The sequence below is a fragment of the Bos indicus genome, chromosome 6 (assembly GCF_029378745.1).
Source record: "Bos indicus isolate NIAB-ARS_2022 breed Sahiwal x Tharparkar chromosome 6, NIAB-ARS_B.indTharparkar_mat_pri_1.0, whole genome shotgun sequence".
Classification (NCBI taxonomy): Eukaryota; Metazoa; Chordata; class Mammalia; order Artiodactyla; family Bovidae; genus Bos; species Bos indicus.
Genome location: NC_091765.1, coordinates 116,051,156 through 116,491,162, shown reverse-complemented (window position 1 = coordinate 116,491,162; position 440,007 = coordinate 116,051,156). Strand labels below are relative to the sequence as shown.

Genomic DNA, 440,007 nt, shown 5'->3' with positions numbered 1-440,007 from the left:
GAAAACAGCTCGGTCTGGCTCTTCGCTGGCGAGGTGGGGGCCCGGCCCCGGCGGCGTCTGACGATCCCCGGGGCGTCCAGGGAGCAGCCCGAGAGGAGGCGGGCGGCTCAGAGCGCGGGCACGGGGCCGCCGTGGTCACCACGGGAGGCCTCTCTCACGGGCTGTGCGGACGGGACCGCGGTCTGAGCCCCAGACCAGGCCCGGGGGCAGGGAGGAGCTCACGTGGTTCTGCTGCTGGGGCGGCCCTGACCGGGGTCCAGGGTCCAGGAGGGGCCGGCGGTTGCGGGGAGAGGCGAGGGCAGCAGGCAGGGGCGGTTTGGTCACGCGGCGGGCAGGTCTTTCCTGGACGTCGGATGGTCGGACAAAGGGAGAGACTGAGGTGGGGGCTGTGACCACAGAGGGGGGTCCTCAGGGAGGCGCAGACCCCGCTGCATCCCTGGACCCCAGCAGGGCGGGGCGCCTCCCCTCCCGGCTGAGCTCAGACCGGCTGTGCCCCCCGTTCCCTGGGTGCCCCCCACCTTCCACACCTGCTCCGCCCAGTGGGCCTGCCCCATCTGAGCCTTCAGACCCCTGGAAGCCGGCTGACCCACAGGACCACCCCTGGCGTTCCTGGTCCTCAAGGGGGCGTCTGGGGAACAAGAAAGAGGGTGGATTCAGGCCCCGGGAGGCGGAGAGGCCGGGGAGAGGCCGGGTCCTCTCCGTCACTGCACTTGGAGCTGGGGCCACGGGGCCCAGGCCTGCGGAGGGAGCCTCACGCGTGCCCAGCGAGGTCACTGCTCAGCCTGGACCCAGCCTCGGAGGGCCTCGTGCTGGTTAGAGGTGAGTGAGCTGTAGATGAAGTAAGGTGATGGCGGCTGGAAGAGAAACAGCAAACGGGGCTTTTATTGAAACCTGCCGCCTACACACTCATCCCATTAAGGAACCGAAATGTGGTGCTTGTCAATGTCATTAACGCATTCTTTCTTTAAGGAGAAGAACATCGCACATTTCATACTGTTTTACTGTCTTCAACACGAAACCTCTAAGTCATCGCAGAGACGACAGGATGGCAGTGCCTTCCTGCTTCATCTTCACGATCAGGCAGTCGCTGTTCCTTTGGGATCCACCATCCAGTGTTAGGGGAGACAGCGGTGTGGGGCAGGAGAAGATTCGGAACAGCCTGAGCTCTGAAGGACTCGCTCCCCAAACGGGACGCCTGGCAGAGGCAGGTGGGCGGGCGGGCACCGTGTGGTGTCGGCCACGGGCTGAGCGTGGCTGTGACTCCCGACGATGGGCAGGAAGAGTGGCCGCAGAGCTGTGCTCCTGCCGTCAGCAGTTGTGAAACCAGGGCAAGGTTTTACGCACTGCTCCTGGATGTTGGAACAATGTTTCCTGAGGGAAGGGCCCCTACTTCCTGCCTGGAGGCAGCTGCACACCTGGATCTACCGATCTGTGCACGAGCGGCGTAAATTCCATAAGCCCAGGGGGGCATTTCCACCACCCAGGGCACAGAGACCAGGGAACACGCGGGCACTGGCGTGGAGTCCTCCGTGGGGTCTGAGCTCAGCAGTGGGGTTCTGCTAACCCCTGGGTGGAATCTAAGGCCGAACACAAGCCTCAGAGGAGCAAACCAGTCCTAAGTATTCACTTCGCTGCCTGCCGGAACAATGCCCGACAGACTTAAACAAAACTGTCCTGCATGACAAGGTACAGTTCAAAGTGTTAGGATCCAGGCCGTGCCAAGAAGGAAACTGTAAGCCATAAGCAGCCGCTGCTGCTGCTAAGTCACTTCAATCGTGTCCGACTCTGTGTGACCCCACAGATGGCAGCCCACCAGGCTCCCCCGTCCCTGGGATTCTCCAGGCAGGAGCACTGGAGTGGGGCGCCGTTGCCTTCTCCAGCCATAAGCAGAAGAAACGTCAAAAAAGCACCAGAAACGGAGCCAAAGACAGTGAATCTGCCGACAAGAACCTTAGCAGTCATGTTGAGATCTCACGACTGTGCTCAAGCACATAGGAAAACGTAAACGAGATGAAGAACTGGAAGCTATAAAAAAAGACCCAAATCCACAGGGAGAAAAACTGTGTCCAAAATGAAAAATACCCAAGATATAAGTAACAGCTGATTGGAAACTTTGGAAGGGAATAACGGTGGACTCAATGACAAATAGAAACTATGAGAAATGAAAACTGACGTTTCCAGTCCTGTGGCCACTGCTGAGTTTTCCAGATTAGCTGGCATTTGAGTGCAGCACTTTCACAGCATCACCTTTTAGGATTTGAAACAGCTCAACTGGAATTCCATCACCTCCACTAGCTTTTTGTTTGTAGTAATACTTCTTAAGCCACTTGACTTGGCATTCCAGGATGTCTGGCTCTAGGTGAGTGATCACACCACTGTGTTTATCTGGATCATGAAGATCTTTTTTGTACAGTTCTTCTGTGTATTATTACCACCTCTTCTCAATCTCTTCTGCTTCTGTTAGGTCCATCCAGTTTCTTTCCTTTATTGTACCCATCTTTGTATGAAATGTTCCCTTGGTATCTCTGATTTTCTTAACGAGATCTCTAATCTTTCCCATTCTATTGTCTTCCTCTATTTCTTTGCATTGATCACTGAGGAAGGCTTTCTTATCTCCTTGCTATTTTTTGGAACTCTGCATTCAGATTAATATAGCTTTCCTTTTCTCCGTTGCCTTTCACTTCTCTTTCCTCAGCTATTTGTAAGGCCTCCTGAGAAGCATTTTGCCTTTTTGCATCTCTTCTCTCGGGGATGGTTTGGTCACCACCACCTATACAGTGTTACGAACCTCCATCCATAATTCTTTAAGCACTCTGTCTACCAGATCTGTTCCCTTGAATCTATTTGTCACCTCCACTATATAATCATAAGGGATTTTTTTAAGGTCATATCTGAATGGCCTAGTGGTTTCCAAGTTTTCATCCTAATCCCAAAGAAGGGCAGTGCCAAGGAGTGTTCAGACTACCACACAATTGTGCTCATTTCACACGCTAGCAAGGTAATGCTCAAAATCCTTCAAGCTAGGCTTCAGCAGCACATGAATTGAGAACTTCCAGATGTACCAGCTGGATTTAGAAAAGGCAGAGGGACCAGAGGTCAAATTGCCAACATCCACTGGATCATAGAAAAAGCAAGAGAATTCCAGAAAAACATACGCTTCATTGACTATGCAAAAGCCTTTGACTGTGTGGATCATTCTTCAAGAGATGGGAATACCAGACGATCTTACCTGCTTCCTGAGAAATCTGTATGCAGGTCAAGAAGCAACAGTTAGAACCGGACATAGCACAGACTGGTTCCAAACTGGCAAGAGTACGTCAAGGCTGTATACTGTCAGCCTGGTTATTAACGTACATGCAGAGTACGTCATGGGAAAGGCCGGACTGGATGAAGCACAAGCTGGAATCAAGATTGCCAGGAGAAACATCAACAACCTCAGATACGCAGATGACACCACCCTTATGGCAGAAAGCAAAGAGGAACTAAATAGCCTCTTAATGAAAGTGAAAGAGGAGTGAAAAATCTAGCTTAAAACTCAGCATTCAAAAAACGAAGATCATGGCATTCAGTCCAGTCACCTCATGGCAAACAGATGGGGAAACAATGGAAACAGTGTCAGACTTTATTTTGGGGGGGCTCCAAAATCACTGCAGATGGTGACTGCAGCCATGAAATTAAAAGATACTTGCCCCTTGGAAGAAAAGTTATGACAAACCTAGACGGCACATTAAAAAGCAGAGACATCACTTTGCCGACAAAGGTCCTTCTAGTCAGAGTTATGCTTTTTCCAGTAGTCATGTATGGATGTGAGAGTTGAACCATAAAGAAGGCTGAGTGCTGAAGAATTGATGCTTTTGAACTGTGGTGTTGGAGAAGACTCTTGAGAGTCTCTTGGACTGCAAGGAGATCCAACCAGTCAGTCCATCATAAAGGAAATCAGTCCTGAATACTCACTGGAAGGACTGATGCTGAAGCTGAAACTCCAATACTTTGGCTACCTGATGTGAAGAACTGTCTCATTGGAAAAGACCCTGATGCTGGGCAAGATTGAAGGCGGGAGGAGAAGGGGACGACAGAGGGTGAGATGGTTGGATGGTACCACCGACTCGACGGACATGACTTTGAGCAAGCTCCAGGAGGTGGTGACGGACAGGGAGGCCTGCGTGCTGCAGTCCATGAGGTTGCAGAGAGTCGGATGCGACTGAGCTGAAGTGATGCATTAGTTTTCTGGGGCTCCCATAACAAAGTGCCACAAACCACATGGCTTAGAAATGTATTCTCCAGGTTCTGGAAGATTTAAATCTAGATTTCAGGTGTCAGCAGAACTGGTTCCTTCTAGAGGTTGTGAGGAGAACGCTCTTCCTTGCTGCACTCCCAGCTTCCTGTGGTCACTGGTGTGCTTGGTGTCCTTGGCTTATCCATACATCAGTCCGGTCCTGGCCTCTGTCCCCATATGGTGTTTTCTCTCTCTCGTGTCTCTCTCTTGCCCTTTGCTTATAAGGACGCAGTTCACTGGATTTGGAGTCCACCCTAATGCAGCAGGACATCACCTTAGATTACACCTGCAAAGACCCTCCCTCTTTCTAAATGAGGTCACATTCACACATTCTGGAGATTAGGACTTCAACATTGTTTGGTGAACTTATTTTTGGAGGGAGACACAATCCAACTCAGCAGGTTTTCTTAATCAGCTTTTCCATTTGCTGAAAACATACAGGAATACCACAGATGTTTCATACATTCAGACATCTTTGTCTCTTGAGATTGTTGACTTCCCGATTAAACTGTTTTCTGAAGGCCCCTGAGGGTTTTCTACATACACCATCTGTCATCTGTGAGTAGGGCCAGTTTTATTTCTTCTTTTCCAGTTTTTCTAGTCTTCACTTTATTGCCCGATTGCTCCTGTACCAGGGGGAACTACAGGAATAAGTGAGCACCTTGCCTGATGGGGCCCTCCTCAGGGAGAGCACTCAGCACGTCATCAAGTGGAGAGTTGGCTGCAGGTCTTCCGGACACACAGCTCTGTCAGACAGAGGACACTGCCCTACTCCTCGTTTGCTGGGTGGTGGTGGCGTGAGTGGGTATTGAATTTTGTCATAGGCTTTTTTTTGCTTCTGTTGAGATGATTATATGGATTTTTTTTGTTTGGTCTGTTGTTATGGTGCATTATTTTTTTAATGTCAAGCAATCTTATATTCCTGTAATAACTGCACTTGGTTATGTTATTTTTTTAGGGTTTTTGACTCTACGTTCGAGAGTCATCTGTCACTTTCCTTTGTGCCCGATCTTCCTCACGTTTCAGTGTCATAGAATGAGTCAGGGCGCACTCCTACTTGGTCTCCTGAGTCTGTAGGACATTGCTATGTCTTTCTTAGACGTTAGGAAGAATTCACCAGTGAGTCACCTGAGACTCTAATTTCCTTTGTGGAAAGACCTTTAATTCCAGCTTCAGTCTATATAAGTGACATAAGGCCGCTCAGGTTTTCTGTTTGTTCAGTTTTAGGAAGCTGTGTGTTTGAAGGACTTGATCATTTCATCTAAGTTGTCACATGTATCAGCTCCATAAACTCTTCATAGCGTCTCATCTGTTTAACATCCTAGAGATCTATAGTGATGCTCATCTTTGACTCCGGATTTTAGCAATTTACGTTTTCTTTCTTCATCAGTCATGCTCTGGGCTTATCAGTCTTATTACTGTTTAAAAGAACTAACTCTCGGCATTGATTTTTGTCTGTTATCCATTTCATTGATTCTGCTCTTTTATGATTTCCTTCCGTTTTCTTTGGGCTTAATTTGCAGTTCTTTCGCTAGCATCTTGAGTTGAGCACTTGGATCGTTGACGTCTCACCTCCCTTCATCCTAATACACACCTTCGGCGCTGTTACACTTCCCCTGGTCACTGCTTTCGCTGTATTCCATAATTTTTAGCAACTTGTATTTTTATTTATACTCAGTTCAAAATATTTCCAGTTTACATTGTATTTATTTTCCCCATGGGTCATTTAGAAATACGCTGAGTTTATTAGTTATCATTCTGTTGCTGAATTGTGGTTTAATCTCAGTGGTCAGCAGTCACAAATTCAGTGATTAGGCTCTTTGGAATATTGTTGTGACTCACTAATTTGTCTCTCTTGGAAGCATTCCGTGTACACCTGAAAAGAATTACAGTGAGCGCTTGTTGAGTGTAACTTCCATTCTACATATGAATTAGGCCAGGTAGATTATTTTGGTTAAATCTTCTATTCCTTACCGATTTTTTTTCCCTGCTTCTTTCAGTTACTGAGAAAGGTGTGTTAAAATCTCCAACTATGATTATGTATTTAGTTCTTATGCTTTATATTGCTATTATTATTAGCTCTGTGCAAATCTGGGTATATTATATACCCCTGATAAATTCACACTTTTATCGTTGTGTGATGTTGATCTTTATTTCTGGTCATATTTTTTGTCTTAAAGCACACTGTTCTTGGTTGATGTTGGCGTGGTGTGTCTTCATCTTTTCTGATGGGCACACAGGCAAGACTTATTTTTGTCCACTGTGACAATGGTCGTTATTCAGTCAGAGGATTTGGTCAGTTTATTTATTGCCACATATGTTGGGATTCTTATCCCCAACCAGGGATCAAACCCCAGGCCCCTGCATTAGAAGTAGAGTCTGGGGGCTTCCCTGATGGTCCAGTGGCTAAGATTCCACGCTCCCAATGCTGGGGGCCCAGGTTCCATCCCTGACCAGGGAACTAGATCCCACGTGCCACAGCTGAGAGTTCACAGGTCACAACTAAAGGACTCGAACACTGCAGCGAAGGCTGAAGACCTGCGGTGCTGCAACCGAGACCCGGTGCAGCCAAGCAAATAGTTAAAAAAGTAGAGAGTCTTAACCAGCAGAGTGCTCGGGGAATCCCTCTGTAACTTTTTAAGTATTTCCGTCACTGCTTCGGTGGTTTCCCTAGAGATTATAATATGCTCCTGTGATTCATCAGTCTACTATAAGTCAATGCAGAGGCCTTATAACCTCTAAGTGTGCAAGTTGCTTAAGCCTCGTTGGTGACAATCGTCGTTACTGTCAACAATCTGCTCCCACACCTAAAAGTTCTCGCGGTTGTCTGCATGTCTGAAAACCTTCAAGACATTATTGTTTTAAACAATCAGTAGTCATCCATGTCTACTCATCCCCATGCTCTGCCCTCCTTTCTGTATTTTTATCCAGAATTACTTCTGACCAGCCTCAACAGTCTCCATAGCATCCTTATTTCTTTTAGTACCATCTGCTGCATACACTCCAGCACTCTTGCCTGGAAAATCCCATGGACGGAGGAGCCTGGTGGGCTGCAGTCCATGGGGTCGCTAAGAGTCAGGCATAACTGAGTGACTTCCCCTTCACTTGTCACTTTCATGCACTGGAGAAGGAAATGGCAACCCACCCCAGTGTTCTTGCCTGGAGAATCCCAGGGACGGGGGAGCCTGGTGGGCTGCTGTCTATGGGGTCGCACAGAGTCAGACACGACTGAAGCGACTTAGCAGCTGCTGCTGCATATGCACCTGGTGAGCCTGTACTTGTGTGGCTGTGTCTTCACGGTGCCTCTTCCCCCACGTGTCTAGAATTTGTTACTGTATAGTGGACTCTGGATTCTGTTACTTGTGTCTGAAGAAAAATGGGTTTTGTCCAGCAGGCCTGTGGATTACTGGTTGGCTACCTAGAAGAGGGGGACGTTTTCGTTTTGCCCTAAGATGTCAACTTTACTCCTAAAATGTGGCCCCTTGAGGGTTTCAAAGGAAAACCGAGGATGCAGCTACCCCTTCTAACCCTGAGGGACAGCCGCTGGGGCCTCTGCTCCGCCCGTCCTGCCGTCCAGCCCTGTCCCTGCCGCAAAATTCATAGAGTCTTACTCTCAGCCCCTGCCCGGTTCAGGGTCAGCCAAGGATCTGAGGGCTCCCCTCCTGTGGCTCCTTTCTCTCCAAGAAGCGCTTGGGTGTCTGCCAAGTCCCCAGCTCCTGAGGACAGAGGCTCCCCGTGACGCTCGACACGGACGGCTTCCAGTCAGGCTCGTGGACGCTGGAGGGGGCGTGGGGAATCCCACAGAGGAATGGACACCTCAACTCCCCTGGGAGGAAGGCAGAACCGGAGAAAGAGACCGTACGCACTCGCGTGGCGGCAGCTGCTCCAGGCAGAGGGGACCGCAGACCGTGGGCCAGCAGCAGGGGGTTCATATCCCAGCTGTGTCCCCTGCTGCTGTGACGCCTCCCCGCCCGCACTGAGGGCGAGAGGAACCCCTAGCCTCCTGGCTCTCCTGACGGTTAGCAAGGTGATAGGCCCCGTGGCCCTGCGCTGCCCTGCAGGGCTCTCCTTTGCACTCAGCCTGTCCTCGACTCCCGTCTGGGCTGGACGACTGGGCTCTTCAGGCCCCAACAGGCAACAGTCTGCAAGCATGTCTCCTCGGCAGCTAACTGAGGCCCAGGTGGAAGTGCGGCCAGGCTCCTACACCCCAGTCCCCCACACACATTCAGGGCAACCACTTAGCAAGTCCCTTTATTACAAAATCGTCACATGATCACGTGTTCAATTTCTGGGGGTGTGGCGAACACTAGGGCAGCGCAGCGAGTCTCAATGCAGCTCAGCGCTCAGCTCCAGGACTCCCAGGAGGCGTCGTGCTGGCCGGCGAGAACGCCCATGGCTGTCCACTCGTGGCCTCTGCCTGGCCGCTTGGGAGACCAGCTCCAACCCCTACCTCTGCCGCCAGCCCCACCGCAAGTTCCCGCTGACCCGAGAGTGGCCGAGACGGAGGCTCAGAAGTACCCCCAGCCTGTGCTGGGGGCCCCGATCCTGATGCGGGGCGCACCCGCCACTGGGCTCACTGGCAGCACTCGGCCACGTGCTTGAAGAGCTCCTCGCCCTGCTCGTCGCTGAAGCACCGCAGGCAGTGGGGGCACTGCAGGTCCCCCTGGCCTCTCTGGGTCACTCCCGAGCACCCGCCCTCTGCGGGGAGGTCCAGCCACTGGGATCCCGTCCCAGGCCTCCGGCCACCAGCTGCCACAGGCTCCGAAGCGTCGGTCTCTAAATACCTGGGAGATCTGCTCCCTGTGTGAATCCGGCAGGAGACTGGCTCACGAGAATCCTAGAAAAAGGCAGGCGTCCGCTCCGGAGGCTGGTTTCGGCTCCAGCGTCTGGAGCCGCGTCCATCGCTGTGCAGGACCCGCACCTTTGCTCTGCCTGGGGCCGAGGCTCGAACGAGGACGTGCCAGGGACAACTGAGGGGTCCGGACCCCCCGCCTGTGCCCACGAGGGGGCCACCCCATCACGCGGCAAGGAGGGGCCGTGTGCAGGAGCTCCCAGTCGGGGCACGAGCTCAGGACAGGCCGGCGGACGCCACCCTCCGCGCGCACACAAATGCCACCAGGAGGTTTCCGGGCACTGGGCATGGCGGCCCTGCCTGGAGCGGAACCGAGGCCTTGGCAGCCGCAGGAGAGCTCGAAATGCGTGAAAGAGAAACGAAGACGACTCCCGCCCCGGGCCCGAGGAAACCCCGGCTGTACCTGTCTCCAGGACGCCTGGCGCTGCAGCGAGGCCACCTGCTCCTCCAGCTCATGGATGCGGCTCTGCGCCCGCTCCCTGTCCGCCCTCTCCGACGTGAAGTCGTCTTTGTAGGCGAGGATCTGCGAGAGGGCACGCCCTCATCAGGAGGCGGCGGCCCCGCCCCCCGCGTCAGGAGGATGAAGCCCGTCCCCCTATTCCCTCAGGAGGAGGAGGCCCCGCCCCCCGGCGTCAGGAGGAGGAAGCCCGGCCCCCTATCCCCTCAGGAGGAGGAGGAGGCCCCGCCCCCCGGCGTCAGGAAGAGGAGGCCCCGCCCCCCGGTGTCAGGAGGAGGAAGCCCGTCCCCCTATTCCCTCAGGAGGAGGAGGCCCCGCCCCACTATCCCGTCAGGAGGGGGAAGCCCGTCCCCCTATCCCCTCAGGAGGAGGAGGCCCCGCCCCCCTGCGTCAGGAGGAGGAAGCCCGGCCCCCTATCCCGTCAGGAGGAGGAGGCCCCGCCCCCCTGCGTCAGGAGGGGGAAGCCCGTCCCCCTATCCCCTCAGGAGGAGGAGGCCCCGCCCCCCTGCGTCAGGAGGGGGAAGCCCGTCCCCCTATCCCCTCAGGAGGAGGCCCCGCCCCCTGCGTCAGGAGGAGGAAGCCCGGCCCCCTATCCCGTCAGGAGGCGGCGGCCCCGCCCCACTATCCCGTCAGGAGGAGGAAGCCCATCCCATCCCTTCAGGAGGAGAAGGCGGCCCCGCCCCCCGGCGCCCACGCTGTGGCCGCACCTGCTGCTCCAGCATCTGCACGCGCTCCAGCGCTGCGTCCCGTGCGCTCCTCGCCGCAGCCAGCTCCCGCCGCGCCTCCGCGCAGTCATCCATCTTCTCCTCCAACTGCGCGTTGAGCCGGGAGACCTCCTTCCGCATCAGCTCGGGCTCCAGGGGGACTTGCAGGCCCTTTAGCTGCGCGTGGAGCCCCCTCACGTACTCGTCCCTGCTGGCGTCGTAGCGCTGCCACCTGGCATTGAGGTCCTCGACCTGGGGGCCGGAAAGCGCCCTCGAGCCCGCCCGGAATACGAGACCCGTCCCCACGTGGAGGCCGGCTGCGCCCACTCTGGACGGGGGGACGGGGAGGGGGGGAGGGAGCGGGACGGGGGGAAGCACCCGGACGCGGTGACGGCGAAGTCGCTGCCTGAACGCTGGATTGACAGTGATCCCTGCACCTCATTTAGCAACACGCGAATTAACTTCGGAGTGGAGGACAACCGGATGTGCTCAACACGTCCTTTTGGGCAAACGTGTCGGGCCTTTGGGGACCCTGTGTATCTGCCGAAGCGACCTCAGGGCAGGGGAGACCCCTGGGCATAGCAAGGGGAGGCCCCTCACCCGCTCGGCCCGAGTGCGATCTCAGACACTCACGTGAGTCACCTTCTGCCTCAGCACCCGGTTCTCCTCCCGTAACTTCTCAACCACCGCGTGCACAGAGGCGTCCCCTTCCGTACACTTGGGCTGCACAAGAAAGGGACCAGAACCCGTGTGACCGCACCTTCCGTGCGGGCACCGAGTCGCAGACGGCCCTGCAGCCGCCCTGCCCCTGCGGCAGGTGCAATGGAGACAGGAAAGGACAGGCGCTTCCAGAGGGGAGGGTGGTCCTGGCCCCGCCCAAGCCCACCCCACAGAGGGGCCAAGCCTTGCACCGTCTCCACGCCCGAGACCGCCCAGCATCACAGGGCTGGGGCCAGGGTGGAGTTGGGGCAGGAAGCCGAGCTCGCTGTAACCAAAGAACTTCCCGGCCCAGGGCCCATGGCCGCCAGGAGCAGGCCCCTCCTTCGGGCCCGCTGTCCCTCCCGTTGGGTGTGTCAAGATGACCACGGTCAGCTTCAGGGGCTGACTGTCTACAACAACCTCCCCTGGGATTGCGAGGCTGGTGGGATTCACCTCTAGAAGCCCAGGCGTGCTGACCCAGTCCCAGCAGGGTGGGCGGGGCTAACCGAAAAGCCATCAGAAATTCAGTCATTTAACAAACCGGATGGATGGCGGTGACATTTTTGTGAGAATTCCCCTCGAATGACAAAGGAACTGCGTGTGCTAACCTGGCGGGCTTGGGAAACCCCGCTGACTCGGCCAAGACCAGCGCTGAGAAATGACGCCTGCTTATAGCCTCAGCCCAGGCCAACCACGACCGGCTTTCAGATCCCCAGAGAGAAAGGGCCCCATGACTCAGAATCATACGAGTCCACGGCCTGCCCGGAGAGCACTCTGGTTTCTCAAATGTGCCCTGTTCTTTCTGAGGTTCCTTTTTCATGGGATTCTCAGACCGAGGCCCTCCCCCACGCCCGGCCGAGCTGCTGCTAGGGGACTGCAGGGCTCGTCCCAACAGCCCTACATCACAGGGTGCGGTTCTCGACCAAGCTGTCAGCCCCTGCACCACCACGACCCCACAGCCCCCGGAGGAGCCCCCTGATTTCTCAGGTGGGGGCTTCCTGATGCTGAAACCCACCCACTCCCCTGCACCCACACTGCTCTCCCCCCATGGGCCCCGTCCCAAGTAGCTCCAGGCAGGAGGCACAGCACCAAGCGGGGCCCCGTGTCCTCCCTGCCCAGGCCTGAGGCCCCATTCAGGGCCACCTCCCCACTGGGCCCAGGGGCAGCTGCAGGTCCGCTCTCCTGTGACATCCTGCAGGCCCCACCGTCCTAGAGGAAATCCCCAGAAGGGCGGGCGGCCAAGACCCTCCCCGTGGCGCAAGGCGAGGCCTGCTGACCCCAGGGCCTACCTCGGGGCTCTGCTCCCCCGCGGTCCCCTGTCCCCCCTGGCGTTCATCCAGACACTTGGCCAGATGCTGGCACATGTGGGCCGTGGCAGCCAGGGTCCGCCGCAGCTGGTGGGTCTCGTCGGCCAGGGAGCGACACAGGACGTGGCTGGCGGCCCGGGCCCGCTCCTTCTCCGCCACACTCCTCCGCAGCAGGGCCACCTCCTTCTCCCGCTCGAGCCCCGGCTGGCTCAGGAGCTGCTGCGCCTCCCGCTCCTTCTCCTCCAGCTGCTCCGAGAGTCTCTCGATTTCCTAAGGGGAAGATTTAAAAGCACAACTGATCTGACTGCAGTTGGAGAATACTCTTGAGAGTCCCTTGGACTGCAAGGAGATCCAACCAGTCCACCCTAAAGGAAATCAGCCCTGAATATTCATTGGAAGGACAGATGTTGAAGCTGAAACTCCAGTACTTTGGCCACCTGATGCGAAGAACTAACTCACTGGAAAAGACCCTAATGCTGGGAAAGACTGAAGGCGGAGGAGAAGGGGACGACAGAGGATGAGATGCTTGGATGGCATTGCTGACTTGACGGACATGAGTTTGAGCAAGCTCCAGGAGTTGGTGATGGACAGGGAGGCCTGGCATGCTGCAGTCCATGGGGTCGCAAAGAGTCGGAAACGACTGAGCAACTAAACTAAACTGATCTGACTGAAAGAAGCAGCATCAGAAATAAACATTCACAAAGTGAAGACAGGCACAGACGCCCATCTGTACGGGCGTTCATTCGGAGGCTGGCTTCTGGATGGATGATTAACTCAGGAGTTTCAGCCCCAAAAGTTATACCTGAAACGTCATCTAAAATTCCGATTTCAAGAGCAAACTCGTAAGGTTAGATTTTACATCATCAAATTACTAAGTGTGGCAATCGCAAACCTCTTGAAAGAAAGAGCAGAAACTCCCCCGCAGTGGGCAACCCCCAAAGCCACGCCCACGTTCTCACCTCGACACCTGGGAACGTGACTTCATTTAGCTCCAAAGAGCTGTTCAGTCCGTGAGGATGTAATTAATTAAGAGGAAGGCATGCTGGATCTGATGGACCCTGATCCAACGTCTAGTGCCCTCATAAGAGGCGAGTATGGACACGTAGAAGAGGCTGCGTGTGGCGAAAGGCAGAGACTGGACTGTCCACACCCAGAGGACGCCAGGGTGCCAGCAGCCACTGGGAGCTGAAGAGGACCCGCCCCACACCCTGGTTCAGGGCTTCTGGCCTTCAGAGCAGCGAAGATCAAGGATCTACTGCCTTTGTGCTGTGCACACTAGCTCATGCCCAACTCTGTGATTCCAGGGACAGCAGCCACCAGGCTCCTCTGTGCATGGGGTTCTCCAGGCAAGAGTACTGCAGTGGGTTGCCATGCCCTCCTCCAGGGGATCTGCCTGACCCAGGAAGCCCAAGTCTCTTGCGTCTCCTGCATTGGCAGGTGGGTTCTTTACCACCAGCACCACCAGGAAGCCTGCCTATTACTGCCTTAGGCCACCCAGCTGATGTTAGAACAGCTCTGGGAAGCTAGTATCCCCGACCACAGTCCTTCAGATGCCGCTGGCTTTCAGCACCCCCAGTTGGGTTCTGCACTCGGCTCTGTGCTGTCCCACTTTCAGAGTAACGTCCACCGTAACGAGCATGCGAGGGAGGTGCAGCAGGAGGAGCCCGTCCATCCTACACGGGGAAACAGCTTCTGGAAAGCCAGGGTGGAGACTGAGCATGCACGGGGAGCGTGGCAGGGAGCATCGGAGCTCCGCTCACGCTCACGCTTACACGAGGGACCCAGGACCTCCCCTCCACTACTCACAATCTGGCCAGGGGTCTCGCCAGGGTGCTGGCACGCGTCTGTGGCACGTGTATTTTGCACTCAGGGGTCTGACAGCACTGTCCTGGTGCCCTGCTTTTCTGCTCCTTGGTAAAATACTGTGTCCCACAGCAGCGCACAACCTGCCTGTTCTTTTCAACTACAGCCTGGAGCTTAAGCCAGAGTGCAGGCTGACCAAGCACACGCCTCCAGCTGGTGTGCCTCGTGCAGACACAGCCACGGGATACATCCCTAGAAGGCGTGTCCCGTGCAGACAAGCCACGGATACATCCCTAGAAGGCGCGCCCCGTGCAGACACAGCCACGGGATCCATCCCTAGAAGGCACGTCCCGTGCAGACACAGCCACGGGATACATCCCTAGAAGGCACACCCCGTGCAGACACAGCCACAGGATACATCCCTAGAAGGCACGCCCTGTGCAGACACAGCCACAGGATACATCCCTAGAAGGCGCGCCCCGTGCAGACACAGCCACGGATACATCCCTACAAGTCTCACGGCTGGGTCTGCCCAAGCCTGGGGTTAGGAAGTAATTGTGGGGATTTCCCTGTTGGTCTAGTGGCTGGGACTCCAAGCTCCCAATGCAGGGGACCTGGGTTCCATTCCACGTCAGGGAACTAGATCCGACATGCTGCAACTAAGACCCAGCACAGCTAAATAAATAAAATATTAGAAAAAAGAACTGATGGGGTGGACCTAGAGGCAATCATACTAAAGTCAGAAAGAGAAAGACAAATACCATATATCACGCATACGTGGAATCTAAAATATGACACCAGTGTTCCCACCACACAGAAACAGAGGACACTCTGTGGTTGCCCAGGGGGAGGGCAAGTGGGGAGGGCTGGGGTGGGAGTCTGGGATTAGGAGAGGCGGACAATTAACAGAGAAGGAGCAGACAAGGCCCTACTGTGGAGCGCAGGGAAGTGTACTCGGCATCCTGCGGTAAACCACACGGGCAAGGATACGAAAGAGTATACACCATATACATACACACACATGCATGGGCTTCCCTGGTGGCTCAGACGGTAAGAATCCGCCTGCAATGCAGGAGACCTGGGCCAGGAAGATCCCCTAGAGGAGGGCATGGCAACCCACTCCGGTATTGTTGCTCGGGAAATCCCATGGACAGAGGGGCCTGTCTACACTTTATGGGGTTGCACAAAGTTGGACACGACTGAGCGACTCACACACACACGTATGTATACATACAATGTTTTATATATATATGTATAACTGACTCAATTTGCTGTATAGTAGGAATTAATGAAATACTGTAAATCAGCTATACCTCAATAAAAGTAAACAACTGGGGGACTCAGGAGCACGGCCAGGCTCTGGGTCCCTCCCTGGGCCCAAACCCACATCCGTGAGGCGAGGGCTGCTCCCCCAGCATCGGTCATGCCCCATCCACAGATAACCCCAGCCCGTGACGGCAGTGCGCTAACCAGGTGACCAGAAAATACTCTGAAAGCCTCGTCCTCATTCTCTCGGGGAAGTTTTTTCGCGCACCTTACAGGATCTATTTCTCGACCAGGGATCGAACCCAGGCCCTTGGCAGTGAAAGCACAGGGTCCTAACCACTGGGCCACCAGAGCTCCCTCAGGGAGCTTTAAGAGCACCCTTTTCCCCATTTTCCTCGGACTTTGCTCTAGAAGTGAACAGAAAGACAAGAAGGGAAACTCCATTAGAAGAATCAGTCGGCCTAGCTCTCTTGGGAAAGGCCTCGGGGAAGGCCAGGGACTCACTCATGAAGGTGGCGAGGGGACAGCAGGTGGCCGTGAGGGCAGCGGGCGGGGAAGTGAGGTCAGGCCCTGGCAGATGGGCCATGTCCAGCACCAGGTGGACGGGAAATCAGGACTGGCGACAACGGGTGTGACAAGCGCCAGCGGATCAACTTCAGCAGCAGGGCTCTTGCCCACAGGCGTCCGGCGCTGGCGCGCCATCAGCCCATCATGCCTCACTGCCCTCTGACCTCACGGGCATCACAGCCAAGCCGGGCAAGGCCTGTTCTTGGAAGGCCACTACTTCATCCTTCCTTTGGGCCCTGATGACCTCACCGCTGGGCTGAAGGAGGAAAAGAGGCCTCTCTCTGGACCTGGCCAGAGGGCATCAGAACCTCCTCCCAACACACGGCCCTCCAGCACCAGGCCGGCCCTGCAGGCCCCGTCCAGGGCCTTCCAAGCCTGTCCACACAGCTGGGGCCGCCGGCAGGTGCCAAGGCACTTGGTCTGGGTGAGCCCCAGAAGGTGAAAGTGAAGTCGCTCAGTCGTGTCCGACTCTTTGCAACCCTGTGGACTGTAGCCCACCAAGCTCCTCCTTCCATGGGATTCGCCAGGCAAGAATACTGCAGTGAGTTGCCATTTCCTTCTCCAGGGGATCTTCCCGACCCAGGGATCAAACGCAGGTCTCCTGCACTGCAGGCAGACGCTTTAACCTCTGAGCCACCAGGGAAGCCCAACCCTGATGGGAGGGCAGGCTCTCTCTGCAGACTGTCCCGGCAGCACTGAACCTAAAAACACAAACCCAGACCCAGTTCTCGGCCTTGGACTGTGTTCCTTAAAAACTGGCCACTTTTGAAGGCCTACCAGCCAATCAAGGCCCCGTCCTGTGCTTTCCTGTGGGAAATACGGCAGGGGCTTCCCTCCAAGGGGACACAGCCCAGGCCAGCACGGCCCAGCCTCCCCGGGCGCGTCTCCCTGTCCAGCAGCACAGCCCTGCGGGGATCCTGTCGCTGCCGGGGGACGGACGTGCCCGAGGACATCGACCACACGTACCCAACTGCACCGAGTTCCCCTCCCAGTGGCTCAAAACCAAATCTGGAGGAATCACTGAGAGCACAGAGCCCTGTCCTGCGGGGACAGTCACCTCCCTGAAAAGCTAACTCAGGTCAGAAGCTGTGACTTCAGCAGGAGCGCCTCTGTCCTTGTCTCTATCTGATACGGAAGAGTATTCACGTAAAACAGAAGTGTTTACGTGTCCTGTATGTGAAAGATATCAATATACATAAACAAATATGCATGTTGTGAATGCAGACAGAAGTCTGTACGCGACACCAGTGCAGGCCAGGCCCCGTGGGGCCAGCTTCTAAGGCTCACGGGGGTGAGTGGCCAGGAAGTCAGTGACCGTAAGGAGGCAGCGGCACCGGCTGCCCTGGCCTCTGCCTCCACCTCCCGCCGCCCCCTCACATCCTCTGTGAGGCCGGAGGACTTCGGGCAGCACCTCATCTGCAAGCGTCCTGAGCTGCTAGATGGAGACAGGCCGAGCAACAGCGCAGCAGGAGGTCCCCCGGCTTCAGGGGCTCGTGGGGTTTCCCAAAGACGCTCCTCGCCGCACCCACCCCAGGAGGAGGCCAGGAGGTGTCTGCGAAGAAGACCGGGGGTGCCGCCTCAGGACCGGGGCCCCTTCTCCACCTGCTGACGACACAGACCCAGAGCACCGCACCTGGCGGACGAGGGGGAGGACTGCTCGGATCTGAAGGACACAATGGCTTGATGTTTTGTCTTAAAAATCTTCCTTCAAACATCAGTTTAGAAATGACCTGGCTCTGGCATCCCTGGTGCTCCACAGCTTAAGAATCTGTCAGTGCAGGGGACACGGGTCTGACCCATGGAAAAGACCCCCACACGCCATGGGCCAGCTAAGCCAATGGGCTGCAACAATGAAGCCCGCCCGCTCTGAACCTGAGCTCCACGGCCAGAGAAGCCACCGCAGCGAGAGGCCTTCACCCCGCGACGGAGAGAAAGGCCAGAGCAATGAAGAGCCGGCACAGCTGTAAACAAAGGCCCAGAAAGAAGGACCGACCTGGCTCACGTGCAGACTTGCCACATTGACAGCCTCACCGCCAGGAACCAGCCAGCGCCTGAGGAACGAGGCAGGCCACTGCAGGCTGCTCCCCGTCCGCCAAGGGCCGCCTGACCTACCGCCCCACAGCCGCATGCAGACCCCAGACCCCTGCAGCCCCCAGGTTTTCAGCACTTGTTGCTCTGAAGTGGGAGGCACACTGGCCCGTCTGGCCACGTGTCCCAGTCCAGTTCGTAACCGTTAGAAACTGCACGCATCACACCGTCTCCGCCTCCATCTTCACGGGGTGTCTTATAAGGATACCAGGCACCGGGGGCCCACCCTAGTCCAGGAAGACCTCACTTTATCACACCTGCAAAAGCCGTACTTCCAAATAAGGTCTCAGTCGCTCAGGCATCTCCAACTCTTCGCAAACCCATGGACAGCAGCACGCCAGGCCTCTCTGTCTTTCACCATTTCCCGGAGCTTGCTCAAATGCATGTCCACTGAGTCAAAGATGTCGTGCAACCATCTCATCCTCTGCCACCCTCTTCTCCTGCCTTCAATCTTTCCCAGCATCAGGGTTTTTTCCAGTAGGTCAGTTCTTCACATCAGATGGCCAAAGTATTGGAGCTTCGGCTTCAGGATCAGTCCTTCCAATGAATATTCAGGACTGATTTCCTTTAGGATGGACTGGTTGGATTTCCCTGCAGTCCAAGGGACTCTCAAGAGTCTTCTCCAGCACCATCAATGCTTCAGGGCTCAAGCCTTCTTTATGGTCCAGCTCTCACATCCATACATGACCACTAGAGAAACCATAGATTTGACTACAGGAACCTTTGTCAGCAAAGTAATGTCTCTGCTTTTTAATATGCTGTCTAGGCCAGTCATAGCTTTTCTTCCAAGGACCAAGCGTCTTTTAAAAACTTTCATGACTGCAATCACCATCTGCAGTGATTTTGGAGCCCCAAAAATAAAGTCTCTCATTGTTTCCATTGTTTCCCCATCTATTTGCCATGAATGAAGTGATGGGACCCAGATGCCATGATCTTAGTTTTTTGAATGTTGAGTTTTAAGCCAGTTTTTTCACTCTCCTCTTTCACTTTCATCAAGACTCTCTTTAGTTCCTCTTTGCTTTCTCCCATTAGGGTGGTGTCATCTGCGTATCTGAGGTTGTTGATATTTCTCCCAGCAATCTTGATTCCAGCTTGTGCTTAATCCAGCCCAGCATTTCACATGATGTACTCTGCATATAAGTTAAATAAGCAGGGTGACAATATACAGCCTCAACATACTCTTTTCCCAATTTGGAACCAGTCCGTTGTTCCGTGTCTGGTTCTAACTGTTGCTTCTTGACCTGTATACAGCTTTCTCAGGAAGCAGGTAAGATGGCCTGGTATTCCCATCTCTTGAAGATGATCCACACAGTCAAAGGCTTTTGCATAGTCAATGAAGCAGGTATTTTTCTGGAATTCCTTTGCTTTTTTATATGATCCAATTGATGTTGGCAATTTGATTTCTGGTTCCTCTGCCTTTTCTAAGTCCATCTTGTACGCCTGGAAGTTCTTGGTTCATGTACTGTTGAATAAAGCCTAGCTTGAAGGATTTTGAGCATTATCTTGCTAGCATGTGAAATGAGCAATTGTGCAGTAGTTTGAGCATTCTTTGGCATTGCCTTTCTTTGGGATTAGAATGAAAGCTGACCTTTTCCAGTCCTGTGGCCAACGCTGAGTCTTCCAAATTTACAGACACATTGAGTGCAGAACTGTAACATCATCTTTTAGGATTTGAAATAGCTCAGTGGAAACTGATCACCTCTATCCACTAGCTTTGTTCGTAGTGATGCTTCCTAAGGCCCACTTGACTTCGCATTCCAGGCTGTCGGCTCTGGGTGAGTGGTCACGCCATCGTGCTTGTCTGGGTCGTGAAGGCCTTTCTTGTGTAGTTCTTCTGTGGGTGCTTGCCACCTCTTCTGCTTCTGTTAGGTCCACAGTTTCTGTCCTTTATTGTGCCCATCTTTGCATGAAATGTTCCCTTGCTATTTCTACTTTTCTTGGAGAAATCTCTAGTCTTTCCCATTCTCTTGTTTTCCTCTTTCTTTGCATTGTTCACTTAAGGCTTTCTTATCTCTCCTTGCTAGTCTATAGAACTCAGAATTCAGATGACTTTCCTTTTCTTCTTTGCCTTTTATTTCTCTTCTTTTCTCAGCTATTTGTAAGGCCTCCTCAGACAACCATTTTGCCTTGTAGAATTTCTTTATTTTGGGGATGGTCTTGATCACTGCCTCCTGTACAATGTCACGAACCTCTCCGTCCATAGTTCTTCACACACTCTATCAGATCCAATCTCTTGAATCTATTTGTCAAATTTCCATTGTATAATCACAAGAGAATTTATTTAGGTCATACCTGAATGGGCTAGTGGTTTTCCCTACTTTCTTCAATTTAAGTCTGAATTTTACAATAAGGAACTCGTTATGTGAGCCACAGTCAGCTCCTAGTCTTATTTTTGCTGCCTGTGTGGAGCTTCTCCATCTTTGACTGCAAAGAATATAATCAATCTGATTTCGGTATTGACCATCTGGTGATGTCCACGTGTAGAGTCGTCTCTTGTGTTGTTGGAAGAGGGTGTTTGCTATGACCAGTGTGTTCTCTGTCAGCCTCTGCCCTGCTTCGTTTTGTACTCCAAGGCCAAACTTGCCTGTTACTCCAGGTATCTCTTGACTTCCTACTTTTGCATTCCAGTCCCCTATGATAAGAAGGACATCTTTTTTTGGCGTTAGTTCTAGAAGGTCTTGTGGGTCTTCATAGAACCATTCAACTTCAGCTTCTTCTGCATTCGTGGCTGGGGCACAGACCCGGATTAGTGTGCTACTGAAAGGTTTGCCTTGGAAACAAACCAAGATCAATCTGTTGTTTTTGAGACTGCACCCAAGTACTGCATTTCGGGCTCTCTTGTTGACTGTGAGGGCCACTCCGTTTCTTCTATGGGATTCTCGCCCACAGTAGCAGATGTGATGGTCACCTGAGTTGATCTCACCCACTGTCTTCCATTTTAGTGTCCTAATTCTTAAAATGTCAATTTCACTCTTGCCAACTCTTGTTTGACCAAGGTAAATCAATTTACCTTGATTCATGGACCTAATATCCCTGGTTCCTCTGCAGTCTTTTTCTTTACAGCACTGGACTTTAGTTTCACCACCAGACAACATCCACAACTGGGCGTTGTTTCCACTTTGGCTCAGCCTTTTCGTTCCTCTGGAGCTATTTCCTGCTCTTCTCCGGTAATACACTAGGCACCTACCAACCTGGAGTCCCTCTTTCAGTGTTGTATCGTTTCGCTTTTTCATACTGTTCATGGCGTTTTCCAGGCAAGAATGCTGAAGTGGTTTGCCATTTCCTTCTCCAATGGACCACGTTTTGTCAGAACTCTCCACCACGACCCATCCGTCTTGCGCGGCTCTACACGGCACCGCTCACAGTTTCACTGAGTTAGACCAGGCTGTGGTCCATGTGGTCAGTTTGGTTAGCTTTCTGTGATTGTGGTTTTCATTCTGTCTGCCCCTCTGATGGAGAAGGATGACAGGCTGGTGCAAGCTTCCTGATGGGAGGGACTGGCTGTAGGGAAAACTGGGTCTTGCTCTGGTGGGCGGGGCCATGCTCAGCGAATCTCTGATCCAATTCTCTGCTGATGAGCGGGGCTGTGCTTCTTCCCTGTAGTTTGGCCTGAGGCGGTCCAGTCCTAGAGTCGCCATCTCTACTGCAGGCTGTAGGCTCTACGATAGGGGTACTGGTGACCTCTGCCCAGAGGACTGAGGCCAGTAGGCCGCACCCCCCAGGACTGCCGCTGCCAGTGCCCCTGAGCACACAGCTGGCCACTGCCGACTCACGCCTCTGCCAGAGACTCTCACGCACTCCTAGGCAAGTCTGGCTCAGGCTCCTGTGGGGTCACGGCCCCTTTCTCCTGGGTCCTGGTGCACACAAGGTTTTGTCTGTTTCCCCAGTCCTTTGGAAGTTCTGTAATCACATCCCGCTGACTTCAAGATCAGATTCCCTGGGATGCCAGCCCCTTTGCCAGATCGCCAGGTTGGGAAGTCTGTTGTGGCCCCTAGAACTTTTGCAACAGTGTGAGAACCTCTTTGGTATAATTGTTCTCCAGTTTGTGGATCACCCACCAGGCGGCTCTATGGTGGGTGTACAGTCAAAGCTATGGTTTCTCCAGTATCATGTACGAATGTGAGAGTTGGACCATAAAGAAGGCTGAGCGCCGAAGAATGATGTTTTTGAACTGTGGTGCTGGAGAAGACTCTTAAGAGTCCTTTGGACAGCAAAGAGATCAAACCAGTTAATCCTAAAGGAAATCAACCCTGAATATTCAAAGGACTGATGCTGAAGCTCCAATACTTTGGCCAACTGATGCGAAGAGCCAACTGACTGGAAAAAGACCCTGATTCTGGGAAGGATTGAGGGCAGGAGGAGAAGGGGACAACAGAGGATGAGATGATTGGATGGCATCATCGAATCAATGAACATGAGTTTGAGCAAACTCCAGGAGATGGTAAAGGACAGGGAAGCTTGGTGTGCTACAGTCGATGGGGTCACAAAGAGTTGGACATGACTTAGTGAGGGAACAACAACAATAAACCTAGAAAGATCTCCAATCAGCAATATAACTTTACAAGTTAAGGAACTAGAAAAGAAAGAACAAACTAAATCCAAAGCTAGCAAAAGGAATGAAAAATAAAGATTAGGGCAGAGATAAATGAAATAGAGAACAGAAAAACTATAAGAGAAATCAATGAAACCAAAAGTTAGCTCTTCAGAAAGATCAGCAAAATGGATAAACTTTAGCTAGACAGATTACAAAAAGAAAGAAGACACTAATTACTAAAATCAGCAATGTACGTAGAGATGTTACTACCAATTCTATGAAAATAAAAATGATTACAAATGAGTACTATGAACAATTATAAACCAGCAGATGAGATAACCTAGATGAAACAAATTCTTAAAAACACAATTTCTACCAAGACCAAATCACAGAAACAAAAACTCAATAGACATCTAACTACCAATAGTAAGGAGAGTGAATCAGTAATCAGAGATCTGCCCACAGGCTTCCCTGGTGGCTCAGTGGTCAATCCACCTGTCAGTGCAGGAGACACAGGTTCGATCCCTGATCAGGGAAGATCCCAGATGCTGCAGAGCAACTAAGCCTGTGCACCACAAGTATTAGCCTATGCTCCAGAGCCCGGGGATACCGACTGCTGAAGCCCACGTGCCTGAAGTCCGTGCTCCTCAAGAGAAGCCACTGTGCTGAGAAGCCTGCGCACCGCGACAGAGCAGCCCCTGCTCCCCCGACTAGAGAAAGGCCCGCACGGCAACGAAGACCCAGCCAGCCAAAAATACATTATTTTTAAAAAATATCTCCCTACAAAAAAAGAAAAAAGGCTTGACACTGAAGATTTTATCAGTGAATTCTATCCAGTATTTAAGAAATATTAATAATACCAATTCCTCCCAAACTCTTCCAAAAAACCAAAGAGGAGGCAACATTTCCTAACTTATTCTGTGAGGTCAGCAGCCAGACAGAGGCAAGAAAGCAACAGACTGATGTCCCTTATGAACACCGATGCAAACATCCTCATGAAGTATGTGCACGCATGCTCACTCAGTCGTGTCTCATTCTTTGTGACCCCATGGACTGCAGCCCACCAGGCTCTTCCGTCCATGGGCTTCCCCGGGCAAGAACACTGGAGTGGGCTGCCATGCCCTCCTCCAAGCCCACACACTGTATCTGAAGACGATCAGGTAACTTGATTAATATCTGATAAACAACAACATATGAGACGAGGTCTTCCGAGGAACATAAGGCACGACTGTGTGTCCTTGTCTGTTTTCCATCTCTGACAGCATCAATCCCTTGCAATGAAATGAGAGTGCTATTATTAATCTTTTCTAATCACAACATTTTTCACCACATTTGCTACATGTAGATTTAGGTAATAACAGTACTGTGCTGTGGTTACCTTCACAAACATATTTCATCCAAAAAAAGGAAGGGAGGGAGGAAGGAATTGATCAATGTAACCTACTACATTACCAGAAGGAAGGGGAAGAAAACATATGATCATATCAAGTGATGCAGAAAAGCATTCGACAAAATTCAACACTTTCATAATAAAAACACGCAACAAACAGCAACAAAAGGAAACTACCTCCGCGTAAAACCATAGAAAAACCCACAGCGAACACCACCTTGCTGTTGTTCAGTGGCAACGTCATGTCCACCTCTTTGCAACCATCTCCCAGAGTCTGATCGACGGATGTCTGTTGAGTCCATGACGCCATCCAACCGTCTCATCCTCTGTCACTCCCTTCTCTCCTGCCCTCAATCTTTCCCAGCATCAGGGTCTTTTCAAATGAGTCAGTTCTTTGCATCAGGTGGCCAAAGTGTTGGAGCTTCAGCTTCAGCATCAGTCCTTCCAGTGAATATTCAGACTGATCTCCTTTAGGATGGACGGGTTGGATCTCCTTGCTGTCCAAGAGGCTCTCAATGGTTTTCTCCAGCATCACAGTTCAAAAGCATCAATTGTTTGGCACTCAGCCTTCTTCATGGTCCAACTCTCACATCCATACCTGACTACTGGAAAAATCATAGCTGTGACTATCCAGACCATTGTTGGCAAAGTGATGTCTCTGCTTTTTAATATGCTGTCTAGGTTTGTCATAGCTTTTCTTCCAAGGAGCAAGTGCCTTTTAATTGCATGGCTGCAGTCATCATCTGCAGTGATTTTGGAGCCCAAAAAAGTAAAGTCTGTCACTGTTTCCATTGTTTCCTCATTTGTTTGCCATGAAGTGATGGGACCGGATGCCATAATCTTTGCTTTTTGAATGTTGAGTTTTAAGACAGCTTCTACACTCTCCTCTTTCACTTTCATCAAGAGGCTCTTTAGTTCCTCTTGGCTTTCTGCCATAAGGGTGGTATCATCTGCATATCTGAGGTTATTGATATTTCTCCCCAAAATCTTAATTCCAGTTTGTGCTTCATCCAGCCCAGCATTTCACATGATTTCTCAGATTTCTCAGGAGGCAGGGAAGGTGGTCTGGTATTCCCATCTCTTTAAGAATTTTCCAGTTTATTGTGATCCACACAAAGCCTTTGGCATAGTCAATAAAGCAGATGTTTTTCTGGAATTTTCTTGCTTTTTCTATGATCCAAAGGATGTTGGCAATTTGATCTCTGGTTCCTCTGCCTTTTCTGGCTTCCCTGATAGCTCAGTTGATAAAGAATCCTCCTGCAATGCAGGAGACCCCAGTTCAATTTCTGGGTCGGGAAGAGCCACTGGAGAAGGGATAGGCTACCCACTTCAGTATTCTTGGGCTTCCCTGTGGCCCAGCTGGCAAAGAATCCAGCAGCAATGCCGGAGACCTGCGTTCGATCCCTAGGTTGGGGAGATCCCCTGCACAAGGGAAAGGCTACCCACTCCAGTATTCTGGCCTGGAGAATTCCATGGACTGTATAGTCCATGGGGTTGCAAGGAGCTGGACACAACTGAGTGACTTTCACTTTCACTGTCTTTTCTAAATCCAGCTTGAACATCTAGAAATTCATGGTTCGTGTACTGTTGAAGCCTGGCATGGAAAATTTTGAGCATTACTTTGCTAGCGTGTGAGATGAGTGCAACTGTGCAGTAGTTTGAACATCCTTTGGCTTTGCCTTTCTTTGAGACTGGACTGAAAACTGACCTTTTCCAGTCCTGTGGTCACTGCTGAGTTTTCCAAATTTGCTGGCATATTGAGTGCAGCACTTTCACAGCATCATCTTTTAGGACTTGAAATAGGTCAACTGGAATTCCATCACGTCCACTAGCTTTGTTTGCAGTGATACTTCCTAAGGCCCACTTGACTTTGTACTCCAGAATGTCTGGCTCTAGGTGAGTAATCACACCGTCGTGGTTATCTGGGTCATGAAGATATTTTTTGTACAGTTCTTCTGTGTATCCTTGCCACCTCTTCTTAATATCTTCTGCTTCTGTTAGGCCCATACCGTTTCTGTCCTTTATTGTGTCCATCTTTGCATGAAATGTTCCCTTGGTATCTTAACTTTCTTGAAGAGATCTCTAGTCTTTCCCATTCTATTGTTTTTCTCTATTTCCTTGCACTGATCACTGAGGAAGGCTTTCTTATCTCTTTCTGCTATTCTTTGGAGCTTTGGAAACTGCGAGCTGTGCAGCCCAGACGAAAACTGAAAAATCTCAATTTTTTTTTTTGGAGAAATAGGAAAACTGATCCTAAAATTCATATGCAATCTGAAAGGACCCCAAATAGCCAAAGCAATATTTAAAAAAAAAAAGAGAGAGAACACTTCCTGATTTCAAAACTTACTACAAAGCTACAGTAATCAAAACAGTGAGCACTGACATAAAGACAAACATACAGACCAAAGAAAACTACACAGAGCCCAGAACAGACCCTGCCTGACAGACGGGTTGAGAAGGCCGCTAAGACCTTTCGATGGGAAAGACAGGCTTTTCAAAAAATGGTGCTAGGAAAACCGGATATCCGCTTGCCAAAGAATGAAGTTGGACCTTTATCTAAAACTTCCGTGGTGATCCAGTGGTTAAGAACCCACCCGCCAATGTAGAGGGCACAGGTTCGATCCCTGGCCTGGGAAGAACTCACATAATGCGGAGCAACTAAGCCCACGTGGCACAAGTACTGACACCTAGGCGCCCTGGAGTCCGTGTTCCACAAGAGACACCACTTCGACGAGGAGTCCACCCGCCACCAGAGCAGCGCGCGGCAGCGAAGAACTGCCGCAGCCGAAAATAGACAATGTTTTCAAATACATGGAAATGACCTCAAAATGGACCAAAGACTTAAACGTAACACCTTAAGCTATAAAACTCTTAGAAGAAACATAGGGCAAACACTTGGTAACACTGCATTTGACAATGATGTCTTGGTTATGGCATCCAAGGCACAGGTAGCAAAAGAAAACAGACAAATTGGCAACTTTTAAAATGAAAGTTTAGAAATTTTGCACACGAAACAACAATATCCATGGAGCAAAAAGACAACCTACAGAATGGGATGTTCAGTTCAGTTCAGTTCAGTCGCTTAGTTGTGTCCGACTCTTTGCGACCCCATGAGTCGCAGCACACCATGCCTCCCTGTCCTTCACCAACTCCCAGAGTCCACCCAAACCCATGTCCATCGAGTCGCTGATGCCATCCAGCCATCTCATCCTCTGTCGTCCCCTTCTCCGCCTGCCCTCAATCTTTCCCAGTATTGGGGTCTTTTCTAATGAGTCAGCTCTTCGAATCAGGTGTCCAAAGTACTGGAGTTTCAGCTTCAGCATCAGTCCTTCCAATGAACACCCAGGACTGATCTCCTTTAGGATGGACTGGTTGGATCTCCTTGCAGTCCAAGGGACTCTCAAGAGTCTTCTCCAACACCACAGTTCAAAAGCATCAATTCTTCGGCACTCAGCTTTCTTCACAGTCCAACTCTCACATCCATACATGACCACTGGAAAAGCCATAGCCTTGACTAGACGGACATTTGTTGGCAAATTAATGTCTCTGCTTTTTAATATGCTGTCTAGGTTGCTCATAATTTTCCTTCCAAGGAGTAAGCGTCTTTTAATTTTATGGCTGCAGTCACCATCTGCGGTGATTTTGGAGCCCAGAAAAATAAAGTCAGCCAGTTTCTACTGTTTCCCCACAGAATGAGATGAAATATTTGCAAATTATATATCTGTTAAGGGATTAGCATCTAGCATATATAGAGTACTCCTGAAATTCAACAAAATAACCCAGTTCAAAAACAGACAAGGACTTCCCTGGTGGCCCAGTGGTTAAGAATCCACCTTGCAATGCAGGGGACTCAGGTACAATCCCCGGTTGGGGAACTAAGACCCCACCGCAGAGCAACTAAGCCTACGAGCCACACCTAGAGAGCCTGGGTGCCGCCGCTGCTGAGCCTGCATGCGCTGCAGCCTGCGCGCTGCAACGAAAGCCCGTGCATCACAACCAAAGAGCCTGCACGCTGCAACTAAGGCCTGATGCAACCAACTAAGTAAGTACCTTTAATGGGCAAAAGGCTTGACGTTTCTTCAAAGAAAATATAAAAATGGCCAATAAGCACACGAAATGATGCTCAACATCACTTACCATTAAAAGGAATTGCAAATCAAAACTACAATGCTGCTGCTGCAGTCGTGTCCGAGTCTGTGCGACCCCATAGACGGCAGCCCACCAGGCTCCCCCGTCCCTGGGATTCTCCAGACAAGAACACTGGAGTGGGTTGCCATTTCCTTCTCCAATGCAGGAAAGTGAAAAGTGAAAGTGAAGGAGAAGGCGATGGCGCCCCACTCCAGTGCTCTTGCCCGGAGAATCCCATGGACGGAGGAGCCTGGTAGGCTGCAGTCCATGGGGTCGCAAAGAGTCGGACATGACTGAGAGACTTCACTTTCACAACTACAATAATTTTGTACTAAATTGTTCTTGTTGTTTAGTTGCTAAGTCACATCCAACTCTTTGTGAACCCACAGACTGCAGCCCGCCAGGCTCCTCCGTCCATGGGATGTCCCAGGCAAGAATACCCGAGTGGGTTGCCGTTTCCTTCTCCAGGGGATCTGCCTGACCCAGAGATCAAATCCATATCTCCTGCATTGGCAGGTGGATTCTTTATCACTGAGCCACCAGCAAAGCCCTTGTACTAAATTACCACACACCTATTAGGCTGCCTACTAACAAAAATACAGAAAATAGCAATGTTGGTTAGGATGTGGAGAAACTGGAACCCTTCTGCCCTATTTATGGGAATGTAAAATGGTACAGCCACTGTGGAAAAACAGTATGGAAGTCCCTCAAGAAATTAAAAATAGAAATATCACACGATCCAGCAATGTAGCAATTCCACTTCTGGATAAAGACCCAGAAGAACTGAAAGAAGGATCTGAAAGAGATATTTACACACTTATGTTCATGACAGCAGTGATGTTTGTAAAAGCTAAAACACGGAAGAAACCCTAGTGTCCATCAACGGAGGAATAGACAAAAGCAAAATGTGGAGCATTATTCAGCGTTAAAAAGGAAGGAAATTCTGACAGATGTTACAACATGGATGAACCTTGAGGACATCATGTTAAGTGAAATAAACTAGTCACGAAAAGATAAATAGCGTACTATTCCATTTATCAGATTGATTATATTCTTTGCAGCCAAAGATGGAGAAGCTCTATACAGTCAGCAAAAACAAGACTTGGGAGCTGACTGTGGCTCAGACCATGAACTCCTTATTGCCAAATTCAGACTTAAATTGAAGAAAGCAGGGGAAACCACTAGACCATTCAGGTATGACCTAAATCAAATCCCTTATGATTATACAGTGGAAGTGAGAAATAGATTTAAGGGCCTAGATCTGATAGATAGAGTGCCTGATGAGCTATGGAATGAGGTTCGTGACACTGTACAGGAGACAGGGATCAAGACCATCCCCATGGAAAAGAAATGCAAAAAAGCAAAATGGCTGTCTGGGGAGGCCTTACAAATAGCTGTGAAAAGAAGAGAAGCGAAAAGCAAAGGAGAAAAGGAAAGATATAAGCATCTGAATGCAGAGTTCCAAAGAATAGCAAGAAGAGATAAGCAAGCCTTCTTCAGCGATCAATGCAAAGAAATAGAGGAAAACAACAGAATGGGAAAGACTAGAGATCTCTTCAAGAAAATCAGAGATACCAAAGGAACATTTCATGCAAAGATGGGCTCGATAAAGGACAGAAATGGTATGGACCTAACAGAAGCAGAAGATATTAAGAAGAGATGGCAAGAATACACAGAAGAACTGTACAAAAAAGATCTTCACGATCCAGATAATCACGATGGTGTGATCACTGACCTAGAGCCAGACATCCTGGAATGTGAAGTCAAGTGGGCCTTAGAAAGCATCACTATGAACAAAGCTAGTGGAGGTGATAGAATTCCAGTTGAGCTATTCCAAATCCTGAAAGATGATGCTGTGAAAGTGCTGCACTCAATATGCCAGCAAATTTGGAAAACTCAGCAGTGGCCACAGGACTGGAAAAGGTCAGTTTTCATTCCAATCCCAAAGAAAGGCAATGCCAAAGAATGCTCAAACTACCGCATAACTGCACTCATCTCACACGCTAGTAAAGTAACACTCAAAATTCTCCAAGCCAGGCTTCAGCAATATGTGAACCGTGAACTTCCTGATGTTCAAGCTGGTTTTAGAAAAGGCAGAGGAACCAGAGATCAAATTGCCAACATCCGCTGGATCGTGGAAAAAGCAAGAGAGTTCCAGAAAAACATCTATTTCTGCTTTATTGACTATGCCAAAGCCTTTGACTGTGTGGATCACAATAAACTGTGGAAAATTCTGAAAGAGATGGGAATACCAGACCACCTGATCTGCCTCTTGAGAAATTTGTATGCAGGTCAGGAAGCAACAGTTAGAACTGGACATGGAACAACAGACTGGTTCCAAATAGGAAAAGGAGTATGTCAAGGCTGTATATTGTCACCCTGTTTATTTAACTTATATGCAGAGTACATCATGAGAAATGCTGGACTGGAAGAAACACAAGCTGGAATCAAGATTGCCGGGAGAAATATCAATCACCTCAGATATGCAGATGACACCACCCTTATGGCAGAAAGTGAAGAGGAACTAAAAAGCCTCTTGATGAAGGTGAAAGTGGAGAGTGAAAAAGTTGGCTTAAAGCTCAACATTCAGAAAACAAAGATCATGGCATCCGGTCCCATCACTTCATGGCAAATAGATGGGGAAACAGTGGAAACAGTGTCAGACTTTCTTTTTCTGGGCTCCAAAATCACTGCAGATGGTGACTGCAGCCATAAAATTAAAAGACACTTACTCTTTGGAAGGAAAGTTATGACCAACCTACATAGCATATTCAAAAGCAGAGACATTACTTTGCCAACAAAGGTTCATCTAGTCAAGGCTATGGTTTTTCCTGTGGTCATGTATGGATGTGAGAGTTGGACTGTGAAGAAGGCTGAGTGGCGAAGAATTGATGCTTTTGAACTGTGGTGTTGGAGAAGACTCTTGAGAGTCCCTTGGACTGCAAGGAGATCCAACCAGTCCATCCTAAAGGAGATCAGCCCTGGGATTTCTTTGGAAGGAATGATGCTAAAGCTGAAACTCCAGTACTTTGGCCACCTCATGTGAAGAGTTGACTCACTGGAAAAGACTCTGATGCTGGAAGGGATTGGGGGCAGGCGGAGAAGGGGATGACAGAGGATGAGATGGCTGGATGGCATCACTGACTCGATGGATGTGAGTCTGAGTGAACTCTGGGAGTTGATGATGGACAGGGAGGCCTGGCGTGCTGCGATTCATGGGGTCGCAAAGAGTCGTACACGACTGAGCAACTGATCTGATCTGATCTGATTCCATTTATAGGAGGTATCCAGAGCAGTCAACATCATAGAGACAAAGTAAAAGGGTGGCTGCCAGTGGGGTGGGGGGACAGAATCGGGAGATGGGAAATCATTGTTTGATGGATACAGAGTTTGTTGCACAAGATTAAAAGAGGTATGGAGACAGATGGTAAAAAAAATACACACACACACCCAGCACACACACACAAAACCTAATATAACCTGTTTGAAAGTGTGCGTGCTCTTCCACTCATCAACAGCACAGCAGAAGGAAAGGCGCAACCGGATCTATCAGGAGCAAGCAGGGCCCATGAGGCTAGCGACAGGGCTGAGTAACTACAGGCCGCACAGTGAGTCAGCGCCATTATTCCAGAAAGTCTTAACTGGAAGAGCTATGCAAAGTCCTCCGTCCAGAGCTCATGTGACAAATAAGCTATGGTCTGAGCCCCACTGTGGCAGCAAAAAAGATCAAAATTCTCAAGACCGATCTGGCCCCACCACGCACGAACTGCAGCCTGGCCACAGATGCTCTGATCACCTGGCCGTCCTTCCACACCTGTGAGCCTCAGCGTCTTCCCCGGGAGCCCGCGGTCCTCCCAGACCTGGCTCACACAGTCCAGCCCCGCTCCGAAGCACCTGGCTGACGTGGCCACTGATGAGACAAGTGAGTCAACCAATTCCTCTGGTTGCTTTCACTCTGCGGCCACTTCAGTGACCCCAGGGCCTCTGCGAGGTGTACACCTCTGCATCCTTCCACGGGCTCTGACCAACCCCAGAGATATGTAGGGGTAAGCAACAAACGTATAACTCCGTAAGACACCAGATCATTTAATTTCTCTTTAAATAATTTAAAATCCTAAAACAAAAAGCACATGTCGGAGGTCAAAGGGCCAGTAGTCCCAGAACTACAGACCTGATTCTACCTGAGCTTCGGTTAGAGGCTGGGGGCCACGGGACGTTGGGGAGACATGGCAACTGAGCACCAGTGGCCACCAGCATCCTGCTCGGGAGCGATGTGCTCCGGTCCCCGCTCTGCACCCACCTATCACTCCTGGTGTCCACAACATAAGGTCAGCGGTGCAGACCACGAAACTTCCTGCTACCCTGGTATGTTACAACCCACCTTCCCCAAGAAAAGGGAGAGAGCTGGACTGAGGAAGACATCTATCTCCCAAAGGCATTTAAAACGATGCAGACAAGAAAATATTGACGTCATGATGTTAGGGAATTAAAATGGAAGTAGGCTTCTCCAGGCTTCAGGTGCAGAACAGCAAGCCCCTGACCTGCTCCTGACTTGCCTGGTCACCGCCTGGGTTACGTGCCTACCCACTACCACACCGGTTGTTACCAGCAAGCCAAGTGGCACTTCAGATAAGACAGGGAGAGGGTCTTGGAAGTTCTTGAGACCCTGGAGGTCTGGCTAGGCCCCGAGGTTCAAGAAGCCTTATGATTCACAAAGTCAAATGAACAGCAGTGTGCGAAGGACTGAGCGTGCACTGTGTGTGTGCGAAGGACTGAGCGTGCACTGTGTGTGTAGCGATTGGTGTCTTTTGTTAATGAATCCTGAAAACCTGAAACAGAAGGAAAACTTTCAGTAAAACACATGATATTAAGTAAAACTGTAGAAGACAGCATGAATTCAACGGTGCCAAATGTATACAAACCCTATAGTTAAAGGAAAAACAGGGAAGAGGCATGCCAAGAGATTAACACTGGTTATCTCCCTGCAGTGCCATTACGGTGGCTATCTTATTCTTTAGTCTTTCCTCGGTTGCTCAGATATTCAAAATTACTTTTATAAAACAAAACAAAACACGTCTGTCTTTCGCTCTGGGCTGCAGGGCCAAGCCCGGTAGTAAAAGTTCTCTTTTGCAGGCCTAGATTCTTTACTGGGAAAACCTGGATAATAGTGATGCGCCAAATGGGATAATAGATCAGAGTTCACCAAAAGCTCTGGGGCAGTGCCAAACAGCTATTGTAGGAAAACACTGTTACTCTTGCTCCTGATTTGAGTATTTAATAATATTTCATGCAGACAGACAGCATAAGATGTCTTATGATGTCAAAGACAAGGATAAGAAAGTGGGAAAGTAAGGATTTAAGTCTGTTTTCAGGCACTCTGGCAGCTTCCCACTCTGTCATCACTCCCTGCAGAGCAGAGGTGTTACTACTGAAAGATACATTCACAACGAGGGCTAACAGAGATCACGGACATTAGGGTTCACATGGCCCTGAACCTAACACAACCCACACACACGAGGAGCCTAGAGGCATGCACTACACACACCCAGCCCAGTGCCTGTGCACGGAGCGCAGGACTCAGCATGAACACACACACACTCCAGACACAAACAACACCCACACTCATCCCTAAGACCCAACACAGGCACACATCCCTCAGAACCCAACACAGATATACACCCCTCAGACCCAACGTGGGAGGAGACCCCTCTGAATTCAGCTGGTACACAATCATCAGATTCAATACCGGCACACGACAACCCTCAAAACCATCACAGACAAGACAACCTACAGAACCCAACACACATACACGCCTCCAGAGCCCAGACGAGCGCCCACACCCCTCGGACCCAGCACACACACAGACACACACAGCACTCAGAACCCCAAACACACACAGACACACACAGCACTCAGAGCACATGCACTTCAGAAACCAGCAGAGACACACACCCTCCTCAGACTCACGTGGGAACACTCCACTCAGAACCCAACAAATGCAGATGCCCTTCAGAGCCCACACACACAGCCCTCACACCCAACACAGACAGACATGCTGCTGAGAATGACTCAGACACCACCCAGACACGACACAGACACACACATCCCTGAGAACCAACGCAGACTCCACTCCTCAGAACCAAAATGGTACACTTTCCTGAACTGAACATGGAGACAAAAACTTGAGATCCAGTATGTGCAACACACCCTCAGACACAACACAAACACACACTCATCAACCCAAAACAGAAACACATTCCTCAGATCCAACATGGGAGCCCACACATGCCTCAGAACCAACACGGACAAATACTCTTTACTCCAAAAATGGGCACACGCTGCTTAGAACACAACTAGGAAACACAGCCCTCAATGCCAACAAGGACACATAACCCTCAGACCCACCATGAACACACCCATCACAAACAACACAGACACACAACCCTTCGGAAGCAATGCAGACACAACCATCAAAACCCAACATAGGAACAGACCCTTCAGAACAGACTCACAACCTGCAGACCCTAGTCACACACACACACCGCTGAGACACCCGCATGTACAAACACACCTGAAAACCAACACAAAGTGGGAAGGAGAGTGGGATGGATTCCGAGTAGCATATACATTACCGTGTGTAAAACAGCCACCACTGTTTCACAACAGGAAGCTGCTGTACAACACAGCTCAAATTCAGTGCTCCCTAACGACCTGGAGAGCGGGGATGGGTGGGTAGGAGGAAGGGGACATGTGTATCCCCACGGCTGACTCATGTTGACTTACGGCAGAAGCCAACCCAACAGTGTAAAGCAATTATCCTCCAATTAAAAATAAACTGTAAATAAGTTTATTAAAAACAACACAACCACATACTCCTTAGAATTAATATGGGCGCACAGAACCCTCAGACACAACCAGGGAACATTACCCTTCAGAACCCATCACGGGAGCAGACACAGCCCAGACTCTACACAGGCGCACACACGGCTCAGACCCAGCAGGGGAAAACACACACAGCACCCCAAACCCACACACACACGCCACTCAGAGCTGCTGCAGACACAAAGCCTTTAGCATCCACAGAGGCACAAACACCTCTGAGAACTGAGCCCAGGTAGACAGCCCTCAGATCCCACGTGGGAGCAGATGACTCACATCCAAGAACCAGCAGGGACACACCACCGTTACATCCAACAGGCGCACAACCTCTCAGAACAGAAATGGACACACACACCCTCCAGAGCCCAACACAGAAACACACACTCCTCAAAACCAACACAGACACACACACCCTTCAGGACCAAGATGGGCAGATCCGCCCTTTAGGCCCAACAGAGCCACACAGGCACACACACCCCTCAGAAGCCAACCGGGGGCAGACGGCTCAGCACAGCCAAACGTACACACCCTCACAACCACACAACCCCTAACTAACACAGGAGCGCAGATCCCTGAGAACCCAGGAGATGCGCGAGCACACCGCAACTCAACACGGGCACACACTCCTCAGAACCCTCAGGACACACAACCATCAGCCTCAACAAGCCACACGCATCCCCCAGAAGCCAACACACTCACCTGAGAAATAACAGACACACACAGCGTGGTCGCAGCACCCCTCAGACCCGACGTGGGAACAAACACACCCTTCGTAACCAATATGGACACACACCCCTCAGGCCCCACAGGGTAACGCCACACACACACACTAACATGCACACACCCCTCAGAACCAACTCGACACACATCCCATATAATCAGAAAGGACAAACACCCCTCACAACCGACAGGGACACACAGCCCTCAGACTGAGCCCTGGCACACGCAACTCTCAGAACGTGAGGGAGCGACACACTCCTTCAAACGCAACAGGGTCAGACCCCTCAGAACCCAACACACGCACACACATCCCCTCGGAATTCAAACCGGCAGACACAGCCCTCAGACCCAACGCGGGTGCGGAGCCCGAGAACACAGCGCGCACACGCACGGCGGAACCCGGCTCGACGCACAGCCCTGACCCCTCTCGCGGCGCGCACCGCCCAGAACCCACAGACACACGGCTCAGCCGCGGCAGACCACGCGCGCCTCACGCCCGGCGGGCGCACGCAGCCTCCGGGGACACGCGCCCCCAGGGAGCCCCCGGGAAGCCTGGCCCCGCCGCCCCGCACCTGGCGCAGCGCGGCCTCCGCGGCGCCGCCGTCCCGCTGCCGCAGCTGCTCCCGGAAGCGCGCCACCTGCTCCAGCAGCGCGTCCACGAGCGACGGCGCCGTGTCCCCCTCGAGCGCGGCGAGCCGGGCGCGGAGGCGCGCGATGAGGGCGTCCCGGGCCGCCAGCTGGTCTTGCAGGCGCCTCAGCCGCTGCCCCGCCTCGTGGTACAGGCCGCAAAGCGCGGCAGCCGCGCGCGGGGCGCCCTCCCGCCCCCCGGACTCCGCATCCCCGGACGACATGGCTGCGGGCCTGGCCGGGAGGCGCGGACCGCCGGCAACTTCCGCGCCGGGTCTGGGCCGGGGGAGCAGGGGGGGCGGCCCAGCTTCCCGGAACTTTTCCCGGCGCGCCCCGCCCTCCGCGGAGATCCCGAGCCCGCCCGGCGCCCAGAGGCAGGCCCCGCCCCCCGCGGACAGCGTGGTCCCGCCCTCGGTGAGCCTCCAGACCCCGCCCCCCGAAGGACAGCTTGGTCCCGCCCATGCCGAGCCGCAAGACCCCGCCCCCACGGAGAGCCTGACCCCGCCTCCCGCCGAGCGGCCAGGCCCCGCCCCACGCGGACAGTTTGGTCCCGCCCTTGCCGAGCCGCAAGACCCCGCCCCCATGGAGAGCCTAACCCGCCTCCCGCCGAAAGGCCAGGCCCCGCCCCACGCGGACAGCGTGGTCCCGCCTTCGCCGAGAGGCAGACCCCCGCCCCTACGGAGAGCCTGGCCCCGCCTTCCGCCGAGCCGTCAGGCCCCGCCCCCACGGACAAGGTGCTCCCGCCTCCCGCCGAGCCGCCAGGCCCTGCCCCGCAGACAGCTTGGTCCCGCCCTCGCCGAGCCGCCAGGCCCCGCCCCCGAGGAGATCTGGGGCCCGCCTGCGGGGTCCGCACCCGCCCGGGTCCTGCGGCCGCTCCACCCGCGGGTTCTTGGCCTGTTTCAGCAGCCTCATCGCCTCGTGTCGCGGGAGCTTTCAGAGAAGTCAGGCCCGGACAAGAAGAGGGGTCAAAGGGCCTCTATTTCGCTACTGATAGAAGGGAAAGAAGTGGCCAGAGACGACCCCGAGTGTTAGCCCCGAGCGTGGACCCGGCTCCCCCCGCCGGCTGCAGGCCGGCTGCCACGGCGTAAAGGGCGACCTTCCAGGAACTGAGCCTGGCGAGGTACCCAGCCCACCAGCGAGATTCCAAAGCCCGCACCCCCGTCTCCGAGGTGTAAGAACTGCTCTTAGGGCAGAAGGCAGGAGGGAGCTGGCCCTTTCCCGCCCTGTTTCTCCATCCCCTCCATCTGCCAGCCTGACTCCCAGGGTTTTCCTATGGCTCCACGGCTGTTTCCTTTTTCAGACTCCGAGCGTCCTCCACAGTGATCCCCAAGCACACCTGTGGTCTTTCGAAGGTTCCCTGGCACACCCTCCTCTGCCCTCGTCCCTGAGTCCCCTGAGAGCAGTGTGGCGTTTTTTCCCCTCTACATAATCCATACTCGAGCTTGGGCTGAGCCCAGGGAAGACACTCACAGGCTGGTATAATCAGAATTATAAGTGTAGCCAGCTCACACCTTCTCCGCTGCAGAGAGGTCAAGGCTGGCTGCCCCCACCCCACAGGTGTGTTGTGGGGACTGGGGGATGGAGTGCAGGGGGCCTGTGCCCACACGCCTGCAGGCCGCATGGTTAGGGCTCAGAGACACATTCTTGTCTGTGGCACACTTAATAGACTATGAAACTGAAAAAAAGTTTTAGTCACTCAGTTGTGTCCAACTCTTTACGACCCATGGACTGTGGCCCACCAGACTCCTCTGTCCATAGGATTCTCCAGGCAAGAATGCTGGAGTGGGTTGCCATTTCCTTCTCCAGGGGATCTTCCCAATGCAGGGATCAAACCCAGATCTCCCACATTGCAGGCAGATGCTTTACTGTAGGAGAAGGCAATGGCACCCCACTCCAGTACTCTTGCCTGGAAAATCCCATGGATGGAGGAGCCTCGTAGGCTGCAGTCCATGGGGTCGCTAAGAGTTGGGCATGACTGAGCGACTTCACTTTCACTTTTGACTTTGATGCATTGGAGAAGGAAATGGCAACCCACTCCAGTGTTCTTGCCTGGAGAATCCCAGGGACAGAGGAGCCTAGTGGGCTGCTGTCTAGGGGGTCGCACAGAGTTGGACACGACTGAAGCGACTTAGCAGCAGCAGCAGCAGCAGCTTTACCATCTGAGCCACTATAGCACAGTGTAAACACAACTTTTATATGTGCTGCGAAACCAAAACATTCATATTATTCATTTTATTATGACATTTGCTTTATTGAGGTGGTTTACGACCAGTTCAGTTCAGTTCAGTTGCTCAGTCATGTCCAACTCTCTGCAACCCCATGAACTGCAGCACTCGAGGCCTCCCTATCCATCACCAACTCCCAGAGTTTACCCAAACTCATGTCCATTGAGTTGGTGATGCCATCCAGCCATCTCATCCTCTGTCGTCCCCTTCTCCTCCTGCCCCCAATCCCTCCCAGCATCAGGGTCTTTTCCAATGAGTCAACTCTTCACATGAGGTGGCCAAAGTATTGGAGTTTCAGCTTTAGCATCAGCCCTTCCAATAAACACCCAGGACTGATCTCCTTTAGGATGGACTGGTTGGATCTCCTTGCAGTCCAAGGGACTCTCAAGAGTCTTCTCCAATACCACAGTTCAAAAACATCAATTCTTCAGCGCTCAGCTTTCTTCACAGTCCAATTCTCACATCCATACATGACCACTGGAAAAACCAAAGCCTTGACTAGACAGACCTTTGTTGGCAAAGTAATGTCTCTGCTTTTGAATATGCTATCTAGGTTGGTCATAACTTTCCTTCCAAGGAGTAAGCGTCTTTTAATTTCATGGCTGCAGTCACCATCTGCAGTGATTTTGGAGCCCCCCAAAATAAAGTCTGACACTGTTTCCCCATCTATTTCCCATGTAGTGATGGGACCAGATGCCATGATCTTTGGTTTCTGAATGTTGAGCTTTAAGCCAACTTTTTCACTCTCCTCTTTGACTTTCACCAAGAGGCTTTTTAGTTCCTCTTCACTTTCTGCCATAAGGGTGGTTGTCATCTGCATATCTGAGGTTATTAACATTTCTCCTGGCAATCTTGATTCCAGCTTGTGCTTCTTCCAGCCCAGCGTTTCTCATGATGTACTCTGCATATAAGTTAAATAAACAGGGTGACAATATACAGCCTTGATGTACTCCTTTTCCTGTTTGGAACCAGTCTGTTGTTCCACGTCCAATTCTAACTGTTGCTTCCTGAGCTGCATATAGGTTTCTCAAGAGGCAGGTCAGGTGGTCTGGTATTCCCATCTCTTTCAGAATTTTCCACAGTTTATTGTGATCCACACAGTCAAAGGCTTTGGCATGGTCAATAAAGCAGAAATAGGTGTTTTTCTGGAACTCTCTTGCTTTTTCAATGATCCAGTGGATGTTGGCAATTTGATCTCTGGTTCCTCTGCCTTTTCTAAAACCAGCTTGAACATCTGGAAGTTCACAGTTCACATATTGCTGAAGCCTGGCTTGGAGAATTTTGAGTATTACTTTACTAGTGTGTGAGATGAGTGCAATTGTGCGGTAGTTTGAGCATTCTTTGGCTTTGCCTTTCTTTGGGATTGGAATGAAAACCGATCTTTTCGAGTCCTGTGGCCACTGCGGAGTTTTCCAAATTTGCTGGAATACTGAGTGCAGCACTTTCACAGCATCATCTTTCAGGATTTGAAATAGCTCAGCTTGAATTCCATCACCTCCACTAGCTTTGTTTGTCGTGATGCTTTCTTTCTGGTTTATGGCCAGACCCAGGCTGTCTCCAAGGTCTGCTTGCACTGATGTTAGGCGTTGTTTGTGGGCTTCCCCTTCTATCTTCCTGACTCCATTTTAGAAGGTTTCATTTTATTAATTCTCGCCACTTCCCCCTCTCATCAGCATCTCTCTCTGACAGCAGCTGAGCAAGCGTCAGAGGCGTTGTCTGTCTTTTACCAATACTCAGTGGCCTTTTGACCCCTGATACCAGGAAGGACCTTTCCTGGGTGTTGTGTCCCATGTCGGAGGGAAAGCGCACAGATGAGAACCCTACTGTGGTTACATTTTAGTGACAAGGTATAGGTGGGAAGGAGATATCTCAGGTAGTTCTCATCTAAAATCTGTTTATTAGAGTGGTGAGTTCAGCAAGGGCACACGCAAAGCTGCAGGAACCAAACCAGCACTTTGGGAAGACTGCAGGGGAAGAAACAGGGAGTAATTAAATAGTATCTGTACCTCGAAAGACTGGAGCTACTTGTTTTATCAAATGATACAGCCTGTGGGTCACAAAATCAAAGTCTATGAATTTGGATGAAAATCCTGAGTCAGTTTATAATCTGGATGAAACAGACTTCTGTGAATCCTGAACCTTCCAAGAGGCCTGATCTAGACATCTTGTGAAAGATGTGTCATGGGATATCATCAGCTGCAGCTCCAGGAAATCTACCTTCAGGTCACCGATAGTGTGCAGGTCCAGTCAGAACTGATGCTTTCTTTTATCCCAGAGTCTATTCCCTGGAGCTTGGTAGCACAAGGGTGGGTTAGCAGCACCTGATGAGGGCTTTTCCAGCGTACCCGAAAAGTGTCCCTCCTTTTCGGAGGTGTCTTTTCCAATAGAAGAAGCCTCCAGGTTGCAACGTGTTATGTTTAAGGCCTTATCTCCTGAGACTGCAAAAATTGCTCTACTAGAGCCTGGTTATTTTTAGTAGAAGCAATTGGATGTTTACAATATTGAAGAGCATCCCATCTGCCAAGTCTCCAGTAAGCCATTAGGCAGATCAAGAGGGGAGCAGCCAGAGCAGGTTTCCCTGGGTTGCGTTTTGGGAGGGGAGACAGAGGAGGTAGGCGTGCATTTTGGCAGTGTGATGAGGATTCTGGAGGGCTTCTATGGCATGGGGATGTAGAAGGTTCAAAAGGATCCCATGATTATGTATAGGGTGGCTTAGATCAGAAAGGCAGTGGCAAGAATGACTCTGAGGCAAGGGGGTGTCCCCGCGCTGCAGGGTCCAGCTGTCAGCTGTAATACCTGATGACAGTCCCCATGTTTTGGGGTGAGGATCCCACAGACATTCCCTTCTCTCCCACATCCAAAAAGGACAAACAAAGCTGGTAATTAGGATGCTCAGAAGAAGGTGGTCTCAATGCGCTTTCCTTTAAGGTATCAAAAGCTGTGTACCTTGATCCCTTAATTAGGCTTGCTTTGTCTTAACAAAGCATACAAGGGCAAAGCCATCAGAGAGAAATCTGGAACCCAATTTCAGTTGGAGCCAGCTTGCTCAAGAAAACCTTGTAACTGGCACTTAGTTTTAGGTTTGGGGGAGTTAAGGATGCCAGGAAGCCTCTCCAGATCTAAATGTCATCCTTTTTCTGAGATCAGGTCCCCTAAAAATCCATCCTGGGTTCAAGCAAACCGCAATTCTTTTTGGAGACTTTCAGTTCAGTCGCTCTTTGCAACCCCATGGACTGCAGCACACCAGGCTTCCCTGTTCATCACCAACACCCAGAGTTTGCTCAAACTTATGTCCATCGAGTCAGGGATGCCATCCAACCATCTAATCCTCTGTCATCCCTTCTCCTCCTGCTCTCAGTTTTTCCCACCATCAGGGTCTTTTCCAATGGGTCAGTTCTTCGTATCAGGTGGCCAACGTATTGGAGCTTCAGCTTCATCATCAGTCGTACCAATGAATATTCAGGACTGATTTCCTTTAGGATTGACTGGTTTGACCTCCTTGCTGTCCAGGGGAACCTCAAGAGTCATCTCCAACACCACAGTTCGAAAGCATCATTGCTTCATGCTCAGCTTTCTTTATGGTCCAACTCTCACATCCATACATGACCACTGGAACAACCATAGCTTTGACTAGACAGACCTTTGTCAGCAAAGTAATGTCTCTGCTTTTTAATATGCTGTCTAGGTTGGTCATAGCTTTTACTTTGAAAGTGAAAGTGAAGTTGTTCAGTCGTGTCCGACTCTTTGTGACCCCATGGGCTGTAGCCTATTGGGCTCCTCTGTCCATGGGATTTTCCAGGCAAGAATGCTGGAGTGGATTGCCATTTCCTTCTCCAGGGGATCTTCCCGACCCAGGGATTGAACCCGGGTCTCCTGCATTGCAGGCAGACGCTTTACTGTCTGAGCCACCAGGGAAGCCCCACTTTTACTTTCAGTTCAGCTCAGTCACTCAGTCGTGTCCGACTCTTTGTGACCCCATGAATCGCAGCACGCCAGGCCTCCCTATCCATCACCAACTCCTGGAGTTTACCCAAACTCATGTCCATCGAGTCGGTGACGCCATCCAGCCATCTCATCCTCTGTCATCCCCTTCTCCTTCTGCCCCCAATCCTGTCTTTTCCAATGTGTCAAATCTTCGCATGCGGTGGCCAAAGTATTGGAGTTTCAGCTTCAGCATCAGCCCTTCCAATGAACACCCAGGACTGATCTCCTTTAGGATGGACTGGTTGGACCTCCTTGCAGTCCAAGGCACTCTCAAGAGTCTTCTCCAACATCCCTTTAAAGCCAAAAGTGTTAGCAGGTGGAAGCCATCTTCCTACAAGGAGGTTTGAGAAGGTGAACATAGAAGCAAATTGTATATTGTAACAAAGTAGAACCTGCAGAAAACTTTATTATCATTCAAAGCAACTTTTCAAGACTTATGAAAAGTAGGAAGGGCTTTCTGTGAAACCCTGGGGCGTTACCGTCCGTGTGTATTGTCATCCTTTCCACCTGAAAGCAAAAAGACACTGGCTAACCTTATCAACTGAAATGCTGAAAAATCACTGCATAGATCAATTGGAGTGAAAAACTTGCTTCTAGTGGGAATAGACGTCAGCAGTCTGGGGGAGATGGGAACCACAGGGTATGGAGGGCAAACAATGTTGTTATTGATTGGAGTTCTTGGACAAACCTTCATCCTCGCCCTTGTATGTTCTCTTAAAATAGAAATATTGCAGGGACTAGTACATGGGTCATGAGACCTTGAGCCTTGGAGTCTTCTATTATGGGCTTTATACCTTGAAGGACTTCTTTTCTTACAGGGTAATGATTAATGCTGGTTTGGCGGTGGGGGAGGGGTAGTCTATTCAAATCTTAATGTGGATTTTGCCAATATCAGTTGGAGATTTTGCCCATAAGGAGGTTGGTAGCTGATTCAATAGGGATCAGTGATCAATGTTTCCAGAATTAGCTCCAGATAAAAGATGTCAAAGGGTCATTTAATTCACCTGGTTGGCTGTTTGGATGGCTATTGTCAATTTCTAGAATTGTTTTTCCCTTTCGGGGGAAAGAAATTCAGCATGATACTTTCCCAAGTCTTAGCCAAGGGACTTTCTTGGAGGTCCAGTGGTTGAGACTCTGCCTTCCAACACAAAGGGTGCGGGTTCGATCCCTGGTCAGGGAAGTAAGAGCCCATGTGTCACAGCTAGACCCAGTGCAGCCAAAAAAAAAACCTCGGCCAAATAAAGTAATAGGGGCAGAGGAGCTGAGGAGAGGGGTGTGTCCCTCTCAGAGGGCCTGAGAGAAAGGGAAGAGGGCAGACGCAGGAACCTACTGATGCCTGGAGGAGACCCCACATTGGGCCCTTTAGTACTTCCAGGCAGGGGCTGTTTTACAGCAGGGGCCTGGGCACCTGGAGAGTAGCTTTGGTGTCACTCAGCTCACAGAGGCATTGCTCCCAGATCGGGAGAGTGGCTTTCCTGAGCTGGTTACCAGGGAGGGTGAGATGGGCCCCTGGAGCTCCTCAGAGCCCCCATCCCTAGGAGGACGTTGGAAAGACTGGTGAAAGAGCTGAAGTTGCCTGAAATGCTTAAATTTATGATAGTCTTTTTTCAGTGTCCTGGTTCTTTGCAATTACAGCAGAAACTTAAATTTTGGTTTTGTTTAGCAGCCTTCATTTGCTGGTATTGAATTACAGCACTCTTTCCTTTTGGTGACTCATCTAGGGTTCGAAGGGCTTCCCGGGTGGCGCTAGTGGTAAAGAACCCGCCTGCCGATACAGGAGAAGTGAAAGACGCGGGTTCCATCTGTGGGTTGGGAAGATCCCCTGGAGGAAATGGCAACCCATTCCAGGATTCTTGCCTGGAGAATCCCATAGACAGAGGAGCCTGGTGGATTATAGTCCTTGGGGTCGCAAATAGTCAGATACGACTGAAGCGACTCAACACACACACACTAGGGTTTGAGAGAGCTGATTTGCCAAATTAACTAAATATGGAATGGGTTTAGTTTCACATTCCATCCTTTTCTTCCTTACTGTACCTGCAGCTTATGGGATCTTAATTTCCGACCAGGGATCGAACCCATGCCCCAGCAGTGGAAGGGCAGAGTCCCAACCACTGGACCACCAGGGAATTCCCTATCCTGGTCTTTTTTACTACAAGATCCCAGTTCATGGAGTTAGTTAAAGGTGACCTCAGTGGACCTGACATCCGAAGGAGGACAGAATTTTCTTTAAAAGTAATCTGAAGTTGATTATAATAGTCATGGATAGGTTCATCAGCGTTTTTTGTGTTCAAGCCTGAGTTTTGTCCTGACTTAGGAATAGTTACTGTGATTGCTGGTGGAATCTCCCAGCAAAGGTTCCAGCCTCTTGTCAGAAGTTAGGGGTTTGCTCCTTTACATCCCCTCTATGGTGTTTCTTTACGGCTAATTTCATCTGTTGTTTGAGCTTCACCAAAAAGCATGTAGACCACCTGATACAAATCTGAGAAACCAGGTTGATAGGTTTGAATAAGCATGTTAAAATCTTCCTCAAGGCTTCCCTGGTGGCTGAGTGCTAAAGAATCCCCCGGCCAATGCAGGAGACATGGGTTTGATCTGTGGTCCAGGAAGATCTCACATGTCTGGGAGCCACTGAGCCCGTGCACCACAACTCTGGGGCTTCTCTGGTGACTCAGACAGGAAAGAATCTGCATGCAGCCCAGGAGACCCAGGTTCGATCCCTGGGTCGGGAAGATCCCCTGGAGAAGGAAATGGCAACCCGCTCCAGTATTCTTGCCTGGAGAATTCCATGGACAGAGGATCCTGGTGGGCTGCAGTCCACGGGGTCACAAAGAGTCGGACAGGACAGAGCAACTAAGACTGTCCACAACTATTAAGCCTGTGCTCTGGAGCCTGGGAGCTGCCACTACTGAAGCCTGCTCAGCTGGAGCCAGTGCCCCCCAACAAGAGAAGCCATCACAGTGAGAAACCCACAGGCCACACCTAGAAAAGTCGCTCTGAGGGCAGCAAGGAAGACCAGCACAGCCTAAAATAAATATTTTTAAAAAATCTTTAGCACGGAATGAGGGAGTGGGGTGAGATGTATGGAGAGAGTAACATGGGAATTTACAATACCATATGTAAAATAGATAGCCGATGGGAATTTGCTGTATGACTCAGGGAACTCAAACAGGGGCTCTGTGACAATCTAGAAGGGTGGGGTGGGGAGGGCGATGGGAGGGAGGTCAGGAGGGAGGGGACACGGGCAGACCTATGGCTGAGTCTTGTTGATGTTTGACAGAAAACAACATTCTGTAAAGTGGCCAAAAAAAATATCTTCAGCAAACCCAGGGTCCTCAGTTACTCTGTTGTTGTTCAGTCGCGCAGTCGTGTCCAGTTCTTTGCGATTCCATGGACTGCAGCACATCAGGCTACCCTGTCCTTCAGTATCTCCCGGAGTTTGCTCAGATTCACGTCCACTGAGTGAGTCAGTGACGGTGTCTGACCGTCTCATCCTCTGACGCCCTATACTTTTGCCTTCAGTCTTTCTCAGTTACTTTCAGAAGTTCTTAACTATGACTTGCAATTCAGCCTTAGGCCAGAGGACGGATGTAATCCGGTGTTTAAGGCAGATCCTGACAGGTTCAGAGGAGGAAGACACGCCGGAGTGGAGTCTGAGGCAGAGGAATGTGAAAAGCCATCTTGTCTTTCTTTGATTCACAGGTAATTTAATTGTGGCATTTTATAGAAAGTCCATTTTAAATTCTTGAGAATGGTTGGAAACCTCAAAATACCAGTCAAGTTAGGCATCCAATTCTGTGTAGACTCTTTCCGAACCATGGCAATCTGACATGGTTTTAAGAGAGTTAAGTTTGGGGAGCTGGAAAGTTCTTCATAACAGCATTGATGTGTAATGGAGCACATCATACCCGCCTTCCAGGGACACACTCGCCCTCGCCTTCTCCACCCGCCTCCTGTTTGTAGAAGAAAGAACGTTAGTCTCCTAGGCCTTCCCCCACCCCCATCCCAAAGAAGAGATTTAATCGTAGAAGTGGGAAAATGTAGAGAAAGGAAAACAGTCAAGCAAAACAAAATAGTTTAGCCACTAAAGTCAAAGACCTTTAGTTCCTTCTCAAACACTGTAGATACCGTCCTGAGCCGTGTCCTCTGGGCGGTTTTGCAGATACTGAAACCCCAGCCGGTGGAAGAAGTAACCTGTGTGCTGCCCACAAACAGAGCCCAGAGCGGCAGGAGCCAGAAAGGGCATGATGCTGACCCTCGATGGCCTCACCACCAACCAATCAGAACCATGTCCACCAGCTGATGACACACCCCACAACCCGCCTCCCTCGGTCTTCAAAACTCTTCTCTGGAACTTACTGCTGATTGAAGAATTTCACTACTTTTTAAATAGCACTAAGGCTCGTGCCTCCGCGACACTCTTCCGTGGGGCGGAGGAGCTCCTGTGCGATGCGATGGCGTGCGTGTTAGTTTTGTTCTGAATAGCTACTGTGATTGCTGGTGGAATCTCCCAGCAAAGGTTCCAGCCTCTTGCCAGAAGTTAGGGGTTTGCTCTTTTAAATCCCCTCTAGGGTGTTTCCTTTGGGCTACTTTCACCTGTTGTTTGGGCCTCACCAAAAAGCACGTAGACTATCTGATGCAGATATGAGAAACCAGGTTGATAGGTTTGAATAAGCAATGTTAAAATCTTCCTCAAGGGCTTCCCTGGTGGCTGAGTGGTAACGAATGCCCCTGCCAATCCAGGAGACACCAGTTCAATCCCTGGTCCAGGAAGATCCTACATCCCTCGGAGCAACTAAGCCCATGTACCACAGCTCTGGGGCTTCCCTGCTGGCTCAGACAGTGAGAAAGATGAAAGTGAAAGTGAAGTCACGCAGCCGTGTCCGACGCTTTGGGGCCCCATGGACAGTAGCCTACCAAGCTCCTCCTTCCATGAGATTTTCCAGACAAGAGTACTGGAGTGAGTTCCATTTCCTTCTCCACAGACAGTGGAGGATCCGCCTGCAATGCGGGAGACCCAGGTTCGACCCCTGGGTCAGGACGATCCCCTGGAGAAGGAAATGGCAACCCACTCCAGTATCTTGCCTGGAGAATTCCATGGACAGAGGAGCCAGGCACGCTACAGTCTATGGAGTCGAAAAGAGTTGGACATGACTGAGCAAATAAGCACGCACATGCACAGCTGGGTTTTGCAGCCTCTCCCTGCCCTCTTCCTCCTGCTGGTGGTGAAGTATTGCCACTTCCTCAGGATGAATCTCTTCCCTTGGGATCTGTGTGCAGGTCCAGTGGTTTGCACTCCAGAGCTCCTTGGTGGATGGCATCACCGACTTGATGGACATGAGATGGTAGCAAAGAATCAGACAGGATTGACTGAACAACTGAACTGAGTGTGCACCGGTGCTGGAGGCAGTAAGGCCCTCCTCCCCGGGCGCACTGAGACACTGGCCGGTCTCACAAAGGGCAAGGACCGCGTGCTGTGGCCCAAAGACAGACTGGCCTGAGGCAGGAGCAGGAACCCAGGAGATTTCTGCAGACCGCCGAACCCAGCCCCCTCCTCATCCCCGCCCCCACTGCCAGCCCAGGACACACGTTCAGACTGCAGCACCCACAGAGGCCATGGTCATGGTTTGGAGGACTCAGGATCTTTAAGATGTTAGTTCAGTTCAGTTCAGTCGCTCAGTCATCTCCGACTCTCTGCGACCCCATGGACTGTAGCACTTGACATGGCCTCCCTGTCCATCACCAACTCCCAGAGCTTGCTCAAACTCCTGTCCATTGAATCGGTGATGCCATCCAACCATCTCATCCTCTGTCAGCCCCTTCTCCTCCTGCCTTCAATCTTTCCCAGCATCAGGGTCTTTTCCAATGAGCTGGCTCTTCTGGCCAAAGTATTGGAGCTTCAGCATCAATCCTTCCAATGAATATTCGGGACTGATTTCCTTTAGGATTGACTGGCTCGATCTGCTTGCAGTCCAAGGGACTCTCAACAGTCTTCTTCAACACCGCAGTTCAAAAGGATCAGCTCTTCGGCACTCAGCCTTCTTTATGGTCCAACTCTCACATTCGTACATGACTACTGGAAAAACCATAGTTTTGACTATATGGACTTTTGTCGGCAAAGTGATGTCCCTGCTTTTTAATATGCTGTCTCGGTTTGTCATAGCTTTTCTTCCAAGGAACGAGCATCTTTTAATTTCATGGCTGCAGTCACTGTCCATAGTGATTTTGGAGCCCAAGAAAATAAAATCTGCCACTGTTTCCATTTTTTCCCATCTATTTTCCACGAAGTGATGGGACTGGATGCCATGATCTTAGTTTTTTGAATGGAGCCAGGGGGAGGGGAACAGGAGGGGGTGAAATGGCGATGGAAAATGGAGGCTGTGAACCCTTGCCTCTTCCTAGCCAGAGATCAGCAGTGGTGGGCAGAATGTGGTCATCTGACCCCCGCTAGACCCTATGTGGGGTCTACAGAGGACCAGGCTGATATGCCTGGAGGGCATAGTGTTGGGAGGGCAGGGAGGAGCGCTGCCTGCATTGGTTTGAAATCCCAGCAGGAGTGTTTACAGGGCGGACTTGGAAAGGGCTTATTACCAAGGAGAACCTCACCTGCGCCCTGAAGGGTCGGCCCTGAGGCTGCCCTCTTCGGCCTTTGGGCTGGTCTCCAGGGCCACCTGGTGACCCTCCCCAGTCTCTCTCCCAGGGTGCATCACCCCAGCACCACCTCCAGGCCGCCTAGCAATCCCCAGCGTCTCTCCCACCTGCTAGCAAGCTGTGGACACGCCCACTGGGGTGGACTGCAGGGCGGTTGTGGTGCCCCAGGTCCGCGTGTCCTCAGGCTCTGTCTACAGTCTGTCCACTCCGGGACCTCTTCCTTGCGCCTTCATCCTCTCCACTGCCCCTCATCATCTCTGTGCACGTCAGATTTTGCTGATTAGAAAGTGGAATCAGCACAAGAAATATTTAATAAGGTACTTAATTATTCTGAATTAATGAATGAAATGGGTCCCATAACAGAACTTCTGCCCCAACATGGCTTCAGTGCAGGGGTGATGATCTTGCCAACAAGACTCCAGAGTCCGGAGGCTATGGGGTTGATTAGTTTATTTGGTCAGCAAGCGCAGGTCTTTGAACCAGCTCCTCTGGGATTCTCCTTAGCTCTTTCCTCACGGCCTCACTTTGACTGCTACATCTCCTCCTATCACATTCCCTCTACCAGGTCGAAGGAAAACAGTGATGATTGATTTCCACCACCCGCCTTCCTTTAAAGAGATGAAACTTTCCCAAACACCACCTGCCTCCGAAACAGGGCTCCTCTCAGCTCTATTGGGCAGAACTGGGTCATGTGTTCTCTCCACCCCCACCATTCCAGCAGAGGAAAGAGAGGGCCATGCCTGCTTTCCTCCAGTCAAGATTCATCCCCTGGGGATGGGCCTACTTTCTGTGAGCCCATTTCATCAGGAGACCAGGACAGCTGACATTTTATGTATTCGTATTTATTGTATTCAGCATAGAAGAAACAGCTGCTGGGGAAAAGAGCAGCAGTGTTTACAACGGGAGGCAAGAAGTTCAAGCACCAGAAGCCGAAGGACAAAACAGACTGTCCGGTGGAAGATACAGACAGGAGGGTCGCGGTGCCAGCAAGTGGGGCTGACGTCTCCAAGGATGAGTGCGTGACAGAGAAAGGACAAGTGTGTGGTGGGGACAGGCCTGGGTGCAGCGGCCAGTACAGCTACCGTTACCAGGCAGCAGTCACCAGGCGGCCGCTACTGAGAGACTGCCAGGGTGGTGATTAAAGGCCTGTTAGGCCAGCGGTCAGGGGAGTGGTGGTAGTCAGGCAGAGAGGGAGGTAAGAGGCGGACCCCAGCCTTCACCCTGGAGCCCTCCTGCTCACCCGGCCTCAGGCCAGTGGATGGGGTCGGGGGACAGGCTAGGGGCTCTGTCCTGCTGGGCTCCACAGCCCTTGCCAATGCTGCCCACTGGCCGGGCCCAGGCCGAGAGGCCACAGTGAAGGTCTCCCCAGTCCCCAGACTGGGACCTAAGGGCAGCAGCGGTTTGCCTGGCTGCCGTGCGAGGGACCTGACCCCCTGCTGTTTGGGGGGCCTGAGGAGACTGAGGACCAGTTGGGTCCTGGGCGCCTAGCTGCCTCAGAGATGACAGCTGGACAGGGTCTGGGGACCTGGCTCCAAGGGCACCACCAGCTGAGATCTGCCTCCTCAGCCCGGCCTGGGTGCTAGTGGGAGGACCCAGACTGGGTGCTGGACGAAGACTCCTGGGCAGGCTGACTGGCCCTAGCAGGGAGCGCCAACCCCACCCCCCGCCCCCCCCACCCCCGCCTTAGCCAGGACATGGACCTTGGAGGGTGAAAGTTGAGCCTTGAGACCTTGTCTTTTCTTGTCAGAACAGAGAATGGCATTCATTTAGAGACATTTACAGGAACACTGTTACCTGACCATGACCTGACCTCAAGAACAAAGAATCTGACACCAGGAAGTTTGCAACGACTTACCACGCCTCACCTCACTTTTCCCAGGAAAGGGCTTTGCTGAAACCTTTGGAGAGTTTGGGGTTTTTAAGGTGGGAGCCACGCGTCTCCTCGCATCGTGCAGCAATAAACCTTTCTCTGCTCCAGATTCCGAGGATTCAGTATCGTTTGGCCTCGCTGTGCCAGTGGCACACAGACTCACCCGCACAGGAGTGCTGGGATCCGTCTAGGGAGCACACACCCGCCTGACCGGATGGGCCGTCCCTTTCCTCTGCTGCCCGGACCCTCTGGTGGGAGCCCCCGCCCCCTTCCCAACATCTCACCTCCTCTATCCTTCTCCACATCTCCTGCGGCCCAACCCCCTGCACGCCACCTCTCCTTCGCTGACCGCCTGTCCTCCATCCGCTATCAGACGCTATCCGAAGCTGAGACACCAAAGGGAGCCTTTGGAGCCTTAGGATCAAGGCAGGTTTAACGTCACCACGGCAACCCCTGGAGCGCCCTCCCCCGACCGGCTCTCAGATGCACCGCCCCGCCCCCCAGGGCCTCAGGGACCCCGCGGGGAGCGGGGCGGGGCCAGATTGGAGGGAGAAGGCGAAAACCGCCCCGCAATTGGCCCGCGGCGCGCAGCGTTGAAAGCCGCCTGGCGACTGGCCGGAGGTGTACGTGACGTCACAGAGAGGCGGGGTGACGCACGGGGCGCGTATAAAGGTCGGGCGCCGCTGTCCTCTCCCAGGTAGAGGAGAGCGGAGAGGCGAGATAGCGGTTTTTTCGTGGGTGCTGCCTCTTCTGCTTCTCTTCCTCGCCGCCTCTTCGGCCGCCCTTCTGGCGACCAGCGCCCATTCTTCCTGCCCCGTCCTCTGGCCATACCGTGCAGTCCACGTTCATGTTCGCGGCCACTTTGGCTCGGCTCTGTGGGCCTGCGAGTCAGCGCACCCGCTCCCGCGGACGGAGCTGGCCCGACTCCTCGCCTTGGTGTTCCCCTCCAAGCAGCGGGAGATCGGGCGCCGAGAACCGGAGCGCAGAGGACCCTCAGGCCTCCGGGGCCGCACGCCGACTCCGCACAGTCCGGCGGAGCGCCCCCGAAACGTGCCTGTCCTCCAGCTCAACACTGAGCAGAGGGCGGCCTCCAACCCCGACTCGGACGCTCGTGGACCTTGGAGCAGCGCCGTACAACAGGTCCAGGTGTTGTAGCCACGCGTTCCGGGAAACAACTCAGAAGGACAGTGCAGATGGTGGAGTGCAGATTATTACACCGGCAGGCCCAAAGCAGAGTCTCCTCTTAGCCAAGGACCCCGACCAGTGTTTGTGAAAACCTTAGATACCCTAAGTGTACGTGCCCAAACCGACCTCCCCAAATTCCTTGAAACTAGTCTGGACAAGGTAAAAGAGAGATACCATCGAAGTTAAGCCATGATTCATGTGTCATAAGCCTAGATAGTTGAACAGTGGACATTTATCCATAGACCTGTGGTCATACCCCGCTAAGCATAATGGGGTTTACGACTTTGTTCTGTTAGAGATAATTAGCATATTCGTTTAGACAGGAACAGTCTAGGTACGAGTCCCGAGGCTCCTTCATCCAGGGGTCTGGTTTTCCATTGGTATGCCATTTCCATAGATACTGGGCATATAGCTCAAAGTCCACAGTCCGACCCAAGATGACGTCCTGCTTTCAAGGTAGAGCCCCTTATGTTTACTCCTTCACAGGGTGCCTACCTGGGACGTCCTGCTCCACTAAGGACCGCCACTGCCTCCTAGGGAGAGTTCCCAGGACTCCTGCCCACAGCCAGCAAACCTCTCAGTGGGCTCCCCGCAGAGCTGAGGGCAGCCACAGACCAGTGGCCACAGGCTTCTCTGTGGTGACCCACCTAGGGACCTTAAAACCAAGGTCCCCTTGGGCTCCAGGCCAGGCAAAGATCAGTCACTAATGCACACTGGGATGCCCCTGGCCCCCGCTGAGCCTGGCGGCCCTCCAGCTCATCTGACTGGGCTTGAGTGTCGTCCCGTGGCCGGAAAAGCCCCATCCCACGGTCCGCCATTCCGCAACATGTGCGCAGTTGCATGTTCTCCATCCAGGGTCCCCACCTTGGATGCCCTGCTGAGTAGGAGACTGCCACTCACCAGCACCAAGAGGCCTTTGGGTGCCCCGCAACTTGGGGAACCAAGGTTTCTGGCTCAGTCTCCCCCCAGGACAAGGGGCCACCTTCACATGCAGCTGAGAGCGCCCTGCGGACCCCCGCCCGCTGCCCACCAAGCTGCCTGCAGTTGAGGCCCCTCTCAGCCAAGGGCCATCCAGCAGGAGCAGACAGAAGCCCACAGACCCTCATCTTCTCATGGACCGTGAAGCTGGGGTCTGCGCCGAGCACTCCCTGGTCAGCAGAGAGCAACAGTCCCCTCACATTAAGGGCCCCCCGAACTCCATCTGCCTGCACGGCCTCCTTCCAACCTCTCTGCACCTGGCAATGCCTTTGGCGGGGGGCTGCCCCCGGCCTGCCCTCGGAACGCCACGTGCGCTCGCCCACCTGCATTCTCCAGCCCCTTTGTTCCCAAGATGGGCTCCCCACTCAGCCAAGGGAAACCTCCCTCCCGCAAAGAGGCCCACCTGCATCTCCACAGCCCTGCAGACCCTCCCTCCAGGCCTTCCAACACTGACCCTTCACCCCCTCAAGGGCAGCGGCCAGCCCCCTGGCAATCCGAAATGCCGAAGTGGGGAGCAAAGCTAGCTCTGGCAGAAGGAAGACAACAGAAACAGGATGCACTTACAAGCAGTTGCTGGGCCACGTCGCATTAGGGCTCCCAGGGAGAAAAATGCCAACTTCGGCCCCTAGGCCCGGGATCCAGGTCCTCACCCAGGCGGGACCAATCCGAGACCACTGGCCTAGGCAGGCCTCGGCCTTCCACCGTTGGGGCTGGGTAGGCGGCTGTCTGGGCAGACATTGGTGGTGGCTGCGTCCCTGGGAGACAGGCTCGGGAAAGCCAGCACCTCGTGGCCGGCACTCAGAGCCGTGCAGGGTGTAGTCCCCTGGTGGGTCTCTGCCGAGGCGCTGATGGGCCGCAGGCCTGGAGACCTCTGGCCTAGGACCAGGTTTAGCGTGTCTTGGTTTTCTGGAGAGTTCTCTCCAGCGGGTGAGAGGGATTCTCTGCCTTAGAACAGGAGAAGCTGGAAGAGCTGCCGACTGGACTGAAACTCATGGATAAAGCTTTGTATGAGTTTGACAGGAAACTTAAATCTGCGAAGACAGCTTTTCACAGAAAGGGGGACATTATTAAAAATCTGTCCAGGGAAGTGTCTGAACTGAAGGAATTGCTCAGAATGTCTGAAGAAAACAACCAAAGGTGGAAACATCTGTTTCAGCTGTTCCGGGAAGGACAGGTGTCCCTGGATGTGGCTGACGCTGAGCAGGGCACCCGTGGCCATGTCCCGGAGAGCCCCAGGCCCCACGCACAGAGCCCCGAGCTGGGGCTGCTTGGGGACAGGTTGTCCCACCTGGAGGGGGGAGGTGGAGGCGCCACAAGAAAACGCCGAGCACCTGGGGCGGCAGGAGGCGCGGGTTCGAGAGCTGGAGGGCTTCTTCCTCAACTTCCGGGGCTTCCTGGAAGCCTGACAGGTTCACAGTACGAAGGCCGGTCGTCCGAGTGCCCCTCAACCCCGGGAAGGGGGCCTGGAAGCTGGGGTGGAGCTGGCCTGACCTTCACCATGTGTATGAGTTCTGAATAGTAGTGTTGGAAGACAGTGTCCCAGGGTGGGTGATGGGGTTCCGAGGCTGTGAGCATCTGCAGTGGGGTCTGGGGGGCAGGGCAGGCGTGGCCTGAGATGAACATCAAGGACCATGCTGTCTGGGGTGCCTCCATTCAGCAGCGAGAGTGCAAACCACGCTGGGCGCAGGGTCACTTTACCAGTAGGAAAGGGCTGTATAAACTGAATTAACCATCAGTACGGCAGGGCTTGGGGCTCAGCTGGTAAAGAATCTGCCTGAAATGCAGGAGACCCTGGCTTGTTTCCTTGGTCGGGGAAATCCCCTGGAGAAGGGATAGGCTACCCACTCCAGTACTCCTGGGCTTCTCCGGTGACTCAGATGGTAAAGAATGTACCTGCAATGCGGGAGACTTGGGTTTGATCCCTGGCTTGAGAAGATCCCCTGGGGGAAGGCATTGGCAACCCACTCCTGAGTTCTTGCCTGGAGAATCCCATGGGCAGAGGAGCCTGGTGGGCTGCAGTCCATGGGTCGCAGAGAGTCGGAGATGACTGAGCGACTGGACCGAACTGAACTAACATCTTAAAGATACTGAGCATCTGTGCACGCGTAGGGGGGCTTACACGTAGACGGGAGAGGGGACCTGGGAGACTGACTTTGTCAGCTCAGCTCTTTCCTTCTTTGTCTCATATCTTCTATAAAGGAATTTAAAATTACTATTAGTGCTTTAAAGAGATTTTCTCAGTAAAATCCTGCATGTGAGCTTAAGTGAGTAAAATAAACAGACCTGTCAGCGTGCAGTGGTGATTTAGCATGAAAATATCAGAAAGCAAGGAGTTATGGGCCTCCCTGGTGGCTCACTGGTTAACAATCTGCCTGTCGACGCAGGAGACACGAGTTGGATCCCTCGTCCCGCAGGATCCTACATGCTGCAGAGCAGCTAAGCCCGTGTATTACAACTTCCGAGCCTGCGCGCTGTAGGGCCTTCAGGCCGCAAGTTCTGAGCCCTAACGCCCGGAGCCTGTGCTCTGCAATAAGAGAACCCACTACCGTGAGAAGGCTGAGCACCTCGGTGACGAGTAGCTGGCAATTGCCCTTAAACACTAATGAAGACCCAGCACAGCCTAAAAAAAAAAACAAAAACAAGGAGTTACAGTGTGAAATGTGGAAAACCTAGAATGAATAATTACCCCTAGGAAGCAAAAGGGGCATCCAACTGCAGATGATAATAACTTTAGTTTTATTGTACTTTAGAAAACCATTTTTTAAAGGACTTTTCCAGGTGGTTCTATGGCTAAGACTTCAGGCTCCCAATAGAGGGAACCTGGGTTTGATCCCTGAGCTCACACGCTGCAACCAAGAACTGATGCAGCCAAATAAATACTAAATAAAAACGGAAAAATCGTTCAAGCCAAATCCTTCCTAAACGTGTTGGACGAGGCAGGGCTCCGACATCACAGCTCCCAGAGGAGGGATCCCAGGGGGTGGGGGGAGGGCAATGCTGATGTGGCCGTGGGGGCGGGGCATGTTGATGGTATGTGGGGGGTATTCATGGTGGGGGTTGGGGGGCGACGGGGTGCATGGGAATCTCTATATCTTTCTCTCAATTTTGCTTTGAACCTAACGCTGCTCTTAAATATTTTTTTAAAAGTAAAAGTGAAAAAATAAAAATAAAAGTAAAAGTGATTTTAGGTTGAACTCCCAAAGAAATTGTTGATATTTTGCAATTTCTGATCTATAAAAGCAGTAGATTCATGTGTTTGCCAATTAAAATAGAGTTTGGTCTTTAAAAAATACACAAGCATCTGGAAGGCATGTCCTGTTCAAATGGAAAACAAGAGAACAAGAACTCTTCGGAATGAGAAGCGAGTTAACAGCAGCTGTGGATCACGGGGCTCTGTGAGCACTCGTGTCCATCAGCGTTCCGCGTGCGTGCTCGGCCTCTGCAGGCGTGTCTGACTCCTTGCCACCCTGTGGACTGTAGCCCGCCGGGCTCCTCCATCCGTGGGGATTGTGGGCACTTGTGTTCTAGCAGCAGATGGAGTGAGTGACCGTCCAGGAAAGCGAGCCTCTGGGCGGAATGTTTACAAGGGGCTCTGAGTGTGCACCGGTGCTGGAGGCAGTAAGGCCCTCCTCCCCGGGCGCACTGAGACACTGGCCGGTCTCACAAAGGGCAAGGACCGCGTGCTGTGGCCCAAAGACAGACTGGCCTGAGGCAGGAGCAGGAACCCAGGAGATTTCTGCAGACCGCCGAACCCAGCCCCCTCCTCATCCCCGCCCCCACTGCCAGCGCAGGACACACACGTTCCGACTGCAGCACACACAGAGGCCATGGTCATGGTTTAGAGGACTCAGGATCTTTAAGATGTTAGTTCAGTTCAGTTCAGTTCAGTCGTGTCCAACTGTTTGTGACCCCACGGACTGCAGCTCACCAGGCCTCCCTGTCCATCACCAACTCCCGGAGCTTGCTCAAACTCATGTCCATTGAGTCTGTGATGCCATCCAACCTCTGACAACCCTTCTCCTGCCTTCAATTTTTCCCAGCATCAGGGCTTTTCAAATGAGTCAGTTCTTCATATCAGGTGGCCAAAGTATTGGGGTTTCTTCACCATCAGTCCTTCCAATGAACACCCAGGACTGATTTCCCTTAGGATGGGCTGCTTTGATCTCCTTGCTGTCCAAGGGACTCTCAAGAGTCTTCTCCAACACCACAGTTCAAAAGCATCAATTCTTCAGCGCTCAGCTTTCTTTATGGGCCAATTCTCACATCCATACATGATCAATGAAAAAACCATAGCTTTGATTAGATGGACCTTTGTCTGCAAAGTAATGTCTCTGCTTTTTAATATGCTGTCTAGGTTTGTCATAGCTTTTCTTCCAAGGAGCAAGCATCTTTTAATTTCATGGCTGCAGTCACCATCTATGGTGATTTTAGAACCCAAGAAACTGAAGTCTGTCACTGTTTCCATTGTTTCCCCATCTGTTTTCCATGAAGTGATAGGACTGGATGCTATGATCTTCATTTTTTGAATGTTGAGTTTTAAGCCAACTTTTTCACTCTCCTCTTTCACTTTCATCAAGAGGCTCTTTAGTTCCTCTTTGCTTTCTGCCATAAGGGTGGTGTCATCTGCATATCTGAGGTGACTGATATTTCTCCTGGCAATCTTGATTCCAGCTTGTGCTTCATCCAGCCCAGCATTTCACATGATGTACTCTGCATATAAGTTAAATAATCAGGGTGACAATATACAGCCTTGATGTACTCCTTTCCCAATTTGGAGCCAGTCCATTGTTCCATGTCTGGTTCTAGCTGTTGCTTCTTGACCTGCATACAGATTTCTCAGGAGGCAGCTAAGGTGGTCTGGTATTCCTGTCTATAAGAATTTTCCAGTTTGTTGTGATCTACACAGTCAAAGGCTTTGGCATAGTCAATAAAGCAGAAGTAGATGTTTTTCTGCAACTCTTGCTTTTTCCATGATCCAGCGGATGTTGGCAATCTGATCTCTGGTTCCTCTGCCTTTTCTAAATCCTGCTTGAACATCTGGACATTCTTGGTTCATGTACCGTTGAAGCCTGGCTTGGAGAATTTTGAGCATTACTTTACTAGTGTGTGAGATGAGTGCAATTGTGCAGTAGTTTGAACATTCTTTGGCATTGTATTTCTTTGGGATTGAATGAAAACTGATCTTTCCAGTCCTATGGCCACTACTGAGTATTCCAAATTTGCTGGCATACTTGAAATTTGAGCGCAGCACTTTCACAGAATCATCTTTTCGGATTCGAAGTAGCTCAGATGGAATTCCATCACGTCCACTAGCTTTGTTCGAAGTGATGCTTCCTAAGGCCCACTTGACTTCAGACTCCAGGATGTCTGGCTCTAGGTGAGTGATCACACCATCGTGGTTATCTGGGTCATGAAGATCTTTTTTTTTTTTTTTAGGAAGATCTTTTTTGTATAGTTAATTCTTCTGTGTATTCTTGCCGCCTCTTCTTAATATCTTTGGTTTCTGTTAGGTCCATACTATTTCTGTCCTTTATTGTGCTCATCTTTGCATGAAATGTTCCCTTGGTATCTCTAATTTTCTTAAAGAGATCTCTAGTCTTTCCTGTTCTATTGTTTTCCTCTATTTCTGTGCATTGATCACTGAGGAAGGCTTTCTTATCTCTCCTTGTTATTATTTGAAATTCTGCATTCAGATGGATATATCTTTCCTTTTTTCCCTTTTACTTCTATTCACAGCTATTTGTAAGGCCTCCTCAGACAACCATTTTGCTTTTTTGCATTTCTTTTTTTTGGGGACGGTCTTGGTCACTGCCTCCTGTACAATGTCACAAACCTCTGTCCGTGGTTCTTCAGGCACTCTGTCTATTAGGTCTAATTCCTTGAATCTATTTATCGCTTCCACTGTATAATCGTAAAGGATTTGATTTAGGTCATACCCGAATGGTCTAGCGGTTTTCCCTACTTTCTTCAATTTAAATCTGAATTTGGCAATAAGGAGTTCATGGTCTGAGCCACAGTCAGCTCCTGGTCTTGATTTTGCTGACTGTATAGAGCTTCTCCATCTTTGGCTGCAAAGAATATAATCAATCTGATTTCGGTGTTGACCATCTGGTGATGTCCATGTGTAGAGTCTTCTCTTGTGTTGTTGGAAGAGGGTGTTTGCTATGACCAGTGCGTTCTCTTGGCAAAACTCTGTTACCCACTCATTAGCATGTGAAATTACCCAGCCTGTAAAAACTAACCTTGCCTCATTTCACGACCTCACTGGCCCTCTGCGATGGCCCACCATCTGTCTGTGGAGTGTGCTTCTCCCTGAGTCTGAGTAAATCCACTTCCTACCTGTCACTGTCTCTCACCGAATTCTTTCTGCAATGAGGCATCAAGACCTGAGCTTCACTGGGCCCTGACACCAGGTTCCGTGGGTTGTGGCTGGGTTCGCGTCCCAGTCTGAGGTAAACGTTTGGCTCCTGGCTTCCACTCTCCCGCCGTCAGCTCCAGAGCAGGGGCTCTAACAAGGCCACTTTGGCCTTGTCCAGCGGGTGGTTCCCAGGTAAGCAGGGGAAGGGAGGACGCGGAGATCGCTCCAGGGCTGTGTCTGAGCAGCTGGACGCCCCCTGCGAGGCAGGCAGGAGAGGAGATGCCGGCTGCGGAAGGGCCCAGGTCCCCGGCGCCGCGCCGGGTGAGGGGCGGTGGTAGCTGGAGACCCTCTCCCAGTCAGCAGGGAGAGCCGGACCCAGGAGCACCAGACCCTCGCGGTGGGTGCAGGCCCTGGGAGGGCCCTCTGGCCGCCCGACCTCTGGACGCACCGCCGCCACGCCCGGCCGACCAATGGCCCACCTGGAGGAACAGTCTCTGACAAGGGGCCCACACTTCGTTTCTTGAGTGATCAAAAATGCAAATTCTGTGGGATTCCTATTCAGTTCCAGGTGAGCACGGGCGCCCCAGGGCAGAGCTCAGGGGCATCTGACAGCAACGCAGGGGTCCGAGCACAGCGGAGGAGACCCTGGGCACCGGGCCTGCTTCCGGAGACGCTCTCCCGGCCCAGGGCGGCTGGGGCGGCGGTGGCGGGCCAGGCGCCCTCCCGTGAGTGTCCGCAAGGGGGCGGTGTGGGCTAGCGCTTCCGGGGCCCCAGGCGGCCGACCGCAGCCTGCGGCAGAACCCAGAGGGCGTGGGAACAGCCCTCCCCGCGTCCGACTCCGCTCCCCACTCCTGGCTGCTCCTGGGCACACGAATCCACCCCTGCTGGCCCCAACCCCTCCTTACATCGCTCGCTACCTTGTTCATCTCCAAGGTCATCTCAGAGGCAGTGACGTCACCCTGCTTCCCCCTCCTTGGCACAGGTGTGCTGGGGTAGAATTCCACTTCCGTCCCATCATTCTAAAGTGAGGTCCAATCCAGAGTCTGCCGTGGCCCTAAGGAGGTTTCCCCACACCTCAGGCTCCCTCCCTGGGGTGGGCTCACAGAGGGTCTCTGGACTGGGGGACCCTCAGGAGCAGGGGGGCCCAGTGTCCATTTACAGGACCCTGAGACCCCAGCTGTGTCCCAACCACCCACCCTCAGAGCCCAGAACACTGGAAACCGGGTCTCCATTCCAGGCAGGATGTCAGGGGGGTTTCTTGAAGGAATCTGATCATTTAGAGATCCTGCCAGGTCACCGAGTGCTAAAGCTCGCAGTGCGGGATCCCCACCCTCCTGCCCGAGCACTCGGCCACTTTACCCAGACCCAGAAGTCTCAGTGGCCCTTGGAACGTGAAGATCAGGACAAACAAATAGGAAAAGGGGAACTGGGAGGAAGCAGAGACCACTGGCAGAAGACAGCTTAGAAAAACTGAAACTGTTCACCTCAGATTGGGACTTGAACCCGGATGACACCCACAGAACCTGCTTTTAGGACCTAATGAAGCTCAGGCTCTTGATGTCTCATCACAGAAAGAATTCAGTGAGAGACAAGATGATGGGTAAGAAGCAGATTTATTCAGATTCAGAGAGAAGCACACTCCACAGACAGAGTGTGGGCCACTGCTGAGGGCAAGTGAGACCGTGAAATGTGGCCTGGTTAGTTTTTATCAGTTTAGTTCAGCCGCTCAGTCGTGTCCGACTCTGCAACCCCATGACTGCAGGACACCAGGCCTCCCTGTCCATCACCATCTCCTGGAGCTTACTCAAACTCATGTCCATTGAGTCGGTGATGCCATCCAACCATCTCATCCTCTGTTGTCCCCTTCTCCTCCTGCCTTCAATCTTTTGCAGCATCAGGGTCTTTTCCAGTGAGTTAGTTCTTCGCATCAGGTGGCCAAAGTATTGGAGTTTCAGCTTCAGCATCAGTCCTTCCAATGAATATTCAGGACTTATTTCCTTTAGGATGGACTGGTTTGATCTCCTTGCTGTCCAAGGGACTCTCAAGAGTCTCCAGCACCACAGTTCAAAAGCATCAATTCTTCGGTGCTCAGCTTTCTTTATGGTCCAACTCTCATATCCTCTCACATACATGACTACTGGAAAAACCATAGCTTTGACCGTACTGACCTTTGTCAGCAAAGTAATATGTCTGCTTTTTAATATGTTATCTAGGTTGGTCATAGCTCTTCTTCCAAGGAGCAAGCATCTTTTAATTTCCTGGCAGCAGTCACCATCTGCAGTGATTTTTAAGCCAAGAAAGTAAAGTCTGTCACTATTTCCATTGTTTCCCCATCTATTTGCCATGAAATGATGGGACCAGATGCCATGACCTTAGTTTTTTGAATGTTGAGCTTTAAGCCAACTTTTTCACTCTCCTCTTTCACCTTCATCAAGAGGCTCTTTAGTTCCTCTTTGCTTTCTGTCATAACGGTGGTGTCCCAGCAATCTTGATTCCAGCTTGCACTTCATCCATCTGGGCATTTCAAATGATGTACTCTGCATATAAGTTAAATAAGCTGGGTGGCAATATACAACCTTGACATCCTCCTTTCCCAGTTTGGAACCAGTCTACTGTTCCAAGTCCAGTTCTAACTGTTGCTTATTGACCTGCATACAGATTTCTCAGGAGGCAAGTCAGGTGGTCTGGTATCCCCATCTCTTTAAGAATTCTCCAGTTTTTGTGATCCACACAGTCAAAAGCTTTGGCATAGTTTTTAGTTTGTATAGACTGGGTAATTTCATATGCTAATGAGTGGGGGGATTATTTCAATTATTTTGGGGAAGGAGTGGAGATTGCCAGAAATTGGGCCACCGCCCACTCCGTGGTCCTATGACCTCGCCTTGGAACTGTCATGATGCATCTCTGTGTGTCACTGAGCTTGCTGATTGAGGTTCAAGGTCTAATCAAAGTTGACTTGTCTGCCGTCTTGGACCCATTTGATTCTAATTGGTTCATGTTGCGTCCTCAGGCTGTGTCATTCTTTCAGAAGGTGTCCCTGCCCCTTTCCCTCCTGTTAAAAAACCTTCATTAATATCCTCAGGAAGGAAAGAGAAAATTATGTATTCATGAAGCAAAAACCAGGTGCTTTGAAGAAGGAATGTTACAGAATGTAAAGAGCTCTTGGGAATTAAAAAGACCATCATAGAAATTGAAAATTCAGTAGAAGAGTTGGAAGATAAGGTTGAGGAAATCTTGGAGAAAGTAGAGCAAAGAGTTAGGGGGGAAAAGTTAAAATAAGAAAAGAAAAAAAAAAGAGAAGAAAGCACCATATTAGAGAACTTGTCCAGCAGACCTGAGGCTTCCCTGGTAGCTCAGCTCCTGCAGTGCTGGAGACCTGGGTTCAGTCCTTGGGTTGGGAAGATCCCCTGGAGGAGGGTATGGCAACCCACTCTAGTATTCTTGCCTGGAGAATCCCATGGACGGAGGAGCCTGGCGGGCTACAGCCCATGGGATCACAAAGAGTCAGACATGACTGAGCGGCTAAGCACAGCACAGCTGGGAAACCTGACATTTGCTTAAAAGAAATTCTAGAAAGAGAACTGGAAGGAAAAAAATAATCAAAGAAATAGTGGAAAAGAGTTCACAGAAATTTGGGAATTCCCTGGCAGTCCAGGGTTTAAGATTCCATGTTTTCATTACTGAGGGCCTGGATTCAATCCCTGGCTGGGAAACTGCTGCTGCTGCTGCTGAGTTGCTTCAGTCGTGTCCGACTCTGTGCGACCCCAGAGATGGCAGCCCACCAGGCTTCCCCGCCCCTGGGATTCTCTGGATCCCTGGGCAAGAATACTGGAGTGGGTTGCCATTTCCCACAAGTTGTGAGGTCGAAAGAAAGAAAGAAAGAAAGAAAAAGCTTTTTCACAGAAATTAAAGCCGAGTCTCCAGATTGAAAGGAGCTACTGAATGCCCAGATCCAAACACGAAAATAGATGCATAGTAAAGGCACAGCTGAGCAGAATTTCAGAGCCCTGGACACAAAGAGGAAAGACCTCCCTGGCAGTCCAGTGGCTAAGACTCCATGCTCCCAATTCAGAGGGCTGGGTTTCCATCCCCGGTCGGGGAACTAGATCCCACGCACTACAACTCAAGATCCCTCAAGCCACAATGAAGGTAAAAGATCTTGTATGCTGCCACTAAGACCTAGCACGGTCAAATAAATAAACATTAAAAAGAACAAAGAACCATCAGACGAGGGTCCAGAGAGAAAGGACAGGTGACATACCAGGGACCAGGGGCAGAATGATGTCAGACTCCCCACAGCTGGAAGACGGGGTAAAGCCTCTCAGTGTGCTGTGCTCAGACTCTTTGCAACCCTATTCTCCTCCCAGCAAGAACACTGGAGTGGGTTGCCATGCCCTCCTCCAGGGGATCTTCCCAACCCAGGGATCAAACTCAGGTCTTCCACATTGCAAGTGGATTTTTTTTTACCAGCTGAGCCACAAGGGAAGCCCAAGAATACTGCAGTGGGTAGCCTATCCCTTCTCCAGTGGATCTTCCTGACCCAGGAATTGAACGGGGCCTGCTGCATTGCAGGCGGTTCATTACCAGCTGAGCCACCAGGGAAGCCCTGACAATAGAGGGCTTTGGAGATGGACTGGCGGATTCTGTACAGCTAGAATTCTATATCCATCCAGAGTGAGGGGAGCTTTTCCAGTTGTGGTGCCGCATGGTGAGGAGCCCTTGCCCACACCTGCAGTCATGCCACCCAGGGGCCCTCTGCAGTCAGAGCCAGTCTTCTTTGGACATGAGAAGGCAGCCATGGCCACAAACGAGGCCACAGCCTCGGCAAGGTGACTGGGCCTGGAGGTGACGGAACCATGCAGGCTGCAATACGAGCTACTGGAGCCTTTCCGCTTCTGGGCGTCCGCTGGTGTGGACATCCGCGTCTCAGTGAAGGGTGGTAGCCACGTAGCCCGATTTAGGCAGTCCACCAGTCCATCTCCAAAGCTTCGGTAGCCTATTATCAGAAACGTGTGCGTGAGGCTTCCGAGGAGATCAACAAACCCTCATCCAGTATGACCTGACCCTGCTGGTAGCTGATCCCCGTTGCTTCTAATCCCAAAAGTCTGGGGCTCCTGGTGCTTATGCTCGCTACCAGAAATCCCACTGACAAGACATCATGAGGATCAGGGTTCACCTTTATAATACAAAATGTTGTGGGATTTAAGGTTTCAGGGGGAAAAAAAAGAGTGAAGGGAGAAGAGAGAGACTTTGAGAATGACAAGGCCTCCAACAATTCACATTCCTGCACCCTTTCTGCAGGCTTCTCAGGTGGCTCAGCAGTAAACAATCTGCCTGCCAACCAGGAGACACGGGTTCGATCCTCAAGTCAGGAAGATCCCCTGGAGAAGGAAATGACAACCCACTCCAGCATTCTTGTCTGGGAAATCCATGGACAGAGGAGCCTGGTGGCGAGTCCATGGCATCACAGAAGAGTCAGACACGACTTAGCGACTAAATAACCCTTTCTGAGGAAGTGACTTGATGAGCCCCACCAGAGGGAGGAAAGAAAGAAAGGGGAGGCGTGGGAAGCAGGAAACAGGGGATCCTGCAGCTGAGAGCAGCAGAGGGGACCTCGGGGCGCTGGTGAGGCCGTCCTGGGGTCGGCTGAGCCCCAGCCGAGGAAGCAGAGTCTATTTCAAGGTGATAAATATTCTGTCACTTTATCTACCTGATACACAGATGTCTTGCGGGAGACGTGGACATTTGGTTGAATTGGGGGTTGAATTAGTATTGAGAATTTAGCAAAAACAAAAAAAAAAGATGACATTAACTCCAGGGGAAAAGAGAAGTTGAGCAAGAAAGGAAAAGTTATGTTGATACACTGTGTGGCTCAGGCAAGAGCACTGTTTCTGCAGCATCATCATGATGTCAACCAGCGCCGTCAATCTGAACAAAATGACACTGGAGGTCAGGAAGTCCTAACGTAAGTGCTGGGTTGGGGATACAGAGGTGAAACCCAAAAAGTGAATTAGAAGCTGTGACGGAAAACAGAGGGAGATGGACCGCTGTGTTTTGTAGGAAGGTTTGTCAAGCTAGCTCTTTAAATTATATGCATGTCAGTACAAATCTGATAATGAATAGAACCAAAACTTAAAACACACACCCTAGGGAATTCCCTGGTGATCCAGAGGTTAGTGTCCCATGCTCCCAGGTTCCACCTCCTGCTGGGGAATGAAACCCTATAAGCCAGGTGGCCTCAAACAGCAAGAACAATGACCCCACACAAATGAGTTACATGCTGATTTTATCTTACAGTAAATCAGCAGGATGTGAACTTGTGCTCAGTGGGGACTCACTTTTGTGCAGCCCTGGAAAGAGTGAATACAAATGCTTTTTCGTTGTTGTTGTTTAGACGCTAAGTCGTGTCCAACTCTTTTGCGATCCCATGGTCTGTAGCCCACCAGGCTCCTCTGTCCTTGGAATTTGCCAGGCAAGAATACTGGAGTGGGTTGCCATTTCCTTCTCCAGGGGATTTTCCCGACCCAGGGATCGAACCTGTGTCTCCTGCATTGGCAGGCAGATTTTTTTTACCACTGAGCCACCAGAGAATCAAATACATGAATGTGTAGGGAAAAAATGCTGCTTTTACTTGCTGTTGGACATTGAGGTGTATGAAAGAGTTTTATCTTCAAAAAACAAAAAGTGGTTCTTTTCCCATTTGTATTTATTTAATTACTAGTGAAGTTGTTGTTCAGTCAAGTCATGTCCGACTCTTTTCGACCCCATGGACTGCAGCACACCAGGCTTCCCTATCCGTCACCATCTCCCGGAGCTTGCTCAAACTCATGTCCATTGAGTCAGTGATGCCATCCAGCCATCTCATCCTCTGTCGTCCCTTTCTCCCACCTTCAATCTTTCCCAGCATCAGGGTCTTCTCTAAGGAGTCAGTGTTTCCCATCAGGAGGCCAAAGTATTGGAACTTCAGCTTCAGCATCAATCCTTCCAATGAATATTCAGGATTGATTTCCTTTAGGATTGACTGGTTGAATCTCCTTGCAGTCCAAGGGACTCTCAAGAGTCTTCTCCAACACCTCTAGTGAAGCAGAACATGTTTAAATACGTTCTTATTGGTCACATATAGTTCTTTTTTTATGAATTGCTACTTCTGTCCGTTTTCAACTAATGGTAGAACCTTGTAAATAACCCTTGTTAACGCATGCATTTTCCACCTCTTCCTTCCCAGTGTGTAGTTTTCCTTTCACTATTATGTTTTTGACAGTCACCTTCTGGGGTGTGTCACCATATCGACTGGTTCTTGCCTTTATATACTCAAAAGCTGATTATTTTACCTTTGGTACTGTACCTAGAAATCCTGTACCATGTCCATAGTATATAACCATCTACATTTTCATTTTAATATGTTTTGGGTTTTTTTTTCCTTTGCATGTCAAGCCTGTAGTCTCACTGAAACTTATGCTGGCATAAGGCGTGCAGTAGGGTCTCTCTCCCTCCAATGATTGGCCAGGCATTCCAGCACTGTTGACAAATGAGCTGAGATAAGCAGGTACAACTTTGCCCTTAATTTTCTGAAACAGGAAACAGAAAAAAAAAAGGCAAGCCATGTGTTTCTGAGTGATTCCATGGGAGTGGCACACGGGCTCTGCAGCTAGATTGCCTGGCAAGAGCCCCCACATACACACAACAGAGTCCCTGGAAAGGCCAAGAATGCGCCCCCAAACTGGGCCGGCGCAGCCCCACCTCACTCCCCTCAGCGCTTTCCTCACAGGCCGATCCCAGCTTCCCGGTGGGGCAGAAACCTCCCGGACCCCCTTGGGCTGCACCTCCTCCCCGGACCCCAGGCCAGCCTGGCTGGGCACTGCTCACAAGCTCACTGTGGGTGGACCCTGTTCATCCCAAGGTCAGCGGTCGGAGGCGGGTGCTGCAGGCAGGGCTCAGAAGCAGGCTGGACGGAGCCATCCTCAGCTATTGCGGTGGTGCTGGTCTGGGTTCCTCCCCCGGGGCTCCCGCTCAGGGGAGGGGGGGACGGGAGCACAGGAGGGCATCGTGGTGTCAGTGTGCATTTCACACAATGGGCTGATGGGCCAGACAGAGGCACATTTAATAGGGAAGTGACCCAGGGGACTTCAGGTGGCCTAATGTAGCTTGGGGGACCCGCAGGAGTGGCGGTAGAGGCTAAAGTCCACTCCCGAGGAAGGACAAGTGGAAGTGGAGAGAGAGTGGTCCCCCGGGGTGCTGGGCTGGGCAGGGGGCTGCAGGTCTGGGGACATCCCCCGGGAACCCGGGGAGAGGCCCAGCCAGGTGCAGGTTCTGGCAACCTGGTGCGCAAATCCCTCCCTGGCTTCTGCCCAGGCAGCCTCGTCTTGTCTGCAGGGCAGGCCTGCCCCCTCCGGGGATCCGCCCAAGCTTCCCCTCCCTCTTCCCACCTCTGGTCCAGGGGGCTTCACATCCACAGCAGCCACCTCACTGCCTCTCATCTTAGCCCCTCAGCCCAGCGTCCACTGCTGGCCGGGGAAGGACCAGCTAGCCCTCTCCCTGGGCTGGTCACTGGGGGCCCTGGGGGTGGGGTGGGGGTGATGTGAGGCCTTTGCATCCTGAGGGCCGCAGCTTCCCCTTCCCAAACCTCACGCGGGCTTCCCCTTCCCGACCCCAGCGCCTTCCTGGAGGTCACATGGCCCTGCGGGGGGTGGGGGCGGGGGGGGGGGGGGGGCGGGCAAGGGCTGCCAGGACCCAAGGCTTTGGGAAGGAGGGGGGCGAGAAGGCTTCTGTGTACAAACACCCGCCTCCTCCCCACCTCGAGGGCGGAAGCAGACCCAGAATAGAACAGGTCGCTTTCAAGTTCCAAATCAGGCACCGGGGGCTGTGGGCAGGCGTGTTTGGATGTAAAAATAGAAACACCCGTGTCTGCGTGGGCTGGCCTCCTCCACCCACGGAGGCGGGAGCCGAGTGCTGGTGTTTTGAAATAGATCTTGCTAATGGGACTGCCTGACCCCGTTTGGGAGAAAATTTACCCAAACAGACTTCTCGGAGAGCTGAGGCTGCCGCTGATCCGGGCAGGGGGTACTGATGGGGGCCGCCGTCAAGGTTCAGCCCAGCAGGCCGCGGGGCAGAGGGCACTGGCCGGCCCTCGAGCTGGCGTCATAGCCCATGACTCATTTTCCTCCTGCCCCAGGCTGTGTGCAGGCTGTGCCCCTGCCCGGAAGACCCCTCCCAGGTCATCAGGCCCAGCTCAGGATCCCCCTGACCAATGGGCAGCTGACGCTGACCCATACTCTCAGGCCAGGCCTGCACTGGGCAGGAGGGCAGGGTGGTGGGGAAGGCGGTGCAGGCCCTGCCCTTTCAGGACTCACAGTGGGCCACCCGGCTGGAAGCCCACAGCCTGGCCCCTACCCACCGAGGGCAGCTCCTGAGCAGAACCCTGTGCTGGGGCCCAGCACTGACCGAGAGAGCCCAGTCTAGGGGGATGCAGGGCCGCTGTGAGAAAGTACAGGAGTTCTGTGCAGTGTGGTGAGTAGGCGCCCGGGCAGGCAGGCCTCCTGGGGTGGGGAGCCTGAGCTCATCTCAGGAGTGATGCTGGGTGGGGCAGAGGCACAGAGGCAAGACCAGCTCAGGAGCTCTTGCTCGGAGTCCGGAGGAGTCGCCTCACCTCTAGCCTGGCCGGTGTCCTGGGAGCCACCCACCACTGCCCCCTCTCTGGTCCTGGCGCCCACTCTGCCGCTCCCCTCTTGGTTCCAGCAAAGGCACAGGACCCCACCTCCCGCACAGGGCACAGAGCGCCGGGGCTGGGCCTGGGGTTCAGACCCACCTCCCGCACAGGGCACAGAGCGCCGGGGCTGGGCCTGGGGTTCAGACCCACCTCCCGCACAGGGCACAGAGCGCCGGGGCTGGGCCTGGGGTTCAGACCCACCTCCCGCACAGGGCACAGAGCGCCGGGGCTGGGCCTGGGGTTCAGACCCACCTCCCGCACAGGGCACAGAGCGCCGGGGCTGGGCCTGGGGTTCAGACCCCCCTCCCGCACAGGGCACAGAGCGCCGGGGCTGGGCCTGGGGTTCAGACCCACCTCCCGCACAGGGCACAGAGCGCCGGGGCTGGGCCTGGGGTTCAGACCCACCTCCCGCACAGGGCACAGAGCGCCGGGGCTGGGCCTGGGGTTCAGAGGGAGCCAACAGAGGCCCAGCGGCATAGACTGGCCCCGGCCCCGGCCCTGGCCCGGAGCAGCCCGCTGAGGGGTTCAGAGCCCCCGCCCCCCACAGCCAGCCTGGAGAGGAGCGGCTGGGAGTACCCTGAGTGTGGGCCCTGGGGCCAGGATGAGCCAGAAGGCTGAAGCTTCCAGGGGCCTCTGGACACGGGGGCCAGCTGAGCAGCTCTGCCTAAACCTGCCGTTTCCTTGGGGCTGCCCCTTGAGACCTTGGTCTGTTCATTCACCAGCCTGTTAGCGAGCATCTATGCCATGCCCAGAAGGTACCAGTGCCCTGGGGACGCAGCCACAACAAGTACAAAGATGCGTGGGTACAAAGTGGGGCGGGGAGGAGGGGCTGGAGGGCGGTGGTCACCCTTACAGAAGCGAGGGGTGTCTAACGGCATGACAGAGAAACACAGGAGTCTGGGGCAGGAAGCCCGGAGGCCCCGAGGCGGGCCATGCCTCGCGTGGGCAACAGCGAGGGAAGGGCAGAACTGTGTGGGCGTGTGCCCCTGGGGAGGGCTCGGGCCCAGCACGGAGAGGTGACATGAGCGGACATGGGGTTACCCGCTGCTGGTGTGACCGCAGATACTGCCAGGCAGGGGCTGGGGAGGTGAGGGGAGGGCAAGGGGCAGCATTCGGGGCGCACTTTGCAGATAGAGCCGCCAGGACTGCCAGACAGACGGCTGGCCAGGATGGCTCAGTGGTCACTGAGAAGGAGAAGCTGGGGAAATGAGGTGCTTATGGATCTGTTAAGCCTGTGACGTTTAGAGGCACCAGGGAGAGCCGGTGGGTGCGCCGTGAGCCTGAGTGTACAGTCGGCAGAGAGGCCAGAGGTGACGCTGGGCCTGGTCAGGGCTCACCACGTGCTACATACAACCCGGGGCTTTTGGGGAGGCAGTGAGCCCTAGACTGGCAACAGTCCGTGCCCTTCCTGTCAGGGTCTTAGTAGGGTCCTGTCTCCCCATCCCCAGCTGCCTCTGAATGTGCTGGGCTCTGGCACGGCCCTAGTGGTGGGTGTGGCAGGCGGCAGGTCCAGCTCTTGGGCTGTTGTCCCGAGAATCTGGTTCAAGTGCCACCTGTGTGCAAGAGCCACGCGATGTGACTTGTCGGGTTCTCTCCAGGAGGCGGCCAGACTCGCATTCCCATTTGGAGATGGACTTGCATCGCTGGGTGCTAACCCTCTGGGGCACCTGGCCCGCCGCACTGTCTGCAGTGACGCTGACAGCGAGGCCTCTTCGTCCTGGTCTGCCCTGTCTGCCTGGAGCTTGGCATCTGAAGCCAGCCCCTGCCTGCCCTGCGCTGTGACCAGGCTCCGGCTGGAGGCACTGACGTCCGGCTTCACTCCACTACCCCTCCCTGGCCACCCACCCTGGGACACGGCGGCACGGCGGAGTCTGCTCGTGTGTCTCTCTTCCCTCCTATGGGCCACAGGCTGCGGAATTCCCAGCGGCATCTCAGGTACCCAGGGTCCCCTGCGCAAGGTCTGCTGGACCAGGCACCAGGGAGCACATGAGTCCAGCCTCGAGGCAGTGAGCACTCTGTCAGGGACTCCCCAGCCTCTTCCACCGAAAGCCCTGTTCCAGGAGGGACTGTTCCAGGTGAACCCGGCCACTTCCACGATAGCCTCTGTGAGCTGGGAGGGACAGGCAAGCAGGGTCTTTGGGGCCCAAGTCCAGCCCTGAGGCTGGGCCAGGCTGAGCGAGTGTCTGTCAACCCTGGGGCCTGAAAGGCTGGGGTGTGGGAAGCTCTGCTCGCTCCCATCTTCCACCAGAACTCCCTGGCCGCCTCTCCAGCAGACGGGCCCCTCCTGGTCTCACAGAAGAAACTGAGGCCCTGCTGACTGGATACCCCCCTGCCTCCAGCTGCTCCTCTTGGGGGTGCGTCCTTCTTTAGTGCTCCCCCTCGGTCCTGGTCTTTCCCCAGTGGGCACAGCCCCTTGGTTCCGGCCTTTCCCACTTCCCCCCCACTCAGTTATCTCCTCTGACTCCGAGCATGCTCTGCAGCCAAGGTTGGTCTTCCTGGGGCCTAGGACCCGTTCGCTGCTCTGGGACAAGTGGACACTGACAGGGCCCACGTTCTGTCCAGCTGCCAGCTCTGCGCACCTCCACAGCCTGGGTATGCCTCCTCTGGGCTCCGAGGGACCTCGGCCTCAGCATGACCACATCCAGTGCCTGGCTGTCCCCCGCCCTGCCTGGTTCGGAGTATCTGGCCCAGCCCCTGCCATGGCTGCCCTGCTGGACGCTGGCCCTTGGTGCCCAGCACAGCACAGAGGGGCAGGCCCGGGCCTCTCCCGTGGACAGGGTTCAGCCTCTGCGGGCTGGCCTTCTGTTCTCCCCTCCAGTCCCTTTAGCCCCTAGCCAGACCCCGTCTTTCCCCTGCTCACAGTCTCCTAAGCTCTGGGACCAGGGACCCCACCCCCTCCACCTCATCGTGTCTGAGCCACGAACCCCTGCCCTGCCTGGGAAGGCTCTAGTCCCCATAAGCCTGCTGGCCTTGCTCCCTCTCCCAAGAACACATTCACTGTCTCTCTACCCCCTATACCGCCCCTTGGGGCTCCTCTCAGGAAATCATCTCCTCCCAGAAAACCCCTTTCTCTACAAGATCTGACAAGCCCCCTTTCGCCTAGGCCCTCTCCCCTTAAACAGGGTAATCTTGGTCTAAAACCGGGTTTGTGTCTCCTGTACCCCCAGGGTTGTGGGGAAGGGCCTTGGTTGGGAGCCTCCCAGGAGGTAAAACCTGAAATACATTTACTGTTTTCTGGGCCTCCCAATCCTGGAACAAGACCCCTGGATCCCGGGAGTCCAGACCTGCTACAAGGTCTGTGTCTCGGCTTGGAAGTGGCTGAAAAGTGACCTTTGAGACTCTTCTGGAACAAGGGCAAGATTCCAGAGGTTCGGTTCCCAGCAAGCCCTCTTCTGCCCGGTGAGTGAGGGGGGTGGTGGGTAGAGAATCATGACGAGGGCCCTGGCCTCCTGACCTGAGTCGACCGCCCCTTTTCCTGCAGGATCAGGATCAGTGGGTTCGGGGGCGGGGGCAGCGCCGTCCACAGTGGAGCCATGAGGGGCCCCTGGGCAGGACACACACGTGCATTTACTGCGCATCTGTTGCGTGTGAGGTGCGGGGATGGCGTCCACACCCGCAGCCAACCCCGCAGCCTTCTCGCCTCGAGACCAGGAGTGGGGAAAGATGGGGGTTTCCTGGGCTCTGAGGTCCTGACCACCCCCCTGCACCCAACCTCGAACCCCGAGACCCGCTAGTGCGCTCGGAGACCTCCAGACGGCAAACGGAGTCGGTGGGGTGGGCCCGGAGAGCCAGCGGAGGCGAGGCCGAGATCGCGGGGAGGGGAGTGAAGACGAGCCGTCGACCGGCCTGGAGTCTGGGGAGGTGACGCTGGGTGAGGGTAGGGCCAGGTAGAGGGGCGGGGCCGGGAGGACAGGGACGGGGCGGGACCAGATCAAAGGGGCACGAGTTGTGAGCGGGGCCAGGCAGAAGGGTCGGGGCCAGATAGCCGGAGGGGCGGGTCCAGGTGCGCGCGCGGGGACGGGGCGGGACCAGGTCAAAGGGGCGGGCACAAGCTGGGGCGGGGCCAGACAGAAGGGGCGGGGCCGGGAGGACAGGGACCGGGCGAGGAGCCTGAGGGGGCGGGGGCAGGACGCCGGGGCGGGGCCAGACCAAAGGGGCGGGCACCATCCGGGGGCGGGGCCAGACAGAAGGGGCGGGCGGGAGCTCCTGGCCGGACCCGGCTCGTGGCTAGCCGCCCGGCGGGCGGGAGCGCCTCGCCGCCGAGCCGGGAGCCGCCGCAGGCACGCAGGGCGCACGGGCTGGGAGCAGAGCCTCGGCAGGTAAGGCACGGCGGCGGGGCCCAGGCGGGCGGGGCGCGATCGCGTCTCCCGGGCTGGCTGGAGACTCCGGGACCGGGGTTCTAGCTAGAGGGCGGGTGGGGGCCGGTCAGCTCCAGCGCGCGCCAGGCCCGGCGGCCGGCGCCACACTGCCCGAGGAAGCGGGCGAGTTCGGGGTGCGCAGGGTGCACTCTGGAGGCCTAGGAGCCGGGGCCGGGGCGTCGCGTCTGCTCCGAGTCCCCCTCGTTCCTCTGGCCCCCGCTTCCCCAGACTCCAGGGGTTCGCGGTGGGTCCTACCTCCGAAGGCCCCGGGCGGCGAGTTGGCGAACTTTTCGATCCCTTGGCCCGCGCAGCGAAGGGTGGAGAAAAGCTGCCCGCTGGAGCTGACTCACACTGAAGTGTGAGTGACTGATAGCCCCGTGGCTCTGGTGGTGTCTGCGAATCGTATTCTGGGGAACAGCGAGTGTCAGAGAGCTGGGGGTTCAAGACAGCCTTCCTTCCACATGAGGGCCCCTCCCAGCAGCCCTGCTCCCCAGCTCTTTCCTGCTGCTCTGGGCCTCGCCTGCCCCTGGTGAAGTGTTGACAGTGGCTCCCACTGGGCGTGTTGCTGGGCCTGAGCCCGGCAGCAGCGTGCAGGCCCAGGGCCCACCCCCTCTGCCATCCTGTTGGAGCCCCAGTGCCTCACATCCTCTCTCTCTGCCTCAGTTTGCCATCTGTCAACACCCGTGACGTCCGTGCCGGCTGGCCAGGTGGCCATGCTGAGTAAAGAGACACTCCTAAATGGCCCTGGCCTCAGACAAGAGCTCTGTATGGACGAGGGGCATGTGATCTTGCTAATGAGGGGGCTCAGGAAATGTTATCTGCTGTGATGAAGATGATAACATGTGTAGAATTTTTTCAGGACAGTCTGACAGCCAAGGGGGCAGGGCAAATCCTGGAGTCAGGGTAGGTTTCTAGGATTACGTTTAGCCCCGCAGTGAATGAGTGTGACCCTGGATTGGCCTCCTGCTCTCTCTGGCCAAGGCTCCTGAGACTCGAGGAGGGGGCTGGGATCCGATACCTCCTGGCCCTCATCCCACCGTATCCAGCAGTCAGTTGGGCCGGGGGCCAACATGGGGGCTCCAGGATGAGAGCTCTGTCAAATTCCCCTCCCTTCCACTCTATTAGTTGGCTCTGTGCCCCGTGTTGGGGTGCACCCTGGCCAGAGGAGTAGGCAGGACAGAGGAGTAGATGGCCCGTACTGATCCCTGTTAGCCATCTGGAAAAAGGGGCACTGACAGAGGGTCTGCCCTTTTTGGGGAGCCCCTCAGGCCTGCAGAGTCAAGGAGGAGCCCACCAAGGAGGCCAGCTTGGGAGAGAGGAGAGTAGGTGACTCCAAACCTCCCTTGGCCTTTTCTGTTCATGTGGACAGAAGAAAGTGAGGTGCTGAGTCAGCCCCCAGTGTCTCTCCCCCAACATGGAAACCTGCAAGCTTGCAGGCCTGCATGTGGGAGGCCTGGGGTGCACAGAGAGACACAGAGGGGCTGGGTCCTGGCTTCCAATCTGGCTGCCACTCTTTACCAGCTGTGCGGTCTTGGCCAGGAGGCTTCTGTAAAAGTGGGGCAGTGAACCGCTTTCACCGCACAGGTGGCTGTGAAGGTCCAGGGGCTGGTGGTGGTACATGGTTGGTGTCCAGCAACTGTGGGCCAGTGCGGATGCTGTCCGCAGCCCTTGGGGCTAGAGAGCAGGGATAGCTGGGCAGCGGCTGCTTGGGAGGGGCGGGGCCTGGAGAGGCCGAGGGCAAAGGGCAGGCTCCAGGTCCCTGCTGCTTGGGTCTCGTGGCAAAGGCCCAAGTCTCTCAGGAGTGGCCAGGATCAGGGAGCCACGTGGGTCCTCCTGGTTTCCGTCCTTGATGCTCTATTGGAGACTCCGAGGGTCAACGACTGGCAGGCCCCGCTCTCCTCTCATTGGCTGGCTCGTTAGGTGACCTCAGTAAGGCCTGGGCATGCACATACGTAGTTCTCTAGGCAGTACCAGGGAGCCTGGCCAAGGGAGGTGAGTGGCAGGTGGCCGGTGAAGGAAGTATTTGCCGTCAGGAGGAGGACTGTCTGAGCCACGAGGGCAGCCATGAAGGTAGGAACAGACCGAGCTAGAGGCTGGTAGTGCAGGGGGTGGCAGACCAGTTTGACCAGAGTGGCTGGTGTGCGTCGGATGTAGTGAGAGTATGGATGAGGGGGTGCATGACCATGCAGAGGGGCCTGGGGGGCAGGTAGAGGGGCGGTCAGGACGCTGAAATCCTACCCACAGGCAGGTGGCCTGTCGTCAGAAGGCCTCTGACTCTCTCCAGTGGTCCTGACCAGTCATCCCCACACGTGGGCTGCCTAAGCCCCAGAGGCAGTGGCTGAGGGGTGGGGAGCGTTCTGGACTCTAGCTTCAGACAGGCAGGCCCAGGAGTGCTGCTCTGCCTGGCCACCTTGCTCCCCATGCTGGGCCTGGGCGCCAGAGGGCAGGCAGGATGATGCCTGGAGAAATGGGGCTGCCTCCCGGCACGGCCAGAAGACCTGCGCCTCCTTCGTGAATAACACTTCCCGACTCCTGTGCTAGAAGGCCCCAGCTCTGGGCCACACGGATGGACTAGGGCTCGGGGGCCAGGCTCCTGAGCTGCCCGCCAACTCCAGGCTCCGTGGGAATGAAGTGCTCAGAGTGGGGAGGGGGCCCCACGGGACTTGAGTCTCCCCACCGCCCTCTTCTCCCTGACAGCAGAGATTCTGAGCTTCCGGCTCTGGGGCCACCTGTAGGTTGACCCCTGCCCATCCCCCCAGGTCAGGAACCACGCTGAGACCTGGGGCTTCTCTCACCCCTGGCCCCAGGCCTCACTGATCCTTGGCCCCTGTGGGCTAGCCACAGTGGGACCCAGTGCCCCTTGCCCTAGAAAGGTGTGGGCCCCGTCACCGAGGTGATGGCCTGAGAGGGGTTGGCAGGGCACCCTCGTGGTGTCCATACCTCTTCCGCCGCGGCCATGTTCCGATTCCGAGAAGTGCCCTCTGCTTCCGTGTGAATCAGATGTTCATCGTGTGCTGGCTGAGCCCAGGGTCGGGGCGGCCCACTGCTAAGCACGCCCGTCCCAGGCCGCCGGGTGGGGTGTGTGTGTCTTGCCTGCTGGAGCCTGCAGAGGGAGGGCGGGCCCTGCCCCGAGTCTCCAGGCTGACGGGTGACCGCCCTGAGTGCTGGGACCAGGGTGGGCTCCCCCCACGGCGGGGGGCTGAGCCAGTCCCGGGGAAGACCTCCCTGGGGTGGCTTCTCTGAGCCAGCACGGCTCCTCCCAGGAGGCAGACGAGGAGGGAGGGCAGTGTTCCCAGCGTGGAGCAGCAGCATGTGCTCGTCATGTCTGAGCGCCTCTCTGGACTTGAGCTCCTTCCTCGGGAAAGGGAGGGAAAGCAGTTCTAACTCCGGGAGTCCTCGGGGAACTTAAGTGAGACGCTGCAGAGGAGCCTGCACTGGGAGACGAAGCCCAGACCCAGGGTGGGGCCTCTCCCCCCTACCCCCGACCCTGTGCAGACGCTGCAGCTCCATCTGGGGGCCCTTCCCACCCCCTCCCAGTCTCCCCCACTCCGTGTTGTGATCCAGCCTCGCTCCTCTGTGGCTTTAGAGACCTCCGCGGCCCCTACCCACTGCCCCTGGCCCGGGAGGAGCCAGCCTAACCCCCTTCCCTCACTGCTGGCTGCCCGCTCCCCAGCAAGGTGACGGGAGGTCAGGGGGTAACCTCAGGGCCTGGGATGCCAGGGTAGACCCTGGCTTGACCCTGAAGCCTTAGGAGCCAGGGCGGCACCCACAGTCCACCGAGGGCCCTGGCTGGGAAGCTATGCCACCCCACTCCGAGTCCTGCCCCTGGGGCAGGGGTGGGCCCCCCTCGGAAAGTTGCTGCCCCCCGGGCCTCCCATTCATCCTGGGCGCCCTGTGTACCCAGCCCTGGGCCAGGTGTGGACCGGGAGCAGCTCGGCCCGCCTGGGACTCCCCCACTGCTGCCTCCCTCAGGAGTGGCTTAATAAAAGGCCTAAGTGTCTGTCCTGCCTGGTGCTCAGGGACCCTCCCTGGCCCCCACCCCACCTCCCAGAGCTAGGTGCAGGCCCGCAGCCCATACACTGCTCTCCGTGTTTCCCTGTCTGCTTTTCCTGCTCAGTCCGTTCCTGGTGAAGAACGGGGCCCCACCTGAGTGCCCGTGCCCAGCAATGTCCCCGTGGGCCTGCCGCAGAGGAGGGAAGTCCCCAGTAGAGCAGGCCTGCAGCCCGGGCATGTTTAGCTCCTACTGGGCATCAGAGACACAGGTGCCCTGTCACCCCGAGAGGCCTGTGCTGCCGGGCGGTGAAGCTCCCGATTGGATCACAGAGGGCAGCGTTGCGGGGGTCTTGCTGGGGCCCCTCTGTGTTTCCACCACAGCCCCCGGCTCTGGGCTCCAGCTCTTGTGCCCTCCGCTGTCACCACTCCAGCCGCCTGGATGTAGGGGCCCCCTCAGGGGTTCACACCGGGAGATTGAGGTGAGGGATCGGGGGCCCCTGCCCTAAGTGGAAGGCGTTCTTTCTTCTGTGGCTGTTCCTCCCTGGAGACGTACACTGGGGCCAGGGTTGGAGTCAGGCCGAGCTCCCCTGAGCCACCAGCCACAGGGGGACCTGGTCTTTGTGTCCCAAAGAGCCAGCCCCGCCAGATGGGGCCCTGTAGGAGAGTGGTGGAGAAGGATCCAGATCACCGGACCGGGAGCCCTGCGTGGACAGGTGCAGGGGAGGGAGGCGAACCAGGAGACACCCTGCCCCCTCCTCCCTCACTCCAGCTGCTTCCTCTCCTCCTGTTTGAGGTCAGAAAAGGAAGACTTTTTTCCCCAGGGGTGCAAGCAGCTGGCACTGAGCCGCTAGGCCCCCTGATGGCGAGGCAGCCGCCGGGCTCGGGGAGGGGCCCCGGCCGGCAGGTCTGGGATTCCCTGGCGGGTTTGACCCCAACTGGAAGAGATGGAGTGGCCGTGCCCCAGCTCCTCCGCACAGGATGAGAGGCTCGAAGCTGCTGGGAGTGTAGGGTGGCCGTTGGAGGCTGGGCGGGATCCATGCTGTGAGCTGGATGCAGTAGAGGGGCCCAGGGCCCCCGCGGACCGTGGCCAGCCTCCATGGCCTCCCTGCTGGCCCACCCAGCTGTTCTCGGAGCCCAGGGTGCCTGCGGGGAGAGCCTCAGCCTGCAGTGGGGGGTCACCACCATGTACCCCGCCCTGTCTCGGGGGCTTGTGGGTGATGCACTGCACCCCATGGGCCCTTACCCCAACCCCCTACCTCCTGACCTCTCTAGAATCTCCCCCTACTCTGGGGGACCCCGGCCCGACACTTTGCTGCCTGGCGTGCACCAGGACTGGGGCACCCCCAGTGGGCGGCTGGCTCCTGGCCTCACAGGAGAGCTGCTCGGGGACGGGGGCGGGAGACCCAGGACCCCATCTCATCTGGCTCCAGACCCTGAGCTGCAGCTGCAGAGGAGGCATCCCCGAGCTGAGGGCAGGGTGAGGGAGAGCCCCAGGCTGGCTGCAGGCTTGGTTCTGGCCCTCCTGGGGCCTCAATTCCACTGAGGCTGGTGTCCACTTGTTTAAAATTGGAGCAAGGGACGGAGTCCCCCGCTCCCCACTCCGAGCTCCCCGGCCGTCCTGGGGTTCCTGGCACGGGCCTGGGGAGTTTTGCCAGCAGGGACGTGAGCTCTCCGAGACCAGCAGTCTGTCGTCTTGAGAATGTGAGCAGGAGGGTGAAGCAGTGTGGTCAGCAGTGGCTGGGCCTGCTCTGGGGAAGGAAGAGGATTGAGAAAGAGATACCCGCTCACCCTGCCACCTTAGCAGGCCCTGCCGCAGGCCCGAGGTTCCCCAAGCAGCCAGGCACCCACAGGCAGCTGTTCCAGGCCAAGGCCTTGGGAAGCAGGTGGGACACCGCACACTGGCGGTCTCCACACTGATTTATCCGCTGCCTGAAGGACCCCCGGGGCCCCTCCCCGGGGCTGGGCTCGGGGCTGCGTGTGGGGAGAGCGCAGGCACTGTCCTCGCAGTGGGCAGTCCCTGAGAACCACAGAGGAGGTACCACTGGGGCACCTGAGGTAGGGCCTTTGTGGGTGGGAGCAGGAAGACACAGGCAGGAGGAGCCAGGCCCAGGGCCGCTCTGTGTTTGCAGAGCTCACTCTGGGTCTTGAGACCGCCCTCCCACGCACGCACAAGTACCCCGACTGCGGCAGCAGCCGTAAGGAGGCCTGGGCGCAAGCAGGACATACAGGAGAGCTCGGTGTGCGGTGGGGGTGGACGTCCAGTGGACCCGGGTGAGTCGGTGACCCGCAACGTGGGGCCAGGGGAGGCGGACGTGGTGGGCCTGGGCCTGGGGCAGCATGCCCCCACCCAGGGAGCGCCCCGCCCCCGCCGCCCAGTCCTCTCTTCTGGCTTTTCTGGCCACAGAGGAGTGAGCCCCTTGGCCGTCTCCCCAGGGAGGGAGAGGGTGTCCCTGTGGCACCACGGAGCCATGCCCCTCCCGCACCCAGGACGGGCTGCCCCAGGCGGTGGCAGGTCCCCAGCCAGGAGGAGGTTCGAGGCCGGCCCTCGGGAGCTCTGCTGACCTTCAGGAACCACCTCGCCTCTGGGAGCCTCAGTTGGGCGGAGGCTGGAGGAGAGCGTTTGCCTCGTGCGTGGTGGCCCTGCAGGCAGACGACAGGGCTGGATGGGCACTTGGCCTGTGGGGGTCTGAGGAGGCTCTCCAGGGCTGCTGCACCTGCGGTGGGGGTCGGGGGGTGGGGCTGGACAGAGAGCTCAGGCCCGAGGCTGTGGTGGCTGGGGGCCTTGCCTGGAGCTGCCCACCCCGAGAGGCAGGGCGGGGTCTGGAGTCCCCAGGGAGCAGAGGCCCTCTCCTCCAGCCCTGAGGTCCCCTGAGGGCGCCGCTCCCTGGCCTGACTGGGCCGTCAGGGTGTCCTGGGGTGACCTGACGGCAGGGTGGGGACAGCGGGCGGCGGTCAGGGCAGGCTGTCCTGCTGGAGCACCCCCGGGGCGAGGGCCTTGAAGCCGAGACTTGCCTGCCGGCTGTGGCTGGGACCGCGCTCACGGTGAGGGGCTGGCATCCAGGATCCCGCAGGACCCCTGGCTTGGGGAGGGACAATGTGCAGGAGGGAGAGCCCCCCCCTCGCCCCTGCCCCCTCCTGTCCTGTCTGTCAAGGCTGCTGGAGAGGGAGGGGCCGGGACTGGGCACTTTTCCCGCCAACCCGGGCCCCTGGCCAGACCCTCCCCGCGCTGGGCCTCTGAACAATGGGGCAGTGTCAGCGCTCCTGGGAACCAGCCGGCCCCCAGGCCCCCTGCCGGCCCAGGCCGAGGGGTGAGGAGGGAGGCCAGTGGTGAGTCATCAGCCCCTTGCCCAGCCCTCGGTTCCCCAGCCTCCACCCTGGGGTCCTGGTCGGCTCCTCCTTCTCTCTTGAGCCTCCCCCTTCCCTCTCTGGCTCCCTCCCTTCGGAACATGTTGGCTGTCTCTCTGCCTTGGTCTCTGCCCCAGCCTGGCAGTGGCTGTCGCCTGCCCCATCGTGGGCTGCTCCCCTCTCCCCGCCTGTGAGGGACCCTGGGAAGAAGCCAGGGAGAAGGCCCAACCTAAAAATTGGCGGAGGAATACAAGGTGGACCCCAAGAAGGAAGCGAGGCAACAAAATAAGACACTCTCAAGAGAGTGAGGGTTAACCGACAACATCAAAGAACAGAAAAAAAAAAAGTATGAAAAATATTAGCATTAGGGATAACAGGATACAAAGAAATGGGTTAAAGCTGTGCTGAAGTGAGAAGGAGACGGGAAGGGCCCTGTGGTATGGACTTGGCCTTGATGGTTCCGGCCTGTGGCAGGGTGGGTGGAAAGCCAAAACCTTGCTGGACGGATGGTGAGCCAGGTTCCTGGGTGGGTGACTGGTCCAGAGAATACCCCCCCAAGAGGAGCTCGAGGAGGAGCCGAGATGAGGGCCACACCGCACGCCCCTGGACCCTGACTCCCTGACCTGTGGCAATGCTGCGAGGTACCCAGGAGCCGTGTGGGTCCTGTGGCCCGAGGGAGCCTACCGAGGTGCAAAAGAGCCTAAAGAGATGAGAGAAGCAACGGATGCTACCGGGGAAAAGGCCAGTGTCCCCCTGGGTCTACTGTGGGATGCCCCAGCAGGTGGTTCCCAGCATGGAGGGCTCGTGCACTGCCCTGGCCTGGCCGACAGCAAGTGTCCCTGCGACGAGCCTGTTTTATGGCCGATCTGAAGCCTCCGGCCCTGGCTCCTGCAAGGAGCAGTGGGGCCCATCTCTCTCCTTGGCCCCCGCCAAGCATGCACTTCCTGGCCGCTGTATCCTCACTGAGTCCTCTGTTATCATCTCGCCCTGGGGTTGGGGTCTGGGCTGAGTGGGGCGCCTGCCACCCCGAGGCTCTGGGCCCAGCTCTGGGCCAGGTGGCCCTGGAGGAGCCTGGGAGACCTGCCTTTCTTGGTCCTCAGTTCAGCTCAGTCGCTCAGTCGGGTCCGACTCTTTGCGACCCCATGGACTGCAGCACGCCGGGCCTCCCTGTCCATCACCAGCTCCCGGAGTTTATTCAAACTCATGTCCATTGAGTCGGTGATGACATCCAGCCATCTCATCCTCTGTCATCCCCTTCTCCTCCTGCCTTCAATCTTTCCCAGCATCAGAGTCTTTTCCAATGAGTCAGCTCTTCACATCAGGTGGCCAAAGTATTGGAGCTTCAACTTCAACATCAGTCCTTCCAATGGACATTCAGGACTGATCTCCTTTAGGATGGACTGGTTGGATCTCCTTGCAGTCCAAGGGACTCTCAAGAGTCTTCTCCAACACCACAGTTCAAAAGCATCAATTCTTTGGCGTTCAGCCTTCTTTACAGTCCAACTCTGACATCATACATGACTACTGGAAAAATCATAGCCTTGACTAGACGGACCTTTGTTGGCAAAGTAATGTCTCTGCTTTTTAACTTGCTGATTAGGTTGGTCATAACTTTTCTTCCAAGGAGTAAGTCTCTTTTAATTTCATGGCTGCAATCACCATCTGCAGTGATTTTGGAGCTCCCCAAAATAAAGTCTGGGCTTCCCTGGTGGCTCAGAGGTTAAAACATCTGCCTGCAATGTGGGAGACGTGGGTTCAATCCCTGGGTCGGGAAGATCCCCTGGAGAAGGAAATGGCAACCCACTCCAGTATTCTTGCCTGGAGAATCCCATGGTTGGAGGAGCCTGGTGGGCTACAGTCTATGGGGTCGCAAAGAGTTGGACACGACTGAGTGACTCTACTTACACTTCCAAAATAAAGTCTGCCACTGTTTCCACTGTTTCTCCATCTGTTTGCCATGAAGTGATGGGACAGGATGCCATGATCTTTAGTTTTCTGAATGTTGAGCTTTAAGCTAACTTTTTCACTCTCCTCTTTCATCAAGAGGCTCTTTAGTTCCTCTTCACTTTCTGCCATAAGGGTGGTGTTATCTGCATATCTGAGGTTATTGATATTTCTCACAGCAATATTGATTCCAGCTTGTGCTTCCTCCAGCCCAGCATTTCTCATGATGTACTCTGCATAGAAGTTAAATAAGCAGGGTGACAATATATAGCCTTGACGTACTCCTTTTCCTATTTGGAACCAGTCTGTTGTTCCATGTCCAGTTCTAACTGTTGCTTCCTGACCTGCATACAGGTTTCTCAAGAGGCAGGTCAGGTGGTCTGGTATTCCCATCTCTTCGAGAATTCTCCACAGTTTATTGTGATCCACACAGTCAGAGGCTTTGGCACGGTCAATAAAGCAGAAATAGATGTTTTTCTGGAACTCTCTTGCTTTTTTGATGATCCAGCGGATGTTGGCAATTTGATCTCTGGTTCCTCTGCCTTTTCTAAAAGCAGCTTGAACATCTGGAAGCTCATGGTTCGTGTATTGCTGAAGGCTGGCCTGGAGAATGTTGAGCGTGACTTTGCTGGCGTGTGGGAGAATGTTGAGCGTGACTTTGCTGGCGTGTGGGGGAATGTTGAGCGTGACTTTGCTCGCGTGTGGGAGAATGTTGAGCGTGACTTTGCTGGCGTGTGGGAGAATGTTGAGCGTGACTTTGCTGGCGTGTGGGGGAATGTTGAGCGTGACTCTGCTGGCGTGTGGGAGGAGCGCAGTGTGCGGTATCTGAGCGTTCTTCGGTACCTTTGGTCGTCAAGGTGCTCTTATCAGGAAGCCCGTTTGGGGAGGAGTGAAGTGACTTGCACCAGGTTGTTGGCACAGAGAAGCAAAGCTGGAGGTGGTGCCCTGGCCTGGGTGCTCACCCTGGGGCAGGTCTGAGACCCTCTCCACGCTCAGCTGGGCACGTGGCCCTCATGCATGTTCTGGACCGGACTGGCCTCCTCTCGCCCCAGCCCCAGGCCCTTTGCACAAGCTCTCTCCTATCTGGGACACTTGCCGAGTGACCTTGCTTGACTGCAGCATGTGGATGCTGGCTGATGTGTCACTGTGTCTGGGTGGAAGTGTTGTCACAGGGATGTGAGTCAGCGATGGCTACCTCCCCAGCAGTTGGGCATCCCAGACGGAGGGCAAGGCCAGCGTGGACCCCGGGTGAAGGGTGTGGTGTTTGCTCGCAGGTGGCAATGCCCTGACTGTCTCCTCCTGCCTCATTAGCAGTGGCAGTGGCAAGCGGGCCTCAGGGTGGGGCTTGTGCTCTGAGACAGTCTCCTGACCGGCTCCCCTGGGCTCTGGAGGGGCGCGCAAAACAGAAGCAGACCCTGAAATCAGGAGGGCAGGCTGGCACGCACCTGCACCCCCGCGCTGTGTGCCCCAGCCTTCGGCCCGGAGCCTGAGGGCCTCCTCCAGCTGCGCTCCGGGCTGTGGGAGCTCTGTCCGTCTGTCTGTCTGGAGAGCAGGTCCAGGGCCCCTTGCCCTCCTCACATCCCTTGGAGCCAGGCTTGGCAGGAAGTGTGGGGTGGGTGAGGTGGCCCGCGAGGGCGGTGCTGGCGCAGCAGCCGCTGCTGCAGCCCACTCAGCCTCAGCTTCCTCATCGCGAGCCGGAGACAGGCGGCGGGGAATGAGTGGGCCCTGGGGGCTGACACCTTGGCGCTGGGGGGACGTTCCCGGAGGCTGCTCCCTGCCGTGACCCACTGGCTTGGCCCTCTGTCACAAGAGGTTGACTGTAGGCAAGAAAGCGCCCCCAGCCTTTGAGACCTGCCCCCCAGCCTTGGCTCCAGCGAGTCGGGATGTGTCCCTAAAGGAGGCGCCTGTGACCTACGCATGTGTCCCCAGGAGGGTCTGGCTGGTGGTCGCCTGTGCTCTCGAGGCCGGGGGCTGGTGACCGGGACCAGGCCCTCCGCCGAGGGCAGGACCGAGCTCTGTCTGGTGCGCCAAGGAGTGACCCAAGGAGCGTGCACGTGGTTTCTGGGAAGACGTTGGGGTAGACTGGGCTTGGGGAAGTCCATGGGTTCCTCATTCAATAGGGGTCGGCCTCACTCTGATCTCAGAGCAGAAGGTCTGTCCCCTTCTGGGTGACCCGACAGAGGGGCTCGGAAGGTTCCAGCCCCAAACCTGGAGAGTCAGCAGCAGTGTTGGGCAGCCTGGTCTGCCTGGGGCTCGGCCCACCGGGTACTTGCGGCCAGGTGGGGGGAGGGGACGGTACCTTGTCTAGGCCCCACACCTGCTCTGCCCGTGAGGACTGCTGGCCTTGCTTTGTGGACCAGTGAGGCTGGGAGCGGTCAAGAGCATGGCCGAGGTCACTCTGGGGGTGTCCGGGCCTTGCTCAGTGGGCAGCAGACCCCCTGCACTAGGCGTCCATCCTTGCAGCCAGACAATCCACCCCCGCCCCCCACCCAGGGATGAAGAAATGGGGATGTTTGGGGCGAGGCGAATGGTTTAATTCAGTAAATGAGCTCCGTGGTTGGACCCCACGTGGAGTTGGGAGTGTCTGGCCAGTGGGTGAGATCTCTTCATGCTGCGAGAAGTGCCTGGTGTCCCTTTTGTGCTGGGGACGCTGCAGGGGACGGACGCACGGAATGACTGCCGTCTACATTCCCCGCCCTCAACCCCGAGCTTTGTCGAGGGCGAGGCAGACAGTCAACAGACAGACTGGCAACGCTGCGGTCAGCGCAGCTGGTGGGGGCACGGAGCCTCTCCTAGGAGCCCTGCTCGTGGGCAGAGCGTGTGTAGGTGGGTAGGGGCTGTGTGTGTGGGCAGTGGGTCTGGACTCGGGGCTGCGGAGGAAGGCGTGGAGCCTGGGGAGACGGGAGACGTTGCTCTAGGGCGAGCCCTGCGCTGGACAAAGGTGTTGTTTCCACACCGGGGCCGTGGCTCAGAATGGGGCCAGAGGCAGTGGGCAGGGAGTGCTGGGGGGTGCAGACCCTCAGGGGCAGCCTGGGAGGGCGTGGTCTGGCTCTGAGCAGGGCGGTTCGGGAGGACGGTTTCCTTTCCCGAGGTGCCCGTGACAACGGGGTGGCCGGCAGAACCCCTGGAGCCCCCCGTCCCCCAGCCATGCCCGGTGATCCTCGGGACAGCCTCTCGCAGGCGCCGACAGCCTGCTGTTCTCACGAGGAAGCAGGCCGAGGGCGGGCCTCGAGGTTAGGGTGGAGCCTGGCCTGTCCCCAGGGAAGCGTGTGCGTCACCAGCGCTGTCCTGCCTCCCAGGGTCCCGTGGTGGAGTGGCCCTGCCCTGGCGGGGGTGGGGGTGGGGGCTGGGGTGCCCGCGCCGGCTGTGTGCACAGCAGTGAACATCTGTGGGCGATGGGCCAGGAACGTGGGGGTGGACCCGGCCACACGTCAGCACTTTGGAGAGTTTTTTTTATCAAGCAATTAAAAAGTGGAAACTTGTCAGTGTCATGATGAACTGAAGTGTGAATCCTGGAACGCCTCTGCTGGCGTGTGGTTTGAGACGAGAGAGTGACGATGCCAAGCCGCGCTTCCCCCAGCCCCCGGCCCCCCATGACAGCCTATTGTGCGGACTTGGTCCAGAAGTCGGGGGCCCTGGGCCTGGCACCCCTGCCCAGCCGTCCCCCACCCGTCCACGTGCTTCTTCCTGGGGAGCCCTGCCCTCTCCAGGGCTCCGATGAGGGTGCCCTGCACCCGATGCAGGGCCTGTGGGCGGCCCTTGCTCTTTTCTGAGGGGTCCCGGCTCTCTTTGGGGGCCCCCAGCTCTGCCCCCATAGGCTCACCCAACCCTTGACCCTGGCCCTTGGGAGACGCTGTCTGTTCTGGGAATATTTGCTAGAGGCAGAGGCCAGGCCTGGAGAGGCAGCCCCGGCTGGCTGTGGGGTGGGGGGCACACAGGGGCACGTGGGCTCCCTTGAGTTGTCTGTGGGGACAGAGCTCGAGGCGAGGGTCCCGAAACCACACTCCTGCCCCCGTTTGGCCACCGCCCTCGGAAGCCCCGGCTCCGTGTGGGCAGCTGTGCGTGCCAGCCTTTCTGCACTTCCCCAATTCCCTCTGTCCCCGCCCACAGCAGCAGCTGGACTGCCTTGCGACCCCACCCTGGGCAGCCCTAACAAGCCCCGGGGGGCCTCCTAGACCCAGGCACGTATGGCCTTCTGGGGGGTGCTGGCCTGGTCTCTGTTTTGCAGTGAGCAGACCCCAGGGCTCACCCAGTGCTGGCCAACGGCTCACTCACCAGGCAGAGGTCCTGGGGCCATGGGGCTTTGCGGCAGCCACTGGGCCTCAGTTCTCACTGGGGGTCAGCTTAGTCCCTCACTCTGGCTCTGGGGGACAGCCCAGGAGTGCACTGGTATAACCACGTGGGGGTGTGGCCGCATGCGTAGACGCAACAGTGAGCCCACCTGACCACGCGTCCTTCGGTCTCTCGGTCCCTTTGGTGGGGCATGGAGGGGGACCCAGGCCTGTGGGGAACGCTGGGGCTACATATGTGACACCCTGATACGCAAGGCTGGGCCACTGACTTGGAGACTGCAGAGAAGGGGCTGACGTTCTAGAACGTCCTTCTCACAAAGGTGCGGGGGCCTTTGGGAGAGGAAATAGTTTTCAGCAGAGCAGATCGCAGTCTGAGAACGGAGCGTGATGGTCCTCGTGACAGGCCCACAGCTGAGGGCCCAGGGCAGCGAGCAGGGGCCAGACCCCGCACACTCAGCCAGGGGCCAGCCTGACCTCTGCTCCGCGGGGGAGATGGCTGGACAGAGCCAAGGAGGGGCGGGCCGGGAGGTGGGCCCCACAGGTCTGGGGAGTGTGGGCCAGGCCTGGCCTCTGAGCCGGTGCACGGCGGGCGTGGGAGGTGGTGAGCCAGGCCCACAGGAGGCCGTGGACGTCCAGGGAGGCCGCTCAGATGTACCCTGTCCGGCCTCATGCCCAGGGGGCCCTCACAGAGCCAGCCTCACCCTGCAGGGCATGCCCCGGGCTTCTAACTGACTGTTACTTACTTCATCCAGGAAGGATACGGGCTTGTCCCCGTGTGAAATAATTTCTCATGGCCGCCCTAACAAGCGCTGCAGGCTGGGGCCTGAGAAACACAGAAATGTGTTCTCAGGGTCCTGGAGGCCAGACTCCAAAGTCAGGGTGCGGTGTCAGCCGCACCCTGCTCCCTCGAGGGGCGAATCCTCCCTTCCTTCTCTGTCCTCCAGCTTCCCTGGGGGCTGCCTACGGGCCTGGGCTTCCTTGGTTTATGGACACTCTGCCTCTGCCTGCCCCTTCTCCTCTGTCTTCTCTCTCTCTCCCTTTATTTTTGGATCGGAGGCACAGCATGATGGTTGACTTGCGTATATTGTGAGAGGATTGCCACAATAGATCCAGCCAGCATCTGTCTTCTTATACCGATACAATGAAAAGCAAAAGAAGAAAAAATTGTGTTCTTGTGATGAGAACTCGCAGGATGTATTCTCTTTCCAGCTTTCCTGTGTATCACACAGCAGTGCCTGCGGGTCACCATGTCGTCCATCGCTTCCCTAGGATTTATTAATCTTATGACCGGAAGTTTGTACCTTTTGGCCGCCTTCCTCCAATTCCCTCTCTTTTCACTCTTTGCCTCTGATGACACAAACCTGACTTCTTCCTCGAGTTCTTCCTCTTTTGTCTGTTACAAGGATGCTTGCTGTTTCATTTACGGCCCATCTGGCTAAACCAGGGTGAGATTCTCAGTCACGTATGCGAAGATCCTTCCCCAATTAAGGTCAATCACAGTTCCCAGGGACTAGGACTTGGACATATATCTCTGGAGGCCCCCATTCAGCCCATGACATGGGGTGACCCTGGGCAGGACCCTGCCCCTACGCCACCCACTCCCTCTGCCCAGCTGGATGGCACCCTGGCCCGAGTTTCCGGGACTCCTTGCATCCCCGCACCAGAAGGCAGGTTACAGTGCCAGGCGGAGAGAAGAATGGGCTCAGAGAGGAGGGAAAGGACTCGGGGGCCGTGGTCCTGGAGGGTGGGGACCAAGTAGGTGGGCCCTAGGCTGGCTGTGGGTGGCCCCGAGCCCTTCGCAGGGACTGATGCAAAGTGTCTTATTTTGAGAGCTTGAGGTTTTCACCAGTGGAGGTGCCAGTCACCCTACCCTGGGCACAGGGCCCTCCCTGAGCCTGCAGGCTCTCCTTGGCACACAGGCGGCAGGTGGGCACCGGGCTGGGCACAGGGGCCCTGGGAGACTGGGGTTGCCAGGGCTGTGGTTCCAGTCCCCACACCTCTGTTCCCTGGCCGTCGGCTCAGCCAGCGCCCTGCTCTGTGAAGCCCCGCGTCCCCGTGGTCAGCACGGGTGAGTGGGCTTTGACCACCAGGGCGGGACAGGCTTCAAGGCCTGCGGCAGGGGCGGTGCTGTGCCGGCCTGTGCCTCGCTCCAGAGCAGGCCGAGGACCCTGGAGCCCAGAAGGCTCTCTCGCAGGCTGACGCCGGGCCCCTGCCCAGCAGCTGGCTAGTCCCACCCACCCTGGTAAGTGTCTGGCTCAGTGGGTGGTCCCCAAGCCTGGAATTTAGAGGCAGCCGCCCTGGGAGGCTAGGGGAAGAGCTGCAACTTGGGGAAGGTGGGGTGGAAACCAGAGCTTCCCAGAGTTGGGACCCCAGCCCCACCCATCTTACTGCTTGGATGATGGTTATTCCCAGTCTAGTGGGGCAGAGGGGGAGGTTCCCACTATAGGAGGAGGGGCCATGAACGCCCTGTTTCAGGAACATGAAGTGAAATGAAGGGAAAGTCACTTAGTTGTGTCTGACTCTTTGCGACCCCGTGGACCATACAGTCCACGGAATTCTCCAGGCCAGAATACTGGAGTTGGTAGCCGTTCCCTTCTCCAGGGGATCTTCCCAACCCAGGGGTCGAACTCAGGTCTCCCACATTGCACGCGGATTCTTCACCAGCTGAGCCACCAAATGAAAGCAGCGTTATTTGCTGCAAGGATGAATTGCTGCCTGGGGAGATGGGACGTCACTGGGAGAAACTGGTAGAAACTGGGAGGCCTGGAGTGGGGAGAGATGGGAGGTCACTGGGAGAAGCCAGGAGGCCTGGAGTGGGGGCCTCGGGAATCCTGGCCTCAGCCTCCGCGAGGGAATTGGGTGGGAAAGGGACCAGCGTGGTCTGACCTCCATGGAGACTCCGCGGCTCCCGCAGGGGTGGTCCTCTGTCTGCTCCCACCTCTGCCTGCACAGGACAGAGGCTGGCTGGGGCCCCCTCCCCACTCTGGGCATGCTGCGAGGGTGGACAGGAGGAGGCCCCCCTTAACCTCCCTGCCACCCCCTGCCTGTGGGCTGTAGTCAGCTGTCTGCCGTAGGTGCCGTCTACCCACGGCCCCCGGCGGGCACGGAGGCTGACGCTGGCGGGGGAGGCCAGGGTGCCCCCTGAGGAGAGTGAGGATGCACAAAACCAAGTTCCCCATCCAGGAGACGGCGGGGCGGGGCGGGGTGTGTGTCTGAGGCCTGAGCCGGACACCCAGATGTGTGCGTGACCAGGTGCCGGCAGGTCGGCTGTGGGTGCTCGCCCTGGGACAGCTGCTGGGCAGGACAGAACAAGCCTGTGCAGCGTCTGAGGAACTGCTGGCACCCTCAGACCCTGCAGCCGCATGGCCCCAAAGTGCTTCGTCCCCCAGCTGGTGCTAGGAGTTGGGGCGGGGGGCGGACCTTGAGACTGGAGCTCAGGGGAGGGGAGGCAGTGGGCACAGGGCTCAGTGCCCAGCAACTTGGGCTGGACTCCCCGCTCCCAGCTTCCTGGGTGGAGGAGGGAGCCCAGCTTGGACGGGCAGAGCAGGCCTGGGAGGGGTGGGTGGGCTGCATTGTGAGTGGGACCTGGGCGGGGACCAGGCAGTGATGGAGCGCGCTTGGCCACTCGGGGTGGAAGTGCTTTCTAGCAAGCCAGGTGTTTGCTGGGGAGCCGCGAGTGCGCCCCGTGGGGGTGTGTGAGCCCAGCTGTGTCACAGAGGCTGTGCCTGGTGTGGGCGCGGGAGGGGCAGAGAGGCCTGGGGGACAGGAGGGAAGGCTGGCATCCCATCCGTCCTTCGTCCCTTGGGGTCAAAGGACAGAGAGGCAGCCACCTCGACACGTGAAGGTCTCCTGGTGCGAGAGGCGCGGGCCCCTGTGTCACAGTGGCCTCCAGAAGCGGAGCCGCATGGCAGATTCTGTATTCTGGCCCGTGGGGCGCCCCGGGGAGGTCGTAACCTCGTGTTCGGCTGTCTTTGGGGCCAGGGAAGCTGGGCTTGACGCCCTGGAATCTGGGGCTCCCGTGATTAGCTGGGAAGAAGCCCAATCTGCAGAGGTGGCTGTCGGGCGGGGGCGGGACCCTGGCAAGGGGCTTCCTCCCTGAGGCAGGGGGGTGGTCACAGCCAGCCTCATCCTGGGGCCTGGCGAGTGTAGTCTCTGGCCACAGTGGGCACGGCTGAAAGTCAGCAGGCCAGTCAGCACTGGGCCTCACAGGAAGTGCTGGCTACCCGGGGCTGCCCAGGGACCCGGCAACAGGAAGTCCTAGGCGGGGAGGAGCCCCGGCGGCTACAGGTCCCAGACACAGGCGGCGGGCGGCTGTCAGCAGGAGCAAGCAGGCACTTCACCTGCCTGGGGATGCTGGCCGAAAACCCGCCCCATGGCCCCTGAGCCGCATGGCCTTCCTGGACCCCAGGACACCTGCCCCCAGGCCGTCGGCAGGCAGGAAGAGAGCCATGTGCTGGGTCAGCGCCACCAGGTCAGTGAGGCGGCCCCGGGCCAGGGGACTTGGGAGCTCGAGCCAGCCCAGCACCTGTAGAGCTGCTCTGGGGGGCCCGCGTGCGAGCCTGCATCCACCCTCCTTGGGGCGGCGGCAGCAGGACTCACAGAACCCTGGCCCCGAGCCCCAGGAGGACAGGCGAAGCCAGGGGTGGACGGGGCAGCCGGTGGGAGCCCAGGGCCTGCGCCGCTCGGCTGGCAGCCTGCAGAAGGCCCTGGGTTGGCGTGGGCCTTCCACTGGACATCCTGCCCTGCCCAGGGGGTGTGGTCACTGGGTCCTGGGTGCACATGCTGTGAGTGTGTGTGAGTGTGCCTGCACTGGGGTAATGCAGAGCCGTGTGAGCCCCGTTGGCTGCTTGCCCCCCCAACCCTACCCCCCCCACGCCCCCCCCACGTCCTGGAGCGCTATGCCCCATGCAGGGGCACCTGGCAGGGTGCTCAAGAGCCTCGGGGTCTCAGGGACCCCACCCCGGGTCGTGTACCCTCCCTTCCCCTGGCACGGCTGCTCACTGGCCTTCGTGGGAGATGGTTTTTTTTTTTGGTTTCCATTCTTTTACAGAGAAAGATTCAGGGAAGAGGAAGGGGGAGGAGCAATTGAAAGGGGAGACTGAACCCAGAGGGGCTGGGTCCTGCCCCTCAGGCGCCACCTAGCGCCTGCTGTGTGCCCGGGTAGGGGTGGCAGGGCCATGTTGCTTGGGAGCTACTCAGCATCTCTGACCCTCGCTGTCTTCACCAGTGGGCATGATGCCGGTTCACACGTTGGGGTGCTGGGGTGGGGTGGTGATGTGGGCGATCCCTGAGAAGCACGGAGCCTGGCACACAGTGTGTGCCCGGGGTGCCCCGTGCGAGCCCGTGACCTGGGGGTAGAGCAGCGCTGTGCAGTTTAATAAGGAGTGGTCAGGCCCGGCGCTGGACGGGTGCAGGGCTGTGGGGCGGTGCTGATGGCTCTCATCTGCACCCAGGCTGCCTTGCCCAGGGCACGGGGTCCCCCACAGAGGGTCCTCTCAGCCCCTGGAGGCTGTGTGTGTGAGCACACCACGTGGGAGTCGGTGCGTGTCTGTGAGTATGTTTGAGTGCAAACTGGTGTGTGTGAGGGTGAACACGCATGTAAGAATGAACGTGAGCATGCACACGTGTGGATGAGTGTGTGCCTATGTGTGAGTGTGAGCAGCTGAGCGAGTCCGTGTGTGCATTTGAGGGCATGTGTGGATGTGGCATGTATGAGCGTGTGCAGGTAGGTGTGTGTGAGTGTGCATCTTCAGGCATGCATGTATAAGCACGCACGTGAGCTTGTGATGAGTGAGTGTGTGCGTGGTTGTGAATGTGCGAATGACCGCCCTGGAGACCTGGTCTCTTCCCCTCTGGGACCCTGGGAGCCCAGGCCTCCCCTTCCTGCAGTGCTCGCAGAAGGGCAGCTGGTGACCACCGACAGGAACCCCTAGCGCTGTGGTCGCACGAGGCGCCGGCTCCCTCGCCACAGCCAGGGCCGCAGGTCTGCAGGTGTCGGGAAGGGGAGCCGAGGGAGCTCTGCTCTCGTGCACAGGTTCACACGGTGCACACGTGTGTGCACACACGCCAAAGAGCACGCACAGAACCTTCTCGCCCGCACCGTGCGGCTCACGCACGCGTTTTGCCTGGGCGCGCAGTCTATGACGGTGGCTGGGTGTGTGGGCCTCTGCAGGGGATGACCACATGCCCTGGGGACTCACACCCCAGGGGGAGGGGGAGCCACAGAGCCTGCACTTCCTGGAGCCCATTGGGGCTATCTCTGCGAGGAGGAGCGGTTTTCACCTGCCTGCGCTGCAGCCTCGGGCCTCGGTCCCACAGACCAGTCTCAGCTTTCAGAGAAGGTGGGGGTGAGCGCGGAGCAGAGACCAGAGAGCTGCCTGGCGCTGGGCTCCTGGGCAGGTCCCGGCATGGCGGGGCAGGGCCGGGGGCCCAGAGGATGCAGGGGCGTCAGGACAAGCTGGCCCTGCCACGGTCCACCCTCTGGAGAGGGGCGGCAGAACATGGGTGTCCGTCGCTGAAGCAGGGATGCTCCCAGGGGACGTGACGGTGGAGCACAGGCAGGCCTGCGGCCGGGCCAACCAGTGGACACCAGGAGTGCGCCTCCAGTCCGCAGAGGGGGCCGTGGCCAGGTGAGACCGAGCCCTTCACAGGCCTGTGCCTGCCTGGCCGCCGAGCCGACCAGGGTGGGACTGCGGGGCCGCCCCAGCTTCTTCCCCTCCAGGTGTGGAGCCAGGAGGAGGGGTGGGCCCCGTCAGTCCTCAGCTCTGCCTCCAGCGCCCCCGCCCCCACAAAGATTCCAGGTCTCCTTACAGACTTGGGAGGAGGCGCTGGAGTGGGCTGGGGGCTTCTAGGCCACCTGCAGTCCCCACCACCCAGGGCAGCAGCATTCTGCTCCTCCCGTGGGACAGCCCGGTGCCCCTTCTGTGCCCGGGTTCCCCCCTCTTAGGTCGGGGAGGACCACCTGAAGAAGGGCAAGCTGAGCTAGCTCCTGTTTCATTTTTGGATTGTTGCTGGCAGAGAGAAATACGACGGAGTTTTGTGTGTGCACCTGCTCAGTCCTGCCGCCTTGCTGAGCTGGTTTGCTATTTCTAAACATTCTTTAGTGGATCCCTGGGGTTTTTCCTGACCACCTAATCTCTGAACGGTTTTGCTTTTTCTTTTCCAATCTGCATAGCTCTTATTTCTTCTTCCTGTATAACTGTCCTGGAAACTCTGGCTCAGTGGTGAATAAAAATGTCCTTCCCTTGTTCCTCACTGGACAGGAAGCTTTCGGTCACTCCCCACTGATGGTGATGTTAGCTCAGGGTTTTTCATTGATGTTCTTCACCAGGTTGAGGAAGTTTCCTCCTACTCCTAGTTTGTTGAATGTTCTTAAAAAAAAAAAAAAAAGTTGTCTGCACCGGGTCTTAGGTGCGGCACAAGGCGTGTTTAGTCTTTGTTGCGGCCTGTGAACTCTCAATTGCAGCCTGTGGGATCTAGCTCCCTGACCAGGGATTGAAGCTCAACGCCTTGCACTGGGAGTGCGGAGGATCAGCCACTGGACCACCAGGGAAATCCCTATTGAGTGTTCTTATCATGAAGAATTGCCAGATTTTGTTAAATGCTTTTTCTGCATCTATTGAGACAGTTGGGGCTTCCCTAGTATCTCAGCTGGTAAAGAATGCGCTTGCAATGCAGGAGACCCCGATCAATTCCTGGGTCCGAAGATCCCCTGGAGAAGGGATAGGCTACCCACTCCAATATTCTTGGGCCTCCCTGGTGGCTCAGATGGTAAAGAATCTGCCTGCAGTACAGGAGAACTGGGTTTGATCCCTGCCTTGGGAAGATCTCCTGGAGGAGGGCATGGCAACCCACTCCAGTATTCTTGCCTGGAGAATCCCCATGGACAGAAGAGCCTGGCAGGCTACAGTCCACGGGGTCACAGAGTCAGACATGACTGAGCGACTAAGCACAGCACGCTGAGACAGTTGTGTGGTTTTTGTACTTTATTAGATTGATAAATCAGACAAGGTGATGGCACCCCACTCCAGTGCTCTTGCCTGGAAAATCCCATGGATGGAGGAGCCTGGTGGGCTGCAGTCCATGGGATCGCGAAGAGTCGGGCACAACTGAGCGACTTCACTTTCACTTTTCACTTTCATGCATTGGAGAAGGAAATGGCAACCCACTCCAGTGTTCTTGCCTGGAGACTCCCAGGGACGGGGGAGCCTGGTGGGCTGCCGTCTATGGAGTTGCACAGAGTCGGACACGACTGAAGTGACTTAGCAGCAGCAGCAGCAGCAGACTGATATATTGTATTGTTGTTGCTCAGTCGCTCAGTCGTGTCCAACTCTTTGTGACCTCATGGACATGCCAGGCTTCCCTGTCCTTCACCATCTCCCAGAGCTTGCTCAAACACATGTCCATCGAGTCGGTGATACCATCCAATCACCTCATACTCTGTCGTCCCCTTCTCCCACCTTCAATCTTTCCCACCATCAGGGTCTTTTCCAATGAGTCGGTTCTTCCCATCAGGTGGCCAAAGTATTGGAGTTTCAGCTTGAGCATCAGTCTTTCCAATGAATATTCAGGACTGATTTCCTTTAGGATGGATTGGTTTGCTCTCCTTGCAGTCCAAGGAACTCTCAAGAGTCTCCTCCAACACCACAATTTAAAAGCATCAATTTTTTGGCACTCAGCCTTCTTAATGGCCCAGCTCTCACATCTAGATATGACTACTGAAAAAACCATAGCTTTGACTAGAAGGACCTTGTCGGTAAAATAATGTCTCTGCTTTTTAATATGCTGTCTAGTTTTGTTGTAGGTTTTCTTCCAAGGAGCAAGTGTCTTTTAATTTCATGGCTGCAGTCACCATCTGCAGTGATTTTGGAGCCCAAGAAAATAAAATCTCTCACTGTTTCCATTGTTTGCCCATCTATTTGCCATGAAGTGATGGGACCGGATGCCATGATCTTCGTTTTTGAGTGTAGAGTTTTAAGCCAGCTTTTTCACTCTCCTCTTTCACCTTCCTCAAGAGGCTCTTTGCTTTCCGCCCTAAGGGTGGTGTGATCTGCATATCTGAGGTTATTGATATTTCTCCCAGCAATCTTGATTCCAGCTTGTGCTTCACCCAGCCTGGCATTTTACATGATGTACTCTGCATAGAAGTTCAATAAGCAGGGTGATATAATGTATTACATGCTTGAATTTTGCTTTTTGAGGGTTTTTTTGGCCTCAACATAATTCCCCCACCAGGGGTTGAACCCAGGCCCTGGCAGTGAAAGTGCTGTCTTAAGAACTGGACCACCAAGGAGTTTTCTACATTCTTTGAATTTTGACTGTTAAATCAAGCTTGCATTCCTAGGTTAAATCCCACTAGGTGTGGTCTAGAATTCATTGTGTGTGGTGCTGGATTCGGCTTGCTAGTGTTTTGGTGAGGAACTTTATGTCTACACTCATAAGGGGTACTGGTCTGTAGTTTTCTTGTGAGAAAACTTGGTTTTGGAATCAAGGTAATGCTGGCCTTTTAGAACGAATGCCTTCCTCTGGATTTTGGCAGAGTGTATGAAGGACTAGTGTTCGTTTGGACCAACTCTTGAGGGTTAAGTTAGCTCAGTTGTAAGAGGAAGCAGTGGAAACACAGTGGACAGAGGCCTGAAGGTGGGAGCGTGGTGGATTTGAGTAACGCCAGCCCTGGGCTTGGCTGGTGCAGGCACATGGTGGGTGGAGGGCAGGAGGAGAGCCCGTGAGAGAGGTCCACAGGGGCCGGATCCGGAAGGGCTGGTGGGATGTGAGCAGAGCAGCCATGGACATTGGGTGTGTGTTAGAGAATGTGCCAAGGGGAGGGTGATGGAGGAAAGAGACTGGAGGCCCAAAGGGAAGTGAGGAGAGGAAGTGGTGGCACCCAGAGGTGGTGGTGGCACAGGCAGGGGGGGTGGGGTGGAGGCAACCTGGGGGGCTGGGAATGCTGTTGGGAGGGGTTGGCAAGGGCACTGTGAATGGGCACGGAGCGAAGGGAGGTTGCTGGGAGAGGCCAGGGCTGGCTGCGCTGGCCTGAGGGGAGCCGGAAACCAGGGGCAGGCAGCCAGGTGGGAGCAGGGCTGAAGCTAGACCTGCCCTTGCTGCCCTGGCCCATGTTAATCAGCAGTAGAGGAGGCAGGATGGTGGGGAGGCCACCAAAGGCCTCCGCCAGCCTGGGGGTCTCCTGGGAGAGTGGAGGGTTCCGAGGAAGTGGGAGTTGCCCAGGACCAGACCCCTGACTCCTGCGGGGAATCCCGGGTCAGACCGGCGCCGCAGCCTTCCCCGGAGGGGGCACTGTCGCCCACCAGCCCCGCCTGAACCGAGGGGCAGGGCGGCCCTCGCCCCGACTGACCAGAACCCCTCAAGGTGAGGTCCGGGGAGAAGGCAATTTCCCAAGGACTCCGCCGTGCGGAGCCGGGTGGGGCGGGGGCCTTCTAGCCGCGGGGCCGTGAAGCCGGCTGCCCGTTCGCCTCTGAGGCTTCCTGACTTCGGGCGGCCCCCTCGGGGGTCCTCCTTGCGCCCGTGCACCTCCTCTTTCGGGGCGGCCGGGGGAGAAACGGAGGGCCGGGCGGGGCGGTGCCTCACCTGCCCCGGGCCGTGCGAAGGGAGGAGCCGGGGGCGGGGCGGCCCGGGCTGGGGCGGAGCGAGGGGCGGGGCCGGACGGGGCGGCCGGGCTGGGGGCGGGGCGCGGGGAGGAGCCAGGGGGCGGAGCGACCCGGACTGTGGCGGGGCGAGGGCGGGGCCGGGCGGGGCGAGGGCGGGGCCGGGCGGGGCGGCCCGGTTGGGCGCCGGGCCGGGGGCGCGGCGGCATGGCGGGCGCCGGGCCGTGGCCGCGGGCCTGGAGCCGCCGGGAGGCTGGCTCTGGGGCCGAAGCGGCGGCCGGGGCGCGCGGCCCGGGGCCGTGTCGGTGCGCACAGGGGAAGCGGGTGCGAGCTGCCCCCCCGATCCCAGCCGGGCCCGCCGCGTGGACATCGTGAGTACAGAGCGGGACCTAGCCGGCGCTTCCGGCGAGAACAAAGGCGGGCTGGTGGGCGGGGGCCGGCCCCCCGCGGGTCTGGGGGCTCCGGGCGGGGCGGGGGCCCGTCTGTCTGCCGGCACCTCCTTGGGCAGGCACCAGCGCTGGGCCCTCTTCTCCCTATGTCCGCGGTGCTCTGTCCTGTGCCTGCCGGGCGGGCACGGGGGTGGCGCGCTTTTGTCATAGTCTCCGCTGTTGGGGGACGCAGACCAGAGGGCTGGCTTTGTGTACAGGGGAAGCTGGAGGGGGCAGCCCTCGGGACCTAGGCAGAGGGCGAGGCCGGGGCCCCAGGGAGGAGTAGGCGTCCGGGCAGACGGAAGGCAGCGAACATTTGGTGGAGCAGTCTGGCTTGCCGAGAGCAGTGGTTTTCTGTGTGTGTGTGTGTGTCTGGGGATGGGGCAGCTGTTCCAGCAAGACTGGGCTTCTGGGTCTGACCCTGACTCCTCCAGCTTCACTGTGGACCCAGGAGGGATGAGGCGCAGGTGGGATGGGGGCAGCACAGGGTCGGGGGTGCAGTTCAGAGGGACCAGGAGTAGACGGTGGGCCGGAATGTAACTGGGCATTGAGGAGCCTCACAGAGGAGCGCGCTCTGAATCTGCGATTTGAGGGATGAGTAGGAGTTCTTCATGGAGGAGGGGTAGCAGTCATTCCAGGCTCAGGCTGGAAGTGTGAGACCGGAAGAGCCTGCCAGGTTTCTGGGAGAGCGGCTGGAACAGGAGGAGGAGGCTGTGGAGTGGGGTCCTGGAGTGGAGGGTCATGTGTTAACCCCAGGCAGGCAGCCTGTCCCTGGTGACTGCACTGCGTGGTCCCTGCCTGAGTGATGCCCCAGGCTGACGGGGTGTCTCCCAGCCAAGCCAACACATGGTTGTCGTGGCCATGGTGGGCAGTAGCGTGTTCCCATCCCCGGCTAAGACATGTCCCCTTCCTTTTGTGTTGTAGCTTCATGGCGGCCGAAGAGACACACTGGCCTGTTCCTATGAAGGCCATCGGTGCGCAGAACTTGCTCACCATGCCTGGGGGTGTGGCCAAGGCCGGCTACCTGCACAAGAAGGGCGGGACCCAGCTGCAGCTACTCAAATGTGAGTCTCCTAGGTGGGGGTGAGGGGCATGAAAGGAGGCCCCGGGGATAGGGCTGAGCCTCCCTGGGCCTCTATGGCAGCTAACCTGCCTTCCTGAGCCTCTGCTTCCTTCCTGCCACGGGCCCTCTGGAGTTTCCCTTCTGTCTCTGCTCATGCACCCTCGGGCCCTGAACTTGGCCTTTCTAGCCCCCAGGGCTGTGGGAGGATCTGGGGTGGTGCAGCTGGGGGAGGCTGGAGGGCATCGGACACACAGTGCTGACTCCCCGTGGCCAGGAGCTGTGGGCCCTTGTTGGTCTGGTAGGTCTGGCTCCTGGATGGTACCCTCACCGTACCAGTTCGGTGTTCAGTGAGCCAGACAGTCACTCTGTCCGTAGTGAACCCATGTGCCAAGCCAACACCCATCTGTGTGCTGGGTCTCTGGAGAGCTTCATGAGACTGGGGCTCTGGTCCCTAGGCCCCAGGCCTGGGAGGTGCTGGGCTTTGAGACACTGCAGGCCCAAGAGCGTCAGGACCTTGTCCATCCCTCTGACCAGCTGCGAGGTCCCATGGGTTGCTCGAGCCGTGCCCTCTGCCAGGGACTCCCTGACCCTGTGTTGCCTGGTCGAGGTGCCCCAGGCTGACTGGTTTGGTGTCTCCCTCCTCCTCTCTGACCCGGAGGCTCCAACGAGGGCCTGCAGCTGAGCTGCTCCTGGGCCGAGGAGGAGGTGCTCAGGGATGGGGCTCTCACCATCACTACCTGGGGTCGGCCCCATGTTGGGCGGGGGAGGGGGGCGCTCTTGTTGGCTGCATCTCTGGGCTTTTTTGCCCCCACCCGCATTCCACCACCTCCCAGCAGCTGGGCAGCACCAGCAAGGTGGCTCTGGCTTCCCTGGCTGCTGGCCCTGTCTCTGCCCTTCCTTGAGCCAGCTTTAGTCCTTGTTCCTAGGCACCACACAGTCCCCCTGAATCTCCCCCTGCCTGGGGGGGACCTGCATGCCCATCAGCCTGCTGCCTGTTTAGACTCTGGCGTGGAGCCATCCTGGGCCTCTGGGCATGGTCCCCAGAGTGGGGCCTGCCCGGGGCCGAGGCTCACCCACCCTGCCCTGCCCGCAGGGCCCCTGCGCTTTGTGGTCATCCACAAACGCTGTATCTACTACTTCAAGAGCAGCACATCCGCCTCGCCGCAGGGCGCCTTCTCGCTGAGTGGCTACAACCGGTAAGTGCCCTGCTGACTGTGCTGCTGGCTGCCGCGGCCAGTGGCTCCCCCTGGCTCCCACTAAGGTAGGTCCAGGCCTTCCTGTTTGTGACCCCAGCCCTTTGGACCAGCCCCACCTCTGCCAGTCCCTCCTCTCCTGAAAACCAGCCCTCAGGCTTGGCCAAGGGCCTGGGGGGGGAAGCGAGGGCCTCCACCAGGGTTGGAACTCCCAGAGTCTCCCTCAAGCCCTCCTTCCTCCCTACGCCTCGACCTCTCCCCCACTGCCGCCGCCTTCTGGCCAGGAGCCCAGCCTGCTGGCCCAGGCTGTGCGCTGGGGCTTTAATCGGCCATGAGCCTGCTCCCCAGGGGCTGTGTGACTGATGGTCCGCCGGGCCGTGGAGCAGGCGCCCGGATGGGATGGGGCATGTTGGCGTGTACGGGCCTGCCCTCAGCCTCGGAGACCTGCGTTGCAGGGTATGATTCCTGGCTGTAGGCCTTGGGGTCACAGCACTCCGGTCCCCTGAGGAGGGCCTGGCTCTTCCTGCCTGGGGGAACCCGCGGGTCTTGTGGTGTCAGTGGCAGGACGGGGACCCTTGGGGAGTGCTTCTGGCCTTTGTGCGCATCCTGGCTTCCAGCGCAGCGCCAGGTCTGCAGGCGGAGGGCAGGGAGGCTCCAGGGTCCTGTGGCTGCCAGCGAGCACAGGGGGCGTGGGGCTCTGGGGTCCTCTGAAGAGGGACATTTTTTTTTTCCTGCACCTGAAATATTTTTTATGGTATGAATCTTTCTTTTTTACACAACTGTGTGTCATAAAGTACAAACCCATAGCACGGGAAGAACAATAATCAGGTCAGGTATTTAAATACATGTTTTGCACATTCTATTTCGTCCTCACAGCAGTCCTGTATGATGATCAGGGATGACGTTGCTGTCCCCATTTTACAGATAGAGTAACCGAGACTTCAGAAGGTTAAGGGGCTCGCGCAGGTTAGCCAGGAAATAGCCAGAAACTCAGATTCTCCAAGTGCTCTTCTTTCTAAATGTCTCTGTGCCATAATGACAGGAGCTAGAGGGACATTTCTTTTCCCCAGACAAACTGCCTGGAGCCTGGTGGGGGTGCCACCTTGCCCCAGGGTATGGTCCAGGCCCTCTGATGGCACCTGCCCGGGTGCCCAGCCTGACCGCATGCCCCTGGCAGATGTGATCATTCCCTGAACCCCACGTCTTGGCTGCGGAAACAGCCACGGTCACTTTTCTGAAGTGCTCTGGGGCACGCTGCCTGGGAACAGGGGTGGGGCCGAGGCTGACCCAAGCCCTGTGAGGGACCCCAGCAGGCAGGCCAGGGGTTAGGCGGGGCCCCAGGCATCCAAGTAAAGTCTTGCTGGGGGGAGGCCAGCGAGGGTGGAGTGTCCTTGACTCGGAGCCCTGCACCACTGCTTCCTGGAAGCCCTCCTGGGTTGGCACTGTCTCTCACCGCCCTCCCTTGCCCACACGCTTCCCTCTGCTGCAAGCACCCAGGCCTTCAGGCCACAGCGTGGGGGCGGGGGGAGAATGACCGTGTCCCTCGGGACGTGGTGCTGGGGGCCAAGGCCTGTCCAGGGCCGGTCTGTGCTCAGGCGCTCCCTGTGGGCGGGGAGCAGATGATGACCACTGGTAGTACTGCCCGCAGGGTGATGCGGGCGGCTGAGGAGACGACGTCCAACAACGTCTTCCCCTTCAAGATCATCCACGTCAGCAAGAAGCACCGCACATGGTTCTTCTCCGCCTCCTCTGAGGACGAGCGCAAGGTGCTGGGGGCGGGCACGGGCGCGACCCCCACGTGGGCCCTTGCACTCAGGGTGGTGGTCTCAGGAGGAGCCCTGGGTGGGCCCGTGGAGGGCCGCAGCACCAGAAGAGCCAGCCTTGGGGGTCAATGCAGACCAGCCCAAGCGGGGAGGGCAGGGCAGGTGAGGGCGGGTCCTGCCCGCTGAGGCCCTGGCTCACCTGCAGAGCTGGATGGCCTTGCTGCGCAAGGAGATTGGCCACTTCCAGGAGAAGAAGGAGCTGCCTCTGGACGCCAGGTGGGCGGGGCCTGGGGGTGGGCGGGGTGTCCCTCAGCCAGGCCAGGACTGTGAGCTGGCCCACAAACCCCTGGGGGCTGGGCCCAGGGTCTCCTCCTTGAAGGCGCTTCTCCAGGTGCCACCTGGGCCGCGTGTGTGGGGTGTGCCCCCGAGTGTGTAAGCCTGTGTGTGCGTGCGCCCTGTCGGGGGCGTCTGTGTGGGAGGTGACATGTGGTTTTACCTGTCCAGCCAGGAGGCCTGATTTTATAACGGCTTAGTCCTTTGGGTTCCCACCCCCCTTCACGGGGGAGTGAGTCCCCAGGGCAGTGGGCCAGCCCGTCTGGGTCTTGCTGACTGCATGGGGAGGCTGGCTCAGCAGACAAAGGGGCTCTCTGCGAGGGAACAGCATCTGCCCGATCCTTTCAGAGATGAGGATTCCAGGGGGCCCCTGCCTGAGCACCCAGGGCAGGAGCAGGCGAGGACCTGGGCCCAGCCCTGAGGCCTGGCACCAGGCTGGGCAGTCGGAGTGCGCCAGTGGCAAGAACCATAGTGGGGCTGAGAAGGCAGTCGTCGCCCGCTGCAGTCTCCTGTTCTCTGTGTGTCTGCGTGTCCAGCTCTTTCCTGTGCCCACACGTCTCTGCGCATGTTGTTCGTGTACTCTTCTGTGTCTCCGTGCCCACGCCTGCGTTTGCGTCTGTCTGCGTGTCCCGAGAGTCGTGTGTCCGCGTGTGTGAGTGCAGGCGGCCCCCTGCCCCGTCCTCACTGCCTGCCCCACTCTCAGCGACTCCAGCTCGGACACGGATAGCTTCTATGGTGCCATTGAGCGGCCGGTGGACATCAGCCTGTCTCCGCACCCCACAGACAGCGAAGGTGAGACGCGTCCCGGGGCCCAGCCCGCGCCCCTGCACAGCTGGCAGCTGCGCAGGAGGGAGGCATAGCTGACTGGCCTGCCTGCTCTGCCCCTTGGGCTTTCCCAGGCAGCCTGAGTGTCCTGGGTCCGGGGTCCCCATCCTGGCCCCTGCCTCCCTGAGGGGGTGGGATCGGAGGGTGACGCCCAGCAGCCTCGGGCCTGACTCCCGTCCGCCCCGCAGACTACGAGCATGACGACGAGGACGACTCGTACTTGGAGCCCGACTCCCCCGAGCCCGGGAGGCCCGAGGGTAGGTGGGGCGGGCCTGCGGCCTGGGCAGTGCATGGGGCGGGGAGCAGGGCCTGGGGACTGGACAGAGCTGCCCCAGCTGGGAGTGGTCGTCTGGGTACGGCTCTGGGTGGCCTCCGGCCTGACCTTCTCTACCTTAGGCCTCAGTTTTCCTCCTTTGGCTCAAGGGTTTGGAGGATCAGACCAGGAGGGGCTGGCTCTGGTCTCTGATCTCCTCCTGTTACTCTGGGGTAGGAGAGGGGTGGTTCAGGGATAAGTTGGGGGGGCCCTACACTTAGCCAGGCCCTGGCTGAGCTGGGGACAGGAAGGCTAGCCCTCTGTGAGCACCTCTGGTGGCCATGTGGTCACTCCCTGCCCCACCCAGCCCCGCCTCCCACAGCCAGGGTGACAGGCCTGTACCCGCATCCCTGGGAACACAGGGAGGGGTGTGGGAGGGCCACACCTCTGTCCTACCCTCTGTCCTGTCACTTCTGCCTCTGCCGTCTGTCCCCATCTCTCCGTCCCCTGCCTTCTGTCTCGTTGCTCGCTAGTCCTTCTCCCACCCCGTTCTCCACCCCTAGCTCCTCTTGTCCTTGTCACTTTCATTATCCCCGGGGACTTGGCCCAGTTCTTCCACCCCCGCCTACCTATTCCTTGACCTCTTCTCCAGTGACCTTGGCTTCTGCCTTCCTTAGTCCCCTCACAGCCTCCTCTTAGCTCTTGTGGTTGTTGTTCAGTCTCTTAAGTTGTGTCTGACTCTTTGCGACGCCACGGACGGCAGCACGCCAGGCTTCCCTGTCCATCACCATCTCTTGGAGCTTGCTCAAACTCCTGTCCATCAAGTTGGTGATGCCATCCAACCATCTCATCCTCTGTCATCCCCTTGTCCTCCTGCCTTCAATCTTTCCCAGCATCAGGGTCTTTTCCAATGAGTCAGCTCTTCGCATCAGGTGGCCAAAGTATTAGAGCTTCCGCTTCAGCATCAGTCCTTCCAATGAATATTCAGGACTGATTTCCTTTAGGATGGACTGGTTGGATCTCCTTGCAGTCTAAGGGACTCTAGAGAGTCTTCCCCAACAGCACAGTTCAAAAGCATCAAGTCCACTCAGCATCCACCAAATGTCTTGTAGCAGCTTGAACGTGTCATGACCAGACCCAACCTGTCACCCCCCAGCCAGCTCCCGCCCTTCCTCCTCGCCTGTCGGTGGGAGTCCCAGCCGCCCTCTGAGCCCAATCCTGGGAGGCTTCCTGGTGTCTTCTCTCTCTCTTGCACCCCCTCCGGGAACCTGATGTGGCACCTGGGCTTCGGGAAGTTTTTCCCAGGCTTTGGAGGGCAGTTGGGGTGGGCCCAGTGGCGTGAGGCGGGCCAGACCCAGAAGGAAGGCCACACCAGGAGTGCCAGGTGTGGGGGGCTGTGGGGCAGCCAGGCTGAGAGGCAGGAGCCTTGGCTGTCTGCCGCCCACTGAGGGGGTGCAGCTGCAGCCTCCAGCGGGGGACGCCCTCTTACCACGTGGCTGTCTTTGCTCTGCAGACCCCCTGATCCACCCGCCGGCCTACCCTCCGCCCCCCGTGCCCACGCCCAGGAAGCCAGTCTTCTCTGAGGTGCCCCGCGCCCACTCCTTCACCTCCAAGGGTCCAGGCCCCCTGCTGCCACCCCCGCCCCCTAAGCGCGGCCTCCCGGACACCGGCCCGGCCCCCGAGGACTCCAGGCGGGAGCCGCCACCCCTGCGGTGGGTGGAGCCCGGCTCCAGGGTGCCAGCCGTCTCCCGGAGGATGAGCGACCCCCCGTCCAACATCCTGCCCCCCGGGCCCGGCCTCCGGAAAGCCCCTTGCTTCCCTGAGAACAGCAGCCCCAGCCTGGAGCCCCGGATTCCCGCGCACGGGGTCAGCCCCTCCAGCACAGCCACGGCTGCCTCCCGGAACTGTGACAAGCTCAAGTCCTTCCACCTGTCCCCACGGGGGACGCCTGCCCCCGAGCCCCCACCTGTGCCGGCCAACAAGCCCAAGTTCCTGAAGATGGTGGAAGAGAGCCCCCCGGGGGAGGCGGCCAGGCCTGGATCCCGTGTGCCCCCCGTGGCCCCCCGGCCATCTCCGCTGAAACTGCCCATGCCCGAGGCCGCAGACCGGCCTCCCGTCCTGCCCCGGCCAGAGAAGCCGGCGCTCCCGCACCTCCAGTGAGTCTGTGCGGCACAGGACCCTCCCTGCCCTGGGATACCCCTCCCTGGCATGTTTACCCTGTGGTGACCCCTTCTCCCTGCCCCTGGCTCTCAGCCCACGTGGGTGCCAGGCAGCCCTGGCACGGGGGAGCAAGGCTCCTTGATCGCCCACCTGCCTGGACTGACCGGCTGCCCCTGAGGCCTGCTCCAGACCCCGTGGGCTTCATTGCCGGGCAATGCCAGGAAATGCGTGTGTCATGGCAGCCCCAGCCTGTGGGGCCCTCAGCGGTGAAGGCTCTGGGTCCACGGGGCGAGCCCCGAGTGGATGCTCCTGCCCGGTTCTCCCCAGGTGCCCTTGACCGTGTCCTGCTCCCCCCAGGGCTCTCAGCGCCGTGCCCATCAGGACGTCCCTGGTGGTTCTGTCTTGTGAGGGGCTGCAGAGTCGCAGGCCGGGTCCCTATGTCAGGCTCTGGGCCTGGCCCCGAGCGCCACAGGGCTGCCTGGGGCATAGCCAATCGTCCATAGCACAGCCACACGCACAGCCCGGTGGCCCGTCCAGGGTGGCCTCCCTGAATCCTCCCTGGAGCCCTGGAGGCTTAGGAGCACGTGGCCACGTGTGAGGGCGTGTCCCTTTGGCTCGGGCTGTTGGCATCTGTTCCCAGGGGTTGTTGGGGGAGCATGGCTTGGCTGAGGCCACAGGGCTGGCCCGTGGCAGGAAGACCGCCCTCAGACCAGGGCCTTTAACCGCAGCGTTCAGAGCTCAGGACGCCCTGGGCCAGCGATCCCAGCTCAGGTTTCTGGGCCTCAGGCGATTCCTGCTGTCCCAGGGCGGTCAGCACGGACACCCCCCTACACACACTGCCCCCGCCCTGGAGCTCCACGGTCACGAGCCTTTGACGGCTGCTGGGGCTTCAGGCGCCAGACCCCCTGGGTTCCGAGGCTTGGTGTGGTAGGTCGGAGGGCGAGGCGGGTCACCGAGGGGAGTGGGGCATTGTCCCACGTCCAATGGAGCCGCAGCCTCCCTCTTCTTGTCCCACTCCCAGGCGATCACCCCCCGATGGGCAGAGTTTCAGGAGCTTCTCCTTTGAAAAACCCCGGAAACCCGTGCAGACTGACACGTCACAGGCGGACGCTGGCGGGGAGGGCTCTGACGATGACTATGAGAAGGCGAGGCTGGGTGGGGGGGTGCCCACATCTCAGTCGTCGGCGGGGTGGGGGGCTGCCGGAAAGCTGGGGGCTCTGGGGCTAGAGGGTCAAACCTGGTGCAAACTCCTGGTTCCCAGCACAGGTTGGCAGCCAGCGGGGAGGAGGGGACCCCCACCCCCGGTCCTGGGCAATGACCCTGACCCTGACCCTTGACAATGATCACTCAGGTGCCACTGCCCAGCTCAGTCTTCATCAACACCACAGAGTCCTGCGAAGTGGAGAGGTCAGTGTGCAGTCTGCGTTTCTCCACGGCCTTGTTTTGGCAGACCTGAGGTTTTCTGCCGGGGCCCCCGCCTCAGGTCTCCCCGCCTTTCTGTCCCCCCACTCCCGGGGCTCTGTGCATCTGCCGCCGTGGCCCCCGGTGCTCTCGGAATGGGGGAGGCAGGTGGGCCTGGAGGGTTTCTGAGAGCTGCCCGCGGGCAGCTCCCCTCCACGGCGGGCGGCTCCCCTCCACGCAGCCGTGTCGCCGTAGGCTCTTCAAGGCCACGAGCCCCCGGGGGGTGCCCCAGGACGGTCTCTACTGCATCCGGAACTCCTCCACCAAGTCGGGGAAGGTAGGCACCCAGGGAGCTGGGCCTGGGGGTCCCGTCACCATCGGGAGTGATGCCCACCCCCAAGCACGGGCATGAGGCAGGAAGGAAGGGGTGGGGTTCCTATTCCTGCACCTTGAAGGGGGACTTCCTGGGGGCGGTGAGCCTGGTGGGACGTCTGCTGGCTCTGCCCAGGCCCCTCCAAGGGTGACTTGTGTGATCTCACTGAGCCTCAGTTGCCCCGTGACTATCAGGGGCGGCTCTAGCGTGGACCAGACACGCTGCTGTCACTCACGTCTCACCCGACTCTGAGGGCAGGAGCCCCAGGGCGAGGTTGCCCGTTGCGACCCTGCTCTCCGTGTGCAGGGCTGCCCTCCCCCACGGACCCAGCCTTGACTCTGCTGCCCACGGGCTCAGTCTCTGAGGGGCCCGCTCGGTCTGAGGGTCATCGTCTTCCCAAGATGAGCGAGCCCTGTGCTGCGTGCTTCTCTCCCTGCAGGTTCTGGTTGTGTGGGATGAGACCTCCAGCAAAGTGAGGAACTACCGCATCTTTGAGAAGGTGAGCAGGTGGCCTCGCTGAGGGCCCCTGGAGAGGGGGTAAGCCTGCCCTGGGGCCTGGCTGGGGTCCCAGGAGTCTCCCTGGTGGAGCGCAGCCGTGGGCACTCAGAGGCCCGTGCCTCCAGACTCCCCTCCTCCCTCCCCTCCCCCCTCTCCCGGCCCAGCTGTGTCCCCCACGGACCCCAGAGGAGATGGGGTGACCTGCCCCCGACCCTCGGCTTATCTGCAGACCTTGCCGGCACCTCCTGGGCGGGCGTTGCTGCCGAGTGCCCCATTTCACACGGCAGGCAGGTGGGCCAGCCCCCCTGACCCTGGCCCCCTCCACCCCAGGACTCGAAGTTCTACCTGGAGGGTGAAGTCCTGTTTGTGGGCGTGGGCAGCCTGGTGGAACACTACCATACGCACGTGCTGCCCGGCCACCAGAGCCTGCTGCTGCAGCACCCCTACGGCTACGCCAGGCCCAGGTGACACCTGTGCTGCTCGGCACTGCGCAGAGGCCACCCCGTCGGCCCCGGCCCCAGGCCGCGCAGGAGGAGGCTGACCTGCACAGGAGGCTGAGTGGAGCCAGCGGCGAGCTCTGACCCGGGGTCTCTCCAGAGGAATCTCAAGGCCAGGCCCTGGGCCCCAGAGGATGGGGTGGGGCTCTCCCATCTCTTCCTGCCCACTGCCCAGGGGCCCAGGACCGAGCCCGGGCTGGACTTCATGGACAGGGATGGAGGTCCCCCAGCACACCCACCCTGCACTGGGCTGGGAGCTCGGCAGGGCTGGCGTATTTGGGGTGGGAGGACAGGGGCTGGACCCCCCAGGAACATTACAACACAGGCTCCATGTGGGGCCGGTGCTGAGCAATAAAGCACAGATGACCGTTGCACCGTGGCCAGGGCTAACTGAGTACCCACTCCAGGGTCCAAGCAGTGACCTCGGCAGGTCAGCTCGCCCTAAACGGTGGTCTTGTCTTCTAGGCACAGGTCGCTAAATGGCTTGCTCTGGGTGCACAGCTGGTCACAGGACAGGACCCCAGAGTCGGATAGTCTGTGTTCCAAACCTGTACATGAAGAGCCACATTCCGCTGCTGTGAGTCCGGTCCAGGGCAGTGAGGCTGCAGAGCTGAAGGCCCCACATGTCTCTAGTTGAGTCATCTGCTGGATTAACCAGCAGTTGGGAGACAGCCGGGTGGGAGGCTCTCCTGGTGTCCACTGTCCGTGGCAGAAGGGTCTGCAGGGGCTGGGAGCTTGGAACCCAGCTGGGGGCTCCAGGAAGGCTTCCTGGAGGAGGTGATGGCGACTGTGCTGTGGGAAAAGTGGGCCCCGTGTAGGCCAAGGATGGGTGGGGACGATGGGACCAGACATCCAGGTGCTTCAGTCCGTACTCAGCGCAGGCCCAGCCCTGAGTACCTCCGCGCTTCCTGTCGTGAATTCCAGCAGGGCTGGTCTCCCTGGCGTGACCATCTGGGGTGAATTTCTTTTCCATAAAAACAAGCTCAGCTGGTGTCAGGGCTGCCAGGGAACCCAGGGCCATTTGATTCTCCGCACTGCCCTCTTTTGCTAGGAAAGAGGAATTTGCTGTGTAAAACCCAGGCCATGAGAGCACTTGTGCCCACTAGCACTGATTAAAGGTCCCAGGAGAAAGTCATTCACGCATCCCCTCCTCTGCCCTGGGGCACGTCCTGGGTGAGGTGGTGGTCAGAGGAGCAGAGAGGTGGCCGGGCAGAGATGTTGGCTCTCTGGTGGGGAAGACCGCGGCCGTCTGCTTCCAGAAACCGGGTGTCCAGCACCAGCTCTGCAGATGTTTCCCACTTTAGCCCCCGGGGATGGGGGTGGGGAGGCGGTCACGGCCTCTGGGTGACCTGGGGGTCACTTAGGGACACCCCCACTCTGGGGGTCTGGGGCTCTGGAGTCCTGGTGTTCCTCCCCCAGCATCTGCAGGCAACGAGCAATTTGCCCTCCTTCACCCACTCTGCCCTGAACCCCCGGAGGCACACCGTTCCCGCGTGGCCGTCGCTTCAAGTGGGGACTGGGGTCAGAGACGCAGTTTCCAGCAGGGCTCGGGGTCTGCTGTGCTGGGGACCGCCGCAGGAGGCTACTGCTTTTAGCTGGCGTGCAGCTGCTTGGGAGCCAGCTCGTGTTTGAAGACCCCGAGCTGGAAGGTGTGGAGGTTCTGGCGTCCAGAGCCAGGTGACAGGTCCTTCTGGCTGCCTGGACAGATGGGGCCTATTGCTGCCGGAGACCCAGCACAGGGTCTGCTGGGACAGCTACCCAGCTCTGTGGACCACGCAAGCTCAGGGCCTCGGTTGCTAGAGTGTGTGGGTTGGGGGCAGTGGATGGGGCACCAGATGTGGTTCTCTGACGTGGAGGTGGGGGCATCCCAGACCTGCCAGAAGGTTCTATTCCCCACGTCGGCTGGAGGGTGGTTAGCACCGAGCACTTCCTGTACTCGAGGCGCTAAGCTGCACACGACTTAAGCCGCTGCTCTCCCAGCTCCAGGCAGACCGTTTCACAGGTGAGAAAACCGAGGTGCAGAGTGGCCTGGGTTTGCGTCCCAGCCATGTGATCTGCCCTTAGCCGCTGAGCCCAGACCCTGGCATCTGCCCAGCAGCCTTGGATAGGCATTGTGGAGTGTCTGGTTAATCTGCACCCCCCAGGGTTCCAGACCTGCCTTCACCCAGCGAGGGGGACACAGCTGCTGGGGTGGCGGAGGACAAGACCGACCCACCTCGCTTCTCTGCCCTCCCAGCCCCAGTCTGTGGGTAGACCCGCCAGGAGGCCCACCCGAGGGGCCATGTTGCCCCTCACCTTACAGACAGGGAAGCTGAGGCTCAGAGAGGCTCCGCTGACCTGCCCAGCCCGTTGGTTGAGTCCAGAGGTGGTTCAGTCCCTGCCCTTGGAAAGAGGCCCCAGCTGCTTTGAGGGCTCCTCCAAGCCAAGCACTGAGCCTGGTTTTACTCTTCCTGCAGTTGATCAGAAAGAGCACAGAGAGCCCCTGTAACTTCTGTTAATAGTGATTTTTTATTGCAAAACGTGCTTTTAGAACCAGAAGAGACCTGACAAAACAAACCGGGATTGCTCCCTGCCCCCACTGCAACTCTGGGTCACATGGCGTGGACGCCCCCTGCTGGCCTGGGCGGGGAGTGCTTCCAGCAGCCCCCGCTGAGCACCAGGGGTCTCGGCTTGGGGCCAAGGGGCTTCTTGTCCAGCTGGGCGGCACTGGGCTGGCCTCTGGAGGGGATGGCAGGGCCACCCAGGGAACATCAGGAGAGGGAGCTGGTGATGGACAAACCTGCATCCCCAGAGGAGGGGCAGTGAGGGGAGGACCGAAGCCCCCTTCTGGCTGTGACCTGGCAGCAGGGAGCCCCTGGCCGGGCAGCCTGCACACACATTAGAGATGGTTGCTGGTGGCCAGGCTACCAGCACTCTGGGGAGGGAGAGTCACGGGGCATAGAGCAGCCCTGACCCATCTGCCGCCCTCAGAAACCTCAGAGGCTGCCTGATGGCTGCCCCTGTGTCACCCTCCAGCTGCATCCTGGCCACACCCTGAGCTACTCAGAGCTGAGGCGCCTCCTTTTCCCTTTCATTTCCTGTGGAATAAAACGCATTCAGAAAAGAGAACCACACACAGATGTACAGTGTAGCATTGCTATGAGGGGGACCAGCCCCCCGTGCCCTCCCCAGCTCAGCGCCACCCCTCCCGTCTCCCCGGCTTGTGGGGGGCTCCTGCTTTACTATGAAGCCTGCATCTGTCTCTGTGCTTTGCTGTTTGTGCACCTACGTGAGTGGAGTCATACCCATGCAAGCTTTGGCATCTGGCTTCTGCGTGTCGTGTCTTCAGGTTTATCCAGGTTGCTGTGCATAGGTGTAGTTTCTTGCAGAAAACTCTTCTGTTGATCGTTCATGGATCCATTTTACTGTGGACGGACGTTTAGTTTGCAGTTTGGGACAATCACAGATAGTGCTGCTAGCAACAGTCCTAACTGTGTTTCTGGCCCATGTGTGCACAAGTTTCTCTGGGGTGTGCACTCAGGACTCGAGTTCTAGGGCATCAGGGCCTTCCACTGTTTCCCATGAATTCTGCGGTAAAAGATCTGTGGTTCCACATCCTTGTTAACACTCGGAATTGTCAGACTTTTCTCCATCTCTGCCAATCTGGTGGGTGTATAATTATGGCTTTAATTTGCTTTTAGCTAGTTACTACCGGACTTCCCTGGTGGCTCAGATGGTAAAACATCTGCTTACAATGTGGGAGACCTAGGTTCAATCCCTGGGTCGGGAAGATCTCCTGGAGAAGGAAATGGCAACCCACTCCAGTACTCTTGCCTGGAAAATCCCATGAACGGAGGAGCCTGGTAGGCTACAGTCCATGGGGTCGCAAAGAGTCGGACACGACTGAGCAACTTGACTCACTCATTGGACGTGAGCTTGAGTGAGTTAACACAATTCCGAGTGTTAATAAGGATGTGGAACCACAGATCTTTTACCGCAGAATTCATGGGAAACAGTGGAAGGCCCTGAGCAAACTCTGGGAGATAGTGAAGGACGGGGAAGCTTGGCATGCTACAGTTCACGGGGTTGCAAAGAATCTGATACGACTTAGTGACTAAACAATTACTGATGAGGCTGAGCACATTTTCACATATTTATTAGCCATTTTGATTTTGTCTCCTGTGAAGTGTCTATTCAACTGTCCTGCCCATTTTCCTGTTTGTCTTTTTCTATTAATCTATAATAATTCTTTATATAGCCTCGATACTGTCAGTAACATGTGTCATGTATATCTTTCCAACTCTATAATTGTTTTTTGGACGGAGCACGGGGTAAGGATTCACTTTCCTGCTTCCCCACAGAGGGCTTCCCCACCTTTCCCTGCGTTGTTTACGTATAGTCTGTCCCTTCCCCATGCATCTGCAAACCCCTCACCATCTATCTGTACACGTGTAGGTCTGTGACTGGCCTCTGTTCTGTTCCGTTTGTCTGTTTCTGTGCCAATACTGGATGGCATCACTGACTTGATGGACGTGAGTCTGAGTGAACTCCAGGAGTTGGTGATGGACAGGGAGGCCTGGCGTGCTGCAATTCATGGGGTCGCAAAGAGTCGGACATGACTGTGCGACCGAACTGAACTGATGCCAATACCAGGCTGTCTTAATTACTGTTGTTTAGTTAGTTCTCTTGGGCTTCCTTGGTGGCTCAGTGGTAAAGAAGCTGTCTGCCAATGTGGGAGATGCAGGTTTGATCCCTGGGTCCAGAATATCCCCTGGAGAAGGAAATGGCGACTCACTCCAGTATTCTTGCCTGGGAAATCCCATGGACAGAGGAGACTAGTGGGCTGGAGTTTATGGGATCACAAGAGTCAGACACAACCCGTCAGCTAAACAACAACAATTAGTCCTCATATCTGGTAAAGTAAGTCCATGTTTTTCTTTGAATGTGTCTTGGCTGTTCTGGCTCTTAGTGTTTCCATGTAAGTTTTTTCTCACATGTTTAAGTTTTAAAATCATCTAGTCAGTTCCATTAATGACAACTCGGTATTTTGACTGGGAGTTCATTACAGCTATCAATCAACTGGTGGACATTTGAAATCATTGGTCTGATTCATGAACGTGGGTCTCTCTCTTCGTTTGGGTCTGTCTTTAAGGTTTACTGATGGGATTTTTATAATTTGTCCTTTGTGTTCTCGCTTAGCTTTTGGGAGGTTTGATTCATAGGTGTTTCGTATTCCCTTTATCGTATATGGTTTTAATTCTTTGTTATGTGACGGTGGCATATAGGACACCCTTTGTCTTAACTGCAGCGATTTGTCCATTTGTGTTCCATGTAATTAAATCTGTTGTCGTATTGTTCCGTCTGTGCGGGTGTTTTTCTTTTTCTCTTGTTTTTTCTTGCTTTTGGATTGAGCAACCTTTTTTTTTTTTTTCTTTTCAAGCATGCCACTTTCCCTCTTCTAGTTTGAAAGTTATATAGTGTATTTCTGTTCTTAACTAAATTTAGAGCAGTCAGTACTTTTACTGTCCTGCTCAACACAAGGAGTACAGGTGACTTTTTTGGTTGTACTCTGTGGCATGCAAGATGTTAGTTCCCTGACCAGGGATCGAACTCATGCTGCCTACGGTGGAAGCTTCGAGTACTAACCACTGGACTGCCAGAGAACTGCCTGCAGGTGGCTTATTTCATTGATCTCATTGTTTGATATTGATATTCATTGTTGTTTGTGTCTAATATTGTATTTTTATTTTTTTAAGCTCCTACATAGAGGCTTCCCTGATACCTCAGTTGGTAAAGAATCCGCCTGCAATGTGGGAGACCTGGGTTCAATTCCTGGGTTGGAAAGATCCCCTGGAGAAGGGAAAGACTGCCCATGCCAGTATTCTGGCCTGGAGAATTTCATGGACTGTATAGTCCATGGGTTTGCAAAGAGTCGGACACGAGTGAGCGATTTTCACTCGAAAGAGTATCACTCACAAGATACACAATACCTCCCTTATTCTTTTTTTTCTGGAAAAGCAAAGTGTACTTTAATAGCATTTAAACTTTTTATGATGATAAAATGTACGTAAGTTTACCATTTTAACCATTTAAAGCATACAGTTCCGTGGCATTCAGTACATTCACGTTGTGAATCGTCACCACCATCCGTCCACTGAACTCTTTTCATCCTGTAAGACTGAAACTCTCTATGTGTTAAATAGGAACTCCCCATTTCCCCCTCCTCCCTTCCCATTTCCCCTTCCAGTGTTGCCCCTGGCAACACTGTCTGCTTTCTGTCTTATGAATTTGACTACTCAAGTCCCGCACTCCAATATTCTGGCCTAGAAAATTCCATGGACTGTATACTCCATGGGGTCGAAGAGTTGGACGTGACTGACTTTCACTGGCCACTGGCAGGGCCCTCATAGAAGTGGAATCATAATTTGTGTTTTTGTGACTGACTTGTTTCACTTAGCATTATGTCTTTTAAGATTCATATTGTAGCCGATGGCAGAATTTCCTTTTTAAGGCTGAATATTATTCCATTGTATGGACAGACCACATTTTGTTTATCAGTCTATCAAAGACACTTAAATTGCTTCCTCCTTTTGTTTATGGTTAATAATGCTGCTATGAACATGCATGTACAGATGTTAGTCTCATATATACCACGAAGTGCAATTGCTATGGCATATGGTAATTCTTTAACTTTTTGAAGAACCACCACACCATTTTCCCCACTGATTGCACCATTTTACATTTCCACCAGCAATGCACAAGCATTCCAATTTCTCCACTCCTTGTCAATACTTACTTTCTTTTTTTAAAATAAAATGGCAATCCTAATGGATGTTAAATGGTATCTCATGGTGGTTTTGATTTGCAATTTTTTAATGCTTAATGATGTTGCGCATCTTTTCATGTGCTTATCTTTGGAGAAATGTCTATTCAAGTCTCTTGCCCATTCCTTAATTGGGTTGTATACTTTTTTGGTGTTAACGTGTAGATAGTGTTTCTTATATGCAGTTTTCTTAAGATTGGGTTCTTCAGAAGCAAAACTTTGAAGAGGAATCTTGTGCAAGTGATTTATTGAGGGAATGTTCTCAGGATAAGCTGAATGGGGGAATTAGCATAGTGCAAAGGGAAAAACAAGGGGAAGAGGTGGTTCAGCTGGAGGGTAGCTTTAACCTGGACCTAAGGGAATCTGGACCCACTTCAGTGTTCTTGCCTGGAGAATCCCAGGGACGGGGATGCCGTCTATGGGGTCTCACAGAGTCGGACACGACTGAAGCGACTTAGCCGCAGCAGCAGCAGCAAGGGAATCTGGAGTATGACTGTTCTACATAGTTGGTTTTGCTTTGAAGGGACCAGCCTTTTGTACCCCAGGTCAGCCAGGTATTGTTCAGGTAGGGAGATAACCTCCTGGGCGAGGCAGCACTCTGGAGAAAGGGGGTCCGTGGCAATTAGCAGCTCACACTCACAGCGCCTGGAGAGTGGACCACTTGGAGCACCCACCCAGAACAGGGATGTGGGCTGGGCACCAATGGCGACTAAGTCCACCCCTTGAAGAGCTCAGATCCACTTAATGTTTCTCACATTCAGTTCAGTCCATTGAGACATGGACTCTTCAGTGTTTTCACTGGTCCACGTACCTGGGAGAACTTCCGGACGATGGATAGAGGGATAAACTGTGTGGCCCCCACTGCTGCAGTTGGCCTCAAAGCCACACGGATACTCCCTTTCCCACCACACATTCCAGACTGTTCTTCGCAACTCGCCCTCTCCTCTGGGAGTCTGGTCCCTGTGCTTATCGAGCCATGTTGCTGCGTCTCACCTTACGCTTTTCACCTTTGTTTGACCTGGGTCTTTTTCGTATCTTCTGTGTCACCACTTAACGTGCTCAGTGGTCATCTACTCCCCTCCCTTCAGCAAGCCCCCACTGACATCTCCTGTGGGCCAGGCTCTTTTGTTGGGTGAAAGGAAAACAAAGTGAGTGATGCAGAATTCTGAGTCTTGTCTTGAGACAAGTCCGCATCCAGGAGATCAGAGGTCGCTGTCTCTTATCCACGGAGAGTGTCCCTGACCCTTCTGCAGGTCAGGCCAAGGAGGACCCTGCTGGGAGGGCAGGCCTGGATTCCACACTATTCCTTCACTGCCCAGCTCTGGGCCTCAACTTTCTATGGGCATAAAGGGAGCTGGCCCATATGGCTCCTGCGTCTTCTGAGGACTCCTATGAGACCAACAGGAGGGGCAGTTTGGGGAGGTGCCTCCAGGTCACTGGCAGATGGCCTGGTCTCACTGATGCCCTGGTTCTGCGAAGGTCCCTGGTGCTCTCGCTCATCCAGCATCAGCATGCCAGGCTCCGGGCATCAGGCAGTGGCCGCATCGACAGAGCCTTATCAGGATCCACAGGTCTCGCTGTCTTGGCCCCACCCTGGCTGCCAGCCCGGCCCCAAACTCTGGGCACAGGAGCACAGACTGGGCACAGGGGCAGAGTCCGTCCACTGGAAGAGTGGGCGAGTCGGGCAGGGAGAGGCCTGGGGTCTTAGGCCGAGAAGGGCCTGGAACGGATCCTTTGGATCGAGCTCCTGCGCTTCCTGCAAACCTGCCCTCCAAGAGCCTAAGTGAAGTGAAGTAACTTCAGTCGTGTCCGACTCTGTGCGACCCCATAGACGGCAGCCCAACAGGCTCCCCCGTCCCTGGGATTCTCCAGGCAAGAACACTGGAGTGGGTTGCCATTTCCTTCTCCAATGCGTGAAAGTGAAAAGTGAAAGTGAAGTCGCTCAGTCGTGTCTGACTCTCCGCGACCCCATGGACTGCAGCCCACCAGGCTCTTCCATCCATGGGATTTTCCAGGCAAGAGTACTGGAGTGGGGTGCCATTGCCTTCTCCGTCCAAGAGCCTGACCAACGACAAATGAATGAGGCTTCCAAGAGCCTCACCATCGACAATGAATGAGTGGCCGAGAGGCTTCGGGTGAGCAGGCGCCACCGGCACGCCGGCCCGACCTGTTTCAGCGACGAGGCATGTGGGCCTGCGAGCGACGGTCCCCACGCGCTGGACCCCGCCCGGTCCAGGCTGGGGCTGGGCGGCCTAAGTCCGACTCTGCCAACAGGCGGCAACCCCGCCCGCTCAGGCCCCGCCCCTCGCCGCCTCGGCCCCGCCCCGCGGCGCCGCCCGAGCCCAGCCAATAGCAGCACGGGTTGCTGGGAGGTGCGGTAAGGGCTGGGCCTATGGGGTGGCGCGTTGATGGGCTGCGGCGCCGCAGGCCGCACCCAGCTCGGGCGGCTGGGGCTGTGAGGAGGGCTGAGGGGGCGGGAGGCCGGGCGGGCCGGGGCTGCGGGCCGGGGTTCGCGCGGCGGACAGGGGGCGGAGCCGGAGCCGGAGTCGCCGGAGCGGACGGGCGGCTGTCGCACTGGGACCTAGGAGCCTTCGCGCTGCCCGCCATTCGCCTCTGAGGTGAGGCTGGTGCGCAGCGCGGCGGCGGCCTCGGGGCTGCAGGCAGAGCGGCGGGCCTTCGGCTGCGGCACGGAGGGCGGGGGCCGCCTTGGGAGGGGTCCCCGCCTTTCGGCCGTCGGCCTTGAAGGGCGGAGGCGGGGTGGGGGGTGCCTCTATCCTGCAGACCCTTGGCCCCAGGGGCTGGTCTGTGGAGACGGCTGGACAGCTTGTCGGTGGGCTGGGTGGTGGGCTTCGGGGGTCCCTGTGGAGAAGGAGGGCGCGGGCTGGACGGTGGCCCGGCCCGTGGCCCCGCGGTGCCAACGGCTCCAGGGTTCGTGCACAGACGCAGGCAGACGCGGGCATCCGGATCGTGCCAGCTGTCTGCTCTTTTTTTTTTTTTTTTTTTAAGAAAACGACAGCTTCTGCCCTGAGAGAGAAGCCACATCTGCCTGCGGACGGTAATAGGGCTGTCCTGCAACTTGATTAGGGAAGGGACTGTTGGTCCTCCTCGCCCTCTCTTTCTTTTTCGTCTCGGGGAGTGTCAGAGGGTCTCTTGCCTGTTAACCGTTGTATTTTTGCTCGAGTAATTCATGGTCAGGAGATTTCGTAAGCTTTTGCGTTCACTTCATGCATTCTTACCTTAAAATAAGTTATTTTTTTGGTTAACCTGAAACTGCCAGCAGTGGTGTGACCAGATGATTTTATGCCTAAATGACAGAAAGCAATTTGTCATATCCGCACGGGCCAAAAACATAGCTGAGCGTTGTATGCAATGCTGCTCGTAAATTGTTACAGAAGGATTTTTTTTTTTTGCGGGTGAAAAATGTTACTTCTTAATGATAGGAAATAAGCTGTTGAAAGGTCTACTCTGTCGTCTTAAACACATCAGTGAAGGCGCCCAGTGAAGCTGGAGTCGATGAGCGCCATAGAGGGGAGGGCACCCCAGGCAAAGATGAATTGTATGAGGGTGGGATTGCACAGCTGGGGTCTTTAGTTAGCGGGCAGGTGCCAGCCCACGTGTAAATTAGTTATTTAAATCCAGAATCTTGGTATTCTGATTGTGGGTTACACTAGAATGGTAAAGTTGTTTTTTAAGGAAGTGAATGGTTTTGGCAGTCCCAACTGTTTTTCAGAGTTTTGATGTGGTTTACAGCAGGACAAATTACTTGTGTGGTTTCAGTTACAGAGGCTTACCGAAAGACGTGAAGCTAAATTCTACCCAGTCTTCAAAAGGTGGGATAGTTTCCTCTCTAAAATATAATTTATACAGCTAGCCATTTTTTCCTTTAACTCTTTGATGTTGTCTGATATTGGTAAGGTTGTGTTTGGTATTCAGTTGTTACTGATTTTGCTATAAAAGGTGTTTCTTTAGATGATTATTAGTCTTTAGTTAGTTGTTTCAAGTTGTCCTTGTATTGAATCAGTAAATACTGAAGTGCTTTAAAAGATACTTTAAAAAAATTAAAAAAAAAAATCAGATATCCAACCGGTTTAACATTTTCTTGATTGTCATAATTTTTAACAGTTTGAGAGCTAATATCAAAAAGACATTTTATTATATGAAACTTAGAGATTAAATTGGACTTATTTATTTTTACATGTTTAATTCTTCCCACCACATGTAGAGAGACTAGTATAATAAACCTCTCTACCCTCATCTAGCTTCTGTAGTTACTTCACTCATGGCTAATTTTGCTTTACCTGTATCCTCATACTCAAGATGTCATATGATTTTAGCTGTTAAATATTTCTGTATGAATATTTTCTTGATTTTTAACAGTTTGAATCAGGATCCAAATGCGTACATTGTGACATGTTTTAATCTATAGGCTCCTCCTCCATCTTTTGTTGTCGCTTGTGATTTATTTGTTGCTGAAATTGTTGGTTTGTCCTGTGGAATTACTCCCAGTCTGGATTTTATTCTGTTCTGTAGTTTATCTACATAGTATTTGCTGTAAACATAATGTAATTTAGTTAGAGCTAAAGGCATTATCAGATTCAGGTTTGATTTATTTTTGGCAAGAAGACTTTATAGGTTAGTAACAGATAAGGATTAGTAGTCTTTTAAATTGAAGTATAGATGATTTATAGTGTTTCAGGTATATATATCATGTGTATATCAAATACATATTCTCTTCAGCTTCTTTCCATTATAAGTTATTAGAAGATATTGAATATAGTTCCTTGTGCTATATGGTAGGTACTTTTAAATCTGTTTTTTATATAGTAATGTGTATCTGTTAATCCCAAATCTCCAATTTATTTTGCCCCCTCTTTCCCCTTTGGCAGCTATAAATTTGTTTAGTCTGTGAGTCTGTTTTGTAAATAAGTTCATTTGTATAATTTTTTAGATTTCGCGGAAGTGATACACAATGTCTTTCCTTGTCTTGCTGCACTTAGTATGATAATCTTAGGTCAGTCAGTATTGCTGCAAGTAGTCTTTCTTCATGTTTGGATCCCTTAATGCTCAATGTTTAGAGTCATTCTTTCATTAGGTATTAAAAATGTTGCTATTTTAATTATATAACTTCATCATTTATTAGCTGGAGTATTTCTATAAAGAAATTTCCTTTCCTTCATTATTTGGTTGCCTTGAATTGTAACTCTCTTAGGAAAGGCAGGATAAATGCTAAAGCCTGCTACATTTTATATTAGTTTTCAAAATAATGAGTTGGCATCCTCCGAAAGTAGCCAGTGAGTTGTGTATATGTATTTGTGTCATTGTGAATTCATGGATTTAAACGTATTTATATGGTTCAGTTCATCGTAGATCCTTATTGAGACTCAAATTGTTCCATCATTGTGTAATAGAAATCTGTTCAAATTGGCTCCTAAATCCTTTAGACACAAGTCTTTGATTGCTCTTTTTTCTGGTATGACAAACCACACCAGGCTCATGTTGTACATTTTTTGTCCCAGCCCTGGAATCATCATTTCTCCAAGCGGCCTTGATTTTTTTTAATGAATAAATAATATTTAGTAATTACAGTCTGTGCCGTGGAGTTGTTTATTGCTGCTAAATTGATCATTGTTTGTAAGTCTTTTCAGTGCACACATGGCGGATTACTGACACTTTTAGTTGTAAAGCAAGATGACAGAATTCTGTTTAACCTTTTTAATCTTATATGTGTCTCTTTTTTCTTCTAAGACAAACGTCTTGACTCTAATTACTCATTGTTTTATAATGCACTGTATTTCAGTATCAGAAGAATAATATGAACACTACCACCAACTAATAAAAGGTGTTTAAGAGGGTTTTTTGTATTCTTATTTGGAATACGTAGTCGGTCAAATTACTGTGTTTTAAAATTGCTTAGAGTAGTAGTTACTGCATGACTTTGCTACCACTGGATGTGTAGTGTTCTTTTGTTTTTTATTTTGTATTTAATGTTTAGGAATTGCTTTTTCTTTTTCTTTTTTTTTTTCAAATTGAAGAAATACCATGTAAGTTACAGGTATACAGTGTAGTGATAAATAATTTTTAAATTATTATTTAATAATTGTTGGAATATTGGTTATACTCCATTTATAGTTATTATAAAATACTGGCTAAGGAATTGCTTTTTGTCTTCTTTTGAGGTTCCATGTATAAGTGGAATCATGTGGTATTTGTCTTTCTGTCTGACCTAATTTCACTTATAGTGTTCTCAGGGTTCATGCATGTTATAGAAAGTATCAGAATTTTCTTCTTTTTTAAGGCTGAGTAATATTCCATTGTATGTAAATACCACACTTGTTTATTCATTCATCCCTCTGCAAATATTTGTTTTGCTTCCATAAATCAGCAATTGTGAATACTGCTGCTATGAACATGAATGTACAAATACCTCCTTGAGACCCTACTTTCAGTTCTTTGCGTCTGTACTCAGGAATGGAATTGCTGAATCAGATGGTAATTCTGTTTAAAAAATTTTGAGTAACCATTGTACTGTTTTCCACAATGGCCGTACCATTTTATTGATATATTCCCACCAGTAGAGCAAAAGGACTCCAATTTTGTCACATCCTTGGGAACATTTGTTTCCTTTTCTTGATAGTGGCCACAGTGGCTGTCCTGATGGGCATGAGGTGGTCGCTTGTAGTTTTGATTTGCGCTTCCCTGATGCCATCAGGCTTTTTTCCCCACTTAACCTGTGGCATCTGCGCCAGACTCTAGTATAGACGTATTTCTCATTCCTTTCAGTTGCATTGTTCTCCTGTATATGGTGTGCCATACTTATTCAGGAAGATATGACTGCTTTTTAATGAATGTTCTTGTCAATTAATGGCTATTTTTTTCACTTATACTGTAACTTGGTGAAATTTTTCTGATGCATTTGAAGTGATCAGAATGGTAAGAAGTACTTCACATAAGTGTGATGTCATACTCTTGAATTCTGTTCTGTTGAGAAGACTTCAGCCTTCTCTCATGTGGTAGTTAGCCAATACTGATGTTATACTTTTTTTTTTTTTTTTTAATAGTTGCTATTTCAGTCCCTCAACTGCAATAATACAGTTTGGAGTTGGCTTCAAAAATGTCATTTCTAACATAAAATCATCTAATTCATATGGACACAGTATTAATCCAGTATTGTAAATATCATGTTTTAGTAATCTTTTTCTGTTATCTATTCTCTCATGTATTACCTGTCTTCATAATCACTGAACTCTTGAGTATTTAGCCATTAAAGTCTAAAATACTAGACCCGCAGACTTCAGTGTGTGAAAACCAGTGCTTACAGCTGTAGTCATTAATGCTATCTGGTGACGTCAGTTTTTTCAGTTCTACCTTTAGAATACGTCCTGCATCAGTCCTTCTGTCGCATCACCACTGTTAGCACCTGGGGCCCACTGGCTGTCATTGCTCTCTTGGACTACCACAGCAGCGTGCAGCTGGTCCCCCGAGGTCCGTCCTTTCTACTTTATCTCCACCTGGCAGCCAGAGTGATTTACATACAATGGAAATTAGATCACGGTCTGCCTGTCTAAAACTGCTCAAAGACCAGTAAAGTATTAACAGTTGCCTTTAGGTAACTATGTGGCTGTGGGATAGAAGTGGGAAGAAGCCTTATATTTTACTGGATTACCTCATAAATAAACTTTTTGAGTTTTGATTCATGTAATTGGATTATGTACTCAGAATAAATTAAGCAATTTTACAAACAAATCAATCCAATGACTTCCCTTTATACTTAGAACAAAATCCAAATTTCTTCTTTTTTTTCTGTCTGTGGCCCTATGGCTTGGGGAAATAATCCTGACCAAGGGTTGAACCCCGGTCCCTGGCAGTGAGAGCACTGAGTCCTAACCACCGAGTCGGAGAGCTCCCCCAGATTTCTTAGGATGATCGCCCAGCTCACTTTTTTACGTTCTTCCACTTGCCCATTTTTGCTGCATTTACGTGGCCTTCTAGAACCTGTCTAGCTCTTATTATTATTTTTTTACTGAGCTTGTGAAGGTGGGGTTACAGTCCACATTGAGTGCATACATTGTGGTTAAATGCCTTTGGACTTTCCTTCAATATCTGTCACTCCCTCTGTTTAAATGACTATTCAAAATAGGGATATGCTTTTAAGTGGCAACACAGGTTTTCTAAATCCAGTTTATAAGCTTAAATTTTTATCTTTTTAAATACTGTGTGCTAGCCATTGTACTTTTTATGTGTGGGAGCCAAAAAGTTTGTTTAGGTGTTTCTGTAAGATGTTATGGAAAAACCTGTATTTTTTTTTTTTTTTTTGCTAGTCCAATATTATCTAATTTAATCCTTAAAACAATCCTATTGAGTGGATACTATTTTCATCTCATCAGATGGGAAAACCAAGAAAGTTTAAGTGATTGCCAAGGTCACATAGGAGGTGGTGGAGCTGGGATTCAAACCAAGGATGTCTGACTCTGGAGATGACGCTCTGCAGCACCAGGCTGTGCTGCCTGCCTTGTGCGCACTGCCTCAGTCCTGTCGCTTCAGTCGCCTCGTTATGACTGTGGGCTCCCGTCTTCCCTGTGAGGGCAGAGGCTCTGCCTTGTTTATTCCTGTTCCTGAGGCCAGCACAGTGCCTGGAATAGAGCAGGTCCTTAAGAAATATTTGTTGCATTAGTGATCTTCAGTTAATTTTTTAGAAGCTTAGCTGTGGGAAATAAAGTTCATGGCAAATTATTAAAGGCTCATCTGTTCCCTCAAAGCAGAAGTTGACAGACTTTTTGTAAAGGGCCAGATAATAAATATTTTAGATGAGGGGCCACAGCTGGGATGGACTCTGCCGGGCCCAGTGGTGGTGGCCGAGGTGGGGGGAGCAGCCCCTACTCCCAGCGGTCACGCAGGAAAGCTGACCAAGGGCCCTGTCGCTGGAGGTCCAGCCGCTGCTTCCCTCCGGACCAGAAGGCAAAAAAAAAAAAAAAAAAAAAAATTTTAGGCTTGGAGTGAGTGTTAGTCGCTCAGCCGTGTGCGACTCTCTTTAACCCCATGGACTTGAGCTCCCACCAGGCTCCTCTGTCCAAGAGATTCTCCAGGGAAGAATACTGGAGTGTTCGCCATTCCCTTCTCCAGGGGATCTTCCTGATCCAGGGATGGGACCCAGGTCTCCTGCGCTGCAGGCAGAGTCCTTACCAGCCAAGCCGCCAGGCCTTTCCTTAGGCTTTGAGAGCTATATGGTCTCTGTTGCAGCTAAACTATTCAGCTTTGCTGTTGCGTGAAAGCAGCCATAGGTCATTTGTATGTGATACTGCTGTCCCATAAAACCTTATTTATGGATGCTGACATTTGAATTGATTTTCATGTCCATCGTATATTATTTTTTCTAGCCTTTAAAAATCAAAGCTTGTGGTCCTTATAAAAATAGGCAGTGGGCTGGACTTGGCTTCAGGTGGAGCATCATTTGCTGATTTCTGCCTGGAGTTTAAATTTTTTTGTTAGACCAAGTTAGACATCTGCCTTCTGCCCTTATTTGTTTTGTTTGCCAGTGGACTTTGTTTTGTTGCTTCCTGCTTTGGTCTGCAGTAAGGAACTACGGAGGAGAAGCACTGTCCTGAGATGCCACGTGATATTGGCTGCAGGGCTACCGTTGTGGGCTTTATCCATTATAGTAAATGAAATAAAGACTCCCCATTGTTCAGGAAATCTGCTTTACTTTTCTTTGAGTAGAAGTTTCAGCTTCATTATTCTAGTTCTAACCCAGAATGAATGTTTGTCCTTTAGATAATACATTTCAGCTGTGGTTTAATAGTGAGCACTACTTGGAGTTAGAAAGACCTGATTATACCTAGTTGTTTAACTTTCTTCACTAAATAGGTCTTTCATTGCGTTTAATTTTTATTTTATTTTGGAGTATAGTTGATTTACAATGTTGCGTTAGTTTCAGGTGTACAGGAAAATGATTGTTGTACATATATCCTTTTTTTTCCAGATTCTTTTCCGATATAGGTTAATGCAGAATATTCAGTAGAGTTCTCTATGTCATACTGTAGGTCCTTGCTGATAATTTCATATATGGTAGTGTGTATATGTTAATCCCAAACTCCAAACTTATCTCCCCCCGTTCCCTTTTGGTAACCGTAAGTTTGTTTTTGAAGTCTGTGAATCTGTTTCTTTTTTGTAAATAAGTTCATTATTATTATCTTCTTAGATTTTGCATATAAGTGATATATGGTATTTGTCTTTCTGTCTTAACCTTACTTAGTATGATCATTTCTAGGTCCCTCCCTGTTGCTGCACGTTTTGCTAGGTTAATCTTAAGCTAGCACTGTACCTGGCCCAGAGGAAGAACCCAGGAAATGGCAAAGCTCCTTTTCTACCCTCACCTCCATCACTTTCTCCACCTCACATCCTTGGACACATCACTTCCCTTTTTTGAACTTCAGTTTCCTCATTTGTACAGTGGGTATGGTAATGCCCTCCATAAGTACGTCAAAGAATTGGTATGATGATTTGGGACTTCCTGGTGGTCCACGGGTTAAGAGTCCACCTTGCAGTTCAGGGGACATGAGTTCAATTCCTGGTCAGGGAACTAAGATCCCACATGCCGCATAGTAACTAAGCCTGCATGCTCTGGAGGTGCAAGTGGAGAGCCTGTGTGCCACAACCCAATGCAGCCAATAAATAAAAATAAATATTAAAAAAAAAAAGAATTGGTATGATGATTAAATTAAAAAGTACCTTGTAAGCTATAGGTGCTGCTTAAGTGTGTTATTATCACATATTTAGAATATACTTGAGGGCAAAAACGAGAGAGGAATCATTACTAATGGTGCATTAACTCCTCTTAAATGCACCCCCATCTATTACTTATCTCATGCCTTTGGGTGTGAAAGATTGTGCTGAAAAAGCTATGCTATACATATTGTAGCTCATCTGGACAAATGAGACGTTCAGTTCAGTTCAGTTCAGTCGCTCAGTTGTGTCCGACTCTTTGCGACCCCACGAACCGCAGCACGCCAGGCCTCCCTGTCCGTCACCAACTCCCGGAGTTCACTCAGACTCACGTCCATCAAGTCAGTGATGCCATTCAGCCATCTCATCCTCTGTCGTCCCCTTCTCCTCCTGCCCCCAATCCCTCCCAGCATCAGAGTCTTTTCCAGTGAGTCAACTCTTCACATGAGATGGCCAAAGTACTGGAGTTTCAGCTTTAGCATCATTCCTTCCAAAGAAATCCCAGGGCTGATCTCCTTCAGAATGGACTGGTTGGATCTCCTTGCAGTCCAGGGGACTCTCAAGAGTCTTCTCCAACACCACAGTTCAAAAACATCAATTCTTCGGCGCTCAGCTTTCTTCACAGTCCAACTGTCACATCCATACACGACCACTGGAAAAACCATAGCCTTGACTAGATGGAACTTTGTTGGCAAAGTAATGTCTTTGCTTTGCAATATGCTATCTAGGTTGGTCATAACTTTCCTTCCAAGGAGTAAGCGTCTTTTAATTTCATGGCTACAATCACCATCTACAGTGATTTTGGAGCCCCCAAAAATAAAGTCTGACACTGTTTCCACTGTTTCCCCATCTATTTCCCATGAAGTGATGGGACCAGATGCCATGATATTCGTTTTCTGAATGTTGAGTTTTAAGCCAACTTTTTCACTCTCCTCTTTGACCTTCATCAAGAGGCTTTTTAGTTCCTCTTCACTTTCTGCCATAAGGGTGATGTCATCTGCATATCTGAGGTGATTGACATTTCTCCAGGCAGTCTTGATTCCAGCTTGTGCTTCTTCCAGCCCAGCGTTTCTCATGATGTACTCTGCATATAAGTTAAATAAGTGGGTGACAATATACAGCCTTGATGTACTCCTTTTCCTATCTGGAACCAGTCTGTTGTTCCATGTCCAGTTCTAACTGTTGCTTCCTGACCTGCTGTAGGTTTCTCAAGAGGCCGGTCAGGTGGTCTGGTATTCCCATCTCTTTCAGAATTTTCCAGTTTATTGTGATCCACACAGTCAAAGGCTTTGGCATAGTCAATAAAGCAGAAATAGATGTTTTTCTGAAACTCTCTTGCTTTTCCCATGATCCGGCGGATGTTGGCAATTTGATTTTGATTAAAACACTTTAATTTCAATTATTTCTTTAATTTCTTTATTTGACCATACCAGTTCTTAGTTGTGGCATGCAGGATCTTTGGTTGTGGCATGTGGGATCTAGTTCCCTGACTAGAAGTTGAACCCGGGCCTCCTGCCTTGGGAGCAAGGAACCTTAGCCACTGGACTACCAGGAGAGTCCCTTGATGTGCTTTTGAATTCAGTGGGTTTTTCTTTTTTTCATGTTTCTTGTGCTTGGGGTTCATTGACCAGCTTTCTTGGATCTCTGGGTTTATAGAACCTAATTTATAGATCCAGATTTATAGATCTGTGGGTTTGTTCATCAAACTTGAGAAAATTTTGGTCATTATCTTTTCATGTATATTTGCTTCTCGATGTTGTCTTTGAGAACTCCAGTTCCATTCATGTTGGACTATTTAAAGTTGACCAACAGCTGAGGGATGCTCTGTTCATTTATTTGGTTGTCTTTTTCCTTTGCCTTTTTTTTTTTTAATTGCTTTGTCTTCAAATTCACTACTCTCTTGTACAGTGTTTAATCTACCATTAATCTTGTTCAGTGTAAATGTTCATCTTACAGGGTGTAGCTTTCATCTTTAGAATTTCGATTTGTGTCATTTTTATATCTTCCATCTTTCTACTTGAGGTTTTGAATGTATGTAATATAGTTGTACTAACTGTTTTAGTGACCTTGTCCACTAATTTTAACTTGACTTTCAGTTCTCGGTTAGTTTGATTGATTTATATCTCCAATATGGATCTTGTTTTTCTGCTTCTTTGCTTGTTGGGTAATTTTTTATTGGATTGCAGATGTTGTGAATTTTGCATTGTTGGGTTCTGAATCATTATTTCTTCCTATAAACATTCTTAAGCCTTGTTTGCTCTATTTTGTTAGCAGTAGGACTTTAAAATTTTACTATGTTGTAGATGGTGAATGGCAACATTTTCTTTTACACATAAACTCCTAGCCTACTGTGGAGAAGGAAATGGCAGCTCACTCCAGTGCTCTTGCCTGGAAAATCCCATGGATGGAGTAGCCTGGCAGGCTACAGTCCATGGGCTCGCAGAGGGTCTGGCACAACTGAGCAACTTCACTTAGCCTCCTTGAGAATGGAAAGTCACTGAAGCAACAGTAACAGCAAAATTTTACCTGCTTTACCTGTGAATCTGATAGAACATTTTGTTTTTATTTTCCCCTATGCTTTGGCAAGTTATTTTGGTAAGTAGAGGGCTGTCCTTTTTTGAATTTCCTTTAGTCTGAGGTTTTAAAAGCTGAATCTGAGACTGGGTTAAGTAGCAGATTAAATATGCTGATACCTGCTCAGTTTGTTCAGTGCTTACTAGCTGTCACATGGCTCTTTCAAATATTTAAAATATTTAGGAACTTTGACATAGCATAATATTAAACTTTAACAGAGCTGTTTAATAGTTCATGCTTGTTCTAACCTTCTACGTACAGGAGGCTTGAGTTGGAAGGAGTGAAGGGAAGCAGGTTTAATTTCATTTGTCTTTTGAGCTTTATTCCAGAAGTACCTTTTTAAACAATTGTTGTGCCTAATGTATAACATTGTTTTTGATATCTGTTAGCTTAAAAGTGTTGAGCATAATTTGATATGATTTTATATTAATTTAAAATATACATAAAAAAATAGCATTTTTCCTACATGGGAAAAAAATAGCATTTTTAAATGCAGTAGGAGTGGAGTCTGGAGGACACTTAAATTTTAAGTGAACAGTATCTTGAAAACCTACTCTGCCAGGATAAAGTGACAACAGTAATCTTTAAAATGTTATTTTGCAAGGATATTTTCCATCCTGTAGCGTTCTTTAACTTGGATCCCGTTTCTTCACGCATAGTTATTGAGCACCTGTTTTGTGCTGGGGACTGCTATAGGCATGATGAACAGAGCAAGGGGGTAAGATGCATGTCCCTGTCTTGGGAGCCTTGGTTCTAGAGTGAGAGATGAAGTAATAAAGGTCGACTGTCGGTAGTAATAACTGCTGTGAAGAGCACAGAAGCAGAACAGGGGATGGAGGATGATGGCAGCAGGGTCTGTTGTAGATGGGAGAGTGAGGGAGGCTTCTCTGAGGAGGTGGCATTTGGTTAGAGATGGAATCTGTGTGCATCTGGGGGAGAGCGTTTGGGCAGTGGAGACCCATCTTACTGTCCACGGTTTCTTGTTGCCGGTTGGTGGGGGCAGGTAATGTAGGCTAGACATCTGGGAAAAGAGAGCCCTTATGGGCTGTGAACTAGATGAGGGAGCAGGGCAGGTGCTGTTGCCAGTGCCCTTTATACATGCCTAGTGCCTGGCACTGCGTAGTGCAGATATGAAGTAAATTTTTTTTGGTGGAGCCCATCTAATCATGACAAAATTAGTAGTGGTAGTATCATTATTAAATAATTATTAAGTTATGGCCATAGCCACAGGTAATTTTTATTGTGCACTCTGTGGGGAGGATTATTGTACCATTTTGCAGACGAGGAAGCCATGAGGCAAGTTAAGAAACTTGCCCAAGAGCACACAGATGGAGTAGTGGTCTGTACCTACCTCCTTTAAAAAATAAATTGTTAAAATTGTTATACATAACTATACTGATTTTGTTTCTCTTTAATACATCTTGGCAAATGCTCAATAGCAGCACACAAATCTATATCATTCTTTTTAATAGGCTCAGGTTTTTTCTTTTACTTATATAATTTATGTAATCACTGCTGTATTGATAGGTATTTATTTCCAGATTTTTACTGTTATGAGATTTCTAAGGTTAGTATTCCGTGTCTTTGGGCACTGTGAAGTATATGTGTAGATATCGACTCGGAAATGAAACTGCTCGGCCCAAGGATGGTTTGCATGTTGTTCAGTCGCCCAGTCATGTCTGACTCTTTGCCACCCCATGAGCTATAGCATGTGAGTCCTCTGTCCCTCACCATCTCCAAAGTTTGCCCAAGTTCATGTGCATTGCACTGATGATGCCATTCAGCCATCTCATTCTCTGACGCCCTCTTCTCCTGTTCTCAATCTTTCCCAGCATTAGGGACTTTTGCAGTGAGTCAGCTGTTCTCATCAGATGACCAAAATACTGGAGCTTCATCTTCAGCATTAGTCCTTCCAAGGAGTATTCAGGGTTGATTTCCCTTAGGATTCACTGGTTTGATCTCTTTGCTGTCCAAAAGACTCCCTTTAATTTGCATAGCTGTCTCCAAATTACCCTCCTAAGGAGCTGTACCAGTTTGTACACCCACCAACTGCTTGTATTCCCCACATAAGAAAGTGTGTATGTGTAACATCATGGTACCTGTCTTACAATTATTATGAGGTTTAAGCTGGATTTAGAAAAGGCAGAGGAACCAGAGATCAAATTGCCAACATCTGCTGGGTCATAGAAAAAGCAAGATTATTCCAGAAAAACATCTGCTTTATTGATTATACCAAAGCCTTTGACTGTGTAGATCACAACAAACTGTGAAAAGTTCTTAAAGAGACGGGAATACCAGACCACCTGACCTGCCTCCTGAGAAATCTGTATGCAGGTCAAGAAGCAACAGTTAGAAGAGGAGATGGAACAACCGACTGGTTCCAAATTGGGAAAGGAGTATGTCAAGGCTGTATATTGTCACTCTGCTTATTTAACTTATATGCAGAGTACATCATTCAAAATGCTGGGCTGGGTGAAGCACAAGTTGGAATCAAGATTGCGGGGATGGACAAGGAGACAACCCGGGGCCTCAGGCTGCTGAGCAGGGTACAGACAAAGCTGTGCCTTCGGGTTCAGGCAAGAAGCTTCCTGAAGTGGACATTGATTGATTCCAACAATTGTTTATATTAAAACAGACTATTATAAAGCTAAAAAAAAAAAAGATTGCAGGGAGAAATATCAACAACCTCAGTTACACAGGTGACACCACCCTTATGGCAGAAAGTGAAGAGGAACTAAAGAGCCTCTTGACGAAAGTGAAAGAGGAGACTGAAAAAGTTGGCTTAAAGCTCAACATTCAGAAAACTAAGATCATGGCATCCGATCCCATCACTTCATGGCAAGTAGATGGAGAAACAGTGGAAACAGTGAATGACTTTCTTTTTCTGGACTCCAAAATCACTGCAGATGGTGATTGCAGCCATGAAATTAGAAGACACTTACTCCTTGGAAGGAAAGTCATGACTAGCCTAGACAGCATGTTGAAAAGCAGAGACGAACAAAGGTCTGTCTAGTCAGGGCTCTGGTTTTTCCAGTGGTCATGCATGGATGTGAGAGTTGGACTATAAAGAAAGCTGAACGCCGAAGAATTGATGCTTTTGAACTGTGGTGTTGGAGAAGACTCTTGAGAGTCCCTTGGACTGCAAGGATATCCAAGAAGTCCATCCTAAAGGAGATCAGTCCTGGGGTTTCTTTGGAAGGACTGATGCTGAAGCTGAAACTCCACCTGATGTGAAGAGCTGACTCATTTGAAAAGACCCTGATGCTGGGAAAGGTTGAGGGCAAGAGGAGAAGGGGACAACAGAGGATGAGATGGTTGAATGGCATCAGTGACTCAATGGACATGGGTTTGGGTGGACTCCGGGAGTTGGTGATGGACAGGGAGTCCTGGCGTGCTGCAGTTCACGGGGTGCAAAGAGTCGGACACGCTGAGCGACTGAACTGAACTTATGGCAGAAAGTGAAGAGAAACTAAAGAATCTCTTGATGAAAGTGAAAGAGGAGAGTGAAAAAGCTGGCTTAAAACTCAACATTCAGAAAACTAAGATCATGGCATCCTGTCCCATCACTCTATGACAAATAGATGGAGAAACAATGGAAACAGTGAGAGACTTTTTTGCACTCCAAAATTACTGCCGATGGTAACTGCAGCCATGAAATTAAAAGATGCTTGCTCCTTGGAAGAAAAGCTAGGACCAGCCTAGACAGCATATTGAAAAGCAGAGACATTACTTTGCCGACAAAGGTCTGTCTAGTCAAAGTGATGGTTTTTCCAGTATTCATGTGTGGATGTGAGAGTTGGACCATAAAGAAGGCTGAGCGCCGAAGAATTGATGCTTTCGAACTGTGGTGCTGGAGAAGACTCTTGAGAGTCCCTTGTACTGCAAGGAGCTCTAGCCAATCAATCCTGAAGGAAATCACTCCTGAAGGACTGATGCTGAAGTTGAAACTTCAATACTTTGGCCACCTGATGTGGCCAAAGTCAGTGAGAACTGACTCACTGGAAAAGTCCCTGAGGCTGGGAAAGATTGAAGGCTGGAGGAGAAGGGGTCGCAAGAGGATGAGATGGTTGGATGGCATCACTGTGTCGATGGACATGAGTTTGAGGAAACTCCAGGAGCTGGTGAGGGACAGGGAGGCCTGGCGTGCTGCAGTCCATGGGGTCGCAAAGAGCTGGACATGACTGAGTGACTAAACTGAACTGATGAGGTTTAAATGAATTAAATGCTACCTAGGAAGTGGCTGTTATATATTACTAATATAATTATTAACCATATTTCTGAACCTTATTACCAAAAATATTATAAGCCTAGAAATTATTTCAGGAGGTTGGAAAAGGGGTTTATAAAATTAACCATAGAAATATATGCCCCCAAATGCTGTCCCCTTTTCAGCTCTGCACCGAGGCCTTGGGAGCTCTGGGGGCCTGTAGGCCTCAGGCTGAGGTTGGGATCAGTCCCACAGGCACATGCAGATAATAGCCGGGGTGCCCTCAGGGGCCAGGGGCAGTAGATGCTGGCTCCCTGTGTGTCTCTGCAGCTGGCAACTTTCTGTGTATCCATAGGAGGAGGAGGCTGTCCTCTGGGAGGGCCCTTTAGAATATCCTGCCTCTGACACTTGTTCTCCCCTTCTCTTAATTTGGTAAGGCTTAATTTAAATTTGCCTTATGGTTTGGCTCATTGGGAATGATTCAGGGAGCGCCTCACCTGAGAAGCAGGTTTTCTCATCTGCATGCTGTTGCTTGACGTTCCTTGTAGAGGAAACCAGCAGTGTGGTGCTAAGGAGGGAGCAGCTCTTCAGTCAGGAGGTGTGAGTTTACTGCAGGGTCCCTGAGGGTTACCCAGCACTGCGTGATGAACTCACGTAACTGCGCCTAGCCTCAGATTTTTCTGTCACATGTTGTGAAAACTCTTTGAAAATGCAAATGCTGAATGAAAAAGCATTTACACAAAAATTGGTACATGAGTGTTCATAGAAGTATTATTATTAATAGCTGAAATGTGGAAACAAACCTAATAATAGAGAATGAAATACTGATGCGTGCTAAGTATGGCTGAACTTAGAAATGTTGCGCTAAATGAAAGAAGCCAGGGAAGGGGTGGTGGGGGAGGGGAGGAACAGGAATGGGGAGGGACTGCCAGTGTGTGTGGGGCTTCTTCAGTGATGAAAATGTCATAAAATTAGATTGTGGTGACGGTTGTATGTGTCTGAATATACTAAAACCCACTGCACTGCACACTTTAAGTTGGTAAATTGTGTGATATGTGAATACACACCAGTGAAGCTGTAAAAACGTGAATGCTGCATTAGGCATTTTTATTCTCACTGAAGTAACTAAATTGTCAGCTGTTAGGACAGTGCTGGGTGTTAGGGGTATGGCATCTGGATGTATTTTGCCACTTAAACTTTAGAGTTGATGAAATTGATCAAGTTGATGAAATTCTCTGAACTCGTTTTTTTCTCCTGTTGAAACAGAAACAGTGATCACAGCAGTCTTGTCCACCTGGAGTTGCTGTGGGGCCGCAGTGGGGCTTTTGAGCACGTGTGGCGTGTCGGCTGCTGTCAGCGTGCATGTCCTCTCCTTCCTCTCCCAGGGCACAGACCAGGGAGAAGCAGGTGTTAGGAGGGGAGGCAGAGACAGGCAGCAAAGAGCCCCGCTTACTAGCTACTCCCAGTTGTTTCTTTTTTAAGTAAATTTCTGTGTAGAGATAACTTTGTTTCAGCTGTAAGCTTTTGCAGCTTAGCACGAACTTTGTGGTGTGGTTAACCGTCCTTTCCAAGATTTAAGAATATTTCAGTTAAGAGGCCAGCCTTGTTATTATTGCACAGGTGATAGGTTATTATTGCACAGACCTTCAGTCAAGAAGGGAGGGTAGAAATGGTGCTGAGTCTCATGGAATGAACTCCCTTTAGGACTGAGTGTCTGCTTCCATAGGAGAGATGTGAAGATAGTTGCCCCTTGTTGGGGAGCTGGGTGACCCCGTCATCCACATGCTAAGTTTAGTCTGAGAGTTGTCCCCGGGAACTGAAACACTCCATACTTTGACAGCATCACCACCAGGAATGTCCCTGACCTAGAATGTCTGGAATACTGAATGTGCTCCGCTTTCTGCCCAGGGTGTTTGATTATTTTGAAAAATAGGGAATTTCTTCAGGGAAACATTTCCGGCTTTTTGTCAGACAGTAATAGTATGAATTTTGTTTGTCTCTAGTTTGTAATGATAGTAGTCACATTTAGGAGACTTATTAATTCATGGAACTTTTAGAAAGGCCTTCAGTGTGCCAGGCATTGCACTGGGTGGACATTGGGCATCAAACACAACAGGAACAGAGGGCCCACTTCAAGGGCTCGTGGCTCGTCAGATCAGAGAGCGTGGAAGCCCATGAGGATGAGGACACGGAGACTCCTGCTAGGGGCTTCTCTGTAGGCACAGGAGCGCTCTCCAGATCACTGAAATGTTACATATCACTCACTCACAGTTATTTTATTATTTCTACTTTATAAAAATCAAGCTAGCAGTTTTAAAGTATGTTTTACTTTTTCTTGGTGGATAATTTCCATTTTGATGTCTTCATAATGCCCTGGGGTGAAGTAGAATCCTCAGGAAAATAGTGCACAATTTGCTGACTACAGCTATGGAAGGTTGCCAGTACCTTTTTAAAATGAATTATTTGTATGTTATTTCAGCTGTTGACCCCAGATTTTATTGTGCTGTGAAAACAGCCATGATGTCATCTTTAGTCTCAGTAAAAATCAAGACTGAATGAGAGTTGCAAGGATACATGAGTTACATCGTATGTGATGTATGTTTTTTTCCCCCTGAACGAGCGTATGGATTGTGCTTTTATTTTTTATTTTTTGGCCACATCTGATGAATTGCAGTATCTTACTTCCCTGAACAGGGATTGAACCTGGGCCCCAGCAGTGAAAGCGTCGAGTCCTAACCACTAGATGGTCAGCGAATTTGGTTGGTGCTTTTAAATTCAGATAAGCAGAACATTTGTAGCTATATAATCTGAGCTATAATCTAACTTTCAGAGTAGTTTAAAGGATTAGAAATTATATATAGTTTGATTGCTAAGTGGTTTGGAGTTTATTCTTTTTCTAACTTCTTAGTAAGAAGTTGATCACATATTTTTAATAGAAGTGTTGAGGGCTATCCATTTATGTAGAAACGTTGAAGGCTATATATTTGTCTAGAAGTAGGTGTTTAGTAAACCCAGCAGTTTCAAAGTATAATATTTTTATTATGTGTGTTCAGATTTTCATTATGATTTCTTCTTTGGCCTGACATTATTTAAAAGTATGCTTTTAAATTTCCAAATATATGTTTTAAAAGATTGTTATCGACTTGTTTTAATTACATTGTGAGCAGAGTGATGTTTGTATGTACCAATTCGCTGGAATTTGTTGAGATTTTTAGTTCCATCCAGATGTGAGGTGAATGTTTAATAAACATTCATAGTATTCTAGAGAAGAATTTTTTTAAGGATGTCATTTTCAAAATATTTGCTTATTTATTTTGACCCTGCTGTGAGGCTCGTGGATCTCAGGTCCCCCACTCAATTCTGGCACTGCAGTGAAAGTGCTGAATCCTAACCACTGGACCACCAGGGGACTCCCATGAAATGTAATTGTTTTGGAAAGTAGGGAGCTGCAAGGTCCTATTCTCATGATCTTTTGATGACATTGATCTTTTTTTCTGTTTACTGTTTGCTGATTTTTTTTTTTTTACTGTTTTGCCTGTTAACAATTAGCTAATGATTTGGTATTAATCTCTACATTATGGGTTAAACTACCCATTATGATGGTGCATGCATGCGTGTGCAGTCAGTTCAGTCGTGTCCAACTCTTTGTGACCCTGTGGACTATAGCCCGCCAGACTTCTTTGTCCTTGAGATTCTCCAGGCAAGGATACTAGAGTGGGCTGCCATTCCTCCTCCAGGGATCTTCCCAACCCAAGGATTGAACCCACGTCTGCTGCATTACAGGCAGATTCTTTTCCCACTGAGCCACCTGGGAAGCCCACCATTATGATGGTAGATTTTCAGTTTCTGTTTTTGCTTTATATGTGTTGACACCATTTTATTAGGCATATATATATGAATATTTTATTGTTAACTTGAAAATTTTTTTTATCACATTTTAGAATGGCGCTACCATTCTAAAGAAATGGTTTTCTTTTCCATGGTCTTTATTATCTCAACATTAATATAGATATTCCAGCTTTCTTTTGGTTGTTGTTTGCTTGGTATGCATATTTTCATCCATTTACTTTTAAACTTTTTATGTTTTGTTCTTATGTTTTATGATTATATTAGTTGTTTTTTCTGTGGCTGCTTTAACAGATTACCACAAACTTGATCTTTAAAACAAGAGAGATTTTCTCTCACAGTTTTGGAGTCCAGAAATCCAAAACCAGTATCACCAGGCCAAAATCTCTGTGTTGATGGGAGCGTACTTCCCCTCAAGTTGTAGTGGAGAGAGTTTGTTCTTGACTCTAATGGCTGTCAGCACTCTTTGGCTGTAGCGGCATCACTCCATTCTCGGAGGGCCTGGTCAGATTGCCCTCTTCTCTTGTCTTTGTAGCCAGCATCTCTGTCTGCCTCCTTTTTGTAAGGATGCTGGTGATTGCATTTAGGGTCCATCCGGGTAATCCAGGATAATCTCACCATTCTCAGTACCTTAATTACATTTCCAGAATCTTTGCAACATAAAGTAAGGTTATTGGTAACAGGGATTTGATTTAGGTCATACCTGAATGGTCTAGTGGTTTTCCCTACTTTCGTCAATTTAAGTCTGAATTTGGCAATAAGGAGTTCATGGTCTGAGCCACAGTCAGCTCCTGGTCTTGTTTTTGCTGACTGTATAGAGCTTCTCCATCTTTGGCTGCAAAGAATATAATCAATCTGATTTCAGTGTTGACCATCTGGTAATGTCCATGTGTAGAATCTTCTCTTGTGTTGTTGGAAGAGGGTGTTTGTTATGACCAGTGCATTTTCTTGGCAAAACTCTATTAGTCTTTGCCCTGCTTCATTCCATATTCCAAGGCCAAATTTGCCTGTTACTCCAGGTGTTTCTTGACTTCCTACTTTTGCATTCCAGTCCCCTATAATGAAAAGGACATCTTTTTTGGGTGTTAGTTCTAAAAGGTCTTGTAGGTCTTCATAGAACTGTTCAACTTCAGCTTCTTCAGCGTTACTGGTTGGGGCATAGGCTTGGATTACTGTGATATTGAATGGTTTGCCTTGGAAACGAACAGAGATCATTCTGTCGTTTTTGAGATTGCGTCCAAGTACTGTATTTCGGACTCTTTTGTTGATCATGATGGCTACTCCATTTCTTCTGAGGGATTCCTGCCCGCAGTAATAGATATAATGGTCATCTGAGTTAAATTCACCCATTCCAGTCCATTTCAGTTCGCTGATTCCTAGAATGTCGACATTCACTCTTGCCATCTCTTGTTGGACCACTTCCAATTTGCCTTGATTCATGGACCTGACATTCCAGCCCTGGGATTTCTTTGGAAGGAATGATGCTAAAGCTGAAACTCCAGTACTTTGGCCACCTCATGCAAAAAGTTGACTCGTTGGAAAAGACTCTGATGCTGGGAGGGACTGGGGGCAAGAGGAGAAGGGGACAACAGAGAATGAGATGGCCGGATGGCATCACTGACTCGATGGACATGAGTCTTAGTGAACTCCGGGAGTTGGTGATGGACAGGGAGGCCTGGCGTGCTGCGATTGGTCAAAAAGAGTTGGACACGACTGAGCGACTGATCTGATCTGATCGGTAACAGGGATTAGGACTGATTTCTCTGGGGATCGTCACCAAACCTACCACAGTGGGTATTATTATATCTGTCTTTTAACTGGTGTAATAATATTTCCATTTATTGTGATTCTGATAGATTTGTACTTTTTCTGTCATCTTACAATTTGTCTTCTATTTGTAATTCCCCCCTCCATTCTTGCCTTTTTGAACAACCAGGTTGTTTGGCTTGTTTTTCATCATGTATTCTCCTTTTTGGTTTGGATTACATAATCTGTTATGTTCTCTTCATGGTTGTCCTTGAAATTTTGCCATGTGTATTTAACAAAGTGAAATTAGTTTCATATTCCACTGTCAGACAAAACAAAGACATTAAAATACTTTAATTCCAATTAAATCCAGTGATCAGGTTACTTGTTACTTTGTCCAGTGTTTTAGTCTAGCCTTTTTTTTAAACTCCTAGATTGGACAACAGCATCATTATATTTTTCAAAAACATGTTTAGATTCGCTTTCACATTTAGCAGTTTCTTTACTCATGATGCTTACTACTATTCTCATTTTTACCCTGGGATTATTTTTTTCTTCATTCTCCAGTCAAGAATACTGGAGTTGGGTTGACATTGCCTTCAGGGGATCTTCCTGACCCAGGGATCGAACCCAGGTCTCTTGCATTGCAGGTAGACTCTTTACTGTCTGAGCCACCAGGGAATCCCTTTTCTTCATTAGAAACTCCTTTACTGTAGGTTTATAGGTAGTAACTCTGTTTTTATCTGGAATGACATTATCTCATAGGCATTCTCCAAAAATAGTCTTGCTTGGTATGGAAATCTAGATTGACGGGTATTTCCCTTGCAGTAGGTTCTCTACTTTTGTTGTTTCTGTTACAAGTTTGCTGATCGTCTGACTGTTATTCCTAGGTAGGTGATGTCTTTTTTTTCCTTTGTCTGCTTTTAGAAAAAACTTTTTTGCCTTAGCTATTGTGCAAAATGATTACAATATTTATGAGGCAGAGATTTACTTTGCTTGACATTTGTGGACTCAGGTCTTTCAGTTACGTAGGCTTGTCAGCCATTCCCTCTCCATTTCTCATTCTGTCTTCTGCCATAATTTGTATCTCCTTGTCTCTCTGTGCTTGTTCTCTGGTTAATTTCTTTTCAATCTGTCTTTTAATTCACTGATTCCTGTTTGAATGAAAGGTGCTATTAATTCATTGTTGATTAAACTTTGTTTCTAAATTATTTCATTTCTAAAAGTTGTTTGGTTTCTTTTTCAGCTCTTCTTGCTTGTTTTAGATAGTCCCTGGGGAGTGTCATATTTATGATTAATTTATTTTTAAAGCACTTCATACATAATTATTCTGTGTCTTGCTTGGTAATTCTAGTATCTGAAGTCTTTGAGGCCCTGACCTATAAGATATTTATTTCTTCAGTGATTGTCACTTATGGAGATTGTTTTTGGGTTTATTGAATTTTTAACTTGGACCCCATATTTGGTTGTAGCGACTTAGCAGCAGCAGCAACAACCTGTGGGATAACCTGAGGATGTTTTTCCCTGAGATGATTTTATTGTCTTCTACTGTGACCCAGAGTTATTCAGCCTGAGACCATTCCCACCCCTGATAGAGCTCAGCTCATCAGCTGCTCCTTTTTTTGCCTCTGCCAACTGAGATTTTGTCATCTGACTTCTGGCCATGTCACTTTCTGTGAGTAATTCCAATTCAGAGTTCTGGTTTCAGTCTCAAGGTTTTGGCTGTTATTGCTGTAGTTGTTGTTTTGCCCTTGGAAGTTTTATGTATTTCTTACATGCAAATAATATTTAGAAAATAACAGTATAGAACATCTTATTTGAGTGGTGGGGACTCTAAAATTTTATTTCTTACTTGAGTTCTCCAAATGGTATTTGTTAGTAATGGGAATAGTGGTTGTGTATTGGTATAAAACTTAGTAAAACTTAGTATGAGGTGATTCTAAAATGCATAGTTTGAAGGTCAGTGGAGTTAATGTTTTTGGTACAGAAAAGAATGAGCTACAGCTTGACCAGCATATGAGACTTGGCTAAAGTCATGTGCACAGTTTTTTCATCTATAAAATGATCACGTGGTTTCTCAAGTTCTTTCTGGTGCTAAAAATGTGTACTTATAAGGTTTTGTCTCACTGTTCTTTATGTCTGTTACGTTAATTTAATCAGCATTATTTAAAATCTGTGTTTAGAGAATTGTGTTGGGAATTTTGGAAGGTGAAGCATTTAATAGCTCCCTGCTTCAGTAAGCTTGAAGTCTAGGAATTGTATTGAAAATTGACAGTACAGAGCAGTGAGATATCTGTAAGAGGGAACTCAAAAAGTGGTGTTGCTGTGCTTTCCCTGTGCTTGTATTGAAGAACACAGTGCCCATCATAGAATGTTCTTCTAGTGTTCTTTTTAAAATATATGTATATAATTTTTATTTATTTATTTTTGGCTGTGCTGGGTCTTCATTGATGCGAGGGCTTTTCTCTAGTTGTGGCAAGCAAGAACTAGTCTCTAATTGTGGCGGGCAGGCTTCTCATTGCAGTGGCTCCTCTTGTTGGAGTCTCTTAAGGCACGCAGGCTTCAGTCGTTGTGGTTCCCAGACTCTGGAGCACAGACTCAGTAGTTGTGGTGTGTGGGCTTAGCTGCTCCACAGATGTGGGATCCTCCTGGACCAGGGATCAAACCGCTGTCTCCTGAATTGGCAAGTGGACTCTATCACTGAGCTACCAAGGAGGCTCTCAGTCTAAAGATGCTAATGCTGCTTGTAATAATAATACTGATGAGCAACAACAACCACCATTTATTCTATTTACTGTGTGCCAAGCATTGTATGAAACATTTGATGTAAATTAACTCATTTAATCTTAAGGAAGTAAATAATAATATCATTCCCACTGACGGGTGAAGAAACTGACGCATAGAGTGCGCGTGTGTGTGCTTAGTTGTGTTGGACTCTCTGCGACCCCGTGGACTGTAGCCTGCACACTGTCCATGAGATTTTCCAGGCAAGAATACTGGAGTGGGTTGCCATTTCTTTATACAGGGGATCTTCCCCACCCAGGGATCGAACCCACCTCTCCTGTGTCTCCTGCATTGGCAGGCGGATTCCTTATCGCTGAGCCACAAGTTTATAGAGAGATTAAAAATGTGGCTAAGGTTATGCAGCTAGAAAATGGTAAACTGGGATCAGAACCCAGGAGGCTTGGCTTGAGGGTCTCTACTCTAGATATGAATTGAGCACATTTATTAATCAGCAATGAGAGGCTAACGGAATTTTTATGAAGACCCAAGCCAGATGTTTTGTGTATCAATATTATCTCTCAGATTTTGGAAATATAATCACAATAGGGTGCATTACAGTTCACTTAAATTTGTTCAGTTAAACAGATGGTTGGTTGGCTTATCTTTGGCTGCCTCACCCAGAGTTGTTTTTAAAACCACACCCAAATCTCTTTCAGTAACCTACACTACAGTATTGATTTAGAAATTGAGTTAGAGAAACTTCACTTCTTTATTTGTGCTCCATGTGTTGATAGAACACAGTACTTTTAATAGAATGTTTTTAATTAATGTATTTTAACTTTTAGTTGGTTAAACTTAATGTTCTTGAAGCTTTTGAAATGAACGTTTTTAGCAGCTGCTTTCACATTCTCATCAGATACTAGATCATCACAATATTCCCTGCTTGTCGGGCACTCACCGTGCCAGACACTGCACTAGATGGTTTACACTCGCTGTTTCTAATTGTCCACACAGCCTTGAAACGTGATTTGAGTATATTTTATTACAAATGAGGAAACTGAGGTGAAAAAGATGACAGTAAGGATGTGAGGCGGTAGCGGGTGCTGCTGGTGCACAGTTGAAACGTTCACCACTGGGCCTGGTGGGGAGGGAGAAACACACCCCTCAGTGTCCAGGGAGAAGGCAGTGAGATAATTGGAAAAGAGCATCCCAGTAAATTCCAGATGGATTCAGGAAAGATGTTTAAAATTATAAGGACTGTAGAGAAAAAGCAAAGTAATGTTTATTAGAGATAATTCCTAAAACTTTCTTGGAACAGTTTCTCATACATGTGCCAATGAAGGAATAACTTTCTATTTAAAAGGAGAAGAATTCGAAGGAAGAGGTTTGCAGACCAGAATATTAAAATGTTAAAATGTTTGCTCACTGAAAAATAAAACTATGGAAGATGATACTCTGGAAATGTCAAATATGACAAAAGGTCATTGTAAATATACAGTTTAATTCAAATTTGTAGGAATAAATACATCAAGATTTCAATAGATAGGCAGGTGGACAGAGAAATTAATAGACAGTAATGGAAATTTCAGATGTAAATAAACATATAAAAAGCATTCATCCTTTCCTGCTAATCAGAGAAATACCAAATAAAGCAGCCACTTCCGATCCATCAAATAAGGGACATTTTTCTGATACCTCTGCTTCCTTTTCAGAGTATGTGAGCTTAAAAGGAACTGAAACTTTTTATTTCATCCTAACCCATGTGGAGAGTTACTTATGCTGTAAATTTTCTTTTCCAATTTACACCGTTTGATTTAGCAACTGTTTTTTGAGCTTCCACTCTAGGCAAGGTCCCACACTAGGATTTTTTAAAAGGCTCAAAATTCTCCAAGCCAGGCTTCAGCAATACGTGAACCGTGAACTTCCAGATGTTCAAGCTAGTTTTAGAAAAGGCAGAGGAACCAGAGATCAAATTGGCAACATCCGCTGGATCATGGAAAAAGCAAGAGAGTTTCAGAAAAGCATCTATTTCTGCTTTATTGACTATGCCAAAGTCTTTGACTGTGTGGATCACAATAAACTGTGGAAAATTCTGAAAGAGATGGGCATACCAGACCACCTGACCTGCCTCTTGAGAAACCTATATGCAGGTCAGGAAGCAACAGTTAGAACTGGACATGGAACAACAGACTGGTTCCAAATAGGAAAAGGAGTACGTCAAGGCTGTATATTATCACCCTGCTTATTTAACTTATATGCAGAGTACATCATGAGAAACACTGGGCTGGAGGAAGCACAAGCTGGAATCAAGATTGCCGGGAGAAATATCAATCACCTCAGATATGCAGATGACACCACCTTTATGGCAGAAAGTGAAGAGGAACTAAAAAGCCTCTTGATGAAAGTGAAAGAGGAGAGTGAAAAAGTTGGCTTAAAGCTCAACGTTCAGAAAACTAAGATCATGGCATCTTGTCCCATCACTTCATGGGAAATAGATGGGGAAACAGTGGAAACAGTGTCAGACTTTATTTTTGGGGGCTCCAGAATCACTGTAGATGGTGATTGCAGCTGTGAGATTAAAACACGCTTACTCCTTGGAAGGAAAGTTATGACCAACCCAGATAGCATATTCAACAACAGAGACATTACTTTGCCAACAAAGGGCCGTCTAGTCAAGGCTATGGCTTTTCCAGTGGTCATGTATGGATGTGAGAGTTGGACTGTGAAGAAAGCTGAGCACCGAAGAATTGATGCTTTTGAACTGTGGTGTTGGAGAAGACTCTTGAGAGTCCTTTGGACTGCAAGGAGATCCAACCAGTCCATGAGAAAGGAGATCAGTCCTGGGTGTTCCTTGGAAGGACTGATGCTAAAGCTGAAACTCCAGTACTTTGGCCACCTCATGCGAAGAGTTGACTCATTGTAAAAGAGTCTGATGCTGGGAGGGATTGAGGGCAGGAGGAGAAGGGGATGACAGAGGATGAGATGGCTGGATGGCATCACTGACTCGATGGACGTGAGTTTAAGTGAACTCTGGGAGTTGGTGATGGACAGGGAAGCCTGGCATGCTGCGGTTCATGGGGTCGCAAAGAGTCGGACACGACTGAGTGACTGAACTGAACTGAACGTTTGGAGGGTTATTTATTTTATTTATGCTGTTGCAGTTATTTGAGAGTGCTTTGTATTTTTATTGGCTTGTTAAAATATGCTATTCAGTTCAATCATTCAGTTGTGTCCAACTCTTTACACGCCATGGACTGAAGCACACCAGCCTTCCTTGTCTACCACCATCTCCCAGAGCTCGCTCAAACTCAGGCCCATTGATTCCATGATGCCATCCAACCATCTCATCCTCTGTCGTCCCCTTCTCCTCCTGCCCTCAATCTTCCCCAGCATTAGGATCTTTTCCAGTGAGTCAGTTCTTCGCATCAGGTGGCCAAAGTATTGGGACTTCAACTTCAGCATCAGTCCTTCCAATGAATATTCAGGACTGATTTCCTTTAGGATAGACTGGTTTGATCTCCTTGCAGTCCAAGGGACTCTCAAGAGTCTCCAACACCAGAGTTCAAAAGCATCAGTTCTTCGGCACTCAACTTTCTTTATGATCCAGCTCTCACATCCATACATGACTATTGGAAAAACCATAGCCTTGACTGCATGGACCTTTGTCCGCAAAGTAATAGCTCTGCTTTTTAATATGCTCTCTAGGTTGGTCGTGGAGAAGGCAATGACAACCCACTCCAGTACTCTTGCCTGGAAAATCCCATGGGCGGAGGAGCCTGGTGGGCTGTAGTCCATAGGGTTGCTGAGAGTCGGGCACGACTTCACTTTCATTTTCACTTTTCACTTTGTGCATTGGAGAAGGAAGTGGCAACCCACTCCAGTGTTCTTGCCTGGAGAATTCCCCGGACGGGAGAGCCTGGTGGGCTGCTGTCTATGGGGTCGCACAGAGTCGGACACGACTGAAGCAACTTAGCAGCAGCAGCAGCAGCAGGTTGGTCTTAGCTTTTCTTCCAAGGAGCAAGCGTCTTTTAATTTCATGACTGTGGTTACCACCTGCACCGATTTTGGAGTCAAAGAAAATAAAGCCTCTCGTGTTTCCATTGTTTCCCCATCTATTTGCCATAAAGTGATGGGACCAGATGCCATGATCTTAGTTTTCTGAATATTGAATTTTAAGCCAGTTTTTCACTCGCCTATTTCACTTTCAAGAGGCTCTTTCGTTCCTCTTTGCTTTCTACCATAATGGTGGTGTCATCTGCATATCTGAGGTTATTGATATTATCCCAGCAATCTTGATTCCGGCTTGTGCTTCATCCAGCCTGTCATTTTGCATGATGTACTCTGCATAGAGGTTAAATAAGCAGGGTGACAGTATACAGCATTGATGTATTCTTTTCCCAATTTGGAAGCAGTCAATTGTTCCTTGTCTGGTTCTAACATTTGGTTCTTGACCTGAATACAGATTCTTCTCAGGAGGCAGGTAAGGTGGTCTGGTGTTCCTAATCTCTTTAAGAATTTTCTGCAGTTTATTGTGATCCACCCAGTCAAAGGCTTTAGTGTAGTCAATGAAGCAGAAGTACATGGTTTTTCTGGAATTCTCTTGCTTTTTCTATGATCCATTGGATGTTGGCAATTTGATTGCTGATTCCTCTGCCCTTTCTAAATCCAGCTTGAACATCTGAAAGTTCTCGGTTCACATACTGTTGAAGCCTCTCTTGGAGAATGTTGGGCATTGCTTTGCTAGCGTGTGAGATGAGTGCAGTTGTTTGAACATTCTTTGGCATTGCCTTTTTTTGGGATAGGGATGAAAACTGACATTTTCCAGTCCTATGGCCACTGCTGAGTTTTCCAAATTTGCTTGCGTATAGAACACAGCACTTTAGCAGCATCATCTTTTAGGATGAAAGTAGCTCAGCTGGAATTGCATCACCTCCACTAGCTTTGTTCATAGTGATGCTTCCTAAGGCCCACTTTACTTCAAATTCCAGGACTTTTGGCTCTAGGTGAGTTATACCATCGTGGTTACCTGGGTCATATAGATCGTTTTTGTATAGTTCTGTGTATTCTTGCCACCTGTTCTTATATCTTTTGCTCTGTTAGGTCCATACCATTTCTGTCCTTTATTGAGCCCTTGTTTGCATGAAATGTTCTCTTAGTGTCTAATTTTCTTGAAGAGATCTCTAGTCTTTCCCATTCTGTTGTTTTCCTCTATTTCTTTGCATTGATCACAGAGGAAGGCTTTCTTATCTCTCCCTGCTATTCTTTGGAACTCTGCATTCAGATGGGTGCATCTTTCCTTCTCCGCTTTGCTTGGCCGTCTGTGGGGCCTCCCCGGGCAGCCGTCTTTCCTTTTCCGCTTTGCTCGGCCGTCTGCGGGGCCTCCCCGGGCAGCCTTCTTTCCTTCTCCGCTTTGCTCGGCCGTCTGCGGGGCCTCCCCGGGCAGCCGTCTTTCCTTCTCCGCTTTGCTCCGCCGTCTGCGGGGCCTCCCCGGGCAGCCGTCTTTCCTTCTCCGCTTTGCTCCGCCGTCTGCGGGGCCTCCCCAGGCAGCCGTTCTGCTTTCTTTTGCTGCTTTTTTGGGGGGTGGTTTTGAGCATCGCCGCCTGCACAGTGTCACGAACCTCCATCCTTAGTTCTTCAGGAACTCTGTCCCTTAAATCTGTCATTTCCATTGTATAATCATTAAGGGATTTGATTTAGGTCATACCTGAATGGTCTAGTGGTTTTCCCCACTTTCTTCAATTTAAGTCTGAATTTGGCAATGAGGAGTCTGTGTTCTGAGCCACAGTCAGCTCCCAGGTCTTGTTTTTGCTGCGTGTATAGCGCTTCTCCATCTTTGGCTGCAAAGAGTATAATCAAGCTGATTCCTGGTGATGTCCATGTGTAGAGTCGTTTCTTGTGTTGTTGGAGGAAGGTGTTTGCTATGACCAGTGGGTTCTCTTGGCAAAGCTCTGTTAGCCTTTGCCCTGCTTCATTTTGTACTCCCAAGACCAAACTTGTTACTCCAGGTATCTCTTGACTTCCTACGTTTACATTCCAGTCCCCTGTGATGGAAAGGACATTTTTATTTTGGTGTTAGTTCTAGAAGGTCTTGTAGATCATCATAGAGCCGTTCAACTTCAGCTTCTTCAGCTGGTTGGGGCATAGGCTTGGATTACTGTGATAGTGAATGGTTTGCCTTGGAAATGAACAGATCATTCTATCGTATTTGAGTTTGCACCCAAGTACTGCATTTTGGACTCTCTTGTTGTCTGTGAAGGCTACTCCATTTCTTTTAAGGTATTCTTGCCCACAGTAGTAGGTATACTGGTCATCTGAATTAAATTCACCTACTCTGGTCCATTTTAGTTCACTGAATCCTAAAATGTTGATGTTCACTCGAAAGTATGCTGTAGGTTTTCAGAATGTTCTGAACTGTTGTGTGGAAATCAGTTTGAGGTATTGTCACACTTTTGGGCCCTGAGGAGAATTGCCTCCCCTAAGTAAATGAAGGAAGCATGATTATTCATATGAGGCTTGGGATTGAACAGTTGACTAAATGGACCATTTCTCTCCTTTATTAACCCTAGAAGGTCAGGCTGCAAGGCCAAGGTGCCTAGGTTTTCCTAGACCCGCAGTATAACATACTTGGGAAAGAACAGTTTATTTGATCATTTTAAAACTGGGTCACATTCTGGTTAACAGTGATAGTATTGCTTGGCTAACTGTCGATTCAAGGTAAAAACATTCTCGTCTTAGGCTCATGTTGTTAGTCCTTCCTCATGTGTTTAACTGGATTGCAGAGTAACTTCCATATGAAGTCTGTATAGAATTTTCTATACTCACATATGTCTGGTCAGCCTGTGCTTCCTGACTTGCTTGTCTGGGTCTTTCTGGGCCTCTGGTACCATGAGTCTAGAATTCTCCTTTTCTTAATTCCTGACCTTGGGAGTTATCCTTGCTTGAGTCTCCAAATTCAGTCAGCTAGAGACGGATGCAGCTTTAGTCTTGTCTGCCAACTTTGGGAATTGACGTAATTCTTAGAAACATAATACCCAGGTTACTTGAAATATAAAACCCAGTTTGACACACAGATTGTTGGTTTGCAGCCTGGAACTTCCTTGTGAGTGGTGGACTGAGATTTGGAGTTTGTTTAGTTAACTGCTTGTATCCCCAGAGTCTCTTGGTCATACGTCAGTTTTGATTGGATGGGGCAAAGTGATGACTTTTCTTACAGTCAGATGCCTCTGGAATCCAGACTTAGATTAGCATTGCCAGTCCAGAATGTGAGACCTGAGTGTGTATTTGCTCCTCAGTATATGTTTATCGAGGGCCTACTAGGTGTTAGCCATGTGCAAACAGTAGTGAGTGAGGGAGGTAAGCCTCCTGCTCTCTGGAGAGGTTACATTCTAACCGGGGAGACAGTGGATTTCTGAAGGTAGTACTGATAACTGGCACTTGGTGTGTTAGTATGTGGTTAGTTAGACATCCGTGCTAGACATTTTGCACTCATTATGAGGGGCACGTTTGTTAGCCTCATTAGTTCAGATGTGGGAGGTGAGATCAGGGAAATGCTTACAGAGCGTTTGCCTTGGAAACTGAGATCATTCTGTCGTGTTTGAGATTGCATCCAAGTACTGCATTTCAGACTCTTGTTGACTATGAGGGCTACTCCATTTTTCCTAAGGAATTCTTGCCCACAGTAGTAGATGTTTTGGTTATCTGAATTAAATTCACCCATTCCCATCCATTGTAGTTCACTGATTCTGAACCATTCAACATCCAAACCATTCCAACCATTCAACAGTAATCCAAGTCTATGCCCCAACCACTAATGCTGAAGAAGCTGAAGTTGGCTGGTTCTGTGAAGACCTACAGGACCTTCTAGAACTAATGCCAGAAAATGAAGTTCTCTTCATCAGAGGGGACTAGAATGCAAAAGTAGAAGAAAAGAGATACGTGGAATAACAGGCAAGTTTGGCGTTGGAGTGCAAAATGAAGCAGGGCAAAGGCTAACAGCTTTGCCAAGAGAACCCACTGGTCATAGCAAACACCTTCCTCCAACAACCCAAGAGATCACTCTACACATGGACATCACTGGATGGTCAATACCGAAATTGCCTTGATTATATTCTTTGCAGCTGAAGATGGAGAAACTCTATACAGTCAGCAAAAACAAGACCGGGAGCTGACAGTGGCTCAGATCGTGAGCTCCTTATTGCCAAGTTCAGACTTAAATTGAAGAAAGTAGGGAAAACCACTAGACTGAGTATGACCTAGATCAAATCCCTTATTATACAGTGGAGGTGATGAATGGATTCAAGGGATTAGATCTGATAGAGTGCCTGAAGAACTGTGGATGGAGGTTTGTAACACTGTACAGGAGGTGGTGGCCAAAACCATCCCCAAGAAAAGGAAATGCAAGAAGACAAAGTGGCCGTCTGAGGAGGCCTTACAGAGAGCAGAGAAGAAAAGCTAAAGGCAAGGGAGGAAGGGAAAGACACACTCGACAGAAGGCAGAGTTCCAGAGAATAACAAGGAGAGAGAAGAAGGCCGCCTTAGGTGACCAATGCAAAGAAATAGAGGAAAAGGATAGAATGGGAAAGCCTAGCGATCTCTTCAAGAAAACGGAGATACCAGGGGAATATCTCATGCAAGGATGGGCACAATAAAGGAGAGAAAGGGCAAGAACCTAACAGAAGCAGAAGAGATTAAGAAAAGGTGGCAAGATTACACACAAGCACTATACAGAAAAGGTATTAATGACCTGGATAACCGTGATAGTGTGATCACTCACCTAGAGCCAGACATCCTGGAATATGAAGAAAAGTGGACCTTAGGAAGTGTCACTATGAACAAAAGCTAGTGGAGGTGATAGAATTCCAGCTGAGCTGTTTCAAATCCTAAAAGATGATGCTGTGAAAGTGCTGCACTCAATGTGCTAGCAAATTTGGACAACTCAGCAGTGGCCACAGGACTGGAAAAGGTCAGTTTTCATTCCAGTCCCAAAGAAAGGTGGTACCAAAGGATTTTCAAACTACTGCACAATTGTACTCATCTCACACGCTAGGGGAGTAATGCTTAAAATCCTTCAAGCTAGGCTTCAACAGTACGTAAACTGAGACCTTCCAGATGTTCAAGCTGGATTTAGAAAAGGCAGAGGAACCAGAGATGAGGTTGCCAACATCCATTTTGATCATAGAAAAAGCAATGAATTCCAGAAAAATATCTGCTTCATTGACTATGCTAAAGCATTTGACTATGTGGATCACAAGAAACTATGGGAAATTCTTAAGGAGATGGAAATACCAGACCACCTTACATGCCTCCTGAGAAACCTGTATGAAGTTCAAGTAGCAGCAGTTAGAACCAGATATGGAACAACGAACTCATTCAAAATTGGGAAAGAAAAAAAAAAAAAATTGGGAAAGGAGTTTACCCTGCTTATTTAAGTTATTTGCAGAATACATCATGTGAAATGATGGTCTGAATGAACCACAAGCTGGAATCAAGATTGCTGGAAGAAATATCAATAACCTCAGATAGGCAGATGATACTGCTATAATGGCAGAAAGCGAAAAGGAGCTAAAGAGCCTCTTGATGAGGGTAAAAGAGGAGCGTGAAAAAACTGGCTTAAAGCTCAACATTCGAAAAACCTAAGGTCTGGGATGGGGAGGGAGATGGGAGAGAGGTTCAAGTGGGAGAGGTCATATATATACTTATGGGTGATTCATGGTGATGTTTGGCAGAAACCGGCACAGTTCTGTAAAGCAATTATCCTTTGGTTTAAAAAATAAATTTAAAATTGAAAAGAAAATGAAGATCATGGCATCTGGTCCCATCATTTCATGGCAAATAGAAGGGGAAACAGTGGCAGCAGTGACAGATGTTATTTTCTTGGGCTCCAAAGTCACTGCAGATGCTGAGTGTAAGCAAGAAATTAAGACTCTTGCTTCTTGGGAAAAATGCTATGGCAAGTCTAGACAGTGTATTAAAAAGTAGAGTCATCACTCTAATGACAAAGGTCTGTTTAGTCAAAGCTGTGCTTTTTCCTGTAGACATGCGAGTTGGATTATGAAGAAGGCTGAGCCCCGAGAATTGATGCTTCAAATTGTGGTGCTAGAGAAGACTCCCCCCACCCACCTTTTTTTTTTTTTTTTAATTTTCTTCTTTGGAGAAGACTTTTGAGAGTCCCTTGGACAGCAAGGAGGTCAAACCAGTCAGTCCTAAAGCAAATCAAGCCTGAATATTCATTGTTAGGACTGATGCTAAAGCTCCAATCCTTTGGCCAACCTGATGGGAAGAGCCGAGTCACATAAAGACTCTGATGCTGGGAAAGTGAGGGCAGGAGAAGGGACAACAGAGGATGAGATTGTTGGATGGCATCAACGACTGACTGAATGGACATGAGTCTGAGCAAACTCAGGGAGGTGGTGAAGGACAGGGAAGCCTGGTGTGCTGTTGGTAGTCCATGGGTTGTGAAGAGTCGGACACAACTTAGCTACTGGAACAACTGCAGAGCCAGTAAATGGCTGAGCTGGAGTTTGAACTCAAGCAGTTTAAGTCCAGAGTCTGTACTCTGAAAGTACAAATGAATGCCTCGAAAGGGAAGAAAACCCTGGGTGATGTGAGAGAGCTGGGAAGAGGGGCTGCTCTAAATCTCGCAGTGAGGGAAACTTCTCAAAACTTGGATGTGAAACATGACCTGAAACCTGACTGATAAGGAGTAAGGTGCTCAAAGTAGCTGAAGTAAATTTGTTTTGGGCAGAGAAGGGTCTAAAGGTTCTGAGGCAGGAAGGAGCTGGGTGTTTTTGCAGAAGAAGGAGGCCAGTTTATCTGGGACAAGGAGGCAAAAAGATTGCTGGGCCCTAGCTGGAAAGGTCCCTGCTGGCTGGTATCAGCAGTTCAGATTTACTCAGGGACTGTGGGAAGTCACTGATAGGAATCAGGTAGGAGGAGGACCTGATTTGATTGTATTTTTATGGAGAATGTGTTATAGGAGTTTAAGTCCAAGCAGGGAGGCTAGGCTGGGGGATGATTAAGAGTTCTGTTTTGGACACGGGTATGAAGGGCCCTCCTAGTGTTAATATCTTTTTTTGCTTATTTACCAAGACGTAACTGAAATATCTCAGTTCTTAAAGAAAATGATGATAAGCAGATTTAGTTTCATCCCCTTCTTCCACTCCCAAACAAAGCCACTCCTCACTCCTGGCCTGGCTCCAGATGTTGCTGGAGTGCCTGTCACTCTCACCACCTCTGATGCCACCTCAGGATCCCTTCCTTAATGTTGCCACTGACCTCCCCACCCCCATCCTCCCAGTCCCCTGCCCATGGCACTGTGTAAGTTATTTATGTAGCTCACTTATTGCCTGGCCCCCTCTGCTATGTGTATATGTTTCCTGAAGGCAGAAATCTCTGTTTTGTGCATTGAGTCTCCAAGCATCCAGATTGAAGCTAACACAGTGCCTAGCCTGCGTTAGCTTCATGGTAGGAGCAAAAAACTAAGATCATGCCATGTGGTCCATCACTTCATGGCAAATAGTTGGGGAAAAAATGGAATCTGTGACAAATTTTATTTTCCTGGGTTCCAGAATCACTGCAGAGAGTGACTGCAGCCATGAAATTAAAAGACGCTTGCTCTGTGGGAAAAAAGATAGGAGAGACCTAGACAGCATAGTAAAAAGCAGAGGCATCCATCACTCTGCAAATAAAGGTCCGTATAGTCAAAGCTATGGTTTTTCCAGTAGTCATGTATCAATGTGAGAGTTGGACAGTAAAGAAGGCTGAGTGCCAAAGAATTGATGCTTTTGAACTGTGGTTGGAGAAGACTCTTGAGAGTCCCTTGGACTGCAAGGAGACCAGCCAGTCCATCCTAAAGGAAATCAGTCCTGAATATTCACTGGAACGACTCATGCTGAAGCTGAAGCTCCAGTCCTTCGGCCACTTGATGTGAAGAGTCGACTTACTGGAAAGGACCCTGATGCTGGGAAAGATTGAGGGCAGGAGGAGAAGGGGGCGACAGGATGAGATGGTTAGACAGCATTGCCAGGTCAATGGATATGAGTTTGAGCAAACTCCAGAAGATGGTGAAGGGCGGAGGAGCCTGGCATGCTGCGGTCCGTGGGGTTGCAGAGAGTCGGACACGGCTTAGTGACTGAACAACGACAGGAGGAGCTCGGTAGGCGTTCACGGAGGATATCCTTCAGCTTCTGCTTCAGCTGCATTTGAAAAGTTATTTCTGGGATCTGTCGCTTCTGTGGCCCAAGTGTGGATGGAGCCTTTGAGAGTTTGAAATCTGCCCCCACCTCAGTAGGGTCATGTTTGTTTGAAATGGCACATTTTGATTAAATAAAGACTAATAATATATGCAGTTTGAGGCATAATTTTCCTTTGTTTCAGTTGGTTTTGGCCATTTCCCCTTATTGTGAGAAAATGAAAATTAGGCCATTTTATTCACTTTAAGACCTTCATGGTTTTCCCTTTCAAATATCATTTGGATTATTAAAGCCTTCAGAAGTATTTTGGATATTAACATAGGAAATTCCTATGGTGGTAATAATGAGAAATTATACAAGAAAATATCTTTTAATATGTTTTTGAAACCAGTTGCAGTTGTGATAGATGTCTGAAATTTTCAGTTATTTCTAACCAATAGTAAAAATAAAGCAAGCAAGAAGGAATTTGGTGTTGTGGAATGTCCATAAAACCTGACCAGGACACTTTGGACCCAGCCTTGTCCAGTCATCATAGCCGCCCTTTAATATGTGTCCACTGGCAAACACTGCTAAATGCTGTCTAAGTAGCATTTTTGATTCTTATAATATCCCTTGAGGTTTCCATGACAGCATTCATTTATAGGTGATGAAACTGATTTTCAGAGAGAAGTTAAGCGACTTCAGAAGTTCAGGATCTAGCGGCAAGCTGTGCGTTGGACCTCTGGCTTGCCCTCAGCCTGACCTCAGACACACCGGGCTGCTGTTCTCTGCCCGTGATGCCCAGTGTGCCCAGGTCCATCTTCTGCTGTTTCTGAGCCTCAGTTTTCATAGTTCTGAAATGAAGGGGTTAGGTTTAAACTACCACGGAGGTCTTCATAGCATTGCGTCAGAACGGCTCTCAAGGTCCTCAGGCCTGCTGTGCTGCCTGCAGCTCTGCGGGCTTTTCACACTGTTCCCAGCCCCTCCTGAGCACCGGACAGCAGTGTGAGACGCTCAGACTGTGGACCCGTGGAAAGCCCGGTCGGCTTTCGGAATGAACAAGATGACTGGATTTCCCTCGTAACTTTGGACTTCAAGGTGTGTGCTGAGTGCCCTGTTCTTCAGCAGTAAACCTTGCCTGTCATTCCCTAACTTGGGAAGGGAGGTACTTCATATTCCCTGGATTCCTTATGGGATGAAATGCCCTGTTGTGCTTAGAGGCCAAGAACTCCATTGCTTTTGGTAAGTTGGAAATATGCAGTGGCTGCACAGTGGAGCCAGTACTGATTTAAAGAAATATTCAGTCATAAATACTTCTGATGGGAACAGAATCATTTTGGAAGACTGACTATGAGGGGCTCATTAACTGAATACTTTCTTAACTCACTTGAAAGTTTAGTTAATATTTCTACCTTGAGATAAGATAGTCTCTTTAGAGCCTACATTTATCACCTGAAAGTCAGGATAGGGCCACCCTGCTAAAGTTCTTAACGGTATATATCAGTTCAGTTCAGTTCAGTCGCTCAGTCGTGTCCGACTCTTTGCGACCCCATGGACTGCAGCATGCCAGGCTTCCTTGTCTATCACCAACTCCTGGAGTTCACTCAAACTCACGTCCATTGAGTCGGTGATGCCATCCAACCATCTCATCCTCTGTTGTCCCCTTCTCCTCCTGCCTTCAATCTTCCCCAGCATCAGGGTCTTTTCCAATGAGTCATTTCTTCACATCAGGTGACCAAAATATTGGAGTTTCAACATCAGTCCTTCCAATGAACACCCAGGATTGATCTCCTTTAGAATGGAATGGTTGGATCTCCTTGCAGTCCAAGGGACTCTCAAGAGTCTTCTCCAACACCACAGTTCAAAAGCATCAATTCTTCGGCGCTCAGCTTTCTTTATGCTCCAACTCTCACATCCATACATGACCACTGGGAAAACCATAGCCTTGACTAGATGCACCTTTGTTGGCAAAGTGATTTGTCAGCTTTTTAATATACTGTCTAGTTTTGTCATACCTTTTCTTCCAAAGAGCAAGCGTCTTTTATTTTCATGGCTGTAGTCACCATCTGCACTGATTTTGGAGCCCAAGAAAATAAAGTCTCTACTGTTTGCATTGTTTAGCCATCTATTTGCCATGAAGTAATGGGACCAGATGCCATGATCTTAGTTTTCTGAATGTTGAGTTTTAAGCCAGCCTTTTCAGTCTCTTTCAGTTTCATCAAGAGGCTTATTAGTTCCTCTTCGCTTTCTGCCATAAGGGTGGTGCCATCTGTGTATCTGAGCTTATTGATATTTCTCCGGATGCCATGACCTAGTCATGATCATTCAGAGATGACACTGAAAGATGAACTGCCCAGGTCGGTAGATGCCCAACAGACTATATATTAAACTATAAAACTTTAAGACAAATGCTTGATGTCATTACCCTGCTGGAAGGACAAGATACTGTGTATGCTGTTGATTTATACCTTCAGGGATGCTTAGGATTTTATTTATGTGCTTTATGGTGTTTTATTTTTAAACTTTTTCTTTTTATGAATTTAATTTTAAAAATGTATGTTTGTACAACAAGGACTCTGCTGGCTTTCTCTGTCCTCCGTCTACCCGGATCCCTCCATTCCTTAAAAGTGCAAACCACCATCTTAAATTTCTAGTACATTTGTTCCTACATTTCTTTATGCAAATACAAGCAAATATGAGTGTTTTTTGTATCCTTCCTCCCGCCTCAAGAGGAACTCTAGGTACGCTGTTCTCTGTATCTTGGTTTTTTTGAAATAGGGAATGCTTCATGAATTTGTGTGTCATCCTTGCACAGAGGCCATGCCAATCTTCTCTGTATCTTTCCAGTTTTAGTATATGTGCTGCTGAAGTGAGCACTGTACCTTGCTTTTTTTCACTTAATAGTATATCCTTATTTTTGTGAAATTGAGACCACTAAGAATTTGTGTGCTCATAATTATTTCATAGCATAAAGGGTTTCCAATCTCCATCAGCTGATATAAATGTTAATACTTTTCAGAGAGTAAACCTGTGGCAGATTTTTACTGAGACTGATTATTGTGATTTTAAATACTTCCTCTCTTGCTCTAAAGTGGGAAAGCTGACACCGTTTTCAGAAGTCCCAGTGTTTGTGTGGACAGAGTATGCATATGTTAGCATTCTCAACAGTTTTGTTCTCGGTTTATTAGTCTTGGCTGAGTCATGCCTTCAGAGCTTTCTTTTATCATTTGTCTTCCACAAAACCAGTTACTTCACAAATTGGAACATTTAGTTACCATTAAATTCTGAAAAAGCTGCTTGCTTGTTTTTGTGGTGTTTTAACCTTCCTTGCTTACAGCCCTGCCAAGTTTTGGTACCTTCCTCCTCCTTCCCAGAAAGATAGAAGTAAGTTGCCCTTATGGAATGAAATTGAGAAAATGTTTTGTTTCAGTTAAGCTGTAAATTTTGAAAGTCATTGATTCAGGAAAAATATAGCTAAAAAAATGAAAATAGTAAGGTAATTGAAGGACGGTTAACAGTATCACGAAGGAACTAAAATAGAGAAAGTGGTTGACGTGGTCAGAGGATAAAATTGAATTCTGTTTTTTCTGCATGTGTTCTGGGCATGAACATCTCAGAATATGTACATCGGTGTAGTAACTGGTGGAGACCGTCCTGTGGAGGGGTAGGTATTTGCTAGTTTGTGAGATACCTGGGAGGTAGTGAAGGACAGGGAAGCCCGGCATGCTGCAGCCCATGGGGTCTCAGAGAGTCGCACATGGCTTAGCGACTTAACAACAGCAACACATAAAATTATTTCTCCTGGATTCCTCTCATGAAATCTGAATTGTAGTTTGCTTTGTGAAGTTACTTCTTGAAAGTGCTTAAGAGTATGCTGGCTAATATTTGCTGTACGTGCTATCTGAAAGTAATGGGTGTTACTTGAAATAGCGTTTTTTTGTTTGCTTGGATGAATTTTGTGAGTTTAGTAATTTAGTGAATTTAGCAGAATTTTGTGAAATTAGTAATGGAAAGTGATTTTATATGCCTCTCCACCATCCACCCACTTAGATTTTGTTGAGGCCTATCGTGTGGCCGTCGGTGGGGAGGCCAGACTGCAGTGTGCTGCCTGCCCTTGGCCAGTGTCCACCTTGTGACTCCTGCGTGGCAGCTGTGGGTGAGCATGGCGTTTGGAGCCGGTGGTCTTGGGTTTAGGTCCTGAGTGGCCGTCTACTTACCTGAGGCCTCAGGAACTCCTGCAGGGCTGTCGGAGTGAACTGGTCTCTGTGGAAGTGCGTCCTCCGCAGTGGCCCGTGGCGCTGTCCTTGTCCCCTTCACGCATCAGTCACTCTTCTCATCCCTTGCATTTTCTAGCTGCATTTCCTCAGCTGGGCTTGGGGAATATGATGGAGTTTGTGAGTCATGGAGATGGTGACTAGCCTCTATCCTGTTTTATTGCTTTCAGATACATTTTCTCATTTAACCATTAGGTTAAGAAGGTATTTTTACTTCATGGGTGAGGACTCCCTAAGTGTTGAAATTATACGGTGGAACGAGTGGGACTAACCACTGGTACCTAGCCCAGGGGTCTGTCCTCTGCCCATTACTGTCCACAGAGGGAAGAAGCCTTCCCTCAGCGCAGAGGGGCTGTTCAGTAGAAGCAATAAGAGTGCGGTCTCTAAACCATAGTCTTAATTTAAGAGTCATGCTTTCCCACCATGGCTGTGTAACCTTCAGCAAGTAATTGGAATCTCTGTAATACACCAAAAAATTGATGAAATGCTACAGTTAAGGAAAACAGCAGCCATATAACTGTAGAAATGTTACAAAGTGTGGAAGATTTAAGCTGGGAACCTGCTAAATCATTCATCCTAAAGGAGAGAAGCAAGAGGGCCCACCCCTATAGTTCCTCACTGGAAGGAGCATGAGAGTAGGTAGCTCGGCTAGGCAGCACTGCTTTGATTCAATTTTACCTTTCCATTTTTTTCTACCTTGAGCTTGTGGACACGTGAGGGTGAGAGGTGACGTGTGCTAGTGTTAAAAGCAGGTGCCCTGGCACCAGGCAGCCTGAGTTACGATCCCAGTAACCCTGCTGTCGGCTCTTCACTGCTTCGTGCCTCTCAGTTTCCTTATCTGTAGGGAAGATGAGTTAATACACGTAAGAAATGAGTTAGATCAGTAATTACCACTTAGTAAGCAGAGCTTATCTTGAACTTTTGAGCAGTTCCGTCTCCATGGGAACATCTGGAGACCCAGGAATAGAAGGGATCTGATCAGAGTACTTAAAGGCTTTCGGTGAGCCGCGGGGCCCCAGGCAGGGCACAGAACTTCCTGAAGCTGTGAAGAGGAATCTTAAACACAGGCAGGTGTTTGTCCTTTGTGTGGGTGGGCCGGTAGTAGCGTAGGCAGTGGGAGGTGTAGCTCACTGTGGTGGTGCTCTATCTTTCTTGGGAGGGGGCTCCAGTGCCGGGCTCCTTTGTCAGGAGATGTTAGAACTTCCCCTTTCCTTGCCTGGCTGAGCACCCCTTCCACAGTGGAAGGATTCTGAGAATTTGCAATGAATTTTTGATGGGGACTTCTTTGTCCCTTCTACTTCCCCACTGAGGCGCCGGGCAGGGTGTGGACTTTCTGTGCCGCACTGTTCTCAGCGCTTTGCCTGGGCTCAGCCTTCAGTGTTAGCTCCGCCAAACTTGTTTAAAATCTTGTCACTCTTTCCAGTGAAGGCTCCACTTGTTTTTGTTTTGTTTTATGCTTTTTTCTGGCTTTATTGAGGTACATCTGTCTGTAATATGTTTAAAGTATACAGCGTGATGATTTGATGTGTATATGCATTGTGAAATGATTCCCACAATCCAGTTATTTAACATGCACATCACCTCATCTAGCTGTCCACCCCCTCCCTTTTCTTTGGTGAGACCAGCTTCTGTTTAACGGAGTGTGCCGTTTCATTCTGGGTGCAAATGTTACGGAGCCCTCCCAGAGATGTTCATTGACTAACTGACTGCCTCCTGCCCCAGGCCAGCCTGGAAGTGCCACTTAGCTCTAAAAGCGTCTCTCCTGTGAAGCTTTCCTGGCGGCCCTCTCTCTCAGTGTCCCGGGGCTGCCATGAATAGCCCCACAGCCTGGGTGACTTGAACCAGGAGGTTATCGTCTCAGTTCTGGAGACCAGACGTGCCCAGTCAGGGTGTCAGCAGGGCAGGTTCCTTCTGAGACAGTGAGGGGGCCTCTGTACGTGGCCTTCCCCCTGTAGTCATGTCTGTGTCCCGAGGTCCCGCCTGCGTAAGGACGCCAGTCAGATTGAGGCGGGGGCTGGATGGGCCCCAGGCTGAGGGGCCGGAGTTCCTCCCCTGTGGACAGACATTCCAAAGTAGCGAGGAGGAGGAGAGCGGAGGCCTGTCCAGAGGAGAGAGAGACCACATATCCCTCCTTTTCGAAGTCAGGGGAACCTCCCTGACTGCACATGCCCAGAAGGGCTCCTTGGAGGTCAAAAGGGAGGGGGCCTCCCCTCTACAGTAAGCAATGTCAGCCCACCCACAGTCCTCTTTGCTAAAATCTACCTTGACTGAGTTGGAGAAGGAAATGGCAACCCACTCCAGTGTTCTTTCTTGCCTGGAGAATCCCAGGGATGGGGGAGCCTGGTGGGCTGTCATCTATGGGGTCGCACAGAGTCGGACACGACTGAAGCGACTTAGCAGCAGCAGTAGCAACAACCTTGACTGAAAGATGCTCTTGCGCATGGGAGGACCCAAAGATAAACCAGGTATGGACTCAGAACCAGGCAAAGCAAGATGATTGGCCAAAGGAAACCCGGAAGAAGTGCCCCGTAAAAGTGACTCAGCTCTCGTGAGGGCCTGACTGTCTCTTTGAACCTACCCGTGTGTCTATCCACGTGCACTCTTTTTTCTCCTAATAAACACTATACTTGTCTCACTATCCTCTGTCTCTATGTGGAAATTCATTTCTACACAGCTGATGGGCCAGGGCCTCATCACTGGCCACTGGTCCCTGGTGGTCTAGAAGTTAGGATTCAGTGCTATCACTGCCGTGGTCTAACCTCAGTCTCTGGCTGGGGACCAAAACACTGCTTCAGGCCGCTGCTGGCCGAGGCCACCCGAGATCGGTATTGAGATCAGTATTGAATCCAGGACGCACCCTGTTCCAGTATGACATTGTCTTAACTAATTCTGTTTGCAGTGACTTGTGTCCAGATAAGGTTACATTCTGAGGAGTAGGAGTTAAGGCTTCAGCATGAATTTAGGGGCATACGATTCAACTCGTAACATCCTTGCTCTGCTTTTCTACCTCCCCTGACACTTTTGCCCTGCTGACACATGAGTAGATTTCTCATGGCATGAAGGATATTTAGTTGCATTTACTTGTCTATAATCTGCTCATTTTGTAACTTTCTGTCTCTGGTGCCTTTCATGTGGTGTGGAAAGCAGCTCTGATGAGATGTATGAAGCATCAGGAGGGAGTGGCCGTGAAGGAGGAAACTGCAGAGACAGATACCTCTTTCCTTGTTTTCCTGTTGACAGTTCCCAAGGCTGTCTGCAGCTGGGGGTGAGGGGCCTCGGGCACCAGCAGAGGCCGCCGCGGCCACACTGCGTGAGCGTGTTTGCTCCCCCGGGTGTATTTGCCTCGTCTTCATGCTTTCTGAGCTCGTTTTAAGAACAGTGAGAAACTGAAAAGACCCTCTGGGTCCTCTGGCATTCGATTTACCTGGAGAGTTTTGTTCATGGCCACCTTCTTGTTTCAGCCTTTGCTTTGAGTATTCTGTTTTTAGGACTTCAAAAGTAAATCATGTGAATGGTTGGAATAGTTCTCAAAATGCGTGTGCCAGAAGGGAGATGCCAAGAAGTAATTGAATCTACCCCCAGAGCTTTAGAATTAGCTCGTTAGATGTTTTAGAGACGCAGAAATGTGTTTGGTCTCTGATCTGAGGTTTAGTTACACATTAGTGCAGGTGAATCATACTGGAGCTGGAACACCTTTGCTAGGAAAGAATATTCCAGGGCACACTTTCTGTTATTTCCTGAATAACATTCTCGGCAGAGTGGTTAGATGGGATGTTAGTAGAAAAGGAAAGTTAATCTTAAAATGTCCTTTCATCCCAATATCAGTCATATCTGTCTGAAAGAGCATGCTGAAATGTGCTCATCTGAAGGCAGATGGAGAGCAGCTTATGTAAGATCTGGAGGCACTTTATTCTAGGAGCATTTCAGCCTCGCACGGCGTAGAACAGTATAGTGAACTCTGTTTATCCTTTGTCCGGTCTCAGCAGTTATTAACCCCTGGCCAGTATTGTTTATTTTGTGTAACCCTTACTCTCCCTCTATCCCATGCACAGTTTAGGCAAATTCCATATGTCATTATTTTGTCTGTAAACATTTCTGTATGTATCTAATATAACCATAATATTAGACCTAAAATTAACAGTAATTACTTAAAGCTATCCAATTCCTGTTATTGTTCAAATTTCTAATTGTCTTGAATGTTATTTTTAGATTTTTATTTTACACTTTATTTGAAGCAAGATCTGGCAAAGGTTCCTCCTGAGACCTTGTCAGGTTTTAAGTAGAGGGGTGAATAACATGCTTTGATTTACATTTTGAAACTCTGTACTCACTGTGAAAAATGGGTTGGTGGGGGCAATGTCAAAGAAACGGGCAGTAGAGAAGTTAATGAGGAGGCTACTGTGTGTCCAGGAGGTGAGTGCTAATTGTCTAGGTTAGAGCGATGTGGTAGAGATGGAGAGAAGTGGGTGAGTATGAAGGGTCCTGTGGGCAGGCCACACTTGTCTCCATGGGTCTTCCAGACTTTTGGATTCTGTTGGGTGTGTATGTTTGTTTATTTGAAAGTATTGTTCTCAGATTTCATTGATTGGGGCATCAACATTTTAAGATTGGTGAAATCTTAAAATATTTACACAGGTTGAATTATAGCAGCTTTATAATATTGCGATAGGGGAACATTATCCTTAGGGGAGCATTAATCCTCACTTCTCTTGAATCAGTTTATTCAGCTTACTTGCCATTGTATCTTGTCTGTGTGTGACTACAGTGATAATGTTGACAACTTTATGCAGTAGAATAGGAAATTATAGTTTTTCACTTAAACATGTTATATAATCTCAGGTACATTATGCTAAAGAATATTCGTAGTTTCATAGTACTGTGTTGAACAGATTACATTACAACCACTCATGTATTGTTGGACACTGATCTTTTCAAACTATTTAAAAATTATTCTAATGTTGCAGGAAGTTTTTTTAATCTGTATGTTTTCCATTTCTTTTTAAAAAATTTGGGTTAAGTAATGACTTCTTCGTAGAGATTTTCCTAGAAAAATTTGCTGTCTTAACACACGCTTAAAAATTGCATCAATGAAACTTGAAGCTATAATTGATAAAAAAAACAAATACAGGTTTTGTACTTTAAAAGTGGAATTATGTTTATTCTTGTTTCTTGGGCTCAGAGTATGTATATTTTGACTTAAGTTTATAGTCTTCCTTATTGAAGGAATGGAGCACATGTACATTTAGTCTTCAGTTTTTTATCTTATCCCATTCACATGGCAATTTGTAATAAATTCAGAGCAATCTCTGCCTTATCTTTAACGTGTTGGTTTTACAAAGATTGTTTTCTTTCAGTCAGCTCTGCAACCAGGAAGCAGCTGTAGTTTCCACTAAAATGTTCCCCTCTCTTATTTACCTATGAAAATGATTTAAAATTGGGACTCATTTGGTAATAGAGAACTCTTAATACTGTGTAATCTTTTGTATATTTTTCCCCAAAACATTCAAGTGGAACATTTTTATCATTGGCTCAGAATGGTCAGCTTCCATTTATATCTAATGAAGAAATGTCAGACAACCATGAATAATATTTTGTTTTTTGGGTCCTTCTTATAGAACAAACTAGGTTAAATAGATGAAACAAACATTTTAAAGGATATGTTCAGAGAAGAGTAAGTTTGTAGGCCATTGGTTCCCTTATGTTTTATTGTCTTTTAGTCATTGTTTTTATACTTTGAAGTCCTCAAAATAGTGTTACTTTAAGTATGCTGTCATATCTTTAGATGTCAGAAAAGCAGTATCAAAATTGATCTTTCTCTTTAAAAAAAGATGTTTTCTTCAACTGGTTATTCTTTGAAGACTTACTGTTGAAATTGTGGTCTTAAGTCGGGCGTGACCGAGCGACTAACACACACATTGAAACTGCGGTCCAGGTCCGTTGGCATTGGTGTCACCAGGGAGCTCACGAGACACGCAGGATCTTGGCTCTGTCTCATGCTGTGAATTTGTGCCCTGACGTGATTCTAGGCAATTCACATGCACATTAAAAAGCTAACGGCGCCAGCCCCAGATTCCCAAGGTTGGGTCCTCCTGTTCAAGGCATCTATGCCCTCAGTTCCACCCCGTGCTGTCCTTCGGGGACATTGTTTTCCCTCCCTGTGGTCATCATCAATTACAGTACAGCTTAGAGGTTAAAAACATGGGCTCTGCAGCCAGGAGTCCGGTGTTACAACCCTAGCCCTGTTGGCCTCCTAGCTGAGTGACCTGTAATGTGAGGAGGACAATCAGACAGGGGAGGCGAGAGGCTCAAATACGAGTAAAGAACAGTGTCTCCCTTGCAGTTCTGGCTGCTTTCATTCTCCTTCCCCATATCACGAACGTTATTATAGGTATCTATTGCAGCACAACAAACCATTCCAGGACTTTGCAGCTTAAAATCTCTGCTTTATTATTCATATTTCATGATTTTGAGGGTCAGGAATTTAGGCTCAACCGGGCAGTTCTGTTCATTGTGGCATCTACTGAGGTTGCTTGATGACTTTCAAGTTTTTGAAGTAAGTTGTATATTCTGGATGTAAATCTTTTCTCAGATACATGGTTTGTAAATTTCCCCACATTTTATGGGTTGTCTTTTCACTTTATATATCCTTTGAAGCACAAATAGTTTAATTTTTAGGAAGGCCAGTTTATCTTTTTTTTTTCTTTCTTTTGTTGCTATTTCGGTGTCATATAAGACTGCCTAAGCCAAGGTCTCAAAGATTTATTCACTTTCTTGTAAGAATCGTATGGTCTTGCTGTTACATTTAGATCTGTGTTCCATTTGGAATGATTTTTTCTATACAGTGTAAGAAAGGGGCACTATTCACTTTTTTAGTTGCTGATTTAATCACCTCTTTTAAATCCCTACTTTGCTTAGCCTCTGTGGCTTGAGGAACTGTTGCTCGCTCACTCTCCATTAAAACTCTGCCCGTGGGTTCTGAGATTATTTCCTTCTTTTTAATTTATACAGAAATTTTAATTTATATACCTGCTATATGCTGAAAACCGCTGGATGCTGGTTCTGCTGCCTCTTCTTTTTTATTTGTTTTGGCTGGGCTAGGGCTTTGCTACTGATGGGCTTTCTCTGGTGGTGGCTCGCAGGGGCTGCTCTCGTGTTGCTGAGCGTGGGCCCTCGGGCGCATGGGCCTCAGTAGTTGCAGTCTGTAGGCTCCAGACCATGGGCTCGGTGGTGGTGGTGCACGGGCTTAGTTCCACAGCATGTGGGGTCTTCCTGGAACAGGGACTGAACCAGTATCTCCTGCATTGGCAGGCAGATTCTGTACCGCTGAGCCAGTGGGTTATAGAAGCAGAAGAGAAATTGAACTGTCTGTATGATTAGTAAAGGTGCTGTTTAGAGATTCAGTAGTTAAAAGATGAATATTAAATTATGCATTCAAACAGCATTTCAAATAAAGGATTGGGATAAAAAGAGTGTAAAGTAAGTAGCTATATTAGCAAACTGTTAAATTTGAGCCATTTGGGCATCTTTTCAGGTTACTTACCAACTCAAGGACATATTGACATTTTCAGAGCCCATTGTTACTGTTCTCAGAACTGAGAAGGTGGTGGTGGTGACCATTTCCCATTTGTGTGAATACAGATGGATAAGCAGCTTCCCTCTGACCTGTGTGGAGAATCCTTTGCAGAGTCGCCACCAGTACTTTTTGGGGAAAATGTCAGGAATCAAATGTCTCTGGAAATTAACTGTGCTGCTATTAGAAGATCTTGTTTGTTTGGGACAGTGTGGTGACTTTATCTTGGGGTCAAATTTTTAATATCTAAAGAGTTTGTCAGAGGATACGGTAGCTTTGTTAGGTTGTTCTCCTGTTGTCTGCTGAAGAACAGTGGTAAGGACAAAACTGCCCCTGGTTGGTGGGAGGGTGGGGGATGATGGAGGGGGGGGGGGATGATGGAGGGGGGGGGATGATGGAATGGGGGGGATGATGGCCAGCCATGGGCGTGCGAAGCCATGAGCAAGCACCGCCCGTCATGACTGCCTGGTGGGTCAGTTGGGGTGCCCTCGTGCTGGAGACCGTTTATCAGGCTGACGCACTGTCATGAAATGCTGCTGGGCACGCATGCAAAACAGTGCTTTCTTTTGTTTGATTCTGTAGGAACCTAGAAGGACTGTGCGATGAATGGTGACACTCAGGCTGCAGTGGTGACCTCACCACCCCCGACCACAGCCCCTCACAAAGAGCGGTATTTCGACAGAGTGGATGAGAACAATCCAGAATACTTGCGAGAGAGGAACATGGCGCCAGACCTTCGCCAGGACTTCAACATGATGGAGCAGAAGAAGCGGGTGTCCATGATCCTGCAGAGTCCCGTAAGGCTTTTCTTTGGCCCTGGGCCCCTTGTCTGCTTCCACTTCTTCAGCTCGTCTGCTCTGTTGTGTTTTTTAAAAGTCCATTTATCTGAACACAGGAGTTAATGCCTTATGTATGTATATGTATGGCTGTTGAAGAGTTAAGTTTAGTTCAAGTCATCAGACAAAACAAATGAAAAAGTTTCAATATCATAAAAGATAGGAGATGTTTATTTCTCCTTTTTATACTCTCTCTGCTTTTCCAGGAAGGCTGTATATATATTGGGACCATTTAAAAATTAGCCTTTCCTCCAAAACACCTGGCTTCGTGCTGGGCATTTAGTAGACCTTAGCAGTCAGTATCTGATTGTTGATTGGTTTTACCTTTAATTATGGTCGGCATGTGAACTACAATCACACCCAACTAAGTGTCTCCTTTTTGCATCTTTAGGTAAAGCAGTGCTGTTTTTGTTGCCAAAACATATGCGTTGGGGGGGGGGGGGTCTGGCTGCCTGCCATTCCAAAGCCAATAAGCAGGCCAGGTTGGTGGAAAGGAACGTTTGCTTTTTATCAGATGCCAGCAACTGGTGGGGAGAGTGGTGGACATCTGTCCAAAGGCTGACTCCTGCCCCGCCCCCCACAAGCAGGGGATGAGAGCTTTTATAGAGTGAGGGGGGGTTATATGCAGAAACTGCAGTGATCTCTAACAGTCATGTTCAGCTGGTAGTCAGTGGTCAGATTAGCACCATCTTGGTTGCTGTAGGTGCAGCTCCTCTTCAGTTCTGGGGCGCACTGGTTCCCGTTTCTCTGTGGTCACGTTTTGAAATTGGCAGCTCATGTCCTGGGTACAGTCTGGTTATCATGTAGTTAACTTCTCCACCTGGGGTTTTAGTATCTATAAGACAGCTCACAGGATATTATCTATAGCCCTTGAGAAACAGCTAAAGGTCCTTGACTATGCTTAATGACTATATTGTTATTAGTTAGTCTCCTTTGACTGTTTTCCTCGGTTTCAGCATTTCTCCCGTCTCTGATTAAACTTGTTCTTTGGCTAAAGTTTCCCACTGGCTGAGGCAGGCAGAGGACACGGTGGGGGCGAGGGCCATGCGGGCCTGCTCCGTCTCGTTTTCACGGTTTGCTCGTGTCGGTGACGCTGCGTTTGTGTGTGTGTCACTCGTCTTATCATTTTAATCCACTGTTTTATTTCCTCAGTATTTGAGCTGTCACTTGGCAGATAACTCATTGAGTTTTTTTTTATATGTTGATCATCTCTATCTGCAAGGAATTGGGCATTTAGCAATAAACAAGGCATGTAAAGCTTTTGTGTTTGATTGTTATTATTCATATATAATTCCTCAATAATATAGCTTACAATAAAGTACACAAGTCTTAAGTACACACCTTGGTGAAGTGTGGCATTTGTGTCACACCTGTGTAAGCACCCAGAGCAAGTCTCAGACTTTACATTCTAGTTGAAGGAGATAACCAAGAAGCAACAAGCATAACGCAGTGCAGGGAACAGTTGGCTGATTAGATTGTGTGTGACCAGGTAGAACAGGCCTCTCTGAGTAAGGGAGTATGGAGTCTGAACTCTGAATGACAGGAAGGAGCCAGCCTGCAGGGAGGGGGAGCAGCATTTCAGGCTGAGGGAGCAGCAGAGATGAAATTCCTAGGATAGGAGTGAGTTTGGGGAGTGAAAGGGCAGTTGGTGCGGTGTGGGCACAGGGAGCGAGAGGGAGGAGGAGGTGCGATGTGGTTGGAGGGGAGGAGGGCACGGTCCTAGGAGGCCTGTAAGCTCAGCTCAGAAGTGTTTGCATTCAGAGCACAGCAGAGGGTCACTGGAGGGCTGCAGGTGGGAACGGCGCTGTTCAGTCTGAGTCATTCTGGGTTGGTAGAGAGAGAGCATCGTACAGGACGAGAGAGGAAGCTGTCTTCAAACAGGAGGTCTGGTAGCTTGGCCAGGGTGATGGTGGTGGAGGTGGAGAGAGGTAGGCTCCTTTGTGTATTTCGAAGGTGGGATAAGTAGGACTTGCTGATGGACGTGGAGGAAGAGCTGAGAGAGGGAAAGAAAGAATCAGGACAACATCTAGACCTGGCTTGAGAATAAGTAACTAAGTGAACATCACTGAGGAGAGTGAAGAAACTAAACTTTCAACATCGGGTGTGTGCCAGGCACCGTGCGGGGCACCGGGGGTGTTGCGAACACAGTCAGTGTCAGAGCGCTGCTGACCCACGTGCCCTGTGGGGTCTGGAAAGAGGAGGACACTAGAGAAAAGGCTGGTAAGTCTGGAGGTCCCTGGGTAGCGTGGACCCAGTGTTGGTGTTTGCGTTTTAGGAGCTGCAGCCAGGGGTGGGAAGGCCCTCTCTGTGCGTGCGGATGCCAGCAGTTGGGGGCTGTGAGAGGGAACCTGTGAAGTTGCCTTCAGGATTCTCTGTTCTCCTCGGAGTAACCATGGAAGTCATCTGCTCAGAGTGGGCACGGGGAGTGGTGTAGAGGAGTAGACGAGGGAGGCGGTAGAGAAGCTGGGAACGCACTCAAAAGGGTGCGCTCGGGCCAGTGCTCATGAATAGAAAGGGTGAAGAGTTGAATTTACCTGGGGCTGGGATTTTGCCAGATGAAATGGCAGGGAGTCAGAGCTGTAAGCAAGGGTGTGCTTAGAGTGTTAAACCAAGGGCCTCAGCTGAGTGAGGGGACGATGCTGGCTTGCCATGAGGTCTTAGGACCATGATGGGGTTGAAAGGAGGGTGAGCTAGACACTAGGAGAGGGTGTGTGGAGAGCACGTGCTTGGCTCCGAGGTCAAAGAGGGGCGCAGTTGCTAGGAATGAGGAGGTCTCGGGCATGAGGGTGGAAATAGGCCACAGTGAACTGAGTGACATGGTCACTGGGGAGAGGCTGTCAGAGGGCTGAGAGGCGGGAGTGTGGCTGTTGGACCATCAGGAGTTAGACCAAGCCAGCAGACAAGCTCATTGCTAGTGACTGCTTACTGGGACCAGAGGCTGGGATCCAGGTGGGTGTTTCCAGGCTCACTGCTCACAGCTAAGCTCGGCCCTGTATTGCACATACGGCTCATCCAGAATGCTGCTGAGACAGACGGTCGGTCCCTTGTACTAGGGACTTTTTCTGTTTGCATCTCCCTTACTAAGCTTTAAGTTCCTTGATGACAAAGCAGTTTTTTTCCCTCAGTATCTGTATGTTCTCAGTGCCTGCTCTCTTTAATTTTTTGGCCTTTCATGTTGAATGTGTGCATAGAATTACATTGTAAGGCGACTGAGTGTATTTAATCAGTTCTCTTCTGTTTAAAATGTAGACTGTTACCTCTTTTCCCTTTTTTTGGTAATACTGGAATGAACATCCTTACGAATAAACCTTTGAGCACATCTCTGATTAGTTCTTTAGAAATGATTCCTAGGAATAGAGTGTTTATTCAGATTGTTTAGCTTTTACCTTGTTAAATTACTTTTCCAAAAAGAATGTACTAATTTCTGTTCCAAGCAGTGATGTGTGAGAATACCCATCTGCCTTTGCAGCAGTGGATGAAAACAAAACAAAAAAAAGTTGATCTGTGTGATAGTGAGCCTTGCTGTGTGTCTCAAGGTGTCTCATTGTTTTAATTTGCCTTTTATTAGGCTTTCTGTGAAGAATTGGAGTCAATGATACAGGAACAGTTCAAGAAGGGGAAGAATCCCACAGGCCTGTTGGCCTTGCAGCAGATTGCAGATTTCATGACCACAAACGTACCCAATGTCTACCCGGCAGCTCCACAAGGAGGGATGGCGGCCTTGAACATGAGTGAGTACTTTCTGACTGTGCACATGCTCTGCGTTTTCCAGGTCGCATTTCCTAGGTCTTTGTTAAGTCAAATAGGTGAGCACTTATAGTGTAACGCATGGAATTGAGTTTTGTTTTTCTTTTAAATTGAACTTCAGTTATAGTAAAAGATAGGCCTGAAAATATCTTAACTCTGTGTTAGTTGCTCAGTCATGTCTGACTCTTCTGCGACCCCGTGAAGTTTAGCCCACCGGACTTGTCTGTCCATGGAATTCTCCAGGCAAGAATACTGCAGTAGGTTGCCATTTCCTTCTCCAGGGATCTTCCCGACACAGGGACCAAGCCTGGGTCTCTGCACTGCAGGCGTCTCTACCGACCGAGCATCAGCCAGACTGCAGAGGGCTCCTTTTGTTAGGAGCCAGTGAGACTGTTATTTCTTAGGCAGATGGCTTTTTATTAATATGTGGCTTCTCAGACCCTTTGTGAATTAAAAATAAAAAAACTAATCAGAAATAATGCTTGCGGAGAAGCATGTTGATTTTGCCTGAACTTATTTCAGCCAAGCCAGCCTTTCTTATTTACCATTCTTCACTGCTGTTTGCAAATGAACGAGAAACAGAGAAATTCCAATAGAAAGTCAGAAGGAAAATGTTGGGTGGGTACATGTGAGCACAGAATGGTTAGTTGTGCAGAGATGGCGCTTTGTTGTGGCTGTTGAATTTGTGAGCATGCACGAGGCCAGGTGGAGCCTGGGCACCCTGCAGGTCAGCTGTCTCAGCCGCCGTGTGCTGTGCGCGAATCCGTTTGATGCGCTGGATAATGAGCTCTGACTGACTGAAGGGTTTGGTTTCCATTGGGTCACGAGCCACCTGCTGGTTTCCTGTCCGTTCTCTCTTCTTGGAAGTTAATTGACTTTCACGCAAGTGTTTGCATCGTTGATACCCACCGAGTGTTAAGAATCACACATGAGTTACTAACTCACACTTCCATCCCGAAGTCGAATGACAATCATTAGGTTTCCATGTTTTCACATGGATTTCTAAGAGAGTCTAGTGATATTTATATGAATTGGATTATAAAGGACAATTAATATATTTACTCACATATTTTTTTTTCTTTTATTTGCATTTATTTTTTGTGGCATTTGTTCCCAGGCCCTAAGTTTTTGCTTGTTCAGTTTCTTCTGGGGGATCTTTTTCTTCTGTGCAGCCTTCTCTTCTGGTTTAGGAACAGTGTACTCTTTTTTCCAGTAAGGATCATGTCAGTATGGCAGGGAGAACTCGTGCATGGGTTGATCCGACCACGAGCTCTGGAAGTCCTGGGGGCTTTGTTCACCTGGATGTGCTCAGTAACCAGAGACTCTGCATCGAGCACCTTAAGTTCAGCATCACTCCCTGCAGTTTTGAGCGGGAAAAACTCAGCACTCTTTCTGGGCCACCGACCCTGGATCCAGCCCCACTCTTTGGCCTGTGCGAACCTACCAATTCCATCGTTGTGATGACGTCGGAATGGCATGCTGCTTCTTTAAAGGGACATCTTTCAGATACTTTGTGGCTTTTCGGATATGCGTGCCCTTAATCACTGGGGCAGTTTCATGACTGTTCAAAGTACATGAAGATTTGAGCCTCTTGATTTGCATGATTTTGTGAGGTTTTTTGGATCAAATGAATAGGGAACCATTTTTAGAGGTTACCTCAGGCTGCTTACCAGAAAAGCATATATTGTCTACTAATAGACAGAAATAAAGGAAATTTTAATAGTGCTACACCAAAAAAAGAAGGAAGAAAAAATTCTAATTTTAATTGTATCTAATAGTTTGTCTATTAAATATGAAATTTTTATACAAATGTTAACCTTTGTTGTGGAATATAGCACATGTAGATAGCATAGGACAAAAATATATATAATTAATGAATGGTTTTTAGGTGAACTCCTTTATAACCAATACCTTGGTTAAGATTTAAAGTTTTATCGGTGGCTTACCCTGCCCCTGGTAGCCCTCTTAAAAGGAATTAATCACCATCTTGACTTGATGGTGTCACTGCTTTTCTTTTCTTTATAGTTTTATCACCCAAATGGTTGTCCTTAAGCTTGATGGTTTGCTGCTGCTGCTAAGTCGCTTCAGTCGTGTTCGACTCCTTGCGACCCCGTAGACGGCAGCCCACCAGGCTCCCCCATTCCTGGGATTCTCCAGGCAAGAACACTGGAGTGGGTTGCCACTTCCTTCTCCAATGCATGAAAGTGAAAAGTGAAAGGGAAGTCGCTCAGTCGTGTCTGACTCTCAGTGACCCCATGGACTGCAGCCCACCAGGCTCCTCCGTCCATGGGATTTTCCAGGCAAGAGTACTGGAGTGGGGTGCCATTGCCTTCTCTGGCTTGATGGTTTAGTGTTTGTCTTTTTTACTTATTGTCTCGTAAGCGTTTTTAAAGCTGCAAATTGCCCCTCTATCTCTCTTTTTCTCCTCACACTTTAAAGAAAATGGGATTCATTGACCTGTAGAGTTTACTGCAGCTTGAATTCTGCTGATTCCATCTCCGTGGTGCTAACACGTGCCTTTTTTCCTTGTATTTATGGTGAATTGGCAGCTGGGTCTGCAAGCCTGGTATGTTTGGATTCTGCTCTTTGGTGAGCCCACCAGGTGGGCGTCACTGCGTCCCATCAGCAGGTGCGCACGTCTGCTCGTTGCCATTTGTGTTGGAGCAGCCGTGCGTGCTCAGTGCCTGGACCCATTAATTTAACAAAAGTTCCAAGATGGTGGTGTTTCAATTCTGTCATTCCTTCTTCTGTATTTACTAGTTAGAATACCTCTGTAAAGAGAAACTTCCCTGGGAAATGGTGAGTGAGCAGAAAGGGCGCTGCTTCGTTCTGTCACTCAGCACGTGACTGCGGGGAGCTTGGTGCTCAGCCGCTCATGGATGGCCTGCTTCTTGGTCAGGGTTTCTTCCGGAGCAGAGCAGCCTCCTCGCTGCAGTCTACTGGGAATCAGCGCTCAGTCCGCACACAGAATGAAGCTTCCTCTCAGCTCTTTTGCTTACTCCATGGTACAGTTCATATAGGAAGAGTTCAGTTCAGTTGCTCAGTTGTGTCCAAATCTTTGCGACCCCATGGACTGCAGCACGCCAGGCTTCCCTGTCCATCATCATCTCCTGGAGCTTGTTCAAACTCATGTCCATCGAGTCGGTGATGCCATCCAACCATCTCATCCTCTGTCGTCCCCTTCTCCTCCTGCCTTCAATCTTCCCCAGCATCAGGGTCTTTTCCAATGAGTCCATCCTTTTCATCAGGTAGCCAAAGTATTGGAGCTTCAGCTTCAGCATCAGTTCTTCCAATGAAAATTCAGGACTGATCTCCTGTAGGATGGATTGGTTTGATCTCCTCGCAGTCCAAGGGACTCGCAAGCATCTTCTCCAAAACCACAGCTCAAAAGCATATATTCTTCCGTGCTCAATTTTCTTTATGGTCCAGCTCTCTCATCCGTACATGACTGCTGGAAAAAACCCTTTTTTTCCAACCCTTTTTTACCAAGCTATCTAGGTTGGTCATAACTTTCCTTCCAAGGAGTAAGCGTCTTTTAATTTCATGGCTGCAGTCACCATCTGCAGTGATTTTGGAGCCCCCAAAAATAAAGTCTGACACTGTTTCCACTGTTTCCCCATCTATTTGCCATGAAGTGGTGGGACCGGATGCCATGATCTTCGTTTTCTGAATGTTGAGCTTTAAGCCAATTTTTTCACTCTCCACTTTCACTTTCATCAAGAGGCTTTTTAGTTCCTCTTCACTTTCTGCCATAAGGGTGGTGTCATCTGCATATCTGAGGTTATTGATATTTCTCCTTTCCTATTTTGTGTATCTTAAATACATAATTCATTTTCTTGGAATTTGAAGACAGTGTTTCTGTATAAGTTACTTGATTTCTTTCCTTGATGGTTGCCTTTTTTTTTTCTTTAGAGTCCAGAAATTTTGCCAGACAGTTTTCTCGATAATGTGCCCTTCTCTTCCGAATCTGTTATTTTCAGAGTGTTTTCTTGAGTTAGTTTTTAATATTTGTTCTGTTCACTTGCTTTTGTTTCCTGGTATACCCACTGGATTTTGTTTGTTGGATTTTCTTTGTCTTAACTGTCACTTTTTTTCAGGTCTTTTTTTTTTATATTACTTTCTTCATTTCTTTATGATTTAAAAAGTTTTTCTTCTTTCTCATCTTTTTGCTCCTTTTTAGTATTTATTTTTAAAAGTGTTTTTCATTTATATCTAATTACGTTTACATTCCATCCCTCATTTCTGAATTTTTCCAATTATATTAAAATTTTTTCACACCTTCCCTAGTGGCTCAGATGGTAAAGAATCTGCTTGCAATGCAGGAGACCTGGATTTGATCCCTGGGTTGGAAAGGTCCCCTGGAGAAGGGGATGGCAACCCAACTCCAGTATTCTTGCCTGGGAAATCCCATTGACAGAGGAGCCTGGTGGGCTATAGTTGAAGGGTTGCAAAGAGTTAGACATGACTGAGCAACTAATGCTTTGACTTTCATTATTAATGCTTTTCTTTATTTTTTATGAAATAATAGGTTATAGTTTTCATTTGTTTTGTGGACATTTCTTTCTTGTGTGCTTTCATTATGTGTAGGAATGTGATTTTGTTCCTTTTTATTTTAATAATTTTTGTGTGGTATTTGATCATGGTATTTTTCTGTTTATTTTTACATTAAATTAATTTTCCTGGAGGACTCTGGTTCAGGAATCGTGACTCTAGGGCTCCCTCTTCTGTTGTTTTTGTGAAGTGCTGAAATATGGCAGCTTATTCAATTCTCCTTACTCTTTTATCTGGATCTTTTCTTTTGTTTTCTTTTCTTCTCACTCCCACACTCCCCGCCCCTTTCGAGAGTCCTGTGCTATTCACTTTGGGTTCCAGTTTCCACAGATTATTTTCTCTGTACTTTCGCTTGAGACAGTTCATAATTCCTAATTAAAATCAAATCAGCAGTATACAGGGAAGATCCCCTGGAGGGAGGGCATGGTGACCCATTCCAGTATTCTTGCCTGGAGAATCCCATGGACAGAGGAGCCTGGCAGGCTGCAGTTCGTAGGGTCGCAAAGAGCTGGACATGACTGAATTGACTTAGCAGACAGTATATAACAGGGATAATTATGTCATGACCAAGCATGATCATGCAGTCAAATACTTTCTTTTTCTTCCTTTCCAGTGTGTGTTTTTATTTTCTTCTTTTTTTAATTTTTATTTATTTATTTTCTTGCCTTATTTCACTGGTTAGAGTCCCTAGTGTGGTATTTATTAAGAATGCAGGAGTATACATACATCCTTGCATTGTTCTGATCTTAGGAGTGAACATTGTCATCATTTTGCTTGATATTTTTAGTAGTTTTTTTGTATATGTCCCTTATCAAATTAAGGTTATTCCGTAATATGCCTAAATTGTTGAGAGCTTTTACCCCGAATGAATGTTGAATTTTGCAAAATACTTTTTCTGCATCTGTTAAAGTGATTCCATGATTTTTCTATTTTAGTTGATTATATGGTGATTATATTGATTGGTTTGTGAATACTGAGCCAGTCTTTCTTTCTGGGATAAACTCCCTGAGTTATGAGGTGTTACTCTTTTTATATGTGTATGTGTGTGTTTGTGCTCAGTTGTGTCTGGCTCTTTGTGGCCCCATGGACTGTAGCTCGACAGACTCCTTTGTCCATGGGACTTACCAGGCAAGAATACTGGAGTGGGTTGCCATTTCCTACTCCAGGGGAATCTTCCTAGCCCAGGGACTGAACCCACATCTCTTGTGCTTCCTGCATTGTCCCGTGGATTCTTTACTACTGCACCACTTTGAGAAGTCACATCCTTTTTATATGTTGCTGGATTATTTGCTAAAATTTTGTTAAGTATTTTTGGTCTGTGTTTATGAGGGATATTGGTCTATTTCTTCTTGTAATATCTTGTATTATAATGTTTTTGTGTGGTTTTGATATCAAGGTAATGCTGGGCCAGAGAATGAGTTGGGAAGTGTTCTGGAAGAATTAGTACAGAATTGATATTGTTTCTTCCTTAAATGAGCAATAGAATTGACAGCACAGTCATCTAGGCCCAGAGTTTTCCCTAGGGGAATGTTTTTTCTTGCAAATTCAGCTTAATGAATAGGGCTGTTCAGTATGTCTATTTCTTTCAGAGTGAACTTTAAAAACTTTCATCTTTCAAGGAATTTGTCTGTTTCATCCAAGTTTAAAAATTTGCTGTCATAGATGTTCGTATTATCCTTTTAATGTCTGTAGGATATGTAGTGATATTCCCTCTTGCTTATTGGTAATTTCTGTCTTTGCTATGTTTTGTTGATGAGTCTGGGCTGGAAATGTATTTTATTTCCTTTTGTTTTTCATTTTGTTATTTTTTTAACCTTCTCAGGATTAAATCAGCTATTCTCTATGTTTTTGTTTGATTCCTATCTGCTTGATCTTTATTGCTCTTTTTTTCTTTTGGGGCTTAATTTGCAGATTTATTAGGTAGAAACCTAGATCATTTTTAAAAACCCTTCTAATCTATATATTTAATAGTGTAAGTTTCCTCCTAAGTATTGCTTTACTGCATCTCACAGATTTGATACTTTTTTGTTATTGATTTCTACCCTAACTTTTGTATTAATTTTGGGGAACATAGCCTTTATAAAATAGTCTTGGACATTTTCAAGACTTACCTCCTGACCCATTGTGGGAGGATTAGTATCTCAACTGTTTGAGTTACATTTGACAAGAAACGTTAAGTCTTTGAATCTTTTTTTTTTTTTTTTTTTTCTTTTATATTCCAGGTCTTGGTATGGTGACTCCTGTGAATGACCTTAGAGGGTCTGATTCTATTGCCTATGACAAAGGGGAGAAGTTACTGCGGTGTAAACTGGCAGCGTTTTATAGGCTAGCGGATCTCTTTGGATGGTCTCAGCTTATCTACAATCATATCACAGTGAGTATTGAATGGGTCATAACTGAACGAAAAGTGGAATATTATGTGTCTGCACAACCTCTTTTCATTAAAAGAAAGAGGGAATCTGGCTGAGCCAAAGTAAGTCTTGGGATACCTTCCTTCTGATTCCTGACGGCACCATATACTAATCGGAGATTTAGCCAGTTTGAATTAAAGTTATGAGGACAGTAGTTGTTTAAAACTCTTTTCTTGATGATAACCTAATAAATGAGTGTTAACCAAATTATAGGCAGTTCCTAAAGTTCTCTTTAAAGTTGCACCATAAAGAAGGCTGAATGCCAAAGAACTGATGCTCTTGAACTGTGTGGTGTTGGAGAAGACTCTTGAGAGTCCCTTGGACTGCAGGGAGATCCAACAAGTCCATCCTGTAGGAGATCAGTCCTGAATACTCACAGGAAGGACTGATGGCTGAAACTAAAGCTCTGACACTTCGGCCACCTGATGCAAAGAGTCAGCTCATTGGAAAAGACCTTGATGCTGGGAAAGATTGAAGGCGGGAGGAGAAGAGGGCAGCAGAGGATGAGATGGTAGGATGGCATCACCGACTCAATGGACATGAGTTTGAGCAAACTCTAGGAGATAGTGAGAGACAGGGAAGCCTGGCATGCTGCAGTCCGTGGGGTTGCAAAGAGTCGGACACGACTTAGTGACTTAGGGCAACAACAAAAAGTTGTAATGACTAAAATGCCAAGAATGAAGACATTTTCTTTCCTACTTTGACAAAAGCCTTCTGTCTTTCATACTTATTTCTTGCAACTATTCCAGTTAGCCATTTATCAACATTATTAGGACCTCTTGTTTTCTTCAGTTCATTCTTGCAGTGAGTTTTTACTGGGCACCTACTGTAACTATTTATTGCTCTGTACTGGGCATGCTTCTGACTCTGGGGTTGTATCAGTAAAGGAGACAAGTCCTGCCTTTCTGGGGTTTTCCTTCTGTCTCTCAGCCCATCAGCCATGTTCTCTCCGTTATGTCCAGCCTGGCTCTCAGGGTCCATCATCTCAGTAACACTCTTTGCTGACACTGTGCTATTCCTCCCTGTACCTGAGAAGCCAGATCCGGTTGTGCTGAGAGCCTCAAAACAGAGCCTGCTGGCTTTCTCCGTAGGTTTACAACCTCAGGCTCAAGTAGACCCACACTGCTGTCTGACAGCTGTTGGACGTTTCTCTTACAAGCTCACTAAGATTTCTCCACTGTCTTTTCCTTTGTTCAAACCTCCTGACCCCTGCTCCCCACAAGTGACCATGTCGTCTTGCCAAGAAAATGGCACCTCTTTCCTGATGTTTGTTCCTGACCACCTGTTGCAGTGTCCTGACTCCTGCCTACAGGTCAGACTTTGTTTCCTGGCTTGGAATTCCATTGCTTCCTACTTTTTTTAGATTCCTAATGCATTATGAAAGAGGAGAGTGAAAAAGCTGGTTTAAAACTCAACATTCAGAAAACTAAGATCATGGCATCTGGTCCCACAACTTCATGGCATATAGATGGGGAAACAATGGAAACAGTGAAAGACTTTATTTTCTTGGGCTTCATAATCACTGCACATGGGGACTGCAGCCATGAAATTAAAAGACATTTGCTCCTTGGAAGAAAAGCTATGAGAAACCTAGACAGCACATTAAAAAGCAGAGACATTACTTTGCTGACAAAGGTCCCTATGGTCAAAGCTATGGTTTTTCCAGTGGTCATGTATGGATGTGAGAGTTGGACCATAAAGAAAACTGAGCACTGAAGAACTGATGCTTTTGAACTGTGGTGCTAGAGAACACTCTTGAGAGTTCCTTGACTGCAAGGAGATCCAACCAGTCCATTCTAAAGGAAGTCAGTCCTGAATATACCTTGGAAGGACTGATGCTGAAGCGGAATCTCTGATACTTTGGCCACCTGATGCGAAGACCTGACTCTTTGGAAAAGACCCTGATGCTGGGAAAGGTAGAAGGAGGGAGGAGAAGGGGATGACAGAGGATGAGATGGTTGGATGGCACCCCGGACTCAATGGACATGTGTTTGAGCAAGCTCTGAGAGTTGGTGATGGACAGCGAAGCCCGGCGTGCTGTAGTCATGGGGTCGCAAAGAGGTGGACAGGACTGAGTGACTCAACGGCAGCAGTGTGTTGTGAGGTTTCTGGCTTTCTCCCATCCCCTCCCTTTCCCTCCCCTTTTCTCTTTTGTTTCTTGTCTCTCTTGTGGAGGTGATCTCTTTGTTTGAACCACTTGATCTCATCTGTTTTTTATAATTTCTTTCATTGAATATTTTAAATATATATATTTATTGTGGCAAATGTACCTCACACAGATATAAAAGAAGTTATAGTCTTCTGAGTACTTTTAACCCCTTGAAATAACCGGCATTAACAGGTATTTAGATGTATTTAGATTACCCTTTTCTGCATGTTTAACACACTCAGGAAATAATACTTAACACACGTGTGTAGATGTGTTTTACTTGTGGTCTCATAACCACTGGTATTTAGTTCAGCTCTATTCTTTTTTTTTAATAGTTGCATTTTTTATTTTTTTAAAAACAATATTTATTTATTTATTTTGACTTCACCGTGTCCTTGCTGCTATGCAGGCTTTTCTCTCGTTGTGGAGAATAGGGGCTGCTCTGAAATCACAGTGTGCGGGCTTCTCTCTGCAGTGGCTTCTCTTGCTGCCGAGCACGGGCGTGCGGACTTCAGTGGTTTCAGGTTGCGGCTCCAGAGCGCAGGCTCAGTAATTGTGGCATGGGGGCTCAGCGTGTGGTGTGTGGAATCTTCTGGGGCCCCGGGTTGAATCCATCTCCCCTGCACTGCACGGTGGACCCCCAGCCACTGGACCGTTAGAGAAGCCCTCTGCTCCACTCTCGACTCCGAAAAACAGTAGCCTTTATGGTGGTGGCCTGAGGCCCACCTCTGTGAGCAGGGCACTGTGCCTCTGGGCTGCAATAGGGATCTGTGCCAGAGAAACTGAGGCAACTTCCCCTGTGTCTGTTCTTTGCATTGCTGCAAAGTGAACCTTTGACAACGCGAATCTGGCCCTGTTGTATGCACACTGCCACGCTTGCGCAGTGCTTCCTCCACCTGGCACTCCCGCTTCGCCTCCCTGACGGCAGTTACTGTCATCCACACTGTGCTTGCTTGTCGTCCATGTCTGTGTGTCTATATCAGCTCCACGACGGGAGCCTCTGGCTGTGTCCCTAGGACCAGTTCCTGTGCTGGGCACCTGAGGAAGGAACGCGGTGAACTCTCGGATGGAATGATGCAGTGAAATCTGCAGTTGAACTGAAATTCTGCTTCAGTAAAATTATGAAACAGGCCCTCCACAGCGTCTTTTGGTGTTTGATCAGTGGATCCAGTTAGCCTCCCACAAGTGCCGGCTCTCTTACTTGTGCCTGTGTGGAAATTGCTGGCCTCTGTGACTAATCGTGTTTGACAAAATGCTTTGTGTAGCGATGTACTGCTAAATGGTTGCCTAAAAATTAGTTCCATGGAAACGTTGCAGCACTAATAGGAGCTGTGACCCTTGGCTTAATGCCACCTTACATCCTCTGGGTCTTTAAAAACTGTTTACTGCTAGTCCTGTTATGAATGCTATTTAAATAAGTTTGAATTGCTTAAATTGCTCCTTTTTCCCCCTTTAATTATTTAGGACTTGGCAGAATTAAAACATTAGTTGTTTAACTTTTCTATAAGTATTCTGTTTGGGACTTAACACTGAGTAAAAAAAGAAATTGAAGTTACCAAAAAATACTTCTTATAGCTTGTGAGCTATAGGATCTTTAAGAAAGAAGGTTTTTGTTTTTCTAACTATTTATGGCATGCCTTTTTTTATTTCAAAGTCTAGGTATTTTCATACAGAGATTTAAGAGAAAAGACATATTAACAGTATCAGTACAACCAAATGCCCTCAGAGGTCATTGTGCCCTTTCTCTGAAAGAGGGCAATAGAGATTACCTGCTAAAGGGATTTAAAAGTGCTAACAGGTGTTAGAGGATTGGGGATGATTGTCTGAATTACATTGCTATCTTAAGATTGCTTTGGATTTAGAAAAGCTTTTGGTGGGGTGGTGGAGGGTGTCAAAAACCAGGATGGCCCAGCTGGGCTTCCTCTCTTGCTGGCACTTAGCTGATGGCAGGGCCTTTCTGTCCCTGAATGCCTCCTGGTGTCAGTGGAGTGCTGGGTTCACCTCCATCCTGCATTCCACGCAATGTGTTAACCCTCTGAGGTGGGGAGCTTCAGGGTGGGGGCGGAAACAGTCAGGTGTATTTGGTTTTGAGTGAAAGACGTTAACACTCATTCCTTGTGCACAGAAAAGGGGTATTAACTGTGGGAGACATGAAGTGAGACCAGTGCTAGTCCACTGGGGACTAGAAAACTTTCTTTGAAATGTCTTTTTTTTTTTTTCATTCTGGGGCTTAGTGTTTAGCATTTTCTCCTTTTTGTTTGCAATTCAGAAAAGTGTATGTTTTAAGCTTTTTCCATTAAAATGTGTAGATCTGTTGAACTCACTCTTGGAAAAATATGGTTAGGAAAGAAGTCAAAGAAGAAAACAGGGGGAATTCACTGGTGGTCCAGTGGTGAAGAATCCTCCTTGCAATGCAGGGGATGTGAGTTCAATCCCTGGTTGGGGAACTCAGATCCCACATGCTACAGGGCAACTAAGCCCAGACACTGCGCCCTGAGAGCCCGCACACTGCAGTGAAGAGAAGCCTGTGTGCTGCACAGCCAGAAGTTTAAAAAAGGAAGAAAACAGTATAAGTATATTTGAGTCTTAATATCCTGCAGTGGGTGGGAAATGGCTCAGTTATTAAACATCAATTTGAGAGACTATTACATATTACGAAAAACAATTACAAAGACCATGTGAAAACATGAATATTATGAAAGTATAAAATGTATACTGTTTATACCTATATGAATTATGTGTCTGTACACACACATACACACAAAGAGAAAAGAAGTGATTACAACTGGCTGTGTAGTATTTTTGTTAATGTGGGACCTGACATCATGCTTCTAAAATTTATGTGTAGGGAAAAGGCCTAGAATAGACAAGCACTCCTGACAAACTAGGTAATGTGCTTTTTCCTATCAAGTGTCAAACTTATGATGATAATGAAAATAGTGTTCTTTAGGCAAGAGAAAATTACAGATTAATCAGTGAGACAGAACCCAGAACTGGATCTGTGTCTGTTGAAAGCAGATACACAAGAGTTGACATTGCAGATCGGCAAGGGAGTGATAGACCAGGCTATGATTGGTGCTGGCACAACGGGCTTGAAACATCAGAGTGGGAAAGCTGTATCGGATTTTTCCCTTACACAGTATAGACTTAACAAGCAATTCCAGTGATTTAAGGATTACATGTGAAAAATAATACTTTAATCATTTTGTTGTTCAGTCACTTAGCTGTGTCCAACTTTTTGCGACCCCACGGACTTCAGCATGCCAGGTTAGGATCAATATAAATGAAAAAATTGACTTTTAACCTCTGACCGAAGGAAAGTTGTCTTACGACACAAAAGCACTTATCATAAAAGAAAAGATGAAAAAAAAAAAGATGGATAAATTTGACTATGTTAAACAAATTCCTTGTCATTAAAAGACACCATAAAAAGAATGAAAATAAAGGTTACAGTCTAGAATATTTTGCCTCACGGGTGCTGGTGGTTGTCAATTGCTTGGTCGTGTCCGACTCTTTGTGACCCCATGGACTGCAGCACACCAGGCTTCCCTGTCCTTCACCATCTCCCAGAGCTTCCTCAACTCACGTCCATGGAGTCGGTGATGCCATCCAACCATCTCATCCTCTGTTCCCTTCTCCGTCTGCCTTCAGTCTTTCCCAGCCTCAGGGTCTTTTCCAATGAGACAGGTTTTCGCATCAGCTGGCCAAAGTATTGGAGCTTCAGCTTCAGCATCAGTCCTTCCAATGCATGAAGATTCAGGGTTGATTTCCATTAGGCTTGACTGATTGGAGCTCCTTGCAGTCCAAGGGACTCTCAAGAGTCTTCTCCAACACCACAGTTCAAAAATATCAATTCTTTAGTGCTCAGCTTTCTTTATGGTTCAACTCTCACATCCATACATGACTACTGGAAAAACCATAGATTTGACTATATGGACCTTTGTTAGCAAAGTAATGTCTCTGCTTTTTAAGGTGCTGTCTAGGTTTTTCATAGCTTTTCTTCCAAGGAGCAAGCATCTGTTAATTTCATGGCTGCAGTCCCCGTCTGCAGGGTTTTTGGAGCCCAAGAAAATAAAATCTTTCACTGTTTTAATTGTTTCCCCAATTATTTGCCACGAAATGATGGGACAGGTTGTTATGATCTTAGTTTTTTGAATGTTGAGTTTTAAGCCAGCTTTTTCACTCTCCTCTTTCACCTTCATCAAGAGGCTCTTTGGTTCCTCTTTGCTTTCTGCCATAAGGGTGGTGTCATCTGCATATCTGAAGTTATTGATACTTCTTCTGGCCATCTTGATTGCAGCTTGTGCTTCACCCAGCCTGGCATTTCGCATGATGTACTCTGCATATAAGTTGAATAAGAAGGGTGACAGTATACAGCCTTGATGAACTCCTTTCCCAATTTGTAACCAGTCTGTTGTCTCATGTCCAGTTCTAACTGTTGCTTCTTGACCTGCATATAGATTTCTCAGGAGGCAAGTAAGGTGGTCTGGTATTCCCATCTCTTGAAGAATTTTCCACAGTTTGTTGTGTTCCACACAGTCAAAGGCTTTAGTATAGTCAATGAAGCAGAGGTAGATGTTTTTCTGGAACTTTCTTGCTTTTTTTATGATCCATAAGATGTTGGCAGTGTGATCTCTGGTTCCTCTGCCTTTTCTAAATACAGCTTGAGCATCTGGAAGTTCTCAGTTCATGTACTGTTGAAGCCTAGCTTGGAGAATTTTGAGCATCACTTTGCTAGCGTGTGAAATGAGTGCGATTGTGCAGTAGTTTGAACATTCTTTGGCATTGCCTTTTTTTGGGATTGGGTTAAAACTGATCTTTTCCAGTCCTGTGGCCACTGCTGAGTTTTCCAGATTTGCTGGCATATTGAATGTAGCACTTTAACAGCATCAGCTTTTTGGAGTTGAAGTAGCTCAGATGGAATTCCATCACCTCCACTAGCTTTGTTCATAGTGATGTTTCCTAACGCCCACTTGACTTGGCACTCCAGGATGTCTGCCTCAAGGTGAGTGATCACATCATCGTGGTTATCTGGGTCATTAAGATATTTTTTGTATAGTTCTGTGTATTCTTGCCACCTCTTTTAATATCTTCTGCTTCTGCCTCATGGGTAGCTAACAAAAAATTAGTATCCAGACTAGATACAGAACTATCATTAAGAAAAGGGTGTGCGTGTGTGCTAAGTCACTTCATTCTGACTGTCTGCGACCCCATGGACTGTAGCCCACCAGGGACTATTTGCAGAGTGAAGGAGCGAGGCAGGCCATATGAGGACGTCGCTGCCACTGTCCACACAGACCCCACGTGTATTTCTGTTTGGGCCCCTGCAGAAGTCACTGTGCTGGTGAGGAAGTTGACCAAATGCCGTGAGGCCTTTCCAACAACCACTGAATTCCATCCGTCTGACGCTAGTTAGAATTCTTGGCCCAGGAGTAAATGTATTCCATCCCAGTAGGTTTGCGAAGTCTTTTGAGTCTATTCCCAAATCATTAAAAATTAGACTACATTTCATTAGGACAGGACTCTTTTTTTCCTCTCTTAGGACAGGTCTTGTTTTTTTTTTCCCTTTCTTAACTACATAACTAGCATCTCGCACAAATCCATCATATGTGACAGATCTGTACTGAACGAATTGTTGAAAGAGAACTATATTGTGGAAGGCAGAAATAGACCTTAGGAGTGAGGGTGCGATGTGTAGAAACTCTTCATCAAGCAGAGAACAACTTCCTCTTATTCGTGATTTTTATGATTGTTCGCTACCCTCTAGGTTTTGAGTACTTAAAAAAAAAATTTTTTTTTGAGTTTTAAAAAGTAACTCTTGAAAAAAAAAAAAACAACTCTTGGTTTTCATTATTACATTCTTGAGGAGATCAGCTTTTTATACATGGTACTGGTTTGGTAGCCTATAGGTTTTTCTCTTCATAAGGTTAATTATCATGAATATGATCAAGGCACACTTTATATACCTAATAAGCTACTACAGCGTAATAATAGAAAGCTTTCAGATCACCTCTTAGCTTTGTGATAGGCCCTATAATTAAGTGCATTCCTGTGTAGCACACCTAATGTTCACAGAAAACTTGTAAGTCTATGGACAGGAAGAGATGCAGATGATTTCAGTAGGATTTTTGAGCTAATTTGGTAATTCTCCCCACAGACCAGAGTGAGCTCGGAGCAGGAACATTTCCTCATTGTACCTTTTGGACTTCTCTACAGTGAAGTGACTGCATCCAGTTTGGTAAGAATGTCCTTGGCTTCTTGGGCATAGACATAAAATTCAAGAAAGAGGGCAAAGTCTGTTTTGTGGATTAACTCACGGGAAAACTTTTAGGTATTAACACTTTAAACTTTGTTTTAAATAATTTCTAGTTAGGACAACTTGAAATCCTCATGATACTTGGTCTGTTTTCTTACTGCAGGTTAAAGTCAACCTGCAAGGAGACATAGTGGACCGTGGGAGCACCAACCTCGGTGTGAACCAGGCTGGCTTCACACTGCACTCGGCCATCTATGCTGCACGCCCGGACGTGAGGTGTGTCGTGCACATCCACACGCCAGCCGGGGCCGCGGTGAGTGTGTGCTGCTCTGGCAGAGCCTGAGGTCGGAGGGTGCTCGGGGAGCAGGGCTTCACCTTTCCTCCGAGTTGCCCTCCCTTGTCGAAGCAAGTCAGTGCCCTTCATCTCATTGGATTAGAAGACTCTTTTACTACTGTGTGTGACTTTATTAAGAGAATATATATATATATTATATATATGTATATGTATTTAAGGGGTCCATTTACTAATTTTTTTTAAACTTCATTTTTTGTAATTTTATCTTTATTTATTTTTGGCTGTGCTGGTCTTCGTTGCTGCGTGGGCTTCTCTCCAGGCGCACTGGGGGCTCCTCTCTTGCTGTGGCGCGCAGGCTCTAGGCGCACAGGCTGTGGCTGCGGCGCGCAGGCATCCCTAGTTGTGGCCCCCAGGCCCCTAGCACAGGCTCAGGAGCTGTGTTCACGGGCTTCGTTGCCCTGAGGCACGTGGTGTCGGAATTCCCTGATAGAACCCGTGTCTTCAGTATTAGCAGTTGGATTCTTTACTTTACCACTGAGTCACCAGGGAGGCCCAGCTATCTAATTTTGAAAAACGTAATAAATCTGAAAATGTCGTAAGACTTAACAGAGAATCGGTGTGTTAAAGAGGGGAGTGAGACTTCAGTGCCTGGGAGGCTGTGTGGGAAGTGCAGTGACAGCAGTGAGTGGAGGCTCCTTGTTTGAGAGGAGGAGTGGGGGAGATGGGGTGGTGGGGGGAGGAGCTGTGGGCTCCTCCCTGTGGAAGGGCCAGTAGGGTATAGGAGACTTGCGCCTGCTCGATGGACTGTGGGAAGGAGCCCCGTATAGGTGGAGAGGTTGAGGCCTAGAGACAAACCCAGCCAGCAGTCCACAGGTAACCTGCCTGGAGTCAGCGGAACCTAGGTTGATTGTGACTTGGGAGGAGTAAGAAGCCAGGGGAAGGGAGGTCCTAGCTGGTCCAGTGGGCAGGACGCCACGTGGTCACTGCTGTCGCCTGGGTTCAGTCCCTGGTTGGGGAGCTGAGATCTTGTGAGCTGTGTGATGTAACTGGTCCAGGCTCTTAGAGGAGACTCAGCTCCAGCCGTGAGCTGGCCAGGAGCCTTCCCCATGCTGATGACCAAGTCTGGGCCCTCTGGTACAAACAAGCCACCTGACAAAGCCTCAGACCCCTCAGTATGAAAAATAGGCTTTCTGAGAGCCCTGTGAGAGCCAAACACTCAAGAGCTAGCTGGAATTGGCTTTTTATCACCAGTTTTGTATTTTAATGACTTTCTGGGTTGGTTTCTTTGACAGATGACCTCATTGATTAAGAAATACTGGATTTTACTCTATCTGGATGTTTTAATGTCATAGATCTTTGCTTGTATGGATGAATGTGAGAATCTGGTTTGTTTGCTTTACTTTGAAGATACAGGTCTTAATGTTGGCATCAGTTTATTAGATATCATTCTCCAAGTGATATAGGTCTTCCAACCCAGAAAAATCCATGCTTTCAAAGGAACTGTTAGAGGTACCTTTGAGAATATGGTTGTTACAAATATCTAGCATGTAATTTGTTTTAAAACTTAACAAAGTAAATTTAGTTTGTAATGAAATACTTATAGAAAAACTGTTACTGTGAAAGGAATTAAATAATGATATTGCCTTTTTTGGGGGTATTGTGTTTTTAGATTAACTTCTCTGTAAGAAATTATTAGTTATAATTTAAATCTCTGGAGGTTGTTCGTCTAGGTAGAAGACATTTAAAATTAGCATATTCTAAGGTCAGTTTGGAAAATTTAAGGAAACTAAAGGGCTATATGGACACTTAGATTTTTCACTTAATGTAGAGAAATTGTACAGTATACTTGTCCTAAACCTTTATAAATTTCCTTTTATCTGATTTTCAGGTGTTCTAGCGCACCTGCGAACTAAGGTGAAAAGTACACAAAACCTCTCGGCTCTTCAGAAGCCTCTCTCTGCGGCGCTGTGCCTCCTTTAGAGGAGCCGCTGTCTCTCCCTGCAGCAGCTTTGGGACTAATCTTATTAAATCTGAGCTCACTTCTTGTTTACAGTCCGTGTGGGAGAAATCCAGAAAGATGTGAAATTTTTTTGAAGTCTTCCTTGATAGTGGTGGCTTTGATTTTTTAAAGTATGGATTGGTAATAAGACCCATTAAGGCTTATCTTAATTTCATGGGCTCCTTTATTTCTGAAAGAACAGTTTGAGGAACGCGCTTGCCAGTTGTCAGTCCATGTGCACTCCTGACTCGTCTGCACTGATGCTGCCTCTTGTTCTCTAGGTCTCTGCGATGAAGTGTGGCCTCTTGCCCATCTCCCCTGAGGCACTTTCCCTTGGAGAAGTGGCATATCACGATTATCATGGGATTCTGGTTGATGAGGAAGAAAAAATTTTAATTCAGAAAAATTTGGGGCCTAAAAGCAAGGTCAGTAGGCATCTAATCTGGTATTTAAATTATCGAGGGAAGAAGAAAACATATCTATCTTCTTGCCTGGTACCTAGAACTTTCCTGATTCTTCCCTTAGGTTCTTATACTCCGGAATCACGGCCTTGTGTCTGTTGGAGAGAGCGTTGAGGAGGCCTTCTATTACATCCACAACCTTGTGGTTGCCTGTGAGATCCAGGTAGGCAGTGGCCGTTCCATGTGGTCTGGTCATTTCTAACTTAATTTTTCAAATACGTAAGTCACTACCATTTATGGAGGGCTAGCATATACTGGCCCTGATATCAGGTGCTTATTTATGTTGTTATGGGTCTTTTCGTTTGAACCCAGGCACTTCTTTTGAGAAGTAGGCGCAGGGAGTAGAGCTTTGCCCGCAGTCTCACAGCTCTAGGTGCTGCTTATGCCAGGTCTGCCAAGCTCCCCGTTTGCACATTATTCATTGTTACCCGGCTTACATCTGTGTATTTACCCTGACGTATGTCTGTGTAGTAGCAGCTGCCAGTCTCCTTTATATGACCTTGGAAGGGGCTTTGTTTTCCCATTTATTCTTCAAGTATGAGTGCCCAGTATTTTTTCATGCTAAAGACAAATTTCTGAAAATAGTCTTGTGATTTATCTGTCACTTCCATCTTGCATTTTTTATTCTTGCAGTGATTTGGTTTCTTTTGACACCTCCATTTCTATTGAAGTGATCTCTCATAGTCATCTGACCTGCTTGATCAGTAAGGAACTCCAACCGTTGTGTTTGCTTGTTTTGGAAAAGGTTCGAACTCTGGCGAGTGCGGGAGGGCCAGACAATTTAGTCCTCCTGGATCCTGGGAAGTACAAAGCCAAGTCCCGGGCCCCTGGGTCCCCAGCAGGGGAAGGCAGCGGATCACCACCCAAGTGGCAGATTGGCGAGCAGGAGTTTGAAGCCCTCATGCGGATGCTGGATAATCTGGTAAGAATGTGGTCACCACTCGATGGTACTGCTTTCATCCTAAGAGCACAAATGTTGGGGTTTCTATAGTTAGTGGATGGTGTTATGAAATTACTGTTTTCAGGCAGTGTCAGAATGCTGTGTCTCCAGAACCATGAATATGTACCAGGGCAGTTTAAGTTCTAAGCTAAATTGTGATTGAATACACAGGTGAGGGTTTCTTGTCTCCTTTTGTTTTTAAAGATAGCATCATTTGGACTATGTGGGGATAGTAGCTCAGAGGATAGTGTACTTTGCTGAGTAACTGAGTCCTTGAGTAGCAGGGTCAGCTCAGGACCCGTCAGTCCGAAAGCAAGCTGTCCAGGGGGCCTTTCTGCATCAGTCAGTTAGCCGAGCGTCTTGTTTGTTATAACAGTAAATTCTAGCCACGTGGGGCCTGTCTGCTGTGTTTCACATACTTTGCTGCCTATCTGTCACATGGGAGACCCTTTGCTGCCTCCTGAAGGGACAGGGAGCCCAGTGTGGTACAGAGTGCGACCATGGGGCTCTCAGCTTAATAGGCATGTTAAAGTAGTCTGTGGCAGGATGTGGCCTGTCTGGTTGTAGTGAGGGATGTCATCCTTTTGCAAGGATCATAGAGGAAATTTTTGTAGAGGGTGACCCTTGAGAGTGACCTCAAAGAAGAGGTCAAAGTGTGACAGCTTATGCTGGGAAAAGGGAGGCAACTGTAACATGGCCATGGGCACGGCCGGAGACCCAGCCGCGGGCACGATGGACAGCCTGGCCAAGGGGCAGGACCGTGCCTTTCTGGTCCGTCTCTGATCTCACCAGTCGGTTTAAATGTTAGGGTCGAAGCAACCTCAGTAAAGGCAAATGGCTCGGTGCTGGGCCCTTCTGCTGCTGCAGCGTCACATCTCTTAGATAGGGTTCAGGGGTCCGTCCTGCGGCCACATGGACATAAAGTAGTGGGCGTGTGGGGCAGAGAAGCCATTGAAAGGGCTGGTGCCGGCTTCACGTGAGTTCCCACCATTGGACCAGGTCTTGGTGGGGATGGGTGGCTTCAGGAGGCAGGAAGTTTCACTTTTCTGAAGAGAACAACTCATGGATCTGGTTCAGCGTGTGCTAAGTGTCCTCAGAAGGTTCTTCTCCCTGAAGTTCTCCGACTTAGGAGAATGTTGCTGTAAAGGGAGGAATGGGAGTGAACGGCTAAGCAGTGATGACGACAGCGTGGGTGTCACTGAGGAGGGTGGTGCCTGGAGAGCAGACTCTCCTGACTGCTGAGCTCGTGTGCTCAGGGAGGGTGGGCTGTGCTGACGGACTGTCTACTCTAGCCGTGAGCGGGGACACAGTCTTGCCCTCGGAGAGTTCATGGCCTTGTCGGGAAATGGACAGACAGATCCCACATGTAGCCCAGACCTCGACGTGTGCCTGACAGAGCACGACGGCAGTTGCCAGGACAGAGATGGGGCTTGAGCCAGGACTGGGCCCGGGGACAGGAAGGGAATTGAGCTCATGGAGGCGATCAGTGGAAGTGGCAGGGAGGGTAGTGCAGTCTCAGGAAAGTCACCCAGAGCAGGCTGAGAGTGGGGACGTAACCCTGGCATCTGACCCGGGGTCCGGCACCGGAGGAGCCGGGCAAAGCAGGGGTCGTGGGGGCTCCAGTCTCACCATGCCTTCTTCTCTCCCTCGGGCAGACACTTTGACCTTTCCCTGCTCTTACACCTACAAGCCAAATGGGAATGGGAGGGAGAAGTAAAAGTCAAGAGAACACCAGCCTGCCACATCTTTTGCACTCAGTACATTCTGGAAGGTGCAGAGAGAGAGAATTAGAGTTGGTAACTCTAATTTGAGGGGGGCGGAGATAAAGGATGAAAGAAGATAAGTGAGATTACAGCAAGGGTATTTATTTGGTGCCCTTAATGTGCACAGGTTATCCTTAATATTAGAGGCTCTGTGGTTTATGAGAAACAAGCGTCGACAGCAATCACTGACTGTAGTCTGTGTTTTAGTTTATCATCTGATCAACTGTATATGTTTGCTAATAACTCAGTCAGTAGAGAATAGTTGAAGATTCTCACACTGTAGGAAATATTTCATATGATAGTCATAAACATTTCTGGCATACACAGAAGAAATGCTAACTTGTTACCCAGAAAATCAAGATATAATTCCAGCTTCTCAAAAGAAGGAATAAAGCCGATTTTTAACATACAGCACGTCTCAGGTCTGAGTTTTGCTCTGATTTTGGTCTGGCATTTAAAGGGGAAGAATAAAGAAAGACACACCACACCCCCTCAGAATAAAAGTTAGTGACGTCCTGGATGGTTTATTTGGAATTCATGAAGATTACTCAAGAGCCCTGACTTTCAGCAAGAGGAAACCTGAGTGAATTAAGAACTGTATGTTTCAGAAGACAGTGTTACTTTTTATTCTTCAACAAAGCATGTTCGTAAATGGGAAAAAAGCGTGTTAGAAAGGGAAGACACTTACCTGTCTTCCTGAGTGTAGTTACAAAACAAAAGTAAACAAGGGCCAACTGCACTCGGGTCATTACCAGCGCGCTTTGACTGTTGTAAGGGAATGGTTGGTAATGAAGGCGGCCTCCAACGAGGAGGAGCTCCCAGAGGGGAAGGAGAATCCCCACGTTGAGAGCAACGTTTCTGAAGTAGCTTGGCAGGTGGCATGTAGCCACTGACTCATCCTGGCTACCAGCCCTGTGTGATCCTTTCAGACCTGAACCCCCTCATCATTCACAGTGAAGGCATCATTCACAGTGAAGGTGTCCTCACCTGGTTCAGGTATGACAGGGAGTCCAGGCACAGTCCAGGCTGAGTCAGGTCCTTGGCGTCGGGCCTCCCAAGGCTCCAGTCAGGGTGTTGGCCTGGGCTGGGTTCTCAGCAGAAGGTTCTCGTGGTGGAGGATCCACTTCCGGGCTCTGCACATGGTGGGCAGACTTGATGTTCTTGCCGCTCAGGCGTCAGGGCAGCTTGTTCTTTGAGTGCCAGCAGTGGACCCGGAGACCCTCTCAGGGTGAGCGCTGCACTCTCCTGCAGCACAGCCTGTCACCTTGGCCGAATGCTTCTGCCTTGAAGCAGGCCCTGGTCCCGCTGATAGCACACAGGGGAAGGGGTTTATGGTGGTGGGGGCCCTGGGGCCAGTCGTGTCGGTCAGGCTCCCGGACACTCAGTTCTGGAGACTGGTGAGTGAGGCATCATCCTGGCCTGGAGATGCTGTCTGTGGGGTCAGCACACAGCGGGCACACGGGCTTGGTGCTGTTACAGAGGTGGGAGTTAGCAGGCTGCGGGCTGTGAAGTGCAGGAGCCCAGGCTTGAAGGCTCACTTGAGTGCTGCTGTGTTTAGGGATGAAGCGATTTTGCCAGGTACCAGCTGTCTGAGGTGTTTGGTCTTCCTGAAAGATTATCACGGTATTTAAACTGCGACTGAAAAGGTTAAAAAAAAAAGTGTTAAGTACGTTGATTAATATAACTTGTTCTGTAGCCAACAGCAGGTAAACCCAGGTTGCCTTTTGAATTTTAACTTTTTCTTGATACATATATATATGAACAACAGGGTACCTATATTAATTCTTAAGAATTGAACATACTGTGTAAGCAGCACCTATATCCAATTCCAGCACCCAGAACCTCCTGTCCCCACTTTGAGTCTCTTACTGCGTCCCAGGGGTGACCCCGGTCCCTCCTTCTAACAGCGCAGACTGGTTTTCCTCTTTCTGTGAATGGAGTCGCACGGGCTGTTCTTCCACATTGGGTTTCTCTCATCAGTGTCGAGTTGGTGAAGATTCGTGCAGATGTCTCCCCTGGTAACAGCGTGTTCTCCCTGCTGTGTCCCGTTCTGCTGTGTGAATGGACCGCAGTTCACCCCTTCCACTGCTGGTGGACTCGTGGGTTTTTACTCTGGGGCCTTGGGAATCCTGCTGCTGTTGGCATTTTCGTACCTGTGAACACACTTGCAGTTCTCCTGGGCAGCCCTGTCCATGGGGTGTGCATACTCTGCTTGTATAGGCGTTTCCAGCTTTCTCAAGTGAAGCACTGATTTTGAGACCTGGAGTATTGACTGTCTCTTTCTTTTCGGCCCCTAGGGTTATAGAACTGGCTACCCTTACCGATACCCTGCTCTGAGAGAGAAATCTAAAAAGCACAGCGATGTGGAGGCTCCTGCCAGTGTCACAGGTTACTCGCTTGCTAGTGACGGTGATTCGGGCACTTGCTCCCCTCTCAGACACAGTTTTCAGAAGCAACAGCGAGAGAAGACAAGGTGGCTGAACTCTGGCCGGGGCGACGATGCTTCTGAGGAAGGGCAGAACGGAAGCAGTCCCAAGGCGAAGACTAAGGTGTGGACGAACATTACACACGATCACGTCAAACCCTTGCTGCAGTCTCTCTCGTCCGGTGTCTGCGTGCCAAGCTGTATTACCAACTGCTTGGTCTGTGCCTACTTACTGTTCATAGTTAGATGACGTAGAGCAAGTCGGCTCGCTGGGGCTTCGGAGGCTCTGGGACTCTCACCCTCTGACCTAGGTTTTAGGCAAACCTTCCTCGTTAACCTTCTTCAGCCTGAATTCAAATCCACTTTTGCTTCAGCTATAATTCAAGTAATACACTCTGCTTGAAACTGCTTAAGATGTATTGTGCTTCTGCAGTAATTCCAGCATTACCTAACTCTGTGCACAGCAGAAATACCACGTCACTTGCGTGGATTAACCTGAGAGTGGGAGCTGTCGTTCAGTTCAAACCGTATTTGAAGAATCTCTAATACTTCATGACACAGATGTAGTTGGAGCATAGCCTGCTGTTTTAATGTCATAAGCTCAGCTGTTTGATTTTAGGTGCTAACTCAGGCATGTTCTTTAAAGTCCTAGTGTTTTCTTAAGCAGTTTTCCCTCACGGCTCACGGGCATCTTCTCAGCTGGCCCTCTCGTTCACCTCCTTCCCCGCTTGCTGTGGTCCCAGAGCCTCCGAACGCTCTCAGCCAGCCCCCTTCTGCATGGACTGTTGCATGTGAGTAGACAGCCACAGTGGAGTCTCTGGCTCCTGCTGGGTGCGGCATGGCCCAAGGGCAAGCAGGCCACCTGCCAGCGCCAGCCCCAGTCGTTGGGAGGTGAGCTTCGTGTCAGGAGGAGCGCTGCCTTGGAGGCTGCTCCGCGGTCCTGGTGCTCAGACGTCTCTGGGCAGCCCTGGCCCTGGACGGTCCACTGGGCCCTGCATCCCAGTAGGTGAGGCCTAGGTGGGGCCTCACACGAGGACGCGGGCCGGGATGCACGCGTCTCTGTGCGGTTAGTTCCGCAGGAGCAGAGGGGAAACCAACCTAGACGTCCCGAGACGGGACCCCACGCAAGCCCAGCGGGCCATCCTGCTTCCCTTGTGAAAGGGCTCCTGCTTCATAGTTTATTTACAAGAAGTACGTTCTGTCTCCCCAGGTGGGGCTGGTGTCTCCTGAGGCACAGCTGGTGAGACAGCCTCTGTGCTCCTGAGGAGCGTGTCACGTGGCAGAGACTCTGCGTGCACATGGCCGGGCTCCAAGTTGGAGCCAGTCTCCTCTTTCCTGCCTCCTCACCTTCCTTCTCTTTCTCTCTGTCCCTTTTTTTCTATTTTTATTTTATTTGTTTTGTTTCTAATTTAGTTTACTTGTTAAAGGGAGTGGGCCTAAAAATGACTTTCTGCTGACCAGATACATACAGAGTGCTGAACTGCTGTGAGGAATTTTTCCTAAGTGTATATGTCACAGCAGCTTTGAGCCTGATTTACTATTTGCTTGAAAAAATATTAACTTGCTTTAGGTATTTTAGTCACTGTATAAGTTGAAGGGGAGACTTTGTTCAGCTTTTAAACTTGTTTCTTACTGTTCTGGAGTAATACGAATTCCTTGCAGTGTTCCCAGGTTGGTATATTAATTTATAATAATCGTTCTTAAGTTTTTTAACGTGTTCAAGCTTCTGAGGTGATTGTTTTAATGTTTGACTAAGCATTATGTTTGATAAGAAGCTGGAGTTGTTTTTGTCTGAGGAGATAACGGCAGTGAGTACCTCGCAGCCCATGCCCATCCCACGCTGCCTGCACAGCGGCCCAGCATTGGACAGTTTTGCTGCTTTCTTCAGAATCTCTTGGTTTATGGCTATTTTATTGCCTCTTGAAAATACTCTGAAAGGCATAACATCTGCTCTCTACCACGGGCTTGTTTTAGTGTTCAGTGCCAACTCATGCCTGAGGGTTAGAATTTGATTAAAAATCTCATATTTGATTGGAGGTCCAAAAAAAACTATGCACGGAAGGCGCATGTGCTGGTGACGTGCACTGGTATCTAAAACAGCCTTCCAGTGAGGGCTCGCGAGCTTTATTTTTTTGTGGGACATTGTTGTAACACCCAGAGAAGCATTAACTATATAAAGTACTTGACATCACCAAACTCTTCCACCAGTAGCTACTGTATAAGTCTTCATACAGTAATTTTCTTGGGTTGAAATAGCTACGCAAACAGTGCATTCTGATGCGGAGTTTATTTTAATGCCAACTTTGGTGATGCCCACTCTTGCCTCACCGCACAGTCTTCCCTCACCGGGCCAGCCGCATCATACTGCTTCTCATGACCCTGTCATCTCATGCTTCCCTCCGGCTTTGGTGTTGGGGTCTCTCCGAGCAGTGAACCAATGTGCTCTGAGGGGTCCTCCACGACTAGTCCGAGGCCGTCATGGGTGTAGCTCTGTCAGCAGCCTGTGTCATGCCTGGGTCTCAGCTGGGCTTATTGACGGGCCTTGCCCGTCAGTCACAACTCTGGCTCCCTGCATGACTGGTTTCCAGCCACTGCAGTGACACTGTGGTGTGGTCATTGGTTCATCCTCTGTGAGGGTCAGTGCATGACCAGATGTGAGATGAGTTGGACAAGTTGGGTGTTGTGGTGTCACTTACTGTTGTCACGATTCTGACTTCTCAACTGTTCTTGATATTTTAGTGGACTAAAGAGGATGGACACAGAACTTCCACCTCTGCTGTCCCTAACCTGTTTGTTCCATTGAACACTAACCCAAAAGAGGTCCAGGAGATGAGGAACAAGGTGCGTACTGACCGCTGCCAGCACTCGCTGGAAATGCGTGTGGGGAGGAGGTGGCTTGTGGCTGTGGGGAGAGCTCCAGCCCTGGGCGGCCGGCGGCTGTCCCGTGACTGCCGGGTCCACCCTTCACCTGCTGTGCCGTGCACGGCGGTGAGCAGCGGGCGCTTCTGGGCCCGATGCTTGAACGACACTCGTCCCTCAGCACGGCAGAGTCCCTGGCGAGAGGAGCCTTTGCCCCTGCCTTGCCAGGTCCATTTGAAGAGTTGTGAATGTTTGGTGTGTTGGAACGTGAGACCCACCAGTGTTCACAGGGTCCCTAGAAATGGGCACACAGGGTGTCTCCCCTCAAGTTAGCGAGGGCAGTGAGAGCCATGCCTGCTGAACTTGTCTGGAAGAAGCAGCAAGTCTGGAGGGTCCGTCCAACCCTCTGAGTCTTGAGTTACTAATCAGGCTGGACGAGCAGTGTTAGGCGGGCAGGGTAGTCGTGCAGGGCCCGCCGGGGAGCAGGGCAACCCAGAAGAGCAGCTTGTGCGTGGCTGGGGCTGAGCGCACACAGCAGCTTCAGGCATGGCGAACGGTCTCTGTACTGTTGATGTGTCTCTCTCCTTGCGGTCCTCAGATTCGAGAGCAGAACCTGCAGGACATTAAGACAGCTGGACCCCAGTCCCAGGTGTTGTCTGGTGTGGTGATGGACAGGAGCCTTGTCCAGGTGAGCGCTCAGAACGGTTCTGCCGTTAGTGGGTGGCACTGACCGCCTACTCCAAGTTACTCTTAAGTTGGGAGAGGATGACTGTGAGGTAAGTGTCCTAGGCACCCAGTTCCCTTTGTTTAGAGTCTTCGTGGTAAGAAGTAATCGGCCCCTTTTCCTTGAGTTGTAGACCGAGCATCAGCATGCCCAGGGCCGTGTCCCCCAAGCCTGCTCTGCGTCGTGCACGCCTGGGTGAGGGCAATGCAGGCTGCCTGCTTGGGGCCCGGGTTTACCTGGTTCCAGCAGGAGCTGTGGGACACGCGGGAGGAGGGTGGCTGTGGTGGACGGTGGTTCTTGTCTGTGTTGCTGTCCACGACAGCGTGCTGCTTGGGAAAGGTGCAGCGGGCCCCTGTAAATGTGATGCACATGTACACTCACTTCTGTAGAAGGACCGCCCCTCGTGGCACCCGGAAGATAACTGTGTGAGTAGTTATCTCGGACAGTTAAGTTGCCGCCCGATGCTTTAGGCTCGACTCGCCAGGGTAGGTGACTGGTTGCTGTCTGCGGTGTGGGCCAGCGCTTGGCTCTGTGGCCCGTGTTTGCACGTCGCAGCGCCACCCCCTGCCCAGGCTGCTGACGGCCGTCTCGCTGCATGCTCTCTGCTGCTCCGCGCTGCGCTCTGGGTGACGTGCTCGGCTGGGCCTGGTGGACTCTGACCACTCAGTTTACTGTTGCAGGACGCACCCCTCTCTGACTGTACGGAAAGAATCGAAGGGCTCGAGCGTACAGAGCAGACCTTTAGTCCCGCTAAGTCTCTGTCTTTTAGAAAGGTACTCACCGCCCCTCCTCCGCTACCTGCCGGCACCCCTTGCTTGTCACCCGCCCCACCCCCTCCTGTCGCTGCGCCTGGTGTTGTCTTAGGTACCAAGGAGCTCTAAACGAGTCTCTGAGCTATTTGTGAGATTGTACAAGAGGTTCTGTTCTGTCCATTCTGTTCTTTAATTAAACATTTTGTATGAGGTTATTTTTATACTTTTCAGCATTTTTATGTTGTGCTGAGAAGTGGTTGATCTTAGTGATGTTTCTCGAGATTTGCATGTGACTTTGGTCGGTGCATATTTTAGGACTTTGCCTACATTACAAGGTGCCAGCTGCAGAAGGCTCATGGGTCGACCACGAGCAGTGTGGCGGCTCTCCCGAGAGACCTCCCCTCTCGGCTTGCTCAGCTGTGATCCGAATGTAATGAACATGGCAGTCAAAGGCTGTATGATTGAAAAATGTCATTTCAGAGGAATGGTAAATAAAACAAGACAGTCTTTGCCAACCCTTGTTGATGAAATGTGAAAATGAAAGTGTCAGTCACGTCCGACTCTTTGTGACCCCATAGACCATAACCCACCAGACTTCTCGGTCCATGGAGTTCTCCAGGCAAGAATACTGGCATGGGTTGCCATTTCCTTGTCCAGGGTATCTTCCAACCCAGGGGTCGAACCTGGGTCTGCCACATTGCAGGCAGGCCCTTTACCATCTAAGCCATCAGTATTTTTACCTAAAACAAAGCAAAACCAAAAAACCCTAGATAATTGTTTTGAATGTTGCAAGGGGGAAAAGGACTTAGCAAAATTTGAAATCCCAAATTGTAATTTCTCTGTGTATGTGGTACGTAGAGTCAGTGGGGCATGTATCCTGTATGACCTGCCCAGGTGGAAGGAAACTGCCTGTGCGCACTCAAGGCTGCTGGTGTCAAGGACAGACACCGCTGACTTGTGTGTACCCTGTGTGCAAAGGGAATTTTCAGGGCCTTTTTCAGTTAATACATCTCTAATGAGATGCAGATATTTATTAGTGTTCCAGTTGCCAGAGAAATCAGATTTGTACTAATTCGTCTGCTGATGAAATTCTTCTGCATGTTTGTACATTGATTCCACGGGTCCCATTTTTCCTTGTCCTTAGAATGAAGGACCAGTTACTATTCTTGGAGGAACTTCTCCCGGCGAGGAAGAACAGTTATCTTTTTATCCCTCTCAGCTGTTTTCATGTTGCTCATCTGGGCCATAAGCTGTTGTGATCTTACTAGTTCATAATTTTTTCTCTCAGATACATCAAAGTGTGTTGAGTCCATGAGCCCAGGACGCTTAACCATGAAAACCCGAATCTCCCTCTGGCTTCGTGGGCTCAAGCCAGCTGGCAGTCATTGCTGTGCTGTCTCTCTGGCATTGTTTTGTGCTTGGTGGCTTCTGTTTGTGCCCTGGGAGGGCTGTCTGGGGGTGCACCTGTGAGCCATGTTAGAGGACGCTCGTGGCCAGCCGCTCGTCCGGGTGTAGTCTGGCTCTCGCTGTGCCCAGTGGTGCTCCCAGACTTGGAAGTGCGTCACAGTCCCCTGTGGCTGCTTCGTCAAGAGTTGGATGCCTGGCTGGGAAGCTGAAAGTCTGTGAGAGGAGGTTCCTGGCTGTTCCGGAGTCCCCGCCTCAGTGGCAGACACTCGCCCGTGAGTGCGGCCTCAGGGCGGGTGGCCGAGGACGCCGCTCCCGGCGGCAGGTGTGTGTTCTGCTTCTCCTCCACCGTCCTCTCCTGGTGCTCATGTTTGCACCCTGGTCTTCTTCCCACCCAGTGTACTTCATTTTCACGGCGCCAATGTCTTTGACACCCTGGTGAGCAGGGCAGCGGGTCCCAGCCACACCCGACACTCGGGACCGCGGAGCCCGACTGCAGGCACACTTGGCTCCAGTGCTGGGTGGGCCAGCCCTCCCCTCTGGGTTTTGTCATGAGTTGAGTTGTTAGAGGCCAGGGGGTGTGCGTCTGCTGAATGCCGTCTGGCTTGTGCAACACAAGGCTCCCTGTGCCCACGTGCACATGCAGCCCCGCTGCGCGCCGGAGACGTGAGGCGCCTGCAGCCCGCCCGGTGCACTCGCTCGGGAACTTGGTGTTGACCGTGTGTGTGGCCCAGCACCTGGAATGTGAACTCAGATCTGAACAGGTTTCACTGGTGAAAACCTGTGCTCAGGTCAGGGCACTGGGCCAGGTTTGCACAGTTCTGGAGCTGGAGCTGTCCCCCGACCCAGACCCCATCGGTCAGGTGCAGACGTCACTGCTGGGCGCATGGTGCCTCCCAGGATGGAGGGGTGAGAACCTCTCGGGGCTGCTGCAGGGAGCAGCCCTTCCACATCCCAGTTCCTCAACCCTGTTGCCCAGCAGCAGGCCTGGGGCTCTCTGCGTCCCCTCCCTCTGGAGTAACAGGGTCCCCTATCCCCGGGTCTGGTCAGAGCTTCCGGAAGGCAGCTCAGCCCTCAGCTGAGGAGTTTGGAAGAGGGAGCTTCCTGCCGGTGGAGCAGGACCCAGCCGTGCTGCACCTGGAGGACCAGGTGTCCCGGAGAAAGGGCCTTGCTTGACCACAGGGCGTAACCAGGCTTGATTCTTGATATTTTATTCCTTTACTCATTGTGAACATAAGGTTAAATGAATGTGAGTGTTCCTCTGAGAGCTTGACTCTCACTCATCTCACTGGCAGTGATACCAGGATGCAGATGCCACTCCCTAGCTGCTGCAGTTTCGAGGACGTCAGGGCTCAGCCTGTCTCAGCCTCGGTCAGGCTGCAGGCCCCTCTCAGGGAGAGTAGACAAGAAGGGACTTGTTTCAGGGCACAGAGCTGACTCAGGGCAGACGATGACCCCATCACTGTCTGGGAGGTGAGGCTCCTTCTGGGTGAAAAGCCAGGACTACCCCGGGGTTAGGCCTGCTCAGGAGGAGCCCCCCACCCCCATCTAGGCAGCTGATCTCGAATCTGGAGGCTCTTTGAGCACAGGCTGTGGGCTCCCAGTCCTTCTCCCCTTCTGGGTCCATGTCGCTGGACAGTGACCCTCAGCCCAGGTTCCCAGGGCAGCGGTTGGCTGGTGAGCTGAAAGTCGTGGGCTGGCCTGACTCTGTCCCTTGTGCCCGGCGCTCGCATGCCCTCTGCCTGCGGTGTCGCCCCTGAGGAGAGTGCTGCCAGGCTGGGCCTGACGTCTGAACAAGTGCAGCTCCTCCTGTCTTCACTTGTTTCCAAAGTTATTGTTAAGTCACCGGACGTGTTTGGGTTCTGCCTGCCTCTCTCGGACATGAGCTGCAGAGCATGTGGGGCCAAGCAGGCAGGCTGTGGGGCGGCCCGCCTGCCGCCCACGTCCCTGGGGGCGGCCTGCCTGCTGCTGCCCGTGGGGCCTGTCCGCCCGGCCTCCTTCCAGCCGGGGCCGCCGTGGGCTTCACTGTGCTTAAGCTTTCCTTCTTCCTTTGTGTAAGTTCTTACAGTTTTCCAGGTTCCTCAGACAAGTACTGGTGTTGTGTGTTACGTTGTCATCTCTTCGTGTCTGGAAACAAGTTCCAGGCTTTAGTTACTCAGCAGACGTACGAAGGAGCAGAGCTTGTCTGTGCTCTTAGAGCAGACGCTCGTTTCTGAGCACACCTGCCCGAGTGCTGTGGGGAACGGTGTCCATCGGGGAGGAGGGTGATGGGCTGGAGAAATCCTTCTGCATCCCTGTCTGAGGACCTGGCCCCCCTGGGGCGCCCTCCACGCTCCGGCTGCACCTTGGTGCGTTTGCACCTGAAGTCTGGAGGCTTCCTTAGGATCCGCTCTCTCGGCACCTTCAGTCTGTAGCATTAAAGTCCTGCTTCTCCTCTACGCTGCAGGCTGCTGCCCCACCTGAGCCTCAGGCGCCCCTCAGAATGCTGTGTCCCCTGTCGTCTGTCTGTCCGCCGCCACTGCCCCGCCTGGGAGGAGGGAGAGTCCTGGGGGTCCCTGTAGACCGTCTGTCCCTTTCTGTCTTCAGGGTGAGCTAGTGACGGCTTCCAAGGCCATCATCGAGAAGGAATACCAGCCCCACGTCATCGTGAGCACCACCGGCCCCAACCCCTTCACCACGCTCACCGACCGCGAGCTGGAGGAGTACCGCAGGGAGGTGGCGCGCAAGCAGAAGGGCCCGGAAGGTGAGGAGGCGCTGTCCCTGCGGGCGCCTTGTCCTGAGGGGACTTCAGGTGCGCGTCCTGACCTCCCCCGGGCTAGTCCTGGAGGACGTCAAGGGTAATCACGGCTCTAATTGGTCTGGTCGGGAGGGCCCGGAGTCCTCGCGTGAGAGAGGTCCTGCCTGCAGTCAGACTCGGTCGGGGGGAACCCCCGCTGGTCTGAGCACCGCACCAGCACGAGGCAGGGCCTGAAAAGAGCCCTGCTTGTCAGTGCTGCTGTGAAGCCTCTTGTGGGCGAGAAGGGAGGGAAGGAGTCCGTGGGCCTCTGTGGCCTCGGGAGCCCTGGCAGGCCCTCTCCCGTCCAGGTTCCGGGCCGTGCCGGCCAGTGCTCCGTCTCCTAGCTGGATAGCCGTCTGTGTTGAGGGCTCAGGACGGCCAAAGAAGAATGCATCAATTAACCTGGGATGGCTGGTGGGCAGACCAGTCTGAGTATTACTTTTAAGATGCATTCCACCTTTGATGTATGTAGTACTTCATTGTCAACAGTTCCCCGAGGAGGGGCCTTCTCTGAACTGTCTGGTCTCATTCACACTCCAGTCGTTTTTGAGCAGTTAGGTTGTGGCAGGCCCTGTGAGTGCTGTGCGTTCCTGTGTTTCAGGACTGTTAGCTCACAGTAACCCTGAGAGCTGGGTCTTTTCTCACTGGTTAGAGCAGAGACACCTGTTCCCCAGAACAAAGCCAGGTGCGGCAGAGGCCCGCCTAGGGCTGACCCACACCCCGGCACCCAGTCTCCCCACTTTCATCTCAGCCACAGTCACGGCCCAGGGTTTTCTCTAAGCCCCGAGCGCTCCCTGGCCGGGCATGGTCACAGGCCCAGGGCCTCGCATGGCCTCTTTCCCCACCCTGCAGAGGGGGCCCAGGCTGGGGCTGTCTTCCTATTGGCAGCTCACAGGCTAGGAGGACATGGTTTTGTAAAACATGTTGGGACTACTTTGCAACAGAGGAAAGTAAACAGTTCTGAGAGCCAGAGCCTCCTGGAGCAGCTTTTTTCACACTTCAGGTTTTTAAAAGCAGACTCAGGCATCGTGATGGCCAGGAGAGAAACCAGCCTTCCACTGTGTCTGACACGAAGGCTCAGGAGTCTGAACCGCTCTCCCAGAGTGCCCTGGGTCGGTTGCCATGCAGCCCCTGGGGCAGGACGTCCCCTCCAGGAGGCTTGTGCCGCCCTTTCTGGCCTCAGTGTGCACACTGCTCCCTCCTGGAGGGGACGTCCCGCGGTGACCCTCCAGGGTCGATAGGGACCGTCCTGGGAGCCATTTCTGCTTCAAACACTTTCTCTGATTTCCCCCAACTTAATTTTTCTTTTTAGTCTTGTTTTAGGTCAGCTGCATATGCATCTGTGGCTGCTGTTGACATTTGAGTTGTGAAAAAGGCTGCTGTGGAATTACCTTTCAGCTTGTTAAGTCCTCGGTGCCTGTCGCTTTCTGTTCTGTGTGCGTTCAAGTTAAGACTCCGTACACATAGATTCAGGGGGAGCCTGATCTTCGGGTCACAGCGCTGATTCTGACTGCCTCCTGGGCAGTGCAGGCGGCCTGCAGGAAGCTCTGTGAGAGCCACAGCCCTGATACGGACTGAGAAGGAGAGCTCGTGTGTGGGCCTGAGCCCCCGGTCCTGTAGCCTAATCCCAGCTCCTGTGCACAGAGCCGCGTGTCTGCCCTCTGGCCCCTCCCGGTGTCTGGGAAACCCGGATTTTTTTTTTCTTTTAGTTTAACCACAAGGCATGAGAGCTTTCTCCGCACGTGAAGGCTCTGTCAGGAGGGATGTTAGAGGGAGTGAGTGGGTGGATGTGTGTGGGGACAGCTGTGAGCATGCTGTGTGCTCACAGACCTGTCAGCATGGGAGTGGCAGCCAGGGGCCCTGCCAGGAGACCCCTGCCCAGCACTGCTGCCAGCCCTTGGCATGGTGGGAGGCGGTAGCGCGTGCTGCAGGTGAGACTCAGGCTCTGTGTCAAAGGTGAGCACTTCAGGTACAGGGAAGAAAGCCTCTGGCCTCTTTTCCTGGTGGAAGGAATTTTTGTCCTCAGGCAGGAGATGTGCCGGCCTCTGTGCGTAGACATCTGGCTTCAGGAAGGGAGCTGTAGGTTTAGGAGGTGTAGGGAATACGGCACTTACTAGCCCTAAGCTATTAACGTAAAAAGTGACAGTGAGACGGGAGATTCTAGGAACTAGGGTAACAGTGGTATACACTTTTCCCTAAATGAGAGGTAGACTTGGAATTTTCTGGATCCTAGTTCCTGTAATTTTTTTCTCTGGGTTTTAGAGCATTTTACTTTAGGAAAAAAAATACGCATTACAAGTGCCAAGTTTATTCCTCTTTAATGTCTGTTTTATGTATTTCTTATTTATTTTATTTATTTAATACCTATTTTATTTCACTGTGCCAGTCTTAGTGGGGCTTCTTTGGTGGCTCAGAGTCTGCCTGCAGTGTGGGAGACCTGGGCTTGATCCCTGGGTTGGAAGATCCCCTGGAGAAAGGGCCTGGCAACCCACTCCAGTGTTCTTGCTGGGAGAATTCCATGGTCAGAGCCTGGCAAGCTACAGTCCATGGGGTCGCAGAGTCGGACGCGACTGAGCGACTTAACACTTTCACTTTTTCACCAGGCTTCTTGTGGGATGCGGGATCTAGCTCCCTGACTAGGGATCAAACCTGGGCCCCCTGCATTGAGAGTGTGGAGTCTTAGCCACTGGACCACCAGGGCAGTCCCTACAGCTGCCAGGTTTAAAGTATTGGTAGAAAATGCTCTAAATAAAAGATTAAAACCAAGATTGTGCTCATGGAGTGTCCCTTGAAGTGGCAGGTAGGGGGTGTGGGTGCTTGGGACCTTGGGCTCTTCCTCAGCAGTGGGATGCTGAGGATGTGGGGAGGGGGCTCCTCACTGGGGGACCGGCCAGGGGTCCCTGGTCAGCACAGCACAGAGGCAGCTCTGGTGATCCCGAGATGCAGGTCCACACTCCAGTCCTCGTGGGCTTCCTTCATCCTCTTTCAGACAGCGACTGGGAAAAGCTGAGGACAGTGGCTGCGAGCTCTTGTCTTCCAGGCTCCGGCCTGTGCCCTCCTGGAGGCGGCCCCATGGGCAGGGCAGGCCAGCCCGGCTGCCTTGGAGGAGGGTGACGGGGAGGCCCTGGGGTTCACAGCTCTTCACACGCTGTCCCCCTGGTTTGTGCATCTGCAGAGAATCTGGACCAGGCAAGAGAAGAGAAAGAGAAGAGCCCTCCGGAGCCGCACACGCCCCCCAGCACCCCTGTCAAGCTGGAGGAAGGTGAGCGCTGGCTGGGGGTGGGCCTGAGGCCACCCCTCGGGGGGAGGGTACATGGTTGCCCAGGGCGCCCTTGCTGGGAGGGGGCAAGTGTCCTGACTTTGTGGAAGAAGAGCAGCTGAGTGTGGCAGGAGCTGAGCTGACACCAGTGGCCAGCATGCGTTTGCATGGGGCCAGTGCGTCGCTGGCTCTGCGCGCCCACACCTCTGTGCCGTGCCAGCTGTGCGCTGAGAACTGCAGGCGGCGCAGACCCATAAGTGCGGTGCGCGTGGTCGGGGACAGAGCCTGCCTGCGTCCGTGACGTCAGTGTTGCCCACTGCTTGCACATTTCCTCCACCCTCCTGTGCTTGGGTTGCCCCGGAAGCGTCCTCCGTCATGTCCAGGCCCCTGGATCGCACTCTCTGGCCGTACGAAGAGCCCATGGAGAGTGCCGGGCCCCGGTGGTCTCCCAGACCGCCTGCCTGTGTCTGGGGCCCATGGCCTCCGTGTGTGTCCTCCATCGTGTGCGTGGTGCTTCCCCTGCCTGTCCGGGCCTTGGCCCACCCCCCCCCGCCCTCTGTCCGTAACCCAGTGGCTGTGACTGATGCGTAGACTCTCTACCTGTGCTTTTCTCTTCCTGTGGCTGCGTGACAAGCAGGAGGTGGATGTGCTAAAGAGTACCTGTTACCATAGTAAGTACCGCCTGCCGCCTGGCCCTCTGCTGGTAATCGGAATTCCCTGTGCTTTGCCTCATTCTGCTTCTTTGTTGCTTGTTAAGTTTTGTTTTCTGTTGATTCAAAATAAAAAGAGCCCCCCCCACGCCCCGCCCCCCCATTCCCTGTCCTTGCACTGTGGGTAGTGACCCTCCTGGAAAGGGCTGGGTCACCTGAGCTGTGTGGTGGGCAGCCTGTCCTGGAGTCCTGCGATCCCAGGTGGGGCTGCTCAGACCACTCTGGGCCTCAGAAGTCCCAAGGGACTACATTGTCCTATTCACCTTCGAGACTGGTGCTGCTCAGTGGAGAGCTCTGCTCTGTCAGACCAGACTTGAGTCTAGAGTAGACTCAGACAGGCTGCGATTTTGCATGGGGGTTGCATGTATTTTGATCTTTGCTTAAGCTGGGTGCTTAAGCTTAAATCTGAGGGGGTGGGAGGGAGACATCACTGCTCTTGTTTAACGTGGCATTTGGTCCAGCGGTAAAAGTCGCCCCGCGCACCCGCAGGAGCCTCTGTTTCCACGAGCGGATCCCCAGTGCCTCGTGTGCAGCTGAGCCACGTGGTTCGCTCTCCTAAGACCCGGGGCGAGGGGCTGGCGGAGGGGAGGGGCACGCCAGCCTCCCGGAGCCGCCCTTGCCCGCACTCCTCCTGCTCCTCTGCTCCCTGTCACCTCCTGAGGTTTGGCTAGATTGCCAGTGTTGCCTAACCTCCCAGTGGCTTGTAACTTTGTAGACTACGTTTAAAAAATCCATGAAACTGGTTTCCCCTGGGGCCCGTGTAGAAAGCAGGCCTCAGACTGTTTCTCTAAAGTCAGTGCCGTTTGGCTTACGTTTGTTTCCATGTTGAGGGGCTTCCCTGGGGGCTCATTTGGTAAAGAATCTGCCTGCGGTATAGGAAACCTAGGTTTGATCTTTGGGTCAGGAAGACCCCTGCAGGAGGAAATGGCGACCCACTCCAGCGCTCTTGCCTGGAGAATCCCATTGATGGAGGAGCCTGGTGGGCTGCAGCCCGTGGGGTCACAAAGAGACGGACACGACCGAGTGACGGACACGTCACTTTCACTTTTCCAAGTTCAGCTTCTTAAAATGGCTTGAATTTTTTGCCTGTCCTTTACGTTAGAGTTCATCTCTCTTTTTTTCCCCCCTTTTCTCTTTTTTTTTTTCGGAGTTCATCTGTTTTTGAATTCTCTAGCCTACAGTGGCCTTTGGTGGTGATGTTGACGCCAGTCTGGGAGTTCACTTGGGGTTCTCCGTGGACTGCCACGGCTTAGTGTTCACTCGGGTTCTCCGTGGACTGCCACGGCTTAGTGCTCACTCGGGTTCTCCGTGGACTGCCACGGCTTAGTGCTGTCCTTGGGGGACCACGTGTCATGGATGCACGCTTAGGCGTAAACTCAGGACCACTAATGCTCGTCCTCTAATGGTTCAAGTGTTTAAGGCAGAACATTGCAGTCCTGAGACTGTTTCCACGGGCTTTCGTCACTCTGTCCACGCCTGGGGACTGAGCCCCGGGACTGAGGCTGGTTTTGTCAGCCCGCTGTCCGTGAGAAGGAGCTAAAATCACCGTGAGACCGAGCCCACGTCTCACACTGTGGGCTGCATCCAGCCTTGGAGTAAAGTAGACCTTGGTGAGAGCTCCTTACTCTGCTCTAGAGTCACTTCCAGGGCAGCGTCTGTGCAGGGCCCTTGGGAGGCCCGGAGAGCCGGGCGGTGGCTCTGTAACCGTGTCTCTCCCGCCCCCCCACCAGACCTGCCGCGGGAGCCTCCGTCTGCAGACGACAGTGACGCTGCCACCTTCAAGCCGACTCTGCCCGACCTGTCCCCCGATGAGCCTTCAGAAGCACTCGGCTTCCCGACGTTGGAGAAGGAGGAGGAGGAGGAGGAGGAGGGGCTGGGTGAAGCTGGGGGCCCTCCAAGCCCCTCCGGGTCCCCCTCCAGGTCCCCCCCGGTGGCCAGCCCCGAGCCAGCCCCAGCCCAGGTGGCTGAGGAGGCTGCCTCCCCAGCAGCCGAGGACGCTGGCAGTGATGGGTCTCCGGGCAAGTCCCCATCCAAAAAAAAGAAGAAATTCCGCACCCCTTCCTTCCTGAAGAAGAGCAAGAAGAGGAGCGACTCCTGAAGGCCCTTCCTGCACACGCCGCGCCGCGCCCCCGTCCCGTGTAATGGAATGCAGAGGCCCGCCCCCGCCCCGCCCCCGTGTAGCCAGCGCCTCCCTCGGTGTGACCAACCCCCACGTAGACCGGTGCTAACCTCGCGTGTGTGCAGCGGCCTGGCCCGCAGCCTCGGGTTCTGGGCCAGACTCGGCCTCCACATCCACCTCGGAGCCAGCCCTGCCCTGCAGGGGTCAGCACCTCGGCCCCTCTTGTAGCTCCTCAAGGACACTGTCCCCCGGGAGCCGAGTCAGGGTCCCAGCTGGACGGGGGCAGACCTGCCCACTCTGGCCTTGACCCCGCCTGCTCTCCTCTCGTGAAGTAACCCGCGCCCCATCTCTGCTAGGCTCCCCTTCACCCCCAGGTCTCAGGTGACTGAATCAGACCCATAGCTTTCTGCTGGTGTTGCCTGCTCGGTGATCCTTGTTCAGATACACAGCCTCAGTCCTGTGAAAGCGCCCCAACAGCCCAGGCCCCCGGGATGGCCTTGGAGAGGGTCAGGGCTGAGCCGGCGCCCCAGTAGCTCATGGCGCAGCTGGTGCTGGTCCCCGGTCCCCTCAGCCAGAACCAGACCAGGGGCCTCGCTTCCCCCCTGAAGCGTCCTGAACCCGTCGTCATAGGGATGGCGCCTCTGGGGGGTGGTCCTGCGGACCTGCAGCTCCCGCAGCCCCGATGGCATGCACGGGCAGCACTCTGCTTCTGCTCTCTGTCCTGGGGAGGGCCTGGCACTGAGGCGGGTCTGCACCTGAGCTCAGCTTGGCTGGGAGGCTCATTCCCTTGGTTAGAGGGCAGCTTAGGGTGGGGGTAGGCCCCAGAGGTCCACTGACGTCCTGCAGTCACCCCAAGGCCCCTCCCGCCCTCCAGCGCCGCATCCGTGGAGCAGAGCCGGGGGCTGCTTGGCTGGAACTTGGGGTGGCCGGGGTCTCCTCGACAGTGGGCTGTCCCAGGAGCTCCAGAGCCAGCCTGTCCCGACAGGCCCCTGGGGTGAGGGGACCTGAGGCCGCCTGCATGGCGCTGACCTCCGCTTAGAGCTTCCTGGCAAGCTGCTCTCTGTGTTGTCTTGTCCTGGTGGTGGTCGAGCTCCCCACCCTCACCCTGCACTCAGTTAACCACAGGCTCCTCCTGCCCTCTCTTCCTCTCACCCCACATATGCAATGACTTTAATTTCATTTTTGTAGTTTATTTTAACTCTTTGTATCTCAACATGAAGTTTAGTTGCATATACAGACACAGGCTTGGGAGGACAGGTCCTACGGCCTTTCTTCATTGTAACATGTTTTACTCACAAATAAAATTCTTTACGCAGTTTCCTTGTCTAACCTTGGGAAGCAGTCTTGCATCTAAATTCCTTTTGTTCGCTCCTTTAAAATAGGACTTCAGAAGTTTAATGTTCCAAAGATTCCAAAGTGAGCACTTATCTCTTGATCCAGCAGAGTTTGTCACTTTGTACCATGGGGGACACAGTCTGAGAAGCACCCTGCCCCAGGTGTCTTCCTCTTCTTCCCCAGAGGGCAGTGTTGGGGGCTTCGGGCCAGGGCCCTGGGAGAGGGGAGGGGCGTCAGGCGGCCTCCCCACCCCCACCCCAGGGCAGACGGGAAACCACCGGGCAGAGCCTGGCACCCTGTGGTCAGTGCAGCTGGAACAGCTGTCACTCCAGTTGCTGCCCCTGGTGCCTGGGGGAGGTGGGGGGACGGGATGTGCGCTGCAGGAAGGCACTTGGTCTGTAACAGCTGCTTTGTCATGCTGAGGCCGGGCTGAGGCCCTGTGTCACTGAGAACAGAAGACAAGAAAGTCTGGAAGGTTTTAGAATCTGATCCTGACAGGCAGGTCCGTGCTGGAGTATCTTGCACCCTAGAGCTGCAAGCCCCGGACCCCGGGGGCGGGGGTGAGGGGGCTGGAGGGGATCAGGCGGGCAGTGGGAAGCTGTCCTGGCCCAGGCCCCCACTTCCCGCGCAGCCCCCCATCCTCACATCATCGCAGGCGGGCGGCCCAGCTACTCGGCCTTGAGTGTCCGCGCCGGGGGGCTCAGGGTCCGCAGGATGGAGAAGGGGAGCAGGAAGAGCGCCGCGCACACGGTGTAACAGACACGGGCGCCGGCCAGCCAGTACGCTGTGGAGACAACGGGGGAGGTGACGGTGCCCCGGGCCCACCTGCCCCCTCCAGCTCGCCCAGCAACACCCCCAGCCCCGGTCTGGCCGGGCCTCCAGCATGCCCCGAGTGCCGTACCACGGCCTCACCTGAGGCGGCCACCACGGGCCCCACGGCCCTGGCCAGGGCGCCCAAGCTCCGCAGCGTGCCCATGACCGTGCCCTTCTGCCCGGGCGAGCCTGTGGGCGACAGGGGACAGCCGTCAGGGGCCCTCAGACCGCCTCCCAGGGGCTGGCCTCGCGCCAGGGCAGGGCCTCTCACCATAGCCGGCGACCACGGAGGACAGGCAGGGGACCACGACGGCTGCGGCTGGGAGGACACCAGGGAGACGCTGGTCAGTCGGGGGAGAGGCCAGAGGATGTGGGGGGAGGGGCCAGGCCCCGCCCCGCCCGGTCCTCACGCCCGAAGGCCCCGCCCTCGCCCGCCGGCCCCGCCCCCGCCCTCACGCCCACAGGCCCCGCCCTCGCCACCCCACAGGCCCCGCCCCCGCCCCGCCGGCCCACTCACCCCAGGAGTAGAGGAGCAGCCCCAAGCCCAGGATGGGCAGCGTGTGTCCCCAGCCGACGAAGAGGGAAGCGGGGATGAGCAGCAAGATGGCCTGTGGGCGGTACAGCCCGTCTGAGAGCCCCTGTTGCCTCCGCAGAGCGTGGGCACCGCCTGCCCCCAGCCCCGGGGAACTCCATACCTGCTTCACAGCCGCGATTTCCCTGCCAGGGCGGATCCGCCGGGCGTAGGCGCCCTGGATGGTGGCCATGGTGAGACCGATGAAGAAAAACATCTTCCCCTGTTCTACCCTGCAAGGGGTGAGCCGTCAGCACCCCTGCCCTGCCGGTGCTGCCCTCACACGGCCAGGCAGCCGGGGTGACCTCGGTCCCCGTCCTCTGGGAGCTGCGCAGTCCGTCTCAGGACTCTGGGCGGGGCCCGGGGCATGCGTGTGCCGAGATGGGGACCCACCGGGGTGCGGGGCATCCCACCTGCTGAACCGGAAACGCTGGTGCACCAGGAAGCTGAGCGTGAACTCCAGGCCGGAGAACAGGAAGAGGTAGAGGAAGTAGACCAGGCCCAGGCCGCGCAGGCTGCCAAGCCCTGGGGGGCGGTGAGGAGGGGCAGTGGCCCTGACGCGCATGCAGCCCCCAAGGCGGCCTGAGGGACCCCCCCAGCCCCACCCCCCAGGGCCGGCTCCTTACTGACTCCAGTGGGCGGGTCTGGGCCCCGCGCCACGGCGGAGAAGCGGAGCAGGGCCAGGGGGCTGAGCAGGTCCGCGGCGGCCCGGAACCCCAGGGTGACGGAGGGCGCCTGCGGGGGACAGCACTGAGGGCCTGCTAGGGGGTCTGGGGGTGGGCCTGACGAACCTGCTCGGCCCCTGCACCTTGCAGGGCCCCAGCAAGGCCGGGGGGTCTGGGGACCACGGGGTCCCAGGAGGCGCTGTGCTCTCAAGAGCATCTGGACACCAGGAGGGCGCAGCCTGGCCTCGCAGCACCTGGAGCTGGGACACATGATGGGCATCCCCACCTCTCTCAGCCCGGGCGCTGTCTGGCTCCCATCTTACCCGCTTCTCTGGGGGCAGCGTCTCTGGCAAGAAGCACCAGATGAACAGCAAGTCGGAGACGGCGAAGAGCAGGGCCAGCCAGGGCACTGTCTCCGAGGGCAGGAAGGCTCCCAGTGTGGGGCCCAGAGTGAAGCCCAGAGAAAAGGCCACCCCGATGACTGCCTGGGGAAAAGAGGGTGCCTGAGCGAGCAGGGAGACATGAGCCCCAGAGACCCCCACCCCTAAGCCCCAGGGCCACTCACCATGCCCTTGCTGCGGGCAGACGGTGAGCCCAGGTCGGCAACAATGGCGGTGCAGAGGCTAACGTTCCCCTTGCTGATGCCGCCTATCACCCTGGAGGCCAGGAAGGCCGCAAAGCTCTTCGAGGCAGCCCACACGGCGTACGAGGTGGCCACACCTGCCTACCCCAGGGCAGGTGCCGTCACTTGAGGCCAGGAGGGGCCCACAGTGGGGCTGGCAGGCTGAAACAGTACTCCTGGGACCCTGCCCTGTTCTGCAGCAGCCAAAGGCCACTTGTATGCCCAGTGACCCCTTGGCAGGAGCAGCTCTGCCACACCCTGGCTTAGCTCCAGAAGCCCCGCTCCCCCCAAACACCTCCCCCAGGGAGCAGTGAGGGCCAGTGAGGGGCCACGGAGGGCCCACAGCTGCCTCCCAGAGGGCTGCCAGGTGGACACGCGTACCAGGGACAGCAGCATCCCCGGGCGCCTCCCCAGGCAGTCAGACAGGGCCCCAGTGAGCGGTGCGGAGAGGAACTGCAGGAGGGAGAAAACGGAGCCGATCAGACCTGGAAGAGACAGAGCTCACGGTCACCACTCGGCCCGGGGGGGCCCCAAGGGAAGTGGACGCTCCGCGGGGAGAGGGGGCGGACCATGCCCCAGAGCGAGAAGGTGAGAACCAAGGTGTGGGGGAGGCCCCGGCCCAGCTGGGGACCCTACCTCCGAACAGGACGCTGTTGTACCTCTTCTCCGCTGGCATCCCGATGGCTGCTGCAAACCAGTCCACCCCGCGCTGCCAGGAGCCGTAGAGGGGGTCCTGGGGGACAAGGAGGCGTGGCGAACTCGGGCGTCTCTGAGGGGCTGGGAGCCAGGAGCAGCCATGGCGGGTTGCAGGGGCAGTGGGGCTGGCGGGGAGGGGCTCACGTGGGCACGGCCGTGGCTCTCCAGCAGCCCGGGAAGTAGGGGCAGCAGCAGGGTGAAGGCCAGGAGGTCCAGCAAGAGGCCGAGGAAGACCACAGCGACCACGCGGGTTTCTGGTGCCTGCTGCTGGCGGATGGGCGGGCGCGGCGTGCAGCTCCCGCCGGCTCCACAGCCCATGATGGGAGCGGCTCCGATCAGGCCCGGCTGAGCGTGTGGCAGGTCTGCACGAGGGCACGGTGCACGAAGGCACGTCCGGTTACCCGGACTGACGCCCACCCACCTCGGGAGGAGAGGATCCCTCCGCCCGCGAAGTGTCCCCAACCCACTCACTGCCAGAGCGCCCCTGAAGGATCTGCCTGCCCCGTTACCGGCTGTCGTTCTGTGCGCCCTGCCCCCGACCCTGGGCAGCAGGAAACGCAAGCTGTGGGGGAGTTACGCAAAGAAACGGCCAGCCCGGGAGGCCGACCGAGGGGGGCCGGGCGGGGCATCGTGGCCCCGGCACCTCCCGGCCCCCGCCCCACGGCCCCGGGAGGAGCGGTCGGGGAAACCCAGGCCCAGGCGGAAGCAAGGGGCAGCCTGGCGAGCCGGAGAACGACCCCCTCCCACCCCGCCCCTGCCGCGGCCGCGCGCAGCACAGACCAGGGGGTGGACGGATGGACAGACGGACGGACGGACGGACAGACGCGCAGAGGACCGCCGGGAGGGGCGGGCGCGCAGACCCCGCCCCGCCCACCCGGAAGCCGGCGTGGTTCCCCGCTCGGAAGTGGGCGTGGTTTCATAATCCGGAAGTGGGCGGGCCGCCGCGCCCCCTCTTCCGGCTACTGGGCCTGGCCTCACCGGCTCCAGCCAGGGCTGGCGTCCTGGCGGGAACTGATCAGATCGGGGGCGCCTGACAGACGCAGCCCCATTTGCCCCTAGATTCAGCGCCCGAGGGACGACCCGCCCGCTGAGGACCCCAGGGCTTTAGGTGACCCGTCCGGAGGGCGGGGTCCATCCTGACCGGACCCTCCTCGCGCCGTCCGCCCCGGCCAGAGGCCTGCGGCCGAAATACAGCTGCGGATACGCGCAGTCGGCGCGGGGGCGCGGGCTCGCCCGCACTCGGGCCGCGGCGGGGACGGTGAGGCGTGGAGGCGGGACTGCCCGGCGCCCCGCCTGCCCGGGGTCACCGGGGAGGGGCAGCTGCCCGCATGGCGCCTGCGGACCTGGCTTGGGCTCCCCTGGCAGCCGGAGGGCCTGCCTGCACCTCCCGCTTCCCCTCCGACTCTTGAAATGCAGGCGTGTGTGGTCGAGCCGACCAGGACAGGCCACCCCGTCCTGTCCGCTCAACACTAATGCACTCCCCTGTAGACGACACGAACTTCAAATAAGCCTCACGGCAGTCCCTTTGCCCGGCGTACAGCTGTTCCCCTTGAGTACCAGTCCGCTTTCCCCGAGGAGCAGGCGCGGCTGAGGCGTGGCGGCGGCGCTGAGGTGGCTGGGGAAGCGGCCGAGCGTTTGGCTCTCAGAGCAGCCCTCTCTAGCGCCTGGCCAGGCGGTCACAGCTGCTGTCACCACCAGCTTCTTAGGCTCCCCCTCGGCCCGAGGAGGCAGGGCTGAGGCGGGCATTCTGCCTGGTACTAACCTTTTCCAGGGCAAGGCCTGCAACGGGGTGCAGAAGCCCGGGACGGGCCGAGGTGGGGATGCAGGGTGACACGGAACCCGGAGCTGGGGCCGCTCCCCCTCCCCACAGAACTCGGCAGCAGCACCTGGGCACCCAGCGGCGCCCAGTGAAATAGCAGCGACAGCAGTGCAAGTTTACATGAGGTGGAACCTTGAGGCTGTATAGCCGGCCGGCTACACAGCGAGAAGCCAGCCCCATTCGTGGCCCCGACACCCACCAGGGCCTGACATCTGTGGAGTCGCCCACCTGGCGGACACCTACGGGAACAATCCTGGGGGGACAGCGGAGAGGACGCAGGCTTATCTGCTGAGGCCGTCCCGTCCCCTCCGCCTGCTCCCAGGGGGCGCTCTGGCCCCAGCACTGCCTACAGCTCCACAAATCACTCGACTCCCACCAGCCTCCGCTGGGGAGGTCTGAATTGGTCACCCTCTGTCTCATCTTGCACATGCCCAGTCTGGCCGATTGATCCTCAGATCTCTCGTGGTCACTTCTGTGGCTCGTGACCTCAGGGACAGACTCCGATGTGAGTTCTAGGGCCATCTATAGCTCCAAGGCCTCCGCCACGTGCCCTGGGGCCACGAGGGGAGCCAGGACCCTGGGGGACTGGGGCGGGCAGGGAGGCAGCATTCTGTGCAAGGCTGCAGCCCCAGGGCCACAAGGGTTGGCAGGCAGCTCCTGTGTCCTTACAGACACAGCCCAACCCCTTCCACCTTCCCCAGTGGTCAGCCACCCAAGGCTGGATTAGGGTGACACCAATCACAGCTGCTGGGTGCCAGGAAACAGGTGACTTCTTTCTTTTTTGACTTCCAAACTGTGTGCACACTTGTTTCACTGATAACTGAAAATCAGGTAACGTTATAACTACCACAGCAAATCGCACACAGAGGCGCGTGTGCCTGATTGAGCAGAGATGCTGGCCAGGACCCCGCCGCCCCGAGCCCCATGATGGAGCTCAGGACTGTCTGTAACCACGCCCAGACTGTGTAACCACGCAGTCTATCGGCACGCTGCTCCCGTGGAGGCCTGGTCCCACTTCCACAAGTGCAGTTCGTCAGGAGAGGCTTTTAACAGGAACGAAGTACAGGAGAAAACTCTGCGTTTCATACAGCAGCCCCTCGGTGTTCAGTATACAGTATCTCCTTGTCTTTTTATAACATATAATTTATTTTTTGAACTTCTTCCTCTTCAGAGCCTTCCATTCACCCTCCTGTGTGGCCAGGCTGTTAAAAAGTTGCTTCACTTTTCGTTTTCTTTCCGCATCCCTTAAAAAAAAAACCCACCTTTTGATTACTTTTTGGGGAACATCTTGCCCTTTTTCACATCTGAACCAGCAAGTGAGATCCACGTGGGGTTGGTGACTCAGTCCAGGACACGTGGAGGACAAGTGAGTGGGACATACCCCCAGGCTGCCCTCCGCCCTGGCCTGGCCACGGGGCGCTGGCATCGGGGTTGCGGGAGGGCCCGGCCTCCCCCCATCAGAGTGCCCGCCCCGCCCGCCCCGCTCACCGCTCCATGATCTCCGAGAGCCGCATGCGGGCCAGGAACTGGTTGTCCTTGCGGATCTCCCTGACGGCGCCTTTGAACTCCCGCTTGTGCTTGTGTATCAGCCTCCGCCGCTCCTGCTCCTCCCTGGTGCTGCCCTGCTTCCTGCCGAACTCCAGGCTAAGGGTGCAGAGACCGATGCAGGAGGCCGTCCTGGCGCCCGGGCCCCCCCAAACCCCCGGCCTCCCCAGGCTGGGGTGCTGGGCCCTCGGCACTCACACTTTGACGAGCCGGGGGGTAAACAGTTTCAGCGGCACCGGCTTGCTCTTCTCGCAGACCAGTGGCCGATAGTGCCTCGGCTGGTTTTCCATCTCTGTCAGAACGCTCCGACTCAGCTCCTGCGACGCCGAGAAGCTCACTCAGGCGGCCCACCCATGGGCCGGTGCTCGGCCCTCCCGCCGCCCCTTCCCTGAGCCCCTCGGGGCTGTGGGCCATGGCGGCCTCAGTGCGTGGCCTGCTGGGACCTCAGGCCCACTGAGACCCATAGAGCAACAGAACTGAACCCTGTCCCCCAAGGAGCCTGACAGCGGGGTGGCCCGTGGGGAGCGCACAATGGGGACCGACCCCACTCACACGCGGGCGCTCCCGGGCCAGGAGGGCTCCTCTCCCAGCTGCTTGTCGCACAGCGGCAGGCGCAGAACCCCGCTGGCCGGGGGCTCTGGCTGTTGGGAGCATGTGGCGAGGGGCAGCCCCCTGGAGCCTCTGAGCGGAAACACCTGCCCACCTGCCCGCACCCAGACTTGGCCTCACCTGGAGCGTGGGCGGGCAGCAGCGGGTGGCCAGGTGCTCCGTCAGGAGGGCTCGGAGGGGCCGCGCAATGTCGTGGAAGGAGGGCAGGGTGCCATAGGCGAGCACACAGCGCCTCACCAGAGCCAGACACAGGGCCAGGCAGGACAGCCTGCAGGACGAGAGTGGCCCCATCACCCAGAGCCAGCAGCTCCCTGGAGGTGGAGGCCTCCCCCACGCGGGCCAAGGGCCTCCAGGTCAGACACGTGCCCTGAGCAGCGGCCGCGGGGGACGGCAGGAGCTGAAGATGACATCCTGTGTTCCCGAGCAGGAAGAAGGCTTCGGGACACGCAGTGACAACTGAGAAGAGTGGCTCCACCTTGGTATCAAGTTGAACAACCCACATACATGGGAGAGACCCAGGAAAACTGACTCACTCACTATGACGGCTGAAGCCCTCATCTTAAATAAACCTCACTTTGCTGAACTCATTTGTTAGATCTAATAGCTTTCTGCGGAACCCTGAGGATTTCCCACAGATAAACCCAGTGAGCAGCGGTAACGCAGGGCATCTTCACGGTGCTGGGTGCTGTCCGGCTCCTGGCCTGGCCTCTGAAGTCCAGGCTGGTGCCACAGCCCACAGCCCCGGGCCTGCATGTACCTGGTGTGATTGGCCTCCGTCTCAGTCTGGGCTTTCAGGCCGCCTGCCCACTGGAGGGGGAGGCTTCTCCTCTGCCACGTGGCCATGTCCTCCTCATCAGAAACCAAAAGCAACTCCGAGTTCTTCCCAAGTGCTCTGAAAGGGTGCACCAGAGTGTAACCTGGGTTCCGGGTGGGACAGGGAGAGACGGCCTGAGATCACGGGCTGCAGGCAGGCTCTGCAGGGTGAAGCCTGCAGAAGTTCACTGGACAAGCATGCACTGTGTTTACCACCAGAGATGAGGGGCAGCTCTGGCAGGGGCACCTGGGCCAAGTCCAAGCGCGGCAGTCCCTGCCCTCGTGGGCACGCTGGACTGAGCATCAGCAAGAAGCGACAGACCAAGGAAAAGCAGAGGAGGGTGAGGGGCCCCTCAGGAGAGCCGGCCGGGCGGGGGCAGGATGGCGTCTAACCATATGAAACAAGTGAAAGGCTCGATAAACCGTAACCATTATTCCATCCCCACCCCCAACACTGCTTCCACTCACGACCGACCCGGAACACCACGCTCGAGCGTTTCTGGCGCAGAGTCTGCCACCTGGGGGTCCTTTACCCGCACTCGGCTCACTTGTGCCACGTGGAGAGCGGCTACTGTGCACAGCACGCCCAGTGTGATCCTGACTTCACAGTGAGGCTGTGTGCGTGCGTCCGCACGAGCGGAAAGGCTGCTCTGGACGACAGCGCTTTTGTCTTCTAACTTTCCCACGCTCTGAGCTTTCTACTTTTTTGACTGTGAATTATTTCCCAAGACTTTAAATTTCTGAAGCACAATATACTTGAAAAAGCTTCCTGGAACCAACTCACCTTGGCTCTGCTTGTTTGGAGTTGCCATGTGAAGAATCCCAGCGAGAAAATTGATGAGCTCAGGAATGAACCTCTGGGACAGAGCCACATAGTCCAGGAACACGCAGCACACGAAGAGCCCCTTGACAGCGTCTTGCAGTGACCGCACAGGGCACTGGCGAGGAGTGCAGGGCTGGTCAGGAATGTTCCGGAACGCCTGCTGGCAGGCACCCAGCTTCCCCAGGACTCTGGCCTCCGCGGTGGAGCAGAGGTGGACGAGGGGCCCCGGAGACGGGGCTCTGTGACCACGAGGTCCACCGCTCGTGGGGAACCAGTTATAACCCCCACGGTAAGCGGGCACCGACCACATGCCCATCGAGGAGAAGGAACAGTTTGGACTCTTAAAGCCAGCAGGGGTCTGACAGGATGCTGCGCCCTGTCACCCTGTCCAGGGGCCCTGGGAGGGGCACCGCCGGCCTGATGCCACGCCCTGTCACCCTGTCCAGGGGCTCTGGGAGGGGCACTGCCGGCCTGCTGTGTTAGCAGGCCCTTGCAGGGGGGTTTTGTTCAGTCACGGCCCTTGCACACTCCAAGGGGAGCAGGCTCTGATGGGGACTGTCTGACGTACCTTGGTGAGCAGCTGGCTCAAGCACAGCAGCGCAGGCGTGATGACCGGGTGCCAGAAGTCAGAGGTTGGGAACAACATCCCAGCAATTTTCAAGTAAATGAGCTGGAGAAGCAGGCCACCACCCAGATTAGAGGAGGGACGCACAGGACAGCCTGCTGTGCGCCTCTGTGCTGATCACAGAAGCAGACCCCACTCGCTGGGGACAGTGACCCACGCTGCCAGGACACTAGGCCCCAGACAGGCGGGAAGCAGAGGCTGACACCTCAGGCTCGCCACCAACCAGTCAGCAGAAAGGCCACGAGCTGGTCACACAGCCGCGACCCTCACCTCAAAGTTGCCTTTAAACCCCTCCCCAGAAACCCATCGGGAGTCTGGGTCTCTTGAGCATGAGCAGCCCATCCCTGTCCGGCGCCTGCAGTAAAGGCTGTGCTGTCCTTCCCCAGGACCCACAACCGCTCACTGGCTCTGCGAGCATAGGACAAGCGTGGACCCATTTGGTTCGGTGACATCAACTCCTAAACCCTCACGCCAGCCTACAGGTCATGGAGCACTGCAGCCACTGCTCCTGCCCGCAGTGGGGAAGGCCCGGCCCGCGAGCCCAGATGGGGACTGGGGTGAAGCCCAGGTGGCCGGCTAATGCCGGCCTGCCCCGCAGGAAGTCGCTGCAGGGAGGCCAGCTGGGTCCGCTCGGACACGGCTCCACAGGGAAGGGGCCGCGGCTTCCAGGAGGGCTGAAGCCACGGACCCTGGCTCAGGCCCCTGCTTGAGAAGCCTGTTAACCACCAACATGAAGCCTGGACTCGCAGGTTCCTGCCAGCACCGTTAGCTCATTTTCAACCCAGAGAGCAAAGAATGAGATAGTTGAGCAGGATCCCTCCAGTGAGCGGACAGGACAACAGCCCTGGAGTGTGTGAAACCTCAGAAACCTCAGAGCCGTCAAAGCGTCCTCAGAAAAACACGCGCCCAGTGTGAACGGCTCTGTTCACAGAGAAAGCAAACCAGGAACTCTGTTCCAAGCACACGGCAGCTCACTGTTAACGGTCAGCACTCCTCCCAGGCCTGGTCCCGTGCGATCCCCGGATGGCCCTGGAGGCGCTGGGCACACACCCCCTAGAAGCCCCCACCCCTCCGTGCCAGGACACCGCACAGGACGGCCGATGTCCGCAAGCCCCCGCTCACCACGTCCAGGCCTGGGAAGGCCGCCCGGCCTGTGGTCTCAACGGTCCCTTCCATCTCGTGCATGGCGTCTCGGAGGACAAATTTCACAGCGTCACTTGCAGACTCAGGAAACATCTGGCAAAGGTCATACAATGGCCTGTTAATCAGAAACACAGGTCAGGGAGGATGTCTGCAGGGAACAAAGATAAGAAACCTCACGTTCACCATTCTGCTGTGGCGTCAGCTGCCTACCACGTTGGAGCCGGAAGCCCTGACTCTTACGCCTGACAGGCCGTGCTGGTGACCCAGGAACTTTTCCAATAGTGTCTGTGATAATCTGGACTCATTTTCACCTTTTCCTAGAATCCTGGTTGTGACTTTCTGGCAGTGGTGGCAGAATGAGTCCCGTCTGCACAAGTCATAGCCCGTGGAGCAGGTCCCGTGTGTCCTGAACCCACGGATGCCTCGCCAGCTCTCCTGGGGGCAGAGGCTGCACAGGGGAGGGCGTGCAGCCCAGGCTGGCCTGGGGTGTCTGCTGTCATCACCCCCCGCCCCCGACTCAGCACCCTGGCCACTGCATCCTGCTCCAGCCAACAGGGCCCCGGAGCCAGTAGCTCTGCCCGCAGGGGCCCTTTAGTACAGGGTGTAGACCCAGCCCAGAGCTCCCACGAGGGCAGGAGCAGACAGCGAACGAAACACATGAGCCAGCAAATACTCCGAACAAGCCTGAAGGGGCGCAGCTGTCACAGGCCCATTTGTTCGGCATTTAAAACACCCCCGTCCAGGGCGGTGGGGAACACGCGGACAGGACTGAGGGCCGGAGCTCGCTGCGGGTGCAGGGCCAAGGCGGCCTCCCCGATGCCGAAGCCACTTTACGACTTCACTAAATGGCACAGAATTTGTTCAACTTGGCCCCTGGTTCCAGATAACCCCCAATTTTCACTCACACAACCAGCTTGTCGATGACGCCGAGGTCTGGCGGGTCGCTTACAGCCAGGTCTCCAATGTATTCCAGAAGGAAGCCAAACAGTTTCTGCAGGAACAGGGTAGGTCAGCGCCCAGGGCGAGCCCAGAGAGCCCCACCCAGGACACCCGCCCCCACACCCTCGAATGGCCGGCGGTGTCGAGGGCTGCAAGGATGGGTGCAAGATGGGAGGCAGGCTGCAGGGTGGGGCGTGCAGGGCCCGGGTGTGGCTCCCTCGGCCGGGAGGCAACACCAGACTCCTGGATGGAGAACGTGACCAGCCCCGCTGTGGTCAGGGAGCGGCTTTACTGGGAGAGGACAGGCGCACGCCCAGCATCCACTCCCCGGAACCCTCGTGCGGGGTAGACTCATGGTGGGTAGTGCCGGGGCTCCCCTCACACCCCCGGGGCTCCCCTCACACCCCTGGGCCTGCCACGGACCCGGAGCCGACACCCATCCAGGCCCCGCTTGCTGGCCCGCCCCCATGGAAAGTAGCCGGCCGCGAATACGGCGAGCGCTCGGTGGCCGTCGGTGCCGTGGCTGCCAGGCCTCTGCCCACTCCTGGTGCCGCAGGGGGACAGCCAGCGTACTTCCAGCTTTGCTTTGTTCCCCACTGCGAGGCTTGGGTGGTTGCATTTCTGAATTCTCTCCACAACCAAAAGCTGGTCTTCCATTGATTTTCCGGACAGTAAAGACTTCAGTTCCTCACAGGATTCGGGAACTATCAAAATAACAAACAAAAAGCACAAAACACGCTCCACACTTATCTTGTAAAATGAGAACTACTCACATTTCCGGTAACACAAACATGAATACTGAACACAAACTAAGCAACAGAACTCCGTTTGCTTCCCCCACGGAGACAGTTCCGCCCGTATCATAGAAACCCTCTTCTTATGTGAGTATCACGAGTTCCAACAGATCCCCCCGGAGGACAGATTCCCCTGGCAGCCCTCAGCACTGTGGAGTCACACAACGGCCAAGAGGCCGCCCGGAGCCCTGGGGTCAGGCCCGGGGGACGCTGTGGAGAAGGATGACCGAGTCTGTCTGCGAGCCAGGCTGGCACAGACAGGCAGGGTGGGGGTGTGGCCGGGTTGGCCCCGCCCCCTTGCTAACACAGCCCAGCCGGGCAGCCTCGCCAGGTCCCCCCGCTACTCGGAAACCTCAACGCCAGGGGTCTGCCAACCTGCGAAGGTGTAGGGCAGCTGGGCCCTGGCTGCCGCCCGGTCGTCCCTTGGCAGCCGCTCTCCAGGGCTTGGACGCTGATCCCCCTGGAGCTGCGCGCGCACTTCCACACCGTCGGCGTCAGACTCCCGGCCCACAAGGCCGTCGGCGCTGCGGGCGTCCTCGCTGTCGGCGTCAGACTCCAGGTCTGAGTGGCCGTCCGGGCTGTCACTGTCCTCCGGGCCCCCCTCGCTCCAGCCTTCACCCTTCTCCTCTTCTTCCTCTCCGCTCTCCCCACCACTGGAGTCCCCACTTGGCTCCTCCTCGACGTTCATCTTCCCATCCTGCGAACAGAGCGCGGACACCAGACACATCAGTACTCTGGTACAGCAGCCAGTATGGCTGTGGCTGTGCCCGAGGGCTAGGGGCCTGGGGGCACCGGGCCTCTCCCACCCTTTCGAGACCGCTGCGCGTCCGTGGGCTCAAGGCCTGGGACCCGCGCTCTGCGGTCCCTGCCACCAGGACTCTGGGCAGAAAAGCTAGCTGTTTCTAGAAAGACAGTTTCCGTCTGTGGTAAAGCTATTAGGTGAGAAACCAGAAAATCTGCCGCTTTAAATGAAAACCAGGAAAGAAGGCAAACACCTCACTTTGTAAGAAAGCAAGCGCCGGTCATCTGTGTCCAGCACGAAGCCGTCGTTCAGGTCGTCGGCCGACAGGTGCTTTGGTCTCTTGCTGTGCGCATCCTCGTCTCTCCCGAGCATCCTCCGGAGCCTCTCGGCCTGAGCAGGAGGAGGGTTGCTGCTGAGCGCGCGCCGGGCAGGGATGCAGGCCGCCCGGCGCCCCCGGCCTCGCAGCTGCATCAGGCCTGCCCTCTGCTTTCTGTCTTCAGCCAGACAGGCAGCCCTCGGCACGCATCGTATGGAACACTTATTTAACAAAAATAAAAACAAGTATCGCAGCAGAAATACTTCTGGCACAAGGAAGGAAAAACCCTGTTAGACTGAGGTTTCTCTGACCAAGTGACACCCGCCAACCGGAGTGAACTTCACTCGCCGCCAGACCCCAGGACAGGAGCCCAACCCACGCTGAGGCCTGACACAAGTGGCCGGCTCCGTCTACACCTGAGCACCGGCGGCAAACACCGCAGGCGGCCCCCAGCGGGAGCAGGAACAGCCAGAAGCGCAGGAGCAAGCCTCTATTTTGTGTTTGTTTGTAACATACGGAAAATTTAAAAAACTTTTAAGAGAAAAACGTGAGACAGGAGTGCACTGTATCGCCAGCAGCTGTTTTGAGGTAAATGAATTAGGAAAAAATGTCATTTTTGTTATACTGGGTATTATCTGCTTTTTTTTTTTTTTTTGCTTATAGTCAAAAATATAGTAAAACAGTATTTCAGGGCTTCCCTCATAGCTAAGTTGGTAAAGAATCTGCCTGCAGTGCAGGAGACCCGGTTCCATCCCTCGGTCAGAAGATCCTTGGAGGAGGGTGTGGCAACCCACTCCAGTATTCTTGCCTGGAGAATCCCATGGACAGAGGAGCTTGGAGGGCTGCAGTCCACGGGGTCAGCCCACGGGGTCACAACAGTCGGACTTATGGACTAAACCATCACCCTCATCACCACAGTAAACAAACAGAAACTTATCCGTAGGCTATAAAGAGCCCACTGATAAAAGGCTTCCCAGGGCAGTGCCCCCAGCCGCGCCAGTACCTCCAGGCGTCTGAGACGCTCCTGCTCCTCCCTGGCCAGCTCCTCCTCCGTTTTCATCCTGTTAGAGGGCTGCGCTTTCATTTCAAAGCCGAGCTCACGAACCATCATGTCATATGCATCAGGCTAGGGCAGACAGAAGAATTTTTTTTAAATAGAAAAGACGTGCACGATTAGCTCCGCACACGTGCCGACCGTGGCTGGGCGCTGCTATGGAAGAGGCCAAACTGTGTCCTGAGTCTTTCTGCTTGTGTGACTGGTCCTGGTCAGGCCTGGCAGACACTTCTGGGCCACATACAAAAATTCTTCTCCAAATACATCTGCTTTAAGAAAACTAACCCTTGCCCATTTAGGCATTAAGTCCCCAAACGGGGTCCTGAGGAAAGAACAGGGAGGTCGACGCACAGATGTGCAGATGGCCACAGGGGAGGCTGGTGAAATACTACTATTTCTTAGAAACCAGTGACTCAGAAGATGGCAGCTTTTTCAACACTTACACTAAAATTCCGATACCCCCTGAAGGTCTTCCCCCACCCCAAGTCTTCCTGATACCAAGAAACCACCATTTTCTTTAGTGTCATTTTTCTGGAGTAAATATTGAAATAACTTCCACTTTACTTCCACCCCAACGGAACACACATCAGCTACCTCAATATCAAAGTTCAACAAAACACTCAGGTCCTGGAAAGGAGAGCAGATGCCCGGCTCCCCCTTATCTGTGGAATAAGTGCATGGCTCGAGGCCAGGCCAAGCGAGACGTGTCCGCCCCACCTTGGGCTTCTCCTTTCCGCCTCTACTCTCAGACTTGGGCGTCTTGCAGGCCAGGAGAGCCTGGATTTCTTTCCAGTCTTGGTCTAGCTTCTCTGTGAGTTCAAGGGCATCTTCCCGTTGAGCCTGTCTCTCCCTCTGGGGAAAAAACACAGATGGAACACACCCCATTACTGTCGGTGTCCAGGCCCCACTGGACAACCGCTCAGCCAACACCCACCTTGCCGACTCAAACAGACCATGAGAAAGGAGCCTCTCAGGAGCCCACCAGGCAGAACCAAGTCCCTGCTGTGAGGCTGTTCCTCGACTCCTGATATGCGCCAAAACCAACTCAAAACACCCATCCCCCAAATCAAACTCCCAAACACAAGAAACCATCAGGGTACCTGCCCGATGGCGTTACCACGCATCCTGTGCTCCTAGGCAAGCGACCACTTTCATTACATTCACAGAAAGTTTTAATACAACCTAAAACCGCCCAGCGAGAAAAGGCGGGGGCGTCCCAGCGCTGAGTCCCAGGGCAGAGCTGCCCTGGCACGAAGGAAGCTGCTCACCTTCTCCTGCTTGGACCTGGCGATGAGCTCCTCAATCAGCTCCCTGCGGGACTTGGGTGGCTCCTCGCCCCCGCTGGGCTGCTGGGCGGCCTTCCCGGGGACCGGCCCGCTTCCGCCTCCGAAGTGCGTCGCGGTCAACTCGGCTGCAAATGGAGCAGAGAACCCCGTGAAGCCCAGGCCCCCCCAGAAGCGGGTTTTGCAGTTGCTCTGCCAGTGTTTCTCCGAGCTCGGTCCTGAGAACCCATTCCACATTCAAGAGGAAATTCTCACTGGGTGGTCACTGAGATCATAGGTACAGCGGCACTTAAACCAGACGAGCCCCTCTGAGAAAGCCCAGAGACACAAGAATGGGTCAGTGACTGGTTCCTCTGCTTCCCAGAATGCTCTGCACATTATAAGGGATCAGTGACTGACTGGTTCCTCTGCTTCCCAGAATGCTCTGCACATTAGAAACCACAGTCACGTAGTGCTCTACTAACTCAAGATTGTTCACAATGTTTTCTGAAAATAAAAATTTATAAACAAGGTGCTAGGACATGAAAGATCCCAGAAAGGATTCTCAAAGGAAAAATAAAATCTGTTGGCACACTTAGTACAGGATTTAATTAGAAAATTTGAGTTGACTTTTAAGATGGAATTCTCCTAAGCAAGGAGAACATGTATTATGTAGTTGAACAAAACAGAATGTTTCCTAATGGTTCATTGTTAAAGGTACAGTAAATATATTTTTAGAAGTTAACAGGCTTTTCTCGTACAAGTTACTTAGATTTTGATGAGCTTAGGACAGGAAGCCTCAAAGGAACAGCTGAGTCCCCAGGACCAACACCTGGAGCTGGACGCTCACTTTCCCCAGCCACCTGACACCACAGCTCCTCGAAGCAACATGGCGGGGGGCTGCCGACTATGTGATAAAGGTCATGCCATCAAACGTACGGGCCCTTCACCCACAGTGCAGGTGAGTGTGCGTTAACAGTGAAGTGTGAAGAGCTCTGAACAACAGAAAGTGCAAAACGAAAGGCTCTCGAGATGAACTACGTTCTCTCTCAACCACAGAGCCTCAGCAGTCGTGCCCACCTCCTGGTACTGTGGATGATCCACGGGCCACCCTCATTCCCAGGCCTCCTGCCCCCGCGTCACCCACAAACCAAAAGGCGGTCATGGGTTTAATGTGTTGGCTTTCCACACACCAGGAAGCAGCAGCTTTTCTGAAGATGCTGAACAGAGGGTATTTTAATCTACAAGGGTGAAATCCTAGTGACACGACCCCGACCTTATAGAAGGGCCCAAGATGATCAGACCCGAGCTGACTCCGAACTCAGTTCAGCTGCATGTCAATGTTAACTCAGTTCAATGTATATCTCCTTCATTACTACCTATAAATAAGCAGCTCAATGTTCCTTTCTCCACAAAACTGCCACAATTGGTTCTGGAGTAAACAAAGCCTAAGAGAACTAGATAAACACTGTCCTGGAACACACTTGGTCAGAACCAATGACTCAGTGGTAGCAAAGCAGAGTGGGTTTGCACAGAAGTGCTGTCCAGGGATTAGCACGGTGGGTTTTACCTACAACGGATGGACAATCTCCCCAATTCTCTGAGCTCATGGGTAAAATAAGCGGGGGTAAAGTTCGAACAAGAGAAAGCATACAGAAGTGCCTTCTCAGCTTACAGAAGTCTGTATATCTTATGGACGCATACACCTTTTGAAAGGTCTGCAGCTGCATTTTCTCGGAGTCTGGGCAGGAATGGCAGGAAGAGCGTCCTGGAGCAGAGCACGCGGGTGCCCGGGCCTCACCTGACAGCGCTCCCCGGCCCTCAGTGTCGCTGTCACTATCGACGATGTCGTTGTGCTTTTCGATATCCGCCAAAGACTGGCCGTAATGAGTTAATTCTTCATCTTCATTTAGGTTGTAGATGCTTTTTTTTTCATGTTGTCGCTAACAGGACAGAAAAAAAGTCCATCTCCTAAAATTTCCATATTCATTTAAAGTTTTAAAAAAATTACTTTTTTCATTTTTGTGCAATGCGTCAATGCTGCTTTAAGATGATTCTGGGTCATTTGAGCAATGATTCAGACAGAAACAGAACCTACAGAAGGTAAATAAATCAACCGGCCCATCTAAGGCGCTGGGAAATGGCACTAGGACCTCACCACCACACTCGGACCCCCTCCAGGATGCGTCACTGCTGTGCACTCTGGCTGAGGCATCTCTCCGCCCAGCTGGTGTGTGCAGAAGGCTGCTTCCCCTTAGGCCTAGCCAGGCGAGCCACACCATTCATGATTCCCCGCTGTCACCCACAGAAGCGTAACTGAACGAGGGGGACTGGCCTCCTCCTCCTGACTTCTGGGCAAGGAGACAGCAGGGGACCCTCCCCCGTCTCCCCTACCTGCTGCTCCAGAGCAAACCTCTTCATCATCTTCTCCTCCGGGCTGATGCTGCTGTTGTACTCCCCAAAGCGTTTATCTCGGAACACGTTGGACTTATCCCTTTCCTTGTACTCCTTCAGCAGAGTCTGGGTGCGCTGAAAAGCAGATCACAGAACTGTCTCTCACTGGTCCTGGCAACTCTGAGCTCTGATGCTTGGCAATCTGGGTCCCCAGAATGGAGCCACTTCCGCAATGGGACACACTGACGGGTCTAATGAACTGGAAGACACCATTTTTTATGCCTCAGGCCACTGAAACTAACAGTCCAAGAAAGGCCAATCTATTGGCTACAAAAACTGATCTCAATTACTGAGGGGAAACTGCCAGACAATGGAGTCAAGAGACCAGGAACCCAGGGGATTCGCTAGGGAGTGCTGGTACCTTGTGCCTAACACCCAAGGTTACAGCAAAACAACAGCAACCAGAAAAGAGCAGAACAAACGAGTGCTCAGAGGTCACTCTGCCAGGTGAAGCAGACAGATGAGTTGAGGTTGGTAGCTGAGAGAAAGAGAAGCCAGGGACCCAGGAGCTGAGTAGCTCTTTATGTCAACACCACCACCACCATCAATTACAGAGACTGCGGCAGCATTGCCTGTCTTTGGCTGGTTATGTTCATATACGTGCCAGTATCTGTATATATGGTCGACAGGGAGGCCTGGTGTGCTGTGATTCATGGAGTCCCAAAGAGCTGGACTCGACTGAGCAACTGAACTGAACTGATTGCTAAAATCTGTGTGTGTGTGCTGTTGCTTCAGTCACATCTGACTCTCTGAGACCCCACGGAGTGTAGCCCGCCAGGCTCCTCTATGGGATTCTCAAGACAAGAATACTGGAGTGGGTTGCCATTTCCTCCTCCATGAGAAGGGAAGATCCTGGATCAAACCCGCATCTGCTGCATTGCAAACAGATTCGTTACCGCTGAGCTCCCAAACCAAAACTCACAGTGCTCTCTGGGTCATTCGTGGACACGCACGTGTTGCCCAGGAGGTGGAGACAAGAGTGAGGACTTAGGACCCCACCGCAGCACCGCCTCCCAGTGCGGGCTCCGGGAGGCGCCTACAGCCTCATCTGAAAAGGAGAGAATGGCAGTTCCTACCTCAGTCTCCTAAGGAGAAAACAGGACACTGAGGCTTAAGTAGGGAAGACACATCTGTCTGTTCTGGAGCTCCTGCTGCCCCCACCCTGCCCCAGCCTGCCCTGAGGTGTGTGGTGGGGGCATGGCGGAGTCAGCGGTAAGACTGTCTTGTCTTCCACTACTGCCAGTTCCTTCAAGTCAGGATGATGTTTGATTCCATTCAAAGATCAGTCGGATCGCACACTGGGACAGCACAGTTTATGAGCCCATGAAGACAGGGTCAGGGGTTACTCCTTTACCCCTTCACCTGCCAGAACAGAGCCTAAACAAGAGCGCTCAGTGGCGTGCCAAGCTTTCCCAGGTGTTTAAACCCAGTGCACACCCTAGCCCTTACCAAATGTGTGACTGTAGGAAATTTACTTGTCCTTTCCGTGCCTTAATTTTTTCACTAACCTACTAATGTCTCCTCCTCAGGATGACAATAAATAGTTAAAACCACCCAGTGAGCATGTCTCAGAAGCTACATAGAGAATGCCAGCAGAATGGAATCTGAAAGTACAGAATAGTCTGGGACAGTGAGCACAAGAAAAGGGATGGCTGTGAGGTTTTCCAAAAAGGTTAGCATTTCAGTTACCTTGCAAAGGACAGTCCTGTGCTTCAAAAGTGAAGTTGCTCAGTCGTGCTGACTCTTTGCGACCCCATGGACTGTAGCCCACCAGGCTCCTCGGTCCATGGGATTTTCCAGGCAAGAGTACAGGAGTGGGTTGCCATTTCCTTCTCCAGAGGATCTTCCCGACCCAGGGCTCGCACACGGGTCTCCCGCACTGCAGGTGGATTATTACCGTGTGAGCCCACCAGGGAAGTCCTATGTTGATGCATTCCTTCACCAAGCATCTACTGAGCAGCCTGTGTAATCCCTTATCCTTAAACCAGCAGAGCTCAGTCTCAAGGAAGGCGGTTAAGCGGGCCCCACGGTGACCAGGGCGGCACATAAGTGATTAGCTATGTCAGAGGAGGCTGGACCTGTGCGCTGGGGCTCCAAGGAGCGACAGCGGTTCTGCAGGGCGATGTCGCCCCATCACACGCAGAAGCAGAGGCAAGAAGGTGCACACACTCCAGCCGACACACGACGCACACACGGCGTCTAACTGCGCCGGGCTGTCCTGAGGGCTCTCTCAGGGGACGCGTCCCACCCTTCCAGCCGCCCGCCCAGGAGGTAGGTACCATTGGCACATCCTATGTACACAAGGGGAACCAGCACCGTCGCCCGCGCGCTGCCGCAGGGGGTCGGGACAGCAGGGCCGCGCGGCTGGTCCGGGCTGGCAGGCAGGGCAGGGGACCCCTCGGAGGACGCCCCCTCCCCGGAAGGCCCGGCTCCCCGCTGACCTTCTGAAGGGCCCGCGCGCGCGACACCCCGGGCAGGCCCACGTCGTGGCGCGTCTTCCTGCCCAGAACCTGGAACTTCTGCCGGTTTACTTTCACCTCGAATGGGTTGGGGTTCGGCCTCGCCCGGCCCCCCAACGCGCCCGCCGGGGCCGCAGAGGCCTTCCCGCGCGCGGCGGACCTGGCCTTCCCCATGACGACACACGCCACACCTCAGGGTGCGGACGAGGAAGAGAAGGCGGCCGCGGCTCGGGTTCCCTCAGCAGACACGTGCGGCTTCGCAGTCTGAGACAGCCGCCCGCATCTCGCGATCACTGAGGCAGCGAGAAGTAGGAACGTTGGGTAAAATACTGCCACGCCCCCGCGCAGCCTTCTCGCCCACAGGCCGAGCGACTACAACTCCCAGCAGGCCGCGCTCGCGCCCAGCACCTCCGCCCCGCGCGGGGCCTTCTGGGAGCGGTCGTGGCCCGCGAGGCGCCACCCCCGCCTCAGGGCGCTCTGGCTCCCTCGTCTGGAGAGCCGTTGGCGGGAAGCCGGCCGCTGTGCTAGTAGGTGGCGGCGGCGGCGGCGGCGGCGGCAGTAGCCGTCGCCGCCGGGGGCCGTGCCCCGGCCAGTGAACAGCTCTCAGGGCGATGGGGCCGGAAGCCTGTGCCACGGCGCGGCGGCGGTGACCGCGGGGAACCGGCCCTCTAGCTCCGCGGCCGCAGCCCCCGGCCCCGGAGGCAAGGCGGCCGGGCGCCCTCAGCGTACGAAGCGGCGTCGGCGTCGAAAGCGGACCCAGAGGCGGCGGCAAGGGTGGTGGCCGTGGCCGTGGCCGTGGCCGGGGCCGTGGCAGAAGCAGCAGGTGCAGGAGCGGCGGCCCGGGGCGGGACCCGACGCGGAGTCGGGCGAGCGATGCTCGGGGGCCGCCCCGCGGTTGGCCCCCGCCTCGCCCTCGCCTCCTCCCGCCGAGAGAGCCAGGCGACGGCGGCGGCGGCGGCGGCGGCGGCGGCGAAGACGACGGCGGTCGTCTATGGAGCTCGAGAACTTCTTGGCCAACACGATGCTGCTGAGAGCGCGCCAAGGTGGGTGCACAGCGGCGCCCCGACCCCGCCCGGGTCCTGAGCCCGTGCAGCCCCAGCCCTGCCGGGAACACCGACCCTGCCGCGGCCCCCGGATTTTCCGCGGAATCGGGACCCCCGGGCCCGCGCAGCCTGACTCTCTGGAGTGCGCGGTCAGCGAGTGGTCAGCCCGGGCACCTAACGCCTAAGCTGCTCCGTCGCCTTTCGGCGCCGCCTCGGGACCCGCGTGAAGGAAGCCCGCGCGCTTCTCCAGTCAGTCTGCTCTTGATCCCCTGTCCTGCCCTCCTTCCGGAACCTCGGGACGCAGTGTGGCTTCAGCGTCGGGCTAGCAGTGTGATCTGTCCCCAAGAGAGGAGGCCAGACCAACCAGTAAAGCCAGCGGCAAAGAACCGTGCCTTTGTGGTCTTCAAAGGGCCCCCGAAGAGAATTCTGTGAACCACCCTGGGAGACCCTTCCCTTAAGTGTCTATTGTTGTTGTTCAGTCTCTCAGTCGTGTCCGACTCTTCTGCGACCCGGTGGACTGTAGCCTGCCAGGCTCCTCTGTCCATGAGATTTCCCAGGCAAGAGCGGGGGACTGTTACCATAGCATCTCTTCTTGGGTTTGAGGTTTGATGGTGTCCAGACTTGTGTAGAGTGGGTTTTAGCCCGGCTTAGGGCTAAATCTTTAGGGAGAGATTGAACACATTAGGAAGAATTCATGCTGGTCGCCATGTAGAAGCAGCAGTTGGGCCAGCCCTTCTGCTTGCTGACCCTAGGAATATAGTTCTCTGGGGAGGTGACCCCTCTGCTGCTCCTGGAGAGATGGGAGAGCTGGAGGCAGAGCCCACCCATAGTTCTTCAGCCCCTTTGCTCTTAGGGATTCGGTGTGGGGTCAGCCGCTTCATCTTTGTGCTGGCAACAGAGTAAGTGCCCTCCTAAGGATGTGTATTTAATACAATCTGGAAGAAGTATTTTGTGTTCTGTCTCCCAGGGCTTCAGAGTTCCAGTCCTGGGTGCACATGTTGGCTAAGTCCTGGTGACCTGTGATGCTGCTGAGAAGCATCAATCAGTTCATCTTGTGATTAGTGCTTAACATTGTGTAAGAGAAATTAAACTGGAATATCAGACTTGGGGAGTTCTCTTTTTAAGCCACCTCCTTCCCATTTGTATCCTCAGCCTTTCAAGAAGAAAGATCTTGATTAAAATGTGCATGGTTTTTCACACCTTGGAGACTGCATCAGAAACACTGTGCAGGAAATTCTTGAAGTCACAGTGAGTGATGCAGAGAATTAGGGGTTACAACGGAGGGATTCTGAGTTCAGACGTAGTGAACTTTGTTATGTAAAGTGTTTGCTGTATTAGGAGTTGAAAATCAAGACCTCAATATTTTTGTGTGCTCACTTGAACCCCTCTGCGTAGAACGGAAGACGGGTAGGGAGAAGCCGGGTCCTGCTTTGCTGTTCAGGCCGTGGGGAGTCCTGAGTAAGATGGGGTGTTGATTGTCATCTGGCGCCCCTCACTCTGAACTCAACACTGATCGTAGAAGTGGACCATGCTCCATGGAAATCAGATCTGACTGAGGCTAAACCTGTTTTCTTTCTGCTCTGCTTTTATATCTGGGTATAATGAATGAATAGAGAATATTGTACAATAGAGAATATTGTACCAAACAGACTGCCTTACAGTGCTGTAGAGCTTAGGTAAGGAGGCACATGTAAGTGTGCTATAAATGCTAAATAACATAAAACCACTGTTTTCTGCCATAAAGCCTAGGACCATGTTGATAATTGCTTAAGGAATTTGTATTAAGTTTGTTCCCGCAACTCTGAACTTGTGGTTTTATAACTCTGAGGAGGCCTGCCCCCAGCAGCAGGAGTGTTTCCTCCTGTGGTAAAGGAGTCGCTACGTCAGTGTGGTTAATGCTTAGAGAAGTTGAATCGGAAATGTCAGAAAGATGCGAATATTAAGTGCTGCATGTTGGTTATGATTTAGGGTTGTTTACCCAAGTTGGAAACTGTTTATTTGCTTTAGGAGCTTGTAGAGTATTTCTCAGAAAGTACTTTCTTGGACACTTGTCTGTTCATGGTTGCTTACTCCTCCGTTAGTTCCTCTGGCTCCGTATTAGGAGATTAACTTCTGAAATGAGTGGACGGAGCCTGCAGTCACATGTTGGCCCTGGGAACTGCAGTGTTGTCAGTCCAGTCATTTCTTAGATTTATTTCAAGTAAAATCAGTCTCTTTTCTTTTTTTGGCCTCAGGTTTGTTGAGATCTTTTCACCTTTCTCAGGAGTGTCGGCAGATGATGTCTCATTGGAAAGAACTGTGTGTGTGTCACTATGCCAGGCTCACCCTGAGGAGGTATGAAATGAGCATGTTATTCATATAGGAAAGTACGGAAGTCACCGATTCTTTGGAAACTCAGCATTTTTCCCCGTGCGGGACATTTGTGAAGCAGCTGATGGCCTTTAATTGTTTCGAATGAGAAGCTGAAATTGTTTCACATCATGCTTTTAGGAGACTAACTCTATTTTGTCTTCTTGCAGAAATTAACCTTATAAACGCGCAGGGAGGAGGATATGATATGAACATTAAACGTGGATTTTGGTCATGTGTACGGGAGTTGGTGATGGACAGGTAGGCCTGGAGTGCTGCAGCCCATGGGGTCGCAGAGTCGGACACAACTGAGTGACTGAACTCAACTGAACTGATAGCAATTCTGTTGAGGTTTCAGGTTGTAGTTTTATCTACAGGTTTGTTTAGCACCTGACGTATAGTTGATATACCTTTTATCATTAATGCTATCTCTTGCTGAAGCTTCCTCATCAGGGTTTTTGGTTGCAAGGAGTTTCTATAAGTAGCTTATATACCTTCCAATTCCAGAAATTGGTTTGGACATGCTCTTGTATGCTTACTGTTCAAACTTTCTGTGCAGCAGGCTCTTCTTATTTTCTCGTTTGGTTCTTTCCTCCTTTCAGGGCCATTTTACCTTCATCCTCCTTGTCCGTGTCTCTGGTCTTCCAGCTCAGAGGCACTCTCTGCCCGCTGGGAATCTGGAACTTGGAGCTCACAGCACGGGGTAGCCAGTGGTTCTCGGCTAAATTGTCATCTGTTGTAAGAACAGGACAAACTCTTACTTTTATTGTTTATCCCTTTCTGTGCTGGCCATATAATTGGCACTTAGTCGACAGTTGGAGATTAAGGGGGGCAATTTGGTAATTTCAAAAAAGAGAAGGTGAAATTTGTGCTGAAAACTAAAGGACTGGCTTGATACGGAGGGCTTAAGGCATGTTCAGGTTTGATCGCAGAGCCTGATGGTTGATAGCTGAGAACAGGTAGCATTAGTGGGGGTTTGCAGCATCCAGGCAGCGCGCTCAGTTCTCTCTGGGCGCTACCCAAGCTCGGCCTAGACCTCATTCTCCTGTTCTTCAGAGCTGGGACTTCGAACAGCCCTCCTTCACAGTGTTGGCGGGAGGGCTGCGTGGATTAATGTGGTAGAGTGCTTGGTACTTAGAAAGTGCTCAGTAAATAATCATGGTGGTTGTGGTTGTAGGTTTGTTATGTCCAGAACCTTGATGATGAGCTGACACATTGCACCTGTGATCATTTAGTTGACCTCGAACCTGGCTCCTTGTCTCATTCTTCGGCGTTCTCTTCCTGAGTCCCCACGTGCAGGAGGTCCTTGAATCTCATTTATTCTTGAGCTTTATTATTTGTCTTGTTCATTTTTCATTTGTGTCTTCTCCCAGTACCCCCTTAGATGATTCTCTACACCTCTTAAGTTGACTGAGGGCAGTGGTTTCCTAGCTGGTCTCTACTTTCAGAGTTTTTTCTCTTTTATAATCCCCAAGGCTGCTAGAACACTCTTTCTAAAACACAGAGTTGTTCTCTTTAATAATCTCCTGTTTAAAATTTGGCCCTGGAGCTTCATCCCGGGTCACATCCAAATGCCTTAGTTCATCATGGCCCAGAGGGTCCTGCCTGACCACTGGCCTGCTCTCCTCTCCTTGTGCATAGCAGCTGTGGGTCACACCAGTTCATGCCCCTGGGCTTTTCTGTCCTGCCTGGCAAAGTCTTCTTCTTCCTTCCTGTTCCAGGAAGTCTGTTCTGGGAAGTGTCCGAGGCTGTGCAGAAGGCTTGGTCACTGCCTCCCTCCAGCCCCTGCTGTGCCCAGGAGACACTCTCGCTGCGCTGGGCATGCCTGGGACAGCTTTGGGTCTCCTCTCCTGGCTCACCAGCACCCAGCACTGTGCTAGCGCTCAGTCTCTTTGCAAATGCCAAATGCTGGCTGAGGACAGAAGAGCACGTCTCAGAAAGTCCCTCAGTACTGGTAAGAACCAGAAATTGAGATTTCAAAATAAGCTGTCTTTTTAGACTTCCCTGGTGGCTCAGATGGTAAAGCGTCTGTACAATGCGGGAGACCTAGGTTCAATCCCTGGGTTGGGAAGATCCCCTGGAGAAGGAAATGGCAGTCCACTCTAGTACTATTGCCTGGAAAATCCCATGGACAGAGGAGCCTGGTAGGCTACAGTCCATGGGGTCGCAGAGAGTCGGACACGACTGAGCAACTTCACTTTAGACTAGCAGTCTGGAAATAGGGACCGAGACCTGAGATTTTATTCAACTTTGGGGCATCAGTTGACCCCATACTTGTAAATGTTAAGTCTAGTACCGGAATGTTTATAGTACCTTTATTCATAATCGTCTCAAATTGGAAATAACCTTTCCACCCAAAGGGTATCAGTAAGAGAATGGATGAACAAGCCATGAAGCTCCGTAATTCCGTGCTGCCTTAGAAGAGAGAACTACTGACACGCACAACAGCTAGGCGTGTGTTGAGGGGAAGAGCAGGAGAAGCTGCAGTCCTCCATGATTTCCTGAGCTTGAAGAGAAATTGAATAATCCATGGTCATCACAGTGGTGATTGCCTGGAGGAAGGGGAGGGGCTGACACAGAAGAGGAGCTTTGGGGGATGGTGAGCACGCCCTGTTTATTGATCTGGGTGGTAATTGCACACATACGTTCATAGAAATTCGTCAAACAATATTCTTAAGATTAGTGCATATTATTGTGCAAATTATATCTGGTACAAGTTTTGTTTTTAGAGGAAAAAAAATTATAGAATGTTCTGATACTACCCTAGTGGTCCAGTGGTTGAGAATCCACCTTCCAGTGCAGGGGACATGGGTTTGATCCCTGGTCGAGGACCCCGCCTGCCGCAGGGCAGCTCAGCCCGTGCACTGCAACTCAGGAGAAGCCCGGGAGCCACAGGGGAGAGCCACACACAGCCACGGAGCCTCCCTGCCTCTGTGAGACCAGGGCAGCCAGGTGAGCAAGTGTCAGAGGTCACCATGAAGGTTAAAGACACAAATCCTGTCAACAGCGTGATCTTCCCTAAAACATGTTCCCTAAAGGCTTGGTTAGCTTTGCTTGTGAACATGCCTGAGTTTGGTGCCTTGTCCCTTCTCTGGAAGAAGGGCTGGCGTTGGTTCTTTTTATTATCTGTTTAGTTTCTTTAATAGTTATTCTGATATTCAAGATTCCTGTTTCTTCTTATGTTTGGTAATGTATATTTTCTAAAAAAAATTCTTGTCTACATTTTCAAACTTATTTGGCATAAATTTTATTTGTAACATTTTCATACTATTTTATAATTACAATTGTGATCTTTTTAATTTGGAGTATTATTTGTGTGTGCCTGTCATTTTTAATTAGACTTGCAAAAGATTTTTCTGTTTTCTATTTTATTAATCTTTTCAGTGAATCAGCTTTTGGTTTCATATGCTGTTGTATGTTTGCCTTCTATTTTACTAATTTCCACTTATATTATTATTTTGATTTTGATTTGCTTCTAGCTTCTTGAGTTGAATGCTTAATCCATTTCTTCTTTTTTCTTCCATTCCTTCATCAGGAATTTATTGACCATTTTATTTTATACTAGAGACTGTGGTTGGTACTGCGAGTAAACCATGAACTCAGCAGAAAATTTGCCTTTGAGGAGGTGACAGGCAAATGCTGAACATTAGTGTCCTAACTTGAGACTAAAGGCACTCTGATTAACAGAAAGTCATCTCTGAAAGAAGTAAAAGATCTGGGACCAGAAACGAATGAGCGTCTGCATCCAGTCTCCCACGCCTAGACTTATTTATCAGTCTCTTACTCAGTAGGACTTTGTGATCAGTGCACTGCTCTTGGATGAGCTAAGGCTTCAGACAGGTTACTTTCTGGTTAAATTAAGCACAGTTGTATAGAACGGGCAGCAGTCATGTGTTTCCAGTTCCCCAGTAGTAAGGCTTGTTCTGTTCAGATTGGGCAACTATTTCTTCTCTGCCTGGACTGTGCCCTCACCAGACGATCACTGTCTCGTGTTGTGTTGGCTCACTTCCTGGGTTCCAGGCCTTCCTTCTGTCATCGTCACTGGCATGGTGAGGGCTTTCCCCTTTCCAGTATCCCTGCACAGTGGTCGCTGCCTGTTCCTGGTCATTAGGGAAAGGCCCTCTTCCAGGCCTGAGACACTACAGCCCCCTGACTGCCCTGAACTGTAGAACCTTATCCTGGGTCTTCTGCCAGTTGATTCTGTGTTCTGTTTACACTTGAAGAGCTGGGGAGTGCCTTTTAAATGCTCTCCTTTGACAGAATAACAACAGAGATGGGAGTTCTAATGTTCTCCAGTGCTCAAGTTCCTGGACCTGTAGAAGTTCAGGAATTTTACTGTTTAACTGTTTTGGACCAGCAGACATGTCAGCTGTATTAATATTCACCTTAACACTCAGGTTGAAGTAACCCTTATGGTTTCTCACCAGGACAGTAATGTTGTTTCACCCCTTGTTGATATTGTTTCCCTCCCATTTCTTACTGAATATACAATATGAGTGGGGATGTCCAATTTTAGCCCAGTTGACACTTTTCAGTGTTTTTACTCTTGTGCATAAAGCATCCCAATCATATTCTGTTACCCAAAAAAGAGGGATCCATGTTTCAAATGAAACACATCTGAATGTAATCAACTAACTCATTCAAAAAAATTCTCACTGTTGTACTAAATAGAATCTGAATGAGCACTTCCCCATTCAGCCTGGCCGTGTGTCCGGCCAGCGGCCACTCGTCGTGCTCATGCTGGACAGCACAGTTCTAGAAAACAATGATAATGTCGCTGCATGTTGGATGAGGAGAAACGTAGGTCCTAAAATAAACTGTTTCCTTCACAAATGAGAAAATATTCTTCTAAAGTAAAAAAAAAAAAAAAAAAGTGCTAAAGAAGTAAAGTCCTCCAAATGAATATTTTTAAGCTAAACTATTTTCTGTCAATATAAATTACCATTAGCAATCTAATAAATTGCAGTACCTTAGATTTTAAAAATATAATTCTCTAACACCCACTTTATGTCTTGGTGTCTACCAAGTGTGAGCCAACATCCGCTGGATCATCGAAAAAGCAAGAGAGTTCCAGAAAAACATATATTTCTGCTTTATTGACTATGCCAAAGCCTTTGACTGTATGGATCACAATAAACTGTGGAAAATTCTGAAAGAGATGGGCATACCAGACCACCTGACCTGCCTCTTGAGAAACCTGTATGCAGGTCAGGAAGCAACAGTTAGAACTGGACATGGAACAACAGACTGGTTCCAAATAGGAAAAGGAGTATGTCAAGGCTGTATATTGTCACTCTGCTTATTTAACCTATATGCAGAGTACATCATGAGAAACGCTGGACTGGAAGAAGCACAAGCTGGAATCAAGATTGCCGAGAGAAATATCAATAACCTCAGATATGCAGATGACACCACCCTTACGGCAGAAAGTGAAGAAGAACTAAAGAGCCTCTTGATGAAAGTGAAAGAGGAGAGTGAAAAAGTTGGCTTAAAGCTCAATGTTCAGAAAACTAAGATCATGGCATTTGGTCCCATCACTTCATGGCAAATAGATGGGGAAACAGGGTCTGACTTTATTTTATTGGGCTCCAAAATCACTGCAGTTGGTGATTGCAGCCATGAAATTAAAACACGCTTACTCCTTGGAAGCAAAGTTACGACCAACCTAGACAGCATATTAAAAATCAGAGACATTGCTTTGTCAACAAAGGTCCATCTAGTCAAGGTTTTTCCAGTGGTCATGTATGGATGTGAGAGTTGGACTGTGAAGAAAGCTGAGCACCGAAGAATTGATGCTTTTGAACTGTGGTGTTGGAGAAGACTCTTGAGAGTCCCTTGGACTGCAAGGAGGTCCAACCAGTCCATCCTAAAGGAGATCAGTCCTGGGTGTTCATTGGAAGGACTGATGTTGAAGCTGAAACTCCAGTACTTTGGCCACCTGATGCAAAGAACTGACTCATTGGAAAAGACCCTGATTCTGGGAAAGATTGAGGATAAGAGGAGAAGGGGACGATAGAGGATGAGATGGTTGGATGGCATCACTGACTTAGTGGACACGGGTTTGGGTAAACTCCGGGAGTTGGTGATGGACAGGGAGACCTGGTGTGCTGCGGTTCATGGGGTCGCAAAGAGTCAGACACAACTGAGCGACTGAAGTGAACTGAACTAAAGTGTGAGAAGTATAAAGATTGTCCCCGTTGTTTGGAGCTCACGGGCTGGTGAAGGGGTAGGTTGACAATAATTGACATGCAGGGCAATGTGACAAGGAGGACGTGGCCAGAGCTGCTTAAACAGGTGAAGGGACCCACTCTGCCTGGGAACACGGAGAAGACTTCACAGAGGAGGAGATCGTGGCGAGCTGAGCCTGGAAGGACAAACAGGAGTTTCCCAGACGAACAGAGAGGAAGGAGCCCTGCAGCCAGAGAAGAGCAGGACACGGGGTGCAAAGGGTGGAAGAAGCCGGCCGTGCTCAGGGAGCCGTGTGGCGTCCACACAGGTGGTACAGAGGAGAGTCCCGGAGAGCAGAGGCTGGAAACCACCAACTGGGGAGGGGGCTTCACGGCCAGTTTTGTGTTCGGTAAGATCACCTTGGTGTAGTCTGAGAGAGACAGACTGCAGGCAAGGGAAGTCAGGGTGGGGCTTTTGCCCAGTTCACCTGAGAAATGCTGAGTCTGGACAAAAGGGACGACAGGACGAGGAGAGGAGGGGGCAGACGCTAGAGGATCTGGGGGCGGAAGTAATGGGACCTGGCGGCAGGCAGGCTGTGGGATGTGAGAGAGAGAGCAGGGCCTGGGAAGCCTCCCAGGTCTCTGATTATAACCAGGCCTCCCCCACAGGGTGCCGTTTTCCGTGGGGCTTCCTTGTGGTCCAGTGGCTAAGACTGCGTGCTCTCCATGCGGGGGCCGGGTTGGATCTCTGGTCAGGGGACTGGATCCCGCATGCTGCAACTAAGACCTGGCATAGCCAAATAAATAAATTTTAAATTCCTGTTGCTTAAAAAAAAAAAATCCTGTTTCTAACCGATATCATCTGCCAACCTTCAGCCCAAATTTCATTTCCAGAGCAGACGCCACCAATAGACAAGTAATTTCTAACTTAACGGATTATCGGATCTTAAGCTCATAAGTGAGGGATATACCGAACAACAGAGATGGGAACAAATCAGCTGAATTACAACATTTCAATCCTATATAGAAGGCTTTAGTCCATTAACCATCAAAAGCTACAGTGTCTGACATAATATTTCAGGTTGATTAACTTTACTTTAAACTGCAAAGCAGAAAGACCAGCCTGGGGGAGGAATAGCTGAAACACAGAGTTAAGCTGAAACTCTTGGTGATAGCCTCCATTTTAATTAATGTTCTATTACTCATTGCTATTGACTTTTAAAAATAGTTTCATGTTAAGTATACTAAAAACAATGCTGGACATATTCACATTAATGTGAAATTCCCACTAATTTCTGACAAGGGAAAATACATTTTCTCCAGCCTGAAACTTTGATTATTGGCTGCGGTCATCAGGACCTAAGATGCTCAGGAATCTTTGTAAAGCACTTCATCTAACTCCACGTCATTTTCATCCCCTGGGACCTAGCAGCAGATCTGCTGTCTGAAAGGCGAGACCTGGATGCAGGGCTCTATGGTCTGGGACCACAGACAGTGCTTCCAGTAGGCAGGGTAGCTGCCCTGGCTGCAAACGGTCAGCATGAAGACACAGCATGAGAGAGATCAGTTCCCCTGTTTGACAAGGCCTCCTCCCAACTCTCATCCTCACTGAGCTGATGAATGGTCCAGGACGTTTGGGGAAGTTTCCTCAGGTGACGATAACTTCACTGTATCTGCGTGATTCCTCTGAAACTGGTGTGTGTGCACTCAGTCACTGAGTCGTGTCTGACCCTTTGTGACACCGTGGACTGCGCCCCGCCAGGCTCCTCTGCCCATGAAATTCTCCAGGCAAGAATACTGAGGTGGGTTGCTATTTTCTTCTCCAGGGGATCTTCCCAAACCAGGGATCTGACCCGAGTCTCTGCATTCAGAGGCAGATTCTTTATCACTGAGCCATCTGGGAGGCCCTCTGGAGCCGGTACCGTGGGAGAAAGCAATTTTTCCCTCGGGATTTCCCTGGTGTCCTGTGGCCAAGACTCCAAGCTCCCAATGCAGGGGGCCCGGGTTTCAGGGAACTGGATCCCATATGCCACAACGAGAGTTCACCTGCTGCAACTGAAGACCCCACATGCCGTAACTAAGACCTCATGCAGCCAAATAAGTTTTTTCAAAAATGCAGGTTTTGCCTTGTTGGAAAATACCTTGGTTTTCTGTTCTGTCTCAGTGTCATCTTGCACTCTCAGGCTGGGTGGCCATCACGGTTCTCCAGCTTGTGTCTCCAGCCTGCTGCTGTGGATGCAATGCCTGCTCCCTGCCCCCACCCCAAAGTCACCTACTGTCACCTACTGATGCTCGGGGGCCCACTGGGAAGGGATTTGGAGGCAGGGCATTTGCGGGTAACTGTGTGTGGACGAGGTTGTGGGAGCGGGGGCTTTTGATGATTAACACCCTTATAAACAGAGAGCAGGTACCGAGGAACGGCCGTGTGAGGACGGAACAAGGACAGGCATATCTAAACCAGGCACCAGATCTGCTGGCGCCTTGATCTCGGATGTCCCGCCTCAGAGCCCTAAGAAATGGGTGCTTGTTGTCCGAGTCGTGCCACCTGTGGTGACCTGTCGCGGCAGCCTCAGTGGTACGGATCTGCAAATCGACTCTCCACCTGCCCACTAGGCATCAGTGCTCCTAGACCTCAGTGCACACAAAACAGTCAGAACTAGAATCTTAATTCTCCTGCCCCAATTTTTCCTTTCAGCATCTCAGCTGAAGCTCAGGCCCCAAATCCTAGAATTGCCTTGATTGTTATACAGCATCTCCAGTCACTGGACAATTATTTTCATATCTCTCTTCAAAATGTAATCGACTCTGACCTCTTGCCACCTCCATCTGGAAGACTGCAGTTGCTGCTGCTTCGGCTCACTTCTGCCTTTCTGACTCAGTGGTCTGTTCTCAACACACCAGCCAGCATGATTCTGTTAAAGTTCATGTTGGGTGTCAGCCTTCTCTACCTTCTTCATGGCTTTGCAGTCTGAGTAAAAGTAGAAACATTGGAATTACCAGGACAGCCAAAAATAAATAATTTTTTTTTTTTTTAAAGAAATGAAGAATGCCTTTGTGGGCTCATTTGTAGACTGAACAGGGCTGAGGAAAGACTGAGCTTCAGGATGTGATAGTAGAAATTTCTGAAACTGAAAAGGAGAAAAAAAAGACAAGAGAAATCAGAACACCCAAGAACTGTGAGACAGCTACAAAAAGTGTAACATGCATATAAGGGAAGACCAGAAGGGGAAGAAACAGAGAAAGAAGTGGAAGAGATTTGAAACAATAATAACTGAAAATTTCCCCAAACTAATGTCAGACATCAAGTCAAAATCCAGGAAGCTCAGAAAACACCAAATAGGAGAAATGTCCCCAAAAACTACACCTAGGCAAATCACATTCAAAGACATGGAAATCACACCAAACACACAAAATAAGAATGGTAACTACGAAGAAACAAACAACCCCAAATATACAGAATTCAAAGGTAAAGAAAAAAACCAGAAAGAAGCCAGAGAGAAGAACACCTTACTTCCAGAGGATGAAAGATAGGAATTGCATCTGACTTCCGAGAAACTACACAGAATTTCTTACGAAAATATCCCTCAAAAATGAAGAACATAGACTTTCCAGTTCAGTTCCGTCGCTCAGTCATGTCTGACTTTGCGACCCCATGGACTGCAGCACGCCAGACTTAACTGTCCATCACCAACTCCTGGAGCTTGCTCAAACTCCATCGAGTTGATGATGCCATCCAGCCATCTCATCCTCTGTCGTCCCCTTCTCCTGACTTCAGTCTTTACTTTGCAGTTTTTTTGATAAGGTAATTTTACTGCCTGTGAAGTGGCATAGTGTTATTTGAGAGTGGACTTGGATTAGTCATAAATATATATTATTAACTCTGAAACAACCACTAAAAACAATTTAAAGAGAAGTATAATTTATATACTAAGATGAGAAAATTGTTTCATAATATCAATTATAACTGAAAGGCAAAAAAAAGAATGGAAGACAACAAGAACAAAGAACAAGGGCAAGAAATAGAAAAGAGTGACTAATATTGTATATGGTAATCCAACTATGTTAGTAATCACTTTTCATGTGAGTGGTCTAAGTATGCCGATTCTAAGAGGTTGTCAGAGTGTAAGAAATAACAAGACCCAACTCTATGTTGTCTACAGGAAAGCCATCTTAAATACAGAGATGCGTTTAGGTTAAAGACAGAGACGGAGAAAGATGCACCGTGCCAACACTTGTCGAAAGACGGCGGTGCGCGGTGGCGCCCCACTAGCTGTCCGTTTCATCTACGCAGCGGCGCCACCTAGCGTCCGTTTCATGCGCAGCAGTGGCGCCCCCTAGCTGTCCGTTTCATCTGCGCAGCGGCGCCCCCTAGCTGTCCGTTTCATGTGCAGCAGTGGCGCCCCACTAGCTGTCCGTTTCATCTGCGCAGCGGCGCCCACTAGCTGTCTGTTTCATACGTGATAGTGCTCAGAAGCCAATGCTGCTCTCTCAGCTTGTCTCCTCTCCTTCCTGCACTGTGTCCACAAGTTCATTCTCTGAATCTTCGCTTCTGTTCCTGACCTGCAAATGGGTTCATCAGCATCATTTTTCTAGATTCCGTATATATGTGTTAATGTGAAGAGCCTATCATTGTAAAGACCCTGAAGCTGGGAAAGACAGGGCAAGAAGAGAAGTGGGTGGCAGAGGATGAGAGAGTTGGATAGCATCACTGACTCAATGGACATGAGTTTGAGCAAGCTCTGGGAGATGGTGAAGGACAGGGAAGCCTGGCGTGCTGTAGTCCATGGGGTCGCAGAGAGAGTCAGACATGACTTAGTAACGGAATAATAACAGTGTATTGCTCTTTCTGACTCACTTCACTCTGTATGACAGGCTTGAGGCTCATCCACATGGCTACTGATGACTCAATTGCGTTCCTTTTCTTGGCTGAGTAATACGCCGTTGTATGTATATACCACACCATCTTTATCCATTCCTCTGTCAGGGTACTGAGCTCAGTGCTCTGTGGCATCCTGGAGGGGTGGGGTGGTGGGGTGGAAGGGAGGTTCACGAGGGAGGGGATGTGTGAATGCAACGTGGCTGATTGATGATATACAGCAGAAACTGACAAAACATTGTAAAGCAGTTATATTCCAAGAAAAACATCCGCCTACCTTCCTTGTTGTCATCGTCGTTTTTCAGTCGCTCAGTCGTGTCTGACTGTGACCCTGTGGACTACAGCACACCAGGCCCCTACCCATAGGTAACTATTACTCTGATTTATGTAAGTTTCAGCTGTTTTTGAAATTTATATCAGTGTAATTATACTGTCTGAATTCTTTTGTGTCCAACTTCCTTTGACTTCCCAGATAGCTCAGTTGGTAAAGAATCCTCCTGCAATGCAGGAGACCCCGGTTCGATTCCTGGGTCGGGAAGATCCCCTGGAGAAGGGAAAGGCTACCCACTCCAGTATTCTGGCCTGGAGAATTCCATGGACTGTATAATAGTCCACGGGGTCTCAAAGAGTCGGATACGACTGAGCAACTTTCACTCACTTTCCTTTACTCAGGATTGTTTTTGAAATCCGTTCATGCTGCAGGTGGTGTTCAGTTGTACTCAAATAGCACAGTTTTTTGCCCCTGCCCCAAGAAGACAACAGGAGTGCCTGTATCCGTCCACACAGCTGAAGCTTCAGAGGAAGGAAGGTCATCAACAGTAAAGATGAAAGGGACTTCCCTGGTGGTCCAGTGGTTAAGAATCTGCCTTCCATTGCAGGGCATGGGGGTTTGATCCCTGCTTGGGGAACTACCATCCCAGATGCTCTGGGGCAGCTAAGCCCCTGCCCCTCAGCTACTGAGCCTGCTCACTGCAGCCTGGGCACTGCAACTGGAGAGAAGCCTGCAGGCTGCAGCTAGGACCTGGCACAGCCAAATAATAAATAAAAACGTCTTTCTAAACTATTATCTAATTGCTCTTCCTACCATTCTTGTCTTGCTAGGGACAGTCCTCCTAGGCCTTTCAGAGGCTTGCATCCTCACCTCCGAGGTCTCTGCTCATGTGTGGCCCAGAGGGGCCTCTCCTGGTCCCATCTCAGCCCAACGAGCACCCTCCGCCTTTGCGTGGCCTGGTTTTGTTTCACACCATTTATCACTGTGTGTGTGTGTGCGTGTGCGTGTGCACGTGTGCTCTGTCACTTCAGTCACGTCTGACTCTTTGCAGTCCTATGGACTGTAGCCCACCAGGCTCGTCTGTCCATGGGGTTCTCCAGGCAAGAATACTGGACTGGGTTGCCATGCCCTCCTCCAGGGGATCTTCCCAACCCAGGGATCACCTGAGTGGAAGTAAGTAGCTGTTAGAAATGCGTAGTTCTGAATGTTACAGAAATCCTTTTTTTTTTCTTTTTAGGAGGGATTAACAAGAAAAGTGGCCGCAGTAAGAAATGGAGGGAGATGCTGAGACTTCCCCCGGTCAGCCAGTGCAGCGAGCTTCGCCAGTCTGTCGGTGAGTACGGAGGCGCGCCTGCCTCTCCGGAGGCCGCGTCTAGTGCGTGGTGTTTCCCTCTGTTGGATGTTATTTTCTCTTGAGTGCCTTGTTTGTTTCAAATCCTCTATGATAGATTCTCCTTATACCATCGGGATTCTTCACAGGAAGAAACCGCATAGGTTTTCTAATGTGCGTTAGAAACATAAAGTATATGGCTATTGACTTTTTCATTAAAAAGGTCTTGGAAATTCCCTGGTGATCCAGTGAGTAGGACTCCACACTTCTTTCACTGCTGTGGGCCCAGGTTCCGATCCCTGGTCGGGGAACTAAGATCCCACAAGCTGTGCAGCACGACCAAATAAATAAGTAAAATTAGGAACATTCTGTAAGGTGTGTATAGGCCCATTGTTCTGGATGGAACTGAAGAGAAATGTGCCAATCATCCCCTCTAGAGGGGAACGCTGGTAACCCTTTTCCATTCTTCTTCCAAACAGTTCTCTATGCGTGTGGACAGGAATTCTTGATGGGAACTTCAGGAAAAGAGTGGTCAGATAAACAATAAGATGCGTCAGTGTCATGGGCCACTCTACAGCTGTGAGAGTGTTAGCCACGGGTCCTGACGTGAGCCAGGAACTCATGTGCAGAGCCGTGCGTGAGGGCAGCCATCACTGTTTAGAGATGTGATTTCCAGTTCAAAGGATATACATTCAAAGTGTTGATGTTCCCAAGTTGCCTCTGCAAACTCTGTCACCTTTCCCTTGCCTGGGACTTTGCTAACACTGATTGTTGCCAGTGTTTTTCATCTTTTTGTTGTTGTTCAGTCGCTTATTTGTATCCGACTCTTTGTGACCCCATGGACTGCGACATGCCAGGCTCACTGTCCGTCACTGTCTCCTGAAGTTTGCTCAGATTCATGTCAAATTGTAATTTGAAAAATGGTCTCATTTTAATTATGGATGGAATTGAGCAGTTTCCTTGGGTTTTTCAATTTTATTTTCTTCTAATTCATTTGTAAAATTTCTTTGTATGTGAAATGAGTTATCCTTTTATATTCAATGTGAATACATTTTCTATTTCTGCTCTTGCCTTTTGACTTGCAGTATTTTTTCAATATGGACGTTTTAATTTTTTATGTAGACAAATATATCAATATTTTTCTTCTTAGCCTCTGAACTTTTTGTTGTATTTAGGGAAGACACCTTTACTCCAAGATAATTTTTTTTTAATCTGTTTTTTCTTTAGTACCATTATAATTCCTTTTAAAGAAAGTTTAAATATTTTAACTATCAAAATTAACTTCAGATAGCATAAAGTCAGAGTATTTTTCCCCTAGAAAAACATATCCAACCTTATTATTTAACCTCATTACATCTTTTTTCTCATTATGTTTTAAAAACAACAATTTTTTTTAGATATAATTAGCATACCCTATAATTCACCTGTTTAAAGTGTATAATTCAGTGGTTTTTAACATATTCACAGAGTTGTGCAACCATTACCACAGTCAGTTTTTCAGTTTTACAACATTTCCATCACCCGGAAAGAAACCCCGTGCTCCCTGGTAGTGCTCCCGTTCCCGCCCGCACGTCCAGCCACGGGCAGCCACGCGTCCACCTCTGTGTCCATGGATCTGCCGATCCTGGACATTTCATATAGATGGGAACTGTACACTCTGTGGGCTTGTGTGACTGGCTTCTTTTCACTTAACCTCATCTCTTCCGAGTTCCTGCGCTGTGTGGCGTGGATCAGTACTTACCTCCTTTTGTTGTCAAATACTCTTCCACTGTACATGTTATACTTATCCATTCATCATTTCATAGACATTGAGTTGTTTTCCATTTTTTGTCTGTTATGAATAATATGGCTACAGTTCAGTTCAGTTGCTCAGTTGTGTCCGACTCTTTACGACCCCATGGACTGCAGCACGCCAGGCCTCCCTGTCCATCACCAACTCCCGAAGTTTACTCGATCTCATGTCCATTGAGTCGGTAACGCCATCCAACCAGCTAGCTCATCCTCTGTCTTCCCCTTCTCCTCCCGCCTTCAGTCTTTCCCAGCATCACGGTCTTTTCTAACGAGTCAGTTCATCACATCAGGTGGCCAAAGTTATTCATGTACAATTCTTTTTTAATTGTGGTAAAATAAACGTAACAGAAGTGGCCACTTTAACCGTTTTGAAGTGTGAAGTTCAGTGGTGTTTGTTTGGAGATTGTACGTGTGTCTGAGAAGGACCTCTGTCTGCCCTGTGCTGCCTACATGATGCAGATCTGTTGCAGCTCGGGGCTAGCTGCTCTGAGCCCTCGATTTCCTCAACGTCCCCGAGAGCGGCCCTCCCTGTCGTTGCCTCCTCACCGCTGAGGGACTTGGAACTGGAACCAGTTGCCTTCTGAGACACTTTTATTGTGAGAAACTGGCCCTTCCCTCGGAGAAGGCAATGGCACCCCACTCCAGTACTCTTGCCTGGAAAATCCCATGGACGGGGGAGCCTGGTGGGCTGCAGTCCATGGGGTCGCTAAGAGTCGGACACGACTGAGCGACTTCACTTTGACTTTTCACTTGCATGCATTGGAGAAGGAAGTGGCAACCCACTCCAGTGTTCTTGCCTGGAGAATCCCAGGGACGGGGAAGCCTGGTGGGCTGCCGTCTATGGGGTCGCGCAGAGTCGGACACGACTGAAGCGACTTAGCAGCAGCAGGCCCTTCCTTCCCATGCTTGCCGCTTCCCTCAGGTCACCAGTGCTCTTCCACAGGCTGGTGCCCCGGCCCCAGTGCGCTGCCCCTCTCCCCGTCCACGGCCCGGGTCCTTCCAGATGGCCCTCGGACATGAGCATGTCCCACAGATGTCTTCAAAATGCCCGACTTGTAAGAATAACTGTGAAGGTCAAACGCGACGATCCACGGAGAGGACTTACAGGTGCCCTGGCACACAGTGAGAGGAGGAAATTCTCTCCTGTTGTTTGTTTTTATCTGCTCCTTCCAGGAAGGAGGGAGACTCCTTGGTATAGCATCTAGGCCTTTTGAAGCTGTGAGCTTTGTTTTTTCCCCTTGAAGCTTCATTTGCCTCCACATTGGCCTCCCTGCGTGTCGTCTTTCAGCCTCTCTGAACTGCTTGTGGGGTTAGTCGCTTGCCTCTGTGTATCTTGGTCCATAGATGGTCCTAACAAATTAAAATCTGGTGCAGTAGCATAGCATTATAGGGGATGTGTAGTCCATGTGATCTAGAAGCTGTTCAGTGTGGCTGGAGCCAGAAAGAAGAAACTGTTCTGACCTGAACTCACACTCCGCCGAGGAGCATGGAGCTGTTGGTTTCTAGTTTGTCTGTTTTCTGCTCCGTCTACGTTGTACTCACTAGTCGTCCTTTTTGGTTTCCATTTTGTCCTCTTCGATTTCTTTCTTATTCTGTTATTACAGCCCCTCAAGTAATTGTTACTGCTTACTGTGTCCCTCTGGATCTTTGCATTTTGCGGTTAATTTTTTGTTCTTTCTTAGAGGTTTTGTCTCTCCTTAGCTTCTGGGAATGCCTCTGAGACGTCCCTACCTCTGAATCAACCTTCTTTTGTCGTGTTTAGCATTTACTGGAGCCTTTAATCTTGGGCCTGGGAGAATTTAATGTATATTTAATTATAAAACTTATGTATGCTTAATTATAAAGTTTAATATGTGTCTAATTTAAGAGAGGGGCTTCCTCTGTGGTCACGTGGTTCGACTTTCCTGGGCACCCCTCTGTTGCATGGGGTTCTGGAAGGTGGGTGGGTCAGCGAGGTCCATCTGGACGGAGCCTGTGTTCCAGGGGCCACAGCGCTGCCCCACTTTACCAGCTCAGCGTGTAGTTCCTCCAGCCGGGCTCTGCCTCCCTGGGGTCTCAGTGTCTCTCTTGTCAGATACCCACATTCTGCAAAGTGGCTTCAGCCTGAAGTCCCCTGGACTGCAGTTGTGTTCAGGCCTGGGCGGGCTTCCTGGTCTCTGAGGACTCGCTGGTGGCTCCTTTATCGGTCCTGCGCTGTTGGCTTTCTCTCTTCCTGTTGTTCAGTTGCTCAGTTGGGTCCTACTGTTGTGTGTGTGTGTCTGACTCTTTACAACCCCATGGACTGTAGCCCACCAGGCTTCTCTGTCCGTGGCATTTCCCAGGTGAGAATACTGGAGTGGGTTGCCATTTCCTCCTCCAGGGCATCTTCCTGACCCAGGGATCAAACCCGTGTCTCTTGCATTGCAGGCGGTTTCTTTACCGCTGAGCCACGTGGGAAGCCCATGCAGTGCTCAGGTCTCTTGACTCCCGGGACACCTGCATTCTTCCTTCCGCGTCAGGTCTCTTGACCCCCGGGACACCTGCATTCTTCCTTCCGCGTCAGGTCTCTTGACTCCCGGGACACCTGCATTCTTCTTTCCGCATCAGGTCTCTTGACTCCCAGGACACCTGCATTCTTCCTTCCGCGTCAGGCTTCATCCTCTCCGCTGTGGTTTTGTCTTTGGTCCTTGGAGGAGGAGCCTGGGTGAGAAGGCCGGCAGACCCGTGCTCCATCTGCCACCCCGCTGGAAACCGGGAAGATCTACGAACCTCCGAGTGTGGGGGCAAAGCCTTTACAGCTCCCAGCTTTGGACTTCCCTGGCTGTCCACGGGTTAAGCCTCCGTGCTTCCACTGCAGGGGTCACGGGTTAGATGCCTGGTCCCCCAGTGGTGAGGACCCCACGCTTCCACTGCAGGGGGCGAGGGCTGGAAGCCTAGTCCCCCAAAGAAGTTCCACCTGCTGCGAGGTGCAGCCACAAACAAAAAACAAACCAAAAAACCTCTCAACTTTTAAAAACATCACCCCTTTAACTACTTTATATCCTGTGTTTTTTAAATGAAATGAGTGAGTATCCCTAAATAAAATGTGGTAGCTGAGTTGGATAAAGTGGGTGGCAGAATTTTTGCCAAACTGCTGCTGACATTTGTTGAAACAAGCAGTTGTGCAATGGGAAACATGGTTTTATATCCTTGGCTGCATTCCCCACATGCAGACTCAGTGATCTAAACAGGATTTCGTTCCTACTTATACCTGGCATTAATAAACCCTTCAGTTGAGGAGTTTGTTAGGGCCTGCTTGATTTTCATGAGTTTCACTTAATTCTTCACCTTTATAGCTGGTTTAGGAATGTGAAAAAAGTGAAGGTGTTGCTTAGTTCTGTCTGACTCTCTGTCCATGGGATTCTCTAGGCAAGAATATGGGAGTGGGTTGCCATACGCTTCTCCAGGGGATTTTCCCGACCCAGGGATCGAACCCAGATCTCCTGCTTTGCAGGCACATTCTTTACCATCTGAGCCATAGGAATATCTGAACATAATTATGCTCAAGTTCAGAGCCACTGCTAAAAGAGCAACTGATTTTCTTGCTGAAGTTTAAATCGACCTATTTTGAACATAGGATTTTGCCTTATAGTCCTTGTGACACTTTTGCCAAATTTTAGTGCCTTGTTCTCAAGATAATATGAGTGTTTGGGGTAAGGTAAGGTATACAATATATTATCCCACCAGAGAGCAAAAAAAAACGGTTAAAAAATCGTTAAAAATATATTTGTTAACTTGTGAAAGAATAGAAATGTATCAAAACAAAAAAGTTTTCAAAAATCTAAAGTAGTATGTTCCTGTGATGAATTTCACATGCGTGTAATTTGTGCCTAACACACGGAGTGGGTGGAGTCGTGGGAGGACCGACCCAGCGCCCTTTCCTGCCCCTGGGTTCCCCAGGGAACCCCCCCTTTCCTCTGGTGGGGAGCAGGGAATTCCCAGTCCGTCTCCACACACCTTTCTTCATCTGTTCTTCCAACTGCCTTTGGCACTTTAATTTTAAATATCCGTGATAACCCAGTGTGAACTAGTAAACAAAACTGTGGTCTCAACAATAACACTGCGAGTGCTGTTTCTGCTGTGCACTGTGTCAGGTAAAAGTAGTGAGGTTCAGAAAAGCTTGTGTGTGTTGTCTTCTCTTCACCCAGAGAAGGACTACAGCAGCCTCTGTGACAAGCAGCCGATCGGAAGACTCCTCTTCAGGCAGTTCTGCAACACGAAAGGGGATCTGAAGAGGCGGATTGAGTTCCTGGATGCAGTGGTGAGTGATTTATCGCCGCGTTGAGCCGCCCGAGCCCGGGCTTTTCAAAAAAATGGAAAACTCGCTTGAGGGCTCTCTCAGGCGATCAGACCCTGCAGCGCGGTGAGGGCACAGAGACTAGCGGTCCTGGCGGTGCGCCCTGTTGGGTTAAAGTGGATAAAGTTGTAGTTCATACAGATTGCTTCCCAAGCTTCGGAGAGTCAAAGGTGTTTACGATGTAGCTTTGAAGCGTGCTGCTTTCCCTTGCAAGAAGGCTAAAGAGCTGGTGAAGGCAGCGCTTGAGAGCCGCCTCCTCCAGGCGCCCTGAGTGCTTGGAGACGCTTCCACCCAGAGCACGCACAGGGAAGAAGCCAGCGCAGGAAGCAGGGTCACAGTGAATGGAGTTGACCGTCCTTCTAAGTCTGCCTGACATCTCTGTGTCTCCAGCTCGACGTTCACCCTGATTTCCTTCTAGGTTAGGAGATGTTGTGTTTCTGAAACCATATAGATAGCACCGGCAAGACTAGAAGCTTCAACACTATAAAATTCAGAAGCGGCTTAATGGACAGTTGGGAGTTGTGCCCAGATTATGACACTTCCCTCGCTGCTTTGGCCTGTCCCAGTCACATGAGCAAATGTGTATTGACTCCATACTGTATGCAGAGGACTAGCCTATATCATGGGGATTTTAGTCATTTCTTCCCCCTTGACTTAGCTTTTTAGAAATACGTACCTATATGTATTCTTTCGGAAAACCGTGTGGGGCCTTGCCTGTTTTGTTGTTTGCTCGTGCTCTGGGAGCTCCCCGGCTCTCCTCTCTGGTGCCTGGACTGGGCTGAGAGATGGCTGTGAGGGAGGCAGTCAGAGCTTCCTTTTGAAGGCTTCTCAGATGGCACTAGTGGTAAGGAACAACCTGCCTGCCAGTGCAGGAGACATAGGGGACATGGGTTCCATCCCTGGGTCGAGAAGATCCCCTGGAGCAAGGCGTGGCAGCTCACTCCAGTGTTCTTACCTGGGCAGTCCCATGGGCAGGGGAGCCCAGCAGTTCATGGGCGTGGCAGCTCACTCCTATGTTCTTACCTGGGCAGTCCCATGGGCAGGGGAGCCCAGCAGTTCATGGGCGTGGCAGCTCACTCCAGTGTTCTTACCTGGGCAGTCCCATGGGCAGGGGAGCCCAGCAGTTCATGGGCGTGGCAGCTCACTCCTATGTTCTTACCTGGGCAGTCCCATGGGCAGGGGAGCCCAGCAGTTCATGGGCCCTTATGGTTGTGCAGAGTTGGACACAACTGAAGTGGCTGAGCATGCGTGCTCCCTTTTTTAAACTCTCTCTTTTGTCCTGGCCTGTAGTCGATGCAAACGCTGCATTAGTTTCAGGTGTGCATCCGAGTCTTCCGATGAATCGTGACCCCTTTAGCTTCTAGATGCCTGGCTTGCTGGCTGTGGCAGCAGGATTAGTCTTTCGATGGTAGCCTTGTGGTGCATAAGCCACACCAGCGTATGCCACCAGGCATCACTGTGGCTCCGTCTCTCCTTGTATGGGTGATGCCAGGTTCTTTGAGCTCCTTGAGTGGACAGATGGCATCTTATCCATTTCCTTCTCCTGGCCGCTGACATGGTTTTTCGCTCTGTTCCGGTGTCAGTGTTTGTTGAATGAATTATATCAGTCAGGGGCCAAGGAAAGACATGGAAACGGTAACAGATAGGCTGAGAGATTTATTGCAAGGAATCAGCATACATGACGGTGTGATCTGGCTGGAAGTGGGAAATCCGTTGCTCAGACCATCAGGAAGGGCAGGACAGGACTCTCCAGCAGTGGGGTGAAACTGCTCTCCTCAGGCAGAACTTCTCGAGGAAGCCTCAGCTCTGCTTGAAAGGCCTTTGCGCTGGTTGAACAAGGCCCTCCCAGATTACCTGGGATTGAAGTCAACTGAGAGAGACTTGGCCACATCTACAAACACCCAGCAACACCGGGTTAGTGTTTGAGCACCTGCAGACGGCCACCCATCTGGTTGGCACGTCAGAGGCCATCATGGAGTCACAACACTTTCTCTCCCAGCAACACTGGGTTAGTGTTTGAGTACCTAGAGTTGGCCACCCGTCTGGTTGGCACGTCAGAGGCCATCACGGAGTCATAACACTTGCTCTCCCATCAGTTGTCCATTGTATTGCATCCAGAACTCCTGGAACTTGAGTTGAGCAGTCCGTGCGTGAACAGAGTCGCAGCACTTTCTCTCCCATCGATTGCCCGTTGTGTCGTATCTGGAGCTCCTGGAGCTTGAGTCGAGCAGTCTTTGCATAAACAGTGTGCCAGCCAGTGTGCTGGTGAGTGTGATGCCCTGAATTGAGAGGGTGAAGTCGGCTCTGGGAGGGCAGCCAGCCGAGGCCACGGCCCCTGTGCCAGGCCTGAGCAGAGTGCGAGGGAGGAGGCTGTTTGCTGGCACAAGCCCTCCATCCTGGAGTCCTCTCTGTGCATTCAGTAGAGCAGCTTCCCTGGGTCTTCGTTCCCCACCTCTCTCAACTCCATCTGGCTTTCGGCTTCACTGCTCTTCAGGGCCCCACTTGCAGAACCTGGGCTTCGTGAGGCCTCTGCATCCTCCTGTCTGCCTGGCTGGGGACTCTGCGGAACAACTTGTTGAAATTCTCTTATCTCGGCCTTGGCAATCTCCCTCTTGTCTCTCTCTCTCCTCTCTGTCTTCCCATTCCTTGTTCCTTGCTCATCCTCGATGGGTGTTTAGATACTGATCAGGTGCTGCCTGTGACTTCATTTTCTGGCCTGGGTGCTGTCGCCTGCCCTCCGGTTGATCCCTGACACGTGTGTGTGAATGGCTCCTGCTCAGGTGTTGCGGACTGACTTCCTTGGGAGCACTGCACACAGGTGTCTGAGTGCCTCTTGGGCTTTCCTGAAACACCGTTGCCTAGGCCAGCCCAAGTTGTTCATCTTACTCCGTTCTATTTGGCCACACTTAAGGGCTGAAAATGCAGTAGGATACAGGGAGCACTGTGCACGTGTTCCTTACTACACTGTGTTAGTTGCCCAGTCGTGCCTGACTCTTTGCAACCCCATGGACTGCAGCCCACCAGGCTCTTCTGTTCATGAGATTTTCCAGGCAAGGATACTGGAGTGGGTTGCCATTTCCTTCTCCAGGGGATCTTCCCGACCCAGGGATTGAACCCAGGTCTCCTGCACTGCAGGCATATTCTTTACCGACTGAGCTACAAGGGAAGCCTACTACATTATTGATCCTTTAAAAACAGACCGGTTTTTCCCCTCATGGCCATCAGTTTTCCAAAGAAGAGCTGCAGATACTTGATCAAAAGAGCTGCTCACTGGTTCTCAAGGCACCAAGTCAATTCCACAAGTCAGAGGATTTTTGAAACCTTAAAAAGTCCACAAAGAAGCTTAACTAACGTTTTTCTTTTCTGTTGTCTCTGCAATCAGGCAGAATATGAAGTGGCCGCTGATGAGGACCGAAGACACTGTGGGCTCCTGGTCTTGGACAAGTTCTTCGGGGGAAAGGTGCGTTCCCTTCTTTAGCATAAAGATTTGTAAATGACTTAAATAATTAGAGCACATAGCCATGTTTACTTCGTTGGAATAAGTAAGTAATGAAATGACTCCATTTTACTTTGGAGTCAAAGCCCATTTGGGTCTGAACCATCTCTGCCACTCTCTCACTGTGGGAATATCTTTGTGCCCACTAGACGTTCCACTGAGAGCTGTAGAAGAGAGGTTGCATTTATGTAGCTTTTAAATCTTTTTTATTAATTTCTTTTTTCTTCCTTACCTTCTCTGAAGAAAAACTAAAATAGCAAGGGAAGTTGTCAAGGAGAAAGGTGCAGTGTGAAGAGTTGCCCTGGTCGACACAACAAGTATGGAAGTGGGAGGGGCAGCGGTGCCTGCTTCTGCTGCCGTTCAGTCGCTCAGTCGGGTCTGACTCTCTGCGACCCATGAATAGCAAGCTGCCAGGCTTCCCCGTCCTTCATTATCTCCGGGAGTTTGCCCACACTCATGTGCCATCCAGCCATCTCATCCTCTGTCAGCCCCTTATCCTGCCTCAATCTTTCCCAGCATAAGGGTCTTCTCCAATGTCAGCTCTTCACATCAGGTGTCCAGAGTATTGGAGATCAAGCTTCAGCATCAGTCCTTCCAATGAATATTTAGGGTCGATCTCCTTCAGGATTGACTGGTTTGATGTCCTTGCTGTCCAAGGGGCTCTCAAGAGTCTTCTCCAGCACCACAGTTCAGTTCTTTCATGCTTAGCCTTCCTGATGGTCCAACTCTCACATCTGTATGTGACTACTGGAAAAACCATGGCCTTTGGCTATACAGACTTTTTGTCAACAAAGTGATATCTCTGTGTTTTAGTATGCTGTCTACGTTTATTATAGCTTTTCTTCCAAGGAGCAAGTGTCTTTTAATTTCATGGCTACAGTCACCATCCACAGTGATTTTGGAGCCAAGAAAATAAAGTCTGTCACCGTTTCCACTTTTTCCCCTTCTCTTTGCCATGAAGTGAAGGGACCGGTTGCCATGATCTTACTTTTTTGAACTTTGAGCTTTAAGCCAGCTTTTCTACTCTCCTCTTTCACCTTCATCAAGAGGCTCTTTAGTTCCTCTTTGCTTTTTGCCATTAGGGTGGTGTCATCTGCATATCTGAGGTTATTGATATTTCTCTGGGCAATCTTGATTCCAGCTTGTGCTTCATCCAGCCTGGCATTTCGCATGATTTACTCTGCATATAAGTTACACAAGCATGGTGACAGTATACAGCCTTGACATACTCTTTTCCCAATTTGGAACCAGTCTGTTGTTCCATGTCTGGTTCTAACTGTTGCTTCTTGACCTGCATACAGATTTCTTAGGAGGCAGGTAAAAGTGGTCTGGTATTCCCATCTGTGTAAGAATTTTCCACATTTTGTTGTGATCCACACAGTCAAAGGCTTTAGTATAGTCAATTCAGCGGAAGTAGATGTTTTTCTGGAATTCTCTTGCTTTTTCTGTGATCCAGCGGATGTTGTCAATTTGATCTCTGATTCCTCTGCCTTTTCTAAATCCTGCTTGTACATCTGGAAGTTCTCTGTTCATATACTGTTGAAGCCTCTTGTGGAGAATTTTGAACATTACTTTGCTAGTGTGTGAGATGAGTGCAACTGTGTGGTAGTTTGAACATTCTTTGGCATTGCCCTTTTTTGGGGAATGGAATGAAAACTGACCTTTTCCAGTCCTGTGGCTACTGCTGAGTTTTCCAAATTTGCTGGCATATTGAGTGCAGCACTTTCATAGCATCATCTATTAAGATTTGAAATAACTCAGCTGGAGTTCCATCACTTCTAGTTTTGTTCATAGTAATGCTTCCTAAGGCCCACTTGACCTCACACTCCAGGATGGCTTACAAACAACAGGAATTTATTGCTCACACATCTGGAAGCTGATAGCCAGCACCTCCTTGCTGTGTCCTTAAGTGGTGGAAGAGGTGTGAGGTGTCTCTGGAACCTCCACTATTAGGGCTCCAGCCCCACTCACAGGAGCTCCATCCTCTTGATCTAAGCATCTCCCAAGGCTCTGCCTCCCAGTATCATCACTTTGGGGGTTAGGAATTCAACATACATATTTGGGGCACACATTCAGATTGGAGCAGTCGTATATAGGACATCCTGAGTATTTATACACATTAGGGAGAAAGAAAGCTGCGAGAGCTAGTAAATGAATTCAGCAAGCTTGCAGGATACTAGATCACTAAACAAACTTCTATTGTGTTTCTATACACTATCATTTAAAGTCCAAAAATGAAATTAAATCAACTCCATTTACAATAGCATAAAAAAGAGTAGATGAGTTAGCAGTAATTGTTTATAACAAAAGAAGTGCAACATTTAACACACTGAAAACTTCAAAACATCATTGGAAGAAAGTAAAGCAGAACTGTAATAAAATGGAAAGACATCCTGCGTTCACAAGTTAATTAATTAACAAGTAGATCTTAGAATCCATACACATACTGAAAGGGTCATGAATAGTTACAACAATCTTAAAAAGCAAAGTTGGAGGACTTAACACCTCTCAATTTCAAAACTTACTACAAAGCTACAGGACAGTATGGTCCTGGCATGAGGACAGACATATAGATCAACAGAACAGAACTGAGAGTCTGGAAGCTGTCAGTTGACTTAAGGCTGCCAGGACTATTCATTCGGGGAAAGGAGAGTCTTTTCCATAAATGGTGCCGGGACAGCCGGGTACCCATGTGCAGAAGAAGGAAGTTGGACCCTTATTTAATACTGTATACAAAAAGTAACTTGACTGTGAACACCGTACTGCTCCTAGAGGAAGCCTCTCAGGCGTGACTCTTAGCTGTAGAACTTCAGGTGTGAAGCTTCACGACCTCAATTTAGACGGTGGGTTCTCATGTGACATTGAAAGGACAGCAACAAAAGAAAACAACAGATAAACTGGACTTCATCAAAGTACAGTGCTTCAAAGAGCACCGTGAAGAAGAGAGGCGGAAGAGAGTGGGGGACATACGAGCAGGCCAGTGTCAGACTCGGATCGGGCACCCAAGATGCGTAAGCAGCTCTTGGAGTCCAACAGTAGAAGACAGCCCGAGTTTAAAAATAATGCAGGTTTGTGTTTTTAACAGAGGATAATAAGCATATATCTGCAAAATCTACCCCCTCTCCGTCCCCACTGGTGGACTTTCCCATCAGAGTTCTCATTGTCCAGAACTTTAAAAAGTAAGGCACTGGGTCCTTTGGTAAATTTTCACTGGCAATTACCTTTCCTGAAAAATAAGTATTGTTCCTTAATTTAAAGCCGCAGAAGGAATCTCTATTCCGCTTTCCTTGTGTTTGGTATCAGGCCAGTGGTCCCATCCTTAGCTTGCTGCACTTAGCTTGCCTCATGTCTCTGCTCATGGGGGATCTGAGCATTGCTTTTCCTTCCTGTGGAAATAGATTTCTGTTAGTGTGTTTTCTAAGACACTGAAGGAAGGATCTCTATTTGGAGTAAGTCATTAAATAGTCTTCATAGAATTAACCTGCTGTTTAATTTAGCTTTAGGAAATTGAGACCTTTGGAGGGGAAATAATACTATGGAAAACCCTAAGAGCTATTTCTGTAAAACGTGTATTTTTGAGACAAGTGTTGGAATTTAATGGCTTTGTCTGCTGGAAATTTTGTCTTGTTTTCTGTTTGACCCCGTGCCTGGAACAATGCGCATTTGATGAGTCAGTGAGTGACCAAACTTGTTTACCCTCATCGTAGCCTCTCCGTGTAGGAAGAAAGTAGCCTTGGGGGCACACTGCTCAGGTGAGGCTCCACTGCTGTTTCTGTGGCTGCACCAGAACGTTCCGTAGTTTGTCAAGCCTCTTCCATCAGGTTGTTATGAGGCTAAATGACATAATGCATCACTTGTTTTAGGCAATTTGAATGACAGCTATTAATCATTATTAGTTATAACAGTATTATTGGTTTTGGGGGGAAATGTGAGTTTACTTCTTATATATGTCTACCAGGAGTTCAGCAGAGAAGGCAAATGGCACCCCACTCCAGTACTCTTGCCTGGAGATTCCCATGGATGGAGGAGCCTGGTTAGCTGCAGTCTATGGGGTCACTACGAGTCAGACATGACGAGTTGGGCACGAGTGAGCGACTTCACTTTCATTTTTCACTTTCATGCATTGGAGAAGGAAGTGGCAACCCACTCCAGTGTTCTTGCCTGGAGAATCCCAGAGACGGGGGAGCCTGGTGGGCTGCCATCTCTGGGGTCGCACAGAGTTGGACATGACTGACATGACTTAGCAGCGGCAGCAGCAGCAGCAGTTCAGCATCTTTGATAATGAACTTTGATTTGTAGAAAACAAAAAGTTGTATTGTGATTATTCAGCTACCCCACAGCCAGAAATCAGTAAGTTCAATGTACAGTTGAATGTGATCTGTGTATTTTTTTTCAATAAATCAGGACAGCAGTTTTGCTGTGTGTTTTCTTTTTCCAGAATCCTCTTCGTGAGGGTCAGGAGAGGGGAGAGCTGGTGTGTGGGGATGTTGTTGAGAATATAGACTCCTAGAGCCTTTTTGCAGAGCAGTTTTGCAATAAATACCAGTGTTTTAAATGTGTGTATCTTTTGAGCTAGTATTTCTCCCTCTAGGAATCTACCTTATAAAACACAGCTGTGGAAAACGTTCACAGCAGTGATGTTTGCCGTGGCGAGAACTGGCAACGAACTGTTGAGGGGGCAGAAGCCCATTCTCTAGAAGCCATGCAGTCATTGAGGAAGCAGGGTAGCTCTGTGGGTGTCAGCATATACCTACCGCGCTATACATGTATTTATCCCTTTTCTGTGAGGGGGGAAGATGTGTTTGTTTCTGAGTGTGTGTGTTTACATTTTCAATTGTGATTTAAAAAAAAACCAAATTTCCCATCGTAACCATTTCGAGGCGTACAGTTCAGTAGAGTTAAGTGCGTTCATACTGACGTGCAGACCGTCAACCACCGCCCGTCTCCTGGACGGTTTTCATCTTGCACAACTGTGGCTCTGTCCCCATTAAACACTAACTCCCACTGCCCCTGCCCGCAGCCCCTGGCCCCCTACCATCTGCTTTCTGTCTGTGAATCTGACTAGTCCAGGGACCTCATGTAAGGAGAATCATACAGTATATTTCTTTTTGAGACTGGCTTATGTCACTTAGCGTAGTGTCCTTAAGGTTCCTCCATGTGGTAACAGGTCTTAGAATTCCTTTCTTTTTTGAGGCTGAACAATATCGGTGTCTGAGTTTGCATCCCCCACTGCTGGGCACTTGGGTGGCTCCTGTGCCTCCAGCGTCGGGGACCATGCTGCGCACATGCCTGTACAGGTGTCTTTGGGGCTTGCAGGGGATGGCTGGAAGAGGCAGCTGACACGGCACTCCAGACAGCGAGGCTGGTGGGGGCAGAGGGGGCGCCCGGACCGTCCCTTCATCCCCTTCACGGTGTGGCTGTTGTCAATAAGCACGAGATTCTGCCTCCAGCTGGTCATTCATGAAATCACTAACTGTCGCATTTGGTTTGTGCCGTCTGAAGGGTTCGCCAGCCCCTCTACCAGAAATACCTGAACACGTGGTGCTCAAGTGCAGGCAGAGACTGTGGGAGGACCCATCCAAAGACATCTTCGAGGAGTGCACCAGGTGAGTGGGTGCACGCGGCCGGGGGCTCTGCCAGGGCCGGGGTCCCGCAGCCTCTGCGCGGGGGCGTGTCCTCGTTGGATTAGGGCGGTCCCCTCCACCGTCAGGCGGATGAGGAGTGACGACCACACATGCACAGGGGCACCCTGAAGCGCCAGGTCGCGAGCGTGGCTTTGCTGCCTGCCCGGCCCCTCTGCCTAGCCCCATAGAGCGGGCACTGAAAATATCTCTTATGCAGACCTTTGCAGTCAGGACAGGAACATCCCGAGTCCAAGCAGTCACCTGAGTTCAGCTTCCTCGCGTGCTCAGGAGGAAAGAGTGGTAGCTGAAGTGACCTGGCCCCAGGCGTGGAGTCGTTTGTAAGCAGACGGGTGTCAGTCATTCCCTCAACACGCGCCTGCTGAGCCCTGCCCTGTCGGGACGGGAGTCTGCTCCCTGTGGCGGCCATAAGGTGAGGCTGACCCAGGAGCCCGGAGCTGAGGGCAGGCTGTTAGCAGGGCCGAGTGTCTGAACACCCCAGAGAGGCTCCTTCTTTGCCCTTCCTGCTTCTGCTGTTGAAACTCTGTTCTGATGTTGAAAACCGTGGGAGTTGCTCATGACTGAAGAGACTGGTCCGAAATTCTGCCTTCTCTGTGCAGAAACTTCAAGAGATGGACATAACAGCTGATAATCTTTAAACAGGTGTTGGTATTCCGACATCTGTTTGGTTAGTTCATTTGACAGGTGGCTGTCCACTCCTACATGTTTATTAACTGTCATTTACCATCCACTGCACGTGGCATCGGCACTGGAGATGGCAGCACAACATCGTGTGGCCTCTAGGAGTTTGGGTTCTTATTATTCTGCCTCATCCCTGTCTTGTCATGGCCTTTATTTCCCCCAAGCCCTCCCTTCTCAGTTTGGTTCCCAGAATCCTCATCCTGCGTAGTGAGCTAAGTGGGTCCTCTCGGCTTCCCACACGAAGCTCTGGTGAGAGTCCGCACGTGACGGTTAGTGGGAGTGTGAAGATGAACACATCAGAAACCAGTGATGAGCTGATGTGCGGTTTTCAGTGTCATGAATTCACAGATTGTGTGCGGTGGGTTCATGTGCCAGGCTAGGGCAGTGGCGCAGAGTCTGCTGCTTTGAGGCAAGGAGTATTGGGAAGTAAAGTTGACATCCTGGGAAGCTGACTTAGCCGTTGACCTTACTAATTTATACAGACCGTGAAACACACAAACGAGTTAGAATCAGGCAGTGTTTGTGTTCTTTCACGGAGACACCGAGGGACCTTTATAAAGGGGATTAACTGAGCCGATGGTGTTAGAATCCTGACTGGTCACAGGTGTTTGGAGCTGAGCTGCCCACGTGCTCGCCAGGGACAGGAGCCCCAGGGCAGGGCCACCCCTACTCACACGTGGGGGTGTGAGGGCCCGGCCTCCGGGACAGGCTTAGTTCTAGGACTGCAGTGGCAGCCTCTCAGCACCCAGTGTCACTGACGGAGTTCGTGTTGATGTGGGATGTGACGGCACCGATGTTCTGCTGTCCTGCAGAGCAGTGACGTGGTCCCCTGGCCTGTGGCCTCTGGTAAGCCCTTCCGTGAGAATGAGAGTTTAAGACGCTAACGGATGACTTAGTGCATTTATAAACACATGTCATTACTGAACTCCCTCTAAAGTGAAAGTCACTCAGTCATGTCTGACTCTTTGCGACCCCATGGACTACATAATCCATGGAATTCTCCAGGCCAGAATAGTAGAGTGGGTAGCCTTTCCTTCTCCAGGGGATCTTCCCAACCCAGGGATCAAACCCAGGTCCTCTGCACTGCAGGCGGATTCTTTACCAGCTGAACCACCAGGAAAGCCCCGATTCCCTCTCCAGGGTCTCGGAAGTAGGGAGCCTCAGAACACAAGTTGAGAAGTGCTGTGCTATAACATCAGTCAATCCAGGAACATCTGAATAACCTCTTTGTACAAAATAAAGGGAAGCAAATCAAGTGATTTGCTCAGAAGTCTGAAACCAGTATGGTGCTGGGATTATTCTCACAGCCTCCTCACTCACGACCTACTAGCAGTTCTCAGATAGGCTGTGGTCACTCCCGGTTAAACTCCACCACGCCCAGGGGATGGCTTCCTCTCTCTCTGTCGGTGACTCCACTGCGGCTCAGGAGGGCTCCGTCTGCTCCCCACCCAGGATTAGTGCGCTGCAGCCGCAGGGCCCTGGCCACCCCCGTCCCAAGCTGGACGCCACCGACTCACCTGTGTCCTTGACTGAGCGGTCAGGGTCGTCAGGACGGGCTGTGGATGGTCCCTCCAGCGTCAGCTGCATAGATGCTGATCCACTGCAGCGCCGTTTTAAAGGGCAGGCTGCGTCCTGTTCCTCACCTACTCCCCAAGGACCAATTGTACTCCTACTATCACAGAGTCATAAATAAACCTAAGAGGCAGGGCTCATTGCAGAAGATTTCTTCAAGAAACGTGTAGCATCAAACGATGTATCGAGTGCTCTGATTGGCTAATTGTGTTATTGTCTTTGGTTCGCTGGGCCTTGCTGCGCGGGGCTTTGCTCTAGCTGCGGGGAGGCGGCTGCTCCTCGTTGTGGCGCCCCGGCTTCTCGCGGTGCTGGCCTCCCTTGTGTGGAGCACGGGCTCTAGGCACCCGGGCTCAGCAGTGCAGTGGGCTCCGTGCTGTGGCTCACGGGCTTAGTTGCCCTGCGGCGTGTGGGACCTTCCGGGACCAGGGGTCGGACCCATGCCCCCTGCGCTGGCCGGCAGATTCTTAACCACTGTACCGCCAGGGAAGTCCTCGAGAGCTTTATTTTTAATATTTAAAAAAAAGGTGACGTCACATATTAACAGTTTCTACCCTATGACTGTTATCACTTATACATTTACACCAATATTAATTGCAAACTGTTTACATTCCTTCCTGAAATACATGTGCCTCCATGTGTGCAGGCACACATATGCACGCGCGCGCACACACACACACACACCTTGAGTATATTTTAAACTATTGTTTTTCTACTGGAAGATTATTTTTATCAAGTAATTACTTCACTGATATTCTAATACTTAAAAAGTACCTCTGATTTTAGGAAGGTAAATTGGTTTTATTTCTTTTGAATTCTTGCGTTCATGTTTTCACTGGTAGCATTGGAAACTAGTGTGAGATTCTGTAGTTGCAAAATTCAATATACTGAATTGTGGGTAATGATTCATTTTCCCGTATCCTGCGCTCACTCATGCATTAAATCACAGAGTTGTCTTCATTTTGTACTGCAGCCAGATGTACATAGTTGCATAAAATCTCTTTCTAGAATTGTCCATGACCATTTAAGTGAAGAAGCATTTGAAGAATACCAAGAAAGTGCATATTTTTCTCGATTTTTACAGTGGAAATGGCTGGAAAGGTATGTTCTCCTCTGACATTCAGTGAACAAATCGTGACTTCCATTTGCATTCTGACTGATGTATACCTTTCTGTCAAAATACTATTGGAAATCTTATTATTAATATTGTACAATTTCTTCTGATCCAGTGGGCCCTGTTTCCTCTTGTTAAAATGACAGTTAGCCCTGCTGGTGCCACCGTGAGACAGTAAACCGTGTCCTGGGTTCACAGAGACAGAACCCGACGTGGCGCTCGGCTCTTTGCCATCTCAGCCGCTACCCAGACGCCTACTAGCTGTGTGTCCTCAGTGACGTGGCCTGCATGGGCTTTGGGTGACCTACCCCCTGGAGAAGGAAATAGCAGCCCACTCCAGTATTCTTGGAAATCCCGTGGACAAGAGGAGCCTGGTGGGCTACAGTCCATGGGGTCACAGAGAGTCCGACATGGCTTGGTGACTAAACCACCACCACCACCCTGGACGCTGGAGTCACCGGAGGAACGAGTGTGGAACACTCAGCACAGGGCTCGGTGCACAACACACGTGCTCAGGAAGTGTTCAGTTCAGCTCAGTCACTCAGTCGTGTCCGACTCTTTGCTACCCCGTGAATCACAGCACGCCAGGCCTCCCTGTCCATCACCAACTCCCGGAGTTCACCCAGACTCACGCCCATTGAGTCGGTGATGCCTTCCAGCCGTCTCCTCCTCTGTGTTAGCTGCTACCAGCGTTGTTACAATGATTGTTGATTTATTAAATTTCAGTTCTAGCTCATACAGGTTTCTTTTGCTACGGTGTCAACACCGCCTTTGAGGCTCTTTCTTCAAAGAGCAGCTCCCTGTCAATGTCATTTCCCTCCCCAGCCTTCTGAGAGGCCCAGGAGCTGTGCCAAAGAGAACACAGAGGGCTCTCCTAGTGTGGGCTGGCCGCAGACTTGTGTTTAGTTCAGTCAGTAAGGATAGCAGGATCATTCTGCGTCTGTCTTCAGTGTTTTCACAGTTTTAAATGTTAGCGTGCTTGTCTCTTGAAAGCTGTCCCGCTGAGGAGCCCCTCTCTGAGCACAGGCAGCTGGTCCTGGGCACCCTCCCCAGGGTCCCCTTCTCAGGCCAGGCCAGCGGCTAGGTAGGTTTTTCTCTTTCCAAATAGCAACGTGATGTGAGACCTGAGGCTTTCTTTTTCCCTTGTCATTAATTAGGCAACCGGTGACAAAGAGCACATTTAGGCACTACAGAGTCCTGGGGAAAGGCGGGTTTGGAGAGGTAAGTCGTACCTGACAGCTGTGAGTAGTACTTCTAGAAAAGCCGAAGGGGGTCACGGAAAAGCGAGATGTTCAGGTAATGTATCGACTCTACCAATCCATTTATTTCTTTACTGTGTATTTTAAGAATACTTTTAGCAGCCACGAGAATTAAGATTGAACTTTGAGCAAAAGGTACATGCTCTTAAAAAATTCAGAGATGCAGTGGGGAGAATGATTCACTATCTTTGTGATTTTACATTTCAGTTCTTAGTTCATGTTTTCAGTGTTCAAGTTTAGTAAGGTTATCCTGACTGAAAAGATTGTTCTGTTTCCATTTGGTGGAGTTTCTGTTATTCCATTCTTATCACTGAGGACTAGCCTGGAAGTTCACATTAGTACAGAGTATATTACTAAATTTTGTTAAATATTATTGAATATGCTTATTTAACTCAACTCTGGATGTGTATGTACCTTACACCTACTTCGAAAGGTGTTAGAAAATATGGAAATTGGGGAAAATCCTAAAGACACTACCCACAGGTTCATGAGAGATGGTCTTTAAATGGGATTGGAGACGGTTGTGGTCGGTGTTCAGAGTCCCGTCACGCTCTCTGCAGCAGCTGAAGGAGACACTAACGGCCTCGTTGAGTGTGTGGAGCAGTCACTTTGAGTTCAAGCCTTCCTAAGTCCCAGAGCCGGGTCAGAGCCGGGCCACCGTCTGCGTGAGATTCACATGGCGTGTGCTCCCAAATTCTAGTTCAGAGCCATGGCCAGCGCCAGCCCGGGAGGAGTCACACTGCTGGGGCCTCCTGTCATCACTCGCAGTGGCCACGAGAGGGACTGGTCAGTGTGCCAGCCTCCGGAGAGCCTGTGGGGTGCCCGCTGTGGCCCTGGAGGCTGCCTGGTGCTCTGTGAGCCCCACCCCAGCGTGCTGGGCCCTCGGCGGGAGACGCATCTGCGAGGAGTCCATCTCCTGACGCGCCTCCGGAGCGCTCGGTCCATGCCGCCGGCCCCACACTGCCTCCAGGGACGGAGCTCGGACTTCGTGAGGACAGAGGAAGGAAGCTTCCAGCACCGGGCTCTTGTGTCTACAAAGCAGTGAAGCCCGCGGTCTGGCCACACAGAGGTCTTAACAATGGACTCAGCAGAAACACGTCGGCAAGTTTTCACTGTCGTGAAGAGACTCGGTTTGCTTATGATCTCACAGCACTTTTTAAATGCATCGACTGGTGCTCCCAAACAAACGGCTGGGAGGACAGAGAAACGGTTGTGGTTTTTCACAGACGTGTTCTGGGAGCGCTGCGCTGCGCCAGGCCCGGGGCAGGGGTCAGTGGGTGGTCCATTTCTCTCGGGAATGCCAGTTAGACCCCTGTGACTGAGGCAGATGCCTGGGGCCCTTCCAGTCCAAATGCTGGCAGTGCGTTTACCTTTGCTAAATGCCGGCACCTCTTCTGGCGGTGTGAAAGGCCAACATTTTGGTCTCATTTGGTCAACAGCAGTGCTTTCACTTAAGCCCTGAGCCCTCCAGGCAGCCCTGGTGGGTCCTGAGGCCGGTGCAATGGGCAGGGGCTGGGTGAGCAGCGTTGCCTGCTTGATGGGCGGTGGAGAGAGCACGTCCTTGGGACCCACGCACCCTGAGGTCAGGCTCCTGTGCCTCCACTTCCAGCTGTGCGATCGGGGAGCCCGCGGTGGTCTCCTGCAGAGGCCTCATGAGCCCTGCTTCACCATCTCTGTGCGGAGCAGCTGAGGGGCTGCAGAGCCACCCCACCCCCTCTCCTTTCTCGCTCTCTGACTTGGCAACTCCACCTGAAGGAATTTGTCTTCAGTGCATGCATGATAAAAGAGATGTGCGAAGACTATGTGCCAAGACTTCGTGGTTGGAAAATGATGAACTGCGTTTTGGAATAGTCACGTATTTGTAGAACGTTTAATGTTGAGAAGATAGTCACACAGTAAGATGAAAAAGTTATAAAATATTATCTGTTCTGTAACATAAGCCCAATTTCCCCTAAAAGCCAGAGGTTGAGGGGGAGCAAGCTATATATCCTTGCAGATATATGTACAAAGGGGGCACTTTGAAGCCTATACAGTACAGTATCAGTGATAGTTATCTTAGAACCTGGCTTTTTTATCATTGTCTTTATTAATACTTTCAATATTTTTCACAATGAGGTTTATATTTTACCATCAAAATTATTTTGGGCGATGGATAAAATCGTATCATGTCTTGTATTCAGTTTTAAAGTAGTCCTCTGGGGGACTTCCCTGGTGGTCCATGGCTAAGACTCCATGCTCCCAGTGCAGCGGGCCCGGGTTCAGCCTCTGGCCAGGGAACAAGATTGCACACACCCCAGAAACTCCAGTACTTTGGCCACCTCATGCGAAGAGTTGACTCATTGGAAAAGACTCTGATGCTGGGAGGGATTGGGGGCAGGAGGAGAAGGGGATGACAGAGGATGAGATGGCTGGATGGCATCACTGACTCGATGGACTTGAGTCTGAGTGAACTCCGGGAGTTGGTGAGGGACAGGGAGGCCTGGCGTGCTGCGATTCATGGGGTTGCAAAGAGTCAGACACGACTGAGTGACTGATCTGATCTGATCTGACCTCAAGATCCTGCATGATGCAACAAGGATCCCACATGCTGTAGCTAAGAGCTGGCAGAGCCAAATAAATAAGTATTTAAAATTAATTTAATTAAAATTTTAAAAATAAAGTAATCCTCTGTGCACGCGTGTGGCGTGTGTGTGTGCAGGTGTGGGGTGTGGGCAGGTGGCAGTCAGGAACCATGACAGCCTGCGTTGATAGCCTGGAACCTGGAAGGCTGGTTGCTGTTCAGTTGCTCAGTTGCGTCCGACTCAGCAACTGCATGGACTAGCCCGCCAGGCTCCTCTGTCGGTGGGATTTTCCAGGCAAGAATACTGGAGTGGGTTGCCACTTCCTCCTCCAGGGGATATTCCTGACCCAGGGGTCGAATTCATGTCTCCTACAGCTCCTGCATTGGCAAGCAGATTCTTTACCACTGAGCCACCAGGGAAGGCTAGAAGCTGGGAGCTTTATTGTACTGTTCTCTTCACTTACCTTTGTTTGGAAGTTTTCATAATGTGAAGTAATATATAAATATTACTTTAAGAACTAATTAAGTAAAATAAAGGTATGAAAGCCTATGGATTCTATGAAATACACGTATTCTTGAATTTTAAAAGTAATCAAGAATATTTACTGTCAGAAACTTTTGTTTTTGTACAGAAAGTAGAAAGATACAGGGAGATATATTTAAGCAGATGCAGCAGGATCTCACAGAGCGAGTTCTGCCGGCACTGTGCTTGGTTCATAAGCTCCCTTCTTCAACAAGGACCCAAGGGTCAGAGGGAAGTGCCCAGGGGGACCCAGCCACGGCTATGATGGCCATGGTCTTGGCCCCACAGAGTCCACGCTGCTCTTGACCAGAGGGAACTGTCATGGAGAACACTCTTTTTCTCTTGGCAGCCTGAGAACTGCCAAGTGGATATGAACTGTTGTGTTGTGTCTTTTCTTTTTTTTTTTAAAAACTAGGTCTGTGCCTGTCAAGTGCGAGCTACAGGAAAGATGTACGCCTGTAAGAAGCTGGAGAAGAAAAGGATAAAGAGGAGGAAAGGGGAGGCCATGGCCCTGAGCGAGAAGAGGATCCTAGAGAAAGTGCACAGTAGGTTTGTAGTAAGTATCTTCTCTGTCCTCCCTGGGATGGCGAGCTGGGCAAGTGGCGTCTGTCCAGTGCGTGTGCTGCTGGACACAAGCCCACCCCAGCCGAGTGTGCTCGGGGTTCACTGTCCCGCCGCTGAGGGGAGAGGTGCAGGAGCAGCCCTCCACTGCCCTGCCCAGCCCTCCCTGGACTCAAACAGGTGGTTTGTGATGAATCCGCCCGTGTCCCCACTGCCCAGTCTGGCGCTGACCCTCTGCCCTCTCTGGTGGCATCAGTGGCTGGGCTCACCCTGCGGTTGGCCGAAGCCCCAGCTGGTTGAGAGGCTTGAAGCGCTTCTCTGCCCAGCCCCTCACTCGGGCCTCGTCTGTGTCCACCTCCACCCTCTTTCTGACGGCGCAGGTTCACGACTCGCCCTCAGCCAGCGAGCCGAGTTGTGTGAGGCCTGACTCCACCCTCACTGTATGGGTCAGGGCTGAGCCCAGGGGTCCTGGGTCCAGGCTGTGCGTTAAGTAGCGGGTTTTCATCTCCACAGCTGCTTCCTCCACCTAATTACATGTTGAAGGAAGAGAGGGAAAGACAACTTATAAAAGGCTTCATGGTGTCATTTACTTCTCAGTTCTGAGGTTAGCACTTCGTGCTGGGCACAAAGCTTCCAAGACAGACAGGCCTTCAGAGCTGTCACCTAGTTTAACAGCAAGGGTTTGCTGTGTGTGCGACGTGTCAGCCTTCTGTACGTGCTTTACAAGAAAACCTTTGATAAAATGGGCTTATCTTAGCATCGCTTTAAACATATTTGTGTAACTATCTCCAAACACCAAAATCTACAGTCTAGCGCTGCAAAAGGGACATGGATAATAGTTATGGTTTGTTCTACTGAAATACAATATTTTGGTTTCTGTACTCCTGGCCTCTTGCCAGGATCCTGGAAATACTTTCCCTTGCCCTTGATCTGTTCATTACTTCCTGCTTACGGCCAATCTCAGGGGGTCCTGACTGGTACTTCTGTGGAGTTCATCTCCTCTTCCTCCTCACAGCCCCTCCCCAACCCCCCACCACAACATGACTGTGTGTGAAGGCAGTCCAAGACTCTCTAGATAACTGGTTGAGAATTTGGCCAAGTTATTAGATATGGCACCAACTAGATATGAAACAGTTTGAAAAACTTTGATTGAAACCATTTACAATAGCATTAAGAAACATCAGAATCTAGACAAAAATCCAGTGAAATGTGCAAGACTTCTACACTGGAAACTGTAAAACAATATTTACACACAACTACAGATGCCCTGAACAAACGGTGGGGTGCCCTGCTCACGGGTGGGAGCCTCAGGACTATGGTGGCCGTAAGACAAGTGAAATGCAGCCCAGCCAGAATCCCAGAAGGGCGTGTATGTGTGTACTCACGGGTGTAAACTGACTTGCAGACCAGCAGGACAGTGGGTGAAGAGCTTGAACAGGCACTTCACGAGAGAGGCTCACAAAACCAGTATTGGGCATGGCTGAGAGGTGTCCCCTGCGTGTGCAGAGGAGCGAGCGGCGAGACCACAGGAGAGTGCCGAAGCTTCAGGGCATGGCTGGCGGCACAGGCACTGGGAGAGCTGAGCAGCTCTGCACCCCTCTGCTCCGCCGGAGGCGTCCGACTCCCATGCCGAGCGCAGACAGTCCGCAAGCGTGGGGTGCCAGTGCTCGACGGCTAGAATGTAGCTTTGAGGAGTTCCACCCCAAGTTCTTTGTGAAGGTTGACACCTAGTCACTTAGACATGGCTCCCCCAGTGGCTCAGCAGCAAAGAATCCACCAGCTGCTGCAAGAGACGTGGGAGACTCGAGTTTGATTCCTGGGTGGGGAAGATCCCCTGGAGAAGGAAATGGCAACCCACTCCAGTATTCTTGCCTGGGACATTCCATGGACAGAGGAGCCGGGCGGCCTGCAGTCCATGGGGTCACAAAGAGCTGGACGTGACCGAGCGTGCACGCACTTGGGAAGTTCTCTGCTTTCGGCGCTGAGCAGCTGCTAGCGCTTCATCAGGTAGAGGTTTGCGATGGTGCTGGTGCACTTCTCCCCCAAAGCAGGCCGCGTTTCGGTGCTCGCACTGTGAACGTACACGGACTGTTTGACTGTTGCTCACAAATAGAGTGCATCGCCAATGAACGAGCAGGTTTTTGCATTTTCTTTCCTACAACACTGCTGTCCTCAGGTTAGCTTATGTTACACATACCAAACCAAAAAGTCCCTGTGCTTGGTGCTAACCATTATGAACGGAGGGGACCTGAAGTTTCACATTCACAACCTGGGCGACCCCGGCTTCGAGGAGCAGAGAGCGATCTTCTACGCGGCCGAGCTGTGCTGTGGCTTGGAGGATCTGCAGCGGGAGCGCATTGTATACAGGTAGGGGCACAGGGCTCCCGGGGCCTCGAGGCCTGTCCACCCTGAGCGGCTCTCATGGGCCACGTGGGGGCTGGGGCGGGAGGGCCGGTGGGGAGCCCTGGCCCTGATCCCTGGGGCCGCGCCCTCACCATTGGAAGCATGGCCAATCAGGGGCAGACCTCGGTTTTCTTTTTAGTTCTCTTCTCTCTCCGGTAAGTACTTTTCATTTAAGTTGGTCGTGCTGCTCACAAGCACGAGAGGAACCCATTTCCAAAGTCCTTAGATATTTCGATAGTTGTTCCGAGGATTGGGGACGATGTTCCAACAAAATAACAAATGTTCTGAAATAATTGTACTTATTTTAATACTTTTTTCATCTTAGAATTCAGTAGAGAAAATTAAGTGCCGTGGATGGAATTTTGTGTGATGCATAAATCTGGGTTTTAGGGACAGCAGTCCCTCTTCCACCTTTAGAAGCTGGGGTCCTGAGCGCTGACACTCTTCGGGGCCGCCCCAGGCCACTCCCTGCGTTCAGCCCAGTGCATCCACCTGCGGGCCGTGTGCGCTCGTCCCCTAGTGGGTGCGTCTAGCTGGCCTTCTCAGTTCCCAAGGGCTCTGCCCACTCCTTCCCCTCTAGCCCACATCCTCCCTGAATCTGGTCCCCAGATCAGTCCAGCATATTTGTCTGATCCCTCTGTGTTTCCCGTGGTCAGTGGCCGAGGTCACGTCCTCCTCAGATGGGCTTGCTCTCCCGGAGTTTGTCTGGCGTCATCTTGCCTGCCCTGCTCATGCGTCTGCCCTCTCAGGGGCCTTTCTTCCTGGCCCCCTCCTGCCGTCACGCAGAATTAGTGCACAGACACCCACTTTCTAGAAGCCCCTTCCCCTGGCTGGTCCTCAGAGTGCTCCGTGTTGCCCATCCTGGGGCCGGTCCCCCTGGCTGGCTCACTTCCGAGAAGACCTTCCTCTTCTCCATCCCAATTCTGATGTGATTTTTCTTCTTTGTCTTTTGTGGCCCAGAGCCAAGTTGAGTATCTCCTGAGGATCAGCTCCCAGCAGGCTGGGCTGATGGGTGACGGTCCCACCTACCATGAGTTGTGCAGAAGGTGGGGGCACAGGCTGCTACTCTGGGACTTACGGGGGCAGCTGGAGGAGGTCTGATTGCTACGTGGCTGCTGGAGGAAGTGAGCTTGTTACAGTTAAGTCCAGCTGAGCCGCCTTGGCCTGCTTCGTGTTGAGATGCATTCCCTGCACTGGTCAGACGGTTCCGTTCCCCAGCCTTCTACCCTGGGCTCCCGCCTGCCGTCTGACTGAGCAGGTCTGTCTTGTGCTGCTGCGTCCAGGAGACCTGCCATCAGGAGGCACCCCTGAGCGTCTGTTGCACGCATGAGCCATGGCCTTCAGACTCTGACGGCCTGTCCCGCCTCCAAGGCACTGCACACACGCTTCACGGGGAAGGTGCCCGTGTCCCCTTGCCTTTCCTCACAGACCACCACTGACAGCTTTCATCAGACCAGGTCCTAGAGAGAGTGTCTTCCTCTTTGCACAGAGGTAGTACAAATAAAAATGCTCTCCTATTTCAGCAGCTCCAAAATCAAAAAGGAAGAGACACACAGGATGGGCGTTTATCATTTTCAAATATTTATTTATTTGCGTGTTCTGTCTGCGCCAGGTCTCAGTAGTGGAGGCAGGGTCCTTGTTTGTAGTGTATGCGACCTAGTTCCCTGACCAGGGATGGAACCGCAGGTCCTCTGCTGTGGGAGTTCAGAGTCTTAGCCACGGGACCACAGGCTCCTTCCTGGGGAGTGGTTTTTGAGGGAAGGCTCGAGAAAGGACAACACTTTGTAGCCTGAGCTGTGGCGTTCTGCCCTGGCAGATGCCAGTGTGTGGTGTGGGGCAGGGTGTGAGCAGGCCGCTTTGGAATTGGTCTCAGCTTGTCGCCTGGCATCCAAGTGATCCAGTGACATGGCTGCACCCTAAGAGTGGCACCTACACCCAAGAGTGTCTAAACACCCTCCGGAGACGCTGTGACAGTCCCAGGAGGCGTTGTGTGTAACACGCTTAAGCACGTGTCTTGGCATCCAGTGAGCACGCCAGGGGGTGGCTGATGTCATTACCACTGTGCTAAGTCACTCAGTCGTGTCCAACTCTTCAAGACCCGTGGACTGTAGCCCACCAGGCTCCTCTGTCCATGGGATTGTCCTGGCAAGAATATTGGAGTGGGTTGCCGTGCTCTCCTCCAGGGGATCTCCTGACGCAGGGACTGAACCCACATCTCCTGCACTGGCAGGCAGGCTCTTTACCACTGAGCCACTGGGAAGCCCATCGTTACTGCTACCGATTAGTATTTTGTGCAGTACATGCTGCGTGTCTCCCTGCAGAGCAGGTGACTGGTGCTTGATTGACAGCTGACGGCAGAGCCGGTGGCAGTGGTTTAGGGCAGCTTCCCACACCAGGCAAGGAGGCAGCCGGGAGTCGGTGGGTCTCTGGCTGGGCCCTGGGCTGGCTGCCCTGGAGCGGTGCTGGCCTTGCGTGGAGCAGTGGGGCTTTAGGGCGCCTGGTGAGACGTTTGCGGTGAGGCGGGCGGGCGGCTGTCCTGTGCATGTGGCCGTGCCTGTGAACGTCCCATGTCAAGGAGGGTTACCTTGTTGTCAACAGCATTTACCAAATACAGAGAGAAAACAAGACTGCTTGTGGCTGGCAGGGCAAGCAGAGGGCACCCGTTCCCGCCCCCTGCTCCCCAGGGCCACCAGCAACAGTGTCGGGATGTCTGCCCAGGAAGGTTTCCGCGCAGAGCCCCACGCCTACGTTCTCGCTCTGCTCTCTTCTGGGCATGCGGTTTCTACCCCAGGGCATCTCAGTGTCTGCGGCCCCCGCCCCCTGAACTGGCACGGGGTTCTGCGGGGCTCTTCTGGGACCAGTGCCTCGGAACGGCTGCTCCGTTGTGCTGACCTCGGTCTCCTCTGCAGGTTCTTGGAGACGTGGCTGCAGATGGAGCGGCCGTGCTGAGGGAGATGGGTCACTGTGACAGGACCACACGTGAAGTCAGAGCTAAATAGAAATCCTCTGAAAACTAGGTTTTTTCCTTGCCAAGGAAAAAAACAAGTAGCTTGAGATATCACATTTAGATATTTTAGTCTTTGGTGACACACACGTATTTGAAGTTTGGCATTGCCCTGCTTGGCCGTGAACTGTGATAAACAGTTAGTGCCACGGGTCACATGCTCCCCCACAAGGCCTGGCCTCCCTGAATGCTGCCCAGCCTGGAAGCAGGCTCTGCGCGCGGGTCCTCCAGGTGAGGACGGTGGGCAGAGCCAGGATCTGACCCTGAGATGGAATTCTTCTTGGCCGGGGATTTCCAGTCGTTGAAATTTTTGACAGTCTATTAATGGTGAGAGAAATGGAGCTGAGTTCGTCAAGGACTAACTCCTCACCGCTGAGCTGCACGTTTCACGGCTGGATCGCCTCCTGCGAAGCCCACGCCCCCACACAGAGCGGTGAGCTCTGCGCCCTCGCCGTGCATGCCGTCTGTAGAGCCCCCCTGCCCCGGCTCCTCCTCATGGCCACTGGAGGCTGTGGCAACACGAGGGCTCCCACAGACCCACAGACGGAGGCGCCGTTACCTGCCGACCTCGCCGTTTCTCAGAGCGGGGAAGTGTCTGCGGGTCTTTCCGCTGGAACTGATGGAGCCCAGTGTTGCGCCCCAAATAACTGACTTTGTGGTGTTGTTTCCTTGCCTTGCAGGGACTTAAAGCCCGAGAACATCCTCCTCGATGATTACGGTGAGCGAGCCTTTCCCGCCAACTGTAGACTTTGTTCAGACGGACTCAAGTCAGGGTGGACCTACCACTTAGTGAGGCCAGGGGATAGCAGCAGGAGATGCCCTCCTAGAAACAGAACAGGGCTCTCACCGTCGTCCCCCTTCGTCTAGGCAGGGAGCAGAGGTGCTTCTGATTTTCAGTTTAACTCGCAGTAAGAGCGGCGTTTCTCTTCTGTTGCTTTCTTTCCTGTTTCACCTTGCTTTAATCTCAGCGGCTTGAGTCCATGCCCTCCTTGCTCGGTCGTTCTCACAGGTGCGGCGTGGGCTCTTGTTTGATTTGCATTTTCCTGACCACACTTTTCATGGGCTTACTTGCCATCTGTTTATCTTTTTTGGTAATGTGTCTTTTCAAGTCTTCTGCCCATTTTTAATTGTTTTTTTCCCTTATTGTTGAGTTTTAAGAGTTCTTTGTATATTTGTTATGCCAGTCCTTTATAAAATATAAATGTTTTTAAGTTAGTGAAGTCAACTTCTAATTTTTTTCTTTCATGGTTTGTACTTGCAGTTACAATTGCAATTGATTTTATGGCTGTGACCATGTTAAAGTCACTGAATTCTGGAAGGTTGTAGACTTGCTGGACTTTGTGCATATACCCGCATACCTTTGGCAGATGACCACTTTCTCTCTGCCTCCCCAGTTCCTGACCCTTTGGTTTCTGTTTGTTGCCTCAGGACACCAGGTGGGACGTTCAACCCAGTGTTTACCAGAAGTTGTAACAGCAGGAATTCTTTGCTTATTTCTGATCTCAGGGATAGTTTTTTAGTATATCACCATGAAGTATGGAATCTGCTGTCGTACTTAAATATTTGTTTGTATGTCTGTGCTGGGTCTTCATTGCAGCACACGGATCTTGTATTAATAGTTGCATCCCGTGGGGTCTTTGGTCACATCATGTGGGATCCACTTTCCCAAACCAGGGATTAACAATACAGGGGAGCGTGAAGTCTTAGCCACTGGACCACCAGGGAAATCCATGCTGTAGTACGTTTATAGAAATTAAGATTTAAGAATTTTTTCTTTTTAAAAAATAGCACTTGAATTTTGTCAGTGCGTTTTCTCCCCAAATGACTATATGTTGTTTGTTTTTTAATATGGTTAATCCACCAGTTGGTTTTCCAGTGTTAAACGAATCTGTCATTCCTGAAATGAGTCCAGCTTGGGCAGATCATGCTGCCCTTGCCTGGGTGGCTGGTTCTGGCACCTGACAGTCCCAGGAGGAAGCGCACCTCCAGCACAGTCTCTCCATCGGGCTCTGCACAAGCGTCGGAACCTGTCCGGGTGTCCGTGTCCACACGGCAGCCACTAGGGGTCCAGACGTCTCCCCTCTTGGGTTCAGCTGCTCCCAGCCTTGGAAAGTGTCCTGGTGGGAGCGGCTGGGGAGCCTCCATGCGTTCCCCACTCCCGGTCGGCAGTGTCTGGCTTGACCTGGCTTTGCCAGTGCTCCTGCTGCCGCAGCAGAGCGCCTCAGCGTGGGTCTCCCACTCAGATGTTTTGTCCATCCTGGCTGGTCCTGTGGCTCCCAGCTGTGGCCAGGAGTGGTGCAGATGTGCCCCGTCCTGCCCACGTGCAGGCAGCTAGCATCACTCCTGCGGCAGTCGCTGCTGTGCTTGTTCTTTATACGCCGGGGCCAGGTCCCGCTCCCATTAAGAATAGAAGGAAGTGACAGGGCTTTGTTGTTCTTGTCTTGATTTCAGGAGACTTTAAATCTTTTCTTTGTGTTTTTATGTTTTTTAATTTTTAACAATGTAATTCTACCTATACTTTAGTTTCTCAGACTTAAAAAATGCAATTGACTTTAGCATTTTTACTGTTATGGAATTAAACTTCTTAAGAACTAATTTTCCACCAGTGAGCCATAGACCGTAAGAGTAATAGGATTGTCCTCAAGTACTTCTTCATTGTCCTCAAGTACTTCTTCGTTATAGACAGCTTGTTAGGTTTTCTGTTTTCATGTGTCAAGTACGACTGGATATTTGTATTGAATTTAGGTTTAAAAAAAAAGCTGTCACCTGTTCTACATTTCAAGGCACATTTACCATTTGCCCATTCTGAATATGGGACAGTTTGTTTTGCAAACTTTAAGGGGGATTTGGTTTTATGAAATGAAGCTGGTGGTTGAGTTGATGAAGAAAACCGCATTATGTTTGCATCTTCTATAATTGTTGTCATTGTTGAGTCCCTAAGTTATGTCCGACTCTTTGCGACCCCATGGACGGCAGCACACCAGGCTTCCCTGTCCTTCACCAACCCCTGGAACTTGCTCAAACTCATGTCCATTGAGTCAGTGATGCTGTCCAACCGTCTCATCTCTGTCGTCCCCTTCTCCTCCTGCCTTCAATCTTTCTCAGCATCAGTCTTTTCCAGTGAGTCAGCTCTTCGCATCAGGTGGCCAAAGCAGTGGAGCTTCAGCTTCAGCATCAGTCCTTCCAGTGAATATTCAGGACTGATTTCCTTTGGGATGGACTGGTTGGATCTCCTTGCAGTCTAAGGGACTCTCAAGAGTCTTCTCCAACACCACAGTTCACAAGCATCAATTCTTCAACGCTTAGCCTTCTTTATGGTCCAGCTCTCACGTCCATACATGACTACTAGAAAAACCACAGCTTTAATTATCTGGACCTTTGTCAGCACAGTGATGTCTCTGCTTTTTAATATGCTGTCTAGGTTTGTCATAGCTTTTCTTCCAAGGAACAAGCGTCATGTAATTTTAGATGTAAATGTTTCCAAGTAGGAATTGCTGTAACTTCCATCCCTGTGTTTTAGATTTTTTTCCATTATTTATTGTCAAAGTGTCAGCCGGCCCCCATGATTTGTATCGTGTGTTTGGCCGCATGTAGGACACATCCGGATTTCAGATCTTGGTTTGGCCTTGGAGATCCCAGAAGGGGCGACGATCAGTGGAAGAGTCGGAACGCTGGGCTACATGGGTACGTGACCGGCCTCCCAGTTCTCCCTGCACTCCTGGCCTCAGGACGCAGAGAGCTGGCCGTGTGGAGGGACCTGGGGTCATCCTGGCCCGCTGTGGGGTAGCGCAGTGGTATCTGAGGTCTGTACCCGCCCCCACCTGCCCTTATTGCCCAGAGCAGAAGAACCAGGACAGGACAGTGGCCTCCTCGCTCCTCCTGGCTCCACACACCCCTCCTGAAGGTGACCAAGTCATTCTGAAGGTTTCGTGAACCAGAGGCCTGGCCTTGGGTCGGCTCTGAGCAGGGACCCCTGCCTGGCTCTGCCCAAGTAGGGGCCGCCTGATATGAGTGAGCCGGGAGCCTCTGCTGAGTTTTGCGCTGACCCCCGCATCCGCTGTGGCAGCTGGGGCCTGAGCCTGGAGGCCTGGCTCTGTCTGGTGGAGAGGCGGGGCTCCTCCCACAGAGCACCGCTTCCCACGGTAGTTAACTCTGCCGTGATTCACTTCGCACTCTGAACAGTGGGAACTGTTTCTAATAACAGCTTTGCTGAAATATAATTCACATACCATAAAATCCACGAATGTTCATTTTGGGCATTCCACAGCAGCATGTGGGATCTTAGTTCTCAACCAGGAGTCAAACCGGCGCTGCCTGCGGTGGGAGCACAGTCGTGTCCCCTGGACGCAGTCCACCGGTCTGGAGTGTGCCGTCTAGGGACTCTCAGTGCGGGCAGAGCAGTGCAGCTACCGCCCCTGGTTTCAGAGCCTTCTCATCCCTGCAGAGAAGAAGCCCCGCACCCGCCAGCAGTCACCCCAGCTCCTCACCTTCTCTGCCAGCCTTGCAGCCACTAATGGGCTTTCTGTCTCCGTGGACTTGTCTGTTCTACCTCATCTAAGTGGAATCACACGCTGTCCGGCCTTTTGTGTCTGCCTCGTTAGCATCGTGTTTCCTGAGTTCATCTGTATAGTAACAAGCATTAACTTTAAATTGTGTTGTTTGCCATTCAGCACAAGGAGATTTAACTTAAATTTCCTGTATTTGTTGAGCAGCTCCGGAAGTTATCAACTCTGAGAGCTATACATTCAGTCCTGATTGGTGGGGGCTCGGCTGTCTGATATACGAGATGATTGAGGGACATTCTCCGTTCAAAAAATACAAAGAGAAGGTTAAGCGTGAGGAGGTGGAGCGGAGAGTGAACAAAGAGGCAGAGCAGTACTCCGAGAAGTTCTCCGAGGACGCCAGGTCCATCTGCAGCATGGTGGGTCGGCTTGGGCGGGGGTAGGGGGCAGGGAAACGCAGCCGTCCGCCAGTGCGCTCGGGCTGAGCAGGGGCCTCCTCTCAGGGTCCCTGATCCCGCAGAGCAGAGCAGAGGCCATTGTTTGCTGTCCCCGAAGGCGCTGCTGAAGGGCAGGACAGTGCTGGGTCCTGGCCAACCTCACAGGGCACTGACAGGCAACAGGCCCTTCTGGACACTCTGCAGCGCCTGACTCCGTGTCTGCCCCTGTAGCCTCAAGAACGTCCCGGCAGTAAGGGAGAGAGAGACACTCTCCTTGTCACTTGCTTCTCTTAAGCCAACATGAAGGGTTTCCCGAGCAAACTTTAAACTTGGTTTGCATTCAGGAGGGTTTATTGAGAATCCCCCTCGGGCCCCTCCCCAGCAGTGAGCACTAACCCCTTCCATGCGCACGCCCGGTGCTCTCATCTGCTTGGGGTGGGTGACTGAGGCCTGGCTCTGCCTGGGGGAGCAACAGGAGGGGCTGGCTGTGGGCTGCGGGCAGAGGGCAGGGGGCGATGGGCGGGGACAAAGCGGGGGCCAGCCAGGGCTTTGCGGTGATTCAGTTGGGGGTCTGGGCCCTGGGTGCTGGCAGGGTGGGTGAGGAGTGGTCAGGCTGGGTGGCTGGGGAGGCATCACCTGCAGGGTTTGGGAGCTGGGGAGAGGTTGTGGGGGGGGGGGGTCCAGGAAGGGGGACGGGCTGGGACAAAGCCTCGGTGTTCCGAGGTGTGCAGGCCTGTGGCAGGCCCAGCTCTTCACGTCTGCAGAAGGGAGTGGCGTGGGTTCCGGCTGAGAGCCAAGGCCGTGGGGCAGGCGGCCTCCCTGGGGGGCGCCAGATGCGGGTGTCTGTGGCGCTGTCCTGCGCTGCCAACACCCAGACGCCTGAGCTCATAGCCGGCGTTGCCCCACAGGACCCCGCTTACAGGGCAGGCTCAGCCCTTGGCAGCACCTCCCAGCCCCGGGCCCTGGCCGGGCTGCCAAGGCCCAGATCGTCGTCGTGTGCCTTTGAGCCGAGGCAGATCTCTTTGGTTGGAAACTGGAGGAAAGCCATTTGGTTTTTGCCAATGACGGGCATGCCTCCCTTTTATTGTGCTTCACAAATAGTGTGTGTGTGTGTTTTGGTTTTACAAGTTGAAGGTTTGTGACAACCCTGTGTTAAAGTCTGCATAGGCATGTGTGTGTGCTCAGTCACGTCTGACTCTGCGACCCCACGGACTGCAGCCCGCCAGGCTCCTCCGTCCACGGGATTCTCCAGGCAAGAATACTGGAGTGGGCTGCCATGCCCTCCTCCAGGGGATCTTCCGACCCAGGGACTGAACTTGCGTCTCTTGCATCTCCTACATTGGCAGGTGGATTCTTTACCACTGAGCCACCAGGGAAGCCCCTATTGCTGTTTCCCCAGCAGCATTATCTTTTAAATGTGTACTTTTTTTTAGATATCATGCTACTGCAAACTTAATAGACTATATCCAGTCCCATCACTTCATGGCAAATAGATTGGAAAAAATGTGGAAACAATGTCAGATTTCATTTTCTTGGGCTCCAAAATCAATGAGGATGGTGATTGCAGCCACGAAATTAAAAGACGCTTGCTCCTTGGAAGAAGAGCTTCGACCAACCTAGACGGCTTATTAAAAAGCAGACATCAGTTTGCCAACAAAGCTCCGTCTAGTCAAAGCTATGGTTTTTCCATTAGTCATGTATGGATGTGACAACTGGACCATAAAGAAGGCTGAGTGCTGAAGAATTCATGTTTTTGAACTGTGATGTTGGAGAAGACTCTTGAGACTCCCTTGGACAGCAAGGAGATCCAACCAGTCAATCCTAAAGGAAATCAATCCTAAATATTTATTGGAGGGACTGATGCTCAAGCTGAAACTCCAGTACTTTGGCCACCTGATGGGAAGAGCCAACTCACTAGAAAAGACCCTGATGCTGGGAAGGATTGAGGGCAGGAGGAGAAGGGGACGACAGAGGATGAGAGGGTTGGATGGCATCACTGACTCGATGGACATGAGTTTGAGCAAGCTCCTGGAGATGGTGAAGGACAGGGAAGCCTGGCGTGCTGCCTGCAGTCCATGGGGTCACAAAGAGTTGGACACGACTGAGCGACTGAACAACAACAACAGTGTAAACAGAACTTGTGTAAGCACGGGGGAAACTAGGAAGCCTGCGTGACCTGCTTTATTGCAGTACTCACTTCAGTTGCTGTTGCCTGGATCATTGTCAGAGGTCTGCCTGCGTAAATGTATAAGTAAGGAATACTTTTGAAGGAAACACTATTAGTTTTAAGAATATACAATTTTTAGAACTAGGTTTGCTAAATTTTTGCCTCATCTGAAGTCCTTAGTGATCTGTTTAATGAATAAATCAAAATGGTTTCTAATTATCCATGTCACTTGGCATGGAAGTGGTGTCTTTGAAGTTCCCAGACAGCTTCTATTTCTTGAGAAAACATCCCCTAATTTTTACAGGGTTAAACTTTTCTTAAGGATTTATTTAGTCAACTTGTAGTTTTTTTGATAGAGGCAGAACTTTAGTTTGAACTCCTTTTGGAAGCGTTACGTATTTGAAATCGGTAAAATCTGCAGTGATGAGGTTTGGCTGATTCTTTGAAATCTGAGTGACTGTTCCATCGGAGGTGCTCTTTGCCTCCCTAATTCTTTGGCCATGATTGTGGAGATTCAGGGGTTTTCTTTTATCCTTGGAGCTTTGGCTGACTCATCTGTGCTCCTCCACAGTTACTCACTAAGGATCCTAAGCAGCGCCTGGGCTGCAGGGGCGAAGGGGCGGCTGAAGTCAAGGGACACCCTGTGTTCAGGGACATCAACTTCAGGCGGCTGGAGGCCCACATGTTAGACCCGCCTTTCCACCCTGATGTAAGTGTGTTGTCAAGGGCAACGGGGTGGCCTCCTCCCCGGCCCTCCTGGCCCCTCTGCCTGAGCTGCAGCCACCCCCCCGGGTCACTGCCCTGCCAGGAACCTCGGCAGCCCTGACCCTCCCCAGCTACCCTGCAAGGGCCCTTCCTTTGTCACAGCTGGCACCCTTGCTTCTGTAGCCCTGAATGTGCCTCCCCACACTGGGTCTCAGCGGGTCCCGGCTCGGTGCTGCGGGCCGTGGAGTGGCCCTGGTGAGTGTGCTGTGGAGCCGTGGAGGGTTACATCCCTAGAGCCTGGTGGGGCCCTCAAGCTCGGAGCTGGGAGGAGCGTCCCCATGGTGGCCTTGGGCTACCGAAGATGAAGTAGGAAGCGTGGCGATGCGCTCATTCTGTGGGATATGATGAACCTGTCGTTGTTCAGGTGCTCAGTCGTGTCCGACTCTTTGTGACCCCAAAAACTGCAGCATGCCAGGCTTCCCTGTCTATCACCAACTCTTGGAGTTTACCCAAACTCATGTCCACTGAGTCGGTGATGGCATCCAAACGTCTCATCCTCTGTCATCCCCTCTCCTCCTGCCTTCAGTCTTTCCCAGTGTCAGGGTCTTTGCCAGTGAGTCAGCTCTTTGCATCAGGTAACCAAAGTATTGGCGCTTCAGCTTCAGCATCGGTCCTTCCAGTGAATATTCAGGGTTAATTTCCTTTAGGACTGACTGGTTTGATCTCCTTGCTGTGCAAGGGACTCTCAAGAGTCTTCTCTAGCACCATAGTTCAAAAGCATCAATTCTTTGGCGCTCAGCCTTCTTTATGGTCCAACTCTTACATCCATGTATGACTAGTAGAAAAACCATAGCTTTGACTGTCCAGACCTTTGTCAGCAAAGTGATGTCTCTCCTTTTTAACATGCTGTCTAGGTTTGTCATAGTTTTTCTTCCAGGGAGAAAACGTCTTTTAATTTCATGGCTGCAGTCACTGTCCGCAGTGATTTTGGAGCCTAAGAAAATAAAATCTCTCACTGTTTCCATTGTTTCCTCAGCTATTTGCCATGACGTGATGGAACCAGATGCCATGACCTTAGGTTTTTGAATGTTGAGTTTTAGGCCAGCTTTTTCACACTCCTCTTTCACCTTCATCCAGAGGCTCTTTAGTTCCTCTTCGCTTTCTGCCTTAAGGGTGGTGTCACCTGCATATCTGAGGTTATTGATATTTCTCCCGGTAATCTTGATTCCAGCTTGTGCTTCCTCCAGCCCAGCGTTTCTCATGATGTACCTTGCATATAAGTTAAATAAGCCGGGTGACAAGATACAGCCTTGATGCTCTACTTTGCCTATGTGGAATCAGTCTGTTGTTCCATGTCCAGTTCTAACTGTTGCTTCCTGACCTGCATACAGGTCTCTCGGGAAGCAGGTCGGGTGGTCTGGTGTTCCCGTCTCTTGAAGAGTTTTCTGCAGTGGGTTGTGATCCACAACAAATGAAGTCAATGAGGCAGAAGCAGGTGTTTCTCTGGAACTAACTCTCGCTTTTTCTGTGATCCAACAGATGTTGGCAATTTGATCTCTGGTCCTTCTGCCTTTTCTAAATGTAGCCTGTACAACTGGAAGTTCTCTGTTAACATACTGTTGAAGACTGACTTGAAGGATTTTGAGCATTACCTTGCTAGCACGTGAAATGAGTGCAGTTGTGGCGGGGGGCGGGGGCGGGGATGGCGGGTGTTGAGCATTCTCTGGCGTTGCCCTTCTTTGGGATTGGGATGAAAAACTGACAGTGGTCCTGTGACCACCGCTGAGTTTTCCAGATTTGCTGGCATAGTGAGTGCAGCACTTCACAGCATCATCTTTTAGGCTTTAAAACAGCTCAGCTGGAATTCCATGATCTCCACTAGTTTTGTTCATAGTGATGCTTCCTAAGGCTTGACTTCATGCTCCAGGATGTCTGGCTCTAGGTGAGTGATCACACCATCATGGTTATCTGGGTCATTAAAACCTTTTTTGTACAGTTCTGCGTATTGTTGCCACCTCTTCTTAATCTCTTCTGCTTCTGTTAGTACATACGGTTTGAGTCCTTTATTGTGCCCATCTTTGCATGAAATATTCTGTTATGAACCTGAGACATGCCATTAAAATCGTTCTGGCTCTGCAAGTCAGGACTCAGTGTTTATGTGGAATGTGCTGTGGCCACAGCTTGGTCCTCTGAGTGAGTCCTCGCAAAATGTGGTTCCTGAGCCTCGGTTCCAGGCCCGAGAATCTCGGGAGAACTTGCTTGGACTCGCTGAGCCAGGCAGCCAGATGGGCTGCAGGATGAGGAAAGTGGTGGGGCCTCCTGGAGCCTTTCCCACCGGGCACTGGGTACTGCCGGCTGCGGGCCGTGGAGGCCGGGAAGGCAGCCATCCCGAGGCAGAGGGAGGGCACGCCGGGTGGTGCCTGGACCAAGGGGCAGAGGCGCCGGGCTTGTCCTGGGGCAGCTCCTGCATGTAACCAGGGGCCGGGGCTGTGAACAGTGGCGTCCGAGACAAGTGTCAGGCGGTTTGGTGTGGGGCCAGGACAGGGTTCTGACCTACGACCTCAGTGCTCCCCTTGGTCCCCTCTACAGCCCCCTGAGGGCCGCCCCGCCCGGGACTCCCAGCTCCTTGCCTGGTGGGATGGCCAAGTCCTAACCAGGGGCCCTGGGGTCCTGCTCTCGATTCCCACTCCAGAGGCGGGGCCTGGCTCCCACGCACCCCCAGCTATGAGTGCGGGTGGGGCTGCGGGCCTGGCTCCTGTCCCAGCTCGGGGCTGGTGCTCCAGCCAGAGCACCCTGTCCGCCTCCTCCATCCCCGGCCTCTGCTGTGACCCAGCTTCCATGCAGGAAAGAGAGGGGGGCCGTCCGGGGCCTCGTGGCCGGGCGCGGTGGGCGAGCAGGGGCCTGTGGTTCTGAGAGTTATGAGAGTGCGGAACAGAGGTGCGCAGCTGTGTGAGCCTCGGGCATCATGAGCATGATGGGGGAAACTCAGCCACGCCTCTGTTCCTGCCGACAGCCGCAGGCGGTTTACTGCAAGGACATCTTGGACATCGAGCAGTTCTCTACGGTGCGGGGCATCCAACTGGACAGCACCGACAGCTGCTTCTACAGCGAGTTCGTCACAGGCTGTGTCTCCATCCCCTGGCAGAACGAGGTACTGTTCCCGCGGTGCAGACCGCAGCTACTTACTGCCCCCGAGAAGTGAACAGCTTCTGCTTTGAAATAGCTCTTTAGCTGCTCTGCGCACACATCCATTTATGTGTGTGTGTGTGCGCATGTGCGCATATTTGGAGGTAAAATTACTTGAGGAGCTGCCCCTGGCTCCTCGGGAAGGGGACAGAGGTGGCTCTGGGGTCCGCTGGGTACCTGCCAACCTGAGTGCTGCTCTCTGAGTTCCCACGGGTCATGCTTTGGCGGGGGGTCACACTGGCAGACACGTGACCTACCCCAGGAGGAGGTCAGGAAGCAGGGGTAGTGGGAACCGGGGACAGGAGCAGAGTGGCTGCTGAACACTGGGCTGGAGGCCAGGGGGGACGCGGACCTCCGTCACTTCTCTGTCCTGCTCTTCTGTGGGTGCAGATGATCGAGTCTGAATGTTTCAAGGACATCAACGAAAGTGAAAACGAGCCAGTTGTGGTTTTAGAGCCAGATGAGAAGACGGATCAGCAAGTTCCCAGGCAGAAGAGAGGCTTCTTCTACAGACTCTTTTCCAGAGGGGTAAGGGTGGCAGTCGCTCTGTTATTATTACTTTAATGTGACCTGTTACAAGGTGTCTTTCACCACGGCAGACCTTTCTTTGTTCAGTGCTCTTTCTGCAGTGCCTGCTGTGTGAGGGGCTGTATACAGTGTGCAAGCTACCCATGCGGTGTGTTTGAGCCCGGCGAGAAGAGCCCTCCCAGGGGTGTTTGCCGTTGGTATGAACTCTGTCCTGATCGCAAAAGAAGAAATGGCTCCAGCACTTGAAAAGAGACCCCGCTGTCCATGAGAACGCGTTCCGCACTAGGCTCGTGAAGCATTGTGAAGAACCAATGTAAAAGAATGAAAGTCCTTTCAGTTTCTGCCTGGTGTTGTTCTGATTCTCAGAGCTGTTGCGTCATTCACCCGCGATCACAGGGAAAGCTGATTCTCCTTTGAATGTGGAAGAGTGTTTGGAGAGGCTTTCTGTGGTAGCATTAAACTCAGGAATGGTTTCAGGCCTCCTTGGACCAGTGGGTCATCCTGCCGTATACCCTGTCTGCTCCAGAGGGATTTTGCCTCAGTCATCCACTGAACATCTCATCCACCGTGTCTCAGTATAAACCCAGAGAATGTGGCCAGGTCTCCTCTCAGAATGCGGGGCCGGGCAGCAGTTAACCTGAGCTCCTCTGCATGTCTCGCGTCGCTCAGTGGGAGTCGTTGCTGAGTCCATGCTGTGGGGGCCTCACATACCGTGAGGGGGACCCTCCACACAGTCGTACAGGAAGAAGCTGTCCACCCCACCTGCTCAGAGGCGCTCAGTGGGCAGTGGGCGCAGGATGGGGCGAGCTGTGTGAGTGGGGGGAGTGGGACACACCGGCGCCCATCTCTGCTGAATCGAGCATCCTCACCACGTGAAGCACGTGGGAGGGGACGGTTAAAGGTTTTGCTTGCCTGGAAGTCCGCACTTCCCACAGTTTCTGTGCACTTAAGTCTTCCCTGGTGGCCCAGTGGTAAAGACTCTCCTGCAGTGCAGGAGGCCCAGGTTCCATCCCTGGGTCAGCAAGGTCCCCCGGAGAAGGAGATGGCAACCCACTCCAGTATTTTTGCCTTGAGAATCCCATGGACAGAGGGGCCTGGTGGGCTACAGCCCATGGGTCACAGAGTCAGACACGCCTGCACACACACGCACACATGAGGCAAGCGAGCCCCTCGCACGGGAAGGGGCCTGACCAGCCTTCTGCCTGTGTTGCAGGGCTGCTTCAACGCCGGCTCCAGCAAGAAGAAGCTGGTGTCCTCCAGACGGTGAGCACGTGCTGCGAGGCCAGACCACACGGGAGCACGCGCCGGGGCCCATCCCATCTGCGACCTGCAATAAACATGTGGGACTCACCTCACGACGGCTCAGCAGTCTGTCCCGCTTTCTACGTTCATGCCTGAACTGGTGTTTCTCTAAAGGTGGATTGAACAAAAGGCCACCTGAGGACTTGGGATGCCTGGAAGGCCCCGGGTGTGGACGCCCTGTGGCGTGTCCCCACAGAGAGGGGAGGGGAGGCCTGGAAGGGGCCCTGCTGCTCCTCACCCACCTGAGGCACCCCCCGAGCTCCTCTGGGTGTGGGTGGGTGGGCGTCAGCATGGGTTAGCAGGTCTTGGCCGTTTGCATTCGTGTTCCTAGCTCCCGTGCCTCCTGCTGAGATTCTGCCGCCCACCGTATGTGGGGCATCTCAGGGCGCTCCTGTCTGCCCTTGGAAAGAGGGTGTTTTCAGGACCCTGAGGTCAGGGCGTGGCTGTCAGGCTGGAAGCATGTCTGTGAGTCTCCGGGCCTGGGTCCCCAGAGCCACTGGTGCTGGAGCTGGGCAGGGGGGTGGCCTGGTATGTGCCACCCTGGCAGGGCCTCCCGGGGCCAGAGCGCCAGGTAACGGGGAGAGCTGGTTGGGGGAGGAGGTGGGAGCCTCCTGGGTCCGGTGACCCTGCCGGTGGCCCTGGGTTCATGGTCAGTCACCCTCACTGTTCTCTGGCTCGCTGGGAAGCTCTTGCTACCTGCTGTGTGGGATCCAAGGTCCAGACCTCGGAGAGTTGAACCAAATAGCAGGGACTTGGTCTGGAAAATCCTCATTAAAAAAAGGGGGAAAGGAAATCCTAACAAAAAATTTGAAAAGATTTAAGTATAGTAGAGTATGTGATTACAAATGCAATAAACCTACAAATTAATAACAAAATCGGAAAACAAAAAGGCCCTGGCTAATAACCTCTACGAAGTCCTCTGGGCTAAGGAGGTGATGTAACGCAAAGCTGCAGAGCCTCGAGAAATGAGAACAAGACCCGCGTGCCTGATGTGGGATAAACCTAAAGTGCAGTGCTCCAGGAGGAGATGTACAGCTCTTAATATCAGCAAAGCTAAGTGCCCCAATAGATGGATTTGGCCTCTGACTCAAAAGGATTGAAAAATACATTCAGGAAAAGCAGAAAATAAGAAAGAAAGTAATAGCTATAAAAGAAAAACTACAGCTTAAATGATAAAACACTTTTTCTCAAAAATCAATAAAATAAATAAATCAATATCTAACCTAATCAAGAAAAACAAAAGGGGAAAATACAAATACACAAAGTTACAAGAGGAGTAAATCAGAGAGGTGAGAAAAGATACAGAATACTATGTACAGTTTTACGAAAATAAACATAAAACCTGGATGAAATGCATTTCTAGGAAAACATAATTTACCAAAATTAACCATAAGTAGAATAGAAAATCTAGACAAATTTCAGGATAAGAAATGAAGTTGCCAAAGTGCTATCCTTCAGAAAATCACCAGATTCAGATGATCTAACAGGGAATGTTAGCAAACCTTTGAGGAGCAGATAAATGTCAATGGCTTTTAAATGTTCCAGAGAATACATAGAAGAAGAAGAAAACTTCCCACTCCTTTTTATAAAGCAAGTATAAATTGACACCCAAATCTTACCAAAGACCTTACATGGAAAGTCTATACCACTGTCTTTTATTAATACAAAGTCATTAAAATATTACCAGAATCTTATCCTTAGAGGGCTTCCCTGGTGGCTCGGATGGTAAAGAATCCGCCTGAAGTGTGGGAGACCTTAGTTTGATCCTTGGGTTGGGAAGATCTCCTGGAGGAGGGCATGGCAACCCACTCCAGTATTCTTGTCTGGAGAATCCCCATGGACAGAGGAGCCTGGCAGGCTGCATACAGTCCATGGCGTCACAAAGAGTTGGACACGACTGAGCAACTAAGCACATTATCCTTAAAATATTATGGAACAGAATATTTATTAGCCTTAAAATATTATCAAACAGAATCCGGCAGCACATTATAAAGTACCACATCAAAATGCTGGGTTTATTTTAATAAGATATGGATGATTCAATATCAGGACATCCAGTAACATAATAAATCATGTTAATAGATCCAAAGGAAAAATAGGTAATTTTCATAAAGGCATTTGACCAAATTCAACCCACGTTTGTATAGTTGATAAAATGGAGTTGACCTTTTCGCAACACTGGGTGGGGTTGAAAATTTGCATATAATTTTATAGTCCTCTGATCTATGTTTGTGGTTTCATATCCATGGATATGCTGTAGTATTTATTGCAAAAAATCCACATATAAGTGGACGTATGTATTTCAAAACCATGTTTTTTCAAGTGAAAGTTGCTCAGTTGTGTCCAACTCTTTGTGACCCCATGGACCATACAGTCCATGGAATTCTCCAGGCCAGAATACTGGAGTGGGTAGCCATTCCCTTCTCCAGGGGATCTTCCCAACCCAGGGATCAAACCCAGGTCTCCCACATTGCAGGCGGATTCTTTACCAGCTGAGCCACCAGGGAAGCCCACGAATGCTGGAGTGGGTAGTGTAGCCCTTCCCCAGGAGACCTTCCTGACCCAGGAATCAACCCGGGGTCTCCTGCATTGCAGGTGGATTCTTTACCAGCGAGCTACCAGGGAAGCCCTATGGTTTTTCAAGGGTCAACTATAAATCAGTCAATACTTCTTTAGCATCATAAAATACATTTATTACCCACAGACAGCATCTTACTGGAGGAGGGTTTACGCCACAGAGGCACTCATGATAAAAAGAATAGCAGAAAGATGACCACCCTCAGGAGCATCCTATTTCACATTTACAGGAGGAACTTGCCTGTACAGCAAGGGTGCACTACCCTCCTGACGAACACATGTCGGGAGAGTGAGCAACTGAAAGCCAGGGCAAGGGGGACCTGGGGAGGTGAGCCAGACACCAGGGCTGCTCCTGTTCAGGGCGTTGGGAGCCCTGAGACTCCTGAAAGGCCGAACTAATCCGGGGCTCGGAGAACAAAAGCCTGGTCCAGGGCATGCCGAGATCGGGGTCCCAGCCAGTTCACTCTCCACCTCAGGGCCAGGGTGACCTGGAAGTAACCCAGCCCGCTGAAATGGGTGGTCCAGAGGACTCCAAAAGCGGGGCGTGGACCAAGACGGCCAAGGGCTTCTGATGCCCCAAGGAGACGAGCATCGCAAACAGAAACCTTGCCTGGAGGAAGAGAGCACCCTAGGCCACAAATCACTTCTGTAATGGTTTTCAGATACAACGTCCAGGATGTAATCAAAGATAAGCACGACATGAGGTGAGGCAAAAGAACGAACTCAGCAGACATTACAAACAAGAAAAACATTCCCTTGCAGGCTCTAGATAATGGAAATATATGAGACACAGACTCTTAAAAAAATTTTTTTTTAATTATTTATGGCTGCTCTGGGTCTTTGTTGCTTTGCTCCAGCTTCTCTCTAGTTGCAGCGAGAGGAGGGCTTCTCCTTGCTGGGGAGCACAGGCTCTAGATGCTTCGGCTGGAACCCCCGTCCCCTGCACTGGCAGGCAGGTTCTTATCCACTGCGCCACCCGGGAAGTCCAAGACGCTCAGACAAGTGTGCTTACTACGTTCAAGGGGGAAACTTGCAAAGCTTAACAGTTCTGGTGGGAAACTAGAACTGGACACGACACAGCATACTTTCAAAAGATAAATTCGAGGGGGCTTCCCTGGTGGCTCAGTGGTTACAAATCCTCCTGCAACGTAGGAGATGCAGTTTCGATCCCTGGGTCGGGAAGATCCCGTGGAGAAGGAAATGACAAGCCACTCCAGTATCCTTGCCTGGGCGATTCCCATGGACGGAGGAGTCTGGCAGGCTACAGTTCATGGGGTTGCAAAGAGTCAGACACGGGTGAGCCCACTGAGCACAAGAAGAAAGCGACCCTGCGGTAGAAGCCCAGAGATGCCAGCAGGAGTGAAGAGTGATGAAAGTGGCACATCTGGCAGCCAGTGTAAACACGAGCTGACTGTTCAGACGGCAGTGACCATGTCCGTGTCTTTTGCAACGTGTGTATTTACATAGAATTAAAATACGTGGCAATAATACTCTCTAAAGTGGGAGAGGAGCCCCTGGGCTGGGGGGAGATGGGTGGGGGACCACTAAGGCGCCATCAGGAGCTGCCAGTCCGCTCGCTCCCCGAAGTCCTGACTCTGCTTCACGGTTTCCTTTTCTGGCCCAAGGCCCCACCCACAGTGAGCTGCTCCCTGGTTTTGCAATTCCGGCAGGTGCCAGCCCCCCAGCTGAAGTGTACCCCATTTGTGGGGAAGTGTTGGGCTTGTTTACTTCTCCTTTTTTTCCTGGGCAGAATCGGTCACAAGTGTGTTGGTACCCTTTCGTTTTCAGTTCTTCACCCAAACCACCTCTTTTACATGGTTTTTCCCCTGAATTTCCCTGGTGGCTCAGAGGGTAAAGTGTCTGCCTACAATGCGGGAGACCCGAGTTTGATCCCTGGGTCGGGAAGATCCCCTGGAGAAGGAAATGACACCCGACTCCAGTACTCTTGCCTGGAAAATCCCATGGACGGAGGAGCCCGGTAGGCTATAGTCCATGGGGTCACAAAGAGTTGGACACGACTGAGCGACTTCACTTCACTTCCCCTGAGTAGTACACACTCATTGCTAAAGATTTGAAGAATACAGAAATGCAGCTACATTAAGATATAGATCTCCTGTAATTGCCATGCTTGGAGTCACTGTTACGGACTTGGTGATCAGCTCTCTTTTTTTCTTTTTTTAAAAAAAAAACAACATTATTTATTTGGCTGCTCTGGTTCTTCGTTGTGGCACGTGGAACCTTTCGTTGTGGTTCTAGTTTCCTGGCCACGGATTGAACCCAGCCTCCCTACACTGGGAGCACCGAGTGTCAGCCACTGGACCACCAGGGAAGTCCCCAATCAGGTCTCTGTCTATGTACGTGTGTGTTGCTTTTCTTTAAAAAGGGGGGGAGGGGGATCACGCTATGCACAGGAGCGTAACCTGCTAGTACACTGCACACCTTTCTGTGCCAGGAATGCTCTTCTAAAGCAAGATCTGGACAACTGCAGTTTTGTCATATGGATATGTTTTGCTTAAGTCAGCCAATCTCTTTCTGTCCTGCATTTGCTTCTTTTTTTGTCCTAAATGTTGCTATAATAAGTGACCATCCTGACACATCTGTGATTCTCTTTTGAGGATAAATTACTCGGAGTATATTTGCTGTTCAGAGGCATTGTCCATCTTAAGGCTTTGGAATTGCTTTTCAGTTGCTAAGTCGTGTCCAACTTTTTGCGACCCCATGCTCTGCAGCACGCCAGGCTTCCCAGTCCTTCACTATCTCCCAGAGTTTCCTGAAATTCATGTCTCCTGAGTTGGTGATGCCATCCAACCACCTCATCCTCTGTCACCCCCTTCTCCTGTCCTCAGTCTTTCCCAGCATCAGGGCCTTTTCCAGTGAGTCAGCTCTTCACATCAGGTAGCCAAAGTATTGGAGCTTCAGCTTCAGCATCAGTCCTTCCAATGAATATTCAGGACTGATTTCCTTGAGGATGGACTGGTTTGATCTCCTTGCAGTCCGAGGGACTCTCAAGAGTCTTCTCCAGCAGCACAGTTTGAAAGCATCAGTTGTTTTGCTCTCAGCCACTTTTATGGTCCAGCTCTCAGGCTTTGGCGACAACAGGCCAAATTGCCTCCCCAGCTGTGTCATCTTTGATTACTCTGGGACTATGCCACACTTTCCCCTGGTTTAAAAAAAAAAAATCTGCCTTCTTGACAGTTCCTTTTAACAGGCTTTCCAGTAAGATTTCTTATCAGGATTATAGTAAATTCTCGGCGGGTGAGATTTTTTTTTTTTTGGATGTGGACCAGCTTTAATATCTTTACTCAATTTGTTAATACAACATTGGTTCTGTTGTTTATGTTCTGGTTTTTGGCCATGAGGCAGGTGGGATCTTAGTTTCCAGACCAGGGGTCAAACCCACACCCCATGCATTGGAAGGTGAAGGCCCCTGGACCAGCAGGGGAGCCTCTGCAGAGGCTGAGTTGTGTCCCCTGGAAATTCACACATTGTGTCCTAACCCCCAGAACCTCAGAATGTGACTGTAGCTGGAAAAAGGGTCTTTAATGGTGTGATTAAGATAAAATGCAGAGAAGGCGATGGCACCCCACTCCAGTACTCTTGCCTGGAAAATGCAAGAGTCCTCCCATGGATGGAGGAGCCTGGTGGGATGCCGTCTATGGGGTCGAACAGAGTCGGACGCGACTGAAGCGAGTTAGCAGCAGCAGCAGCAGCAGCAAGATAAAATGAGGTCGTGATGGTGGGCCCTAATCCAATAATGACCATTGTCTTTACAAGAAAAGAGGATTAGGATCCAGACACCATGAAAGGGGGCTTCCCAGGTGACTCAGCCGTAAAGAATCTGCCAATGCAGGAGACATAGGTTTGATGCTTAAGTCGGGAAGATCCCCTGGAGAAGGAAATGGCAGCCTACTCCAGTATTCTTGCTTGGAAAATCCCATGGACAGAGGAGCCTGCTGGGCTACGGTTTGTGAAGTCTCAAAAGAGTCGGACAGGACTCAGCGACTAAACAATAAAAACAACAACGCATAGAAGGAAGAACACGTGAGGACGCAGGGAGAAGACGGCCATCTACACAGCAAGGAGAGAGGCCTTGAAGGAGCTAGCCTGCTCACACCTTGGAGTTCAGCCTCCTCCAGGACAGTGAGAAGGTAAATTCCTGCTGTTGGAGCCTCCCAGTCTGTGGGGCTTTGTTATAGCAGCCCCAGCAAACGAATACACTTGTCTGTTGCCAGTTACATGGTGGCTCAACCACGTAGGATGTCATAGTTGTCGTGGTCAGGACTCTGGGCACAGCTTAACGAGGTCCTTCACTCCCTGGTCTGAAAGCCTGCCTTCGAGTACCATCTGCCTCACCTGAGAGCTGGACGGGGCAGGGATCTGCCTCTAAGCTCCTGTGATGCTGGCAGGATTTAGTCCTGTCTGGGCTGCTGGCCACCTGGGCCTTCCACCATGGCAGCAGGCTTCAAGAACATGTGCAAGCTGAGGGTATGGACCACCAGCTGGAGGGAAGGCTCAGTCCTCTGTAAGGCAAATCCAGGGACACCACCTTTGCCCATCACACTGTTAGAGGTGTCAGTGAAAATTCAATTAAGTTTAAAAAGAATTTTATTCAAGCTAGGGGATATATGTATACCTATGGCTAATTCATGTTGAGGTCTGACAGAAAACAACACAATTCTGTAAAGCAATAATCCTTCAATTAACATTTTTTTTTAACTTGAAAAAAAATAAAGTGAAGATTATAACTCAGGAGACAAACTCTCAGAAGCTTTGAGAGAGCCTGTTAAAAGCCCAAGGCACAATCCTATACAGTTTTGAGACAAAGGATCATGCATCGAAGTTCACTAAGGATACAGGAAAACTACAAACTGAGCAGTAAGTCATTACGACCCCCTACAGAGCTGGGAAAGAATGCTAATCTTGTAAGAAATTGCACTGCTAGGTCAGAAGGAAGGAAGGTTGATCTCTGCAGGCCAGGCGGCTCTCCTGTCTTTGAGGAGGTCTGGTTAATGGGTAAGGCAGACAGCACAGAGAACTTTGTGTTTAGCTTTTTTTGTCGGACCTTAATACGTAAACTTTAATCAGAAGCAAGCCACCAGTGACAGCCCACACTCAGGGTGCTGCCAACCACAGTATCTGACCGCCTGGAGCCCAGCCACTGTGCCGGTCCTGTGGACAAGGGCTGTTATTATATACATACCATCAGGGGACCGGGACCCCAAGGCTGGCGGCATGTTTCTCTGAGGTCCTTGCCCTGAAGGGGGCCGTTCCCGTTCCCCTGGGGACAAGGTTTCCTGTGGCAGTGCTGGGTTTCCACTCACCTGGCTGCTTTGGGAAAACAGGCTCTGAAATCAGGTGGAGATGTGGCTTGTGGCCCAGAACAGGGGACTTCTCCTGGGGGTCACCCACGTGCCACTCCTCTGCTTGCTCAGGGCCCCCCTCCAGGTGGTGAGGCTCTGGAGCCCCGGGCCGGCCCACGCAGCCGGCCTCGGCCGAGGAGCGGGACACCCTCCTCCTGGGTCTGGCGGTCCTGCCGGTGGGGGACCTCTGGGGCCAAAGCTGCTTCTCGCTATACCAGCCACGGACTCTCGGGGCAGCAGGCGCAGACCAGGCAGGTTCTGACCAGCCGTGCCAGCCCCAGGCCCCTTGGTTCTTCCTCGGGCTGCGCAGTGACCCTCCAGGGATGTGCTCTCCTCCGGGGACCACACCTGGGCTCCACCTGAGAGTGCCCTGGCTCCGCCGGGGCGCACCTCTCCCCCCTCCCTCCTCTGCAGGGCTGTCCCGTGAGCTCTCCCTCCGCCCGGGACGCTGAGTGGGCAGGCTCCCTCGCAGGGTCTCCGGCTCCGAGCTCGTGGCCGGCCTGCTCTGCCACCCGCGAGCGTCATCCGGGGGCTGCTCTCCCAGCGGGTTCTTCGTCAGCGAGGCGGAGGCTCACAACCGCCGCGCCCCGCCGCGCCCCGCCCTGTCGCCCCGCTCCTCCACGCCGCGCCCCGCCCCCTCCGGGCCGCGCCCCTCGTTCTCTCCTGGGAGGAGCGCACCGACGTTCGTGGCCTCGGCGGCTCCAGGAGGCGAGACGGCGGGCGCGGAGAGCCGCGCGGGCGCCACGTCTGGCCATTGGTGGAGGCTTCCGCCTTCGGCTGTCAATCCCGTCGGCTTGGCCCCGCCCCGCCCGACGGCGGAGCGTCGCGGGGCGTAAGGCCGAGGGGGCTGCCGGGACAGACCCAAGATGGCCGAGCGCCTGGGTTCCGTTCCTGCCCTCGGCCTCGAGCCTCATTCATTGCCGCGCTGCTGAGCGGAGCCGCGAGCCAGCCCGAGGGCTCCGGGCGCTGTCCCCGCGGGGCGGCAGGCCGCCATGGCGACCCTGGAAAAGCTGATGAAGGCCTTCGAGTCCCTCAAATCCTTCCAGCAGCAGCAGCAGCAGCAGCAGCAGCCTCCGCCGCCGCCTCAGCCGCCTCAACCCCCTCAGCCGCCGCCGCAGGCGCAGCCGCCGCCTCAGCCGCCCCCGCCGCCGCCGCCGCTTGGCCCTGCCGCGGCCGAGGAGCCGCTGCACCGACCGTGAGTGCTGACCCGCCGCAGCTCGGCCCCAGCCCTCCCCGGCCTTCGCCAGCCTCCCGCTGAGGCACGGAGGCGGCCCCGGCCCTCTGCCCGCCCGGCTGCCCACTTTGGGGAGGAACCGGGGTTGCGTTGTGAGCAGGACTCGGCCGCGCCGAGGCCGCGTCCAACCGCCCCCCCTCCTCCTGCTCTGAGGGGAGCAGGGGTGCGTCTGGGCGCTCCGCGAGGAGCCGGGAATTTGGAGCCAGAGTGATGCGGGGACAGTGGTGACCTCATGCCTGGGGACGTCGGACTGGAGGGCGGGGGAGCGCGCGCGGTCCAATGGGGAGTCTCTGGCGGGGCCCCCTTTAAACAGCCTGGGAGTCAGTCGGGCCCGTCTTCTCGCAGCCTCAGGGCTTTTCGTTTAGTTAGGGGGTCGCAGCAGAAGAATGAAGTGTCGGGAAGAGACCGGCTTGTCTCAGTTCTAGTCGGTCTGCAGGCCCCTTAAATGAGCGGTGGTCGCCCCGTAAGTGTGAACTTAGCCTAGATGGTTGATATTAACGTACGAGAAACAGTAACACGGACTTCAATACTGGGAAGAGTGGATTGAAGTTTATTGTTTGCAATTGGAAATAAATCGCGGCTTGCTAAGGGAGAGGTTAATCGCCGGGGCGAGTGATGTGCGTCTCACGTGCATCGCAGTCTCGCTGGCCAGAACCTGGATGGGTGTCTCCGGACAGTCTCCTGTCGCAGACATCCTGGTACTGTTCGGTGCTTGTGCTAGGGAAATTTTCGAAACAGAAGAAGAGAGGCCATTTGATGTCACCTTCTTACAGAGCCCGAGTGCTTTCCCCTGAAGTCTTGGGTCTTCCGCAGAGGTTAGGGTGTGCCCTTCAGGTCTTTCTTTCATGTGCGGGCATTTTATTTCTCATCTGGATTTGTACAAGAGGGCATTTAATGAGGGCAGTTTTCGGGAAGCAGCCCCTTGAAGAAGTTCACCTTAATGTTAAGGTGGATTCATTTTTAGTCATGTTTTCATCTTTGTTTCTGACATAATTCCTTGCTGTGTCTCGAGGTTTAATCAGGAAATGAGTATTTGGAGAGTCATTTTGGCTTATCTGTTAAAATGTAACAGTAAAGCGCTTTTTCTGCTAAAAGGTGAAAAACCTGTTTGGATACTTTGAGAAAAAAGAAAATCTAACAACTTGACTTTTCTCTGCAGCAAATAACTTATAACCATGACCCATTCCAGACTTAGCGTAGTTCTTCTCTGTGGAGGTAGAAGTCAGAGAAGTTCACGCATCTTGGCATCTCTTGGATCTTGTGTACAAACAGGAAGCACTAGGCAGGGCTCTGGTTGGGAAGGAAGGTCTTATTGCCATCCCTGTCTGCTGTTCTAGCACTTGGTCAGTCTAAAATCATGTGTTCTGTTTCTTATGCTGTTTTGACAGAACCTGAATATGGTGTCTTCTTCAAAATACGGATGTGAAGAGGTTTCTTTCTTAAGCCAGCTTGACAAAGTAGATGTTTCATTACTTTATTGTAAGGAAATGTATGATTGACTTATTTTTAAAATGTAGTCTGTCATCTTTGCATAAACAATACATTAACATGATACAAATTCCAAAATCTCAGACAGGTAATTAACATGTCTCTCCCGTTCCTTTCTCCTGAGTACCTAACTGCGTTCCCAGAGGCAAGCACTGTTACACTTCTTCCTTGTGTATCCCACCTGGTATTACTTGTGTGTGTATATATATATGGATAGACTTTAAAATTTTTAAAAACAAAAATACTTCAGAATAGCAACTTTGAAAGGTTCTTAGCATGCTCTGAAATCAACTGCATTTGGCTTAATTATAGTTATAAAATACATAAATGTATTTTTATGTACTTTGCTGTTGAGAAAGCAAATATTCATTGATTTTGAGTAACAAACTCCCTGCTTACAAATTTGGATCTTAACATGTCTCTTCATATGTTTAAGCTGAAAAATCCCTTCCCCAAAATAAGATTGGCCAAAAGCAATGAGAAAGTAACTGTTCTGTTTTTATGGTTCTTGCTGCCTGTGGAACTGTAGTGTCACCAGCTGAGTGTGGGCTCCGATTAAGGATCTGCGTGCCTGCTCTGGGCTCAGCGTATGGTATGCAGGGTTCTGCGAGGTGCTGGCTGCAGTCTCTAGAAGGCTGGCGTGCAGGGGAGTGCCAGAGCTCGGCAGGGTCCTCACTGCAATTATGAGGCAGTTGGCATTGGCCTTTGGCACTTTTTCACTCTCCTTCATATTCCCTCCTAGATTTTCCCTGACTTAATTATTTGCTGAACGTCTAACGAGTGCCAGCCAGTATCCTAAATAGGTGCAGTGCTACGGCCTTGAACAGATAAAGCTCTGCCCTCATGAAGCTTACATTTTAGTGAGGGGCACAGACTGTAAACAGGGTGCCTAAGTTAAACACACAGCATGTTAGCGGCAAGTGGAGGAGGAATGGCAGCAAAGCGGGGAAGGGAGGCAGTGACGGTTTTCAGATAGGATGTCCAGGGAAGGCCAATGAGTCGGTGGCTTTTGAGTAAAGACCAGGCCCAGGGAGCAGGTCCAGACTCCCGAAGAGGACTCTCGAGGTGGTGGGTGTGGCCTGTTGAATTCGGGAGAGGAGACTTCGTGGGAGCTGAGGTCCGAGAGAGAGAGTGCCTCGCCAGATCAGTAATCCCTTCCAGATGGAATAAAGACAGTGACATTTATTCTAAGTGAGGTGGGAAGGATTTGAGTTCCGTTTTAAAATGAATACTGGCTGAGAGCCGAGTTGACGGACAGCCTGGGCAGCAGCAGGAAGCCAGTTAGGAAGTTGGTGGCGTGATCAGGTGCGAGATGATGGTGAGTTCTGTCGGCAGCGGCAAGCTGGGAAGTGGCTGAATTTTGGAGGTGAAACCAACAGGACTTGTTCTTCTCTGCTGAGCATGGTCTAGCCATAGTTGGTGTTATCGTTCAGGGTTCCATGCAACTGCAAATAGCAGAGAACTCTTCTGCAGTTACGTAAACAGGTCAGAATTTATTATGAGACAAAAAGACGTCCGTGTGAGGAAGTTCCACAGTGATTGGTGCCCAGCTTTGTTTTTTGTACTTGTAAGTCCCTGTTCTCATTCTTTCCCATTTTTTAAGTTGAATTATTGTCTTTTTATTGTTGAATTGTGACAGTTCTTCATAATATTCTTGGTACTAGACCCTTATCAGATACACAGTTTGTGAAATTATGCTCCCTCTCTTGGGTTGTCTCTTCACTTTTTTTCCCTGCACTGCACGGCTTGTGGGGTCTCAGTTCCCTGACCAGGGACAGAACCCAGGCCCACGACGGTGGAAAGAGTGGAGTCCAACCACTGGACCGCCAGGGAAGTTCCCCCTAGACAGTCTTTTCTAAAAAATATTTTTAAGATTCATTTATTTTTGGCCGTGGTGGGTCTTTGTTGCTGCATCCGGGCTTTTCTCCAGTTGCAGTGAGTGGGGCCTATGCTTACTTGCGGTGTACGGGCTTTAGTGGTTGTGGTCCATGGGCTTAGTTGCTCCAAGGTGTGTGGGATCTTCCCAAGCCAGGGATTGAACTGGTGTCCTTTGCGTTACAAGGCAGATTTTTAACCACTGGACCTCCAGGGAAGGTGTCCCCCCCCCGCCCCATACAGTCTTGATTTCTGTTAATTTTTATCCCAATTTCAAGTGAAGTGTGAGTCCTCAACTTTATTCCTTCTCAAGATAGTTTTGGCTACTCTGGGCCCCTTGCATTTCCATTTAAACTATAAGAGCAGATTGTCCGTTTCAGTGAGGAAGCCAGCCAGGATTCTCTGATGGGGATTGCCTGGATCAACTCGGAGAGTATCGGCGTCTCATCAACATGAAGTCTTCTGGTTCCTGAACACTGGCCCACGCTTTGTGCACGTGGTCAGACAGTCAGTGTTTCAGGCTTTGTGAGCACACCTCTAGCTGCCGTTCGGCTCTGCCACTGTGGGTCAGAGCAGCCTGATGCTGCAGGCAAAAGAGCAAGTGCGCCTCTGTGCCAGGGAAAGTTTGTTAATGACGTGGAACTTTGAATTTTGTGTGTAACTTTCCCATGTCATAGAAGACTACTCTTTGATGTGGTTTTTTTTTTTTTTTTTTTGTCAACCATTAAAAAGTGTAAGAACACTTCTTAGACTGTCCAGGACAGGCAGGCTCTGGTTTGCCCCCCACCCCGGATCAGATATGCTGAGACCGCTTTGGGGAAGCATTGCTTCTTCAGTTGGTTTTTCTTAACTAGCTTAAAAAATTATAAAAATTGTACGCCTACATTGTAACAGCATCTTCAGCTAGCACAGAAGATGACAAGCAAGACTTCCTCCCTGGCTGTCCTAGCCTTATTCTCTAAGAATAACAAGTAAGCTTCTTTTGTTTTCTCTGGCGTTTTAGTGCATGTACAAGTCGTTTTTTTTTTTTTTTTTTTGCTCACACTATATTTTTTCATTTAGCAATATATTGAAGATGTTGTTTCGTTGCAGTACATATAATTCTTACTGGCTGGCTATGCAATGCTGTGGAATTTCTTTGTAAAAGAGGACTCACAGAGGTTTCAAGGCAGAGGTCTTTCCAGAGCCGTCCACATTCAGAGGCCCCACCCCATTACCTCTGGTCCCTGAACGTGAGCCCGCCACTCAGTAAACCACAGACAAGACTTGCCACGGATTCTTGCTGCTCAGCGTGTGGTTTCAGGGCCAGCAATTTGGTATCACTTGGGAGGGTATAAGAAGTACAGGATCTCTGCCCAACCTTAGACCTGCAGAGTCACGAGTCTGCATTTTAACAAGGTTTGTGAGCAGTTTTTGTGCACGTAAGGCTTGAGAAGCTCTGCTGTAGATGATCAGGCCCTATCTTTCTGATGTTATAATATGTGTGAATCACAATAAACTATGGAAAATTCTGAAAGAGATGGGCATACCAGACCACCTGACCTGCCTCTTGAGAAACCTATATGCAGGTCAGGAAGCAACAGTTAGAACTGGACATGGAACAACAGACTGGTTCCAAATAGGAAAAGGAGTACGTCAAGGCTGTATATTGTCACCCTGCTTATTTAACTTACATGCAGAGTACATCATGAGAAATGCTGGGCTGGATGAAGCACAAGCTGGAATCAAGATTGCCGGGAGAAATATCAATAACCTCAGATATGCAGATGACACCACCCTTATGGCAGAAAGTGAAGAGGAACTAAAGAGCCTCTTGATGAAAGTAAAAGAGGAGAGTGAAAAAGTTGGCTTAAAGCTCAACATTCAGAAAACTAAGATCATGGCGTCCGGTCCCATCACTTCATGGGAAATAGATGGGGAAACAGTGGCTGACTTTATTTTTCTGGGCTCCAAAATCACTGCAGATGGTGATTGCAGCCATGAAATTAAAAGACACTTACTCCTTGGAAGGAAAGTTATGACCAACCTAGACAACATATTGAAAAGCAGAGACATTACTTTATCAACAAAGTCTGTCTAGTCAAGGCTGTGGTTTTTCCAGTGGTCGTGTATGGATGTGAGAGTTGGACTATAAAGAAAGAATTGAACATCGAAGAATTGATGCTTTTGAATTGTGGTGTTGGAGAAAACTCTTGAGAGTCCCTTGGACTGCGAGGAGATCCAACCAGTCCATCCTAAAGGAGATCAGTCCTGGGTGTTCATTGGAAGGACTGATGCTGAGGCTGAAACTCCAATATTTTGGCCACCTGATGCGAAGAGCTGACTCATTGGAAAAGACCCTGATGCTGGGAAAGATTGAAGGCAGGAGGAGAAAGGGATGACAGAGGATGAGATGGTTGGATGGCATCACCGACTCAATGGGCATGGGTTTGGGTGGACTCTGGGCGTTGGTGATGGACAGGGAGGCCTGGAGTGCTGCGGTTCATGGCGTCACAAAGAGTTGGACACGACTGAGCAACTGAACTGAACTGAATGTAGCAATGCCGTCTGCATTTGGGAGGGAAGACTTGAGGCGCTCACGATGCAGCTGTGGCTGAGGCGATGTTGTTTCTCTGTCCTAGGCCGTGGAGCGTTTGTGTGGCTCTAAGTAGGTTGTAACACTGCCAAAGGAGCTGTGGTGGCATTAAGAGCCCCGGCTGCTGGGAACGGGGCCTTAAGTGGGGCCTGGACGGGTGACCCGGAAGAACTGCTTTCGGCCAGGTGCCTGCCGTGTGCCAGGGCCCTCTGCCCTTGGGTTACAGCGGTGAACAAGGGCTGGTGATAAATCCTGTGGAGAAAAATGAAACAGAATTCGGGAGGGTGGTGCTATGGGGTATGGTTTAGGGTGTGAGGCCCACTGAGAAGGCGCCTCTGAAGCGGAGGGAGTGAGCGGGCCGCGTGGGTGTCTGAAGGAGGAGCGTGAGGAGGCCAGGAGGGGAGGTGAGGGGCAGCCCTGGACGGCCTCGTGCCCCAGTCTGAGGACTTTGGATATTCCCCTGCCCAGATGCACACTTGTGTTGTCAAACAAGTGATGTAATTTGTGATGCTCAGCCAACGCCAGATGCTGGTGCGAAAGAAACTGGGTCACTTCATCATCGCTGGCGGGACTTCGAAAGGAGAGAGCTGCTCTGTTTATGGCAGTTTCTTACAGAACCGAACTCTCAATTACTACATGATCTGGCTGTAGCACTCCTGGAGGTTTATCCCAGAGAAGTGGGAACGTATGTTTATGTGAATCTGTACACAAGTGTTTGTAGCAGCTTTACTCATAGTAGCTCCAAACTAGAGTCCAGTTAGATGTCTTTCAACAGGTGATTGGTTAGACTGCTGAGCAGTAGGAAAAGGAACAAGCTCCTGATAACACACGCAGCCGCTAAGGTGACTCTTAAGGAGATTGTGCTAGTGGAAACAGCCATTCCCCAAAGGTGACACACTGTTTGGGAAGTGGAAGCGTCAGTCGCTCAGTCGTGTCCGACTCTTTGCGACCCCGTGGACTGTACTGTCCGTGGGATTCTCCAGCTCAGAATACTGGAGTGGGTAGCCTTTCCCTTCTCCAGGGGGTCTTCCCAACCCAGGGATGGAACCCAGGTCTCCCGCATTGCAGGCGGATTCTTCACCAGCTCAGCCACCAGGGCAGCCCTATGTACTGTCTGGTTCTACTTCTATGAAGTCTTTGAAATGACACAGTTGTAGGAGTGGAGAACAGATGAGTGGTTGCCAGGGGGAGGGGAGGGCAGAGGGCGAGGGAGTGGGCGTGGTTCTGAAGGGCAGTTCAGGGATCCCCATGGCGATGGGAGTGTCCCCTCTCATGACCGGTGGCAGAGACACGAAAATGTACACATCTGAGAAGCTGTGTAGAGCCACATAGATTCACACAGACGAGTAAAACCGGAAATCTGAAGGTCAGTGGCACTGTTCCGTAGCACTGTTCTGGCTGTGATTGCTTTGGAAAATGTTCCCCTTGGGGGAAACTGGGGGAACTGTACCCTGAATTTCGTTTATTTCTTATGATAGCACATGAATCTGCAATTACCTCATTAAAAGCTTTAACGATAAAGGCCACCCAGGTGGACAAGGGAGTAGGCGTGAGAGAGGCTGTGGAAGGAATGGAAGCTGGTTGGAAGCAATCAGATCAGCTGAGAGGCTGCTACGGGGCTCAGAGCCCGAGCTGGGATGGCTGGCGCCCGGCAGGCGGCAGCGCTGGGGGGGTCGGCAGTGCTGGGGGGGTAGTGGTTTTTCGTACGATCATAAGGTCTGCAACCATCGCTCCTGTCTCATTTCTGGGACATTGCGTCACCCAGAAAGAAAGCCGTCTCTACAGCAGTCAGTCCCCGCCCCCTCTGCCTCCCCCAGCCCTGGCAACCCCCGATCTGCTTCTGTCTCTAGGGCACTGCCAGTTCTGGATGTTTTTTATGAACAGAATCATTCATGTCGGGCCTTTGTGTCAGATTTTATTCACTTAGTGTAACAGATTGGACTTTGAACTGCACTTTCTTCTATAGTATTCAGTTAAATCACTAGTAAGAAAGGCATTAATAGCTTTTTTCTAAGGTATAGACTGTGTAGTGGGGAACCATCAGGCCTTGCTTTCCCTAACCAAACAGGACTTTTTTTTTGGCCACACCACACAACTTGAGGAATCTTAGCTCCCCAACTAGGGACCGAGCCTGGGCCCTTGCCATTTGTGAAAACGCCGAATCCTAACCACTGGGCTGCCAGAGAATCCCCTCATCCAGTACTTTATTTTGAAATTATGTCTGAAACATAATTCCAAAGTGACTTAGGCATTTCTGTTCCTCCTCTGAGGAAAGAGGATCTCTCCAAAGGAGTTCCAATCTGCTAGGAACACTCTCACATTAGTCTAGTACTTGGCTAAACTTAAAGAGCCGCTGATGTGGAATCGGCAGACCTGGCTGGCTGCCCCGCCCCTTACTGCCGCGCTCCTGCCACGGGGCCACCTCTGGGCCTCAGTTCTGCGTCCTGTGTGGGGCGTGCAGACCCTGACTCGGGATGTGTGTGTGAAAGGACCCGTGAGCATGAACAGCAAGGTTCGAGGTGAGTGGTTGTCTTCAGTTCCTGGGGTGGTCCAGGTCTTCTCTTGCACACCCTCAACCTGGAATCAAATTTTCCACGTTTCATCTTAAAATAACATAATTCTAAACATGTGAATTTGGATGAGAGGGCTTGAATTCCTGTTTTCAGAATTATTTCTTAGATAATCCGTTTGATTGTACCGTGCTGTACTAGGGCTTCCCTGGTAGCTCAGATGGTAAAGAATCTGCCAGTAATGTGGGAGACCCAAGTTCGATCCCTGAGTCGTGACGATCCCCTGGTGAAGGGAATGGGAGCCCACTCTAATGTTGCTGCCTGGAGAAGTCCCATGGATAGAGGAGCCTGGCGGGCTACAGTGCACCGGGTCGCAAAGAGTCGGATGCGACTGAGTGACTTAACACTCTCACTTACTATGATCTGGAGACCTTGATTTTCATAGGTCCCTCCTTACAGATGACAACCACAATGGTGTGGTCACTCACCTCGGGCCAGACATCCTGGGGTGTGAAGTCAGTGGGCGTTAGGACACATCACTACGAACACAGCTAGTGGAGCTGATGGAATTCCAGCTGAGATATTTGAAATCCTAAAAGATGATGCTGTTTAAGTGCTGCACTCAATATGCCAGCAAATTTGGAAAACTCAGCAGTGGCCACAGACTGGAAAAGGTCAGGTTTTTTTCCAGTCCCAAAGAAAGGCAATGCCAGAGAATGCTCATCCTACTGCACAGTTGCACTCATCTCACACGCTAGCAAGGTAATGCTCAAAATCCTTCAAGCTGGGCTTCAGCAGTACGTAGACTGAGAACTTCCAGGTGTACAAGGTGGATTTAGAAAAGGCAGAGGAACCAGAGATCAAATTGCCAACATTTGTTGGATCATAGAGAAAGCAAGGGAATTCTAAGAAAAAAATCTGCTTCGTTGGCTATACTAAAGCCTTTGATTGTGTGGATCACAACAAACTGTGGAAAATCCTTAAAGAGATAGGAATACCAGACCACCTGACCTGCCTTCTGAGAAACCTGTGTGCAGGTCAAGAAGCAACAGTTAGAACTGGACATGGAACAATGGACTGGTTCAAAATTGGGAAGGGAGTACGTCAAGGCTGTATATTGTCACTCTGCTTATTTAACTTGTATGCAGAGTGCATCATGCGAAATGCCAGGCTGGATGAATCACAAACTGGAATCAAGATTGCAGGGAGAAATACCAGCAATCTCAGATATACAGATTGATACCACCCTAAGGGCTTCCCTGGTGGCTCAGCTGGTTAAGAATCCGCCTGCAGTGCGGGAGACCTGGGTTCCATCCCTGGGTTGGGAAGATCCCCTGGAGAAGGGAAAGGCTACCCACTTCAGTATTCTGGCCTGGAGGATTCCATGGACTGTATAATCCATGGGGTCGTAAAGAGTCAGACATGACTGAGCGACTTTCACGCAACACTCTAATGGCAGAAGACGAAGAGGAACTAGAGTCTTGTGATGAGGGTAAAAGAGGAGAGTGAAAAAGCTGGTTTAAAACTCAACATTCAGAAAACTAAGATCATGGCATCTGGTCCCATCACTTCTTGGCAAATAGATGGGGAAACAATGGAAACAGTGACAGACTATATTTTCTTGGGCTCTAAAATCACTGCAGATGGTAACTGAAGCCACAAAATTAAAAGATGCTTGCTCCTTGAAAGAAAAGCTATGAAAAACCTAGACAGTGTGTCAAAAATCAGAGACATTACTTTGCCGACAAAGGTCCGTCTAGTCAAAGCTATGGTTTCTCCAGTAGTTGTGTGGATGTGAGAGCTGGACCATAAAGAAGGCTGAGAGCAGAAGAATTGATGCTTTTGAACTGTGGTGCTGGAGAAGACTCTTGAGAGTCCCTTGGACTGCAGGGAGATCAAACAGTCAATCCTAAAGGAAATCAACCCTGAATATTCATTGGAAGGACTGATGCTGAAGCTGAAGCTCCAATAGTTTGGCCACCTGATGTGAAGAGCTGACTTACTGGAAAAGATCCTAATGCCGGGAAGGATTGAGGATGAGATGGTTGGATGGCATCACCAACTCAGTGGACATGAGTTTGAGCAAACTCCAGATCATAAAAGACAGAGAAGTCTGGCATGCTGCAGTCCATGGGGTCGTAAAGAGTCAGATGTAACTTAGTGACTGAACGACACCCACCACCTTGCAGATGGTGTTTATGTACAGGTTGCATCATTACCAAGTTAGAGGGGATGACAGTGGTTTGTTTTGATTTTGAAGGTGGAGTTTATAAAAAAATGATTGAAAAGTCAGGACAGTTCTTACCCTGTTTTTCCAGTTCTCACCTTGTTCGTCCAGTTCCTGCCGAGATCAGGGCAGTTCCATTTCAATTGCTTTGATTTCCATACTTACACCTTCCGTAGAAGCAGTCAGTTTGACATGTCAGTTCAACAGTTGAATCTAATTAAATCTCATGGGGGAATGAAATCGTTGTAGTTTTCTTAAACCGCCAAGTTGTTTATTGGACAGAATAAGATGGGAAGGAGGTGTTTCAGGCAGGCACCAGGGAGGTATTTCCAGGGGCCAGAGCTCCCTGCAGGCTCCAGTACTGACCTGGGAAAGCTGGCTGAGACCAGGCCGCCCTGGGCCTGGTTAGGCCGCCTGGTGTTTGCACCATGGGGGATTGTTCGTTGCTTTTGCAGCTGTGTTGCTGCCCTGACATCCTTCAGGGTATGGTATTGGATGGATTTTTTTTTTTTTTTTTCAGTTTTCTGATATTTTTGGCTAACGTCTCTATGTTGGGGTGTCTGAGGATGAAGTCTGGTCTTCAGACTTTAAAATATCCACTTTAAAATGTGGGTATTCTTCAGTGTGATAAAAGGCAATTTTGTTGGATAATTCTTTATGTAGCAATCAGATGGTTTGTTTTTATGCTCCTCACCCAAGATAGGTGCGTCCGTGCGCGCTCAGTTGTGTCCGACTCTTCGTGACCCCACGGACTGTAGCCCCCCAGGCTCCTCTGTCCATGGAGTTATCTAGGCGAAAATACTGGAGTGGTTGTCATTTCCTCCTCCAGGGGATCTTCTCTCCCCAGGGATCAGACCACACCTCTTGCTTCTCCTGCGTTAATAGGCGGATTCTTTACCACTAGCACCACCTAGTAATTATTGTTTGAATTTTAATATAAGATCAGTAACCACTGAAGACCGTCCATCTGTCTACCTGAAGGATTTTATTATTTTAGAACTACCTGTTGAGTGCAGAAAAGACTAGAATTCAATCAGAGCAAATGTTTTCCCCCTCAAATCTGTGTGGATTGCTGGGAAGTGATTTTGGATGAGTTCGAAGAGATCTGAAACGTGTGCTTTCTTCGTAGCTGACCGTGATGGGACGTGTACTCACTCTTTCTGGCAGGAAAGTTGTGACAGTTAGGGTCACAGGCGGGCGGTCACTGACGTCTTGGTCACACCTGTGGGCTGCAGCTCAGACTCCACAAGCTGCTCGAGCTCGGTCCTGTGGGACTGCTCCTCGTGGTCTTTTTTTAAGCTTTGCTGTTTCTACTTCTCTTCCCACCTCTTGGTTTTGGAACTCCAGTTTAACGTAATTATCAGTTATCTTCCGAGTCCTGTTTGTAAGACCGACTCAAGACTTTTGAGTCAGTTTTACTGTGCATTTAACCTACTCTTTGGGCTTCCCTGTGGCCGAGCTGGTAAAGAATCTGCCTGCAGTGCGGGAGACCTGGGTTCGATCCCTGGGTTGGGAAGATCCCCTGGAGAAGGGAACAGCTGCCCACTCCAGTGTTCTGGCCTGGAGAATCTTGTGGACTGAGTCCATGGGGTCGTCCACTCCTTTGTTGTCTGTGAAACTCCTGTCCAGTGTAGGTGCTGAGTGCCTGTGAGAGTCACGATGTGGCCCTTGCTCTCAGGGAGTCTGTCATCCCTGGGGAGGTAATCGTGGGAACGGTTACTTCCAAAGAGAGTGATCCAGGTGCCGGCTCATGACAGGGGCTGGGGCAGGAGCTGTGAGGGAATAGGGGAGGCTTTCGCAATGGCTCAGCAATAAAGAATCCACCTGTAATGCAAGAGAGGGAGATGCAGGTTTGATCCCCGGGTCAGGAAGATCCCCTGGAGATGGAACGGCTGTCTGCTCCAGTATTCTTGTCTGGAAAACCCCATGGACAAAGGAACTTGGCGGCTACAGTCCATGGGGTTGCAAAGAGTCGGACAAGACACACACACACACACACACACACACACACACTTCTTTATCTCTATCCCCACAGGGAGCTCAGAGGAGGAGCTAGATGGAAGCAGACAACGCAGGAATGAACTTTTATTTTGGTGGGTGAGGTTAGTACTCGGTCTTCGGTTTTTCTCTCGTTTCATAAATTTTGCTCCAGTTTTAACACATGGGTCTTAAGGAAATCAGGCAGTGGGTTCAGAAAGCTGTGTCATTTTTTGTTACCTGTATTCTTGTGGCCCAGTCCACGTATGAGGAGAGAGACACAGTTCTTTTAAACTTGAGTTTGTGTGGATCACTTTTCTGCCGTGACAGCCATAAGCAGCGAGGTGCGCTCAGTTCAGCGTTTGTCAGCTGTTTCTGGCTGCTGTCCCCCAGGAGCTGTTTCAGAGCCCAGGGTGAGAGGCTGCCCACAGAGGGGCCGCTGCCTGTGGAGCTGGGAGACCAGGGTGTGGATGCGGCCCATTCAAGGCTTTTGGCGGATTTTCACTTTGGAAAGGAGCCATGGAGAAGAGAGTTAGTTTGCCTCCTAACGTATTGGGAGAGGTCAGTGTTCTTTAAGTTTGTTGATGACTTAAGGTCTTCAACTAGGCGAGCTGCCGTAGTCGAGACTTTAATGTGGTGGCTCAAAGAAGAGAGCATTTAAGCTCTCATAGTACTTTCTTTTTCAAATTGAGGTATAATATATACATACGCGCAGGCGCGCGCGCACACACACACACAAACACACACACACATATAGTTGCTGTTGTTCACTCCCTCAGTCATGTCTGACTCATTGCAACCCCATGGACTGCAGCACCCCAGGCTTCCCTGCCCTTCCCGATCTCCCAGAGTTTGTTTGCTCAAACCCATGTCCATCGAGTCATTGATGCCATCCAAACATTTCATCCTCTGCCTTCCCCTTCTCCTCCTGCCCCCAGTCTTTCCCAATCTTTCCTGAGTCTCTCCCATCAGGAAGCTTCCATCAAAGGGCAGACAGAATGAAAACCACAATCACAGAAAACTAACCAGTCTGATCACATGACCCACAGCCTTGTCTAACTCAGTGAAACTGTGAGCCATGCCGTGTGGGGCCACCCGAGACGGACAGGTCACGGTGGAGAGTTCTGACAAATGTGATCCACTGGAGAAGGGAATGGAAAACCACTTCAGCATTCCTGCCTTGAGAACCCCATGGACAGTATGAAAAGGCAGCTTCAGCATCAGTCCTTCCGATGAATATTCAGAGTTGATCTCCTTTAGGATGGACTGGTTTGATCCCCTTGCAGTCCAAGGGACTCTCAAGAGTCTTCTCCAACACCACAGTTAAAAAGCATCAGTTCTTCGGTGCTCATCCTTCTTTATGGTCCAGCTTTCACATCCATACCTGCCCGCTGGAAAAACCATAGCCTTGACTAGATGGACCTTTGTTGGTAAAGGAATGTCTCTGCTTGTTAATATGCTGTCTAGGTTGGTTATAGCTTTTCTTCCAAGGACCAAGCATCTTTTAATTTCGTGGCTGCAGTCACTGTCTACAGTGATTTTGGAGCCCAAGAAAATAAAGTCTGTCACTGTTTCCATCTTCTCCCCATCTATTTGCCATGAAGTGATGGGACTGGATGCCATGATCTTAGTTTTCTGAATGTTGAGTTTCAAACCAGCTTTTCACTCTCTCCTTTCACCTTCATCACAAGGCTCTTTAGTTCCTCTTCACTTTCTGCCATTAGGTTGGTGTCATCTGCATATCTGAGGTTATTTATATTTTTCCTAGCAATCTTGATTCCAGTTTGTGCTTCATCCAGCCTGGTATTTCACATGGTGTACTCTGCATAGGAGCTAAATAAGCAGGGTGACAGTATACAGTCTTGACGTGCTCCTTTCCCGATTTTGGACTCAGTTCACTCATCAGCACCTTTTTTAGTGTGCTCTCCTCCCCTGCCAGGCCCTGGTAAATTTCAGATCAGTTTACTTTCCCTTAAAGGCAAAGATCGTGCGGCATAAGTTGAATCGTCCCTCTGTGCCTTGAAGCAGGTGCGTTGAGCTTCATCCTTGTGCGTGTCAGCGTTTGCTTCTTCGCCACCAGGCAGTGTTCCATCGCTCCGCTGCGCTCTTTGCCCACTGGGACATCTGGCTTGTCTCTGTCCCCGCACTGTTGAAGTGCGTGACTCCAGAGGGCAGGCGTGGGGGTCTCTGCCTCCTGCGGTCACTTGGGAGCCGGGCTCCCTCCATCCTGCCACCCTGCAGCCTGCTTGTTGTCTTTGTCTGTATGTTCAAGAGCCGGGTGTTAGAAGTGTCTGTTCCAGGTGGGGAGCTAAAAGGAGGGGTGGTGCCCTAGGCAAGCCAGGGCGGAAGCTCCAGCCGCTGCTCGGTTCCCATTTTGTCGGCGAGAACAGTCACTTGTCTCTGCCTGCTGCGGGGAAGCCGGTCCGGGGGACTCCTCAGCAGGAAGCTTGTGTCTGAGAAGGGAAGCACGAGGTTTTGGTGGGTGAAGAGCGGCCCACAACACAGCTCATCAGCGAGTCTCTTTTAGGAAGGAAACCGGTGGGGGACGTGGTCACCTGTCCACGTGGTCAGAGACTTACTGGCTGGGTCGTGGGAGCCCCTCTCCGCATGCCACGGACTTGGCCTCTTATCCGGGCCTGTCTTTCCTTCTCCTGGACCCTGACTTTTCGCTTTGGAGACTCTCCTTGTTCATGCTCTTCCCTGGCCACGTCTGAAGTGCCTCGTGAGGATGTGTCTTTCTTGGTTTGCACAGTTGGAAGAGTCTGTTCCTTCATGTGTTCTTTTTCGGAGCCTGAGGTTGCATTAGGGATTAAACGGAGGTGTTGGTCAGTTAGTATTTTAATTTCTTTGGCTCTTTGTTGAATTCCCTCAAAAACATACTAGTCTTCTGGTCTCAGTGTCTCCAGTTAGTACCATGTCCTGGTAGCTGTCAGACACTCAGATCCTTTTTTGGATGTGGTCATCAAGCCTGATTTATTTTCCGCTTCCTCTCTGGATCATCCCTGTCTTTTGTATTTCTCTGGTGCATACCTCAGAGACCGCTGAAGTCACAGGTTTGGGTGAGAAGCAGACATCTTTTATCTCATTTTCTTGACCAGTCTGTTCGTCTCCTTTTTAAACTTTGGGCTGAAAAATCTTACTAGGAGGCTTTTGAGAAAGGCTCTGGGCAGGGTACTTGTTTGTAGCCATCTGGGGTCATAGGAGCAATTAGCCATTGTGTTAATGCATTCTCTGATACTTAATCGTGTGAGGCCGTGTGGTTTTGCACGGGGCTGCTGCGTAGAGGAGGCATGGGCTCCCTCTGTCCGCGCGATCCTGGGCGAGCCCTGTTGGCCCTGCAGCTTCTTCTGCTACAGCGGAGAAGGCAGGCGTGTTAGTGGCGCCCCTGGCTCTTCTGTGGAGCCCGGTCCTATAGGGGACCCAGGGATTGGCCCACCCCCACCTCTCTGACCTCAGGGCACCTTGCCCCAGCTCGGGGTGCCTGGGTTTACTCCTTGGAGTCAGGAAGCTGTGTTGAATGAATGAATGGTGAATGCCACGTAGAAACTGATGGAGTGGACAACACTAACTGCCTTTGCTCTTTTTTCCCTCTTTTAGAAAGAAGGAGCTCTCAGCCACCAAGAAAGACCGTGTGCACCACTGTCTGACCATCTGTGAGAACATAGTTGCTCAGTCTCTCAGGTAACTGCACTTCCAACTTGCTAGCGAAAATAGAACACTTCCGTGTTTTCATTCTGAACGGGCTAGAAGGTTCTCCGTTGCCCCAGTTGTTTGGAAACCTTTACGGGACCCCTCCCCCTTCTGGCCGTGGATGCAGAGGATTTCCAGACACTGTGCTGAGTAATACTTCTTGTAGTCGTACACCATGTCGTTGTAACCATTGGGATAACCGAACAGCATGTTTGTATTTTTCTTAGTAACGGTGGTAGGAACAGGAGCCTGCCCGATTACCAGGGTCTCCTGGTGGTTTTTCTTCGGCGCTCTGCCCTGTCCGCCCTGTAGGGGTGCTCCCTGCTCATCACAGCTTTGGGACGGTGGGGTCATGAGCCTTGACCGGAGGCCCACCTCCCTGGCTCGGTCGTTCCTCTGGGGTGAGCAGGCAGCACCTTCTTGTATAGCTTATTTGCTGATTCTCCTTATTCTCCTTGCTTTTGATTGTCTGTCTTTTTTTCTGAGTACTGTTCCTCGTATCTGTGGGTAGTAGATATTTTAAGCCTGTCTTTGAATGAGTGAGTAGGGCACAGATGTGCTTATGGCTTCTGAACTCCATTACTCAGATGGGACATGTGAAATACTTCTCTGGGAGTAAATCATTCATGTTATTCTCCTGTTGGGAAGGGCTCTTTGTAATCTCTTAGAAAAACCTCTAAGAATAATTACCTTGGTTTTTGTACTGACAGAAATTCGGTGATTCATTTATTGTTAGTGGCACCTTGCCTCTTGTATTTTATACTTTCGAAGTGATTTCATGTAGAGTATTTCATTTTAGTTGAACTCAATGAAAGACAGTGTACGATTACTGTTTTTATCTAATTTGTAGAAATATTGTGGGAAGAAACGAAGTGACAATATGTGCTGAAAATAAAAATACAAAAATTCTGAGTTAGTATGCTATTGTAGAGCAATATTGCATAGGAGCCTGGAATGTCAAGTCCATGAATCAAGGCAAATTGGAAGTGGTCAAACAAGAGATGGCAAGAGTGAACGTTGACATTCTACAAATCAGCAAACTAAAATGGACTGGAATGGGTGAATTTAACTTAGATGACCATTATATCTACTACTGCAGGCAGGAATCCCTCAGAAGAAATGGAGTAGCCATCATGGTCAACAAAAAAGTTCGAAATGCAGTACTTGGATGCAGTCTCAAAAACGACACAATGATCTCTGTTCGTTTCCAAGGCAAACCATTCAATATCACAGTAATCCAAGTCTGTGCCCAACCAGTAACGCTGAAGAAGCTGAAGTTGAATGGTTCTATGAAGACCTATAAGACCTTTTAGAACTAACACCCAAAAAAGATGTCCTTTTCATTATAGGGGACTGGAATGCAAAAGTAGGAAGTCAAGAAACACCTGGAGTAACAGGCAAATTTGGCCTTGGAATACGGAATGAAGCAGGGCAAAGACTAATAGAGTTTTGCCAAGAAAATGCACTGGTCATAGCAAACACCCTCTTCCAACAACACAAGAGAAGACTCTACACATGCACATCACCAGATGGTCAACACTGAAATCAGATTGATTATATTCTTTGCAGCCAAAGATGGAGAAGCTCTATACAGTCAACAGAAACAAGACCAGGAGCTGACTGTGGCTCAGATCATGAACTCCTTATTACCAAATTCAGACTGAAATTGAAGAAAGTAGGGAAAACCACTAGACCATTCAGGTATGACCTAAATCAAATCCCTTATGATTATACAGTGGAAGTGAGAAATAGATTTAAGGGCCTAGATCTGATAGATAGAGTGCCTGATGAACTATGGAATGAGGTTCGTGACATTGTACAGGAGACAGGGATCAAGACCATTCCCATGGGAAAGAAATGCAAAAAAGCAAAATGGCTGTCTGGGGAGGGCTTACAAATAGCTGTGAAAAGAAGAGAAGTGAAAAGCAAAGGAGAAAAGGAAAGATATAAGCATCTGAATGCAGAGTTCCAAAGAATAGCAAAAAGAGATAAGAAAGCCTTCCTCAGCAATCAATGCAAAGAAATAGAGGAAAACAACAGAATGGGAAAGACTAGAGATCTCTTCAAGAAAATTAGAGATACCAAGGGAACATTTCATGCAAAGATGGGCTCAATAAAGGACAGAAATGGTTTGGACCTAACAGAAGCAGAAGATATTAAGAAGAGGTGGCAAGAATACACAGAAGAACTGTACAAAAAAGATCTTCACGACCCAGATAATCACGATGGTGTGATCACTCACCTAGAGCCAGATATCCTGGAATGTGAAGTCAAGTGGGCCTTAGAAAGCATCACTACGAACAAAGCTAGTGGAGGTGATAGAATTCCAGTTGAGCTATTTCAGATCCTGAAAGATGATGCTGTGAAAGTGCTGCATTAGATATGCCAGCAAATTTGGAAAACTCAGCAGTGGCCACAGGACTGAAAAAGGTCAGTTTTCATTCCAATCCCAAAGAAAGGCAATGCCAAAGAATGCTCAAACTACCGCACAAATGCACTCATCTCACACGCTAGTAAAGTAATGCTCAAAATTCTCCAAGCCAGGCTTCAGCAATACGTGAACTGTGAACTTCCAGATATTCAAGCTAGTTTTAGAAAAGGCAGAGGAACCAGAGACCAAATTGCCAACATCTGCTGGATCATGGGAAAAGCAAGAGAGTTCCAGAAAAACATCTATTTCTGCTTTATTGACTATGCCAAAGCCTTTGACTGTGTGGATCACAATAAACTGTGGAAAATTCTGAGAGATGGGAATACCAGACCACCTGACCTGCCTCTTGAGAAATTTGTATGCAGGTCAGGAAGCAACAGTTAGAACTGGACATGGAACAACAGACTGGTTCCAAATAGGAAAAGGAGTACATCAAGGCTGTATATTGTCACCCTGCTTATTTAACTTCTATGCAGAGTACATCATGAGAAACGCTGGGCTGGAAGAAACACAAGCTGGAATCAAGACTGCCAAGGGATATATCAGTAACCTCAGATATGCAGATGACACCACCCTTATGGCAGAAAGTGAAGAGGAACTAAAAAGCCTCTTGATGAAGGTGAAAGAGGAGAGTGAAAAAGTTGGCTTAAAGCTCAACATTCAGAAAACGAATATCATGGCATCTGGTCCCATCACTTCATGGGAAATAGATGGGGAAACAGTGGAAACAGTGTCAGACTTTATTTTTGGGGGCTCCAGAATCACTGCAGATGGTGACTGCAGCCATGAAATTAAAAGACGCTTACTCCTTGGAAGAAAAGTTATGACCAACCTAGATAGCATATTGAAAAGCATAGACATTACTTTGCCAACAAAGGTTCATCTAGTCAAGGCTATGGTTTTTCCACTGGTCATGTATGGATGTGAGAGTTGAACTGTGAAGAAAGCTGAGTGCTGAAGAATTGATGCTTTTGAACTGTGGTGTTGGAGAAGACTCTTGAGAGTCCCTTGGACTGCAAGGAGATCCAACCAGTCCATTCTGAAGGAGATCAGCCCTGGGATTTCTTTGGAAGGAATGATGCTAAAGCTGAAACTCCAGTACTTTGGCCACCTCATGCGAAGAGTTGAGTCATTGGAAAAGACTCTGATGCTGGGAGGGATTGGGGGCAGGAGGAGAAGGGGACGACAGAGGATGAGATGGCTGGATGGCATCACTGACTCGATGGACGTGAGTCTGAGTGAACTCCGGGAGTTGGTGATGGACAGGGAGGCCTAGCATGCTGCGATTCATGGAGTCGCGAAGAGTCGGACACGACTGAGCGACTGAACTGAACTGAACTGTAGAGAATAGTACTAATGAAAAGTAGGGGAAAAGGTTTGGATTCTGTCTCCACTCCGTATAAGCCAGGTGGCTTCAGACAAGGCTCACTTCTCGGAGTCCCTGTGGCCTCGTCTTTGATGTGTAAACGCAGTGTTCAGGGCTCTTGTGGGAGGAGCGACACCTGTGAGACGCTGCCGAGAGCTGCGTGAAAGTGCCCGTGAGCTCCTGCGAGGCAGAAACCCGTCCCCTGGTGGTGCATGCTGTCCTGCACACTGCCTTAGTCTTGTTTGAACGCCTGGCAGACCCCCGGGGCCTGCTGCTGCCCTAGCACAGCTGCGCTCACCTGACTTCCAGCATCCGGGTCTCAGGAAGCAGCACCTCACACTGAAAGCTTATGGACCCAGAAAATAGACCTTTTCCATTCTGAGTGCCTCATGCCTTATGCTTAGTTTGTTTCTTGATAATTCCCAATGGAATTGATGGAATGTTGGCTTAGATTCACATGTGTGTGTGAGTGTGTGAGAGTGAGTGTGTGTGTGTGTGATTGTGAGTGTGTGTGTGTTCAGTTGCTCAGTCACGTCTGACTCTTTGCGACCCCGTGGACTGCAGCCCACCAGGCTCCTCTCATCCCTGTGATTTTGCAGGCAGGAATCCTGGAGTAGATGCCATTTCCCTCCTCCAGTGGGTCTTCCCCACGCAAGAATCGAACCTGCCTCTCTCGTGTCTTCTGCAGTGGCAGGCAGAGCCTTTACCACTAGCACCGCCTGGGGAGTACGCTGAGATATGTTAAGACTGGTTTCTGCTTCAGTTTGCCATCGTAAATCATGGTGATAGCTGTTAATAGTTCCTACATTGGCGTGTCTCTTGTGTTCATATGGAGTAATGCTAATGGTCTTCATGCTGCTTGTTCTATGTAGGATCATATTGATGGGATAGTTTTTGGACCCAGAGAGGCTGTCTTTGGTCGCATCATATCAGAGAACGTGTTTGTTTAAGATGCTCTCCATACTTTTCAAAAAGTTTGGATTGTAGCGCTGAAGTGGCTCTTCTGTTTACATACAGGGGTTCGGGAGGTCTGGGTGGCTGGCACTTCCTGTGGCCTGTCCTCTGCTGTAGCTGGTCTCTGGCACGTCTCTTAGCTTCTGTGAGGTACTGACGGTGTCTCTCGCAGGTTGTTTCAGGCAGCTGCTCGAGTCCTTGAGGTGTGTTGTGACTCAGCCTGCTTCAGCTCTGAATTTGGTGGTCTCTCCTGCTGCTTCCTAGATACGCACGAACATCAGAATCACCCAGATAATTTGTTGGAAATACAGGAACGAAGATAACCTCACTGCCCTCTTTCCCCAGCACTCTTCGTGTTTTCTGTCCACTGGAGGGTGAGGATTCATTTTTAACTAGTTTCCTTTTGGGAGGAACTCGACATCCTCATCTGAATAAGTGTACTTGATAAGGTGATTGGGTAAAAATAAGTGTACAGGAATCTATAGATTTCCCATTCCCATATATTAGCGTAAATGTGTTAGAAAATATAATGCTTCAAGAATCAATTCTTAGTAGCACCAGCATATAATATTTCAAGGAATTGATGAGAGATATGCAGAAACCATGGAAGGACTGTATGGACTTCCCTGAAAGGGATGGGTGACTACTGCCCTTTCCACATGGGGACAGTTCCTTATCATAAAGTTAAACTTTCTCTAAATTAATTCACAAATTTAAAATGAGCTTGATGAGAATTCTAGTAGAAATATTTTTGAACTTGTTCATCTGCAAGAATAAATACATTGGTTTTAACAAGGAAAATCTGAAACCATCAGTAATTGGTGAGACCTGGTGTTCATGACATTAAAATAGCTGTTAGACATTAAAGAAGGTTCAGAATAGGAAGTGGGAAAGTGTATGTGTGTATGTGCAGATATGAATTTACGATAAAGGTAACGTATTAGTGTGGAAATGATGGATTACTGAACCAGTTCACTGTTTAGGGGAATATTCTTCATGTTGCAGGCAAACATAAATGCCAGATTAATTACCTGAGTGTACGAGAGCGAAATCATTACATAAATGCCAGATTAATTACCTGAGTGTACGAGAGCGAAATCATTACTCCAAAAAGAACATTTAAGCTTAGTCTGAGGAATGCTTACAATATAAAGGAAAAAAGTGTTTTATCTAGAATACAGTTCAGTATGTCAAAATCTACTTTAAACTGAAACTTAAATGCAACTTGGGGAAAGTTTTGATGGCATATGTGTCAAAGGTTTACTAGCTTCTGTAGAGAGAGATTGTAAATCATTCAGAAAAAGGCTGTCTTTCTAATAGGAAGACTGGGAAAACTGGGAATGGGCAGTGTGGAAAAGAAGAAATGCAACTGGGCCGGTAACCATAATAGCTAGCACTTATTTCATGCTTCCTGCGGAAAAATGTTCAGATTTACTAGCAATCACTGGAATGAGGCTAAAACAAAAATCAGAACATTGCTTTTTTACTTGTTAAATTTGCAGACATTAAAAAATACTCAGGATTTTTTCAGAGATGATACAACTTTTTTAAAAGGCAACTTGGGGGATTTCACTGGCGGTCCAGGGGCTAAGACTTTGTGCTGCTGATGCAGGGGGCCCAGGTTCAATTCCTGGTCAGGGAACTAGATCCCATGTGCCGCAGCTGAGACCCTGCACAGCCAAATAAATAAATATTAAACAAAAGGAAAGACAGTTTGGCCTGTTTGATTGAGGCATTTCGATTTGGGGGTTTCTCCTTAGGAGAGTGTCCAGTGACGCTGGTGTAGTGCTGGTCAGCCCATGAAACAGTGAAAGAGAATCTTCATGGCTTACCTGCAGGGGGATTGAAACACTCGGTACGTTTATGGAAAGAAGTATTAGTTAACTTTATTAAAGATGATTTATAGATCTGTGAATAGATGGTATAATAATAATATAAAAATTAAATTTAAAAATTACGAAGGATTTTTGCTTCTGACTAAGATGGTTAGATGGCATCACCGACTCAATGGACATGAGTTTGAGCAAACTCTGGGAGAGAGTGGAGGACAGGGGAGCCTGGCATGCCACAGTCCATGGGGTCACAAAGAGTCAGACGTGACTGAGCGACTGAACAACGACAGGTTCATCATATCCCACAGAATGGGCGCATCTCCACGCTTCCTAGTTCGCCTTTCATAGCCCAAGGCCACCATGGGGACGCTCCTCCCAGCTCCGAGCTTGCGGGCCCCGCCAGGCTCTGGGGTTGCAAAGACACGACTGAGCGACTTTCACTTTCACTTGATGGTAATATCAGCTTCCATCTGTTCGGGGCCAACATGATGAACCTCTTTCCATTGTCTTACTGTTAACCTATGTGAATCTTTACATTTAAAATGTATTTCTTATGGCAGCAAATATTGGGTTTTCTCATTTGATCAGAAAAATCTTCTACATTTCATGTCATTATTGATATAACTAGGTTTATTTTTTATTTTTTTGGCTTCAGCGGGTCTCAGCTGCAGCACACAGGGCTTAGCTGTCCTGCAACACATGGGATCCTAGCTTCCTGACCAGGGGTTGAACCCATGTCCCCTGCATTAGAAGGCAGATTCTTAATCAACGAACCACCAGAAAAGTCCCTAAAGCTAGGTTTGAATCTGCAATCTGCCACTGTGCTGTGACTTCCCTGTTTGGCACATATGCTCTTTAATTGCCCTTTTCTCTGTTTCTGCCTTCTGGATTAAATATCGTTTGGGTCAGCTTCAGTTATTTGTCTCACTGTTGGTCATGTTTCCCTGCTTCTTGGGAAGCATTCCTGACCATTTCTGATCAGATGCCAGACCTTATAACTTCTATCTTTTTGGGTGCTATACACTTTGCAATCTGACGTTCCTGAAGCTTGCCCCGGAATGCAGCTGTGTTGCTCTGAAGGACTAGGGCCGTCCTGGGTTCTGCCTGCAGGCAGGATCAAAATAGCGTCTCACCTAGGGCTGAGCTTAGTCAGCTCTGTTGTGAAGGCAAAGCCTTCTGAGCAGCCGACCCAAGGCGCCAGAAGGATGAGGTTTCCCCTCTAGCTGGAAAAGCAGGAGCTTTTCTCGCACTTGGAGTTTCAGCACCTGCTCCCTCCAGCCCCTTCAGCTGACTCTACCCGCAGCCCCAGGCCACTGTCTGCAGCAAGACTCAGCTGAGACCTGAGGGCTCCGCGCATCTCGGGGTCTCTCTGTGCAGCTCGCCCCTCTCTGGTCATCCCCCAGTGGACCCAGCCACCCTGCCTCCTGAGGCCATCAGCTCTGTCTCCCCGTCTCAGCAGCCGTGGGCTCTCCCGGGTCCCCCTCTTCATGTCCTCACTGGGAAACCTCCTCCAGGCAGTCATCTGGGGAAATCCTGAGGCTCGTCGCGTTAGCTCTCCATTTATCCAGAGATGCCTAGTACCTGATGCCTTGAAACCACAGTTACATGTGTTTTATCCATTATCAACTGCTTTAGGCAGGAAGGCAAACCCTGTCCTTGTCACTTATTTTGTTCAATCGCTAAGTCGTCTGACTCTTTGTGACCCCATGGACTGCAGCACGCCAGGCTCCCCTGTCCCCTGATTTAGTTATTGGAGAGTGTCTTAAAGAGCATGGTTAGAAGTAGTGTATAAACGTACTTTTTTTCTTTTTTAAAAATTGGGGTAGGATGGGCGCACGACACCGTGAGTCTGGTTTGGTTCGCTTGTATGATGCGCCGCGGCAGCCAGCACCTCTGTCGTGTCGTTGGCATTCCTTTTTGTGTGTTGAGAGCAGTAAAGAGCTACTCTCTTAGCAACTGTGAAGTTTAAAATGCAGTATTGCTGACTGCAGTCACTAAGCTGTGCGTCAGAGCTCCAGGTTATCTCCTAGTTACAAGTAAGCCTGCTTTTTCAGCTGTGAATTTTATGGAATCTCTGAACAAGTATTTCTGTCTCCTTCTCTCTCTCTTTTTTAAAGATTACTTAATTACTTATTTTTGGCCGTGCTGGGTCTCCCTTCCTTCTCGGGCTTTCTCTTGTTGCAGCAGGCGGGGCCCGTCCGGCTGTGGTGCGCGGGCTGCTCTTGTTGCAGTGCTCAGGCTCAGTATTGTGGTGCCTGGGCTTAGCTGTCCCTGCAGCATGTGGGAGCCTCCCAGTCTTCCCACACCAGGGAGCGAACTCGTGTCCCCTGCATTGGCAGGCGACTCAACCACTGGACCACCACGGAAGCCCCCAAATACAATATTTCTGATGAAAATTTTGTGTCTGAATTCAGATGTGCGGTAAAAAAGATTGTTCTATAGCACACTAATTTCTTCATGTTGATTACATGTTGAAGTAATATTTTTGATACATTGGGTTAAATGAAATATATTATTAAAATGAATTTTACTTGTATGTCTAACATCCTTTTTCTGTTCCAGAACCCCACATAGGATACCAGAAACTTAACTGCGTTTCATCGTCATGTCTTCTCTTGGCTGTGACAGTCTTTCTTCTGTTTTCACTTAGAAATTCTCCAGAATTTCAGAAACTTTTGGGCATCGCTATGGAACTTTTTCTGCTGTGCAGTGACGACGCGGAGTCAGATGTCAGGATGGTGGCTGACGAATGCCTCAACAAGGTCATAAAAGTAAGAGCCCTCTGGACGGTGTTCTCTGAGATGCGGTCACTATGGCTAAGAGGAGAAACCGTAAATTGGCGTTCTTCTCTTCTGAGCAGCAGGGTCCTGTAGGGCGGCTGCACTTTTTAATCTAATAGTGTGTGGTTTGGAGGCACTCTAGTGTCTGCCAGGGTGCTGCCTGTACCTGCCCACTCAGAGGGCACGGGTTTCCTCTCATGCCTGCGCGGGGCGTAGGTCAGGGATGGGCGCTGACGGTGACCACTGGGGACCCTTGGACCGAGTGTCACGCTGCTGAGAAACTGCGAGGCCCCGAGACGGCAAGGGGACGGACGGTGGGGTCTGCTGTTGGTGTCTTTGTCCCCCAAGTCCTGGGTCAGGCAGGACTGTTCACAGGGAAGGATGTGCCTTCTCTGGTCGCTTGGCTGGCATTCTGGCTGGAGTTGGTTTGAGATAGGAGATAGGAGTTCCCAGAAAAAGTTGGTGAAGCCAGAAAGCCAGAGCCGCCTGGGTGGGAGGTGAGGTGAGGAGCGCGGGAAACGCCTGTCCTCTTTGCTCAGGCTTTCCCGGTGCAGAGTCTGAGATCCCTGTAGCTTTAATCTACTTTTCCCTTTTCCTGTTTTTTGATGTTATTGAAGATGAAGTGCTTCTTTCATAATTCTTACTGCCTTGGAAAACGGCCCTTGTTTTTCTCATTCTGCCCTTCTCCTGGTTTGTATCCCCAGCCATCCTGGGGGTTCCGCTGACAGTGTGCTCCTGCCTTCAGATAATGCAGTCTCAGATGGGAAGCATGTTTGTACGGAAATGGCTGAATGCATGGTGTAAGCTCTGAGTTCTGGGAGATGTTGGCAGCTCATCACTGCAGTCTAGAGGCGGAGGTGATTTCTGTCTGGGGAGGCAGAGGAGGCTCCCTGGAGGTGGTGGCAATTAGGTGAATGAAAAGATTTAGGACCTTCTCTTTTTTTGGCTTGCTGTGCGGCATGCGCAGTCTTGGTTTCCCCAACCAGGGATCGAACCCGTGCCCCACTTGAACCCGTGCCCCACTGCAGTGGGAGCAAGGCGTGCTCTAGGGACGTCCCATAGGACCTTCTTTACCCTTGCAGACTCACAGGGGAGGGGGACTCTGCCAGAGAACGGGAGATGTTGAGGATCAGTTCAAGGGGTTTGTACTTTATTTGGTAGAGAATGAAGAAAGGGAAGAGCTCTCGAAGATTTGCAACCAGGTAGTTCAAGTAGCCTGGTGGTGCCTTGTAACCTGCCTTGGACAGGAGAGAGGCTGTGTGCCCGGAATCCGGAGGGAGGCTAAGTGTCCAGGGAAGAGAGGGGGCCCCTGAACCAGTAGGAGGTGCTGGGGTTCGAGTGAGGAGCAGGGGTGGGACTGTCACGGGCTGGCCCTGGCGGCTTGTGTCCCCGGTGTCGGGGTGGGGACAGGAGCAGGGAGGGTCGGGGGCATATTAGCATCGCCGGTGACTGTGAGCGCCTATTCACTGGTGTTTCACAGCTTTGGAGTGTACTTTTCTCTTGTAATAAAATACATTTGACATTAGCTTATAAAACATTTATAAAGTGAAACAAAACTCGGATATGCCTTTTAGTTTTACTGGCCAAGCAGTGTTTTACTATATACTTGTCCGTTTTGATGTGCTTGTTTAGGGGATTGTAGTACAAACTGAAACAGTAGCGTTAGAATTTTAAAATATCCGAGGCATTATTCAGAACCTCCCAGAATGTGACCCTGTTTTGATTTTCAAGCTCGCTGAGCCTCTGTGAGCTTTGCAAAGACCAGTTGGTCTACAGATGTCACATGCTTATATCATAGGAAAGGCAGAGGGCTTTTTGTGGAGGCTTGGGTACGTCTCCCCTAGCTTCTTCCAGCTTCATTACGTCTTCCTCGCTTCTTGTGACCAGGCTGTTGGCACTGCCGTTTCGGAGGAGCGGGCTCTCAGGGCTGAGAGTGGGGCACAGAGGCCTTTCCGTCTTTGGAGCCATCTCCAGCATGGACTCTGTCCCTACTGGTGGTTGCCATCAGCCATTATTGCTGGGTTGAAGTTGCCCGTGTGGCTGTTTTTTGGTTTGACTTGTAATCGAGCAACAGGGGTAGGGCTCTGAGGAGCTTGTGGTTCCAGCAGATTCGTGTGTCGCTGGGGCCCTGAGGTGGGGAGCACCCGTGCATCATGGGAGGACCAGACCTTTGGGAAGGATGCAGCTTCTGCGTGGAGAGGAGTGTCCCCATGCCAGAATCAGGGCTTTGACCTTGGGTATCTGCCTCCTGCCCCGCTGGCTCTGCAGACTCCAGGGCATTGCTTATGTTGGATCATCATAAAAAATGATGATTAAAGAATGTGCTTTAATGATTAAAAATGATTAAAGGATGTACTTTAATTGAACATAAGAGCTTTAGAGTGAATTTGAACTATCTGCCATTTAATTTTGATATTATGTAGTATTCGATTGTAATGAACATTCTTTTCCTTCCTTTTTAAATATTATAGTGAATGACCTGTGTCTAGTTGGTAGCTGCCTGCATACATATACTTCTTTCTTAATGAACAAGTCTTCAATTTAGTTGCTATTATATTCTCCTTTGCGTCCAAATTGAACTTTTAGTTGCCCTTTGGATTTCTTTAGAGCTGCTCTGTTGCTGCGTTCAGTCGCCCAGTGGTGTGCGACTGTGGCCCCGTGGACCGCAGCACGCCCGCTCCACTGCCCTTCACCGCCACTCTCAGAACTGCTGGTAGACTGTGCCTTCCGTGAGCAGATCTCTTGTGTTTTCTTGTAGGCTTTGATGGATTCTAATCTTCCGAGGTTGCAGCTAGAACTCTATAAGGAAATTAAAAAGGTAGGTTTTTGTTTTTCATTATTGAGGAAAGTCTGTTGATCCCCTGTATTGAGCAGTGTATGAAAATTTCTTTTACTTGAGAAGTAAAAATGTTAGAAGGAAACAAATGCTGTTTGGTAAAGTAGACTCTGTTGTTTTACTTTTCCTCAGGAAGTTGCTCCTCATTATTTGTTAAATGAGATGGGACTTAAAATGGTAGTTTTAAGAGAAAAATCTTTATAATTTCATCCCATTAAACCTTAAAATGTCAAAAGCAGGTGCAGGCTTGAACGGCCTTTTCTCTAGAGATGGGAGCGGGCGGCGAGAGGCGCTTTTGTGTGTTTGAGGTCCTGCTGACGCCTGCAGTCTGCGGCTCCTCCGCGTAACTCTCTGCTCTTCACTCCCTCAGAACGGCGCCCCTCGGAGCCTGCGCGCTGCCCTCTGGAGGTTTGCCGAGCTGGCTCACCTGGTCCGGCCTCAGAAATGCAGGTGAAGTGGACGCTTTGGGTCATCGCTGTTACTGCTGTTTTGGTCGGGGGCCAGCTCCCGTGGCCTCTTCCCGTCTCGGCTCAAAAGCCGTCTCTCTGGAGGTCTTCCCCGACGCCACTGTCTGAAGCCGTCCACCTCCTCCGGTCCTGCTGCAGTGCATGTCCGCTTCCTTTCCCTCACAGCAGCCATGGCTCTGAAACGCTGTCTCACATTGGTTCGTTTTCTGCCCACCCTCCCCCAAGGGACGCAGGAGCCGAGTCCCAGCACAGCAGGGCGTCCCTGTCGGGCCCTGCTGTGGCCCAGCCCCGCTGACGGGGTCTGCCCGGGGCTTGCCGAGGAGATGCTTGTCGGCGGGCGCAGAGTGCGCGCCGCCTCACTACTGCTCACCGTAGGGACTACAGAAAACTGTCTTTGTCTATCACGTGGGTTAGAAATAGACACTGTGAAGAAAGTTTTGACTGATTGAAACAATTGTATCTTTTTCTTTAATTCATTAGTTTATTTTGATTGAAGGATAATTTCCTTACAATGTTGTAGTGGTTTTTGCCACATGTCGACATGAATCACCCACGGTGAACCTGTCCCCCCATCCTGAACCCCACTCCCACCTCCCTCCCCACCCATCCCGTGGGTTGTCCCAGAGCACCAGCTTTGAGCGCCCTGCTTCACGCACCGAGCTTGCACTGTTCACATGTTTCACGTGTGGTAATGTACATGTTTCAGCTATACACGATTCTCTCAGATCATCCCACCCTCGCCTTCTCCCATGTAGTCCAAAAGTCTGTTCTTTACATCTGTGTCTCTCTTTCTTAATGGATTGAAAACCAAAGGAAGGACCACCGTTTTAACTCCTTTCTCGTCTCTGTGACCGGCAAGATGTGCTGACGTCCATGGATACCTTGGCTCTGTCCCTGCGGGACTGGTGGCGTGGCAGAAACCCTCTCCTTTGACACCAAAGATCTGTCCCACGGGGTCAGAGTGTGATACGAATCTTACACGATGTGGACATACAGTCACCAGGGGAATCCCTCCATGTAACCTCGCTCCTTTACTGTCCGTAGTTTGGAAACTTCTTATTAATATATGTCTGAAGCAATGCATCCCAGGTTTTCCACATAGAAGCCAAAGAGACCTTAAAATCTATGATTGGGTCATGCCATTCCCTTACTTGAACTTGCCACTCATTTCCCACAGCTGTTCAGATAAGTCCAGACTCCGTACAAGGCCCAGGGAGACCTGGCCCCAGAGCCCCCGTCCCCGCAGACACTGTTGACTCACTGACCCCCTTGGCTTCTCTGGAAAGTTGAGCGTGTGTTGTTGTGATGTCTGGCATGCTCTCCCCTTGGGCCATCTCTTTCTCGGAGGGCCCGTCTCCCTCCCTGTGCAGTGCCAGGGGAGCCGCTGCTTGCTGCCTGTCTCTGCCTCTAGAGGGCGCCCTGCCTGCGCCCAGCGCGCCTGTCCTGGGACTGCTCCTCTCCAGGCCCGCACTGCCCGCTGCTCTCTCGGGGCTGGGGCTTCTCACCAAGGCCTTATTCAGTGGGAATGCTTAGAAAAAAACTGTGCAGTCCTCCCTATTTAAGAAAGCTCCATTCTCATTTCTTGGTGCTTTCTTTCTGTTATTTTCTAATTTAAAATCTGACTGTTTTAATAGCTGTAATAATTTACTGCAGAGAATTTTAAAAACAAGCTATTGATTCATCTGCACTGAGTCTTCCCGCTGAGGTTTGTTTATTTTCCAGGAAGGACTCTGGCATATAAAAACTAACAGGTACTGAGCTGACCACTCGTGTTTCTCATTAAGGTAGACTTGGAAGAGTAACAGGTGTTCCTCTCCCACCGCAGGCCGTACTTGGTGAACTTGTTGCCTTGCCTGACACGCACAAGCAAGAGACCTGAGGAGTCTGTTCAGGAGACGTTGGCGGCAGCGATCCCTAAAATTATGGCTTCTTTTGGCAACTTTGCGAACGACAATGAGATTAAGGTATGAGCGTTGCCTCAAGCCACAAGCGTGTGAATGAGTCTTAGTGGGAGTCGCCCTTTTGTACAGACAGGCATTTGAGAGTGCTTCATAATTTGGATTATAATTCTTTGAATTCTTGAAGGCACACAAAGGGCCTCTTTCCCCTTCTGCCTTCTCACTGTGGGGTGAAAAGTTGAGCAGGGAGACAGTTTATAGAAGCAAATTCAAAAGGCATTTTGCCAGAGCAGACTGGTTTTGGTGTCCAGGCTTGACTGCCTAGCCTGATTGAAGCCAGCGGCGGTCCCTGAACTGCAGGCGGAGCCGGCACCCCGACGGCGTCCTCTGAGTGTGAGTGCCCGCGGCCGGGGCGCCGCTCAGCCTCCTGTTTGTTTGCGCCCCTGCCGGCAGTCTTCATCCCCTCTCTCGGGTCCTGTTCAGAGTGTCCGGGCACACGCCCTGAGGGTTGCCAAGAGTCCTGGCCTTCTCCTCTTAGTGGGCCAGTCCTGTGCCAGAGTTTCTCTGGGTACTTCCCTCTACATTTCTAAATCACATGCTTACATTGCAGGTTTTGGGGGTTTTATGTGTATGTTTCACAGTGGGGAAGGTGTGTTTAGCGCTAACCTTTCTCCCATCTTCCACCACAGTGATGTAAGTGTTGGGTGTGTATGTTACTGCGCCTGAGTGGCGGTCACAGCTGGTCCTGTGCTGTGCTGTGCTGTGCTTATTTCTTTGTATAGCGTTTCGCTATTTCTGGAGTCAGCAGTTGCCTCTTTTTCGTGTGCTTATTACTCTCTGGCGCTCCCCACCTTGTCACACCTTCTCCTGGCGCTGTGAGCGTGTCTCTGCACTTGTGCGCACGAAGGCTGGTTGACCGGACCTGATTCTTCCCCTGGCCGTCGTGGGTCCTCCAGCCGCCGCTGCAGCAGCCTGGTAGGGCTCCCTGGGCCTGTCTTACAGCATCTTGGCCCCCCAGCAGAAGCCTGCTTGCCAGCTGCCGGGTGCCCATCTCTCTAGGCTTACTGCTAGAGAGGGGCTGTGTGGACAGTCTCAGTGGTCAGAAGGCAGACTTTTCCTCAGTTCCTCTCTTTTCTCGGTGCTGGCGTCCGTCCTCTGCTCTGGCGGCCTCTCCGGGATCCCGCCTCTGCAGGAGATGGGGAGCGGTGCCCATGTCCCAGGAGCAGCCCGGCATGCAGCTGTCTGTCCCCACGCCCAGGCCACGCTCACGGGTCTCTGGTGCCCCCGCACCCGAGCTCTCCGTAGCACTCCGTGGCTGGGCTTGCTTTGGGCGGTGGCTTTCGGTCCTTCTCCCCAGCTCCTAAACAGGCTCGTGTAGGAGCACCTCTCTGGGGACCACTCACTCAGTTTCCTCTTGTTTGCCGTCTAGCTTCCGCATTTGCGAATGCCTCTCGTCTGCCGTTGCCCCCGTCCTGTTCTTTTTACCCCTGTGAGTTCATGCATGTGACACCTTGTGCCCAGGTTCCTGTGGGTTGTCTGGGTGGTAGACGTCCACGGTTCTGACCAGCAGGTTTGATCAGAAGCTTCCTGACAGGAGCCCTGTTGTGTTAGGTGTGGAGACTCTCGAGCTTTTCTTTGGCTGATGTGGAATGAAGACACAGCACGTGGGCGACACATGCCTCCTCAGCTAGGGGCCACAAAGCGAGACTGTGCTTGCGGCCGCCACCCAGGTCTGCACGTGCAACGTTAGCGGCACCCAGGGGCCTCTCCCAGCCTCTCCCTGTCTGCGTTCCCTCCTTCCTCTCCAGGGTTGGTCACACTGACCTGGCGTCTAATGCCAGGGGGTCTGTCTTTAAGTTGTAGCCGTGGAGAACCTTACGGTATGTAAGTATGTAAGTCGCAGCGTGTGAGCCGTAGCCGTGAGGACCTTGGGGCATGTACTCTCAGTCTGGTCTCTTCTGCGCAGCACTAAACTTGTGAGAGTCTTGCCTGTCGCCGTGTGTCACTAGATCTTGCGGTTTTGGAGCTGCGAGCGTTCCCTTGGGTGAGTGTGATGCAGCCGGCCCTTTTACTGCTCTGGACCCTGGACCGGGGGTCGCCTGAAGTGCTGATGTCCCGAATGCTGCCGCGCCGTGCTCGTGCGGGTCTCCTGGAGCACAGGTTGTGACACCTGGAACGGCAGCTGTCGGGTGTGAGGGTGGATGTTGCCACTTCGGCAGACACCGCAGAGCTGTGCCAAGTGCTGGGCAGTGCACAGCTTGTCATCGCTGGCACGGGTGATCCTGGCAGCTCCCTGTACCGCCGGACTGGAACGGTCGTGCTTTTCAGTGACATCGTCTGCTGAGTACACTCTGCTGCCGCATTTGGTTGAATTTCTGTTTCCATTCCCTGAAGTGCTCTTGACTCCAAAGTGGAATGGTTTTTGTGTCTCTTTTCTTTTGAAGTGCTCTAAATACATGTCCTGTCGGTGTTTAGAAGAGTGGAACTATCTTACCCTACCATCTATTATGCTTCCTCCTCCTCATGAGAAGACCTTTAAGGACAGTGCGGGGACCTCCCACCAGCTGCCTTTACAAGGCTTTCTCAGGACTGTGGCATTTGGACCCAAGAACGCCCCCTGGAGCTCGCAGATTCAATTTTATTATTATTCCAAACTTGAGGTTCAACGTGGGCTGACTCATCATAGTAATGTTTAGTTTTCATTCTGCTTAGAAGTTTGCACTAGTCAGAATGAGTCTTGACTTACTGTTTCCAAGATGATGTATGTGTGTGATCTCACTGAAAGGAGTTCTTTAAGATGCTCTCTGTTTGGAGCTAAGAGTGTGTCAGAAATAAGTTGAGCGGTTTCTCTCCAGGTGTTGTCTCTGAGGAGAAACTGTTGGCCATGGTCTCCTGGGGGTGTCATGTGGCTGGGGGTCTGGTCCTCCCCTCTCTGGTTCCAGAGCTCTGATCTGTGAATTCACAGAGTGTCAGTGATCCCTGAGAGCCAGTTAGTGCTAGCCACACTGTTAGGAGAAGCTCGCTTACAAGTCGGATGCTGCTCTGCTAAGTTGTGCTGGTTTGCTGACAGGCAGACCTTCCCCGGTGGCGTCTGCGTATCTCTGACTGCTCAGCCGCGCTCTGCACGCACCCAGCAGTAACAGGGCCAGGTCACTGCTCAGAGTGATGGGGATAGGTGTTCTTAAGTAGCATGGTCACCAAGCTCATGCAGCTGCGTAGTCACCCCCTTTCATTCTTTGGATATTTTTGTGAAGACTTAAATGGCCATCGCTAGAAGTATAGCACTGTGTCCTTTGGAGGCACGGTAACAAAGTCTCCTTCTCTGATTTCTTAGGAAGATAACTTTGAGTGTGTGGTCTCAGTTCAGCCGTATTGCACGTTTCCAGACCTGAGAGTGTCTCTTAGTGGCTTTAGCAGCAAGTTGACAAGCTGTCATTTAGGCATTCTCCTCCTGGACTTCATTATTTGTTGATTTTTTTTTTTAATTGCATTTATTTTACACAGCACTACTCACTCACCCTGGGCTTCCCACATGGCTCAGTGGTAAAGAATCTGCCTGCAACGCAGGAAACATGAGTTTGATCCCTGGATCGGGAAGATCCCCTGGAGAGGGAAATGGCAACCCACTCCAGTGTTCTTGTCTGCAGAATCCCATAGACAGAGGAGCCTGGCGGGCTATAGTCCATGGGGTTGCAAAGAGTCAGACACAGCTCAGCAACTAAACAACAGTAAAAACTCACTGACCCTGGCCGTAGGCCTTGCGGGGACATGTTTTGTAGAAATGAAGGCTTTCACTCTGATATAGGGACGTAGATGCTAAGCAGGGCCCTCCTTGCAGTTCATAAAGAAGTGAAGAGTCTGCACACACATATAGCTCTGAGGTATCCCACACTTGAAGGGTTTCCATTTGGCTCTGGAAAAGTCTCAAGTGGTTAATGCTTTATACTTTGCGAGAACTTGGAGCAGGTCATGCTTCTCTGAAATATGTGCTGAGTTTCCCCGAGCCTCATCTTCCGCCCACTTGGGTTTGGCTTCCACAGGTTCTGTTGAAGGCTTTCATCTCGAACCTGAAGTCCAGCTCCCCAACTGTGCGGCGGACAGCAGCGGGCTCGGTGGTCAGCATCTGCCAGCACTCCAGGAGGACGCAGTACTTTTACAGCTGGCTGCTCAGCGTGCTCCTAGGTGAGGCCCGACCGGCCAGTGCCTCGCCCCGGGGTGTGGGGGCCCCTGGCAGCTTCCCGAGATAGGCCTTTGAAATTCTTTTACGGTCAGGCAGCCCCTCCTCAGCTTCCTGACGGGGTCCTTCAGCCTGGCTGATGGGGAAGTGTACAGGCGCGCCCGAGGGGGTGGCGTGAGGCCTGGGGAAGCCTCTCCCCGCCCTCCTCCCTGGGGCAGCAGCGTGGATGCGCCGGCCCAACGAGAGCCAGCGGGGTGGGGTGGGAGCCTTCCTGGGACTGGCCTTCCAGGCCGCACGCCTCACGGCCTCTGTGCAGGCCCTGGATGCAGGGAGCCCGAGCCGCAGGCCGTCTGGACGGCTGTAGGCCTGCTGACCAGGCCTCCCGCCTGGGGGCGGTGGTGGGAATCGGTCCCGGCAGGTGGCGCGGGCAGCACCTGGGCAGCGGATGCAAGAGAGCTGCCTGGTTTCCCCTCGCTGTGCGGGGCCTTGCTGAGCCAAGGGGCCAAGTGTCTCCCCCAGCGGCGCCCCTGGGTCTCTGCTCGAGGCCGTGTGCTTTTCTGTAGTGATGCTCGTGCCATCTGTGTCCCCCCAGCCTCAGGGTACCTCTTGGGTCTCTTCCTGTTAGCAGAGGGCGCCATGGGCTCCCAGCAGCGGGTCCGCTGTGACAGGCTCGCTGCTGCCTTTGTAGGTTTGCTGGTCCCCGGGGAGGGGGAGCACCCCACCCTCCTGATTCTCGGCGTCCTGCTCGCGCTGAGGTACTTGGTGCCCCTGCTGCAGCAGCAGGTCAAGGACACAAGCCTGAAAGGCAGCTTTGGGGTGACGCGGAAAGAGATGGAAGTCTCTCCCTCGACGGAGCAGCTCGTCCAGGTAGGCAGCCCCCGAGCTTCACTCCGATGCCTGTGCAGACAGGACCAGCGTTCAGAAACTCGGCTCCTTTGGAAGAGAAGCAGCGGAACCGAGAACAGAGAGTTAGGACTGTGCACTCTGGAGCTGGAGCTGCTGACTCAGACCCTGGGTCATGACCCCAGGTCCTCGACCTTTGTATGGTGGGACAGCGGAGTAAAACAAAGGTGTTCTTACAAGCTTTCCAAGATGATTCCATAAGCCCCTTGGGGATGAATCCCAGCCTCGGTGTCACTTCATCCGCAGGTGTCTCACGTGGGGCCCTGTAGGTGAGGACTCTGTGTTTCTAATTTTAAGGGCAATGCCTTTGTCACACCTGAAGAAAAGAACATTTGCTTAGCATCAGATACCTACACATCCCTGTCACTTTGTTCTTCCGCTCTTTGGAACCAGCATCCAGATGAGACTGGCTGTGAAGGATGTCCGTCTCTTTGATCTCTTGGTCCCCTTCTGTGTCTAATTTCTCTTAGAGTTCAGTTTTTGAAGAATCGGATCATCAGTCCTGTGGAACTCCTGGCAATCTTGTTTTTATTCCTTGACTCTCCACTGTGTGAGTTAACAGTTCTCTTTGCTGTCTGTATTTCCTGTAAACCAGTAACTGGAGTGAGACGCTTGTCAGAGTCAGTGCATGTTTTATAACATGCGTAATATCTGAGTTCAGTACTACCTGGACAGTATTTTAAAACAAATATTATTGGGGCTGCATACTCAGAATTTTTTTCTGATTTTTTTTTTTTAAAGAGGCTTCTTAGTCAAATGTTTGGAGACCATTGGCCTCGTGGGGGAGGCAGGCAGGCTTTCACTAAATAGCACGGTGGGAGGGCTGGTGTTCTGTAGCGTGTGTGGTGCGGGGGCCGTGGACAGGCCGTTAATAGCTGATGATGCTTTGGGGAGAGTAGGCTTTGACCAGAGACAGAAAGTTGGGAGGAGAGAGCTTTGCGGACTGTGGCCTTCGCCAGGGCCACGGATTGAGAGACTGAGTGTGTGGGCAAGGGCGAGCTGGCGAGCAGAGGCGTCCAGGCTCTCCCAGGTCAGCTGGGGTGCTGGGGGAAGATGCCGTGAGAGGTGTGCGGAAAGCTGTGCTGAACTAGGAGAACAGCAGTCCTGGGAGGCTAAGGGAAGGGCTGGGGAGGCGCTGTTTCATTGATTTCCGACTTCCTTAATAGTTACATTTCTTCAACGTGATTAAACGCTATGGCACCTTGTCACGTTAGCAAGCTAGGTGAGATTCTCTCTCAAACATATCTAATCTGTATTCTTTTGACTTATGGCCATTTTGAATTAAATTAATTTGATTAAGAACTTCAACTCAACTAATGTAGTTTGGCTAGGTATATTTAAATAGAATTTGAAGTAATCCTGGGCCTGGCTAAATTGGTAAGCAAGTCTGGGCAAAACACAGATATTTCTAGATATGCAAGAATTCATTTTGCTTTTAATGTACACTTTTTTTCTTTTTGTGTATGCTTTAAAAAAAAAAATTATTTGAAGATGCATTCTAGCAAAATGAGAAACAGATGCAAAAATCCCAAAGCCCTGAAACCTGGGAAACACAGCTAACCACGAATGTGGTGGAAGCAGTTCTGAGATGACCGTGTGCAGTGGGCTGTTCAGATTCTTCATAGAGACGGGAGGTCCCAGGAGCTCCCTGCGGCCATTGTCATGACTAAGAGCTGGAACAAGGGAAGGTGCATGTGTGTATGTGTGTGTGTGTGTGTGTGAGGAGGAAAACCAGGAAGGTACAGCAGAGAAAACTGTTAGCAGTTTTGGAGCAAATTGTTGACTGATTTTAAGCAAGTATGAGACTATAATAATAGAGAATTCACTGAATTGTTACCCTTGGGACATTCTCTTTCAAGTGACACAGGACTAGTGATAGTGAAACAGTCCTCTCTTCTTGGGCCCGGTCACATTAATAGGCTTTGCAGTGAATGGTGCTCAGTCGCTCAGTCGTGTCTGATTCTTGGCGACCCCATGGACTCCAGCACGCCAGGCTTCCCTGTCCTTCACCGTCTCCTGGAGTTTGCTCACTCATGTCCATTGAATCGGTGATACCATCCAACCCTCTCGTCCTCTGTCATCCCCTTCTCCTCCTGCCTTCAGTCTTTCTTAGCATCAGGGTCTTTTCTAATGAGTCAGCTCTTTGCATCAGGTGGCCAAAGTATTAGAGCTTCAGCTTCAGGATCAGTCCTTCCAATGAATATTCAGGCTGATTTCCTTGAGGATGGACTGGTTTGATCTCTCCAGTGTCTGAGGGACTCTCAAGAGTCTTCTCCAACACTACAGTTCACAAGCATCAATTCTTCATGAATGAGGTTAATGTGTGCATTTTGAGGTACATACTGGTTTTTTAATTCAGTATTTAGACTCAACATCTAGGCAAAGCACACATGATTTAAGAAGTTATATCTTAGTGTATAAATGCAGCCCTTAATAACACGAGAGCACTGACTATGCTTCAAAATTTGGGAGGAGGCAGATGAGGTCAGGGAGCATAGGGTATGCGTTTCCTCCATCCATGGACTAAGAAGTCAGGAGAGTCTTTGCTCAGAGCAGACAGGTCAGTAATCACAGCTTAAGCTTGTGAGCTGATTAGGGGTCACGGGCCAACTCCCAGCTCGTAGCAGGAGAGCAACCACAGACAGTATATGCTCGGCTGTGTTCCAGGAAAACTGTGTGCAGAATAGCTGGTGGCCAGGTTTGCCCGCAGACTGGGGGTCACAGACCTGTGACCTAGAGCTGGGAGGTGCCCATCAGAAGAAGCAGAGACATCAAATGAGTCAAAGACTTACCTTATACACTGCTATACTGTCGTTATAAAAAAATACGTATTCTATGATATCACAGGTAGGGCTGCCCAACTTAGCAAATAAAAATAGAGGGCACCAGTTACTTAAATTTCAAGTAAATCACCAGTAACCTTGTTGTGTAAGTAGGCTGGAAATCGCACAGCTCAGTGTTACACTTTGAAATTATTTATCTGAAATTTGCATTTAACTGGGCACTCTGTGTATTATCTGGCACCTCTAATGAAGAAGAAAGGGATAAGCCCATTACGCTCATGTACTGTGGCACAGTGTCACATGTGGTGTGATGCCTTTAAAAGCTTTGGAAACCCTTTCTCAGTGCACTGTGGCCAGTGCTGTTTGCTTGGTTTGTGTGTCTGAGGAGCTGTGTGCACGGTGTGTTTGGGACTTGATTCTCCTTTCCTGGTCCCAGTGTAGGGAGATGGAGCTCTCCATTACCATGCTTCTCCTCTTGTGGAAGTGCTCTGCTTATTTCTAAGGAATTAATATAACCGTGAAAAAAGTCCCGGGACTTTAGAAAACCATGGAAGTGAATCATTACACTGGTAGAAGAGATAGAGAAGTGTTGAGGGGGAGAAGGCACACATTTTCACAACAGAAGACAAAAGCAAAAAGCCTGGAGGCTGGGACATTGTCAGGGCCATGGCTGGCAGTAACGCGGTGCTCCTGTTTCTAGGTGTACGAGTTGACCTTGCACTACACCCAGCACCAGGACCACAACGTCGTGACTGGGGCCCTGGAGCTGCTGCAGCAGCTCCTCCGAACCCCGCCGCCCGAGCTCCTGCGCGCGCTGACCACGGCGGGCGGCGTCCGGCAGCTCGCGGCCTCCAAGGATGAGCCCGGGAGCCGCAGTCGGAGCGGGAGCATCGTGGAGCTGATAGGTAGGGCGTTTGGACGGCCACTCTGGAGTCCACTCTGCCGTGACTCTGCACCCCTCCTGAAACTCGCGCCGGTATTGGTGAGCCACGGGCGGCTGAGTTGCCTACGACACAGGTGTCGTCCTTCCTCCTGCACACAGGGACTGGGGGGTGCAGGCGGGTGAGGTGAGGCCAGCACGGATGCCTGGCCTCCTGACTTGGACTTGGCTGCCTCCACGTGGCAGTTCACCTGTCGGAGAGTGACGGCACTGGCGCTGTTTGCCCGTGACAGATCCTGGGGTCTTCCTGAGGCCCTCGAGGCCTTTGCTGCCCTCTGGGCTCTGCTCTGTGGTCCTGCCTGGTTCTAGGCAGCCCTCTGTCCCTCCTCCTCCTCCGGCCCCTTCTCCCCGCTTTGCTCTTTTTCCCTGTGCTTTTGGGCACTACGTGGCCCTGACCCCACCATATGCTGCTGCTGCAGATCCCCCTGCTTGACTTGGACTGGTCCCCGGGGAGCTAGAAGTCAGGGGTCCCTGAGTGGCAGCCTCTGGACCAGGTCTGGAGCAGTGGAGGCTTCTGGGCCTCTGCGGACCGGCCGCACCAGGCCTGGCGCGTGGGGTCTGCTCAGTGCAGCGCGGGCGAGGTGGCCTTCACCATCAGTACTGACCAGGGAGGGCTGCGATGTCTGCCCGCGGCCTCGTGTGGTCACAGCGTCTGCCTGAGCCCCACGGAGAATCTGTCGCTGTGCCTGTCCACTGGGCTTTGTCCTGAGCTGTCCTTTCCCTGTGGGTGCATGCCTGACAAAAATGATTGCTGTCCAGTGATCTAATTTCTAATGACTGTGTCTAATGAAAATGTCTATTTGATTATTGGTTGACCAAGTAATCTGGGTTTTCTAATGTTTTTAGTTTGGCTTTCTAAATGCACTTTGAGCTCTTTTGACGTTTTAGGTCACATCTTTAGAATTGTATTTTTGAGTGCTAATGTAATTTTCAAGTTATTGAAATTAAAGTTATGCAGTTTTTATGTTACAGGATGGTGGTTAAGCACCACCTGTAGAAATAACGTTCATGTATTTTCTAAAGTTGAATCCAGCTTGAAGATTTTCTGATTGTTTCTGGATCTCAGCCGCTTGTACTGTATTCTCACCTGTCATTTTCTGTGACTTACAGCTGGAGGGGGTTCTTCATGCAGCCCTGTCCTTTCAAGAAAACAAAAAGGTGATTATTTCAGAAATGATTGTTTTGAATCTTCCTGCTTTTTCAGTATTTCTCTGATGCAGTTGGCTATGCCTGTGCCTCTTCTCAGCATGGTGATTGTGTGTATAAATGCAGCTGAAATCTGATAACCAGGCCCGAATAGTCCTGTTGGGTGGCGTCAGAAAGTTACTTGTGGATCAGAATTGGTTTATCGTAAATTTCTCTCTCTTTTTTGGGGGGGTGGAGGGCACACCGTGTGACTTCTGGGACCAGGGGTTGATCCCAAGCCCGGCAGTGAGAGTACTGAGTGCTCAGCACGGGACCTCCAGGGAAATTCCCTGTCATAAATTTCTCACGCTTTAGGTGAGGTGTCAGCAAACGTTTTCTGTGAAGGGCCAGGTGTAGCCCTTAGAGTCCTCTTTTTGCAGGGCTTCAGCTCTGTCCTGCGGAGAAGGCAATGGCACCCCACTCCAGTACTCTTGCCTGGAAAACCCCATGGATGGAGGAGCCTGGTGGGCTGCAGTCCATGGGGTCGCTAAGAGTTGGACACGACTGAGTGACTTCACTTTCACTTTTCACTTTCATGCTTTGGAGGAGGAAATGGCAACCCACTCCAGTGTTCTTGCCTGGAGAATCCCAGGGACAGCAGGGCCTGGTGGGCTGCCGTCTGTGGGGTCGCACAGAGTCGGACACGGCTGAAGTGACTCAGCAGCAGCAGCAGCAGCGGCAGCAGCTGTGTCTTGTGGCAGGAAGGTAGGCACAGATGATGCAAAGCTGACGGGCACAGCTGCCTTCCAGCACAGCTTTATTTGGTTGCCAACTCCTGCTCCTGGGGGTGTTCTGTTTGCAAAGGCAGCTCATCATCCCAAAGAAACTTGTTTGGTATTAGTCAGGGATAATGTTTGGTTAATTATTTGGGCCTGGTTGTCATTTTTCAGCCATATTTACCTTTGTACCTACCCAAGTTTTCTGATATAATTATTTTTATTTAATCAAAGTTCTTCTGATATGGTCTGAAAGTTTTGGTACACATCATTTCTTACAGCACCAATCATTTTCTTCCTCTGCTCTAGATTTCCATAGAAAACTATTGCTGTTTTCTATTTTGAAATTCTAAAAGACTCCTTTTTTTTAAATTGACATAAAAAGCTAATTTTTTACATGTAACATGCTAGTCTGTTTCATGTCTTGAGTGTTTAATTGAGGCAGTCTGATGCCTAATATTATTTGTAGTGTTGAGTGGGATCTTAATAGGAATAATATTCTAATCCTGGCTGGATTAGGTAAATGTTTCCTAGAATACTTGGAATTAACAATATTTGGGTCATCATATGGAGAAGGAAATGGCACTCCACTCCAGTATTCTTGCCTGGAGAATCCCCATGAACAGAGGAGCCTGGTGTGCTGTGGTCCATGGAGTTGCATGGAGTCAGACACGATTGAAGCGGTTTTGCACACATGCGTGCACGGATCATCATGATGTGGGATCCTTTCAAGTTTGAGATTTTGGGGAAAACCCTGAGATTTCTTGAAACCTGAAAGGCTTCTGTCAAAAGCTCATGTTTCTCTCCTTGGACTAGGAGGAGACTTAAGGCGTGTGACCAGATTTCCCTAGCACTTGCCTTGTTTCTTGTTCTCTTTCTGATGACGAGGCGATGACAGATTCAGGTTGCAGTGTTTTCTGAGGGCTGGAATGTGGAATTTGTGCTCAGGCTCTTTTTTATTTTTGAGTGTTTTGCTGTTGTCCTGTAGAGCTGCAGTTGTCATACTTTGCTGTCGTAGCTGCAGGATCTTTCTTTTCAGGTGAAATACGCCAATATATGAGAGAGAGAGACAGAGCTGTTGGGTGTCAGATCAGGGTGAGGGTGGGGGGCGTGGCCTGGCCTCGCCCCCTTGTGGGGAGAACTCCTTGGAACAGATTTGCAGACTGCTGTTTGCAAGGACGGAGGCTGCTTTCGTTAACTCTGAATTCACAGGTTGCAGTGTTATCTGCTTTCTCAAGGTAAATCACTTGTTCTGTAATAAAGGGCTATGTTATTTATAGGTAAGCCAGGTTGCTGTGTTAGTTTCATCTAGATCTTGAGTTTCCTTTGCTTTTTCCTGGATGGGAGGAGGGCTTTAAAGTCACATCAGTGTAGATTTATGGAAGTATCACACCTGTGACTTAATCTTTGAAGAGGAGTGAAGTTAGAAATTGGAACTTGCCAGTAATTATTTTGATAGTGTCATTTAATGACATTTATATGTAAAGTAACCATAAGGATTTAATGATCCCACTTAAATCATGTTAAGACTGTTGTTTTCTTTTTTCCGTATTATAATTTGGAAACCATTGACTGTAAAATGTATTTTTAGAATTTAGCTAAAGATGAAATACTATTCCATCCTCCCAGATCATATAGTACTTGAGTACTGGTTATCAGCAATAGAAATCCTTCAGGTTAAAAGATAATAAAAGTGACTTTTTGTTGGAGATATGACGTGAATATCCTGGCGGCTAATAGAATGGGTTCTGGCTATAACTTGACATTTTTAAGGTTAAATGGTGTTGCTGCTGCTGCTGCTAAGTCGCTTCAGTCGTGTCCGACTCTGTGAGACCCCCACAGACGGCAGCCCACCAGGCTCCCCTGTCCCTGGGATTCTCCAGGCAAGAACACTGGAGTGGGTTGCCATTTCCTTCTCCAATGCATGTAAGTGAAGAGGGAAAGTGAAGTCACTCAGTCATATCCGACTCTTCTCGACCCCATGGACTGCAGCCTACCAGGCTCCTCCGTCCATGGGATTTTCCAGGCAAGAGTACTGGAGTGGGGTGCCATTGCCTTCTCCAAAGGTTAAATAGTAACATAAATTATTTAACACTGACAGTAGTCTTAAGTCAGTTAATATTAATAATTAAAATACTTTGTGGTACAGATTAAGAATCATTGCTTTTAATTGTTTTTCATACAGGTTCATTGATTTTAATAATACTCTAAACAGGATGTGTGTGCACTTCGTATTAGCACTGTGGAGAAGTCAGGAAGCGTGGATGTGATGAGAGGCTGATGGCAGGGTTAAGTGTGCCAGCGCGTTTCCTCTTGGAGCGCACTGCTGTCTGCTCTTCAGAGTGCTTCCTTCAGCAAGCGCTGACTTGCTGTGTCCTTCCCTAGGGAAAGTGCTCTTTGGAGAAGCAGCGCCCTTGGAAGACGACTCGGAGCCCAGGTCGGAGGGCAGCAGCCCCGCCTTCTCAGGTAGCGGTGTGCCCCTTGCTCCTCTCCGCTGAGCTCTGCCCCGCAGTGGGCCGTGCTCCTTGGAGGCGGCCGTGAAGCCCGCTTGAGGCGCCTTTCATAGTGTTCACTTTGAAGCACGACCTGTGTGTTTTCTTGGATCAAATATTTGCTGTTTTCCTATATAGGATATTTTCCTATGTCAAATACATGCTGTTTTCAAGCTGTTTTAAAATTAGGTTTATGCTCCCTGGGTGTAAGTCTTGTTGAGAAGGGCATGGTGGGTAACGTGTCTCATGAACTGCATGGGTGTGAGGAAGAAAACGGGATTAAGGATGGTCCGAGGATCTGAGCCAGTGCCGGCAGGTGGCAGGTGGCAGTGACGCTCTCAGCCAGAGTCCACGATCAGGGGCTTCACAGGCGAGTTCTCCCAAACGTCAGACAAGGGTCGACACCCGCCCTTCTCAAAGTGTTCCCAAAAACTGCAGAGGAAGGAACACTTCCAAACTCATTCTGTGAAGCCACCATCCCCCTGAAACTGAAACCAGACAAAGCTACAGTAACAACAGAACTACAGGCCAGTGTTGCTGGTGAACATGGAAGCAGTCAAGTAGGGGTATCCTGGGGGCAGGGGTTTTTCCCTGTCCACAAATCAGTCAGTGTGACAGACCGCAGTAACAGATGGAAAAGATGAAAACCATTTGAGAGGGGTTTGGTCTGTATAACCCTAGCCAAATGAATATTTTTAGATAACTGAAAATAAGGCTGAAATACAGGGAAAGAAAGTCTGAATACTTTTCAGTGGTGATTATTTATTTACTGGTTTATTTTACAAAATAGAACCCCATGGACAGAGGAGCCTGCCAGGCCAGGCTCCTCTGTCCATGGGGATTCTCTAGACAAGAATACTGGAGTGGGTTGCCATGGCCTCCTCCCGGGAAATCTTTCCAACCCAGGGATTAAACCCAGGTCTTCCACATTGTAGGCTGATTCTTTACCATCTGAGCCACCAGGGAAGCCCAAGAATACTGGAATGGGTAGACTTTTTAAATTACAAAAATAAACTTAAAACATTAAACAAAAATTACAGCTATCCATGTGCCCAAGTGCTCACTGACCCCCTGGCCTCCAGGAGTGACATAGCTCACAGCTTGGTGTGGGTTCTTATGTAGGGTGATGTTTTTTAAATGGGAGTTAAAGACTAGGGAAATGTGAACTTAATGCTCCAGGGGAGTGGGACTGGCTGAGGAGTCTTGAACGGGATCTGGGAAGATGGAAAGCCCACCTTCCGGAGCGCCGCTTACTCCAAGCTCCAAGCTCTTGTGAGCACCCCGCCTGTACCCCAACCTGGCTGCCAGGGAATCACCAGAGTCTCCATGCTGCTCTGTACTCAGGACGGAGCAGCAGCTTGAGAGCTGGAGGTGGTTTGACAAATGTTGCTTGTCAAACTTGAGAGTTGGCGGTGAAATGCCACTCGGGAATATTTATAGCATTTAAAAATAGCTACTTGTGGTCCTTATTTTATCAATATAGTGATAGAGGAAAAGAAAAGTAATCCAGTCAAAATGTTTGAAGGATGCACTGTTTGTCTTGCTTTTGAAATTGACTAGTTCATATTTTCACTGTATTTAAGGAAGTTTTGCAGTTAAAACAGGTGCTGACAGTGAATTTGGGGGTATTCTGCAAATATTCGGTTCCCTGTTGTCTGCTCTTGCTGACCCTTTGAAGAGTGAATGTTCCTTTGTCTGCAGCCTCAGTCAAGGGTGAGGTTGGAGGCGAGCTGGCTGCCTCTTCCGGGATCTCCACGCCTGGCTCTGCCAGCTCAGCGGCCGACTCTGTGGGTCACGACATCATCACCGAGCAGCCCCGGTCGCAGCACACGCTTCAGACGGACGCGGTGGATCTGGCCGCCTGTGACTTGACAAGCGCCGCCACCGATGGGGACGAGGAGGACATCCTGAGCCACAGCTCCAGCCAGATGAGCGCCGTCCCTTCTGACCCCGCCATGGACCTGAACGACGGGACCCAGGCCTCCTCGCCCATCAGCGACAGCTCCCAGACCACCACCGAGGGGCCCGATTCAGCCGTGACCCCTTCCGACAGTTCTGAAATTGTAAGTGGTCAGAGGGGGAGACCTAGTTTCTGCAGAGGGGCCTTCCCTGGGGCCCCAGACCAGGATCCTCCTGGCTGTTTATTCCATCCATCTGGCCCGTGAATAGCGTGTAGAGGTCTCCAGCTCGGATCCTGAGTCGGCAGCGCAGCCCATCGAAGGCCTTCCCTGAAGGGTCGGCCAGGTGCCCTTTGTGCTGGACATGGAGTCAGAAGTTAGGCCACTTGATGAGTGCGATTAAGTGCGTTTGAAATGTTTACCTTTTTGGGCACAGGGTAAGTCATTATTGTGAAGATCCTTAATGAACCTGTTATTAACAGATCTGCAGTCTTAATGCAATATGATTAATAACAGTAATACTGTGCGTTGTTTTAACACTTTCTGACTCTTCAAGAACCTTGACTACATAGTCCATCTTATAGAACGTGTCTCTAAGCACCTCTCGTCTCTGAGTTAGTGGACACGAAGCCCTCCGGAGTGGTCTGAAGTTTGGTACAGGCATAAACTGAGCTTTACAGCCCAATTTTATTTAAACAATTTCTACTGGCAATTGTTTCACTACTACTGAATGTGTTCTGTTTATTAAGATTTTTTTCTTAAACTGGAGTAAATGCAGAAGCTTTGAGAAACACAGGACGAAGCACTGGCAGCTGTCCACTTGCCACGTGAACGTAGTTTCTGACGGCCCAGTGGGTTTCCACTGGCTCAGTTGGAGGAGTGGGCTCACCACTGGGGTTTTTAGCTAGAAGACCCAGAAGACCTGGCAGAAGATAGGGTAACTGGATTGTGGGAAATGATTCCCATAACTGGGATGTGGGAAATGATTTGAAGTCAGAAAAGGGTGATGAGTACTGACCAGTAGGCAGGGAGAAGGGGAGGCTAGGAAAGTGCTGCGCCCAGTAGTACGTTAAGTGAGCGGAGGAAGTTTCTGTCGTCGGTTTATTGTACCAACTTACATCTTGCCTTTTTTTTTCTTCTTAATTTTTATTTATTTATTGGCTGTGCTGGGCCTTCGTTGCTGCACAGGCTTTTCTCTAGTCGTGGCGAGCAGAGACTGCTCTCTTGTTTCGGAGCTCAGGCTCGGTAGTTGTGACTCTCAGGATTCACGTTCCTCAGCATGTAAGATCTTCCCCGATCGGGAATGGAACCCATGTCTCTGGCAGTGGCAGGTGGAGTCTTTACCCCCGAGCCACCAGGGAAGCCCGTCTTGCCGTCTTATAGGTGATGCTTTCTGGACGGGTTCTCTAGCCATTGGACAGAATGGCCACAGGAAGTCGTGCGAGCGTCCCGTCTGGAGCTCCTGCAGCAGCCGTGTGCTGTGGGGCCGGGCTCTGGCCTGCAGGGAGCTAAACGTCTCCCCTTGGCATGTCTCACCCCTGCAGAGTCCTTTCTGCTTTATGAGGTGCTCCTGTGTCTTTTATTCAGTTCGAGTTGTTTGCTGAACACACGAGCTGAGCACTTGTTATGTTCCAGGGATTGCTCTACACACAGGGGGTGAAGCAGGGGGTGCAGCGCACAGAACTGCTCTCACGGAGCTCGCGTTTCAGAGCGCGAGCCCTCAGACTCTTTCCGTCGAGGGCCAGAGAGAACCTCCTTGGCTCTGTGAGCCGTCGGGCTGGTGTTGCACACTCATCTCTGCTGTTGAAGCGCCAGAGCAGCCACAGACAGTATGTGAAGGAATGAGCGTGGCTGTGTTCCAATAAAACTTTATTTACAAAAACTGGTGATGGGCCAGGTTTCCCTTCCTCCGTACTAGAGTGTGTGTGTCTGGGTAGGGCAGATCATAAGCCAGTCATCAGCAGGTAAATAAACACACGGTCAGGTGGCAGTAAGTGCCACAGAGAAAAAGGAGCCAACTGTAGGGGCCGGGGTTCCCTGACGAGACTGTCCAGTGTGGTGGTTCGGGGCGTGGCCTGTGGGGAGCCCAGCCCCGTGAGAGCTCTGGCTCAGCTGCTCAGGACCTGGGCAGCCTCCACAGCTGTGGCCCTTGCTGCCCCTGTTTCCTTACCCACAGAATGAAGCTGGAGATGGTGCTTAGCACTGTGAGGCTTGTGGGGATAAGGGACATAATACGTGGGGGTGCTTTCACGCCAGCCGGGGGTGCGCTGGGGTTTTCAGAAAACGTTGTTTATTACGGTAGAACTTCTCATCTTAGCCTGTGTGGGGTGTTTGCTTTCTTAAGTCATCTGGAGAGTGGAGGAAGTTTGTTTCTCTCTTGTTTTTGCTCATGTATTAATAGCTCAGTTTTGTTTTTTTAACTTTATAATGATACAGAATTTATTTCAGAAATAATTACTAACATACAGAGGGTCTCTCACTCAGTTTTTCAGGTAAATTACAGGGGATTTCAAGTGGACAGAGATTTGGCAGTCTGAAATCACCACCCGTGTGTGTGGCTAGATATGTGAAATACTGTACCCCACACTTAGTTGGGTCAGTCCTAGCAGTGCAGGGGGTAACCTGTTGTTAGACTTTTGTTTAAAAGACTTTTCCTCATTTTTCACTTGCTGTAAAATTTGCTTGTGAACACAGAGGTTTTTGCTTGGATTTTTGTCTTTTGTAATCAAAAAAGAGAAACGTCCAGATTGGGATGTCTTTGGCATTTTTAGAACCACAGAAGCTTTCCATAACATGGTAACATGCAGTCAGTAAGCTCTCGGCACTGTTCACGCCTGCGCCCTGTGCCTTTGAGGAGACGCCCTTCCTGTCGGTGTGTGAGGCGTGGTCCGTGCTGCTTACGGGCTTTGCCTTTGCCTTTCCGCCTTGGAGGGCTTGCCCCTGGGCGGTGGCGCTTCAGAACCTCACAGCCCCTCCTGCACGTCCAGGTCTTAGATGGCACCGACAGCCAGTATCCAGGGATGCAGGTGGGGCAGACGCAGGACGAGGACGAGGACGCCACCGCCGTTCTTCCTGACGAAGACGCGGAGGCTTTCAGAAACTCTTCCATCGGTACGTTGACTTTAGGAGGTGTACATAAGTCCCCGACACACAACTAAGCTCCATTCCGAGATTTTGTTCCTAAGTCCAGCAAAGCGAGCCCAGGTATCCAACTAACATGATGGGCCACATAAGAACTGTACTGTAATAGGTTTATAATACTTTTCATACTTTTCCCTGGACTTGAAATTAAGACTCAATGGACATGAATTTGAGCAAGCTCCAGGAGATGGTGAAGGACAGGGAAGCCTGGCATGCTGCAGTCCATGGGGTTGCAGAGAATCAGACACAGCTGAGCGACTGAACCACAGCAGCCACTGTGTACAGTGCTGTACTCTGTCGAGCACACTTGTAAAGGGTGCACGCGTGTGGCGGTACACCCCGCACATGAACTGACTTTCGTGATTGGAATGTGAACACATGTTCACATCTTGGAAAGTTTGTGACCTGAAAGCTCGCTTGGAGGGGCCTTACTGTACTACTAAGCGGCCTTGTTTTCAACCCTGACCTCTTATGTCTTAGCTTCTAAGAAGTCTTCTGGCATCTGTTTCCTGAGTTGTAAATAGCAAATGAGGAAAATCAGCTGAGAGATTATCATACGTTCTCGATGACAAGTCCTGTGTTTTCATACTGACTTTGTGTCGATACGTGTATTTGTGTTTTAATTGGAAACTTGTCGGTTGACTTAGTCTCTTTCTTTGATTTCGAAGCCCTTCAACAAGCACATTTGTTGAAAAGCATGGGCCACTGCAGGCAGTCCTCTGACAGCAGTGTGGATAAATTTGTCTCAAGAGAGGAAGCTGCCGAGCCAGGGGATCCAGAGAACAAGGTGAGACTCCGGGCCTGAGCCCGCGCCGTGTCCCGCGGGCTGAGTGTTTAAGCGTGCTCTGTCTGCCGCGCTCCTGGCTGTCCCGTGGCTGCACCTTTGCTCAGCTCTTTCCCCTTCGCATATCGACCTCGAGTCCGCTCCGCTGTCTGCCTCTCGAGGTGTGGATGCGTCCTTGAGAACTGCCCGACGTTCGGCCTTCTTGGGAGCCCTTCCCGGACACACCTGTTGGTGCCGAGTGGACCGCACGTGATTTCTTGGACCGTCCATCTGATGGTCGTGTGTGGCCTGCCAACGTTTCTTGGTTTTGTTCCACTGAGTTACTTGTTCACTCCCGTGGTAGGTCCTTGTGCAGCTCACCGTCACAGCCCCTCTGCGGGCACAGTTGAGTGGCATCACATGCTGCGTGTTGTGCAGCCATCCCAGACTGAGCTCTGTCTCCATTCAGCACTGACTCCCATTCCCCCTTCTTCTGGCCCCTCTCACCCATCATCCTGCTTTCTGTCTCTTTGGATCTGACTACTCTGGGGACCTCTCATAAGTGGAATCATAGTATTTGTCGTTTTGTGTCCTCAGGGTCATCTGCGTCACAGCAGCTGTCAGAATCCTCTCCCCCGAGACTGAATTTTGCTTCATTGCCTGTGTTTACTATGTTTTGCTTTTCTCTTCATCTGTTGATGGACAGTTGGGTGACTCCCCCCTTTTGTCTGTTGTAAATAATGCTGTTATCAATGAGTGTACAAATACCTCTTCAAGACCCTGATTTCATTTCTTGTGGGTAATACACCAGAAGAGGACTTGCTGGACTGTGTGATACTTGTGTTTCTCACTTTTTGAGGAAGCCTGTGCTGCTTTCCACAGCAGCTGCCCCGCTTTGTTTTTATTTTCTGCACCGTGTGGCATGTGGGGTCTTAGTTCCTTGACCAGGGATTGAACCTGCGCCCTCTGCATTGGAAGCACAGAGTCCTAACCCCAGGGAAGTCCCTGCTGCACCATCTTCCCTTCCCACCCGCGGCACACCAGCATTCCGTTTCTCTGCGTCTTCGCCAACACTTCTTTCTGTTTTTGTTTCTTTTTTTTTTGAGGGTGGCCATCACACTGGGTGTGCAGTGGTGTATCACTGAGGTTTCTGACCTGCATCTCCCCTAATGATTAGAGACGTGAAGTATCTTTTCGTGAGTTAATTAGCCATTCGCGTATCTTCTTTGGGGAGCCGTCTCTTGAGGTCCTTTGCCCATTTTTAACTCGGGTTGTGTGATTTTTTTCAGTTGTTGCCCAGCTGTCCATTGAGCTGTTTCAGGGTTGTCTCTGTATTGCTTGCCTTTTCCCTGTGAGTGTCCTGTACTCCCAGTTAATTTTAAATTCCTCAAGGGCAACAAGTAGTGCTTCACACTTGGTCCCTCTGTGGATGCTCCACCGTCTGGACCTTGGCCGCTCCTGGGACAGTGGCCCTCCCCTCACAGCTTTGGTGTCCCTGGGCGCTTCCCTCTGCCTGTGCGGCGTGCTCCCTTCCAGCTGGGCTCATTCTGCCCCAGCCCTCGGGCCCCCTGTCAGGACTCCCCCCAGGGGTCTAATCCTGCCCCACCGTGGCCTGTGAGGTCGAGCACGTCTCTGAATGCCAAGCTCCTGCACAGTTGCTGCTCTGGAATTCTTTGTTGGGTGAACTAAGGAATCAGCCTGTAGGTTCCATGATTGTAAGACGATAAGTGTTGGTTTCTCTTTACAGCCTTGCCGGGTCAAAGGCGACATCGGCCAATCCACTGACGAGGATTCTGCCCCTCTTGTCCATTGCGTCCGCCTTTTGTCCGCTTCATTTCTGCTCACAGGGGAAAAGAATGGTGAGTATCAAAGAGCAGGTGCAGAGCCAAAGGGAGTAACTTTAGGTTTCAGAGGTCACCTTGGTCACCAGCTTTGAGCCTGTTTGCAGCAGCCAGAGTAGAAGCTGGATCCGAGCTTTGGTTTTCACCCACTGACAGGGAAGGGGCAGTGAGGCTGGGGGAGGCTGGTTTCGTGGGTCTGGCTCTGTTTGTTTGGAAGCTAAAGATTTGCTTCTGTGACGCTGATGGTGGCCGCTCGGACTTGTTCCAGCCTTGGTTCCGGACAGGGACGTGCGGGTCAGCGTGAAGGCGCTGGCCCTCAGCTGCATTGGAGCCGCCGTGGCCCTTCATCCTGAGTCTTTCTTCAGCAAACTCTACAGAGCACCTCTTGACACCGTGGAATACCCTGGTACGTTCACACTTTTTCTCATTTCTCATGTTTAGTCATTGTTTTGAATACTGTTTCCAACTCGGACTATTTTAGTTTTGGAACACTAAGTTTTCTGAGTAAGTTTGCAGCGTTTGAGCTGTGTTATAGCTCTGCATAAAACACATCAATTGTCATGTTTTTGGCTTCTTGGACTCCCTACAGATGCAGTGTTTAGTTGAAACACACAGAGGAAAGCAATAGAAGTCTGGGAATGTAAGAGCTGATTAATATATGTATTGGATTTTAGCAAAAGCACAAATTGTGTGTAATCAAAATTGCTTTGGGTCACACCAGCCAGACCAGACATTCACACTCAGAGCCAGTGGGGAGCGAGCCATTAACGCTCAGAGCCGACGGGGGCTGAGATGAGCTGGGCGGCACCAGCCAGTCTTCCACGGCACAAGTCCTGGGGCGTCTCCTCCAGTGGGTGACTGGTGGAAGACTGCTCTCCTAAAGTTACCCTCCCGCCTGCTCTCTCTCTCCTCTCTTTCCTTGGGTGAAGGGACAAACTCATGCTTTTGAATTTATTTTAGATAATAAGTGTGGAAAGCTTTGAGGCTCTCTAGTCATTTTCCTGAAGCAAAATGTTGGAATTTTGATTACTGGCTGACAACCTGGAATTGTAACCCAGAAACTCTTATCGTGTTGACGCGCTGTCAGGGATGTGATGAATATAGGGTCTTTAAATCCGGGATGTTTTTTACCACTGATGGTTGTTACAGTCAAGTCTTTTCTAGATTAGCATCGCTCCCTTGCCCTTCTTTTTCTTTCCGGAGAATTCGGCCTTTGCCCTGAGTTAGAAAGTTGACGGTAGGGACCTGTACAGTGGCCGGGCCATCTCTCTCCGCAGAGGAGCAGTACGTGTCCGACGTCTTGAACTATGTCGACCACGGGGACCCGCAGGTCCGGGGAGCCACAGCCATCCTCTGCGGGACCCTCATCTGCTCTGTCCTCGGCCGGTGCCGCTTCCACGTGGCGGGCTGGATGGGCGCCGTCAGAGCCCGGACAGGTAAGCGCCCGCTTCCAGCTTCCAGCACCATCGCCCCTGGATGGCATTCTCGAGTTCAGGTTCACACGAAGGCTTCTGTGCTTGCTCTTCCGGGCAGGAAATACATTTTCTCTGGCGGACTGCATTCCCCTGCTGCAGAAAACTTTGAAGGACGAATCATCAGTTACTTGCAAGTTGGCTTGTGCTGCTGTGAGGGTGAGCGTGAGTGTTTGTGATGTCATTTCTTTGATTAGTGGAAATTTTACCAATGTTAACAATGAAAGGTTAAGCTTAATATTAAATATTTCCATTTGCAAGAGTAATAAACATCTGTGTATCTACCTCAGCCTTAGAAGGAAAACAGTGCCCGCAGACTCAAGGTTTAATAGACTTCGGTTTAAATCTCAGAATATTTGTTTGAAATACACTTTTCCTAAAGGGTATCTCTACCTTGCTCATATTACATGTAAAACTTGCTGAATTAAAACGCAGCAGCTCTTTCAGGCCCCTCGAATGCACAGAGTGAGGCCCTGGGGTTATTTAATCGCTGTGGCGTTGGCGGTGGGGCGGTCCCAGGCCTTTCTGAGGCAGCATGTTGAAATGTTCTATCAGCTGGTTCATAACTCACAACTGGCCCGACAGCAGTCCACGTTAAGCAGTAAAAATCAACCCCCAAACCCTACCATTGTCAGATTCATGTCCCCCTTTAAAGTGTCACGGCCCGGCCAGACTTGCTCCTTGGTCCCAGCTGTTTGCCAGGTGTCGGTCAGTCCGTGTCTGCTGGGGCAGAAGGGAGCCAGTCAGCAGCACTCAGCGGGCCGCGTGCGCTGGGGTGGCCTGGGGCCGGGTCCTGTCGGGCAGGACGCGGGCTCCAGGTCGTGGCGCTGGGCTGGGGCGGCCCGGGGTCCAGCAGGGGAGGCGCGTGCCTGGTGGCCGGGGAGAGGCCTGGGCCGAGGCGGGGCAGCGGGGAGAGAGCTGGGTCCCGTGGTGGTGACACGCTTGTGCTCCACCTCGAGGGGACTGAGGCGCATGCGTGTGGCCAGTGTTCCTGAGTGAGGTTGCTGTCAGGGGGCTGCAGCAGGCACGGGGCGGGGTGCGTGTGGGGGTCTGCAGAGGGCCACCTGCCGCCTGCCTTCCAGCTCTGTGTCATGAGCCTCTGCAGCAGCAGCTACAGTGCCTGGGGGCTGCAGCTCATCACCAACTTACTGGCCCTGCGGAGCAGCTCCTACTGGCTGGTGCGGACGGAGCTTCTGGAGACCGTGGCAGAGATCGACTTCAGGTGGGTGAGGCGGGCCCGCTAGGTCAGGCTTGAACGGCGCTGGGCGGCCCGGTGCCCAGCTGCAGGTGGTGACTGTGTGCCTCTGTCCGCCCCTCTCCTCTGAGTTTGTACGTCCACGCAGAGGAGTGGAGTTTTCTGGTAGTCTTAGTCACTCAAGTGTTCTGCACTTGGTGAGTGAAAGAGCTCAGGCTTCTAGAACGATGATGCTCGTGTCACTTGGGCCTGTTTAGACGAGTGCACGCCGTGCTGTACTGAGCCTTGGTCAGACGGCAGATTGGTATTGTCACAATTAAAGAATAACTTCTGATGCCTTGCAGTTTATGATAATTTTCTGAGAAAGCATGATTGCCCATGTTTTCTTTCTATGCTTTCTTTTAGATGGGAAATTTTCCTTTTTGTCTGAGTTTGTGGGGTTTTTTTAAGCCCCTGTCTGTAGAAGGCTGGTTGTGTGCCGGGGTGGGCTAGGTGCCCTCTGTGGGTCATTGTCTTCAGCCTTAGAGCATGTCTGTGAAGTCAGGGCTGCTTCCCGCTGCGTCTCACGGACGGGACCCCGAGTGGTGGGGGGGACCCGCTGGTCTCTGAGGGGGCCAGAGCCTCAGCCCCCTCCCCATGGTCTGCCCTCCCGCCACCTGAGGTGTTAGAGCTAGTTCTGTAGGGCACCTGGGGTCTTTCACAACACCAGGTGTGTATATTCACTTCGAAGAAAAGTATGGAGCACTTTCTGAGCCTGGAGTCGGGAGGAGCGTGTGTTCTCCTGTTGGAAGCACGCATCTTCCTGCCGTGTGGCGTGGGGCTGCCTCAGAGCCTCCCCGGCTTCCACCTGCGGCCCTGGCCTGGCCGTCCTCCTCTGCGTGCCGTGCAGGCCGTCCACGCGGCTTTGTTCAGTAGCTGAATTATTCACCGTGAAATATGTTCTTTTGTGTTAGGTTGGTGAGCTTTCTGGAGGCCAAAGCAGAAAGCCTGCACAGAGGGGCCCATCACTATACAGGGGTAAGCCCTTCATTTCTGGGAGGCCGTGATTTAACTTCCAGCAGTGCACTTTCCTGTTGGTGTGGGATTTCTAGGAATGTGTTGTATCATGAAGCTTGTGATCGTATATGTGAGTTTAGGGCTAGTGACGTTGAGTTCTTCTTTACCGGCTTTCCAAGATACCTGATCTAAAATTCATTTAAATACAGAGATCATACCTGTTTTTATCATCTTTCTTTCCAAAGCTTTTAAAACTGCAAGAGCGGGTACTCAGTAATGTTGTCATCCATCTGCTTGGAGATGAAGACCCCAGGGTACGGCATGTTGCTGCAGCTTCGTTGATGAGGTATTTGCCCAGTATTTCCTCTCTCATTTCATCTTCTTGGATAAAGTACTAAACGATATGACGTGGGAAGAGAGGCAAAAATCTGGAGACCGTAGGGCATAATCCTAAATCTTTTGAGCTCACTTTCAGTTACTCTTAAGCTATCAAAAAACATATTTTTCACTGTCTCAAGAGCCTGAAATGAAAATTAAGACAGCAATAAAGTACTAGCTTCATATTGTAAAAGTAATGGGCTTTGACGGCCAGATTTTTGAAATATGGAGAATAGCACTAAGAAGAAAATAAAAATCACCACTAGTTCTCCCACTGGAGATAACTACTGTTAACATTTTTTTGCTTTATGTCCTTTATACAAGCTTCTTTTTCAAAACTGGGACACAGTGTACATGCAATTTTGTTATCTGTTAACTTCCACAGAATAATAATTAGCATTTTCCTGTTAGAAATACTCCTCTGAAATGGCCTCTTTGACCCCCGCCCTCGTCTGGGGCACCTCCCTCCGTTCCGTGTGTCCATGCTTCGGTCCTGAGGCGAATGGCGTTTCACACAGTGTCAGATACAGAAAGGCTGGAAACACCTGTTACAAGAAATCTGTAGTTAGTGGCCACTTTTTCACTGTGTAGTTGTGATAGAATTTTTTGTAAAGATTATTCAGTTGGATACTAAGCTTTTATTGATTTAAATAATGAATAACGGTTCAGTGACTTGTATTATACATAAATGTTTAGCTAGTGACTAGTATAATGCGTAAATGTTTACATATAACTTTTGTTTCTAAGAATTAATTCATGGAAGTTGAGTTACTAAGCCAAACCTTTTATTTTTAGGTTTATTGAAGTAAAATTTTTTATCTCTTATAACTTACCCATTTTAAGTGTACAATTAATGATTTTTGGTAAACTTAGAATTGTGCAACCTTTACCACGATCCAACTTTACAATATTTCCATCATTTCAAAAGGATCTGTTGTGCCCATTTGCAGTAACTGCCAGCTCCTACCCGGCCACAGGCAACCACTGCTCTGCTTCCCGTCCCTAGAGGCGCATGTGCCTTTTCTGCACACTCGGTATAGTCACACGCACACGGTCAGTAGAGGCACGTGTGCCTTTTCTGTACACTCGGTATAGACACACACACACGTCAGTAGAGGCGCATGTGCCATTTCTGCACACTCGGTATAGATGCGCGCACACGTCAGTAGAGGCGCGTGTGCCTTTTCTGCACACTCTGTATAGACGTGCGCACACGTCAGTAGAGGCACGTGTGCTTTTTCTACACACTGTATAGACGCGTGCACATGTCAGTAGAGGTGCGTGTGGCTTTTCTGCACACTCTGTATACACGCGCGCACACGTAGTAGAGGTGCGTGTGCCTTTTCTGCACACTCTGTATACACGCGCGCACACGTAGTAGAGGTGCGTGTGCCTTTTCTGCACACTCTGTATACACGCGTGCACACGTAGTAGAGGTGCATGTGCCTTTTCTGCACACTCGGTATAGACGCGTGCAAACGGTCAGTAGAGGCACGTGTGCCTTTTCTGCACATTTGTATAGACGTACGCACATGTCAGTAGAGGCGCGTGTACCTTTTCTGCACAATTGGTATAGACTCGCACACACGGTCAGTAGAGGCGCGTGTGCCTTTTCTGCACACTTGGTATAGACTCGCACACATGGTCAGTAGAGGTGCATGTGCCTTTTCTGCACACTCTGTATAGACGTGCGCACATTTCAGTAGAGGCGCGTGTGCCATTTCTGCACACTCGGTATAGACGCGAGCACACGTCAGTAGAGGCGCATGTGCCTTTTCTACACACTCTGTATAGACGCGTACACAAGTCAGTAGAGGCGCGTGTGCCTTTTCTGCACACTTGGTATAGACTCGCACACATGGTCAGAAGAGGTGCATGTGCCTTTCCTGCACCCTCTGTATAGACGCGCGCACACTTCAGTAGAGGCGCGTGTGCCTTTTCTTCACAGTCTGTATAGACGCGCGCACACGTCAGTAGAGAAGCGTGTGCCTTTTCTGCACACTTGTATAGACGCGCGCACACGTCAGTAGAGGCACGTGTGCCTTTTCTGCACACTCTGTATAGACGCGCACACACGAGAATAGAGGCGCGTGTGCCTTTTCTGCACACTCTGTATAGACGCATGCACAAGTCAGTAGAGGCGCGTGTGCCTTTTCTGCACACTTGGTATAGACTCGCACACATGGGCAGTAGAGGTGCATGTGCCTTTTCTGCACACTCTGTATAGACACACACACACGTCAGTAGAGGCGCGTGTGCCGTTTCTGCACACTTGTTATAGACTCGCACACATGGTCAGTAGTGGTGCATGTGCCTTTTCTGCACACTGTATAGACGCGCGCACACATCAGTAGAGGCGTGTGTGCCTTTTCTGCACACTTGGTATAGACTTGCACACACGGTCAGTAGAAGTGCATGTGCCTTTTCTGCACACTCTGTATAGACGCGTGCACACGGTCAGTAGCGGCGCGTGTGCCTTTTCTGCACACTTGTATAGATGTGTGCACACGTCAGTAGAGGGACTCTGCTCCTGACTGTGTTTCACTCGGTGTTCGAGGCTTGTCCATGCTGTGGGTTGGGTGCCCATTGTTTGTTCTCTTCGTTGTTTAACAGCGTTCTGTTATGTAGATAATACTGCTGTTTTATGTATACATTCACCAAGTGATATGATTATTTTCACTTTTTGACTGTTATGAATCATGCTGCTTAAACTCTTTCCTCCAAGACTTTGGACGTATGTTTTCATTTCTCGGGGGTAGGTACTGGCAAGTGGGTTTTTATGGTTTTGGTACTTAACTGGAGAATCACGTGGACAGAGGAGCCTCGCGGGCTGTGGCCCATAGGGCCACAAAGAATCGGCCACGACTGAAGCGACTGAGCAGGCAGTGAAGTTTCTGTCCAGAAGCGGGTCAGCCTGTCCTCCCACCACCAGAGTGGGATTGTGCCCGAGTCTTCACCAAAGCAAGCACTTCAAAAAACATTAAGTATTTGTCTGTTGCTTAGGCAGTTATTGGTATTTCTTTTTAACATAACTTTTATCTTGTTTTAAAAATAACATGTTTACTAAACAAAACTGAGGAAAAGTATAAAAACCTTTGTAGTCAAACTGCTCAAAGAAAACCAATTGTGTTTTGGTGGATAGCCCTTTGGTTTTCAGTGTACAGGTCACTCCGTGGTGCCTGACTCTTTGCGACCCCATGGACTGTATAGCCCGTGGAGTTCTCCAGGCCAGAACACCAGAGTGGGCAGCCTTGCCCTTCTCCAGGGGTTTTTGGTGTGGCCATGTGCCTATCAACCAAAGCAACCAAAGCTTGTGAGCTGTGCCTTTTCAGGGACTTAACTGGGTTTGTATGACTTGCTTGACCAAAGATCTTGAATCTTTACCATTTTCTATGAAAGTGAAAGTGAAGTCGCTCAGTCGTTTCCTACTCTTTGCGACCCCATGGGCTGTAGCCCACCAGGCTCCTCCATCCATGGGATTCTCTATGACAGTAATTTATTAAACCTTAGGAAAAAATGGTATTTATGGCCAGGTCTTCCTGGAGGAAAGAGACTTTAACTAAAGTTAATGGAGTTCACACACCACTGTTTTAAAACAGTTGATTGTTTCTGGAAGCTACAGGCCGGCCCGTAGGTGTGTGAGGGCTCATGCAGAGCCCCTGTGCTCCCTGCCTCCACCTCAGAGTTGGCCTGAGATGCGGGCCTCAGCTGGGACGTCGCCCCTGGGGGTGTGGGGGCGGTCCTGCAGAGAAAGTCGCAGGAGTGAGGAGGGGCCCACCTGGGTGACTCCTGTGCAGGGCCCCGCACCCCCCCACCGCCCCGCCCCGGCGACTCCTGCTCAGGGCAGTCTCCTGCACCTGCTGACGCTGGTCAAGGCGATTAGAGGAGCACTCGGAGGGCTTCTGAACTCAGAGGAGTTAATCTGTGGAGAGAGCTGTAAGTAACTGTGTGATGACGAGAAGAAAGTCCAGCCCCTGGTCGTTTCAGAGCGGGGGTGTGGGGCGTGCCTGACCAGTGCCGCCGCTCAGGAGACGTGTCTGTGGGTAGGTGCTGCCGAGCTTGATGGTGACACAGGGCCTGGCGTAATCAGAAGGGGTTTCACGTACTTTCTAAGGGAAATAAACCTGACTTTTATGTTAGGCTCGTCCCAAAGCTGTTTTACAAGTGCGACCAAGGACAAGCGGACCCAGTGGTGGCCGTGGCACGAGACCAGAGCAGTGTGTACCTGACGCTTCTCATGCACGAGACGCAGCCTCCCTCCCACTTCTCCGTCAGCGCCGTAACCAGGTACGCTAAGCAAGGCATGTGGGCACTCATCGAAAGCTTGCATTTTCTAGAGAAAATGCTTTAGTGAGGGTGTCTGAGCAGGTGGGCTGCCTTCGATAGGATGCTTCTGTCTCTCAGGGTTTACCACCAGCCTCTTTATTTAGGTTCTGCTGCAGCCACGCAGCAGTGACATCACAAGTCTTAAGATTCGTTTGTTACGAGCCACATACTGACAACTGTATTTTTCTGTAGGACTCTAATGCTCTATCTTGTCCTTAAAGTTTTCACTTTCTCTGTGTTATCTAAGAGTATGGTTATGTAATAGCATTAATTTTAGCAGGCTCTTAAAGAGTGTCAGTGTTATTTAGGGTTATCCACTAGTTAAGTGATTAGCAATTATTATTCACATTTTTTTGTGAAGGTCTTTAAATACAATTTCAAATGACTAAACAGCCCTCTCTCTGATTCTCAGATGAGTGGGGTAGACTAAAAGTAATCATCAGAAATGCTTTAATGAAGTTCTGATTTTCTTTAAAATTTCAGTTTGCCAGGAAGGTTGCAGAAATGATAATAAGACTATTATGCTTTTAAAGAATTCTCTGTGTTTTAAATGTTATTTAAAAAATTAGCTTTTATGTGATACTTTTTTCCTGAATGGCATTTTAAAAAAATACATGGGCTAAATGACTTTTGAAGCCAAAATGTCCATGTGACAGTTTGTTCTGAATTTGAAGCTCAGCTTGTCAAATTTTGAAGCTATTTTTTCTTAATAAATATCTCTTCTAATGCAAAGGTTGTTTAAAAACATGGAAATAATTTTTTTCCTGATTTCCTTTTTTTAACCTCAAAACTGGCATTTTCTTTCTTTGAAAAGATTCAGGATAAATGTTCCTTTAAGATAAGCAGAAGCAATATAAGAATATTTCATTATCAGGAATTACACAAGCTTATGATAAGTAATTTGTCAACAAGGTTGCATCTTCTAAATGTCATTAGATGCCAACAGAGATACGTATAATATTTTATTAAAATTGGTTAGTAACTACAGCTGTGAAAATATCCAGTCCAAACTCGGACTGTCCTCCCGACATTCAGCTTTGTTCAGCTTGGTTCTTGCATGATAAGCACAAATCCCGGTTTTGCGCTATACTTGCAGGATTTATGTAAGGAGATAAAATGTGTTCTCCTTAGTGTGTATCGTTGAGTGTGTCTGTGGACAAGACCCGAGGGGAACAGAAGTGAGTCGACACTCACCCTGCCTGGGCTTCCTCTGTGTGGTTGGGGAATTAGAATTTGTATGTAACCATTAGGAGGGATTGAAATTCATGTGTGCCGTGAATGGAATGCGGAAAAAGTGACAGTCTTGTAGTAGGAAAGGACTTTGTTTTGTTTGGAATCAGGAGTAGATTCCCATTGGACATAATGTAAAGCTTGAAAACGGGCGGCTTTGAATCGGCACGCAGGCTGCAGCCGAGGCTGTGTTGAGGGGAGTGTTGATCCTCTGGTGTGGTTGGGTGTTGGAGGAGGGACGGGTTGTTTCATCCTTCTTTATAGAATAATGACCACATTTATTTCCAGTTTTCCTGTAACTTAAAAAGTCAAGACTGCTTTAACTTCTTGTGGCCTTTAATCTTAAGTATTTAAACGCCATTTGAATTCTGAGAATGTCATAAACTTTAATGGGAGATTTTAAGTCTCTCTGTATCTTTCTCGTTAGAATTTATAGAGGCTATAACCTGTTACCAAGCATCACAGATGTCACTCTGGAAAATAACCTCTCGAGAGTCATTGCAGCGGTTTCTCATGAACTGATCACATCGACCACGAGGGCACTCACAGTAAGTCTCTTGGTTGGGCCAATGAGTTAATTTCAGTAGTTTTGTGTGGTCTGTTCTTCATGATAGGATACTTGTATTAGAGCTCTTACATGTGGGCTTCTGTTAATAAAACCCTGGTTTATTCCAACGAAAATGGAAACAACTATTTTCAGGTTATTAAAGTAATACATGTTTATTTAAAAAAAAAAAAAACATTCAGCCCATCTGGGAAGAAATAATAATGAAAAACTACCGTAATCCAAATTGGTAGTATATCAGCAGTTTAAAATATCTCTAAAATAATTGACTCAAGGACTTTATAATATATATGAAGAGGAAGAAAAACTTGGAAATACTGACAAAGATTTTTGTGTCGTGTGATTATCTGTATCATTACTTATGATGCTGAAAGTACAAAGAAGTCTAATGTCCAATAATTCTCTACTGGATAAATTCTGAAGATGCCTAAATCCTGTATAGATGCTGAAGCGTTTATTTGTGCACCTGTTAGTACGGTGCTTTGGAGCATTTGTCACAGTCTGTAGAGGGAGCCTCTAGGTGATAATACCGAGTGAAAAACGCACAGAACGGAACCGCGCGCCAGTGTGTAGTGGTGGTGAGAAGCAACGTTCACGGAAACACCTCTCTCACTCAGGAGGATAATTGGCAGAAAATTACTAAAATTAATTTTAGAATGTAATTAATTAGTAATTAACTTAGTAATTAATTTTAATTACTAAAATTAATTTTAGAACTAAAATTAACTTTATGAATGGTTATTCTTTTTAAGATATCACACATTTTCTAAAATGAACACATGCAATTTCCATAATCAGAAAAAAGAATGTTAACATGAAAAGTGGTGCCAGTTCACTGAGTTAGCAGCTTAAACCTTGTCCTTTATTTTCTGTGACAGAAGGAATGCTTTCCTGTTGTAAAAACTCAGACAATTGTGATTAGACTCTCTTGATACTATATAAGTGCCTTTCAAACTTAAATACTGTTTGGGCTGTCTGTAGTTTGGGCTTCCCTTGATTTGTTCAAAATGTTATAAATTTTATCTGTCTTTATTGTGACCTCCATATGTCAGACACTGTTCTAGGCTTGGGATGTAAAAACAAGAAGAATCCTTGCCCTGTGGTTCTTTAAGTCTGGTCAGGAAGATGGACATTAATTAGCTTGAGCTCAGGAATGGCCGGTGTGGGGTAGGGGGAAGAAGCGGAGAAGGGGAGAAGGGAATTCCAGCTGGGGGGCGGAGGAGGGCACAGGAAGATTAAAGCCAACTAGAGGAGGTGCCTCCCTGCCGGCCTCTCCTCCCTGGATGTAAGGACCCTCCTTAAACCTGTATCTCGGTTGTCCAGCTGTGTCTGAATTCTCCGGTGTGAACTTGTTCTGTGGGAGGGCAGATGTCCTGTGCCTGGGTACAGAGCCCGACTTTATTTTCATTGTTCGTACGTTTTATAAAGCGTAAAAGGACGGTCAGTGTAATGAACCCTTTTGGTGTGATCTTACCATTCCTTTCTTGTTTAGTTTGGATGCTGTGAAGCTCTGTGTCTACTTTCAACTGCCTTCCCAGTTTGCATTTGGAGTTTGGGTTGGCACTGCGGGTATGTATTTCCTTGGCACATGACTACAGTCATGTGATACAATCATGGTTATACGGATCCTTTTTTTTTCTCTTGTGAAGTCTCTCATCAGTGTTACCTTTTGGGGAAACACCCACTGGAATATTTGCTTCTCCCGGTTAGTTGTGTTGGATGCTAGTGACAGGAGACTTGGAAGCAGTGAGTTACTTGTGATTCTTTTCGATGTGAAATGCTCACTCATCAGCATTTGGAGGATTTGAGGGTGTGACTTGCAGTCTCATTGAAGGGAATTTGCATACACTGGCAAAATACTTTTCTAATTGGCTTGATTCTCTCCAAAATTATTCACTACTATTAAAAATTTAGAAACTTTCTTTGTTTGAAATCAGATGTGATCTATCATGCAAAGTCGTGATCAGTTACAAGAGTCTTTTAGGAACTACTGTACTTACATTAGCAGTTCTCATTTAAAAATGAAAAGGATTTTCCTCCCGTAGATGGCCCTAATGAAGTGAAGTGAAGTGAAAGTCGCTCAGTCGTGTCTGACTCTTTGTGACCCCATGGACTATACAGTCCATGGAATTCTCCAGGCCAGAATACTGAAGTGGGTAGCCTTTCCCTTGTCCAGGGGATCTTCCCAACCCAGAGATCAAACCCAGGTCTCCCGCATTGCAGGCAGATTCTTTCCTAGCTGAGCCACCAGGGAATCCCAAAAATACTGGAGTGGGTAGCCTAGCCCTTCTCCAGTGGATCTTCCTAACCCAGGAATCGAACCGGGGTCTCCTGCATTGCAGGTGGATTCTTTATACTTTCAATCAGATCTTCTCCCTGATTTCATTTCTCAGGTGATTTTTATGGACCTGTGGTTACAAGAAAGATGCTAGTTTACAATTTAGTAAAATCGCTTTATGAGCAGCCATGAAATGAATAGCCATAATCTTCTGTTTGGTTCATAAGAGGAGGCAAGACTTAGCTCAGCATTGTTCTGTAATTTGATCCCGCTTCCAGAGTGCCCCCGCTGAGTGCCTCAGACGAGTCCAGGAAGAGCTGCACCGTGGGGATGGTCTCGATGATCCTGACCCTGCTGTCGTCTGCCTGGTTCCCGCTGGATCTCTCCGCCCACCAGGATGCTCTGATCTTAGCCGGGAACTTGCTGGCAGGTATCGGCCCTGAGTTGAAACACTTGGCTGTGGGTAAACTCACCTCTGATTTCATTTGCGCGGGCACTGTGTGCAGGCATTGTCTTGGGTGCCCGGGCAGTAAGGAGGCAGTGAGAGGGCTGCGTGCTCAAATGTAGGAGTTCATAAGGACACGTGTCAACGCGGCGGGGCGCGATGCTCCCCATGGGGGATTAGGACAGGGACAGGGTTTGTCGGCTGGCAGGAAAGGGCACAGTGCGCAGGGTGCTGCACGGGACGTGGAGCAAGCTGCGTGTGGCGTCGGAGCTGACAGTTTTGGATGCCACGTGAGTGACGATGAGGATGGAGAATGTGGCCGGCGAGCAGTCTGTCTCCAGTAGTGAGAACTTAGTCCGTTTGCTCTGGGAGGTCACTGGAGAGCTTCATGAAAGGGACTAACAATCGGGTCAGTATTTTAGAAAGACCACTTGGCTTATGCGAATACAGATTGGAGAAGTTAGGGAAACTCGTAGTTAAGGCAAGATGGAGAGAGTCTGAACAGGGTGATGGTTGTGGCTTGTGTTGAAGAAACCAATTAAAAGAGAGTAACGGAGACAGAATCCGCAGGTCTCGATCGCCAGGTGAACTTGAGTTGTCTAGGTCAGGAAGGGGACTGTCGTCCTGGGGGTATATGAGGGTGGGTTCATGGCAAGTGGGCACACAGGGAAATGTCAGGTTCCTGTGGAACCCAAGGCATCAGCTGACCCCAGGGGGTGTCCAGCAGACACCCCATGTGGACGGGTTTGAGTGACTTGGTCTTGCCCCCTGCCCTGGCGCTGGGGGGTGACATGTGTGCCCGTATCGCAGCCAGTGCCCCCAGGTCTCTGAGGAGCTCGTGGGCCTCTGAAGATGAGGCCAGCACGGCAGCCACCAAGCAGGAGGAGGCGTGGCCGGCCCTGGGTGACCGGACCCTGGTGCCCATGGTGGAGCAGCTCTTCTCCCACCTGCTGAAGGTCATCAACATCTGCGCACACGTCCTGGATGATGTGGCTCCGGGACCCGCAGTGAAGGTAACGCCTCACCTGGGCAGCTCTTCCCGCAGCTCGCGTGGTGCGGGGGCTCCCAGACACGCGGGTCTCCCCAGTGCAGCCGCCTGCTTCCGGGCTCTCTCTAGCCCCTCCCTGCTGCCTCAGAGTCCATTCTGATGGCAGCCCTTAAGCCCCCGTGTCCGCTTTGCAGGCAAGGCTCCAAGGTGTAAGGTGACTTCTTAGATCTTGAATTGGGCAAGCAGCGAGCCAAGGTGCCTGTGCCTCTGCCTCCCGCAGTGCGGGCTGGGGCTCTGCGTTCTCTCATGGGTGTGCACAGTGTGGACTTCATGAAGAGTCTGGGTTTGTTGCTGCCTAGCTCAGCTGCTTGTTGGCTGTGACCTTGAATAAGTCCCTTCATCATTGCTGAGCCTGTCTCATTTGAAATGGAGTTCGGAGCATTGCTCCCTACCCTGCTTCATGCCCTGGCCCCCGGAGGGTGTCCCAGTGCTCACTCTTGGAGGTGGCAGGCCTGGACTCCCAAAGCCTCCTGCAGCCCCTGTGGCCTGCTGAGGCCTCTCCGGCCTCTGGCGTTCACGGTGCTCCCATTAGGAAGTGCTGGGCCACCTCCCACCATGGATGATTGTCGTGTGGATTAAAGTAGACAGTGTGCGTACAGACTCTGAGCCCCACAGATGCAGATTCAAACAAAAGAAATGAATTCCATGGGTTGACTCTTTTCCACAGATGGGTGAAGCACACAATAGCCTAGTTCTCGGTTTTGTGTTGGTTACATTTCCTTCACAGTGTCTTGTGTTCTGTTTTAGGCAGCCCTGCCTTCTCTCACAAACCCGCCTTCTCTGAGCCCAATCCGACGGAAAGGGAAAGAGAAGGAGCCAGGAGAGCAGGCGTCTGTGCCTGTGAGTCCCAAGAAAGGCAGCGAGGCCAGTCCAGGTGTGAGGCCGGTCGGGGCGAGGGCCCGGGCTGGGAGGCGGGCAGGGTGGGGCGGGGCAGGGGCGGGGGCCGACTGTGTCACAGCGATTAGGACCCAACAATTCTGGTCAGGTCCGGGCTGATGGATGACGTGGAGTTTGGGGAATAAAATGCATAGAACGAAACCACAGAAACGGTTTCCCCAGGTGTGGTTTCCGGTGTTAACTGCTAAGAGGACACAGAGCACACTTTGGCCTTGAGCACGTCTGAGTGTGGTGTTCTAATTATTCGGGGTCCCAGCCGTCTACAGGTGCCCGCCCTGTGCTCCCTACGCCCTGCGCCTCCTCCCTTCTGCTCTTCTCGTTGATTTTCAGGAAGGGAGGCGATGTAGACGGCTGGGAACAGAGGTAGTGGGTGAGAATAATGAAGTAGGAAGTGGAAACCCTCCATTTGGAAAGGCCGCATAGGGAGGAGAGTGGGGATGAAACCATCTGAGTGAGCCAAACCTGAAGAATTCACAGATGCTAGCTGGGCAGCAGCAGCAGCAGCAGCAGCAGCAGCAGCGGGGTCTCAGGCCAGAGGGGCCAGAGTGCCCGTGGGCTCTGCCTGTGACAGGTGCCGTCTGTGCCCCTCACGGTGGGCATTGAGGGCAGGCGACTGGACTCCACCACACGTAGTCACATGCCACCTCACAGTGCTGGGGCCGCACGTGACTCTTCCATTCATTTTTGCTTATAAAGCGTTCATGTTGAGCATTTTATTATTGTTGGAAGTTTATTCCTTCTTTCAGCTACACTGCATGGCTTGTGGGATCTTAGTTCCCTGACTAGGGATTGAACCTGGGTCCTTGGCAGTGAAAACACCGGGTCCTGAGCACTGGACCGACAGGGAGTTAGTTTCCTGTATAAAGCATTTGAAAAGATGCTGTTTTCTAAGGATTGCAGTTCCACTGGGGATTTAGCATCTAAAAAGCTTCAGAACTATGCAGATTTAGTCATCAGTATGTGACTGGTCATCTTTCTGATGATTGATAAACTAAGGACCCCAACCACCCATCTGTAAGGCCTTGTAGCATTTTGTGTTTAGTACCAGCTCAGTGATAGCGTGTGACCCGCGCGGTCATCCGTGCATGCTCACTGCACCCCTGTTGACTTGCTTACAGGGCTCGTGACCTCAGTCAGCTGGGGGCCATCCCCCTGGTGCCCCTGGGAGCCTTGTGCTCTGGGGGGTTTTCAGATTGACTGAAGGCCCTTGAGCCGGTTGTTCCTCTGAATTGCAGCCAGGCCAAAGCAGACACCTCCAGCATCACGCTTGTCTTCTCTTTCTCTTTTTATTTTACTGTATTATCTTTGGGAGGTGCTCAGAGTCTACTAATGTTTAGTAGTCAGTCTCTTACTACTTCTAATTAATCAAAAAGGCAGGAAAAGGTGGCATTTTATCCTCAGTTCAGTCGCTCAGTCGTGTCCGACTCTTTGCGAGCCAATGAATCGCAGCACACCAGGCCTCCCTGTCCATCACCAACTCCCGGAGTTCACCAAGACTCGCGTCCATCGAGTCAGTGATGCCATCCAGCCGTCTCATCCTCCGTCGTCCCCTTCTCCTCCTGCCCCCAATCCCTCCCAGCGTCAGAGTCTTTTCCAATGAGTCAACTCTTCGTATGAGGTGGCCAAAGTACTGGAGTTTCAGCTTTAGCATCATTCCGTCCAAAGAAATTCCAGGGCTGATCTCCTTCTAGAATACTTTAAAAATAATTGTTACAGGGATCTCTTTTAAACTTGGCGAGTGTGTCCTTTTGATGTGAAAGTGTATCTTGTCTGTGTGAAGCCTCTCGGCCACCTGAAACCTCTGGGCCTGTCGCCACAAACAAGTCCTCGTCACTGGGAAGCTTCTGTCACCTGCCTTCTTACCTCAAACTGCACGACGTCCTGAAAGCCACTCACGCCAACTACAAGGTACTGCTTCTGTAAAAATACCCTTGCTCTCACACATTTCAGGGGACTGTCGACATATTTCCTACAATTGTAGCTTACAGACATGTATAAGTGAGAGGGCCTTAGGGATATGAGTTACGATTAGCTTTTTCGGCTTTGTTTATGATAGCTTCCATCATACAAAAGGTTAGGATTTTTACTGGGAAAGTGATGTCTTTATGATCTATTGGTGCTGGGTCTGGGCTTCCCAAGAGCACCCACGTTCAGAGATCGGCTGGACGGACTCCTAGGACTCAGCACGTGGTCGCGCTCGCAGTGCGGACTCCTCACAGCGGGGTAGGGAGGACACACGGCCAGCCCGTGATGGGGAGGATGCAGGCGGAGTCTGGAGCAACCTCTGCCCCCATGAGGCCACGAGGACCACACCCCCACCACTCACTAGAGCAAGTGTGCGGCCATGCTAGGAGAGGAAAGCAGGGGTCCCGCCTGAACACGCGCATCCAGACAGGCCGGCACAGTGAGCCCCCGGCTTTCAGGAGGGCTGGTGTCCGTCCAGCGGACGGCTTCCCGGCCGAGCTCCCAGATCCCCGGGCCAGGCCTGCGGGCGGGTTTCTGGAAGGACAGCCATCTCCTCTCTTGACTCTTCTGCATGGGTATATTTCTCATTCTGAGAAAGAGATTTTTTCCTTTTCCAGCAGTGGTTAGATTTTACTTCACTGAGCAAATTGCTTTCTACTTAGTGTAGTGTCTTTGCGAGGGTTTTGCCGGTTTTTATTTTCAGTCTCTCCCTCTCACCTTTGTTCTTACATGTTATATCTTTGGGCCCGATCCTCCTCTCCATCTGTTAAATGGGGGAAATTGCTGCAAAATTGACTTAAGCTTGGCCCTTTAGGATCTTAACTTAATACCTCTTAGACTAATTTAATATTTTGCCGTACCCAGACTAAAAGGCTGTGTCCGGATCTGATAATGGTTCTTCCAGGGGTCCTAATGTGTGTGGAAGAGCTGTGCTTGTGCTCAGTCGCTCAGTCATGTCTGATTGTGACCCAATGGACTGCAGCCTTCCAGGCTCCTTTGTCCATGGGGTTCTCCAGGCAAGAATGCTAGAGTGGGTTGCCACAACCTCCTCTAGGGGATCTTCCTGACCCAGGGATCGAACCCGGGTCTCCCTCATTGCAGGCGGATTCTTTACTGCCTGAGCCACCAGGGACACCCTGGTGTGGAAAAGGACTTACATTCAATTTTTTTTTTTTTTTTGCTGCTTATCAGGTACTGGTTACGATGGGCATTAAGCATTTTTTCTCATTATGATAGAAGGTTAGGAATTATTTCTTTCAATAGTGTCAAATGTAAGTTGGAAGATGCCTTTGAAAATCAGTTTTTATGTAGCTATCTGGAAGAGTAATTTCCTTTCCAAGGCGTTTCCCCAGTGCTACAAGCAAACAAATAGAAGCCACCCCCACCCCACCCCCACCCCCACCAAGATGAGCCTTGGGCTGCCTGGTGGAGCACAGCTGCCAGCGCAGACCGTGGTTCTGTCTCAGGTGCCCGGGAGGCTGCCGCCCCAGCGATGCCTGTTCTCGTCTCCCTCCTCATCCCCCAGGTCACCTTGGATCTTCAGAGCAGCAGCGAGAAGTTTGGGGGTTTCCTGCGCTCTGCCTTGGACGTTTTGTCTCAGATTCTGGAGCTGGCGACGCTGCAGGACATCGGGAAGGTTTGTGTTTCCTGTCTTCTTATTGAGCTGTGGCTGCCACGCCTGAAATGCACCTCTGGGCCAGGTGCCTTGGAGTGGGAGCCCACCATGCTGGCACATTTGGGAAGCAGGGAGCAGGTTCTTCAGTCTGGGCACCTGAGTCTGATTTTCATCTTAGCCTCACGTTGAGGGGAGTTCAGTTTGTATTCTCTTTTCACAGTTGAATTAGAAAATTACTGGGTTTAAAACTGTTGAATCTTTTGCCTTCTCTGACCTGCTGCATGTTGAAAAGTCCAAGCAGTCACAGTGAGGGCTTGTTCGGTGGCGCTTTAGGAAGGAGCAGAGCTGTGCTTGAGGCTTGTGGACTTTGGTGCTGAGCCTAGTGACTAACCTCTGCCCGCCACCCTCCTGTCGTGGGGACCTGGTCAAGCAGACGGGATAGTTAAGGGGCCGTGCAGTGACTGCCCCTGTTGTGTCCACATCCAGATGTGACAGTCAGCACCTTGCCCACTTGCTCTGGTGTGTGTGGACCCACCTGTCCGGCTGGGGCATCGTGGTGTCTAATGAACTCCACAGTGAGTTTCCGAAAGCCCACGCTGAACATGGGCTACCGTGCAGTTCGCTGTGCTCATTCTCCCCGTCTTTCTCTCAACGTGCGTGAAGCTTACCTGGTCTCAGTCATTGTACACATTGTCTTCTGTTTCTTGTCTCTTGTACTTTTCCCACATGTCAACTCAGAAGGGGGTGAAGGAGTGCTCAGTCCAGGGCTAAGTCTTCCGCCCGAGGCAAGGGCTCTCTGGCTCAGCCCGGGGCTGCGAACCCACAGGGAGAGGGGTCACTGTCCGGGCCTGTGTGAGCTCTGAGCGCTGCTCCCTCTGCCCGCCTCCTCCCCGCCCAGCGTTGCGGGGCCTCCTCAGGTCCTCTCTGGGAGGCCACCCTTCTTTGGAACCCTCACTGAGTCCGTTTCCCGGACTCCCAGCTCCTTCTCGACTCGGGGCTCCTGGTCTCTGCTCCGTCCCTCGTCCTCATGCCCCTCCTGGGAGCTCTCCGAGGGGCATAGTGAGCAGGGCATAGTGAACAGGGCAGCCGTTCGGCTGACCAGCTTGTTTCCCATCTCTCAGGGACTCCTGTCCTCTAGTGCCTGGTGATCACGGTCTTGGAGCTGTGGTTTCATGTATTGTCTGGCTTTTTTGGTGGTTTGGCTGTGGGATAAATGTAGTCCCTCCTACCCCTTACTGGCTGGGAATGGGGTGTCCCTGTTACCCTGTGATTTTATGTTCTTGCCTGGGACTTGTTTCCTTGTTACCCTGGACTCACAGAGCCAACAGCACCAGCCTCTTCTCAACCTGTTCTCAGTTTCTTAGCCATGCTGCGTGGGGCCACCCAAGGCGACAGGTCACGGTGGAGAGTTCTGACAAAACGTGATCCGCTGGAGAAGCGAATGGCAAACTACTTCAGCATTCTTGCCTTGAGAACCCATGAGCAGTATGAAGAGGTAAAAAGATAGGACACTGAAGGATGAACTCCCTAGGTCAGTAGGGAGTTCAATGTGCTGCTGGAGATCAGTGGAAAAATAACTCCAGAAAGAATGAAGAGATGGAGCCAAAGCGAAAACAGCACCTGGTAGTGGATGTGACTGGTGATGGAAGTAAAGTCCAATGTGGTAAAGAGCAGTATTGCATAGGAACCTGGAATGTTAGGTCCATGAATCAAGGTAAATTTCAAGTAGTCCAACAGGAGATGGCAAGAGTGAACGTCAACATTTTAGGAATCAGTGAACTAAAATGGACTTGAATGGTGAATTTAATTCAAATGACCATTATATCTACTACTGTGGGCAGGAATCCCTTAGAAGAAGTGCAGTAGCTCTCACAGTCAACTAACGAGTCTGAGATGCAATACTTGGGTGCAGTCTCCAAAGTGACAGAATGATCTCTGTTCGTTTCCAAGGCAAGCCATTCAATATCACAGTAATGCACATCTATGCCCAAACCAGTAATGCTGAAGAAGCTGAACGATTCAATGAAAACCTACAAGACCTCCAAGAATTAACACCCAAAAAAGATGTCCTTTTCATCATAGGGGCCTGGAATGCGAAAGTAGGAAGTCAAGGGATATCTGGAGTAACAGGCAAGTTTGGCCCCGGAGTACAAAACGAAGTAAGGCAAAGGCTAACAGTTTTGCCAAGAGAATGCACTGGTCATAGCGAACACCCTCTTACAAAAACACGAGAGAAGACTCTACAAATGGACATCACCAGATAGTCAGTGCCGAAATCAGATTGATTATATTCTTTGCAGCCAAAGATGGAGAAGCCCTATACAGTTAGCAAAAACAAGATCAGGAGCTGAATGTGGCTCAGATCATAAACTCCTTATTGCCAAATTCAGACTTAAATTGAAGAAAGTAGGGAAAACCATTAGCCTATTCCGATATGACCTAAATCAAATCTCTTACGATTATACAGTGAATATGACAAATAGATTCATTCAAGGGATTAGATCTGATAGACAGAGTGCCTGAAGAACTATAGACCGAAGTTCGTGACATTTTACAGGAGGCAGTGACCAAGACTATCCCCAAGAAAAAGAAATGCAAAAAGGCAAAATGGTTGTCTGAGGAGGCCTTACAAATAGCTGAGAAAAAGAGAAGCGAAAGGCAAAGGAGAAAAGGAAAGATATAAGCATCTGAATGCAGAGTTCCAAAGAATAGCAAGGAGAGATAAGAAAGCCTTCCTCAGTGATCAGTTCAAAGAAATAGAGGAAAACAACAGAATGGGAAAGACAAACGATCTCTTCAAGAAAATTAGAGATACCAAGGGAATATTTCATGCAAAGAAGGACACAATAAAGGACAGAAGTGGTATGGACCTAACAGAAGCAGAAGATATTAAGAAGAGGTGGCAAGAATATACAGAGGAACTATACAAAAAAGATCTTTGTGACCCAGATAACCACGATAGTGTGATCACTCACCTAAACCAGACATCCTGGAATGCAAAGTCAAGTGGGCCTTAGGAAGCATCACTATGAACAAAGCTAGTAGAGGTGATGGAATTCTAGTGGAGCTATTTCAGATCCTAAAAGATGATGCTGTGAAAGTGCTGCACTCATGCCAGCAAATATGGAAAACTCAGCAGTAGCCACTGGACTGATAAAGGTCAGTTTTCATTCCAATCCCAAAGAAGGGCAATGCCAAAGAATGTTCAGACTACCTCACAATTGCACTCATTTCACACGCTAGCAAAGTAATGCTCAAAATTCTCCAAGCCAGTCTTCAACCCGTGAACTTCCTGATGTTCAAACTGGATTTAGAAAAGACAGAGGAACCAGAGATCAAATTGCCAACATCCGTTGGATCATCAAAAAAGCAAGAGAGTTCCAGAAAAGCATCTGTTTCTGCTTTATTGGTTACACCAAAGCCTTTGACTGTGTAGATCACAAGAAAATTCTTCTGTGGAAAATTCTTCAACAGATGGGAATACCAGACCACCTTACCTGCCTCCTGAGAGACCTGTATGCATGTCAAGAAGCAACAGTTAGAACCAGAGAGGGAAAAGTGGTTCCAAATTGGGAAAGGAGTACCTCAAGGCTGTATATTGTCACCCTGCTTATTTAACTTCCATGCAGAGTACATCATGAGAAACGCTGGGCTGGATGAAGCACAAGCTGGAATCAAGATTGCCGGGAGAAATATCAATAACCTCAGATATGCAGATGACACCACCCTTATGGCAGAAAGTGAAGAAGAACTAAAGAGCCTCTTGATGAGAGTGAAAGAGAGTGAAAAAGTTGGCTTAAAGCTCAACATTCAGAAAACTAAGATCATGGCATTGGTCCCATCACTTCATGGGAAATAGATGGGGAAACAGTGGCTGACTTTATTTTCTTGGGCTCCAGAATCACTGCAGATAGTGACTGCAGCCATGAAATTAAAAGACACTCCTTGGAAGAAAAGCTGTGACCAACCTAGACAGCATATTAAAAAGCAGAGACATTACTTTGTCAACAAAGGTCCGTCTAGTCAAAGCTATGGTTTTTCCAGTAGTCATGTATGGATGTGAGAGTTGAGCTATAAAGAAAGCTGAGCGCCAAAGAATTGATGTTTTTGAACTGTGGTGTTGGAGAAGACTCTTGAGAGTCCCTTGGACAGCAAGGAGATCCAACCAGTCCATCCTAAAGGAAATCAGTCCTGAATATTCATTGGGAGGACTGATGCTAAAGCTGAAACTCTAATACTTTGGCCACCTAATGCAAAGAACTGACTCATTGGAAAAGACCCTGATGATGGGAAAGATTGAAGGCAGGAGGAGAAGAGGACGCAGAGGATGAGATGTTTGGATGGCATCACCAACTCGGACATGAGTTTGAGCAAGCTCTGGGAGAAGGACAGGGAAGCCTGGCTTGTTGCAGTCTGTGGAGTTGCAAAGAGTCCAACATGACTGAGAGACTGAGCTGAACTGAACTTAGTTTCTGGATTTCCCTGGTGGCTCAGGTGGTGGTGTCGGCTTGCGGTGCAGGAGACCTGGGAATGCACAGAAAGCATTCCAGGTGTATTTGTTAAGAGACAGGATTATTAGATAGCTTGTGATATGAAAGACTCTGGTTGAATTCTTCCAGTTAACACTTCTTAGTTACCTGCTATGAGCGGTGGCGTGGAACAAACTCAACCCTGCAGAGTATACATACAGCCTTGGACATCTGGTCCAGGGGAGTTAATCGGAATATTCAGCATACATGGGCCTGAGTATATGAAGTGAACAGAAGTCTGTCACTGTTTAGTGCAGGAAGTTGCATCAAACGAATGAAGCGAGTGGCCTTCTCCCTGTAGTTGATGTGCCGCGAGCAGTGGCTGGAGGCCACGTGGCTGTGAGGAGGGGCTGCCGCTGGCAGTCATGGACCGGCTCTCGTCCCCAGGGCACCTTGTCTGCCGAGAGCTCGCGTACGAGGCTGGGAAGCACCTGTGAGGGCAGGCGTTTGAAGGCAGTCGTGGTGGTCATCTTTGCAGGCTGTCAAGACACATCCAGGACTTTTTGTGGCAAATCACACCTGACGTAATATGTGTTGCATTCAGCTGACCGTCTGCAGGTACCCCTGAGATGCAGCTCCCCTGTGGACTCTGACCTCCTGCTCTGAGAACGGGGCTGGACGCAGAGGGCGCGGCAGATCCTAGATGTCCTGTGTCTGGACGAGTGAGCCAACGAAGGCATGAATGTAGAAGCGCGTGAAAGGAAGGCCGAGAGCCTGGGTTTCAGTGCTTCATACTGTCTCTGGCTGTGATAAGTGAGAGCCTGCTCTGAGTGTCCTCTGGTGTTGATGGATGTTCCCAGTTTAAATGGAAGCACTCCTGTGTGCTGTCCGTGTGGGACTGCGGCAGCGAGTGGTCTGTGACTCGCTTCCTTTAATGCCTCACACTTCTCCTTTCCAGTGTGTTGAAGAGATTCTGGGATACCTGAAGTCTTGCTTCAGTCGAGAGCCAATGATGGCGACCGTGTGTGTTCAGCAGGTAAGCAAGGAGCTCCCGGGAAGTCCTTCTCCCTGCACGTCGCTGGCGCGCAGCCTGGCGCTCAGGAGGTGTTGCATGCGGCAGCTGCACCAGCCCGCCTCTGCTCGCTCGTTCTCGGGCCAGGAGGCTGCTTGTCCCCTGCGCCCCTGGAGGAGGGGCTCGCCCTTGGGGACAGGCTCCCATCCCCCTCCTGCTGTCCGAGCGCCCCTCCCACGTCCGTACGGCCGGAAGTCTTGCTCGTGCATCCAGTTCGTTTCAGGTGGACTCAGTGCGTATGTGGGGAATTCCACGTTAATTCGACTGTCAGTGACTTCAATTCTTCTGCTCCAGTTGCTGAAGACTCTGTTTGGAACAAACCTGGCCTCCCAGTTGGACGGCCTGTCTTCGCACGCCAGCAAGTCGCAGGGCCGTGCGCAGCGCCTCGGCTCCTCCAGCGCGCGGCCCGGCTTGTACCACTACTGCTTCATGGCACCGTACACCCTCTTCACCCAGGCCTTAGCGGACGCCAGCCTGCGGAACGCGGCGCAGGCAGAGCAGGACCAGGACACCGCAGGGTAACCTTCTGAGCGCCCCCTGTGTTCTCCAGAGCTCTCTGCGGTGCTGAAGGCAGGGCCCCCCCTTCAGAGAAGCGTGTAGCCCAGTGAGAGACAAGGGCCTGGGGTGTTCCCATCTCGGCGGGTGGGGCTGGGCTGCGGGACAGGAGAGCTGACGAATCAGCAGACCGGGAAGGGGGTGCGTGTGTCTGACACTGAAGGCGCGTCGCTGCCGGGTCGGGTCCTGTGCTGCTGGCGCCCAGGGGTCGCTCGGGCGGTGCAGCTGCGCTGGTGTGCAGAGGACTGGTGGGTGGTGTGTCCCAACTTCATGGATAAAGATCTCTTTCCACTTAATTTATGGCTGTGTTGCACTTCCCCAGTGGCTCAGGTGGGAAATCATCTGCCTGCAGTGTGGTTCGATCCCTGGGTTGGGAAGATCCCCCGGAGAAGGCAATGCAACCCACTCCAGTACTCTTGCCTAGAAAATTCCATAGAGGGAGAGCTGGTGGGCTACAGTCCATGGGGTCACAAAGAGTTGGACGTGACTGAGCGACTTCACTTTCTTTTTTGCTTTCTTTCTTTTTTTAGGATGTCTGGAATTGCAGTAGTTGTTTCTTAAATTACTGTTAATTGTTAATGCATATTTGAGTTACTATGTAGTAGCAGTAGAACTCCTGGGTTTTTGTTACGTAGATTTAGAGTATTTTAGGAAAATGTCCATGTTTTGGGCTTTAATTGGTGATATACAGACTTTTTCTAAGTCTCAGGACTGCTATTGGTGCTAAGTCGGTTCAGTCGTGTTCGACTTTGTGTGACCCCATAGATGGCAGCCCACCAGGCTCTCCCCCGTCCCTGGGATTCTCCAGGCAAGAACACTGGAGTGGGTTGCCATTTCCTTCTCCAGTGCGTGAAAGTGAAAAGTGAAAGTGAAGTCACTCAGTCGTGTCCTACTCTTCACGACCCCATGGACTGCAGCCCACCAGGCTCCTCCGGGATTTTCCAGGCAAGAGTACCAGAGTGGGTTGCCATTGCCTTCTCCGACTAGGGCTCTTTAAATTTTTGTCTAATATGGGAAATAAGTAAAACAAGCAAATGTCTGATCATTGTCATTTAATATTACGTTTCTTGAAAAGGGTATTTGCTGTAAAAGTTTAAAGAAATCAAGCTATGCCTTCTGAGTCTCCGAGCCTTTTCCGAGCCTGGCGCCTCCAGCCCCTGCCCCCGGGGCTGCGTGAGTGTCTAGCAGCAGTAGCGCTCTGGCCCAGGTCACCTGCTGCGGGTGACGAGCCATGGTGGTCCGTCCACCACAAACTCAGTCCTGTCTGATGGCATGCTCAGTCGCTCAGTCGTGTCCAACTCTGCGACTCCATGGACTATAGTCCACCAGGCCCCTCTGTCCGTGAGATTTTCCAGACAAAAATACTGGAGCGGGTTGCCATTTCCTTGCCTGACTAATCTTCATTAAAAGAAGAGCTTGATGCCGCTACACCGAGTGGCTGTTGAAGTCCTTTTGACCCTGAAATGTTCTGATTCTGTGAGTTGGAGTTAGCTTGACCTGGGTCTAGCTGGGGACACAGGAGAGTATGTAAGGGTGTTCTTTGCTTGCCCTCTTTCCTACCTGGCAGGTGGTTTGACGTCCTCCAGAAAGTGTCAACCCAGCTGAAGACAAACCTCACCAGCGTCACAAAGAACCGAGCAGACAAGGTAACTGGGAGCCCCTCAGGTTGCGGCTGGAAGCGGCTGCCGCTGAAGACTCACTCGCGTGCTCTTTCTCCTTCGCAGAATGCTATTCACAATCACATTCGCTTGTTCGAGCCTCTTGTTATAAAGGCTTTGAAGCAGTACACGACCACCACCTCCGTGCAGCTGCAGAAGCAGGTGCTGGACCTGCTGGCGCAGCTGGTGCAGCTGCGGGTCAACTACTGCCTCCTGGACTCAGACCAGGTGTGACACTGCGCCTCTGCTCTGCCGTACCTGTTCACGATGTAGTGAAGGTTACCTGGGAAAGACGCTGGAATCTGCCGTCAGGAAGTGTGCCTTTCCTTCCCGCACTGGCTGCTGCCTCTTCTCTGTCTCACCCACGGTCGGGCGCGGAGGCCTGGCCTGCGGAGCCTCGGCAAGCTTGGCGCCCTCAGCTGGGCTCTCCAGCCTTCATGCTCCTGCAGTGGTTCCTCCCATCTACCCACCTGCCCCCACCCCAAGAGTAATTTGAATTTACGGTTTGGGGGGACATCTGTGCAGAATCCAGAGTGTGGTTTTAAACAGCTTATGAGGAACGGTTGCCAGTTTCAAGCTGTCACCTGTTGCAAAGGCGTGTGGTCTGTCGGGCAGCGGCTGGCCCCTGCGCCCCAGCTGTCTGAGCCGTCCCGAGGGTCCTCACTCGCTTCCACTCCGTGGGCCCTCACCCCCGCACCCTGCTCTGGCGTGTGCGACTGTGGAAAGGCAGATCCCTTCATGACGTGAATTCTCTGAAAGCAGGAGTCAGGCCAGCCAAGGTCACCCCAGGGACAGTTGTGTTTGGGGCGTCAGGATGTGACCATCCCTGTTGGGCTGTGACCGTGGGCCGCTTTCCTGGGCGAGATAGGAAGTGTTCTGAGGTGGAAACGCTGCAGCTCTCCGTTTGCCCCTCAACGTCACCGTGTTGTGGGTGCTGTGGCAGCGTCGCTGCCCTGGGGAAGCTCGACGGAGAGGTGACCCCGCTTTCCCTGCAGTGCTGCTGGGGGTCCACCCAAGGGGAGGGGCCTGGGGGCTTTGTGTTGGCCAGCATCTTCACCACCCTGCTCTCCGCGCTGGTTTTCAGGAGGACATTCTCCACAGAGCTGTTTTCCTTCTCTGGGGAAACGTTCCCAGGGGATGGTGGTTCTGTCGTCTGGGGAGGGGACACCCTCATCCGCGGTGGGGTGGCTGTGGCCAAGGGGAGGCAGGCGTGGGACCTGCCGTGGGGCTTCCCGGGAGGAAGCAGGGCCCGGCACGGGCTGGCTCCACTTGTCGGAGCCCAGCAGGCACCTTCGCAACTCCTCATGGAGACCAGTCCTCTCAGTGGTGGTTAGAGGCCCCCTCTCTCCCCAGGTCTTAGGATTAGTTGCGGTGATGGCCTTTATGAACAGGGTAGAAAAACGGAAGAGGCCCACGGTTTGCCTCAGTTCAGGGCATGGCTTACGGAGCCCCTGCGTGTGTCTGTGTCACACCGGGGGCAGGAGGGAGCCGGAGATGAGCTCCGAGTGTCAGGGTGGAGAACGAACACGCGCCTAAAGCTCGACATGGTCGTGAGCAGTCCCGGGTGTGGCCTCCACTCACAGCCATTGCGCCCCCAACAGCCCTGGGTGCCCGGCCCCTCTGAGCGCTGGTGCTGTGGGGAGAAGGTGGGCTCAGCTGGACGTCTTGTCCCTAAGCCAGCTCAGGACCCCCAGGCTGCCGGGCGTGCCGCAGCCGGACCAGCGGGACCTGTGCTGCGCCCTTTGGGGGCCCCCTGGTGGCCCCTGGAGCTTCTCGTTTGTTTCTCCCAGGAGGTTTCACCTCAGTGTTGAGTAAACGAGTTTAAAAGGGTTTCTGCAAGTGTCTTGAAACTATCTAATCTGACCGTAGCATACATTTGAGTTCTTGTATAGAAGCAAGGTTGTCTACCGTCAGGAAACTTGTCAGAGGTCTATACAGATGAGCGCCAAGGAGAGTAACCTTGTTTGCACATTTTAATTACTGATGTGAAAATTGTATTTCCTGCCTGTAGGTGTTTATTGGATTTGTGCTGAAGCAGTTTGAATACATTGAGGTCGGCCAGTTCAGGTAATTGCATTTTGTTACTTTAGACTTCTTGTCCTTGTTACATAATTACATGTAATTTTATTTTATTTTCATCCATTTTATTTTTTTGGCCACACCAAGTGGCATGCAGATCTTAGTTCCCTGACCAGGAATTGAACCTGTGTCCCCTGCAATAAAAGTGTGGCGTCTTAATCACTTCCTACTGGGGAAGTCCATACGTGTAATTCTAGATTTTTAAGATGAATGTTTACTTTAAAGATCGCTGGGCGTTTTTGCCAGGCACTGTGTTTAATGAAAGTCTGATCAACGTGCTGTGGATTTTTGTTTCTCTTGAAAATTAATGACTTAAGTATCTCAAGCCTTGTTGGGAGGTCGTTCTTCACCTGACATTTACACGTGTTGTCAGTTTTCATTTCAGATTTTAAAGCATTTAATTATAATGGTTTTGCTAAATGAAATCTTATTTGAGATAACAGTAATTTTTTTCTAATCTTACAGAAAACAGCATTAGATATGGTTATCTTTAGTAACTTTACCTTGCTAGCCTGTAAGGTTTTAATACTTCATCCTGTAAATATAATTGAAAATGAAACTCCTTTAGTTTCTGAGCCACTTAGTCGTGAGGGAAGTGTGGTGCAGAGGAGTGTCCTGAGCGGCCCGTCCGCCCGCCTCTCCCCCTGCCCCCGGGTCTAGAGGCCCGGGCTCTTGTTCTTGGGTGTGTCACCCTGACCATGTGATTGGAGGCAAGTTACCTTTTCTCCTTTGGGTGCCAGCTTCTTCAGTGGCAGGGTGAGGGACAGATGGAGGCGCCCTGGGCTGCGGTGATGAGGGTGCCTCCCTCAGGGCCCTCACTGAGCCCTGCCAGCTGCCTAGCGGGCGTGGGGGCCCCGCCCCAGACAGGGACTCGAGATGAGGGTGACGGGACCGAACCGGGTGCCGAGGCTCCGAGCGCTGCCCCCCACCCCACGCTCTCCTGTTTCTCATATGCATGCTCTCCACTTTGAATCAGGAGTGTTTTGGGGCTGTTAATACGATGATGTTTTTTCATTTTAAAAGGATGTCTTTGGATGTTTCTGTTTCTAGGGAGTCAGAGGCGATTATCCCAAACATCTTTTTCTTCCTGGTATTACTGTCTTACGAGCGTTACCACTCAAAACAGATCATCGGGATCCCTAAAATCATCCAGCTCTGTGACGGCATCATGGCCAGCGGGAGGAAGGCAGTGACGCACGGTAATGGGGGGCGGGCCTCTCCCTGGCTCTTTGGTCTGTGTGCTTACACTGCCTCCCGCTGGCTGTGCGCGTGTGTACTCTGGCCAGAGGTGTCTGAAGAAGGGAGTGTGGTCCACCTGGGTACAAACAGCGCACGTGGAGTCGGCCATAAATACTCTTGTCTATCCACATGAAACAGAAAACTTTAAAATCCAGCTTCTGTAAGGCCACTGGGTTTATTGCCCAATGTCCTGGAAGGTACAGTGTGGCCTTGATTCAGGACCTTGTTTTGACTGCCTGTTTCATAGGAGCTAAAGTGAGGTCCACAGAGAGCGACCCGCAGCCCAGGCACCTGCTGCCGCCTGGCGCAGTGAGGCTGTGCTGTGGGGAGGAGTGTCACCCCTCTGACTTCCTCCCAGCTCGCCCTGCTCGCCTTATGTGGCGCTGTCGGCAGAAGCCTGGAGGCCTCTGCGCCGTGGTGGGGGCGCCTCCTGTGACCTCTGCTGGCTGCCGCACCGAGGTCCCCCTGTGCTGTCCCGCGGCGGCGGACCTCCCAGGCCGGGGGCGGGGGTACGCAGGGCTCAGCTCCTTTCCGCCTCCACGCTAGCAAGGCGGCCAGCCTACTGTAGGCCCCTGTCCCGGCCTCGGCAGAGGGGCCCTGACTGCGTGTGCCTGGGCCCTGGAGCTGAGAGTGCAGGCCTCACTGGAGGGGCGGCTGAGGCTTCCCAGACCAGAGGGAAGCAAGTTCTTTGTTTGGAAAGAAAGTTGATGGACAGTCAGACCTTTTTGTCTCCACTACAGAGCCTGGTCATCTGTGGGAAACTCAGCCAGTATGTGTGTGTGAGTGTGTGTATGAGTCTGCATGTGTGTGAGAGAGAGAGAGTGTGAGAGAGGCTGAGGGTGAGAGTGTGCCTTTCAGTAACTTGGTGACTTGGCCCGGCTGATGCTCCTCAGTGAAAGGCCTTCCTAGTTTACTCCTGAGGGTGTGTTCGGCCAAAGACTTCACTTTGCTGTTTTGAGTAAAGACACGCCTTGAGGGGGAAACGCTTAGTCTAACGAGAGACTGAGTTGAGTTGCTTGAAACACTATAGAAATCTAATCCTCTAAGTGTTTTCTGTGGGAAAAGCATCTGTGCTCTTTTCAGGTGACTGAGCAGATGGTGTATGAGGTTAGAATGCTGCTGTTTTTTAGTTTAAATTCGACTTTTGAATTTGTGTCACTTTGTGTCAGAAGTAATGTTATGTCACAGAAGTCCTAGTTTTCAAAAAGATTTCACAACCTTGTGAAGTGTCAGGGAAGACCCTTGACCTTCCAGGATGGCGTACAGATAATCTCCGTGCACTCCTGGGTAACCTGAAATTATCCCTGATCGCCGAGTCGAGTGTGGATCAGACCTCTGTTTCTTGGAAATCGTCTGGAGGCGTCAGTGTCGTCTCCCGAGCGCCTTCTTAGTGTCCTTCTGTGCCCACAGCCATACCTGCCCTGCAGCCCATAGTCCACGACCTCTTCGTTTTAAGAGGAACCAATAAGGCTGATGCAGGAAAAGAGCTTGAAACCCAGAAAGAGGTGGTGGTGTCCATGTTACTGAGACTCATCCAGTACCATCAGGTAAGGGGTGGGGTAGGGGAGCAGGAGTGGCAGGAAGCCTGCGGTGGCCCTGTCCGCTCGTCAGCGAGTGTGGCTCTGTGCCAGCCCTGGGCTCTTGGGCAGTGGGGAGACACTGCAGGCGGAAGGCTTAACGGGGTCTCTCTTTAAGGCCCCACGCCTGGCCGACGGTCATAAGTTCAGTCAAGGTGGTGGAGGACCCTTTTCCAAAACAAGGAAAAATCAGTCAGCAGCGTTGATCACGGTGCTGGAGTTCTGAGTGTTTTGAAAGGTCTCAGCCTGAAGTGATTTAAACACTTGATTGTACATGTATTTACCACCGTGTTGGTGGAGGACCAGAGTCTTTGCACTGATTTCTGGCTCCGCTTTCCTCCAGGTACATTTGGAATTTCAGATGGTGTGAGGCTGTCTGAAACCTGGCATTTTAGAGAGCGCTCTTCCATGACTGGCAGGGGCCTCGCCCTCATGGTCTCAGTAATCCCTGTTACTGTTTGTCTCTGGCACAGATTCTCTCAAAGAAACTTCTATGCATTCTCGTTTTGCTTAACCTAGGTAATATTTAACTAAATACTTAGCGTTGAATTAAATCCCGTAGGATTAAAAGTACAACTTCCATAAGAGGGTCGAGAGCCAGTGCCCAGCTCTTGGCAGGCACATGGGCTGGTGTCCCGCGCGTCCGCAGCCTGGCTTACGGGGCAGAGCGCGGCTGGCCTTGGTTTGGGAAGACGGGTCACAGCGCAGACTTGCCTGTCTCTGCGTACGTGCCGCTGGGTCCTGGGAAGGGAGAGGCCGCTGTGGGAGGAGGCGGCCGGGCAGGCTTTCCAGGGAGTGGGCTCCGCCTGGAACGTGGCATTTTATAGACTGGGCTGTAGACTGTCTCTGCGATTAAGCATTTTCAGCTTTGCAGGCTGCCTGGCACCTGCATCTCTCCCTGTCTGCTGTCGTGTGAGCGCCGTCCTGGCAGCAGGTTCACGGTGGCCCCATGCCAGCAAGGCCGTGTTTATCAAGCAGGCGTTCAGGGGTCTCTGTTTAGGAGGGATCACGACCAAACTGGGGCTCACCCACGGAGAACTCTTCTGAAGTAAACCGTCTTCAGGGGGAGGGGAGCTTTGCAGAGCGCAGAGCAGAGGGGAAGGCTCACGGGAGCCGGGGACCCAAACCGTCTTCAGGGGGAGGGGAGCTTTGCAGAGCGCAGAGCAGAGGGGAAGGCTCAGCCGGGGCCCCTGCGCGGCGGTCCGGTCCTGCCCCTGTGCTCTGCCCGAGGCCGACAGGCGCCCGGCTTTCCTCTGGTTGGAGCCTGGGAAGGCCCGAGGCGTGGCCGTGCTGGGTCCGCCTGGTGTGCACGGCGCCTGGGGCGTGCGGGCCGGGCTCAAGCATCTGGGCCGTCCCCGCAGGTGCTGGAGATGTTCACGCTGGTCCTGCGGCAGTGCCACAAGGAGAGCGAGGACAGGTGGAAGCGGCTGTCCCGGCAGGTGGCCGACGTCATCCTCCCGATGCTGGCCAAGCAGCAGGTGCGTCCCCCCCCCGCCCCCACCTGCGCCTCCCGTGGGGCCAGCCTTGGAGCTGCGTGCTCAGGCTCACTCCCAGCAGGCGCGTTTCATCGGCGTTAACTGTGCACCGGGGCCAGTGCGGGGCCCGGGTCAGAGACAGCCTGGTGCCCACGGCGCCTCGGGGCTGCCTCCTTTCCGGCTCACCCTGCCTCCCTCCTGTTTGCTCTGTCAGGGAGGGTTTTCTCTTGCTGCTTACAGAGTAGCTTAGCAGTAAGCCGACACTTAGGATCTCTGTGGTTGAACGGTGCCATCGGTGGGCCCCACGCGTGCAGGGTTGAGGGCGGGACTCCCTGCCGGGTGCAGCACCGCCTCGGAGTCAGCAGCAGGGACGCGCCAAAGACGGTCACTCCAGAGGCCGCTGCCAGGACACCCTGCCTGCCGCCGGCACAGCTCTGGCTGTGAGGTGCCGTGGGTGCCGCCAGCAGGTGCCCGTCAGCTCGTCCAGGTCGGCCAGCTCGGGAGTGAGTGCTCTGGGCGGTGCGGTGCCCATGGCTCTTGGTGCTGACGGGAGCGGGTAGGCCCTGTCTTCACGGCGTCAGCTGCTTGCTCTGCTCTCGTCACAGACCGTCATCCTGAGGCCAGGGTGGGGGCCGGGGAGCGGGGTCATGGCGTTTGGTAAGAACAACAGATACACAGGATTTTTTTGATGACTGGCACCTGACATGTGGCTGCGGGATCTCAGCTCCCGACCAGGGATCAGACCCAGGCTTCAGGCAGTGGAAGGATGGGTCCCAGCTCCTGGACCGCCAGGGAGGGCCTGATAAGACGCAGTTTTAATGAGTGGGTGGCTCCGCTGTTTTCAGCTGGCCGAGGCATCCATGGCCGCAGGGACGCATCTCCAGGGTGGGGCTCCGTGAGCTCTGCACTCCTCTCACCGCAGACACTGAGGAGGCAGCGGGCCGGGGCCGCAGTGCGGGGTGAACGCCCAGCGTACCTTCCCCTGCAGTGGCACTGTGTGCCGGGTGGTCTGTGGGCCAGGGGCACAGCGCAGGGTGCATCCGCATGTCCCCCCCGACTACGCCTGCCCTCCTGGCCCCGGAGGATGCTGGCCTAGGGCTGGGGACAGCCAGCACAGGGCCTGGTTACTGTCTGTAGCGTCTGACGAGGGTTGTGGAGGGGGGACGCGAAGGACGTGAGGGTGACCTGAGCAGATACCTGGGGAAGCTCTCTCTGGGGGGGCTGTGGGAGAGCCCTCAGGGGGCTTGGTAGGAAGGGGGGCAGGGTGAATCTGAGAGCTGAACAGGCGGTCAGGGTAGGGGTAGCGGAGAGAGCCGCTCACAGCTCAGGGCCTGCATAGACCCGGGCATGGGGACAGAGGGGCAGGAAGGGGCACCCGCTGGACGCAGCTCGGATGCAGAACCAGCGAGCTGTGCTGACAGCTTCAGTGGGCGTGAGAGGAGGGGCAGGTCAGTGGCTGCAAGGTGATGGCTTAGGGGCCACCTGGACGGAGCGAGATTCAGGGGGAGCTCGGAGCCTCATCCGCATGTGTTGGGTTGGGAGAGCAGGAGGTCCCCGAGGAGGCTGAAGCAAGCCCCTGGGGTGCCGGCCTGGAGGGGGCGGGGGCACTGCGGGCCAGGGTGGGTGGGCAGTGGGATGCGGCCGAGCCCCGGAGGTGTGAGGGGCCCTGCGGACCAGACGGGGGCGGGGCGGGGAACCGGAGGCGCAGGCGGCACAGTGTTCTGAAACCTAGGAGAGAAGGCACTCCCCGCAGCCGTGGCCATGTGCACCCTGTCAGCTGTGACGGGCTCAGCGGCAGGGCGGCGGGCGAGTGCGCTGTGTGCACACTCAATCGGGACCATTCTGCATCCTTTAAAAGTAACCTTAAGGTTTGAAACCCGTTCTTCATTTATTTTTTAGTGGAAAAAAAACAGAGACATAATACAATTTTTCGAAACAACTTAAAAACTTCTCTACAGGTACAGGAATGTGGAGGAAGTTAAAGAGAACTGCACTAATTTGCGAACGTCGTCTACTCGGTGGTGGGGTGGGGATGGAGTGCAGGTGAAGAGAGTGAAAGAAGGTAGAAGACAGAGATTGTGATGCCCACGTGGGTGAGCTGCGCGTGCAGGAAGGGGTGCAGCAGGGGCCGGTCCCCGGAGCGGTGGTGACTGTGGCAGGCCATGCGGGCTCAGCTGAGTAAATCTCATACTTGGATCTATTTGAATTTGTGCAGAAAGCATATTTGGTTTATTTAGTAAAAATCTAAATGAAATGAAAAGATTTCCATCGTGCGAAAAAAAACGTAGCTGTTACGGTATTGTTCTAAAAAAACGTTTCCTTGGTTTGCTACTGACGTTGAGTCGTATGGAAGTTTTGCGGGGTGGGAACGATGGGATGGTCCAGGTCATCAGGCCGTGAGACACCTCACGTGGAGGGCAGCGTTGACCTTTTTTCTGCTGGCTTACGGGGAAACGTCTGCGACATTCACTCGCAACAGATGCACATTGATTCTCACGAGGCCCTGGGAGTGCTGAACACGTTGTTTGAGATTTTGGCCCCCTCCTCCCTACGCCCTGTGGACATGCTTTTACGGAGTATGTTCGTCACCCCAGACACCCTGGTGAGTACCTGGCTCCTGGTGGCGTTCTGGGTCCCCCACCTGGTGCGCCTGGGGGTGTCTGCAGGGCTGGGGGTGGAGACTTTGCCTGTTTCATGGGGTTCCAGACAGCACTGAGGCCGCTGGTCCCAGCCGCGCTTTGAGAACCAGCGAGACAGGGACTCAGGCGGCTTTGTCAAACTGGGGGTGAGGGGAGGGGGGTCTCCGTAACTGGCGTTGGCAGGGGGGTGTCTGGCTGTCCTCCTCAGCAGCGCTTCCCCGGCTCTGTCCCCAGGCAGCGGTGAGCACGGTCCAGCTGTGGGTGTCAGGCATCCTGGCCATCCTGCGGGTGCTGATTTCCCAGTCGACCGAGGACATCGTCCTGTCCCGCATCCAGGAGCTCTCCTTCTCTCCGTACTTGGTCTCCTGTCCGACAATCAGTAGGTTAAGAGATGGGGACAGTACTTCAGCACTGGAGGAGCACACTGAAGGGAGACAGATGAAGAATCTGCCGGAAGAAACATTTGCCAGGTGCGTGTCACGTCTAGTCCGTGGCCTTGGGCTGTCGTGTGGTGTTGGAGCCCTAAGACCAACAACGTGGCTTAAGGAGCCGGTGTGTTCTCTTTGCCCAGCCAGCCTCGTCTCTGGCCCTTGGTCCTTCCTCTCTGCAGGCTCGGTCAGGTCCTGAATCAGACCCTCTGAAGACTGCCCAGACTAGTCTGTGGGTGCGTTGCCTGCAGAGAGTTGGAAAACGTAGGAAGACCCACTAAAAAGACCCGCTTCTTTTCCTCCCCACTGTGTACTGCCCTCCTGACACCATAGGCAGTAGAATCCTGCTCCCTGCCAGGTGGACTGCTCTGCTGTGCTCCCCTCGTATACTTGTGTGTTCTTGGTCATTCAGTTGTGTCCAACTCTTTGCGACCCTGTGGACTGTAGCGCACCAGGCTCCTTTGTCCGTGGGATTCTCCAGATAAGAATACTGGAGCCTGTTGGCATTCCCCTCTCCAGGGGATCTTCCTGACCCAGGCACTGAACCTGCATCTCCTGCATCGCAGCCGGGTTCTTTACCACTGAGCCCCTGGGAAGCCCCACCAGTGTATTTGTGGTGTCAGATCGTGTCTGCCCGTGTCGATGTTGGGAAGCTCCTTGGAGGCCACGCTCATGACTCGGGCACTGTACAGACTTGCTGTTAGACAAGTGTGCCTCCTCGTCTGCTGTACTCGGGTGTGCTCTGAGTTAGAGCCTGCAGAGCATGTCCTGGGCGCTCACTTCCTGCCTGCGTGATGGCCGTGTGCCACCCTTGGGTGGCCGTAGGTAGAGGTCGTCGTGGAGATGAGGCGGGTGAACCTGGTCAGCACGCAGCCTGCGGCTCACGCTGTCGCGGTTAGGCAGGTGGCTGAGGTGCGGGCTGCAGGAACGCCCTGTGGTGGGCATCAGCCCGCTTGATGGCTGAAAGCCTGGAAGGAACACCACAGGTCCCTTGAGCCTCCTGACACGCCCTCAGAGGTGCTGTGCTTATCCCATCTTGTTAGGAAAGTGGTGCACAGAGAGGTCAAGTGGCTTCATCCAGGGCCTCTCTCCTCCTCTCATTGTATTGGGCTTCCCTGGTGGCTCACACGGTGAAGAATTTGCCTGCAGTGCAAGAAACCCAGTTTCGATTCTTGGGTCGGGAAGATCCTCTGGAGAAGGAAATGGCAACCCACTCTAATATTCTTGCCTGGGGAATCCTAAGAACAGAGGAGCCTGGCGGGCTGTAGTGCGTGAGGTTGCACAGAGTCGACATGACTGAGCGACTCACGCTTCCCTGTTCTGCTTCTCTTGCGTTGGACTCCCCCTGTACCTACCGTGTGTGTGATGTTCGTGGGTGTACTTCTTAGGAGTGCTCTGTGACAGTCACCTACTTTGCTCTCCCCTTCTCCCTCTCTCTGAAGGTTTCTGCTCCAGCTGGTTGGAGTCCTCTTAGAGGACATTGTTACAAAGCAGCTGAGAGTGGAGGTGAGCGAGCAGCAGCAGACTTTCTACTGCCAGGAGCTGGGCACGCTGCTCATGTGTCTCATCCACATCTTCAAGTCCGGTAGGTGCACCGCACTAGCCTGGCTAGAGCGCCTGTGCCCCGCCCTGCCAACACACCCGGCGTGCAGGTGTGCGCAGAGCCAGCTCTGCTGTGCCCTGTGTGTATTTGACGACGCGGTGCTGTGCGAACGTGAATCTGAGGGCCTCTGCTGTGTTAAAGATTCGGGAAGTCAGGATGTTCTGTTGCCTTTATGTATGATTGTGAATTTAAAAAGTCATTGCACGAGAGAGAGTGAGAGAGATCACAAAGTCCCTGCCCTGTAGCAGGCATAGGAAGGGGCCCGAGTTTTTCAAGAGGAATGAGCGTTTTCAAAAGCAGTGGTCTTGCTAGGTATCGGGTAGAGGCATATCTTTCTTTGTTCAGCAAGAAAAGCGAAAGGCAGTTCTAATCTCGGGGAAACACAAACAGCAGGAAAGCTTGGCCCAGACCCGCAGCACATCTGGAGGTGTGGGAGTGGGTGCCCTCTGGGTGGCGGCCCCCAGTGTGCTTCATCCTGTGGCCACGTTGCCTGTTTCCATATCTCAGCTCTTACTGTGCTGGCTCTGTTGTCTGGTGGGCTCCTTCCCCATGGCAGAAGGGAGGGTCTCTGACTTGTGGTCTCAGGGCTGCAAGAGTCCGGCCACCCTGGGCCCGCTGAGAGGTTGGACAGCCTTCCTTTGCGGGAGGGGGTTACTTTCCAGTAGCACGGGGAGAAAAGTTATGACAAACCTAGATAGCGTGTTAAAACACAGAGATGTTACTTTGCCGACAAAGGTCCGTATAGTCAAAGCTATGGTTTTTCCAGTGGTCACATATGGATGTGAGAGTTGAACCATAAAGAAAGTTGAGTGCCGAAGAATGATGCTTTTGAACTGTGGTGTTGGAGAAGACTCTTGAGAGTCCCTTGGACTGCAAGGAGATCCAACCAGTAAATCCTAAAGGAAATCAACCCTGAATATTCATTGGAAGGACTGATGTTGAAGCTAAAACTCCAATACTTTGGCCACCTGATGTGAAGAACCGACTCATTGGAAAAGACCCTGTTGCTGGGAAAGATTGGGGGCAGGAGGAGAAGGGGTGACAGAGGATGAGATGGCTGGAGGGCATCACCGACTCAGTGACATGAGTTTGAGCAGGCTCCGGGAGGGGGTGAAGCACAGGGAGGCCGGGTGTGCTACAGTTAGGGTACTGCAAAGGGTTGGACACAATTTAGCAACTGAACAGCAAACAACAGTGAGCGAGGGAAGCGGAGTGGACAGAGTACCTGAGGGTCTGCTGCAGGCGATGAAAGCGCGTCAGGGTGAGCTCGGAGGCAACCACCAGACCTGAAGCAGAGCGATGAGAAGTTGCCCTCAGAGGGATGCGGCAGGGCACCTGTAGAATCAAATCCTCTTGTGTTACGAGATTTTTAATTTGCATCAAAGTGATATATACACACGAGTTCAAATCCCACTCGTGTATATATCACCTTAACGCAATTAAAGCACACACGCAGATACGTACCATTAAAGCAGAAGGTCATTACCATCATCGCCCTTTATTCGCTTGAGAAAGAGGTGCTGAGTCACCCGCCGCCGGGCCGGGCCTGGGTGTGCGGTGGTCAGTAGAGCTGATGTGATTCCTGCCTCTGCGGCTGTCAGTCCAGCGAGTCGGACAGTACACAGAGATGCCGATACACAGAGATGCCGGTACACAGAGGTGCCGCCGCAGGTCCTGATGTCTCCGGATCAGGAAACAAGACAGTGGCAGGCAGCACGGGGCGGGCTCTCCTCGTCGACCGCAAAGCTGAGGCCTGGAGGAGAAGGAGCTGGCGCTTTGGAGAGAGTTTCTGAGAGCGGCCAGGGCCAGAGGGCCTGGGAGGCAGCGGGACCGAGAATGATGGGGCCGGATGCCTCCTCAGCTGCGCCGCGTGACTGCAGGCGCCCTCGGCCCTGGGGTGTAGTCAGAGTTTGTGATAATGGGCTATAGCTTTAAGCCATCTTATTTACTTAACACGGAAACAGTTTTCTTTCTGAGGATCTTCCAATTTATGCCCCACCAACCCACCACTTTAAGTGTGAAGTTGAGAGGATAATTAAGGCATTGAAGAATCAGTTGTTATTAGCATGTTGGTCACTTTCATATTTGGCCATCATTTGGTGTGGATCTGACCCCAGTTCACATCAGGGGCTGCTTTCCACCTTCTTTGATAAGAGCGGTACGTTCTGCGGCCTTCGCCGCACCCAGGGATTTCACGGTGCTCGCTCCCCTGCTGTTCTAACCATCCTCCTTTCCTCAGAGATCAGGGAGGACACTTTTGTGTCTGCTGCAGGGCCGCCCAGCCCGCTTCCTGCAGGGTGCACATGTTCCGTGTCTGTGCTAACCCAGCTACTTGTGCTTGCATGTGGCCCATGGGCTCTGGAAGTGTGACTGCTGTGGCTGAAGCGCTTTTATTTGATCTAATTTTGGTTAAATTTGAACAGCCACTTGTGGAGTGGAGTGTGAGCGGCTGTGCCCTGCTCAGGAGTCCCGGCCAGGCGTCGGGGCACCTGGATTTTGCAGCTCATGTCTTTGGAGATAGTTCAGTTGGTCCTTATTGTTCCTTATTCAGGCACTCAGTCGTGTCCAACTCTGTGACTCCATGGACTGCGGTGCACCAGGCCTCCCTGTCCATCACCATCTATCGGAGCTTGTTCAGACCAGTCCATTGAGTCGATGATGCCATCCAGCCATCTCATCCTCTTTCGTCCCCTTCTCCTTCTGCCTTCAGTCTTTCCCAGCATCAGGGTCTTCTGCAATGAGTCCGTTCTTCACATCAGTTCTTCACATGGCCAAAGTATTGGAGTTTCAGCTTCAGCATCAGTCCTTCTAATGAACTGGTTTGATCTCCTTGCAGTCCAAGGGGTTCTGAAAAGTCTTCTCCAACACCACAGTTCAAAAGCATCAATTCTTTGGCACTCGGCCTTCTTTATGGTCCAGTTCTCACATCCATACATGACTACTGGAGAAACCATAGCTTTGACTAGGTGGATCTTTGTCAGCAAAGTAATGTCTCTGCTTTTTAATATGCTGCCTAGGTTTGTCATTAGCTTTTCTTCCAAGGGGCAAGTGTTTTTTAATATCATGGCTGCAGTCACCATCTGCACTGATTTTGGAGCCCAAGGAAATAAAGTCTCTCTCTGTTTCCATTTTTCCCCCATCTTTGCCATTAAGTGATGGGACCGGATACCGTGACCTTAGATTTTTGAATGTTGAATGTTAAGCCAGCTTTTTCACTCTCCTCTTTTAGCTTCATCAAGAAGCGCTTTAGTTCCTCTTCACTTCCTGCCATAAGGGTGGTGGTATTTGCATATCTGAGGTGATTGACCTTTCTCCAGGCAGTCTTGATTGTGGCTTGTGCTTTATCCAGCCCCGCATCTCGCATGATGTACTCTGTCTGCATCATGATTTAGGACTTGAAATAGCTCAACTGGAATTCTATCACCTCCACTAGCTTTGTTCGTAGTGATGCTTCCTAAGGGCACTTGACTTTGCATTCTAAGATGTCTGGCTCTAGGTGAGTGATCACACTATCGTGGTTATTTGGGTCATCAGGATCTTTTTTGTATAGTTTTTCTGTGTATTCTTGCCACCTCTTCTTAGTATCTTTTGTTTTCATTAGGTTCATACCAATTCTGTCCTTTATTGAGCCCATCTTTGCATGAAATGTTCCCTTGGTATCTCTAATTTTCTTGAAGAGATCTCTAGTCTTTCCCATTCTATTGTTTTCCTCTATTTCCTTGCATTGATCACTGAGGAAGGCTTTCTTATCTCTCTTTGCTATTCTTTGGGACTCGCCATTTGAATGGGTATATCTTTCCTTTTCTCCTTTGCCTTTCGCTTCTCTTCTTTTCTCAGCTATCTGTAAGGCCTCCTCAGACAGCCGTTTTGCCTTTTTGCCTTTTTTTTCTTGGGGATGGTTTTGATCACCATGTAATGTTGGTGTTTGTAAATAAGCGGCGATGGGTGTGTATTAAGGTCTTGTTTCTAGCTCCTCGTGTATTTGGACGCCATTTCTTTTAAACACACTAGGGGGCAGAATTACTGTGTGATTGGTTTTGAGATAAAATTAAATCATCGTGTACTTTTATATAAATAAGGTGCCTTTAGCATCTAAAGTTGGTAATTTTTGTTTTTGCATTGCTTAAACAATGACAATAATTACACCCTGCACTGAAAATTGAGACCTTTGAATTTGCCCATTTCAGGTGTTATTTCTTAAAATAGGAACCAGTCTGAGTAACGGCCTTGTGTTTTCACTTTGTTACCCCTCGTGTTGGAGGAGGGGAGTGAACCCCACAGTCGTTGGCCTGTGTCGGATTCCATCTGGCGCAAACAGACAAGAAGGCACCTGGTCTCCACTTTACAGGTGCTCAGAAACCGGCTGCCCAGATGGAAGCAGGGGGAGCCGGCAGCGGGCTGACAGTGTCCATCACTTTGCCACGGGCAGGGCTGGGTCTGGCCTGTGGCCACCGTGAGGCTCCCTGCTGCTCACCGTGTCGTCCAGTCGCCCCGTCGCCTGCCCCTTCCCACCGCCCTGCAGACGCCTGCCCAGCCACGGGCAGCATTCCTGCCCCCTTGCTGCCTTCCTGCAGGCCCAGCTCACTTCCTGGTATTTTCAAAAGGGCCTATATTCCCCTGTATGTGTGGGCCAAAGCAACATTTGTACTTTGTGGACAAATTCGTGTCCTTGCGTCCCTGGGGCATGTGGAGCTGGCTTCGTGTCCATTTTGAGGTGGGCTAGAAGGAAACAGGAATCCGCTCTCCCCTGGGGGAGAGCTTCCGGGCCCTGAGGAGAACACTGTGGGGAAGCTGGAGCAGAGCCTGCCTGGGTCTGCTGCTGACATGCAGGACTGAGCGTAGATGCCTGCCTGCCTGGCCACCCAACCCAGGTGGTCGTGTCATGGTGGGCGTGGGGGCCACCCGGCCCTCAGCTCGCTGGAGCCTGCAGGATGGCCGCGCCCTGCCCACCCGCAGGGCTGTGGCTCGGGCTGTTCTGGCTGCAAGTGACCTGACTACAGGCCGCGTAGGGGCTGCTGCCCTTTTTGTGGGGCTGTGTCCACTGTTGGCACCAGCGAGGCTTCCTGCCCGGAGCCCCTGGAGAGCCTGGTCTCCTTGGGGAGGAGGGGACGGTGGGGCGCCCGCTTCCATGGCTGCTCAGTTAAGGAGGCGAATTGTCAGGCTGGAGTTTCCGAAGTGCCAGGCGCCCTGGACGTGTGAATGTAGGAAGGAGCCCTGCGTGTGCCGCTTTGGTGTAAAAGCTTCACGTGGCTGTGAAGCGTTGGGCCGCCAGGAGCAGCACAGACGTGTCCCCGTAATCCGCTCTGTTCTGGGTTGTTTCCAGGGACGTTCCGGAGGATCACCGCAGCTGCCTCGAGGCTCCTGAGGGACGGCGCGGACGGCGGCTTCTACGGCCTGGAGAGCCTGAACGCGTGGGTGCGCTCCATGGTCCCCACGCACCCGGCCCTGGTGCTGCTCTGGTGTCAGATCCTGCTGCTCGTCAGCCACACCGACTACCGCTGGTGGGCAGAGGTGCAGCAGACCCCCAAGTACGTGCGCTCTCCCCCCGGCAGGCCCGCCCGGCTCCTGTGCGCGGCTCTCAGCGGCCGGAGCTCGGCCCGGTCTTCCCGAGGCGTTGAAAGGTTCTGCTCCCATGCCTTTCTTTCCTGGACACCATTGCAGGGAAATGTGGTTTGACTGCAGGCATTCACAATAGCCACTGCTTTTCACACGTGACTTCCTTGGCAAGCTCTTTGACACCGTTCCATCTTACGGGCCATTCTTGTCCTGTGTCCCTCCTGCTGGGTTCTTGTTCTTAAATTGGTTCCAGAGCCAGAAATGTTGCAACATTTTAACTTTGTTATAAGTTAAATGTGGTTCTGGTTATTCTTAGATAATGCAGTCATTATTTAGCCGCGTTTCAAAACTACCTTATTTTTTGTCGTTCAGAAAGACTTACTAAGTATGTGCTTGTGGGTGGCCCTCTTTTTGTAAAAAGTTTCCAGGTGTGACTCTGATTTCAGGCCCCTCTTGCCCAGCCGTGTGTGCGTATGTGGAGATAAAAGCTGATCACCACCCCTCCGCACCCCCGCCCCAAACTGAGTCCCTGGGGCAGTGTTTCTGGAAGACTTAAGAGCCCCCCAGGAGAGAAAGCTCTGGAAACAGGAGGCTGCAGGGCCTAGGTCAGCCCTGTCCGCTCAGCGTCGGCACGAGGATGTGCCGGCGGGCCGCGCTCGCAGGTGCTGGCCCGCTCTGTGCTGTGTGCCGTTGGGTGTGCGGAGGAGGAGTCAGTGTTTCCGGCCCTCCACGTGCTCACGGCGAGCTGGGGGAGCAGAGCAGTGAGCGTCTAATCTGCTTAGAGGACAGTTTAAGCTCGCCATGGTGGCTTCAGTGCCGTGAAAGTCAGGAACGGAAAGTCAGAGTCTCTTCCTTGAGAGCTTCTTCACTGTGCATGTGAATCGCCTGTGGGGCTCGTTCAGATTGAATTCAGTTCACCCAGAGAGTAGGGCCCGGGACTCTGCATTTCTGCCCGGCTCCTGGGGCTGCCAGTGTCTGGTCTGAGGGGCCTGCTCTGCACACCGAGGCCCCGTGGTGGGTGCTGTCTCCCTTCTGTCCACCTGCCTAGCACCTGCGGGTCCTCACAGCTAGCTCAGGCCCCGCCCCACCTAGTCCTGCCTGGTATGACGGGGAGGACGTGGTGAGGCTCCCCAGACTCGTCCTGGGGCGAAGGCAAGAACACCAGAGGCTGGCACCCCAACTCCTGAGTATCCGGCTGTCAGGTCCAACAGTGGGCGTGGCCCTTGGAACAAGCCCTCGTTGCTGTGCTTTTGGTTATAAGCAGCTTTTAGGGGAGACACCTGCCGAGGCATTTAGGGGTACAGTCTCTTGACCTGCAGATGACTCTTAAATGGTGCAGGCCCCCAAAACTACATGTGTATGTGTAGAGTGTGTGCATGTCTAGAGTGAGTGTGTGTGTGTGTGTGTGTGTGTGCCTGAGCACAAACGTGGCGACTTACTAGTAGTTGAATCTAGCTGAAGAGTATGTGACTGTTAATTGAGTTATTCTTTCAGTTTTTCTGTTGGCTTGAAAATTTTCAAAATAGAAGTGAAGAAAAAAGATGGGCGAGGGCCTTTAGAGAGCAGCTCCAAACAGTGGTCAGGGTAGGTCTGCTCTGGAGGGAAGCAGAGTAATAGGAAATGGGGACACGAGAGAGTTTCCGGGTGAGAGGTCGAAGGGCGTGGGCCACCCTTATGATACAGAGCATTATCTAGAGTTGGTGAGAGCGGATGGGCTTTGAGGCACAGACCTCAGGTTTGTGATACTGATTTAGTTTTTGCCAGATTTTTACAATCGAACTTAAATTTTCCTGATTTCTCTCCATATATCAGCAGATACAGGAAGGCCGTCCATCCTGGGTTCTTAGCTCAGTCATCGCTTCCTCAGGAAAGCTTCTTGATTTCTCTTTGATTGGTGAAATCTCACACTATCTGCTCTCACTCCAGCCTTTGCCTCTTTTTTCTGGCATGTGTTGAAACTGTAATTTGATGTTTATTTGAGTGACAATTTGGTTTCCATCTCTCTCTCCCTTGAGAATGTTACCCCACAAGGGCCCTCATTGTATCCCAGCACTAACGTGAGTTAGTGATTTGATCTCCCTGACGCTGCAGCAGCAGAGTCCTTTCACGCACATAGCACCAAGTGCCAGGTGTTGTTCTAAGGGCTTCCTGTTATACTAAGTCATTAAAACCCCTAGGACTGCATGCATATTACAGATGAGGAGGCTTCTTTCCCCAGAGAGGTAAAGTAACTTGCGTGCGGTCACAGGTTAACACACATGTGTGCATACGTGATCCCCCGCTTGTTTATTTTCACGTGTTATAGCTTCACTGTCGCAGTAGTGTGCGTTCACTTCTCGGCGCTCTGGCTGCTGTTCACTGGTCTCTGGGTCTAGGTCAGTGCCGTAGTGCTTTGCCTGCTGTAGGTTTGGAGCGTGGTTTGAAATCGGGGAGCGTGATACCTCCAGGTTTGTTCTCTTTCTCAAGCTTGTGTTGGCTCTTCAGAGTCTTTTACAGGTTCTGTGTGAATTTTGGAATTTTTTGTCAAGTTCTGTGAAAAGTGCCACTGGAATGTGGATAGGGATTGCAATGAATTGATAGATTGCTTTGTATGTTATGGGCATTTTAACAATGTTGTTGTTGTTGTTTAGTCATTCAGTTGTGTCCAACTCTATGGGACCCCCATGGACTGTAGTCCTCCAGGCTCTCTGTCCATGGGGTTTCCCAGGCAGGAATACTGGAGTGGGTTGCCATTTCTTTTTCCAGGGGATATTTCCAACTTAGGGCTTGAACCTGCATCTCCTGCCTTGCAGGTGGGTTCTTTCCTCTGAGCTGCCTGGGAAGCGCTCTAACAGTATTAATTCTGCTGATCCATGAGCAAGGAATGTCTTTCCTCTCGTTTGTGTCTTCTTTAGCTTCTTTCATCAGTGTCTCAAAGCTTCACCTCCTTGGTTAAATTTATTCCTATTTTATTATTTTTGATGAAATTGTTAATGGGGCTTCATTAATTTCTCTGTTTGTTATTGGTGTATAAAAATGCCGCAGATTTCTGTATACAGTAAGTCCACTACATACAGGCCTTGGAGTTGTGAGCTTTCAGAGATGCAAACGTGTGTTCACGTGTCCAGTCACGCAAGGCCCACGTGTCTGGCATACAGTGTCGCCTGCGTGCGTCGTCCACAGACGGCTGTGCTTTTGGGTACCGTACACTACTGTGTAGGGTCCGGTGGTATAGGGTCTTTATTTCAAGACCAGGATATCGTCTGCGATGAGAGAAGAAAAGCTACTACCCAGACATCAGCGGATCGTTTTTTTTTTTTTTAAGAGAGTAGATGCAATTGAATCCAGCAAGGAACTGGAACCTGTGCCATCCACATCAGGATGAGTGAAACTCCATCCGCCCTCTGTCTCCTCTTGCTGACGATCCTTCCGCCCTACCGTCTCCCACCCACCTCCCTCTCCAGTCATTTTTCTTGCCTGTTCACTCAGGGCCAACCCCCGTGTGTCAGTGGTTGTACTCGACTTTTCAAGGCACTGTACTATAGGATTTCTTTGTTTTTGGTATGTTTTTTCATGTGTTATTTGTGTGAAGGGTATTTATAAGCCTATTGCAGTACAGTGGGCTTCCAGAGCTGATTGTGTTAGTTGAGTGCTTAGGCCAATTTTGTTGGACTTAGGATGCACCCTTAGAACAGAACTCACTCGTACGTGGGGGACTTACTGTGTTGATTCTGTATGCTGAAGCTTTACTGAGCTCATTGTTGCTTCTGACGGGTTCTGAGTGGGCGCCTCAGGGCTTCTGCATGCACTGTCACGCCACGTGCAGGCAGTGGAAGCCAGACTTCGTTCTGACTTGATGCCTTTTCTCTCTGTTTCTTGCTTAATTGTTATGGCTGGGACGTCCAATACTGTGTTGAGTAAAGATTGTGGGAGCGGGCACCCTTATCTTATTCCTGGTCTTAGAGGAAGAGCTTTCAGCTCTTCACCATTGACTATGATGTTAGCTGCAGGCTTGCCATATATGGCCTTTATTATGTTGATGAATGGTCTCTCTGGACCCATTTTACTGAGAGTTTTTTTTTTTTTTTTTTTATCATAAATAAATGTTGAACTTTGTTAAGTGCTTCTTGTTGAGATGATCATTTTTTTATTTTTCATTTTGTTAACATGATGTATTGGTCGATTTACAGATGTTGAACCGTCCTTGGCATCCCTAGGTAAATGCCACTTGTCGTGATATGGGGCCTCTCTAATGTCCTGCTGCGTTCGGTTTGCTGTACCTTGTCGAGGGTGTTGCATCTGTCTTAATCAGGATATTGCCGTGTGATTTTCCTTTCTGGTGTGTCCTTGTCTGGCTGTTGTGACGCGTGTCCATTTCCAAAAGATGAAAGTGAATCACTAGAGTTTGGGGTACAGAGTAGTACAAGCCATTATTTTTGTTACACATATACTCTGCAGATATAGCACTGCTTCATCAGATTGTCACTGAGGCTCTGTACACAGCCCAGCACACGCCGGCTCTCAGACGAGCCCGGGCCCCCAGGCCGTACGTCCTGGAAGTACCACGGCTGCCACAGTGGGGTCTGCTCTGCTCCTTATTTGGGGGACTGCATCGTCATGGACTGATCCTTTGCTTTCTGCTGTCAGGTGGGCTGTTAAGGTCCTGCATATGCAGTCACCTTTTATTTGGGAAGATCGTTCACTATCAGTAGCTGGCAGCATCTGTCTTGGGCGCTTGCCCTCCTACAAACTGGGACCAAATTTGGGTTGACATTGGACCTTCTCTGTGTTCACTGCTAATATTTGAATTGCACATTCTCTGCTCCACCTTCAGAGGCTCTTTTCCTTACGGCTATACCGTGGCGGAACACAGAGTTACAGCTTGAATGCAGGTCATGTTGGGGCTGGCAGGAGGGCTGACTAAGTAAGGAAGGGTTTCTGTTGACATATAATTTGCGGTGCAGTGAACATGTTCTTCTGTGCCCAGTGAGGTCAGGTCGCCCACCACAAGCAAGGTTTGGGACAGTGCCATCACGACAGGCACTCCCGTGTCCAGAGCCGTCACCTGTCCCCCACGTGCCCGTCTTCTGCCTCTGCATGTAGCCTATTGCAGAATGCCTTGTGAACGGAAGCCCGTGGTCTGTGCCCTCTGAGTCTGGCTTCTGTCACTTAGCTCAGTGTATTTAAGGTTCATTCACTGTGTTGCACACATCAGAATTAGCTTCTTGTGATTGCTGCCTTGTTTCGCGTTGTGTGCACGTCCACTTATCCATTCACTCGTTCAAAAACAGAAATGGTAAAGTTTTCTTTTTTTTTTTTTTACCTGTAGAATTTTTTTATGCCAGTTCTCATTCAAATACTGAGATGTTGGTAGGAAAAGTTGACACATTTCAGAATATTCTAGTCCTGATGTCGTCTCCATCTCTGCTAAGCCTTGGCTGATGAGGCGAGGGCCTTATCTTACTGACCCTCGAGTCAGTTTGCGAGCATGGCAACTGCTGCATTTTAAGAGTGGTGGCCAGAATTGAGAATCTCAGAGTTCGTAATCATTTATGCCTCATCATAGGTATATGATAAGCCTATGCCTTAGTTCGTATGCCTTATCATAGGCAAATGACAAGCCTGTGATGATGCAGTCCCCCAAATAAGGAGCAGAGCTGAGCAGACCCCACCTGTTTGTAATGGGAATTACGATGAGGTAAGAAGTAAACGTGAACTGAAATAACCTTCGCTGGTGAAGAATTAATTTTGCAGAAAAGCTTTTAGTCGGGGTTTCCATGATAACATGGACACTGCAGGTGTGTTTAGGCTGGCAACTGAAGACTGAAACGTGGGCATGGGGAGGTTTTCCTCTGGCTCCTGACAGCTTTCAGGGCCTTCCAGAGGCTGTAGCTGTGAGATCAGATGCCGCTGATGAGGTAAGAGCACTTCAGGGTGGAGTTGGCCTTCCAGTCAAGCAGCTTAGTTTCCTGCCTGTTAAGTCTCCTCTTTTCTTTAGTTTTCCACGTGTGCTTCATCCCATAGCTCAGGAGTAGATCACTGAGAGTGGCTCTTACATCATTCTGGTATGGCCGTATTTAAAGTAAACGGACTGCTTTAGAACTGGGACAGAGCAATAAGTGTCTTCAGTGTTTTGAAAATAAGCCGCTGCCGCCTCAGAAACGCCGTCAGAGCTTCTGTTGCTCCTTCTAGAAGACGCAGCCTGTCCAGCACGAAGTCGCTGAGTCCGGAGACGTCTGGAGAGGACGAGGATCCGGACGTGGCTTCCAAGCTGGGGATGTGCAACAGAGAGATCGTGCGGAGAGGCGCCCTCATTCTCTTCTGCGACTACGTCGTAAGTGTGCGAATGCCGGCGGTGGCGGGGTCAGGGTTCACGCGGCTGATGCCGCTCCAGACTGACTTCCGCCCTCCCGCCAGTTCCGCCAGTGAAAAACTAAATTTGAATCCTGCTCCTAACTATAATGGGAAGTCAGACTCGGATCTGGTCCCAGGAGTTGAGGTTCGTCTGCAGAAGGCTGGGTCAGCCATCACTTGCTCAGGCCACTTGCAGCGCTGGGTGCCTTTGTCGTCTTCAGTGACAGTACTAATGGGAAGGAACTACAAATCTGAGTGAGGTTCTGACTAAATCTGTTTAAATCTGTGGAAAAGGTTTTCAGAAGTTAATTGCCGCGTTTTAAATAGATTCCTGTTTGAATGGCATTCTTTTAAAATATGACTCTTTTAGTATTTTTTTACCATAAAATTACAGTCATCTCTTGTTTAACACAGAAAATTTGCAAAAGCCAAATAAGTAAACAGAAGAAAATTAAACCTTAATGGTAACAACTCAGAGAGGACCCAACGTTCCACCTCGTTGACGTTTGATCCTTTCTCCGGGTGGACGGGAATACCGCCCGCCTCGGGGCAGACATGACGCGCTCCCCTCCGCCCTCTGCAGAGCTTCTTCCTGCCATGATGGCAGTTTGTTAATACTTACACATTGCTTTACATTCTTGTTGTTGAAGTAGTTTTTCTATCTTGTTCCACTTTTTAAAGTAATTTGTTATAATTATATAATGATGTTTTTACAGAACAGTAGGAAAAGTATTTATTTTATGTTAATAGTATCAAATTATCCCACATGAAAAGTATTAATCATTAACCCGATGGCAGAAAATGTATCTTGTTTTAACAATTTCTGCCTAGGATCAGGAATTATAATGAAAAGGCAACATACATATTTTAAAATGTGTATTTTTTATCTCCTTATAAATCTTATGTGAAATATCTTCCCTTAAGGTTCATCGGATATGTAGGAATCATTCATATTTTAAATTCAGAAACTATCAAAACTGTGACAGTTAACAGGGAATTCTTTTTTTCCACTGACTTGTCACAAAGTTGGAGCAAGAGTAGTTGGAGAGCTCCCGTCAGGAGGCCGGACCGCGGCCCGGGGCGGGGGATGCAGGTGCGCTCTGGCTGGAGTGCCGCCTGCCCTGGAGTCTCACGCGGCCGCCACTGCCCTGGGCGCCCCACGCCCTCAGCCCTGGGGGCCGAGCTGCTGGGGTGCACGTCCCTGGGGCCTGATGGAATGTCACGGCCACGTTGTGTGGTTGTTGGGGCTGGGGTGGCGGGGGTCAGGCTCTGTGAAGTGTGTTTCGACCTCGTCAGTATCGCTGTCCAGACGCTAGGCGTTTTCAGTGAGGGCTGCAGTCTGGAACCGGCTCTCTCCTCCCTGCCTGTCCTGGCCTCTTCTGTGGCGTCGCCGTGTGTGTCCACTGGACGGTGGCCTCTCATTGCTGGCTTTGTCCTCAGTGCCAGAACCTGCATGATTCGGAGCACTTGACATGGCTCATCGTGAACCACATTCAAGACCTGATCAACCTGTCCCACGAGCCTCCGGTGCAGGACTTCATCAGCGCCATCCATCGGAATTCCGCTGCCAGTGGCCTTTTCATCCAGGCAATTCAGTCTCGCTGTGAAAATCTTTCAACTGTAAGTCTCCTGGGTGCCGGCTGATGCGCGTTTTCTCTGCCTGAAGAATGGAGCGTTGACATTTTTGGCTTCTTTTGCTGTGGGACGCGGCCCGGGCGTGCGGGGTGCAGCGGTTGCAGCCCCCGGGCTCCAGAGCAGAGGCCCCAGAGTTTTGGTGCACAGGCTTTGTTGCTCAACTGCGTGTGGGATCCTCCCGGATCAGGGATCGAACCCATGTCTCCTGCATTGACAGGTGGATTCTTTACCCCTGAGCTACCGGGGAAGCCCCCATTGGTTTTTTAACCTATTCTTTCCACTGGGCGAACCCGCTGCCCTCATCTCTCTCCTCTCTCACTCTGCAGCCCACCATGCTGAAGAGAACGCTCCAGTGCCTGGAAGGGATCCACCTGAGCCAGTCGGGTGCCGTGCTGATGCTGTACGTGGACAAGCTTTTGTGCACGCCGTTCCGTGTGCTGGCTCGCATGGTCGACACCCTTGCTTGTCGCCGGGTGGAAATGCTTTTGGCCGCAAATTTACAGGTACTAGGAGATAACATTGCGCGTTGATTTTTACTGGAAACTTGGCAGGGCAGGTGAAGCTCTGGGCCGGCTCCTCCTCCGCAGGCGTCGTCTTCACGGCCCTGAGCGACGTGTGCAGCACGGCTGCGTCGGTCCTTTTTGTGTGTCCCACTCTTGTGCTTCCTGTGCTTACGGTCCGCCTTTGCTCCCAGGAGCCGGACGCAGCTCTTGTGTTCTGTAGATGAGCGCGGTGCCTCTGACCTCCTGTGCGTCACACACACTGACGTGGCCTTGTCTCCTCTAGAGCAGCACGGCCCAGCTGCCGGCGGAGGAGCTGATCCGGATCCAGGAGCACCTGCAGAGCAGCGGGTTAGCACAGAGGTAACGCATGGCCGGGCTTCTCACCGCAGGTGCGGAGACAAGGGTTCACAAGGGCACAGCCTCACAGGACAAGAGAGGGACGTGCATTCTAGGTGCAGATGGGCCTCGAGAGAGCCTTCAAAATTACCCGGTCTCTCTGTGCAGAGTGCAGACCCGCTCTGCCGCGTTAGTGCCCATGGCTGAGAAGGGTGCGCATTGGCATAGCCCTCGCTTACTGTCTGCTCTGAGTGGCAGTACCAGTGATCAGCTCTGTCTTAGGATCGAAACCTGTGATCCGATCAGTGAGTGAGACAGCAGAGCTGAGACACGTTACCCAGAAGTGTGTCTGCAGCTCGTCAGTGTTCTCGCTCCATAGCAATCTATCACCTCCTTTTGTCTGCAGAGCCTTAGAGGCCTTTATCTGAAATCCTGATGCCTATGACGTGAGTGTATTTCCATCACTGCAGAATAAAAGGGAGCTTTACCTTCTCTCCTGTGCTGGGTCAGTGTGCTGTGACTGCAGTCTCAGGAGTAGCAGTTGATGGTCTAACTCAGAGGGATAGGACTTCCTGGGCAGTGTGTGGCCTCAGGTGACCTGTCAGCACGTGGAGTGGCTGACATTGTAGTCTGCATCAGAACTCTGTTCTCAAAACAAGTGATGGGAGGTCAGACTTTCTTTTTTCGTCCCTAGATGAGGAAGAATAAAAATACCCTGTGCCAGATGAGGTGATTTGTTTATGAAGTGAATGTAGATGGGTATAAACTGTGTATTATGCGGAGACTGAGTGGATCTGTGCCTTGGGGTCTTACCTGGTCCACGTGGGTCCCCGAGCAGCACCGAGTGGCGCTCACACTGTGTGTCCCTGCGGCGCTGTCCGGTGAGCGAGGCTCCTGGAGAATGCTGACGGGCCGCGTCTCTGGAGGCTGCCCGTCAGCTAGGCCTGACTCTGCACCATGACCTGTGTGAGTGTTGAGGAGGAGCAGCTCTGCACAGTCTCAGGCACGTCTCATCTCGCTGGAAGAGCCGGTGTGGCTTCTAACCCGCGTGTGATTGCCTTCCAGACACCAGAGGCTCTACTCCCTGCTGGACAGGCTTCGTCTCGCCACCGCACCGGGGTCGCATGGCCCCACGCCCCCCGTCACGTCCCACCCCCTGGACGGGGATGGGCCCCTGGCACTGGAGGCAGTGAATCCTGACAAAGTAAGTGTCTGCGTGTTGACACCCCGGCCCTTGGGTTGCTGAGGACTGCTGTCCGCCTGGGCCACGGGGTGGCTCAGGTGCCAGGTCCTCCCGGCACCCAGTGCAGCCCCCGAGGGCCCTCAGCCTGCCCTGATTCTTGCCCGCGGTGGGTACAGTTGCATCGGTGACAGGGCCGTGCAATGCAGCCCTGGCTTTTAGCAGGGGCCGAGGGTCGGGTGGTCGATGGAGAATCGGAACACGGTGTCTGTGGCCCACCCACCCGAGTTGTCTCCTCTGCTTAGGCCTGCTGATCTGCGCATATCCACCCCCGACCTGTGGGCCCTGGCACCTTGTCCTGGGTTGGGAACCACTCACCTCAGAGCTGGGGCTCGTTCAGAGCCCTGGCAGAGCCTTGCTGCTGTCCTTTCTGGGAGCGAGTTCAGTTTAAATATGTCGTTGGACCCCAGAATCCAGCATCCCGAGCAGAGACTAGCGAGGCCTGGGCCGCAGTTCTCAGGCGTGACTTGTCCTCACTTCCACGGCGCTGGCCCTGGGGAGAGGGAGCAGAGCAGATGCCCAGAGGCGATGGGCACAGTGCCCAGCAGGGCGGACAGAGGTGGGCCCGCTGCCCTCAGGGCACGGCTGAGGCTCAGGGACAGCGGCGCCTTCAGCAGATGAGGGGAGGCGGTGTGGACAGGTCACAGGTCTGCATCACTGCCCTCATGGCCTCTCCCATAGGAGGGCCCGCGGGGTGGTGACGGCCAGCATCTGGTCTCACTGAGGGTTGGTCGTGGCCCAGGGATGGCCCAGTGTGCTTGGGCCAGGCCATGGGCGTGAGGGTCAGGCAGCGCGGAGACAGGCTGACGGTCAGCTTGCAGCCCCGAGAGCCCGCGCGGCTGCAGCCTGCCGTCTCCTTCCCTTCTGTCCAGGACTGGTACGTGCAGCTGGTGAAGGCCCAGTGCTGGACTCGGTCAGACTCTGCCCTGCTGGAAGGCGCAGAGCTGGTGAGCCGGATCCCTGCGGGCGACCTGGGCGCCTTCATGATGCACTCGGTACGGGGCTAGGGACGCGGGGTCTGCGTCGCTTTCGCCGCTCGCGCGGGCCTGCCCTGCTCCACTGTGGCATGACCTGCTTGCAGTGTGCGCCCCTCACCTTTGTGCCTTAAAGGCAGGGAACCTGATGCAGCGTGTGACCTCAGCCTCCTGTGTTTAGCTCACCCTTTCACGCAGTTAAAGGAAATCAATTATAAGTGTTAGTCGCTCAGTTGTGTCCGACTCTTTGAGACCCCATGGACTGTAGCCCGCCTGGCTCCTCTGTCCATGGAATTCTCCAGGCAAGAATACTGCAGTGGGTTGCCATTCCCTTCTCCAGGGGATCTTGCCAACCCGGGGATCAAACTTGCATCTCTTGGGTCTCCTGTGTTGGCAGGTGGATTCCTTGCCACTGGCACCCCCTGGGAACCTGAAGGAAGCAGGCTCCCTTGACTTGCAGTGAGATCTGCTTGTCTCGCGCCCCTGACAGGCAGCAGCAGCGTGGTGTTGCGGTGCGTGATGGAGTAGACTCTGTGATGATGTTCTGGAAACTAGGAAGCCCCTCCCTGCACGCAGTGCATGCAGGGAGGCCCCCGCCTCATGAGGCAGCCTGCAGGCTGCTGTGTGGAGCTGGCCACAGCCCTGGCGGGTCCCTTCTCAGACCTCCTGGGACCAGCGGCTGATAAACCTTTAGGTGTCGTGGTGCTGCCTTGAGTAGACCAAGTGGGAGTGACGTAGGCCCAGGGGACAGTCCAGGTGTGACACGGAGAGCCTCGGTGCAACCACGCAGCCGCGTGTTCCCAAGCACTGACCCTCCATCAGTGTGAAAATAAAAGCTCCGTGGAAAAAGAACAGGAGCATCAGTTTGCTAAAATCATTTTAAGAGCCATTCAGTGAAAGCTGATTTGCTGGTAAATGATAAGCTTACTTAATAACCGATTTATTGAATTTTCCAAATTTGCGAATTAGACTTTTACCAGCTTTAAAGAAAGGCTCAGCATTAATGGCTGTACCAGAGGGCTCAGTTTTGGTCACTGGTGATGACACGCTTTTCTGAATGTTAACTAAAGATCTGCTGGAAAGATCCTTAAATGGCTTTCAAAAGCTGGCAGAGCACAATACAAATTGAAGCATTATCGAATGAGTGCTGTTTTTCCAATCAAACTTGCCACATTTCTATGCCTGCTGTGATTTCTTTCACCTGCTTTTGAAACATCACTTGTCTTTTTCAGACACTGGGGACGTTTGGTGTTCCACTGATTTCCTGGGTGGCACATCAGCTTGATTTTGTATCTGTATCAGTTAAAATTCCATCATATTAAATTTTTGACTTCAGATAAATATGAAGGCAGAAACATTTCTTTAGAATTAAAGTACCAGGACTTCCCTGGCTGTCCAATGGTTAGGACTCTGCGCTTCCACTCGGGGGCTTGGGTTCCATCCTTGGTTGGGGAGCTGAGATCACACATGCCTTGTGGCTCTGCCAAAATAAATAAAACTTGAAGGAACTAGTGGAGTCCAGAAACATACCTCATTGGTCGGATGTAGGATGGGGGTGGTCGGTTATCTGTGACAGAAGCGGGAGCAGGTACTTGTTCACGAGTCTCTGACGCCGTGCTTATCTGCCGTCTCCGAATGTCTGTGTTCTGCTCTCTGCTGTGTGTCTCTTGCCTGACTGGACACGTGTCACAGTCGTTGTTCAACCTCTAATGCCCCGATTCAGGAGTTCAACCTGAGCCTGTTGGCGCCGTGCCTGGGCCTGGGCATGCGTGAGATCTCGGGGGGCCAGGAGAGCCCCCTTTTTGAAGCAGCTCGCACGGCAACTCTGGACCGCGTGACTGTTGTGGTCCAGCAGCTTCCCGCCGTCCACGAAGCTTTCCAGCCGTTCCTGCCCACGCAACCCAGCGCCTACTGGAGCAAGCTGGATGACCTCTTTGGTAAGTACACTGAAAGCTCCTCTTACTTTTATAAAATGCTGCAGAGCTGGTGCCAGGCCTTGCGCCGAGTGAAGGCACAGTGAAGGCTGCGGGCCAGCACTCTGTGGCATGTAGAGGCAGCCGGGGGCCCGCCCTGGGCCCTGGCTCCGAGTGTCCTTGCTGTGTGTCCCACTTTGCCATGCTTTGGCATGGCCCAGGCTCCGGGCCCCGAGGAGCGCAGTCTCAGCCTCGGGAACACGGGGCCTGGGCTCACGGGACGGTGGGGTGTGTGCAGTGTGTTCCGGGAGCCATGTCTGCAGCCGCTGTCAGCTTTGCAGGGAAGGTCAGGGCTCTGCTGGGGGCTCGTCCACCCACGGGGCCTTCTGTTCCAGGGGATGCTGCACTGTATCGGACTCTGACCACCCTGGCCCAGGCCCTGGCCCAGTACCTGCTGGTGTTCTCCAAGCTGCCCAGCCATTTGCACCTTTCTCCTGAGAAAGAGAGGGACACTGTGAAGTTCATGGTCATGACTGTCGAGGTAAGCCGCAGTGCGGGAACTCGGGCTCAGAGCTGCGGGAAGGCTGAGGCACCGCCCGCAGAGGGAGGAGGCTCCTCTGTCTGAAACCCAGAGCGGGGCCAGCCTGACGCCCGAGGCCTGCCCTCCCCTCAGTGCCCGTGTCCCGCAGCACGCCCACCCCTGCTCCTCTGAGCATGGTCGCTCCTCTTATGGCTCTGTTGTACAGTTTGCCTCGTGAGGTTGGCAGCATCTGCCCCCATCTCTGCCTCTGGGCTGGGGGGGCGGGCGCTCTGACGAGTCAGACCTGGGACCTGGCCTCCTGCCCGGGGTCTCCCAGGTACAGGGCGGGGAGGCCTTGTTCACTTATTTGTGAGTCTGTTTCCTTGATGCCAAGAAAGTTTTTTGATTTAGTACAAACCATCCATTTAAATTTATTTCCAGGGAGAAAAAGTCATGAGTATTTTAATTTTAGACACTTAAAAAGTAGCGATCTGAGAAATTTGTTATATTTCAAATTGAGCAATAAGCCTGCTATTTCAGCTGTGGGGAATTGAACGCTCTTGGTGTTAACACTTATAAATACCCCCAACCTGAACCGTGTGCACAGGGTGGGCCCCGGTCCTTTCATGTGCCCTCTGGAGAAGCGCCCGGCCTGCGCCCTGGGAGGCAGACACCTGAACAGCACCCACACCCCCGCCGCCGGGCCGCGGGGAGACAGCGGCATGCAGAGGGCACTCACACGCTTGCTCCTGAAGCGATGAGCCCGAGTGCTGTGACCCTGCCCTTCAGGTGCTGGGGCCGCAGGAAGGCTGGCAGATAGGCACCTGGTGATGTTGCAGAGGCCGCTGCCGTCGCCATGGGCAGGGCGGCCCTCCCTGCAGCATCCCGTTCAGGGCTCACTGTAGCCCTGTGAGGGCTGCTGGTCTCATTTCACAGACGAGGGAAGCCGGGCTGAGTGGCTCTACCTGCTGGGAAGCAGCCAGCACAGCCTCACTGTCGGGTTCAGCCTCCATGACTGTGGCCGAGGCCAAGGCCCCGGGCTGTGGGAGCCCCCTGGGCTGTGGGAGTTCTAGGGGAGCGCCTAGCCCACAGCCTGAGTGGTCAGAGCCGGAGGCGCAGAAGCTGAAGACAGGGCAACCAGATGAGGCGGGCGTCCCCCAGTGAGCTAGCGGGTCGGGGTTGGACTGGAGGAGCTGGGAGTGGTGGCCTGAGAGCCGTGGCTCCGGAGGGCAGTCTGGACGTGCCCGACGGCGGGCCCTGGGGCGGGATGGGGCCCGGGGCCTTCCTTCACACGACCCGCCCCACAGGCACTGTCGTGGCACCTGATCCACTCGAGGGTCCCGCTGAGCCTGGACCTGCAGGCGGGCCTGGACTGCTGCTGCCTGGCCCTGCAGCTGCCCGGCCTCTGGAGCCTGCTCGCCGCGCCCGACATGGTGACCCACGCCTGCTCCCTCATCCACTGTGTGCGGTTCATCCTGGAGGCCAGTGAGTCGAGACCGGGGCGCGCGCTGTCCTTTGGCCCTTGAAGCAGTGGTCCGTGCTGCAGGGCTAGGCGCAGACGGTTATTTGCCACCTGCTCTCCAGGTGCTGAGCTGGGAATCGGGAGTGAGGAGGTGGAGGAATTACGGGCCTTGCCTTCATCTCCGGGCTCTTGGAGTCTGCCCTAGAATTTGACTTGAATTTGCTTTTGTGTGGATTTGGAATTTCAGCTTCCATTAAGAACTGCATCTGCTTCCTGGCCCTTTGGTCTCGGGTCCTAGTTGGCGGTTCCCCCTTTAGTTGTGAGTCGTCACAAGACCAATAAGATTACCTTCAAAAATCACTTTTTTTCTGTTACAGTCAAAATGCTTGTTTCTATACTGCATCAATTTTGAAATAAAAGTGTCTTATTCTTTTCAAGGGACAGTGTCCTTAACAAGGGTCATTAGCCACAATGTTTTTAAAATTGGATTTTATAGTTTACATGTGAGAGGGTGTCTTGATGTTTTGTATTTTTAAATTAAATATAGAGTGGTGTTTTGAAGATTCATTGTTTAAATTGTTTTCATCTGTCCATTTGTAGTAACATGAAAACAAAGATCCAGGGAGTGATTTATCAAAGCCAAGCTTCTTGGGGGCTCCAGGCATGCTGTTAGCAGTAATGGATCATGAGCTGTCTGATAAAAGCCCTCAGGGTCAGAGGTGGCAGAGAGCGGAAGGACTGAGGAATCCAAGTGTAGAAGTTCAGATCCTGGTGCATTTCAGATTAACTAGAGATTGATACTTGAGTCTAGTGGGTCTGAAGTTGTCCCAAGTTGAATCTAGGAAACTTCAAGCTCACTTGACCTAACCTGTCACTTGGGAAGCGTTCATAAGGCTACACGAATGTGAAAATCTGAACAGAAAGGGACGGTCGACATGCTTTGGAATTCTTCTGTTTGTTTCGTTGTGATTTCAGTTGTGGTGCAGCCCGGGGACCAGCTTCTTAGTCCAGAAAGAAGGACGAGCACCCCCAAGGCTGCCAGAGAGGACAGTGTGGATTCAGACACACAGAGTAAGTCTTGGGGTCGTTTCTCTTACGTCGAGTCTTCGGGGGCTTGAGAGTCATTCATGGGAGAGTACTCCTACGTGGTCGGTGTGGATGCTTGACCCGTCCTCGGCTGTGTCCTGCTTGTCCTGGAGCTGGGAGATGGCTCCTTTTCCGCCCCGCTGTGGGCATGCTCCGCCGCCTGGCTCTCCGTGACCTCACACCCCGCGGGGGTGTCCCGCTCAGCTGATGGGGCTGCAGGAGGGTGAAGTAAATGAGTCCATGTGAGGCGCCCACGACAAGTCACGTCTCTGGCGCGTGGTGGGCCTGTGCCTCCCACCCTGTGAGGCTGGGCAAGTCGGGGGCGGGGCGGTGGTTCGGGGTGTGCTTCAACAGAAGGGGCCTCTCTTACGGCGGTGTCTGTTCAGACCCTCAGTACATCACTGCAGCCTGTGGCATGGTGGCCGAGATGGTGGAGTGCCTGCCGTCGGTATTGGCCTTGGGCCACAAGAGGAACAGCCATACGCCCGCGTTCCTCACGCCGGTGCTCAGGAACATCGTCATCAGCTTGGCCCGCTTGCCGCTCGTCAACAGCTACACGCGCGTCCCGCCCCTGGTGAGTCAGCCCTGCCCTGGCGCAGGACGCAAACGAGGCAGACTCGGCAGGCCCCCAACGCGGGGTCCCTGAGCAGGAAGCCAAGGCGTGAGCGCGCCAATGCCCGCTGACGGGGGCTGGCGTGCTCCTGTGTGCCGTCAAGACACCCATCTGGGCTCCTCGGGCGCGCCGTGGCTCGGTCATTAGTAGCAGTGCTCTGAAACGGTGAGGGATCACGTGGCAAAATGAGGCGAAATGAAGCAATTGCCCCCACGGCACCAGGTGCTATTCTAAGGTCCTCAGACCCGTCTCTTTAGTGGGAGAGTAGAAACTGCGCCCCCTCACGTGCCTCCCTGTCAGCAGTCACCCCAAGGCGGCTCCTCAGACCCGTCTCTTCAGTGGGAGAGCAGAAATTGCGCTCCTCACTGCCTCCCTGTCAGCAGTCACCCCAAGGCGGCCCAGGGGTTTGGCCCAGCTGCAGCTCAGCTGCTCTTCCAAAGCTAGCTTCAGAACCAGAACCAGGATCCAGTGGGCACTGTTAAAGGACCTGGTTCTAGATAACCGGTAGGGCCTGGACGAGCAGGATGCGGGGCTGCAGCCGGCCGGGGGAGGTGGGCCGGGGCCTGAGGCGGGTGCTTGTTGCTGCCTGGGGAGGGTGCGTGCCAGCTGGTGGGGTGCAGCCTCTGTGCACACGAGGTTCTGCGGTGGCTGCTCAGAGGAGGCAGGGGGCCCTTGGCCTGAAGAGGATTTTGCTGTGGGAGGGGAAGGAGTCCCACTCAGGGGCTCCTTCTGAGGGAAAGCCCAGCAGCTGCTGTCCTGAGGTCACCATGGAACTGGGAGGAGAGCTGGGGAGCTGGCGCTGCCCTCGGGCCGTCCCTGCAGGTGTCAAGCCGGCTCGCCTTTGGGAGGGAGTGGGGAGCAGATAGAGGAAGGCACAGTCCGGAGGCCCCAGTGTCTGGCCCGCACAGACCACGCCCTGTAGATGAGGCTCCTTGCGCGAGCGCTGCGCCCCACGTGGCTCCTTGAGAGTGTCTGCCAGAGGTGCTGGAGCTGCTGGGCCGGGGGACCAGACTCAGGGATCCAGCGCGAGCCGGGGCCGGCTGGGACCTGGGCTCCTGCTGCGGACTCGGGGACCCAGCGCGAGCCGGGGCCGGGGGACCGGACTCGGGGATCCAGCGCGAGCCGGGGCCGGCTGGGAGCTGGGCTCCTGCTGCGGACTCGGGGACCCAGCGCGAGCCGGGGCCGGGGGACCGGACTCGGGGATCCAGCGCAAGCCGGGGCCGGCTGGGAGCTGGGCTCCTGCTGCAGGAGCAGCACTGGGCGACGAAGCTGGACTCGGAGAGCTCCCCCGCTCAACCGTGTCTGCAGCCAGGGAGCCGTGGGGAGAGAAGGCGCGTTTCTGGGTGCCCTCCCCGTCTGGCCACCTTGCCTTCACTGTTTCTCTCCCACCCTCTTAGGTGTGGAAACTCGGATGGTCACCCAAACCAGGCGGGGATTTCGGCACAGTGTTCCCTGAGATCCCCGTGGAGTTCCTTCAGGAGAAGGAGGTCTTCAGAGAGTTCATCTACCGCATCAACACGCTGGGTAGGCCAGGGCCCTGTGGGCGCGTCGCCCTGACACGCTTGCTGGGAGCTGGGGCAGCGGTGGGGTCTGCCTTCTTTTATCCAGGGAGGCGTTGAGGCAGGACACAATCGTGTGCGTACGTTCTATAATATACACAAAGCTGTCACGATGACAAGTGTGTGTGCACGTGTGTGTGTGAGAGCGTTTATTCCCGCATGTTCACGTCAGGTCAGGCGGTGCCCCTGTGATGGGTGGTGCTGAGCCGGGTTTGGCCTGTGTCTCGGCCCCTCGGCTGGAGGGTGCGGGGTTCCCTGCGGGAGCCGCCTGTGACCGCTGCCGCCCCGGTCCCCGTGTGCCAGGCAGAGCTGTGTGCGCCATGAGGCGGGGCAGGCAGCAGACCCCAGGGGGGCAGCACTGGGCTGCGGGGCAGCCGCTTTGACCCCCAGGACTGCTCTTGGACCGTCCGTGGCACGCGGGTGGCGGCTGTTTCACACAACTGCTGCAACCTTAGAAACGGAAGGGCCCGACGCGCGGCGTCTCCGTCAGCAGCAGGGTCCCAGGCTCCCCTCAGGACGCTGCCTTGCTGCCTGCAGCATAGCGGAAACTCACCCTCTTCGTCCCCGTGTTGTGGCTGGGGGTAGCCCTGGCGCGTGAGCGCTGTCATCGGCAGAGCCTGCGAGGCTGCGCCCGGCAGGGCGACTCCATGCCAGCCCCAGCCCCACGTCGGCCCCTCCGCCCAGCGCCCCTCCTCTCTCAGCCTGCACGGGGTCTGTGCTGCGGTGACCCTGGGGCGTGGGCCAGCAGACACCTCGCTGCCACCTCTCCTCCCTGAGTCGAGCGGTGAGCCCTCTCCCTGTCCACAGCGAAGCCTGAGCAGCAGTCTGAGGCTGCTGTCTTCGGAACTTCTCCGCCCTCTCCCCGGCGGCCCCTGCCTCCCCCAGCCCACCCGACCCCCGCGCCCTGTGTCTCTGGGCTTCCCCATCTGCGTCGTCAGTCCCCACTCACCTGGAGGTGGCCTGCAGGCCTCCCCGTACGCCGCTGCTGCCCGTGGTCCTTCGTTTCCTCTCTCCTGCTGGGGAGTCTGCACACGTCTCTCTAGGCCTCCTGCCTCAGCTCATCTGTGTGTCTGCTCCGTACCTGAATCAGCCGCTCTGTCTGTCCACGTCACGTCACCAGAGAGTTCCTAATGTTTGCGGCTTTGGTTTTCTGTCCTCGGCACCCTGTTCTTGCCCCTTGTAGCCCTGATTCAAGTGGCACGGCCTCCTCCCCTCTAGGGTCACGGCCCTTGGGATAACTGCTCACCCAGGACCACCTTGAGAGCGGCTTGGGACAGTGGTGCCTGAGAATGGCCCCTGAGATGCTCTCCTCACAGACTGGACTTTCCCCACAGATTACACTCTGTCTCGACCTACCGTCTTTCTTGACGGAGTCAGGGCAGCCATTGCTCTAAGCTTTTATGCCGCTGCCCTGACGTAGAGTTCACCCGGCAGCCTGTGCATCCGCTCTGGTGTGGTTCCACAGTGGAGGCTGAACACACCCATGTGGTCTGGGGGTGTGACTCTAAGTAAGGCCGTCCCAGCCCCTGCTAAGCTGGGCAGAGGGCACTCTGACCCCATATGAGCGTCACCCACTCGGACATCCACACAGCAGGGTCCAGAGGGTGCTTCACACCAGGCCACCTGGGCTGAACTCAGCTGTGTTGGTCTGTTCACCGCTGGGCTCGGCCGGAAGTGAGGCTGCACTGCAGCACCATCCTGAGTCTCTGGGCAGTGGCTTTGTGGGCACCTGGCCAGCGAGAGCCAGAGTACCCACTGCCCTGTCTCGCAGAGAAGGCGGAGCAGCGGGGACCGTCTGTCTAAAGCAACACTCACATTCCAGGGTGGACCAGCCGCACCCAGTTTGAGGAGACATGGGCCACCCTTCTCGGCGTCCTGGTGACTCAGCCGCTCATGATGGAGCAGGAGGAGAGCCCCCCGGAAGTAAGGCTGCGCGCAGGCTCGCACGGAAGCGCCCCGTGCGTGGGGGCCGGGGCAGCACGCCCTTCCGCCTGTCTCACCCGGTTGGTAAACGGGTAGCCAGTTACGTCCTGGCTGGTGTTCCAAGGTCTGGGTGCTCTAGAATCGTGGCTGGAAGGCGTTTACCGCAGCGTGCTGCCTCCAGGCCGTAGGACTGTGTCCTTTCTTAAATGTATCTTGTGTTCTGCTTCTCACTGTTCAGGTATGGTGTGTAGCAACATTCCATCAAAGAGGAAAGACGTGTCTTAGAGGCCACACGTGATTACCAGTGTTTATTTCTCTTGTTTTGCAAAAATTTTATGCGGCTTGGAGTGTTAATGCATATTATGGTAGTTTAAAATTAATAGAAGACACGTTCTGGTAAAGGAAAGCCTAAAATATTGAAAGTCCTCAGACACACGTTCTTCAGGTAGAAGGTGTGGTATGAAGCAGCAGAAACGGCAGTTCAGAGAGTATATGTGTCAGACATTACCAGGAGTGACTTTCGCTGGAGAGGAGCTAGCAGCTTGTCATATGCAGGGCCCTTAAAGCTGGTGAGGAAATTGAGGACAGTTTCTTAAAAAGTAATTCCTATTTGGAGGTTTGTGTCTGGAGGAAAGCTGGCTCTGAAAAGCAGCCACTTGCCCATCAGATTTATCTCAAATCATAGATGCATGTGGATTCTGGTGAATTCAGGCAGACGCCCCGGGACCCTGGGCAGGAAGGCACGTCCATCTGTCCCGCTCGGGGCCAGACACTCAGTTCCAGGGTCAGAGGGAGCCTCTCTCTGCTGCGTCAGGGCCTCCGTGAACCCTCAGCAGCTGCCTGTGAGCCGGGCCGGCCTTCGGGAGGGATGCTCGGCTCATCGGGCGTCCCCAGCCTTTGGGTTTATCTTCAGGGAAACTCTGAAGCGTCTCCTCCTCCTGCTCGGGGCCTGTGCCCGTGAGGCCGCCTGGCCGGGCAGCCATGGGGGAGGTAGCATGCTGCGGTGTGCGCCTTGGTGACCTGGGGCTCTCCTTCCAGGAGGACGTGGAGAGGACGCAGATCCACGTCCTGGCTGTGCAGGCCATCACCTCCCTGGTGCTGAGCGCGATGACCGTGCCTGTGGCTGGCAACCCGGCCGTGAGCTGCCTGGAGCAGCAGCCCCGGAACAAGCCCCTGAAGGCCCTTGACACCAGGTGGGCCCGAGAACCGTGTCCCCAGAGCACGGCCGCATGGGAGCAGGGAGGCCCCGGGGCGCCCTTTCCTTTGCTGCCAGGGTGGTTTGGTGGCTGAGTCTGATGACCTGGCCTCCGGTGTCGGGGGCCGGCTCCGGCGGAGCTAAGGGGGCGCCTGTGCAGGGCCCGGGCTCTTCCGTGTTTCCTGGAGGCGAAGCTGGGAGCCAGGGGGTTCACTGTGAAGATTCCGGAGGAGCTGGATGGCAGTAACCTTTGCTCTGAACTTAGGTTTGGGAGGAAGCTGAGCATCATCAGAGGGATTGTCGAGCAGGAGATCCAGGCAATGGTTTCCAGGAGAGAAAACGCCGCCACTCACCACCTGTACCAGGCGTGGGACCCCGTCCCGTCTCTGGCCCCGGCCACCACAGGTTCCAGGGGCTCATGGGGAGGGTGGGTCGCTTGAGGGTGTCAGCCTGCTCCCTATGCCCATGAGCACAGCTGGACTGTCCCAGCGCCAGGGTGGGGGCTCGGGAGGCCCCACTCTCCAGAAAGTCGTCAGGGCTGCCGGCTGGGTGGGCACCTTGTCGGCGACCACTGACACTCCAGCTTCTGCAGCTCAGCCCACAGCCAGTTCCCGTTCAGCCTGGTTTGTTATGGAGAAAAAGTGATAGTTTCATATCACCCTGCTGGCCCTGCCAGCTTCATATGCTGCGTGGGGACGGGGTTCCCCACTCTGCAGGAGACACTCAGGGCTGTGCAGGGATGGGGCTCCCCACTGGGGGGACTCTCAGGGCTGCGCAGGGATGGGGCTCCCCACTGGGGGGACTCTCAGGGCTGTGCGGGGACGGGACTCCCCACTGCGGGACACTCAGGGCTGTGTGGGGACGGGACTCCCCACTCTGCAGGGGACACTCAGGGCTGTGTGGGGACGGGACTCCCCACTGGGGGACTCTCAGGGCTGTGCGGGGACAAGGCTCCCCACTGGGGGACACTCAGGGCTGTGTGGGGACGGGACTCCCCACTGGGGCACTCTCAGGGCTGTGTGGGGATGAGGCTCCCCACTGGGGGGACACTCAGGGCTGTGCAGGGACGGGATTCTCCATTGGGGGGCACTCAGGGCTGTGTAGGGATGGGACTCCCCACTCTGCAGGGGACACTCAGGGCTGTGCAGGGACGGGATTCCCCACTAGGGGGACACTCATGCGTCCTTGCCCCGCAGGTGCTCTCATCAGCCATGACAAGCTGCTGCTGCAGCTCAACCCCGAGCGTGAGCTGGGGGACATGAGCTACAAGCTTGGCCAGGTCAGTGCCCGGAGGGTGGCCAGCAGGACTGGTTCCTCCCCAACACCCCCCCTCTCCAGAGCTAGCTGACTGTCCTCTGCATGTGTAGGGGGCTTTGTTACGTCATTCAGAAACACGGGCCCACACGTGTTGTCTGGTGAGAGGACCGGTTTTGAATAGAGATCCCACCTTGTCGTTCCATTTTGTGTCAAGACCTCACCCTGACGTCTCTCAGTAGCCAAGTTTCCTTTCTTCTTTTTCAACATTCCCTTTCTTAGCGCCTCTTCACCTCAGCTGCTCCCGGGGCTCATTCTTAAGCCCCGAACCCCTGGGGGTCTGACCAGCCCTGACTGGGGATGGGGGTTGGTGCTCGCTTCAGGGACCCCAGGCGGGCCCGGCGCCTGAGCACCGCCCCCGTCCCGTGTCCCCTGAAGGTGTCCATCCACTCGGTGTGGCTGGGGAACAGCATCACGCCCTTGCGAGAAGAGGAGTGGGACGAGGAGGAGGAGGAGACCGAGGCCCCGGCACCGTCGTCCCCGCCCACATCTCCGATCAACTCCAGGTTCCCTCCGCCTTCTGTCCAAGCGAGCGGGAGCTCCGTCCAGTCCCTTGTTTGGGGGCCTCTTGATGAACCTCTCATCTCTTTTGGGGGAAATTGCAGGAAACACCGGGCTGGAGTCGACATCCACTCCTGTTCGCAGTTTTTGCTTGAGTTGTACAGTCGCTGGATCCTGCCATCGAGTTCCGCCAGGAGGACCCCCGTCACCCTGATCAGCGAGGTAGTGCGCTCGGTGAGTGGCGTGCCCGCCCCTGTGGTACCCGGGGCCCGTGCGGAGACACCGGGAGGTTGTGGTGCTTCTCAGGCCAGGGGAGGGCCGACTCCACGCACAGTGCCGGGCAGGCACGCCCCAGCCCAGTGGCCGCATCGTGGAGTCGGCACGGGACCGCCTGTCCTCACAGCGCTGTCTCCTCAGGCCTGTGACAGACATACCCCCCCAGCAGCCAAGCACCTATCTGGGCGGTTGTTGTCCGGGGGTTGGCCTCAGAGTCCTTCATGTCCAGGAGCCCCAAGGGGCCGCCAGGGAGTGTAGCTTCCTATGAGCAGCACCCGTCAGTCCTCGCAGCGTTGAAGTCACACCTGAGAGCTTTGAAAAGTCACTCACTCGGTGCCGGCTTGTCACCTGGGTTTCGTCCGGAAGGAGGGCTGCCCGGGACTGGATCCATCGCGTTAGCTATTTCTGTTCTTTTGACCTAAAGGTGTCTCCTTTCGGGAGTGACTTGTTTTTTTTTAAACCTGTTTTTCTCAGTATTCCTTTAAAGGTTTCTACAGATTGTCTGATATTTGGTCAAGTTGATATTTTTAAAAACTTCACTTTTAACTTGTAAGTTGCAAATTGATTTTTATTAAAGAGGTCAACAAACTACAAGTACTGCTAAAGATCTTAAAAAAAACAAGTTGCTAGAAATTCTTGGTGGTCCAGTGGTTAGGACTCAGCACTGCTGTGGGCCCAGATTTGATTCCACAAACCACATGGCATGACCAAAAAAAAAAAAAAAAATTGTCTATTTAAAAATGATAACTTAAAAGTTTTTAGTTGCTTTGCATCCAGCATCTGGCTCATCAGCAGTCCCTGGGTTCTCACAGCTCCTGTGTATTCAGTCTGTTAACATCAGGTGACTTCTGGGAAACAACGCTGTGCCTGTGTGCGGGAGGGCACAGGAGAGAGGGGCAGGTCGGGTCAGCGTTGCTACAAAAGTGTTTGACCTTGTGACCTCGAGAGGCCTGCGTGCCTCCACGGGTGGCCTGAAGTCCTGCCGGCTAAGTTGTTCAGCTGCCAGGGTCCCTGAAGACCAGCCAGCCCCCGCCTCCAACACACTCCCGGTGCTCGGGGGGCTTCCACCTGATCAGAGCCCATCTTCAGATGTCACACGAGAAACTGGAGACTCTGGGGAGACAGAAGGAATCGGTGCCAAAGCATTGACTTCTGAGCCAGGCGCTTGCTTCTCCTTCGCGGCTTTGAGACCTGGGCTGGCAGTGGCCGCAGTGTGTGAGCCCGGCTCCAGGGAGGCCGCGGGCACCCTTCTCTCCTGGGCCCAGGCTCTGGTGCAGGTTCTGCTCAGGGTGTGGAGCCCAGAGTGACCCGCCCCCTCCCACCACGTGTCCGTCTCCAGCTCCTCGTGGTCTCGGACTTGTTCACTGAGCGCAGCCAGTTTGAGACGATGTACCTGACGCTGACGGAGCTGCGGAAGGTACACCCCTCGGAAGACGAGATTCTTCTGCAGTACCTGGTGCCCGCCACCTGCAAAGCAGCCGCTGTCCTCGGGATGGTGAGCGGAGGGCGTGCGGGGCCTCAGCCGCGGGAGGAGGGGCCCCACGTCACTGCAGAGCGTGGGGTGCCAGCCGGGCCTCTAGTGGGGCTCCCGTGGCCCTGGGTCCTGAGGTGGTGCGGTGCCTCCTCCAGGGGCTCGGCTGTGCCCTAGGGGGCACGAGGCCAGGTCCTCCCCCTTGAGAACGCATCCGCCCCCTGCAGTGCCCTGCAGCACCGTCCAAGGGGCGGGATGATGAGTCCCCTGGCTTCTGCTGTTCGAAGCCCAAGTGGGGCCCCCTGGGTTGCTGCGGGAGCTGGAGGCAGCTAGACTGGAGGCCTGAGGGGTCCTTTTGTCTCAGCGGGGAGTTTCGCTGCTGGCTCGTTCTCACAGTAATTGTGCTCAGGCCTGAATCCCCAAGGCTAAGCTGTGTTGTCTATAAATGGAATGAGTAACGCTTTCAAGAAGAGGCTTGGACGGGTCGGCCTGGGGTGAACCCCCGCTGGTGGGGGGCAGCACTGCTTCCCCCAGGACAGGGACACGCTGCTGGGACGGGACCCTGTCCTCTGTGGCTGTACCCACGCAGCCCGGCCGCGGAGTTCTCCAGCTCTGCTTTTCTCCAGACTTCCCCAGGTTATGAAAGCTGCCCCCGCGGGCTCTGCTGGTGGTTGGCGGTCTTCGGTGTGGGTGGGAGGAAGGGAGTCCTCTGCAGTGTCAGCTTCGCGGGGACCACAGGGCAGAGTTCCCGGGGGCTGAGGGGTAGTCAGACAGCCTCTGAGGCTTTTGCAGAGTGAGACAAGGCCCTCAGCCAGCAGTGGTTGCTTGTCCCTGGGTGGGGTGATCTGTCCCCAGGGAAGTCCGTCACAGACTCAGGGCTGGGGTTCTTCCCAGGGCCGGCCTCGTGGGTCCCTGTGTCACTCACACACTGAACTCCAGCCCCAGGAGAAGGGTGTGAGCACAGATGTGACATGGAGGCTCAGGGAGCCCTGACTCATAGGGGTGCTGGGGGCCCCCGCGACACCCCAGCCCTGCACGCAGGCCCCTGTGGCGTGAGGCCAGCCTCCCGGGCCTCCCCTGGGGTATGGGCCCTGCCCAGCCCGCCGTGTGCTTGTGCCCAGGACAAGGCCGTGGCGGAACCGGTCAGCCGGCTGCTGGAGAGCGCGCTCCGGAGCAGCCACCTGCCCAGCACGATGGGTGCCCTGCACGGCGTCCTGTACGTGCTGGAGTGCGACCTCCTGGATGACACCGCCAAGCAGCTCGTCCCTGTCGTCACCGACTACCTCCTCTCCAACCTCCAGGGTAGAGCCCAGTGAGTGGGCGTGGCCGGCCTCCCACCGCGGTCTCCCGGGTTCGTCCGATGGGGTGGGGGGTGGGGGTGCCTGTGAGAAGTGCGCGTACAGCAGACCCTGGCTGAGGCGCCAGCAGGGGCCCACGTGGGTGCCCTCCTCACAGGGACGCTGGCTGAGTCCCTGAGACAGGAGGCCAGCGCGCAGTGCTGGCAGACAGCGCGGCGGGCGTGTCGCTCACCTGGCTGCGTCTCGGTTTCAGCTGCGTGAGCGTGCACAGCCAGCAGCACGTGCTGGTGATGTGCGCCACGGCCTTCTACCTGATCGAGAACTACCCGCTGGACGTGGGCCCGGACTTCTCGGCCTCCGTCATACAGGTGAGCCAGGCTGGCCCGGGCTGTGCTCTGCGACTGGGGGCTGGGCCGGCAGAGGCTCCCACCAGGGAGGAGGCTGGGCGGCCCTTTGACCCGGAAGCCTTCCCCCCGTGCAGATGTGTGGAGTGATGCTGTCTGGAAGCGAAGAGGCCACCCCGTCCGTCGTCTACCACTGCGTCCTGCGGGGCCTGGAGCGCCTCCTTCTCTCCGAGCAGCTCTCCCGGCTAGACGCAGAGTCCCTGGTCAAGCTGAGCGTGGACCGGGTGAATGTGCACAGCCCGCACCGCGCCATGGCGGCCCTGGGCCTCATGCTCACCTGCATGTACACAGGTGAGCCCGATACGCGGGTGCCCCTGGGCTCCAGACGCAGGGCTTCTGCGGGGCCCTCCAGTTCTCTGGGCCACCAAGCTGCGTGGGGTCAGAGCCCCGTCTGGGAGCGGCTCTCAGTCTGACCCCTGTGCCCTGTGTCTCGGCTGGGCCCTGGGGGCCGGGCCCCCGCCCCCCGGTATCAGACCATCAGGAGGAGTTCGTAAACTCCTGTGTGAGCTCCAGGCCCGCTTCCCAGAACCATCCAGTTTTACAAACCAGCGGCACAAAACGGCTCTGTTCCAGGAAAGGAGAAAGTCAGTCCAGGCCGAGCCTCCGAGCCCAGCACTGCCGCCCCCGACAGCGAGTCCGTGATCGTGGCCATGGAGCGGGTGTCTGTCCTCTTTGACAGGTGAGCACAAGCCCGCCTGCCCGCAGCTGGGGGCGGCCTGCTCCCGCCTGGGCCCCGGGCTCTGTGCCGCGGGCCGTCCTGGCACCCAGCGCCCGGGTTTGGGCTCAGGTGGCTCAGGGCTGTCCCAAGTGCTGCCCAGGTCCTGGTGGCGAGGGGCAGTGTGGCGGTGTCGGGGGCCTTTGAGGAGACGGCCTGGAGCCTGCTTGGAGACCGAAGCGACTGTCTGAGCTGCCACCTGTAGAGAAGGGCCTGGGGGCTGCGCTAGCAGCGGCTCGGGAGGAGGCCGCCCTCGTGAAAAGGAGGCTGCTCTCGTGGCCCTTGGACAGCCTTACGAGCAGGCAGCATCCTTGAGAGCCTGTGATGACGGCCTGCCTCCACATGTGTGCCCTGGGGTCCAGGACGGCTTGGGGGCCTCGTCCGGCTCTGCCCTGGGCCTCTCAGGCCATGTTTGTGGCCTCAGGGAAGCTGGCTCTGCTCTGCGCCCCTCAGCTCTGGTCAGCTCTGGTCAGCAGGTGACCATCCGGGTGCTCACGAGAGCACTCTCCACAGAACCTTCTCCAGGCGTGCTCTGGCCGGATGAGGTGCTCTGGAGAGTGGACTGAGCATGCTACGCCCTCGTTGCCCATTTCAGCGCACGTCCTCAGTCCCGCGCTCACACTCACCAAGCCCGGGGGCATGCAGGGCGCCCACGCTTAGCCCCACCCGCGGGGGCTCATGTGCCAGGCGTGCTGCGAGATGAGCACGTCCGCCCATGCAGGGCCGGCATTCAGCCTGGCCGCGCTCGCACGTGTGGGGGACGCTGGGTCGACAGCGCTGACTCTCCCTTGCGGGTCTCACGCCTGCGGGTCACGGCTGGCATTTGCAGGCAGGTGGAGTGGGCACACCGGGCTGGTTTCCAGGTCCCTTCCGGTGCTTCTCAGTCACAGGCGCCTGTTTGATTGGTTCTGGGGGCCACCCCCACGGGCTCCAGGGTGTGACGCGCTGGCCCCTCGTGTGTGCTGGTGCAGAGGACCCACTTCCGCACCCCCGAGGCCTGTGTGTGCTCAGCTTCCTGCAGGTGGGGCTTGCACGCGGAACACATGGACATGGAGGGCCAGCGGAGGTGTGCCGATGGCCAGTAGCCTGAGTAGCCTGCTGGCTGCCCCTTGGCCCTGGGAGGGCCTTGTGCCAGGGACCAGCCACGGGTCTGCTGAGGGCAGGCAGCCAAGAGCACTGGGGCAGGGAAGAGGGCCTGCCACGAAGAGGGCCTGGCAGGGCGCTGATGGGTTCCAGGGGCACAGGCGCGCTTGAGGGCCTCAGGAGGACGCGGGTCTGTCACAAGGGGCTGTGGCATGCCGTGATGTCACCGCCCTAGCCATCTTTGCTGCTACTTCAGCATGCCAGCCGGATCAGGAGCCCCCGGGCTGGGGAGTGTGGGCGAGACGGGCTCTGATCCAGGCTCCCCCCCACCACAGGATCCGGAAGGGGTTCCCCTGCGAAGCCCGCGTGGTGGCACGCGTCCTGCCCCAGTTCCTGGACGACTTCTTCCCGCCCCAGGACGTCATGAACAAGGTCATCGGCGAGTTCCTGTCCAGCCAGCAGCCATACCCGCAGTTCATGGCCACCGTCGTGTACCAGGTGAGGGGCCGGGGCAGGGCGCCCAGACCAGGCCCCGGGCCCCCAGCTCCCCCCGGCCGGCGCTGATGGGGTGGCCTCTCGCAGGTGTTCCAGACGCTGCACGGCGCGGGGCAATCGCCCATGGTGCGGGACTGGGTCATGCTGTCCCTCTCCAACTTCACGCAGCGGAGCCCAGTCGCCATGGCCATGTGGAGTCTCTCCTGCTTCTTCGTCAGCGCGTCCACCAGCCCGTGGGTCTCGGCGATGTATCCTTGCCTGGTTCTGGGCCCCGGGCAGCCCTGCCGTCCCGTCAGCACCCTGGTTGACATTTGCGTCAGCGTTTTGGAAGCCCACGTTCAGTAGGGAGCCCAGGTGTCAGGGTGATGCGTCCCTTAAACCCCAAGAGAGTGAGGCACAGACCAAGAAACAGGAGCCCGTGGTTCCCTGCGCCGAGTGGCCGCGCAGCAGGGAGGCCCCCAGAGGAGCCCCCATGGCTGCCTGCGGGCCTGTCAGCTGGGCGGGCCGCTCACGCTGCTTCTCATTAGCCCTTGTCACGTGCTGTGTATCACTCCTGGGCAAACGCTGAAGTCAGTGAAGATCCAGTTCCCGCCCCCAACACGCTGGCTGCCAAAAGGGGATGGCCCCTCCCATCAGCCTTCCCCAGACAGACCGCAGAGCCTTGGAGCGGAGAGCGGCCTGGCCAGGCGGCATGGCTCTGTGCTGGGTGTGCGGGAACCAGGCCAGGTAAGCCCTGCGTGAGGGGCGGCCCCGCGGGGCGGGGGCTCCAACTCCCCGGGCGGAGCCTCTGGCTCAAGGGGCCAGACCCAGACAGGAGGCAGCTGCCGCCCAGCCCTGGGCCGCTGCTTTTGCGGCTTTGGGGAGCCCCCCCGGTGCTTCCGCTGTCCGCAGGCCTGTGTCGGGGCCGGAGCCCTGGGGGAGGCAAGAACCCCCGGGAGCACAGGAACAGGTCTCCCCAAGCTTGCCGTCTTGCGCCCTTAACTGGCCGGCCAGCCTCCCGCACGTTGTGAGCAGGATGGGCAAGCTGGAGCAGGTGGACGTGAACCTCTTCTGCCTGGTGGCCACAGACTTCTACCGACACCAGATAGAGGAGGAGCTCGACCGCAGGGCCTTCCAGTCCGTGTTCGAGGTGGTCGCCGTGCCCGGAAACCCATACCACCGCCTGCTGGCTTGTCTGCGGAGCGTCCAGAAGGCCGCCGCATGCTGAGTGCCCATGCGGGTGGCGACGAGGTGGCCCCTGGACCGCGGGGCCCAGCCTGTGCCAGGCAGCAGGCAGCATGGGCTTCTCTCCGGGGAGCCAGGGGGCGGGCGTCCCGCCGCGTGGTGGCGAAGCTGCGTGCAGGGCACACGCAGTAACGTTTGGGGTTGAGCCTGAGTCCTCTCGGGGCGGGAGCTGCTGTGGCGGGCCTCGGACTGGAGCTGGTGTAGGAGCCAGCCGCCCGCTCTTTACACCCTCCTCCCGTCCAGCGCTCGGCTGTCACCAGGTCCCAGCCGCTCCTGCCCGGGGGGCAGGATTCCTCTGCTCTTGCCAGCGAGCCATGAGCCCTCCGCTGTCCCGCAGGCGGGAGGGGACGCCACAGGCTCCGAGATGCGGAGTCCTGGGGTGTCTCGGGCTTCCGCAGGGCACGCATGCCGGGTCTGGCCAGGCGGGGGGGCTGGGAGTGCGGCAGTTTGCACTGTCCTTCCCGTCTCTGTCTTCTCAGGATTTAAAGTTTAATTCTATCAGTAAAGAGATTAATTTTAAGGTAACTTTCTACGCCCGTGTACAGTCTGTGCATCGCCAGGTCAGCACTGCATGTCACAGTCTCTGAGCAGGTGGACGGGGTCTGTCCTCCCCGCCACCCGCGGGGTTGGCTGGCTGGCAGCCCTAAGCCTCCACCATGCCACCCTCTTTTATAAGAGTTCCCGTTTGGAGTTCAGGGCAGTTCTGCTGTGCTGGTCAGGAGTCCTTGCTCTGCTGAGGCGGGGAAGGTGCCCACCTGGCTGTCCTGGCTGTGCATGGTCGGCTCCGGGCACGGGCCACTCTCTGGCGGTGACAGCATGTGGGCAGTTAGCCAAGCAGGCCAGCCCCCTGCGCCTGCCCTGACCTGGGCTCTGGCCTGCCCGGGGCTGGCTGGCAGGTGTTGGCGTCCAGGCCTGTGTCCCTCCTGCGTCATGGGCCCAGCCACTCACTGGCCGGGAGCCCCGAGGGCACAGCAGCTTACTGTGTCAGGAGCAGAGTACGGTGTCCCAGCGGCTGGTCAAGGAAGACCCCAGCGCCACCTCGCCCCTCGGTCCATCAGCGGGGCCTCCTTTCAGCTCGGGAGAGCACAGGTCTGTGCTCGCGGGGCCAGTGCTGGGCAGGGGGCGCCGGGCACAACCGCCACCCCTACTCCAGGCCCTGGCCCAGCTTGTTCCTGGACCCAGAGCAGTTCAGTGGAGTGTGCGTGGCCGGGGGCTGGCGGAGCCCTTCCAGGCGGCTCTATAGGGCCGCGGGGCAGCCGGCCCTGTGGTCAGCGGCACGACACGCAGCTTGGTCAGGAGCTCAGGTGCGTCCGGTTGGGCGTCTCCTCGGCAAGCGGGGCTGACATGCAGCCGTCGTCCAGGGTCTGTAGCGGGAGGAGGCCTCAGGTGCACCTCACGCCTGTCTCTGCGGCACACGGCCCGCTGCACACACCTCCTATGGGTGCAGGCCCCAGCCCCCACCCCCGGAGCCAGGCAGTTTGGGGCCAGCCAGGGTCAGCGTGCGCAGGGAGCCCCTCCTCAGAGCTGCCCTTGTATCCGGGCGCCCTGCAGAGGGCCCAGTAGTGTGAGCGGTGGACGTGGGTCAGAAGCCGGCCAGGGCCTTGAGGGCGGAGCTCCGACTCCACAGAAGTGACGTCCCTGCTCCCCTGCCTCTCACTTGGGCTCATCCTCGCCGTGGCAGGCGCAAGCCTGCTGGAGTGACCATGAACACGGGGAGTTCTGGAACTGCTGCCCTCACCCGCAGGGTCCCTTCAGCACCTCCAAGGCAGACGTGTCGCAGGCCCGTGCTGTCTGCGCTTAGGTGTTTGCACTTGTTAGAGACAGCCTGTGAGCGTGGAGCGGGGGGCCCGGTCCCCTTCGGAGTCCGAGCGCCAGGCACAGCTGGGCGAGGGCCTGCCTGGGTTTCCCACGTGACTGTCAGCACTCAGCGAGGAGCTGCAGCCAGCTCTGGCCATCGGTGCCACCCAGAGACCCGCTGGCTTGCCCCAGGGTGGGTGCCAGTGCTCGGGGAGGTCACTATCCATGGAGGAGGGTACATGTGTGGGGGTGTGCACCTGTGTCTCCATCCGGGCCTCTGAGGGCGGCCAACAGGTCTCTGCAGAAGCTGACCTTACTCAGACCTGCCCCACAGGGTGGGCCGCGTGGCTGAGACGTCTGAGAGATGGGCCCGCTTGTCAGCTGTCTGAGAGGGACCGAGTGGACTAAAGTCTGCGTCTGGCAGCAGTCACCTCACCACCCCAGACTGTGTGGAAAGGGTCGTTAGGGGGCGGCGAGGATGCGGTTTGTTTTCCTGCTGGTGACACAGGGAAGATTTGAGCGAAACCAGGGTGTTGGTGGGCGAGGTGCTTGTGCGTCTTATCCTATGGGTCCTGTGGCGGCCCCACTGAGCTGGGCAGGGGGAGGGGGTGTTTCCAGGTGCCCTTCCCCGCTGTCCCCTCGCCTTCCTACAGCACACGCATCCTCCTGGGAGGCGAGGATGGTGTTGGGATTCTCCGGACACCCGGCATGTAGCACCCAACCCCGCTTGTGGCCGGGTGTCACTGCCGAGCCCAGGGGTGCAGGCAGCTCACCGCGGGTTAGCAGAGCTGCCCACGGCCGTCTTGGGGAAGCCCCTCTGGGCCGTTCAGCGTGGTTACTCTTTTGTGGTTTGGAGGAGTGCACTTGCTCCCTCTCGGTGCCATGGGCGTCTCTTCCTGGCGCGTGACCTTGCTTTGCCTTTTGTCCCCCTCTGCGTTGTGCCCGAAACGGTAGGTCCTGGCGAGGGTGATGCTCGGTGGTCCTGCACGCTGGAGTGACGGCGGGGGTGCAAGAACCACCTTGAAGGTCACTGACGCTCCCCGGAGAGCTTGGGGTGGCCCCACCTGGAGGGGACCGCCCCCCGGCCCCCCCCCCGCCCCTCCCCGCTGCCTGGTGCCACAGGCCTGGGCTCAGCGGGGGAGCCCGGGGGCTGGGCTCAGGCGGGGGGCAGCCACGGAGGGGCCTGTGCGTCTGGCACTCAGTCATGCTGCCGAAGGAGCCCCTGGCCCCCGACAGTCGCTGCAGCTGTCTTGCTGCAGGCGGGTGGCCGCTGGCCTAGAGGAGTGTAGCATCAGGGACCTTCCGCAGGGGGTGGGCTCAGCACGCTCCACGGGTGACCGTCCTCCAGCAGGATTGGAGCCCACGCTGTCCACCGCCAGGGTCCCCACCATGCACACACTGGGCACCCACAGGGCTGTGATGGGTGCATCCCGGAGCCTGGCCCAGGCTTGTCTGTGAGAAGAGAGCGAAGCTCTGACATGAGATGTATATTTTAATTTTTTAAACGGCTACAAATACTGTACATATGAATTAAAAGAAAAAAAAGTAAATTGCCGTGTGAGGCCTGCTTTGCTTATGGGGAACCTTGCCCCCGCAGGGGGCGGCAGACCACACCAGCAGGAGCCCAGCGCTATGGGACCCAGGTGCCGGGTATTGCGGGGACGGGGGCAGCCCCCCACCAGTGCCCGAGGCTGCAGAGGCTGCGGTGGTTATGTCGAATCCCTGTAGGGGCCGTGTGGTTTCGCCCCAGGCCCCAGCTTGGAGGGGTGGTCACAGCGGGCACAGGTCCTGGGGGCTCACATGGGGCCTGTGACCTGACCTTGGAGCCCCTCGTGGCCCTGCTGCCCCTGTCGCCTCACTGGCTACCGGCCCCCGTGCCCTGGGACCGAGTGGTGAGGCTGCCCCGTCCATCTGAGCTGGTATGTTCTTCCCGCTGGAAACACCAGCTCCTCCAGGAATCCTCTCCAGTCAGCTGCGCGGGCACCAGCCCTCCCAGCCCCTCCTGGGGAGCGCCGGCCGTGCAGGGTCACAGCCCACAGGTTACACCACCTGCGGAGGCAGAGACCCAGGTCATGGACTGCCTGGGATGGGTGCTCCACAGAGTCTGCCGAAGGCTTCCCAGGTCCCAGGGTGTTGGTGGGAGTGGGCAGCCCCCAGCCCAACCACAGCGGGTGCCCAGAGAGAGAGGCAGCGGGCTTAGGAAGCCTGGCCTGTGCCCTGGTCATGGCACGTGTGGGCGCTGCCCTCGTGGTGCTGTTCCAGTGGCCAGGCTGCGAGTGTGTGTGCACCCGTTGTGCGTGTGGGAAGAGGTCAGCTCACAGGCCCGTCTCCCCCAACACGCCGCAGGCCCCAGCAGCCTCCCCTTTGGGAGGGGCTGAGCCCTCCTTGCCCGCCATGGTCTGGGTGAGGCGGCCACGCCCTGGCCTCCGTGTTTAGACGAGGGCCCCAGACGCCCTGGAAGGAAGCGACAACGTCCCGCTCACCCTCTAGCCGCCCAGCACAGGTGCCCTCGGTAGAGGGCAGCCCACCCCCTGCTTCCTGACCTGAACCTGGAAAGCCCTTCTGGGCCCAGGGGTTCTTGGTCCAGCCTCGCCCCTCAGGGTGGCCCGGGCGCTGCTGGAAGGGGCCTCCTGCCAGGGGCCCATGGGCACAGAAGTGGGCTGGCTTTGTGGAGTCACCAAGGCTCCTGGCAGACCACAGGGGTGCCTGGGGTCCCACAAGCCTGGGGGCCTTGCAGTTTGGCCTCTCGCCCAGGATAGCTTATCCCCACTGGCCTTTCGAGCAGGAACCCGGGGGCTACCCAGGTGTGGTCCCCCCTTCCTGGCCACGTCCTCTAGGGCAGGCGTTGCCAAGCCTCCATGCCAAGCTGTGAGCAGATAACCGCCGACTGGGCCTGCACTCGTCCTGGCCCTGGGGCACTCAGGGTAGGGGCGGCCCAGTGTGGTAGAGCCATCGACTCAGGGTTGGGCATGCCCACTGAGGACCGAGAGTTAAGGGTCTGGGCTCCTGTGGGGAGAGGACGGTGCTGCCAGGCGGGTCACTGTGCCCAGCAGAGCCCACCCTCCTGCTCCGCTCGCCCCTGGCCTGGACCCAGCCCCACACCCCCTGTGCTTGCCTGCCTCCACCCGGCTGGGGGCCTTAATGCTGCCGTAAGGACTGCCACCTCCTGGGATGGGCCTGGCTCCCTGCCGTCTGCCCCCGGCGAGGTGCTGGAGGCCCCTGAGGGATGCCCCTTCCTGCTTTGGGCCCCTGGAGGGCGCCGGCCTCCCCTGCGTGCCCGGGCCCCTCCCGCTGAGGCCTGACCACCCTTCTCTCTGCAGGTGCTGCTGGACGCCTGGCCCCAGGCCCTCTGCCTCCCTGGCACGCAGAGCCTGAGGGTCCCCACAGGCCATGCAGCTGTGCCAAGGTACGCAGCCCCCGTCCACACCCCACCAAGGGCAGACAGGGCCTTCCCACGGGCTGCCGAGAGCTTGGCCTGCCTCCGTCTCCCCCTGGCTCCCTCTTGTCCTTGCAGGCCAAAGCGAGCGCCCCCCTGCCCCACACCCGAGGCTTTCCAGCACCCCTGAAACCTCAGTGGAGATGCTGGAGCCCAGCCATTTACCCTGCCTCTGCGGGACCCGTCGGCTGGTTGCCAGCAGGGGGTGATCACTGGCCCTGCATACCAGCAGCGCTGCCCCAGGCCCACAGCTGCCCCTGCAGAGGCACTGGGACCTGCTGCCCTGGGGCTGCCCAAGCTGGGCACCTAGGGCGGCAGCGCCTCCTGATGACCACTCCGCAGCCGGGCCAGTATGCCGGCCTGTGCCCTCTCCAAATGCCCCGAGGAGAGGGGAGGGCAGGGAGGGGCCTCGGAGCTGCAGCTGTGCCCTCTGCACCAGCCCATGTCCGGTGGGGTCACTTGTCCAGGCAGGTGTCTGTGAGGACAGGGCTGGGGGTGGTCTGACCAAGCTGTGTCTGTAGTTGGCTGAGGCAGGTTGAAATCCTGAGCTTGGCCTGCCTCCCCTCGGAGCCCTGCCTGGGCGCTGGGGGTTGCTATGAGGCAGACCTGCTCGGCTCTGGGGGTCGGGGTTGAGGGAACATCCACCTGGAGGACAGTCAGGGCTACCCCAGGCTCTGGGGGCAGAGAATCAGCTCTCAGGCCACCTGGTAGGTTAAATCCTTTATCTAAGAGGGGCTTGGGGAGGACTACCTGGAGGAGGTGGGCCTTTCATCCCTCACGCACTCTGCAGACACTACTGAGTGGGCCAGGTGCCTGGTCGAGGGGCGTAGCAGCTGTCAGCCCTCCCGGGAGGTGCTGTGTGGCCAGGCAGGGGTGCCCTGTGTCCCCAGGAAACCTCAGAAGCTGCGACAGGGAGGGGCTCCCACCAGGAGCTGAGGGCAGGGCCAGGTGCTGACCCAGGACACCCTGCTGCCTTCTGCCTCTGCACCCCAAGTTCCGACTGCAGGGAGGAGAGAGCCCCGGGTGGCCCACCCCATCCTGAGCCCTCTCCTCCTTCCAGCTGGGCTTTGGCCCCTCTCTCGGGGTGAGAGGGCAAGCTCTGGACACGGGGAGGTGCAGGGTGAGGTCACCTAGCCAGAGCCTCAGGGACCCACCCCCCCCACCGCCCTGGCCCCGGCCCCAGGCTTGGCTTCCCTGTCCTGGGCGGCTCAGGCCAGGACTCCCCTGTACCCAGCAGGCCTGAGGAGGGCCCTCTGTGCCTGGGGAGGTTTTCAGCTTGCACTCTGTGAGCCCTTCCCCAAGTTCAGCGCCCCCCCAGAACCCTCGCAGCACACTGGCCGGGGGGCAGGACAGGGGCTCTGTGTGGTCATCATAGCCCGGCCAGCAGGTGTGACGTGGAGGTCTGCCCCCAAGATCTTGGGACTGAGCCTCAGTTGAGTCTGGCGGAGGCCTGAGGAGGGGGCTGGCCAGGCCACTTTGTCCAGGGTCGCACTAGGGGGCCTCCCCAGGCCTCCAGGGCACAATGGGAGCGTTTGCCCAGGCAGGCAGCATGGGTTGTGAGACCCTGCCCAGGACCGTGGGCAGAGAAGGCCTGACGTGTCCTTCCCGGGGAGCACAGGTCAGACCCGGCACCGAGCCAGCCTGCCTGGATTCGGAGCCCAGCTTGGCCCCTTGCCCGCAGGGTGGCCTCACCTCTGTCCCTCAGGCTGTTTATCTGCAGAATGGGAATAACAGCAGCGCCAGCCTCCCTCACAAGAATGCCATGAGGGTCAAAGCTGAAAACAGACACACTGCGCTTAGAACAGGGGCCAATGGTCAGCGAGCTCGCATTCTTAAGACTGTTGTCTTTGCAAGTGTTCTTAACCCAGGGTCACACAGCTGGAGGGCAGACAGGAAACGGCTGGCTCACCGGAGGTTCAGTTTGCAGGAGGGAAAATGGGAGGAAGGACCAAAGTGGAACAGCAGGACTTCAGAGCGAAGGTGTTGCCAGAACACGGTTTGGAGAACGAGTAAGAGTTTGCCAGGAAGCCCGAAGGCAAAATCCAGGCCACCGACTGGGAAGGGAGGGGAGAGTTACTTGAGGTCAGTCTTTCAGAGTCCATACCTTTACTCAGCAAGGCTTCACCAAGGCCTTTTCTGTGGGGTCCTGGGGGTACAGGGAGCACCCCACCGAGCCCCGTACACAAGGCAGGTCTGGGTGCAGATGGTCCGGCTGCAGGACGGGTGGGAATACGCTGTTGTCCAAATCTCGGCGCTCTGTGCACCAATGCCGAACAGAAACGTGGAGACAGAGTCTCAGAGGAGAAGGAAAGGGTGGCTTTACTTCTCCAGGCAAAGCTAGTCAAACAGGAGGGAGGGGCAGGGCGCACCCTCTGAAAGAATGGCACAGACCGAGGACACAACATAAGCTGATTAGAGTCGAGTGGGTCCAAGGTGGCAGACAAGTCAACTTCAGCTAGACCCCGATCCTCCGTCCACTCTCTCTGTAACATCCGCAAGCGAAACGACACACCCAGAGGCACCATGGCAGTCCCAGGGCTGACCCTCAGAGACCGAAAAGTGGGCAGTGGCCCAACTGCTGGAGATCTCCACCGCTTCACCAAAACAGTTGGCACAGTCCTCCCACTCGTTAGCCTGTGAGGACGAGATGGCACGATGGCCTCACCGACTCGATGGACATGAGTCTGAGCAAGCTCTGGGAGTTGGTGATGGACGGGGAGGCCTGGCATGCTGCAGTCCATGGGGCTGCAAAGAGTCAGACACAACTGAGCGACTGAACAACATTAGCCTGTGAAATTACCCAGCTCGTAAAAAACAAAAGTGAAAGTCGCTCAGTCACGTCTGACTCTTGGTGACCCCAAGGACTGTAGCCCGCCAGGCTCCTCTGTCCATGGGATTTTCCAGGCAAGAATACTGGAGTCGGTTGCCATTTCCTTCGCCAGGGGACCTTCCCAACTCAGGAAAAGCTAACCACACGACATTGCGAGGCTGCTTGCCCTCTGCGTCAGCCCACACTCTGTGGAGTGTTTCTCTCTGAATAAATCCGCTTCTTCCTTATCACTTTGTCTCTCGCTGAATTCCTTCTGCAATGAGACATCAGAGACCTGAGCTTCATTAGGTCCTGACATCAGGCCTGTGATCTCAGTTGGCAGAGCACGCGTTGTGGCCGAGTTGGAGTCCCGGCCACTTGGGGTCGAGTCTCCAGCAGGGTTTTGGCCAGGTTTACGTTCCCAGACACGTGGCTTTAAGCCCCAACTGAGGTCAGCGGTTTCACTAGCACCTCAAGGGCTGTGCCCCGCTCCCTGGTGTGTAGGCAGAGGTTATAGGCAGGCAGGGGTCTGTGATAAGGGTCAAGGCAGTAGCAAGTCTTCATTCCTGCTTCTGCAAGTTTTCCAAAAGGCGGGGTTGCTGATGAGCTCACCGTTTGTGCAGGGTCTCCAGTGGTCTGTCTCCTGCTCATCTTGACGGGCCTGTCCTGTCCCTCCTCCGATCAGCAACCGCTCTGCCCTTCGGAATGCGGAGCAGGCCACAGAGTCTTGTCCATCAGGGATGGGGGAGAAAAAGGCTTCCATGCCTGGGAGCCCCACAGGGCCCTGCTGTTCATGGCACCATCTGCTCCCAGGTACCCTGTGCCTCGAGCCCTGCGCTGGCTCCTCGGCCCGTGCCAAGTCACCCAGGCTACCATGTCGCCCAGGCCGGCAGCCATGCCCCTTGAGGAGGGGAAGAAGCAGACAGTGACCAAGCCAGGGGTCTGCTACAGCTGCTGGTGCCCAGCCTGGTGGTGGTGGCGTTTGTATTGTTAAGTGTGAGCCGTTGGCTGGAGGATGGCCGTGCGTGGGGCATGCGGGCGGGTGGGCGTTGCACACGTGTGTCTCTGCAGGTCCCAAAGCGTGTGTTCCTGTGCCAGTCTCCTGTCTGTCTGTCTGTCCTCCCGTCTCTCTTACTCTGGGTCTCCCTCTCCGCCTCTTACCTCATTCCGTTGCACCCCAGCCCCCCATCTTGGGCCCTCCCTGGGCCCCTGGCAGAGTGGGGCCTGGCCACCCGAGCCCAATCTTCCCAGCAGAGGGGCCTCACTCAGTGGCCCCGGGCCGGCCAGCCTGGCGGCCAGGCCGGGGTTGGGAGGCAGGGCCGGGCGCCTGGGCCGCCTGTTCTGGGCCTGGCCCGCTCGCTGCAGTATTGATGGCCCGTCAGGGCGGCCCCGATTCCTGCGCTTTCAGTTAAAAGGTTTCTGTTGTTGTAGCTTATGCAGTTGCTCTGTTGCTATGGAAACGTGACATCAAAATGACGTTTCCCGTTTAAAAGCTTTTAACTAAATTCCTGCCTGTCAGATGTAGGCCCCATTTTGAGCGAGGAGCTGCCTTCCAGGAGCAGGGCTCCCGCCGCGGTGTGCAGGCCCCGGCGGCCCGCCCCGAGCGCGCTCTTTAACCCCACAGGTGCCCCGGGCATGGCCACGGCCGAGGTACCGGGCTACCTCGTGTCCCCGCAGGCTGAGAAGCACCGGCGGGCCCGCAACTGGACGGACGCTGAGATGCGCGGCCTCATGCTCGTCTGGGAGGAGTTCTTCGACGAGCTGAAGCAGACCAAGCGCAACGCCAAGGTGTACGAGAAGATGGCCAGCAAGCTGCTGGAGATGACGGGCGAGCGCCGGCTGGGCGAGGAGATCAAGATCAAGATCACCAACATGACCTTCCAGTACAGGTAGGCCCGTGGGCAGCGGGCGGCCTGCTGGGTCACGATGGCGGGGGCTTGGGGGGGTCCCAGCTTTGTGTAGGCAAGAGGGGACCTGTGGGCCCCATGGAGCGGTGCACAGGGAGACCCCCAAGGCCCTGCAGGGTGGAGGGTACTGCTGGCGGCCGGGGGGCAGGATACCCGAGGCTGGGCCGCTAGGCCCCTGAACCCGCTGTCTCCGGTGTCCACTGAGCCCACTGTGGGCACAGCGCTGGCCTCAGGGCTGGGGAGGGGGTGTGGAGGCCCTGAGCACCCAAGAGGGTCCGCGCCTCTACCCCCTCCCCGCCCCACGCTGGGCCCCTACCCTGGCTGCCTCGGGAGGGGCTGGGTCACTGCCAGGCACATGGCTCGGGCGGGGGCAGTTCCAGGCCGTGCCCCGCACCTCAGAGGGCGGGGCCAGGTTTATCTGCCTGGGGTCCCCGGGAGGAGAAGGTCATGGGCAGGTGAGAGGTCATGGGGGTGGAGGGGGTCACGGGGTGGGGTGAAGGTCGAGCAGGAGCTGGGCTGCAGGCAGGGAGGCATAGAGAGTGGGCCCTGTGGGCAAGCTGGGCCCACACAGCCCCCAGGAGCCTGTCCGTGTTAGGGGGCTGCCTTCCCAGGAGGACACACGAGGACCCCGCTGGTCCCAGTCCAGGCAGCCCCATACAGGAGCAGAGGTTAGCCAGGGGGGCGTGGACAGGCCCCTGCAGGTTGGCCTGGGCACCTTGAGCCACACTCTGTGGATGAGAGGATCCCCCTACCCTGCCCCTCCTGGCCTATGGCTCCCAGCCCGTCTGGGGCCTGGGGGTGTGCAGAGACTCCCAGGGCCCTGGACAACTGAAGGCCGCTTCAGTTGCATCAGTTTAACTTTCTCGGTCTTGGAGGAGCCGGTCCTGAGCCTGGCCCGTCCAGAGGCTCATCTCTGACCCGCAGCCTGGCCCCCAGCCAGGCCTCGGGGCAGAGCAGAGGAGGCCGGCCGCTGGGGTAAAGGTGGTCCGAGGCCGGGGCCGAGCCATGTGCCCCCTACCACCCCCGCCACCACCCCGCAGCGCCTGGCAGGGAGGGGGCAGCAGGGCTGGGGTGGGCAGCTTTATGGCCTGCTATCTGACTCCGTGACTCACGGCTCTGATTGGCGTCTGGCCGGGTTATTCATTATTTATCCTGAAAGCCGCCTCCTGAGCCCCAGGGAGGGATCCTCTTCCATTCCTGGAGGGGAGGTGGGCTGAGGCGGCCACAGGAGACGAGGGGGTGGCCGGCGGGGTGGGGCCGCACGTGCATAGCGCTTCACAGTCTTGTGCGCAGCGGCACCTCTCAGCTGCCGTCACCGAGGGGCACCAAGGCCCAGAGCAGGAGAGGGCTTCCCCAGGGGCTCAGCGCTGCAGAATCCGCCTGCCGTGCAGGAGACCTGGGTTTGATCCCTGGGTCGCGAAGATCCCCTGGAGGCGGGCATGGAACCCACTCCAGTATTCTTGCCTGGAGAAGCCCATGGATAGAGGAGCCTGGTGGCTAGTCCATGGGGTCTCACAAAGAGTTGGACACGACTGAAGAGACGGAGTGCGCACGCAGAGGACCTTACAGACCGACACTCTGGCTGGGGGACTGGTTCTTTACCTTCTCCGACACCTCCCCTGACCCCCACCACCCAGAGCTGCCCACAGCCGAGGCTTTAGTTATTTTTTCATGAAAACTTTAAAAAAAAAAAACAAAAACAAAGCCAATCTTTATTTATTTATTGAATGCACCGCCAGCTTGTGGGATCTTAGTTCCTCGACCAGGGATCAAACCTGGGCACTCGTCTGTGGAATTGCGGAGTCCCAACCACAGGACCCCCCAGGGATTCTGGAAACAGTTGATATGCAGGTGGTTGGTGGGATTCCCTGGAGGTCCAGTGGTTAGGACTCGACGCTCTCACTGCTAGGGGCCCAGGTTCAGTCCTGGCTGGGGAGTTAAGATCCCACCAGCTGCTCCGTGTGGCCAAAGTATAAAAACAGATTGTCTGTGAAGGAAGCCTGGGGGTGGCCTGGTTCCAGGGAGTGTGTTTTGCTGGTGTGCTGTGCAGGGGCCCCCTGTAATGGGGCAGGCTTTGTCTCGGGTGGCCAGAGCGGGACCTGGGGGCTTCCGGAGGAGCTGGAGGGGGGCCTGGGACCCGGCACAGCCTTCCGCCCTCCTGCCCTCAGGGAGGTGGGGCAGCCCGTCCTGGCTCCCTGCTGAGGACCCCATGTCCCTCGGCCTCTGCCCCGAGCCGCACACCCCCGCCAGGGCGATGCTTTCAGATGGTCAGCGCATCTCCAGGGACCAGGGTGACCAGTGGCCACGCCCCGGCAGGGACTTGACCTCGGGGCACCCTTTTGGGAGACAGGAGCCACTTTGCGGTGGGGGACCCTGTCACTCAGAGTCCTCCCCAGAGCCGGAGGAGCAAGGACGGGGAATGTGGAGGGGCTGCCAGTGGTGGCCGGGGTTTCGGGAGGCAGAAGGCCCACGCCAACCCCATTGTGGCCCCTTCGCTCGCTGGCCGGGGCCTGCACTATGGCCTCACCTCCCCAGGGACAGCCGAGGCTCAGGGACCGCAGGGCCTGTCTGCAGGGGAGGGCAGGACGCAGGGCCTGGGCGGGCGGGGCCCACCGTAGGCGGGCAGCAGACCCTCCCCGGGGGCGTCAGCGCCCCCCCTCCTGGTACCAAGAACGTCATCTGGACAGCTCGCTGTTCGCCAGGCACCGGGCGTTGTCTGCTCCGGTCTTCCCAGCACAACTTGGATCATCCCCATTTTACTGACACGAGGCTCAGAGAGGTTAATGGACCTGCCTAGGCTCACACAGCGAAGCGGCAGAGATGAGCCGCAGACTCAGAGCCGTGACCACCGAGGCCTGTGCTCGTCCCTCCTGAGCTCCTGCTCCGGGACGTCCTCCTCAGGACACGCCTGTGACCTGACTCATTCTACGTTCGCGTTACAGATTATACCACATCTCACTCCTATGTTGGTATTATACCACATATGTTCTTATCTCACTTCTATGTTGGTATTATACCACATGTGTTCTTATCTCACTCCTATGTTGGTATTATACCACATGTGTTCTTATTATTGCTGACTGACTTATTAAAAAGCGGCATTTGTTCATTGCAGAGAATTTAGAAACTCCAGAAAAGCAAAGAGAGGACTTTAGGGGTCAGCTCGAGACGCCAGCCTGACACCGGGGCCTGTGGGGCCTGCCGACGCCCGCAGCGGCGTAGGGTCCCGAGCCCGACCTCTTTCTGACCCGGTCTCACCTGGCCCACGTTTCCGGGGCGGCCTGTCTGGCTGGGGGTGGCCCACGCCCGTGCCACACGGCCCCCTGGGCCCGGCGCCCGTGTGCAGAGGGGCCGGGCGGGCAGGGCCAGGAGTGGCCCACGCCCGTGCCGCACGGCCCCCTGGGCCCGGCGCCCGCGAGCGCGCCTCTGCAGACGGGCCGGGCGGGCAGGGCCAGGAGCAGCCGTTTCTCACCCTTGGCTCTTGTGTCTCTCGTTTCAGGAAATTAAAATGCATGACAGATAGCGAGTCCGTCCCGCCCGACTGGCCCTATTACCTAGCCATTGATAGGATTCTGGCCAAGGTCCCCGAGTCCTGTGATGGCAAACTGCCGGACGGCCAGCAGCCGGGGCCCTCCACGTCCCAGACCGAGGCGTCCCTGTCGCCGTCTGCTAAGTCCGCCCCTCTGTACTTACCGTATAAGCACTGCTCCTACGAAGGCCGCTTCCAGGACGACGGCTCCGACAGCTCCTCCAGCTTACTGTCCCTTAAGTTCAGGTGTGTGTGCGCCCCGCTCCCGCCCCACCGCCCGCCCCCAAGACGGGTCAGGCGGCCGTCCTGGCGGCGGCAGTCTCTGCCACCCAGGGCCGACTGCAGAGGCCTCGGCGGCACACACGCACCTCAGGGGCAGGGAGGCCAGAGACAGGGAGGCAGGTGGGCCGAGGCCTGGGCCATCGAGTTCACCGCCCAAGCGCGTCTCCTGCACCCTCGCTGCTCAGCTGTGTGGAAAGTCCATGATCTCTCTGGGCCTCAGTCTCTGTCTGTAAAATGGGGATAAGTCAGGACCTTCTCTGGCAAAGGCTGGGAGTCAGAGGCGAGCCTCCTGCCCTTTCCTCGGTGTCTGGCTCTCAAGCTCCCCCACCCCAAGCAGACCTCTTCTCCCTGGCCTTGCCAGGCTGGCTGGTCTCTCAACACCAGGGAGGGGGCATCAGGCTGAGCCTCCACGGTGTCCTTGGAGCCTGGCTGCAGTGGGGGCCCAGCCCCTCTGCCATCCATGGCGTCCTGCCAGCCCTGAGCTGACCCTGCCTCAAGACACCCTCAGACAGGTGTGGTGTGGGGCCGGGGAGCCAGAGGAGGTCACGTTGGGCTGGGCTTTCACTGGTGAACAGAAGTTGGCCATTGGAGAAGAGAACAGGAAGAGTGTACATTTGCGCTTTGGTCCTGCCTCCCCCAAGCTCAGTCTCAAGTCTGTCAGATGGGGGTGGGGTGAGGAAGGCATCTCGGGGGCCCCTCCAGTCTGACACCCAGAATCTGGGGGCTCCTGCTCGGTTGTCCAGCGCCCCTTCCCTGCGGGGGGGTGGTTTCTCAGCAAAGACCTCCCAACAGAATCGCCTTTGTTAGTGGCCGGGCTGGGGTGCGGGGGATCTGCCGCTGGCAGACAGTTGCTTCCGTGGGCTGAGCCTACTTCCCAGACTGACGGCTGCCCGGTGCTGCGCCAGGCCGGGCCGTGGGGCACCTCTCCCTCCAGAGTCCAGGCTGTGCTCTCTGCTCCCAAGGGTGGCTGGGCCACAATCCTGCACAGAAGCAGAGGGCCTAGGCTGGGGACAGGCAGGGCCTGGGGGCGTCTGGCAGCTCCCTGCCACCCCTGGGGGCCCCATTCACAGCAGAGAGATGGGCTTCCTTCAGCCCTGACCCTGGAAGGATTCCTGTCCTGGAGGGGAGCCTGGCCTCTATGGCCCCGCCCTTGGCCTGCTGTCCCCATCTCCTCACCCCAAGGTGTGCTGGCCCCTTCCAGGCTGCCAGGAGGCAGGGGTTCCCCCGTCTGCCAGAGGCTGGCCCCAACTGGTGGTGTCTGCCCTGTAGGCCCTCCCACCCTGCGTTTTCCTCGTCCCTCTGGGTGTCCACTCACCCCACCATGAGTGCACCTTGCCCACCCAGCACAGTGGGTGTGGGAATGCTGTGTGACAAGGAGGGCCCAGCCATTTCCACATCACACTGTCCTTCCAGGTCGGAGGAGCGGCCTGTGAAGAAGCGCAAGGGGCAGGGCGGCCACCTGCAGAGAAAGAAGCTGCGGCTGCTGGAGGCCCTGCTGGAGGAGCAGCGCCGGCTGAGCCGCGCCCTGGAGGAGACATGCCGCGAGGTGCGCCGCGCGCTGGACCAGCACAGCGTCTTGCAGGCCCAGAGCCTGCAGCTGCAGGAGCGAATGATGAGTCTGCTCGAGCGCATCATCGCCAAGTCCGGCGTCTAGGCCGCCCGGGCCCCGCCCCCGGAACGGCCCCGGGCCACGCCCCCAGCCTGGGCCCCGCCCCTGACCCGGGCCTCGCCCAGGAAAGGCCCAGGCCTGGGCCCCGCCCCCCGGCCTGGGCCACGCCACATCTGGGCCACGCCCCGGAGCTGCCCCGCCTCTGGCCTGGGCCCCGCCCCTGGCCTGGGCCCCGCCCCCGGAACAGCTCCGGCCTGGGCCACGCCCCCTGAACGGCCCCGAGCCCCCGGGCGTGGGACCCCCCGGCGTAAAGCCCCTCCCTGGACACCAGGCCCCTGGACTCAGGGTCACTGCTGGGCGGCTCCCCAGTAAGAACGCCTGGAATCTGCCCTCCGGTATTGTCAGTGTCGACGGTACTGGAAGCGGCTTTTGACGTTAATCGTGTGCTTTTCACAACTTCCTGGGAGCAGGGCTCACGGCTGGGCATGAAGGGAGGCGACCGGCCGTCCCCCGCCCGAAGACGACGCCGGTGGAGGCGGCTCCGTGGCAGGTGTGCGCGCAGGTGCCCCCTCGCTGGGCCTGCATTGGCCCCGAGACCCCAGGGGGCCGCACGGCCTCCGGTGGCCTTTTATCTACCACCTCACCCCCACTCCGAGACGTGGGGTCTCTGGACCCCCATCGGCAACAGCTCAATAAAAACGATGATCCTGCCCATGCATCCCGCCCTGTGCCATCTATCAACTCGGGACAGGTGGGAGAGCCCCGCTGACCTCAGGAGCTGACACGTGGACGGGCGGGAACGCAGACTAGCAGCAGGGTGTGAAAGCGCTGGGAGGGCAGGGCCGCCTGCAGGCCTCGAGGGCCCGGGGGGGCTGGACACAACAGCTGGGGCGCCTGGGGAGCGGACAGCCACCCCAGGGGGAGATGCCTTCCCAGGAGGGAGGGGCTGGGGTGGGGTGCAGGGTCTACAGGCCAGAGAGCCTGTCCAGAGCACCCCACCCCCACCCCCAGTTCCTCCTGAGTTACTGGGCCCAGGTGGCCGCTGAAGGGAGGCCCCCAGGGGAGACGAGAGCCGGGCTTCATTCAGAGTCTCACTCCGGACACGGCCGGGGTCGCAGCCACTCCGTAGCTCTGAGAGTGCCGTGCAGATGGGGGAGAGGAAACCCTTCCGTGTGACTCTCAGGCAGGCGTCTAGTGAGAAGCGGGAAGTCACAAGAACAGACAGCTTGGCCACTGGCTGTGGCTTCGCCCTGTAGGGACAGCAAAGTCATTCACACTCTTGCCCAGAGAAAACCTGGGCCAGAAAACCTGTCTGAGGGCCTGCTTGTTTGCACAGAGCGTCTATCACGGTCCTCGGTCCCATGGCCCTGATTCTCTCTCTGGGTCCGTGTGGCTCTGCCCGGTGGAGGGGATCTTTCATGGAATGTCTGCTTCGCCTGGGACGGGCAAGTCACTGCCCCGATCAGCAGGGTTGAGGGGACGCGGGGACTGGGGTTAGTGGCAGGTGACTGTCTAGACCCGCTCCCTCTGGTGCTTCGGGGGGAGGGCCCTGCCCAGAGGCTGCTGCAGACCCCCTGGTGTGATGGCCACCAGCTCACCGGATCCTCCTGTGACCCTTGAGGGCAGCCAGGCAGTGACCAGTACTCAGCCGGTGTCAGACTCCAGGTCCCCCTGGGGGTGCAGAGGCCAGCCCGAAGCCTGCCCCTGGGAGGGAGGGGTTGGGTGGAGCTGGGCTGGCAGGATGGCCCACCCGCAACCCCCCCGCCCCATCCCCACCTAGAGAGCTCGAGCCATGGACTCTGGACCCTCCTGCCTGGGGTTGGACCGTGCTGCCGGGTGAAGGGGGGTGGTTCCTGGGGTGAACCAGCTGCCAGGTGCGCCCGTGGTGACTGCGCCTGCTTCCCGCACCCGCCCGCCACAGAGTTCAGCCTGGAGGCGCCCCGGGTCCAGCAACGGCGTTTGGGGCTGCCCAGTGAATTTCTAGCTCTTAGACAAGACACCAGCGTGAGAACTCACTGGTTCAGCCGACACTGGGCCAGAGAAACTCGAGGCTCTGGTCCGAGCCCTGACAGGCATGCAACCCTTCAGGGTGGTGACACCCTGAAACGCCCCCGGGAAGGACAGATGGAGTAACACAGCAGGGACTTCCCTGTGGTCTGGTGGCTAAGAATATGCGCTCCCAATGCAGGGAGCACGGTCTTGATCCCTGGTCAGGGAGCTAGATCCCACATGCTGCAACTGAGACCCCGTGCGGCCAGATAAATTAAAAATACTTGTTTTAAAAAGTAGAAATTAAAAAATTAAACCCAAGATTTCGAAATGTTCATTTCAAGATAGCAATAAACTCCTTACAGTGGTAACACACACCAAGTGCATGGAAAACATGTTTTCCTAAACGAGGAGTTTCAGCGAGAGGAGTGGCATTGTGCCGCGTCTCCTCGGATCTCTGGCCTGAGCACTCGGCGGCCGCGATGGGACATGGCTTGGTTGCCAAGTGAAGGAATCTGGGAAATCCCGCCTCGTGTGGATACACGTTTGGAAAAGAAGCGGAGGTTTCAACACCTGCGGGTCACGGGCGTTCTTCCTTCTGATGACACCCAGACTCGACCACGGTGGTTCCTTGTGGGCTGGTTACAGCGTAGACTCTGAAATCCTATCAGTGAGCTTTCACCAGTGTCTCCTGGAATCCGTCCGTCCCTCCTGGAATCCGTCCGTCCCTCCTGGAATCCGTCTGTCCGTCCTGCACCTGGACCAGTCCTTTCCACACTTACGGCTGTGACGTCACAGGTGGGCATTTGAAACATGACGGGCGCCAAGCACACAGGTCTGCCCCGTGTCGACCATCCTGTGTCAGTGTCCCTGTGTGAATTCACCGTCAGTCTCAGCTAAAACGTCTGTAGTTTGGTGAGTTGGCAAGCTCCTGGTGGTGGATGCAAGTTTTTCAAAATCCCAGTCTCTGATTTTGATGAAAGCTTGAAGTTCATCGCTGGTCACAAGCACCGTCAGTTTTCCTTGAAGGGACAGACTCACTTTGTCGTCTTCAAGAAAACGTCTGCCGGGTACACAGGTCTGAACAATCAGAGCTTCCGTCAGTCCCCCTGTCGAGGAAGACGTTGTTCCACAGTTTCCCTGGTGGCCCAGTGGCTGGGATCCGCCTGCCAGTGCAGGGCACTCGGGTTTGACGCCTGGTTCGGACCATCCCACAGGCTGCAAGGTGGCTAAGCCCGTGCAACACTGAGCCTCTGATCCCTGGAGCCCGTGGGAGCCCTCCGCAGTGGGGTCAACCCACCCCAGCTGGAGAGTAGGCTTTCTACTGCTCATCGAGGACACTCCAAAGGGAAAGGAGTGCACTCACTGCTGGCCTGTG

General features: G+C 52.2%; 8 protein-coding genes, 3 long non-coding RNA genes, 1 other non-coding gene and 1 pseudogene across 54 annotated transcripts; 8 read left to right on the top strand and 5 right to left on the bottom strand.

The window, feature by feature from the left end:
• Positions 1-8,511: 8,511 nt before the first annotated feature.
• Positions 8,512-36,681, bottom strand: TNIP2 (TNFAIP3 interacting protein 2). Its single transcript, XM_070791911.1, has 6 exons — positions 36,243-36,681; positions 12,278-12,565; positions 10,923-11,012; positions 10,293-10,541; positions 9,532-9,651; positions 8,512-9,113 (listed from the first exon to the last, which is right to left on the bottom strand). The coding sequence occupies exons 1-6, from the start codon at positions 36,519-36,521 to the stop codon at positions 8,850-8,852; spliced, it is 1,290 nt and encodes a 429-aa protein (XP_070648012.1). The 5' UTR covers positions 36,522-36,681; the 3' UTR covers positions 8,512-8,849.
• An 8,860-nt stretch (positions 36,682-45,541) lies between these two features.
• On the bottom strand, positions 45,542-51,570 carry LOC139183697 (uncharacterized). Its single transcript, XR_011567316.1, has 2 exons — positions 51,312-51,570; positions 45,542-46,459 (listed from the first exon to the last, which is right to left on the bottom strand). It is a non-coding gene; the product is annotated as an uncharacterized lncRNA (long non-coding RNA).
• A 12,715-nt stretch (positions 51,571-64,285) lies between these two features.
• On the top strand, positions 64,286-64,697 carry LOC109560191 (small ribosomal subunit protein uS9-like; annotated as a pseudogene).
• Positions 64,698-73,453: 8,756 nt separating this feature from the next.
• Positions 73,454-108,945, top strand: SH3BP2 (SH3 domain binding protein 2). Of its 8 annotated transcripts, none has more exons than XM_019963220.2 (13): positions 73,454-73,573; positions 99,140-99,279; positions 100,372-100,474; positions 102,120-102,237; positions 102,440-102,510; positions 103,271-103,359; positions 103,581-103,649; positions 105,159-105,801; positions 106,827-106,950; positions 107,157-107,212; positions 107,462-107,543; positions 108,019-108,078; positions 108,408-108,945. In XM_019963220.2, the coding sequence occupies exons 2-13, from the start codon at positions 99,144-99,146 to the stop codon at positions 108,543-108,545; spliced, it is 1,689 nt and encodes a 562-aa protein (XP_019818779.2). In that variant the 5' UTR covers positions 73,454-73,573; positions 99,140-99,143; the 3' UTR covers positions 108,546-108,945. The 8 variants fall into 8 exon arrangements, with proteins under 8 accessions (XP_019818779.2, XP_070647051.1, XP_070647049.1 ...); XM_070790950.1 differs by lacking the exon at positions 73,454-73,573 and adding an exon at positions 85,535-85,720 and having other exon boundaries at positions 103,280-103,359; XM_070790948.1 differs by lacking the exon at positions 73,454-73,573 and adding an exon at positions 85,537-85,720.
• Positions 108,946-117,836: 8,891 nt separating this feature from the next.
• ADD1 (adducin 1) lies at positions 117,837-208,971 on the top strand. Of its 11 annotated transcripts, none has more exons than XM_019963230.2 (17): positions 117,837-117,994; positions 165,789-166,003; positions 169,611-169,773; positions 176,563-176,714; positions 185,058-185,138; positions 185,320-185,469; positions 187,732-187,875; positions 187,976-188,074; positions 188,657-188,833; positions 192,912-193,256; positions 195,779-195,880; positions 196,497-196,586; positions 197,303-197,395; positions 201,365-201,521; positions 204,730-204,816; positions 205,451-205,484; positions 207,254-207,461. In XM_019963230.2, coding segments are annotated over exons 2-17 (2,070 nt in total). In that variant the 5' UTR covers positions 117,837-117,994; positions 165,789-165,808; the 3' UTR covers positions 207,255-207,461. The 11 variants fall into 11 exon arrangements, with proteins under 11 accessions (XP_019818789.2, XP_019818782.2, XP_070647033.1 ...); XM_019963224.2 differs by lacking the exon at positions 205,451-205,484 and adding an exon at positions 119,154-119,206 and having other exon boundaries at positions 117,870-117,994; positions 207,254-208,971; XM_019963223.2 differs by lacking the exon at positions 205,451-205,484 and having other exon boundaries at positions 207,254-208,971.
• On the bottom strand, positions 156,133-156,239 carry LOC139183756 (U6 spliceosomal RNA). The gene has a single exon (XR_011567373.1). It is a non-coding gene; the product is annotated as a U6 spliceosomal RNA (small nuclear RNA).
• Positions 208,812-213,247, bottom strand: MFSD10 (major facilitator superfamily domain containing 10). 9 transcript variants are annotated; one of them, XM_070790963.1, is made up of 14 exons: positions 213,125-213,244; positions 212,489-212,706; positions 212,285-212,381; positions 212,030-212,133; positions 211,592-211,750; positions 211,350-211,511; positions 210,988-211,096; positions 210,775-210,886; positions 210,486-210,594; positions 210,308-210,398; positions 210,062-210,131; positions 209,890-209,979; positions 209,623-209,761; positions 208,812-209,422 (listed from the first exon to the last, which is right to left on the bottom strand). In XM_070790963.1, the coding sequence occupies exons 2-14, from the start codon at positions 212,660-212,662 to the stop codon at positions 209,420-209,422; spliced, it is 1,419 nt and encodes a 472-aa protein (XP_070647064.1). In that variant the 5' UTR covers positions 212,663-212,706; positions 213,125-213,244; the 3' UTR covers positions 208,812-209,419. The 9 variants fall into 9 exon arrangements, with proteins under 9 accessions (XP_070647064.1, XP_070647066.1, XP_070647062.1 ...); XM_070790965.1 differs by having other exon boundaries at positions 210,062-210,109; XM_070790961.1 differs by having other exon boundaries at positions 210,062-210,109; positions 210,988-211,511; positions 211,592-211,682; ... (1 more) ...; positions 212,308-212,381; positions 213,125-213,247.
• A 1,668-nt stretch (positions 213,248-214,915) lies between these two features.
• Positions 214,916-230,059, bottom strand: NOP14 (NOP14 nucleolar protein). Of its 5 annotated transcripts, XM_070790930.1 has the most exons (19): positions 229,724-229,852; positions 228,972-229,161; positions 227,223-227,357; positions 226,630-226,771; positions 224,835-224,977; positions 224,284-224,418; positions 223,516-223,638; positions 222,455-222,586; positions 221,830-222,151; positions 221,084-221,364; positions 220,627-220,712; positions 219,701-219,836; positions 218,522-218,623; positions 217,915-218,068; positions 217,075-217,234; positions 216,438-216,585; positions 215,907-216,025; positions 215,652-215,807; positions 214,916-215,407 (listed from the first exon to the last, which is right to left on the bottom strand). In XM_070790930.1, the coding sequence occupies exons 3-19, from the start codon at positions 227,250-227,252 to the stop codon at positions 215,308-215,310; spliced, it is 2,469 nt and encodes an 822-aa protein (XP_070647031.1). In that variant the 5' UTR covers positions 227,253-227,357; positions 228,972-229,161; positions 229,724-229,852; the 3' UTR covers positions 214,916-215,307. The 5 variants fall into 5 exon arrangements, 3 of the variants coding, with proteins under 3 accessions (XP_070647031.1, XP_070647030.1, XP_019818780.2); XM_070790929.1 differs by lacking the exon at positions 228,972-229,161 and having other exon boundaries at positions 229,724-230,059; XM_019963221.2 differs by lacking the exon at positions 228,972-229,161 and having other exon boundaries at positions 221,234-221,364; positions 229,724-230,059.
• Positions 216,534-216,900, top strand: LOC109560742 (uncharacterized). The gene is made up of 2 exons (XR_002180985.2): positions 216,534-216,670; positions 216,745-216,900. It is a non-coding gene; the product is annotated as an uncharacterized lncRNA (long non-coding RNA).
• Positions 230,060-230,215: 156 nt separating the features above from the next.
• On the top strand, positions 230,216-287,575 carry GRK4 (G protein-coupled receptor kinase 4). 12 transcript variants are annotated; one of them, XM_070790935.1, is made up of 18 exons: positions 230,216-233,118; positions 233,304-236,085; positions 245,685-245,780; positions 251,735-251,847; positions 255,266-255,343; positions 260,882-260,985; positions 264,280-264,372; positions 265,543-265,606; positions 269,143-269,283; positions 271,426-271,655; positions 275,376-275,413; positions 278,290-278,379; positions 279,408-279,616; positions 282,373-282,510; positions 285,520-285,657; positions 286,083-286,220; positions 286,308-286,820; positions 287,434-287,575. In XM_070790935.1, exons 2-17 carry the CDS (start codon positions 235,941-235,943, stop codon positions 286,464-286,466), a joined length of 1,974 nt encoding a protein of 657 aa, XP_070647036.1. In that variant the 5' UTR covers positions 230,216-233,118; positions 233,304-235,940; the 3' UTR covers positions 286,467-286,820; positions 287,434-287,575. The 12 variants fall into 12 exon arrangements, with proteins under 12 accessions (XP_070647036.1, XP_070647038.1, XP_070647037.1 ...); XM_070790937.1 differs by having other exon boundaries at positions 230,216-233,394; positions 235,494-236,085; XM_070790936.1 differs by having other exon boundaries at positions 230,216-235,087; positions 235,494-236,085.
• Positions 287,576-296,295: 8,720 nt separating this feature from the next.
• On the top strand, positions 296,296-421,796 carry HTT (huntingtin). 3 transcript variants are annotated; one of them, XM_019963246.2, is made up of 67 exons: positions 296,298-296,654; positions 312,943-313,026; positions 322,269-322,389; positions 325,157-325,216; positions 325,605-325,684; positions 327,527-327,665; positions 331,640-331,781; positions 332,465-332,643; positions 336,163-336,367; positions 337,513-337,560; positions 340,689-340,769; positions 342,497-342,858; positions 345,681-345,804; positions 346,503-346,621; positions 348,345-348,456; positions 348,707-348,844; positions 349,716-349,874; positions 349,972-350,069; positions 350,993-351,132; positions 352,059-352,122; positions 352,347-352,447; positions 356,620-356,766; positions 358,463-358,583; positions 360,093-360,169; positions 361,157-361,308; positions 362,134-362,336; positions 363,119-363,245; positions 365,049-365,176; positions 366,759-366,869; positions 372,276-372,353; positions 372,684-372,907; positions 374,512-374,590; positions 374,669-374,830; positions 376,614-376,669; positions 377,732-377,880; positions 379,331-379,467; positions 380,859-380,975; positions 383,452-383,574; positions 383,846-384,081; positions 385,482-385,624; positions 390,966-391,170; positions 397,370-397,511; positions 398,972-399,151; positions 399,493-399,669; positions 399,953-400,029; positions 401,071-401,209; positions 402,118-402,240; positions 403,943-404,156; positions 404,528-404,673; positions 405,960-406,137; positions 407,090-407,185; positions 407,587-407,774; positions 409,211-409,337; positions 411,195-411,295; positions 412,334-412,488; positions 412,756-412,895; positions 413,687-413,769; positions 414,183-414,310; positions 414,410-414,539; positions 415,921-416,076; positions 417,174-417,364; positions 417,604-417,718; positions 417,832-418,045; positions 418,328-418,433; positions 419,888-420,050; positions 420,135-420,295; positions 421,041-421,796. In XM_019963246.2, exons 1-67 carry the CDS (start codon positions 296,452-296,454, stop codon positions 421,252-421,254), a joined length of 9,378 nt encoding a protein of 3,125 aa, XP_019818805.2. In that variant the 5' UTR covers positions 296,298-296,451; the 3' UTR covers positions 421,255-421,796. The 3 variants fall into 3 exon arrangements, 2 of the variants coding, with proteins under 2 accessions (XP_019818805.2, XP_070647028.1); XM_070790927.1 differs by lacking the exon at positions 337,513-337,560; XR_011567014.1 differs by lacking the exons at positions 413,687-413,769; positions 414,183-414,310; positions 414,410-414,539; ... (6 more) ...; positions 420,135-420,295; positions 421,041-421,796 and having other exon boundaries at positions 296,296-296,654; positions 411,195-411,375.
• Positions 352,454-355,203, top strand: LOC139183518 (uncharacterized). Its single transcript, XR_011567017.1, has 2 exons — positions 352,454-354,133; positions 354,296-355,203. It is a non-coding gene; the product is annotated as an uncharacterized lncRNA (long non-coding RNA).
• Positions 421,797-421,932: 136 nt separating the features above from the next.
• On the top strand, positions 421,933-437,354 carry MSANTD1 (Myb/SANT DNA binding domain containing 1). Its single transcript, XM_019963249.2, has 4 exons — positions 421,933-426,474; positions 430,938-431,202; positions 434,720-434,995; positions 436,445-437,354. The coding sequence occupies exons 1-4, from the start codon at positions 426,459-426,461 to the stop codon at positions 436,683-436,685; spliced, it is 798 nt and encodes a 265-aa protein (XP_019818808.2). The 5' UTR covers positions 421,933-426,458; the 3' UTR covers positions 436,686-437,354.
• The last annotated feature ends 2,653 nt before the right edge of the window (positions 437,355-440,007 follow it).

Bases quoted from the DNA above. Each gene is read 5' to 3' on its own strand.
- SH3BP2 (XM_070790952.1), top strand. From the start codon at position 91,559: ATGGCCCCTGAGCCGCATGGCCTTCCTGGACCCCAGGACACCTGCCCC. The intron at 103,650-105,158 runs GTAGGTGGGGCG...TTTGCTCTGCAG, and splicing joins CGAGCCCGGGAGGCCCGAGG to ACCCCCTGATCCACCCGCCG. The intron at 108,079-108,407 runs GTGAGCAGGTGG...CCTCCACCCCAG, and splicing joins ACTACCGCATCTTTGAGAAG to GACTCGAAGTTCTACCTGGA.
- NOP14 (XM_070790929.1), bottom strand. From the start codon at position 229,915: ATGGGGAAGGCCAGGTCCGCCGCGCGCGGGAAGGCCTCTGCGGCCCCG. The intron at 222,152-222,454 runs GTGAGGTGTTTG...CTCTGTTCGCAG, and splicing joins GGCGCTTGCTTTCTTACAAA to GATGGGAAGATGAACGTCGA. The intron at 221,365-221,829 runs GTTGGCAGACCC...TTATTTTGATAG, and splicing joins GCTGCCCTACACCTTCGCAG to TTCCCGAATCCTGTGAGGAA.
- GRK4 (XM_070790935.1), top strand. From the start codon at position 235,941: ATGGGTTTGATCCCTGGTCGAGGACCCCGCCTGCCGCAGGGCAGCTCA. The intron at 264,373-265,542 runs GTATGTTCTCCT...GTCATTAATTAG, and splicing joins CAGTGGAAATGGCTGGAAAG to GCAACCGGTGACAAAGAGCA. The intron at 278,380-279,407 runs GTACGTGACCGG...TTTGTTGAGCAG, and splicing joins CGGAACGCTGGGCTACATGG to CTCCGGAAGTTATCAACTCT.
- MSANTD1 (XM_019963249.2), top strand. The intron at 431,203-434,719 runs GTAGGCCCGTGG...CTCTCGTTTCAG, and splicing joins AACATGACCTTCCAGTACAG to GAAATTAAAATGCATGACAG. The intron at 434,996-436,444 runs GTGTGTGTGCGC...CTGTCCTTCCAG, and splicing joins TTACTGTCCCTTAAGTTCAG to GTCGGAGGAGCGGCCTGTGA.
- TNIP2 (XM_070791911.1), bottom strand. From the start codon at position 36,521: ATGTCGTCCGGGGATGCGGAGTCCGGGGGGCGGGAGGGCGCCCCGCGC. The intron at 12,566-36,242 runs GTGCGGGGCGGC...TCTTCCCCTTAG, and splicing joins CGGAGGCCGCGCTGCGCCAG to GAAATCGAGAGACTCTCGGA. The intron at 10,542-10,922 runs GTGAGTGTCTGA...TCCGGCCCCCAG, and splicing joins TGAGGCAGAAGGTGACTCAC to GTCGAGGACCTCAATGCCAG.
- MFSD10 (XM_070790956.1), bottom strand. From the start codon at position 212,973: ATGCCCCGCCCGGCCCCCCTCGGTCGGCCTCCCGGGCTGGCCGTTTCT. The intron at 212,707-212,815 runs GTGAGTGGGTTG...GCCCTCGTGCAG, and splicing joins CCTTCAGGGGCGCTCTGGCA to ACCTGCCACACGCTCAGCCG. The intron at 209,762-209,889 runs GTGAGGCCGTGG...TTGTCTCCACAG, and splicing joins GCCCGTGGTGGCCGCCTCAG to CGTACTGGCTGGCCGGCGCC.
- HTT (XM_019963246.2), top strand. From the start codon at position 296,452: ATGGCGACCCTGGAAAAGCTGATGAAGGCCTTCGAGTCCCTCAAATCC. The intron at 406,138-407,089 runs GTGAGTCGAGAC...TTGTGATTTCAG, and splicing joins GCGGTTCATCCTGGAGGCCA to TTGTGGTGCAGCCCGGGGAC. The intron at 418,434-419,887 runs GTGAGCACAAGC...CCCCCACCACAG, and splicing joins GTGTCTGTCCTCTTTGACAG to GATCCGGAAGGGGTTCCCCT.
- ADD1 (XM_019963223.2), top strand. From the start codon at position 165,809: ATGAATGGTGACACTCAGGCTGCAGTGGTGACCTCACCACCCCCGACC. The intron at 176,715-185,057 runs GTGAGTATTGAA...TTCTCCCCACAG, and splicing joins TTATCTACAATCATATCACA to ACCAGAGTGAGCTCGGAGCA. The intron at 188,075-188,656 runs GTAGGCAGTGGC...GTTTTGGAAAAG, and splicing joins TGGTTGCCTGTGAGATCCAG to GTTCGAACTCTGGCGAGTGC.